A 576,716-nucleotide genomic window follows, 5' to 3' on the forward strand; every position below is an offset into this window, starting at 1 on the left:
CAACGGCGGAGTTACTGAACAAATGGAATGGAAACGTATGTGTTACTCGCAAGACTGCATAAACAGTATACACTTATCTTATGAAAATAAAGTATTCAAGGGACACCTTTGGTTCCCAAAAAGTGTCCCTTAATAGAGGTATCGCCTGAATAGGAGTGGGCCGTAGTGAATACTGTATTTCCCCTTTTCTTCATTTCAAGGGGAAAAATGTTTCATAGGGTGTCTCCGAATAATGAGTGTACCAATGGAGGTACTGTTGCAGTATAAAGTTTAACGTAAATACAGGATGTTAGTTCACAATCCAAAAGGAATCATGTTAAATCATTACCGGGATCAACAATACAGACTTCAATATATCAAATCAAACATAAATTTATTATCTTTGAAAATAAAATATACAAACTAAAGAAAGTTAAATATTAATTGCCATTCCCAAAAATGATAAAAAATACACTGTTTTGCATAAAAAATAACTCATAATATAGCACATTTCCTGGATGATAAAATTACAGGCGGCGCCATCTTGATATGACGTAGATGTACTAAAAGGTAGCACACATTTGCCTACCACACCACCTTACACTGTTTACTGATGATACTGATAATTCTTCATTTGTCCATAATAAAAATAAGAAATTTTTCTTACAAAAAACGCCTGATGCTGATATTCTTCATTTGTCCACAATAAAAATAACAAAAGGTAGAAATAAATAGAATACAGATAAATTTTCGTTAGATATAGACTAAAAGATGTAACACGTTCAGTATATAAATACCAAGGATAATTTGGTAATGTTTATCAGCTCTGCATGTACATTTTGCCAACCCTATACTATACAACAATAAAATATAAGAACTCCTATAAAATAATACTTCATAAAAATTACATATTACTAAAATAATACCGCAGCAGAAGGTTTGAATATTGTTTGGTCCAGCCTTTTCTTAATCTCATTAATCTCACAAATCTTAACCGTTTAAAAATAAAAATATAACACTCTCATAAAAAATAAATACTATTAACTGAAAATAATGTGACAAATGTTGACTTGACTGATAAACAGAAAGACCTTAATTCTTCAGGAAAACCATTGTTATGGATAACATATAAGACGCCAAGAAGTATGGTAATTTTGTTGATGAAACTCATAAAAAGTTTCACAAAATCCTAACCCAGTAGGTTACATTAAGTTAGCATTATTTTAAGGAAATCAAAATATTAAGATCTTTGGATGATCAGAAACTTGCGCTGCCTGGCAAAGTATCAAACTTTAAAGCCGATATTCCTGTCAAATGTTACCATTAAAGGATGAAATCTCCAAATTCAAAAGATGTAAAAACTGGAACACTAAAGTTCTGCAGATCTGAATCATTGTACATTTTAATGTACCCTAACTCAGCCATAACATCACCACACAAATGCTGAACGAGTAAAACATCTTTTAACGACAATGAAGAGCGCCAACTGGTGGCGGTATATGTTGAGTTACGCAATGTGCTAAATGTCGATGGTTTTTTTACACTTTCTGCATTTGTGTTGTTAATTAACCATTGCTTAACATTCTCTGGTAATGGCACACCCAGGAATTCATAAATTTTATTGGTGGTTTCCAAGGGGTTCACTGAGAAGTCTTCATAGCGGAGAATCTTATAGCGACCTTGTAACCATTTTGGTTGTTTGATTGCATATGATAATGTTTTACGCATCCATTTACAAAGTTTAGGAATGGTATTCATCCTACGAGATGGGTTCTCTTCCAGTAAACCCATTTCACTTAATGACGGTAAAATTCCCTTAAGTTTTTGTTGTTTCTTCCCGTAATATGACCTACGTGAATTAGCAGTCCCTCTTGGATCACGCACTAAATGAATAATTTTGACATTTTGATGCTCATCTTCTACTAGAGATCGTAGAACTTCAATATCGGATCTTATAAACTTCATAGCCAAATTAGCACCAAGTTTTTTACATGCTTTATTAAAAAGGACTGGATCAGCCTGTTTACACTTGAAAGACTTCATACAAATAGGTGAGACATTCTTACTTTTTGACCTTGCAAGTGGCCATATTGCAATACCCTGTACGAATGGTAAAGTAAAATCACACATGCTTATTTTGCGCAAAAGTTTAAATGACTCTCCTGAAAATGTTTTGTCCGATTTACTGATTAATCCCTTTCTTTGTTGGACATCAATACTTTGCAATGGTTCAAAAAGATAAAATAAATCATTATTTTGGTTTAGAATTTCTCCAATAAACGTAGAACCTGTCCTCATTCTTCCAACAAGCATAATTTTCAATCCATATTTTTGCCGACGAGATTTTGATGACAAACTTCCTCTAAAATCTATCATTCTGCTTAAACCAGCATTTTTTGTTGAGAAAGTGTTGTGTGAGTTGATTGGGTAATTGATGACCTCTTGAGTGTTGAGGTCAACATTGGTGTATACAATGAATATAGACAGAATAGACCCAATGAATAATACTGCAAGACCAGCAATCTGCTTCATTCTGCACTCTTATAGTTTAAGATCTACATCAGTATTCTTCCCGTCACATAAATTCAGTTTTACTTTCAACCACTCAGCTTCAATTCATAGATCCATAACAAAATACTGAAAAAAAGTCAGATTGGTTTACAAGTAAAAGTACAGTAAATTAAATACTAAACATATGTTCAATATAAATAAATTGTCATGGTTACACACCACAAATGTTAATTGCCATAACTACATTTGTAGAATACCACAATAAAATAATACATACACATAAAGACAGATTTTTACAATGTATTTAAACATAAACTACACACTGAAATAGCATGCAAATTATCATGGTATAAAACTCCATGAACTTTAACTGGTAATATGAATCTATAGTATCATAGACGTCAGAAATTAATGGCATTTTAAGCTTTGTATTTCACAAATAGCATTGTTTATAGCTGTTACTCGATCTTGTCTATTTCAGAATTTTTAAATGTGCTGGTTGACTGAGAAGAACCATGTTAATTAGTGTAACTTCAAATGCAAAGTTTGGAATTTAAAGATATTAATAAAGTTAAATTTAACATTTTTGTTGTTTTGGATATTAGAGGAATTCTTCTGTACATTCTTTGTGACACACGATTGTCATCTCTTGGCATTTAAACTTTCTATTTAAATTGCCTTATAAGATGGATGATGGATCTAATGATATGGTGCATACATTACACTGCCTCTAAGGACTCATATAATTATCTGTATAAAAAATACATGTATTTTTATTATTAGAATATTATATTATCAATATTTGTACTGACAATGTGAAATGTAGCTTATTCAAATTGCATTAATATGAAGCTATTACCATATTGAGTACAGCCCCCGGTACTTCCCCTCAACTAAATTTGTCAAGTAGCTTGTGGTGACCGTGTTAATTAGTTGATGAAGATTATGGGATATATCTTTTTAAGGTCTATAAATAAAATGGGTTTAGAAATCAATCTTCAAACTTTGAATAGTTAAAATTGGCATAACAGAATATTAAAATATTCTTAAATGCCAATTTGTTTTTAACTGCAAGCTACTGTACTGTACACACAGTTGGGATAGCCCCTATTTAAATTTCCATAAAACCTTAGGCCTTCTTGTTATACTAAAAACCACTGACACACCTTTAATTTAGTGGATATGATGCACATTGAAGGAGTGAAACGTATCCTGTTTGAAGACAAGGACAATGAATTTAATCTTTGAGTCGCATCAACCCGAAGTAGAAGAATGAGTGGGTTTAATTCTTGATTAAACAACAACAATTAAAATGGTATAAATTACGCGAGCCTGTTTGATGGATTTAATAAAGGGTGACTGGATATATTTCACAAATTGACAACGTGTAAAACTAAAATTGATTCTATGCTGTGATAAGTAGTAGATAGGCATGGGCATACATCAACACAGTGACTCATTTCTAATTCTATTTTTTGAAATTTTCAAAAAAACATTTTTTACAAACATTTATTTAATTATAGTAATTATTAGTAGTTTTAACTTCATAGATCTACGTTTTGCAATCATCATATTCATAATGTAAAAAACAATGAAATAAATTTTGCAAAAATGTATTTGTTTTACCTAATATGTACCTAAACACAGCATATACTATAGGCCTATGGTTGAGGAGATGAGTAAGACTAAGAAATGAGTTGGAAACCCAGCCATATGGCCATGCATGCCCACTCTACACACTGTGTTACTACAATAGAGTAACTAGTAATACTATATGTAACAGTATCCATAAACAAACAAGTCTAAAACTTCAAAACTAGCCTACCTAAATACATGGGTTAAATACTCACTTTATTTTAAATATTAATTTTTGTGTTCAATCAACTTAGTTAGGCATCTAGATAGTACAGTAGTAGTAGGGTCTAGGCCTAGCCCCTCCGCTAAACCTTCTTGTCTCTTCTTTTCTTTTTCCGCGATCAATCTCCCCAAAAGAACAACAAAAGACGTTTTGAAGATTTAACCTTTAACCTCAAGGTTCGATTGGTAAATTGTATGATCGAGTCTCGAAGTGAACTTTTGCGCATGCACACATTCAAGTTGATATTGTCAAAAGTATCTAATCGAATGCATAATAGATGGCGCGAACTTCCCAATGTGTTGTTTTCCGATTCAAGTTGTCATACAAAAAATAGGTATTTAATATACATATAAGAGTTTTATACTTTCTTACTAGTATTTCTATTTCTACTACTATATATAATACTAGAGGATAGAGAGTCTAGATCTAGCTAGGGCGGTGAAAGGCGTGTATTATAGCCGGCCAGTACTGTGAGTGGTCAGTGCAGGTAGACGGACGGAGCTCTTTCTTTATTATATTATAGGCTAGGCTTACTCCGAGGCTTACCTAAATTTACTTTAGGCCTAGGCCTATCTATACTGTATAGATAGGTGTAGACTTCTGACTAGGTCATATGGGAATCCGGTCATAGGTATTCCCGTCTAGGCCTACTAGTTGGTATTTTGAAATGTTACAGTATTTAGAAAATTATCTTTTTACAGAAAATGGATGCATTTTTAAAGACGAAAAGTGGATTACCAATTCAAAAACCAAAGAAAAAAGATGAAGAAGGAAGTAGTGAAAGAAAGAAAAGTGCTGTGACGCCTTGGGTTGAAAAATAGTAAGAGTTTTAAACTTATCCTAATTAAAATTCAGTTATATTATCAAAACTATGACTCATGAGAACATATTTAGAGGACTTTTTTTTAAACTACTTAATTTTTACTATTTTCAGTCGTCCAAAGACCGTTGATGAAGTTTCATTCCAAGATGAAGTGGTAGCTGTCCTGAAGAAGTCGCTGGAAGGCGCAGATGTAAGATCTTAAAATTGGTTTTCATTTAAAAAAGTTAAATGCGTATTAACTATTACTTAGTATAAAGCCTGTCTACGCTGTTTGTGCCCATAATTACTGTATATTTTTTTTTTCTTTTTTTGTTAAACTAGTTTGATAGTGTAGACAGAGCTTTAAGATTGATGAATTCTTCAAATTTTTAAGAGTTAATGGTATTTTTTTTTCACGTTTCAGTTGCCAAACCTCCTTTTCTATGGGCCTCCCGGTACTGGAAAAACATCTACAATTCTAGCCATCTCAAGGGAATTATTTAGGTAACAATTAGTTTTCATTGAATATTGGCATCTTCATCTGGAGATGGCCATACATACTAATTTTATTACAGTATAATGAAAACTAAAAATTTATATAAATATGTATACAGAAATACAGTATTACAGTGGCAAACCCAGAGCATTTTGCCCTAGTTAGCCATGTAACATCCTTTTATATTTTGTTAATGGGTTTTATGATGAAATCCAGTGTAAAAATTGCAGAGTATTCCCTAGATATCCAACAAGCCTTCGGCATTGAACCGGTTGTGGGGATACATCACAAACCCAACCCTTTTAGTCATTCAACAACCCTTTAAAATTTATCCTGTGACCACCGCTATATTCTATTTTGCTTAAATAAATGAAACAATATTAAAAGTGATGTGCTTGTTTTTTGACAGTGCTGACATATATAAATCCAGAGTGTTAGAACTGAATGCTTCTGATGAAAGAGGAATTAATGTTGTTCGTGACAAAATTAAAAATTTTGCTCAACACACAGCTAATACAACAAAGCCAGAGTGAGTAACTTTGACATTTTTATTATCTATTTCGAGCTTACATGGATAAACTGACAATAGCCCATGCTCTCCAGAGGTAGGGCTTAGATACGAAAAGTAAAAGCTCCTCCTCCTGGACCATAATTGACTAGTCCGCAACCACGCCCTCGTGTGAGAATTTATTTTTTGGAATTATTATTAAAAATACTCACATAAATATACAAAGAAATATATTTAGTGTACAGTATATAGAAGATTTTCCAGTATGTAACCCAAAAATCCTAGTAGCTTATTTCCATTGAAGCCCTTTAGTACTTACTGTATTTTAAAATGTATCATGACCCCTCTTATGCAAATAACATAATTTATGCATCATTTGTCAATTTCTAGTGGAACACCGTGTCCTCCATTTAAGATTATCATTTTGGACGAGGCAGATTCAATGACTACGCATGCTCAGGTATTTAAAACTATTAAATACAATTTATTGTGGTGTTTGTAGAGAGCAAACATTGATTAACAAATTATTATAGTTTTATTTAGGATTTAGTAATTATTGATCACTTCAGGGATGGATTTTTCAAACTAGGAAGCGGTAACACAATCTGTCCAATATAGATATAAAAAAATATTTCATAATACATTTTAGCTGTCAACGCAGCAACCCCAGGCTAGATCTGGCTGGGTACTTTAATCATTTCAATAGTATAACACATGGAATGTTGAAAGTGTAGGGTCAAAGGTCACACCATTCATATGACTGGGTTTCTGTTCTATTTAACGTAGTGTCTCTAATTATGTTTTTTTTTTTCAGGCTGCCCTTAGACGAACTATGGAAACACAGAGCAAAACAACAAGATTTTGCCTCATATGTAATTACATTAGCAGGTAAGCTGGATTCTAAAATGCTAGCTTTATGATTACATGACCTTAGCTAATTATAGATTTTAAATCCATAAAGCTTTATTTTTTTTACAATCTTCTTTATAGGATTATTGCACCAATCACGTCTCGTTGCGCAAAGTTTCGTTTCAAACCACTCGGAGTTAAACATCAAAAAGCAACACTTCTTAATATAGCTGGCAAGGAAAATGTTAAGTGTAGCGAACAGGTAATATGACCAATTAATTCAATCAACAATAAATCTATCAATCAATCAACAACTCTTTTTTCTATTTTTATTAATGTTTGTGGATCTCACAAAAGCACACAGCATACCCTTTTCAACTTTAATTATTATTCTTATATTATAACAATTTTAATTTAGATAGAGAAAAATTATCAATTCAATAGTCAAGCAATCTATTATCATCAATCAATACTTTAATCATCAATCAAGTAATCTATCGATCGATAATTATCAATAATAACAATAATTATGAATAAAATGAAACAAAATTACTTTTGAATCACTTTCCACACACCATGTTTTCTTATAGGCATTGTCAGCAATAATACAAGTTACAGAGGGCGACCTTCGTAAAGCTATCACACTATTACAGAGTGCACATAGGCTGAAAGGGGAAGAGGGAATCATCGAAGATGACATTCAAGAAATTGCTGGTGTAAGGCATTGATTACTGCAGTAATGTCATACACTAAATTTAAATATATTAATAATAACTAGACATGAAACTCGTCACTTTGACGAGTTAGTTATCCGCACCACGACAAACGCCACGTGCACGTCATACGTTGGAATATTGCACACAGATAAAGATTATGGCATTATGACAAGAACTGAAGAATATGACATGCTGTTAGTGCTGAATTTTGTGTCATATAGTATATACATGCAAACAGTATAAGCTGTATACATATTACATACAGTGTAGAATAGGTGAAATTACGGGACCCGCCATTTATTCCAATTTTTAACATGGCGACGGTATCAAAATGAAACACTTAGATAGCAATTTCAGAAGGAAATTATCTCAGGAACAACATATTAACGTGTAGAAGAAATTTGAATACGTAAAATATAGATGCGCACCCTTTTAAATGTGATGAACTATTACGCAAAATATGAAAATACGACTTTTTTTATTCAACTGGCCATATGATGACGTCACAACATCCGATTGGCAAAATGTTTACATGAATTCGTATCTACAATCCAATAGCTTCCAGAAAACGTTTTAATCGTGATTATCACATTTTATTCTTACGAGCTATTACAGATTAAAATTTACTGTAAAGATGAAATTAATGACCCACGTAATTAAAATTTTTAGGCATGATGACGTCATAAAAATTAAAATATTTTTATCTCATGCTAAAGAAAGTTGATTGACCTACACAATATATAAATATAGGAGAAAAAGGAATACAGATAAGCGCGATGCGCTCCATTGAATGTGATGAGCAATAACGAAAGAGACAAAAATCCTATATTTTACATTCGTGTGGCCATACGATGACGTCACAATGTTTTTTTAGCCTTATTGATGCATGATCCGATATCTACAACTCATCAACTTCTAGATTTTGTAATAAAAATAAACGGTTAACGGTTTACTTTAGAAACTATGACTGTTTAAAAAAAGACATAATTTTGACGATTTTTTAAGCTTTTTCATAAAAAACGCGCACGAATTGTCTAATTCAACGTGTTCGTATGGCGTTATTTAAACTGGAAAAGGTCTAAATTGTTTTCAAAATCACTGGGAAAGGCTTGAAAAATATAATTCAAGAGAAAAAAATATGTTTTTAACGCTATGTGCGCACCGCGCGCATAAAAAATTGCGCGCCCGTGGGAATTTTTGACATGCTCAAAATGACAAGAAACGCGTAAAAAGTTGATTAGAAATTAATTTTGCGCATTTTGAAATTTTAAATGCGCGTGCGCGCGTAACTTCTTGTCAAACATGCCATTTTTAATCCGTAGAAAGTTTGCCCCTGATATGACTTAAATTTTGTCAAAGTGTCAATACTAAATGACTTTTGGTTTTTAATCTATGATCAATCATTGAAATTCATAAAATTGCGCATAAGTCACGTTGCGCAACTATGACGTCATTCAAAAATAGGAGGTGCACAACTTCACGTAAATGCCCATATGTTGTCAAAGTTATGAAATGTTATGTTTACACATTTTAGAGGAACACGACTCACAAAAAGGAAGGAAGGAAAGAAGAATAATACAGAAAAAAAATATTGATCTCATACAATTACAAGGAGTTATCCGCTTGGTATACCAAGCGGATAACTAATTAAAACAGGATATTTAAATGAATATTCGTTATCTTTCCTTCCTGAAATTTACATCATCAATCATTTTAACAGTGGAGTAACGCAAGGGGCAAAGGCCTTTGGTTTAGCACTCCTAGGGGGTATTGCATTAGGCTCATCATGCTCTGGGGCCCCCTTAAACTCTGGGGGCCCCGGATTTAGCCAATGAGCACTTATCGCCGTTAAACCACCACATTTTAATCGTTTTTACTGTTTCTATAGTAATATATTTGCTTATTTTGAATATATTTTAGTCTGTACCAGTATCAGTTGTATCAGACCTGATCAAAACATGTCACTCTAACTCATTTGAGAAACTAGATGATGCCGTCACAAAGACACTTGCCGAGGGATATGCAGCCAGTCAGATGATACTACAAGTAAGACTTACACCAGACATAGGGGGTTACCCCAAAAAACAGCACTTGTATCAGGGGGATTACCACCTATCTAGTGTAGTTTCAAGCGCATAGAAAGGATTTTATGTGGGATGGAGAATTCTTTTTTCACACAAAAGGGGAAAAAATAAGCTAGTTTGTTTTCAGGCCTTTAATGCAGTGCTATTTTGAACAGGGACTCCATAACAAGATAATGTTTATTCAGAATATATTTAAAATATAATTTTAATTATGTATAGTTTCTACAACAAATACAATATTGTTTGATATATTATTTTCAGATTCATGAGATAATAGTAAACCAACCTGACCTAAACGACAACCAGAAATCCAAGATATGCGAAAGACTCGCAATCGTTGATAAGCGTTTGATAGATGGCGCCGATGAATACCTTCAAATAATGGACCTTTTGACCGTTGTTATGACTCAATACTGTACAGCTTGAACTCTGAAATAATTACTATATTTATACAATAACTGAAAACATGTATGCCACAATGACGAGTGGACAACTTTTGTATTCAAACAAAAAACTGTTTTTACAATATTTGCCAAAATGACTGAAATTAACTTTTTAGTAAGGTAATTTTAGATATAATCTAATCCACTGGATTACAGTACTTTAGTAAACAGGGAAGTTTCACCACCTATCCAGATCGTATCATAAGGCCGAGGTCGCCTCTGGACAATTAAGTCCAGTGGATTATCGCTTTCTATACTTAATACTACCTGGATGAATGACAATATCCATATAGTAAGGTAATACTGTATACAAAGAAGACAACATGACAAGACAACTTTGAGTTCTTTTGATTTAAAATAAATATAAACTTTCTATAAGCCTTGAAACAGATGTTTATTTATACCATGATGCTCACTAGCAAGCAAATAAATCATTTCATTTTCTGTGTTAATAATCCAGGTATTGTACAACAAATATTGTAATTTTAAACTAATTCACTATGATGGCTATCTATAGCTTGTTGTCTAAAATCGATCATAATCATTGACGTAATTTGTACTTTATACTAAGTACATTGAGAATACTTGCGAAAAAATATGCAAGTAATTCTCGGTGAGACTCGAACCAACGACCTCCAGATCACTAGCCTGGTGTTCATATCTCTAGACCACCGAGTTTGCGCTGATGGCTAGGGGTTAAGTCAACACCCTGAGACGCAAAGCTGCTGCTACTCCACAGTAGTTACAAACAATTACATAATTTATTAAACTAATAATGTAAAAAAAAATGATCAAACACCTACTCTTGCTCCTTCCTTATATTTACAAACCAAGATTTGCGTGAATGTGTACCGGCTGTGGCTGCTGTATAGGCTGTACGACGGTCACGCTAATTAGCCAGCCTCAACCAGCTCAATGTGCTCGCGTGACGACTTAGCCTGCCTGGTCCTTGCCTTGCTAGACCAGCCAAGGATAACTTTAAAATACGCAAAAAGTAGCCTACTTACCCACTCAATCTTGATCTCCTACCAGACAAGTATATAATCCTGGTTAAATTTGTCATAAATAAAGCTCCATGATAAACAAATATAAAGTTTTTACTTCGATATCAATGTTGTCAGGTCTTCAGCAGAGGCCACCGTGACACGTTCAAAGCCTAGCGCCAAACCTTGATCGTCTGGTACCGGTCATGACGTACTCTCTTCTGATTGGCTTAAACTTTCGTTTTGTCCGCATCATCATCACGACGATATTACAAAAAGGTTAAACGCAATTTTTTTGTTACGCATTTGTAGGTGATAGACGCAACTCTATCTTTTGGTGGTAAATTAATTATGGTTACCATATTTTTATCGTGTGGAGTCTTTTAGTAGGCCTCTCCTCTCGAGTCATGTTCCTCTTACAAAATACGTCGACGGAAAGTCAAAGTCCATGCTTCAAACGGATCCCAGCTCTATATAAAAATATATGACAATCCACTGAAATCGCCTGTGTTGCGTCTCGTCCTTGGGTTGGGAACCACGCACTTCAACGCGATGGATCGATGAACGGTCGCTGTGTTTGGTCAACTTGAGTTATGCCTACATCTTGCGCACAAGTGGGAACCACCACCGTTAACGGAATATTTCTATCAGGTTTATTTGACAAATAGACACAAAAAACCAAAATACATAGTGTTTGGCAAATATTCCAGAATTATTTATTTTCAAATAAATAAGTACAGTACAAGACTAAATTTGGAAGGCATAACAATATAATCTTCTCTTTGAGAATGCAGTTAAAAAAACTTGAGTGTAAAGTACAAAGGATTGAGTTTTTATTTTAATTTAATTCTGAAATATGTAAATCGTTTGAGTTTCTTAAAGTCATGGAATATATCGAACACAAAATGGAAAAAAACATCTTTGTTTAGCCTTGCAATTAATTCGCAAGGCCACATTACCACATGTTTTTCTTTACGTTTACAATTACAACAAAATGTACACACGACGTCATTAATACAGACATCAATATCAAAGAAAAAGTTCATTTCGCCTTTTCCTTAAGCAAAAATTGTTTCACAAAGATTAGTTAATTTTCGAGGTTATTTGTCCTCGGCACTAAAATCTAATTTATATCCAATTAACATTTAAATACAAGTGATAGATCTCAAACTCTCGCTCTATACTACAAAGTCTTTTTTATATATAATTTGTAACTTAACTACAACGGAGTGGTTGCAGGGGGATTCACCCCCTGCGCCACTTGGAGTGGCTTCTTAAGAAACCGAAGTTCCTTTTCTCAACGAGATATGTCCAGTAGATAATACTTCATCCACAATGGATTTTATACCAATATATGGTTCAATTAAAAGATCACAGAGCGGCCATCAATATTTCTTGTGTATATATAGCAGCGGTATAGCAAAATCCTCGTAAACTTTTTTATCTCCTAGACAAATATCAGATAGCGAGCCACACGTGTTCTCGTAATTCTAAATCAGATCGGCGACGTTCATTGGCATCTCATCTACGACTGTACTGTAGAATTGCTCAATGTCGTGCATCATACGTTTATGTTCTTCAGTAACAAAATTTATAGCCACGCCTTTACGGCCAAATCGACCACCACGTCCGATTCTGAAAAGAATTCAATTGAAGGATTATAGATTATTTCGGAAAGCAACATCAACTAATCCAATAACAAAAACAGTGTGCTTACAGTGACCAAAGTCAAATACTTGTACTGTATTACTAAATGATCATTAAAAGAGAGCCTTCAATTTTTTACTGATGACATAGTAACAAACTAGATCAATTGATGTTTCGTCTAGACCTAGGAACCAAAAATGGTGTTCAGCAAGGAAGCACATCCCACAGAGAACAATGAATTTAATTTAGGTTGTCGCTAAGAAAAAGCTCTTGAATGTAAAGGATAACAACCATTCATAAACCACCAACATACCTATGAATGTAACTTTCCCGGTTTGTTGGGATATCGTAATTTATAACAAGGGAAACTTGTTGAACGTCAATACCACGAGCTAGCAGATCAGTGGTAATGAGTACTCGGCTTGAGCCGGAGCGGAATTCCTTCATGATCACATCACGTTCTTTCTGATCCATATCACCATGCTGTAAAACAAAAGCAATGTCAACAATAAAGGTAGTGTATATTGCAATTGTGACAGCCAGTTTCTCTGCATACCAGTATCAGTCTCTAGTACATCAATGTATGCGAGTGCTGGCTGGAGGAATCTAGTCATATAAGTTCAGGTATGTCCCGGAATAAGTAAGTATACTGCAATTATTATAATACACACAAAATACATAAAATTAAAGTGTCCATTGCATGGTTTGACTCCTCAGTGACAGCTGCATAACAGCTCTGAGAAAGCGCAGGAATATGCAATAGCTCATCCACAGCAATGCAAAGCATCGGGGACAGAGTTAATTTCCAACGTAGTGTATGGGAATGTACCTCATTGCTGTTAAGCTGAGCTCCCTTGAACCACAGAGACAGAGCCATGTGAAGGCCAGTTCACTGGATGTCAACGTTGGGATACTTTTTATTTACTTATTGACATTCTCTTACCATCATAGACACGGTGAAGTCTCTGCTTTTCATTTTGCCAGCCAACCAATCTACTTTCCTTCTTGTGTTACAAAATATAACAGCTTGAGTAATAGTTAGCGTCTCGTACAGATCACATAGCGTATCCAATTTCCACTCCTAAAAGAAAATAAGTTGTCATCGTAAATAAGTACGAATTATTTTTATAACTTTTAAATATTATCTGTACTTTTCTATTGTTTTAAACATTGTTAAATGTAATTTAAACTGCAGTGTATTTTTATTTGAATTAGACCAATAAAAGATTAATTAAATTGATAAATATATCTTTAAAAATAAAAATCATCAGAAATTTAATGCGATTCTTTAATTTCTTATCTTGCGTGAAAATACTAACCTCTCTTTCAACGCTAACATAAAATTGTTTAATTCCTTCTAGAGTCAACTCCTCTTTCTTCACTAAGATCCTGATTGGTTCACGCATAAACTTTGTCGTTACTTCTAGGACTTCAGCAGGCATTGTTGCAGATAGCAATACGACCTGTAAATCCTTATTTGGCAGTAGTTTGAAGACGTCGTAAATCTGGTCTTTGAAGCCGCGAGACAACATCTCATCGGCCTCGTCCAAGACAAACATCTTAATTTTTCTTGGATCTTTATTTTACAAGAATAAATAACAAAATTGTTTATAAAACGATTCTTATTTAATACAGAAATGGATGCAGGTAATGTTGTTTATTGCATGTCTCCTTGTCATAGCTGCACAACAGCTCTTGAGAGAGCACAGGAATATACAACAGCTCAACAGAAAAGGCCAAATTACACCGACAAGCGGCATCAGTAATAAAAATATAGAATCTATGTTATTTCTTAAGACCATTACACACATTACGGAGCGGATGGGCAGCTTTCGCTCAGGATATTAACATATTCTACGCTGGACAAGCTACGCGGCTTTCTGTTACCGCTCGTCTGCATAAATAAGCCTTAACGCAAACTTTCTAATACTGCAATTATTAAAATGTAAACAAACAAATTAAAGTGTCCATTGCATGGTTTGACTCCTCAGTGACAGCTGCATAACAGCTCTGAGAAAGCGCAGGAATATGCAATAGCTCATCCACAGCAATGCAAAGCATCGGGGACAGAGTTAATTTCCAACGTAGTGTATGGGAATGTACCTCATTGCTGTTAAGCTGAGCTCCCTTGAACCACAGAGACAGAGCCATGTGAAGGCCAGTTCACTGGATGTCAACGTTGTAACATGTTTGAGTGCCACACATTTGCTAAATATCGTATGCTAATTCTTTCAAACTACTCTTACCTAGGGCCCTCCTAGAAATCATATCGTTGACTCTTCCTGGGGTGCCTACAACTACGTGGACACCAGCCTTACATCTAGCAGAGTCATCAGCTACACTGGTTCCACCAATACAGGCATGACACTTGGCCTTCATGTAATCGCCCAATGCAATGATTACCTTTTGAATCTGAACACAATAAAAAAAATATTCAAAATTGAATACATCAAGTGAATAATTTGATAATTGGAAGATCCGTACATTGTATGTCATTTTGACTATCGCATGGTTTGACTCCTCAGTGACAGCTGCGTAGCAGCTCTGAGAAAGCGCAGGAATATGCAATAGCTCATCCACAGCAATGCAAAGCATCGGGACAGAGTTAATTTCCAACGTAGTGTATGGGAATGTACCTCATTGCCGTTAAGCTGAGCTCCCTTGAACCACAAAGACAGAGCCATGCGAAGGCCAGTTCACTGGATGTCAACGTTGGGATACAATCAAGGTTTCTAACTGTGATTTAGTAACAATTCAGCCTACGTACCTGTTGGGCCAACTCTCTGGTTGGTGCAAGGACCAAAGCCTGGCACTGCATGAGAGTGATATCAATTTGTTGAAGGATAGAGATTGCAAATGTGGCAGTCTTCCCTGTGCCAGACTGAGCTTGTGCAATCACATCATATCCTAAAGAATCACAAATATTCATTTTGATAAAAGTGGATTGTAGATCCGATAGGACTAGTTAAATCTTAAATTTTAGATCAAATATCAAAGATTGTGGTTGTGTGGATTGAGATAAATACCACTTGGTTCTAGTAACACCTCACCCATTAAACACAACCGGTTTACTTTCCTTCTTCTTGACGTCCCTGATTTCATTGTTACAGAGTAACTCATGCAAGGTGCTTTTTGAAGAAGTTAACATTTCATATTATATTGATTTACAAGAATACAACCGCAGCTGTACTTACCTTTGCAGCATGGCATAATAGCTCTTTGCTGGATGGCAGATGGCCTTTCAAAGCCATAAGCATAAATGCCTCTAAGGAGGTCTTCTGTTAAACCCATATCATCGAAGTGTTCTATTATCTCATCCCAATTACACTATAAAAGAGAAACCAATCAAATTAACAGGAACAGGTGATTTTTTTTATATTAAAGATAAAGGTAGAATACAAATATCAAAGATTGTGGTTGTGTGGATTGAGATAAATACCACTTGTTTCTAGTAACACCTCACCCATTAAACACAACCGGTTTACTTTCCTTCTTCTTGACGTCCCTGATTTCACTGTTACAAAGTAACTCATGCAGGGTGCTTTTTGAAGAAGTTACAAAGAATAATTTTTAGTTCAAGGCACAATGAGCAACTGGCATTTAATCAAGTTTTCCAATTATTAGTAACTGGTCTAAAAAAAATCAATAAATTGTGCCTCTAATTTATTCACTGGAATCTTACCTTGCTAAATACTGCTAATTAATGAACAACTATTACAAGGATTATAGAATTCATTGTCTGCGATTTTGTTTAGGTCCATCTGCTAAGAGTAATAATCGTATTTAAATATTCATTGATAATTACCTCAATGACACCAGGGTCCATGCCTGGTGGGTCAGAGCCTCCATCCTGCTCTCTGTCTCTCTCTCTTTCTCTATCGTTTGGACCATTGTCCTGGGTTTGACTAATAAATAAACGACAAATAAATCAAGATTTAAAAGGAGGGCCTCTTAAAGTCAGCTGTAGTACATTTGTTAGAGCTTCCCTTGTAAAACAAAGTTGAATAAATAAATTTGTATAATCTATGACTGCGTTTAAAAAGATGGTACTTATTTATTCCTACAATACGCATTTTTCACAATAACGGAAGACATCTTTGATTGATTACCAACAATGCTGTGCAGGGAAGCGAAACCAACAGAAATAACATAGCGTTTTCAGGTCACCATGTGCATTACAAATTTAGCGTAAAATGAACTGAATGAATTAAAAAAAAATTAGGACATTTTTTTGATCGGGAAAAAAGACTTGTGTATTAGGCGCACTGTCCACATGTGCCCACCCGACTTGTGTGGCATTTTCGATTGGGACTATAACGTTGACTTATGAGCATTGAGTTAGTACTGAACGAACACTTTTTCATTAACTTTAATTAAATTTAAATTTACGTTTACTATTTAAATAAAAAAAGTATAAAAAATTTTCTTTGTTGAGAACAAAAATTTTACAATTTAACATTCCAACAATTGTTGAGCACAACAAAGGTTTGTGAATAAATATGCCAATTAATTATCATTACTTCTATTTTTCAAGATTATATATTGAGCCTACCATTTAGGCCTATTCTAGTGCGGAGTATTTGCAATTTAATTTTGAACGGACAACAGAAAGCAAATAATGAAGAACCAAGAAATATGAATTGCAAAATGGCTGCCATGCAATAAAATTCATTGAACACGTTAGACGAAATATTAATTAAAATAATAGCCTATAGGCTATAAAAACAGTTTCATATTGAATTACAACACAAATTATTTTAAAATGTTTAACAAATATTTACAATGGAGGATTTTTAGTTTTCTAAGAACTAAAGCAGACCACATTTATCGATTCCATCCTCACCACCGACACAAGCACGTGTGTGAAACGGTGAAAATGAATGAGAACTCGGGCAGGCAGACAGTACCGGTTCATATTGTACGGATTAAAAGACATTAAAAACAATATTTCTACATAAAAACTACTTAGACATGTTACTAAAACAATAAAGAAACCAACATATCATTTAAAGTAAAAAATAAAATATCTGTGAATGAAGAAATAGCTAAATTCTTACCCTCTATCATCGCTTGACATTGTATTCTGCGTAAACTGCGCGGAAAAGACCTTACATGACCGGCGCCTTACAACTCAACGTTGAAATTAATGTTCCTACGCCTATTTCTCAGCACTACTTTTTAGTTCAAAGTTTATGTCCACAGTTAGAAATCAAAATTCTCACAAACTTATTTCTAACCTTCAAAATTAAAAAAACAATATTTTACTGATATTATTTTTTAAAGTCATGCTGGTTTAAACAATATTAATATAATTATATAAAGGGCGGAATGTTATGTAGAGTGAAGAATGGGATCTGGCTACGTTATTCCCTCCCTTTGTCGACATAAGAACAAGGATTTTGATTGGTCAACACATTATGACCAAAGTTAGTATTTCGCAATACATCGGTGGTAGAGTCATGGTCTATAAAAAATAAGTCTAGATTTATTTTGCAATTCATCATTCCAAATTGTGTTATTGTGTAATTTGTTGGCATGGAGGAGGAGAAAAATTCACGTAAATAATAACAAAATACCATTGCGAAATAATCGTCGAGAACGTACACATGCTTGCTTTTAGTTTTACTATTTTAGGAGCGCACCGTTTTTTTTATTATAAAACACTAAAAAATTTATAAATCGAGACTGGAATTAAAAATCTTTTTTTTTTAATTCGATGAGATGACTATGACTATAGGAATTGTTTGCATTAATATATTTGGGATGGGATCAAACTCGCCCTCCCTCAAGGATTTAAGGACTCAACTCTTGTAATTATTAAAAAGGAGGGATAATGCCTAAAGGATCGTCATTTCTATTAATAATTTTGAACCGGCAATTAATGTCAATCAATTAATTCTTGTACTTTGTAACTAAATAAGACTTTTAACGGGCTCGACCTCGACGGTACGAGGCGAGTCTGGAACCCTCTTGTCCACAATTGTTAGGGTTTATGTTTTATATTGTGCGGTACACCACGTTTTTCCATTATTCGCGCGCGAATCGCACGTGCGTATTAATATTCATCTTGTGACGTGGATAATTTCGAAACCAATCAGAATTAATGAATGTTCGCCCGTGAGAACTATAATATCTCTATGGATTGAAACAATATTTTGTTAAATATTGTTGTTTCATGACATGATGATGTCATATCACTACCATATTTGGGCACATCACATTTTTTTGTCAAACTAGTTTGATAGTGCAGAGCTTTCAAGCAAGGGGAAATCTTGCCATTCCAAAATACAAAAGTAATGTTGGTCAATTTTCTGTCCGATATTCTGGTGCTAATTCATGGAACGAGATACCAGAAAATATTAAACATGACTCTAAAATTATATTTAAACGGAAATTAAAGCAATTCTTACTTTAGTTATATAATTATTTATTTTATTTATCTTATTTATGAAAAAGTGTAGTAATATTTAAATTTTAAAATATATAAATGGGATTGTTTTAACTTATTAAGTTTTTATTTTTAGGCCTGTGTTAAAGAAATTATTGCCCATAGTTGTAAAATTTAGTTAAGTATAATTTATGTAAAAGGGGCTGGACTTGATTAGTGTTTACACTATTTTCTAGCTCCTTCCTTATGTTTTAAAATTTAATATTATTTATCATTGTAAAACAAAATATTATTTGGAAAATAAAGTTGAAGTTGAAGTTGAAGTTTCAAACAAAATAAATTATCTGATACATAGCTAATTTATTTTAATACCCAAATTCTTTTTATGTATATGGAATGAAAACAATGTTCATTCCATTGTACTATACTCTATACATTACTTTGAACAAAAAAAGAATTACATAAGAGCTACTTATTTTTTAAATGTTATTTTATTATACTCAGAAGCATTTCATAGCTAATATTGTTGTTTTTAAAAAACATATTTCATGTGCTTCCAAAAGCGATAGCTTGGAAATGAAAGGCAAGCATGTTATTCACCAAACTACAGCTCCACTGAAAACAAGCACCTAACACTCCTTCATATTACTGTACTAGATTTTTTTTTATTTTAAGGTGTGTATTGATTAATAACATGTACATTTATTCATCACCATATGTGACCCGATCTGGCAAAACCCTACTTTTGTCGGAAATATTCATTTTGTATTTTTTTATATATTTGGATTATTTGAATCATAAGCGTTGTAGTGGTGTTTATTTCATAAAAATTGAGTAAATATTTAAAAAGTTATTACATTTTAAAAACTTACAAATCATTCAACTAGACATGAAACTCGTCACTTTGACGAGTTAGTTATCCGCACCACGACAAACGCCACGTGCACGTCATACGTTGGAATATTGCACACAGATAAAGATTATGGCATTATGACAAGAACTGAAGAATATGACATGCTGTTAGTGCTGAATTTTGTGTCATATAGTATATACATGCAAACAGTATAAGCTGTATACATATTACATACAGTGTAGAATAGGTGAAATTACGGGACCCGCCATTTATTCCAATTTTTAACATGGCGACGGTATCAAAATGAAACACTTAGATAGCAATTTCAGAAGGAAATTATCTCAGGAACAACATATTAACGTGTAGAAGAAATTTGAATACGTAAAATATAGATGCGCACCCTTTTAAATGTGATGAACTATTACGCAAAATATGAAAATACGACTTTTTTTATTCAACTGGCCATATGATGACGTCACAACATCCGATTGGCAAAATGTTTACATGAATTCGTATCTACAATCCAATAGCTTCCAGAAAACGTTTTAATCGTGATTATCACATTTTATTCTTACGAGCTATTACAGATTAAAATTTACTGTAAAGATGAAATTAATGACCCACGTAATTAAAATTTTTAGGCATGATGACGTCATAAAAATTAAAATATTTTTATCTCATGCTAAAGAAAGTTGATTGACCTACACAATATATAAATGTAGGAGAAAAAGGAATACAGATAAGCGCGATGCGCTCCATTGAATGTGATGAGCAATAACGAAAGAGACAAAAATCCTATATTTTACATTCGTGTGGCCATACGATGACGTCACAATGTTTTTTTAGCCTTATTGATGCATGATCCGATATCTACAACTCATCAACTTCTAGATTTTGTAATAAAAATAAACGGTTAACGGTTTACTTTAGAAACTATGACTGTTTAAAAAAAGACATAATTTTGACGATTTTTTAAGCTTTTTCATAAAAAACGCGCACGAATTGTCTAATTCAACGTGTTCGTATGGCGTTATTTAAACTGGAAAAGGTCTAAATTGTTTTCAAAATCACTGGGAAAGGCTTGAAAAATATAATTCAAGAGAAAAAAATATGTTTTTAACGCTATGTGCGCACCGCGCGCATAAAAAATTGCGCGCCCGTGGGAATTTTTGACATGCTCAAAATGACAAGAAACGCGTAAAAAGTTGATTAGAAATTAATTTTGCGCATTTTGAAATTTTAAATGCGCGTGCGCGCGTAACTTCTTGTCAAACATGCCATTTTTAATCCGTAGAAAGTTTGCCCCTGATATGACTTAAATTTTGTCAAAGTGTCAATACTAAATGACTTTTGGTTTTTAATCTATGATCAATCATTGAAATTCATAAAATTGCGCATAAGTCACGTTGCGCAACTATGACGTCATTCAAAAATAGGAGGTGCACAACTTCACGTAAATGCCCATATGTTGTCAAAGTTATGAAATGTTATGTTTACACATTTTAGAGGAACACGACTCACAAAAAGGAAGGAAGGAAAGAAGAATAATACAGAAAAACTAGATTTGAACTCGTCACTTTGACGAGTTCGGGTTATCCGCGCAAACGCAACACGCACATACGTTTAAAATATATGAACGCCGAAAATGATTATGCCATCCTATGACATGAATTAAATATGTTTACAGTGCTGAATTGTACCTATTTTGTAGCATACAGCATATTACAGTATTTACAGAATACATAGACGAAATTACGAGACCCATCTTTTAAAGCCAATTATTAACACGATGACGTCATCAAATTGACTTATAAAGATAACTATTTTAGAAGATAATTATCTAAATAATTACATTAATACAAATTTGAAGAATTTTGGGCACGTGAAAGTGAGATGCGCTCTCGCTTAAACGCAATGAACTTTTACGCAAGAGATGAAAATACGACTTTTTTTATTCAACTAGCTATATGATGACGTCACAACATCTGATTTGAAAAATGTTCACATGAATTCGTATCTACAATCCAATAGCTTCCAGAAAACCTTTTAATTATGATTATCACTTTTTATTCTGACGAGCTATAACAGATTGAAATTTACTGTAAAGATGAAAATAGGTGACCCACGTTATTTACATTTTTAGACATGATAACGTCATAAAAATTAAAATATTTTTAACTCATGCGAAAGATAGTTAATTGACTTAGACAGTATTAAAATATCGGGTGAAATGGAATACGTATAAGCGAGATGCGCTCTATTTAATGTGATGAGCAATAACGAAACAGTAAAAAATCCTATATTTTACATTCGTGTGGCCATACGATGACGTCATAACATCCGAGAGGTAAAAATTCTGCATGAATTCATATCTACAATTTATCTTCTTGCATAATAAGTTAAAAAAATTGGGGGTCACCTTCGATCCTGAAGAGCTATAATAGATTCAAAATAGGCATATATTTGACAATATTTTGTAACTTTTTCAACTAAAACGCGCGCAAATGTTATAAATCAACGTGTTCGTATGACGTCATTTTAATTTGAAATGATGTCAATCTTTTTTTAAATGACTAGGAAAGGCTGGAAAATCACAATTCAAGAGAAAAAAACATGTTTTTCATGCTCCGTGCGCACCTTACGCGTAAAATTTTTCGCGCGCGTGGGAATTTTTGACATGCTCAAAATGTCATGATCAGCGTAGAAAGTTGATTAGAAATTAATTTTGCGCATTTTGAATTTTTAAATGCGCGTGCGCGCGTAACTTCTTGTGAAACATGTTATTTTTAATCCATAGAAAGTTTGCCCTTGATATGACTTAAATTTTTACCAAGTGTCAATACAAAATGACTTTTGGTTTATAATCTATGACCAATCATTGAAATTCATAAAATTGCGCGTAACTTACGCTGCGCGACTCTAACGTCATTAAAAATATGGAGGTGCACAACTTCAGGTAAATGTCCATATAATGACAAAGTTATACAAAAGATATATTCACAAGCAATAGGGGATATGCGACGCACAAAAATCCGGGAAAGAAAGAAGAATAACAAAGAAGAAGATGAAAAAAAAGATATTTACAATCACATGGGTTATCCGCAACTAAGTTGCGGATAACCAACTAGATTTGAACTCGTCACTTTGACGAGTTCGGGTTATCCGCGCAAACGCAACATGCACATACTTTAAACTATATGAACCTCGACAATTATTATGCCATCCTATGACATGAAATAAATATGTTTACAGTGCTGAATTGTACCTATTTTGTAGCATACATCATATTACAGTATTTACAGAATACACTGTATATGTTATATACAGTGTAGCATAGACGAAATTACTAGACCCATCTTTTAAATCCAATTATTAACACGATGACATCATCAAATTAACATATAAAATAACAATTTTAGAAGATAATTATCTAATTAATTACATTAATACAAATTTGAAGAATTTTGGGCACGTAAAAGTGAGATGCGTTCTCGTTTAAACGCAATGAACTTTTACGCAAGAGATGAAAATATGACTTTTTGAATTCAACTGGCCTTATGACGTCGTCATGACATCTGATTGGTAAAATATTCACATGAATTCGTATCTACAATCCAATAGCTTTCAGAAAACGTTTTAATCATGATTATCACTTTTTATTCTGACGAGCTATAACAGATTGAAATTTACTGTAAAGATGAAATTAAGTGACCCACGTTATTTACATTTTTAGACATGATGACGTTATAAAAATTAAAATATTTTTAACTCATACAAAAGATAGTTGATTGTCCTAGACATTATTAAAATATCGGAGGAAATGGAATTCGTATAAGCGAGATGCGCTCTATTTAATGTGATGAGCAATAACGAAAGAGTAAAAAATCCTATATTTTACATTCGTGTGGCCATACGATGACGTCATAACATCCGAGGGGTAAAGATTCTGCATGAATTCATATCTACAACATATCTGCTTGCATATTAAATTAAAAAAATTGGGGGTCATGGATGATCCTGAAGAGCTATAATAGATTCAAAATAGACATAATTTTGACAATATTTTGTCACTTTTTCAACTAAAATGCACGCAAATGGTCTAAATCAACATGTTCGTATGACGTCATTTTAATTTGAAATGATGTCAATCTTTTTTAAAATGACTAGGTAAGGCTGTAAAATCATAATTCAAGAGAAAAACACATGATTTTCATGCTCCGTGCGCACCTTACGCGTAAATTTTTTCGCGCGCGTGGTAATTTTTGACATGCTCAAAATGTCATCATCAGCGTAGAAAGTTGATTAGAAATTAATTTTGCGCATTTTGAAATTTTAAATGCGCGTGCGCGCGTAACTTCTTGTGAAACATGTCATTTTTAATCCATAGAAAGTTTGCCCTTGATATAACTTAAATTTTCACCAAGTGTCAATACAAAATGACTTTTGGTTTATACTCTATGATCAATCTTTGAAATTCATAAAATCGCGCGTAACTTACGCTGCGCGACTCTAACGTCATATAACGAAGTTTCTTGCACATCTACAGCTACAGGTCAATCTTTTGACAAAGTTATACAATCTTATGTTGACAAGGATGAGAGATATGCGTGCAACAAAATTCCGGGAAAGAAAGAAGAACAAAGAAGATGAAAAAAAAAAAAGATATTTACAATAACAAGGGTTATCCGCAATACCTTACGGTTGCGGATAACCAAAAATATTGATCTCATACAATTACAAGGAGTTATCCGCTTGGTATACCAAGCGGATAACTAATTAGTTTACGAGAAAATCGCGTTTGAAGTTTGCAATGAAATTCTTTTTGATACACGCTGAAAACTCACTCCGTAGCAACGCGGTATTTTGGTCTAAGACACAATGACGTCATACCAGGAAGTGTGTGCGATATAATAGCAGCGTGCACATCATAGTCAATTTGACTGATTTCAGACGCCGTTTTAACCTATTTAGTCACTCGAATTAACTATTTTGCACTATTGAAAAACAGCATTATAACGTCAAGCTTATTTTAACTGGTTTCGGAGGTGTTTACGATATCAACAGCGAAAAACCAAGCAGGCCTAGCTAGGCCTATTCAGATTTTCGCCGTCATCGCCTGTAAGACCTACTGATGGGTGTTCATCAGGCCGTGTATGGCAGCGGTGCATCGACATTGGGGCTGGCGTTAGTAGTAAACTAGCCTAGACAAGTTTGGCGCCTTGCAGAGTCACAGCTTGCTAGCTACTTACATTGTATTGACGATTTAATACATTTGTTTGTTTTATAACTTGGAAGATTCGCTGTAATGTTTGGACTTGAATCCAATGAGTTTAAAAAACATTTAAGATGAAAGGACTGGACAATAAATTAAATAAATAATTAAGAGCCGATTGGATATATAAAATGTATAAAGAAAATTATTTATTGACAATAAAGCTAAGCCCAGTAGTAGTAGGCCTACAACCATAATAAAATTAAGGCCTATAGCCCAAAAAAATATAGAAAATACAATTGAATTTATGACGTGAATTGTTTTTGACTTGTCTATTTTACTATGGAATAAACAAATACAGGCTACAGCTATTGCAGAACACTTTACTTTGAATATTAAAATCGTTTTTATTCCAATTTACGACATGCTGTGTGTAAAATGAAAATAACCTCACAAAAATGTAAACAACTTTTTATTTCCGCGCGTAGAGCGTATAATATCTAGCGCGTTGACCAATAACGTTTGTTATTGCGATGATGCGCCATAGCAACACAGGCAGTTCGCTGTTCCAGAAACTTCGAAGAACCGAATTTTCTGAAATTATGTCATAGTAAATCAAAGTTTTCATTGGTTCCTTCTTCAAACTCCGCCCTAAAACTTCCATATTTGGAATGTCAAATGGATGAGCTTTATTTTGATGTGTGACCTTTCAACATTGTGCAGCGAACTGGCGATCAAAATGTCGTCAAACTCTGCAACTTTCAACTGAATTTACGCAAAATGTTAGCGTAGATCGTGAATAAATTGTTAGGCTTGAGGAAAATACATGTTTTTAAAACTCTCTTTTTTCATAATTTTAATTAAATTTCGGGAGTTTAAATCAGGTAGACGTATTCTTAAATAGTGAAATATTTCGAAAATGCAAAAACATGTAATCTGCCAGGGTAGTCGATTTGGACGTATTTTGACTGATTACGTGAATTTTGAATTGCCGACAAAGAGAGGGTTTTGCGAGATCGGGTCACATATAATAATAACTAACTAATTTTATATTTGACAGTACATCGTATCATTTAATTCCAGAAAACTGTCACCAGAAGGGCGTTGTCTCAAGTTCGGTGCTTCTAATCTGTAAATCCCAGAAGATTTCACAACACATTTGTTTTTGTTTGCGTGCTTATAATTTAATCAATTCTATTTTGCCAAGACAACGCTTAATTTCAGCATAATATCACAGTGGAATGCGTCCATGAGGTCTTGCTCACTACATCTAGCAATCGTACGGATCCTTCGCAGAATTGATCCCTGTAAAAATAAAATGAGTTGTTATCATCCTTATAATCATTGCATGTCATAATCATCATATGGTCATAATCATAGAGTACTACTTTGCATCTGAAGGAGCTAAGCAGATTGGTCAGATGTATCACCCTTACTAATAATAAGTAATGGTAACTTTACACATGAAGAAACCTTAGTAATTCTCTGTGATTTGAGTACACAGTACAAACAAGTACATTATCAGAAGCAAAACATGTAATCAATTAATCAAGTCACAATTAATGTTAGCAGTCATCATAAAAACAAAACAGTACTTACATAATGTGACTTTTTGTAGCAGATAAGTTTCTGGTTGATTAGCAAAGTACCACTTTCATCATAATCCCAGTATATATTTCGCTGCAGGAAATAAAAAAAATCATTTGCATTTAAAGGAATATGGAAATGTATCCACAACAAACTTATTAGCTAGTCTATGTTCTTTAGACTGAATTTCAACTTGATATTTGGGAAAAAGATAAACATTTTAACACACATTGCTTTTCATATGTATAATGCTTGTGTATTCACATAAACAATAGACAATACAGACTTGGGGCAAGTCTACCTATTGATCTATGTCAGTGTATCATGAATACAATGCAATGCAATGGGAGAAGTAAAATAAAAATAATATAAACAGCTTACAAGTCTCATAGACAGACAATGGAAGTACTGTACAAGAATTTGACAAGGACACGGACAAGATAACGCTTGTAACATAACTACCAAAACGTCAAAACATTCTCAACCATACTGTTCCTTTTAGAAACACATGGTAACTTTAGTAGAGTTTATTCTAACTTTAAACAATAAAGACCACACTTGTTCAAAATCGCACCTGATCAATGTTGTAAGGAATTTCTTGTTCAAGACATTCCAAAAGTTGTTCTCTAATGGCATCTTCAAGAATCTGTAGCGGACTAAGATCTGTAACTACTTTCTTATGATACTCCCATTCTTGTGGCGTAGCTTTATCAATTACAAACTCCTATATAAATAAAACATAATTGTGAATTTCAAAACTAATAAACAACATAATTATTTAAACTCATGAGACAAGCTTTTGCTTTTAGTGCAGGCCCCATTTGTTATTGTTATAACTGAATAAATGTGTATGAATGAATGAAACATGCATCAGTAAGCAAAACAAATTAATGATACCTTCAGCTCTTGGACACCATCTCCAGTTTTGGCCGAAATCATAAAAACCTTCTCAAAGAGATGCCATCCTCTACGGCTTTTAAATTCCTTAAACAACTCTCTTTTTCTTCTATTAGCTTCTAATTGTTGGTTTTTTTCATCATCAGTGTTGTCCGTTTCTTTTGGTCGATATACCTTTGATATGCCATTTAGATTGTTAATATATTGATTTAGAAATTCTGCTTTTTCCGAGTTTAATCCAATCTCGTGATTCTCAAAAACAATTTGTTCATCATTATGATTTAATGTACTTTCTTCTAGATGATGATTGGACAATTCCTCAGAATCTAATTGGTTATTTGTTCTCATATTATGTAAACTTTCATTATTTAAATCTTCTAAACTGTTTTCCACATCACAGCTCTTTGAATGTTCTGATAGTCTTTCTTCTTTAGATGAGGCAATGTCAAGTCTTTCTTCTGTTTCTCCTCCTTCAGTCACCTCAAGTTCTTTATCCTTCTGTTCATTTAATTCAGTTTCCTCACCTATTCCTTTGTACTGCAAGTATTTATTTCTAAACCCTCTATTTTTAAGAAGTTTCTGAGTCAATCTATCACTCATTTCGATTGCTTTGCCTTCAATGATACCATCTGTCAACAATGCCGTTAGTTCCACAAGACTCTGTTTGTTTTTCAACATGTCTACTTTGTTTAAGACAAGAATGCAAGGAGTTTCTCTAAAGTTGTTAAGTTCTATTAGAATGTCCGTACTGATCTTTTTACATGTCCATTTATCAGCTACATCTACAATCACTATGACTGTAATATAGATGGAAGATGTTAAAAAACAATTCTAAAAACGACGATAAACATATCAAGTACAATACACTAGAATACAATGTAAACAAATTCTTTCTTGTAGTTTTTGAGTTGTTTTTTTTTGTATTCAGTAATTCACTTACTTAAATCGGCAATTGACAGAGTAGACTTGGGTGATACAATCAGCTCTCTTGGCAAAGCATGGCTAATAATAAAAGAACATTTGATAACGATGTGATTCTGCTTTTGAAGGAAGTTGACAGGTACAGTAGAGTTAATCCATCGTCCTAAACTTATTTAAGGGCCCTTTACTCAATAGCCCCCGCCCAAGAAACATCTAGTATATCTACTACTACTGAATTTTTAAAAAATATGTTTTTTTTTAAACTGTTACCGTCTAGCTGAACTCATATTCACCATTCCGGGAGTATCCAAAATGATCTATAAACATTTAAAAAGAATTTAAAAATTGAATTTTGTTTATTATAAATAAACAGTTATTATTCTGTCAAAAATAGATATCAAAGAGTAGTTCATTTTATTATAGCTGTCAAAAAGGGGGATTTCACCCAGGAAGTTTATAGAGATTTCCATTATTCTCCTTACCACTTGAGTATCACATTCTGTCAGCACTGCTGTTGCTTGGCGACGTGTAGTGTGTACTTTCTTTGATACTGCACATATCTGTATAAAATAGGTTCATGTATGTATTATTGTGGTGATTTTAGAAGGATTACAAACAAGTGGCATTAAAAACAATGGCATTCCATATATACATAACAATGGTCTAATTTTCAGAAGAATGAATGTTAACTTTATACAAATTATTGGTACAGTGTATATCTCTAGCTTCATTTTTCTTACCCTTCTACCAAGAAGTGTATTTACAAGTGTTGATTTTCCAGCATTCGGAGTGCCAATAATTGCAGCTCGGACACATCTCGGATTTTCTGGCTGAACAGGTGGTTTGATTAAAAGTAATTCTTGAGCTCCTTTATCTGGATTTATTGGCTCAAACACCTCAGTGTCTTCTCCATGGCCCTGTAGTACATCGTCATCTAATGAATGTGTTGACAGGGGCTTCTTGTTTACCTGCGACTGTGAAACACATCTCAAGGGATTTTTTGAAATGGTTGATTTAAAACCGTATGCTCTGCATGAAATAACCAAATCTGAAATTATTAATAAAATTATTAAATAATAAAAATTACAAACATAGGCCACACCTGGTTTTAGTTAGGCTATATAAAATAAATGCCTAATTTGAGGCTTAGTCTAAGCTCTAGCCTAGTTAGTTTGTTTGTTTTAGCCTAGGCCTGGTTAGTAGGGGCCTAACTACTACTCTCTAGGGGAGAGGCTAGAAAGGCGCCCTAGCTAGTAGTGGGCCTAGGCCTAGTCTATAGACTATAGTATATATAGTAGGCCCTCTCTATTCTAGTAGTTTAGTTAGGCTAGACTCGAGCGAGGGCCTAGCTAGGCTAGTTAGGCTTAATACAGTTTTTCGCTATCTATCTAAAAACATATATTATTTAAAATATACTACATATATACTTTTTCTACAAGTTGATGACTCAAAGGAATAAACCCTTATAAACTTGAACACGTTCCGAATAATGGAAGTCGCCATTGCTGTTTGTTTGTGGTCTGACGTTGGGGTCGTACTGCGTCATTTCATAAAGTACAGCTGTTGTGTCTACAAAAACACACATCAAACTTTATGTGACAAAAAAAATGACGAAAAAGTATAAATGGACTATTATCAGCTTTTCATTCATGTATACTTTGTGGCGTAACTGGTAATGCTGCTCAGTTTTGTGTACTATCAGCTCTCTCGAGATTGGGTTCGAACCTCTACGGATACTTATTTTTTATTTAATGGAAAATGATTTTTTTTTCTATTGTGAAAGAGAGATATTTAGAGGGTTGAAAATGTCAGGACTAAGCATGAATTAATGGACCGTTTTTAAAATCAGAAACACATTCATTTTCCATTAAATAGACTACCATTTGCAAATTAAAGGAGGGAAGCTGTATAGGTTTCCGCTCGTAAAATTGTTTCTTTACATTATTTGAATTTCTAATAAAGATTAACAAAATCAAAATTTAACAGTGTGGCGTGTTGACCGCGAATGACTAACATTCATCTTCCACAATACACCTGCACAACTCATTTGCATAACAACGGCGGTCATTATAATGTGTGCCATTGGCTGCGTTCTCTTAAAGAGGTCGTACATTGACTATGCAGGTCAATAGACTGTGGATAGCCTTAAGTTGATTAGTGGAATATTTGTGAATATTTATTACGTTTGTCATGTGACACGTCTTCATAACGAGGCTGTCATTCATGGGCGTATACGTACGCAGTGACGGTGCGTTTATACAAAAAGTATACGTACGTACATTGAATGTCTAGGCCGATAAGATTGTGAATAGCCGTAAGTTGATTGGTGGAATGTTTGTGAATATTTTACTGCGTTTGTCATGTGACACGTCTTCATAATGTGTACGCAATGACATACACGTGAGAATGTGTGTATACGCTTAAACCTACTAGTTTTTACGAGATAATAAAATATAAGAATTGATGAATTATTATTTTAAAAGTATTTTTACATTGATTAAGCATATTTGAATACTGTTCGACAATACAGTGTCAGAAATCTCTCTTTAAAAAAAAATACAATATTCATAAAAAAAAAATACCCGTCGAGGTTCGAACCCCAGCCGATAGTACTCAAAACTGGGCATTACCCGTTAAGCCACAAAGTACATGACGGAACAGCTGATAATAGTCTATTTATACGTGTATTACGTAATTCATCATTACGTCATTAATATCTTATTAACCTTGCTAAAACCAAAATGATCAGTTAGCTCAGTCGTCTGACCGTCGTGTTAACACACGTATGTCGTGGGTTCGATTCCCACACTGGTCGGTGGAATAGAGTTAAGGCTATGCGAGCCACTGTGTTTGGGGTTCACAAATCATACGTCCCCCTTTCCACCACACATCATGAGGCGACAACATCAATGCATCTGGTGATGTGGTGGAAACGACCCCAAAAGGCTGTGGCAGGGCCTTAGTGCTGAGGCAGGGAGAGCACATTTACCATCTTTTTTTTTTGGCTCTCGCCAACTGCTTTGATGGTTTAAATTTTATGTTTAGCGCCCTCAATTTATTTTAATGTAAAAAAAGGGAATTTTAATTCTCTTCGTTACGTGTTTAGAAGAGAATTAATTTTATCTCATCGTAGTTTGGTATGCCGTACGTTTGTTATGCAAATGAGTGTGCACATGTGCTGTGGGAAAGATGGTATTGTTAGTCATTCGCGATCAACACACAACACTGTTCAATTTTTATTTTGTTAATCTTTTACATTAGAATATTATAATTCTACCGTTACACATTATAGTGTATTTTTAAATATCCGTTTCATGCAAGATATTGTATTGTAGGCCTACTATGATAGAATAAATAAATAAATAAATATGTTTTAAGCAGATCTTCGAAATTGAAGCATATGAAGTCGAGTTTTTTAAAACCCAACCTAAAATTCGCATTTAGATAGTTGAAATTTAACATTTTAATTATCAAAGGTGATAATTCTAATTGTTTTCTAAATTATAGAAATATTAAAATTAGTAAGTAGGCTTTTGTGTGCTCGCTCTGTTTGTATTTCATAATTTTGTTTTGTTGAATTACCGTCACGGCCGCATGCATTGCATGTCTCACACTTGGGAAACAATCACCATTGTATGGCTGGTCCTGAAGACTTATATATTTCGTTTCATAATTTCCGAGGACTAAGCTTTCATTCTTAGCTCTGCCCCAACCATGGTGAGCTTAACTGGAGACTTAATATTTAATTTCATATTTCAATAAATATTTTTTCAAAATTGTTTTTGCTCTGCCTCAATAATGGTGGGGTAGTGAAGACTCTTATATATCATTTTTCAAAGTACTATAGATGTCATTTCTGGGGACCTCGCAGCTATTTTAAACAGTTTGGTAAGCCCTGCGTTGTTATGCAAATGAGTTTGTGCAGGTGTAATGGGGAAGATGGTATTGTTAGTCCTACTGCGGTGAACACGCCACAAAATTAAATTTAAAAGTTAAATTTTGATTTTGTTTCGGGGTTTTATGGTGTCTATTTAATGGAAAAATTAATCCCATACACTTTTGTTTATGATTTGAGGTCCACTTGCCTAGGCCTGACATTTTCAACCCTCCAAATATCTCTCTTTCAAAAAAAACCCAATTCATAAAAAAAATATCCGTAGAGGTTCAAACCCCAGCTGAGCACTCAAAACTGGGCAATGCATCTGGTGATGTGCTGGAAACGACCCCAAAAGGCTGTGGCAGGGCCTTAGTGCTGAGGCAGGGAGAGCACATTTAACATCTTTTTAATTTAATTTCTTTTTTCAACCTGTATTCGATCGCGTAAATTTTCTGTTTGGCGCCCTCAATTTTAAATGACATTGAAGTTTTTTTTCATCGCAGGTGTACGAAACGGTTTGGTATGCCGTTCGTTGTTACGTAATGGCTGTGCAGGTGTAGTGTTGGAAAGATGGTATTGTTAGTCATTTTCGCGGTCAACACGCCACACTGTTAAATTTTGCTGGTGAAGATTGTTTTGCGGTCAACACGCTACTGTGCTTTACATATTATTTTACCGCACCTCATTATACTGTATTTTGAAATATCAGTTTCATGCAAGATATGCATTGTTAATATGTTATGAATACAAGTTTATGGTAGTTGGCGTGTATGGCCATAATAAATATGTTTTAAACATAGATACAGTATAATTTAAGCATAATTTGACCCATTTGGCATGACCATTATGCTAGGTATAATTTTAGAAAATCTAGCATAATCTGGCATAATTCGGGAAAACCAATTCTGAAACATATTTCCCATGATCTAGCATTTTTCCTAGTATTTTTGCAAAAAATCTAGCATATGAAACCTGATAACCTTTTTTGGGGCCTTCCGATTTTGTGGTACATAAAACATAGTATAAGTATAAGTGCAATTCTGGGCTCTATTTTCATTATTAGCTCTGCCCCAACGATGGGCTAGTACTGGAGACTTAATATTTAATTTCATACTTCAATGAATAGGTGCACTTTCAGGGGACAAGCTGTATTGTCCTAGTGTGAGTTTTATACAGTTTGTTTTAAAATCATAATTTAAAATCACGTAAAGTTCCATTTTTTCGGGGGTGAACCTATGCAGCTCTATTTATCAAAATTGTCTTTGCTCAGTCAAGCATGGTGGGGTACTGAATATTCTTATACATGTTGTTTGAAAAAATAATAGATGTCATTTCCGGGGACCTTGCAGCTCTATTTTAAACAGTTTGGTACGCCGTACGTTGTTATGCAAATGAGTTTGTGCAGGTGTATTATGGGGAAGATGGTATGTTAGTCATTCGCGGTCAACACGCCACAATGTTAAATTTTGATGTTGTTAATCTTTACATTAGAAGATTGTTCAAATCATGTAAATAAAACATTTTCTAGGCGGGAACCTAGCAGCCCTTCTCTTTTAGTTTGCAAAATTAATCTCGAAAAGAACTCCCATGTGGAAAAGAAGCCCACCCAAGAGTACTGAAAATGAAGGAGCACGTGGGCTTCTTTTCGAGGTTTTATGGCAGTGTATTTAATGGAAAATAATGCCATTAAACTTTGTTTCTGATTTTAAAAAAGGTCCACTTGTTTAGGCCTGACATTTACAACCCTCAAAATATCTCTTTCAAAATCAAAGAAAAACAATATTTATTTTCAATTCCAAAAAAAAAAAAAAAAAAATATCCTTAGAGGTTTGAACCCAATCTACTAGAGATGAAAGCACCCAAACCTGAGCATTACCCGTTACGCCACAGTAGTACATGACTGAACAGCTGATAATAGTCTATTTATACGTGTGTTACGTAATTCATCATTACGTCATAAATATCCTATTAACTTTGTTAAAACCAAAATGACCGGTAGCTCAGTCGCCTGAGCGTCGTGTTGACAACACGTGTGTCGTGGGTTCGATTCCCACGCTGGTCGGTGGAATAGAGTTAAAGGCATGCGGCCACTGTGTTTGGGGTTCACAGAATTATACGTCCCCCTTTCCACCACACATCATGAGGCGACAACATCAATGCATCTGGTGATGTGCTGGAAACGACCCCAAAAGGCTGTGGCAGGGCCTTAGTGCTGAGGCAGGGAGAGCACATTTAACATCTTTTTTTTTATTTAATTTTTTTTTCAACCTGTATTCGATCTCGGAAATTTTATGTTTGCCGCCCTCAATTTTAAAAGAAATTGAATTTCATATTTTCATCGCAGGTGTACGAAACGGTTTTTTGGTATGCCGTGCGTTGTTATGCAATGGTTGTGCAGGTGTGTGGGTAATATGGTATTGTTAGTCATTCGCGGTCAACACGCCACACTGTTAAATTTTGATTTTGTTAATCAATGTTGCTACATTGGTAGCGAAAATGTCCGATTCATGCAAGATATTGTATTGTATTATGAATAAACTTTTATGGTAGTTGGTGTGTATGGCCGCACCGTCTTCGGAATAAACATGTTTTAAACAGATAGTTTGTCTCCGATGGTTTTTGTATATGGTTAATGGAGAGTGAAATAAGATCAAATATAGAACATTTGCAAAGATGCCGATTTCTAGACCAATTTCGAAGCTTAGACTAATTCCGCCGCCGGGCTAGGCCTTATACGAAGTCGAGTTTTAAAGTATAAAACCCCACCTAAAATGTTGAAGTCGCATCTGGGTAATTCAAATTTTAACATTATAAAGCACCTAGAGGGGTCAGTGATCCATTAGGCGCTATATAAATACTGTTTATTATTATTATTATTATTATTATTATTATTATTATTATTATTATTATTATTATTATTATTATTATTATTATTATTATTATTATTATTATTATTATTATTATTATTATTATTATTATTATTATTATTATTATTATTATTATTATTATTATTATTATTATTATTATTATTATTATTATTATTATTATTATTATTATTATTATTATTATTATTATTATTATTATTATTATTATTATTATTATTATTATTATTATTATTATTATTATTATTATTATTATTATTATTATTATTATTATTATTATTATTATTATTATTATTATTATTATTATTATTATTATTATTATTATTATTATTATTATTATTATTATTATTATTATTATTATTATTATTATTATTATTATTATTATTATTATTATTATTATTATTATTATTATTATTATTATTATTATTATTATTATTATTATTATTATTATTATTATTATTATTATTATTATTATTATTATTATTATTATTATTATTATTATTATTATTATTATTATTATTATTATTATTATTATTATTATTATTATTATTATTATCATAGGTGATTATGTATAGTTATAAGTATAAGTGCAATTCTTTGCTCTTCATTATTAGCTCTGCCCCAACCATGATGGGCTAATACTGGAGACTTAATATTTAATTTCATATTTCAATGAATTATAGGTGCACTTTACGGGGACAAGCTCTATTGTCCTGGTGAGTCTTATATAGTTTGTTTCATATAATTTAAAATCATGTAAAGTGCCATTTTTTCGGGCGGGAACCTATGCAGCTCTATTTTTTTTTAATTGTCTTTGCTCAGCCCCAAGCATGGTGGGGTACTGAAGATTCTTATACATGTTGTTTGAAAAAATAATAGATGTCTTTTCCAGAGACCTTGCAGCTCTATTTTAAACAGTTTGGTATACCGTGCGTTGTTATGCAAATGAGTTTGTGCAGGTGTATTATGGGGAAGATGGTATTTTAGTCATTCGCGGTCAACACGCCACACTGTTAAATTTTGTTGTTGTTAATTCTTTACATTAGAAGATTGCTCAAATCATGTAAATAAAACATTTTCCGGCCGGGAACCTATCAGCTCCCTTCTTTTAGTTTGCAAAAGTACTCTCGAAAAGAACTCCATGTGGAAAAGAAGGCCACCCAAGAGTACTAAAAATGAAGGAGCACATGAGCTTCTTTTAGATGTTTTATGGCAGTCTATTTAATGATAAATAGTGCCATGCAACTTTGTTTCTGATTATAAAAAAGGTCCACTTGTTTAGGCCTGACATTTACAACCCTCAGAATATCTCTTTTTCAAAATAACAGGAAAAAAATAATTTATTTATTTATTTTTTTTTTATCTAAAAAAAAAATATCCGTAGAGGTTCGAACCCAAACTACTATAGCTGAGAGCACCCAAAGCTGAGCATTACCCGTTAGGCCACAAAGTAGTACATGACTGAACAGCTGATAATAGTCTATTTCTACGTGTATTACGTAATTCATCATTTCATCATAAATATCACATTAAGCTTGTTAAAACCAAAATGATCAGTTAGCTCAGTCGCCTGAGCGTCGTGTTGACAACACGTATGTCGTGGGTTCGATTCCCACGCTGGTCGGTGGAATAGAGTTAAAGGCATGCGGCCACTGTGTTTGGGGTTCACAGAATTATACGTCCCCCTTTCCACCACACATCATGAGGCGACAACATCAATGCATCTGGTGATGTGCTGGAAACGACCCCAAAAGGCTGTGGCAGGGCCTTAGTGCTGAGGCAGGGAGAGCACATTTAACATCTTTTTGTTTATTTAATTTTTTTTTTCAACCTGTATTCGATCTCGGAAATTTTATGTTTGCCGCCCTCAATTTTAAAAGAAATTGAGTTTCATATTTTCATCGCAGGTGTACGAAACGGTTTTTTGGTATGCCGTGCGTTGTTATGCAATGGTTGTGCAGGTGTAGTGGGAAAGACGGTAGTGTTAGTCATTCGCAGTCAAACACGCCACACTGTTAAATTTAGATTTTGTTCATCAATGTTGCTACATTGGTAGCGAAATATCCGATTTATGCAAGATATTGTATTGTAATATGTTATGAATAAACTTTATGGTAGTTGGTGTGTATGGCCGCACCGTCCCAGAATAAACATGTTTTAAACAGATGGTCTCCGATGTTTTTTGTATGGGGTTAATGGAGAGTGAAATAACATAAAATATAGAACATTTGCAAAGATGCCGATTTCTAGACCAATTTCGAAGCATAGACTAATTTCGCCGCCGGGCTAGGCCTTATATTCCCCGCCCTCTTATACAATGTTTTGATGACATTATTTTGGCCATGTGCCTAGCTTGCTGCCACCTCCCGCATCATTTTTCCTCTGGCCTAGTATATAGTTTAACTTGTTTTTTCAAGTCCATCAAAATATTTTTACTGGACGGACGTCAGCATAAACCATTTTGCAGCTATTTTAATATTAACATGCTCTTTAATAATAATATTATTGGACATTATATAATTGATATTAGTGTTTTCACAATGTATAGTATGTTTAAATTTGCTTTAATGCAACAGTTTTTTTTCTAAAAATGACTGGAGCACCATTTTTTTGGGTCATATCTACATATTAGTCTAGTCAGGGAGTTGTTATTTGTATTCTAATAACAACTCCCTGGTCTAGTGTTGTTTTGGGATAGAAGTTTTCAAGCAAACAGAGCTTAAAAAGGTGATTAGATTTTCATTTTCCTAACCCTATTTCATTGAATTTTATTGATCAAAATGTGGCAAAAAAATGTAAAGGTTGTTAACTGAATTTTGCATCATGTGAGTTTATTTTTCCATTTTCAATTGAATGGTTGGATAATAAAATTTCATGACTCGCTGCTCGCACTTTGTACTCTCCGGGTTCTCACTCTAATCATGGAATAATATACTAAACTTGCACTCTGACGTAATAGCTGAATAGTATGTTTATTGAACATTACGTGACCACACAATAAAACGACAACGAAAATCTATTCAGGTGTGTTGTAAAGGATTTAGTGGGGTTGATGTGATGTGCTTTATATGACTCAGTATAAGTTTCCCTTGTTATGCAAACAGCTCAATGGACCTGACCAACCGTAACATTACTCTAAAATAAATATAAGTAAGTACCACAACCTATTGTTCTCCTCAACCTGTACACTCATCATTTGGTAGACTTAAACATTTTCCAATATGATGATTTAATCTCTAGTTTTCATACTAAATGTCTTATAATGTTCTCAGATGGTACAGGAACTACCAATCCGTTGTATGTTTTAATTTGTTGTTTAAAACGTTATTGCAGTTAACGAATTCGTGTTGGTGAAACCATCTTTCGGTCTATATTCCATTGGCATTATGATTATCAGTGGGTTAACAAGTGTAACCCACTGAGGCATATCAGGGGCTGCGACATTCTAGTGTCAGTACATCTATATTTGGCAGTCGTGACGTGCTGGTGTGTTTATGTTTTATATATTTACAAACAATCAGGATGTATTAGTAATACATAAGGATTATTATTTTATGGTTTTATTATATTCTACTTCAGCAACAGGTATATACAACGGTCATATCCTTAATACAGGTGCTTCAACAACCCAGGAGACTGAATATACTGTCAACAGTACAACACAATACCACCTATAGTATACTGTGGATTAAAAAGTGTAAGCTGATTATGCATGGATACACCACTTCTTAAAAATACAGACGAATTAAGCGTGGTGGTAAGTAAAGTATAGTTTCCATGTTGTTTTTCATTTTCTTGTATTTTCATGTTGTGTCATAAGATACTAGAATGAATGAATTTACTGTTAGTATAAGACTGATAACCACTGTTGGGTATAATGAAGATGTAATCTCTATCTCCCTGATGATTGATATGATCAGGGCCTTTCCATTTTTAGGCTTATCTGGCTAAGTTGACCATTATTTGAGTAGATCACCAACTTACCTGGGTAAGTAACAAAGCCTTTATTTAAAAATAATTAAAGTAAGTTTATTCTTTCAGAGGAAAAATGGAATCGATCGAACAATCATTATTAGAAAATCTTCCCCGAACACAACGACTGAAACTTGCCAAAAAATTTAGACAAGATCAGATTAAACGTTTCAACGCTTGGCAGAAGCAAGCTAAAGACAGTCCACGTCGGTCTAAAAAGAAAAACAAAAACAAAAAAGGATTTAATGTTAATTTTGACGTTTGCAACAAATTCAGAGATGCAGTTTCAAGATTTGATGATCAAGAAGGTATGTTTCTCATTTATTTCATTATTTTAATGTCTTGGGTCATTTTTACACATCATTTACTGTATTTATTTAATTAGAATGTTTAATTTTAGCCAGGAAAACTATTTTAAACATACTGTACTGACATGTCTTGTGTATTTTCGTTCTGCAGCCTACTAATATGTTACACAATGCTAATAGGTTAATTTGTAGATAATTTGCCTAACCGTAAAAACCCTAATTATGTTCACAAAAAGGAAATTATCAACAACTGTTACTGATTAATTATGTTTTAACATTCTCAAAGTGTAAGTAAAACAACAACTTTTAAAGCTGGCAAAAAGGAAAGCAAAAATGTTGCATTGAGAGGTAAAATATTTTAAGATCAGTGTTGGATTAATCATCGATTTTACGAGTTGATTGGTTTAATGTGTAGAGTGGGACAGTCATATCCCTTGATGTCGTCCAAGCATTCTGTCGTAGCGCAAGACACGGCATACCGTAGTGTAGCAGAACTTACCAGCTGCTCATCAACTTTTTTCTACTAAGTTGTTGTTTTTTGTCACGCTAAGCGGTTGTCTTCTATTGATATATATTTATACAACCCTGGTGATTTCCTAGTGGAATTAATCGACACGAGTTAAATAATTAATCTGGAAAAACAAAATATGGAGTCATTTAATTGTTAGTTTCTTAGTGATGGTATTGTTGCATTCTTTTGTTGGATTTTATTCAAGTAAATGTAAGTTTTCTTGCTACTGTATTAGTTTTGCAAAAATATACTATATGTGTTGCTTCTTATTTTGTCATTTTAATTGATAATAATTTACACAAAACAATATGTAATTTGTAATATCCAAATCATCTGAGCATTTTTTTAAAATCTAATGCAATTAATAAATTAGTTGCCATTGTATTGTAACATGTGTCCTCATCCATCATATTTATATCAGGATACAGTTTAAACTTCAGTATCGGTATACCATTGCCCTATGGATGAATACTGTGGTTTAATGACTGATACTGTAGTGTAAATAAAGTTTGATATTTGTATTTTCAGTGATTATTTTATTGGACCGTGGAGCGGATGTGAACACTGCTTCTGACATAGGTGTCTCTGTATTACACCAGGTGAGTTTACCTTACAGTAAATAGCATTACTTCCCAAAATATTGTTCCTAAAATAATGAGAGCAATTCTACATTATTATTACAGTACTATACAGTAGAATTGATATTTAAAAAATAAATTTTAACTTTTTTGTTAAACCAGTTGTCAAGTACTTACTTGCTACGTTTTTTGAGAATTGATATTGTCTTCTAATTCTTTCTTTTTTAACTTATGTTGTATATCACCACCTGTTGGTTAAAAAGTAAAGAGAGAATATGCCGCAAGGTATTTTCAATTAAGATATCAAAAAAGTTATATATACATGCATGCAATTAGTAGTAAAATTAGCAAATAAACTATGAATTAAAGTTCAAAAAGTGATTGTTGACCTGATTGGTTGTTTACATCAGGTTTCCTTCCTAGGGGACCAATGTATAATTGATCAATTATCAAGTACATTAACGCTTTTCAATCTTATTGTTTGAACTAAATTATATTAATTTATATTATGCTTTGTAATGATTGAACTTTATTACGATAATGCTAGTCACGGCCAGACTCGCGAACAAGTATAGTGGGCGAGTAAATGTACATTAAAACCTACAGTAATCCAGTGGGCTATTGAAGTCTGTGAATATGATAATTAATATTCATCATCGTACATGTTTTTCTTTTTAATTTATTTCCTCTGTGATTCCAAAAAGGTGTATTGTTATTATGAAGGTAATAACATTCTTGTGGTTCTGACTGACTGACTGTGGTTTCGCTCTCTCTCATTTTTTACAATCAATTTATTTTTCAAACAACAACTGACAAAATGTATATAAAAAACCCCTAATATAATGTAAATAATATAGAATCCTACAATTAGATCATTAATTATTTGTTTTATCCAGTCATATTATATTCTATTATCAAATAAGTGTAATTTCAGACAAGGTCAAGGGTTCGAATCCTGTCTGAATCATCATGTTGTTCTTTGTCAATAAAGTTTTAGTCACATTTAAGTTCCTGTTTCCTGCATGGTTGTATCATCAAACCTTTACTACTTTTGAGTCAAATCATCCATGTTTATGATTTACCATTTATTATCAATTATTTCCTCTAACATATTCCCACACTTCTGACCAATACAATTTCAACACCTTTAATTTAATACTAATGCAGCAAAGTAATTAATAGAGATTTGTTAAGTAAACTGATTCTCCCATTAAAGTCTGACTATTATAATATATTCAACCTTATTATTTATAATTGTCAATGAAATTCATTCAATTCATCTTTTATTGGTCTAATTTATATAAAAATAAAAATCAGAACATCTAATACACTGCAGTTTGAAATATATCAACTAAGAAATTCAAATGTAAAAATACTGTAATATATTATAAAATGGTATAAAAATACATCATGCACAAGAAATATGGTAAATATGACTTTAATGTTAAAAATACTGTAGCTGTACATGTAAATAAGCATTGTTATTGTAACTATTAATTACTCTACTCCAGTTAATTTACTTAAACCACCTACAATGATTTGTGTTGTAGTATGAAAACAGTTCCAACTCCTTTGCGGTCCAGTTCCAATATCAGCAGACGACGCCAGGTACTGGTTCCACAATCTTAAAAGCATGTGCAATTTGTACTTAACACACTAATAAGATTAATAATTATTTTGAATGTTATGAAATATAATAATGTACTTTGCCTGAAATATATGTTTTTAACCAAAACTCATGCATGAAGTTCGTATTATAAGTTAATCTAGTGTAATTTAACATTTCCTCTAAATATGATAAACTTGGATTCAACGAAAATCTGTTATTTCTCCTTGAAAAAATTCAATTTTATGTTTCAATGAAAAGTTCCAAAGAGTTGATTCTTCTTCAATGAATTTCCAAACAACTTTGTGATTTTGAGGTTGAGACAGGTCGTCTGCAGAATTCTTTTCAATTCATTCTTTCAAATACTTCATTCATCGTCAGTATTTTGTTATTTATAAAGTTCTAATCCGAATGACAAAGTATTATATAGTTATGGGTTTTACAAATGACTTAGTCATTGAGTTTAAATATTTTCTATACAAATCATTCCAATTTTCCATGGAACTGTAATTTATTTCACATTTATTTTTTCCTGAACATTTTAAACGTAAATTTTCCTTGTTAAAACAGATTTTTTATTTCATTTCAATTCTACATCCAACAGTCATGGCCAATTAGAGGATGCCTTATTTATTAGTATTTTGTGTGTTTCACCACTAAGTTACAGTGGTACTTGATAGCAGCTTGACTCTTTTTTCTTGGGGGTCCTCTCTCTCTTTTTAAAGATGTTACAGAGGGAGTGGAGAAAACTGTTTTGCATAGAAGAATGAATCGTAGAATAGTATAGAATCATTTTCATAATAACAGTAGGATTGAGACTACTGTAATGTTCCAAATTGATGCATTTCTGCGTCATGTTGTATGATGTAGTTAGGGTGTGGTTTTGTAGGTAATTACTTGGAATAATGCCACGACCTTAGTTAAATATTAAGAGTTGAGGGAATAAATAGACTTAGAGATAACCTAAAAAGAAGAAAAGGAAATATAATGATTAAGATAGGGCCTCTAAATTTGGTTTAAAAGTCTCCAAATTAATATGCACCAGTTCTGACAGACTTGTTCTCTTAGTAATGCATTTGAATATTATAACAGATAGACAGATATTGAAAAGCCAAAGGTTAACATTATATACTGTATATATAGTTTTGAATAAACCCATATACCCAAAATAAGCAAAAAGCTAAATCAAAACAATAAAGTAGCAGAGCTTTCGGCCAACACTAGCCCTTCATGAGTGCAAGTGAGTTCAAGCTTTGAATATAATATGCATTTCATTTGCTTAACAAACAAAATCAATGCTATAGATAATGAATGTGACCATTTAAAGTGTCTCCAAGCAGAAAATATAATGTAATAAGTGATTTATAAGTAGAAACAATTGCTCGTCCAACTACTAATTAAATTGATTAGGCTACTGAGTGAAAGTGTCTCTTGGATGGTAAAGTAGATAAAACAACCTTTAATATTCAATTGGATACTTTATTCATTGGGAGTAACTTCAACATTTATATTCATTAAACTTGCATGTTGAAGCTAGGAATCAATTCAACAAACTTAAGTTGGTATGGATACCTTATAAATAAATATTCTTTGGAAGGAACCAACGTAATGTGAGGATATTAATGTCCAGAGCTGATGAATGTCTTTACTGGTTAAGATTGAATTATTTTTGTATACAGTAGGAATACATTGAACACACTTTTAACAGTGAATATGGATTGCCTCAAAGATGTTCCATTGGAGAAACAGGATTTAGTTAGTACTTATTGTTACATCATGCTTACAGTATATGTATTAATTTGATGTTTCTATCATTTTACATTTTCTATAGTGTTTTTAGTTCAAATTATAAAATGTTTTCTGTTGCTGTTTTTACTAATGTAATGATGCATGAAAGCTACAACATTAATCATAACAGTAATGATAAGAAACATGATTTTATATCCAATAATTTCTGTTTTTTTAAAAAAAGAAAGTGATAATTTAGTTGAATGCATGAACATTCAAAATATCATTATTGTATGAATGATATACTGTATAATATCTGTATATATAGGCCTACTGTTATATAATATATTTATGTTTTTTTAAAGAAATTTGTTCCCATAGATTTTTTTATGGATAATTGATTGTATGTTTACTGCATGAAAACCAAAATACTCTTAGTTTCCATTTCTACTCATTATAACACAACAAATTATTTAGTTTAGAAATTAATTTGTTTACACAATAAATAGTCTTGTTCCTTTGGTCCTCTATACTACAGTATGTCAAAGATATTAATATATCTACCATATCAATCAACATCTTTCAGAATGTCTAATCTATTGAGACTATAAATATTGGCTTATTTTGTTTACAGTGCTGTGTAGATGATAATTTGTCGGTAGCTGAGATACTGATCCAACGAGGTGCTGACATTAACGCCCGGGATGATGACTGGTGGACACCGCTTCACACAGCCTGCGCTTGTGAAAATTCTGAAATTGTGAACCTTCTACTTAGTGTAAGTTTTAATAATATTTTGATTAATTTTACCATTTCTAAATTTTAATATTTATGATTTTAACTTTTATCATGAATCTATATGTATATCTATATAATATATCAACTTACTGAAGAGATGGAGATCCATCATTGCAGTCATGAGCCGTCAGCCATGATGGAATGGAATGATATGTAATTTGAGGTTTGAATGTTGGACTATTGTATATTTTTTGTATTGTTTTCAAGATGGCCTCTTCAAGTCAGCTGCACTACTGTAGTACATATCAGTTAAAGTATGTTTTTTCTCATAAATTTACCATATTTATAGAATGGAGCTGATGCTAAGCTTATTGATATTGATGGTAATGCACCAATTGACCACACCCCCGCTGGCAGTGACACAAGACAAGTTATGGAACAACACATGAAAACTTTAGGTATTATTTATTAACTGTCAATGATTTAAACAAAAAATATTGTGATTCTATGAAAAAACTTGTTAAAAATGTTTTGTAAAAAATAGAGTGGTAGATTATAGCTAGTTTTCATATTAAGTACTAACATGTCCATTTTACAATGTCGCACTTATAAACTTATTCCAGGTTACACCGATGAAGAACTTAAAAACATTAAAAACCAAGCAGCTCATGACATGCTGTCAGAGGTTCAAGAGTTTGTTAACACTGGAGGCAATGTTAACGCTACCACTGATTCTGGTATATGTTTAGTAAGTACTTACTTTATTCACTTTTTCTTTTAACTTATTACATATTTTTATTTGTAAGAACAACAGTGGGAATCAGTTGCTTTTACTTTTCTGTGTTTTTATTATTGAATATTCTACTTTGATCTTCAGAATGAATAAATTATAAAAACATTATTTATTATTTATTTTCAGTCACATTCGACAGCAGGAAACCCATCACTATTAAACATTTTTTAAACAATATAAAATATTTCCAAACATTATGAAAACTTTCAACAATATCACATTATTACAAAAGCATTGATAACAAAAAAAAGGGTCAATAGAATTATCTTTTTCAAATATTAAAAAATAAACATTTTTAGAGTAATACTTTGTTTTTGTTTTCTAACAGATGCACATTGCAGCTGCCAATAACTACAGAGATGTGGTTCGTCTTCTGAGTGAACACAAAGCCAACATTGATCTGCAGGATAATGAGGGCTGCACTCCACTTCACCTATCGTCCAAATTTGGCAACACAAGAATGACTAAGTTACTGGTCAAGAATGGTGCTAACCCATTTATTCAGAACAATGATGGCGACAAACCTAAAAGTATGTCGTAAATGCGTATATTCTTGTTTTCAAATATTTAAAAATACACTTAAAGGAATGTCTAAGTTTTGTAACACAAATTTGTTTGCCGTTTTAAAAATATTTGGTTTAGAACCCTGTGTCGAAAAACGACTTTAAATTAATGATCCACCCATATTATTTGGCTTGTGAAATAGTATCACTAATTTGCTATGTAAGACCTGTTGTAATTATAATCTGGCCTAGAAAAATGTCATCAAAAATATCTAAATATTTGACACAGCTATAGCAGCCACTGATCTGATTGAAGACATATTGAAGGCAGCTGAGCAAGAGTACAAGCCAGAGAAAGCCCAGCAGACTGTCAGTGATGAACCAATCTATGATGCTGCTATCTATGAAGATACAGTCTCACTACTCAGGCTAAACAGCAAAACTATGTAAGTCAATCATAGACCATCAAGAATTAAGTATAGACTTAAGTATAGACTTAAGTATAGACTTAAGTATAGATTTCTTCTATGGAAACGGGAATTTCCCCTGTCTAATGTAATTTTATTTACAGTAGAAGTAATTTCAACTTATATAACATAAATAAAATGTGTCTCATTTTGTTAAGACGGCCTCGTCATATTTCATTGTCAAAATCGGACATGATCTTTGAGTCTGAAACAAGACTACCAGGAGACGAGGAGAAACGAGAGGAGGACGAGGAAGAAGAGGATTATGTGTATAGAGGATTCAAGATACCAAAAGAGAAAGAAGCCGTAAGTTATTATAAGAACAGAAATGAGTTTTGTAAAGTGGTTTTTAAAGCTTACAACACAAATTCAACATACCTTGAATTTTCGACATGTTAAATGTGTCTTCATCAGAGTGAGGATTGGTGACCTATGACCTGATGATATCAGTCAGGAGATTCCACTAGTGTAATTCCAATCCTTATTATATTCAAATTTAGCAAATCATTATTCTCTGCTCTCCGCATTTTTTATCATTTTATTAAATTTCATTTTGTAACAGGGATTCCTTCCAAAAACCAGTCAATCGGACGACCTTGCATCGGTAGCCAGTCTCACTCAGAACACCCTTCTACAAGAACTAATGCTTCGCTACACCAAGGACCAGATTTATGTAAGAACATTAATTTTATTTGAATGATCATGATTTGGTATTCTTGTTTAAATGTAACACTATTTTTTGGAGAATGAGATATAGGTAGGCAGATATGTGTTGTAAAGCTCTGTCTACACTAGCAATCTTGATAGTGATATGTTGTGCCCATATATAGACAGGATGACATCATATCACTACCATATTTAAACATATCACTACCATATTTGGGCACATCAAACTTTTTTTGTCAAACTAGTTTGATAGTGTAGAAAATTAAAGCTTAAGACATAACAGAAAGTTTCTTAAATTAATTAATAAAAAATATGTTTTTATTTTTTAGACATATGTTGGAGATATTTTGATTTCGGTGAACCCATTCAAAGAGCTTCCTATCTATTCTAAAAGTATATCTAAACAGTTTGTGGGCATCGTAGACCGAGGAAAACTCTCGCCTCACATCTACGCAGTTGCCGACCGCTCATTTCAGACTCTTGTGCGAGAGAAACGTTCCCAATGCTGCATCATCAGTGGTGAGAGCGGAGCTGGCAAAACAGAAGCTTGTAAATATTTTGTGCAACATCTTTTGTGGTCGGCACAAAGTGATGAGAACTTCTTGAACAATAAGATACAACAGGTATTTATATTTAACTTCTTCTAAATGTTTTTTATATTAAATGTACAGTTTATTTTAGAAGATATTATTCTCTGTAATTGGTCTGTAGAGGGCAATAATGGCTGTTGTCATTATTTTAATTTATTCTTTTTAAATAGACTCAGTGAAACTTAAATTGTGTACTTTAAATTGTATTTATTATCCAATACTTTTATTGTAACATGCTTGTGTAGGGCTTTGATGATGGGAGAATACAGAACACAAAGATACAGCAGGTAGTACACATTTTGAATCATGTCACCGCTAAAAAAAACTAAATTTACAAGATGTTTCATTTCATTTTAAAAATGGTTTTATCTCTGTTTAATGAATGTTGTGTTTTTTTTCCTAATCCTAACAAATTTCGCTCATAAAATTGTGTTTCATTCCATTTTAATAAGTATTTTCGATTGACATTGTTTTTCACTCTCTCTCTAATAAATACTGTATTATTTTTTTATGTTTTCCTTCTAATCTAAGTACCATTTAATATATTTCACTCATGGAATTTTTATGTATTCTACAAAACACATTCATGAATAAACCTTCAGTCTGCAGATTTCTTGGTTCATTTCCAAGCTAAATTTCATTGACTAATTATTTTGTTGCTTGTATTTTCATAAATATACCTACAAGTTTAAGTTCCATATCTCAGCAGCTCAAGGACATATAAACCTTCTTCAGCAATTGCATATTTCGCCAAACTAAAAGATGCAGAAAAAAAACAGCTATAAAGGTTGCTGGTTCATTTCCCAGCTAAATGTCATTTACTCAATAATTAAACGAGCTAAAGGTTGCTGTTGCCCTTTTGGTGTAATGTCTCAAAATCCAGAGAATTGATTCCAATTGTGATTTGTTTGACCTAATGCTTTCAAAAGTTGCCTTACTGCTTGTTATATAATGTGTGAATATGGTAGGCTGCGCTTTAGCAAAAAGAAAAAAAAAACAAACCTTGTATTTTGTTTTAGGTCCGCCATAGTTGTCTGGTCTTTTAATTTTGTCTTATTGGTTCATTGTAAAATAAAGTAATTTTAGTACGTATTATTTACCATACAGACCTTTAAAAACTAACACCCTGTTTATTGATTTAAATATTTTGTTTATTAACTTTACAGGTAAACCCACTTCTTGAGTGTTTTGGTAATGCACAGACAGTCATGAATGATAACTCAAGTCGCTTTGGTAAATACTTGGAAATACAGTTCAGTGAGAATGGCCATGTACAAGGAGGTATGCTTTCATATTATTACAATGTTGTAATGTTAACAACTGTATAATGGATGTGCACACTGTGTGTGGCGTAATACCAGTTTTGATGTGTTAGATTTGACTTGGTTTTAGCGAGTGAGTGGTCAAGTGGTTAAGACAGTGGAACTGTTATTATGTAGCCATAACATCGGCAAGCGTTCGAGGCTCACTCGCTCCATGGTTCTGATGGTAGAGCTATAAATAAATAATTAATAAAATTAACTGTCTCTCTCCTGTTTTCGTGGTTTTTGCAATGGGATGGAATTTGTCCCTGTTTAGAATTAAATACTGAGCTAGCTTTAAGGTGATATTTTCATTCTTGCTGTAATGTTATTCTAAAAGTTTAGGCCTACTGGGTCTAGACATGACAAAGGCCTATTTTAATCTGCATACAATTACAATGTAACCAGTATATTAATTGCATGAGCCTGCATCTATTATGTTAGTAGCAAGTAAACATTCAGTAATCTTAGCTCATACCTTGAATTTTATCTTTCAAAACACATTGTCCCCATTGACACGCTTTTTGTTTTCTTTATTTTTTCACACTAAGTATGTGTTGTATAAACCCATTTTTCCTGTTCTACTTATTAAATCTAATTATTTCATGTTACTTTCTTTTTTGATTTCCCAGCCAAGATTTCTGAGTATCTGTTAGAAAAATCACGTATTGTTTATCAGAATGAAGGAGAGCGAAACTTTCACATATTTTATTTGATGTTCAGCGGCCTCTCACCTGATGAGAAGAAACGCTACTCATTAGACTTTCCATCCAGACACTTGTAAGAATAAAAATGCTATGATAATTGATTTTGAGAAATTCCTTTATGTATTTGATACTTTAAGATAGGAAAAATGTAACAAATAAAATATATGTGTTATCCCCTTAATTACATTTTTTGAAAATAATAATAATAGTTCATTCTTATGTAACCCATTTAAGCAAGCTCTCAATGCGCTGTACATAAATTAGACAAGAAGTGGCAATAATTTAAATTAATGAAAAATTGCTTAATGAAAATCTACTTAATGAAAGTAACCCTCTCATGTTACATGACGATCCCTCATAACTTATTCTATTTTTTAACTCTTTTCAATTTCAGCTACTTGAGTAACACTAAAGACACGAAGGATTTGACATCGCCAAAGAACGTGGAGCGATTCTTTGGCGTCAGAGAATGCCTTCGTCTTATTGGTTTCACCTCTGATGTAAGTCAACATTTTCATTTATTTGAATCTGCAATAAAACACAGCTATTTTTTAAAGGATCCATTGCAAACAAAAATATTTATTAACATTTCTAAAATGTAAGAAATGGAGATCATTGTCCATTGACATCTGCTTTGTTAGTGACATGTTTGTCTCAAGCCCTTTAAAAAATAATTTCTTACTTTTAAAAGAAAAGAAAAAAACCCAATAAAATAATTGCATTGAAAACAAACATTTTATTTTATTTTTGCTTTTCTGGCATCAGGATGAAGACAACTTGTTCAGAATTTTGGCATCACTTCTTCACATTGGAGATATAGAATTTAAAAAACTGGACAATTCTGACGCAGCTGTCATCATTAACCCAGAAGTGCTTGACATCGTCTCAGAGTTTCTTCAGGTTCCGTCTGAGGATCTCGAGGCTGCCATCATTTCAGAATCAAACTTTGTTAGAGGTAATATATATCTTCTAATTACTGAATATAACCATATATTTAAAAGCTGTTTTGGCAGTAATACTGTTTTATCTATGCAAATCCTGCATTGACAAGCAAATTATCTAACAATCTGTAGTATTTATAACTTCAATTTAACTTCATTAGTTTAGGTTTTTTTGTAAATTGACGCCAAGTTTTGTTTTATACCAAACTTAACATCACAAGCCCCTTGGGGTTTCCTGGAGGTCCCTTTCATCTTCTTTCAATTTGTTTTACTCCTTTTTGTTGTATTTTTTTTGTTTTTGTGTATTGTTTTGATGAGATTCATAAAGAAAAGATTGATTTGAAAACAAAACAAGCGTTATTTAAATCTTTCACAGGTGAGATGATTAAAAGAGAGCGAAACGTTTCACAAGCTTGCGATTGTCGTGATGCACTTGCTAAGGCATTGTACGGCCGTCTCTTTAGTTGGGTTGTTAACAGCATCAACCAGCTTTTGCAACCTTTAGAAGATGCACCAGCATCGGTGGATATTGGTGTTCTTGACATATTTGGTTTTGAAAACTTTACTAAAAACAGCTTTGAACAGGTATGAAAATATAGCTCCGTCTACACTATCCAACTTTAAAAAAAATGTTATGTGCCCATATATGGACATGATGATTTCATATTATTACTACCATATTTGGGCACATCACACTTTTTTGTCAAAGTAGTTTGATAGTGTTTTTTTTTTAACATTTGTGTAAGGAAAGATTGTGTGATGATTCAGAAAAACTTTCATCTTTAGTAAGAAATAACTAATGATAAAGATATTCAATAACCAAAATTCAATTACTAATTAACATTTGTGTTTTAATAACTTTATAAAATACCTTTTTTTGGCAGATTTGTATTAATGTTGCAAATGAACAGCTTCAAACATTTTTCAATCGTCACATATTTCAACTTGAACGGCAAGACTGTGAGAGTGAAGGAATTAAGATGGACAACATTCAGTTTACCAACAATGAACCCATTGTTAACATTTTTCTACAGGTAAGACATCAGCATCACATATATACATAGTTTACTTCATAATGTTTCTAATTGAAAGGCAAAAATTAATTTTCTGATAACTGAAATAAAATAAACACCAATCGATCAATCAATCATAATAAGGAATAACAGGTTTTTTAAAGATTTGTGTGTATGCAAATGGCAAAAACAACACATGTTACAAGAGTTGTCAAAACAATATAGATTATCTGATATAAAAATCCTAAAAAGTAGGAAGCCTTTTGCCACTTTCCCCTGACTGTACATAATACAAAGGAAATAATCCGTAAAATCAAAATCTTTCATTACCCTCATACTTTATTTTAGCCATGTGTGCAAGTTAGATCATCACTATATCATCACTTATTAATTAATATTATTGTTAAAAACACTTTGATTAAACTGCTTTCTATGCTGTACAATTAGAAACATGTTGGTATTTTTGCCATTCTGGATGAGGAAAGTCATTTCCCAAAAGCATCGGATAAATCCCTTGCGCAAAAGTTGCATAACGGTCCAGGAGCCACCGGCAAAGGCATCTACTTTACTCCTAAAGACAAAGGAACCACATTCCAAATACTTCACTATGCTGGCCAGGTAAATGTAGTTTAAATTTCACATTTTTATTTTCTGATTATCTAATAAATCATTATTTTGTTAGTCCATGACCTGTTTCTATTGTGAGAACATTACCTCAATTTTCTTGGCAGCAGAATGGAAAAAATTTCAAAGGTGATTCATTTTCTCTCTGAATAATGTTCGATTTTTGTCTTTTCCAGGTGAAATATGATTTAACAGGTGTTTTGGAGAAAAACAGGGACACTCTACCAAAATCAATCCTGTTCACAATGAAAAGTAAGTATTCAAGGTTTTTTATTTAAAAAAAATTGATCGTACCTAAATGCATTACCGTGATTAACTATACATTTTTTTTCATTTCAGCAAGTAACAGTTTAGTTGTCCGTGAGCTCTTTCAAGGTCGTCTAACGAGGACAGGTTCTCTGGCTCCTAGCGCAAGGCAACGGCAATCACGAAAATCACAAAAGAATACCCATGATGCATTTGAATTCTTTAAGAAAAAGAAGGCACCTGATGTGGCAAGAAAGGTAGTGTTAATTAACTGGTTGTGATGTGCCCAAATATGGTTGTGATGTGCCCAAATATGGTAGTGATATGCCCAAATATGGTGGTGACATCCTTATATGGGAACATCACATTTCTTTGTCACAAAAAGTTTGATAGTGTAGACAGAGCTTTAAAAGTTTCTGTTTTGCGTTTGTAGCTATAAAATAAGATTCTGCCAATTAACTACAATTAAAGTATTACAGTGTATTTATTTGTTACCATTTTTATTTAAATATAGAAATTAATATTGAATTAAATTTATTTTATGCATTATTTCGTTCTTTGCAGCCATTAAAAAAGAAAGGCCCTCCTGTCAATGTTACTGAACGAAAAGGGCCAGCAACTGTTGCCTTTCATTTCAAGGTAAGCCAACATCCTTTATCCAATATTAATTTGTCCATTTATCTTTAAAATATGCTCTTGATTTATAATTCTTATATTGATTTTTTTATCTTGTTTGCCACTGTTGTTTAGTTCTTCTACGTAACTTTACCAAGTGAAGAATAGATGTATAAATAATGTCAATATCTTTTCGAAAAACCAACAACAAAAACCAAAAACTAACCTTGTAGTTTTGTTGTCCTGATCGGACAGTTTCTTCAGATAAATGACAAAAAAGAATTGTCAATTTATAACTAAAAACCAGATGAACATTTTTAGTCAATATCTTTCACTTATATTTTCATTTCAAAAACTGCAAATTGAAGTTTTCTGATTTCTACCATAGAATTCACTAGCCGAGTTGATCTTGAAAATGTCCAAGTGTGTCCCTCATTTTGTTCGTTGTATAAAGCCAAACACGACCAAAAAGCCTGACAAGTTTGTCCCAGAGTATGTGATAGCCCAGATGCGATACACAGGCATCATGGAAACAACACGTATCAGGCAGCAAGGCTTTGCTATGAGAATTACATTTGACGAATTCTTGTCCAGGTAACATTTAGAATATTTTCTTTTTAAGTTTCTAAACTATCAGTTTAGATTTTAACTGCATAAATTGCATAATATTAATAATTGTTATTTGTATAGGGCCTAACCAAAATAAATTTTCTCTAAAGTGCTACAATACAAGGCTTAAACTAGGTAGAAATTATGTCATAGATTAGATATAGCTAAGGCACATCTCATTATATTGCAATACTTAGAGACATCAGATGGAATTTAATACTGTAGTATTGTTTCTAGGTATTACGCTCTAACATTAGGCAGTGTACCAATGAACAGCACTCTTCCAGCTCTGCAGAAATGTAAAAAGGCTCTGGAAGCATGTCAGCTGAAAGATTTCAAGGTAAAATTTTTTATATTTTTATATCATGTAAATACAATGCTCTCAGCTTCTGCTGCTTTTGAATTTTTGTTATACTACTGTATTTAAATAAGGATTAATCAAATTGTTTTCATCTTTTTAAAATTTTCTTTACTAAACTAAGGAAAAATTTCAATAAACAGTATTCCTAGACAGTTCCTTTAACTTGAAGAGAAGAAAATATCTATGTACTACCCTCTATAAGAGAATACATTCCAAAGATCTCTTTCTTTATTTATTTGTATTAAATAAATAGTTGTACTAGGATATATAAAACAGTAAACTTAAACTACCTATTTACTCACTGCAGGGTTTAATTATACCAAGACTTTGCTGATGTGATAAATGAAATATATTATCATTTATTTATTTTTTTATTTATGCATTAAACACCACCATTCTTAATATCTAAGTACATATACTTACTGACAATAAAAGTACAAGTAAATCATACAGTATACAATAAAGTATATATGCTTATGGTTCAATGAACGCACATTTTAACAATGCACCAACTTAAGCTACTATGAAAACAAAGTTAATTAAAAATAAAATTAAGTTAATCAAGTTGATTATTGATTATGTCTCCTGGCGATTGATAATTAGTCATGTGGTACATTGTTCATTTCTTTTAATTCAATTAGAAATAAGTCTTCTTTGTTACTGGTGTTAAGTTCTTGTTAGTTCATGTGTTAGTCCTTCTTTGTCAGTTCTTTCATTAGGTTGGAAGTAAAAGATGATAATGATATAAATAGTTTTTAAATTATCAGCAGAATTAAAAGTGGTACACAACCTAAAGTTAAATACACTGAATGCCTAGTATGTTGCAATGTGTCTTTGCACCCAGGAGTATAAGTTGGTACCAATAGACAATACACAAAAACCTGAGCTGCACTGTTTAGAATAATTTATAGACAGTAAGGTGTAAACCCTATTTTTATTTGTCATTTTTTCCCTAAAAATAATAATTTTGCAACTACAGTACATTAGAAGGGACACCTTCAAGAACTAACAAAGTGTCCCTTTATTAGGGTGTCCTTTGAATAGGGATTTGCTGTAATATTTGCCTCATTTGTTTCATTATAAAGCGTCCCATTAATAGAGGCCGGTGTCCCCTGAATAGGAGTGTCCAAACGAGGACTATTGTATAATATCCATGTTGTTACTTACAATTGTAAGTAAGTAAATTGTATTATCACATTTCAATTTCAATGCTCCTTCTTTCTTTAATTCTCTACCTTTAAGCATTCCTAACTCTTACAGTTTCTTCTCCTTTAAATCTCTTTTGAAAAAACACTTGTTTCTCTCTCTCTGATTTTATTTCTTTTTATCCTTCTTTCATTGTAGGCCACTTCTGTATATTTATATTTATAGGAATAAATGATAATTTATTTATTTCTATTTAGCTCTACATTTTGTATCGAGCACTTTCGCTTTCATGATCTGCGTTAATTTTACCACGAATTATATTTATATATATTTTTTTTTTTAATATCTTTGTTAATTTTGTGTTTTTATAGTTTATTTTGTATTTACTGTTTGTATTGTTTGAGGGTCCCTAATGATCAGCTGATGCTGGATGGACCACCCTCATAAAATATTGTTGAAATAAAATAAAAATAAAAAATGCATACAGCAGTGTAGCTACAAACTAATCAGCCAATATAATTAACAGAATCTCATTTTAGTATGTCGTAATAAAGTACCTTACTTTATCTTATTGATTTTTGCAAACACCATTGATCACATTTCCCGTGGTAATTTTAATACCTACCCACTTCCTATCCCTTTGGGGATAATAGACGGTAAACTGTCATTCCGAATTGGTTACCTATTAAAGCAAACTACAGTTTAAGCTGCTGCTGTACTGTGTGATATTCAGTTTGTAAGCTATAGAGGCTGTATGTACGCTACTTATGAATGAGTATGTTTGTGGGGATGACCGCAGTCTATACTAAGCCAGAGGTTGAATCATAATAATTATACAAGCTCCTCTAAGCGCTACCAGTATAAGTGAGATACTCAATCAATTTATCTCAATTCCAAGGGCTCTTTTAAATCATTAGTGAATATGTAGGAACAAGGTAAGTGGTGGTTTTATTCATTTTTTATCAATATCAAGCCAGAAGTGATTAGTATGTAATAAATGTGAGCGTTCTAGGCCAATGTTGACGCACAGTTTACCTTCATGCTCTAGCCTTTCGATCGGTAATTAGCGTTTTCAAGTCTTAGTTAAATACTTGGCATAATAATCAGTTATGAGACCATTTGAATTCTCTGACCTATATCTCGCGGCAACCTTTGCAGACCGGAATATTCATATATTGAATTATTTATTTTGCGGCAATTTACTGATTTAATTTGTTTACCTTATCATGTTAGTATTTTCTGTCTGTCTGTCGGCCAAATACAGGGTGCGAAAAAATGAACAATATCTTAGACAAATTGATTTTAACTAAATAAATAATAATAAATCTAAATATGGCATAAATTGTGACCACTTTTAATCCATTCTCCAAAAGATGGTTCTCAACCAAGTTTTGGATACACTTGTGTACGTGTGTCGCAAACAGTGTTTGTGCCATTGCAAACCGTTTGAATCAATAGTTATCTGAATTTCTCCTCTGCTAAACCAAATGAATGAAATAGGAGAAATTTTGATTTAAAAAAAATATTATATCATGTAAATGTTTACTGTATTTTTAAGCCTGTGTGCTCTGATTCATGTTTTCTTAGTGTCAGTGCCCAGGATGTTTATCTTTTAATTTAGTTACAGCATGATTCATAATTCCGTTAATTATCATGATTTCTTTTTACTTCCTTTTGTTCTAGTTGTACCGAGGGATAGATACGGTTATTAGCACACTTTTTACAGTACTTAACAGTATTATTAGATTATGTGATATTTTTAAAACATCATTTTTATGGTTATTATATTAATATAATGTGTATATGGACAGAGCAAAAAGAAAGTAGTTTTGTTTTCGTGTTTGTTTAATAATAGCAATTTCTTTATGGCTGTTACTTTATTGTTTTGATGATATTGTTTTTGCTTTTTTGTTTGTATCTCCATTGAGATCCAGCCACTGATACCAACAGCATTGACATTTTTTTTAGCAATTTCGCCTTTTGATTAATAAATAAAAGAGATTAACAAATATATAATTAGCATAATATTATATATAATAAGGCAATTCAAACACTTTTTGTTTTCAATTGTAAAGGACATGATATTGTTTTGTTGTTTTGAATTGCTTGATGGATTCAATTGAAGAAATTGTGCTTCATTAGATAAGCCTACAAGAAGAGGCTTACCACTTCTTAATTAGTCACCTTGTTTAGTAACAGTTTTCTTACAATTTTCTTGTTAAGTTGGAAAGACAAAGCTCTTTTTCCGGTACTGGCATGTGGAGAAATTAGCTGCCCTTTGCGCCAAAGAAGACAAGAAAATTAACATCTGTCAGAAAGGTAAAAATTATTGGTTTTATTTATTAGTTCTAATTCCTTTTATTAACATGACCTTGCAGTGGTGAAATTACATAGAACATTAGTCACTATCTTATTAATGTTTTGCTGTGTTATGCTGGAATAACATTATTGTTTATTAATGTAGCAGAGAATGAATCATTATCACATTATTATGTACAACATTAAGCCATGGTCTGCCAAATGGCTTAGGAATGACGATTCTGTAATCTTTTACTACATTAGGAATTACATGTTGGTTTTTGCAAGGATTTTACCACATTTTTTCATCACTTGTAGGGTGTTGAATTTTAATGTAGAATGCATTATAAATATATTACATATGATTTACAGTTTATATCAACTGTCATGTTTATAGTAATGCTGTGTTTTGTATAATCCCAAGAGAATTCTTTACTGAACTATAGTTTGTGTTTTCTTTATGAAAAACAGAAACATAAATTGAAGAATTTTTTTCTCTGTGTGTTTGTTTTCAATCTGCCCCATTACATTAGTAATACAGTGGTTCATGTAATTGATAATGTACTATGTTAAGTTAAGTCTGGAATACTTCTAGCATTCAATCATTTTAAACATTTGAAAATGTTTGTGTAACATTAATCTCCTTGACAAATTATCAATGTATAAAAAAAGAATAAAGCATCAAGCAGATATATCAAATGATGTAGTGAAAAAGGTTGTAAGATAAATCTTTTCAAAACACTTACAATGTAATGAAGAAACATCTTAGCTCTCAGCGAAGCATTTCAAAAACCATTACCTCATCTCAACTACGCATTTAATTTACATCTTATTAGCATAATTTATTTCAATGAAGGAATTGCACATGACCTTGAGCATAAGGATTTAGAGTTAGGATAAAAAAGATACTTTACTCCTTAGGTGGATTTTTACATTAAATTTTCATTTCATTTTATCATTTTAATTTAACAATCAGGGACAAGGAATCTCAATAGACTGAGCAAACTTTAATAAAAAATTTGTTGACGTTGTTTTTCAGACAAAACATTCATCATCTAATGGAATCCCTTTGAATTTTAAAATCTGTCTACCCTAGCATCTAATTAGCATATCATTAACATAAATACAGTATTCACCTTTAACAATAATATGCATCTAATTAGCATAAAAGTATCATTTATTATTAGTATGGAATATTAAAATTCCCTATTCATCTAATTAGCATAATCAGCTACAGCATTCAACTTTCATTAAATATTCCAACTTCCCTAAAGCTCTGTCTACACTATCAAACTTGATGTGATAAAAAAATGTGATGTGCCCATATATGGACATGATGATGACATCATCATTATTATATTTGGGCATGTCACTACCATATTTGGGCACAAAACTAGTTTGATAGTGTAGACAGAGCTTACATTTTGCATCTAATTAACAGTATTAGCATAGTTTTGATATTAAATATCCACATCATTGGGTTGCTGTAATCCACTGTTCAGTTTCCCTCATTCTCTGCTGTACAATGAGCGTTTGATCTCTCAAATCCCTTTTTAACATACCCCCAGGATTGTTGAAATCGTGAGAATATATTTGCCGTCTTATCTTATAAGACATGGATTATTCTTGTGTGTCTGCTTTCGGATTATTTGTAAACTTGAATTATTTGAACTTTCGACTTTTTGATTTCCATTTTTTTTTTCTGTAAATGCAGGATGTGAAGTAGTCATGAAATGCTTTGTAATCCTATTTAACATCATTAATTTAGTTTTAAAAATAAAAATATATATATCTTAAGCTCTGTCTGCACTATCAAACTTTATGTGACAAAAAAATGTGATGTGCCCTTATATGGACATGATGATGTCATATCACTATCATATTTGGCATATCACTACCATACTTAGGCACATCAAACTTTTTTGTCAAACTAGTTTGATAGTATAGATAGATAGATCTTAAGACTGGCATGTTTATATGTTTCCTTTGGGATTTAAAATTTATTTTTTTTGTGATGAGGTCTTCAATTTTAGCTATATTATTATTTTTTATCCTCACTTACTTAGTGTAATTGCTAATTAACTAATGACTCATTAACTGAAACTGTCAAAATATTGTGACAAACTTAATTAGGATTGACCTTTGACCTGAGACAGGCACCTTGATGAACAGATGGTAAAGTTATCACTCAACCAAAGTGAGATTTACTACCTACTTCCTATCTACACTTCAGCATCTGTACATTTATAATTTGCTCATCTAGCAAGGTACACACTTCAAGTGTAAATGATAACCTCCTCTGTGGATTATAGAAGAATATTCTAATTGCACTTTGTTTTATGTTACTGGCCTCTTTATGACTGAACCAGGGCCAAGGAAATAGGAAAGATTCAATTTGTGTGAACTTCCTCCTCCACTTATTATGTGAGTGAAAAGACTTAACCCTTCCGTATGCGTAGGCCTAGGATTTTATAATGTAGAAAGTGAACTGTTTACCAGCCAAGCTTAGAATTAGATAGAAGAAGTTGTCAAAGAAGCCTATACATGTATTTGATATGACAACAATATAACTGTATGAGACTGATGATAGGCAAAGTACAGTACAACAAGAAGAGAAGACAAAATACTACTGCCTAAATACAGCATAAGTCAGTCTCAGCAAGCTTGTACACTAAACTGTATTATATTAAGTAAACAAGAAGCTGCTCATTTACCAACATAGAATGAAGTCATACGTTCTCAAACTTCCAGTAGAAGCCTATAGCTGAACACATGTACTAATTTCTATTACAATTGAACTACAGCACGGGCTACAGCAGCAGCAGCAGTGAGCTAATGCATTGATCTGTATCGTAGGTCATTGACAGGCTAGGCTATAGATTTTACTGCATTTATTCTGTGTGTACTCTCTTTGTTAACATCTTGCTTGCAGTGGAATATATTTTATACCCTTATCAAGGACAAGGTAATGTGTTTTAATGTGATTAATGCTATTTGAATGTTCTATTTGTTAGACTGTTTTCTGTAGTATGATTTCTTTGTCTTGCGGTTAACATTTGAATGTTTTGATGTTTTAGAGAATGTCAATTATCAAGACATTCAAGGATTATTATGCAATAGTGTTATAGTAACAATTGTATAGTAATCATTGATATTATTGTAAGAAAAACCCAATTTATTTATTATTAATTTATTTAATTGATTATGATATAATATACTGGTAAATACTTTGTTTTTACTCTTTGTAATAACATTTAATGTTCTGAAAACATACAATAAAATTATATTAGTATACTTTTAGCATTGCATATAACCTGACGTGCATCACAGGAATATCTGTCTTTTTCAAATGTCACTCTATAATTCATAAATCTTTATAAATATTCCAGGTAAATAAATTGTAAATAAATTTTTAATGAATTCTTGCACAATTAACGAGTCTTCCAGTTTCATTGACCTTTTAGTGGTATTTAAATTGATTTAAGTATTTTTTCATATTTCATTTCGCAAACAAATTTCTTTTGGTTAAAAACATTTCTCTTCCGCTGCTTCTGATGATAGTGATACTAAAATAACATGAATAAAACTAGATAAAACATTTCCTTTGTTCCGCTTTCTTAACCAATTAAGAGGTCAGTTGTTGCCATGATAATTTTAAAGTGAAAAAAGTATCTTGTTTATATCAAATCTTTAGACACAATGGTTTATCTGTAGTCAAATTATATTGTGCTAAATCGCAATATGTTGGTAACGTGACAATTGAACCATAATGGAGTGTTATACATATTTAAAGGAAATTGTTGGGTTAGTATCTCTTCCTATAGGATATAGTTATCAGCATTTCAAGCTGGCCTTGATCAGTTAACTTACATTATTTTGTTAGTCTTACCAATTTTTCCATCGATCCATGTTATAATTCTAGTGTATCTGAACTTGGTTAAGGATCTGCTTAGGTCAGTAAGCAACACTTTTTTTTCACAGTAAGTACAGTATTACCGTACATGACAGAGATCTAGATATGAAATTTGGTAAAAATTAGGGGGTGATTATACTTGGATTTTACATTAACAAAGATAGGCTTTCAAAATCTTTTCTATCTCCAAATTCATCCTAAATTAGTGGTTGGGATTTGTAATGTTATTGTACAATATTTTCAATGGTTTGTTAATAGTACATTTATTGATTATTATTTTGAATTTCCAAGAAATTTGATTAATAATTAACTCAGAGGTGATCCTTTTCTCAAATTTACGTACAGGTTATCTAATAATAGCAGTAGCTATATTAAAACAAGTGTTACATCAGTTTCTGGAAATGACAAGTTATCTAATAACAGTAGCTATATTAAAACATGTGTTATATCATAGAATTATAAACAGATATAAATCAGTATCGTATTGCTATAGAGAAGCTATACATTGAAGCAGTCTGTGTCAAACCAGACAGAATATTAATTTTGTTAGCTATGCATATATCATTAACAAATATTTTGTTAATTTGTATGCTCTCATCGAATCTTGCCTGCATTAATTTTCCTCAGACATGATTTACTAATTCAAATTCATGACATTTACATAATGACATTTTCGAGGGACATATTATTAATGTTTGTATGATCAACATTTATTACCAGATGTATCTTCCCTTAAGAAATGTGCCAACTGGAAAATTACTAATTATGAATATTAACTGTGATGTTTGTTATAGATTTGTACAGTTAGTATAGTCTATATTTGTTTAGATTTCAGATTCAGATTCAGATTTGATTTATTAAGTCATTCATACATTAGTATAATGATAATTGTTTTCTTTGACAGAAAAACACAAGCAAAACAATACATACATAATATTTACATTCGTGATCAACTTGGAACTAACAACAACAACAACTGATCAAGCAATATCAAATACAACAGACCTAATGACCTATCTTTGAAACAAATAATTTGTTATTATTATTATTTTGAAGGTCGTACTATTACTTTATTGCTGGTCAGATGTATAACAAAACATATTGTAATTTATTTAATTTGCAAATTGCAAATATTGACAAAATAAAATCATGAATATGTTCGCTATTTATCTTCAAAGTTTATTCAACAAAGATAGAATGTATCTAAATTAATTATTAAAATAATCAATACATATTAAACTGTTACCTATATTATTGAGGAGTAATAAATATTATTTAGTGAGCCTGTATAAATATTAAACTGTTACTTAATTAAAAAATAGTTTCAGAATTTTGCCATCCAGGTAAGCATTAGTCATAATACACATATATTCCAGTTCTGTTTGTTTTCGGTTAACAGGTGAAAACGCCTTAAACTGAAAATTCCTGTATCCCTGTATATTATTATCGTAATAAATATTATTTAGTGAGACTGTTTTACTATTAATTACAATATTTTTAAATATTATAGTATTTTCAAGTATTAAGAAGAGGTACCTCTCTTCAATTACCTTTTACCAGGAAACCTAGGTCTATAAAAACTGTTGCAATATGTTATGCTTTTTTTTTATAAATGTTCAATTTCATCTGATGTTTTGCCAAGTATTAGAACTAGGGAATTCATGTCTTCTTCCCCAGCAGAACACAACACTATTAGATGACAGGTCTAACCTTCATAATAATATTTTAAGCCTTTACTTATAATGTTAAGGAAATAATTATCTTGGGTTGAACACATCAGCATTCATCAAAATCAGCTACAATGTAGTTTACAAGTATAGTATTGTTGTTAATCGAGACAAACATTATCAATCAATTGATGTTTTGCAGAAAATGTTCAAGAACATATTAAAATTGAAAATAAATGGAATGTTCAAGAAAACCGTTACCTTATTATAATATCATGAGCAGTATATGCTACAGGGGAATGAACGACAATAAGGTGTATTTAACATTAATCTAGAGTTAAATTGCAGCTGTTTGGTTAGTTATTGGGTTTTGTTGCCCCAAACATTATGTTTTCCTTCATGCCTGAATTTTAAGGTTTAAACTATGACCGAATATAATATCATGATCACCCTAATTTCTAATTTTGGACTTTGGTAAATTAAGTATAATTCCACCCCCAACAGTTACATCATAATCATCTTAGATCATAATACACTCCAATTTTAGGCCTACTGCCAACCACCCTTAACTTTCTGTACTCACAAAATAAAACCTAATCAATAATTGTTTTAAATTTAACCAAACATTTTGCTTATTTATTTTTTATTTGTTGCAGTAATCCGTGGCTTTATTGTGAGAAGAGAATTCAACCGAAAGCTTGAGAAACTAAATCGACAGAGAAAGTACGTTGCCAGCTTCCTTCAAGATTTACAAACACGAGGAAACGCTTTCCATAAGGTAACGGTTCCTGGCAATCCAAGTCTCATATTAAATTCTGCTTTTCTTACAGTAGACCTACAGTATAATCTAGCCACAAAAATACAATAATACTTTTTGTGCACCTTTGCTTACACAAGTTTTAAATTCTCACAAAAAATAATGTTTAGTTTACTTATAAACTTTGAAAAGCTCTTTATTTCTGTGCCAACTTTCAATTCCTTACTCTAATATTTGTTTAATGTGTTTTTCATATCTGTTTCCTACTAAAATGGAAATTACAATGTGAGTAGTATATCCAGTTTCTGATGAATGATAAACATTTCTCTTAATATTTCACTATATGTTCACTACTGTTATACAGTAAAACTGGCCCTATACTTTGGACACCTGTTAAGCTCTGTCTACACTATCAAACTAGTTTGAAAAAAAAAAGTGTGACGTGCCCAAATATGGTAGTGATATGCTCAAATATGGTAGTGATATATGAGCACATCACTTTTTTTTGTCACATAAAGTTATTCAGTGCAGAGAATTACTTTCTTGTGAAACAAGGGACGTATGTTTTAGCACTATGGCCAACCCTAATTCTGGGAACACCCCTATTAAGGGGACACTTTGTTGTGTTCTAACTGTAATTATCAAAATTCCAATTGATACTTGTGACATTGTTCTTTTTTTTTGTTTCCTATTTTTGTAGACCTTTGTTGAACTGAATGAACATGACACTATAACAGATCTGGAAGAAGAATTAATTAATATTGCTGATGATAATGGTCAAATATGGTAAGTCTTCCTTCCATCTCCAGTGACCGCTTGACCACTCAGCTTGATTGATACTTAGTTCTAATATATTAGAGTTCTTTAAGGAAACACAAGACTACCATTATTTTGAATATCAATAATGTTTAAGTGGCAGTTTATATTACACAAATAATAGCAACATTATTTTAACAGTATAAAGCCTTGTCTACACTATCAAACTTTATGTGACATAAAAATGTGATGTGCCCATATATGGACATGATTGGACATCACTACCATGTTTGGGCATATCACTTCCATATTTGGGCACATCACACTTTTTTTTGTCAAACTAGTTTGATAGTGTAGACAGAGCTTTAGGCTAGGTTTATGTTACACAAGAGTTTTTGTGATGTGAATTAATAATTTCTGCTATATTATTAACACTAGCTTGGGAATCATGTAAAAGGTATTCTACTGCAGTTACTGCAGCAACTACATTTTGCTAGGACTGCAATATTCTATGAATATTCTATGATAACCACAAACAAACTGCTAAAAAGAGTAAGCGTAGTTACTGCATTAACTGCAGTAGAATCATTTTGACATGATCCTAGAACTGCAATATACGATACTGGTAAATAATGATGGGTTTTGATATTAGTCAACATTATCTTGTTTTTAGTTTTCTTGTTTGTTTTTTTTCATTTCTGGAAAACGCTAATAATGCATCAAAACTATCTCTTTAATTAATTTAAAACAGATTATACTACTGTATAGTCATGATTCAAGCAATCTGATTGGTCCATATTTGAAATTATAAAAATGTTAATTGCTTGGCAACAGAACTTCACAATATATGCAAATATAATCCAAGAAAAGCTTACTTTTTTCCAAAATGTTCATTTGTACTTTACAATACTTAATTTTAGGATTGAATCAGATCCCACATATATGATAATGCACCCTATTAGGTAAGGTCAAAGGTTAACTCACATCTCTCGCTTAACTTTTATATAATGTTCTTGCAGTATGTTATCTATGCTTTTAGATTAGTAAAATGATGAATTTAGTGATGAGTGGCTGTGCTTCAATAATTCATTCTTTTGTTTGAGCTGAACTACTGTCTTCTAAGTATTTGTATGCTAAGATTTGATTGATGACATTCTAGAATAGATAGTACTGCTTTGTAGTGAAAAACATAATATTATTCATTTTCATTATAAATGTCTATTCTGTCATTATCAATTAGTTTCGCTTTGTTTTCATGTTGTATCTATAATCAGTGCTGTAGCCATGAGAAATAAAGTGGTGCTGTGATCGCAGAAAAGGGAACAATCCCTTGTGTTGTGCAGCCCACTGGGTTGTCAAAGGCCTCTGCAAAAAAGTGGTCAGGTTAAAACCTTACAAACAGTACTGGTGGCTACGGCCCTGCTATATTATAGTAAATGTATTTATCGATCAATAATCACATATCTCTACTTTGAATTGAACCAACCTTGAATCACAGCTTAACTCATAACAGGGGTCATTTAGCCCAAACTTAACAGGGGGTCATTTAGTTCCAACTTAACAGGGGGTCATTTAGTTCCAACTTAACAGGGGGTCATTTAGTTCCAACTTAACAGGGGGTCATTTAGTTCCAACTTTCCCAATATACTGAATTTAATGTTTACTTTTCTTTTTTTTTTGCAGTAAACAAGTAACCAATAACAACGAATCTGACTTTGTTGACATGGCAACTAACGGACATGTTGTATTGAATGATATTGACAGTAAATACATTGAAGTTTTGAATCCTCAAGCTCCGCCCCCTCCCAGTCTAGCGGACATGCCGCAGACACCCTACAACGATGATTACATTGTACCGCAACCAGTGGACGATAGCTATGAGGAACTCCAGCAAATGTACAATTTACCACCTCCTCCGCCACCACCAACAACTGATGAATATTTTGAGATAGGAGATCTACCCCCTCCCCCACCAATGGCTGAAGTTCCTTTCCAAAATATTGCGAATATTAGAGAACGATTTCTTCAACAAGAAAAAGAAGAGACACACAAAGAAAAACAGAAGAAACGACAGTCTGCACCAGGAAACTTTGGAGTAATTCCAAACACTGATGCTGATTTATATGATTCAATCCAACCAGCAGCTCGAATTAAAGACACTATATCGCAGCTACAGTCACGCAACCCAAACGCTGATACACCAGCTCAAAAGGCAGCTAAGACTCAACAGAGGATATCATCGCCAGCAGGTCTTTACACGGACCAATTTATAAATGGAAAGTCAAGGATTCCACCTCCACCGACTCCTAAACGTAATCCTGACACGAGACTAAGTGAAATGACAAATAGTCGGTTAAGCATGCCTATAGTTCCAATACCTGAGGGAATTCCAACTCAATTTACAAATATACCCCCTCCTCCATCAGAACCAGCCCCAACACCACCTGCGTTACCTCCAGGTAGACCAAATTCAACTGTTTTTACAAATGTTCCTCCCCCACCCAGTATACCAGCGCCGACGCCCCCAAGAGCACCAGCATATGTTCCGCCGCCTAGTTATCCAAACTCTTCCACAGGAGGCCACCGTCCCCCTTCAGTTTCAACATTCCCAAGTAGTAGTATGTCAGTGCCACCACCACCTTCAGGACCAGCACCAGTACCACCTGTAGTTGGCCCACCATTTGTACCACCATTTGCACCTCCTCCGCCACCAGCAGGTCCTCCAGCTCCGCCACCACCACCTCCTCCAGGGTTTGGTGGACCTTGTGCACCTCCCCCTCCTGCAATTGGTGGTTTCGCAGGAAGAACACAAGGACCAGTAAGACCAAACACGCAGCAACCTTCAGGAGGACTTAATATAAGTGACATCACTAAGATACAACTTAAACCAGCACAAATAACAGGTAAGTACATTCTAGGTTGTAATACTTAGATATATGGCTGACTCAATGACACTTGTAGGTAATATTACTGGTAGTATATGAACAAACTTCCACTTTTTGTTAAACATTCTTGATTCTTTTAAATTAAATGTAAGCAAAATTCAGGGTACAATGCATTTTTTTGTTCAATTGGCGTAATATAGATGTTGTATTATTATTGTTTTAATAGAAAGAACAGTAGCGTCGACACCAGCTGACTCAATTTGTGCTGAAATTAACAAAGGAATCAAATTAAGACCAACAAATAAAAGTAAGTTGCTTATAAACAAACTTAGTAACATAGTTTGGTGTTTAACACATTTGTTTGTCAATATCAGAAATCCAGCACTGTTACAATGCCAATTGTTTTGTGCCAAAGACAACACTCAAATGAGTTTACTATTATGTAATTCGTGTTTACCAACTTTTGGGTGTGAATCCAAATTAAAAAAAGAATGTTTGATGTCTGCTTAAACAATGTTATTTTTATTTTTTCTTAAAGACATTCGAGGACCAGGTACTCAGACTAACAGTAATCAAAACAATGGTATTCCTCCACCACCAAATGCACCTGCCCCTACTCCTCCAGTTCCACCCCCTCCATTTGGCCCCGCCCCAACACCCCCAGTAGTTGGTGATAAGCAATCTCCTCCCCCTCCTGCTACCAAGCCAAAACCCAAGCCAGTAGACAAAGGGAAGACAAGTACAGCATCACCAAAGCTAGGCCCAAAATCACCAGGCCCTATGGATCCAGTGCAGAAGGCAGAACCTGAGCTTGTTTTTGATGAGAGTATTCCAGTATGGAAACAAGCTATGCTTACCAAAAAACATGCAGAAGCTAAGGTTAGATTCACCAAATAGTATTAGAATTATTCTCTGTAAAGAAACAGCAATAAAATTTGTAAATAAATTTATGTGGATCCCTAATAATTCTTTATTAATACATCAAAAGATGTTTGATAAAATTAACATCAAGAAGATAAGCAACAAACAAATAATATTGTCTTATAACTTTCTTTTATATCAGTTTGAATCTGAAAAAAATTTTTTTAATTATCAATTTTCATATTTATAATTCCGGCGGAAAGTTCCAGGATTCTTATAGTATTGTCAGCAACTTAATAATAGCCAAATATAAAGAATTTTAGATAATCTAATACAGTTTTATCTTTTGTATTAATAGAAAATTGAAGAGGAAGAACTGAAGAAAAAACAGAATGAAGAAGACAAGTGGAAAGGCATTCCAGATTGGAAGAGGAAAATCATGATGGATAAAGAACGTAAACGTCAGGAGGAGGAAGCTTCTAAAATCGATCCTGTGGAAGAAGAAAGAAGAGCAAAATTGATGGCAATGCCAGCTTGGAAGCGAGATTTACTCATGAAAAAACAAGGCAATGGGGAGTAAGCTCAAATGCTGGAATAGCAAGATACAGACAATGTCTAACAGTATCAGAACAATGAGCATGGAAAAGCAGGCTAGATCGGATGAAGACATGATAGCCTTTTAGTTCCAGCTTCAAAAAGGTCATCTAGCGCTAAAAAAACAGATTTTAATTGCGCCATAAGGTTCTATAAATTATAACACGCACAACCAGCAAATCATGTGTATTATTACTTGATGGAACCATTTGCTAAAGCAGTGAATTTTTATTGTGATTTTCCAAAAGTTGGCTGTCAGGGCTTAAGCGAACCACAGATGATCAAGCATTATTCTGTTCAGGCCTATTGTGATCAAATACAAAATGCTTCCATTTATATAATGTAGAATGCATCATGCATTCCTCTGACCGTGACAGGAAAGTATCTGGCTCGTGCTTCATAAAGTTTTTTCCCGAAATTGCGGCAGAGCTTAAATATAAAATGTAACATTGTATTACTGTATATTTAATTAATTCTCAGTATATGTCGGTTTTTATGCCTGTAAATATATATATATATAATAATGAGTAATGTGTTGGGCCATTGTGTAGCGGAGCATAAACAGTATATTATTGTTGCTGAATCAAATATACTTAAGAATTTGTCTGCCAACTTATCAATAATGGTGCTCAACACACGGGTTTTAGCCTAAAATGTTTACATTTTGTAGCTGTATGTTAGTTTCAATCCAATGTATACTCTAATTTGTATGTCTACAACATTGAAACATTTGATAAGTTATGAGTTATAACTGAAAATCTTTTAAAAATATGTTTTTGCTTTATACACATTTTATTTATCTTTTTTATTAGATGCCAGTATTATTTTTTTAAATATAGTATTTATAAGTCATTATTAACATTTGTTGCGAATAGGGTTGATTTAAAATTAATTTGATTACATGATTGTGATTTAATAATAATAATTTTGAACAAATTGTACATTGAGTGTTGTATATAATAAACTGCTTTATAGTTTACATAATTTAAATGAGTATTTCCCCAAACAAACCTCCCCTAAATAAATTCCTGTCCTGATTGGATGATTGTGGGTCACATGGCGTGCAATAGTACGCACTATATAAGCTTTCATTTAAACATTTTGCATGTGATACCATAAGATGCATCATCCTACCCCCAAACTTAGGCTAAATCTGGACACAAGACTTTTCCCCCAAATTTCATGGCAGGCCTCTTTAGGACAAATAGTCAAGCAAATACAGTATATCTGCTCCTTCGCTTTCTTTTTGCTATCTTAATAATAAATCTACTACTCATTTAATAATAATAATGTTTAATTTATATAGCGCAAAATGGAGGGTGCCTCTAAGCGCTGAACAATCAACAGAAAATATAAAAAGCACAACAATTATTCAAATGTCTTTTAAAAAATCATTTCAAGAATTCTTGTCTTTCATTTTTCTTATAATTTCAAATTATCCAATTTAAATTAGTTCCTAGACATCTGTGTGGTTGAAAATTGATAATTACTCGTAGAAAAAACAGTGAAATATATTTGATACAAATATTCAAGCAATTTAAATGCAAATAATCAATTATGTTTCTAAAAATATTTTAAAATGTTATGTAAATTCCTTGAATTGAGTGATTTACACATCCTGTGCAAAGATGTAAGTTATTTTAAACGTTAAATTAGGTAACAATTTCAAGATTTTCTTTAATTTTATGCTGTAGATATTCTATCCATCTATGTACATTTTTATATGGCTCCTTACAAAGAACTAACAACACTAGCATTATTAATTAAAAAGAAAAGTCAGATATTCCTTTCCTCCCAGCTTTTTCCGAATTTAAATGAATATAAATAAATTGCAGATAAATATTATTAATGAACTTATGGAACGCAACACCAATTTTCTAGTATTGTATTTTAAGTTTTTAAAAATTGTATCTAAATATTTTAATATGTTAAGCTAAGAATGATTTATTGTATAATTTGAGTATTAAATAGTTGCTATGTTAATGTATAGCTCTATCAAAAGGGATTAATTATAGTCAAAGGCAGGTGCTGGTCACTAATGTGGTATTAGTAGGGACAACTTCATGGTATTAGTAAACAATAATAAAGAATAAAAAATAATTATTACAAGTTATACATAATTGCTTTATCGTTTTGTACATTTTTATTTTGATAAACTATTATTAATTTCACGTTACTAGTATTTCACATTTTGAAGAAAGTTACCAAGCATTTTATTTTAAAACAAGAATATACTTTTAAATGTTGAATATGACCAAAATAAATGCCAAATCATTATGCAATTGTTATAATATTTTTTGTTAATTTTCAAAAGTTGATATTACTTAATGATGGTTGTACATTTTACATCGGTTAAAACAGTATTTATTTCCGAAAATAATGTTTAGTTTCTGTAGTAGTCACTGTACGGTATTTTGTAAATTTTGTACAACATTTGTAGGACATTCTAAAAATGTTGTCAGTAGCGCTCTACTTATAAATCGGTTTTAGTTAAATGGTAATTTTTTACGAATTTGAAAATGATGATATTTTTAAGCGTTATTTCTTTTAATTACAGTAGTAATATTTGTTGTTTCATTAGTACAGTATTGTTAATGTAAAAAATGCAATTTTAGTGAAGTTTCAGGTACATTTTAAATCAAGTAATTCAATAAATGTGTTTTATATCTTAATTTACAAGCAATTGGTTTCTGTTTTATGAACCATTGAAAATTAATGCCAATATTACCAATATAAACTAGATTGTTCTATTATTATTTTAGGGGTGTTGTTGATTATTTACTCATCAAAGGTTCCAATAATGTTGATTGCTTGTGTAATTTAAGGATTTTAACTTTTATATACAATGTATTGGTGAATTAGAAGCTAGATTTTTATTAATATTGGATGTTGGCTTTTATCAGCATTGTGTAATGTGACCTGAATAATGACATAATTTAACTATAAATGTAAAATTTGTTAGTCTTAAAAATGCTACCAAATAAAGAAAAGTAAATATAAAATATATCTTTGTTTTAATATTTATTTAAAAAATAATTTAAAATACACCATATTGTATTGAATATAATAATACTGTAATTAGTGAGTAATACTGAACATTTACATGAATAGGAAGCTTACAAGGAAAGATCTAGGAACATGTTAGTATCAGTACCATATTTGGGCATATCACTACCATATTTGTGGTTTCTAAGTTCAGACGACAGTACATAAAAAGCTGTGAAAACACTTCATGCTCAAACTAGAAACAATGCAGTGCAAGAAATAATGGTGCGGTTGTAGCAAGACAAGGGAACAATCTCCGCTCAAGCTACTGGGATGTCATTGGCCTCTGTGAAAAAGTAGTCAGTTTGAAACCTTACCAATAGTACTGGTGGCTACGGCCCTGCGATGTCAAACCCCAAGTTAATATAAATACGAATTTACTAAAATTATTTAATTATGTGAATATCCCAAATAAATAAGTACTAAAATAAGAGCAGCCTTCAAATAAGTGCCACGCTGAAAATATACCCTGACCTGACCTTAAAGTAGTTAAGTATATTAATTGGTGGTTAATGAATTCTTAATATACTGTTGAATCTTCTGTATGTCCTCTGGACTAGTTCTACAGCAGCCTCCTATACACTTAGCGCCTAACTGGATCCATTCAGGTACATAAGATTGCCAATCTGCAACTGCATTTTCACCAGTCCACCTAAAATGATAAAGTTAAACAATTCAGTATAGAATTCAAATGTGATATCAAATATATGCATAGCCTAATTATATAAAAATTATACATTTAAGTTGAAACTTAATTACTATGTATGGAAACTAATAGGCACCAGCCTGAACTTATTCCATCAAGCATTAAGTGTAGCATAGTTAGCATGAACTTACCCGCATCCGGTCCAATTTTCCCTTGTGTTAGGGAACACAACAAATGGTTTTCCACTGCTTGCTCCCTGTGCACTTTGCAAGAGGGGCGTAACGAAAGCAGGAGGGCAACAATTGATGCCAACAAATGAAAGGTTTGGACAAGTAGAGATGGCTGCAATCGCATCCCGGATTGATTCACCATGACATGTTTCAGAACCATTCTGTAAACATTGAGAATTTCATTAATAGGGACATACAATTGTATAAGACTTAGTGACTGCAGCTTTACTAAAGCTCTGTCTACACTATCAAAATTTATGTGCCTATATATGGACAGGATGATGTCATATCACTACCGTATTTGGGCACATTACACTTTTTTTGTCAAACTTGTTTGATAGTATAGACAGAGCTTAATATAAGAATGTAGCTAAAAAAGTATAAGGGGTAGGTGTCCAAAACTTGATGGTAGGTGAAAGACAACCAGTACTTTCATTAAAATTGTTTGTGCTGGTGGTATGTTGAAATTAAACTTGGGTGGAAGAGCTTAAAATATTAGTCTTGGTGGTGGATGACCTTGAATGTGAGTGTCCCCGCCCACTACTACAATTACATGATTCAATGACACACCCAAATGGCATTATTTGTTAAATTCTGTGATACAGTGTGACATGTGACAGCTGTATCATTTAACTTACCTTGCAGATAAAAGCATTGTATGGTATCATACTGTATGATACAGTGTCACAAATTGCATTATTTGTAAAAATTCTATGATACAGTGTGACATTCTATGAGACTTTGTATGGTATCATACTGTATGATACAGTGTCATATGTGTCATACCACTTACCTTGCATGTGAAAGCAAGCCATCCAGTGACATCTGGAAATTCTTGTAAAAGTGACACAATAGCCTCTGCCTCCTTGATGGCTGGTATAGTTTCAAAAGACATCATCTTAACACCAGACTTCAACAAAGCTTCAATCCTACCTCTATGCCAATCTTTTAAATCCTTAAAAAGAAAGTAATATTTAGAAACAAGATATTAACTATAAATAAATCAATGTTTTATGGCTTTTAACCTGTCTTACAGCAAAAATGATATTTTGACAAGACACTCCCATATAATAATAGGTCATACTTATATAGCGCATATAAGCAAGCTCTCAATGCGCTGTATATATAATGTACTAGGAAGGATATCCACTCCTGGATGATCGATTACCCGCCCCAGAGTGTAAATTAAAACCTTCCCAGTACAATTCCAGTTATTTATGTATGGATGTGTTTAATAACAAAAATGCTGTTATAATAGATTTGTATAGTTACCTCTACTGTCATATCATCAACATAGTTGCCATGGTATTCTGACATGTTATGCTGGCAGGCTCCATATGGACCTATAGCACCTACTGCTATCGGTTTACATCTATCTACAAACAAAAAGATGAATCATAAAAAAAGATGAATAAAGTATTAGCTTTTTTTTTAGTTACAGAAAATACAAATTGTATGTTTTAGGCTTCAGAGTAATGTCTCTGAGAATGTACTTAATAACTGTTATTTGCTCCCAATTTCCTTGAATTCTATGATCACAAACATGAGAACCTTTTCTGTTGTGCTGAAAGCTTGTTGGAATTTTCTAACTTAATCAAAATCAAATTGTACAGAACTGGATGATAATTTGAATTCCACAAAACGACATATGTATAAACTTTGGTCACAGATAGTCACAAATCAAAAGCCCCCTAATATCTGGCCAGTATGATGAATGTGCATTAAGCTCTGTCTACACTATCAAACTAGTTTGAAAAAAAAAGTGTGATGTGCCTAAATATGGTAGTGATATGACATCATCAGGTCCATATTTGGGCACATCACATTGTTTGTCACATGAAGTTGATAGTGTAGACAGAGCTTTACCTTTAGTCTGAGCAGGTTGTAGTGATGACCAGAAGTCTTCAATTGCCTCCACAGCAATCTCACCACTTCGACTGATTAAGTTGAGTGCTTCAGTTTTAGACAAACCAGCATGAGAAACAAACCCTTCTACAGAGGCCTTGCAATTTAGAAAATATAACACCAAGAAATAATACCAGTAGTATTCTACTAATCTATTAAAGCTCTATTCGCACTGAGCCCAGATTGTGGTCTGTTCACAATGAGCCCAGATTGTGGTCTGTTCACACTGAGTCTGAGTGGATGGTGGCCGAAAGAAAAATTGTGGAAAATGGGTGTAATATTTAACAATAGAATAGAACCGTTTTGGATTTTGTATAAAATGTATGTATATGAAAAAGTAGAGTTTTCTCCAGCTACCAGGACCAAATCTGGACTTCAGAATGAAATAGTGTGAACTTGTAGAATAAATTAATTAGTTTTTGTTTTAGCAACCTTCATTTCTTACCTGGTAGGTACTTGTCTCGATAAAATCACAACCTGCTTCTAAGAAACTAAGGGAAAAAAAACATATTAATTTAGAGAAACTACATTGCACTAGTATACAGAGTTGATGCTTTTTATGATTTGTTTGGGTTTTCACTGTTTTCACATTTAACTTTATAATATGGATTAAAAAATACCTTTTATGGATATCTTTGAGGACATCTTGATTGGAAATCAATAACCTAGCATTCCAAAGAGGGTCAGTCTGAAAAAAAAAATATGATAACAATCTTTTTCTAGAGTGTATAAAGTTTTCCTAGGTGGTGTAGATATGGAAACTTAGGTTGGGAAAATGGCTGCATTTAAAAATAAGCGAAGTGACCTCAATAATAGTACAAATGAATTATAGGTGGATTATAATAAGTAATAAAGTATACTAAACAATATATAAGTTTATTTCTTTTAATAAAATGGGTGAAAATTAAGCTAGTAATAATGACTTCTTATACATCTATTTCAAATCCTCTTTTGGAACATTCAGAGCCAAGACCACCATCTAAAAGCTTAATATCCATCTGCAAATGAAAAGATTAAATTAATCAATAATAATAATATATCGATTATCGGTTGTAAAATAATTAAATGGAATTCACAAAAATAGTTAAAACTTAATAAAAGTAATGTTCAAATCAAATACCAATGTGTTTCTGATTAAAATGTAACATAATAATATATAAATCATATACTGTATTTGATGGCAAATTGCTGGCACCCGTGATTTGGCAGCTTCACTTATATTAGTGTAGTGCTCTGCAGCCTAGCTAGTTAGTAGTCTAGTAGTAGTAGTAGTAGTAGTAGTAGCAGGCCTAAAACTAGCAGTAGCCTAGCTAGCTAGGGGCCTAATTATAGTTAAGCTGTCCTATCTACTTACTAGAACTAGCCTTTTTTGCCTCTAGGCAGTACGGTATAGCTATGGCATCATATAGCTTTAAAGCAAATGATTATTTTTACTGATTTTCAATTAATTAAAAAATACATACCGCTAATAATGACCGAACTCAAAATAACAAACACATGTTTACCATGTACGCCACCAACGTTAAGCAAGTACTTTTATTTATCTTAGATGAATTAAATGCGTTTTCCCCACCTGAAAACTTTAATTTATTAAATAATTTTACCTATTGAAAAAAAATAAAAATGAAATTACTTTAACTGCTGTGTGAAAATGAAATGTTCTTTTGTTCAACACATATTGTAGGACAACAAAAGAGGTTCTTTATTTATATTTTAACAGATAATACAATAAAACAATAGAGGGAGTAAGTGTAGAACTCACAACGCCAGCTTAATGACAGAGGGACTTCATTATGGTATTGATTTCGAGCAGGCGAGAGCGCGACAGAACATTTCGAGTGTGGGGGAATAGCTATGTTTACCGGGTAGCAAATTGACGGAATGTTATCGGATTCGTCTTGGAATTTACTTACTTTCTTTTAGTTGGAGGGATGAATATTTAATGCTTCATTGTTTCAAGATTCCTGGATATTTTATGTTTGTCGGGAGTATTATTAAACCATTGGAGAATTGACCTATTTACAGAAATTTAAATCTCGCAAACAAAGAGAGAGAAGAAAGTCGCTAAGCTTAGCCTAGCTAGGATAAGTTCACAACTGGGCTGCCTTGTGTACGGTCGCGGGTAGAACGTTTGTTTATACAGTCACAATGGTGTTTTCGGCTTCTAGGACCCAACCATGTACATATGGATATCTATTTGTAATTTTAACTGTTTTTATTAATTTAATAGTAACGGTACAAAGTGATGCCGGCTGTGACATTATCAGGAATATATATGATCGAAAGGGTTTAAATTTGAAAGATGTTCCAACCATGGCATTACCAGGTAAGTTAAATATTGTTAAATGAATTCCCATTGACATTATATGTATGTTTTCACCAAAACGTTGAAATTCATGATTAATGAAAAAATTGACATAATAATAATACAATATTGTATTAATTATGCATTGTAAAGGCCTACATTTTTAATGATAAAGTAAGTACTATGTAGTTGTTCACAGGTAAAATTCTAACTTAGCAATTCGTAGCAAGAGGTATGCAAGTACTCTTGTACTGTATACAGTAAACTATAAGTTAGTATTTTTTACCACTAGGGGCTACTAAGGATTAGTTTGGGATGATCCATAGTTTTAAATGTTTTTTATTTTTTAATGATCTTACAGGTATGATTAGAATAAAAAGATATTTTAAATTTACTGATCAATCAAACTGATAACATCTTTAGATTAAATGATGAGCATGCATATCTAAAATTAATAAATTTTTAAATACAGTATTTTAAGAAAACTGATGACTCATTTGACGAACATATTGATGTTGAAAGTTCTTAGTTTCTGCTTAACAACTTGATAAATGTTTAATTGTTATAGGATGAGGCGTTATTTAGGGTCTATTATCATGTCTATTCACTCCCTCTTAATCCTCTTTACTGACATTCATAGAAAATGACTGTACTCCCTGTTGCATGTGAGAAGTTAGTTATCAGCAAAGATCTTTTGTTTCACCAACATTTGTGAAGAAGACTTAAGTAGCTTTTAAGCGCAAGGACAATGAATGGGGAAATAAAGCTTAGTGACTTATTTTAAGACATTCTTAAGACTTTCGATTCACGGCCAGAGGTGTGAAAATATTGTCCCTACTGGTATTATGATAATAAAGGATTGAACATGAGTAATTCAAAGTATTTTTAGAAAATTAAAATTTATATCAAAGTTTAAAATATTATCATTTTTCTATCTTCGATGTCATCTTGTTTTAATGAATTAAATTTTTTATTTAATGTAGTTTTTATTAAGATTTAAAACCAGCCTGTTAGTGGCGATGATTCACTGTTGATCTAGAATTAAATAAAATAAATAAATTAAACTTACTGCTAATGCCATATTGTCTCTAAAAAATAACTGTCTTACCATTTACAGTACAAAATACAGTACAGTAATATCTACTGAATTATTAACAGTACTACAAGATATTGCAAACTGCCAATCAAATGTCTATAAACTGATAAATGTCAATGAATGTATTGTAGTAGTTTTTTTTTGTAAAATCAATAATTCAGATGATCTTGAACTCTGGTTGCCATTTACAATCTCAAAACACAACCTTGGTATAAACTATAAGTACAGACTTAATTACAGTTTGTCCATGGATAATAATATTTGCTGAATCTTTTTTTAATATTATAATGTAATAACTTTAAAAAAAATTAAATTCAGTGCTACAGTAGAAAGTAACTAATTTAAAAAAATGGAATTTTAAACAAGCAAAATTCTAAGAAAAATCTACTAGAAAATTGCTAGTTTGCGACAGTGAATTTCGAGCCCTAAATTTTAAAGCGGAAATTCCAGTTATACAATTTATAGTCCAATTATTGAATTTCATATATTAATATTTTGTTCCATTAAAATAATTTACAAAATATATAATCCTCTGTAAAAAATAAATGCTAATGCATGGTAAACAACCTTTTTTTAGAAACCTGTTTGACAAATCCTTTAAAAGCACCATCAATATCACTTACTGTACTGCTATTACATGCAACGATATAGTTATTGCTGCTTTGGTAAATACATTGCCCAAAGATAATTTTAATTTGTTTTCTGCCATTTTAAATTTTTACTTCGTTTTTTAAGATAAATTGGTAAAATCAATACAAAAAGAGACAGTAAATCAAAATAATTGTTGAACTATGATTGAAAAAATGTTCATCTGGTTTTGAATATCCATGAGTTACAGTAGTAGTTCTTTTTGCAAAGGCAAAAATTAGCGAAACTGTCAAACAGATTAGTTCGCTAATTTTTTTGGTTTTTGCAAAAAGAACTTTTAACTCAAATGTTGAACTACAGTAGTTCCAGTCCAGTTCAAATTTTCCAATTTGTTCCAACTCCAGAAATTGAATTTGAAATCTATTTATTTTACAGGAGAACACAAAAGTACTTGTGGAACAGGGTTCTCATGTTGTACAGCAGACATGGAATATAAATTAACAGAAAAAGCTGAGGACGAGTTTAAAGCAAATCTGTATGAAGCCAGCTTTCTTGTACGAGATAGTTATGTCTCAAAATCAGAAAAATTTGATGGTAAGTTTCCAATATTACTGTACAATGTTTACAGACATAAACAGTTTTACGGCCACAGTGCTTACTGACTTTGCTTAATACTGTATTGAAGTCTCTAAACTACACTACTATAGGCTCAAGATGGGCTAAAAAAGTATTTACATGAAAGATCTAAATAAAGTGTAAATTGTATAGAAAGAAATTTAGACTGAAAGCCCATTGACCTCTGACCAGAGTATCATTAGAATTACAGTACATGCTTACTGTACTACAACTGTATTGTACTTTAAAACAACTGTAACAGTACATTGCAAACAATTGCTATGCTTGTTATTATTTTACTAGTATCGTCATCATCATCATCCGATACATAGATACTGTACGTACCTTACTTCCTAACAGATGTTACAATGCCGCCTCTAGGAACCAATGAACATGAAACAACCTCTTTATGTTGGGGTAGTCAGTGGAAAATTGCTTCAGACTGCATAATACAAACTGGCTACATTTCAGAATTAGAAAATACTATGTAAATATGCGAAAGAATAATATTTAGCCGCAACATAGGTAATTATACTAGTAAAGTATATTATTAGTTACAGTAATAAATACAGTATGAAAAGAAGAATACAAAATAACTACAGTACAGTACAAAGGTACTGTATAGTTGTATAGAAGTAGTGGAATGGATGTACACATTACTATACTGTACATGTTGACATGTGCATTGCCTATTTAGAAGCCTTTACAGTTACACACAGTACAGTGAGTCCTAAGAAGAAGCCTTTTTAAACCGAAGAGAATGCCACAAACAGATTTCACTGATTTATGTATAAAATGAAAATACTGTAGAATAACATGAACATGCTCATTTTCTTTCACTAAGTCATGTTTTCAACACCTAGTCATACTGTTTTTATAATGAGGTCCACATGTTCAAGTTGAGAAAAGGCCTCACTAAACAAAGAACAGCAAGGACTTGTGGTTCGTGCAAAGGGCAAACCAACCCCCTGCAATTTATTTTATTATTTTAGTAATATTTTTTAAAGAATTGGTTGTTAAAAGCTACAGTGATATTACTGTTATAAAATATTATGCCTAAAATGAGGCCAGGTCTAAGTTCAAGCACACTTTTTGTATTGTAGTAGGCTACAGTATAGTACTGTAACACTGTTAACAGCGGTAGTAGCATTTTCAATACCTACAGTACTTTATAATATGTAGCCTGGCTTACGAAATCAAAATTAGAATCATGTTTTGCTGGTCTTCCCTGTTCATCAGTATCCATCCCATCCATTCCCTTCCCATCTCATCCAAGTACAGTATTTATCATATTGTTGAACATGTTGAATTACACCATTTTTTTGTTAGCTCTTCTTTGTTTTACAGTCAAATGTAATTACTTTTCATACATATGTAGGTTGTAAAGACAGCATGTAGTTATCATATTACACACAATAAAATTACAAAGTTTCACGGTATACCGCTGTAGTGTTTAGCATTACCCATGGACATGGTGTACTGATGTTGTTGTTGGATTTATATGCAGATATCTACTGTATCACAAATCTTTTAGTATCTTTTCCAAACAGTTGGGATGTACAGTATGATACTCATAACAATAACAATAACATACACTTATCCATCCTACAGAATCCATCCAATCACATCCCAGTAAGGAAATTGTTGAATAATATGATAGTTGAATTACAACATACATAATTTGTTTTTTGATAGATCTTCTTTGTTTTGTTAAACATATGTAATTGCTTCTCATATTGTATGTGTATTGCCCATGTTTTTCAATATCTTTATTGTGTGTGAATTGCCTGTGTTTTTCAATAGTCTAAATTCAATGAGATTCGTAACAAATGTCTCAAGACAAATTTGTGACAGTAACATCCCCAGTAAACAGCAGCATTTGCCAAATAGTTGGAGAGACTACAGCTGTAACCTGAGCCCCAGGAAATAGAGTGACGGCAGAGAATCAAAGGCTGTTTAATTTACATCACTGCAACCAAAACCAGTGCAAGATTGAGACCAATTGAACGGGCACAGCGGGAGCAACGACGATCCATTTACACATTGCCGAATTTATACCAGAAAAATAAAATGATTTCTCACCGAAGATTGTGTTTTGATCTGACCTGGAATTAACTTTTGCCAGAAAACTCATTTAAATTTCCGTTATTTTTAGTTGGTATCTTTTGTTGCATAAACATGGCAATTGAGAGAAGGATATTGCTTTCAGAATGAGATGTTGATTTTGATAATGAATTTCTCCTTGTAAAGTGTTTGGAGATAATTTGATTATTCCTGCAGTTTGTACTTACAGTATTATGGGACCTGTACTGTATTTCAATTTGGTTAATGTTGGATTGTGTTGCACAAATTCTTTTTCTTAGAATTGGTATAAATAGTATCTGTATCAGGTTTTGTATTAAGTATTACTGAAGAAGTACTGCACAGTACATTGCTCGTAGAATCTTTTCCAAAAATTGTAATTCCTACAAGGAAACCAAGGACATTTGGTTCACCACCAGATATTTTAGTTTCCCCCTAATATTTCCCCCAAATTTCACCTTAAACTAGTTGTATGATTGTGTTAGATTTTTTCTGTTAAGATTCTTTAATTTTAAGTATCTCTTTTTTCTTTAGGATTCTGTAAGTACCTCTGATGGGAGTGAGTCATAATATTTTATAGAGAGGTTCTCAAAATAATAAAATGAATCGCAATCGGCGTAACAAAATAATATTGTGTATTGTAAAAAAACTTGCGATGATAACTCAATACAATTATATACTGAGTGTGTAACTTAAACTCTTTTGCAATTAATTATACTCCTTGGGAATATCTATGATTTTATATTTAATTCTCCAATTTCATTCCAAATATGATTCATCGTGATATTGTTTCTACAACTTTCCAATTATCACGCTTCAATTTCTTTTATGTACGGTTGTTTCGACAATGGGCATGCTAGCCCCAGTGGGAATTCCCAGTAGGTTTTTGATAACGTGTCAAGTATGCTCATACCAAACCAAAGACTTCTGGCCTAGAATAACATTGTACATATGCAGGGGGGCGTACTGTCATTTCTTAATATCAACTGTACATGTTCATATAATAGTTCTATTTATTAGTTCATTGTTAACATTTCTGAAATTCTAACATTGGAATTGGATTTATCCTTGGGTAAATTGGAACTTAATTGCATTTTTATAAGACCTACCATTGAGCAGAGAATTGTTACAAAGGAAAACAAATTTGAAAAACAAAATGTTAAAAACAACAATGTGTGGTTCTCATGCATGGCACACATTTTTAATCAAAATACTTTCCACCAATTCTGGATTAACAGAAATATAACAGGGAAACCCTCACATCATTTTACTACAGTACTGTATGAAGCATACACAAATTTATATGGACATTTAAAACAAGTGTACTTGCAGATTATCTAGTGGGTTCAGATTATATTAAACCTACTGTACAGTAGAGTATACAGTACTGGGGTTGAAAGTACAGTACTTCTTCAGGTTTAGTGTTTGGTAAAATCTTCAATTTGAATGCTCAGTATAATTCTATCACTACAAATGCTTCTGCGGATAACGAGAGAGATACTAGGGATAGTGCCTATATTTTCCATTCAAAATTAACAATTACCATATTAACAGGTACTGTATAGAAACTTGTTCATGCATGTTTTGTTGTTCCTCTTTTGTTGCTTGATCAGTTAGCTGGAAAATTGCATTAGCCATCAGATGTAAACTTCTGTACATCACAATTTATTGTCCTTGTTCCAGACATTGTCAATTATATAATGGAAAAACTACTGGTGTATCTATCCATCAGTACTCACAGTTTTATAGTATGTTTATAGTTTACTCATTGCAACCAAGAGACACAGGAACCTTGATTCATTTTAGTTTTAGACTAAACTGGGGCATGTCACTTTCACGATATAGAATATACTGTAGTCTCAATGAATTGACAAAATGACAAATTTGTGTTTTTAGTATTATTAAAGTCGTTTTTTTAAAATGGTGAACACGGTTCATATAAGTCTATGTGAGATGTCATCAGAAGCAAGTATATCTTGACATGGTATTACAGAATTCAAATTTTAAAACTAATTCTAGTAGAATTTCAAAGAAAATTTCGAATTCAAAATGCATAGAATTGCTGATGAAATACTGTAGCATATTTATGTTTTCTTAAATTTTGTAGAAGAATGATAAATGATATCTGATCAATCTTGCAGGAATCTTGAAATAAACTTACTGATTTATGTTTTATCAATAATTATGAAGTTTGTCGTCTAAGAATATTCCTGAATAACTGAACGTCAAATATGAAATTCATCATTTGTACACAAATACCAACTCATCAATCAGTTCAATTCATTGACGTACAGTACTAGAGCATATCAAATTATATTATCTTTAAAATATGAACAATATTCAGTAATATTAAAATGAATTGTGTGAATTATAATCCTAGTAAACAGAGAGTCCACTAATAAGCTATAATACTGTAACATATAATAATGATAATACCGTGCAGTATAAAAAAAAATTGTAAAAAAGGGCGAGAAAACCCATTATGATTCTATAGTTTTTAACTTTATTTGTTCATCTTTGGTTATACTGTACAGTACATGTACATTTTTCTAATTCATGAATATAATTACAGTACCTACAATCATACTTTAGTACACCAACTACTGTAACACTATTCCGATGTACTATTTAGTACTTTATAATTTGCTTATTTTCCAAATCTATCCAAACTATTTATGTTTGATAGTGTTTTACAATATTCTAAGTGTTTGTGAAAACTTTAATAAGTTCACGTCAACACAAACATCCTGTGCCCAAATCATCTTCATTAATCTATGTTCCTGTCGTAATGTTTGCCAAGTATTCAATTGCCATTACTCTAATCGTAACGCAAACTCTTGAACAAACACCGTACTATTGTCTTGTTTGCTTGGACTCGGATAAAAATGTGAAGCAGGTGAAGTAAAGTATGTGTCATATCTAGTTTATATATTTAACCATGGTCTGTGGTTCAATTTGCTAAAAGTATGGCTGTTGGCCAGTACAGTATATTGCACTCAGCTCTACAGTATCCACATTCTAACTTATTTTTCTTTAAAAATGCAGTGTATACTGTATTAAAACATGTCTGTGGCTTGATGTAATTCACAAAGTCGAGATACCATACATTTTGAACCAGTAATTAGCCATTTACATATACTGTAGTTTAGGACACAGTACACCTAATACTGCCTGTACTGTACCAATAGCAATGTACAGTGTCTACTGTATTTTACTTAGTTCCCAAATACAGTCTAAAAACTTGGGTCTTTTTCAATTCACCAGTTCACTGCCACACTGCAGTACTTTCCTGTAGAATATTATTATTATGCTAATCACAGTTTACATTGCAATAGTCAAACTCAAACTTCAATGTTAGTTAGATAGGATGTTTTTGTCACAGGTCAGTGAGCAAGAGGTCAAAGTTTTTCACCATTTTTGAGTATCCTGCAGATTTTGTTAGAAATGTTGCATCAGAACTAAGTTAAGAAATGTTCAATAGTTTATGATAGGCGAGATTATAGTATTATAGTATTAACTGGTCCATTTCATATTCACCATTGGTGGATGACTTGATCTGATTTCAAATAGATATTGACCCAAAAGAAGCTTACATTTATTTAATTTATACATGCTACTAACCCAGTTATTGTACAGCATTCTTAGAACATTAAAGTTTATTCAGCTGCTTGTTAATGTTTAGTGATGTTTTTGTAACTAATCACTTAAATGTATCATCATTATGTCATTAAGAAAGTAGTCTGATAAAAGATAATGCTCAATGTAGAATTATAAAATTCAGTGGGTGATTACAATTTGCTATTAATATAGTTTTGTTTTGTTTGAACTTGTGTTATTATACAGTAAGAAGGACTATAACCTTTTCTAAACTTGTTTTTTTAAGTGTTTGACCTGGTTTCATAAGTTTAAAGTAGAAGGTAACATGCTTGACAAACTTGCACACAGTATAGGGTCTCAACATTTAATTTACATATCATTGACCTTATTTGCATATTTAGATATCATATGCTTTCATGAGGTCATTGAAAAATGACTGAACCCTGAGGCTACCCATATTGAGCTGTCTATCTCAATTGACTTCAAATATGGCCGCTGTAAGATCTTGCATTCTTCAACATCACAGAAGGACTTGCCAGTACAGATTATACTTGTTGTAATGGAACTGTGTAAATATTTTAGAGGTACTTACTTACAGTGCATTACCTGTAAAATATTGTGCATTATCAAGGTTTACTGTAGATAAAACTATAATCTCTGATTAAAAAAGTTTTTTTTATCCTTTTTAAGCATCATTCTATCTTTTAATCATTCAATTTTCAAAGCGATTTTTTTTTTATTTTCCATTTCAAAGTCAAGCATATTGTAGCTTTTTCAGAGGATTAACATGGATTTAGTACAGGGTGAATATCTGCATGTCGATACAAAGTGCAAAATATTGAGTTGACATGTACTACCATTGTTTATGATTCAGATAGCCATGATTACTCTTTTGTGCAGGTGTGACATTAACTTAACAAGAATAACAACTGGTATTTTTGAGGCACCTAACACTTCATAAATTAATAAATGTCTATGGTTGTAATGTGAGAATGTATTGTATTGTTTCAATGCTCTGAACAGCCACAGTAGTTGTTCATATCAACAGTATCATGGCTCATCTCATTGTACAGTACATATAGTATATCCTAGTTTAATATTTTACCAGTAATATGTCTATGTTTCTCTAGACTGCTATAAAAACTAGAGCTTCAGGAAAAACATGTCTGAACTTGATTCAAGCAAATCAAGCAGTTAAACAATTAGTCACTTCTAATTAGCATGTTGTACTTGTTTGATTATTATTGATTATTTTGTTATACATGTTTAAGCACTTCATTAAAAAAACATGCTTTTTTGGCATTATTTCACAGGCAAATAGAAACAATATGTACCCAACCAAAAGAATGTGTACTTCTACTGTATAGTGTATTATAATACTGAGCATGTTAGGTTACGACTTTTAAAGTACATTTTATTAATGTATAATGAGGTCATTGTGTGGTGATGAACTAAGTTATTGTTAGATGTCTGTGTAATGTCATTTAAAAACATATTCAAGAAACATTAATGTATTCAAATGATATAGTACATTTACCCTTATGTTCTAATTTACTGTATGTTCCACATTATGAACAATAAAAAACTTTACATTACATATTTTAGACATACACCTTTTTGATTAATTACCTCATAAAGTTGTTTTACAATAAACTTTACCTACAGCAAGTTTTTGATTAATAGATGTTTTTGTTTACCATTATTTTATTCTGACACTAGTGGTAGAAGTTGCTTCATAACAAAAGCTGAAGAATGCAAATTTACAACCAAAAGCAGTGATTTAACAGCAGAAAACCATAAACAAATGTCTAATAGGAATAGCAAGGAAGACCACACTTTGGTTGTGAGAATACTTCAGTTGGCCATTATTGTATGGTGATGTTGATTTATCACAGCTCGCACAATAGAGTGCTTGCATTTTGTTGTTTGTGTAGCCTTTTAACATAGTTCACCACACTGAATATGGAAACAATGTTTTACCCCATAGTCTTGGTGACTGACTGATAAATAAAACAGTACTTTTAGGCACGCAAACATAAGTTGTTTTGGGTTGGTTCTTATGAGGCCAAACATGCTTTAGGCTGGTTGCACAATTATACTTACAAGTTACATCCATTTACCTTAATAACTGTTTGATGGTACACTGATTAAATGTGACTGAATTAATTCTATTGCAATCAGTATGGTTCATTCTTTGTCTACTTCTTATTCTGCTGCCAATTTAAATCTGTCTAGTGGTTTATGTGGTTTTTGACTATTTTGTCTCAAATTGGTTAATTGTCATGTTTTGTCATTAGTACCTCTTTCATCTGCTGATGGTAAACCTCACCATTAACGTCATAAATAGCAATCAACGTTAGGAGAAGAACACTTTCAATAGTTCGCATCGGTGCTTATAGACTAGTAGATTAATCAACAAACACTCCTAAATATGATCTACATTTACACAACTGTGTAAGGCATTATGATGAGTCATGTTAATATGCTAGTACCTTTTGTGAAATTCAGACTCTTAACATGGGGTAAAACATGATATATCTGTGTATACATACAGTACTGTTACATGAACAGACCATTGTTCACTTTTAGCTACCAGATCACCTTGCTGCCCCGCTTATGATGCTCCATCCTTTTCCTATAACAATATTAATCCCGTAAAATGATGACATTAAATTGAGGTAATAAAAGTTTATGTGAAAATTTGTGTCTTCACCTCTTCTTTTAATTTATCTGAAGAAAGTTAAAGTTAGTCTTTCCTGTAACTTTCCCCCTACTGTGCTATGCTGTGAAGATAATGAAATGATGGTACTCAAGATGAGTTCATTAACCTATATACATACTGACCATGTCTGCCCCTTCCTTCTTATTCTCCCTCAAGCAATCTCCCCCTGGCAACGTTACCCAGACATAATTACCTTATTATCGTGTCGGTAAGCACAAAAGCCTTCTAATCCCACTCTGACTTCCTTTTCAGTTTTGTCACAATATTCATCTGTTTTGTTTAAAATCCCAACCAGCTGTTTACTGGGTTTTGTGCACCGATTAATCATTTATTTCAAAGGCAGTTCTTTTGGAATAATATATTATTTTTCACAGTGAAGAATATCACACTATATATGAGAACAATGATTCGATTGATGAATCCTTTTAAGAATAAGAACTTACGATGCTCAAGCTTGAGGGAAAATGTACCGTATATTGTTGGTTTCAATGAAAACACAGAAGAAAAAGTACAGCTCTGTCTACACTATCAAACTAGTTTACAAAAAAGTGTGATGTGCCCATATATGGTAGTGATATACCCAAATATGTTAGTGATATGAGATCATCATGTCCATATATGGGCGCATCACATTTGTTTGTCACATGAAGTTTGATAGTGTAGAAAGAGCTTAAGAATATATTAAATTATTTAAATTTATTTAAACTATATAAACCGGATGATTTAATATCATCTGTAGACACAATGGATTTATATCCCAGTCCTAATAGTCTAATGTATTCTCAACTACTCTTATCAGGTTGTTCCTATCTGGACTCCATGGTATACTTGCAGCAATAAAGTGTTGAGTTTGTTTATGGAATTGGTAATATAAAATAAGGTACATGTAAACAAGAGTATTGCTAATGAGGCCAGCGGGAAAGATCAAGAATGTCAAAAGCTAATTTAATGGCTATAAATTGTAGACCTTGATCTCAAGAAAGTACTTTTATGTGTTCACACACAGGAAAATAGAAAGCCTGTAGTTTAAGCATAGAGCTAACAACAAGCCTCACGATTGAAGTCTGTTCACACGTGAAAGATGCTATTATGAATAAAGAAAAATAAATTAAAACAGTAACAGTAAATTAGTTTGTTCTCAAATGCAAATTTGTGATGTTGTTTCTCAGATTATTAATATGGTTATTCATCTTAACCATTGTAGCATATAAATGAAGTCACAAATTTTAATTAACCTATAATTGACAGACTGCTTACTTTACTTACGTATGAGTTTATATCCCTAAAGCATGTGTTCCAATTAAGTATGATGATCCTAGTAATGTATATTGTATCAAGATATTATAATTGAAATATGTCACACTTTCTATAACGTATAAAGAATACTGTTAAACAACACTGTCAGTAAACGGTGGCTGAATTGAGTTTAGAATTCAATTTTGAAATCAAAATGGCGAAATCAAAATTTTCCATTGACAAGTACAGCTTTACAGTATTCTTTTTTTTTTTTCTTCTTCTCTTATTGGTCTAATTTAAATAAACATGTTTAGAGAAAATAAACCAATCTCTCATCAAATATGTTTAAATGTGAATGCATGTCTATTTTTGGATTTCCACTTTCAAGTGTTTCATAAAATGTTTTTTTTTCTGTATGTTGTCTGGCGTTAGACATGTTTTATTTCCTTTTCTCTCTTTGAAATTAAACAGCAGAGTTTATTTACACAAGATGGTGTTTTATAGGACACATCCAGTGCTTTATGACACATCTTGTTCTTATCTGTTGTTTTAGCAGTGTTCTGTATATTATTCTGTACACCACAGGTATTCATTGATGGATAAACCTTCCTTTTGTAAATGTTAAAATTCCTAACTTATGTGTGTGAAGTCATTCTGTTGAAATATATGTACATTAGACGTGTTTATTTATTGAGACTACTTCATGATCACCTTTAAACTCTGGAATATTTAAACAGTTCACTTTTGGTGTAAATATTGTACTGTATTATCTTGGTGATGTCTAGTCCCAGTCAAAGAAGTTAGTCATTTACTTTCCTTTATACTTCCATCCAGATCATTTTTCCTTCCAATCTGCTGTGCATCCTCAGTTTCCTTTATGTGAAGCTTCAAGTCTGTTCTTAACTATTCATACCAGATAAATGCACATTTACAGTGTATACTTTAGTAATCATCATACGATAATTAGTCTAAAGACTGGAATTCTTAATCTTACGAATAGGTAGACTTAACTACCACAAATTGCAATCGAGTCCTCCTTAATTACCTCTACAATTTGTTAGATAAAGAAATATAAGCCATACTCAGCAATGTAATGAGGTTAAAAAGGAAGTTTAAAATGGTGTATTGACAATGGTTAAGTAAAACAGACACAACAGGCCTGTCATTGTATGTATCCTGTAGGAAGTGGTTTACAAATCAATTTAATTGGAAAGAGTACCATTGCCAAGGATACCAACTTTGATAATTTCAAATTCAGCATGTTCATGCAGTTTTTGAAAATGTGACATTCATTGCTTAACATCATATATACTCATTATGCAAATGTGCCCATCATATTTTATTATTTGCTCTTTTTACAATGAAATTTAAACAAATTACATTTTCAAACTTTGTGATTGAAGTGTGGAATTGTCCTAGTGTAATATTAGCCCTGACGATGGAATTAATGCATTTCAGCTTAACACTTTCTTAAATTCTGCCTGTTTACTTATACCAATTTGATTTAGCTTTTTCTTGTATCTTTAGTTAGTGTATTGAGATCCCGTCACTGATATCCACAGCATTGTAATTTGCTTTTGAAGTATTGTAATCTATAATAGATAAATAATTGTGTTTTTATTTTATATTTTGCAGATTACTTTCTAGAATTACTAGAACAGTCAGAAAGTGACTTCACTAAAATGTTTGAACATACATATGGGGATCTGTATAAAGACCATAAAGATATCTTCAGCGATCTTTACGTGGATCTTCGCCAATTCTACCAAGGCAAAATTGATGATCTGGAAAAAGCTTTGGATGATTTTTTTGGAAGTCTTTTACTTAAAATGTTTGCGTTACTTAATCCTGGAGTGCACTCAGATGAGTTCATGGTCTGTATTACCGAAAATATGGATGAACTTAAACCTTTTGGAACGATACCAGAAGCGCTGTCGACGCAAATGAGGCGGTCTTTAAATGCAGCTAGAACGTATGTTCAAGGTTTGGATGCGGCTCGTGACATCATCATAAAGGCAACAAAGGTATTGTATTATTGAATGAAATTTATTTAAAGTTATCCCAGATTCTGAAATATTGTTTTTATTTTCAATTCACAAGCTGTTAATAAAGAAGTTTCTTTATGTTTATCAAATGTTGAATATAAATAATTTTTCCAAACATACATATCACAACTGTAGATAGAATAATAATGAGGGCATTATTTTAAAATCTATGAAAAGAATAAACTAACACACACATCATTGTAAAAGAATATAGTTTGTTTAAATCCAAAAATAAATGTGAAGGCAGCATTGGATATGAAAGCAATTCCTACATCTCATCATGATGCACAGCCTAGTGCCTGGATTCCAGTGCTTTTTAATTTAAAAACCTATCTATCATGTCAGCTTGTGGCAGGAATATGGCAGCCCATTCATTGTTATACTTTATATTCTTGTTTTTCTTCTTTCTCCACTGGGTGTTGAGGTTGTAAAAAAGTTCTTTATAGGTTAAAGGGGCATTTTAATATTGATCTTTACATAATTCATTCCTTAATGCAATGAACTGCACATGGTTGGATTGGCTTCACTTCATATTGAACTTTAATCATAAATCATTTATTGTATCATTGCTGTTGGTGGCGAAAAAACAGTTTTGCAGTTGGAAAACCTATGATAGTCATTGACATCAATATTTCGTTGGTTATTTCCATTTTTTGTAGTTAATACAATTAGTTTACATTGGCCTATTTTGTACATGATTTCCTCAGTATATTCAGTCAAAATGATATTTAAAACATTAATAGTCTACTTGTATGTTCATTTTGACCACAGCTTAATAATATTACTCAGCCATCTTTTGACCAAATCCTTTACAAACTTCATAATCAAAAACATAAGATTTAGTTACTGCTATATTCTGCAGTACATTGCACATTACAGCAAGTTGTCTCTAGAATGTTGACAAGGAAATAGTTAGGGCTTTTGATCTACCTTTGATCCATTGCTTCCTCCACACAATTTCCACCATACTTTCTTCAAGCCTGTGCCTAGTTTGACTGGCAGAATAATTATGCCCAATGGACAAGCATACTCTAGGCCTACACTTGATGACATCTCTTGACTGGCAGAATAATTAAGCCCAATATAGCAGATGTACTCTTGTTTAGTATCTCCCATCAGGGGATAATTCACTAGCCTAGACATATTCCTAACAACCAGCTGTGGATTTGATATTAAACCCATGTGGGACATTTTATTCAAAACTGTGCATTGCTGTCAGTAAACTGCACTTTCAATTTATGTTGATCAGAAGAATTATGAATACATCATTGACCACATACAGTACTCCAGCTTATATCATATACAACATTTGTCTAGATTACTGTTATTTATACTGATGTATGTATATATGACTTTCTGAATTAAAAACTTAACCATTCTCTCTAAACTACACAATTGTAGATAATTAACTACTGTCTAAATATTTCATAATCAATTGCTGAGCAAAATTTATCAATATTAGTTCTAGGAAAAATTGTGAATTGACCAAATTAGAGTAATCATCTTTTAATATGAAGGAAGGTTTCAACGTTAGGTCGGCTATTGTTCATTGCACAGACCAATAATTATGGAAACGACACTGTAATGTAATATGTACAAAATATTCTTATTGAAAAGAATCATACAGTGAAAATGATGTGGAGAAAAAAGGCCTTCAAAATTGAGGTCAATGAAGCTTGAATTGCAGAATACTGTACAAACCAAAATGTGGAATCAGCTGTGTTTGGTCTTTTTTGGAATCTGTTAGGAGATGTAAATTAAGATAGAACTGCAAATATACTAGAAGGTTATGATGAAACACAATTAAATTGTATTATTGCAATTGGTAAAAAAGATTTTTTACAGCCATTTCAACTTCTTCTACCTCTTCTTCTACTACCACTTCTTTTTGAAGCTTTTTTTGCCAGCATAAACCGGTCTTATACGTATATAAATTTAGTCATCCCTAGTCTGGAACTCAGCGTTTTTCAATTGAGTGACTCAGTTTTGTTAACAAACTAAAACCCATTATAGTAATTTTTTTTAGATTTAATAGTGTCATTACGGTGACTTAGGGCTCAATTAAATCTCAGTGTATTTGCAGTTTCTTCATTTTATCTAATAATACTAGGCGACTTGAGGTAATGAAGTCCATCATGTGATTCATACAAATATAAATCTAACCTATTTTGTGAGGGTTTCTTATCTGCCAATTTGTGAGTTGATAAATTAAAGTTACGAGTTTAAAAATGTTAGTTACGAGTTGGAAAATGGTAAACGATAGTTGGAAAATGCGTGTTCCAAATTGTGATCTGCAACTCAACATACAATCCTCCACAATTCTTGCACCTGTTTACAGTAGTTCACACTAATACACATATTCTCCTTTTATGGTTTCCAATGTACTAGTAATTAGCGTTGAATTGAAGGCAATGTTTCATGCTTCAGAAAAAATCAGTTGCATTTGTAACCCTTTGATAAAAATAACTTCTTTATAGTAGCCTACAGTATATAATAAGAATAAGAGAATGTGAGAGATGATAACTTAAAATACAATACTGTACATTGCATTAAGAACATACACTAAAATAAATTATCAATTTATATTTTTTCTACCCGTTCGTAAAAATCTTAAAGCTGAAAATTTCAACATCAATAGATTTTGTTGACTCATGGGAGATGATTTTTAATCAAAAGAATCTCATTACTTCGTTTTGTCTATAAAGTGTCGCAAAAATTCAAAGAAGTATGTATTCCCATGACAACTCACGGCTTTACGCCTTTATTTTTTTCTATTATTTTATTCTTTTGTTATAATCTGGCTTTAATTAGTATTAAGTCAAAAAGTAATTTCCTTTTTTCATACAAGATCTATTACAGTATAAAGCTGCTCTGTCTACACTATAAAATTAGTTTGACAAAAAAAGTGTGATGTGCCCAAATATGGTAGTGATATGACATCACCATGTCTATATGGACACATCACATTTTTTTGTCACATAAAGTTTGATAGTGTAGACAGAGCTTTATAGTACATAATGCTTCTTTTTCTTATACAAATTTTAATGTACTTTACATTAACAGTTTAAAAAAAATTAAATTTTCAACAAATTCAGCCTGATATTCAGCTAAAATTATGTTTTTAGAATAAAAAACTCATCAGCAATTTCTACCAAAATAGTTTGTGTAGTTTTTCTCACTCTAGATCACAGATACTAATCTGTTGGCTGACATAATTGTGCTAAAAGCTATTTGGCATATTAGCACATCTTTTGTGTCCATTCAATGGGTCATTCAGTGGATGGAATGCCATTCACTGACATGGCCATAATGATCAAGATAGCTGGACATTGTTCTAACATAATGACCATTCAATCACCATTGTTCTCTTAATCTTTGTATGTTTGCTTAAAATGAATAATGTCCAAAATATGTTGGTTAAAACAAGGAATCTATAGATGACCAGATGCCTGTGTTTAAAAACTCTTGTTAGAATTTGTGAGATGCTTTAGAAAACAACCTTCATACATTGTTGATTGAAAGACTAAGAATGAATGAATTATCGTCAATTATTCCATGATCTTCAAAACCAACATGTTAATGAAACTGATTGTATGTGTTGTGAGTCATAAAGAGGCATGACCGGTCACAATGTGATTAATAATCAGTGTTTACCAATCTCACTACATCTTTTCATCCATATAGTAATACAATCACTCTATCACTCTGCTGTGTAAGGACTGATTATTCATGTATGATGTTGTAGGTTGCTCGAACAAAATTCATAATTCACCAACAATTTCAATTTGTTAATGTGATAAATTGGAAATAAGTTATTCATAAAATCTTTCTTTAGGCTCACATTATCCAAACTGTCAGAGGGGTATTAGTTGTAATGTAATCGTAATACTACAGTGTACTAGCAATTGTTTACCTTACTATTTAGTATAAAAAAAAGATATCTTCAAAGGTACGTTTCTACAATACTTTTTGAAAATCTGACAAACCTGTGTTTTTGGTATCTTATGTTCAATTGGTTTTCTAAAATCTCAACACAGTCTCAGTAAATCTCCCAAAACAAGATTTTTGTTGTCTAAAAAGTAAAAAAAATATTAATTCAAAATCCAATCACTTTCCTTACAGAAAAAACACCATCCTACTATTTTAAGTCTTTATATCTCCTCTGTTTTTGTTACCACGGTAACTGACAAATCTATTAATAAATCTTACTCTGGCTGAAAAAAAGTGTATCATAGGATGCTTTTAACATACCACCTGGCTACAATATCCAGGATTATACTATGATTGTGATAGGCTATGATATTATTAGTTCATAATGTATTCCATTTAAAAGAGGGATTATCTTTGATTGACAGGGACAGATTCATCCATTATTTCCAAAAATGGAATACATTAAAATATTAAATTATTATCAACGGTCAAAATGAAGTATACTCTATTCTTATATAGTTCAATTTTAGACAGACTTAAAGAATATTTATATCATCAACCCAAAAAGACTGGCAACTCTCCCCCAAAATACAGCCACAAGACTGGCAACTCTCCTCCAAAATACAACGACAAGACTGGTAACTCTCCCCCAAATACAGCCACAAGACTGGTAACTAAACTCTCCTCCAAAACACAGTGACAAGACTGGTAACTCTCCTCCAACAAAACACAACGATAAGACTGTTAATTCTCCTACAAAATATTTATTAAAAGCTACCTCCCCATTATTATATTTCACTGTTGTTTTATAGGAATCACCAACACAAGAATGCAAATCTGCTTTGATGAAGATGGAGTATTGCTCCTCATGTAAAGGAATATCATCAGATGTAGCGCCATGTGACGGACTTTGTACGAACATCATGAAAGCATGTCTAGCGCAACAGGCCGAACTTCAAACAGAGTGGACTAAATTCATTGGTAAGTATGGTCTGGAAATCTACTTCTCGCATGTTTATGATGTCAGCGACTTCATTATTCTTTGTTCTTTGTTATTCTGTTATGGAGTGAGTGCAGAATCTGTTTGGGCTTTAGCCTATTCTCATTCCTGGTTATTTTTACATTGGTGACCGAATAAATATTATTATTATTATTATTATTATTATTGCAATTTTAGTTTTCTTTATCATTTTATTTAGCTACATTATGACCGAGTAACCAGGTTACGGTATTACTTTGTTAAATTTTAAAGTTAAATAGAAATAACAATAAGTGCATGATCCAAGCAATTTTTGTTACAGTGCATTTTGACAATTTTCTTTCAGTTAGTATTCCAAATCGAGTTTCGTTTGAATAATGATGATGATAATGTATCTTCCTTTGTAACATTTATGTCATAGAACATTGACTGTCTCTTAACACATGTGATGTCGTCCTCTGTAACTAGGTCGCAACAGACACACACACTCATTGATAAATGTATTTGAATGATTTAACGAGTTTTAAATTCGTTAGCTAGATACAAGCATTTATGTAATTGGCATTTAGAAGGCAATGACACAGATATCAAGTAAATTTACATAATTGTAAATAATTCCACAGAATATGTGACTAAAGTTATCAACATATCATTTAATACCTGATGGAGATGCTATACACAAATGCTATATCCAATCAACATTATATCTACATTAAATTTACTACTAACCAGATAATTTACTGTTTTGTATCATTGTTACTTTTGCAATAATTTCCTGTAATAGCTACAATGTGGTATTAAAGCAATTTATTAATAAACAAATGAACAAATCTTATATTCTGACGCCTAATGGTTTATTTCAACAATGATGTAAATGTTTTTTTTTATGTAGAACATATGTTGAAACTAGGAGATAGAATGGGAGCATCTTTTAACATAGAAACAGTTATTGATTCAATCAATGTTAAAATATCAGAAGGAATCATGAACTATCAAGAAAATACACAGCATGTAACAGAAAAAGTAAGTACAGTCCTTAACACCATCTTATATGTCAAGAGAAAACTTTCATTTATCATCAAAAATGAAAATATTTAAAAAGTGGCAGTTTGGAAGTATGGATTAATTTCAAACGACAAACAAATAAATGTTTTTACTGTGGACCTGCGATCAAGTTAATAATAGTTCACTTGAGGGCATATTTGTGGACTGTACCATTTATGGAGAGGGATATTCAATGAATTTTCTACTTTTTGAGTATATCTCACTCTTTGAGAAGAATTAGGCATTTGTTGGTTTATCCAGGTAAGTACTACCAACACCATTTCTGGTTTGTGTATTCATTATTATAAAGTATTTTTATATTTCTTTATGAAGGTTGATACATTTTTATTAATAATTCTTGACACATGATTTTGTGTCTAAAAACAAAATATGATTCATCTGACTCAATTCCAATTGCAGACTAGTGACGACAGAGTTATATATAGTAGTATGAACATTATAGTGTAACATGATTGATTACATACAAACAGATAACATTACTTCATGTATTAAATAAGCATGCAATTTACACCAAGTGACATTACTAAGAACATATAGAGAAACAACAACATCAATCTTCAACATCTTTCACTGTTCGTTTCTACTGCATAGAGAATATTGAAATTGGATTTTTGTCTTCCTAGTATAAAGTTGTCGTCGTCATAAATTCCTTTCTCAGTATGATAGGAGTCAGGCTAGTGAATTCCAAATTGCTGGGAGGTGTTCGTCGGCCAAGATATTTGCCGTGATATCATTGTTGTAGGATTTTGTTACAAAGTCTGTTGACTAACTGGTGTAATTTTCTTGTCTTCGTCATTGTTCGTGTTTATCAGATCTCGCTAAATTTTCTATTATGTATCAAATTCTTTTTGGTATTAAGCTCTCGAGTGTTAACCTCTTTTATAGATTTGTCAGTTAAACAGTTATTTAATCAATGTGATAAACTGTAGCTTTTTTTCATATCAAATCTCCCTATTTATTATACTTTACAGTAATTCAATCCTAAAATGCCATATTAAATCTGTAAGCATAGTTTTATAGTCAATTGTACTGTAATAAAATATTGAATTAAACAGCCAGAAAGAACACAAACTGATCTATCGATATTGGACTGGATTCTTGATGTGGTTGCCCAGGCTAAATTTATTTTTACTTCTTATGTAACTTAGACATAAACTCAGCTTAATTTCCACCTATTTAGTGTAGTTCCTATTCGTAGTATGATTAAAAAAATTATTATTTAATTTATTTAATATTGTTTCCCCATCTCTAGATTTCTTTAGCTCTGTACATATGTCATTGACTTTAACCAAAATCTATAACTATCTAAAATCAATATCTATATATTGCAGTTAATAATGATAGTGATTAATATTGATTTTAATTAAATTAAATTGATTAAAATAATTAGATGATTTCAGTGAAAACATTCAGTGTTCAAAAACAAGTATTATCTTCAAATAGATAAATAAATCAGAGAATAAAAAGAACGTGGCCATGTTTTGTATTCATGTCATGTCCAGCGAAGGCAAACACTGTAAAACAAATGTATTACAAGGAAAATATATTTGACATTTGTTACAATTTATTAGTCATTTAATAGTGTGAGTTGGCATGAATAGCATTTAAGTTATAGTCTTAGTCGATACGCACTGCATAAAGCTAACTAAATTACTCAATATTCGCTGCTAAGTCTTACTGTGCTAAAATAAATTCTGGTAAATTTGATGCTTTGCCGCCAGATAGACTATAGAACGTGAACGTTGTTTATTGTTCAATGTCTGTGTTTGCCTGTTTATCATGACAATGTTATTACATTCAAGTTCAAATTTAAAGATGTTTTAATCTTTCTTCTTTATTGTATACACAACAAAGCTTGTTTGACAAACAGACATACTAACTATTTAAGCCATAAACCCTAAAGCACATTGTAAAGCAATTTATCAGCATAATGTTCATGTTTTATTGTTAATGTTGAACATACTGTAATGTTCACATGATGAATAATGGACCTCCTGAAATTATTGAATATCCAACCAGAGATGATGCCAGTAGGGTACAGTTAGCACTCCTTGCTTTTGACAGCTTTCTAAAACTATTACTATTTACTAGTATTTTTATTTTTGACAGTCTATAATAATAATTATAAGTTAGCCCTTCCCTGTTCTAGTTTTTTAACAGTATTTTTACATTTTAATAGTATTTTAACATTGCCATTTGCAATGTATTTTTTGCTTTGTTGTTTTATTGTCTTAATTTAACCAAGCAAAACAAATTTCCATTTTAAATTGGACCAATAAAATGTCTTGAATCTTGCATCAGTATTAATATTATATGTTAGTGCCTTCCTGTTTAAAAACAAAATCCTGCATCAGCTCCTGCCAATTTACTTTTAAACATAGTTTTAACAGTATAGAAATTAAGCCTTGTATGTTTCAGAAATATGTTCCCATTTATGACCTGTCAATCAAACTTGACCTTTCAACTTATTTCATATTTTGGAGTCAATATTTCTACCATTAAAGGAATGTGTTGATGCTTGTTCAATGGTGCTATAAATTTCACAACCACTGGTAGAATGTAATGTTTCTCACATTCAATTCACAGTTATTTTTTCATTAATAATTTACAATTTAACTATGTCAGAAAGCTGGATTATTATTATAAAATTATATTACTCTGCGGAAATGTTTATAGCATGTCAGTAATGATATTAAATTTAACATGATACCAATATTTTATGTACACTGGGAATACAATGTAAAACATGCTACAACAAGATTATTGGGACATAAAAAGGAAAACTATTAAATTCAGATTTAAAATTAACATCAGTATGCAAAAATACAGAATACAGAAAGGAGGTAATATTGAACACCTAAAATAAGTAATTTTTATAATTTTAAAATCTGATATTTTTTTGCTTTTTTATATTCATTCATTCATTCAACTTTTTTATTTCGGAATACCATGATGATATAATATATCCATAGCAAAAAAGAAGCTTAATCTAAAGAAAAAATTATAAAGATAACAAAACAAAGAGTTGAGGTTGTACAGTATATTACAGACAAAATATATACTGTATAACATTCATACATAAAAAATAAATATTCCTATCAAAATATTTGTTGAGAACGTTAATAATTGTCGTTTAAATTCTCCTTACTTAGGCCTCTTTGAGTAGAAACATTCCTTCTTCTTTCTCCACCTTCTGTCAATCTAAAATGCCTCCAGCTGACTTCAATTCAATAATCTACACCTGCTGATCAAGCTTAGAAAACAGGAACAAACCATTGGAAATATATTGTACGCCTCGATGGGTAATAAGACCTGTATTTTGTACCACCTTAATAACAAGTCTGTAGTATAATATTAGATTCCAGAATATTGTATACTGAATATATGAAAGTAGTATGTTTTGTACATCTAAAGCTCTTTCTACACTATCAAGCTTTATGTGACAAAAAAATGTGCCTATATGGAAATGATGATGTCATAACACTACCATATTTAAGCATATCACTACCATATTTGGGCACATCACACTTTTTTTTGTCAAACTAGGATAGTGTAGAGAAAGCTTTATAGTGTTGGTAATGAAGTGTAGAGGATGAATGTCAAAAAGTAAGGGCCGGTAGGAACAAAACAGGTACCCATAAGTTTCTTAGTTGGGTGCGGTATTGGATTTAGGTTGACAGAAGGTCTTAAAGCCTGCTCCAGAGATGAAGACTTTGAAGGTAGTTACTGTATGTCCTACCCAGCACAATTACATCTATGATCTTAGAAAGATAATACAAGTCTATAAGACCAAGCTTTGATTAAGTTCAGAACTTAAATTTGTACCACCATTCAGTCAGATCATTTGGTTGTATCGTGGACAAGTTCTTCCATGTTTGTATGGATATAGGTCAACAGTGTGGTACAATAATTGGGAATTGTTATAAATACATTGTTTTCAAAGAAGTGAATGGTGGTTGGCAGCGATTTCACCTGAATAGGAAGTATAGAAACAATGTTTGATTGTTACCTTTCACTTTTAAAAACAAAATGCTCTTAACAAACTGTCAATTCAAACCAATAAGTAACTTCTAGTCATGGTGCCCGGCGTTCTTTGTAGTAAGTTGTTCGTTGAACCGCCAAGTTTGGAAAGATAATCGGACGTACTGTATGAAGGCGATGTTTGTTTGTGATCAATGGCGGATAATTATGATTAATATTTGAAACACCTTTGAAATTGTTGCTGATATTTAAAGATTATGCATATTTTGCATAACGCAAGCCAACAGCTCTGTCATTAATAAAGCAGTCATTTTTCTGTCTATGCTTTATGAATTTGCATTTTTGTAGACGTTAGTATCCATATATTTTCCATCTGGTAAACATTTTTAATGCAAATATTATCTTATAACTGAATTATTTACATCAAATATGAATGTTTAATTGTTCATACCAGCTGAAATTCATCTTGCCATTATGAGTTCAGATTTCCTGCAAGCAAATATGATATCATTTTAACGATCCTAGCCACTGACATATAATTTAATTCCTGTAGTAAATGATGAAACTGAAATTATTAAGATTTCATAAATTAATATCCAATTACACAGTATTTATCACTAGTTATTGGCAAGTTGTTTTCTTTTTTTATGATACTGTATTTGATAATTTAATCCCCCTTAGCAAGCCTCATTGATGATGTGTCCAACCAGGAAACTTCCTATATTATAGTTGATGTATGGGAATGCTGCAGTAATGTTACCTGGGCAACAGCAGGAGGTCATAGTAGTTTTTTTCTCTTCTGTGAGGTCATAGTTAATGAAAAGACAGGAAAGATAGCAATTCATTCATTCATTCATTCAATAGACATTTATTTACAAAATCTGAATACATACAGAAGGAAAACAAGAAACAGGATTGTACAGAATTATAAAAGTGTATCAGAAAATGAAGGCAAAAGCCCAGAAAGATGTTTGTAACATCTTGTGTTGGGCGAGCCTTAACACAAATAAAAAAGAAAAGAAATGCATTGAATAAAATCATAATAAATTTCATAATCTAAAATATGAATAACCGAAAAAAAAAAAATCTGTTGGTACTGCAGATCGAGACATGACCGATTAATAAATATTTAATAAGTAGAAAAGGTGTATTTTTTTAATTTTGAGAGAAGCATCTTAGGGGAAGCAGATTTTAAAATGGAGGGTGGTAGGTTGTTCCATAGGGTGGGTCCAGAGTATCGAATGTTATGTTGGAAAAAATTTGTTCTATGGGAGGGTATAGATAATTTATTTTTAGTACGTGTGTGATGGGAATGATAGAAGGAATTGGAAGTAAATATATAACAAAGATGGTGAGGAAGGATGTTGTTTAAGGCAGAGTAGACAAAAATGGTTTGTTGAATTAAGTTGATATCATTAAGTTTGATGAGATTAAGATTTGAAAATAAATGAGAGGAATGGGAAAGCGGAGGCGCGCCAGATATAATTCTGATAGCCTTCTTTTGGAGGGTATGCAATTTATTAAGGTTTGTAGGGTATGTGTTGCACCAAACAATATTACAATAACTCAAATAGGGAAGAATCATAGAGCAATACAGGATGCGTAGGATATTAGGGGGTAAATATGAAGACAAACGAAAAATAATACCAAGGCTTTTGGAAATTTTGTTTTCAGTTACACTAATGTGTGTTTTCCACGTCAGGCCAGAGTCAAGATGGACACCTAAGAATTTTGCTGATTGAACAGAGGGGATGTTTATATTTTCAATGGTAATATTGTATAGTGATGGGTCAACATTTTTTAACTTCTGGGGGGTCCCAAACAGGATGAAGTTACATTTTTTATGGTTTATAGAAAGTTTATTAGCAGCAAAGTATTGGGACAACATCTCTAGGTGGGAGTTGGTAGTATTAAACAGAGTTTGGATTTCAGGGTGAGAATAAGTGACAGTTGTGTCGTCAGCGTATAGGTAAAAATCAAGTAATGGGGAAGAAAGATAGATATCGTTAATGTACAGAATAAATAAAAGGGGACCGAGTAAGGAGCCTTGGGGAACACCACAAGTTACATGATTGAAATTAGAGATTGAATTGGAGAATTTTGTGCATTGGACACGATTAGAGAGGTAACTTTTGAAGAGATTTAAAGCAGGGCCACGGATTCCATAGTGAGATAATTTGAATAAGAGTATATTGTGATCAATTGTATCGAAAGCCTTGGAGAGGTCTATAAAAATTCCTAATGTGAGGTGACGGTCTTCGAAACCATCAACAATTTTATTAGTTAGGTCGATTAGAGCGGATGCAGTATTGTGGCTTTTTCTAAATCCAAATTGTTTTTTGTAGAGAATGTTGTATTTATTTATGAATGAGGACGTACGTTCATAAATCACTCTCTCCAAGGCTTTCGAGAAAATTGAAAGAATTGAGATAGGACGATAGTTGGAGAGATCAGATTTGTTTCCGGACTTATAAATAGGAGTAACGCGCGCTATCTTCATCCTGTCTGGGAACACACCATTAGTTAAAACAAGATTAAAAATATGGGATAAAGGGAAAGAGATCAAATTGGCGACATATTTAATGGGTTTAGTTTTAAAATCGTCAATGCCAGGGGATTTGTTTGTTTCAAAGGATGTGATAATTTTTATAACTTCCGTCTCATCAACTGGATTAAGAAATAAAGAATTATGAGTTGGATTTGGCAGAAAGTCTTTAAATGAGTTGTTGACATTGGGAATTTTGTTAGCAAGGGAGGGACCGATTTCTACAAAGTATTTGTTAAAAGCATTACATATTGTATTGGGATCTTTAGTCAGTTCACCGTTACAGTTGATAGAGATATCGGAGTTTCGATTATTGGGGTTTTTGAGTAGTGAATTGATGGTTTTCCAGGTTGCCTTGATATTATTTTTATGTTTAATGAAAGTGTCCTTGTAATGTGATTTTTTAGCCAGTTTGACCAAAGTATTTAGTTTATTGCGAAATTTTTTGTATGTTTTTTCATTGGCGACAGAAGGACAGTGGAGGAATTTAGAATAAAGTTTCTGTTTATATTTAACTGAATTTAGCAATCCATTAGTCATCCAGGATTTTATTTTATTTTTTTTTTTTTTTGATTTTTGGAGGGGAAAGTGTTTATTATAAAGTGATTTTAATTTATTGTCAAAATTGTTATATGCAGTGTTGGGATCGTCAGTATTTATAACTTCAAGCCATTGTTGTGAAGCCACATCAATGCGAAAGTTTTCCAGGGATGTATAGTTTATTTTTCTGAACTCATGAATTTCTTCCCCATCTGAGCCAGTTGGAATATTATTAATAAAAGAAATATTGAAAACAGGAAGATGATCAGAGATATCACAATACAGTAAACCACTTATGTTGTGATGATCGAACTGATTTGTAAAAATGTTGTCAAGCAGAGTAGCAGTGGTTTTAGATATACGGGATGGCTTGTGAATACATGGAAGGTAATGGTTACTAAACAGTGAATTTATAAAATGGCGGGCTTCATTATCAAATTCATATTTGAGAATGTCAATATTGAAATCGCCAAGGATATACACAATCTTGTTTTCTTTGGATAATGTGGAAAGAACAGAATCTAATTCATCTGAAAATGTGTTTGGGTCAAAAGAGGGGGGCCTATAAACTGTTCCAATAACGATGTTTTTTAAATTTGGTCTGGTAATTTCGATAAAAATTGATTCGCATGTAGAGGGGTGTAGAGTCAAGTCATTTCTTGTGGAATACTGAAGGCTATCACGAATATACATGGCAACGCCACCACCGACTTTATGGTCTCTGTGATTTGCAGTAAAATGGTAATTAGGGAGCTGTACAAGAGGGTTATCATATTTAAGCCAGGTTTCACTTACACCAATGACATCAAATTGATGCTTTGTTGATTCTAAGAGTTGTTTAATTTGATCAATGTTTTTAAGGATACTTCTAGAGTTAAAATGAATTGTAGAAAAGCAGTCAGATTTAGTATTCGGGAATGAGTTGGGGTAGTAGTATTGAGATAAGTTTTGGTCGTTAGAGAAAAAATGTGTATCAGGATCAATATTAGTAGTAAAATTGTCAGAATCATTTAAAAAGGGTGAAAAAATTAGGTTGGTTAGTCGGTCATGTTCCGAGGTGCTAGAGTCTATATCATTTGCATAGTACATACCAAAAAAAAAAAAATATATGTGTTACAAAAACAAAAAACTACGACTTAACGTACTTAAAAAAGAGAAAAAAAAAAGAATCAAAATTGCAATTTAACATTTGGTTAAAATTAAGTTAACTGATATTGATAAAAAATATGATATGATGAATGAAAACAACAACAAAAATTAAAAATAATTAAAATTGAAAATGTTGGAGATGTGTATTTATGTTTAAAGTGTTAAATTGTTATTATTTTCCATTCAAAAAGTATATAGGCTATCTTGATGCTTGGCATTGTTTCCCTGGCTGACCACTTCCTCTTCTCTTCTGTCCGCTTCATCTTCTTCATGACTCTCATTCGTGATCCAGCCACTCTCACCAGTTTAATAATAAAAACATTGTCAAACAAAAGTTAATGATGAAAATAGAAGTAATAATTATGATAATCAAAATAATGATTGATAAATGAAATTAAAATGATGAATAATATGAAGGAAAAAGAAGAGCGTCTTTTATGAATGTTGTTTTCAGTTATGAGTTTGTGTTAAGTAAGGAGTACTTAGCTGTTTGTTGATCATTCCTGATTTGGGCGGAGACTCAAAGATGGTTGAGGTCAGAATCTGATCTGATGACGATCTTTTTCTTGTTCTTTAGCAGACAGTGTACTCTTCCATCTGTGGACCATGCAGCTTCAACCGATTCATTACGTGTTGCTAGATGTAACAGATTTAAGCGTCTCGATGTTAGGTTCTCAGTAATTGAGTAACCAGATTTTTTTAGTTGTCGTTTATTGCGAAAAACATCAGAGCGAGTGCGGTATGAGGTAAATTTGATAATGATAGGTCTTGGTTTGGATTTAGATACATCGGAGCCAGGATTTAGTTTCTTTCTGCCTAAACGATGTGTGCGATCAATATCACAAAGTTCAACCCCTTCTGAGATCCTTGTTGTTATTACGTCAAGTGCCAGTGTATCTGTATTTTCCTTAAAAGACTCAGGAACACCATGTAATAGTAGACAGTTACGTCTGCTATACTGTTCTAATTCATCGAGTTTATCCCCCATTGCTCTGTTTTCAGCTAATAAAGTGTCATTCTGTTCACGAAGGCTAGAAATGTTTGCCGCCGTTACACCGTTGTCCATGGCAACGCTGTCATAAACACTGTCAGTAACCTGGTCAACTATAGATTTGCTGATTTCAGCGATTAGCGTTTTACTATCACATACAGCTTTAATTATTTTCTGAAAGAGTTCAGGTGACGATAATATGTGATTGCTAATGCTTGTTGCCACAATTGAAATTAATTGAGGATCGTCGGCTAGAAGGTCATGAAGGGGTCCGACTCCGAGACCTAGCGGTGATACCGGCTTCGCCTCCGCTGCTGGCATGGCTTGTTCCGGGTCATCCGTTAGTGGGTCTGGGCCTAGCTCATTCTTACCTCCATTATCGTTAGATCTTTCTTTTACCTTTTTTTGTTTGGTAGATCTAGTTGACATCATGCTCAGTTTGCTAGTTGACGTTATTAGTGATCAATATCAGAGTTGTAAATGTGCAATTAAGAGACTTTTTTTGTTAGGTTAGGCAATCAAGCTATCATTGTTGCAGCGTCAAGTACCATTATCGTAAATGATGTTATCTGTTGATTGAGGCCTAAAAAGGCCCTTGGTTAGGCCACCATCAAAGGTATCTCGCGGCTGCATTTGTCTGCATTGTGCAAAATTTAGAAGTTTGATATTTTCTTGGAAAATTTAGTAATATGACATTAATCACAGATCCAATCGTAAGTTCTCAAAAGTAAAATTTTAAAGTCTAGCTATATCTAATGGTTTTAAATTTGTATAGTGCAAAATACAAATAGTCTCTATGCGCTAAAATTCAATTCTAGATTCTTTATTGGTCCATAAACTGGAAATGTTTACTAACAATTTTAGAAATATTGTGATACATTTTAACATTCTTAAATTGAGAATGACAAAGTTTTGTATATTTTCTATTTATTATAATGATTACAGCATATTATGTTAAGTTGTCGATTAGTAGCCTCAGCTTCAGCCTAATGTACTGCCATATTACAGTTTAAATAGACAATTTTGACAACATCGAAAGACAGCTAAGTAGATGCTAACTTCAACAAGAGAACTTAAAATCTGAATCATAAATGTAATTTGTAAAAGCAATTCATAGACTTAGTATTATTGCTGTAGAGAGCCATACTGTATAGTACTCATTTTCTGATGGTCATTTAGTAATGTTCATTTTCATTTCTCGGTTTAAATAAGTGTAATGGCAGTATATAATGAACACAAGAATTGTGAATCATCATAAAGTATAATTTGTTCGACAGCAATTTATATGAATTGCTTTTGTATGATTAGTTTTTTTTCTTCAGTTTATTGTTCCTTTAGCATTTCTTATCATCTCTTATAACAAATGAAGCTTGGTTCCTACTTAAACACAACACAATGACGTAGACTTAACCCAATATTTGTTATGTTTTTATAATTCTCAAGTACAGTACTGTACAGTATGTTCTTAACAAACATACTTAAATACCGTTACCAAACTATCTTACATCTACCAAATACTGTAGAGCTAGCAAAACGGAGTTGGAGGAGCAGAGTCTTCACATCTGAAGTTGGCTCCAAATACGAAGAAGAAGAAGAAGACATTAATTAAAAATGAACTGTTAAAATATTGAAATACTGTAGGATAAATGTTTGTAATTTTTGACAAACATCCCATTTTATTCTAAGTCGAAGATAAACCATTAACGTGTTCTAACCGGTTGTCACACGAGTTAAATGTGTACTATAACAGTGAGACAAGACTTAAACGATGTTGTTTGCCACAAAATATCCAATGAGAGGATTAAGAGATCAGGATGTTTTAACTTCAACAAAGATTTATGAATGTTAATGTGTCTGGACACATTTTTAGCTTAGTAATTTGTGTGTTGACATTCACAACATAAATGTTTTGTTGCTTAAACATTTTTGTTTGTTTCTGTTCTTGAAAATATTTGTATACTGTAAATGTCAACACATACCTAATGCTGTGCTGTACAGTATTTTGTAGCAAATAAACTATAGAGGGCAGCATTGAGAGTAGTGTCAATTAAGTAGAATTGACTAAACTGTACAGTATGTGCTACATCTGTAACGATTATTTAATGAAAATTACATCATAAACAGTTTCAAATTACAAATGAATTTGATATAGAATTGATAGCTAAAATTTTAACTCAGTAAACCATAATTTATTATACAATTTTACAGGCACTACCATATATAATTATTTTAAATCTATGATTATACTTTAAAGTTTACTTATATTCATCATAATTCATATATCAAACTTATTAGTGGACCCTCTTGTATCCTATATACATTATACAAATGTGTGTACATTTTCATTCAGTACACACAGAGCATACTGCATCACAGTACAATGTGATGCTATTCTCTGGCCTTTTATACCTTCATGCTGTGACCAACATTCAGCTCTCATCATGGCATGAAAAGCCTGCAGGGCTAAACTACTCCAGCTCAAGGTTATAATTTGGCATATTCCATTTACTTAATAGGGTATGTAAAACAACAAAATGCCTGTGTAGTACTACAGTGATTAGTGTGTGAGGAATTTTACTGTACACTTATGAATGTGGCCTTGTTCATTCCAGAGGTGGCAAGAGAATTGAAAGATATTTTTAATAATTCAGATTCATTTATTATTAATTAATGATTTGAAGTGTTTTTTTAGTCAATATAATACATTTGTTTGATTTCATTTGTCATTACTTACAAGCAGTCCAAACTAAAAGCCACAGATTTCAAATTTAATGTGTTTTGTTTTTTACCAAATGTTATCAGATCTTAATGTAGTATACATCAGACTATGAATATTTAAGATTAAACAAAATGTTTAAAACATGAATAATAATTTAGGAATTGAGTTATATCATTAGATATTTATTGCAGCAGTCGTACAAATTTGTAATCAATAATGATTAAATTTATGAATAGGTTTCTTGTATTAATACATAATACGTGCATTTATACTACTACTACAAATACTGTATACAAAGGATTGCTAACTGTATTTATTATTGATATTCTGTGTATTGAAATATCTCTTTTAAAATACATCTATAAATAGTAGACACAGACAATAGAAGATGCTACACCTTCTAGCTATTGTTAAAGATGTGCATTGCATATTGTATTCTTTTCATTGGCTACATGTAAAATTATACCAGATTAAACGATGCCGTCCTTCTAGTTGTACAGTTATTCTACTGTGTGAAAAAAAAATGATTCTATAGTTATTATGACTTTTATGAAAAAATGGATTATCAGTGAATTACAGATTTCTGTTCAACTTTAAAAATATCAAATTTGAGGGCATAGTTCATGTATTATACCATTTGTGGAGAGGGGTATTATATAGAGCGAGTTATATCTTGCTTTTCAAGGAGAAAGGGCTATTGTTGGTTTATCCAGATACGCTAGCACTCATAGACTACCAACACCACTGTTGGTTTGTGTAACTTTCATAATTGGCCAAGATATTCCTCAAACTTACATAAGCTTAAGCGTCTACCAACAGACAGACACATAAACTATCATATGATATATTGGAAGGTAATTAATGATATCTTATGATATCTTTATTATCTTGATACTAATAATAGATAATAATGATGACAATATTGATTTGAAATTGAAAATGATAGTAATATGTACAACAGTAAACAATAATTGTTATTGCTATCGTCTTACATTTCTATTATTGTGACCTTGTAACTTGCGGGTCACCGTTTCTCATTCATATCTTGTTAACGCTAATTATGTGAATCACTACATCTCATTAGTTCCGTTGTCGTGTTTGTTAAAATGTAATAATAATGTGTTGATTAAGATTGAGTTCAACTTAATGTTAGAAACAATTGATAATGTAGCAGACAGTCAGACTCATCATACAATTGAGCTGACTTTCAGTATAAGCTCAGTCACTTGGAATCATGGAGGTATACTCCGATGCTTGGAATACAGTATTGGGTCGAGTTTGGAAGAGTAGGCTTATATGATTTATACTCAGTGGGCTTCATCTTGAGGACCAATATGATGTACAGTAGTTGATCACCCTATAATAATACCTACATCAATAGATACACACACCACATAGTTTATATTACAATACAACATTCAATAATTTAAACATTTTATTTTCATTAAGAATCGTCTTAATGCTATGGTCTCTTGGAATATTCAATCATCTCCATAATAATATTCCTTTTTAGAATAGATTTCTAATTTCTTTTTTCATAACTATTTCTTCACATTTTTCATGTATTGTATTATTTAATTAGAATTTGCTTTGAAATTTGAAAATAGCATTGTTTCATGAATAAATAATTCCTACTCAGCATGTCCATCTCCACTTTATTTGTGTAGTTCACTTAGAGATTATGAGATTTGATTGTGGTTTGCCAATGACAGTCAAAAGTGATTACTGTAAGTAAATCTGGATATGTTTTGTTTTTTTCTTATGTAATATTGAAAAATTCATTTCAATCCTAATTATTCTTGGTTTTGTTACAATATTTTGTTTTCATCAGCCGTGCTATGTCAGTACAGTATCAATTAATTGATAAGTGTGGGATGATATTAATCAAATTTAGTTACTGTACTGTTATTTTAAACAAAATCTTAAATTGGCAAGTGCAACAGATCAATTTGAAATATTTTTCTTCGTATGGACATAAAGCAATGATCAGATAGTGTGTAACAACTTCTGTATGTACAATCAGACACTCAATATAGTTTTAGTTTAGTTTTTATTGATAATGTTATGTTTTAACGTTACAACCAAGCGGAAACTTAATTAGGTCCCAAAGGTGTCCCCTTAATAGAGGTTCTAAATTACATTATTGCAATAAGTACTGACAATAGTTATATAAAGTAAAGATATTGAAACAGATGCTGTTAAATTGAATAATTAAGGATGCATTCTGTTATTCATTAAGCATACAGTTGTTGAAGATGTAAACAAATGACTGTTATCCCTATGGTAAGCATGCCAAATAACAATCAATTCCCTCTAGTATTAAGTTACTTGGAAGGTTAACTTATGTCAACTTAATTACCTCTCCTCTAATCACTTCATTTAACAGTTCAGTAATTATTCATTTAATTTGCATACTGATTTGATAATTGATTACTTGAAATATAGATTTCGAAAATGGCTCTTGGTGAGTTAACTTTTTTAAAACATTTCTTAACAGTTTAGAATCAATGTTTCTTACACTTTTTTTTAAACCAAACTTCTATTAACTAAATTAAATTAGTTTTTAAGTTGTTTAAATAAGAGCTAGCTCATAATTCAATAAATTATTCCTGAAATTTACTTGTCTATTTCGTGCCTAGCTTACCTGGATAAACCAACAATAGCCTTTCTCCTCGAAGAGCGAGATATAACTCGAAAAGTAGACGAATCCCCCTCTCCACAAATGGTATAGTTCATGAACTATTACTCTTTCTAGATGAAACTACTAGGTTTTATATTTTCTTCTTGTTTAAATATTTTTTTACAAACGCCGTTACAGCTGTGTGTGTATAAGTCAACTTTATTTGTAGTGATATTTTATTTATTTGATTACTGTTAATGAAGATGAATGAATTAAATATTGGTTTACAAAGGAATCTATCAGAATGAACTGTCATAATACTGTCGTAAGGGCGTGTGGCGCTGTGTGTTGGACGTTCGACTACTGATCGTTAGACCGAGGTTCGAATCCAACTCTCGCCGCATTGCTTGTATCCTTAGGCAAGATACTTTACTTACGTTTGCCTCTCTCCACCCAGGTGTATAAATGGGTACCCGGTTAGATCAAGACACAACTTTGCGCTGATTACTAGCTGCATATATGGGAGTATGTTTCCATAGGTGTTTGATCAGGAGATGACTGGGGTAATAATGTTCAGCGCATTGAGAGCTTGCTTATATGCGCTATATAAGAATGAACTATTATTATTATTATTATAATGTAATAGCCACCATCTGGTATCATCATTCCTCTAGTATTTATAACACATCATCTACATCCATTTCCATCAATTACTCATCTTTACATTAAAATGATTTAACTTTACACATTATGAAATTTACAGATGTTGAAGAAATTAAAATTTGTAATCCGAAAACATTTGATGGAGTATTTAAAAAAACTGGTTGTCTTGGTAACAGGAGGCAATTAAAGTTTCTGAAGATTGTCAATGTAAAATTAATCACAGAAGTTTTGATTAAAAGTGATAATGTTTTATTTATTATGATGAAAAGAAATAGTTAATGGTTTTCAATTAACTGGTTTATTACATGACTGCTGCTGGTATTGTATGTATGTTGATTTAAAAGATGTCTTTTGTTTAGGCGATTCTCCATATCTATAATGTCTTCATTACATAGGCAAATTCCTATATATGTATCACATGTGATGTCTGTATCATGTCTTTTGTTTAGCCAAATCTCCATCTATAATTTCCCCAGTATCATAGGCAAATTCCTTTATACAGTATCACATATGTATCACATGTGATGCCTGTATCATCATAGGACATAAGCCTTATTTGTCATACTGTATGTGGAGATCTAATATTTTGCGATAACCATAAGTTTCAGACAATGTATATTAACAATATGAATTTGAAACGTTCAATATTGTACCTAAATGTCATCTCTCTAGTGACTAGCTATAGTTTGCGTGAATAAACTTCAACTGGCTTTTTGTTTTATAAATCCATTATATTCCGTTGTTAATGACTTGAACATTATGTATACGCATTTGTCTAATCAACGTTAGCATTTATTCGGTCAGTTTGCTTGCTGGGCTTAAGGTTTTATCGTTGCGTTCACTTTGACATTTTGTTCGATGCAAATAATGGAGAACGTAAAATAAAACTGATTAAATGAATGATTTTTGGAATATCATTTGACAAAAATAATATATGGTTTAACGTAATGAATTTATACAGATAAAAATAATATAATTCAGTGGTTTTTTTTTTATCGGCAAACAATGACATTGTATTTATAGCCACGAATGTTATGGATTTTTGTCTGAAAGAATAATTAATTGTTGTGGTTTCCTCAGATGTATAGCACCACTAATAAGTAGAAAAATACTGCTTTAATATCATTTTCTGGTTATAGTTGTATAGGTATCTACAAACTTTTGGATGAATTTTTTGTTGTCTTGTTGTGTGATCTTGCTGATAAAAATCGCGGAAAGGATTGTAATTGTTATTAAGATCCGAATGTGTGATCTGGTTGATAAAATCACCGAAATGATATTCATTGTTATGAAGAATGTGTTCTGGTTGATAACAATCTATCAATTGTCGGCTTTGATTCAGTATCATTTGTTTCTTTGCTCTATACTATCATAAATCAGTTTGATTGTTTATAATCGTGTTCTTTTATGGATATTAAACTCATTATCACCCACATATGGATGGCACTTGAAGACACTTTAGTGTTGTCTCAAGTTTTTAATATCCTAAATTTAAATTGTTGTCATCAACTTTGTTTGACTGGGTAAAATAATAATGGTATGCAGTACAGTATGTAGATTGTTCCAGACAAGTTATTTCAATAGTACAGTACATTTATGAATTTATTTTCTATTATCAGTTAGTAATAATATTACAAGATCTTTTTAAACACTTTATCAACTACTGTACCTAAATGAAACAATCAGAAACAAGAAGTACATGTAACCAAATAAATTGGTCATTGAACTATTCAATATGTCTAGTTTCTATTCTGATATATCTTCTACAAAAACCTTCCATATATCTTCTAACTTGTGTTTTAGTGCTGTTTGTTTTTGTTGTCTATTCTATTATACTGTTTCTAGTTTCTATTCTGGTATATCTTCTACAAAAACCTTCCATATATCTTCTAACTTGTGTTTTAGTGCTGTTTGTTTTTGTTGTCTATTCTATTATTATTGTCTATTTGTTTACACTGGCAAGTTTCACTTTGACAATAGGGAGTTCACTATAATAATACCTCTATGCTTTGACATGTGATGGTTATTAATTTAAGAATACAATGCATTTACTGCTGCTTAACTTTATTTGATTTCATAATTATAGATTTTTTTTATTATCAATATTTATTATATTATCATAATCCAAGAAAACGATGCTTTTTATGCATCTAAACATCATAAATAATGATAATATAACTTTTTGTTCTTTTATTGATCTTTAGCCCGTGTCAATAAAGACAATGACAAAGTGGAAGTCATTGTTTATGTTCTTTGTGTTTAATGACATCTAATGGTCCAAGTGTAAGTTCCTGTATTGACATATTCACATTTCCACCTTTATCAGTTCTGTTCTAGTTATACTCTTCCATTTTTCATGAACCATTGTACGCTAATAATCAAAATTTGTTAGTGTCGTACGCTAAAACGTCATAGGTGTGCATCACAGTATGAAGCCATACTTTTTACAGTAAATGCTTGGAATATGGCTTTACTAGAACTGTCAAATCTTTAAATATCGTACTCTCTGAAACCATACTTTTCCTAAGAGTCTGAAGCAATATGGTAAAAACTCAATTATTACATTATCCACCAGTTTAGTAATTGTTCCTTTAACCACTTTACTTCGTACAATTCTTTCTCATTGTCAAAATAATATTACAAACACAAATGACATATATGGCTATTACTTGGATCCTGGCTTATATACTTATTTAATCTAATCAATAGATCTTCTCTGCATTTATCATTCGTTGTCGTCTTGAGTCATAGCACCTATGTCTAAGTACATTAAGTATTCATTCTTATTCATTTATCTTGCATAATCTTTGTAAAGTTTATCCGTACATTTTCCCAAAGCTACTGATCGATTAATTCATCCTTTTCCTTCATCTATTATTAACTTGTTTTGAATTTTATTATCATAAATTACTATTTAATTGTGTACATTCTAAATGCTTTTTTAAAATTCTGTAATAATTGACTTAAACTTGCCGTAACCTACATTTTAAAGTGGTGTACTGTGGACCTATAAATTATAGTACCATTGGCATTACAGTTTACCATGAAACTTTATTTTAACACTGTACAGTATGTCCGGGTACGAAATTTGGAGGTTGGTGGGATTATACCCGGATGTAATCAACAATGGATTTAGCCTAAATTTGAGTTTGGATTATACTCTAGCACTGGATTATACTCTGTATTATAATACAGTATATATTTTCATGTCTTTTATAAAACATGCCTTGCTTGTTTTTGCCCGACATTTACGCCTACAGTATGATTAAAACCGAAGGTTGTTTTAAAACCAGAAGATAGTACCTTAAGACATGATCGTCTAATTATTTTGAAAAGCAATTGTAGTGAATTTATTCTTTCATCGTCCCTAGTAACCTGTGGTGGTTTAAATAAAGTGGTTCAATTTGAAATCAAATGACGCAGTAATTAAGTGGATAAAGTTTCATAATTTCCTTAAGCAATTTCTTATAAAATGGAAATTATGAGATGTTCGTAATGTATGATTTTTTTTAAACACAGCTAGAGTAAATGATCTTGTATTCCCTACAAAATTGATGAAAGCAATACAAATCAAATATAATGGACTCTTCCAAATATAGATGACCTTATGATGTCATCAAATTTGACCTAATGATGTCATCATCATTTAACATAATCCATTGTTGATGACTCCTCATAGACAAGATGATGGTTTTGAGATGTATTTTAAATAGTTGTCACTGAATATTCTTTCTAAATTCACTGTGTAAATCATAATATTTTGTATAGTTTTAGCTAGATAGTGTGTGTATAATTAATGAAATATAAATCAGGTGAAAAATATATTGGGTATCGCTTCTTAATAATAATCATTAAACATTTCATTCATTATTAAAATATTGAACATGAAAATATTTACAGAAACGGTGTATTTAGGTATATTTATTTTCATTTTTTATAGCCGCTTACGTTAATGCCGCGAATGACAGAGTAGATACAGGTGCTATCGCATTCTACATCAAACCTAACCTCGTCATTTGTGGCATTAAGTTACGTTATTTGGCTTTGTCCCAAGCACGACAAGCAGTCAGAATAGTAAATTACGTTTTACACTGAAAATGAATGAGCGTCTTCCCCTTGAGAGTGTCCTTAGAGCGTTTCTTACAGCCATCATGTTTATTAATGATTGAATGCGTTTAAATGCTTACTGCGCATTCTAGGCATTAATGTATTACAACTGTAAACAAATAGGATTGTTCTTAGTTTATGTAACCATATTTAGACTCTGATATTCAATAGTGTGTATTACAATGATTTATAGTTTAGTAATAGTTATTTTTACCATTTACAATAGTATAATGATAACTATTATACTACAGTATATACTGTATAATTATACATGAAAATGGATTTCTGGCACACATTATATCTGATGGATGAGATGAAAAATTGCTAAAATTATTTCAATTTAACATTCAACTTAATTCAAGAAAAAGCGACAGTTACTATTATGACATCACTGTTCCAGCCTAAAAAAATGATTAAACTGTATGAAGTCATCACAAATATCACGGTACTTATAAGCAGATCGCAAGCCAGTGAAATAGTGTGTGCTATTTCAACTTTAGCCGACAATGTCATTGATTCTTAGTATTTGTGAAGTCAACACAGGCATCACGACCAATAGTTATTACAGTCGTCTAAGCCTACGCGACCTCATCACAATTACAGTTTTACATTCCACTACGGCTACAAAACGGCTTCAGAAAATCAATAAAGAAATTAATATTGGAGATAATTACCCACACGCATGTAGCCACGTTCAGAACATTTCAGATGTAAAAGCCCAGCAATGAATCATGCGTTTGCAGCTCCCTGAGGGCGCTAGATTCTGTTGTTGGTCATTCTTGGATTGAAATGTAGTGGACATGGAAAAAGATCAAGATTATGATTAAATTATTATTAAATCATATAATAACCCTCCTTATTTATTAGCAATTATCTTGTGCCTAGTGTACACGGATAAACCAATAATAGCCCTTCCCCCCGAAGTGAGAGATCATCATCATAATAACATTTATTTCCAAATAATGGTGGCATCACCAAGAAAGCAAATGCTTGTATCAAATACAATACGAACAGAAGAATTTTAGTTGAACAATATAAGAATATATATTCCACAGATCTATGGCCTGATTATTCAGTAACCCATCATTCAAAGACATTAATAACCATCTGTGTAGAATTGATTTAGGTTGGTTTCGGATCATTTCAAGATTCTAAGTTAAATTACCAAGAGACATATCTAAAAGAGCCATTTATTGAATGAGTTACCATAGTTACTAAGTGAGGCTTCCAAGATAAGCAAAACGACTGGGAAGAAGCATAATCTTGATTTATGAATGTTTTTTTACATAATTTTGTTTTTCTTCAGCACATTATTTATTAAATATACTTAGCATCGAAGAAAATCCATAGTTTTAAAATAAAAAACCCTTCTTTCAATGTCAGAAGATATCAATTTTGTATATTAACTAAAACTAAATAATTGATATAATTGATGAGTGACTTTGAATGCTATTAATCATACTGAATTAAGAATATTGTATTATTACAAATACATACCTGCTTTGCTTTTCTTAATAAATACATCTCATGAAATATTTTCCTTGTAGCGAATACTCAAGTAAAATTAACACACAGACAGACAAATTATATTAAATTAATTTAAATGAATTATTAGATATTTTTCCCGATTCCCAGACACTCTAATTCACCTTGTTCTAATAATATATATTTAAAGCAACAAAAATTACTTTGACTTTTGAAAACTAATTTATGTACGTAAATGATTTATATACATTTTGTAATTGGTATTGTCCAGTGTAACCTGAATATTACTTACCAACGTAGACGTAATTTTTATTCCCAAATGACCAATTTAAATTGAAATACAAACTGTATTTTCAGTTTTGTTTAAAGCTTGAATATCGACAAGAATGACCAGGAGAACAATATGGTGATAATAAATTAACTATTATCTTATAAAATATTCTTTTCTGTTTTTCTCTCTCAATAATTCACAGAGTAGTTCTTTGTTTATCTGTACAGTAATTTAAACGACCTCGTTTTCAAGATTCTTACGTTATATTATGATTGATAATAAATCTACAATAATGTTTTTTCTTGGTAATGTTATCAGCTTGGATTTTTATGTCAATTAAATGATGATATAGCCTGTAGGTTATGTTATCATAGCAGTTTCTATGGATACTTATCTAACATTACATTAATAATACATTGTTTTATGTCGTGTGACAATATTAATTGAAGCTTATAGCGTTTTTGTCAACATCTCAAAAAATGCTCACATCCCCTAATGATAATTGATCTAGTCCTAATTTAACCTACCCCTGTTTTTAAACATGTTTAGTCTGTTCTCAGAAGTGAAAGTGTGAACCGTAATTCTAAAATTAATTAGGTTATGGGATTAAGTTTAAGTTATCATTCCATCTCCGTTAATCCTAAATATAATTAATACAATTTCCAATTACTTTTGATGTTATCATATCAGTCAGGCTTGATTTCTAGATGGTAATTCTGTTTTATATTGGTAAAAATATAAACAATTTGGGACACATGGGACAAGTCTACTCAATTGAGACTTGGTACAAGTCTGCTCAGTTGAGACTTCTACTCAATTGAGACTTGGTTCAAGTCTACTCAATTGAGACTTGGTAAAAGTCTACTCAATTAAGACTTCTACTCAATTGAGTAAACTCCAAAGCCATGCTCATGAGTTTATCATCTATTCATGTGTTCTTTTATAAATGTTGAATTACTAATTAGATGAGGTAACCTTTGGAGTTAATAAAGTTCCATCACTTGCACATGTGTCCACACCAGATGTGTGATGGCTTCTACTTGATGATCTTTGGTCTTATCCTTTAGAGACTAAGCTAACCACTACAGTATATAAATCATTTATTTTTGTGCTATGCTTATCTGAGTGACATTATTAAAGATGAAACATACTTAGAATGAGAGCATAAGTGGTGGTTTAAGTATGTTCACTTAGACTAGTTATAAATTATATTATCCTTGGCAATGTCAGAGATATATTTAATACTTAATGTGGGAAATATTTAAACACACACAGTTCTTACTTATATTTCTTCCTTCCTAACGTCAAACTTAATATATTTTATCCCCCCTACATCCTTTTGATGACTCATCGATTCTTAGATGAGGACTCAAATAAGAATTGATACCGGTAATCACTTGTCAATTATCAGCTTCTCTAAATCTCTAATTTTAGATCAAAGCGTACAAAGCGTAAAGGTAATTTAATCATACTATTGCACGCCATGTGACCCACAATTGTCCAATCAAATGACAGAAATTTATTTAGATGTTACATAATACATTCTATGACATTCTTCGAAGTTAAATGTAATTTAATTGGAATGATATTCTTAATATTGGCTCCATTAACTAAATTCATAATTAACATTAATGTGACAATAAGCGTTATTTTGTAATTAGTGTTGTAGTAACCAAGATCGTTTATTGCTGTAATAAACCGACACAAACCATTTATAATGTCACTCGTTGTATAATAAACCTTATTAATTTAGGCTGTACAAATACCAATTTGCCGTCGTTCATTTAGTTGTATCTGTGTCGTTGATATCCTGAGTGGAATGTTAATTTATAATTTAGTTGGTATGATCGCTAAATAGATACTGCGTAGGCCTACATCATGAATGCCAAAGTGATTGTATAGATTAAGTAGAAATGTGATTTGTGCAGAATATTTGCATGTCTGCAGATTATGGATTTACAGGAAGTTGGATATTGTTTCAACGTTTCAATATGTAGATGGCTTTGGGGCAATTTACAACTTCTAAAAACACACATTTCAAAATTACGTATTTAACAAAACATTTGAAAAATGTTTTAAAATAAATATGTACAAATTTTATTATAATTTTTTTCTAATTTGTTTTTTAAAACATTTTAATATTGTGTTGAAGTGATTGATTCATATACACTCCTAATTATTATTATTAATAAAGATTTAATCTGTTTTTTGTTGTAGTCTTTTGAAAAATGTGGCCATCTAGTAAGAAAACGGCGATCATCCGAACCAGACAAGAAAAAATTGGGTAAGAAACCGGATTGGAGTAGATACCGCCCTCAAGGAAATAACAATCCATCATCGACGGCTCTGGGAGCTACCCTCAACGGCTACATTGCCGAAAGTGCAAAGATGTTAAAGAACTCTATTAATTTCTGGGAGGATCTGCCGTACCTCATGTGCAGTGACGACAACTATGCAGCGGAAGCGTCCAATCAGAACTGCTGGACTGGGATCGAGATCGGAAAGTAAGTATTAAACACAAACGACACATTTAAAAAACTTTAATTGGTTAATTTGTGCCTTTGATAATGTTTACTAAACGCCAACAGCGAGTGACTCGCCAATTACAAGATGGATAAACTATTTTATAATTTAATAATTTATCATGCTTAAGTTTTATTTGAGGCTTAGGGAGTAGAGATGAAAGAGTTATAACCCTAGCACTAGGTCAGGATTGAACACTGGATCTTGGGATTGGAAGGCAAGCATGTTAACCACCAAGCTACAACTCCACTACGTGCAATTACTATATTAACTACAGTAGTATGTTAGGTCATGGGAATCACCTGTTATGCAAATTGTATGCGTCCTCTATAATATCTACATATTTGTGTCTGCCTACTTTATTTTCATAAAGATTATCTTATTATATAATATAGCATTATTTAATCATTAACTTTACTTGTATCGATCCTACTGTATTATTCAGTATATAATAAGATTATAGATTTTTTAAAAATAATGGTGTTTATTAACTCACAGTTATGACCGGCCTATTGTAAAAAGCGGGCTAGAATTCCAAGGCAATAACTCAGAAGTTGACATGGTAAGCAGAAGAAGATCGCCCTCTACGTTGGAGTATAAGGCTTTGCTTAAAGACATTACAGCTCAACTTAATCATGCTTATACCGGAAGAGATACAGAATTTATATCATTAGTTCCTGATGGTAAGTAACTAGCTTAGTTCCATTAAATAAAACATCAAGATTTACATTTATATGGAATAAAATAACATCAGACTCACAGACATTAAGATTTTACATAAATAAATATACCAGATAGACTCATAAGCATTTAGTTTATATGGAAGAAAATCTCAGTCTATTTTGTGCCTAGCTTACCTGGATAAACCGACAAATACCATATTCTCCTCAAAGAGCGAGATATATATATATATATATGCCTGAGTAAATCCTACTCTAGAAGGCAGTTGGAACATCAAGACATTCTCAACTTCACTTTCTTTAATAATAGGAATCACTGTAAACCTTACTTACTGGTGTTCATTTGTCAGTAAACATTTATTACAAAATGTATGTAAGACTTTTCTGATGTTAAGCAGAGTTTTTATATTAATTTATTTGTATTCATTTGCATCCAACATCCAAATGCTACCAACAGAATACTTTAAAATACACAAAATATTAAATACGGTACTATCATTTTTTTTTCAGACGAAGATTATGATGACGAAGGCAGTGGTAGTGGCAGTGGATCTGGTTCTGGTGATGGATCAGTCAACGATATCACTGTCACAACCATTGACAACGATCCTAAATATCGACCTACCAAATTCCCAGACAATGCAGCACCTTCGCAAGCAACAATAACATTATCTGTATTAATTTTCTCTATGTTATTTTCATGTCTCTTCCGCGGCCATTGAAAATGACCAGTGCTGAAGCTGTTTAAAGATTAGTTATATAAGAATAATAAATAACTAAAGGTACTAATAAGAACTGGAACCAAGATTCTGGCGTGTACACCATAGCATAATGTACTATACCTCTATTGGGATATCATTTGATATATCCTCCAACAGTGGTATAGTACATTAAGATGCCTCTGCCGTATGTATTAGCAGTGTAGAACAGTTTACTATGCAGGAAGTATGGAGCAGTCTGTTGTCAAGAATCCTCTAGAAATAGTACTTCTGGAAGTATGGGTAAATAGACATGAATGTCTCCAGAAATCAGAGAGAGCACGTAATATGTCAACAAACGAGGGCGAAACAGTCGTTAGGAATTTAGAATTCCTGTCAACTTTTCCTAGAGGTTAGTCTTCACAGCACTGCTGACACAGAGACATGACGGGCAGTTTAAATGAATTGATAGAGAATGTACAATGCTGCTTCTGATGAGAATCAAAATGCTTAATGTTTACTTCCAATTCCCAATAAAAAATACAGAAATCATGCTCATTACGACATGAAAATGTTAAATGTTCTGATATGGAATAACGGATGTGAAGTTGCTTGTCACTGGACTTTAATGCTAGAGCCACAAGTAGACATTCATGCTGGCGATATATTTGAAATCAACGTTTGTCAGAAGCACCAGCCTGGTTTCAATTTAGTGATAACTGTTATAAAGATTGTTTTTAGTAACATATCTTTTATTTATTTTTTATTTTAAATGTGAAAAATGTTAATTGTAAATAGAGATATTGTGGTTTTGAAAAAATGAAGGTAGTTTATCTATGAATGGTGTGGCTATATAGCATGTCTTAAGAAAGACTTCAATGTTAATTAAGATTGGGCTTATGTATTGAGTCTGAATTTTGGGAGGTTTTTTTTAACACAATTGGCCAATGGTTCATAAAACTGAAAATAAGCACACAAATTCCATGTTAATATTCATTCCTTATAAATCCTGAACCAAGTCCCTTGCTTTTTAACAAAATTGAGAATTATAAATTATGCTTGATGTTGGTGCTTTATATTCGCAGGTTAAGTACTTGCACTTAACAATGTAAGTACCTAGTCTTTGAGATAAGTACTCCAAAAGTAAGAACTTCTCTTAAACCAAATATTAAATATGTTGGATTGCGAATGGAAATTGTAGAAATATTTTTAGATTTGATTTGTACTTAATCCAAAGCTTTCAAATGTTTCGATGCTAGGAGCATTTTATAGATCGGTATTCATTTGTTGAAATTCAGTATTATTTCTAACCAGTTATATATATATGGGACTGACAATAATAGGATTAGTAATATTTGCTATATTGATTGCCTATGTTGATTAGTTAAGTCGATGCTTAGGTGCCTTTGAGTGCTTCGGGCTTGCTTCATTTTGGGTGCCTTCTATTGACTGATACTCAAGCTCTGGTCACAAACATCATCATAATATTCTCTACAGTGTTCTTTTAATAATGTAGTAATAATGAATAATTTATGTAGTTAATGTCATTTTATAAAACCATTATATAAATCAGCAAGTGATATGCTAATGCTACTAAAAGCCCCTTTTATGAAAACAAATTTTGAATTGTAATATTGTTTTAAAACATTTTAAATTGAAAAGTTTTAATCTGAATCAAGTGATTGTGCAGTTGTTGGTTTTAATGGTTTTTAAAAACTCATTCATTTGTACATAGAAAAAATGTTTTTAAATAATAATGTATTATTACTTATATCCAAGTTATCTGGTAGAATATACGTCAACCTTCCAAGAATTAACCCTTTTGTGCCTCGTCGCTTTGTAATCACTAAAATCTATTTGATATGAATTCTTGTTTGGAACATGGTATTGTATTTTCCACCGATTTTCCAGTTCTTGAGTTTTGATATAATAAATAAGTCTTTATGCTTTTAGATTTTACATAATTGATAATTTTGATCATGAAACTTCAATTTGACCATTTATGGAATCATGTAGTTCAGATTTTAAACTTTAAGTACACCGGTATGGCATCTTAATTTAAGTAAAATCATTGGTTTGTGTAATTCAAAAGTTGATGTACTAAGTCAATTGTGTCTACAGGAAATATTACAAAAATGGAATCATTTGCTAATATAAGATTTGACAAGGAAATAAGTAACAAGTCCTTAAAAATCTAAGAAATCTTTAAAAAAATGTATTTAAACGAAAACAGTCCTGTTTAGTGTTCTTTGTTCCCACAAAATTAAAAACGAAAATAATCCAGAGACTGATAGATAACAATTTATCTTCCCTGGCGACAGCATTAAATTGGTTTGTTTTTATTTGTATTATAATTTTTTCATCCACCGATTATTGTCTGGTGTACTGTTTTTCTTTTAATGTTTAGTAGATTGAGATTATTAATTATCTTAAAATGTAAATTGTACAGAATCTTATAAAGTATAACATAAATCATTTTAACATTTTCTGTTCAGTTTAGCTGTAATATTTGCATTTGTATGTATTATAAGTTAGTGATGTATTCTATATATAAGACTGGGGTCAGTATAAGGTCATCTAGGGTCATCCTCATCTAAAATCTACCTAATTAATATCCACCATGTTTTTAAGTTTCATTCTTTAAGAAATAATATATTGATCAGAAAAAGCAGTATTAATCATGAACTTGTTGGTTTTTGTTTTTGTTTATAGCTTTTAATTTAAACAGTATTGTATGCATGTATACTGGGTAACTTGGGGTACACCCTTAATTTGTATGTAATGTGTAGTTAATGTGTGTTTAATACATACTGCATACATTTATCCAAGTTCTCAACAGCATCGGTATAAAATAATATGGAGCAGCAGAAATAGTCTTACTTTGTAATTCATTTATTCTACACGAATTAAGCTTGGTTCCCACTTGTACGCAATTCAAAGATGTAAAGCGCACTGCGATGGATAATCCAAACCGTTGGTTTGAGATTGGTCACTCAATTGCGATGCGCTTACGTCGTTGAGTTGCATCCAAGTTGGAAACAAGCTGTACGTTATGTGCTGTTGTGTTATGTTACTCATTTCAATACACTTTATGATATAAATGTGTATGCTGTATAAATACACACATACTATAATTATATGTATACATGGTATAGTTTATCTTAGTACAAAAAGAAAATACATTTATTATTTGCTTTGAGTTAATTAAGTTTGTAGGCTGTTAACTATTTCAGAAATAAAGACTGGACTAAATGATTTAAGCCAATTCTTAAAGTATGTATTGGTAGGCCTGTTATTATTTATACATTATGTATTGATACAATCCTTCAAAATAATTATAATCATGGAACATAAAAGTTTAGAAAGTATTACAAACTAAATAAAGTTATGTGTTTAAAATAACATTGTGAAAAATCATTACAAAAATTGTGTGAAAGAAGTTAAAAGTTAGTTTGAAAAAAGTTGAATTAAAAATTAGTGTGAACAGATTTTTAGTTAAAATTTTAAAAATAAAGCTTTTGACAAATTAATATCATGTAATATATATTTATATGTATCAATAAAAAAAATGATAATTGTTATTTGTATTGATTAATATTGATACAAATTGAACAGTTTATAAAATGGCAGGTTTAATGGCATAAACTGTCACAACCAATAGAGGGCGACAGTAACAACATTGTATATTTTGCCACCTGTAATATTTCTAGCCAGTCTTCAACTGATGTGCTTGATATAATTATTGGCATAGATAATAACCCTGAATATGTGTACCTTTTAAAATTCAATAAAATGATTTTGTACCAAAGGATTTGATTTGTGTATGTGTCATACTTTACTTTTTCTATACAATTTATTTTATTTCTAAAAATCTCCCACACATAAAGAACTCAATAGGATTGGATTAGAAACTACTAAGAAAATATTAAAAGTGATCACAAACCCACACCTGAAATTAAAGAATTGGATTAGAAACTACTAAGAAAATATTAAAAGTGATCACAAACCCACACCTGAAATTAAAGAATTGGATTAGAAACTACTAAGAAAATATTAATAGTGATCGCAAACCCACACCTGAAATTAAAGAATTGGATTAGAAACTACTAAGACCCACACCTGAAATTAAGGAAATGGATTGGATTAGAAACTACTGGGAAATATTCAAAGTAATCAAACCCAACATCTGAAGATTGAACCAATCAGAGCACAGATACTTTCTCAAGTTGCAGACGACAAGAAGAGTGTGACAGCTCTCAGTCTCATACATTGAAATTAAACTAGGCCTATTTATTGATTATTATTTAAAGAAAGTAATTATTTCGGAATATGGAAGTGACTACAATAAAACAAGGCTACCAGGCTCTCAATAAAGGTATGTTTGTAATTTAATTGCTGGACTAAGGCCTACTACTAGGCTAGAGCTAAGTCCTAGGCCTAATCAATTGATCTGTGGCATAATGCATGGGGCAAAGGCCCCTGGTTTAGCACTCCTAATGGGCCCTCCAACACTGGGCAGCATTGGGGCTGCTTATTCTCTGGGTTTAGCTAGTGAGCACTCATAGTCGTTACACCACTGTAAGAGAACTTAGTTGGTGGAGGTCATAACAATGTGCTGATTCAAATTTGTAGTATATTTTAATCTGTGACATAGTCTCTTGGAAGTTATACTTCAATTCTGTAGATCAGGAATCAAATAATTTTTACATCATTGCAACTTAAAGTGATTTTTTTTACCAGAGTAGTAGATGTCGGGGGCAGATTTAGGATTGTCGTCGTCATCATCATAAATAAAGTAATAAAAAACATGAATTAATAGTTATATTTTAATTGTATATTGTACATGTATATTTCACTTTCAATTGAAAAAAAAAACAAAATTGTATTTAATTACAAAAAAGTGAAATTATTCAGCTTCTTAAATAAACTATAATTGGAATCATAATATTGTTTTGTTTTTCATTCTTAAAATAATCATTTAACATTAAAAATAATCATATCAGTAGTATATTAATACCATAACTATGCTGATAGCATTCAAGTGCTAGATATTAGTGGTGCTTAAATATGGTTTGTTTGTACTATAATAATACCAATTTGTTAAACTTAAACAATTGATACAAAATACATACAAAAATAATCTTTCATGGTTTATATGTCATCAGCAGGTAATTGGCAAATAGTAATATTATACATTGGTTACAATCCCCCAAATTTGGGCTTTATTTTTAGATATCACATGCTTGAGGAAAGTACAGTTCCATGTACTTTGAATTGTATGCTTGGTTTCCACAAAGATGCAACACAAGTGACCAATGACAAGCGATAGATTATTCAAAATGTTGCTTGTCATTGGTCGACTCACTTGCATCCTAGTAGTAGAAACCAAGGATTAATGGTAATGTATTATCACATTGTCCAGTAGTAGCATATTTTGTGGATGGGCACAAACACAGTAATAATCACATTATTGGGTTTAATAAGAGATTTACAAGAGTTGCTCCCCCTACCCCCAAGTTCACAAATAAATCATCTCACTTCATAAACAATCAATCTTACCATATTCCTAGAATTCTTAATTATCTGTGTAACCAATTCTAAACTATTTCTTTTTTTCAAACCAGCACACAGAATTCTAAATCTATCAATGGGTAAAAAACATTAGGAAATTTTACATATCATTCAAAACATTTAATGTTACTTTTATACAATGTTTTCACATTATAATGATCCATGTGACCATTTTTCAGCTGTTACTGAAGATTGAACATATCTTTTTTTTTAATTAATTAAACTCTAAAACATCAAGTTACAAATTTAATAATTTACTTATTTATACGAAAAATCTAAAAATAATATTACATAATAAATTAACTTGTTTAAAGAATATATCCTAAAATGGTTTCCGTTTAAATATTTGTATACTAGTTAAGTCTGCTAAAAGCATTTACTAGGTAACCATCTTATCATACCAGTGAACAAAATATGTAATAAATACTAACAGTTTTTCTTAAGCACGTTCTTAAATCAGTTATATTCCAAAATTGGTGGTCCTTGGTGTTATTATTATATAATCTTCAATAAACTACCAAGCTTAAATAGCATAACTTAGGGAAATTATTCTACTGCACTTGCTCTACAATTTTTACTGCATTAATGAAATATTTATTTTCAATGTAGAAGTCTATGAGGCAGTCATTGCAATAAACAGTGTGTTTGATTAGTCTAAAAAGAGTAAGCAAGACGTAGTTACTGCAGTAACTGCAGTAGAATCATTTTGACTTAGTCCCTAAGCAAATGTAGCAGTTAGGGGAAAAATGGCAAAATCAGCACTGTGGTCATATTACAAAGTTTTCAAAACAATATAGACTATCTGATTAATCACATAAAACTCCTAGAAAGTAGGAAGACTTTTACCATTCTTCCCATCTGAAACAAATTGACTGCACACAGAGCATGCATATGTGGTCTTGAATGAAATTGTCTTCTTTCTACGCCAGTATAGTTTCGCTGTTGCCGTCTATTTGTAACCAGTTTCTAGAGTCACAAACACGGCCTGTTTGCAACTTACGACAACAAATGTGTTGACGGTGATCCATGTTACATAACAGAACCCGACTCTACCCTCTCTAACCTTTCAAAATGTTTTCTTGCATTTTTAATGTTGATCAGTGTGGCGGCAGAAGCTGTAGAAAAAGACGTGGGATTGGTTAGTCTTCAACAGAAAAGATAAGTACTGCCAGTGTTTTCATTTTGTTGGCACAGAAGCTTAAGTAACTTTTACAAGGTATATTTTAATTTTAATTATTGTCCTATGCCGATTGTAAGCCTACATAAACTGTTGGATGAACATACAGCTCCATTATATAAATATAATATCACTAGTAAGATGGTGTTGTTTCATTTCCGTAGTCACCGTTAACTGACTATAGTTTAGAAACTATTCTGCCGAAACTTCCAAGAATGAGAAGTATTGAGATGCAATTAATAAATAAAACAACTCATTTAATAAGTTTAAATCTCATCTGTATTGAACGACGGACAGTTGTCTTTCAATGCAGATGAGATTTAAAAGAGTTTATATAGTGATTTCATCTTTTACTTACGTATGGTCGGGTCCGACATGATCACCATTACGTATGTGTTTGATGTAAATACATCAATAAAGGATGCAAAGTTACTGTTTCTTACTTCCATACTTTGAAATGACGCTGCTAACTTACTGCAAAATAAAACAACATTACTGTCAATGGAAAAACCAGAAAAGAGATGCTCTGAAAAATAAGCCTTACCTAACCAGCTCAGGTCAGAGGCGGAAAACAGCGTGAATCAGGCTTATATTTCACTTGAAAAATAAAAAGACTACTACACTACAATACTAGACCCCCAGCCTGTTGTTTTTGCCTTCATCATGCAATGCACCCCCACTCCCACATCCTTATACACAATGCTGGATCCACCCCCTGCGGTTCAGGTAGATTGCATTAAATTGTTCTTACCTACAGCTCAGTTTGAATTGTTTAATTATGTTACTGATTTTTTCAAACCGATGTACATCTTTGTGTGGTTTACGCTGGCAATGTGAAATAACCTGAAAAAGAACAATATTTTTTATTAACACAAGGGAAACAAGATGGCGCATCCCGCAAGTCAGACAACACGTTTAGAATCCTTAGGGATTTTAAGGTTTGACTTCACTTAATAATTTGCCGATTGCGATACAATACCCAGTCGACAGAGACTGGGTAAAAATGAAGTACCTGACCGTCTACTGAAACTACTTTTGGTATACAGTACGTACCAAGAACGTCGCCCTCTCAAAAAGCAGAACCTCGTCAGCATCAATGATGTCAGCAAATTTTTGTAAGTTGGTCTCCAACTGCCTTACATTTGGAATTAAAAGATAGACTATACTGCTCCAGGCTTTATATAGTGTTTCATCCCATATAGATGTTCTGAAGCATGTGCATGTTAAAGGTTTTGAAAGTCTCTTTAAGTCATCCTCTCGTTCTTTAAAAATCTGAAAAAAAAATGTATTTTTATTTTTTTTTCAACCTTATTTATAGAGGGTGACTCTAAACAGCATATGCTGACAATCAAGAGGCCCTCATGATGAGTTATGGTAAGTGCCTGTGTGTGATAGTGGCTGTGTGTATATTTTGAAACTTAAAGTAAAGCATTTCGGTTCCAAAGAATGTAACATGTGGCAGTAGGAATAGATATAGTACTATATAGGTAGATGAAAACTAAGCAGAAAATTAGCTTGCCTATGTATGCTCCCACATCATGAGGTACTAGTACTTGTTCAGGTAACCGTCCACATAGAGATATCTGGTCCATAGCCATTGACATCAAGTTAGCATTTTTAGATTATAATATAATAATATAATATATATATAGAGACATTTATATAGCCCTATTTCATGAAGATCAAAGCGCTGTGGATGTTACACCTTACACATGGTGTGGTTCATGGACTATAACATTTATGGAGAGGGATGTTTGATGAACTTTTTTGAGTTATAGATAAAACTCCTGTTTATGAAGATACCATTATTTGTAATCATACCACATCTCGTTGGTCTTCTTGTACAAGATCCATCTTGTGTATGAGACAGAAGATGTTTGCATCTGGTGAGTTCTGCAGGATAGCTTCCAAACATGATTGGTAATAATGCATGTCCTTCTCCAGCTCCCTACTCTCGACATCAAAGACATAGATGAGCACCTCTACATTGCGGAATATGTTGTCACGCTGACTGGCAAAGTAATTCTCCATGAAGGCTTCTTGGCTACAAGAGTATTATATAATACATAAATAAATTCCTGTCATTTGATTAGATGATTGTGGGTCACATGGTATGCAATAGTATGCACTATTTTATATTACAGTGTATAGTAACATACATTGATGTATGTAGTGAGTGAGTTGCCGAGCGGTAAAGTGGAACCGTAATTACGTAGCCATAACATCGGCAAGGGTTTTGAGGCTCTCTCACTCCATGGTTCTGGTGGAAGAGTCTTCTCGGATAAGGACTATAAACCGTAGGTCCAGTGTACACATCTAGCTTATGTGCACTTTAAAGAACCTAGTACATCTTTCGACATGAGTAGGGGTTACAACCGGTGTACTAGTACATCATTCACAGCCACTGATCATAACTGGGCCCTCTGGGAGACCAGTCTTTGACTGAAGAGGTCACCCATTATAGATAAAATATTTCAATTCAATACTAGAGACGGATGCTGGTATGCAGAGAGAACTGGCTGTCACAATGGCAGATATGAAATTATGGAGGAATCTAGTTATATATAAGTTCGGGTCTGTCCCGGAATAAGTAAGTTAGTAGTGGTATAGTAAGTAAGTAAAAATGTCATCAAGAAACTGGAACACTGTGCCAACTTTATTTTACAGTTAGTGAGGTGTAGAAAAATAAAATTAACCATTAAATAGTTGACTTACCCTCCACAGTCCCACAAATTTAATACCAGGTTACCTAGGAAACGTACATGAGAATGCTCAACATCAACTGCAAAAGGAAAAAAAAAACAAATGAATTTAAGTGAATTTTATTTGCTACTATTAATTAGAATATTGTGTGTATTTTTGTCCGACATAACATATTAGATTAAAACAGTTATACAGTTTTACGGTTAGGCTAGACAGATTAGAAGGTTATGCCTGACGAATATAACCACAGCGATTAGTTACCAAAATTCTTAGGACAAGTGGCTAACATGACAGTCGATTTGAAATCTAGAGTTCAAACTTACTTGTGGCTCCTAATCTTCTGGTGTCTCTTGCGATGTAATTTGCAAAGATGATAGACCTCATACTGGTCTTGCCCGACCCACTCTTACCCATTAACAACACCTGTAACAAAGCAATCACATTATTAATATGCAAGATAAGTTACCACATAAGTTGACTGAGACAGCAAAGTAGTATCAGGCTTTTTTGTTGTAATTGGTAGTCAAGATGCTTTCTCTAAAGCTCTGTCCACACTACCAAACTTTATGTGATGTGTCCATTTATGGACATGATGATGTCATATCATTACCATATTTGGGCAAATCACAATTTTTTTGGTCAAACTAGTTTGACAGTGTACAGACAGAGCTTTATATAGTCACTCCAACATGCCTGTACAGGTCTAAAATACAAAATACTGTAATATAATTATTAATTATTCTGTCATAAGCACTGCCACTGGTCTCCCAAGATTTATAGATCAGAATAATTATTATTATTCATAAATAAAAAGAAAATATGTACAATTGCATCAAACACATCACAATTTATAAGTAATATTGAAATTATATGCATTCTAAAAATTCAACAACATGGTACATACAGTATTATAACGGTCAAACAATTGAAACATGCGGTTAATAGCAGCAAGCAATATCCAGCGATCCTTAAGCTCTGTCTACACTATCAAACTTTACGTGACAATTTGATGTGCCCATATACTGTATGGACATGATGATGTCATATCACTACCATATTTGGGCATATCACCACCATATTTGGGCAATTCACACTTTTTTGATAGTGTAGACAGAGCATTACATTTCAGGTATAAAACCAGAGTTTACTCTTCCCTGATAAAACCATCCTCCAGAAGAGACTCAACTTATATCAGTCAGTATGGTCCTAACTACTACTACTATATAAAGTACACTGACAAATTAATGTTAAACTCATCTTTTTGATATACTATTTAGAAAACTAACTTGTGTTTTTACATACATGGGTAAACCACTGGAAAGAAAATAAAATACTTAAGATAATACTAAATAACCATGTAGTAAAAGAACAAACATGCCTGTACACAAATATTTTACCAGTGTTATGAAACGAACGAAAAGATAAAAAAAAACAAAACACAGGGTTGCTTTTGAGACATCAAAATGGTAAATCTCTTCCAACCTATAAGTACGTACGCCATGCAGCTATTGTTACCTTTTTCTTTCGACTGCCATTTTGGGACCTGCGTCTAGTCTCCATTCTACTCATTGTTTAGCTTTGCTTTAAAATTTTACTGAAAAAGCATCAAACAGCTACGGTTTATTACTGTATAAGAAAACACTAAAAGCCTGTTGGTGGTGGCATTACATTTGTCTACAAATGCAAGAATATGTAGGTTCCTATTGTGCAGTTTATATACAAAAAAATCAAGAAATCTTGGTACTGTTCTATTGTTCTGCCTGTGTTACTAGACTCCTTCAACTAAATGCACATGCAATGAAATCGTCAAATCTTCTAAAATACACGACAACAGTAGTAAATTCCTATTGACTTGTAAACGTATTAAATATGAAATCCGGTTAAAATTCTGCAAACTCCTGGTTATATTTGAAATATTAGTAAAGTAAAGAATGATTATCCAACATCAGACTATAGCTGTCACCTGATAGAAGTGAGTTTTGTGTATGAAATGATTTTTGCCCGGTCATGGGAGGAAGGTCAACTTGCGCAATATCATTATTGTTACAAAAAAGTCATTGTTGAGAAATGAAACACACCAATTAGAGGAAATTATTTGATTAAATGGGCATGGTAGCAATTTCATTGGCTAATACGACCCTAATTGTTTGATTAATGATTGGGCCTTTTTTATTATAACTGTTTTGTTTTTCTTTCTGACCTTTTAAAGCATTGCGGCAAGAATAATGATCAAACAAAACAGTTTGACATAAGTAATTAGATGCAGTCAAGTATTAATAACTTGTATTGTAGCAAAATACACATAAATTCACAATGAAAACATAGACAAACACTATATGATGGAATGATCAACTCCAGTCATCCTGGCTAGGCTACACACAGCAGTGCCAGAAATTGTCATGAATAAAACAAAACATGCGAATTGTATAACGGTATATAATATCATTTAAACAAACCTTTTTCTTCATTTTACAACAGGAATATTACGAGTGAAATATAGTCTAATTTGCCAAAATGGATTAAGATATAATTTCGGATAAAGTATAATTTCGAAGGTATTCTGATGACTAGGCCTAGCACGGGGGCAGGAAAACACAATCCTTCCTTCTAATCTCTCACACAGTCAGGTGACCCATTGCTTTGGCTTGTTCCATTTACGTACAGGAGGTTCAATTGCAATTAGGAATTAAATCATTTTTAAACAAATTGGAATTAATCAATTTTACGAGATTCTAATGTTATAAAAAATAAATTATATGTAATTTATTTAATACACTTGTAAACGTTTGTTATTTACATTAATTACATTGAAACCTATCTAGAGAACTTTATTTCAACCTACTAAATAATGGACCATACCAAACTTCGTCGGGAATCTCCTAAAGAAAGATGGCGTTAACCAATTCAGTATAGGAGGTGGCCTAACCAGAAGAAATTAACCGGTTACGCACGTAACAAAAGTTCACGTTTTTAAGATTAAAGCCCGTCAAAATGGCCGGAAAACAAGGCAGGGCTCATGGAATGCTTCTAAGGAAACACATTAGTGGGAACCATAGTGCTGCTGTGGTCAGAAAAAATGTGTCGGAAGCAGTTCGGGACAGCATATTTATCGGGGTGAGTGTCCGTTAAGCGTAACGCCCAACCAAAATAAACAACAAACTTCGAAGCCTAGCCTGGCTAGGATTTGAGTGGGCTGGGTGGTTCCCGTATGGAACAGGATTCGGCTTTAAGTATCTGTTTTATGTAATTAGTTTAAAGGATGTGTAATATTTGAGGATTAACATTTACTTATTTAAGAAAACAAAGTTTATCGATACAAATAAAACAGTGAACAAACACATTTCTTCTTAATCTTGATTGATGATCATCGTCATGAATGAAAATGAGAGAGAGAGGATGTGGACCACCATGTGGATGCCATGCCTCTAAGCCTACATACAGTCTAGTGACTAGGTAGGCCGAGGCACTATTTATTACTTTTCCTAATCTACTATAGGCCTACTAGCAACACATAATTATTATTAAGACTTTTAGGCCTAATTTAAAAAAAAAGGGAACTGTCAAAATATAAAGGAAACCAGTCTGACAGTAAATATATAGTATATATATGAAAAGAATGTAATAAGTTAATAATTTTAATAAATTTAAGAATAATTTACGTTGAAATAAAAATCAGTTTTCACTGTACATAAATACAGATTTTCAGTCAGCAGTTTTAATGCCTAGAAAACTGTGTTTGTCATGCAATTAATTACCAGAAGTGATGATTAAAACATTAGTAAAAGAGTTTTATAATTAAAATCTGATTAGAAGGAAGTTCAGATGTCAATTTGTTGATGTGATGGGCATCATTGACTGCCTTATGAAGTGCCTATGATGACTGAATATTTTTACAGGAAGTGTATTAAAAATAATATGGCTATCTAAATAATTGATTAAATTTGTAAGGATAATCTGTGTTATGTAAAGGGTCACCTCTCATAGGTTCTGTTTATTCCTGATTGTGAACTACATATTACTACTTATAACTGATATTTCTGTACATTTCCTAGCCTAAGGTGCTAATTACACTTACACTTACAGACCGTTATAACTTTTGCAGTTCATCAACGCATTACAATTCTATAAAGTTAAAAATTTGTATTGTGCTGTCTATTTCGTGCCTAGCTTACCTGGATAAACCGACAATAGCCCTTTCTCCTCGAAGAGCGAGATATACCTCGAAAGTAGAAATTGTCATTGAAAAATGAAAAAGGGAAAATTGGTTTCAGTTTGCCAAAGCCAACTTGGTTGTATTGGTCAGACAAAGAGCAATAAAAATACAAATGGATTTAACATTTTTGATAAATAATCCTTTGAGAGACCTGATTGATATCATTATTCTTTACTCTTTGTTTTATGTTAATATAGCAAGTACTGTTGTAGGATAGTAACTTTATTTGGAGATACAGTAATTAAGAAAAAATGATGATTGTTCTACAGTACAGTATACAGTTACATTGTTAGTGACAAGTTTTTATTATGTACTAACCGTTTTACTTTTGTATACTATACTGTATAATTTGTAGTTTTTGTATGTAACATTCAATAAACAGACAAGACTTTTATGTCAATTTAAACAGTACTTTTACAATATTTAGAGCATAATATTTCTATGAGATGAGCTGTTTCCTGTATGCTTTTGCTACTATTTTACAAATGGCTAAACTAACATGTTGTTGTGTATAATAATACAGCAATACAAACATGTGACTTCAATTTGCAAGTATAATAATCTCCGTAAAAGTTCAGCAGTGTAGATTTACAAACAGTCCATCATTAGGAAATTTCTAAAAGATAATTTCAAGGAGTGGCATTATTTATTTGGAATGTTTTGTTTCGGGTTAACATCAGCCGATTCTCGGTACTGTATCAGGAATATTTGGTAAAACATCACATGTGCTTTATATGTTTCTGTAGTAGTAACCTACCCTTACATGATACAGGCATCACATGGGATATAAATGAGATGCTGTATTATCAAATATTCCTATGATACTTTGGAAATGGATAGTATGTGGAGATACAGGGATCACATGTGATATAAATGAGATGCTGTAATACCAAATGCCTATGATACTTTGGAAAAAGAATTTTTAATTTGGATATAGTATGGGGAGATACAGCACTGGGAATCAGGTGTTAACATGATGTTGACACCAGAGAATGGCTCATTCCCTGTGCCGTGTAAGATGTAGATGATTCTTGTCATTTTATTGTTATGAGCACTGAGTTTATTTAGTAAAAGTACACACACCTGTCTCTCTCACCATCATTGGGTACCAGGTTGTCAAGTGTGACTTTTTTTGCCCCATGCTGAGAGAAATGTGGCATTTGTCACCTCAGTTATGATGGAATATTCTTTTAATTGTAAAATTTGGGTATTTATAGATAAATGTAGGGAAAACATTAGTCCAAACTAAAATTGTTTTTTAAAAAATAATTTCTTAGATTTTGTTTCTTTCATAAGGAGTTTTTTTTTCATTGAGTCACAGTGCAGTCAAAGAATCTGAATATTAATTGGACAAAAGCTCATTTGTAATCTTTTGGTCGCTGATTGCCGTAGTGACTCATTTTGTAATTGGCAATACTTGGATTTCAAGATATATTAAATTCAACACTAACTAACACAACCTAGAGACTGTTTCTGTACACAGTGTGTGTCGGTTTGTTGTCATCTTGTTTATCATCTTCAGTATCCACTTTGCAATTGTTAGTTCATGCACTTTGAATCCCTTTTCACCTGTTTCTGAACAGTTGGTTGTCATGGAGATGACATCACTAAATAAGGTCAATGATCAACTCTAGCACCAACAAATGAAAACATTCACACACATTACACTACAGTATATTTTACAGTAGTTCAAAATACTTGATGAGATACTATTTACATCTTAATAAAAATAATATTTGTAATTGTATAAAAAAAAAGTATAAATAGTGTAGAATTAAGAATCAAATATCTATTTTTTTGGAAGGACAAGTACTTTAATGACCTTTTCTGTACTTATCTATAATCTAAATCATGTCTTACTAATTAGTGGTTTTAAGGTTTTAATAAGTAGTTAATTAAAGGGTCACTGACCTTTTTAATTCATGACACATTATTACATTTATCAAACATCTTATGCTAGCTAAAAGGCTAAGAAACCTAAAATAAATATATATACAGTAGTTCTATTTTGATGATAATATGGAATCGTATGGTAACACTATTTAGGCGATTGGTATTTAACGATATAAGCATTTTAGGTTTAGGTTGTGTTTCAAGTTATATTTTAATACCTTGTACAGTATTTAAGCTAATTCAGACACAACACTTTTTGTAAATTATCCATTATAAAATAATATAACTTGAGTATCATCACCTATATAACCAGCTAATTTAGGCAAATTTAGACTTGATTTGTAAGCCATTATATAAATAAATGTAACCAGTATAAATCCATCAAAATTGTCTCTAAATTATCAGGCCCCTGGGACTAATAATATTACTATTATTATACCTGGATACAGCAATATCTGTACTGTGTGTTTGTTTATTTACTTGACGTAGCACTAATAGTGCACGTCTACAAATCAATTCATATCCGCTTTGTTCCCATGCATGTTATTATGCACGTCTTGCTTTACACCTGGATGGTGCTTTACAATAGGCTTTAGTTGTCTAATCAGTGTTTGTGTGCTGAGGTTGTGACTGAGCATTGAATTGTCAAAATCGAGGTAAAAACTAAATAAGATTACAAATTAATATTTTAAATAATATTAAATTCAGATAGGTATATCTCATAATCTTCATAATAAGAATCGCTTAATAATATCAATTCCGTTCTTTTTTAATATTAATATAAAATAAATATATATTATAAATAAAAGATGATGAATGAATGAATGAATGGGTGAATAAATGAATGATTGATTGGATGAATGAAAAATGACATAATTAGAAAACAGTTTTTTTATTTCATCCCAAAACTACTTGTGAATCTTCTCTTGATATCTTTTGTAGTATGTTTGCTGCCCTCTACAGTTCAATAAAGTATAGCAATATATAACAACTGTAATATTTTACACTTACTGTACAGTTACAGAATTGCATTACATAATTGTTTTAAATGATATTTGAATATATACCATGTAGTGTGAAAATTAACTACATACACTTGTGACAAGTGTTTACATCTAAAATATAGAAGCTTATTGTGCCAAGCAACTGCAACCTTGAGGGAAGTACAAAAAGTGGTTTGCGAAGGAGACTCCTAGAGGAAGGAGGTTATAGTTTTTTACTGAACCTTTTTAAAGAATTATAGTATGATTGAGGGATATCTATTAAATGATGATTTCAAAAGTCTGATACTAAATGAAGAAGAAAAAGACATAGAAAATAGACTTTTAGTCCTAAACCCTTGCTTCTTCTCCACCATCCATGTTCACTGTCATCTACATAATTACAAATTTTTCCTTATTTTTTATTTCCTTCTCAAATGTCATGACTCACTCACAACTTGATGGTGTGATTTTTAAAACTTATAATTATCACAAACTGGTACTATGTATGATGTTATCTTAGTTCTAAAAGACTTAGTCATTATTCGTAGAAATTAAACAAAAACTGTAACAATGACTAACAATAATACCATCCATACTAGATGTAGTTATTTTTTATACATTTTCGAATTACTGGGATGTACTGTAAAAAATATACATTAATTTTACTTGTAATTTGGCTAAGTTGTAGTATTATTAGAAATTCTAAATTTTAGAACTAAGACTTAACAATGTTAATCAAATTTCTTGTTTTTTAAGTATGAATGTGATTAGGAAGGAAATAGGACCTCCTGTCTATAATAGTTCATTTCAGTTTTTAATCCTAAAGGTATAACAACAGTACATTATTTCTCTGTACTGGGTAAGACATACAGTAGTATCTTCGCAATAGCGTCTTTCTTTCAAACATTTAAATATTTCCTACTAATTTTACTGTAGATAATGCTGCTAATTGTACTGTAGATATGCAATAATGGTTTCATTTTGATTGCGAAGTTTTCAGTTTTTTTACATGGTACAGTATGATTGTAAAAAAGTGAGTATTCTACAATAGTAACTTAGTAATTTCCATCTACTGTAGAGAAGCATTTTCTTCATAAAGTTTCCTAAATTGAAAGGATTTTATTGTTCTGTTTATTGTTTTGAGACGAAGAAATGAAATGAAATGAGATAATTTGTTTTGCTGAACCTGTTTCAACAACAAGCATGGAAAGTTATGTAATAGAAATAACTGAGCTGGTGCAACAAGTGAACTCTAGTAACTTGTAATGTGTCGCTGCTTCATTTGATTACGTATGATTCATCCGACGACAGAATTATTGTACCATATCAGAATCGCCAAAGACAGGGATGTGAGTTGTTTCTGCTCGATAGCTAATTGTCATTGTTTGTTACCAGTGTATTATCGTACTGCCCATTACCAAATTATTCACTGCCGGAGCTAAAACTATCAACTAATTGCAACCTGGGACGTTGTTCATCATTTTCCTGGAAGAATAGTGAATTGAAGGTTTTGAAAGCTTCTACAATCTACTGTATTGAGGATTATTTTGTTACCATTAAAGAAGTTTTTGTGGAATATACTTTTGTGCAATAATTAACTCTGGGATTCGACTGTATTTAAGCGAAATACTTGTTTTCAAACATTAAATTATTATTTTGTGGAAGTTTGCTTTCTATCGTCAGCCAATTTGTTTTCATAAATGCTCACATGATAGTTTTCGATTCAAGTTTAGTTTTTAGTGTTTTTACAAAACAAAACTAAATTTGAAAACAAAATTCTTGATGTATTAAAACTAAAGAAGAGTTTTGATTGATTTAAAGCACTTTATCAGTTTTGGAAAGCATTCCTTTTTGAAAATTCAACGTGACAACATCGACATGAATTCTCGCAAGTCATCCGATTCACAGCTTCCCGTTCCTCGAGCTCGACGCATATCAGCGGAACGTCATAACTTTGGTATTGCGTCTTTAACGTCTGGTTTACGACGAACTGGAGCGACAAAGCAGCCTTCGGCAAATCGCAATACAACCGGATCGTCTATTCCCACACCCTCTACTACACCTAGGAGGTTTCCGCACATTCGTAGTAAATCTCCGGTGAGGACATCATCACCTAGTAGTACAGAGGGTCCTATGAGTCCACCACCTGTCAAAAGGAAGCTACCATCACCTAGTTTATCATCTAATCGTGAGTCCAGTCCTCTATTACGTTTTCTAAATTCCGCTTCACCTAAACTACGCCACCCAAACAAGAATGAAAAGCAGAATTCAAATGGTAGAATGTTACGGCAGAAAAGCGATTCCGATCTACTTATGGAATCAAGGCGTGGCAAACCTCCAAAACCGCCACCTAAGTCTCCGGGGGTTACCGGTAGCAGACTGAGCGTTAATGATTTAGCAAAAGAATTTGAATCCTCAATCGTTTCTAATTCTAAAAGTGCTGACGATCTTGTTAATAAACTGACGTTAGGACGCAGTATATCAGGTGGTAAGCAGGTGTCGTTTAGCACCAACAACTCGTTTGGTAGCGCTACGTTAAGGACCGGCAGTGGACGCGCTCTACCGACTCGTGGAAGTTTAACTCGTAACCGCTCATCTGATATGCTGTTGTTAGGAGAAGTAACAGAAGATGTTATTCTCAAGAGTCCGCCTCCAAAAAAGAAAATCAACGTTCTGGTGCGATATTTTTTCTTGTATTTGTTCATTACTTGTATTAAAACTTTTTTGTATGTACCGTTCCAAATGTTCGATTGATTCAGGTAAGGTTATTATTTTTACATTATACCACTGTACAGTATCAAATACACTGTACCTTCTGCCATTAGCTTACGCACTGTCTGACATATTGTTATACTGTAGGCCTAGGGGAATTTCAGGCCCTTGTGTGGCGATATAACTGGCAAGAGTTGAATCTGAACTGAAGAAAGATTTTAGATTAGGTTTTGTTCAAATGCTTGCATTTTAAGTTTTGTATCACAGTGTATCGAAAATGATACAGTATCAGTTTTTAGATTTTTTATAGTAAATTTTTCAATTTATAGTTTGGTTGAAAAGTTTATTCTGTTTAATGAATTATTTTAATCCAGTTTACTGCAGTAAGGGCTGATTACTACAGTACATTAATCCACTAATACTTTCATCCCATTACTAAATGACTAATACCATAGATAACATACTGTAACATTATAACAGACCTTCGTAATTACAAAACACAACTAAACATTTCTATTTTAAATCTGTTTTTATAATATTCACCTTGAAATGAATAAATTTATTTTGTCTGCGCAGTGCTCCTGTGTATTGCATGATTCATGGCCAGTAATTTCTAACGGAAGTCTAGAAAACTCGCAAGGAAGTCAAATTTAAGTTATTATTGTCGTAGATGGTAATGCCTTAAATATTCCATTATTTTAGTAGTCTATCAAGTAGATTAAAAGTTTTAAATTAACTTTGACAAATACCTGTTGTTACTTCCAATTGATTTTTTGTTTGTTATTGTCATAGGTGTCTGTTTTGGTTTGTGAAAATTAATTTTTAAAAAACAGAGTTTTAATTAATAGGATTTGGCATTTACAGCTGTACTTTAAAAACATTCTGTTCTGAAATCTGTCATTAGTCTATTTCGTGCCTAGCTTACTTGGATAAACCGACAATAGCCTCATTTTGTTAATGTGTTAATTGCTCATCAATTATTGTAAAGGAAGTGGTTACGTCTACTTGTGTTGAAAACCGAACAACTGACTGACTTTTTGACATTCAGTTACAGTTGAATTTACATGCATTCCTTCCTTTAGACCTACATGGTTGGCATTATACAGTAAAAAACATTTCCCTTTTTTCACTAATAACATTTTTATTTTGTTAAATACAAATATTCTGTACGATTTGCTGAGTGGAGGGTGCCTAAATTTAGTTATTAGTTATTTTACTCTGTTTTGTGCCTAAGTTACCTAGATAAACAGACTATAGCCTATTCTCACCAATAGACAATTAATTGAAGACCTCTCTCCAAAAATGGTACAGTACACAGTACACTTGATTTTATCTATCTACCTTCTTTCTTCTACATACAGTAACCTCTTAAAGTTGTAATAAAATTTAAAATAGAAATGTTCATTTCATTTTAATACTCATTTGTTATACTGTTAATAATATTTTGTTAGTGTGTTCGTGTATGTGTTGAACATTCCAGGCTTATAATCTGTTCATGTTTTATAATCATACCATATTGTTGGTTGTTTTTATTAAGTGAAGTAGAGATCTCCAGGCAAGGTTAACACATTGCATGATGGGAAGGTTTAATGAAGTGTTGCGTAATGAGCACACATGTTGCAGACTTGCTTTAGAAAGCGGGCGCCTCAAATTCTTTTGATGCTAAGCTTCACTAGCTTGTCTCGATTTTTAAACACGGAATTTGCAGTGTATTATTAGATGGTTAGTTACTGCACTTTATGTCTACTCTACATAATATTAAAATTCATCCAATGAAACCAGATAAAATTATTTTCAGTATACCTCTCCAGCAAATTGTAATTATTTGAAGTGAGCCCTCTATTGTTACTTGTTGGTACTTCCTAATTATTTCCTATTTCCTAGTATGGTGTCAATTATCAAAACTTGATGTAATTAATGTATGTTACCTGATTAATTGATACACGAAAGCAAAAATGTTAATTGACGTTATCATTAAGATAAAATACAAATTTATATAGTTTTAATTTAGAGATTGATAATTGAAGATTTCATCAGTCGAAGGCTAGAAGGTTTGGGGGAGGTGTGGTGTTAGCAGGAAATGTTTCCGCTTCCTATTTTACCCATTCATTTATTGTTAAGAAGAGTATTTCAACCTGGAGGGAAAAATAAATATTATACTGAGTTGACTAATATAGTCCATTTGGCCATTTTTTGGAAAAATCGTTGTACTAAGAAAAAGATTATGTTATGTGCAAAATATCAAAAATAAATCATTGAATATTTGCTTGCATATTTAGCGATTATGTAAATAACATTTTAGTTTACATTGGAAATAGCTTCTTATCAAAAAAGATAAAATATAGTTAATCAACAATTATTGTCAATAATAAAAGGGTGTGTTTACTTACTGAGTGAGGGGTTAACTATTTATACCATTGGTTAGATATTTATTCACGTAGGCCTAGTCATTTTAGTGAAAATGTTATTGAATTGTTAAAAGTTGGACTTTATTCCTAACTATAACATTCATATAAAACTTAACTACAGTAGCAGAATATACTGTAGGATATTATGTTAGGAAAAATAAACAAACAAAACAATTATTATATTGTTTATGTTAATTATTTTCACATATCAGATTGTATTAATTTTGTCAAGCCCTCTAGAGTATAAACTTGACCATGAAAAGGCCTCAGGGTTGCATAATATAATATTCCACCACCAATCATTGTAATATTGCTTACCACATTCACCACCAAAGCTGTAGTCTGTCGTCAAACGAGACAGCAGTGAATTATTATTATAAGGTCGCACTCTGTAGTTCAAGTGACTTTATGATGTCATAGGATGCAGATAGGGAGTGACCAGTGAATGAGCTCTTTTATTATTGTTCCTATTTACTATCCTGCCTACCACAATCAGCTGATACTGTAGATACTCCTGGATAGATGCAGAGTAATTTGAAGCATAGTAAATGAGTTCCGTAGGATTTTAGTTTAAAATATCGTAATTTGTTGGTATAATTCCATATGGAAATCCCACAGATAGTTTGCCCGGATCAGGTGGCATCTCAACAGATTGTGTGTTATGTTACGGATTGGGTAAGTAGCATGTGCTTATAAACTAAGTGTCTATGATACATTAATGTGACATGTATTAATTACTCCAATGTTGTTGTGTAATGTTCCTAATATTTCCAATATTTGTATTAATATAATTAATAATAATAAAGATTTTTTTATTAACTTTAATTTATATTTTGTTAAAAGGGAATATAAATATTTTGAGGATGAAACTTTTCAAACAAAAACAAATTATTTGAAAATGACTAAAGCTCTGTCTACACTATCAAACTTTATGTGATAAAAAAATGTGATGTGCACATATATGGTCATGATGATGTCATATCACACCATCTTTGACCATATCACTTCCATATTTTGGCACATCACACTTTTTTTGCCAAACTAGTTTGTTAGTGTAGACATAGCTTTATTTGTGTATACTTGTTGTCAATGTTTGACTTTTATTACTGAAGTACTGTACCTATGCACATTGAGTAACATAGGTGCTTTAAGTTTTTTGTTCAGGTTAGTAAGTAAGTACAGTAAGTACTTACTGTAAGTAACTGTTAAACATATTTCCTGGTTCAAGTGAAGTTAACAGACCATGTTTGCTATACTGAAACTATTTTTGAAAATGTGTTTTCAAAATATTTTAATTTTATTTTTTTTTAAAAGGTAAAATGTTGGCTCCTGTTCTACTCAACTTTGCTGTAAATATCTACCAAGAATTTTATTTTAAAAATTTTAATAGTTTTTAAACAGGTTTTAATAATTTATATTGACCTATTTAAAAAATATATTAATACATTTTTTGGTATTACTCATCACCATAGTAACAAAGCATTTATCATTCCCTCTTGGGACAGATGGATGATCTTGTTCCACCTGTCAGTGACATCTGTGTGCAATGTTTTTGAATGTTGTTTTTCCCAAAATGCACGATCTATGACATATGTAACAGGGGTGGATCCAGGACTTTTTAAACAGAGGATCGCTAACATAATAGTCAAAAATAGATATCAAAATGTAGTTTGATATAAAGTTTGCGATATACCAAGTATACACCACTGTTAAGTTTTTGAAGTTTCAAACAATATACTTTATATCAACATTTGATTTTGCCATGCAAACCTTCAAACAATAAAAACTTATTAACGATATTAACATTTTTGATGTTCAAGTTAATATCGTATAGTCTAGTCTAATTCGTGCCTTGCTTACCTGGATAAACCGACAAATGCCATATTCTCCTCGAAGAGCGAGATATACTCGAAAAGGTCTACTTTATAATCTACGTAAGATTTAATTGAAAATTTTTCGAGGAAAAGAAAGTTAAACAACTATAATAAAGATATCTGTATATGGGTTAGTTGTTCTAGTAGTCCTTCCTGTCATTGTGTTTATTGATAGGTGCTATTTTCATTTTGGATTAATTGATTCCTGTCGAGCCTTAATCTGTTTAGATGGATTTACAGTCCAAGTATTTCATAGACATTAAAGACTTTAGTGTTTTTATATCTGTGTCCGACACAAACTTCCTTTGTTTTTTTTTCAAGTTATGTAGTCTATTTCGTGCCCAACTTACCTGGATAAACCAACACTAGACCATGCTTTCCAGAGAGAGGGCTTACTTTAGATATGAAAATTAAAAGTTCCTAGAAGTTCACCCGTGTAACATATTGACCCATGATGATGTAAAACTAAAATTTACTTTTTTAATATCTAGATTTCTTTGACTATGTGGTGAGAGAAAGCCTACCTGTAATTTTACCTGTGCCAAATTCACTTCCTGGCTAATATCAGGAAGTGAATGGATCCTTCAATTTCCTGAATATTTTAACAATCAATTATTCAAACCCTTCCTTGTGTTGTCTTTTTAATGGCAGAATGCACACTATCAAACAAGTGTGATGTACCCAAATATGGTATTGATGCCCAAATTTATGGTAGTGATGACATCATCATGTCCATATATAGGCACATTTGTTTTGTCACATAAAGTTTGATAGTGTAGACAGAACTGTACTGTTCATTCTACAGTTAGATAGTACCAGCATTTTATTAATTAGTAACAGTGGCAAAGTTATTAAATCTACATTCACACTTGTTCCTTTTTACAGAACGGAGGATAACTTTGTGTTAAATGGAAAATAATTGTATAAAAAATTTGCCTGCCACCATGCTTTCAGTTCTGTAAAACGTGCTTTACTCCACAGACCATCATATGAACTCATACTATAGCTGTGCATAAGATTGTTTGTGAGTGGATCTGATCATGTGTTTGTTAATGTTATCCATAGACATGAAACATAACAAACTATCCTACAGTTTTTAGTGCCAACCAACAAAATTATAATTGTACATTATACAGTATATGGCTGTCATGTCATTTCATAAATTGATTTTAATTTTATTTATTGTTCTTGTCCAAAAATAACAAACATAAATAACATAACAAATGACTAACTTGCAAAAGGAGAATATTTAACGAATGTGTTACTTAGACCCCAATGAAATATTTAATTAATGTATGGTATGGAATGCTGTTTTTATGACTTTCCTTTAATTCCAATCCTTTAATATTTGCTTTTTGAAGCATGAAGTTTACCATGATGGCTTAGTCTGCTTATCCATGCGGCGTTTATGATTGGACAATCAGCAGAGATTTACGGATGTTCACTCAAGGTGTGAACTATTTTGTATCCCTTCAAAGCTGTTTATTTTTGTTTTTTACTGGATCTAATCTTTTAAAATGTATAGGAATAGATACATAAATAGGACATAAATGTTCAGAAGAGGTGTTTCCTTTAAACATTACTTTTTTGTTGTTGAGATCAGATCAAGATGTCCTGGGTAAGTTGTGGAAAGTCTCTCCATTTAGGAATTACTTAAAAAAAACTTTTATCAGTATTTGTTTGTCATCTTCATCTATTGTATTCATATGTATTCAGACATACCGTAAGCCCTCATTTCCTATGTACAGTAAGCATACTCTATCTGTAGTATTACTGTAGTTTAAGCAAAGAAAAAACACCATATTGTACACTTATAATTATTAGTGTTGCCCGAAAGCTCTGCCAATTTTTCTGGCTGTTTTAATTTATCGTTTTGATTTAGCTTTTTGCTTATTTTATTTTGTATCTCCATTGAGATCCATCCACTGATACCCACAGCATTCTCATTTTTTCAATGCTTATTTTATTTTGTATCTCCATTGAGATCCAGCCACTGATACCCACAGCATTGTCATTTTTTCAGTAATTTTCCTTTGAACTGATAATATATTAAGAAATGTTAGCCTGAGTTTAATATTTCCAAGGACATTCCTTGTTTGAAGGTTTGCATGGCGAAATCGAATGTTGATATAAAGTTTGCGGTACACCACGTGTATTAGTTCTGAAAAGAACTGTTGAGTTTCTCGACGTTTCGATCAATGTACTTTGATCGTCCTCAGGAGTGAGAATGCAGAAAGTTCAGGCAACTTGGAATAAAAGTGGGAAGGGTGGGACTGGTGTGAAAGCCAGAAACAATGGCAAGTTCACACAGTGGGAGGGATTGAAACTAGCTATAGCAGAGCATTGTTTCTCAAGAACAATAGTGAATGGAAACTTGCTATAGAAGAGCATAGTTTTAAATTCCAAGTTTCCTGGACTTTCTGCATTCTCACTCCTGAGGACGATCAAAGTACATTGATCGAAATGTCGAGAAACTCAACAGTTCTTTTCAGAACTAATACACGTGGTGTACCGCAAACTTTATATCAACAAGGATATTCCTATCCTATTAGATACAGTATTAGGAAGTACCATGTATTGGAATAGCTCAATATTGCATTGTAAAATAGTAGTACAGTATGATGATATGAGACGAACGAGACATCTGATTCAAAACCTATTGTTACCTTTTAAATATACTACTATAGAGTCTTTTCACATGGATTAGTTCTTATCAATAGGCAATAGACAAACTAGGTCTTTTGTAGTTAAGAATGCTTGCTTAACCCAGTATATCACAAACAACCAACATTCAGTTTGGTTTCATATTTGTTCTTTTCCAACTAAAGTAAAATATTTTGAAGAATTTCCCAGTTATCTATTATAAAACAAAAATAAACTTTTGTTTTTTTTAAATCAGTATTTCTTCCTGTATTATTAAAGGAAAAATGAATTTTAAAATAGAATTTTGTAATGCACAAAACTGGAGTGCTTGTGTAACGGCAGAATGAATTGTGGGAGTTGTTTTAGTGGCTACAGGAACAACTTGATACAGTGTACACAACAGTTGAAAACACACTAGGTTAAATGCCAGGGAATATTTAATGTATTAGTTTAGAGATGTAATCAAATATGAACAAAATAATTATTTGTTTAATCGGAAATGAGCAACATTTAATTAAGTACATTAAAACGTCTAGACATTTGTTTGGCCTCTGATAGTACCACTGTATTGAAAGTGATTCAATTTTCTAAATACAGAGAGCATTCATAGTCAAACAAACTCTAAAAAAGCAAAATTGTATTTTGTATTCCTTCCAAATGAAATGGTATTCTATTAACTGTGCTATAATTCAGTGAAATTAACATTTTAAAGTTAAATGATATGCAGATGAATGCTTAATACAATTAGTTGGTAAAAAAAACTGAAAGCATACCATTGGACGTAATGAATAAACTTTTGATTTCATACAGTAATTAATCATATTAAATGATCATCGAAACAATTGAATTTTATACAGTGCATACCAACTTAATATAAACTGCTACTAACTAGTATGAATTAATTTTATTAGTAAACAACTTTATTTAGCGCTTGGTTCCCACAAGAACGAAATGCAATGATGGTGATTTGAGCAATCACAAGCTACAAATCGTCCCAAACTGTCGTTGTGATTGGTAAAATTACTTGCATTGCATCCCATCCCAGTCAAAGTCTCTTAGCTTTCGATGTTTAAAGGTCTGTCTACGCACTCTTTTAATATCAATATTAAGCCTGTTTATTTTGATTGAAACCATTGTTTGTTTTTTCAGGATAAATATGCCCCAATCGAACCAGTAGATTACGAGGAATTAATAATCAAGAAGAAGTCTGCAATCATCAACGATGGTTTACGGCTTATGCTCACGTTCCCTCATGATGATGTATCAGTAAGTATGATCTAAGGTTTATATAAGATACTCAAATAGTTCCTCCACAGACTTTATTATGAGCAAACATAGTGTGAAGTTTAATTTCCTTACTTTCACCTAGCATTGCATGTAAAATGCAGAATTATGAAAAATCACATTAAATATTTTTTATAAACTATTTTTATATAAATTTCCTTACTTTCACTTAGTATTACCGGTACACACACAACACACAATATTACGAATGAACCAGTAAAAACCATTAAAAAAAACATTTCCTAACTTTCATTTGGCAAATACAGTACATGCTTCTGTCACCCACCACTCTCACTCTATTGAATAATTTTTTAAACCAGTTTTATTTTTAGACAATTATTATTACCAATTTATTATTTACAATGATTTGCTACAAAAGAAAGATTCTTTCCTCATTATTCATGAATCTATCCAACTACAGTATAATCTAGAACTATAATCCTTACATTGAGGGTAGTTTTGTTGCAAAGCAATTTGACCTTTGACCTCTCATTACCAACTCATCATCAAGTTCTCTTCTACAGTAATTGGGAAAACAAACATATAAGTTTAACCGCTATATTTTACATACGTTTCCTGTAGGAATAAAAACGTTTCTTTGCATAATGATATAGATCATCAAACGTAACCAAACATATTGTTGTACTTATCAGGGATTTTAGCAGAAAAGCGCATAGATAATGAGACCTCTCGTTAGAATTGTAATATTATCAGCTAGTCTTCTTCTCATTAGCTCATTTTAAGTTGTTAGTCTTTTGATTAGAATTGAAATAATGAGTAGTATCACAGAAATAGTAAAACATTGGAAACGTCATCTGTCCAATAATTGATAACATTTGTTTGCAATTTATACAATTTCCAGGATTCTGATCAAATTTAGTTCTTACAATCATTGATTAAAACATAGCAAAACATAATTATAAGATCCAATTAAACATAATCACAAACAATTTATTGTACATGTGAAATTTTCGAACCTCAGAAGTCATCCGAGGATTCTTCATCAGCACTAACAAATCCGGCTTTGTCAGGTTTAACAAAACATGTTGAAGTTTAATTTTATAATTTAAAGTTACCGTATTAATTCCAAATAAAGACAGTAACACAAAAATAAATATTTTGATTATTTTCAACTATTCAGTACAGTGTATTTCAAATCTACAAAAATGTTTCAAAACTAATTAAAAGGAACTTATCTTTTTTATATTATTATTACTGTAGGAGAATATTTGTTGTATTAACGATATAAGGTTAATATGATAGCAGCATCTTGCTATCATGGAGTGTGTTGCATTGTGCCATTTGTTGTGACTATGTTTTCCCACTAATGGACATGGTAACATCAATGACTCTTTAATATGATAGATGCATTACAGGATAACACACTGTCGCCATTAGACTTCCTCAACCAGACACTCTACAGTACAGTTAGTAGCGTTAAAGTTGAATAAGAATAATTACGTTTTCATAATCAGTTCCTTCGATCGAATCACATAAAACTAAATTGCTTTCTAGGAAAACAGTAGTTGTAAACTAACTGCTTTATTAATATTTATTAGTTGATTATTATTTATTTATAACGTGCAATTTATATACAGTAGATCTCCTCCTTTCTACCATCCCTATTCAGAGGAAACTTTCTTGTAAAATTAATGAGGGGTAATCTCTGTTTTAACACTACTACTGCTATTCAGAGGAAACCTCTATTAAGCTGTCTATACTACACAAACTTCATGTGACAAAAAAACGGCCATATATGAACATGATGATGTCATATCACTACCATATTTTGGCATATCATTGCCATATTTGGGCTCATCACACTTTGATAGTGTAGACTTTAATAATACAGACAGGCTGAAAACAATACTTGGGTTAGATGGTCAATTGAAAGTAATCATTTAAGTTAAATTGAAACAGATTTGTTTCCAAAAAGTCTTTCAAATATTTCACAACCTTCCAATGACCAATGCTGTTAGTTTACAAGCTAGACCTGTATACATGTCAGTACAGCGGATTAAACATTATAAATCTAAACATATTATTACGTGAAACGTCGGCTATAAAGTGCGCTTCAAGACCGCTAACACAACATGAAGAGACTGTTGACTGTCCTCATTACGTCGTTTGTCTGACATCATTCATAATCTTTTAAATCTATTACCTCACTATTGATAACATTATTTACAATACTTGAAAGCATGTTGTATTGTTAATGATGCATTTGACATACATTGTAATTGATTTGAGATTACGACAACATTTAATTTTTTCTCAATTAAAAAGTTCTGTTTTAAATTTGTTCTGATAAAAGATAACTTTTTCAAAACAGGAGCAATTCCAGAAAACTTCTGTATAATCTAAAAATCTGGTTTCTGGTCCAAAATGTGTTGATTCTATTTAAAATATATTTTTAAATCATACACTAAATTAATTCTTTAAACAAAAAAACAATTACAAAAATGTTATTCAGTATTCTAAAAATTAGTTTATTTATTTTTAGTCCTCAACACAACCACGGAAAACAAGAACCAACCAAATTTCAGTACCTGAAACAGCAAGGGATGAAGCCCAGAATCTTTTTGTTAAAGAGGTAAGTCTTCAAATAAAAGGGATACAGTTAGCTACCCCTTTTGGATGACCTAGTGTGATGTCTAACAAAGTAAGAAACAACACTATGGTCAAAAGCTCTGTCTACACTATCAAACTTTATGTGTCAAAAAAAATGTGATTTGCCCATATATGGACATGATGTCATATCACTACCATATTTGAGCATATCACTACCATATATGAGCACATCACATTTTAAAGTGTAGACAGAGCTTTAAAACTAAAATCCTATGTTTTTCTTTATTTTAATTCCTTTGATACAAGTGTATCACCATAACCATTACTATTAGAGATATCAAGATAACCCCAATGCTTATGTTAACGATCCAACTAGGTTTACTAATGGGTCTACCGATCAGGCTTCAAGGTATATGAATTATTCACAGTAAAAAGCTGATCTTTCTACACTATGTACTACAATGGGATATGTCTACATCTAGACATACTTTAATATGCACATATTGTAACAAGAAAAACAATTTCGCTGAAATGTCAAGTATGTGTTAAGTGCAATAGATTTAATATTTAATATTTTTGTCAATGCCATCTGAAAACAAAATCTATAAATGCAAGAATATAAGATGAAATTTCAATTAATAGGTTTTCCATGTTTGAAAAGATGACAAGCATTTTTAATAATATTCAGTTTCCAAGTAATACCTCAGCAAAATTATTTTTAACTTCATTTAAACAAACAAACAACAAGGAATAACATTTAGAAATTTAGAATATTTACACCGTTTTACAGGTAATACATTTTCTGTATGTGTTTCCTCATCTAAAATTCCTGGAGTTGGTCACAACTATTTATAGACAGTTAATGTCATTACTTAAATTGTGTTCAATCCCTGATTTCCCTTTTCTTTCCTGAGCAACATGGTATTATGGTATGTAATGACATACTTCTTGCTAATGACGTCATCATGAGATGTGTCCAATCATAAATTCACTTCTTCCCAAAAGTTGTCATGAGATTGTTATTGTCCAATCAAATACTTTGTACTGTTTAGTTGGTTTTTCTCGGGAGTATTATTGTCCAATCAAATACCCTGTACTGTCTAGTTAGTGTATCTTGGGACTGTTATTGTCCAATCAAATACCCTGTACTGTCTAGTTGGTGTATCTTGGGAGATATCAAGTTGTATTATCAATGACAGTTTTTTGTTGGATGGTGATGTAACAATGTTTTTTTTGTATTTGAATAATGATGTCAGGTCCATTGGGATGCTTCAGAAACAAAGTATCTTTCTTTAGGAATTCTTAATATAAAAATGTCTTATTTGACACCTGGTTGAACTGTATTCTTGAATGTAAATTACAATACAGAGGGGACAGGGTTTTTATATTAACTTAGTGCTAACTTTGGGAGATACAATTAAGCCCATCCTGAAGTCTTACAAAGACAGTTTGGTCTTAAAAAACTGAACGTCCCCCACCCTCTTCCTCTTTTTTTTTTCCCCCAATTGTATGACCTTACTTAAGACAGTGCTGGAATAACTTTTAAATTAATGTTTAACAAAATTATCTTTCCAAGTCCAATCTCAAGCTCAAGTATAATCCCACATGTATACAATCAGACATAAGACTTTGGTATAATCCCACCTACTAATTTTCAAATACTACAGTAAACTTGCCACATCCTACTTAAGACTTGTACTTAGTTCTTACCTTTACTTGTAAGTACATTGTGACTCATTCATTCCATGTAATCACATTAATCATGTATTTTTTGTTGCAGTGCATTGAAGCTTACACATCAGACTGGAAACTAATTGAAAATAAGTATTCTGAATATTCTGGTGAATACTCAGATCTACAGAAATGGTAAATACCAAATTGAAATATCATGAAATAATTAATTACTTTCATTTCCCTCAATCAGCATGTAGTAATCTTCAAATTTGATTAAATCCTGAATTCAATTCAACAAACATTTATTTCATCAAAATGCCATACAAATAATACAGAGCATAAAAATGAGGACCAACCTAGAATCTTTTCAATTCAAATTAACTTTCTTTTAAATCAAATAAAATTCAACATTTCTTCAAGTTGTCAATTTTTTGTGATATGGAAGTAAAGTCGGTTTTCCACTAAATGAATTTATTTGTGCGAATAGGAAGTGTAATGAATATGCGTATGTATATTACTATTTTCATCTACTTTTTGTGACGTGGAAAAATGCGTAACAAATCAGAACTAAAAAAGTTGGTTTTGCGCAAATATGTTCACTAATTGAAAAGAGGCTTAATGTCTTGAAATTACTTTAGCGTTTTACCATATCTTTAGAATATCAAGCATACTGTACATGAGACCCATTTTGTTTTTAATAACATTCTTATTAATTTGCTTTTTTTCAATAACTTTCAGGAATGATCAAAAGGCGTTGACGCATCCAGAGTTAAAGTTTGAAGTAGATGAGACGGATGAAGATTGTAAACTAGACGATCAACAAAATCAAAATGTACAGAAACAAGGATTTATGTACAAAACACCATTTGGCAATAAAAACGATCAGTTACAATTTATGAGGGTAAGAAATGAAGTTTACCGGTCTTGGAACTATTAAGTTTGTGTGTACATAATACAGTAGTATCACTGTTGTTTTTTTAGTACAGTATTGTAATTTTAAGTACTAAAATAATCAATTACACCCACCCACCATGTTTGAATCTGTTTAATATTTTATTATCAAGTTCTCGTTTCAATTTATTTTACCATATCAAGTACATAAATGATAAACAACAAATGCTGGTGTGGATAACCATAAGAGCAAAGCTTGTTTACTGGTCACCCATTGGTGCAGTACATTACAAACAGCATGAAGACAGGACAAAGGTGCAATACATAACAAAACATGTGAAACCTAAAACACTTGTATTGGCAACCCATATGTCTTACGTATGATCCTTGTTCACTTTTACTCCGTTTTCTTGCATCCTTTCACTTTGGTTTTATACATTTTTAAATCCCAATTTTTTGTATTTATTCTTTGTTTATATATTTTAAATGTATTGTTGAATGCATTATAAATGAATAAATAAATATTAATATTGAATATTCTCTTTGTTTCAGACTTACAAACGTCGCTACTTTTACCTGAAACAGTTAGCAGATAAATCATACTTACTATCATATCACAAAGATGATAAAAGTGGAACAGCAAAAGGAACCATCAGTTTGGCAGATTTAACATCAATTCAAAAGGTTACATTTTATTATATTTTGTGGATAGATGAATGGGTTTGGTGGCAGCACTTGGTACGGAGAGAACCTTTAGGAGAGATTGTTGTCTTTGTAATATCTGGTGCAATGCGCTTTTTTTAGGTTAACACGTATAAAGCGCAAAACAAATACATTACCATTAAATACAAATATTGAAGTAAAAAGAAAATTATAGTTTGTTTTTTCTTTTGGCTCACAGAATTTTGTTAAAAAACAATGCTATGAATTCAAACCAAGGCAATCTGATTGATGAAATTATGTGAACACAAATATAACAATAACAATTGGTGCTGACACTCCCTTAGCATTCTAATATGGTAGTGATTTGCCAAATATGGTAGTGATAGGACATCATTATGTCCATATATGGGCTCATCACATTTTGTTTGATAGAGCAGACTGAGCTCAATATACAACGCTGTATAGTTGAATGCAATTTATCTGTTTATAATACTATCCATCAACATAATTATTATGAAGTGTTTGGTGAAACATTTTAACATAGTCCCATGAGACAGATGGCAAGGATCGTCGTATACTATGTATATCTATCCAATTAAACCTAGCACGTTCAACAATAACGTTTTTTATGATTCTCACTGCTTGTTATATGAACACATCAATTATCCTGGAAATCCAAAGTTACATTTTATGTAGCCATTTGAATATGATCAGGTCCTGTTTCATCTCACAACTAACATAACATATCAATCATCATGTTTCTTTGGCAGTTTCCATATTATTCTATGTGACATCTAATCTTACAGACTAAAGCTAGAAAATTTGGTATGGAGCTGGTACTGTCGGATCGATCGTCTTACAACATTGCCGCCGAGAGTGAGTCTGAGATGGAAGAATGGTATGCTGCGTTTAGTAAAGTGATTGAATTACAAAACCAACTTACCAACATGGATAAAGTTAGCATTGCATCAGTGGATGATAGAGAAATACCAGGTATGTTGTTGTTCTACTGTATTTTTCAATTGCATGACACCAAAGATTAAGCAATGTAAAGTTGACATCACCAGTGCCTTATGGGATATCTGTCATTGGTAACATTGGCTAGATATACAGTTGCAAATTTACTTTAAACTTTCAAGTTTTTTCTGCAGTTTTGTTTAAATATAAATAATCTTACTGAAAAGATTGCCAATAAACTTCCACATTTGAGGTCCTGGAGTTAGATCTGGACCTATCTGGTATTTATGAAGTACCAGTTATTAATGATATTTAATTAACATTAATGTTATTAATGTTACTTTATAGAAGCTGGAGAAGACCTGTACTCTGGGTTAAGTCAAAGTAAGCATCCAGAGTTGACACGATACGGACGAGAGAATGAACGAAACAACGCACAAAAGCGCAAAGACAACAGGCAGAACATCTTCCTGGCATACAACAGAATGCATGTAAGTTATTGCAACCACAATCTAACAACAGGATTCTGAACTCCAGAGATCAAAGGGTTTATCTGGCTGCAACATGATCAGTTCCATGCGCCGTGGAGTTTTCACAGCCAGACATGAAATCAAAGGACTGTTACGAGTTCCTATATTGGCAAGGCGAGCTCAGTGTCCTGTTGTTAGATTGCCTTGGTTATTTTTAGGTGAAATTATTAGGCAAGTCACATATATACATATATGTATGAGTAGCTTGTTGACATAAATACTTACCAATCAATAACTTTTACTAATTTCTGTCATTTTAGCAACGGTCTGACAGAAGTCCTTCTGAGAAGTCTTACAAACCTTATGAAGAAAAATTTGGGGTTCGGTTTGTGGTTGAGCCGAAGGTGCTACGATTCCGTCTCTCAGCTTGTGTCGGTACAAACGGAGAGGTTGATGAATCTGGAGATAACAAAAAATCTATCAATGTAAGAAATTAACTAGAAGTAACAATAAACTTAAGCTCTGTCTAAGCTTTACTTAAACCAATCCTGTATATTCATGTCTTTAATTTATGCATACACAATGTATTTAAAAATCTTTTTTTGTTTCTCCAGATGGAGCCATTTTTCATGACACTAGCCCTATATGATGCAAAACACAACAAAAAGTTATCTGAAGATTTTCACATGGACCTGAACGATGAGAGAATACGACAAATGATTGGCCGAGAAATGGACATTCCAAATGGTTCTAGCACAACGTCGTCGTCATCGTCATGGACACCCGATCTGGGTAAACTTAATGAGGATTGGTTGAAGTATCCTACCAAGGTAGATTATAGTTTAGGCACTGACGAGAGAATAGTTTGTTAAAGAAAACTCTTAAAATCAAACTTTTATCATAACATTGCTTAACATTTAGTTTTAGTTATCTGTAATGCGCCTAGAAGTTTGTTGATAAGGCGCAATATAAATGGTGTATTACATTGAACTGATCATTCTTCAGAACTCTTCATATGTATATGGGCGATATTTTAAGTGGTGATCAGACCAGATTTTTTCTAACCCAGATTTTAATTTATTAAATGTATGTATGAGTATAAAATTCATTTGACATATTTTAGTTTGTTTTTTGCAGGGTTTATTTTCAGTGATGCAGCCTCATCCAGAAGTATATCTTGTAGTAAAGATTGACAAAGTATTACAGAGTAGTATAGCAGCCTGTGCTGAGCCCTACATCAAGACAGGAGACATTGCAAAGGTACAATAAATATACCTCAGTAACTTAGTAATTGTGATCTACTTTAACTCGCAATAGTAAACAATGAACTAGCGATTTACCTGTACTGAGATTTGTTAATTTAACCATTGTTAGGATTTTTCAAAATGATCGTAAAATCAAATGGTTCCCAACTAGTCATCCATTCATAGAAAGTACTTATGAGACCCGACTAGATAGTAAAAAATACCTTTTAAACATTTTTTTTCAAGGATCTTGAATGTAATATTGTTCCATTAATGTTCACAGACATGCCAAAAGATTTACAAGCAGAGTAAAGTGTGTTGTCAGCGAACAGGTCAATACAGAATGCCCTTTTGTTGGGCAGCTAGGTAAGTTGAAACTACTACTACTATCCAGTCTTAGATTTTACCATGTATAGGAAGTTATTTATAGTTTAATAGTAATAAAGTTCAATTTAATATAGTGCAAAATTAAATTAATGAATGCATGCATATTTCCATTTGTTGCCACAGGCGTGTATTCAAGGACAGCACAAAAGAACTGGCACTTAAGGCAGAGTTTACTCCAATGTATCGTCAGGAAAGTTCAAAGTTATCGGAGTCGGATCTGTTGAAATACCTTCAGGATATCACAAGAAGTCCGGAGAAATTATCCAAGCTTAGTGAGATACCTGGAACGTTGGTGGTGCATGTGGAACCTCTTACTAGGATGTTGTCAAGTAAGTGCTTAAGTTGTTCAGTAGGAACTTAATATTATAGGTTTTTTTAAACATTGTAAATATTATCTGTCTGTGATTTTTAAGTTTTACTGTAAGTTTTTAAATGTCTTTTTATGAATGTCTTAATCTATTGCTCTAAGAAACAGGACCATATGTAAAACAGGTGCAATATCTATGCTTGATGTGTTTTTATCCTGTCTAAATATGTTTGGAAAAAAAATAGTGTTAGTTGTTAAGTAAGTTCTTAGGCCATAATATAATAGTTTTTGTTTTTAAGTAAGTTCTTAGGCTAATATACAGTATAGTAGTGATAGTTGTTTAGAGCAATAGTTATCTTATCTTAGGCCATTATATCGTAGTGATGGTATTATAGCAAATTTGTATTATGACAACTGAATGCTATTTAAACACATTTAATACAAGTTTTTATTGTTGTTTTTTTGTTCAGATTGTCTATCAACATCATTAATACCCATAATGCCGTGGCCCGAACCCCCGAATGGACCGCCATCGTTGGAGATCCAGGAGATGCACCTCTCAGATGGCTCGTCAGCGTATCCATTTGTTTCATATACCAACAATCTATATGTTTATCCACTATCACTGAAGTATGACAGTCAAAAGCATTATGCTAAGGTGGGTGCCTAATTTTAAAGTAATCATGAATTATTATTTAGTGGGACTGAGGTGATGATATATTCTTGTCTTGTATAATGTAAGAGTTGTCCAAGTTGCAGACTATTTTGTGAAGGAACAAATCTTATGCGGACAAAGACTATATACTATTATTAAGATAATGTACATATGTTAACCTTAAGCTCTCTGTCTACACTATCAAACAAGTTTGACAAAAAAAGCGTGATGTGACCAAATATGGTAGTGATGTGCACAAATATGGTAGTGATATGACATCATCATGTCCATATATGGGCACATCACATTTTGTTGTCACATCAAATTTGATAGTGTAGACAGAGCTTAACAGAAAACACTGATTTAACCTAAAGGATATAATGAAATCAGCAAAATTGTGTGTTATGTACTAATGTTGAATGATTTGAATATTTCAGGCCCGTAATATTTCAATTCAAGTAGAGTTAAGAGATAGTGATGATGAAGGGGCTGGTCCTCTGCGATGCATCTATGGAAGGCCAGGTGGGCCAGCATTTGTGTCATCAATGACAACATCAGTATTACATCATCAGCAATGTCCTGACTTCAACAATGAGGTAAATGATTATAAATTATAATTTACCTCAACATCATGTACTGGATTTATTTTTAATTTTTCCTTCATGATCTTTCATTAACTTTAAATTTTCTGACTTTCAGATTAAGATAGCTCTTCCAGTACATCTACACAATAAACATCATTTACTCTTCCGATTTTATCACGTCAGTTGTGAGGTTGGCAAAGGTACCATCAAGAAACGAGAAACAGTTGATTCATTTGGTACGTAAAAAATGTAAATCTCACAAATCCATTCTCTACCAGTATTTATGGTAGACAGAGAAGTATAATAAAAGAAATACTATTTAAAATATGCTTTACCTCTTTTCTCTTCTCTAGTTGGTTATGCATGGATTCCTATTTTGAAAGAAGACCGTGTAAATGTAGGAAGCCCTCTTGGGGTGTCAGTATCATCATCACTTCCTGCAGGTTACCTTAGCAACCAAGTTCTTGGAATGGGAAAGGTTTGTTTTGTATATTTTTGTAGAATTAAATAAATAAAATAAATGATGCTTTTAAAAACCTACTATGATTAAAAGGATAATAATTGTTGTTATCAAATGACTTTTAGATGGCAGGTCCAGAAATTAAGTGGGTTGATGGCGGTAAGAACCTACTTAAGGTCAACTTACAGTTGGTGTCAACAATTTATACCAAGGATCAACATGTTCACAATTTCTTCAGGCAATGTCAGGATTGGGAAGGGTCACCAACTAATAGCCTTGACCTCATTAAATGCATCAAGGTAAGTAGTAATTACAGTACAACCCTATTAAGGGTCCTATTCAGAACTTATGTCACTTAATTGGCATGTCCCCTGAATATATATGTTACATAATGATTTATTCATTCCCAATTATAATAGTACCAAACGAAGTGGGTGCTTGTCTTTTTGGATATCATTTACATGTACAGTATCCACATACCAGACAACATTCATAAACAAAAACAAATTGAAATAATAAAAAAAAATCAATATGGGTCACCCGGCGCAGTAGTCTTTTTAACAAAATAAACTAGCATTTATAAATAGATGCCCACAATGTATCATTTTGCAGATACTTTTGTTTTTTTTCTGGTAATATTACACTTTTAAAGAAATACTTTTTTTTCCACACAGGCAATGCACGCTGTTGAAGAATCAACACTGATCAACTTTCTTCCTGTCATCTTGAATCAGCTCTTCCACATTTTACCGATCGCCTCTGTAGAGGAGGTGCAACTCAATATCGTACGTCTTGTCATACACATTGTAGCTAGTGTGCATGACAAGGGCCGAGAAGACACACTACATTCTTATGTACAGGTTAGTTTGTACTTTATTTAAGTCCGCCCTTCAGTGGCTCACTGGTAGACCCATCCATATGACCTATCCATTTTTTTAGTTTCTAATTATTTCTGTTCTGTCAAAACAATTCTTTTATTGTGTAAGTTAGTTGTTTCTAATTATCTGAGTTCTGTCAAAACAAATTTTGTTTTACAAGTTAGTTGTTTCTAAGTATTTCTGTTCTGTCAAAACCATTTTTTTGTAAGTTGTTTCTAATTATTTCTGTTCTGTCAAAACCATTTTTTTGGTAAGTTAGTTGTTTCTAATTATCTCTGTTCTGTCAAAACAATTCATCTTACAGTATGTGTTCGATAAGGAGAAAGCTATAGCTGACACAATTGGTCGCAAAACTGTACATGAAGAATTAATGAAGTGTGTTGCATCATCGCTTCGGCCAAGTAACGATCCAATCGTCATTAAGCATCTTATGAAAGTGAGTTTATTTATGTAGTAGATATTAATGTAATAGTAATGATATGAATGTAGTAGTAATGTTCATTTAATGTTAACTGACATGATACTGATGTTGATTGATAGAAATACTGTTTAATATATGTATTAAAATGTTTTTGTTTTTTTCCCTCGACAGCACTTGTGGTTCTTCTTCAAGATCTTAGTGAAGTGCATGGCTCAGTATCTGATTGTTAACGACACTCTTAAGTTACCACGGCATAAACGCTTCTCACCAAACTTTGAGACCACACTGCGTAGCCTGGTTCAAGTCCTGATGCCTCACATAATACAAAAACACAAAGAACAACCACAGGAAGCTAAGAATGCTAACTATCACTTGGCTGACTTTATCAAGGTTTGATTCATATAGTTGATTTAAATTCCTGCCATTAATCTTTAACAAATTATTTTTTCTCTCTACATTAGTGTTTTGCAGAATGCCTCTAAGTTTAAAAAAAAATGTTTAATTGTATCCTTTTAAAATCTCTTTATATTCTAATTTTTATAATCTGTTTGTATTTGTGTAACCCTGATAGCTAAATAAAGTCAAATCAAATGAAAGTATATCACATGTTAAAGTTACAAAAGATTGATTTGAGTTTGTGAAACCACCAAATTGTCAAATGAGGTACATTTGGTATCAAGAATGCTATACATAATTGGTGAGAAAAATAATTAATATATTTGTTAACCTTTTTCAGCATTGTTTTACGTACATGGATCGTGGGTTTGTGTTTAGGATCATTAATAGTTACCTGGACAACTTCAATCATGGCGACCCAAAGGTTTGATTTTACTATTTATAAACCAAGTTATATTAAGTATTTATGTTATTATTTAAGTGTTTTGTGATGCTTTTGTGTTGTTTTTTGTCTTTGGAAATCTTTTGAAAATAAAAAAGTACATATCACTATTCATTTTTGTAACTTTCATTTTTTCTTTTAGCTTCTAGTCGAGATGAAATGGGAGTTTTTACGAGTAGTTTGTAGCCATGAACATTTTATTGCTCTCAATCTACCATTACTAAAGACAAGTCAGAAACAATACAAAGGTTAGTAACCACCTGTATGCAAATTAACCAACATTATGTTCTTGTAAATTATGTAATTGTGTACAATTTTCATTTTATTTAAAAGAATCTAAGATGTTTATATTTTGTATGATTGGCATATTTCAAATTTGTATGTTTATATATCAATAGTATATCATGATATATTTGTACTATTGCATTTAAAATTTGTTTGTTTAATATAAATAGTATATCATGATATATTTATACTATTGCATTTAATTTTTAGTGTTTATATATCAATAGTATATCATGATATTTTTGTACTATTGCATTTAATTTGTTTGTTTATATATCAATAGTATATCATGATATATTTGTACTATTGCATTTAAATTTGTTTGTCTATATATCAATAGTATATCATGATATATTTGTACTATTGCATTTAAATGTGTTTGTCTATATATCAATAATATATCATGATATATTTGTACTATTGCATTTCCATTTGTATTACTGTTTTTATTTTGAAGTATACAGTACAGTCGAGACCCCCTATTAAGGGCCACTTTTAGGCATGTCCCCTGAATAGGGGTTCTTTATGTAAGGGGTGCTACAGTCAACTCTTCCTGTCATCCTTTGGTGGGCAAAAATGTCTGCTTTTCTGGAAAGTCTAGTGTTCTAAATGTTTATTGGAGGAGTTGACTATATTCAAGTGTAAACATATTTTGTTTTTTTGAATGATCAAGCGCTTTTTTTGTGTTTAAATTCAAATGTATTATACATGCTGGCATGTAAATCTATTTTAGAGCATGCAGTTAAAATGTCACATGTCACAGAAGAATGAAATATTTTAGTTGGGTAATCACAAAGTTATTCTGCACCATAGGAACAATATTAGAATGTAGACAATCAATGTGATTGATGTCATTAAGTTTTTATTTCACTTTTTTAGGTTAAATGTAATTTCTACTGTTTAAATGTTAGTACTACTATAATGAAAACATTTCTTCTGGTTTCGATTCGTATAATACTACTATTTACATGCTTGGTATTACATTTTCACTATTGTATTATAAAAGAGGAACTTAGTTCCTTCATTATATGTTTCATTGGTAGACATTAGTAAGTTCTTACCTAAGACTATCAATATTAAAATATTTTACTTGTAAAAGTTTTCAATTAAATGTGTTGAATTATGTTATAAATAACATATTAAAAGACGCTTCCTATAACTTGGCAATAAAATTTGATTACAAAAATACAAAAGAGGGTTGACATTTCAGAACCATCAGGGAACCATTTTCTAGAAAAAAAATGTCTGAATAGTTTAAGCATGAGTTAAGTTACATATTCTGTTAGATTTCAAGTAATAGATATGTAAATCTATTAAAATGCTGAGTTTCTTCTATTTAACAACTATGTACTATAGTTTATCTATGGGCTGATTGTTTTATTTAACAACTATGTACTATAGTTACATATCTATGGGCTGATTGTTTTTTAATTCTTTTCATTCCTTTATTTTCATTTCCATCATTTCCTTTCCTCGTTCTTTTTAGTCTCAGCAAAGAAGAAGACAAAATCAAAAGAGACAAAAGCCAAATCAAAACCAGTCTCTTCCTCTGGGTTTAGGAGTAAGGATTTTGGCATGACATTCAAATATTATCTTATTCTTTAATTCTTTTTCTGCTTTACTTTCGTGACTTTTGGATTTCTTTATACTTCTCTTAGATTTAAAGTTAAAGAGTTTGATTCAGAAATTTTAATAAATAATTCATTGGTGTTTTTTTTTTCAAATTCAGAATTTATTTTAAATTATTCATGCTCTCTTTTTTACAAAAAATAATTTTGCTAACAAAAACAAACAAAAATGCAAATTATGCATTGTTAATAAATACTAGTTTTCTTTACTTACTTTTCATTCATTTCTATAGTTGTGTCCATTCTTTTCTTTTGTGTTTCATTCTTTATTCCTGTGGTATGTACTGTGGGACCGTTTAAAGTGTGTTCTGTGGAGTGTTATATTATGTACAGTATTTCTATTTACTTCGTAAATGTCTCAGTATTTCCAATATGTACTCATTATACTACCATATTTTAACTTGGAATTAAATAATAATAAGAGTATAACCTGGTTACGAAATTAGCAGATGGGAGTTTTACTCCAATATTGCTTTGGAATATTTATTTCTGAAAGCAAATGCATGGAATTATACAGCCATGCATGGTATTAATATAATACTGGTACTGGTACTGTATGTAAATGTATTGTGATGGATTCTTAAATTTTGGTGGATTAGCTGGATATAAAGATTATCCTATATTAATCTTGGTCATCTGTATTTGTTAATCCTAACTCATTGAAATTTAGAAAAAAAAATTATGTAATTTTCCACGATTTGTTTATATTAACTTAATCTGTGTTATTCTCACCAATGTTATGTTATATTTATGTATTTGTTGACACGTTTGGTTACTCTGCATGATAGTGACTTTAGTTATAATAATAATGATTCTTTCCTGTTGTTCTTCTTTGAACAATATCATTAAAATACTTTAAATTATTTTAAGATAATTAGCTAATGAATAAACTAACAATAGTTTTACTGTTTTAATTATTTATTCTAAAACTTTGTAAGCTTTTTTAATGAATTTAAAAGTTTAATGATATTTTTATTTGTATGGTAAGGCATAGGTATCGATAGACCTACACAAATTAAGCAACCAGTGCTTTCAACTTTTATTTAGCTACAAAGAAAACTTCTTGTTTTTGCCGTTTATAAATCTACTTGCTCGTAATTTATTGATTTTATTTAAATATATTAACACAAATGTCTTTAAGTTAATTTACCTCCATTTTCTTGTTTTTTTACTTAACCCCAGGTTACTCAGGACTCAAAAAAATTGGTAGGCTGCACTCTGGAATGCTTTTGTTTTATTTTATGTATGGAATGTTCACTTTATGTATCAATTGTTTCATGTTTGTTAATGTGACTAATTGTTGTTATATCAGTTTATCCATCCATTGTGTGAAGTAAATTTAACCCATGTTTAATTTCTGATCCTGTCCTATTCTCAACACAAAACACTCAGAGCCGGCCGTAGCCAGCATGAGGCAGACAAGCTGATTGCCTCATCTGCAATTTTAAATTTTCAATACCCACCCAAATTCCCCAGCAGAGATCGTCATATTTTATATTAATAATTATATTTAAAGCATCTTCGTCTCGTCTGTTTTTAACCTCTCGCTACGGCCTTGATACACTCGAGATAAACATTTCATCTTGGAAACATGTCTGTATGTCTGTCTGTCTGTCCCAAGGAAAATCCCAACTTCATGAGCTTTGTGTAATTCTAATCTTATTTCCAATGATAACTAAGAAGCACTAGATGCTCCCAACATACTTTTATATAAAAAAACAACTGGCTGGTTAGAAAAAGATATTGTGAATTTGTATAAAGGAGATATTCAGAAATGACCCCCTTCCTTTGTTTCCCTCTATTGTCAACAATTGTGTTTCTGTAATCATTATTCTGTTGTGCCTATGTTGTATTTGCATGGTTCAGTTTGTCTATCTTTTTTATTGTTGATTTGTTTACACTTAGATTTAGATTTGTCCTCATTATCATTCATTTAAAAAAAATACTAAACATTTTGTAATTTTTAATCAATACACTACATTATTCATACATTTTTAATACATTGTTACAGTACTAATGTTTGATTTGATAATACTAAAATAGGTATCAGTTATATCTCTCTCCATAAACCCCAATATCAAAATGGACTAATCCGTTGTGCATCTCATCTAATAGGTCAAAAGTTAATATAACCTTTGACACTAATACACATATGCGACGTGTAAAAACATATATCATAGAGATATTATATAATATCTCTATGAATATGAATTCCTATTATTTAGTATGTTAGTATAGATATTACTGTTTGTCAGTAGAATAGCACTGTAATATTTTGATATTAGGTTATTTAAAAATATTTTAATCTCTTTCTCTAATACTTTTTCATTTGGTATTATAACTGATGTACTAACTCATATTTCAAAATACTTTATTTGCTTGTATTTGTATTTTACTTATTTAGACATTTTAATCTTTGTAATTTAACACACAAAACTAAACAAATTGCATCAATACTTGTCAAAGATAGAATCTTAAATATTAAGTCTATGTTAAGTATATTTATACAATTCTACTTAAGACTCCAATATACCAGTACTTATTCCTGAAACAATTGACGGAACAGACGACACAAATGACGATCACCTAATGAAAATACTACGTGGTGAGTGCGTATCCTCGTACAGCATGATGGGATGCATCTAAAGGCATGATGGGATTGTAACCAGAAATCCTACTTGTTTCCATATAGCATGGGAATTTGAACATGAATGTTTATTGATGTGACTTTATTGATTATTAATCCAGATCTTATGAATATTCAATCCAAGTCTTATGAATATTCAATACAGGTCTTATGAATATTCAATACAGACCTTATGAATATTCAATACAGGCCTTATAAATTTTCATACAGTTCTTATGAATATTAATACAGTTCTTATGAATATTCAATACAGGTCTTATGAATATTCAATCCAAGGAACTTTTCTTCGGAGGTATAAAAAAGAATGAGATTTACATTTTTTTGGAATTTGAATTTACTGTTTTTTTTTTATTACACTTTTTATCTTTCAAACTATGTCCTTGAATCAACCTATGTCAAACTCAATTCCATATAAATATTGATCTTATTACTTCTCTTGTTTTTCTGATTTTTTAAAAATTTGCCTTAATGTTCAAATTTTTTTTCCAACACAAAATCTAACCATATACCTGTACTAGTAAATAGCATTTTACCCTTTGTAAAAGAAGAAAGGAAAACTCCTTGTGTACTACTACTCACAACACTAGTGGTATGAATTAAAATAATGGTTTGTAATAAGGAATGTTACGTAGAAAATTGTAAATAAGCTGTTATTACATGTTTGTAGTAATAATGATTGTAATAATTATTATTAATAATATCTATTATATATTTTATTCTTGGTATTTTTATATTTAACATCAATTTGTTTGTTCTTTTACGTTTACAGTGTCTTTATCTTTTCATTTTTCATATTTTCTCTTAATATATTATTTTTGTTTTATTCCATGTATATCTGAAAATTACAAAATGAAATCAAATGCATAATTGTTTCATCCAAAAGAAACAATTTATTTAAACTTATTTTTTAGAAAAAGTGATTTTATTTCTTTTCTTATAGGATACTCCGACTCATACTATTACCGTTCTAATGATGGTGCGTGGGGTATAATTTAAATTCTGGCATCCCCACCACACAAATCACTCAACTATTAAGTCACAAACATTAAGTCTGCACTCAAGTCCAAACACTCACACACATGCTTAATCACTTTCTTGTGTTCAGTCAGTCATGAAATATATTCATTTTTTTTACATTCATTCAGTTTAAATTCTGTTTAAATTCTTATCTACATCATATTACCATAGCAGCAATTGGCATTCTTATTATTCACAATGATCACCATATCACTATTGCAACTTATCACCATGGCAATATTCTCAATTATCACTCACTTTTGTAATTATTTGGGTCACTACAAATATAGCGGTGTATTTGTATGTATAACAAATATTCCATTACCTCACTGTATACATTACTTAATGAAACATTTTTATGAGAATTTTACAAACTTTATTTATAAATCTGTTACTATATTTGCCTTTGTTAAAAAATTTTTAAAAAAAGCAAATATTTTGATGAACACAATGAACTATTCAAACTTCTGTATATGAAATTCTTTTCACTTTTATCAACATTATATTTTTTATTTTAGTTCTTTTTATTTTCTGTTATTTGATACATTTATTATTTATTTCATTATACATTACTTTATAATTCTTATTATTATACACTGTATGTATTAAACTCTCCCAAAACCAAACATTTAAATATTGGCCCAAAATCATATCTCATTTTCAGATATATTTGACATGGTAGGGAAGAATTTGGGCCTTAAAAAATGTTGTTTTTTGGAGAGTTTGAATTATGGGAGTTATATTATTAATTTAATTATTGGTGATGGGTAGTTTTTTATTTAATACAGTTGATAATGTAATTATTATTGGTCATAGAATTATATATTTATATAGATTCTGTTTATATGTCATTTACTTAATTAAGAAATATATGTATTTATGACAATGTAATTTATGTTACAAGTTAATGGTTAGAACAGTTAGATTTGGAAACATTTTTTTTAAACCACTTTGTTTGCATGAGCTCACTATAATTGCATTTTGCCTTGCTTTGCACTCTTATATTATTTATATTTTATTATATATTTATTTGCAACTATATTTAATAATCTTTTCAATTTGCCATTTTTATATTGTTCCTGTTAATAGAACCGTTCATCCAGTGATCATCTATTCAATGACATCATTATCACAATCAATGAAATTATCAACTAACAATGTTCCTCTTTTATGTCAAGTTACTATTTCAATATTCGTCCTTATATAGCGCTTATTGCACAATGCTTCTAAGTGCTTCACATTATTACCCCAGTCATTTTTTGGATCAAACACGTATGGAAACATACTCCCATAATACAGCTATTACTCAGCGCAAAATTGTGTCTTGATCTAACCGGGTACCCATTTATACACCTGGGTGGAGAGAGGCAAACGTAAGTAAAGTGTCTTGCCTAAGGATACAAGCAATGCGATGAGAGTGCATTCGATAGTCCAACACACTTCAATTCTATTCAATTTATTCCGGATTTTACATGAACAATAAAACGTACATACAATACACATTCACACATTCACACACTTCAACAGTGAACTCAATAGCTTTCGATAGGATGTCCCAGCCAGCAGTGACACACCTACACACTGCGCCATACACCCTCACGTGGGTCGTACAAATGTTGATACCATGTTCACCCTATATTATCTGCCTGTCTGTATATTAATCATGAAATGCATTATGCTTGCAATGATCACCCTAAAGCATGTTTCTCTCTTTTCTTTACTTCTTTTGCTAGTGTCACTGGCCAGCAGCAAACACACCATCAAAGGTTTGTGCTTCCTGCTTTCAATATGTCTCTTGCTTTGCATCACAAAAACAAAATCTTTAAAAAAAATTGTTTTTTATATGATGTTCATGTTTGTCTATTGATATTGTTTCTGAAGTGAAAATTTATGTTTGCAAATTTAATGCAATAAAAGCAGTAGTAGTTATTTATTTATTTCAATAATATTTAACAAGGGTGTTCCATCTTCTCGAAGCTGATCATTAGGGACCCAGTATTTAAATAATTAGAAATAAAAAATGTATTTTGTCCTAAAAAGAAGTTTAATTTAAGAATAGCTTATGTACACTCTATTTGTCATATACAGTTAAGAGTTCCCATTATAAACCTGTAGACAAATTTACTCTGTAATTTTAGTATAAAAGGACACTTAATGCCTACATAGAATCTTGTTTATATGAATCAGATGACTGATGTACAGAATTAATTGATTGAGGAGACTACACTATGGCTTACTGTATGTGTCTAAACAGCTTGTTTTTATCGCATAGTACCTGTAATCTGTTTTGCTTATAGAATATAAACATTACACTATGTTTCATTATGACAAAGCAAAAATTATAATATTGTGTATAAAACAGCGCTATATAAAAACAATTTATAATTATTATTAATACAAAATATTATATAATTATATAGAATTTTCAAAGAATTTAAATTGAAATTGTTTTTCTTTTCACAGATTTACAATATGATTATACCTTGACGGAGGAATTTTGTCAGAATCATTTCTTAGTGGGAATCCTGCTGCGTGAGGTCGGAGCAACTCTACACGAAGGTCCAGAAGTGCGCCAGATGGGTATTAATGTCATACGTAACCTTCTCGCCAAACACAGTGCTGATGACCGCTATTCAACAAAGGTAAGGAAACAATGTTATTGGAGGAAGTACAAAATGTCTACCAAGACTAGCTCACTCTATCAAAGTTTAACTTTCTCTCTCTTGAAACATTTTCCGTCATTTCGATATTACGCTTTCCACGATTTGTTTGATAGTTTGTTATTGTGCTAAAGTCTACATTTTTTCCTTTTAAATCTTTTATATTCTAATTTTGTTCTACCAAGACTGGCTAGCCCCTCTATCATAGTTTAAGCATGTACTTATTCTAATTTTCAGCAACATCGAGCCAGAATTGGAACCCTCTATCTTCCATTTGTATCCATTATTCTGGAGAACGCACCACGCCTCAACATCCGAGATGTACCGACTACTCCTGGCATTGGGCAGCATATTAACGGAGATGCCTCCATTGCGGAGATCTCTACCGGTCTTCCTGATGGTCCCCAGCATGAACGCCATGGAAGCATGTCTAGTTCAAAGTCACGCTCACTCAACCGTGATTCAACTGTTCTTGATGCAATCGCTGGAAGAGGTATGTATTTTCTGTTTCTATGCATTTACCTAGGTGATACCTTATATGGTGTTTATCCTTCATCTCACAAAATGTTTAAAGATCGTCCCCCGAAGACATGAAAAATGAATAGGCCATTTTGTAGTTATAATAAAGTTAATCACTTCCATCGAAAAAAAACTAAATTTAATAATATATAATATAAATGAATTCAACCGAAACCCATTGACTTCCTGTCAATTTGACTATTTGTTGCTTTAAATTACTGTTTTTTCAGGTAAATAATTTTTTTCCAATTAACTATTATGTGACAAAAAATTAAAAAAAAAATGTTTTCAGGGGGACAATATATCTTTAATTCCACAGCTGAAAATAGTAATAATAGTATTAGTTGAAATGAGGTGAAAAAGTAATATTTTTTATTAAATTTTTTTTTTCAACATTTTAATTGGATAAATTATGTTGTTTATTTTATTAAATTTTATTTGAAATTACTGGATACTTAATTTAAATTATAATTTATTATAATGTTCAAATTGTTTATTTTCATTCATTAAAAAGACCAAAAGCTTTACACATGTAATATCATGACGGCTCCCACAGGTATTGTTGCTTCATTCATTTCCTTTTTAATTTTGCTGTTCTTCAAAATAACTTTGACTTTTATTTGAATTTGTTATAAAAATTGTTTTTAAAGTTTGCTTTTGATTTTTTTTTTCAATTTCGTAGAATTACAACTATTTTTTTCAATTTCGTTTGAATTAAAACTCAATGTGTGTTTGTGTGTTAATCTTAAAGAAAAATGTTTTTTAGTTTTTAACAGTTTTTATTTAATGAATGTTTTGTTTGTGTTAAATGTGTTGTGTTGCAGTTTATTTATCAGCTTGTATGTTCTTATGATGTCAGATAATTAAACAGATTTGGTAAATTTTTGCACAAAAATACAAATTCTTTGTATATTGATATCGAAATATTATATAAAAATATAACTATTTAAATATAGTATTTATATTCAAATTTTATGTGTATTTGTATATTTTTACAAGAGATACTTTTTAATGTTCTTTTTTTAAGAGATTATAATTTATTGGAACATATATGTGGGATACATTGTGTTATTCTAACATGCATGTTTTTATTATAGTACAACATACTATCACATTATATACTAACTCTACTTTTATAGGAATTAGACATTATTCGCAATCCAACATTAATGTTTTGAACGCATCATCAGACTCTCCAGTTATACGACGCATGAGTTCTTCAGGTTTGTAACGGGCACGTTGATTGGTTGCCATGGTTGTCGCATGATGTGTCAGCCAAGACACTCCCAATGTACAGTGTTTACTCCTAATTAATCAGTGATTTAATATCTTATTATTATATATCTAATTATTAAGTTATATATTTATATAACTTCTTTATTTCAAGAGTTAGAGTTTGTGCACTCTTTGTGTTCATAATCAGTGTACCATGTCCCACATAACTGGCTCAGCCTATATATTGTGCCAGTTCTGCTGTACATTTCAGCAATGACGAGATCTAATAAGATCGAAACAGTACTGTCTGCAGATTGGATATTTATAAAGACATCAAATCCAAAACATGTATCTTTACATAAGACACAGAGTTTATTCGATTTTTCTGATAAAGACACTGTACACATCCATACACATTATGACTTAAACTATTGGAAAATTATCCACCATATTGAATAATAAATAATCAATAATCATATTTTTTATTGCAACTTTGGTTTAACAAATTGAAGTTTAAAAAATATACATTTCGATATAAAATGTAAAAGCTATCATAATGAAACACACACACAATCAGAAAAAAAACACATAAAAATACAAAATTGGCAACCAAAATGTAATCTCCACACCTCACTACATAGACTATTTTTGGCAATAGCCTTAAAAACTTTTAAAGTACATTTCGTAGCGCGTATCTTTCCTCCTAGTTAGAAATATTTTATTAAAACTGATTAATTAAGAGTAATCTGCTGTAAACATTGGTGTATCTTGGTTTGTCTGTCTTGTTTCATCTCGTTGTTGAAGTTTGTTCCAAACACTTCATTCTTGTCTTGTCCTGTTTCCGTATCCAGATCATCTTCATATTTGCCTGTTGTCTGTCTCTGCTTGCAATCCTCATGAATGTTATGGTATATATTGGATTGCTTATGACATTCTGTGTAGCATATTATATATATTTTCACTGATAATCTGCACGATTTCATTTCAAAAGAGTTATTGGTGACGGTTTGATTAAAAACCTTGTTCATGAGATTTAAAAGGATGCTGCCTGTATCTTGTCGTACTATCACAAAACTAAACCATTTTCATTCAATTTATGACAGTGATGTCACTTTCATTGTTGCAGCATTTCTGATAAGTCTCATGAAGTTGGTATGTAATGATGTCTTTATGAGGGCTTACTACTATTTTAGTATTTTAACTATTTAATTAATATTCTTTAACTTGTCAGAGTAACTTATCTATTTCTAATAGGTTCACCAAAAATGTGGATACTGCAAACAATTAATTTTTCTACCTTCTTGACTTCTAGACTCGTGAAGAGAAAGAGGTCAACATATTAATGTCAATGTTTTCATTTCAGAAAAAAATAGTTTTATTTATTAGAAATTCTAATTTAAAGCTATATGATACTTTAATTTGACATTCCTAATTTTGATAATACAAACAAATTTATCTTGACTTAAAAAATCAAGAATTTTTAAATTATTACTTATTATTATAATTACATCATAAATATACAAAAACAAGTACTTTTACCTTTACCCCTTCCCTTCCCCCAGGGCTCAATAACAACGGCGTAGAGAAGAAGACTCGATCTCAAAGTGAAAAGAATAAATATAGGTTATCATGGAGTCTTCCAGGTTCGATACTCAAAAGCAAATTTCTCATAAATTGCTCATTTTTTAAAATTAAATCTCACTTGATAACCGCTTCTTCGTATCAATAATAGCATCTGGATCTACTAGCCTACACGTAAACAAATATGTATATCATATATGTATGATATCTCAGCACTGATAAACAATTTACAATTTGCATGATGTAATATATGCTTTGAATTGCAAAGATCTACGACTCTACGAGTTAATATTTAATACTAAAGAGGGTGTAAAGCTCTGTCTATACTATCGAACTAGCTTGACATATATGTATGTATATATGATATGGACAGGATGATGTCATGTCTACCATATTTTGGCACATCACACTTTTTTTGTAATAGTGTAGACAGAGCTTTAAACTTTGTTCCCACTTGGTCCCAATACAATAAGTGAGTTGACCAATCACTTGTTTGAATTATGCATCGCGTTGTGATTGGTCAAATTACTTGCCTGAATAACTATTTAAAATATGTGGTATTTCAAACCTTGAATAAAAACTTTACCAAATTGAATCTTAAAGTACACATCACTGAGTCCTAGATCATAGCGTTTTAGGAGTAATACTTTATAAAAAAAGAAAATAGTTTTTAAAAATTGCATGAACACAACAAAAAATGAATCAAGCTAGAAATATGCATTGCATGGTTAAACTCATTGTAACTTCATCTAATATATCAGTAACTAAGAATGAATATTACTAAACTTCTTTTTCATTCTCAACATGTTAGCCTTTTTTTTTGAACAAAAACAAGTTAAAAAATGTGCTCATTTTTATTATGGTAAAAACAGCTGTAAGCAGTCATTTATAGAATAAATAGTTGATGTAAAAAGAAGAATAAAATGTTTAGAATTATTTAGTTAGATGCTCTCAATATTTTTTCCAGAACGGCCAAGTTTTAGTCCGCTTATATCAAATCCGAGTACGCCAATTGGAAGTAGCCTTACATTATCCAAAGAAAACTTAATCGATCTTAAAGAATGGGATAATGTTAAACCGGCTATTAGATCATTGCCAGGTTTGTTGTGTGCTATAGTAGATACAAAAGCTTTGATTGCTGTGGCTATTGATGCAGAAAACATAATAAGTAGTTGATTTATAAATGACAAATTTCAAACACACTTGTAGGAAGCCAACCTTTGACCTTCGTTTAATTTTTTTCCAATAAATGTTCTGAATATTTTAACCTAATTGTCAACTTCATCAAAGTATACATGATGCAATAAAGTGAATTAATTGGTTTATTTAATATAATTAATGATTAATATGAATTAATTTTAACAAAATCTCTGGTCACTAAAAATTTGTCATTTATAATGTAACTTAGTGCAGCTTAGTAAACTTATCATATCTTCATTTCCATGCAGTTTTTCTGAAACGGTAGCTTTACTATAAATAAATACTTTTCTTTTTAAAAAAAAAACTAGCTTTTGTTATTGATTTTAACAATTTTTAACAAGTAAACTTGCTTAGTCCAGGAAATGTTTGTCTGTCTGTCAGTTATAGAATATATAAGCATAATGATGAGCTAACAGAAAGAGAATTTGTATATAATTCTTATATATTATATTAGTGCTTGATAACCTAATAGTTTATATTTGATAATGAATTGAATTTGTTTACTTGTAAACAAATAAAGACATTTTGCAAAACCATATTTCACCTTTTTCTGCAATTAACCTCAAATATACTAAATATTTGCATCAGAGATGACTAAAAACAATCTACCTATTTGAGTTCAAATATGTAGAAATAAACTATTTTTCGTAGTAGATATCAAAATAATATTGAAAATGTAATTTCCGGTATGTTCCTATATATTTTAAAACTTGCCCCAACACAATCTATGCTCCCTGCTTAAATTATCTATTTCAAGTAACATTGCTTATTTCTTAACAATATAACAAGACGTATTTTATTTTTGCACGTGAATGTTTTGAGGTATCATTTATACTAATGTTTTTATATTAATGTTTTATATCATTTACAGGAATATTTGCATATAACATGAGACTAACTTAAACAAAAATTGCATTATATAAATTTGCATATACCTAATATTATTTGAATAATTTGTTTGTAATAAACAGTTTATTTATACTGGTGATGTTTATAATAAAAAAGGTTATAATACTAATTTACATAGCATGCACCTATATACAAGGGTATGTTTGCATACAACTAAGAGTTTAATGTTGAGATATATTATATTTAATATATAAAAGTCTAATGATCAGCATATAAAAAGAATTAAAAATGAAAATAGCCGCCAATACTATATATAGCTCATCTCTCTTTTATCATGCCTTCGTAAAATAATAGAGAACTTTCTGTTAAAATGCTGAGTGTCATATATGCATTATTACTCTTTAATTTAACTTCTTGCTAAATTTCTTGTTGTAGGAACTCCAAATTTACCCAACAAGCTTGACAGAAGTCACAGTAACTCCAGCACGTCTTTGAGTAGCACTGTGACCAATGGATCTGCTGTCCCCTTCCTCGACAAAGATGATAATCGCCAGGGCAGCATGAGGTCAAAATCTGTTGTCATGTTTGATCGATTGGCAGAAACTGAAATTAAAGATCTACTTATCTGTCTACTTTCCATTGTCAAGGATATCAATGAAGGTAAATTTCATGTTGACAATAATAAATAAAAAAACAACTTTATTTCAAAACAGATGCAACACTTGAATCACCAGATAGGTGTTTTCCACAAATTATAAAACAATTATAAAACAATTTACAGAACTTATGATTCCAAAACTATTTACAAAAATAGACACAACTGATAAAACTTAAAAAATAAAAAATATTTCAATATCCCATCAGTGGTTTGTGCCAGTTAATTCAGAATATATATTAAATAAGGAGGTTCTTCTCACTGTAAATGTGTAACATAAAATATTCATCCATAATCTGAAATCCATATATTAGATACAATATGGATAAACTTTAAGTTCAATCAACAATTTTACACGATTTTACTTTATTATTACAGTATATACACAGAAAGGTAATATACTATATAGCTGAAAACTAATAATTTTAGATTTTCTTCTACATTTTATTGGACTGTTTTGTTTTTTTCAGAGGTGATGCTTGGCTGGTGGGCACAGGCGTCAGAAGATGACACTCTACAGTTCTTTGAATTAATGATGTAAGTAATCACTTAATTAATTGGGTGACGTATGTAAGTTTGTCCTGTGACTCTAGTACTGGCCTAGCCCTCTTAAACCATAGGAAGAAGGTATGTTTTGAACTTAATATGTTCTGTATGTACCATACAGACTCTAATACTGGCCTATAATCCCTATTTAAAGCTCTGTCTACAATATCAAACTAGTTTGACAAAAAAAAGTGTGATGTGCCCAAATATGGTAGTGATATGACATCACCATGTCCATATATGGACACATCACATTTTTTTGTCGGATAAAGTTTGAAAGTGTAGACATTGGTTAATGTTATGGGTTTAAAGCTTTATATTGTTAAATATGTAAATTTTACCTTACAGGACTTGTTTATTTCACTTTCGATACATTGGCAAAAAACAGATCATTTCAGCAAGGTAGGTTTCAATTTTGGTACTTAGATTTGATTATAAATTATTTTAGTGTAGCATTCTGTTACAAAGTTGACAAAACTCAATCAATAACTTGTCAAATAAATTTAAGTTTATAAACCATAAATTTAAATATTCTTAAGTATTTTATTTAACTTTGTTTTGTGTGATTTGTGTTATTTGTACATTTTCACAGTTGTTACTCTTCCATTATTGCAATTCCATTTTATTTAACCATGGTTGTTCTTCCATTAACACATCAATCCATTGTAGTTTATCATAATTAAATAATAACTCAAAATTCAGTTATGCAAATCTCCTAATTAAATCAAACCATTCAGTAACATTTGAATTATAATTTGTATTTAGTTTGTCAAAATAATTTTCAAATAAAATAATAATAAACATTCCATGATAACCTTACACGCTTTTGCTTCCTCTAGTAATAAGATAATCCAAAACGCTAATTCAGTCAACTCTCTCAATACAGCACTTTCTGAAATTGGAAAAAAAACTCCAAAATTGCATTTGATTCTGAAAACCAGACATATTAGGCCAACTGTATTGGGAGAATTAAACTACACATTTTGTTTATTTTGCATATTATTATTTGTACCATTTGCTTGCTATCATTACCAGGCCGTTCACCAGAAAATTGCATAAAAGCTGCTTTGCTGGTCACTCATACACAATGTAGGAAGTATTAGCATGCACAAGTGATTTGCATGAAATTTGCATAATGATACATGTGGAGAATTGGGTTGAATGGATTTTGAAAATTAGACTCTCTAACCTTAATTGAATTATTTAGAATAATTAGAATAAAAACAGATAAATTATTCATTACATATTCAAAATTTGCATGATAAAATGTTTGTTATTCCTCCTCTCCCCAGCCCCCTGTCCCCTCCCCACTCTACCTAACCTAATGCATCTTGTACATGACCATTTGTCTATTCTTTTGAAATGTGAATGTCTTTTGTGTAGTATATATTAAAACATTTATGTTTGTGAAACACTGAAACTCTCTAAATCTGGTGTAGGTTATTATATTATTAGTTGGTAAAATTAGATATATTTTCCACCAAAATAATATCTTATATTCTTTATACAATATATTTAACAATCTTCAATTTATTTTCTGCATTTCTGCAGGATTATGGTATTTTAATAATTTAGTAATTTCAAAGTTTAAAGGTTAACAAGTTTAGATAGATTGAAGGTAGATTCACACCTAATACAAATTTGGTTTGGTATTGGTAACAAACTAAAGAAGAAGAATGTTGGATCAATTTTGGGTTTGGTGTGAATGCAACTTTAAACCTGGCCTTATGAGGGACCATGTCAAAATGATTCTACTGCAGTTACTGCAGTAGCAACTTTTTTTTACCTCAGTAACGTATGATTTTAGGTTTTTTCAATGTAGTATAGTATAGTTTACTAGGTTACTGCAATAAAAAAACAGTGTGTATAATTATTGAAGAATTACTGGCTAAATAATTGCAAAAACTGGTTTACAAAGAAAACTAACTGTAGTTATGTACTACAGTAACTGCAGTAATTCATTTTGACATGGTACTTAAGTGTGACTAAGTAGTTACTTAATTGATAGTTGCACAGTTAACATTATTCATTCATTGTTTATATTTTCTTTTATGATTTTTGTCATCTTGATCAAATCCTTTCCAATGGTAAGCCTATCGACATCTGCATGTTAGATCAGCATTGTTTGGTATTCTTGTGTTTGTTTTAACTAACTTTTTCAACTAAGTTCTTTACAACACAAAATCTTGATCTTTATTGGCAGTGAAGATTTTGCCAATTCAAAATGAACATTTAAACTGCACACAAACTTCTGTAGTGTTGTTTTGTTTTTCAACAATTTTTGAATATTTATTATATTGTTTCAAGTGTTCACTTCTGTGTTGGGCCATTGACCCACGGTTTCCTATTGGGCTATTTGCCAAATTTTTAATAAATAATAAATAAATTATACACTACGGTATATTGGTTTCTGCTTCTGCCATTTAAGCTATGTTCGGTAACTTTACTGGTTACAGTTCTATAAATCATACATATTTCCAAATTTGCTATTTCAAAATTTTCCAAATACCAGAAGACAAACTGAATCATACACAATAATAGATGATGGAGGAGGACTTTGAATGGCAGCACAGTGTACGATAGAAAGAATCAATTGCTCCTTTCCAGTTATATTATTATAATACCCTCATCCCCTCATCAATAGTTAATCTGCCTTAAGGGCCTTTCACACCTGTTATGGTACGGTTTCGGTCCGCTGCCGGATGATCAAATCAAACGTCAATGTTTTCATGTGGCTATAGGCACATGAAAACGAAACATTTACATTTCGATTTGATTTGTTGGAGCCATACTGGAACCGTGCCGGAGCAGGTGTTGAAGACACTTTAGTCCATGATTTCTATTTTCTCTGCTATGTAAATGTAAATTGCATGATGTCTGATTGCTAGCAAGACTATTACTGTTATTGTTAAGTTAATGTATGCTAGCATACAAAGTGACATTGAATGCTGTGCTCTCTTTCTTCTTTTGAAAATCATTTGCTAAAACTATGTTTCATTCATTTCAGACTATTTGTTCTTTGTTTAACTTTGCAATGAGCTTTATTGCTGTAAATCTGCTTTTACTTGTTAGGTCAAAGTTCATAACTAATGAATGTGAATATTTTAGCATCTATAATTTACTGGAAATTCTTTCTGTTGTTACTCTGTATATCCAACTTTTTGAACAAAAAGAATTTTATTTTTAAAATTCAAAACATAACCAAAATATCACCGCTTAATTTAATGATTTTAATTTGTCTTATTTCAGGTTTCGCGAAAAATCTAGTTGGAATGAAGAAAAGAGTAAAACATTACCTGCTCAGAGACAGCGCCCTCTAGTTACGCGTTCAGTCGCCGCAATTGACACAAGTTCATGTAAGTCATTGTTTATAATCTTGTTTTTGTTGTTGCTAAATGTGTTATAAGAATCCTACATCTTGTTGATTTAGCTCACTTTTTTATTCCAATCGTTTGTTTTACTACTTTTGCAGCAGCAACATTTCTTCCACTCACCGATACTGAAGCAAATCAACGAGCAGTTCTTGAGGCAAACATGTCCCATGAAGTTGGTCTCATTGTCTTAGATGTTCTTGGACAGTATTGTATGAATTTTAAGGTAAGATGAAAAGTCAAGATTCTAACTAATTATTTCTTAAGCCTTGTCTACACTATCAAACTTTATGCGACAAAAAAATGTGATGTGCCCATAAATGGACATTATGATGTCATATCACTACCATATTTGGGCATATCACTACCATAAAATTAGCACATTTTTTTAATGTAGACAGAGCTACAAGGTCATGATGACATCATATCACTACCATATTTGGGTACATCACACTTTTTTTGATAGTGTAGACAGAGCCTTAGGTGATGCAAATAAACTAAACAGTTTGCAATTGTATTTAAACTTTTTAAATTTGTGTTGCAGAACCAGCTTGATGCTAATGATGGAGATAACCCATTAATGCTGAAAGTGAAAGAGATATTTATAACTATCCTGCAATTCGGCCAATCAGAGACACTCTACAAGCACACATTTGCATCATTAAGGGCATTAGTAAATAAGGTAAAGTATACTATAATCTTTTACCAGTTCCAAATTGTGAAGAAGTGAAAATGTTTACATCAATAACCTTCTACTAGCAGTTTTAGCATACCTACTGTCCTGATTACATATAACATTCTTAGATTAAAGCATGTCGTCTTATTGTAAATAATCAGTACAGTTTATTTATTACTTTTATTGTTACTTTCTATGGACCAGTGGCCGTATTCACCAATCACACTTAGGCTAAGGGAAAAAATTGGCCACAGACATTCCGAAATAAAAGATTGAATGAATGAATATGGCTGTTTCTTATTTAGTGAACTTTAAAATCAAAGAATGTAGTATTTATATATATATTTATTTCTACATTTTAATATTAAAATTCAAATATTTTACTTACAGTTTCCAATCGCCATGTTCAAAGGCAGTTCAACGTTAGTTGGTGATTTGTGTGTGGAGATTCTTAAGTGTTGTAATTCACGTGTTCCATCAACACGTAATGAAGCATGTGCATTGCTCTACCTTTTGATGAGGAGTAACTTTGAATTTACTGGTCGCAAGGAATTTGTCAGAGTTCATTTACAGGTTGGTTAAGGCCTGATTCACACTTGGAGAAATCTAACATATTGTCCTTGGTATGAACGTGTGAGATTGCGTTTTCGATATGATAACATAACAATAGTTATAAACTAATAAAGCGAGCGGTAACGGTAAGCGGAAAACTGAGTAGCTTGTCCCACATAGAATATGTATCTATCCTCAGACGGTTTCCATTTAACCGCATCTCCTCTGTGTTTTGTGTAAATGATTATATGAAAGAACATAGATTCTATATTTTTTGTTTTTTGCTACTTGATGTTTCCATTCGCCTGTGCAAATTGGCCTTTCAAGACTTTGTTATAGCCATTCTTCAAACTATAACATCTATACTTTGTGTTTGTAGGTGATAATAGCTGTATCAAAGCTAATATCTGATGCTGACAGTGGCCGCTTCCAGGAGTCATTGGCAATTGTGAATAATTACGCCAACAATGATAAAGCAATGCAGGTATGTTAAATAATCATAATAAATGATATATTATAAATTAAAGCCAAATTACTGACAAATATACAATGCTGTGGGTATAAGTGGCTGCATCTCAATGGAGATAGAAAATCAAATAAGCAGAAAGCTAAATGAAAGCAGTAAAGTAAAACAGTCAGAAAGAAAGTGTCAAGGTTTTGGAAAACAATATTCTTTCATCTGGGCTGTATCAATAAAAAAATCTTCTTCTTCTTACATTTAGGAGCAAAGGACTGCTCCACTGGCTATAGCTGTAGCAATTCCACTTTTTTTTTTGCGTACAGTGTGTGGTGCATATAAAAAATATATTATTACATCTCTCTTTCTACAGAATTCTCACTTCCCTTCACAAGTTCGTGACCTGACCAAGAAAATTAGGACGGTCTTGATGGCAACAGCACAGATGAAAGAGCATGAAAATGACCCAGAGATGTATGTGGATCTGCAGTATAGTCTGGCCAAGTCTTACTCCAGTACGCCAGAGTTAAGAAGAACCTGGTTGGAGAGTATGGCAGAAACGCACAACAAACATGGCAACTATTCTGAGGTATACAAATGTCTTAATTCTCTCAAAATATATGATCCTTTGTGTTACTATTCCCACTCAATATTCATAATAAACATTAAAATGACATACTTTGTAAAGTTTATGTTTTTTATTTTAGATTATAAAAGGATCCCAATGGAAATAAGCTTTTTGGGCAATCCTGTAAAATCTTTTATAAATGTATTTATTTGTAATGTCAGTAAATTATTGTTGTATTCTGATTGTTGTTTAAACCATAGGCTGCGTTTTGCTATATTCACATTGCTGCGATATTAGCCGAGTATTTAAAACGGAAAGGCGTCTACCCAAAAGGATGTTCTGTATTCAAGTCGATCTCGGCCAACGTAGAAGAGGATGAGAAAGGGGTGAAGGATGATGGTGGGATGCAAGATGTACAGTATACAGAGGTAAGAAATGGCTGCACAATCAGATTGGCTACCTCAGCAATGTAGTAGAGAAGATTAAGAGTGTCTGTGTAGCAGAGATCTGAAGCTCTGTCTACACTATCGAACTTTATGTGACAAAAAAAAATGTGATGTGCCCATATATGAACATGATGACATTTCACTACCATATTTGGGCACACTTTTTTTGTCAAAAGTTTGATAGTGGAAATAGAGAATTGAATTTGGAAAAAAAAAGAGGGTCAAAGAGTATAAACTCTTTAAATTTATGTAAATGTACTTTCTTTTACAATAGGAGCATTTTGTAGATCAGTTGGAAAAAATCACAAAAGCGTTAGAGAAAGCTGAGAGACATGAGCTGATTGGTGAGGTGTACAAATTGGCTATTCCTTATTATGAGGCTCAGAGAGATTTTACTGTAAGTAAATCGTTATCATTGATATATTTGTTTTGAATGAAAAAATAAGCCAATAAAGACTCAATGGAGTGTACTAATTAAAAATTGTTTTGCGTTTGTAGGGCTTAGCAGCAGCATACGGTCATTTACACCAGGCTTACCAAACTGTCTTAAAGGTTATGATGTCACAGAAACGATGGCTAGGAAATTACTATCGCGTTGCTTTCTTTGGAGCAATGGTAAGCGCATTTGTATTTAGTGTGTTAATTGTGCTGTTATGTGAAAATCAAATATAAATACTGGATAACAAGAATCCTACTTGTTGTAAAATAATAAATGGGTAAACATTGTACTAATTACTTTGATATACGACTCTATATTCAATATTAGCCTCACAAATGATTGCTTGTTTTATTTGTTAGTATTTTGGTGCAGATGACGGTAAACAATACATTTATAAGGAGCCTAAAGTCACAGGTCTTGTAGACATCTCACAGCGTCTAGTTGGTCTATTTGGAAACAAATTTGGTGTTGATAATGTGGAGTTAATTCGGGACTCAGGCAAGGTATTTAATGGTTAATTCATCTTTAATATTTAATGAAAGATAAAGAAGTAAAGCTCTGTCTACACCATTGAACTAGTTTGACAAAAAAAAGTGTGATGTGCTCAAATATGGTAGTGATATGTTTAAATATGGTGGTGATATGACATCATCCATATATCCATATATGGGCAAATCACATTTTTTTGTCACATAAACTTTGATAGTGTAGACAGAGCATTAGACTGCTTAAATTTGCATTGTAGAGGTACAATGTTGATATCATGATGATGAATTATAATCCATTGTTTATAGGTGGACCAATCAAAGTTAGATGACAAAATCGCATACATCCAAATATCATTTGTGAAACCTTACTTTGATGACAAGGATCTTGAAGAACGAAAGACAGAATTTGAACGATCAAACAATATTCGCCGTTTTTTCTTTGAGACGCCTTACACCAAAGGAGGCAAGGCACATGGATCAGTGGACCAACAATGTATGCGTAAAACAATTCTGACAAGTAAGTATCAAGTTTAAACCTTAAGTTCTAATAATTATAAGTGTTTTTAAACAAACTTACAGCACAAATTCAACAAAATTGAATTCACAAATTAAATTTTTGACACATTTCACGTGTATTCATCAGAAATATTTTATATTATTTACCAGCACGTATGCACTATCATTCAAATTATATTCATGTTTTTATCCTTATTGGGAACCAATGTAAGACATAGAATTTGGTTATTTTTTTCTATAAATATACAGTTTTGTTATAAAACTATTTAAACCCTAAGTTCAATTTATTTGCATGTTATTTAAATGTAGCACATTGTCATAGGAAATTAAACATGCCAACAAGACAAAGAATTTTTTTTCTCTAAATGCATAATTTTGTTTTGTTTGACAGCCTCACACACATTCCCTTACGTGAAGAAGCGTATCAAAGTGATGTACGAGAACCACCAAGAACTGAGCCCAATACAGGTTGCCATCGACGAAATGAACACAAGAGTAAAAGAATTGCAACAGGTCACCTCAAAGATATCTCCTGACATCAAAGGACTTCAACTCAAACTTCAGGGTAGCGTCAGTGTTCAGGTAAATTGTGTAGGTTTTAATAACTAAACCTCTCTCTACACTATCAAACTAGTTTAAATTTAAATTTAAATTGTTATTTTGTTTACTTTGAAATGATAAGAAATAAATGTTATTATGAATGAATGAAAAGTTTGACAAAAAAAGTGTAATGTACCCAAATATGGTAGTGATATGATATCATTGTGTTCATATGGGTATATCACATTTGTTTGTCACATAAGATTTGATAGTGTATAGAGAAGTTTAGAAATCGCATTTAGTTCTGGTTTTTAGGAAAAATCAGATTAAGATTTATTGGTCTTTTAGAAAATTCATGTCAGACTTCATCGCTCAAAAAAATGTAATAAAAAATATAAAGACTAAAATAGTACAATATAAAAACATTTATTATTAGTAGTTATCGTTAAAATTATTTGCTAGGTGAACGCTGGGCCAACTGCATATGCAGCAGCCTTCTTCGGCAAAAACCAGGAGAAGAACTGGTCTAGTCAACATGTGTGGGAACTAAAGCAGGTTTTCAAGTAAGATTATTTTTACTTTTTATTTTTTTATGTGCGATTGCATTACCTAATTTCTCTTTTTAAATACAGTGGAATACGGATACCCCCTTTCAGATACCCCCATTGAGGGAACACTTTTCTGTGAAATGAATGAAAAGTAGTAAATGTTAACACTCGTATTACACAGTCTCCCCTAATAAAGGGACACTGTATTGCCTCCGATGGTATCCCCTCTGTATGTGAATGAGTGAGTTTCAGTATGTTACAAACTTTACATATTTTCCATACACATGTTACAATTGTTAATTTTTCATACTGTTTCTTCCAGATATTTCTTGATTGCTTGTTCAGAATGCCTTGATGTAAATGCTAAATTAGTGAAATCTGATCAGTTTGAATACCACGAGAAAATGAAGAATAACTTTGAAGAAATGGTTCAACATATATCAGAACTGGTTGGTGAAAATGTAAGTTGAACAATAATTATTATATTTACGTAGGAAATTGGAATTTGGTACTATTGAATTGCTACTGTTATTTACGATAGTTTTAGTTGGTTGCGACCTTTGAACTCAGGAGTTGAAGTTGGTATATTAATGTAGTTAATGATAGTTTAGTTGGTTACGACCTTTGAACTAAGGAGTTTAAGTTGGTATATTAATGTAGTTAATGATAGTTTAGTTGGTTACAACCTTTGAACTAAGGAGTTGAAGTTGGTATATTAATGTAGTTAATAATAGTTTTAGATGGTTGCAACCTTTGAACTAAGGAGTTGAAGTTGGTATATTAATGTAGTTAATGATAGTTTAGTTGGTTGCGACCTTTGAACTAAGGAGTTGAAGTTGGTGTATTAATGTAGTTAATGATAGTTTAATTGGTTATGACCTTTGAACTAAGGAGTTGAAGTTGGTATATTAATGTAGTTAATGATAGTTTAATTGGTTATGACCTTTGAACTAAGGAGTTGAAGTTGGTATATTGATGTAGTTAATTGTCGTATTCGATTGGGATTTTTACCGTTGAGTACAGTTTTTCTGTTGAGTACTTATTTACCAGAGTATTTTGAGCTTGCGTTGTCAACGTTTCCTATTCGAATGATGTTCTGTTGAGCACAAATTTACAATTCTAATACAAAAAGTACTCAATGAATCTTTACGTTGACAATGAAAGTTCCCATTCGTATATGACAAATGATAGTTTCAGTTGGTTGCGACCTTTGAACTAAGGAGTTGAATTTGTTAATGTAGTTAAAGATGGTTCTAGTTCATTACAACACTTGAACTCTTAAGTAGGTAAGTAGGTACAGTAATATAGGTAAATGTGGTGTTATTGGATATACAGTAATGTATAGTTGTGTATTGTTTATTGTAAGTTACAATCCTTGAACTATTAAGTTGAAGTGTGTAGATAAGTAGTATTAATGCTATGTTCACTTATCTCAATGACAAATCAAAATGTATTAATACTGATGGATCAATCGTTCTTGTATTTTTGAAAATAAACGATTTCTTTCAGGTTTTGGAAGAGCTTCCATCATCGATGAAGAGAAAGTCTTCAGCAAGTCAGGTGTTCAGTGTAATAAGTGATTCAACTGGTAATATAGGTTATTGAATGTGTACACAATAAATACTGATTCTAATAGCAGTGTGTCAAAGGTCAAATTAAGCGTATCGCATCTGCTATCTTTTAAATTAATGAATATCAGAGTGCCGTGTTCAAAAAGCCACCATTCATACAAAATTATTCAAACTTTGTTTTACCTTTAAGATAAATATATTAATTGATCAGATCGTGTGTCGTAAAGAGTGGGAGTCGAACCCATGACCTCTAGATCATCAGCCTGGCATTCATGCCTCTCAACCACCGAGCTTTCGCTGATGGCTTAAGTTATATTACTGATTATATTGTATTATAATGATAATATTCAATACTGATGATAAATTGCACTAAAAAGTTAAATTATTTTTTTATCTTTTCCCAATATTTTTGTATCTTCATGGGAATTCAAATAAAATCTACTTAATTTTATAAATATTAATGATTTTATATTATAATAAAAACAAATACTTTAGCTGTGTAATTTATTGAAAAGGTAGAGAAAAACACGGAAGAATGCTGTACTAAAAATAATGCATTTTATGTACTTAATGTTGTTTTATAATGTGAAGCTTTTAAATAACACACTGTAGCTGTCACGTATGTATTATAATAGCTGTCACACGGCTTTATTTTACATTATGTAACATGACTATATTTTACATTATGTTATTTGAGCTCACTAAAGCTCTGTTCAGACTTAGACGCAACGTAAGGACGTAAGCGTACTTCACAAGTAATTTGACCAATCATGATGCGATGGATCATCCGATTTGTCACTTGTGATTGGTCAACTAACTTGCGTTGCGTTGGAACCAAGCTTAATAGACAGAAGCATTACTAAAGATCCATCTCAGTGACAGCAGGGAGACATTTTTAGGTGTTAATTGATTTCAAAACTTTTTATTGAAAAGTTTTATTGAATGATTATAAGAAGTATTATTTAAACGTTGAAGAGTTTGGAATGTTTTTTATATAAGTATTTATGTGACAAGATCCACATCAAGTGTTGTTTGTATATTTGGATTTATACATTTTTATGATTTTGGTTTTCATTTTGTTGAATATTAGTCTAAAGATTTCAATGATGATATATTGTTTGTACGTGAAAATGTTAGAGCCGTTTATACATGGTTCGAATATCGGGTATAATGCTTTATCATCATACTCGGTGTTGAGACCATTTATACGGGGCGCAATTCGGGACTAATTATGCCAACATCATGGCGCCCCGTAAATTATTAGGTTACTTTGTTTTGCTGTTTTATTACAAACGTGCCAATAACCATGAGTGGCATATGGAGGAACAATACCAGCGCTTATGAATATTTATTTATTATTGATTTTTATTTTAAATAGTATTACAGAATACCATATTAATATTTTGGATAGTTGTAACAGCATATTTGCTTGTATGATGACAAAAATTGTAAAATTATAGTATTATAAAACGCCATATGATGAGTAGGTAGATTTGTTGATATGTACATATTATATATCACTGATATATCATGACAAATGTATATATAAGAGAAATAGTAATGATTGTTTCACTACGATTTAAAGTGGATAGAAAGGAGTTGATTCGAGCGTGTTAATATTTTATTATTTATCTAACTTTTAGGTTCAAAATGACGGATGTCTTTATATTTAACGCGCAGTGAAACAGTGATTAAAATCAATAGAAAAAATTAAAAAAGTTGTGTTCTTTTATTGATGGAATCAGTCAGTGGTTGTAGAGCAATTTTAATCATCATGAAACAAACGTAAAAATAAATATTCTAAAAAACACTACAAAGTCTCATGCTTTATAAATCATTTAATAATTACAATGTTTGTAGTCTACAGAATACAAAATTAGCATAATAATATTTCATTGTTCAAAATGGCAACTAAACCTACTTTTTACTTGTTTTTTTTTACATATATTTCGGTAATGATAGAAAGTCGTGGTTTGGCACTTTTGCGCGTCACAGAAGTGGATGAAAATTAGAATACGCATGCGTCAACACTATTCGTTTCGCGCGAATGAATTTGCCTAGTGGAAAAACAGGCTTACTGGTTCGGAAGATCCGTCGCTGTGATTGATCTATTTTAATAGGAGCTACAATTTGACTTGAATTATTCGAGTTCAGGACCTGAGTTTGTGTAACAAGCCAGTATTGTTTACATTGTCACAAGAAATTGAGGTCATTCCTAGAATATCAGACATTTGACCTACGTCACGACGTCACAATAATGAAAATGAGGTCAATACAAGTTTCGTTCGAAGTTCTAACAAAAGAACTTCCAGTAAATATCCGTATTTGCAATAGCACCGCCACAATGGACATTGTCATGACGTACTGTACTTTTCTTACAAAAACATGAATTGCTTATATTCAAGGTATACAGTTTATTATCGAATGATGTTTATTGTTAGACCATCGAGCTAGAAAAATTAATTAAATTTATAGCTCACTGGCTACTAGACGTGACCCGGTTGTCAACTATATTTTTCATTCGATTAAAATAAATAAGAAAGTTGTACACAATATACTTGGAATGTTGTAAAATATCACTTACAATTTGCCCAAATATCCAAATCAAACTTCTTTCAAGTATTTTCGGTAGGTATTAGTGGTGGCGCTCAACGAAACTTTATAACGCAACCTGATTGTTATATAAATCAAATATTTAAATAAAAGTGTATAGCAAGGTATAAACGTAGATATAGTCAACTGATACCAGGGCAGAGAAATTGCAATTTCACTCTTCCCTGGTGATACGTCCATGTGTCTTAAAGCTTGGTTCCCACTAGAACGCAACGCAAGGACGTAAACGCAACGCAAGCGTTTTAACCAATGACAAGCGAAGTTATAGACAGTTAGCAATCACAAGCGAATAAGCCATCGCTTGTGATTGGTCAATTCACTTACGTTGCGTTACGTCTTTGCGTTGCGTCGCTAGTGGGAACCACGCTTAAAAAGAAGACGGTTACAAGAATAGTAACAGTAACAGATTCCCCCTCCTCCTTTTCCCCCAAAAGCATCATCACACACTCCATGATATTCCGCGTTTCACCAACTGTTTTTCTGTGAAAACTTTTGCATGAGCTGTCGTTTCTATGCTATCAACAGTTTCTGTAGGCTCTAACGTGTATTCATTTTCAAGTTCATTTATGCTGGTTGGTTTACCTCCTGTTGAGTTCATTTCAGTCTTTGTAACTTCACTATTTTTTGACAACGAATCGTTTGTTCGTTGCGCGTCCTCGGGCGATTCTTTGAACTCTTTGTAATCAGACGATTGCATATTTTTGCTACCTGGAAATGTATTATGTTTATTGTCTACAATTGTGGAATTTTGTTTGAAAAAATAATGATTAGGAAGACTGTCATACGTGTTATACTCTGGTGAAACAGGTTCTAAATCAGATGTCATTAAATGGTTAATATAATTGTCAATTAACTGATCGCCATCGACTTCGCTTTTGGCGCTATCTTCTGAGCATGCGCTACTTCGCAGATCTTTATCGGGTCGACAGCGCATTGATATGTACCGTTTAACCGCGCGTGATTCTTCGTCTGTTGCGTTAGCAGGCGGTGTATTTTCCAAATCATTTTCATCGGGTGCGAAGCCGTTATTGTGAAAAGCTGTTTCATATATATTTTCCATTTTATAAATAATCGTTGCCGAAGCCGCTTCCTGTAATTTAAAATCATCTGTTGCGTAATTTTCTAACGCTATCTGATTGGTTGGATCTTCAGAGTTTTGATAAACTAAGTTTTCTTGACGTATGTTGTTCAGATTTGTATGTTGAAGTAGCACTACTGGTAGGCCTATCTGGTATGGCGATTCAACATCTTCATTTTGTATTTTCTTGGCATTTCTTGGCGGAAGTGGTGGTCTTCTTCCGCTCATTATAGTGAAATATGTGTCACTAATGCTTGTCTTAGTTCTCTGTAAAAAAAATAGATCGGACGGGATTAACGAATATATTCAATTTGTTAAAACAAAAAAAGAAAGCTACCAGTCTGATCTAACTAAGGAGTGTCATGTACTTGAATATGCAATGCGCAATGCGTGGCGTACACTAAGATAGACATGTACTTTACGTGCGTGTATAAATGCTGATGAAAATAGTACGGATTTAGTACGCGCGCGCGCCAAATTTGTATTTTGTAGCGTTCCTAACTTTTTACTTTCATATCCATATTTCCTGATAAGTATCAATTAATTTGAAAATAAATTTATATCCCAGGTAATTGCAAATGACCCAAATGATTTAGTTACGCCTGTGACACGAATATATTACGCCACTTCTGTCTCGTTGGGACTCGTAAAACGATATAGACGTCAAAGCCAATTTAATTTATAGTTTTCGTAAAATACCGTTATACCTATTACAGAATCTACGTTGATCCATTTGAATAGCTTATTGTTTATAAATTTCTAAAGGAATTTTTTTGCAACTTTGAATATATCACCATAGCAACATTTTTTTCCACTTTTCTTGTGTAGTAAAAAAAACTTACCTTCCAAGAGTGTTTTCTTTTGCTCCTTTTTGACCTAAAGTTGATAAAAAATGTAATGTTAAATAATTATAGTGTGATATTAGTTCGTGTAAAAAGGCATAGTATACGGGTTTGAGCATGTGAGATTATCCCGTCCATTAACGGAGTGACATAATCAGGGAACATAACTGCTGAAATTTCAATTTGGAGCAGGAAATTTGCTTAGTGTAGCAATAGTAGTATTGTATTTTTTTATAGCATTTTGACTGGCAACAAAGGTTCCCTGATATTTCAATATTAACTTCGACGACACATGGTACCAAATCAATCCATAATAATGATAAATTACGGTATCTTTTGTACATATTATTGTTTCTGTGTTATTTTTAAACACATTTTCAGCTTTTTATAGACGGAGATAGATAGAGTTTCTCTAAAAATTGTATTGAAATCATAAAATTTAATACATACCTTTTAATACACAAATGTGATAATTTTGCAATAAGAAAGATAATGAACATAGTTGTAAGTAGCGCTACAATTCCAATGAGGCAAAACACAAACGTCGACGAGAACATCGTCCCTTTATCGGACCTGGATTTCACCGTTGTTGTTAATCTTACGTCCTGATCATCATCCACATTGGTGTAGAAATAACTGAACGAATCCGGAACCGAAGACGTACTTTCATCATCGGAATCGGAAAGGTTTCGTGAGGTTAGATTACGTTGAATTGGATCTGAAGAAACTGAATTTTGAGTAGGATTAGGTGTAGACAAATTCGGATCCGGTTCAGGAGAACGATTATTTGGAATCGGATCAGGAGAAATATTATTTTGATCAGGATTAAGAGTAGGTATTTTTGAAACCGACTTGCTGCTAGAACTCGTTAAAAGTTCCTCTTGGATTGTTGACATCTGTATCGTGCTCATTGTTTGTTTATAAGTCTGTGAGTCATTATCGGTTGAAACGTCATAATTGGCAGAATGTGATTGCAATGAGGAATGTGTAGATCCTGTTGTTGATGCCTCCATTATGGAATTCCCTGCGGTGATGCTTTCTCCCGTTTCAGTTTCTGTACTCGTTTCCCTGTCATTACTCCTCGTGGGGTCCTCCTCGTAAACTATTGTAGTAACTGTGGAATATTCAGTTTCCGGTTCAGTTGGTTTTACCCGTTCATTCCCTGTAAATAAGTACTTTAGTTATACAATACATAATAATATTATACTGTACTAAAATAGAAGTTAAATATATAACTTTAACATTTAATGTGATTCATTGTGCCTGACATTGATTTAAACAAAACTTTATGATTAGGCCAATTGTGAAACATGTACGGATAATGCGCGCTTTACTTAGTTGTATCATGGCTCCATGGTTGTATCCCTAATTCCTTCAGTCAACCTTTTGTTTTGTATTGTTTTCCCGATCTGAATAGCCGGATCATTTTCGATCAAAATAGACTGTACTTTTTATACCACAAAAAGAACGAAAATCCGGTGTCAAGGAAGAGGTTAATATAGTATAAATACTGAGTGTATTAATTTACTTCAAGTCACGCTGGTCGATAAATAGATCATAAACTGATGTGATACGACAGATATACATCTTACAATATCTCACAATATAATCGAAAAATCTGCGATTCTATCATACTACTTGAACAATTAGCTCTCGAGAGACCGACCGAGGATAAATACTGCAAATAACCTCGTGAAGGAATTTATAAATTAGGTAGGGCTAATCCATGATTGTTATCCTGATAAAATTAAATGTTGAATCATGACTTTTTCTCTGATTACTTTTTATATATTTATATTGAAGAAAAAGCAGCACTTTAACTAATAAAATTGAACATAGAGAAATATAAAAATAGTCGAAATTCCAATGTACGTACCTGTTGATATTGCCATTACTACTCCACGTTGGTCGAAACAGTAAACAGTACAAAAACAAAGAAACACATGCAACTTAATTGTTGCATGGTTCACCCGATTACTGTGGAACTGCATGCTTTCATGCGCCAGAACAACACATCTGCTAATTCCAACAAAATCGTCGATATAACATGAAGTTTTCAAAAAGTTGCAGGAATAAATGGAAGATAATGCATGTATGCCTAGCTGTATTATAATGTTCTCTCAATGTGTACGGTATCTCTACTGAAAGTTTGCCTGGAGCTGCGTGACCTGAACCAATAGTCGATTGAGTTGTTGTGACCGCGTTTTAGTAAGATTGATGTATTTCTAACCTTCCTACTTCTATTCCAGTTTATTGTCACAACGACACGCCTCAATAATTTTAATCCAAATAACCTTGGACTTTTATAAAACTTTAAAAGTTTGAATAATAATGATTGATGTTTACAATCAGTAAAGCACGTAATTTCAAAGAAACTTACCAAAAGTGTTATATAAAGTTAATTTATTAATTAAAAAATGCATATTCATCTCTTTGAAAAATCGGTAAAAGTTGAGAAAAAGGGATTAATCGTCAACAACCAAAAAATAAGAAGAAATTGACGAAGCTGAAGAACACAATATCCTTTTATAATAATCATTTTTGTTGGAGAAATAGTTTTATAAAAAGGTTTAGGGAGTGCGGGATTTGATTTTCACAAAGCGTGCTAATTCCCACTTGGACGCAACGCAAGAAAGTAAGTAAGCGTAAGGCAAGTGAGTTGACCAATCACAAGCAACAGTTTCGGATCATCCATATCTAGTCGCGATTCGTCAATTATCAGCAATCTCAGATATATAACCAATTTCAGACAAAACGAAATATTTTCTGAACATTATATTTTTTTTTAATGTGAACATTTTTCTCCATGGTTAAAAAATGTTACTTATTTTTGTCTCGAATAATTTACCTTTTCCTATTCCAATTTCTAATCCTATATAGGTCATTAGATCAAGAATTGTCGTTGAAAATAGCAAAACCATTCTGTAGATAAGTTTTCATAATTGCCTCACCCTGGGGTGGTGATAAATAACGTTGCAAACATTTTATACATTTTTATCAACCAGCTATTTTACAATGAATCTACTATTGCTGTTTATTCCCCGTTGTAAGGGGTTGGCTTAAATCTTGACAGCAGTCACGAAGTGCTTAAGGCGTCATGAGTAGGTTATTATGTCGTCATGTGTCGCGTGGCCTAACAAATTTATGACAAGAAGTCATCACAGATAAAACCGTAGTGTAAAAGTAGACAACACTGAAGGAGCTCTGCGGGTCAGACGGTTAAAGAAGTTAGTAAAACCAGACCCATGCGGAGTCCGTGGATTTTCAGTAATTTTGCCAATGCATATTTTTTCATATTGATCCTAAAGTGTCTTGATTAAAGTGCTGATTAAAGCAATGAAGTTCAGTTAATAATAGATATATTTTTTCTAAACTCACTACTTGAATGAAATGGTACCGGATGAAGTAATGAAGTTTCACAATTCACAATTTCACAATTAAAGTTGTACTGATTGGATTAAGAAATCTGTGAATTTGTACTGTATTTCATGCCTTGATGTTATATACAACAACAAGTGACAGACATGAACTAACTAATTTAACCTCATAATAGACTATTCTAGATGATGGATCATAATTTTGAAAACTTCGTAGAAACTGGATAGAGGGCGTTATATATATAAAAAAAAAATTTTTCCAACGTATGTGTCGCCCCCTTTAGTTTGGTTAACACGTCACACAAGGGCGGCTGCCATAGTTCGGCAGTATACGTATTTTGTGTTGATTTGTTTTAATACCAGTTTGTTATTATATTTGTTAACATTTGTTGTCATCAAAATGGTATGAAATTTATTTAAAATTATATATTTGATCTGTAGCTAGGCGCTAACTAGTCTGTTGCCTGGCTAGGCCTACTACTAGAATACTTATTATGTGTAGACGGCTAGGCTAGGTAGGCCTATTGACTGAGTTGAGTTACGGGAGAGTAGAGAGAGTACAGTAGAAGACCTTACTACCGGTGCAACAAAAATATTGGACTAGGCCTAGCCTACACCCCTATAGGGGGCGTGTTCAAGGTATTAAATACATCATCATGGATTGAGAACCGACTAGGCCTAGAATGAAAGAAAGCTTTAATAATTGGCTAGACATTTAAATCCTATCCTAAATCCTATTTAAATATTATTAGGCCTAGGCTAGTAGTGCTAGTAGGTGTATAAAAGAAAACTCTTTATTCATTGTTTTGTCTTTTTTGTGTGTGTTTTAGATGCAGTTTATGTTACTGTTTAGTCGCCAGGGTAAGTTGCGACTACAGAAATGGTACCAAGCTCACCCAGACAAGACAAAGAAAAAGATAACAAGGGAACTCATTACAACAGTTTTATCTAGGAAACCAAAAATGTGTAATTTCTTGGAATGGAGAGATTTAAAAGTTGTTTACAAAAGGTAACTATGATAACCTACGGTACAGTATAGTATGTCATTTCATAGCAAATTCTTCGGAATAGTTGTTCTATACTGTTCCAATGAATGAGTAAAAATGAACATCAGTAAAAAATAAAAAGTGTACACAATGATGATCAACTTCTTAATTCTTTGTCTAGGTATGCTAGCTTGTACTTCTGTTGTGCCATTGATAGTACAGACAATGAACTCTTGACCCTAGAAATTATTCATAGATATGTGGAACTTCTTGATAAATATTTTGGAAGTGTAAGTATTGCTTTGTTTTAATAAGCTGCTGCATCATGTACTGTATTAAGATTGGACAATCAGTGTCCAGTTTGTTAACAGAAAACACTCTGAATACTATTATTTTGATTTTTGAAATAATTATGAACCTTGAGGGAAATCTGTTTTGAAAGTTATCTGCATACAAATCAGGCAGCTATCAATTAAATATGTGATCTGCATTTGGTGAAGGCAATCTAATAACAATACACTGAGCTCACCTTGATCTTATGTCTGGCTGCGACAAATACCAACATATTCCCTGTGGCGTGCAGTGTCTGTTAAAGGGGCATGGAACTGAATTGTGTCGCATCAACAGGTAAACCATTTGATCTCCAGAGCTCAGTATCCTGTTAGATTTGCTTAAGCACAATGAACTATTACTACTTTACTTAAAACTGTATTTAAATTTGTACACAGGTTTGTGAATTGGACATTATATTTAACTTTGAGAAGGCATATTTCATGCTGGATGAATTGATGCTTGGTGGTGAGGTACAAGAAACAAGTAAGAAGAATGTGCTTAAGGCAATCCAGGCACAAGACCTTTTACAAGAGGTATTATTTCATTCATGTACTGTACATTTATTAAAACATTGGTAGATACTGTAGTAGCAATGTAAACACTATATAGAATAGTTTTAAGCTCTGTCTACACTATCAAACTTTATGTGACAAAAAATGTGATTTGATATTTGGGCACATCACACTATTTTTTTCCCAATTAGTTTGATAGTGTAAACAGAGCTTTAGACCATCTGATCATTTAGTTGTCTTACACAAAGAATCGTATTGTGATTAATAATTAATGAAATGAATGTATTTTTTGCAGGAAGCCGAGGTGAATCGAAGTGTACTGGAGGAGCTAGGTTTAACATAGTAATACCATGCAGCTACAACTCATGTTTCCAATCAATTATTTAGCCTACTGCCAATACAAATACAGTAATCAGCAAAATGGTGTTACCATATCCAAATGTATTGATAAAAGTGGGTGTTATGTATGACTAAATAAATGTATAATATGTGTATTACCTTTGTGCTGTATGTTAAAATTTACTTATTTCTTTTTTGTATTATTCTTTTAAGTTTATATTTAGAAAATATAATTCCATTTTTAGAAATAAAATATACCTTGTTGAATAACCATATTTAGTGATCATTTTAAATGCTTCAAATTTGGATACAAATCTATTAAAATGTAACCAAATTAACAAAAAAAAAACATATTATTCTTATAGTATAAATGTACTCAAATAAATATGTACATGCCTAACCTATTTAAGCATGGGGCTAAACCTGTGCTGCTACGAAATCCAATAAACTTTTTCTTTCCTCTTATTCCATAATTTGGGACTTAACTTTCACAAAACGATAGAGAATATGAATAATAGAAAAAAATGAAATTATGAAAAGACATAAATAAAACAAAAATGTAGTACAACTCGCTTACTGTTGTGTGTTTGTCATAATATATCTCATTACTGTATTAATATGATAACAAAAATGATAAAAAATTAATTTGGAGAAAATAGTAGAGTTAATATATTGAGGGCTCACTTTAAAATCCAGCAATTACTAATTGTCTGATCACATGACTTTGTTTGGGTAATGTGTCATCGTCATTAATTTATCGTGGATCGACGTTTGTGAGCTACTGTTACGTTAGGCCTAGCTAGGCTTGGAATATAAAAAGGATGGCGGCAGAAATAAGAACAAAAGCAAAAACTCGGCGACCAGTATTACTTAATAAACTAGAAGGTTGTGGAGCCATTGTGACAAAAGCAGTGATTATTCCGAAAGAAGATGGCGTTATTAGTGTATCCGAAGACAGGTACATTCTTAACTCAATTCTCAAGTCTGTTCAGCTCGCGGCGGTAGTCTCGGGGGTTGGTGTAGGAATTGGCGTGGAGTAGAGGGGAAGAGAGGGTAGAGTTAGGCCTAGCTAGTTTTTCCTAGATAGAGACATGCTATGCTATGAATACTTTAATTAGAAGTTTACAATACAGCAGAGGATTTGTCAATTAATTTTGATATGATACTGTACCAACCAAGATACCATAATTAATTTTGTAATACGAATTTGCCAATATTATTATTAAAATTATTATATTATTAAATAGGCCTAGCTATAGGTCCCTATATGGTAATTAATATATTATTATGTAATAGTATTCATGAGTTTACAGATTATTTAAAAAGGTGGTGGTGCCTAGCACTATGACTACCAGTAAACTGAAAGGGAAGGCTGTATTATAATAAAAATTAAAATACATTTATTTCTTTACTTTTTTGTGAATTTTTTGTAGAACGTTACGTGTGTGGTTGAAGAGAGATTCCGGACAGTTTTGGCCAAGTATATGTCACACTATGCCATGTAAGCCGTCAATCAATCAATCTTATGTAACTAACTTGGGGGTTAACAAATAAACAGCAGTTTTAAAATAACCTCTTTCTCTCAGGGAAAGACGATAATATTTGACAAAGATTTAAAGTGTGGGAATTCCAAAGTGCTTGAGGTTCCTGTGGAAAACCAAAAGAAACTACAGTAATCTGTAAACCTAAATAAATAGCACTAACAAAACCTCCTAATCTGCAATTTAAGGCTCACAGACCGCCTACAATATCCATACTTTAAAAAAAAACCACTGTCTCTATCGTTTCGACTAATGAAACATACTGTAAAACACCATGTTTTCTAATTATGTACAATTTAATAATTTATAGCAAGTTGCTCCACGATGGATTTCAACAAAGAGACACGAAGACTGTTTGTTGGATTAGACAATGGAACCATTTCTGAGTTCTCACTTTCAGATGATTATAACAGACTGCTTTTTAGAAGAGATTATTTAGGTAAGATAGATGTTGGTTCAATTATTTGCAGCCAGTGTGTTATAAATAATAAACTTTATTTCAGCAATTTACAAGCCAAATAAAATACAAAAAAGAAAATAAAAGCACATCAATAGTCATCATAAAACATCATAAAAAAAACAAAAAATCAATTTAAAAAAAGATAAATGATAAAATGGGAAATCAGGGAAGGTAGGTTTGTACTACGATTCAGAGGAACTAAAAATATACATTTCTTAGAAATGGAAATCATATTTTGCTCATGACTGCACCCAGTTACATGAAAAATTATATTAATATTTTGTAAGTAATCTGTTCCCAGCTGTGCTAGATACTATTTCTGACCTCAAATTGAATGAAAGAAATAATGGTTATATTTCTGAGACAGTTTATGAATGTTTCATATCTGTGACTTTAACCTGTGCCGTTTACATTGAAGATAAAGATTCTTATGGAAACAAACAAGCTTATAAGGGTTATCCTACTTGCTCTCATCTTGTTATGTAAATAGTTTATTTTTTTATTCATTTTTGTTTATTTATCTTTTTTGTTTACTTCATAGCTCATCAAAATCGAGTGACCTCAGTAATCTTCTCTGTGACCTCTGAACTTGTGCTCAGCGTTGGTAGAGATAAATACTTACAGTGGCATTGTGCTGAGTCTGGACGGAGACTAGGAGGTTATCAACTATCAGCCTGGTGCACAGCTTTGGAGTATCCTCTTTTAACAAATTCAACAATAAAAATATTTTATCAATTGGAAATTTGGAATTATTTCATTTTATTTATTTATTTGACCAAAAAAACCCAATAAAATCAGGTCAGGAAAAACAAAAGCAACCTAGGTCACTATGACTCCATGAGTCAGTAATTCCTTCATACTGTACAATATAAAAATATATCAATTTTACAATAAAATTCTATTATTACAGTATATACAAATTATTAAACCCATGTCCTAAACAATTTAAACCAGGTATTTGGCATTTGATGTTGTTTTTTTAGAGTTATAACAGCCAGAATAATCAATTAAATAAATAAAATTAGACTGCCTTTATTTGAAGAAATAAAACCATCATAAACATTAAGGAAATGTGACCATAAAGTATTTTACAGTAATATTGTCATTTTAATCTTTAAAAGCAATTTATTGCAAATAGAAACTAAGTTTTAATTATATTATTTAGGAAGTATGTGCATATGGAAAAAACAATACAAAACTGAAAGTAGACATAATCATTTTTTGTGATGCCATGTTTTATGAAATGTATGTGTATGCATATCCATATCCTATGTAAAGCTCTGTATAGACTATCAAACTAGTTTGACAAAAAAAGTGTGGTGCCCAAATATGGTAGTGATATGCCCAAATATAGTAGTGATATGAAATCATCATGTCCATATATGGGCACATCACATTTTTTTGTCACATAAAGTTTGATAGTGTAGACAAGGTTTTAGCCCAGTCATTCTTAAGCATATAATAATCTGCAACCAATATTTTGCATCCAATTCTAGCACTCCTTTGTTGTGTTTTCCTAAACGCTGTGATAGATTTGATTCAGATTCTAGGCATGCATTTGTTGGTGACTATTCTGGCAATATAACAGTAGTGAAAGTTGAGGACAATGATCACCAAGTTATTACAACACTTAAAGGCCATTCCGGTAAGTTAATGCTTTCAGATTTGTATTTGAATATCATCATCATCTTAAACGCTAATCGTCGTTAGACATTGCACGTCTTACTTGGGTTTGCCACTCTGTACGTTTTTGAGCAAGCATATTGTTTATAGGTCCACATGTGAAAAGTTTCCTTTGTTCTCTGTTGTTTACGGTCTTCCTTTTGGTTTTTGCGTGTATCATGAAATAAACTTAAATTATACATTATGGTATTTATAGGAAGTATACGCTCCCTTGTTTGGGATCCACAACAGAGACTGCTGTTTTCTGGTAGTTTTGATCAATCCATTATTGTGTGGGACATTGGGGGAAACCAAGGCACAGCTTATGAATTACAGGGACATACGTAAGTAGTTCATATTTGTTGCCAACACTATTTCTTTTGCAGATACCACTTTTGTTTGAAATATACAGTATATTCTTGTTAATAATGAGCAACCTATATTTAGGCTTTGATTATTTCTACATTGTCTGTATTCATTCATTCATCAGTGGAAAATGACTTCCATTTATTGTCATTTGCATATAAAATATACATAGAAATAATTATGTTTGCTCTGACCATCTGATCTACAAAACATACAAAAAACAGATAAATAACAATAATAACAAAAACAATTAAAAACAGCACTTTCATACGGTATACAAGCATTCAGTGCCAGAATGGCAGCTGGATAAAAACTGTTACAAAACATATTTGTACGAGAGATGATGGACCTGTAATGCATAAAATGTAATGTTGACTATTTTATATAACAGCAATTTTTCATTTCACTAAACTGTATAATATTTCAGTGGCAAGGTGGAAGGACTCTGCTACTCAAATCGCAGCAATCAACTAATATCAAGTGGTGATGATCAACGATTTGTGTTCTGGAATATGGAGGCTAAAAGACAAGAGGTATTCATAGAGGGCTTTGCATTAAATTTTAAATTAAGTGCCGAGTAATCTCTGTTTTAATTTAAGATTCACAGTAAATGTGAATTTAAACAATATTTATGTGTTGTTTACAACATTTTTATTCCTTTTACAGACACCAGAGTGGGTTGAAAATGACATTTGTGAGAAATGTGCACAGCCATTTTTCTGGAATTTTAAAGAAATGTGGAATAAAAAGGAGCTTGGCGTAAGACAGGTAATTGCTGTGTGCCACCAAGTTTAATTCATCTTTCCAATTTATGCACTAAAACAAGAATGGGTGTCTTCTAAGTTTTAAAATAAAATAATAATTTCTATTTATAGCATCATTGCAGAAAATGTGGAAAAGCAATTTGTGATAAATGCAGTTCTGATCGTTCAACATTACCGGTCTTGGGTTTTGAATTTGAGGTGCGAGTTTGTCGCGATTGCTACAGTGAAATAACTGACGAAGAGTAAGTTTCCTAACATACACAGTAGATTATTCACACATTTCATCCTTCACATCGTTGCTAAAGCTCTGTCTACACTCTCAAACTTTATGTGACAACAAAATGTGATATGCCCATATATGGACATGATGATGTCATATCACTACCGTATTTATTTATTTTTTTTTTATTTTATGTCTTTGTGGCCAATAGTAAATTAATCACTGTCCTATCAGATAGGTGGTAATCCCTTTGATACAGGGGCTATTTTGTGAACCAGTTCACCGGGGTTCTCTTCTCGAATAATGAACTGGGTTCTTTAAATATTTTATATTTAGGAATATCACTACCATATTTGGGTACATCACACTTTTTTTGTCAAACTAGTTTGATAGTGTAGACAGAGCTTTAGTGCAATGCATCTTGATACTACTTAATTTGCACTCTTTATGTGTTCTTTGTTCTGTTATTGTTCTCTTGCAGTCGAGCTCCTTTAGCTAGCTTTCATGATGCCAAACACTCTGTAGTGTCCATGCACTTAGATGATGTCAAAGGTCAAATGGTAACGTGCGGAACGGATAGAGTAATTAAGGTAATAAGTTAATTATTATACAAAATATGGTCAAGTTGGAGTGTATGGTTTAACTAGTACTGAAGAAATAAAAGGGTCACACGGTAAACAGCTTCAACCAAATTGAACCTAAATAATGATGTAAAGTGACTGTTGACTCAAATACTAGATATTTATTCATTAATAATGTTGTTTTCTTTCACAGCTCTGGGATATGTCATCTGTAATTGCGTGAGCTGTTTGTATCCTCTTCATCCAAGTGTCTAAATTTATCTAAACAGAGACAGTAGCAGAGATCCTGAAATTTACAAACATATATATTGTTATCATTCCAAAGAACAACTCTTGTTGATTTGTTTCTAATTATTGATTACTCATTGAATTGATTCAATAATCAATCAATAATCTATAATCAATCAATCTTTGATTGAAGAATATGCTTAAAGCTCTGTCTACACTATCAAACTTTATGTGACAAAAACATGTGATGTGCTCATATATAGACATGATGATGTCATAGCACTACCATATTAGAGCATATCAATACCCTATTAGGCACATTACACTTTTTTGTCAAACTAGTTTGATAGTGTAGACAGAGCTTTAGATTATTCAAAAATTCTTAATATATTACTGATCAACACTGTATAAATAAAATGTAATTTGCTAAAAGAGTTTTTCTGGTGGACTTGTATAGATGTAAATGGTCCAATGTATTTGTATTCTAGTCTGTCCTACAAGTGTCTGTCCTGGAGTCTACATGTCCTACAAGTGTCTGTCCCGGAGTCTATGTGTCTTTGTCATTGATTTTATCAAATTATTAAAGTAAAATAATGTAATTTGTAATTATTGTAATATATCAGAAATATATCGATACACTTTAGTGTGGAATAGTAGGCCAAATATATCGATACACTTTAGTGTGGAATAGTAGGCCAAATATATCGATACACTTTAGTGTGGAATAGTAGGCCAAATATATCGATACACTTTAGTGTGGAATAGTAGGCCAAATATATCGATACACTTTGGTGTGGAATAGTAGGCCAAATATATCGATACACTTTAGTGTGGAATAGTAGGCCAAAGTACAGCATTTAACAGCACAATGTTTGCAAATGTAAATTATCTAATAAACCACAGTAGATCTTGGTTTCCACTCGGACGCAATGATGTAGGCACAATGCAAGTTGACCAATCACAAGCAACAGTGGTCACAATGATTCATCTCATTGAATTAAATTACTTGTATCGCATCCTAGTGGGAACTAAGCTTAAGGTAGTCAGGGTGGGGAACAGAGGTCAAAGGTTATTGTAAGAATGATGAGGTGCATTGGATACTCTGTTTCAGATTCGTTCAGATCACCAACAAATATTTTGAATGTGCATGTATTATGAGCGACAGAGCTGTTAAAAATATAAACATTTTCTTTGTTAAAATTTTTGTTTGGTTATGCAGAAATATCACGAAAATGTAGAGGGTCAAAACATTCATGCTTATACTTTTCATACTAATTTTTCCCAATGCAATCCTTTGACCCCACTTCCTGCACTTAGCTATCTTGTAGATTAATATATAATACATTAACAGGCACAAAATAAATTCTAAGCTGAATACTAAATTATATAATATAAACTTTTGTGATGCTAATGCTAGGTTAAAAACCAGCTAGTTAGGTGTGGCAAGTTAAAACAATAAATCACATAGAATACAATCATCAGAGTGAATGTAATATAAATATATTTTAGCTTTACATATTTGTACTATTTTTTATTAAAGCATATAGAAATATTTGTTTGTAAATCACGATTTATTAGAATTTTATAATGAATGCGTTGAAAGGAATATTAAGCAATATTTTGTTTACGAAAATTATTTTAATTATTGCTATAACTTGTTGCTATTTTGTTATTGTTGGTAGCTGCCTATGTAATATTTATATTGTTCTTTAGCCAATTCTCGGTACTGTATACATAATGTGTACAGTATCATAGTAAATTGTGTGTTACAGTGTCACATATGTATCACATGTAACATCTGTATCATAGTTTTGTGCTCAACCTAAGCGCAACATGATACAGTTATCACATGTGATACTTATGTGCCACAGTATTATAGAATTTGCCTATGATATGGTACAATTAATCGGATATGTAGCGATACAGTACAGAATATGGTGTTTTAAAAAAGGTTATGTGATTTGTATTTGCACTGTTAATAATATTTATTGAAACATAATATGATGATTTATTAATTTAATTTCTTTTCCCAGGGTGTTTTGTAAAACAACTTGTTTCCATCTCGCACATTTTGGAAGCTTTGTCCATCTGTAGAGCAAATCGTATCATCATTAATATCATGATGAGATCAGTGGTCTGGTTGGTCGGGAGTGTTGCCAAATGTCCAGTAGTGTAGTTGATGGTCTGGTCAGTGGTGGTCTAGAGTATTATCCAGTGGTCCTTGTACCCTTGTGGCCTAATGTCCACTATTTAGGTTAATTAGTGGTCTGGAGTATTGTCAACATGTTCACTAGTGTTGTTATTTAGTGGTCTGGTCAGTATTGTCCAGTGGTCCTTGTACGCCATTGTCTTCCTTTGTATCCCCATGATGTCCAGTCATACGTTACTTTGATATTGTATATTTATCTGTTCTTCTAGTTTACGAAGATATTTTATGTATGAGATTTAAAAATTATAAAGATAACTAATTCAGAATACTGCGAACCTGTCTAATAAAGATTGCTTTCTTTTATTCTACCACCAGCTGCTTTACACTGTGAAAACGTAGGCCTAAATGGTTTTACAAAAATAAATTTATTATTGCTTTTCTTGTAGTAAGAAGCATAATTCCATTTTTTGATTTATAATAAAGATTCTAAAACTATAATAGAGTTTGTAAATTTGTTGTCGCGTGCGATTATATGCAGGTACACCTGTGCGCAACTCACACAATAGTTCAAGATAATACGTATAAAAAACGTATAGGGCCTATTTGAAATCTTTATACAAAGTAATTCAAAAGGAATGTGCGGCTGCCATATGCCTCCGATCCACTGTTCCGTTAGTTCCTTACTCGTAAGAGAATTATGAACGCGTCGGTATCTGATCGGACTCTCAGTTCGATACGTATTATGACGTCATCACTTTTTCTTCCTATTGACCAGACAATTAGTTACTACTTGTGTACACCATAAACGTACATGAAGAAAATAAACCCAAGCATTATCGTAGAGGAATTTATTACTGCGATGTATTGGCTGGAATTACGACAGCGTGTATTGAAAATTGTTATTTATGCGTGTTTCAACTTTGGTATGTTTTTATTTTCGTCTTATAGAATATTCAAGTTTTTAGTGAGTTTTTATACTCAATACAACACACTGTTGTAAAATAATGGCCATTACAAAAACAGAGGCGAAAAAAACTAATAAGGTTAGGTCGCGTTCACGTTAAAGATGTATTGTCCCTTGAAACACAAAAAAATGAAGGTCAAAATATTCTAAATTTAAATTGGCCATATCAAAGTAATATTAAAGTTATTCACTTTAAGCCGAAAATTCAAGCCAAACGCAACAAGTTTACGTAATTAACAGGTAAATTAGTTTGATTACATTTCGTCTGGAAAATCGTCGCGAGCAAAAGTAAACAAAGATTTTAAACCACGAGTACGCATTACGCATATGCTAATTAGGATTGTTTACAACTCGTCACGGTTGAGAAGGTATTTTCACACAGATCGTGAGAAATTTTTATGATTATGCATACAGAGTAGCCAAACAAGCACGTTTCATTATGAGATATGTTTTGATCGAAAACTTTGACTGGAAGTCAAAGTTATTTTTTTAACAAAAAAACGTCTGTATTTCAGTTAAATGATTTTTTTTTCGACAAATTTTTGGTGATAGTTAATAACTATTATGATACTTCAATCGATACCTTTTTTCGAAATCTGTTATTTTTTATTTTTTTGGAATTAGTCAAAGGGACAATACATCTTTAAGCAGACTCTCGTGCGAAAGGACCGTGGTTGGTTGGCGGGACATTTAAATTCCCATGGTGAGGCATGGGCTACCAAATAATAACAAAATGAAACTACTAGGCCTACTACTAGGCCTACTCCCGGTTGTTGACAGTGGTAGCCGCCACCGCCCAGACTGTATTATTGTTTCTATTAATAAAAATAAGTATTAGTTATTGGTGTGAACGTGTGGTGTGCAAACTTGTAATTCAACCGGACCGACCGACCGACCGATATGACCTGAACGATCTTCTTTACGCAAGATAATATGCATTACAATAGGAAAGAATGCCCATTAAAACGGTTACGAATATATGGGGTGGTAGTTAAAATTACCCAGTAAAATAATGTTCTTTTGTAAACGCAATTAACGGTGTTGAGATGATTATATGTAATTTATAATTTCATGTTTTGGGTGTTTTTAATCAACTACAGATTATTCACAAACATTTTTCATCCAACTGAGTGTATTGCATTTTTCGAAATCTGGCCAAGTGTGTTTCTCGTCGTGATTTCTGTTACACATTTTTAATTTATGTACATGATCTGCAATTCATGTACATTGGTGAGAAATTTGCGATTTATTGAAAGAAATAATGAACTCATGCAGCTTTTATTGTAGTCCTTTTATTGAATATGAGTCAATAAAATAAATCAACTGGCCACAAATGAACACATAAAGTTTGAATACCAACATACACAATGTAAACAATTACAGTATTTGTTTAACAAAATTATTTGGATAAATTTAATTTATCCAAATAATTTTATTTGATATGCAGTAGAAGTAAAAATCTAATGGACTTTCTATGATTAAATAAAAAACCTATACTATTATATCTCTTATTTTATATCCAATTGATTGTTGAGGTTTCTTGCTAATGAGTAATTCTTTGTTAGCTAGTCTACACTACCAAACTTTTGTAAGTTGCAAAGTCCGAGTTTGTTGCTTCTGAGGGCGTTGTTTGTGTTGCTTATAGCTCTGTCTACACTACCAAACTTTATGTGACAAAAATACCATATTTAAGCATTATCACTGCCATATTTGGGTAAATCACACTTTTTTTGTCACATAAACTTTGATAGTGTAGACAGAGCTTTACAATTAATTTCTGAAGACTGGCAAGTTTGCAGAATCAAATGACTAGTTAATTCAGATGTCAAAAACTTCCACTCAATTTGTATTCAATTGTTCCATACTTTTACTAATGTATTTGTAGGGGCGCATCGACGGGATAGCGCTAAAAGGTGCACACTTCCAGCTTTTGACTAAATGAATTACTTTTGATATCTAATTTTGACAGACTACTATCAATAGCAGTCGCAATCGCCCCCCAATTATTTTGACTTGCTTATACTAATTTTCAAATGCTAAAATATTTTTAATTATTTCTGACATGTTTATTTCAATAATATACTACACCTCTGTTATGCATTTCAGAGGATTATAGTTTTCAATTTTTTAAAACGCTTAAATAAATTTCATACACCTGAAAATAATAAACAGAATAAAGCGAAATATGAAAAATATACAGTACTCCACACAATTAACATGCATCAAAAGCAAAATACATTGTTAATTAAAAAATAACTTAGGATGAGGTGAACAGATACATCAAGTTTCTTGTATCTTGTACTGTATGTATGGGTCGGGATGAGAATTGAACCCAAGCCTCTAGCATAGGATGCAAGCACCACCAATCTACAGTGTCATTTCTCTCTCTTTCAATGATATGGTCGGGAATCCATCTTAACCATACTATTATACTCTCACTATTATAACCTCATAGAAAATTCCATTTATAATTATTTGTAAATAAAGTCCTTTTAGATCAAATGTTACGTAACAGGTCCAAAAACCAGCACTCCTCCACAATTATTAAATATGCTGCGACTGTACTGTTGCTAAGGTTATGATGAATTGCATTGATTGGTTGCTAGGTTGATCAAACCAACCAATCATCATGTCCTCAAAAGAGCCATAGTAACTAAACCTGAAACAAATCAAATAACTACTATCAGTCAAAAAAGGAAAAATTATAATAGAGAAAAGAGATTGTTATTTCTGCTATGAAGGCTTAAATTTACTTAGAATCCATAGAAATTAGAACAAAATATTCCAAAACTGTAGTTGCCAAAACAAGTTACAATTTGCAAGCTTGATAGTGTGAGGTCTACTTTTTAGATACTGTTGTCATACCTAGTATATATGCAGCAATGAGTTTTTGGTTTATGGTGAGATGTAAATAATCTGGAAGACGAGATTCTTTCTCTCCGTGTGTTGGCACCATCAATGCCAGCATGCATGCCATGGCAACAAGGATCATTAGAAAACTGGGGCCAGTTGATTCTTGTCTTGTGCCTTTTAAAATAAAAAGTTTCTTTTAAATTTCAACAGGGATGTCCTCAAAAAAACCACCAACAATTCTGGCTATTTAAACAACATTGTATGCCTTATTTGGCAATGAGTAGGTATTGTATAGTAGTAGGTATAGTAAGTATAGTAGGTATAGTCACAAAATAAACAATTTACATTCATAGTAACAGTAGTATAGAACATTCAGAGATCCCAGTTTTATGAGAGTTTTGACTGACTAGATTTATTATTTCATTCAAATTAATTGGTATATATACAGTATGACGAGTTTTTGGACCTGACTGAACAAAGAGAACTGCTACCACTTACGCTCACGAAAACGTATACTACTGCTGGCAGGTCCTGCAGCAATCTCAGTCATGGAATCAGATTCCTCAAATTCAGGTTCTCTGGACTTTTCACGTGATGATTCAAACAACATGGACACTATGTCCTTCCTGCCAAGTGACTTTCGCTGTCCCTGCTCGTAGATCTGTAACCTAAACTTATCCCGTGAACCATAGTACGTTGGATTCACATCTTTGTACCGTATCACTCTGAAAGAAGATTATAACATGATTGCTAAATTTATTCACACACTTTTAAAACCAGACATTTCAATTTTTATTTTATATATTTAGGCAAATTGAACCATAAGCGAATTAATTCACTATCCTTCTTAAAGGTGGAAATCCTGTTCACAAGACAAACATATACACAAGATGATCTACATAAACAAAGTCTTGCTACGAGTCTTAAACTGCCCTGCTGATCTATTATCTTTCCATTGACCCCATCCTGACCTTTACTTACACATCTATACAGCAGCCACGTTGTACGATTCCTTCAGATTCTACAACAGTGTATTTCTTTGGTGATGTGCTCAAAACTAAGGAAATAAAAAATTTTTATGATATAATTATGGAGAAACCTAGAAACATACAATTATTTGTGAGAACGAGACATATTGAGTGATAATATATCACATACAAACAATTTGTAAACAACCAGGCACTATACAGGAGTTTGGGAGATTTGATTTTGGAGGAAATCATATAAGTGAAAGACACTTGCATGTGACATTACCTTTAAATCGCAGCGGGAACTCATAAGGATTGTAGACGGTTATTACTTGCTTATGCGTGTTTCTGTCATCTGCGTAATAATTTAACTCGGAAGGAAACACAAATACAGGAAGTTTTCCATTGATTAATCGGGGGCGCTGTCCAAGCATAGATTCACCTTTCTGTTCACCTCATAGAATTTCCCGACTGCAACATGTGATTGATTGCGGTATCTAAGAAGTTACAGCACAGAACAACAATTGCTTTTCTAAAAGAAAAAATATGCATAAAAGTAAATATAATATCTGATGTTTATTCTTTAGAAACACTGTACTGCAGTCACTGCAGTAACTTATTCATAATCAACAATCACTTCCCTATTGACAATATCCATATAATATTTTTAAAACATAATATAAATTATAATTAATAAATATTAAATTATTGTTGCATTGACAACTGGTCTCGACTAGGCCTATCAATCAAATTTAAAACAAAGGTGGAAATCCGTCATTTCTTTTGTCGGTACACACAAAGAGTAAAAACTAAAATCAGCTGATTGATCTTTACTCCATGCAACAACACTACTAATACTATACAGAATCAATCAACTGTATTTTTACTGGCCTACTAGCTAGGCCTAGCTAGATAGGCCTAGCTTCGGTAGAATGGCCTAAAGTACTCCTAGTAATGTCTAGGCTAATTATACAAACATTATGCATTCCCTAAAATATTAATCACTCACTCACAATGTATATTTTACAATAAACGTTCACAACAAAGAAGCCAACCTTCCAATGTTTATCATTTCGTCACTGCTGCTTATGATGTTTTTGTTTTATTATTCAGAATACAATGACGGTGTCGTTGTCGTGTTGTTACGCATAAACGTAGGTCAAATTTATTTTTACCACCACCCACACGCCCGCCCTCTTACGATCGAGGAGATAAATGAAAATTAAAACATGGCGGCTTCCATGCAAAAATTGAGGTAAATTTTTGTTTGTAAATTTCTACCACACTTCAATAGATGAAATAAATAATAATACCAAATATAATGTGATTCAAAATAATGTTCTTGTAATTAAAATTAAATAATATTCTAAGCTAGAGTATAATAGTTTTTAGGCCCTCTCTCGCCGCGAGTCTCGCCTGGCTGGTGGTCTAGAAAGTAACAATTTACCTCCAGAGAACAGGTAGGCTAGGTAGGGATCTAGTCTAGACAGGTGGACCTAGCCTAGTACTAAAACTATACAAAGTAAACAACATTTTAGGATTGTTATTTTTGCCGTTTGGAAGACAGCATGTTCATCATACCTTTTATTTTTATTATGATCTTAATATCTTTAATATTATATTAATTATTATACATTTATATTTTAAGTCACAAGCAATACAGAGCTTTGTTGAAAAAAGAAAAGAGAAAGAAAAAAAGACAAGAAGCAGCAAGACTGAGGCAAGGAGGTAATACACTTTGATGATCACACCAGGAGGTTGAGGGGTAGGAGGAAGGCCAGATTTCAAACTTCTGGACCTGCCTCTAAACACATATTCATAGTTGTGCCACATATGTAAATATTAAATTGTGTATATATGACAAATTATCTACAAAACTTTGTCTACACTATCAAAAATAGAGACAAAAATTACAACAAATTATCATCTAAGAGTACATTATAAAAATCTAAAATATGTTAAAAATGAATTTATAAAATGCTCAACAATAACTTTCATCTAGGAAAAATACAATAATTATTGAGAAACACTTTTAGTTGCTTTATAACATTATTGTTTAAATATTTGCAATTTATTAGAAGAATCTTTAAGAGGAAAAACCAGTGAAGATGAAGAAGAAGAAGAAAATGATTTACAAGAACAGGAGGAGGTTATAAGGTAAAAAAACACTACATTTCTATTGTTTATTAATCGTTGAATGTGTGTGTCTTACCAATAATGTGTGTTTATTTAGCAGGCTTCTTCAGTCTTACATATTACTTCTATATGTTGTTTTTGTTCAGGGAAAGGGCTCATCGTGCCTGGCTTCAGAGAGAAAGAGTAGCACAGATTTTATTTGAAAAGAAAAAAGAGCAAGAAAGAGAATGGAAAGAACAGCAGAAGGAAGCTGAGGTAATGCTGACATTATGAAAATAACATTTCTATCATGTTACTTATTTCATAGACAAATAACACAACATAACAATGTTTTATGATATTTCAGAGAAAAATAGAGGAAGAATTGGAACGGCAGAAGGCTATGGAAGAAGAGTTCCTGAGTAGTAGCACTGCTAAGAAGACAAAGAAAGAGAAATTACTTGAGGTGAAAATGAGGACAAACGGATAACAAGATTTCTATATCCACTATCAAATTTTATTTTTTAATGTATTTTTTATGTGTTTATTTTATATACAGTGTTATATTATTATAGGCCTAATACACATCATCATATCATTATTATCCTCATCATCATCTTTATCATTATTATTATAATTATCATCATCATATTATTATTATCCTCATCATCATCATCATATCATCCTCATCATCATCATTATCATCATATCATTATCATCATCATCATCATCATCATTATTATCCTCATCATCATCATTATTATCCTCATCATTATCATCATCATCCTCATCATTATCATCATCATTATTATCCTCATCATCATCATTATTATCCTCATTATCATTACAGATCAGAATCATTGTCAGATTACTCATCTTTATTAAAATCATTATCATAATCATTGTCTGTTTTTTTTATATTATTATTTATTACAATGTATTTCCTTAACTGCTGAATTGGATACTTGGTAAATTACACCTGTATGCAAATGAAATGTTCCAGTTAGGCACAGCTGCTTCCTGTATCTTTTTATAATTAATATCAAAGACCATTTTTTCTTTTTATTCATTATTTAAACTCTATTCATTGTATTTCTGATGTTTATCAGCAAATTGTACATTAACTATCATCTTTGAATTTACAGTAAATTAACATATATCTCATTCAACATAATATTTTCCCATTCATTAATTTGCACACATTTGTTTCCCACAATACTTAACATTTCCTTCAGCTTCTGTGAAATTTGTACATTCTATATATTTCCCAGGATGCTTTGCATATTTTAAGTGATGAGGATGATAGGAATGAGGAGAACACTGTAAGTAATTTGGTCGTCATTCTTATTTGCTTTAGCCAATCAAAACTACATTACCAATCCATCTATTAATTACAAGCGTTTTTTTTTCTTCAAACTATGTAAATTCTTTATATTAATTTATTTTGCTCTTTTTATTTGCTTTTCCCCATTAAATAGAATCAACCAACACATAATCCCGAAGCGCCAAAACATCTGGAAAGGAAACAAGAGGAGTGCATGTTTTATCTAAAAACAGGAGCATGTCGATTCGGAAACAGGTCAGTTTTGCAAAAAAATCATGATTAATTATGAAATTTAAATGCTGATGGTGGTTTTGATTGATATAATGAGTAAAAACCAATATGTTATCTTTTTCTAAAGGTGTTCACGTCATCATCCTTACCCCATTATTAGTACAACACTTTTAATACGAGGTATGTTCACATGTTATTCTATGGAGCAAAGCTATAGAGATGAGTATGATGCTGATATTGCACTAGAGTTTGATGAAACAGAAACTCAGACAGCCTTCCTTGAATTCTATGATGATGTGTTAGCAGAGTTCAGAAAAGCTGGCAAGGTTGTTCAGTTTAAGGTATACATTCTGTTTTTCCGCATACAATGATAACATGTTCATAAATACAATAACAAAAAGAAAGCAAAAAATTACGAATTATTAACATTTTATTTCAACTAGGTGTGTAAAAATTGGGAATCTCATTTGCGAGGTAATGTGTATGTTGAGTTTGAGAGCGAGGCGAGTTGCAGCAGTGCTTTCAGTATGTTTAATGCCAGATTCTACGCAGGTAGACAGATGTCGTGTGAATACTCCCCAGTAACTAATTGGAAAGCTGCTATTTGTGGTAAGTATATCTTATCAATCAATATATAAATGCATTTAAATAATTGTGTACTGCATTCTATGCGTTTTATATATTGTGGTGGTATTGAGTGGCACCAGATACTTGTTTGGGTTCAATCCCTCTACTAGTAAAATATGAAATTTTACCATTTATTTTGATTAAATGCTGAAATTTTACCAATTATTTTAAGTGCATCAAATCTTTATAAATTCTTTTCTTCTCTAGGTTTGTTTTACCAGAAGAAATGCCCAAAAGGAAAGAATTGCAATTTTCTTCATGTATTCAGAAATCCAGGAAATGAGTTTTTCGAGTCTGATCGAGCATCAGGTATGAGGGGTTCACAGAGAGGTGATTGGAGCAGTCGGAGGTCACATATGGGAAGTGAAAGAAGTTTCAGGACTCACCATAGATTGCGTTCAAGAGATGATGAAAGAGAGTATAGTAGGCGGCGACACAGAAGTAGAAGCAAAGACCGGCGGCGTAGAGGGAGCAAGGAGAGAAGAAGGAGCAGAAGTCACAGTAGGGAAAGAAAAAGGAGTAAGAGTAGAGAAAGGCACAGAAAAAGGAAGAAAAATAAAAGTAAAGAAAGATATTCAAACAGGGATGATGTCAAAAGAAGAGAATGTAGCAAAAGTAGAGATAGATCAAGAAGTAACAGCAGAGAGAGAAAACAAATTAAAGGGAGAAGTAGCAGAAGTAGAGATAGATCAAGAAGTAACAGCAGAGAAAGAAAACAAATTAAAGGGAGAAGTAGCAGAAGTAGAGATAGATCAAGAAGTAACAGCAGAGAGAGAAAACAAATTAAAGGGAGAAGTAGCAGAAGTAGAGATAGATCAAGAAGTAACAGCAGAGAAAGAAAACAAGAGAGGTGCAAAGAAAGAAGGTCTCATAGTCAAAGTAGAGAAACAGCACATTATCAAATACACAGTCATTCCACAAGTCCAGAAGAAAGTTCTAGAAGATCTAGAAGTGGCAGCAGAGAAGCAATCCAACGTTCAAAAAGATCACAAAGTAGAAACAGAGACGGTAAAAAACAAGGTAATTCTAGAAATTCTAGTTACGAGAGAGAAATAAAACTTGAAAAAAGACCGAAACAAACATCACCTAACCAAATGGACAGGTCTCGGAGCAGTTCAAGAGAAGGGTCACAAGGGTCACTTCAGAAAGAAACAAACTTTATAGTAAGCAATATTAAACAAATGCTAGAAGAGAAGTACATGAATAAACATAAAAAATCGAAGCATAAAAAACACAAGAAAGACAAAAGGGTTAATAAAATGATTGATGATCATAATTCAGAAAGTGAAAAAAAGTCTGCTAAGAATGATAAAGATTGTTAACATTGAAAGACAAAACTAACTATGTCAAAGAATGTTATTGATAAATAAAAGTTGTTTGTGTATCAAGGTTTTTCTTCAGTACTACATGTCTACAAACTTTATGTGACAACAATGTGATATGCCCATATATATATTTTTGTGTAAAATAATAATAAATACATTTTAGAATTAAAATACTAAATAATTTTATACATTTTGCTTAGAACTGGTCCTGCTGTGCATTCAATCCATGTATTTTATAAAGGTCTACGTCATATAAGTGACGTGTACACGTATGCCAATTTTCGCTAACTTTTATTTTACAAGTTTACCGTTGGTGGCAGCAGCATCGTTCCTTTTGGTTGTCGGCTCACTGTCCGTTCGGTTCGGCTCATAAAAACTGTTGGGTAAAATCGTACAAAATCAGCCAACATGATTATTTACAAGGACCGGTTTACAGGTAATATACATATAGCATTATATGTACTTCACTTGGCTTATATATTTATTTAAATCTGTATTGAATATTGGTAAAATTTGCTTGAGTATTGTGACCGAGTGTCTGTCCGGAAGTTAGCGTAGGCTTGCATGTAGGAGGAGGCCTAGGCTTAGTCGATGAATCATTTTAGCCTGCCACACACCATTATAACTAAATTAATATACTGCTGTGCCCGTTGGCTAGTCACAATGTGAGGGTTTCCCGAAGTACTCTATAAGCCTAAACTCAGGCCTAGTCTAGCCTAGGCCTAGCACTTTAATTAATAAGAACGTTTTCTTGTTAAATAAAATTGTTGTGTAAATAAAGTGCTAGCCTAGTAGGGCTCAGATCCTGGGCCGCTACTTAGATGATATATAGATAGTAGGCCTAGCCTGCTAGTAGTAGTAGTAGCCTCTCTGCTAACTTAAACTTTATTATTTCTTTTATTTCAGGAGATGAATTGTTTTCAGATTCCTTGAAACTAGTGGAGGTAGCAGGTGGTGCTTTAATTGAATTCGACAGCAAAGTATGTATTGAATACTGACTAAATTAAATACACCAGAACATTTCATCATTTATTTCGCCAAATACAGTACAAAGAAAGACATAAAAACATTACAAAAGTAAATCAATGAGGCAGGATCTCCTAATAGTTATAAATAAAAATAACCGTTGAGAGGCTCTCCACATAGGCCTAGAAATACTTACATAAAATAAATAACATACATAAAAAACATGAATTCTTATAATTTTGAGATAAAACGGTAAAATTCTGCATCATTTTGTTACGCTAATGAATAATTTGTTTGTAAATTTATAGAAAGTAACCGACACAACAGACATGAGTACAGTTAATATTGGAGCTAATGCATCAGCAGAGGAAGCCCCAGAAGACGTTGATGATATAGTTGAAAAAAAAGACTATGAAATTGTCATCTACCATAGGGTGAAATATGAAGAATCCAAACCCACAAAAGCTGAATTCAAGAGTTACATAAAAAGGCATCTTAAAAAGTAAATAAATGTGTTTTTTGAAAAGTTTAATGTTGTACCCGATTGCTAAAAATCCTACAATCGGATTGGAAGTATTGTTTCTTTTTAGGTTGGCATGACAAAATAAAAAGAACTTTAAACTAAAAACTAAAGAAACTCTATGGCTTTAGAGAAAAACTCTAATAGTTACTAGGTTAGGTAAAAGACTCTTTAAGGAACTCTAGACCCGGTTGAGGAACTCTAGACCCGGTTGAGGAACTCTAGACCCGGTTGAGGAACTCTATACCCGGTTGAGGAACTCCAGACCCGGTTGAGGAACTCCAGATCTGGTTGAGGAACTCCAGATCCGGTTGAGGAACTCCAGATCCGGTTGAGGAACTCCATACCCGGTTGAGGAACTCCATACCCGGTTGAGGAACTCTAGACCCGGTTGAGGAACTCTAGACCCGGTTGAGGAACTCTAGACCCGGTTGAGGAACTCTATACCCGGTTGAGGAACTCCAGACCCGGTTGAGGAACTCCAGATCTGGTTGAGGAACTCCAGATCCGGTTGAGGAACTCCAGATCCGGTTGAGGAACTCCATACCCGGTTGAGGAACTCTAGACCCGGTTGAGGAACTCTAGACCCGGTTGAGGAACTCTAGACCCGGTTGAGGAACTCTATACCCGGTTGAGGAACTCTATACCTGGTTGAGGAACTCCAGACCCGGTTGAGGAACTCCAGATCTGGTTGAGGAACTCCAGATCCGGTTGAGGAACTCCAGATCCGGTTGAGGAACTCCATACCCGGTTGAGGAACTCTAGACCCGGTTGAGGAACTCTAGACCCGGTTGAGGAACTCTATACCCGGTTGAGGAACTCTATACCCGGTTGAGTAACTCCAAACCCGGTTGAGGAACTCCAAACCCGGTTGAGGAACTCCAAACCCGGTTGAGGAACTCCAGACCCGGTTGAGGAACTCCAGACCCGGTTGAGGAACTCCAGACCCGGTTAAGGAACTCTAGACCTGGTAAAAAAAACTCCATGCCTTGGAAAAAAAATAACACAGTTCAAGTTTGTCTTGCTTCTGGTTAATATAGACTATTTTGCTTTGTGTTATTAGATTAGTTGATGTGATAACAGCTGAGGAAGGTGATGCTGCAGCGGAAGAGTTTAAAGCGAAAGCGCAACCAGCCTTGGTGAAGATAATAAAAAGTTATGATGATTATGATTTGTATACCGGTGAAACGGCAGATTTCAACGATGATGCTTCGCATTGTGCGGTACTTTTACTCAACTTCAGGGAAGATGGTATAACTCCTTATTTCACTGGAATTAAAGCAGATTTTATTGAAGAAAAAGTAGTAAGTACCTTCATCCAAAATATCTATCAATCCTTCGCAAACATTCATCGCATGTATTGTTGAATTTTAAAGTGTTGTTAACATTATGATGGTGATAGCCAATGGTTTTTTTTTCTAGTAAGATTCACCTACTCTTTTTGTTTTATTTTATAAAATGTTTACAACATATTGCAAAAGTAGTAAATAAATTGCGTATATGTCATAAAATAGATCAAAGCCAATGTGTTTGAAATTGCTCGTGAATGCAACACACGCATGTCGCAATATTCAGTGTTAATCAATGCTTTGCTTAAGTCTGTTTTTTATTTTCTCTATCTTTCAGTAATATGTGTGGCAATGGATTTAAAGGACTTACAGCAACACTGAATGCAAGGAAACAACATCTGTGACTTCTACTTGCTAATGGAACAATTATTGACTTATACTTTGCTAATGGAACAATTGTATTTATACAGAAAAATTGGAATTAAAATAATAATGTAACTGCAATCGGTAAATTGATTAAATCAAAAAGTTAGCCAGGTGGCTAACCCTTATTGTATATAGAATGGGATTTCACAGAAAACATCACAGTTTTATTTCTGAATCTTATTGTATCAATTAATCTCTGTCATCTTCCTCACCAATATTTAATGACAACTCTGAATATGTCGATATAATAAACGTATTGTGAACACTCGTTATATGGTGTTGTCGTTTCATTCTCAATTCAACACATTTTTTAAGCTAACCATTTTATCTTTGTATTGGTAACTACTTATTTTTTGGTAGCTACTTATTTTTTGGTAGATACTTATTTTTGGCAGCTACTTATTTTTTGGTAGATACTTATTTTTTGGTAGATACTTATTTTTGGCAGCTACTGTACTTATTTTGTTGGTAGCTAAGTCGGAATATATGCAGTGTTTGTTGCAATCACATTTACCCTGTATCTTGCGTACCTGTATGATAAGTTTGGGTTTATGATACAGGCGTCACATGTGAAATATATGTGATACTGTATCAGGGGATTTGCCTATGATACTGGACAAATTTAAATGCTGTACCAAGAATTGGCTAACATTCTACTATTCATTCTCGCAGTGTACCGATAATGATATATCCGCAACAGTAATACTAACCTGCATAACATTACAATCTCATATACACAATCAACATGTACACTTCTGCAAAATTGTTTTTCTCTTATTTACAATATTCATTGACAACTACAAATAATGTTAGTTATTTGACATTTCTATCTATTTGTCAAATAGTTTTAACAAAGAAAAAATCAACATACAATGATATATCCACAGCAGTAACAATACTAACATACATACAATTACAATATCATTACTATGCAATGTACACTTATGTGGTTATTTTGTTTTATTTACAATATTGAGTGACAAATACATGTTATTCGACATTTCTATCTCTTTGTCATAGTTTTAACAAAGGAATAAATCAACATACAGTATTGTACAATGATAATGATATATCCACACCAGTAACAATATTAACATTCATCAAATTACAATATCATTACTATGCAATGTACACTTATGTGGTTATTTTGTTTTATTTACAATTCCGTGAGAATTACATGTTATTCGACATTTCTATCTATTTGTCATAGTTTTAACAAAAGAACAAATCAACATACAGTATTGTACAATGATAATGATATATCTGCAGCAGTAATAATACTAACATACATACAATTACAATCTCATTATTATGCAATGTACACTTATGTGGTTATTTTGTTTTATTTACAATATTCAGTGACAAATACATGTTATTCGACATTTCTATGTAGTTGTCATAGTTTCAGCAAAAGAATAAATCAACATACAATCCGAGTAGTTTATGCTTTGCTGGTTTGTAAAAGAACATCCTGACAGTCTAGGCTGTTGTATTATCTGTTGTATTATCCTTGTTTGTCGATGCACTTCAGTCTTTTCATAGTATTTTATTGCTATGTTATTATTATTATGTTGTTATTATGTTATAAGTCCCTTATATACAATAAAAACCTAACTTCCTCCTTGCACAAAGGTAAAGTTTAGTTATTGCGATCGTATCAACTATCATGGTCGTCGTCAATATGTCACCAAATTGTGTCGTATTGATCCTTGCAGTGTTTGCATGCATTATGACAGGTAATATTGTTTCTGTTATTCACTTTTATTATATATTATTGTTATACCACTGAGATTGTTTAGAGATTTTTAATATTTTTTCTTCTTTCGTTAGTCTTTTAATGTTTCTGTTTTGTAAAGACACCAGTCTTTTTTAAAGCTTTTCCACACTCTTGGATGGCTACAACGAAAGTTGTTGACCAAGCAACAGTTCTGATGATACATCGCGATTGGTCAAAATTATTTTGCTGCGCGCTTACGTCCTTGCGTTGCGTCCTAGTGGGAATCAAGCTTTATAAAACAAAGTGTATAGGTACTTATTACTATATTATATAGAATATCGCGTTATCCATTTGGACGAAAAAGATTGGCGTTACGGACCAACCGTTTCAAAGGGTGACGTAATTACTATTATTAGTTTAGGGATAAGCCTTGGATTTAACCAGCGAAAACTCCCGGATTTAACACAATTTTCTGTTAGGCCTGGTTTAACAAATTGTGTATGGTCGCATGCTATGTTCACCGGGGCAGGTTTTATCTAACGGTTGCTTGAATAAAATGAAATATACCAAATAGAAAAAAAACCTGTTAAAGAATATTGAGCGGAAAACTAAAACCTTATTTCTTGGTGTGTACATTCAAGAAAATTTGAAGTGGACCAGTCACTAAAATTATATTACCAAGAAAATATCAAAAATCATAGGTATCATTAATATGCTTAAGTTTATTTTTCCTCAACATATTCTATTATCTCTTTTATCATTTGGGCTTCAGATTATCCCTCTAATTTAAATAAACTTGTTAAATTACAGAAACGTGCAGCCAGAATTATCATACCATCTCCTTACCGATTTCCATCTGAACCTTTAATATTTAAACGGTTAAAAATTTAAAATTGATTTGATATTAATAAAGTCAAATTATCAATATTTATGTTTCAGTATTTTAAGAAAACGCTTCCTATTCCTATGTTAAAATTGTTACATACTACTAAGAAAACTCATTCATTTTAGAAATCCTTCTGTTCCAGTTCCCTTCGTCAGACTCAGAAAAAAATCAATTTTTTGTTTCTGTTGCTGTTCTAATTTATGGAATAATTTCGATGCTTCAATTCTATTTCTTTACCAGCTTTTAAAAGTAAATTACAAAATAAATATTTATCACTGTACCAACAATAATTGTATATAGCATTAATTAAGGTAGCCTTTCATATCTTTTTTCCCCCTCTCTCTTGGGGTCATGGTGAGACAAGTTTTTTACTTCTAATCATGACACCAATGATGGCATTCCTTTCTCTTATTTACCTATTCTTGTTTTTATATTGTATTACTGTTTCTTATTGTTTATTATTCTTGTATTATTTGTCTTACCATTATTGAATAAATGTTATATTGAACTTGAACTTCCTCTTTCTAAAATAAAGATAAAAGGCATATTTCTGTTTTTTTACAATGAATAAAAATATTAGAATAAAAAGATAATTTCGCTTAACTCCAAATTCCTTATATGATTTGATCAATTAAATTTCAGAAAACTTTCATTTTGATGTGCTAAATCGACTACAAATCCCGAAATCATAAGTTGCAGTTTAATACATTTATGTTATTTTTATGATTGTTGTTATTTTTTCAAGCTACCGGAGAAGAGGCGGCAGGCAACAGAATGTATTTAGCTGTGTTTGATCATAGATATTCTGCTACTTACATCGGGTGGATTGCAACTAATAAACCTCTACAAAACGAAACATTATTCTCCAGATCTTATGCGTCATATGACCACCACTGGACGGCGCTAGCTGTCGACTACCACACGGGTAACGTTACATTTCATGATAAAGAAAACCACTGGATATATCTGAGCAATAATTTTGTTTTAGAAGAAAACGGTACAGCATACAGCATCGAAGGCGGTACATCTGGTGGAGTGAACGGTTTAGCGATTGACTGGTTGGCAAAAAATGTGTACTGGGTGGATGAGGGGTACAACTGGATCAAAATGACAAATTATGCGGGAGAAAGAGAAGTGGTGATTGCTGATGTGGGTTTTGAGAAACCGTCTGGAATAGCTTGCCATCCTTCCCAAGGGTAAGTAGTAGACACATTTAAATCAAAAGGCTAATAAGAAAAACCTCCGCGTTTGTTGTATAGTTTTATTCAATTACAAACAAAAGAATTTTTTGATTTTGTTACCTAAAGTTATCTATTCTGGACCGAGTTAGGAGATAAATATCCACCGAAGATTGAAAGATCAACAATGGCGGGAAACAATCGAATTACAATCGTTGATGGTCTGACTGAACCGAGATCTCTAGCTGTCGACACGATACTGGACAGGTAACACATAGTACCATGTAGCAGAATGCTACATGGCACAATGTTATAAAAATGTACAATGTGGAGTGGAGTTGTGACTTGGTGGTTATGATGCTGGGTCCTGGGTTCAAGTCCCGTCACATGTCATGATTTTTTTCTAAGGACAAAATTACAACTCCACTTCCAAAGACTTGTAATAAGACTTTGTTTATGTAGAGCATCTTGTGTATATGTTTGTCTTGTATGGAAATTTATATTTGGATTATTATTATTAAAAAAAGTTCTTCCTTTTGTTTTAGAATTTATTGGATTGACAATACTGCAACAGAAATTAATGTTGAATCTTCTGATCTTGACGGTAATGGAAGACGAACTGAAGTATCGGAACCAAAGTCTCTGGGTGTATTTGATAGTATTGCTGTGGATGAAGTGAGTAACATAATAATTACCAAAGTCTCTGGGTGTATTTGATAGTATTGCTGTGGATGAATTGAGTAACATAATAATTACCAAAGTCTCTGGGTGTATTTGATAGTATTGCAGTAGATGAAGTTAGTACATATCTACGTCATAATCATTATCATGTACACCACTATATCATGATTATCATCGTATAACATATTAATAGTTTTTTAAAAGACCCGGTAGGAATACTGCCATATTACTATCAATCACCAATCATAGCAATTCACCATTATTACATTCAGTTAATCTTTTATCAAATAAATATTCAGAAACTATTTTTATTAACTGAAATAATATTTTGAGTAATAACAATATTCACTATGTATTATATCTTAATAGGATTATATCTATGTTGTACTCCACCACATATCTTTGGACAATATTATTCGTTATTATAAGAAGGCCGCTCCAAATGAATTGGTATACGAGTATAATGCTGGTACTGCAGTCAAACTGCTAGATTTATGTGTTGCTGGTCCAAACATCCAATCACAACCAATCACATGTAAGACATTGTTTGATTTTACTAACCATTGTATGCCTTTTCCATTTGCGAACAATATATTCGCGCAAATCAATCATTTATTTAAAGATTTCCCCTAAAAAGTTCATGTACTGTATATTAATCCTATACAGTATTGTATTTGTATTGAATCCGCCAGTTAAGTGAAAAATACACAATAGATATAAGTATGTATGGGATATCGCATATCATCCAACTTCTAACCTATATCTGATGATCAGTGCCTATATGTTGTGGGTGCACCTGCAACATGTAACACTACATAAACTATTTTGTACACACTTCACTAACCATGACTTTGTATCATTTAAGTCATCCAATTTTAGTCGGTGCAAGAAACTTGAAGGTACAAAATGAATCAGGCAAAAAACTGGGCTTTTTAAATCTGTTGAATCTACAAGATACAAGATTCAAGACATTTTATTGGTCCACTTTAGGCGGGAAGAGTAGGCCTACTATGTAAGATTCATAATATAAACAAAAATTATATTTGATATTTCAGCACCATGTGATGGTAATACGTGTGAACACTATTGTGTATCGGCTGCCAATAACAACCACGAATGTTTGTGTGCAGACAGATACGTCTTACACTCGAATGGAACGTGTAGTTTCGGTGGGTATAGGCTATAATAGAGAGAAATAGCTAAGCGAGTTGATAGTTCAAAGGCGACCGTTTAGATGATCCATCGCTTTTGATTGGTAAACTTACTTTCAAATGGTACATACCAAATATATTTTAATGTTCAAATGTTTTCTTACAGATTTATCAACATATCACCCGCCGTTTTGCGTAATAGGAAGATCAAACGCTATATCTAGATTTGACCCAACTTTTCTGCACTATGATTTGCCCTACAAAGCTGAATACATTTCCGATATTTTTAGTGGATCACCTAGACACGTGACAGCATTTGCAATTGATATACACAGTAACTTGATGTTTTATGCGGACGATTTTCGAAAGGAAATATTTTATGTAAGGATGCAGGGAGGAGAGTACGCGGCTGCAATTCATGACTACGATACGGGGCGAATTGATGGTGATTTTTTTTCAATTTCAGTTTTTAATAGTTATTATTTTAACTGTCCATAGTACATTATAATGAATAGAGAAATTATAGAAACTAGAACAAACTTTTGCTTCATGGAACTAGAAATGGTCAACAGTAAATTGTACCGTACCGACTTTGCAGTTGGCCTATCATTAGTACAATCTGTACACGAGTAATAGTTATAGAATTAGTCACACATTTAATTTAATCGTGCATCGTATGTTCGGAAGATCCAATGAAGAATTTCCCGAAAATATATTATTCCATTGCAGCTTCATTCTATACATCCATATTGAGAAAAACAAAATTCCTAAACATTTTCTTTCGTATTGGCTTTTCCTAGGCATGGCGGTTGACTGGTTAGCTGAAAATCTTATCCTTTATTACGTTGACTACGTAAAACAAACTCGTGGATCTATGAGGTACGATGGAGAAAGTTTAAACATCAAATATGACGTCACTAAACCGACAGCCATTGCAATAGATCCCTTTGCAAGGTATATATATCCTATTATCAATGTATGGAACGCTTAAATATTATGAACTTACAGAATAAGACATATAACTTATATAATCTAAACTATTCGATATTTCCACAAGAGACATCATAGTAGTCCGGTGGGCATTACTACTTTTTCTCCTTACGGCAGAACTCATGAATAATTCATAAATTAGTACACACATTTCTACTTCTTTCCTGTAACTTTTTATAAAAATGTTATTTCAAATGTTTATTCTTCTTATTACTTAACAGGTATATGTTTTGGACAGAGGAAACCTCACCTGCCAAGCTAGTTAGAAGTGACTTAGATTTTACAAATCGAAGAGAACTGACGGACATAGGTCTCCAGAATCCAACAGGGATGGCGGTTGATCTAAAGCTGAATATGTAAGTATTTAATATGATGTGCAAGAAGATCATTTTAGACAAACATCGCGTGCGACTTTCGTCAATCACGCGTGTATATGCCTGTGCAGCATTAACAGGTAAATGATAAGGAACAGTCAGACAAATGTGTACTAGAGTCTCTTCATTCGACTACTTGTGTAAATGGTAAAAAATACAGCAGTATTGACGTATGCATGTGTATACAAAAGTAATGTCTGTATATGTAATATTTGTACCATTCCACGAACATAATAATTAATATTTATATTCAATATACTTTATTTTGAAGTCATTACCAACAAAATGTTGGTGCCATATATTTCTGTTTTGGAAATAGGCTAGAACATTTATTATTATGTTCGTGGAATGGTACAAATAATGCCATGAGGTGAATGATGAAAGGTTATATTTCAACGAGGCGAAGCTTCGTCGTAACGACCGTTAAATAGTGCGTACTATTGCATGTCATGTGACCCACAATTGTCCAATCAAATGACAGGAATGTACTTACGTGTTATATAAAATATATATAATATAATGCATGTGATATAAGAATAAAATGTGTTTATGTCCTACAGGATTTACATTGTTGGATCAGATAGTACAATGATATATTCAGTCAATTATGACGGAACTATTAAACAGATTATTGGGAGAAGCCAATATCCTGCAATAGATATTACTATTTATCAGGTAAAAATAGTGATAACTATTGGCTTTCTTTTTAAAAATAAAAATAATTGTTTGGCTACAGAACATAGTAAAGCTCTGTCTACACTATCAAACTTTATGTGACTACAAAATGTGATGTGCCAAATGGATACATCACTACCATATTTGAGCACATCACTCTTTTTTGTGTCAAACTATAATTTTAATAGTGTAGACAGAGCTTAAGGTGTCATTTTGATTATACATTTTACGACGAAAAATGTCATTGTTTACTCTCATGCTATAAAGTTCTGTTTTATTTTATCATAGATATACTTTTAATGACACAGACAATAAATAACTGTAAGGATATGATTTATTTTTACCATTTCAAGAATCTTGAATTCATTGTTTTTAAAAGGATTTTATGCTACTAGCTGAACCATACAATAGTACGAGTGGAATAGTCGAATCGATACACATATCAACTGGAGAACACGAAGGCTCTATAAATGTGAATTCGTCTATAACCGCTATCGACGTCGCCGACGAGTCTACTCAACCAGTGACAATACCGACGACAAAAGGTTTGCATTATGGTCATGAAAAATAGTATAGTAACATACGATAGGACTACTGTTCAAATAACCATGCTAACAAACATTCTTGTAGATGTTGTAACTATGACGGGCCTTAATTCCTTCACACACAAGAGGTTGACTTAGAGTGAACCGAACACCCCCTTCAATCACCAACACAAAAATGTGAATCATGTTTTTGGTAGAGGGGACCAAACCCCCTTTTCTAATTTCTCGCTATGGATCGAATACAGTATGATGCACGCAACACGCGCTGCATTAGGCCTGAGCTTTGCACTGTTCCAGCAATGTCGAGTATCACAACACTAACTAAAGACGTCTTCCTAATACTATTAGTTGTCAACAACTCTTGTGATTGTAATGTTGTATAGTCCATACATTCAATGCTGAAATTAGTAACTATATTCTTATTTAAAAAGTCTCCAAAATGAAAAGAAGAAAACAATACAACATATCAATGACAAAACAGTCCTCTCCCTGAGTAAAACATAAGTACAGTAATCAATGTGCTCCTTCTTAAATGAATGGTTTATTTTGAGTAAAACTTTTTACGGTATCACAGATGCTTAAATTATATACAAAGTGTGTTTATTGTTTCTTTCTCAACAGTATCTATGACCACTATCAGTACTACATCAAACAATGGTAAGATTTTTATTAAGTTAATTTAAGTCCACATAGATTATAGGAGATCTGTTTTATTAAATGTTATATTAACGCGACGACAAAGACAAATATGAGTACATGCTTAAAATGAGTACATTCTTAAAACATACCAATTGGCGATGTGATATTTCCTAGAGTTTCCCCGACAAAATCCATATTCTGTTTAGTTGTAAAATAGTCTATTTTCTACTATCTGGCCATAAAAGATATCAGTTCCATGTTGCTGTAATTATTATAAATTATCAAATATCAAAGTATCAGGATCATTTATTTTTATTTATTTATTTATATTATTTATTTTGTCCAATAATGTTATTTCTTTATAGTACCTGCCCTGGAAACTACCGCAATAAAATCAACAAATGATGGTAAGAAAAGAGAGATCATTAATTTTTAGCTTGATTGATTAGGATTTAATATTCAAAATGCAAACATTACTGGTATCAATCAGTCTATCAATAAAAAGAGTCGAATGGCGACCGCGCACTCCATGTTAACAAGGATTGACAACGATGCATGTTGTTATTATATAACGATGACCGGACACTTAAGCTCTGTATACACTATCAAACTAGAAAATGTGATGTGACCAAATAGGGTAGTGCTATGCTTAAATATGGTAGTGATATGCTTAAATATGGTAGTGATATGACGTCATCATGTCCATATATGGGCACATATTTTTGTCACATAAAGTTTGATAGTGTTAAGACGACGATTGCACGCATTATGCGCAGACGCACGGGCCAATCAGCGCTGTGATAACTCCTATTGTTTGGCCCTTCTTAACAAGTCCATTTTCTGTTCAGCATATTACGGCAAATATTTTCTTTAAATAGAAAGCAGCAGTTCAATTGTGCTGATTGGCGGCGTTGGAGTAGCTGTTGTTGTCATCATCACAATTCTTATTATCGTCATTATTTGTGTAGGTTTAACAAAACGGTAGGTATTTATATTTATTGTAACATTGAATATTAAAGAACTCTAGAGTTTTCGTCACACTCGTTTGTGGATTAAACGCATTAAACTATTTCTAAATGACGTTGGCATAAACTCTAAGAAAATTAAAAGGCAGAGTAAAGGGACAGAAAATGAGCGTGAAAATTATAATAATCGTTTTAAACAGTTACTTAACTTAATTATGTTATCTTGTATTTGATAGTTCAAATCGGACTGAACCAAGACCGGAACCATTCGCCAGGGATGGACCACACCCAAATGTTGCGACGGTGAATGCCATAGAGCCGCCGACATACGAATCGATTGCTGCTGGAAATGAAGCCAATATAATAGACAAGAAAGATCTCGGCGGCAAAGAAGAGGGATTGGACAATGCAGTATATATGACTCGTCTTCCACCACCGCGATACGCCCCGGCGGCTAATACACCGGCGGCTGACACCGGCGAGTACGTGGATTTGAATGTGAATGCGCCGACTGTTCCAAACGTAACCTATAATAGGTACCTCTTCTCATAGATGCATTCATTAATTCATTCATTTCAGGCAATGATGCCTGCCTTTATTTTATCTTTAGGCCACGGGCCCATAGATTCACAATATATTATTACAGTAAGGTTGACTCTCTCCTTTTTAACGATATAAATAAATACTTTGACAGATTAACATAAGCATTTACATCTGTTAGTTAGTTATATAACTTTGGATTAGAGGGATTACGCCAATAATACGGACATTTTTCATTTATTTAGATACATAGCTAGATATTATGTATATTGGTTATAAAGACGTAGAATACGTGGTATGAGTTCAAATACGCAGATTGTAACCGCCAAACATAAGAAGGCATAATTCATTATATTCAGGAACGACATTATTGTGGAAGGATAATAGGCATACAGTATATTTCAGACTATCTTAACCAAACAGATTAGCATGGAGGAAATAAATAAACATTTCCTTCATGATTAAAGCGGCGCTTTAAGTGATATGATATTAGTAGTAGTAATAATTATGATAATAATCATCATTTTGTATTTTTTATAAAAGTTACCGTATATTAAACTTTTAAGTATGACCCGATTCAATTCATAATTATTCAGGATCTCTATATTGATACATTCTTCGGTACTATCATTAAGTACTAATATCATTATTTAACTTAAGAAATCATAATGAACTATTTATCTCATCACAATTTATAAACACCATTATAAACGTACATAATAGTTTTAATACAAATGTACATCATATAACTCTTTACGAACAAATATTCCAATCACCATCAATTAAAAGTTGAAGTAAGTCATTTCACGAATCTATTCTAAAATCGACGCCATGTTTCATCATCAACTACATCTTCTATGTTCTATTCATTCATTCATTCATTTACTTTATTTCGGATAGCAAATCAATATACAAATCATACAAAAAAACAAAAAGAGAAAAAATGTCACCAGGAAATTAACAATAAAAACAACAAAACCAACCTACAATATCCTAAAATATGATTTGTTTCAACGCTGATGTAGTTTTGATTGTGAAAGTACGTGAACTGTGGTTTTAACCAGACTATTACAACTGTCATGGATTCTGTTCTTCAAACTATGTATAAAGTTCCTCCAATATTCATAGAATGAGGGAACGTTACAAAATGTTAACTATGTTTGTGACCCACAACCGATTTGATGATTTGTGAAAATACTTGTTGACGAATACACCGATCAACAGAATTGTGGAACTTTGAAGGGTCTTTCACACCTGTTCCTGCACGGTTCCGGTCCGGCGAATCGAACGCCAATGTTTCGCTTTCACGACGCTCTACGCGGCCGGCTATGCGTGAAGAGTCTTTCACACCTGTTCCGGTCCGGCGCCGGAAAATCCAATCGAACGTCAATGTTTCGTTTTCACGCGGCTACGCGCATATCGATTGGCTCATAGCCGCGTGGAGCGTCGTGGAAACGAAACATTGATGTTCGATTCGCCGGACCGGAACCGTGCCGGAACAGGTGTGAAAGACCCTTGAAAGACCCTTAATAACAATATAACAAAGCCTGTGAACAAAGTTCCCACTATTGTTAATACCATTGATATGCAAATAATACAACTCAGCGTTTCTGCACATGCTCAGTTTTACTTTCAGGTGGTATGATAATATGCAAATATCTGTGTCTGTAGAATTTTCACCAATACTTTAGCAGGCTAGTTTTGCCCTTCAAGGATGGGCGTAATATTGACTACTTTTCCGAAATTGTTCCTACCCATTATGTTGATTATTTATATATTATGATAAATACTAGCAAAATATGCCTCAAATGATGCACTATTAATTGTAAGTAGAAAATGGTCATATGTTTGTTAATCATTCGTGATGGTTTCATATGGTTTGGTAAACCTATTGTATTCTAGAGTGACTCAGCTGCTTTGAAAGGCCTACATTAAAATAAACACTTTACATATCCATTTCAGTATATAAATATTTGATTTCAGGTCATAACATTTTTTAAGAGGCATAGCCTACGTAACTTTCACATTATTTAGCAATACGTTACAGACTTATTTATTATGCGCATTACCATTATTTTTCTAATTGACTGCTCCTTTTTGCCATTTTTCATTTTTAAACCATCCGTACCTACTGTTTTACTACTCAGTAACACGTAATTACAGTAAATATATAACGTAACGGGCGTCTCTTAAAACATGCATGATTTTGGTAGGTAAATTGTATAATTATTGTGTAGACCTAAGCTAGTGGACTTAGCTAAGTTATATCCTGCAGAGTGATTGTTGTAGTCTAAGCCGATAAGGACAAATCTAACTTTAAACAAAATACATCTCATTATTACTGGGCTAAATTGAACAGTCAAAAAGTCAAATTATTCATAGTTTGTTTATGGAAGCCAAATTGGACATTAGAAGGAAAAGCCATACAATATAAAAACAATGGCATGGTTTTGTAAATACTATATTGAACGTCACGTAATTCATTCAAATTAATTCAATCTCTTTGGTAATTACAAGTTTTTGCTGATATTTAATCCTTCGATGGTTCTATTAATGGTATAAACGATGATTTGAGTTTGAAACTCCTTTTGTTCTATGTCGTGGTACGTGCCTGATGTTGTGTATAAATTCATAAATCTCATCATTTTAAGGAAAACCATTTCGCTCTCTGGCGGATAAGTCATCTATTTTATACCGTGCTTTATTTTATTGATAATTAATAATAATGGTGTTTTTGTTTTGTTTTGGGGATAAAAAATGTGAAAGCTATGAATATCTGGTAAATTTCAGAAATTATTTTTAGCACTTGGATGGTGAGGTTGGTAAGTTTATTTTCTATCACTATTTGTTTGCATACGTGATTTGTTGATTTATTTCCGTAACATGCTCAATATGCTTTACTCCCTAAATTAATTTTACCCTATTTGCCAACACTGTTTTATGCTTTATGGTTTTTCACAATCCAAGAAGGAAATACAGCAAAATTATTAGCTAGTAGTATAATTAGCTTTTTTAGTTATAACACACAACTTTATACGTACAGTACATGTTTGTACCTACCTTCATCATGTTCAGTACCTACCTGATATTTCTAGTAGGAATGTTAGATTTTCTTTACATAGGTAACCGTTATTCATCTATTTCTCAAACGTTTTTAAAATCATAGGCCTACACCTCTTATTTTATTCATAATTAAAAAATAAACGTTTTTATATTTTGTTCACAGTTATTGGAGAAGATAACAGACTGTACTTAGCAGTATTTGACCAAAGTAAATCTAATGCTGCCATTTTTTGGATTTCAGCTAATCCAGAAGTTTGTACTGGTGTTGCAGAACCCCAGTGTACAGTAGCTGGTAATGGTGCAGCGATTGATTCTGTTATCAACAAAGAACGAGATGTTTCACCAGAAAGGATTTTGAACGAGAAAGGATCAAACCCACCACATAGTGATGAAGATACTGGTTCTGCAGAGCGCCAGGGGTCAGTAGCTGATAATGACGGAGCGATTAATTCTATCGAAACAGAACAAGGTGTTCCAAAAAGTCAGAAACATACAATTGATAAGAACAAACAAAATGCACATTCAATCAGTGACTCTTGCTAGGCCTTAATAATTGATAGTCTGTGCAGTCAACTGGAAATTGGCAAACGATTGCTGTATCTAGAAAGAACCAGCTGATGTTCCGGAAATCCCAGAGCCCAATAGATTGAAGTTGATCGAACCAAACCAATATAAAGATTAGTTCCCTTTTCGACGCGATGCAACGCAAGTGAGTGATCACAAGAGCGGCCGTTCGATGATCATCTATAGCGCCATGGTGGCTGAAATAATTTTTTTTAAAGAAATACTAATAATAAACGGTTAAAATTCATTCAATTATTTTCATCTTTATGGCGAGAACTATAGTTCTTGCTGATAATAAATCGTTGGCTCTATCCAAAGTCCCTTTTTCTCCCAAGCTGTGAATATTTTGAACAGTAAATTTGTATTTTTTATATATTATTTCAAGTCTATAAATAATCGATCAATCGATACGGTTGTATTCGATATGTTTCCTTTTGCTTAGACTATGACTCCTCTTTGAAAATAAATATACAATGTAAGATAGCATTTATTGAAAATAATAAAATTTTGTAGATCCATTCCGTTATATAAATATTTGATTTCAATTTATATCAACTCAGTCAACTCATAATAAAAAAAAGACCTAAAGTTATAAAACTAATGTTCACGTTTGGCGCCTTAATACCGTATATTATTTGTCCCATTGACTCGACTATCGTAGGTCTATACGTACAACTAACTTGCTTTAGTGTACCTTTATTTTATGTCTATTTTTGGCCATTAACAAGTACCTTTTCAGCAATAATGATAAGAAGAATTTCCTTGTAAGTAAAACTTAATTCAGAATATAGTCTCAAAAAGATCGTTTACATGTTTTCGGGTAAGTTGTATATTGTAGGCCTAGGCTACCACAGACGTAGCCTTATTAGCTACGCTAGCCGATTCAGGCATGTTGCTGTAGTCTGGTACTCTATACGAATAGAACTTTATTGCAATCAAACGAAAGATTGAAGTTTAACAAAAGCGTTTCACTCAGAAAAATAAAATGCAATATACAAATATAAAAGACATTCAGAAATGTAGAACATACAATCAAAAAATTAAAACAAAATTACAATTAAAAATCGCTTATTATAAAAACAATAAATATAAAATTCAAATTGTTAAAGACATAGGCCTGCAGGATAAAAATTTAAAAATATTAAAAATGTTTACAAATTTAAAAAATGTTAAAAACTTCAAAAATTTTCAATAATATTTACACACAAAGGTACGGAAGGTCGCGGAAACATAACACAAAATGTTTACCATTTTTGGAATAATCCGTGATTAATAATAAACGTTTTTGAACGGTTAGTTTTAACTCTCGGGATACAGAACTCACGGAGTCTTCTAAGATTATAAGCAGCAGAAGGAGCCTCCGGTAACAAATGATTCAATCTGTGACTGGGGTCTTTGATTTTAACAAAAAAATCCTTGCACAGTCGAACACGGCGGTCTTCTAAGGTAGAAAAACCAAGGAAGCTGCGGGCATCGGAATAAGTAGCATGCGGAAAAATACATTTAAAGGCCCTTCTCTGAATTTGTTCAAGTTGTTGATTCTGTTGCTTCGTAATATTTGATCCCCAAACTGGGGCCGCATATTCTAATATTGGTCTAATGATACTAGTATAAAATTGGACAAGTGCGGGGGCATCCAGGCCTGCCCTCCGCACCTGTTTGAGAAAGTACATTCTAGAATTACATTTACTAATCATTTGATCAATATGAGGTTGCCATGACAAATTATGAGAAATAATTACACCAAGAAGTTTAAATTCGTCAACACGTTCAAGATTACAATCTCCAACATGGAGTGGCTCAAAAGCAGTCTTTGACCTTTTACAACTAATTCTCATCTCTTTCGTTTTCTTAATATTAAGGTACATATTGTTATCCTTACTCTGAGTTGAGAAGAAACAAATGTTCGGACCTTTGTTAAACAAAATACGAATTCCATTATTAATTCATTGGTGGAAGTGAATCGGATATTTTGAGACGAAAGTCAAATTATTTAGATTTGTATTAAGCAGATACGGTATACAATGCAATTGGAATCAGAAGGATATAATAGTTATGCAGAACAGAAAAGTAAAATGAATTGGACCCGTTGCTGGATAGATACAATATAGGATACTTGAACAATTGAAATGTTCGAGCTGATTCTCGGTAGTTGAATTTTTTGGTGTAATATTAGCAATATAACTGTAGCTTTTTAAGTCTTTTTTTATAGTTCATTTTGATGTGAAACACAGTGTCACTAAACTTAAAAGCGCTATACATCACTATTAATATTATTAAGTTGAATTACTTTGTTTGAATTGTTTATTACTGAAAACTCCAAATTACAGTGAATAGGTATGGGATATTTTTTTTATTAAAGAAATACTATTGATTGATTGAAATATATATTTATACTGGGTAACCTCTTCAGTCAAAGACTGGTCTCCCAGACGGCCCAGTTTGTGATCAGTGGCTGTGATGTACTAATACACCGGGGTAATCCCCTACTCGTCTCGAAAGATGTACTAGGTTCTTTAAAGTGCACACGAGCTAGTTGTGTACACTGGACCTACGGTTTATAGTCCTTATCCGAGAAGACTCGTTCTACCACCAGAACCATGGAGTGAGTGAGCCTCGAACTCCTGCCGATGTTATGGCTACGTAATTACGGTTCCACTGTCTTAACCGCTCGGCCACTCACTCAAATTTATTTCATCTTTTTGACAAGAAATAGCTCTTGCTGATTTGTTATTCTTTATCCAAAGGCATAACGATGAGTCTTCTTCTCTTCTTTATCAAGTTGTGACATTGTATATTTTGAACATTGCTATTTTTTTATATGAATGTGCTCACTTTTTAGTCTCGTCCAACGTGACTCTATAGCTCACTATGTCGGTCAGTTGGTCGGTCGGTCGGTAAACACTAACTCAAATTTAAAAACCCATTTATACTTTTTATTGACTGTGTCACATTCATTTTCCTTGAAAGACGTGCATTATGTAAGCTTGATTACCTGAAGTCTTGCTGTTTAGGCCCTAAATTGTTTTCTACTATTAAAAAAAAAACCCGACATTTATTTGATATTATGCTTTATTTAATAAATAATACTCAATGATTATTTGTCTCTTTTAAGTCATTGATGTTTTACAGATGGATGGATCTGCTCTGAAGTGTTCTTGTATATTGATGGTGAAAGAACAGATGGCACAAATATGATTTAATTTCAGTACATTCTCAACTTTGTTGCTGTTATCCCCTTAAATTATGTTCACCTCCATTACCTTCACACGATCCCAATCATGTTTTATGCTCTGATAGGTTTCTGTCGCTATCCGTGGATAAAATACCTGAAATTATTGGCTATTGTTATTATTCCTATCAATAGGCCAATTTGTCGACCCACCCTTTCTGTGGATTATAAGTACTGTTCGTTATACAATTCGTTTTTAGTATAACACACAAACCAAGTTTATACGTATCTGTGTGTTTGTTGTTCCTACCTTCATCATGTTCAATACATTACTGGTATTATTTCTAGTAGGAATACTATTAGATTCCCCTTACACAGGTAACCGTTTTATTTATTTCTCTAAGTGCAGAGGTTTTAGTATTATTTTATTATTATCTATTATTGAACATAACATATCTTATTATTTTCATCAGTAAGTTAAATTATTATTATATAAAATAACATTAACAATTGTTTTTATTTTTCACAGTTAATGCAGAAGAAGATAACAGACTATACTTAGCGGTATATGACCAAAGTAGGGCTTTATATAATGCTGGCATATTTTGGATTTCTGCTAATCCAGAATTGTATCAAAGTGACCAGAATTTAGAATTTCGTAAAATGTATACAGTTCCACATCCTGCGTACATGCCATCATCACCAGAATATTTGTTCTCGGCGTTGGCAGTCGATTACCACGAAGGAAATGTAACGTACCACGAGCAGGCTAACCACTGGATACAAATAACTCCTGATGTTACTTCTTCAGAATCTGGTTTTTCGATACCATCGATTGAAGCTGGTACATCTGGTCGAGTGAATGGTTTAGCGATTGACTGGTTGGCGAAAAATGTGTACTGGGTAGATGAGGGGTACAACTGGATTAAAATGACCAACTATACGGGAAGAGGAGAAGTGGTAATTGCTGAGGTGGGTATTGAGAGACCGTCTGGAATAGCTTGTCATCCTTACAAAGGGTAAGTATTAAGAAACTAAAGAAAGAAAAGCTTGTAATAAGCTTTAACGTTAACGTTGATAGTATTTTTTATAACAAGTAAACACAACTATTTGTTACACCGAAACAACGGTGGTGGTAGGACTATTGTATATGTCTTAATTGAGCGAAACTACAACGTAACAAAACAATGGAAAATAAAACGAAACGTTTTGTTTGTAATAGGTAGTCACAGTTGTAGGTCCATGTCATGCGTGTAAACTGCGCAGTCCTATCAGATAAAAATATGATAGGTATAGATATGGAATAAATGATTGTAAGACTGAAAAAAAACAATGCATAGAAAACATTATAGTGGTTTATGTATAACAATCTAGCTTGATGGGTAATATGCTTGATTTTCCATCTTTTCCCCCTAAAAAGTTATCTATTCTGGACCGAGTTAGGAGACCGATATCCACCGAAGATTGAAAGGTCAACAATGGCGGGAAATAACCGAATTACAATCGTTGATGGGCTGACTGAACCGAGATCTATAGCTGTAGACACGATATTGGACAGGTAACACCTTTTTGGAACTTATTGGCTGTGTGCACCAAAACATTCATTTAAAATGAATTAAATTCCATAATAAGTACATGAACAAAACAATACATATAAATGGTATACAACTTGAATGAATATTAAAAGCAGAAAAACTTTAGATAAACGATTTAAAATTTAACCTTGATAGCTCCCCCAAAAAAATTTTAACCTAAAACTAAATCATTATGGACAAGGGCCTACACTATCATAGTAATCTTCTTTTGTACGAATATTGTTAATTTAAATGACAATGAAGTGAGGGTGTCGATAGATTCGTTGAGTAACAGGAACAGAATTATGCATCGTTGAACACAAACTGTTTGGTATTATCTAGGCAAGGCACATAATTATCTGAAAAGGTTTGGTATGCAAACCAGAAATTATTTGCTTATTGGGTAATTTACTCTCCACAATCATATCGCAGTAAAAGAAAGAATCAGAGCATACAAAGTGTGTTATGGTTGAAAACAACTGTTATTCATCCGCATTATTTGGGTAAGAAACTTGAAATAGTTGGTGTGCAAAATTACTGGAAATTACTAACTTTATAATTTTACATTTTCAGCTTGATTTAACAATTCTTTTGTTAAGAGATACACAACTGCCAAACTATTGCACATAACTTATATACTAAACACACTTATTCATCAAACATACTGTACTTATCCATTTAGTATTTTATAATACCACATTGACAAATAATGTACGTTAAAATAAAACTTTCTTTGTCTCAGAATTTATTGGACTGACAATATTGCAAAAGAAATTAAAGTTGAATCTTCTGATCTTAACGGTAATGGAAGACGAACAGAAGTATCGGAACCAACGTCTCTGGGTGTATTTGATAGTATTGCTGTGGATGAAGTAAGTAACATAATAATTACCAAAGTCTCTAGGTGTATTTGATAGCATTGCAGTGGATGAAGTGAGTAACATAATAATTACCAAAGTCTCTGGGTGTATTTGATAGTATTGCAGTGGATGAAGTGAGTAACATAATAATTACCAAAGTCTCTAGGTGTATTTGATAGCATTGCAGTGGATGAAGTGAGTAACATAATAATTACCAAAGTCTCTGGGTGTATTTGATATTATTGCAGTGGATGAAGTGAGTAACATAATAATTACCAAAGTCTCTGGGTGTATTTGATAGCATTGCAGTGGATGAAGTGAGTAACATAATAATTACCAAAGTCTCTGGGTGTATTTGATAGTATTACAGTGGATGAAGTGAGTAACATAATAATTACCAAAGTCTCTGGGTGTATTTGATAGTATTGCAGTAGATGAAGTGAGTAACATAATAATTATTTAGTCATCATCATATTATTGGTATTATTTACCAAGAAAGATATAATACTGTACTTGAATTCCAATGATGTCATTAATCTCAACAAACTTGTTTTTTTTTCGTAATAGACTTATATTTTTGTCGGTGGATCGGCTTCAGAAGATTTTATGCGTTATTACAGAAAAGTTTCTCCAAATGAATTGGTGTTCGAGTATGAGTTTGGTAGCGACATCGATCTGTACGATTTATGTGTTGCTGGTCCTAACATCCAATCACAACCTGTAACGTGTAAGGAAGTTTGTTTTACGATTCCTCCATTTTTTACTACTTTACTAAGTTTGATGACATGCTCCAAAAATGTGGAGAAATAATGTGATCGTTTGATTTATTGTGAGACTTTATTTCCTCATAATTATATCCCACATTGCTTTAAAATATTAGCCCATCAATTTTTCTATTTCAGCACCGTGTGATGGTAATACTTGCGAAAACTACTGTGTATCGGCAGCCAACAACAACCACGAATGTTTATGTCGAGATGATTACGTATTAAATCCTAATGGAACGTGTAGTATCGGTACGTTATTACGTAGGCCTAATTGCTTCAATATATTAAACAATAAACAATAACAATTAACATTCTAAAACTATAAACCCTTCGTTTTGTAGATGCATCAATATATTATCACCCGCCGTTTTGTGTGATAGGACAAACAGACGCCATATCCATATTTGATCCAACTATACTGCACCATGATTGGCTATCATATTATGGAGTAGATGCCTACATTCACAATTTTTTTAGTGGATCACCTCCATATGTGACGACAGCATTAGTGGTTGACATACACAGTAACTTGTTGTTTTTGGCTGATGATTTGAGAAAAGAAATATTTGTCGTAAAGGTGAAAGGAAGAGAGTTCAGGGTTTCAATACATAAATACAATACGGGTCAGATTGAGGGTAAAATATTTGTTTTAAGTTTCATGTTATTTTTTAACGTAAAGATATATATAATATAAATAATAAAATAAAATTAATACATTTTATACAGAAAGAATTTTATGGACAGAAAGAGCCTGTAAAGTAAAATATGAACAGAAAGAGCCAGTAGAAAGTAAAAGAGTTTGAACTATCTGTTTTAGTTATTTAACTGTTAAAAACAATGTAATTGTAATTAAAAAACTATATATTTAATATTTTTTACTGTTATCTTTGTTCTATTAATAATCATACAAATCTGATTTATGATTTGTATTATAGGTATGGCGGTAGACTGGCTGACACTTAATCTTTATTTCGTTGACTATGTAAATGATAGTCGCTGTTCTTTGGCGTATGATGGAAAAGGTTTAACCTGCAAATATGACGTCATAAAACCAACGGCAATTGCGGTAGAACCTTTCGCAAGGTATCTTGGGATTATTTGTTTACCGTGTTCGAACCATACAACACTCAAATGTTAGGTTTTATGTCAAAAACAATCTATATTAATGTTACTCAACAGGTACATGTTTTGGACAGAGGAAACCTCACCTGCCAAGCTAGTTAGAAGTGACTTAGATTTTGCAAATCAAAGAGATCTGACGGATATAGGTCTCCAGAAACCAACAGGGATGACAATTGATCTAAAGCTGAATAGGTGAGTATATCATATAAACGAAGATGAATAGTTAGGACAAACGTTCAACACGCGTTTTATACCATTTGAGCTATATTATTTTAAAAATTATTTTCCCTAAAGGATCTACATGGTAGGATCAGATAGTAAAGTGATATACTCAACTGAATATGATGGAAACAATAAACAAACTATTGGGAGAAGTAAATATGCTGCCATTGATATTACGAATTATCAGGTAAAATAGCAAGGGTCTACCGCATACCCGCTCGAATCACATGCATTTATTGATTTCTTTTCTGTCTTTATTATATAGTAAGTGACATAATATCCCCAGATACATTAACAAACAATAGCATTACTTTCCATGCTCTTCTAGGCTAGAATAAGTTAAATATATACGATATATAATTGAACGAAACAACCAGTAACTAGATCTTAATTTACTACTAATACAAAAATAATTGAAACATCAGAGTTACTTCTGAGTTATGTTCTTAGCTTGGTCAAATTGTCTAATACTGAAATTATTGTATTCGTATAGGACTTTTTGATATTAGCTGAACCACTCGGTATATTCAGTGGAATGGTTGAAGCGATACACAAGCCAACTGGAGAACACGAAGGTTCCATAATGTTGGATTCCTCTATCACAGCTATCGCCATCGCTGACGAGTCAACTCAACCAAGAACATGTAAGAAAGTGTCAAACGTACTACGAGTCTACTTTTCATATAATATTCATGAATTCGTTATACCAGACACTCTAGGTCTTAATGTTAGGTAACGACTAGGCCTATAGGGACAGATCTAGAACGTACACTATGCTCCAAACAATTTAAATTTGTGTCAGACTTTCCGTAGAATAAATTGAACACATGTTACATTCCCTTCCTCCTTGTATACACACCCTGTTGTCCAACAAAATGCAGTTTATTGTAAGATCGAAAACCTGAAGCAATAGAGATTTGCATACATTACACAAGTATTGCAAACATTTTTCTCAAACAAACACTTTAAAATCGAACGATGGATTTTACATTTGTATTCGTTTTCTGTGTTCCTGTAGTACTCTTTCCCATTCGGTTTCTAATTTAAATCATGAAAACACACATGGGTTCCAACGTCCAGTATGACGGTATGTTATAGGCCTACAACACTCCTTTAACGTGAAAATGACTTAATGCATTGACTTTTTAAGTTTAAAGTGCCTAATTGACTATTCTGTTTTACAGCACCTTCGATACAGGACGAGGAATCAGGTATTTAACATGTTTTACTTTGTTGAAATATTGAAATATTGTGTGTTGGGTAAATGGTGTGTTGGAGAGATGGTGTTTTGAAGGAAAGGTTTGAGAGATGAATGTGATTTTGTTTTGTTTTTGTAATGGCCATAAAGTATATCTAGTAGTAGGCCTACAAAGTAATAACTGAAGTAGTTCACCTTTTTTTTTATTATGATTTCAAATCTTTTTGTGTGATGTAGACAGCGGTGGACTGAATTTTAGTGTCGTAGGAGGTGCTATAATTGCTATCATTATCATGTTGGCTATCATCTTTGCTGTGATTTACAACATAAGGTACGTAAAATGCGATTTTACAAGGACTTTAACATGAGTGTGTTTAGCTGTTCTTGTTTTGATTTCTTAGAGAAAATTAGAAACCATTTCATATACATAATTTCATATATTTCAGATCGAAGCGGACTAACACAAAAAGTGAAATGTCAGAGCAAAATAACCTGTATGATAATAAAGCATTCGTCGTTGACATGACTACTACAAAGCCCACAAAACGCCCACAGTCATCCGGTAATACACCGAAGAGTAAAGGGCAAAGCACACCATCTGGAGATACTAGTTCAGCAGAACTCCCACAGTCATCCGGTAATACACCGAAGAGTAAAGGGCAAAGCACACCATCTGGAGATACTAGTTCAGCAGAACTCCCACAGTCATCCGGTAATACACCGAAGAGTAAAGGACAAAGCACACCATCTGGAGATACTAGTTCAGCAGAACTCCCACAGTCATCCGGTAATACACCGAAGAGTAAAGGGCAAAGCACACCATCTGGAGATACTAGTTCAGCAGAACTCCCACAGTCATCCGGTAACACACCTAAGAGTAAAGGGCAAAGCACACCATCTGGAGATACTAGTTCTGCAGAGCGTCCTCGGTCCTTAATTGACAAACCATTTTACCGCTGGAAACCTCCATCGAATGTACTCGAACCGCCTGTGTTTAATAAAGGAAAATAGTCTTTACTTAGACCATGGTGCTTAGACTTGCATATTATTAGATGCCTGTTAAAAGTCCCGTTAACTCTCAAAAGACAAATGTTTGGTGTGTTCTCCGTTGTTTTGCACGGAGCTTTGAGCATTATTATATAAAGGAATATAGATAGATATATAGATAGAAAGCAAGTAAGGTTCTGATAATGTGCATGCATTAGATATGTAATGGAGGCGTGGATGATGTTATTTTGTAGTTTATAGGATGCTTATATTTTCTGAATTATTTTTCTACAATTATAAGCATATGAGAGTATTTGCATGGTGTATTATAAATAGTTTATAGGTAAATATAAAAAATATATAAAATCCGTATTATAATTATCATAATCATCATTCTGACGACCTTAATCGATAATCGCTTTTTAAAAATTAAAAGTATTATATAATTATTTAGCCATGTCTTAATTTGGTCAAATTTGGTTAAATTAAACTACCGAGTCGTGTTATAATCATTCTCGCGACGTAAGAAAAATGTACACTTCAAACAGCTAAGTTTATAAAGGTCTAGGCCTAACATAACATTTATTAGCATGACAGCAAAAATACACGCGACCATTTAAATCTGTGTAGTACTAGTAAATCGCTCGATGGAGAAATGTTGCCGTTAAATCCCATAAAAAAAAACAATTTTACTGGATATTCAGTACAATTAAGTTGGACAACTACCATCGACCACTTAAGTGTAAAAAGTTAGCCCACCTCTTAACTTTGCAGGATAGTTGAGAAATTGATGTTATTGGGCAAACAATGACTTGCACAGTTTTAATATGATTTTATTCCCAGTAATAATATAACTGCATTTTTTTTGCAGTCGGTCACGTGCCGGGACTCAGTAGGGACTTGTAATGAAAAGGAACTACTGTAACTAGACATGATACAATATGTTTCAGATCACGTGACACTTTAGTAGACAAAATAAAACCTCTTGCGTACCCTTTGTTCTATTCTTCTCACACGATGCTACCATTCGTCAAAAGTTATACGTTACATAGTTGAAGTTTACTGGAGAGTTACAAACCATTGTGAAGCAGCAAACAACGATGAATGCTATTTAAGCAAATATGATTCACACTTGTTGCCTATAATATTCTGTCTTACTTCCTCATATCACTTTGATGTTATAGCAATGCAGCTTCCAACATCAGGAACGCCAAACGGCTTATTACTTGTGTTAATTTTATTAACACACCTCTCATTTGAAGGTAAGACATTTGTTCAAACATTCTTTTACTTAATTTTTGTATCTATAATTGTTTAGTTTATTGAAAATGTAGGCCTATTACAGTTTTTAATAATGGTTCAACTTTTGATTAATCAGAGATACCATAAAGAGTAAACTATATAACAATTACATGTTATTATGAATTTTAAAACTTTAAAGTTTGGTCCCAACAGTACGCAACGCAAGCACGTAAGCCGCAACGCAACGAATTGACCAATAAAAAGCAATGCATTACACGCATACGACTGGTCAAATTGCTTACGTTTACTCCTATAATGAGAACCAAGTTTGGTCCCAACAGTACGCAACGCAAGCACGTAAGCCGCAACGCAACGAATTGACCAATAAAACGCAATGCATTACACGCATATGACTGGTCAAATTGCTTACGTTTACTCCTATAATGGGAACCAAGTTTGGTCCCAACAGTACGCAATGCAAGCACGTAAGCCGTAACGCAACGAATTGACCAATACAAAGCAATGCATTACACGCATGTGACTGGTCAAATTGCTTACGTTTACTCCTATAATGGGAACCAAGCTTAATAATACATTATGTTTATTCAAATTCATTACAATTTTTTAACTTTTATTTATCTACACAACAAACTTTTTGATAAACAAGGAAATTGTTAATTGTTGACTTATACTATTAACTTTCAGTGTGTGGAGACAATACAGGTAATGAGTTATATTTAGCAATGTATGATGACCAGCGTTCGGCAACTTACATTGGTTTCTATTCGATCAGTTCGCAACCATTCGCGATTGAAGAATCCTATGTATCGAGTGGGCACAATTTCACATCAGTTGCAGCGGATTACGATACAGGAAATCTCACTTTTCATGATGCCAGAAGCCATTGGCTGTATCTAAGTGATGATTTAATGGAATCAGGAGGTCAGGCTAGCCCTATCGAAGGTGGAACATCTGGTAGAGTGGATGGTGTTACTATTGACTGGTTGGCACAGAATGTGTACTGGGTGGATGAGGGGTACAACTGGATAAAGATGATGAATTATTCTGGAGGAGTTTATACTGTGATTGCTGATACGGGTATTGAAAGGCCGTCTGGAATAGCATGTCATCCCTCGAAAGGGTAAGAAACGAATATCAATTGCAATATCTTTTTATTGATTTCCTTTATGTAATAATATAACAAATTTTTATTTCATCTCCAATTCCAATTATTATTATTATTATTAGTTGAACATTCTCTGTATTTAGTATCTTATTTCATAGGCTACAGTATACTTAATGCACTTACGTATTTGTAACTAGTAAAATAAATTGTGTTTTGTAGTTCTCATTATATTTTTCTTTCTCTTAAGTTTTGCCTTTTCTTTAATTGAAGTGAAGCAAAATAAATGAAATGAAATCGATGAAATGAACAATTATTGGTTTCTAAGAAGTTTATGATCAAAATGAGAATACCATTTATTGAAATTCGTTAAATAAATAAAACGAATGAATATATCACTTTATGGTACTTATGATAAGGAAGTAAATACTAAATAATAAGTGATAACTTGCATAAACAATAATAAATTGTTGAAGAATGAGCCTTACCTATGATAATAATAATATAAATACACTGTATTCTATGATGTGGAAACAACAAATTGCAGTGCAGTGTCAACCATGATAAGACAGGACAATTGATTTGAAAATAAACAGAAGTATGCTTTTAACGACAATGCTTCAACGACACGAATCAATGATAGTCATTCCCTTAAGCACATTTGTTTTGCCCCTGATTTTGATGTTATTGTAATCATTATTATTTGAAGAAATATTGTTTTGTTCAACTAAATTATGCAATTTTCTGATGTCTTTGAAGCGTACAGCATGAACACACTTTTGACGAAATAACCATTATTTTAAAGTTTTAATAGAATTTCAACTGAAGCGAGACAAACTTCAAACGATGTCGTTTTGTTTGTTTAAATTGTTTCGTGACAACACACCATTAAGTTAAACTCTTGCACACAAAAAACACAAAAGTGACTTACAAATAGTAACACAAGGTCGTTAGCTTTCAATAGTATCTGTTTACTGCTTTTATCGATTTAAGTTGTTATTTCATCTTGAAACATATACCTTTTTTATTTAGGAAAGTATTTCTGGTAGGAAATTAGTCCTATTTCTGTAATTAAATGAATAGGCCTAATAAGAAGTGTAATGATAATATATAATGAGCGTATAGTCAATTTTGTGCTCAACCTTTTCTTCTTGGAAAAACAGAAATTATCTTATTGCTTAGGCCTACTTAGTGTAGCTTACTGTTATTTTTATTGTTATTTTGATTACTTTTATTGTTATCTTTAAAGGTATCTTTTCTGGACAGAGTTGGGAAACTTGTATTCTCCTAAAATTGAAAGATCTTCCATGTCAGGTGGAAACAGAGTTACCATTATTACGAATGTTACGGTTCCAAGGGCTATAGCGGTTGACGTCACTACTGATAGGTACAATTAACATGCAATTATAATATTTAGTTTAGAAAGAGATATTTCTACTAAACAACTGGACTTACTTGTTTAGTAAACAGCGACAACTTAACACTACCTGGATGATGACAATATCCATGATATCCGTATATTTAATTGTTTCCTTTATATTATATTTATCAATATCAACATTGTTGGCATTTGGCGCCATCTAAATACAGAATTGTACTTTATACACAATGACTCGTATTTAGGTGACTTGCGATAGTCGGTTAAGTTGTTCCTAATGATATCTGCAGAATCGGGTGAAATTGTCCATTCATGTTGTGGGGACAATGTTCGTTTGTGAGGAAATTCACATTTCTAATGTTTTGAAACTCAGTGTTGCCGATTCCATATTGAGTCTAACCCGGATACACTATTATTAACATATCAGTTAGGTATATTATGAATCATTTTATAAATAAAGATATAGATTAATCAACGTTTTTATTTTATTATTAAAGAATTTACTGGATTGACGAAACATCAACAGAAAGTAGAATTGAATCTTCGGATGTTGATGGTAACGATAGACGTGTAGAGGTGACTCAATCTTTATCCCTTGGTATGTTTGACAGTATTTCAGTGGACCAGGTTAGTGTACATTTATTTATGAAGTAGTCGCATGAGGTTCATAGAGATTTGATTTGCACTAATGTTTTAACATCTGCGCATGGTTACAGGTCACACATCAGAGACCATGTTTTTAAACTTTTGCTTCGCGCGCACATGATATCGCGCATAGACACGCTTTACAATATTTTGGTTTACACACTATAGCCTACCTACTTATATAGGGTACTTTAATTTTATTCTGGCAACTTTTTTTTTTAGGATTATATATATGTGAGTGTGTACAGCAACGACGACACGAAACTCCTATTCTATACAAAGACCATACCAAGCAGTAAGGTATTTGAGCACTCTTTTGGTGGATCGATTCGCATCTATGACTTGTGCGTCACGGGATCTGAAGTCCAACCTAAACCCATGATATGTAAGTTAGTTTATTCCTGATGCACATATGATAGTGAAAATCCACACTAACCCCGCACTGGAAACATATTTTTTTTTATCAATTGTAATAATATGAAATGTGGTTCTATCTTTATGAAATGTTAGTGCCCTGTGACTATGACACCTGCCACCACTACTGTGTCTCAGCAGCTGATAATAATCACGAATGCATCTGCATCGACGACTATAATTTATTATCAAATGGAACATGTACCGATGGTATGTATAATCATTTTTTCTAACACAATTTCTTTTTTTTCACAGGTCTACGTGCACATTGCACGTTGGGAAGGGTTTGGGTGTAAACGTCACTACGCGTACGTCGTATAAACAACAAATCACGTACGTACGCGTTGTGACGTTTGCTCTCAAACCCTTCGCACCATGCTTCGCGCACGCTATTTGCTATAAACGTTATGAGTGAGATTGCTTCTCTGATCGATGTTTGTTTGTTTGTTTGTTTGTTTGTTTTATTCGGTACTCAATACAACAAAAATACCAGGATGACCCATAAAGCTGAAACAGCTTAATTTCAATGGGGTCCTTTAAACAAGCAAGTTAGATAATAATGTGTAATGATGTTATGTTTTATCTTTTTTTAAACAGATTCAAGAGGTTTCAATCCGCCATTTGGTGTAATTGGCCGTCCCGGTGCCGTATCACAATTTGAACCGCGTCTTCTACACTATAGCCTACAAGATAAACAAAGATTCGTCTCTGATATTTATAAAGGCAATATACAAGTGACGTCAGTTGCCGTTGATTTTCACAGTAACTATTTGTTTTATGCCGATGACATTTCAAAGAATATAATTTATGGAAGCTTAGTGGTGGGATCACATACATCAGTACTCCATCAGGGAATTGGACGTGTAGAAGGTAATAAGAGTTTTGTAATTTTTTAGGAATCATGTCAAATTATTCTTATTGTATAGTTGCTGCAGTAACTGCAATGAAATTGTTACTGCTGCAATAACTATGGATGTGTGTAATATACAAGAGTAGAGGCAGTATACAGTGTATTATTATTAGAAAAATTAGCTTAGCTTGGTAAATAAATGCATAAACATGTTAAAGAGTAACAAAAAAAATAGTTTACAAAATATAACCCTCTCGTATACTAGCTTACTAGCACAGTAATTCAACTCAAAATTATTACAGATTTTACATAAACAATACAAACAATAAACACACATGCTAGACCAGCGAACTCAATCATTTTCAAAATGGACCGAACTTCTAATTCCGCTTACTAGAGTATATCAATACCTTAACCTCAATCTTTTGCCTCGTAGGTATGGCTGTTGACTGGGTTTCGAAAAACCTTTACTGGGTTGATTATAACACCAATCATTTAATGTATTGGCCATATTCGCTTATGATACCAATTACGTTATTCGATGACGTAATCAATGCAAGATCGATAGCAGTAGATCCACATGACAGGTGAGGATTACAAAGATTGTTTTCCACCACATGAATTTATATTATAAATACAATTTTCATCATTAAGGTTTGATTCTAGTTGATCATCACGATGGTAGGTTACGATCTAAATCATAAAACGAGACTTGTTTGTTTACAATTTCTAGGTTGCTGTTCTGGACAGAGAGACCAACACACTTCGCTAAACTAGTGAGTTGTAATCTTGATGGAACAAACCGACAAGATGTTATGAGCACAGACTTACAAGACCCATCAGGCATAACTATAGATTATAAACACAGGAGGTACTAAACAGTAATAAATTTAATATCATAATGGTTATCGCTCTTTCACATTTTTTTTACCAATTGACACGAATACCTACCAAACCTTAAATAAAGTTCTAAAATATGGCCAATTTACACACTTTCTATTATAATGATTAGATAATCGTAACATAATTTCAATGGTTCCAGTGTTGTAATAGGAAATAGTTCAATAATATAAACCTTTAAATTGACTTTAAAGAAAACAAATCGTTGAAAATGTTTCTTTTTTTCTTGAAGAATTTACATCGCGGATGAATACAGTTCTTACGTATATTTTGTTAACTATGATGGCACTGGTCAAGGTATTCTGGGAGAAAGTTTATTTCCACCTAAAGATATTGCCTTATTCCAGGTAAATGTTTGTGTAATACATTTCTTACAGAATCTTACTACACTGACCAAGAAATTATAACCTTTGACAGGAATTGACAAAACTATTGCTTCTTCTTTCTAGGACTTTATATTGTTTGCGGAACCGTACTTAACGCTAGGTATTATCGAAGCTATCCACAAGACAACTGGTGAATTTGAAGGTATTGCATCCCTGAATACAACCGTGGCCGCCATAGATGTGTACGACGAATCTGCGCAGCCGCTATCGGCAGTTACAGGTACCACACACAATGTTCTCAGCCATGTTCTTATCTACCAATGTTGGGTACATTTATTTCAGTAAACACAAAACACATGAACTTATGAGGCTAGCTTTTTGGGAATGAGTTTAATTTGTGTTGTTGTCTCGATCAATCAATCAATCAATCCACTCACTATTCATCTTCTTTCTATACATATTTGATTATACAGTGAGAAACCAAGTAAAGTATTGTTATAATTATTATATTATTATACTGTAATAATACTTCTGTTTTTGCCATATTTTGTTTTAGTGCCGATTGAAGAAGTGTTTTCAACAACCACATTATATTCTGCAACAACTAAATCAACCACTACGAGCCGTAAGTATAAGATAGTTGTGCATTATATTTACTGTAAGAGCGATGCATTAGTGTGTATTCAGACAAGTCCATGTTTAGAGTAATACAAGACCTCTGTGATATCAGTACTGTTAATAGTATAGTGTATCTGAAGTTGTATGTATATATTGTTTATAGTGCCAGGCCAAGATGTTTCAATACACACGCCAATGTTGCCACCGACGCCAACAGGTATAGATACATTGTTTCCTACTACTGTAGTCATTATATGTGTATTTTCAATTCTATTAAATGAATCATTGATATTATTGAATAGTATTAGACGTATTACTAGTTTTACATGATGATGATTCAAAAAAACTTCACAACTTCGGAAAGTGCAGTTTTGTCGTAAGGAGGACAGGTTGAGTACTCTTTCCTCCTAGACGATAATTGGTCACCTTAACCACGACGCTAACTATAATCTATGTATAATCTGGTTTTGATTTCGTAATTACTTACTTACATTTTAAATTAAATAATTTTCTTCCGAATAGTGTTAACACAAATGACATCCGCACTGGTTTCGATGACGACGATGACAACGACGACGACGACGACGACGACGAAGACAAGTAAAGTATCTTCTTTTGAATTGTTAATGAATTGTACTAATTAATAACTTACAGTAGTATGTAAACCTTTTTGTCAGCAATGATATTGGCGGCAATACATATTCATTATTTTTGCAGACGTTGCTCAGAAGAGAACAACATCTGTGGTTACAACAACTGATGAACAGGCATCATGTAAGTATTTAATGAATGTCCTGTTTCTCTAATCTAAACCAAATTTTACATTGTTCCTTAGCTTGATGTTCGCGCTAATAAAATCGAATAGTGGAAACCGACCCCAAACCTACATACGTGAAATTAGCGTAAACCCAGTCTCACTCTAAAGGAGCGAGTGGTTAAAATTGACTGAAACAATGTAATCGCTAGTTAAATCCTTAACTAGAGTGGCATTCACTCTAAAGGAGGGTAGTTTCACTCTTCTACATTAAAAGAGGACATTGCTAATACAGTACTGTAATATCATATCAATGGTTTCCATACTGAAGTCAAACGTAAGCAACATTATTAAAATGAAATCATTCCTTTATTATTGGTAAGAACATTCTAAATTGTGTTTTTTTCAGCTGATGAACTCCTGATTGTAGTCGGTATCGCTGGTGGTGGCGGTTTACTTGTCTGCATATTAATTGTCATCCTTGTGGCGTTATGTATTACTCACAGAAGGTAAGTAAAACTAAAGTGTTCACTTTTGCCAAAAACAGAGACATTTCTAGTTATAATTGTCCTTCATATTGGTTTCAGATCGGTAAATTCTGATAATTCAAACACCAAGGGACAACAAGAAGCCAAAGAACAACAAGAAACCAAGGAACAAATACAAAACCATTTGTATGATCCTTTAGTGTATAGAAATGAATCTGCTACTAATGAAACGACCGGGAAAGTTCCATCAAACATTCAACGACCGGAAAAAGAAATACCACCACCAACTCCAACCCGCCCAGTCTTTTTGGAGTTAACTCCAAATAAAACACCAACTACAGGAAAGGTGTTTACATATTATTAGGTTTAAAAAAAAGAAAAAGGAAATCTTTATCGCTTATTGATCATTCAGTGGTGTCGGTTAAAATACAATGTTTATAGATATTCAGGTCTGACTACATTCGTTTTTAAATTGTAAGTTTTTATATTGGCCTAGGTAACAGAACATTTTATCAGATAAAATAGTAACATACCGTATCGTTTAATAGTTTTAATTAGGTCTATAATTATCCCAATGTTTAAATATTTGTAATTAGAGGTACATTACATTGCTAACTTGGTAATACACGGTTGTATTTATTTGGCATAAGAAACTCAATCCCAAGTTAATATGGGTCTATAAGATGCAATGTATGCGATTATATAGCCATATTATCGCATAATAATTGAATTTTAAAAAATCGATATTTTGGGCATTTTTCAAAAAATGGCAACATTTCGACCATTTTATTTTTCGACAAAACTGGTTAATATGGCTCTATAAGATGATAAAAAGCAATATATGCGCATATATAGCCATATTATTGCATAACAATTGAATTTAAAAAAATCGATATTTTGGGCATTTTACGAAAAAATGGCAGATTTTCGACCTTTTTATTTTTTGACATAAATGGTTACTAAAGCATAATAAACATGCGCAGGGACGAATAATGGGTTCTGCGCGTGTCAATTGTGCTATAGTAACCACTTTTGACATAAATGGTTACTATAGCAAAATTGACATGCGCAGAGCCGAATAATGGGTTCTGCGCATGTCAATTGTGCTATAGTAAGCAGTTTTATCGAAAAATAAAAAGGTCGAAAATTGGCCATTTTTTGAAAAATTCCTGTACTATAGTACAGGGAAATTTTCGAAAACTGGTCAATTTTCGACATTTTTATTTTTTGACGTAAATGGTTACTATAGCATAATAAACATGAGCAGAGTCGAATAATGCGTTCTGCCATGTCAATTGTGTTATAGTAACCAGTTTTACAGAGAAGTAAAAAGGTCGAAAGGAAAATTTTCGAAAAATGGCCGGTTTTTGACCATTTTATTTTTTGACATAAATGGTTACTATAGCATAATAAACATGCGCAGAGTCGAATAATGGGTTCTGCGCATGTCAATTGTGCTATAGTAACCACTTTTGACATGAATGGTTACTATAGCATAATAAACATGCGCAGAGCCGAATAATGGGTTCTGCGCATGTCAATTGTGCTATAGTAACCAGTTTTATCGAAAAATAAAAAGGTCGAAAATTGGCCATTCTTTTAAAAAATTCCCTGTACTATAGTACATGGAAATTTTCGAAAAATGGCCGATTTTCGACCCTTTTATTTTTTGACATAAATGGTTAATATAGCATAATAAACATGAGCAGAGTCGAATAATGGGTTCTGTGCATGCCAATTGTTCTATAGAAACCAGTTTTATCGAAAAATAAAAATGTCGAAAATTGGCCAGTTTTTGAAAAAATCCCTGTACTATAGTACAGGGAAATTTTCGAAAACTGGCCAATTTTCGACCTTTTTATTTTTTGACATAAATGGTTACTATAGCATAATAAACATGCGCAGAGTCGAATAATGCGTTCTGCGCATGTCAATTGTGCTATAGTAACCAGTTTTATCGAAAAATAAAAAGGTCGAAAATTGGCCAGTTTTTGAAAAAATCCCTGTACTATAGTACAGGGAAATTTTCGAACACTGGCCAATTTTCGACCTTTATATTTTTTGACATAAATGGTTACTATAGCATAATAAACATGCGCAGAGTCGAATAATGCGTTCTGCGCATGTCAATTGTGCTATTGTAACCAGTTTTATCGAAAAGTAAAAAGGTCGAAAATTGGCCAGTTTTTGAAAAAATCCCTGTACTATAGTACATGGAAATTTTCGAAAAATGGCCAATTTTCGACGTTTTTATTTTTTGACATAAATGGTTAATATAGCATAATAAAAATGCGCAGAGTCGAATAATGCGTTCTGCGCATGTCAATTGTGCTATAGTAACCAGTTTTATCGAAAAGTAAAAAGGTCGAAAATTGGCCAGTTGTTGAAAAAAATCCCTGTACTATAGTACAGGGAAATTTTCGAAAACTGGCCAATTTTCGACCATTTTATTTTTTGACATAAATGGTTACTATAGCATAATAAACATGCGCAGAGTCGAATAATGGGTTCTGCGCATGTCAATTGTGCTATTGTAACCAGTTTTATCGAAAAGTAAAAAGGTCGAAAATTGGCCAGTTTTTAAAAAAATCCCTGTACAGGGAAATTTTCGAAAAATGGCCGATTTTCGACCCTTTTATTTTTTGACATAAATGGTTGCTATAGCATAATAAACATGCGCAGAGACGAATACTGGGTTCTGCGCAAGTCAATTGTGCTATAGTAACCACTTTTGACATAAATGGTTACTTTAGCATAATAAACATGCGCAGATTCGAAAAATGCGTTCTGCGATTGTCAATTGTGCTATAGTAACCAGTTTTATCGAAAAATAAAAAGGTCGAAAATTGTTTTTAAAATCTTCAAAAATGGCAAAATTTCGACCTTTTATTTTTCGATAAAACTGGTTAATATATCTCTATAAGACGATAAAAAGCAATATATGCGCATATATAGCCATATTATTGCATAATAATTGAATTTTAAAAAGTCGATATTTTGGGGAATATTCGAAAAAATCCCTGTACAGGGAATTTTTCCAAAATTGGCTAAATTTCGACCTTTTTATTTTTCGACAAAACTAGTTAATATGGCTCTATAAGATAATACTAAGCAATATATAGCCATATTATTGCATAATAATTGAATTTTAAAAAGTCGATATTTTGGGCATTTTCCGTAAAAATCCCTGTACTATAATAGTACAGGGATTTTTTCCAAAATTTGCTAAATTTCGACCTTTTTATTTTTCGACAAAACTGTTATGTTATACAAGTACATGGCAGTTTAGCAGTGTGCCATTCCTCATTTATACTGTACAGGTTCATATCAATTACCCAACAATTGTTATTTATTTTGCACATTATGAAGTTGAGATTTATAACATTTATTTTGCATATTTTTTGTCTTTGTTCATATTTACCAGTCTTACCCAATAATGGATAACATTGAGTACATTTTCGTTTGATTGACTCGCCCACATTCTCCTCTAATTGCAACATTTGGAGCCCTAAAACAATCTACAAACATTATTTTGAATAATGTCAATTTTGTTGTTGCTATTTTTCCACAACTTTTCACTACCACACAGTAAAATATAATAATAATAATACTGTAGAGGTTCTATGTCTATCATCAATGATATATATATGTTATTAAAATTCCGGACATGTCAATCCTTAATAATTGCTGCCTTTTTATGCAAGTGTAGCACGTTTAGTAGAGTGTTCTTCTTGTCCAGTAAAGTTACCTCCTTTTGAGCTCACAAATGAATCATATCTATAAGAGGTAAATGTTTTAAGATGCAATGATTTTTTTCAACATGCTTTATTATTTACTGTACATTTTAGCTGTGAAAAGGAAGGGGCATGCAATCCCACTGGACACCAACCCCTAGAAACTGTTGGGCTATTGGGAAAAAGTCTTGTTATATATTCTTTATACTGGGTGATCTCTTCAGTCAAAGAGTACCCTGAGTACCTAGTTATGATCAGTGGCTGTAATGAACTAGTACACCTGGGTAACCCCCTACTTGTCTCGAAAGATAGGTTCTTTAAAGTGCACATAAACCAGATGTGTACACTGGACCTACGGTTTATAGTCCTTATCCAAGAAGACTTGTTCTACCACCAGAACCATGGAGCGAGTGAGGCTCAAACCCTTGCCGATGTTATGGCTAGGTATTACAGTTCTACCGTCTTAACCGCTCAGCCACTCTCTCTCGCTGTTATACTATGCCTAATCCCTGATGTTGAAAGACTACACTATCCACTATAATACTTACATTTGTTGGTATCGTCGCCTCTCCTTCGCAGACACTGAGGGTTTCATTGCATTAACAGCCCTCAAAAGATTCAATTGGTTAATTTTGACCACATGACTTTGATGATGTTCGCCTTCTTCATTTAATTCCTAATATAAGAAGAAGCAAAAATAAAAATAGCTCATAATAAACACTAAAGGTCATGAGGTGGTTTCCTGAATGATGGTAAAATCAAAACGGTACTGGTATGACCAACTAGCGTTCTTGTCGGTAAGGTGACTATAGAATGGACCCAAGACATGACTAACCACGACTTTTAGTAAAAAGAAGACAAATTTTGTTATGAAGAGTTGTACGTAGATGCATTTTTAATTATGTAAATGTTTACATTCTTAAAATTAATGGTAATAGTTAGTATAAACAGTTTTAAGTTAATCTAGATATAAAGAAGAAACACAAAGAGATTATGGAGCGGCTATTCCAGAATATACAATACTAAGTATCGTAAGCACATACCCCGTGTTGAGAAAGAATATGGGACTCGCCTTTAAAGTACACATTTTAGTCTTAAAAAAATGTATATATATGGACATGATGTCATATCACTACCATATTTGGGCATATTATAATATACAAAATTAAAATTCTTACCGAATAGCCAGTTATTTTCTTGAGATTGTTCTTGCTGATCAATGACACCTGGTTAGCAATCTTCTCCTGTGTCTCACTGCTAACATCCACAATGCCCTCGCGTAATGTTGGCATGTAAATTAGCTTCTGTTCCAGTCGTCTCTCTTGGTACAGAGCTGGTAAGTCATAGAATGAATTATCTTCAATGTTGTCTAAAGTTTCTAAATCTAGATAAAAAAAAACAAAATAAAAGTGGTCTGTTTTACAAATGCTACTGATAGTTGATGTGACAACATAAATGCAGTTAACTCTCACAATTTTCCAGAAATCTTGGTATTCTGAATATGTTTTAATGGTAAAATGGAATTTGGGAGTATTAGAAGTGAAGAAAATCCGGTATTGGAAGAGTCACATGTATTATATTTTTTTTGAAATAACAATATTAATATGGTAAATAAATCACAAAAAAAAACTAACCTGCGACTTCTACAAGTGGAGGTGACCTTTCCAACTTGAGAGCAGCAAATTCTCTCAAACTTGGAGTTGCCTTTCCATTATTTCCGTATTCTTCTTCACTCTGACTAAGCCGTACAAAGCTTGCAGAATCCGAGTCTGATCCAGAGCTTTCGGTGACTGGATGTACATTACCGTCTGCATCCGATGATTTCACGGACGTTGTCTTACCTCGGCCACGACTCTCCAATTGGGGCGGGTTTCCTTCGTCGAACGACACACTTTCCAAGAAGGTTAATTTCCATTCATCAGCTTCCATGCTACGACACGTCTTCATGTGAAGAGGCGATAGTCTGTCGCTACTTAGTGTTTTTGTTGGGGGTGGTGATATTTGTGAGTGAATTGCGTCAAGTTGAGCGTTGTATAACAGAGCTTTTAAGTCAGCACCAGTGAAGAATTCACAATGTTCAATTACATTATCAAAGTTAACATCATCGTCTAACGTCATGTTCAGTGACAAGGCAAGTAGTATACCTAGTTGTTCACACTGTTAAGAACATAAAATAGCACAAGTATGTTGATTTAATGTTGTGTTTACATTGTTCAAAACTATATTGAAAAAGCTAATTACATTTTACATTAGAACTACTGCACAAGTCATGTACCAATGTATTTAAATGTCAATGTTGTGTAATTAATCACATACATTTTACATTATAACTACTGCACCAATTATGTACAAATGTATTTAAAATTCAAAGATATGCACTAAATGATTGGAACACTTTATGTTTGAAGTCTGGAATATCAAACAATAAGGTAAGTGGAGCTGTAGCTTGGTGGTTAACATGCTTGCCTTCCAATCCCAAGGTCCGGGTTCAATCCTGACCTAGTGCCAGGGTTGTAACTCACGACTCTTTCAACTCTACTCTCATCTGAGACTTACAAGCATGGTAAAGTATTAAATAGTTTATCCATCCTGTAATTGGCGAGGTACTCACTGTTGGATGCATACGAAAAAAAAATATGATTATACTAAACTATATTTACCTTATTTGGAATTGGACAGTAGAGACATTTATCTAATCGGCCTGGTCGGAGGAGTGCAGGATCAATGAGGTCAGGTCTACTAGTAGCTGCTATGATGTATACTCCATCTAAACCTTCAACACCATCCAGCTGAGTCAGAAGTTGGTTGACAACCCTGTCAGTTACACCTGTACTATCATGACCTCGCCTAGTGTCAAAAGTAACACAGTTGTCAGATTGTTTTTAGGTACTTGTGCTGTTAGTGCATACAGTATCATACTGTAACCTATTGTATCCAAATTGTATTAAAAACACATAACATTTGCATATTCAAAATAACAATATAGAAATTTAAAACATGTACCTAGGGGCAAGTGCATCAAACTCGTCAAAGAAGAGAACGCAAGGCTTTGCACTTTGAGCACGTCTAAAGAGGTCACGAACCGCTTGCTCACTGGCTCCAATGTATTTACTAAGCAACTCTGGACCCTGAAAAATAACAAGAATAACAATTATATGCTGTTGACATTACACTTATTAGTTCTGTTTTAGTCGTTTCTAAGGTAATAGGCTGCTGTTTACAATGCAGAGGTCGCCGTTGGTGTATTTGTCAGCGGTCGGCATGAGTTTAAAACAAAAATTATGTGGTGTTTCTTTATCTTACCTTTATACTGATGAAGTTCAAACCACATTCCTTAGCAACAGCGCCCCCTAGTAAAGTTTTTCCTGTACCGGGAGGTCCGTACAACAATAAACCAGACCTCAGTCGTAACGGGCAATTTTTAAAAAGCTGTGGGTACTATAAAAAAAATACTACAATTTGTGGTTATGTGATTCAGTAGTTATGTTCACTTTGGTTTATTAGTTATTTACATATGATATTTGTTTTATATTTGTAAAAATTAAAGAAAAAAAATAGTTTAAAAAAAAATGAAATTAGTTTAGTAATGCAATAATTTACCTTTGCTGGCCATAGTAATGTCTCTAACAAAACCTTCTTAACTTCTTCTAGTCCTCCAACATTCTTCCATGACAAATCACCCGTATTATGTAATGGAACATCCCGTAGAGTTGCTGGGGTGTAGTTTTGCAGTGCACATTCAAAATCCTCATCAATTAGGATTATACCATTATTCACAGAGGATGTATCTAGATGGAATATCACAGAAATGTGTGTAGAATTTATATAAATAATAGCAAATTAAAGTTTTTATTTCTAACTTGTCGGATACTAAAATCTCTTTTCCAAGTACAACCTACCTCGAGGAGTGGTGCCAGCCCAAATTCCGTCAGTCATTTCTCTACTACAGGCAGCATGAATGGCCCTTTCAAGCACCGTCATCATGTCTTTGGCAACATAGCCTTCAATTCGTGATGCTAAGTCTGTAAGGTCAAGCTGCTCTAGGCTTTCCAGGTCAACTTCTATCTTGTTCTGAATCATTGATGTCAGCATATCCTCCCTCTTTTTCTGTAGACATATCATATTCAATTATTACATAAACACAGTGTAAAACCAACTTACAAACCAATGACACTTATCATTTTATGAAAAAAACAGCGAAGCTTGTCCAATATAGAATCTGTATCTCAGGGAAAAATTTCATTTTAAAATAAGGTTGTTTTGTATATCTTTTTGCTATGCCTGTATCTATCCTCAGCAGAAACTGCCCATCCGCTCTGCGCTATGTGTAAATCAAGTAGTATTTCAATCAATCAAACATTTATTTAGAAACAGTTCATGAAATAAAAACAGCATACATTAATTACAATAACTTAAAATGGTAACATTAAATAAGAACTGTTTAAGGGATCAGAAAAAGAAGTAAAAGAACTTGTCAAATTCCAACCCCTAAACATAAACAACTTGAACATGGAACCATGTGATCGGTAGATAAATAACCAGTAACTTACAGTATCCAATGGTTTAATGTCTATCCATTGTTGAAAGAAGTGTGTACCCCTGGAAGACGTCAGCCCTTGGTGTAGAGATGTCTTGGTTCGACACGTTGCCATTACACATATTCTGGTTCCTTGTCTGATTTCAGCCGTCATTAAATCTTTTAAAACTATAAATTTAATAAAAAAAATCCAACCTTTAGAGATTCATAACTTTTGTACTTTAGTGGGGTGCCTTAAGGGAAAAAATGGTCAAAAACGTTACACGGATGACAAAGTTTTCAAATTTTGCACATATGTTCACTTGGACATACAGATTAAAAAAATCACTGTAGCCAAGAAAAAAAATCTATTTTATGACCATATTTGGAGTATTTTCAAAATGGCCGCCAAAACAAAATGATGGTCCATATCTTAGTAACCGGTAGGGGTACAGAGTTCATTTTAGTGTTAAATTGCTTAGAACACATATGTTTCTATTCACTCTAATACAACATTTTATTAGAAAATGGCCGGAATCATCATTTCCGGAATTGTGACCTTTGACCCTAGTATGGTCATATCTCGATAACTACTGACAGTAGAAACATGAGGTTGGTCTTAAAATATTCACAATATACATGTTAGTATTTGGTCTAACGAACTATTTTTCCCAAAAGTGACTGGAAATCATAATATTGACCTTTGACCCGATAACCTCAAATTTCGTTACCGAATGCGCATAACATCAAAATATTGGGCTTAAATTGTCAAAAATGTATATTTTTGTATTAATTAAGGTAATGACTGAATTTGTCAATTGACCAGAAGTAATGATATTAACTTTTGACTTAAATTTTGTTTTATATCACTACAACTAACTTCAGTGTTATAGAGAAGCAGTGCCTTTTCGACATAATCTATTTTTTAACATTCCAAAGACCAGTTAAAATAAATCACAATATTTGTTATAATAGTTTCTATTTGAGAATAATAAATACTAATAATAACAATGATTTCATTATTTAAGGTCCATAGAACCCCTTTTATATACAATCAATTACTATAGTATTACCTAGACAAAGATTTCCCTCCAAAATGAGTATTCATAAAATCCGGCATTCTGATTGGCTAAAAGTTTATGAAGTCAAACGTGTTGACAGGTGGATAATTGCCAAGTGGTAAGTATTTTTATGCTTATAAAGCAGTTGTTGATTTCAAACAAGTGTTTTTATTAAATATATATATTGATTTACCACTTTAAAGCATTAGGTTACCATTAATTTACTTTCTTGTTTCTTTTAAGCATTTAAATTGATTATCATTTAGGCTAGGCTAACACAGGCTCGTTGCTAGGCATACCTCCACGGCGAAAACGACTGTGGCAATGCAAAGCGGATGCCTCTCATAGGCCTAGCAAATGCTTAGTTACAGGGAGTCCCAAGTGTAGTTTTGTGAAAAATTATATTGCAATTACACATCATTATTAAATTTAACTTTAAATAATTTTAATAATTACAATTTTTTTAAATAATTTTAAATAATTGATGTAGGCTATAGGTTTAGGACCCATAGGTACAGGAATTGCTTCTTACACGTATTTTGGTTAAAACATGAATGATAGAAAATGAATAAAAGAAAAACATTCATATTTATTTTTTAACTATCAGGATTGTTATTTGTTTAAGTTTACTCTATATATTTCACAGAATTTATGTTCGAGACACTAGCCCTATGACTAGACTAGGTGTAAGTAAACACTTACAATGGACTGGTCAAGATGCATTATATGCCAGTCTGTTACATCGGAAAGTTTAAGGTGTCCACAAAAACGAGGAAACATTAATGCTAGATGTGTGTACGAAGCGTTTTTAAACAATGTAGACGGCTTTAAGCAACTACAAGCTTCACCACTTTCATTAGAATATGGAGACCATGGTACACCGGAGGCTTTTATTAAAAACGGTGCCTCGTGGCATCATTCTTGCCATTTGAAGTTCAACAACACTAAGCTGGAAAGGTTAAGAAAACATCAAGTAAAAGAAAACATAGATACGAAAGAGCGGTCTTCAAAAAGACAGAAAGTTGCAAGTCAAGTTGAATCATTCTAAACAAACATATCATATGAAAAAGTAATTGTTTAAATTTGTTGAGAAAACAATGTATTGCGTGAAAAATAAGTGTTTGACGATTTACTGCCAATGTTGTAGTGATATAAAACAAAATTTAAGTCAAAAGTTAATATCATTACTTCTGGTCAATTGACAAATTCAGTCATTACCTTAATTAATACAAAAATATACATTTTTGACAATTTAAGCCCAATATTTTGATGTTATGCGCATTCGGTAACGAAATTTGAGGTTATCGGGTCAAAGGTCAATATTATGATTTCCAGTCACTTTTGGGAAAAATAGTTCGTTAGACCAAATACTAACATGTATATTGTGAATATTTTAAGACCAACCTCATGTTTCTACTGTCAGTAGTTATCGAGATATGACCATACTAGGGTCAAAGGTCACAATTCCGGAAATGATGATTCCGGCCATTTTCTAATAAAATGTTGTATTAGAGTGAATAGAAACATATGTGTTCTAAGCAATTTAACACTAAAATGAACTCTGTACCCCTACCGGTTACTAAGATATGGACCATCATTTTGTTTTGGCGGCCATTTTGAAAATACTCCAAATATGGTCATAAAATAGATTTTTTTTCTTGGCTACAGTGATTTTTTTAATCTGTATGTCCAAGTGAACATATGTGCACAATTTGAAAACTTTGTCATCCGTGTAACGTTTTTGACCCTAAGGCACCCCACTACTTGTAGCCGAGTAGTCAACATATGCTGAGAGTGGGTCTATTGGGATGAAGAATATACCACAAGAAAACCCCTCTTAAATAATGGTATGAACCAGTTTACCTTGTCATATTTACTCTGAAGTAAATCTATGTAAATAAGTTAGTTTAGGAGGTTGAGGTTGAAAGATTTATATATATGTACATAAAAACCACACAATTTTGTGGATAAAACATCACTAACCTTCGGCAATTCTCATACTGTAGAGGGCGTCAGGGCTTATCTCTTGTTCAGGCCCAAGAGGGGAACCAGTCAACTGGTCTAGATCATCCAGTAAGATAAGAGATGGTTGTCTCCAGGCAGCCTCATTAAAGGCTTCCTCTAACCTTCGACGGACACTCTCAACACGTTTCCCTATTGAAATAAAACCTGGTTATAAACTCTATCATTATATGAATAGTGTAGGCTGCTATCAAACTTTATGTGACAACAAAATGTGATGTGTTCATATAGAGACATGATGATGTCATATCAATACCATATTTGGACATATCACTACCATATATGAATACCTTTCAAAGGTTTACACTCCAAGGTGTTAACGTAAACAAGCTGAGGCCAAGATGTTACTTCACGACAAAGAGCCATAGCCAATGTAGTCTTGCCACTTCCTTTAGGCCCTGTAAGTATCAAACCACCCTGTTGAAGACCTGGTAGGCCACTACAAATCTGCTTTGATAAGGGTCTGATTGCTAGAGCTGTCTTGATGTGATTTAAACCGGATTGGCCTAACTCTGATACACCTCTATAAATAAAATAAACATATCAATTCAATTTAATTTATTCCAAACAATAACACATACATCACACATGCTAGACCCGGGTTACTCCTACAGCGAATTCGAACGCTTTCGATGGGACGTCCCAGCCTGCAACTATTATTAATTAAAAATCTCTCTTGGATTAGAAATGTTTAAATAAACTTTAAACCGGTTTATATTTATTATATATTTTTAAGTGCATACCCAAGATCTCTTAGTCTGAATCCAGCCACTACAGAGTCAATTTGCCTGGTAGATCTGGGTGGGAGACTAGCTGATACATCAATCAGAGCAGTCTCACAAACACCAAACTTGACTTTCCTTGCAATGAATGGATGTAGAAGGAAGTATATTTTCTGGTTAGCTTCTAATTGTTCAGTATTTATTGTTAGAACAAATTCCTCTTGCTCACCTATAAATAAGCAAACATCGTTTCACATTAAATTATTTCCACAAAATTCTGTATAAAGTAGTGATGTAACAGCTATGAGCGCTCACTGGCTAAACCCTGGAGCGGTCCCGGAGCTTATGAGAGCCCCTGAGCAGTGCCCAGAGGAAAAAAAGGCATTAAAATATGTTGAAAAAGGCTAAACGTTAAAATATTACCATCAGAACCTATTGGGAACTTGAGCAAGGAGCTGCCTCCACATACAGGTATAGGCCATACCATACAACTGACACAGGATAGCCACTGTTGAAATGCACCCTCAATCTCGACTGCTGTCAACTTTCTTTTCTATTTCAAAATACAAAATCACAGAATAAAATAATAAAACTTTATTTGGATCTAAATTTAACACAAACAAACACAAAGTCACAGAAAAAAGAACATATATATAATTTTTTTTTTAATGTGGATAATATTTCCATACTTGGAACTAAATTTAGAAATTTGTGACAATGCATGTCATAAATTTTTGACCAAATAATATCTAAACTGAGCTTTAAAATAAGTTACAATTACATACCAGATGGTATAACGGACACAAAGTCATTGATTGCATCACGCTTGGTGACTCTGTGATTGGTTGAATGACCACCTTCGCTGTAACCTCAAGCTTTAGCTGTCTTCGTAGCAGGTCAGAGATCTGTAGCGTCCAAGGACTGGTGTCATCAAAGACTATCAAAGACTCACTGTCACGTCTGGTTTGAATGTCTTGGCTATTCAACACTACCCTCACTGCTGCATAATCTGTGTTTATATCAATGTATTGCACCGTGGGTTGTTCTTGACTAACATCCCCACCAGCTGATGCATCCTCAACTTTCTCTGTTTTGTTCACTTGCGTCGAATCTTGCCTTTGTCTAGCCTCTTCTTGACGCTCTTTTGGCGACGTTAATTTAGTTATAATTGCGTAAAAACTGACATATTCTTCTTGCAATGGAAAGTTTTGTTTACCAGAATCCATCGGCAGGTCAATAAGTGCGCCCTCAGCAGTTGACGATAAGTAAACTGTTGTCGGTTGCATTAAGTGTGAGTATGAGTTCACTCCTGGGTCAGGGTTCTCTGTTCTTCTACAACTAGCTTCCACTCTTTCATAAGAGTCAATTAAGGTGTGAACTCTTGCAACAATATTACAGTCTTTTAGTAGTTCTCTTGCTATAGCTTTTTGTCTTTCTTTATCTAATGATAACTTTCCTTGTTCAATGGCGCTCTCTCCCGACTCTTCAATGCTAATGAAAGACTTAATATAAGACCATAAACGGTACGCCCAGGGCAGTGAATCATCAAACTCATAATCAGTCACCTCTTCACTATGTAGTTCTTCTTCATTGCACAATTGTTCATCCGTCTGGCTTCTGTATAAAGGAATATTCCCAGTGGAACCAAAATCACTAACATATCCCGACGTCATACTTTCTCCAATTGACGCTAGACTAGAGGGAGTTTCTGCCTTCACAGCTGGTCGCCCTCCTCCTACGCCACTGCCACCGCCAACATTCTTTACGTTAAAATCAGAAGGAACGCTTACACTAGCACTGCCCTGATGTAGACTCTTGACAGTAGTTGAAGGAGAAGGTGTGTTGCCAGCCAGGGCGTTTGTCCTATCTTTTGGGATGATGGATAACTCGCTGTACGGCTCTAGACGTATGCATTTCTCTGCTGGCTCAATTTCACCTGTAAGATTAAAGAAAAAATGTTGATCCATGACATATAAAACTAAAAATACTATTAATTTAAGCTCTGTCTACACTATCAAACTTTATGTGAGAAAAAATTGTGATGTGCGCATATATGGACATGATGATGTCATATCACCACCATATTTGGGCATCACTACCATATTTAGACACTTTGCAAAACTTACTTGTTTTAATAAAAATGCAGATTTTCTTGCCGATCCAAACGGGCAGAACTTGATTTGGCCAGATAACACGAACTTGACTCAGTAAATTCGTTTCTACATAACTTGCATTTAATTCCTTTAATCAAAAAAGAAAAAAAAAATGAAATTTTAAATGAAGCAAATTGAATAAAATACCTTGCAGTTATTAGTTCTCCTTCCTTGAAAAATAGTATCAGTAATAATGATAAGACAACAGGTTTTTTCTTTTTTTTACCTGGCATCAACTTGTACTAATTATTTAAGTGCATTCTTACCAATATCTCCCAATCATCAAAGGAGGCAGGTTCTATAACAGCTTGAGTGCAGGGCAAGACAGGTTGTACACGTTGAACAAGAACCTATGCAGAAAATACTAGTTATCAAAATGCACACTTAAGTAAGTAAGATCCCAAAAGCTTTTAAATACTTAGTACTTCCAAGACATTTAGGATATAGTACTTGACTTACTAATGGAGTGGTTAGTTGAGTGGTTAGGACACTTGACTGTCATACAGAGAGACCTGGGTTCAATTCCCAACAACTCCTAGTCTACTCAGCTGTAAATGAGTACCTGGTTGAAAGTACTAAGATAAGGCTATGTGGAAAGGAAATGGTCACCCTACCATATAATACTGAGTAATGTGAGCTCCTAACAGCTCATTACTCTATGTTCAGAATTGAATACGGGACCTTTACCTTTACCTTACTTGACTTACTGTATTACCAACAAGTTCCAACTAAATTGAAAGAGTTAAGTTTACCTCTTGTCCATGAACAAGACCCAGCTTGTTCCCATACAGTCCATTTATCTGGATAACCTCCGTGTCCTTATTATCACCATGTCTTGTAATGTCCCCAGCCCAGCTTACAAACGCCTTCAAATTCTCACCCCATTCAAGTTGAAAAGTAGGAAACTGTTTGACGATTAAAAAAATGTCAAAGTTGAAAACATGAAGATGAAAAATCTGTATTTATTAACCAAATGAAATTCAAATAGGACCCTGCAACCAATGATGGCGATAATGACATTAACAATTTAGATGAGACTGAAGTGTCACAGCAATTAAGACACTACTATCTTATGATGATTATAAACACAACAATAACCAGTCAAGCGAGCGAGCGAGCGAGAGACACAATCGGCCAAATGTATGAAGCTGAGTCTACACTATCAAACTTTATGTGACAAACAAATGTGATGTGCCAATGGACATGATGATGTCATATTACTACCACATTTTGGGCACATCACATTTTTTTGTCAAACAAGTTTGATAGTTTAGAGCTTTACAATACATCCTGTTGTTGTTTACTACCTGAACTTGTGACAAGTCTTTAGACCAAGATGCAGGAAGACTAACAAAGCAATTCTTGACAGGAGAGAACTCCACTACTGCTACCATTGCCCCAGACATTGTGACTAGTCTTAGCACAGCAGCTAATACTATTATTACACAACTTTACTCACTGCTGTATAGGTAGAAAACAAAATGGATAATTAATACATATATTATACCTCCATGAAATATACAGTATAGGCCTAGTAGAAACCTAGCTCTAGTAGGTTAGGCCCTAACCTAGGCCCTAGACTTAAACTAAATTAATAATAAAGTCTAAAAAAGAACTGTGTTTCATCATTCCATCACAAATTTAAGCATTGAGAGATGCTCACTATTGAATATTATACTCTTCCTTTGATGGAAGGGGTAGGTACGAAACGACCTGAATCATTAATACGGATCATTCATATAGTGCAGCTAGGCCTAGTCCTACCAACATTAGCCTCCTTGCACGAAGCAGGTCTCACACACAGACACCATATCGGTGGTGAAAACCAACTGTCATATATTATGGCATCCTTTAGGCCTAGCTAGGCTAGTCTAGGTATATACAGAGCGAGCCAACAAGTTAGGCCTAGGCCTGATACTAATATATACAGTACTTTATACGAATGATGAATTTCAATACGGACATTATAAATGCATAATAAACAGATATAAAATACCAAAATATTACATGTTACTTTTTTTTCGACTGCTCCTCCTCCATCGCTCTTTTTGCGTCCCATATACGGTATAGAACGCCATCAGTGCATTTATAAATATTGGCATAAATTTGAATGAGTTTTTAAAAAATTTTGCCTGAATAAAAGAAGCAACGACTAAATTTCACATTTCATTGTTTTTATTTATTTGGCAAGAATACGTCATATTATCTAAACAAGCATTTTTAAATATTAATATTGGTGCGTCTAACAATAACACTGTGGCTGGAAATATTTCATAATGGTATACAATATTTATTAAAACTATTTTCACAGTAGATAATAATTTACAACAATGAATAAAAAAAGTAAAACAAGAAAACACTGAAAATAAAAACAGAAACCGTAATACAAAGCCCAATCACATAATGAATGACGGATCACAGGAATGATTGCGTGTGATTTTGATTACAGTACCTATGGTTGCCATGCTTGGAGGGCAACAGGAAGTGAAATGTCCAAACTTAGCACAACATACAAAACCTTCCTAAGAAGAATGCTAGTGAATGGCTTTCAAAGAGTCTGCCCACCAAACCATGTAGACATATCCTCAGATGAAGAAAGAGATGAAAACTATATAGACTGGCGTTACGTAATTGATAATGACGATCTCTACAAAATTACTGGCTGTCAACCGCTAGAAGAATATGTCTACAAGCAACAATTCAACTGGATCGGACATGTAATTAGAAAAGAAAATGAAGATCCTACAAAAATTCTTACTTTTCACACAACCCAAAGTAAACGAAGAGGTCGGAAGATACCATCAATACTTGATAGAGTTGTACAACAAAGTCAACTTACTAAATGCAACTTCATTAGAGCCTGCTTCAATAGAAATTTATAATTCCCAGCAATGTTTTAACTGTATATATGAACTGTTTATAAGTTGTTTTGAGACTGTGTAATTTGGTAGTAGTCACTCTCATACTGTAGGCCTACATTTAAAAGTAACACATCCAAATGCCAACTTTAAGTCAATGGCTACCAGATGTCTCTGTGAGACGGTTATTTGAACCAGTACCAGTACCAGTACCTCCACCGTACAATAACTTCCTTTTTTATACATACTTGTTTGTAGGTTACAAAATTCTATAAAATGCATGATTAAATGCAATATCTATCAGAATAAATTATGAATAATATATAACTTTATTATTTATAACAAAGAAACATAATACAACAGCACTGTTCATTCAAAACACCAGATAAAACTTCAGTTTGGAATAAATAGGACCGTATATAATATAACATTGCGCGTAGCAGACGACAGAACAATGCGACAAACGCACGCGAGTATGCTGCGTGTTTGGACGAAATTAATGATAAACTAATAACGGAAATTTGGTCGTAGGTCAAGATATTCTGTGTCGTAAGGAGTGTAAGATGGCGGTGGAGGATTATTTTCCCACAGACCTGGGTGCTGGTGGTGCTGCTGCTGCTGCTGCTGTTGCTGCTGTTGTTGTTGTTGTTGTCGTTGGTGTCGTTTTGGTCGTCGTTTTTGTTTTCGTTGTTGTTGTTGTTGTTGTTGTTGAGGTGGTGGTTTCGTTACATAGAAAGCGGTATCGTCCTGGAGGTGAACTTGATGTTGAGGAGGAGGCATCGCTTTCAGATATGGTGACTCTGTTGCAGCTGCGGCTGCGCCGATGCTTGATTCGTACGTCGGTGGTGGTTTTAACATGTCACCTAATGATTCGTATATATGATTTGGATCTCCACCGTTCAATTGTGCAATGCCAGTCTCGTATTGATTTGGAGTGACAACATTGTTAGAAACTATTGGTTTTGTTCTGAAAGAACAAATACAACAAGCAAAGAAAATAATTATTATTTATAGTGACGATTGTTTTAATGGGGTAAAAAATAACTTGGTGAACGATCGTACGTTTTGAAAGTACTATTTAAATACATGGACAGAGGTTCCTACTCTAGGACGCAACGTAAGAACGACGCCCCAACGCAAGCGAATTGACCAATAACAAGTGTCAGTACGAATAATTCATCGCTGTTGATTGGTCTAAGCTAAGCGTTGCGACTTAAGCTCTGTCTGCATTATCAATTCATGTGACAAACAAATATGATGTGCCCATACATGGACGTGATGATGTCATATCACTACCATAATTAAGCATATCACTACCATTATTTGGGTACATCACACTTTTTTGTCACATAAAGTTTGATAGTGTAGACAGAGATTTACGTCCTTCCGTCGCGTTTTAGTGAGAACCAAGTTTTTGTCTAACCAGTGAAATTTCACTCTTCCCTTGTCTAGTACGTAAAATGGCGACGGTAATACAAAGTGACGTCACATCTTACCTTTTCATTCCACAACAACAGAAAAGAATAACAATAAACACCATTAATAAAACTAATACAGATCCACCAGCGGCAATTACGATGATAAGAAAATCAATTCCTAAACAAAAGAAAAAAATGACCAGTTTTTATATGTTCTTATTTAATTGTTGTTACTAGTAGGTCTCGTCCGGGACTATTGTGTAATTAACCGATAGGCTTTCTAGAATAAAAACGTTTATTTAAAAAGTAAACTTTTCTATCGTCATGATTTTACAAATACGGCCTGCGATTATTCTTCGTTGATTGGTCAGTTATAGTATGAAATAGGAGGTGTTTTCGTTTATATGCGATTTACATTGTATGTTTTCTTTACTTACCAGATTCCTCAGTTGGTTCCAATTCTGTTAATAAAATAATATTCTATTATCATTATATCACGTTTTTAGTTGTTGAAAGTTGCTAAAATAATGTTTTAATTCGATCTATGTTGTTTCATATTTAAGGATTTAAATGTAAAAAAATGTGATTAAAGGCGTGAGACAGAGACATGGATTAAGAAAAACAGGATCCTTTTTATTTCCGATATTCATTCCTCCATGAAAAACTTACCTTTTTGGTTGGTCGATGCTGCCGCAGCAGAATAGAACGTAGTCATAGAATCAGTGGTAGGACCGATCGTAGTAGGAACTATAAAATGCAACAGAGTGCGAGAGTGTAATTATTAAATAAATAGTTGATAATGTCGGATTATCTTCAAATATCGGAATTAACTGATGAGAGACTAAGCTCAGCGTTCACACAGTAAGCGCATCGCAATAACTTACTTGACCAATCACCACGTTACCATGGAATATCCGAAATGTCGCTTGTGATTGGTCAACTCACTTGCGTTGCGTGTACGCGTCCTTGCGTTGCGTCCAAATGTGGTGAACAAAGATTACGTGAAAATTATATGAATTATATATATTGGTGTTTTTTATATCTTTAATAGTCTGTATAAAAAGGTTACACGCAATCTGACCATTAGCCACAAGTTGTAACGTTGCTATATTGTTTTCTTTTAAAGATGTATTGTCCCCCAAAAACGTAAAAAATGAAGATTAATTTAATCAGACTTTGAATATGTTATTTTGTAGTTTTAATAAAGTTAATCACTTCCGTAGAAAAAAAACGTAAAAAAATAATGTTTTCACTTATAAAATGACAAAATAAATGGTTAAATTCAACCAAAAACCCATTAGCTGGCAGCCAATTTGACCATTTTTTGCTTTAAATTACATTTTTTTAAGGTAAACACATTTTTGTTCGATCCAATTTTTGGTCAAAGTGGATAATTATCATTAAAATGGCATATTCAACAAAAAAATTGTTACGAATTATTTTTTCAGGGGGACAATACATCTTTAAATAAAAGTATATAACCAAACAAATAGAAAATACATTAATTAATTACCAACAATAGGTTGAGAAGATTCATCAAATATGTCGATAGCAGAAACAGAGTAGTTGAGCTTCAAATAACCTTCGTGATCGCCAGTCTCCTTGTAAAGCGCTTCAACAATCCCCTTTTCCTTTCCTTCGACAAAACGTGACCCAGCTAACACTATGAAATCCTAAAATACAAGCAATCTTAATCAAATCAAACGGATATAATAAATATAAAAAATATAACTAGCTGCACTACATATACTGAACAGTTTATTGTAAAAAAACATAATTATGATTATATACTGATTAAGATAAAGATAGTGATACTATACATCATAACATAAGCGTTGAGAAAAATATTAATAATCAAACATTTGTATTGCGCCAATTAAAAAAGAATAATCAAAGACACATTGTATACTGAAGTTTGCTGTAGTTCGTTTAAAAAAGAAGATGCATCGAAAGACTTAGATACGAACAGGAACAGATAGCAATTATTTGCACGAGTAGGAGTATGGAATGTCGACTTGATTTTACCTGGTAAATTGTGATGTCTGATGCCGGATTCATACTTCTACCAACGGCTGTCTGTCCAGTACCGTCATAATTAACAGAATAAACAAGAGTGTCATCTTTGCCCGCAATGTAAATTCTATAAAACAATATGAAACGTAAACAATCACACTGGTTTTTAAAAATATCAATCAAAATTTTGATACGGTAACTAATAATGTGTTTTTTACATATTACGAGACCTTTTAAATAATGCGATTAAATCAATTAGCAGTACTGTCTAAACTACTTAAATAAATATAAACATAAACTTATATCCTAATAATTCGTCAGATTTAAATTCAACTATAAGCAAATGTGACGAAAAAACCCCAATATTAAACACAAAAAGGATATTGCACAACTTATAATAACGCACCTATTATAATATCATCCAATAGCCCTTGCGTTGCGTCAAAAGTTGACCAATCACAAGCGATTGATTAATCAGTCACGTTTGATTGGTCAACGCGCTTGCGTTGCGTCTCAGCTCTATGGGAACCAAGCCTTAGAGTGTTACCTTTCATGATCGTGATCTAAAGCTATTCCAGAAGGTTGTTGTAGAGTGGTCAGCACAAGAATGTCTCGATTTGTACTATCTAAATCACACCTTGAGAGTTGGGCAGGAGATGTCTCTTCTGTCCAAAATATAAACCTAACAAAAACAAACAGAATGGTGTAGAAATACATAACACTTTATACCCCTCCTTCTCTCATATTATATAAAAAATGAAATTATTATCTGTTACCCTGCGTTTGGATCCACTGCTATAGCCGTTGGTTTATTGACGTCATAAAAGAGCACCTTATATTTTTCGGAAAGATATGAATGCTTCACCAAAATATTTTGTTGATAATCAACCCAGTATACTTCATCGGATACCCAATCAACCGCCATACCTGTAAAATAGCATTTAATTATTAAGATGTTAAGAAAAACCAAACTTGTGCGTGTCCTAGAAATCTGGTCCGAAAAGGTGGACGCAGTACGTCTTTTTAAATACCCCTTTGTACCCCTTTGATTTAATTAAGTTTAACCGTGATCAGCTTTCATTTAATTACAGGTGCCGACTTCGCTACTCTAATGATCTCACCCGACTTTTCGTTCCACGATCTAATCGAAATCTGGTGACAATGCTTTTTCTGTCACTGCTTCACGGATATGTAACGCGCTTCCTATCGATTTAAGAGGAGCGAATTCGTCCCCTCAATTTAAATGTCAAATCAAAACTGTTCTTTTAAATTAACAATACTAGTATTGTTAGGCGCTCTGTTCTTTGTAGGGCGCCATATAAAAACTTACATAGGTGGATATATAGAATAAACACAAATAGAATACCGTCAACATGACCGATTCCTGAACGAATCGAAGCAACAAAGTTCCCTTCTTGCAATCTTACAACATTGATAGACTCCTCATCAGCGAAAAATAACAGATTAGCACGTATATCAACAGTTAATGCCGTGGCTGTTGCAAGTAAAAGATCACTTGTGTATTGTTGTTTATCCTCTGAGTCAAAATGTAGAAGAGAGGGTATGAATCGGGACAGAACATTTGTACCTATTACATAGAATGGAGGTTGAAGAATGGTATCGTCTGAAAAGAGAAGATATTTGAAATTACTTTAAGTTGAAGAGTTGTTGTACGCTCTCCATAATTGAAGTTGACAGTAATTCTGCTCTAAAGGTTGATTTCAACGCAACGCAAGAACGTAGGTTGTAATTAAGTAAGTAATTTAACCAATCACGACAAGATAGGTCATCCGAACTTTCGCTTGTGATTGGTCACTTTCGTTGTGCCTCACGCCGTTGCATTGAGTCCAAGTACATTGTAGTCTTCTGCTGCTGTTTATACAGTTATAATTAAACTTTACCTTCCTCTACTCTACGCGCGCGTATAAATGTCGTTAATTTTAATTTTAATTTAAACTTACATTACTCGTTAAATAATTTAGATTGTCTCAAACTCTAACCTACCGATTAAACACGTTCCGTCTGCAAGCAACTCGTAGTTAGTTTTACAGACACACTCGTGGTTGCCATCTGGTGCCGATACGCAAGCATGACTACAAGTGTGGGTCACACAAGGTACTAAAATGAATTAACACCAATTATAAAGATATTAGACTCTCTGCGAACAATTTGAAATACAATCTGAATACTATAAACATAGAATAATATTACAATTTGAGGTGGTACAAAATTAACCACACAAAAATAATTTTGCTTACATTTTTCTGGTATAGGTTGAACACTAGTACCTGCCACAAACACATCGAATACTTCAACTTCGTTAGCAAATTGCTGTTGAAATACCTGATTATTCGACGCAGTTTTGTCATAGCAGCGGATATAGGTTTCTAAAGATTCTACTAAAATCACATATATGTAGTTCTTAAAGGAAGAGAAGAAAACAGAAAAGGTAAAACATTATGAATGTTTGAGGATATAAAGAGACAATTTCAATAAAGTGACGAGTGATGACGACTGGACAAATAATTTAGGATAAGAAATGGAGAAAATGGTAAATATTAACAGTATCGGCCTATATTGGACTGTATTCTCACATTTACACAGTGTAATAGAAGGAGAGATAAGACTTGGGTAGTGAGAAAACAACTTAAAGTCAGTTTAATATTAAAATGTAACACGTGAAAAATTGTAAAAGGTAGAGATCCACTTACTTCGACAACTTTAATACTCAGTATAAAAGTGTAAGAGAGAATATGAACTTACTTCGTCAACTGTGATACTCTAAGGTATACATGCTATTACGTAATAAATACAAAGGAAATATCAGAAGGAGAGTGTAAGAGAGAAATTCACTTACTTCGTCAACTGTGATACTCTTAAATTCACCATGTGGTAAAGACACAGAAACCTCTACTCGCCTCCCACTTCCATCAAGATCAGCGGATTCTATTTTATTTTCAACGTTGCTGATATCAATCCAATAAATTCTATAACCAAATTGGAAAATGTAAATCAAATAGCAAAAAAAGAAAGAATCTAAACAGTTTCCAATTCAAGACATTTTATTCGTCCACTTTAAAATGCAAATTCGTTTTTGGCATAATTAAGACAATAAAAGAACAAAGAAAATTACATCAAATTGCAAAAAGCAATGTTAAAATACTCTTTATATGAATATCGAGTCGGAAATAATAATCGGATAAGCTAAATTTAGTTTAAATCTGGTACAAAGTTAACTTCATCAACTCTTAGTTTCTCACTGTTTTTCTACAGTTTCGGATAGGGCTACCTGGATGCTGTCATTTTGATTTTGATTACATGATTAAAGAAACAAGCCTCAGTAAACTATGATATTTTTCTGCTGTTTGCCGAAGTTTGTCATCTGGTTTATACTAGCAAACTTGTCCTGCCAAATCAAAGAGTTTATTTAAGTTCGCAAAGTTTGCCTGACTGGCTTCATGTTAGTGATAACATTACAACCTGTTGAATTAAATCTCAAACAATTCCAGTTCAGTTCAACTGAAGGAGAAGCGACATACCTGTTAGTTGTGACATCAACAGTAATAGATTTTGGTTCATTCAAATTTGCTGAAATAAGTGTTGTTCGGCTTTTTCCTGACATTGATGATCGCTCGATTTTTGATGGATATAGATTATTTCCAATTTCAGTCCAAAATAGATACCTTTAAGAAAAAGAATATTGCTATTTTAAATATAAAGGAGTTTGAATAACTTTTATTGATCTACTGTAACTACAAATTAAAATCTAATACTTTTTATAATTTATTACCCACTCAATTAAATATTAAATGCATGAGCCATAACATGAAACCCGCCTAGAAGTGGTCTAAATGTCTTTCAAGCGGACAATTCCGACTTATAACAGTAAAATATCCAGAATATTTCCAGAATATTTCAATCTATTTTAAATGACACAAGCCACCCTCTTTAAACTTAATTTCCAAAGTTGTCGCTTTCGGACACCGACCTCTCGCACCAACCGGTGCTTTCTCTCCTTCAAAGTCATTCAACTTTTTAATAACAATTTTAAACGTAATGATGATTTGCAATAAGTTTATAGTTAAATTCGTACTCATGTTTCATGGCGTTCTCTTCCTGTTTTGTAATTTGTTACCTTTTGTATTGTTACATATTTTTATATATTTGTAAAACAAGCAATACATTTCCGAAAGGATTAATAAAAGATAATTTGATTTGAATTTGATTTTATTTAAAAATTAATTTATTTAGGCAGTTTGGAGTTCAATTCCTGTACACTTAATAACATTGAATACTATTTATCGAACAATGCTTATTATGTTATGGTTAGTTGATCGTCCAATAACCCAGCAAATTGTGCAACTAAAATGTTTTGTTCATGAAATGCACTATTTAATGGTTGGCTAATTCTGTCAATGGATCTGCTTAAGTTTCAGGACTTACTAGGTTATTTCCCTTATTTTTCTTACGTACGTAAACAATGATAGGCACCAACCACGAATGGTATTCGTTGGCGCCCAATGGAAAGACAATAACATAAAAGATTGTATTTATAGAACCAATTTAATGTATATTATACAGTTGATGGGCTTGAGTGAGTATGTATTACCTTTAAAATATCTTGTTCCCACTTGGACGCAACACAATGACGTAAGCGCGCACCACAAGTAATTTGACCAATCGCGACCTCAAGATTCACCCGGACTGTCGCTTCTGATTGATCGAATTGCTTTGCGCCTTGTCATTGCATTGCGTCCAAGTGGGAACCAACCAATAATAATGCTTCAAAATACTGAGTCAAAATCATAAGGAACAATTCTTACCCTTTAAGAGGATGACATGCTATGCCAGAAGGCCTCTCAAGTCCGGTATCAGCAATCAATATTTCTGCACTTCCAAAATCATAACCTGTCATTTTGATCCAATTGTACCCCTCATCAACCCAGTACACATTTTTCGCCAACCAGTCAATTGCTAAACCGTCCACTCTACCTGATGTACCACTTTCAATGGTGTGTGCAAAACCACCGATGAGATCATCACTTAAGTAAATCCTATGGTACTCGGTATCATGGAAGGTGACATTCCCTGTACTATAATCGGCAGCTAACACGTTCCAATTGTAGATAAATGACAAGTAGGCTGCAGAGTGGTTGTTCGCAAAGTCAGTCTTAGAGATGTTTTGATTAACAGGAATCCAACCAATGTACGCTACTGCATACTTGTTTTCATACAATGCCATGTACAAAGTGTTGTTTCCACTATCTTGTTCATCTGTTATAGGTAAAATAGGAATGTATCAGTTTCAGTACGTCCCTTCCCTCATCATTTTGAATCCGCATTGGCCCTAATTTAGCTGCTGTTGATTTATAAATTGTCATATTTATTTAAACGAACATTTAATTTCTCATGTAAATTATATGAGCGCGGAGGTAATGGTGTCTGAGCATATTTTAAATGTTTGGTATATCAGCCTATAGCATAGCTTCTCACATAAAACTTTAAATAAAAACAAATTCAACTTCCTTAGTTTTCTGTAAACCAAGGAAGAGTAAATTGTATTTATGTCTTTGTTTATGAATGTACGGTGTGTATAATGTAAATGGTATCCAAACTAAGATCACCCGGATTGATATTGTGTGTAAATAAATTTTAAAACAGAATCTCTGGTAAAACCAATTGAAGAAATACAGATTAACATAATAAATAAAAAAAAAGAAATTAAAACAAACGAAATTAAAGATGTGGGGGGAAATACATCTATATACAAATAAATATCTAAAAATAATGAGATTGAAGTCATAGTTTTGATCGTTTCTAGATTGTCAGGAATGATCTCTCATTATACTGGGTATTATAGTGTCAATCTTATTGGAGTTACTTTCAATCATACCCGACTCTAACCTCCTTCATGTTTCGTAAAGTAATAGTAAATATAAATAATCTTCGCGGCCCTACAACACACTTGGTATACGAAGCACTAGGTAGGCCTATAAATTATTGTCCTACAATACAAAATTACATAATGTACAGTGTACTAATACAAATTGGCTTACTTACACGTAACTGGAATACATGATGATAATATTAACGTACAGAGCGCTGCGTAAATGACGCGTACACGCGGCATCTTGCGATGTCAGCCTTGGTGTTTAATTCGAGGAAATAAATATATTCTTTTTATTACGTTTCAGAAATGGTGACAATTCTATCTGTGCGACACTGAAAGTCATTCAACCGCGATGAACAAAGAATTAAACAACATAGAACAACAACAAAGAATTCCAAGATTTAATTGTAACATGGGGATCTTCACAACCAATAGGTACCAGTGCATATAGTGTACGGTGTCATTCTTTGCTTTCATACACAGGGTCCTTAGTAACAATAACGATAACACGTACCATCAACCATGGAGATATTATAGTTTACTATAATATCTCTATGAATCAAGAAAGATATATATATATATTTTTATTTATTTAATCACACTCTTTTTTTAATTACAAGACCAGCCAATTCTGGCTTATGAGTGAATACATATATAAAATAACAATTAAAATAGACACGGATAAAAACATCAAACAAAATAACAACTTTAAGCAGTCTTACAACACCAAACCTCAAAATCTTTTTTTTAAATGTTTCCCGAGTAGGAGGGGGAAAAGAAAAAAATATACTGTATATGTAAATAGATATGTTTAAAATTACTTGTTACAAACAATGATGGAGTGACGCAAGATATGTCTGTTACATGAGTAGGCTTACTATACAGGAAAAGCTATGTTTAACAACTCTGACGTCATTGGACCAAATGCGCATTTGAAAAGAAAATTTCACGATGTTCTCTGGTTTTATTTGATCCCAAAGTAAGCAGTGAGCACGATGTGATAATTGCTAAAGACTACTTCGTGAAATATCTTTTGTTTGGGCAAAAGTGAATAACATTATACAAAATGAGCAATTCAAAGTTTGATTTTATTCATCTTTATTTTTCCTGTTTTGGGGAACAAAAAACAAATACTTAACTATAACATAAATTTTGATTTAAACAGATTCAAGATTTTGACTTATTTCCTTTCTTTTTCTTTCTTCTTTTAGATTTTAATTCTTTTGGAAGAACTTTAACTTTATCAATGTTGACTTCTACATAATATTGTGCTTTTGAATAAGAAGGTTTGCTTTGTTGAGTGTCCGACAAGGAACCCTGCTCAAGTGCTCTTTTCACTCCTACGTCTTTCCGTTCTTGTGTATCAACATTATCTTCAGTTTTAAGTTTTTTTTTCTCTGGTTCCTGTACATCTTTCAAATCTTCAGCCGATTTTTTTGTATTTGTAGAATTTTCTTCTTGTTCTCTGGCAATGTTTCTTGGATGACTTCTCTTAAGATTTTCTAAATTAACCTTGTTTTCTTGAAGCCATGGTAAATTTAAACAAGGTGTTTTCTTTATAATCAATTCCACCAGACCGTCAAACACGCTCTCTTCTCCATTTGTTTTCTGAAATGTTAATGAACATTCTTAATGTTATAGATGTTTAATATAATAGCGCATAAAATTTACTGATGCATGGGCAGAAAAAAAAAATAAACTAGATTCAATTTATTTTTACAATTGTATTATATAATGGGTAAGTGGCATAAATTAGACAACAAAACAGTGAATGTACATCTAGGATATATATTTCGTGAAAACTGGTAAATTGTGGGAATCCCAAAAGGGTGATACCAATCACATCACAGTGCCAATTCTTCATCATAAATAAGAATTGATTTACAATATAAACACTTAATTTTCTTTTCCTCTGGAAAATGTGTATGCAATGTTATTCAGAACGGACCTTAAAGCCGATAGCCATAACAGTCTTAAGATTGAGCAACGGTGCAAGAACCTCACTCAGTTTGAAGAGACACAAAGCTGGCGTTTCTCGTGTTGCGCTTAATGCGTACAAATGGTTCGTCATGTGACTCGGCTTGGTTGAACGACAGAGCACTACGCAACGAAGTAGTCCTCTTTCAAGTGCTCTTGTAACTTCATTGATACCAATAAAAACGTGTGACCTGTAAAAATGGGTACATACCAATCAGATATATTTAAATAGTATACAGAAGAGTATTACAGTTATGAATGTTGTCAATTAAAAAACTATTTGAATGAATTTAATTGAAATATTTTAATACAACTGAATGTAAGTTGTAACGGTCCACTCGTAAAACTGCCGTTTTCTACATCTAGGAATGATTGTAGCACTAAAGCTCTGTCTACACTATCAAACTAGCTTGACAAAAAAGTGTGATGGGCCCAAATATGGTAGTCTAGTGATATACCCAAATATGTTATTGATGTGCCCAAATATGGAAGTGATATACCCAAATATGGTAGTGACATCATCATGTCCATATATGGGCACATCACATTTTTTTGTCACATGAAGTTTGAAAAAAAAAATTAGTCAATTACCAATATATTCTGGGATTTCATTTTTTATCAATACATCTAATATAATTCATAACAAATGGCTTTTAATTAAGCCCAACTTGTACCTTAATCCTCTATCTTTTTTATTCACATTATCTCCTCCTGCAGTTATTGATGTATCACTTTTACATGCTTTTCGAATCCTTGATTTTACTTTTCCAAGTTGTTCCTTTAAAGGTTCAAATGTTCTAAAAACAATTATTATATAATTATAATAATAACTTTTTTATTTATTTATTTATTTCAACAATATTTTATGAGGGTGGTCCATCCAGCATCAGCTGATCATTAGGGACCCTCAAACAATACAAACAGTAAATACAAAATAAACTATAAAAACACAAAATTAAGAAAGATATAAAAAATTAATAAATTTGTCATTTCAACCAATAGAAAAATAGAATTCTACCTAGAAGTTAGAACCCACTTCGAACTTTAAAAAACATGATTTATATCAAATTGTCACTTTTTGATTTGTTTATTTTACCTTTGAAGTGCATTCAGTATTTCTGGTGTATCTCCTTTACCCAACGAAGGCCTAAAACAGCAATATTAAAAATAAAATAATAAATTATTGACTTCAATTTTTATTTTAAAGACCCCTTCCCTGCAATTTTGGACGTTTTTTGGAAAATAATACATATATATCACTTTAAAAACATTAAACCATGTCAATCCTTGTCTTAAATGTACGTTTTATGGTAAATTATGATAAAAAGTGAGAAAAAATGCACTACCTAAGTAGCTCGCGGCGATCGACCTCTCGTGGACGGTCTTAGGCCTAGCCTAGCTAGGCTTAGTTTTGTAGGCCTAGCTGGTAAACATCGGTAACGTACAAACATCGTACGCTAGCTATATACCTAACCTGACGTTGTATAGTTGCTGCATTAATTGTCTTTCTATTTTTGCCAGACTCCGTTGATACAAATTGGGGAAAACCCGGTATTTTCGCTGAAAAGTCTTCCATTTGTTTTGGCCTCACGATCGATCGAAAAGTGGGCGAATTACAGGTGAAAAACAAAAATATCAATCCGCGCGCAATGCATTTTGGGATTTATAGCGGGCCGCTATAATTATTAGAATCGACTTATTTTTCACATTTTTAACCGTTTAAAGACGAAAAAACTTATCGCAATAGGACCATATAGTATTATTTTTACATTAAATATAGTTTGTGATCTTAAATTAGATCTAAAAAACGCAGGGAAGGGGGCTTTAATAGCCTAGCCTAGGCCTACACGGAATACTGTATAAAAAACAAAGGAAAGATGATATAATTATAATTATATAACATAGCTCGTTATATCGGCGAACGGCCCTCCATACTATTAGCTAATTTACATCATACGAAGTCAAGCAGTGCAGCCAGGCGACCGAAATGCATAACACCACGACCGATGTAAAACGCGACCGAAATGATCGGTTGCCTAGCCGGGCCAATCTGGGCCGGCTTATATGCTGCTAGAAAGATAGGCCTAACCTATACTGTAAGCTAAAATTATGCATAATTACCATTCCGTAGAGTAGGGTGTACACAACGTACTTTTAACCGCTACTATTTGTGTATCATCTATCATGATAATGACAGTATATTTATAGGCTTATTCACCTAGGCCTAATAAAATACACACGTTTTTATACTGACTCTCTCACACACGTCACAGCACAGTACAGAAGATAAGCCAAAGCAGAGGTAAACTTGAGTACTATTTTTTGCTGAGCACAATGATCCGTTCTTTGTCATCCTCGTACATTACTTGTTTTTATTTGTGGAATGCAATTATGAATAAATCTAATAATGACTGTGTATAGCAACAAATGTACAATAAACAAAACAAAAACGAATAATTATATTGGATATTTCATATTTAATACATTATTAATATTAATTCATTAATGACACAATTTTTATATGAGAAACATAAACATGCTTTTGTTAGATGGTACATTGTAGATGGTTCTTAATAGACAGATGTATTCTATGCAATTAAAAGAATACTGCACTCAATGAAAAACGGTTTGATTAACAAACCGGGAACGAAGATTTACGAATGTATATTTTAATGATCTATTACCACATACTTGATTAATTTGGTGGTTACACTATTATATAGATTTAATATCTTAATTATACCTTAACTATTTTCGGTAATAACTTGCATTGTCTTTGACGATAAAATAATTTTACAACAGCTAATAAAACATATTAACTAAAAATAACAATCAAACATTATATATACTGCTCATAGTACAGTGCAATACTTTTCTATGATGGAATAAAACCAAGAAAATTAAACCAAAAATTAATATTAGACCTGTAGTCAATGTATAGGACTACCCTGCTCAGGAAAAGTGTTGGTGACATCGACATGTTACATCCAGGTATATTATACTTAAATTTTAAATATTTTGGTTACATAACAACTAAATAAATAAAAATAAAATAATTCATTTATCGAACCAAATAAAACATTCAATATGAATATATAGTTTAATCTAAGCACTATTATTATTAGTACATAGTTGATTCCACTCATAATATTGGAAAATAGCACTAAAGTGACACGAAAACAAGCATCGTTCTTATGCCCACCATAACCAATATTTGTTAGATTATTTACCATTATTTTGGATTATTCTACTTGAATAATTAAAATATATTGATATTCATTCAATATTTAATTTACAAAAAATATGCATGTGGTACAGTATGTTTCCATTTTCCTGCATATAATAATAATAGATGTAATATGCAAACTAAAATGCTACATACAGAAAGAAATTACCCATTAATAATATTAAATAAAAATGCACAAACAATGAAAGTCGTGTCATGAAGTAATCCCAGGGCAGGCCAACCAAAAAAAAAAAAATTAATTCTTCTGCTTAATAATTCAGACACCCTTATTAACAACTTCACACCAAATTGTATTATTCAATTAAAGGTATTTATCATTTGAGAATACACGAAAAAATTAAATTTATTTTGTCTTTGATGGTTTGAGCATAAAATAAATAATTTCCATCGTAGTTTGAGAAAAGAGGTTAAAACAAAAATAATGTTTAATCACATAGGTTCAATATATTTATTAAAATATTTTTAAAACAATTATTTTTTATACTATATACATAAAAATCTATGAGCATTGTCCTACGATATGGAAGTCAGGAACGGGGTCAGGAAGTTGTTACAGCTGTATCTACTGTATTCAAACATTTTGATTGGCTGACAACATTTAATTCATCTATACTTTTTCACTGATTAAATGTATCTTATTTGTTTACATAAATAGTAATACATTAAGCTATATTTGTGAAACTGAAATGCATGTAATATTGCAACAATTATTAATGTGATCATCAGGAATAAAACTAAGTGCAAATATTACTAGATATAATTGGTGATTATAATTTAAAATAGTATCTATTCTTACTTTTGCAACATACAATTACTTTTGATATATACTATGGAAGATCCTCATCGCTGTAATCGTTAGCTTGTCGTCGGCGGCCATGTGCTTGATTCACGTAATCATCATCATCATTATCGTCATTATTATCAATATCATTATCTTCATCATCATCTTCTTCATCATCATCGTAGTCACTTCCGTAAGCGGCTGACGCGTGGGTGGGGCTTCTAGGTGGCGATATAGCTCGTTGGATAATTGTTCTACCGTCTATTAGTGCACGATTCTGTTGAAAAAAAAACATTTCAGATTTTAAAAATCGTATTGGTCCATTTAAAATGGAAATTCATTTTGCTTGGCATAATTAAGACAATAAAACTACAAGAAAAATACACCAAACATTGTTTAGAGAGGGTAACCTACAGTATGCAGTTTCATTACAAAAGAACTGATATATACATAATCAAATACATATGCAACAATATAAAATGATTAAATAAATAACTAAGATAAAACAATGAAGTATATAGGCCTAAACAAATCAATCAAAATTCAGATGACATAATGATTATTAAATATAGTATCTTAGGATTTACATTTAAATGAATCAATGTGTTTAAACTTCATTTTAAAAATCAAAGTTAACTACACAGTTGAAATCTATGAAGAAAACATTTTTTCAGAACATTTAAAAACATTTTGTTTCAATGGTTAGCCTCTTATAAGATGACTATTATGTTGTACATTATACAATATGATAACATGTGAAGTGATATGTTCTATGATTATCTATTTGCCACAACTTGTGTTTATTTTAAAGGTGCAGCAGTGAAAAACATGAATTCAGCAATTATGTTTGTACATTGTTTATTAAATTAAAGTTCATTCAACAACTCACTATAGCACCTTCTCTTCCAAACAGATCTAGAAAGCTGCCAATGATCTCTCGTGATCGTTCATCCCATCTGTTGATTATCTCAAATGATTTGTCCCGTCCTTTATTCATTAAATCTTTTGATAGCGTCTTTACGTCCTTCATTTTCTTTTTTGTTCGGTCAAACTTTTCTTGCATGTTGATTTTTGTTTTCTAAATAATAAATATTAAAAAGTATGGATATGATTGAAACATCATTTTTGTGATTAATGTTTAGAATTATGTTAATATAGCAAAAAAAATACATTAATGAACATAAATTATAAATAAGCACTGCTATCAAAATTGAATGCGGGAATGAATAAAAACATACATCATTTTGTACATTAATTATTATATACTGTATATTATTATCATTAATTACAATTGTACAGTAAATTATGTATTAGAGAATTGTAATTGTACTGAAGTAAAAGTGCTACTGAAATTGCAGGCTTTTAATATCGTTGTATATGAATAAATATAAATAACTAAAAAAGTACCCATAAACTAAATACCAATAAATAAATAAATAAATATTAAAAAAAAAATATTTTTTTTCAAATCTGTGTTCTGTTCAATTGTATGCTAATTAGAGGCTTTAATATTACTATACAGTATTCACTTTTGTCAATGTTATAAATGAAAAAACACAAACAATGTAATCTTTGCACCCATGGTTAAATCTGAGGTATTAACAATCAGCTGATACTATGAGGTGATATTATAACTGAACTCATAGTGAACTGATCATGCATCATATGATAAACTTTGACCTTTGAGTTTCAAAAAGTTAAATAGTGAATGTACATTTAATAATTAATAACAAAAATTAGACTTAGAAAGTATGATTTCTGGACAAAAATAAGTAACAATTCTTGTTTTTTCATAGGAACCCATCCAAGACCAATACCCCTACATGGCAAAAATACAATTGAATTTGTTTTTTGAATAGATACAGAAATTAGTCATCTGTTTTCAAATATAAAAAACATTAAGCTCTGTCTACACTATCAAACTAGTTTGACAAAAATAAATACCCAAATACGGTAGTGATGGGCACATTTTTTTTCACATCAAGTTTGATGATAGTGTAGACAGAGCTTAAAGCTAAACACAGACTTAATAACATTAATTACACTCACTGTAGGTCAAGTTTATCCTCCACTACTTTAATCTAATTTTAGTTTACTCATATTCAATTTCTATGTTTTATCTTTAAGAGTTAGGATGCTTTTTTGAGTTTTCATCATCCTTTTCTGGCCTGAGTGAGGTAGTTATACACCTTTTGTTTTTTAACTCACTGTATTGCATACAGCAAACACATGATCTCAGTACAATGACAGTCAGTAAATGACATTGTCATTCTGCAGATATCAAGGTCACACACACAGATACCATTAAATAAATGATATTTACACAGTATAAGCTTGATTGTGAATATGGAAGTAGTGTCATTTGCATAACACATGACACTATAGTTTTACAGATAACACAATCATTGGTTGAATAAAACAATTAAAATTATCTTAAAATTCAATTTGAACAAGCTATCAGAAGGTTAGAATAAACTTGAATTTATTTCCACATAATCACATGAAACATTTTTAAGAAAGACAAACTATAAAGTATCTATAAATTATATAAAGCTGCAGTAAAATAGATATAAAACTGCAGTAATGTACAGAGATATAAAAAGATGTAATACTTACATTAAAGAAGCTAACATTCAATTCCTTTGCAGTATATCCCCTAGACAGATTCCTTCTAACGTACTGATCATAATTCTTCACTAAGCGTGCTATTATATCTGATGTTGATACTCCCTCTGTTCGTTGCGTTGCTACAAATTTCCCAGCAGCCTTGATATCTTTATATACATCGTCGATTCCTCCTTTTGCTCCGTACGGTATATCGTCATGCGCAACAAAATCAATCTGCAAAAATGAAAGACCATGGTTATCGTAAAATAGATTATTAATGAAGTTTACAGTTCTAAGAAATCTTAACTACACAAAAATTAAACCTTTATGGCTGTAATATTACCTTGTGAATTTCTAAAAAATCTGGCGTTACTATCCAGGGGGCATCCTCTACAACTTCATCAACGTATCGACAATTTCTTAGACCTTCATAACGTTCCCATTCATTCATTACGGTTTGCCCTTTCATATAATGCGTCAACTTATCATTGCAAACTAAAATAAAATTTAACATTTTAAATTGAGTAAATTGTAGATTTGAATATATATAGTAAGAATGAAGATTGAATTATAAAACAAACTTAAATAAGTACTGTACCTCCAACCATAAGGTAAACATTTGGGAATATATTTTTAGCTTGTTCTAGCATTCTTGCATGTCCCGCATGGAAGAGATCAAATATACCATCAGCGTATACTCGGACAGGTCGTGGTCCTAAAAAAAAATAAATAAAATAGATTTTTCAAATATACCATATATAGATATCAGCCTATTGTATTACAAGCCGGACTTAGAAAAAGCCAGTTGGGGCTGAAATAAAATATATTTCATCCTTTGATACTGTGACAAATATGTTAACAAGAACCTTACCATGATTTCCTAATCGAGCGCTTTCAATGTCAATAGGGTAGAAATCCCAAAGTTCCTTCTCTGCCTCTGATTCTGGGGACAAAGCGGTAACCGCTGGTCTACATGAACTCTGACATAACCAAAAAAATAAAAAATCTTAATCAAGTATCAAAATAATGACAACAGTCAAAAATCAAAAGAAAAGAATCTATTGGAATAAATCTCACTCCCAACCAAAATTAAAAATGGCGTAAGAAGATATAACAACGGTGTTCCAGAAGTCAACCCTCAACAAATACTGGATGCGTTGTGTTTGAACAAAGTGTCTGTTATTATTATACTGTACATACACTTCTATATGGAACCTTTGCTGGTGGCGGTTGCCCGCTTTCTTCAAGCGGCTTTCGTTTTCTTTTAGTTGCCATTTCGGGAGAACTCATTCAGGTCTGCAAAAAAACATTTGTTATATCCTTAAAGTGATATGACATCATCATGTCCATATGGGCACATCACATTTTTTTGTTACATAAAGTTTGATAGTGTAGACAATGCTTTAGTAGAAAGGCGAAAGTAGAATGGTGTCAACAAATATAACTTTTCAGCCTTTACATATAAAATCTACAGAGGCTAATGAAACGTTACATTCACAAAATTATATTTACTTGAGATTTTTGTTGATTTTTTGTTATTATTCAATGTGACAGGATAAACTACACAATTACAGAATATTACGGCCATGATTAGCTTTGTACTCAAAAACCTTATCATCACATAGAACTAAGTAAAAAAACATTTCACAAATAACCATGCAAATTAATTGTATAGACCATAAGTAAAAACAAACTTAGCACTATAGTAATTTCAGTGAGTAAAGAAAGTACATTGTTATTTAATGTAACAAAAAAGCAGTTATACTAATATACACCCGGTAGGATTTTATGGTATAAAATGATATCAAGTACAACATGTTATTAACATGCTCTAGTGGTAAATTTAACTTATTTAAAATATTGTTAAACTTTTCATTCTAAAAAGTGTTAATCGTCAGCGTCACAAAACAACACACATCACAGAAGGCGGTCTTGAATTTCGGAAAAAACAGTATTTTGACTAATTTGAATTTTGATTTAAAAAAATAAAATATATAAAATGCACAATTAAATATTATTAGATAATAATGAATGAAGATGTACTTGATAACATATTATGTCAAACACTATCAGGCCCTAGTGTGACCGACAAAAAGAAAACATTCTGCAAAATAAAAATTAAAGCCAACCAGACAACAAGACTCATACTGTACATAGCAACACTTACAACTTGACAGTGACTTGGCTTTTGAGGTGAAATTTAGTAATCTGTTGAACATGAGTAAGCGTATTAAAAAATAATAATTAGGCCGACTATTTATAATAGTAAGATATATTATTTATTATATCTCTTGTATCCAGTATAACCATGGAGGTATCTAATTTTATACCTCCATGGTTTAACATCGGTTTCAATGTTTAAGCCTAGCTAGGCCTAGTAAGTACTGTACCCGTACCCATAGGCCTACATTCATTTTGTCCTAATTATATTAGTTACCTTATTTATTATTATTATTTATTAATCTTGAATCTTAAAATATCTCCTTTCCTGTAGTCATCAACCACCCCTAGTAACGTGAAATAGGCTAGGCCTAGATGCTAGGCTAGAGAGAGGCTCCACCACACACTTACAGTAGAGTCAGAGTGGCCCACTCAGTCAGTGGGGCAGGCTAGCCAGCTCTGGGCTGGGCCTAGCTAGCAAATCATATCATATAGGCCTAGTCTGACTCTATCGTTCTAATAATATTTTTAGGCCAACTGTCAACAATATGCTAATTACCTGAACTCTATAATTAGAATCATTCGTCTTTTTTTCTTGAAAATAGGGCTAGGCCTAAGCCTAGACTTTTACTTACGTGCTGCTAGTCCCGACGACAACTCGTGTGTGCCGCGTGTTATGTTGTGTTGTTCGTCGTCATCAGAGAAGGTATCTTTTGTAGTCGTATTTGGATATTGATAAACTATCAGCTTCATCCTCGTACATTAAGTGTTTCTCGGCTACAATACTTTTTCTTTTACCGGTACATTTTTAATGTATACTATTATATAGGTCTTATTAATTATTAATAAATTATTTATTTATTTATTATTATTTATTTGAAATTATTTTTAGTAATAATTATTTAATTATAAATTAAGGAGTTAAATAGCGTCCCTCAGTATTGCCATTGTTGTAAAACTTGGAAAGAAGGTTTGTAAAAGACGCACCATGTTTTATGAAAGACAACGATTTATTATTGAAATGGTTCATCTAGATTTCTGTATACGTATTAATACATTTTCTTTTAATGAGCCATAAGAAAAGTCGATTTATTATAGATTTTCCTTTTGAAAACCATAGTGTTCCATTTTATGTGTCCGAGCTTGTATTAAGAAACCACCATTCGTCTGTAAGGAGCCACCGGGATTCAGTGTAAAAGAGCAAACATTTAATTTTCGAAGATAAAAACTCGAGTAGGCCTACTAGTTTTTGTGAAAATTACATGCTTTAATTATGTAAACCTTACATGTAAAGAAGTCATTCCTAGTGTAACCAGGCACTTTCTCCTGGTGTAACAATAAGTATGAGTAATATAACATAACTCCAAAAGAAAGTAGAACAAGCCAGTTTTTTTTCGTCTTTAATCCTTCTAGTGTTTTACATTGTCGTACAGTACATGCAGGTCTTATGCAGTCATGATATTTGTATTATGCTTGGATAAAGTTTGAATATAGGCCTATATATATATCTGAGATCTAATAGATCGAAACTGTCTGCAGATTGGATATATATATATATATATATATATATAAATCCAAAGGCAAATTACTGAAAAATGACAATGCTGTGGGTATCAGTGGCTGGATCTCAATGGAGATATATATATATATCTAATCTGCAGACAGATAATAGCCTTCCCTGATACTAGTATTCACAACAAAATTGCACCGTTTCGAACTGAAGAGTGCTCTTCAAAACAACATATATATGTATATAGCAGAAAGTAGAGGAGCGTAATATCCAATCTGCAGACAGTACTGTTTCGATCTTATTAGATCTCGTCAGTGCAGCTCAGGTTTCGAAATGAAATGTACCGCAGAACTGGCACAGTATATAGGCTGAGCCAGGTATGCGGGCATGGTAGGCCTATACTGATTATGAACACAAAGATATATCCTTCTACTTTACCATCTGAAACTTATAATTGATGAATTCTAGGCGATTTGCCGCCCATTCAGGCCTAATTAAGGACATTAACAACCAACACTTTAAAAAATGATTAATTGTTCACTGTCCTTTTTACATAATAAGATGCGCGACAAAGGCTTGAAACAAGATTTACAAAGTAGTATACACTAAAGTTTAAAAATGCGGCAAATATATATATTTATAATGGGTTTGTATAACCAAAAAGCATAAAATCGTATAAAACTTTCATAAAAATTGTTCACTGTCCTTTTTACATAATAAGATGCGCGACAAAGGCTTGAAACAAGATTTTCAAAGTAGTATACACTAAAGTTTAAAAATGCGGCAAATATATATATTTATAATGGGTTTGTATAACCAAAAAGCATAAAATCGTATAAAACTTTCATAAAAATTGTTCACTGTCCTTTTTACATAATAAGATGCGCGACAAAGGCTTGAAACAAGATTTTCAAAGTAGTATACACTAAAGTTTAAAAATGCGGCAAATATATATATTTATAATGGGTTTGTATAACCAAAAAGCATAAAATCGTATAAAACTTTCATAAAAATTGTTCACTGTCCTTTTTACATAATAAGATGCTCGACAAAGTCTTGAAACAAGATTTTCGAAGTAGTTACACTAAAGTTTAAAAATGCGGCAAATATATATATTTATAATGGGTTTATATAACCAAAAAGCATAAAATCGTATTTGTATCTCTGATATAGTTCATCTTTATCAGGAATATAAGAATAGGCCTTCTTGAATTTGTCTTCATTCGAACTATTTGTAAGGTGATGTCCCGATGCAGTTGGAAACGTTACATCAGTAACGTTTGAAAGTTTTAAAATATATTTTGCTTCGTTTTTTATATCCTCAAAATGTCCTATGACGTCATAGTGGATGTCGCATGGATAACATACTTTATACATTTCCCTCCAATGAGCGTTATTGTGTTTAGTCGAAAGGACATATCTAATAAATTTATGAAATTTAATTTCAGAAGTTTCATTTTTCTTGCTATATTTGTAAAGTATTTTTTTTCTGTACCCAGCAAATCCCCTTGCGTATGTTCTATCCTCGTTCATACGAATTTTATCATTATAAGCCGAGAGCAATCGTGTAAACGGATGTCTAACAAACATGAATTTGGTGTACGTAGCCATTATGTTGTCTTGTTCTTCTTTTGGAAAACTCGACAGCCGTGGTACATGACTCTTCCAAGCACGGGATACTTGAGGTGCGGTCATTGTCATTACTTCATTGTAATCTTTATACCCAGAAAGGACCAACATAATTCGACTCCAACTAACCGTTCCTGCTTTTGGTGTTTGGCAATATACAATTTTGTGTTTTTTATTCACCAACAATATCGGTGGATTTTTCATTTGTGGAATGTCATCTCTGTGAAGATCACATGTTCTTAGAATGTGCTTTCGTCGCTGTTGATGGATGTCTGAATATTTGTTCATAAAATCTACAATTGGTTCTTCTGTTGGTTCAACTTTGACCTCTTCCACATGATTATTTAAGATGTCTGTATTAACATGTACGTTACCTTCAACATATAGTTCTTTCTGTAAAACAATAAAACATATTAGTTAGCTTTAACGGTCGTGGTTGTTTGATAAGAAATATTTTTTTTTAATTTTTTAAAAACACACAATTAAGCTTTACTGTTATGTACCAAATAAAATTGTATAAATCCATAAATTTCTCTCTTTTTATTTTTTAACTTTTTTTTTACATTTATTTTATAGCGATACTGTTTAATTTTACAACAACTTCGGGTTTGCACCTTTAAAAATGCACTGAGAATGTGTAAAATTGTATAAAATTTGACCATATTTATCGCCTACCTGCAAATTCACAATATTTGAATTACGTCTCTGTCTGTTTATGTGATTGAACAAGTCTGTTAAAAAAATTAAGTTACTTTATTTAAAGATGTATTGTCCCCCAAAAACATGAAAAATGAAGATTAATTAAATCAGACTTTGAATATGTTATTTTGTAGTTTTGATAAAGGTAATCACTTCCATAGAAAAAAAAACGAAAATGACAAAATAAATGGTTAAATTCAACCAAAATTCCATTGGCTGGCAGCCAATTTGACCATTTTTTGCTTTTGAATTATATTTTTTCAAGTAAATACATTTTTTTTTTATTCAATTTTTGGTCAAAGTAGATAACTATTATGTTACATTCAAATGGAATATTAAAAAAAAAATTTGTTAAGAATTATTTTTTCAGGGGGACAATACATCTTTAAACAAACGTAAATAATCATTATTTTCACATTATGATTTAATGAATAAAGGTATTCGATTCGTAAATAATCTTAATGAATAATGCATTATAGTGACCATGGAACAAATCCCGTTGCTTGGTACAGCAACAAACGTCAAGCTTAAGACGCGTCATTATCATGATTAAAATGTACTGTACTTCTATTACTTTATTAGATATATGTTTTTTTGTATCTTGGATGCAATATTTAATTGTCCTTTCAAGAAATTCGATACATAACGTCTTACAAGTTAAACTTGAACCTACTAGTGCGTTCTGCAGGAAAGAGTGAACTAACTTTTACTCTACTAAGGCTACCAATTTTCTAGCTGAATTGAAGGTTCAGAAAAAAATCCCAGAATGAGCTTTTTTTTTCAAGTCAATTTAAATTTAAATTTTGTTAATTATGTACTGTTTATTCTATGGATGAAATAAAGAGAAATTAATAAGCTCGTTCAACTGTTTTCTGTTTTACGATTACAATAAATAAATATAATATAAAAACCTCCATGTAAAGAGATTGTTTCCATATTATAAACTTAAGTTATTCTTATTATCTTACCAGCTCCGATAAACATCAAGAATGAGAGACTAGCAAACACAAGAATGAGCAGTAGAAACTTTAAATTCTTAATTCTTCTTGTAAAGAACATGATTCAAATCCTGAAAAAGAATAACAAACAATAATAATAATAATAATTAAACATGAGCAAACTAATAATTGTTCAGCCTGACGTGTAACTGAAACAAATTGAAATTGTACTTGTTTTACCAAAAACTCTTTGAACAATTTTCGAGATACAATTTCGAGTCGCAAATTTAGGCCTAAAAGGTTATAAATTGTAGGCCTATTTTGTATTAGGGTTAGTGTTAATTAACACTTAACACCTAACACTTGTTAGGCATAAACAAATAATTAAACGCTAAAGTAGAAATATCAACAGATCATTCTAAATTTGTTATGGTTATGTTATAATCTTGCAACTCAACGTTAGGCCTACAAATCAGAAAATAAATCTTAATCAAGGAGTTTGAATTTTGAATCATCGCATCTGTTTCTTAGTAGAATGATGAATTATTTTTTTGTATTAAATCCCGACTGAATGTATAGTCTACCAACATTGTGCGTATTTACTTAAATATAATAAACATTTAATACTTACCAGTCTGTCTTCTTCAATGTTGAAATGCTGTAGGCCTACTGTAACCGACTGAAGAAGAGGCTTTAAAAATACGTCTGTATTATAACGTACTTAAGTTGGTGAATAACGAACAATGGTAACCATGTAGCTTGATTTCATTGTTGTATGAATAAAACAATATCGATCAAACAATGCAAGTAGAAAGAGTGTGAAATAATGTGAGAATACAACTTGCAGGAGGACACACAAGCTCATCACGGTGTAATTTGAGAACAACTTAAGTCTTTAATGGACAAGCTTCATCAGAACGCCACTTCTTTTGTTGCTAAAAAGAATATGAATGGTCTCTAGAGATAGCTCGAGTTATTACACCGCGCAATGATATTTCAATCCATTATCCATCAATGTCCATAGACATTCAATAATGAATGCTGATGTTATATTTAATATGAGATTGACTGTTCTATTTATAAAAGCTTTTAAAGACAAAATTGTCTTTTTGAAAAAAGAAATAATTTTGTTGAATATTTCACTTTAATAATAGTTAATATTCATCATAATGACTTCTTTTGTTGCTAAAAAGAATATGAATGGTCTCTAGAGATAGCTGGAGTTATTACACCGCGCAATGATATTAGATGTTATATTTAATATGAGATTGACTGTTCTATTTATATTAAAGACAAAATTGTCTCTCTGAAAAAAAAATAATTTTGTTGAATATTTCACTTTAATAATAGTTAATATTCATTTTGACAAAAATATGGATTATGAAATCATTATTGTTTCTGGTTTACTGCAAAACTGCAAAATAATATTTGATTTTATTAATCTTTATTTTCAATACTCTTTAATATCTGCTTTTTCAAAATAAATATATAATTTATCTATAGGCCTATATAACAATGTTGGATCCCCTCTTAGTATTCGGTTTAGTTCTGATTTGTAAGAAAAAGTATATGCTTATTAGATTCCTACAGTACCTGTGGTGAGTTTGTACTATTCTATTTATAGTTTTTGTTACGTATCAAACTCACTGACATTTTACATTTGTTTTTACTATACGTCTTTAAGTACTGTAAATTGTACGCATTGGAATTCAATTCAACGCAGCTTGGATCGTTAACGTACAGCCTACAAAACGCAAGTTTTGCACATAGGTAGGCGTAAGTTTAAATCGTCCTCCATTCTACTAGCACGACTTCTACTCCGTGTCTTCTGACACATCGTGTTACATAAACGTAAGTACATTGCATAAAAGAAAAGCTATGCAAAACTTGCATCATGTACGCGAACGGTGACCATTGGACCGTAAAGCCTGGTGGACACTAGGACACAACGCACTGTCGTTTGTGATTGGTTAATTCGCTTACGTTACGGTCTACGTCCTTACTTTGCGTCCAAATGGGAACCAAGCTTTAGAGCGCGTCGTAGATTTAACGTATAGAGAGAAATGCCTGTTATCTATCCTCATCTCCTCTGTTCTGTATTCTTCACCAGCTAGTTGATCTTCACAAGTGTAAACCAAATGCTACCAGCATCACTCTTCCCGTTCATACTTCTTTCATACACAACCGCAACGTGGTTCTCATCCACACTAGTCAACGTCGAATAGGCAGCTTCACCGGGGTAGATACTAAGTGCACCGTCCCAAGTTTTTCCTTCATTCTCACTCCATCTCAATGTGATGTTCTTCCTAGCGGAAGCATTAGCTGCGTTGCTGAAGAATAGGTAGTCTCCGTGTAAAAGAATTGCTCCAGCATCCGTCGGATCTACCAAGGTGGCATCGAAGTAGATGCTGTCAAACGCAATCGTATCACCTCCGTCATCGCTACGTAGAATAATACGACAAGCACACTGGTATTTTAACGCATTTCGAGCGTTAAACAAAATAGAACCGTTTTTTAATTCAACAATCTAAAAAAGGAGAAAAAAATATTCATTAAAAACTTAACAGAACAGTAAAACGGACTATACAACAAGACTGCTGATGCAGAGTATTTAAAAAAAACCCGTAAATCATCATCAAATCAAATTGATGATTAATACGGTACATTTTACAGCAGCTCACCTGAACTTCAGAAGCAAAAAATCCACCTGATTTTATTGTCCCGTACTTCGGAAGAGAAGGTTGAGACGCACCACGCTTCCATGTAACACCCTGGTCTACAAATAACAAATATAAACAAAAACAAAAATATTACAGGAAAAAATAATAATTAGGCCTATATAAATATTATGAAACTTCTTTTTGTATCTATCACGCAAGAGGCACATTGGTGCACGCGTACCATATAATTAGCGAACGAATAAAAGTTGAACTGTATTATACCATCGGCTTTATGATGATCAGATTTAGTGTACACCATCGGGAGATGATTCTATGCTCTTTTTTCTTTCGTGCATACAGAACCGACGGCTTAACGTCACATCCAACTGACGTGACAAGGGGTAACGGACAACCGGATGACAGGGTCACACGGTCAGTCCAATCCTCGATTTCTTATGACAAGGCTAGGGCCTACCATACCGGTAGCTAATATAATTTTCGTAGGTAAGCGATGCAAAGAAAAACAATCACATACCGTCACTTATAATGCAATCCAAACCGTGATAGTTTTCATTAACGGTATGGCCACACACAACTAAACGCCCTCTATGTGGTTCCAGCTTCTTCTGTATACCGTATCCAGGTCCGGCAGTCCAAGAATAGTTAAACAAGGCCGGGTTTGCCTTTGATATGTCAACAGGTGGTTGCCATGATATCCCGTCATCGACAGATTTCAACATGTAATTTGATGTCACGCCTCCTTTACATAACCTATGAGCACATACAGTAAACATTATTAACAATTCTGATTGCTCAGCATTGTATAACGTTGCTCCGAGATTAATACCATCATTAGTAACCAAGTCCGAGACAAGAAATGCCATGTCGGACCAGTTGTAACCTCCATCGACAGACGATCTACCGGCCAGGAATTTAGACTTTGCATCTGCTCTTGAGTATTTCCGGGCTTCTACGTAAACAACCACCGTGCCTTTTGGAGTTAAGGTAGCCACGGGGATTCTGTATGCGTATACTTCACCCTGACTTCCTCCTTCAAACAATACTTGCTCCAGCACGATCTCAGGCTTCAATCCAAAACATACGCTAAACAAAAACAATTGCAAAAGAGCAGAAATGTTTTGTATGTACACCATTTTAACAGACTATAATCACGGATTTCTCGTATGCCTACAAACCCGAACAAACAATGGACACAAGTAAACAATGCACACAATGATATGAGGTCACACCATTATGAATAATAGGGTAGAAGGAAACAAACAAGCAAGTCGACTGTTTTGGTCATAATGTAAATCCTATGAAAACGATGCTTTGCGAATATTAGGAATGTGAACGAAGCAATGTCATTCCTATAGTGTAACAATAATCGATTAAAGTTTGATAATACTAAACTAACTCTAAAGAAAGTTGAACAAACTACATTTCCCCGTAACATCACAACATTTTACTATCATTACATTACATTATTATCCAACATTATAATTTACTATTACAACATTTGTAAATTTAAATTAAACAATACTTTATTAAGAGATTCTCTATAATTATGAAAATAAATATGAAATTAAATAGATTTACGTTTATAAATTGATCCTCCGAATCGTTATTTACTGTTTAGTTTAGATATCTATATGGACCCAGTTGGAAAGGAGTTTTTAGCTATTTGTTTTCGTTGATGTTTGCTTATTTTTACAAAATAAAAGAAAAGACCAGTGTGTTTGCAACTTAGCTTGTTGTCTTAGTAATCTTTATACATTCACCAGCTGAAAATGTTTTACTTCCGCCGATTAACATTCTCAAACTTACTGAACTATCTCTTTAAATCGTTTGGAATAAAAAAGAAGTTATTCACATTAGTGGTCTGCCAAATCTTTATTGTTCTTTCAAAAGGGGGAAAAATTAAGTTTCAAAATGGGTTTGTATAACCAAAAAGCATAAAATCGAGTTTGTATCTCTGATATAGTTTAGCTTTATCGGAAATATATGAATAGGCCTTCTTGAATTTGTCTTCATTCGAACTATTTGTAAGGTGACGTCCCGATGCAGTTGGAAACGTTAGATCAGTTACGTTTGAAAGTGTTAAAATATATTTTGCTTCGTTTTTCATATCCTCAAAATGTCCAACCACGTCATAATTAATATCACATGGATAACAACCCTTATACATTTCCCCCCAATGAGTGTTATGGTACTTTCCAGAAAGGACAAAATTAACAAACTCATGAAAATGAATTTCAGAAGTTTCGTTTTTCTTGGTATATTCGTAAAGCGGTTTCATTTTCTTTATGTATTCAGCAAATCCTATTATGTAATTTTTATCCTCCCTTGTACGAATTTTATCATTATAAGTCGATAGTAGTCGTGTAAACGGATGTCTAACAAACATGAATTTGGTGTACGTAGCCATTATGTTGTCTTGTTCTTTTTTTGGAAAACTCGACAGCCGTGGTACGTGCTTCTTCCATGCAGCGGATACTTCAGGTGCTGTCATTTTCATTACTTCAGTATATTCCTTATACCCAGAAAGGACCAACATAATTCGACACCAACTAACCGTTCCCGTTTTTGGTGTTTGGCAATATACCATTTTGTGTTTTTTATTCACCAACAATATCGGTGGCTTTTTCATATGTGGAATTTCTTTTCTGTGAAGATCACATGTTCTTAGAATGTGCTTTTGTCGCTGTTGATGGATGTCTGAATATTTTTTCATAAACTCTACAATTGGTTCTTCTGCTGGTTCAACTTTGACCTCTTCCACATGATTTAAGGAATGTGATCTCCGTTCCTCCCCATGTATAGTTCTTTCTATAAACAATAATTTTATTACAACATTAATGTAATCGTTGTTGTTTATTTAGTATAATATTGTGATATTTTCTTTTAATGATTTTCAAAGTTTAGTATCTATTTTCAATGGGACACAATTAATTATATGGTCTTGCTATGTTCTTGCTCAGACAATTATCTATCATTATTTATCATTTTGATGTGTGTTAGAATAGTGGCCATAGTGTTTGGTAGTAAAGATCATTTTTAATATTACAGTAGTAGTATAGTAGGCATATTATGATAAGTTCTATATTATATTATCATCAACTTAAATATACTTAATAATATTATTTCTTACCTCCGATAAAGATCAAACCTAAGAGGCCAGTAGACACAAGTATGAATAGTAGAAATGTTAAATTTCTTATTCTTTTTATACAGAGCATAATTCACATTCTGAAAATTGAGAACAAGGTACAGTAATTTAATATTTAGCCTGCATTGTAAATAAAAATAAAGAGAAATTGAAATTCTACTATAGTTTTACCCCATGAACAATTGAAGACGGTAACATATGTCACCAACTTAATGCTGATGCAATTATTCCAAAGCTTGTTCCGAACATTTTTTTGATATTCAGTGTTTGGCTTAGTGAAATTATTCTTCCATGATACAACTCATAACAAAAACTTACGATCAATCGCTCTTAAAAACGTATAATTGTGATAATCTAGGTGTTTTAACTGAAGTGTTTATCCAATCCGGCAGTACGTTCTGTTATGATCTCTCATTCTGTTTTAATTCAAGTGTTTTATGATGATTTTTAAAGAAGATTTCCTAGCGTTGTAAGGCTTTAATCATACTGATTGATCAACGGTGAAAACACGCAGCAAAACAATTATGCCTGGCTGGGATATTAGTCGAGACCACAGCCTATTATCCGAAACTGGTAAAGCGAAACATTAATTGATTGTTAAAACGCATTCTTGGACGCACCTGATTGTTCTTAACCTTAATCCGGCTTTGACAGTTCGTTAGTAGTCAAAAGTAGTAAAGAAGTTCACTTGCCAGTTACCGGTAAATTAAAGAAGTTCACTATGCCAGTTACCGGTAAACTAAAGAAGTTAGACCAGCCTAAAATTAAACATTGACACAGACGTATGGCCATATTTGTAGATAATTGTAGAAAACAATAGAACCAATTTAATAGGAACAAATAAATCACGTTTATGGTTTAGAGTAGAAATAACACTGACACGACACGTTTAAGTGCGTTATAATATTTTATTGTATGTCAGCAAAAGTTGTACAAAATAGATGCTTCTAATCCAATTTAGTTATAATATAATAAACGAATTCACGGTTATCAATACAAATTTGTTCCTTAAGAAAAGTTTATTTATTTCCATGAATATGCAACTACAGTAATATATTACAAAAGCAATTAGTTAGTATATTCTCCTTTCGAATTCAATGGAATATCGTAACCAAAAAGTGAAAAATCATATTTGTATTTATGATAGAGCTCGGCCACACGAGAGGTTTTTAACGTAGAAAATTCACGTTTAAGCTGTTCAACAGAGTTATTTTCAACTTTGCTCTGTTGTAACTTTAGTTTAGTAATGTGTGATTTTGTTAAGATGTATTTACCATCGTTCAATATGTCTTCAAAATGGCCGATAAAGTCGTATTTTATGTTACAGGGAAAACAGATTTGAGTTATCGAATTCCAGTAGAAGTCTTCAGATGATTTTGTAAGAACCAAATCAATGAAGTCCTCAAACGTAATTTCTGTAGTACCTGCAGTTCCATTCCAAGCTGGTGTATCATCAACTTTTTCCCGGTAACGTGGTACATCTTTCCCAATATTCTCTTTTCTAATAACATCTTTATCTTTGTAGGCGGAAATCAGACGCGTTAGAGGGTGTCGTGCGAACAAAACCTTTGTGTAAGTATCCATTATGCGTTTCTGATCAGCCGCATTAAAACCGGACAACTTTTTAACGTTTTTTTCACAAGCAATTTTAACTTCAGATGACGTCATTTTCCAAATGGCATTTTCAGTGTTATACTTGGATAGAATTAGCAATACTCGGCACCACATGTCATCACCAGCCTTTGACGCTTTACAGTACACTAACTTATGTTCTTCATTCACTAATAGCTTTGGTAGACGTTTCATCTTTGCTGCGGCGGTAACTTTACATTCATTCCTTGTATTGTTCATTCTTCGTCCATGGATAACCGAGTATCTATTCATAAATGCCTGAATAGTCTCTTTCTTTTCACCTTTTTTCTGTAAAACAGTAACTTAGACATTAATAAAAATATTTACAATTCAAACACATTAAGCTTGGTTCCCATTTGAATGCAACGCAAGGGCGTGACGTAAGCAACGCAAGGGAGAGAGAGAGTTGACCAATCACAACGACAGCTCTGATGATCTATTATTTCGTTGTGATTCGTCAAATGTTCTTACGGCGAGCTTATGTACGTCTTTGCATTAATTGCGTACAAATGAGAATACGCGCAACGCGCATAACTTTTAACCAATCACAAGCGACGGATTATCATTACCAACAAATGCAGCATGCGTACATCGTCGTTGTATATTGTATCCTCTCCTCTGAGTGGATAATTTAATCCATTTTTATTACGGTGTCGTGTGGCAGTGTAAACGCCTACATGTATAGTTAGTTTAACAGTTTAGAAAACTTTCAGTCTCTTCTACAATTTGTAGCGGTTTAAACACAATATGAAATGTCGTGATAATTCCACGTTTTTCCTATTTTTATTAAAAATATATATTATACTGAAACACTTACAGCATTTGAAGATGTTTCACTAGATTTTCCAATTCTTATATTTTCAACTAATTTGCCTACATCAATTGCTATGGTATAAAAGAAAGAAAAAATGTTGAATTATGGAAAGAAAAATTGAAATACATATTGAAACATTTGACACGCATGCGTCAATATAGTCATGTTATATATAAATACAATTAAAATGTTTGAATTACCTTTTATCTTGATGTTTACAATACCGAGCAAGCAACAGCATGCAAGGGCCGCTAGAAAGTAGCATTTTGTTCTCATTGTTGCTATTCGGATTTCACACAATTATTTATTATTTCTGTAATGTTAATTAAGAAAAGGTTATTATATAATTATAAACCAAAGATACAACGGAAATTATCATACTATAGCTAATACATCCAATAGAATACGCAAGCATAGGCCTAGATATTAAGTATTCATTTTGGAAAATGGTTTCCAGTGAAGAATGTAAGTAACATGAAACTAAGACGTGTAAAGTATCAACAACCCAAATGCAGAGTTGAAAGATATAGAAAAAGTGCAATACCATACCTTATCTCGCTTCTAAATGAATAATCATTATATATCACCCAGTACAGCTATGCGATTCTTATTGGTCCTTTTAGGTGGTTTTTTTTTTCTATTTTAATATTTTAATGCTAAACTTGTTGAATGTTCCTGTATTGTATTTCTTGTGTAAATTGCCTCCTTTTTTATATATAATTATCATTGGTTTTATACTTTTATACAAATTTTAATATTGAGAAAATGTAAATATCCTTGTAATTCAGCTAAGGCTGCGATGATGATAGTGAAATAAATGAAATGAAATGAAATGAAATGAGATATTATGACTATTGCTTTATTTTAAATCTTGGTGCCTATTGGTTGATGGAATGCGCAAGTCCAACGCGCGTACAATTGTGCTACTGCTGTTGTCTGGGTAACAATAAGAGCGTGCTGTAACATTAAGAACGTGCGTATTCTATTGTGAGTAAGCCTAAACAATGCGCAAAGACGCAATACTGCAAATGAACAATCAAATTTGACAGTACCGCCGGGGTGACGTGTACAGGGGGAGGGACTAGTGTCGATGAAGACATAAACATGTAACGTTGATTGCTAGGGAGAATAAAACTTCCTAAATAAATAGTCGAATGACACGATGAACAAAGCTAGAACACGCCCCACAGTTAAGACTACGCGTAAGCCTGCCATCAGACGTCAAAAGGCATCTTCTTCACCGCCGGAAATTGATTTTTCGGGACGAATGATCACACCGTCGTTATCAGACGATAATCTTGACCCTATAATACCTACCATGGAGTCTACTACCATTCCTACGTTTGAACAGAGTCTTCTAGGAACACAACCGGTTCCATTGAATGCGAAGAGATCACGGATTGAAGATGAACTTGGTGACATAACTACCAGGCTAAACCAGGTAAAACTTTTAAAACAAATATGCCTTGGTATGCCTAATTTGAATGACTATAGGCTAGGCCTAGGGCTAGGCCTATATTCTTCGTTATAACATAAAACGTCTCATTATTCGTTCAATAAATGTTGTATCTTTGTGTTATGTCATGTGGGCGTGCATTTGTGATTAATAAACAACCTCCAACACAGATGAGACTAGGGATCTTAAGTAGGCATAAAAGACGTTAAAAAACCCATTTTAATAAACAATTTTTCTCCTATATAGACTTTGACAGAATTTGAAATGTATAATGAGCCGGACAGAATAGAAGTAAGTAAAAAAATCGCAATAGGCCTATATGTTGTAATCACAGTGTAACAGGTAGACTGACGTCTCAAATTATTTACGATAAACTTAGTGAACCACTATTTTTTATGTATATGCATTGACTTATTATGTAACAGCTCCGAGTAATGAGACCAAGTTGAGACCAAGTTGCTTCTAAACATTTTCTTTTTGCTTTTGAATAAATAGAACGTTATGATTGACGACGTAACGTCTTACGTCAACGGAATGCCCAGCGGACCGGTATGTATTAAACAAACTGAAATAAAAAGTAAACAAGGCCAACAGCTATAAGTCGCGTGCTAAAACGCATAGTGATACCGGATCGACCGACATAGTGAACTATAGAGTCGCGTCCACGCGACTAAAAATTATACCAAGCATAGAAACTTACCTTATACAATATTGCAAAAACTATTTGTGGTCGAAGATTTATAAAACCAGTTAAAATTAAACTTACAATAATATTTGTTCTGCATAAACGGTCCTAAATATCGAGCGGTTTGTATCTGCAGAGCTTACAATAATCCTATTTTGACTGTGTAGACAATTACATAATTTTAATTATAAAATCAATATTTTACCATGCTTTGAATCCAGTACAGTACTTTCAACAATGGTCATGCATGAATTATTACATTGTTGAAACGTACAAGATAGGCCCCTACTCGCAGAAAAGGACAATAAAAAAAACATGCACAGACTTTTCTTTAAAACAAAGTCCATGGATGCATGCTAACGTATGGAAGGCCAAAATACACTTACAAAGTTGGTAGTAAATATACAATAACGAATTGCAGAAAAAAAGTAGTGTAGAAAAATGACCTCAAACATTACATTGCAAAATTGTTGGATCATATTCATTCATTTCCTTTATTTCGGATAGTACATCCATATACAAATCATACAAAACAACAAGAAAAAAAGATTTCAAGAAATAAAAATTCGCAAAAACAAAAACAACCTACAATATCCTAAAATATCAATTTGCACCAACGCTGATGTAGGTTGGATTGTGTGTAAATAGAAAGGAAAATTGCTGACTGGATGTCGACGAATCCTCAACACTATAGGCCAAATGGACAAAGAAAATCAAATGTACAGGAGACCTTATTAGGTATGATGGGACTAATACAATTTTGTTTACTGATTTAGATTAAGTTTCAACTGAAACAACTTTTGTCAAATTACACCGAGATGTCTCTGAAGATAGGAAGTGAGAACACCAATGGAACAGATGAGGTGCGTACGCAGGTTATCGATAACATTATTGTCCGTTATTCTTCAGATAAAACATAGGCCTAATAGAAATCAACCATAACATTTTAATCATTAAAATATGATAATTTTTTATTACAATTTCAGATGATGGCTTCGTTAGCAGAGGTGAGATATTTTGAATTACAAAAATTGTTCTAAGCAAGTATTTATTGTCATTTATTCTCTCTGTCTTGACATTTTTTCCGTCATTCAGACGCGTTCCACGGTTTGTTTCGATATTTCTCTTTTTTCTACATTTTTCTTTAAACTACAGCATATTAATAAATTAATGTTGCATAACTTTAATTATTTCTTGTTTTATAGTGTTTCATGGATGAAATGGTAATGGTGAGTTTAAACCGATTCTTTCGTATCACTGCAGTCATTAACAGCAATAAATATTCTCTATTCTCAAATTTAAATATCCTCTATTCGCCATTCCATTCCATATAGTCAATTTTGACTGAAGGATGTCTGATGATTATGATTCGTCATATATGATATAATTATTATTAACAGAATGTTATATTTTAAAAATTTGTTTTCAGTCGATTAATCAATATTCTATACAAACGTTTTTATTTTCAGGATGATATCTGTAGTCCGGATGACTTAATATCAAACCTTCAGTAAGAATACAAATTGTTGCTTTACGAATGATCATTATTTAGCCACAGTGTAATACCGACCTTTCGTTATAACACCGCGCCACGCGATTGGGTGGGTTGCTATATAAATGCAATACTTATATGTCCATGAATATACTCTTTGCAACAACTTTTAAGATATTTTATGTTTACAGAGAGAGTATGACATCAACAAAGATGGGGTTCGAAAAGCTGAAGATGTTAAATCGTAAAATTCTTTCTAGTAAAGTTCAAAATATCGATCAAGTTAAAAGGTAAGCCTACGGTACCAGTAAAGTTTGGAAAACGTAATTGTAATATGCCTGAAATGTTGGTATACACAAAGATATATTCTAATATCTCAATGGATGGTACTGTATACCTGTCAGGGAGAATTCTTCAGAACAATAGAAAGTAGACGAAAAGGGACAAGGTACATTAATCTATGATGGACTATTCTCTTACAGTGACAAGATGGCACTTGAACAGAAAGTAGTATCGAAATTCAAGTCAATACTTAACAGTAAGTTAAGGACTGTGATGAAAAAGATATGTATTATACATAATTAGTTATAACTTACAATGGGCCTGATCATGAAGTTATTTATGAACCTATAGTAAGAATTACCATATTCGCAGTGCTATTTTGACGGCGAGTTTTTTCTTTATTATTTAGATAAAAAGATCAAAGATATAAAAGCTAACCGGACTGTTCACTGGAAATATGCCTCAAATGAAATCGTCTCACTTTTGAAGAAAGTTCGGATTGAGGGCGTTTCAAGTAAGTATATATATTATTTTTTGACACGACATGATGCATCAAATAATTAACAGACGAGAAGAAAAATTGAATTTGACACGATTTGAGGCTAAGTTATTTATCAAGAGGAAGATCGTCCAGTCTCCCTCTTTAATCGTTCATATTGAATTTACTCTTCTTCAATCTGCCGCCAATCATTAAGGAAATACATAAGCATATTTGACGCGAACAAACGAAAACAATTAATTGGCACGCATATAAATAGATAAACAAAGATTGTGATATTGAGATATAACTGGACATTTATATTTATATTTTTCAATGCTATTCAATTTTAAGATATTGAAATTCTTGAAGAAAAACTGGAACAGGTTATTCATATTGTTGAAGATCAGGCTAAGACTGTTTCTCAGTAAGTCAAAAAATCTAAGTAAGTCAGTAAAATCTAAGTAAGTCAGTAAAATCTAAGTAAGTCTGTACAGTCTTCAGTGGAAAAAGTTGTGCGCTTATAAAGGCCTAATTATATTCGACAGACGACGGAACTTTCATTGTTTGTGCATGTTGTCTGTTTGAATATTTTGCACATATTTGTTTTATGCAACAAGATGATTCTTAACTGAAAATCTCTTACAGAATGCAAAGTAAATTGAAAGACAAAGATGACGTAAGTTAACAGTTTTTTTAACAATAAATTCAGATGGTCATCATCAACGACTTTGTACGCGCGCGTCCAATTTATGTCTATCCAACATACACATACATACATACCTACAGTATGTTCTATTGATTTGACTACTCTGTATACTTAGGTAATAGATGAGATGGAACGAAAACAATCTGAAATGGAAGGAGAAATAATGCTGTTAGTTGATGAAAAAGAAAAGTTAAAGAACCGTGTGCGCTCTCTGATCAAGGTATTGCAAATTGTATAGAAAGAAACCGTAGTTTTCGTGGTCTTGATGTTCTTTCAAATGATAGACAGTAATCGAAAAGTTTAATAATCTTTCGATTTTGTAAAGTTTCCATAAGTACAACGGCGTTAGGCTACGCAAGAAGGACGTAACCAAGTAATTTTCATCATTCGAACTGTCGCTAGTTTGTCAACTCACTTAATTTGTACAATGTCGTTTGGTGCCCGTGTCCTAATGTGAACACATATTTACTTTATAACTGCTTTTGTACTACATTTGAATACATGGTATCATTTAATTTAAGCCTTCTTAATATAATTTAGAAATTAAAAGCTGCCAGAGCCGGTAATGCGATGACTCATTACGAAAACGAGGCGCCACTGGATGAAGAATCATATGCGTACGCAAGATACGATGGTAGCGAATCAGAACATATTCAATATCCACAGGTAAATATCATCATCATCATCATCATCATCATTATCATCACAGTGTTTCTCCTATTTTGATTGGTTATACACTTAAGGTCAATAAAAAAGAGTTCATCATCGTCATGATATTCTTTTTTTAAACTTTATATTATATTCTGTTTTCACTATAAAATATTGAATACAATCAATCAATATTGAATTTATTAAAATAACCTTTTACTGAATTACTAAAGGTGTACGCCAGTGACAACTTTGATGTGCGCATATCGTGTGATGACTCCACAGCGAATGACATGACATTCTACGACATTGATGACTCGTCAAAGATGATTGATGCACTAACAGACAAAATATTATCTTTGGAAAAACAAATTATTCAAAAGGTATTTACACAGAACCATTACTATACAGTCAACGCTCACAATAACAAGGTAACGCCTGCAAGTGGTAGTAATTGCCTACTACTGCTTCCGGCTACTGCTACTTAGTACGTTAGTCCCTACTAGCTGCTACTACAGTCAACGCACCCAAATACCGGACTCTGTAAAACTCTCCCAAAGATAGAAAGACTTTTGCCAAGGTTCAAAACGTCCCAAATCATTAAAAATACATTCCGAATACCAGATTTTTCATAATATTGGGCCAGCCAAAGGGTGTCTAATAGTAGGAGAGTTAACTGATCTAGTAACCAAGACCTAAGCACTAATTGAAATCTATTTATAAATTGTTTTTAAGTGATTAATTTGTTAGCTGTTCCTTGGCTGAATAATAATAATATAGAATATTAATAAAATAGTCGGTTGAACTTTTATTTGATTTACTATAAAAAATGAAAAATCTTATTTTTCCAATTAGGAAATGCGAATAATGAAGATTGATAACAACTATCAGGAATTAGCTGAAGTAGTAAAGACGACTTCCCCAAATGTTATTGCGAACTTGACGTTTGATTTAGAATCGCACGAATATAAGTCTGAACTTAATACAAAGTAAGATACATTGAAAAAATTCCTCCAACACCTAATCAATTATTCAATGTATTAAAAAAGTCTCCAGAAATGGAGAGATACATTAACATTTTTAAACAAAAGCAATCAATCTTCTATTTTGTTTCTATATTAGTATTTAGAACAAAGTCTTCTTTAAAAAAATCAACAAAAAAAATCAATTTAGAGTGAAAAATTATTTCGGTTATGAAAGGTATTGTAAGTATTAGCTTTAACATTATTGTTTAACATACGGAAATTAAAAGCAATATCTATTACAGATCAATTTGTAAAGATTGTAACTGTGTTACGAAAGAGAAAGGGTCTACACAAGTTCAGAAAATTGAAACAGCCGAAGAACAGGAGAAGATAGCTAAATTTGAACAGGATAACACGGCATTGAGAGCAGATTTGGCACGGGTGCGAGCCGAACTTGATGGAAATCGCGCACGACTAGCAAAGACCAAGTGGGAACTAATCACGTTAAGATATGTGGATAATAAATCGACGCGGCTTCCTAGGCCTTTTTCTGGTAACAATGGAGAAACGAACGAAGAGGTTGACGAGCAAGAGGACAAGATGGACGAGCAAGAGGACAAGATGTATGAGATGAAGACAGATGAAACTTCAAAGAGGGTATGATAACATTATTATTCAACTTTGTTCACATGCATTATTTTATTTCGTCGTAGAATGGATCTTATCAAATAAAATGGCGTTGTATCTTCACTAGAAACCTTTAATGTTTTGGTTTGCGAAATCGTAGTTTGCTCGACTTCTGCAAATTTGTTTGCTGCGGTTTTACTACACTAGGATACTTTGGCAAACTTGTTTTCTGCAGTGTTACTACACTTATCTAACAAACTTAGTTTGCTTGAACATTTGTAGACTAAGCCCAAGACAACAAAAAAGACTAAAAGAAATAAATATAAAACAAACCCCAAAATAGTAAAATTGAATTCAGTCATTGTAAATTATGAATATATTTTAAGGATTCAACAACAAGAAAGATCACATTTAAAGGTGTCGTTAAGAAGATCGTAGCTCCTGTACAAATGCAAGCAAGAACACCAAACAAATTGTTTATTACGCAACAACGTAATGCGACCTTTAAGGACGAGTTTGAGGCGTATGCCAGCGTACTTAAACAAGTGGATCAACCAGTAAAACAAATAACAATGTCCAGAATAAAACAACAATCCAACGCTGGTGGTGCTGTTGAAGTCGAGCAAGTTAATCTTGCACATCAAGTACGTAACAATTGTGCTCTATCTCTGTTATCCATGTTACCATGACTTTCACTATTCTATATATTGACATTTTATTCTAGGCCTCTTTCAGACTCTTTGTTATAGTTATTATATAAACTTTCTTTTAGGGCGTGCAGACCGATCCAGCAATGGACCCGCTTGGGGCGTGGTCAAATGGTATTGAAGTAGTCACTGTGAGTTATATTTTACTTTTATAAATTGAAAGACTAATTATGTTCCAAACTACCACTGCCCTCTATGTCTGCCCTGTTCCCCTTCACCCTCTCGCTTCATATAGTAGGCCTGGTTGTAACCCACTTTAAAATCAACTGCATTTTAATACTATGTACAATTTTCAGTTCGAGGTAAGACAACAAAATAAAGATTAGTTTTAGAAAACTATGGAACTTCAAAAATTAGATATTATACAATGAATGTTTATGAGTGCAATGGTACAAATAATGTTAATGATGTGAAAGATGAAAGTTTCTATTTTTATCGTTTCTCGCGTGATTGCTCTTCCGTAAGAATGAACGCTCTGCATTATAAGGAAGTTTAACGGGAATATAACGAAATTCAATGGTCATATTTTGTTGATGATGTATGTGTTCAAAGGAGTGATTGAGAGATTGATATCATGTGACACACACTCCTCCAATCAAATGGTAGGAATCTATACTTAGGAGGTGTGTTATAAATTGTAAAATGGAGAATCTCTTCTACAGGATGATGTCAACAAGATGTCATCCAGATTAAGTGTGAAGCTACCACTACAGACGCATAACCTACCAGCGCCACCAACAGAATGGGAAAACTTTGACCCCACACCAGATATTGCCGACACCGAAATGCATACGTCACAAGTAGAATCATTTCCAGACCCGGATCAACTCAGAAATAACAACGATGTTATTGCATTTGTTGAAAGGGAGGTAAACGGAATTCTCTGTTTCTTATTAATACAATTGCGTGGCCAAAAACGGAGCTTATAATCTTTAGTGCAGCAAGGTACGAATAAAATTGTACTATTTTCATTTCATAGCATTTATTTACAAACTCTGACAAAAAAGGAAAGGAGAAATACAATGCATATAAAATAAAGATAATAGACAGATGCCCGGAAAGATGAAGACAAACATCTTGTGGTGGGCGAGCTTTTAAAAAAAAGAGAAGAAAAAAATAACCCGTACCCAATTATTACTGTAAGCCATTACAATTATTTATTTTTTCCAAAGCTGGAACGTATGGTACAAGGTATCATCGGATTTACAGAATATTTAAATTCAGTGATTGAAAAGGAGACAGATGGCTTAAACAATGTCAATAAAAAACTGAGGATGGCTTTGTCGGAAAGGACTATCATGGCAATTGGACAGGTAATACGTCATAACGATCGATGATCAATAGATAAATATGCATTTTTCATACCTAAAACAAAATGATTTTAAACAATTTTCATCCAAAAACTATAGGATTATCATCTATGCTGCCTTATGAAAATAATATTTCCACACGTCCAATCAAATGACGTCATGATTAGTAAGAGCAATAATATCGTTACAATTCAACGATTTTATTGTTTTTATTGATCATGACGTCATTTGATTGGATTTAAAAAAATATTATTATTATTACAGCATACATGATTATACTATAGTTCTAGAACGAAAACTGTTCTAATTTCTGTTGTTTATCTATTTATCGTCGATCGTTATCTTCCTAGTGCAAAAGAACCTTAAATCTACGATTTCCATCTATCTGATAGGACAGTGATTCATTTACTTTTGGTAATCCTTGGCCACATGCGTCTAAAGACATAAATGAATAATGATAATAAAAAGTTAAGATAGTACGTTAAACCTGATAGCCTACAGATTAATGTTCAATGCCATATGTTTTACAACGTACCTTTCGTGCCAACTACAGTGATAAAGTTTAAAGATGTATAATATCCTTGAGAACCAATTACATGGTAGTCAAAGAATACCGGCCGTAACGAATGTTCTCCTCAGTGCTTTATTTTTATGTTTTACTGAAAGGAATAAATAAGTAAATAATAAATATTTATGTGTTATAACCAGAAATTGAACAAGAGCCAAGTAAAGGAAGAAGGTCGTGCTAGCAGAGGTTCTCGTTCTAAGACACCCACAACGATTGGACGGTTTGAACTTGCAACTAATGCAAAACCTTCCAAATACGTTCACAATAAATACTTCGCAAGCTATTCGTTTGGAAAGAGGTAAACTACTTCTAAGCCTTGTTTCCACTATTGGACAAAACGTAAGAACGCATGATATATAGTCCAACCAACCAACTTAGGGTCGATCCATCGCATGTGATGAGTAAAATTACGTTGCTGTACTTGCACGTACTTACTTTACGTCAAAATGTTTACATACGCGTACAAATGATGTCTTAAGCTCAAACTAGTTTGACACAAAATGTGCTCAAATATGGTAATGATGTGCCCAAATATGGTAGTGATATGACATCATCATATATATATATATGGGCACACTTTTTTTGTCACATAAAGTTAGATAGTGTAGACAGACCTTTTGTTGTCAAATAACAAATTGCTGACCAGTCTTACATTAATTATATACTAAAACTAATACTATTTAAATATAATGTTCTAATCAACAGAAAAGTCGACGACCCAACTCATCCCCCACCGATCGGCTCCAATCGATATGCAAGTCCATGTAAGAACTTTTTTATATGTTTATTAACAATAGGAAAGTTGTTTGATGAGATTCTTGATTCTCAAACCGATGTGTTTTAATGTAAAGTAAAGTGTACTCCATTCAATTGGTTTGATATACACTCATTATTGAATGTTTTATACAGTTGATTTAGTCTTATCTTAAACTTTTTTAAAAGTTTAAGATAAGACCAAAAGTCAATGACAATTACACATTATACTATTATTATTATTATTGACAAATATAATAATACGAAGTGGCAATTTGGGATGATGTGCATCGGCAATACAGTATTAGTAATTTGTTTCAGTTACTCCCCCACCGCCCTGGTACAACATAGCAGAGACCCACATACAGGCGAGTGAAGCAAAGGCCAGATCACAAAGAAACAGCATCGACGCGGCGGCGGTCGACCTCGGCTTAACTGACCAACTGAAAAAACAAGTCACCATGATAGGTGAACATGCCATCCGGGTTCTGCGAGGAACCAGCTTGATTTTCCAGGAAAGCTTTGAGGAACAGATCAAAGAATATTCACAACTTCACGACGCATGCTCAAATAAAATTCCGGAATGGAAGAAGAACATTGCTGCATCACTTCGACAAGGGAGGTTGTCTGATGGTGGTCTTAATGTAAACCCTTTAGTTATAAAAAGCTCTAGTTCTGAACGGAGAATAGATGAGGTAGCATAGTTTTTAACATTTAATAAAGTTGATTTTGTTCCGTTTCCTTTCTTTTAACAAATATCAATACATCCCAAAGAAAGGATACAAATAAACAGAAGATGAAATAATACTGTTGCTATCCAGTTTAAAATTCAGGTTAAAAAATAACTAGAAAGACTATAGTAAAAATAACTATCTAAACAAACTCTTCATAAGCCTAAAATGAAGCGTATACTTCCTAACCACTTACTTACGTTAACATTAACTAAACATAACCATAACCTAAATTAAAATGTCGTCTTTTTAAGTCAAAAGAAAGACACCATGAGAAGGAGAACGAGCGGAATGGCAGGACGTTGTGTGTGTTGCGATCGACTCAATCTTTAAGCTCATTAGAGGTAAGAGAACCATACAGAGTTCATATGATAAATTAAATATTTTATACTATAGAGACATGTACACACTATTTAATTATTTCTAGACTATAATTTAATTCTTTTTCTGTTTGTACGTTTGTTGATATGGATGAAATTTCCGAAATAAAAAGGAATTTAATTGAATTAATCTACGATTTCCACCTATCTGATAGGACAGTGATTCATTTACTTTTGGTAATCCTTGGCTAAAGACATAAATGAATAATGATAATAACAAGTTACGATACGTTACTTACGTTAAACCTGATACAGATTAATGTTCAATGTAATACGGATCGACCTTTCGTGCCAAATACGGTGATAAAGTTTAAAGATGTACAATATCCTTGAAACCAATCGAAAATGAGGAGGAAGTTAATCTAGTTTGGATTTGTCTCGGCAATTCATAGCACACGGATCTAGATATATATTTTCTATTATATAGAACTCACACAGATATTTACCATCGCTGATGGTCCATAAAAATCTTGATAATATAAACAGACCTGAAATGAAGATCCCGAAGGCAGTGATACCAAGGAAGGGTACTATTATGCTACACACCAATCATCTACAGAAGGAAGAGACTAAGCTATCTGATAAAGGTATACACTATCATGGTTAAAACAAAGAAGAAGAAAAACCAGACATATCACAATATTATTGCGCTATAAATATTAGGGATTTCTTGAATGTATTTTTAATGAAATTCTTCTTCTTTCTAAAATCAACATTTCATGGACCCGTTCCACACCGGATTTGATTATTCTCTCAATTTGAATGTATCTTTTTTACTTCTGATTGTTACAATTCAATCTATATTCAATAGTATTCCATATTGTACACATCAATAAACTATAAGTATAATGTATTATAATAAGGTCTTGAATATTAAATATTTAATATATTATTTCATATATCTCTTCATAACATTCACATTCTTAAGCAACATAACAAAATAGTACTGTAATCATTTTAAATCATTCTATCCATATTTGTGTGTCATATAAAAACTAGGTCAATACTATACCAGTAATTAATAAAATTGACCAATTTATTAATCTATATTATTAAAATAAAAACCTTATTTTTTAAGGGTATGACGAAAAGAAACGTTTTAGGCCAGTGCCAGTTTCTCACAAAAAGCTAATGGCTAAACAAAAGGATATGCTTGGTAGAGTCTATAAACCAGAGAGTGTTCCAGAGCAGGACTTTACCAATGGGCCTAGAACTGTATTGGAACTAAGCCAACAGATTGTAGAATTTAAGGTACATCACAGCGTTTAAATTTAACCATATAATTTTAGTTGTAAATAGCGGCTAAACAAAAGAAATTAAACAAATACAAAGCAAAAATAATAAAATATAATTTAAATTAGTTTTTTGGATGCTTTGTACTGTAATTAGGCGATGTTAGAAAGGATATTTTAGTTTTTTGATTCCGTAAGTCCGTAATATCAGCAACAGAGTTTTAGTTGAATCCAGGTGTTTATTATGCAAATTAAATTGGTTTTTTTTCAGCGTAAAAATACGAGAGAGTTACCGCCATTGCCAGCCAAGCAGGTGATAGAAAAGGCACAGAAAATGCTTGTAACAGACAACACTACCGCAAAGGATAAATTATTGATGCATTCCTAATAATTATTAATCATGAATAAGTATAATAAAATAATAATAGTATAAGAAAGGAATATTATACGCAACTAAAACACTATGAAATGAAACAATAAAACTCTGAATAAACAGAATACAAGGTGACTAGTATAAATGAATGTGATTATCGTGTGATTATGTTGTACTGTAAAAAATAATATCTTTATTTTGTCAAGACAACCGAATTATATGATGAATCTGACCGATTTTCTCGGTTGTAGAGTCAACCCCCGCCCCCGCCACTACCCCACCAATATTAATAATAATCAGTAATAATAATAGACCAACGTTAATAAGTTCCAACTTTTATTTCGACCAATGGCTGTACTCAAGCTTACTATACGACTGTCATAAAACACGGTCTCTATTGGATATTGAATTCTTTTCCAGATGTCAATTTCCTATTAGTAAAGGTTACTATTTTTTTTTTGCGTAGTTGCTGGTAAGATAATTTCTATTTAGTTCGCATCTACTATTATTGTGCTTAGTTTATTGTACTTCGTGTAAACATTAGCACCAGCATCTTTATTACTGTTCCTAGGCATTAGCTTGTGGTCTTATATTTCAATTAATTGGTAAGTAGTAATTATGATTATAGAATTAAAATAATATGAGTACAATCGAAGTGTTAGTTAACATGTTTGGCTATTAGATAATAACAGTTTTATAAGTGACAGTCCGGCCGTTGATGGCCAGTAAGGAGCCTCAGTACCTACCCACTAGGTTTACTAACGCAGGAAATACAAACAGGAAGAATGAATTAAACTATACTAATGTTACGAATGTTACGATTGCTGCCAGAGGCTGCCGAGGAATTTGAATAGTGGCCAATATTTAACATACAAAAATATGATCAGTGGCCAAAATTCAACATTATAAAAATATGACGCTAGTTGCCAAAAAAATGTTACCAATTCCTGCCAAATACCTCTCTCATAGTTATTTATACTTGCCCAAAGTCTCTAGGTATTGTCTTTTTGTTATGTTATTAGTATTTTTTGATTGCCCGTAACTAGATACCAGATGTGCCAAAATGTTAGGAACTTTATAATTCTACTCTGCGTTGGTTGGGATGCTCCCTTGTTAAGCATTGGAGATCATCTTTACCATATCCGAGTATACGTGTAAAAAATTATATTTTCAGCCATGACAGAGAAATTGAAATACCTAATTGAGATAAATTTAACTATACAGGGGCAACAATGGACGTTGATGAAACTCTAAGAGCTCTACATCCATGGGGCAGATACCAGATTGTCTTACTAATCGTCAACTGTGTATTTGGAACCATGATACCTGCGCTCCACATTATGTCGCTAATTTACATAATGGATACACCTGTACACCATTGTAACCCTTACGATGGATACAGTACATCAGAGGCTATTCCAGTAAGCAAGGTCCACAGCAAAGAGATAGTGGAGTATGAGAGCTGCTTGATCTACCAAATGGATAATGGTACATTGACTAATCAGACGATAAGTTGCCCGGATGGAAATGAGTACATATTGAGTGACGGAGAATCAACAGTCGTCAATGAGGTAAAGTAATTACAAGTTACATAATAAATAAGAAGTAAAAGTTAAAAGGTAAACTTAAAGTTCCGGTACTACGAGATAAAGAATAATGTAATAATTAGCCTACATAACTTATAAAAAGTATGAGAATAAGCCAGGTCTACACTACCAAAGTTTGGCAAAAAAGGTTTTGCGTGCTAATTTAAACCTAGTCTCACCAGCAAACTTTGGAAAACTTTTCTTGTTAAACTCCCGAGTTTGCTGAAGTTTTAAAACTTTGCTAGTGTAGACTTCTGTAAACTTGTTTTCTTCTACATGTTGCTGACGTTTGCTCAAGTTTTAAAATAGTTTAAACTTGTGCAAACGTGTTTTCTTCTGCAGATGTTTTCAGGAACCTTTCAACTGTTTTACACTAGCAAACTTTCTTGCGAAATTTCGACTCAATTTTGCAGTTTGTTAAATGTAAAATAGGCTTCAGTCTCTACTAAATAGAAATATAAAAAGCACATGCATTGCATTCAGGCCTATAATATAGTAACATTTTTCATTAAGCTTGGTTTGGTTTGTGACAAGAAACTTATGGCAAGTACGGCAATGTCTGTGTACTTCTGTGGTGTTTTGGTTGGAGCATTAGTATCGGGTATAATATCCGATTATTTTGGAAGACGGAATGTGTTCTTAACAGCAACCATTTTAATTGGTATAACTGGGATAGGTCTGATATTTACCACATCTTATCATACGTTTGTTTTCGTCTGGTTTATCACGGCTATTGAAGAACAGGTAAGGAAACTCTAAATTACAGAAGTTCATAGTAACCACCCACCCTTACTTCTAAAGGATTTAGACATAACATATTTATATATGCATCTGGGTGGTGACTATACGCTTCCATACTAAATAGTATGCTACAATAATTTTTCATTCCGTTGCAGTGCGAAACTGAACGGTATTTGAAAGAATGAAGAGACCACGAGTTGATAATAAAATTATATTGTAATTTTTATATCATTTTGTCATCTACCCCTGTGTAACACGTCATAGTTATTAATAAAACTATTTTATTAACAGATTATGAATAGTTACACACTGTCAGTTCTTATCTATTTATATATTAATACGCATGATGATTAGAACAGAGTCTTTTCACTATATACCTACTATGCAATGATCACGACATGTCATATACTGTATTAAAATAATACCTATTGCATTTATTTTTCTTACTTTCAACATTTTTTAGTGTGTAAATGTTCCTTCTTACGTTTTATTGATGGAAATGTTCCCGCCAGAGAAACGGACGCTTGCTGGATGTATATCAAACCTTACGTGGGGTGTTGGCGTTGCTCTTTTGCCAATGTATGCATATTTGCTAAAGGATTGGCGATATATGCACGTTGCTATTTCTGCTCCATGCTTCGCGGCTGTGTTTCTGTGGTGGTAAGTTAATATAAATGATACAAATATATGATTTTAAAAAGTAAATTTATCTATCTATCTTTTTATATCTATCACAACAATACATTTTATTAGATATTTGAGCCTTAAGCATTAAGTGCACACTTACGAATCACATTGTTTCTAAAGAACAGTACTGAAAGTGAACTTATAATAATAATAATAATAATTAATGCAATCAATTAATTCGCTGATGTCATCCATTAAAAGCAAGATGGTAAAACATTGAAACAATACAATAGAATACTTTAAGGGTCACAGAGAGCTCTGGTCATATTTATTTATATAAATCATCAAAATAACAATAGAAGTCATGACGTCACAAAACGTATGCCACATAGAGTATTATATAACACCTAAATACATTCCTTTCATTTGATTGGACGAATATGGGTCACATGGCGTGCAATAGTACGTTTCGTGTACGAAAAAAAAATATTTTCGCGTTTGGAAAATATTTTGTTTTATACTATTGCTTTTGAAATACAACCAACTGGCAAAGGTTAACAGTGCTTTTGGTAGGCTGTACAAAGACTCAACATACATGGCACAACATACACCTAAAGACAGATACGAAGATCAGCGTATATAGAGCTGTTGTAATGACCACCCTCCTGTATGGTTCTGAATCATGGGTCCTGTACCGTCACCATCTTCGACTCCTGAACATCCACTGGAATGACTACATCCCCAACACCGAAGTCCTCTTAAAAGCTGATGTAACCAGTATTGAGTCCATGTTGATGAAGATGCAGCTACGTTGGGCAGGACACATCTCCAGAATGGAGGACCACAGATTACCAAAAATAGTACTATACGGAGAACTATCTTCCGGTCATCGAAATATAGGACCCCAAAGAAAAGATTCAAAGACAACCTGAAGAAAAACCTAATTTTGGTCACATTAACCATAACCAATGGTCCACCCTAGCCAAAAACCGTGTGGCCTGGCGTCACACCACCCACCAAGCGGTCAACTCCTTCGAAAACACGCAGGATAGCCCTTGAAGAAAAAAGAAAAAAGAGAAAAAACCAAAATGCTGAACCACAACCACAAGAGTTGCACCCGACATTCCTCTGCAGCCGTTGTGGACGGACATGCCTTTCTTGCATCGGACTTGTACGCCACAAACGAGCCTGTGACAGACGACAAACCCTCTTCATAAAATCTTCGTTCGAGAAGCAAAGCCAAGGACAACAGCGCCACCTATTTTGTACTTTCGCGGCGATTTGAATGTTATGATGACTGGTTTTTGATGATACAAATAATGGCATTTGGTGAATATATAAATCTATAATAGATATATAACCTTTCATCATTCACCTCATGTCATTACTTGTACTATTACATTAATAAACATTCATTATTTGTATACTAACTAATGCTGTTGAAAGCACATCACATACTATATAAAAAAGAATTAATTAATGAGAGTGTGACCTATAATAATATGACACATGGAGGTGACTAATAATCTTCAAAACGACATAAACACATGATTTACTATCACATAATTATTTACGATCGTTTCAGGTTCATTTACGAATCTCCAAGATGGTTGATATCGAACGGTCGTCTAACTGAAGCAAATATCATTTTCCAAAAAATTGCTAATTTCAACCAAATAGAACAGAAAGAAACCTACATAAGTAGTGAACATAATCCTAAAACATTAGGTGAAATGGAGGATTTAACTGGGACACACCAAGAAACAAAAACACAAATGACGTCATCAAATAAACTGATGCACTGTTTTACTCGCAAAGAAAATCTCCCAATTGAGAAAAAACGAAAAAACACATTTTTTGATATCTTAAAAAGTCCACGAATGCGTAGAAGTACTCTGGTTACGTGCTACATATTGTAAGTATAACAATAATATAGGCCTGATTTCAAAAGGGTCATCAGTTCAATCCTATACTCGAAAATCAGAGGTGAAGCCGGGATAAGAAAGATATGCAATTTATTAATTTTAATAGTGTGGGTTAACATTTCTAATGCTCATCCAATAATACTTGTACGGTTATCGTAATCTATCAAGGTAATACACTTTGCTTTTTTGTTATTTTGTTAGTCTCGTCAATGGTCTAAACTATGCTGGAATGTCGATAAACAGTTCAAACCTATCTGGTGATAAGTACCTCAACACATTTCTAGTTTGTCTTGTTGATGTTCCAAGTGGGATCAGTGCTATATACCTATTGCAAAGGTAAATAAAAGAAGCATTATCTTCACATTCACTGTTTGGTTATCTATGTGTTGCACCAACATTGAATACAATTATTATCAGGTTTTCTTCGGTTTATTTGTTGAAGAAAAGAAAATTTAAAACATCCTATAACTCATAAATCTGAATCTTTTCTTAACAATATTCAAAATAATACTGTTTTCTCTTTTATTTACAGAATAAATCGACGACCGATGCTTGTGACTGCCCTTTTATTGGCTGCAGTATTTTCAATTTCTTCTGCATTCATGCCGTTGGTCACAAGTAAGCTCGTAACCAATTTTCAGTACTGTATATAGGCTATAATTTTGTTCACGTTCTCCAATTCACTGTCACAGTCACAATGTGGCGAAGTCACTGACTTTATCAGAAATGTTAGTAATTATTAACAATAATATTCTTTTATTCTGTTAGAAAGTGGAACAAATCTTTACCCTCTTATCCTAACATTTGCATGTTTGGGCAAATACGCAATCGGTTTGTCATTTAATTGTGTCTGGCTTTACGGGAACGAGATATTTCCAACAGAATTAAGGTAAAAAGAAGTATGAAGATCAGGCGTTGAATGTATACACACCTTATAATTAGGCACTATACAGTATACCGATATCAATATTACGCATGCAAAGATTTAGACGGAATTTGGGATGTCGTCATTCCAAAAAATCAATGCTAGAAATCAAATTGGAATAACATGTATATTTGACAATCTGTAATCATTAATATTTTTAATTTCAACAAAACAATCTTTTTTTATTCTTAGAAACCGAGCATTTGGAACATGTTCATTTGCAGCAAGAATTGGCTCAATTATCGCGCCTTATTTCTTGTACTTGGTAAGTATTGAGTCTAGAAATTGTTTCAATAAAAGTCATTTGTCATCATAACATGTGGGTACAATGACGTTCATAAAGTGAAAAAAAAATGTTTGATAATTTGACGGATTTACAGATACATAGATATATTTTAATACAGTTTTTACTTCATCGCTTCTAGCTTATTTTATTTGTATCTCAAATGAGATCTAACCACTGATACCAACAGCATTGTCATTAACCATCAACTGTACCGTTTGCTCTCATTTTGTACTCGCGAGATTATTGACCAGAAATTAAAAAATACCTTCTGCCAACTGCCTAACTAATGTACGTGAATCTATTTTATGTGTTCTAGAACAATTTCTATGGGGGCAGTGCGTTGTTGTTATTTGGTTTATCTGCTGCAATAGGAGGTCTATTGGCCTACTTTCTACCAGAGACTCGTAATAAACCTCTTCCAGAGAACATGAAAGAAGGTGAAGATCTCCATGCGGGAAGAGAAATTGTGCGGCCGTAGGGTGCAATGATTCACGTCTGTCACGAGCATCCAGATAGTGAGACGTTAGACCTAATGATATCGAAACATAATTCATTGGTACAATACGAAACCTTGTAATTTTGAACATTATCACAAAGATCTCTGCTCTGCATAGAAATACTAAGATCTTAAAAATGACTTCCTCCTCATCCTAATGTATTTGTATTTGTGCCTGGAAAGTAAAACCAAAACTGAACTGAAATAGTCGTAGAAAATTATCTATAGGGTACTGAAAAATAATAAATATTACTATTGGGACATTTTATATTAGTTAATAGCTTCGGTTGTATACTATTTTATTGAATAAAGAACAAAAGAGGATCGGCATATGCTTTGAGAAATCGTTTTTTGGCATCATTGGCGTGTCGTATGCTAAATGGTAAAAGTCCGGGTACCTTAAAAGCTTAGTGGTCAAAGTTTGGCAAAACATCAATGTAATAAAAGGTGGCAGCAGGCTTTGGCTTTTAATCTACTGAATATAAACCGGCATTAATTTGTCCAGCTGTAAGGGTTACCCTCTAAAAAAAAATTAAGTTAAAATAAAAAAATCTTGCTTAATTTATGGCACTTCTTGTAAGCATAAGAACAAGCATCCTGCTACCATTTCCTAGGAATCGGTTTATGTTCTTATCACTTTATTGGTAAGTAGTTGCTTATTTTTATAACTAAACGAATACAATGACAATGTTAGTGCAATTTATTTTGCTACAACATCATTACAGTTACTATAGAAGTGACATGGCAACGTAAACGTTACAGAGGACTTGTGTAGGTGTAGGTGCCAAAATTCATCATACACAATTATGTTGCACATTTCTGCCAAGTACAGCAGTGCATAAAGAATATCAGCCGGCACTGTATTGGTTGAAATGAAATGTCATATTCATTAGCATTCACCGGTGATAGATTGTTACATAGTAAAATATGGATAACTTACTGTAAACGTATAAGACACTTGTTTGTATTGACAAACTGATCTAAACCGATAAGTATCTACTTATTATCAGGTAAATTCAATTAACTATAGGACTGACGATGGACGTTGATGAAACTCTAAGAGCTCTACATCCATGGGGCAGATACCAGATTGTCTTACTAATCGTCAACTGTGTATTTGGAACCATGACACCTGCACTTCACATCTTTTCGTTAATTTACATAATGGATACACCTGTACACCATTGTAACCCTTACGAGGGATACAGTACATCAGAGGCTATTCCAGTAAGCAAGGTCCACAGCAAAGAGATAGTGGAGTATGAGAGCTGCTTGATCTACCAAATGGATAATGGAACATTGACTAATCAGACGATAAGTTGCCCGGATGGAAATGAGTACATATTGAGTGAAGGAGAATCAACAGTCGTCAATGAGGTAAAATACAAAATAAATGGTAAAGAAAGTAAGTTTAGGTTTAGTATAGTAACACGAAAGCATATAATACGGCTCTGCTATAGCCTATGTTATCAGTTCGTCTTAAGTATACAGTAACTGAAACATATACTATGTTAAAATTATATAAAAACAAAATTGTATTAAATCAAATAAACTGAAATGTTGTCATTTAGCTTGGTTTGGTTTGTGACAAGAAATTAATGGCCAATACAGCGATGTCTGTGTACTTCTGTGGTGTTTTGGTTGGAGCAATAGTATCGGGTATAACATCTGATTATTTTGGAAGACGGAATGTATTTTTAACAGCAACCATTTTAATTGGTATAACTGGGATAGGTCTGATATTTACCACATCTTATCATACGTTTGTTTTCGTCTGGTTTATCACGGCTATTGAAGAACAGGCAAGTAAACTCTAAAGTTGTAATTCTACAGCAATCTTGTTCTCATTATGTACTTAGAATCTGGTGTATTTACATCAGCAAATATTTGACCAATTATATGATATTTACAAATCAGAAGAATTCAAATTGTTATGATTTTATAGTTTAAGTCTAGGCTATAGAGTCTCAAATTGTATCGCTACGGTGAGTGTGGAGCCGCCGTGGATAGCAAAGTGAACAGTATTGATTCTCACAGATGATCACATTATTCGTACAATCAGGACGCCCTCTATAATAAATTAATAATGCTTTTATTACAATGTGAAACTCACTGATTTGATTCTATGACTTTTTGCTAAACAACTTTGGGTACAAAAATAAGATCATATCAGCATTTGACCGAGTTGACGTGAGGCCGAGTTGGCCAGAGGCCGAGATGACGTGAGGCCGAGATGACGTGAGGCCGAGTTGATTTGAGGCCGACTTGACTTGGGGCCAAGTTGACTTGAAGCCGACTTGACTTGACTTTGGGCCGAGTTGACCTGCACCCTAAAAAACCGCATTTTTACGTTGTGATATTCTCTTTCTTTCTTTATCTTTCTTTCTTTATTTCCTTTCACATAATCATAAACATACATAAATAAACATAGATTAGTACAAAAAAAAAGAATGGAAAGGGGGAATCTCTGAAGCATAGCTTATATATTGTTATACTGTTTTATTTTGTAGTGTGTAAACGTTCCTTCTTACGTTCTGGTTATGGAAATGTTCCCGCCAGAGAAACGAACGCTTGCTGGGTGTATATCAAATCTGGCGTGGGGTGTTGGCATTGCTCTCTTGTCGGTGTACGCTTATTTTCTGAGGGATTGGAGACATATGCAAATTGCTATTTCTGCTCCATGTTTTGCGGCTGTGTTTTTGTGGTGGTATGTTAATAGTCTGCTAAATATTTTAGGTTTAAATATCAAAGGAGAATATCATTAGAAGTATGCTTGTGGTCAGTTAATAAAATACCGAACTGTTTGTGATCACCGCGCCCTGCTGGCATCAGCTTGTCGGCCGGGACGCGATATTTCTTTTCGTACATAAGTTGGGGACCCATGAAAAACGTCACAAAATAAACATGAATATTCATTAGTCATATACATAAGGTGTGACGTAAGAATTTGATCTAACTACAATTCACTAATGCAAACTCTTTCTGTCGAATGGATTAGACTATGGACTTTACATGCTGATGTATGGGGTTCAAATCCCATGAGTAACTTCTTTTTAGAGAAAGAGATCATTTATAGGGTTAGGTTTAGTTATATTTAGGAAGTAGTTCGGCTATCGTTTACATTAGGGGTCCCCAACTTACGTACGTAACAACATTCACATCATTTTCATAACATTTAATATTAATGATTCATTTTGTATACTATTTGGAAATCAGGTTTGTTTACGAATCTCCAAGATGGATGATATCGAAAGGTCGTTTAACTGAGGCAAATATCATTTTTAAAAAAATTGCCAAATTCAACAAAATAGAACAAAAGGAAACGTATATCAACAGTGAACATAATGGTAAAGCGGTACGTAAAATGGAGGATTTAACTGGGACACATGAAGAAACAAAAACACAAATGACGTCATTAAATAAACTGATGCATTGTTTTACTCGCAAAGAAAATATGCCAATTGAGACAAAACGAAAAAACACATTTCTTGATATCTTAAAAAGTCCAAGAATGCGTAGAAGTACCTTTATTGCGTACTACATATTGTAAGTATAACGTGATAGGCTTGTCTAATTCAAATTATGGTAGTTGTTCATTGTCCAATCGTTATTGCAAACAAAATGGTGAATCAAAAATACTACAGGAGAAATTAGATATACAACAGAGATACAACACCAATACCAATTTTATTTTTACTCTTTTTAGTTTGGTCAATAGTCTATTCTTTGTTGGAATATCATTAAACAGTTCTGATTTGTTCGGTGATAAGTACCTCAACACGTTTCTAGTTTGTCTTGTTGACGTTCCAAGTGGGGTTGTTTCTATATACTTATTACAAAGGTAGATATTATAGAAAGAAACACATTACATTTGTAACGTTCTGTATTTCATCGTCATTGACTCATAACTTCTGTATAGTTTTTTTTGTCATATCATGTTTTTGAAAGGACCAATGATGCTACATTATTGTCTCTCTATTCTCAGAATTAATAGACGACCACTGCTCATGATTTTCCTTTTATTGGCTGGAGTATTTTCAATTTCTTCTGCCTTCGTGCCTTTGGTCACAAGTAAGTTCATGAGCTATGCTAACTGATATTGTTATAGCAGTAGTCTCAATACCTTGACCTAAAGTCAGAATTTGATGCATTCATCGAATTTATCATTATAAAACAACATTTTTTCTTTTAGAAAATGGAACAAATCTTTACCCTCTTATCCTAACATTGGCATGTTTGGGCAAATACGCAATCGGTACATCATTTAACTGTTTCTGGCTCTATGCAAATGAGATATTTCCAACAGAATTAAGGTAAGAATAGCTAGTTGACTATACATACTGCAATAGCAGTCCCCATTGGTTGGTCCTTCTATTATGTACACAGTTTGAAAGAAGAATCTGGTGTTCTTATTGTGTCAACATTATAACATCATATATCAACTGAAGATATACAACATGACAAAAACATAAACAAAATACAAAGTACTACTACCTGACGTTTGGATTTCCTAGATGCCCTACAAATTATTTCCTATTTTTAATCAGCTAAAATGTTTATGTTTTATTAATCTCAGAAACAGGGCATTCGGAAGTTGTTCATTTGCAGCAAGAATTGGCTCTATTATCGCGCCGTACATTTTGTACTTGGTAAGTGTAGATTGTCTCAATAAAATTGATTTTTTTTATAACAATTTTGATCATTAATTTTTACGGATTTATGAAGCATAATAAAATGATTACGGGATACAAACAACTTAAAACTTAATGGCATTGTAATCACCTAGATTAGGCGTACGACTGCCTCACGAGATTGAAAAAAAGACAACAATACGTTCTGGAAACTATTTTACTAACGATAAGTGAGTGAGTGGCCGAGCCATAACATCGGCAAGGGTTCGAGGCTCACTCGCTCCATGGTTCTGGTGGTAGAACGAGTCTTCTCGGATAAGGACTATAAACCGTAGGTCCAGTGTACACATAGCTCACTTTAAAGAACCTAGTACATCTTTCGAGACGAGTAGGGGGATACCCCGGTGTACTAGTCCACACAAACACAGCCACTGTCACACACAGCCACTGTGCAATTGGGACTGGACGGTTTTTAGAGGTGTTTACCACCTGTTGGTCCCGATCCTTCACTAACAGTGTTAGTGAGAAGAATAAATAAATAAAAATAAGCTATTTTTTAAAAATTTGTATTTCTAGAACAATTTCTATGCTGGTAGTGCGTTGTTGTTATTTGGTATCTTTGCTGCAATAGCAGGTATCTTGGTCTACTTTCTACCAGAAACTCGTAATAAACCTCTTCCAGAGACCATGAAAGAAGGTGAAGATCTCCATGCGGGAAGAGAAATTATACGGCCATAGGGTGCATTATTCAACAGCAAATAATTCAGGTTGACTAATAAAGACGTTAGACCTAACGATGTCTGAACATTAACAATGATAAATATCCATTTTTACAATGGTGCATTTAGTGTAGGCTAAAGGTCTGTGCTCTGTGTAGCATATTAAGTTATCAAAAAATTCACCTTCACTGGAATAAATAAACAAATACTGAAACTGGAATAGTAAGCTTAAGGTTTCTTTTGAAACAGTAATAAATATTACCGTTTTATTTGATGTAAAATGGAACGGATGGACATGTGTTGGCAAATCATGTTGTTAGTATTATTGACAATTTGTATGTTTTTAAACTCAGGTCAGTTTGATTAAAAGCAATGGGTCAGTGGCCGGACGACAACATACTGGTTGGCAATAATTGGCAAAACGTCAGGTGGCAACATTTCAGGTTGCAACTCACCAACACCCATCATTTCTAATTAAGTTGGCTTTAATTTTAATATATATTTAGCTTAGTTGATTTATGCAATCACAAGCGGCAGTGTCTTGCTATTGCGTCCTAGGCATCAGTTTGTGTTCTTGTATTTGTAATTGGTAAGTAGATGCTTATTTATTGAATTAAACTAGTGCTAATTCCTGACAATACGGCATACAATAATCATACCGACTCCACATTGGTTGAGAAATTCTCTTGTCACATTTACATCGGTTGTCCGAAAACATTACATTATGATATTATCTCCCTGTCGTTACCGACTCATTAGTTTACATATTAGAAGCTACTTAACAAGTGTATTCCAAGCAGTTAGTGAAAGAACGGTATTGATAAACAGATCATAGCAGAGGTACGTACCTAAATATTACCTGGTGAATTTAACTATAGAAAACTACTGAAAACGATGGACGTTGACGATACTCTAAGAGCTCTACATCCATGGGGCAGATACCAGATTGTCTTACTAATCGTCAACTGTGTATTTGGAACCATGACACCTGCACTACATGTATTCTCATTAATTTACATAATGGATACACCTGTACACTATTGTAACCCTTACGATGGATACAGTACATCAGAGGCTATTCCAGTAAGCAAGGTCCACAGCAAAGAGATAGTGGAGTATGAGAACTGCTTGATCTACCAAATGGATAATGGTACATTGACTAATCAGACGATAAGCTGCCCGGATGGAAATGAGTACATATTGAGTGAAGGAGAATCAACAGTCGTCAATGAGGTAAAATAAGTTTAAAGTAAGTTTAAAAAGGTTTGGTTTGAGGAAGACGACAGTCTGAGCATATAAAACGGTCTGAATATAAAAAATATTAAAATTGTATAGAAACTAAATTGGCATAAATCAACTAAATAGTAATTGTTGTCCTTTAGCTTGGTTTGGTTTGTGACAAGAAACTAATGGCAAATACAGCGATGTCTGTGTACTTCTGTGGTGTTTTGGTTGGAGCAATAGTATCGGGTATAGCATCCGATTATTTTGGAAGACGGAATGTGTTTTTAACAGCAACCATTTTAATTGGTATAACTGGGATAGGTCTGATATTTACAACATCTTATTATTCGTTTGTTTTCGTCTGGTTTATCACGGCTATTGAAGAACCGGTAAGCAAACACTAATATCCGAACAAATTTCTGAGTAGCTTTAGGCCTACGTGCTTACTAAAGAATAAGCGCTGGAAGTAGCGAGTGCGTTATAATAATGGAGAGGTTCGACCCACAATAACAATACATAGTATACAATAAGATACAAAAAGTTACATAACGATTCACACTTCCCTGGTTAACTGAAGATTTATTAAACCCGTCTTTTCTACGACAACAAAATCTGATAACTGCTTTGTGGTCTTTTATTTTGTAGTGTATTAGTGTTCCTTCTTACGTTCTGCTAATGGAAATGTTCCCGCCAGAGAAACGGACGCTTGCTGGGTGTATATCAAACCTTGCGTGGGGTATTGGCATTGCTCTCTTGTCGGTGTACGCTCACTTTCTAAGGGATTGGAGACATATGCACGTGGCTATTTCTGCTCCATGCTTTGCGGCTGTGTTTTTGTGGTGGTAAGTTACTACGAAACCTATAGATATTAATAATAACTGTTAGATCTAAATACTCCTCAGATTTGCATTAGAAGTATGTTTTGTTGTAGGTTTAAAGTCAATATAAATGTGTTATTACTATTTGTTATTTTAAATTTGCCAACGAGAGATAGGAAAAGTGGTTTTACCGAATGCTTAAATAATGGTTTCAAAATAGGCAGTCATATATCAAACTATTATGAAACATAAAGTAGCAAAATGTATACTTTAGATACAGTGGGCATATAGACTGGTAAATCTTCTATTCATTAGCTTTTTGTTTTTTAATTATAAGATGCCTAAATAAAAAATGCACTAATTGCAGGTTTGTTTACGAATCTCCAAGATGGATGATATCGAAAGGTCGTTTAACTGAGGCAAATATCATATTTCAAAAAATTGCCAAATTCAACAAAATAGAACAAAGGGAAACGTATATCAACAGTGAACATAATAGTAAAGCGGTACGTAAAATGGAGGATTTAACTGGGACACCTGAAGAAACAAAAACACAAATGACGTCATTAAATAAACTGATGCACTGTTTTACTCGCAAAGAAAATCTCTCAATTGAGAAAAAACGAAAAAACATATTTCTTGATGTATTTAAAAGTCCAAGAATGCGTAGAAGTACTCTGGTTACCTACTACATATTGTAAGTACATAACGTAAGCCTAATCATAAGCAGTTTTCGTTGTTTTTCTAAACTTTTTACCAATTATTGGAAACAACAAGTGAGCTTGAATTAAAAGAACATCAACATTATAGAAAATTACTAATTATTATTGGAAACGAAACAACATGGGCTATTTTAGTCTCAGATTGATTAAAACCCTTCTTGAATTTTAGTAATTATGATTTTAAAGGTGGATGATTAATACGGTATAAAATAAGCACATTTTTAAAAAGGTAATAAAAACATTCCAAAGATACAAAAACAATCGTTTTCACACTCTCTTTTATCATGAATTAGAAAAGCTACCAACACACAAGCAAAATTGTTAATATAAATTTTACTTTTATTTTTAGTTTGGTCAATAGTCTATTCTTTATTGGAATATCATTAAACAGTTCTGATTTGTTCGGTGATAAGTACCTCAACACGTTTCTAGTTTGTCTTGTTGACGTTCCAAGTGGGATTGTTTCTATATACTTAATGCAAAGGTAAATATTAATGAAACGCATTTTTAAAACGAAATTTAAAAATACTACACGCATTATCTATCTATATTAACGCAAATAGGCCTAATTATAATTAATTACCTAAAATCATGCTTCAATTGTCTTTTTTATTTACAGAATTAACAGACGGCCGCTGATCATGTGTTTCCTTTTATTGGCTGCAGTATTTTCAATTTCTTCTGCATTCATACCTTTGGTCACAAGTAAGTACATGAGCTTTGCAAACTGCTGATAGTTATAGTGCGCATACTCACACACGCACACATACTGCGCATACTCACACTCACATATACTGCGCATACTCACACGCTCATACACTGCGCATACACACACTGCGCATACTCACACGCCAAGCTGAATTTGAATATATTGGCCTAATTTGTTATATTCATCGAAATTATAACAATAATTCTTCTTTATTTGTTTAGAAAGTGGAACCAATCTTTACCCTCTTATCCTGACATTTGCATGTTTGGGCAAATACGCAATTGGTACATCATTTAATTCTGTCTGGCTCTATGCAAATGAGATATTTCCAACGGAATTAAGGTAAAGAGAAGTATAACGTTTAGGAGTTGAATACATACATGTAAATAAGACATACCATACCGGTACCTGAACATTTACTGCACAGTTTTAGAGGGATATTTGTGTGTCGTTTACTATGAACAAAAAATAAAAAATGTCGTGCCAAAAATAAATTGAAATCAGAAATAAATAAATCAAAGTAAACACCACGTATATCATATTTTAATTCAATCATTTAAAGATGTATTGTCAAAAACACATTTGGCTGGCAGCCAATTTCACTAACTTTTTTTTTGCATTTTGCAGGTAATTTTTTTTTCGATCCAATTTTTGGTCAAATTGAATAGCTATTAGGTGACATTAAAATGGTATATTAAAAAAAATGTTGCAGCGAGACAGTACATATTTAATATTTCAAAGCACTCTTTTTGTATTATCAGAAACACAGGACTGGGTACGTGTGCATTCGCAGCAAGGATTGGCTCCATTATTGCGCCGTACATTTTGTACTTGGTAAAAATTATTTTTAGTTATAGACTTCTTTTAAATAAAAGTTATATAGATTTTAGAACTTGTATATTACATGAATAAAACAGAATTTTCATAATTATTTTACTGAGTTATGGAAACAGAAATAGAGGAACTCTACACTTCAGTGATATAATGGAAACCAATGAATTAACTAAACAAATTTGTGATATAAACAATTTGATACTGTTGTCATCTATTACAGTCTCGCAAGATTATTGAAGAAAAAGATGATTACGTTTTGGTTAAAAATAATTGGTGACAAATAGGCCTACGTTCTGGCAACTATTTTACTAACGATAATCTAACTATTTTGTTTGTATTTCTAGAACAATTTCTATGGCGGCAGTGCGTTGTTGTTATTTGGTATCTTTGCTGCAATAGGAGGTATATTGGTCTACTTTCTACCAGAAACTCGTAATAAACCTCTTCCAGAGACCATGAAAGAAGGTGAAGATCTCCATGCGGGAAGAGAAATTGTACGGCCGTAGGTTGCAATATTTAATTTAATATTCGACTGATTTTTCATATATTTAGCCCAAGTTGACTATAGTAATCACGACAGAAAATGTCGAAAAACGTATTCATTATAAACGTTCGATTAATAAATAATACCTTACAAAAGATTTTCGCAATACTAGTCTTATTATTAGGTATATTGAAATAGTAATGAATACTACTCATGAGGCATTTTCTATTAATAAAAAAAAAATGTTTAAAGAATTGTATCGATATCGATATCAATCAATATTGTATCGACAAGCTTTGGAAATTATATATTATTAAAATATGACTTTTGCGAGAGATACTATAATCGGACAAGTTGTGAGATCGACCAGACATATTGAGTAGGTGAACCATTTTCTTTTCTTTTATTTAAAAAGAAACCACCTGCGTCAGCTAATAATCAATAGTGAGCCAGGCTTCAACCAACGAGGTACAAATCAACTCGGAGCAACTTTGTTGGCGAATGCTAGGATTCCGACTCGGCTAGGATTTTTACTGGATCATAATCGTGTATATTTGTCGTTTGACCGTATTCAAGTTTGTTATTGAGTAAAAACAAATATAATTAACTTACCACTATAATTCCGAGCTTCTTTAAACTTTATATTCCAAAGATAAGTTAATTTTACAAGCTTCAACTGCTAGAATAACATGTAATGGTTAAAGCAATAAAAGCGAGCGTTCGCTGCTCTGATGAGCAATCAACAAGTAAAACATTCCACACTTTGTTATGCAAATAGCCAATGCATCTGTGCCTACGTTGTTACGTCATTGTTACGTTTCAGTCGGTGGAAATGTACATAATATTAATAACGAAAAAACTGATACATTTTCATTAATTATTATATTTGTAATTTAATTCCAAAAAGTGGGTCTGCCATAATTAAAATTGGTTAATTATTATATCTTGTTTCTATTCCTACATTGGTATACAGTATATTTGGGTTACTTGCTATATCTTGTTTACTCCTACATTGATATATTTGGGTTACTTGCTATATCTTATATATAATGCTACATTGATATATTTGATAATAGATTGGCTCCCATGGATGCAACGCAGTGACGTAATTGAACAAGCAGACAGTTTGAACGATCTATCGTGTCGTTAAATGCGTCATTGCGTTGCGGGACCCAAGATTTAAGAGTGGTTCCTACTAGGACGTATGCGCAACGCAAGCGAGTTGACCAATCAAGCCACTGTTCGAATAATCCATCGCTTGTGATTGATCAAATCACTTACGTTGCGTTACGTCATTGCGTTACGTCGCTAGTGGAAACCAAGCTTCATAGAGACCCACAACAAATAATTATCTCATGCATATACACTAACATAAATCATATTTTAAAACTATATATATTTTTTTGGTTTATATTATTTACAAAGATGTGTCAGTGATAGGATTTAAACAATAAATCAGAGTTCGCCCTCTACGTCCTCAATGGTTTGTGGCAATGGTTGGTTTATTGTTTCTGTAAGAAGAAGTGCGACAACCCCAGCAACAATCGACAGAGCTCCGTACGAAAACATCGGCAACCAAGGCAATATTTTTCCCTAGAAATATACAATTATTAAATTTGTTTTCCTCAGATATCAACAATTTAATATGATGTGAGCGAGCATGCACAAGTTGAGAGCTTTATACCAAAATAAGAACCGTAACACTAAAGGCCATACGGTCGTACGACGAAAAATATCATCTTTAATGTTCTCCCGACGACCTAAAAACGTTATCTCAATACGACTCGTATCTTCGGGATTCAACTCAGACAACACCGACGAGTCAAGACGTTTCGTCGGGCCTTGTCGTACGACGTTGTCTGAGTTGGACACTATATAAACACTATATGTTTACATTTATTTAGCAATGATACTCACCAAATGCATAAGATAAGGAGCCGCCATACCACCAAACCTGGCAAACATTGAGCATGTGTTTACACACGTTGTTCTGCAAGAAATAATAATTATATAATACGAACTCTTCTCTTAAATGTACCGGTTTAAAATAATCTTATCGCTTGCTACAATAATCTTTCCAAATCTATCCCACTTTGTCTTATAACCCTATTATTATTTTTTTTAAATTTTATTTTATTTCATCATCACCCTACAGTGACCAAACGTCACCATTAACAGGGTTGAAAGTCATAAAATATAATATAATATAACAAGCAAAAATCAACAGATAACAGGACAACATTTAGATATTAGTGACATTAGACAAAACCTTATGACGGAAACAAGCAAGTGAATAAAAAAAAAATATCAACAGATCCATCAACTTTACATAGTGAGTGGTATAACTTAGGCAAACGATTAACAAAACCATTTTTAGTAATATTTACCCTCTCTCTTGATATAGAAAATAAAGCAGGATTACGCAATTGATATTGTGGAACAGAAATAGGAAAGTACACTTCAAAATTACCATGGAAAATTGAGTTCATAGCCTACATTTACAAAACTACAATGAGACACACCAATTTCCCGTAAAACGTGCGAGGACAATAAATGTTTTAACACTACGGCCAATTCTGGGGGCACCATATTATTAAGTAGAAACTTTGTTGGATTCTCCTGAAGGTGTCCCCTTGATATTATACTTTGTGTATATGGATGAATATTCCATTATTTTAACATGTTGTCAGGGCGGATCCAGGATTTTTTAAACGGCATCATTATTAATAGTCATGCTTTTAAATGTTAAGTAGGGAGAAGTCCTGTAAAAACACATTTGAATCAACGATGACTTTACGGTGACCTTACCTAATGACCGTAGGATATATTTCTGAAGCGAAGATCCACATGATCATGAAGGTTATGCTGATGGAGAGTTTTCCAATAAACGCCGATGTAGTAGTTAATGGAGACAGGTTAACCCCTCCGTCTATGGATAAAGCAACATGTATTCAAATAAATTATCAAAGGTAGTTTGAGTACGAATGATCATTTCCGCGGTCGAATATGAAGCGATGACGGAGTCAAACAAGAAGCACGTCGGCCGTAGAATGAAGATTGGTTTCCGGCCACTTAAGCGTGGTTTCCACTAGATGTGCTACGCAAGAACATAACGCAACGTATAGTGATTTGACCAATCAAAAGCGATGGATTATTCGAACAGTCGCTTGACATTGTTCAACTCGCTTGCGTTGCGTCTCTAGTTAGAACCAAGCTTAAAGCGTGGTTCCCACTAGCGACGCAACGCAAGGACGTAACGCAACGCAAGTGAATTGACCAATCACAAGCGATGGCTTATTCGCTTGTGATTGCTAACTGTCTATAACTTCGCTTGTCATTGGTCAACACGCTTGCGTTGCGTTTACGTCCTTACGTTACGTTCTAGTGGGAACCAAGCTTTAGCGCAACGAACGCAATAACGTAACGCCGGAAATAATTTGACCAATCGCCATACGTTGATCTTTCAAAGTGTCGCATACGTCGTTGCGTTGCATGCAAGTAGGAACCAGGCTTAAGCGACGTACAGAGTGAATACAGACATATTGTAATAATAATTATTAGTTATTAGTAATAAAAATTTATAAAGCGCACATATCCACTAGAAGTGCTCAAGGCCCTACCAAAGTTGACCGACTGGGTTGTCACGGCCAATAATTACATCTATATACATATCAATTTTTATTATTTTAAATTTTTACATAATTAAAATGGCAAGTAAGGACAAATATGAATAAATTTGTTTACTGCAAGGTAACTATACCTTACCATACTAGTTTCAGAAAAAAAAACAACAAACCTGTTTTTTCCGGAACGAAAGCTACTATGATACAGGCTATTGAAACTATGGTGTGAAAGATAAACAGTAGATGACGGCGACCGTATCTATAATAAACGAAAACAATTAATTTGAATATGGGTTCAGGGTTTTTTTGTAGATGGATTGTTTTAAAAAGGACCTTTCCTGCAAATCGATTGCTAACGCTTGGTTCCCGCTACGACGGGACGCAAGGACGTAGACGCAACGCAAGCGAGTTGACCAATGACAAGCGACAGTTCAATAATCCATCACATGTGATTGGTCAAATCCCATACGTTGCGTTACATCGTGTTGCGTCTCTGTTGGACCAAGCCTTACTATTAATTATTACCTTTGTAGTGCATAAATGGCTATAAACATGGCTGGAATCTCAGCAACTGCAAGTAGCAGAAAGTTTATAAATCGATCACCGGAAATTGTTGATGAAGTGATTGATAAACCATAGTATATTACACTGTTTACAAACCTAAATATAGAAAAGAAGTGAAAGTTAGTATTAATGAAAGACCAGCAAGCATATCTGTTGCCGAAGTAGGCACCTGGAAGGACAGTATAAATATTATATAGGCACACATTAAGTCTAATATTCTAGATCGATAGTAGAGTGTTCAATACACAGAGGTAGAGATCGATAACATAAGGCAACGAAATAAATAAAGATAAGAACTAAGATGACTATATTATTGCACACTGATGTAATCCATCTCCTTTTAAAAATTTCCCCATAGGGATAAATACAATATTATTGTTCACTACAGATGTGTTTGTATGTATTTCTCTATAATATATTTTATTTTTAAACAGGTACTACAAGCAGTACTGCCTACAAAATATGGAGCATTATATAAAAAAAGAATGTACCATAAATAAAACATGAGTATTGATGTTTTTCTTAACTTCGGCGTTTTCATTATATCTAAGACGGTATACAATTTTGCAGGGTTTGAATCGTCTTTTTTGTTGTGCGTTTCATGGGCCTCTTTTATGTTCTCAATCCAGGTCAGCTCCTCAGTCGGAATTTGATTAAACTTGGCAATTTTTATAAACGCCGCTTTGGCCTCTGGCCAGCGACTTTTTGACATCAACCATCTCGGAGATTCAACTATAAACCTGTATACAAATATAGGAACAGTGACATTATTATGCTTTTGGTTAAAATCCAGTAATTACAATCTAAAAGTTAACTGTAATTAGATATAAATACAGTTTAACTACCATTGTACTCACCACCAAGTCGGTAAAGCTAATATATAAGGCAACGTTATTGCCAATTCAAAATGGCGCCAGTCTTGAAAAACGTAGGCGATGATCGTCATAAAACACAGACCAAATGACCAAAATACTGCCATAATGCATGCAGCCGATGACCGAAGCTTAGAAGAGAACAGCTCAATCACAAGTGTAAAAAATGCCGATAGCACGCGCTGAAGAAACAAGTAAAGTTACATTATGATTTAGACATTGATAATGTATTTAATAATAAACATAATTATCACTGTAATCATATAACAATTACCAAACCTTTCGTTGTACTCTTTCCATGATTATTTCCTAACAAATTGTAATTGTATTGTTTTTCTTTCTTTCCTTTCCACTTTTTATAAGTTCTGTCTACACTATCAAACTGTTTGACAAAAAAGTTTGATGTGCCTAAATATTCATTCATTCATAATAGCATTTATTTCTTATCTTTCAAAGTAAACAAAATAACAATTTAAATATAAATAATTAAAAGGCAAAACCCAGAAAGTAATGACATTTAGAGGACTCCCTCCAAAAAAACTTGTGTATGGTAGTGATATGACATCACCATGTCCATATATGGGCACATCACATTTTGTTGTCACATAAAGTTTGATAGTGTAGACTTGTTGTTGCACAACACCTACAAACCAGCATTAAGGTTTAAACAAATTTAATATCGTATTCATTCTACTCCTACAATTATAACAAGCAATAATTACTACATCTATTATATATTTGGCTTTTCATTTACTTTTTGGAATACATTTCAATGAAATTAAAAACAGTCAACAATAGTTGGAAAAATTTCATCTGGTTTTACAATAGGTATAACAAAACACCAGTTGAGAATGAAACCTGTCAGGTTTCAAAACCTTCTGTAAGTTCGCTTATAATGTTTTGTTTTTTACAAAAAAAAAATGTTATTATAATATATTATTAACAATAAGTTGCTTACTGATTGAAATACTGCCGACAAAAACCACAATACGAGAAAAGCGGGATAGGTATGTGTGAATGTTAAACAGACTCCAGAGATTAGTCCACCAACTACTCCAACAAAACCCATCTTTTTGCGGCCAAAAATGTCCGAAAGATGTCCTCCGATAAATGAACTCACTAAAATACCAGCGAAATAGACGGACACTGCGTTTGCTACATAAATCGATTTGTCGCAAACCAAATCTATCTAGATTGTTAAAGGAAAAACAAATTTTGATTATTTATTTATTCATGTTTCTTCTGATGATTCTACAAACATAATATAAAAGGCAAGGAAATACCAAACAGACATCTGCCAGTTGGTCAACCCCAAAACAGAAAAAAAGAAAAAAGAAAATGAATTAAGATCTTTTATATTATCATTCGTGTAAATAATCACTGTATATATTTCAAAATATATTTTGTAAAAAAAGTCACTGTATTTTTTTTGTAAAAATCACTGTTATTATAATTACTATTATGACTAAAAAAATGTACGATTGATTGAATAAAGTCCACAATTATACCATGTTCAGCATATTGGCCCACTGCTACCTTTTCAACATTGAAACAATTAAAAAGATAAGTTAAAGTAATTAAGTAACTTATTTTTAAAGGAACATAGGCCTATATCACCAGGTGCTTTGTTCAAAGTTACGAAAAACTTAAGCAAACTTCTAACTATGGTAACCTTTACCAAATGCTTTAATAACTAAGTTTTTCCTACCTCTGTCACAAGAGTAACAGCTTTACCCTCATACGTCCAACCTTCTTGACACGGGATAGTGCTAGCATTTAAGTAACCTTTGGTGTCATTAGGAAACATAACGCACTTCTCCAATTCACCATTATCGCTAAGTGGGATACTAACATTAAGTTCTCTGTCCGTCTGACAATGATGAGGCGGCGCGTAGAAGATAAAGACAGACGACAAAACATGCATCGCGGGTATTCCCGAACCAATTACCGATACTAAAGAAATTAATACGAAATTATATCTTCCAAATTCTCCTAACTTCTCAAAATATCCATCAATCTCCATGACTAAAGATTGATTGTTCAGTAGTTTACTTATTAGATAAGATGATATGGTAATGGTTAACAAATCATTTAACTAACGGTATAAGTATACAAGTTAAACAAGAAAAGTCATTAAATATAAATACTTAATTGAGTATTGAGGCCAACTCTTGTAGGGCACAATAAACAATTTAATGACACGTAAAATAATATATCAATCAATATCAACTATCATATTAAGTTTTATCATGGAGGTTACCTCCATGGTTCTATTCAGTCGAAACCACTGCACTGTATTCGCTATCGTTGTGAGTGGGATTGACAATATGTGTCAAGTCATCGTCGATTTTATGTATTCATTTCAGAACATTTATTTCTCTTCTCTTTTCTATTAACAGTGTTTGTAAAAAAACAATTTTAAATAAGAGAGGCGAACCCCAGAAAGTGTAAACTTGTGGTGGGCTGCCAAAAAATAAAAAATATCAAAAAATCATAAAAAAAACCAAAGTAAACAAAAAAAACCGATTGAAAATATCAATGAAATTTGAATTAATATTATTTAGGATTCAGTGATTATATGTGGATAATAGATGCCTTTTTAGCTTAAAAGTGAAATGTTTTTTTGTTGGCGATTCAGTTATGTGTTTGGGTAAGTTGTTCCAATATTTTGGCCCTGAAAACTGAATGTTATGTTGGAAAGATAGTGTTTTGTGTAATGGAATATGTATTTTATTTGAGGTTCTTGTGTTATGACTATGATAGTTGAAATTGAATTTGAACAGGGGTTGAAATTGAGCGGGGATTAGGTATAGGTGACGACTTACATAATGGTCGTCGCGAAAACAGAAATCAAATTTCAGAGATCTCGACGACGTAATGCATAATTTAAATAAGTCTTAGGTCGTCTCGCAAATTGAAACTTGAATTAAACAAAGCCATTGACATTGCAAATATGTTTTTCAAATCAGTTTCTCAAATAAATGCATATGTGGTAGATAAAGACATAAACATATACAAGGCGTAGTTTAATTATATCAAACTACAGGAATAAGTTCGTAAATAAAATGTTATTAACGACGACTGGTCGAACATTTTGTTTTGCATATTTTTAATAGCAATAACTAAATACATGAATTATTTAGATTTCGTTCTATAATACAATTATATATCCTTAATTGATAAATCAAGAGTCCTTCCTTTTGAGATTAGATCTGAAATGATTTCTTACCGACGTAAAACGGAAAGTAATCACCTATCAATGCATGTAATGAGTAACGTATACGTTCGAATAACCTGCCGTGATGACCGAACACTTCTTAAGTGCCCGGCGTTTGTTTATCACAAGCAGAAAACAAGCTTGATAGCCAGTCACTTTATAAGTGCCCTGCGCGTGCGCTCATCCGTCAATCGTCAGTCTGCGTTCGTTCGTACGGTTTGCCTATGCTAAGCATTTGTCACTGCAAAATCATCTGACTGTTCTTCTATTTTTGCTTTTTGATATCTATTTGCCCCGACATCATTGTTTCTGATGTTTTCGGCATCTTCGATTGTTTCAGGTAGAGAACGGTTTAACGTTTCTGGTAGCAGTAGTGCCATGAAGCCTGCACTCAGTGATAATATAGTGAACAGTGCTATCGGAATCCAGTCAACAAAATTACCCTTAAATGAAATCAAAACGTTTAATTCAATGTGTGTTCCATGCAATATCGATACAGTAGGCTGGAATAGGTTATAAAGACATTGGACACAAACCACATCGCTTATCTGATATTCTTCGAGTTCATAATTGTTTGTATTCTTTCATTGTCCAATTTATGTTTTGTATTTTATAGTTAACAGTAGGTAATATTACGTCACTGCGAGTTACATCACGTAGGCATACATGACGTAACGTTACAATGTATATAATGTTTATATTCCATGACGTCATGTTACTGCACTTACCAGGTACATTACATATGGGGCAGCAATTCCACCAATCCTTGCGGCCATTGAACACGCATTGAAACCAATGTTTCTGAATATTAAATACACCAGAAATGATTTGTGTATAGCTATGACTGTTACATTGATACGTAAAACGTCATTCATTGTAATCACCGGTCGCACTTTGTAATAATCATCGTTCATTGTAATAACCGGTCACACTTCAGGCCCGTAGTCAGGGGGGGTTTTTATGGTTCGGGCGAACCCCCACTTTACAGCGAACCCCCCTTAACCGACTGCGAACCCCCATCCCCGACATCCCCAATACCTCACCACCCTCATCTCTGAAATTCCTCCAAATACGTGCCCCACAATACAAAAAGTTATTTGTAAATTGAAAAATTCGTTAACTCGTTCGTGAATAACTCATACCTTATTGTTAAACAAAAGAATTGGTTGCCGAAAAATAATACGAATTTTTGGTTCCAGGATGTAACATGATATTGACGTGAGCTTGGGCACGAACGAATCGTACAAAGGACACCGCTAGACAACCGCGTACCTATTGTTTCGATCACTGGCAGTCAGTATGCATATATAGCCTTCCGACGTACATCAAAAAATGGAACGCTGCGGTTACCTACAATATGTATGTGTGGCTATGAAGTATAGTGGATTATATTAAATTAAATATATTACACTATAATATCTATGGTATCATGTACTGTAGTTTACACCTATAGCATTCGATTATTTTTTTCTAGACCACCAGCCGATACGTAGGCCTACTCAACTGTATCAATGCCACCTATTTACATTGATATATTTAGTTTCCTCAACAAATTGCTGTAAATAAATATAGATAGAGCTATCAGAGGCGGTCGCAGGACTATTTTAAGAGGGTTGCCCAAAGACTCCAGGGCTGTAGACACTGAGTATTTGAGCAAGAAAATTGTTAAATGACACCCCTAGATGGCCGCAAATGGTACTCTCGCACGTAAAATTCATGATACTTTTTTTTTCGTTCAATGCAAACGTCACGGGGAGGTCCCCGATGAAGGTACTTTTGGTACGGTAATACATTCTAATAACTGTACTCAATTAATGTAATTAATTATCAATTAATAATTTTAAAAAGTTATACAAAAAATATGAAGCTGTTGCTATAAATATATTGAGCAAAAATTTTAATTCATTTAAAAATGCTAAATAAAGTCAGATGTTAAAACCACCATTTCCAAAAATTCATTTGTATTTATCCACTATAAACTTTACAAAAGTGTTGTTTTAAACCACACTCCAAATAAAACATAGAAAAGAATGATAGGACATTTGCAGAAAGAAACAAACTTTGCTCTGCTACCGGTATAACACGGTTCAAATTTCGGAACGTCTATAAATTACTACGGAAATTCGGCCTAATATTTACGAACGTACGGAAATGAAGATAAATATGGTACTACACGCATCGGAAATACAGAATACGCACAATTATGATTTGGCCTAAAAATTGGCCTTAGATTATGGAAAACCCCTGGCAAAACGCAATAATTATGGACAAATCGATTATTAGCCTTGGCAATATGCCTAATATTTAAAAGGAATGAATATAGGCTATATTTCGTTTGTCGATGAATTTTTGAATTCATGTATGAATGATTGATCCATTAGAGGTAATCTGTGATGGCTCTAGTAACACTGCTATGCGTGGGTAATTTGTGAATAACGTAGTATGCTACATACACGAGCCTAGATAGGGAAGATCTGTACTGTCGTTCATTGCGAGAGGAGGGGGAAGTCCGGTAATGTGTCATGAAAAATGTAACAAGCCAGAGATGAAATAAAATCACTAACATTTAGCTGATTGTCGTTGTTTTAGTCGTCGTCAGAAGTTTATCGACCGACATCTATTTCTCATGTGTTGAGCGTTTCTTTAATTGAATAATTTTGGATTTTCAGTAAATTGCCAATGGTTTATTCAAAGTCAAACTGTAACTAATCCCTCACTATTCAATCAAAATGTTATTGTTATACTACTATATTGTTGAAAAATGGATTGCGTGACATGAAAATGGATTGATAGTAAAACGTAACAAAGATACGTTCTTGTCTGGTTATTAGGTATTCATGCTCCGATGAAGCAGAGGATTATTTTTGTAGCGTTCCATTTAAAATGAAAAGAAATATTTTGGTTGTGAAGGTCGTTTTAACAATTAGGCTAATATCAAAACATTCAACAATAATAAAATGTCCTGCAACTCTGTAACTACTTTATGACTAAGCCTATCAAGTTCCGGGTCCGGATGGATATTGTATACGATGAAATGGAACTCAATTTTAATTTAGTGGCAGAAACAACATTTAGTATGAAATTAAGGCTGTTGCCCGGGCCACAAGGGAAACACCCCTGGGTCCGCCCCTGGCTATAATAAGCATTGAATTTGCCTTCTCACCCAAATTGTGCTTTTTTGGGGGGGCTTGTAACTTGAACGCAAAACAAAATACCGAGTGAATGATCAAACAATCGGCGGTGGTTCCGCACACAGAGCACGCGCATCTAACATACGGCGGCAACAAATGTTATCGTGAGGAGGAGGAAAAAAGTACGATCGTTTTGTTCAATCGTAGCATGCTGCATGAGAGTGTTTTTCCGGCCAATTAGAGGTGCCATTTATCATGAATGTTATGTACGAGAGTACCATTTCCGGCCATCAAGGGGTGTCACTAAATTCGCCTCAGACCCCACCCGCGGCGCAGTGACCCAAATACTTATTGTCCGAACCCCCCCTTGACAGATCCTGGCTACGGCCCTGCACTTTGTAATAATCTTCGTTCATTGTAATCAGGGGTCGCACTTTGTAATAATCTTCGTTCATTGTAATCACCGGTCGCACTTTGTAATAATCGTCGTTCATTGTAATCACCGGTCGCACTTTGTAATAGTCGTCGTTCATTGTAATCACCGGTCGCACTTTGTAATAGTCGTCGTTCATTGTAATAACCGGTCGCACTTTGTAATAGTCGTCGTTCATTGTAATCACCGGTCGCACTTTGTAATAGTCGTCGTTCATTGTAATCAGGGGTCGCACTTTGTAATAATTTTCGTTCATTGTAATCAGCGGTCGCACTTTGTAATAATCGTCGTTCATTGTAATCACCGGTCGCACTTTGTAATAATTGTCGTTCATTGTAATAACCGGTCGCACTTTGTAATAGTCGTCGTTCATTGTAATCAGCGGTTGCACTTTGTAATAGTCGTCGTTCATTGTAATCAGCGGTCGCACTTTGTAATAGTCGTCGTTCATTGTAATCAGCGGTCGCACTTTGTAATAGTCGTCGTTCATTGTAATCACCGGTCGCACTTTGTAATAGTCGTCGTTCATTGTAATCACCGGTCGCACTTTGTAATAGTCGTCGTTCATTGTAATCACCGGTCGCACTTTGTAATAGTCGTCGTTCATTGTAATCACCGGTCGCACTTTGTAATAGTCGTCGTTCATTGTAATCACCGGTCGCACTTTGTAATAATCGTCGTTCATTGTATTCAGCGGTCGCACTTTGTAGTAATCGTCGGTCATTGTAATCAGCGGTCGCACTTTGTAGTAATCGTCGGTCATTGTAATCACCGGTCGCACTTTGTAATAATCGTCGTTCATTGTATTCAGCGGTCGCACTTTGTAGTAATCGTCGGTCATTGTAATCAGCGGTCGCACTTTGTAATAGTCGTCGTTCATTGTAATCACCGGTCGCACTTTGTAATAATCGTCGTTCATTGTAATCAGGGGTCGCACTTTGTAATAATCGTCGTTCACTGTAATACCACTTGTAATAAAGTTGTCCCGCGTTGTAATCAGTAACTAATCAATGGGTTAGTTATAGGATAGGTAACTCATGAATTCATTCCGTTAATATAGAAGTTGAATATAAACACTTTGAATGCTTACCGAATAACTGTGGGGAATAATTCTGAAGTAAAATGCCAAATAACGGTGTAACTTGTAGTGATACTGAACTTGCCAATAAACGCAAAGGTCGTAATCACAACTGTTAAGTCTTTTCCACTTCCTACAAAAATATAAAGAATGTTTAAGATGTATTACCAGACATTCCAATCGCTGGTCGTAAAAAAGCGTGACATTTTGATTTTAAGAAGCGGGATATTCTATAAAATAGGGGGCACTATATCATCATCATAAAAAAGCTAAAGAGTGAAGGCGTAATTATCTTATAAACTCAAAACACACGAATCGCATAATAGTTTGGTTTTGATTATATAATGAACGATTCCATTTGGACCACAATTATTATAACTTTTTGTATACGTGAATTTGTTTTATACTATATTGAGGTTAAACTGGGTTCTAGACGGAGTTTTGACTTAATATTAGTAAAAAGATAATTATTTTGGCACATATGGCGTTTCATATGTATACTACTACTTTTCAGATAAAAATAGAAACGTGGACTGGTGGTGGACTAACATAAAAAAGACAATAAATACAGACTTGGGGCAAGTCTTATATTGAGGTGTATAACTAAAGAAGTTGAATTCCTGGAAATAGACCAGGTAAACACTATTAACTGTCTTACTTTCGAATTATTACTGCACCAAATGTGCTTAGTTAAAACGGAAATTGGATGTCTATTAAACGTCGTTCCAATTCAGCAACTAAACATGATTGACGTGAAACATGATGAAAAACAAGTTGTGAAGATTATTGACATGTGTATTCTATTCTTGATGTCATTTAGAATGCCTTACCTGTTTCCGTTGGGACGACAATGATCAGAAACAATGACGCAGCTGCAAGTACGTGAAACAGTAAAGCTAACTTTCGCCGACCATATCTAAAATAAAATGAAATCTTTAAATCGAGTTAAAACATTCTTGATTGAATTAGTTAGAATGTTTTTTACAAAACAAGAAATTATTTGACAAACATTTTGAACTCACCGCGTAGTAGCGAAGATTATAAACAGATAAGAAGGAACTTCTGCTAGGCCTAACAGAAATGTATTCATGTACAAGTTTCCTACTACAGATGATGAGTTTAAAGCCAATCCGTAATACACCATGCTGTTGACAGCCCTGCAAAGGAATTGCGATTAAGTACTTTTAATGTTTTTCACAATAGATCAATTTATTTATAAGACATGTGGAGATACTGGGTAAGAAATGGAGAACAAATAAACAAGCATTGCAGGGATTTACGGTATGAACTGACGGTAGAAAATCACTGAGGAAGGGCTAATGTTGCCCGAAAGCTTCACACTTTCTTTCTGGTAGTTTTACTTTATCGTTTTGATTTAACTTTTTGCGTAATTGTTTATCTCCATTGATATCCAGCCACTAATACCCACAGCATTGCATTTTTTCAGTGAGTTGATTTATAAATATACATCAAGCAGAAGGTTCCGGGTTCGAATCTCGGTTGAAGCGACTTTTTCTCTTTCTCACAGTCACTCATCTTTATCGGCTCAAATTAATTAATTAAATTTTATGTATATCACCGGGCGGTTTAGAATTCATGTTCTGTGCCTGATGTGTTTATATATATAAATACATGTAATATTTACCAGAGATAAAATAAGACAATCGTGTACTTTCTTATCTGCGGTGTTTTCAGTGTGTCGAGTATTGTGTACGTTGCTGGATCCGCTGGTGTGTTTTTCTCAAACTTTTCATTCGCAATGTCTTCTAATAATTCGTTTCCATGGTTATCAGGAATATTCCAAGACACAAATAAATCATATTTATTATTGAATTTGGCAATCTTCTTCAAGACTTCTTTCGCTTCGGCAAACCTTCCCTTGCTTAAAAGCCATCTCGGTGATTCTACTATAACACTTTGACGAATAATAATGATACTAATGATAATATGATTATGATATGATATGATAATATGATATTATGATGATACGATGATATTATAATGATGATAAGTATGATGATAACGTACGCAGATAATTAAGTCTAACAGTTTAAAGTAACAGTATTTCTGCGTATGTTCACATGCTTCTGAGTATGCGCAGAATTAATCGCTGGTGTATCGAATGTGGCATATTACTAAGTAATAAAAAAATGTTACGTACCACCAACACGGCAAGAATACAATGACGGGCAGTGTGATTGCCAATTGAAAATGCCGCCAATCTTTAAAGATGTACGCTATTGGAGTAATTAAACAAAAACCAACACCCCATGCCACTGCGTTAATTGCCAACAAAATCATCCTTTCTTTTGGCGCGCAAAGTTCAGCATACAGAATAAAGAGTGTCGTCAGGATTGACTGTAAACAATATTTAAATATTATGCAAAATCGTACATATACTATGTGTAAATGTCCCACTGGTAGTAAAAATGAATTTGAAAATGTCTTCTTAACAAATCAACTCTAACTAATGTTGAAAGAAAACATAAATAAAAAATTAGACGTTTATGATGAGATGAAACAGTTTTCTTTCAATAATATTGGTTTGTTTTTAAAATCCGGGCCTGTATTATTATTGATTAAACATTTTTAATCTGAATCTGAGTATAATTAAAATTAAAGTAGAAAAACGTTCACAATCAGTAAATGTTCACAATGTTTTCTCTTGTAACATTTAAAACGTTTTAAATTGGTAAAACCAGGGAAGGGTGAATTAATTCTTTCCCGGTAAAACAGTAAACAATTCTTTGTAAAATATTGGTGCACTTAAAATGGAAATTAATTTTGCTTGGCATAATTAAGACAAATAAAACACAATAAACCTACAAGAACAAACACATCAAATTACACAAAAGGCCAATGATAAAATACGGTTAACTTGTCATTAAGTTTCAAATTTTCTTGTGTTTCTATGACTACTGTAAATATAATTTTATTAGGGCTTACTTTAGGAAAAAAGACTTGCTGAATCAATCAATTTAATTAGGCCTATATTTTGTAATGATTTGCAAGTTCATGGTAATTCATAGGGTATTGTTATAAAAACAGACATTTAGGTTTATAGTTTGTATTGGTGGTGACGCTCGTGGTAATTCATAGGGTATTGTTATAAAAACACGGTTAAATGACAAAGTGACACAAAATGTCAAGTGCCTCTTCAATATTACTATTTTTGCCGTGGTGTTTACAGAAAGAAAGTTGAGGTGATATACGTGTTTACAATGCACGTCTGATTCTTACCATTTCGCACATCGCCAGTAGAAACCAAACAACCACGAAAGCGATGTACGTCTTTGTGAATACCAACACTGTTCCGGCAAATGCTCCTATCATAATTGTTAAGAAACCAGTTTTCTTTCGACCAATCGTATCCGATAATTGACCACTAATCAAGGCGCCAACAAGAATTCCACAAAAATACACTGATACTGCAACGGTGGACAAAATCTTCTGATCGCATACTAAATTTAACTGAAAAGGTAATATGGGATTTATAGTTCAAAGACAAATATATACTATACAAAACAACAATGCTGTGATCACAATAATAATACAAGTTATACTGCGGTAAATCCCAACGGTAAATACAGACCAAGCTCACAATAGCAAAATCAAAGTTGAATAGTAATAGTTTGAATGCGGAAAATGGAATAATTCTGTTACAAAATATTATTTATACGAGAAAATACACTCCCCAAACCTCTTTTTATACTTAATTAAATCCTGGAAACTTAAACAACAACATTTTAATTAAATACTTTATTTTGTATTATTGTGACATCAAGTAACTATATCTGTTGATAAAACAGTAATAAGATGCATAGTTTATGAAATCAATAGGACTTTCAAATGTCCCGTCCGTAACGTCAAATATGGTATTTTCATATTTAATATTCAATAACTTAAAAAATAAATATCAGAAAAATAAAAAAAAAATTATTTAATAAACTTCAACATGTTTACTTTGAGAAATGGCCAAGAGTTACATAAAAATCAGTAAATGAAACTTTTCAACCCACGGACCAAAAATAAATATAAATGAACAAAATAAACTAACTTCTGTGACAAGCGTGCGTTGTCCTTCTTCTACGTCATACTCCCATCCATCTTTACAATTTTCTGTTTCGTTAAGAAACTTCATACTTGTGTTATCGTACACAAACCTGACGCACTGTTCATATTCGCCATCTTCTCCAATTGGTAAACTGACGTTGTAATCATGTCCTGTCTTGCAATGATGTGGTGGTTCGTAAAGTATAAAAATAAACGAAAATACGTGCCAAGATGGAAACCAGCAAGCTAGAATCGCGAACAACACCAAGAGAACATTATGGTAGCGTCCAAAACTACCTAACTCACTCAAATACCGATCAACATCCATTCTGTTGTAGCTGATTGTTATGTTTGCAGCAGCGAGCTAGCTATACGCACAAGCGGCACACAAAATACACAATGATAGTCTGCTTTTTATAATAATGAAAGGTAATTCTAACCCATAAAGCACAGCAGACTATTGTTTTTTATGCTCATGCGCAGTTGATCATAAAATTGTTGAACTCTCGTTTGAACTAGTTTAAAATGGGTAAGCAATGTTAGTCTACTTTTTACAAATGTAAGTTAGGTCTAACCCTTTAAGCACAACATACTATTGTTTGTTATGCTCATGTGCAGTTGATCATAAAATTCTCTTTCGAAGTGGTACAAAATGGATAAGCTAATCTTTTCATAAAACTTAGAATGACCGATTTTATTAATAATTAAAGAATTGAGAAAAGAAGCCATGCAAGACAATCAGGGGCGGTCGCAGGAGCTATTTTAAAAGGGTTGCCCAAAGAGTCCAGGGTTGCATACGCTGAGTATTTGAGCCCTAGATGGTACTCTCGCACGTAAATTCATGATAAATGGCACCTCTAGTTCGCCGGAAATGTCACTCTATATTGCGCTAGCAAACAAAGGATTGTAGCCTATTATTATTCCGCCGGTAATAAAACATACGCGACTAACAATATAGGATAACATTTTTTTTTGTTCATTGTCACGGGGAACTCCCCGATGAAGGTATTTGGTACGGTAATAAATTATAATAACTGTAATCAATTAATGCAAATTAATTATCAATTAATAATTTTAAAATATGAAGCTGCTGCTATTAAATATATTGAGCAAAACGTTAAATTGTATTATTTTGAATTAAATGCTGAATAAAGTCGGATGTTTAAACCACAATTTCCAAAATTCATTTTTATTTATCCACTATTACCTGTACAAAAGTATTGCTTAAACCACACTCCAAAATAAAGAAAATAATGATAGGAAATTGGCAGAAAAAAGCAAACTTTGCTCTGCTAACACGGTTCAAAGTTCGGAACGTCCATACATTACTACGGAAATCCGGCCTAATATTTACAGACGTACGGAAATAAATAGGGTAATACAAGCATCAAGCACAATTATGATTTGGCTTTAAATTATGGAAAACCTCCGGAAAAACGCAATAATTATGGACAAATCGATTATTAACCTTGGCCATATGCCTAAGGAAAAGGAATGAATATATTTCGTTTGTCGAGGAATTATTTTTTTGACGAAAAGTTCATGTGAATGCTTGATCCATTAGGTAATCTATGATGGCGCTAGTACAGCTATGCGTGGGTAATTTGTGAATGACGTAGTACATACATGAGTCTAGATAGGAAGATAATTATATACTGCTATTCATTGCGAGAGGAAGGGTAAGTCCAGTAATGTGTAATGATAATGTAACAAGCCAGATGAAATACAATCACGAATACATTTTGCTGATTGTCGTTGTTGCAGTAGTCGTCAGAAGTTTATTGACCGTGTGTAGTAGAGCGTTTCTTTGATTTAATAAATAAACGTGTTTGTATTATAACAGCAAGTTCATTTTAAATTTTCAATAAATTGAAAAAGGTGACGGCAAAGTTAGGCTTACCAATGGTTTATTCAAATTCAACAATGTAACTAATCCCTCAATATTCAATTAAAATTACATTGTTATACTATTATATTGTTGAAAAATGGATTGCGTGATATGAAAATGCATTGAGAGTAACGTAACAAAGATACGTTCTAGTATGATTATTAGGTATCCATGCAGTGGAGAAGCGGAGGATTATTTTTGTAGCGTTTCACTTAAAATTGTCTTTTTTACAAAGAAATATTTTGGTTGTGAAGCTCGTTAAATTCGTTGGAGTCAGAATTACTTCTTTTACCAATTGTATCAATTAAGCCAACAACAAAACAATGATAAAATGTCCTGCAACTCTGTAACTACATTATAACTAAGATCCGGGTCCAGGTACTTCCGGTACGGTAATAAATTCTAATAATTCATTAAATGTAAATTAAATATTATTATTTATTTATTATTATTAATAAATTTTCAATATCAATAAATGTGTTAGTCAGGCCTACCGTCTTATTTAAGCCGAAATATATCAAATTATATAGGTATGTCACTGTGTATACAGTTCGTCGATGTACCTCTGCTTTTGTTCCAAAATAGGAACGCAAGTGCGATGGATTATTTGTTGAGCGTTATGTGGTACAATGAGTTATTGTGAACTCTAAACATTCTTTTTCGATTTCCTATCTGGCTTTCTGACCGGAATCCGGGCTCAGTGCGAATGTAGCTTTATTTTGGAGTAGAAGACTTACGTACCGTAACTCTTCAAATAGTAACCCACACTCTAATAGTAACCCTCTTCTAATAGTAACCCACCTTATAAGTCAATCTATAATAATAACCCACTACTCTAATAGTAACCCATGGGGGTTATAAAGTCACAAAAACTTATAAAGCAGCCGTATTTTGAAAATATAAGGAGATAATGCATTTTGATCTCGGGAGTGGGAGAGGATTGGGTGTTTTTAGTTTATAAAATAAAGTTAGAGTTCAACCAAATTTGTTTATTCGTACTGTTTTATTTTTGCTATGAGTTGCTGACCGGAAAAGTTGGGGGTGGGTTACTATTTTCAGGTGCCTAATTTAAGATTAGTAATAGTAACCCACTACTCAAATAGTAACCCCTCTTCTAATAGTAACCCACCCTAAAACACAATCAAAGATTTACGGTACGTCATCTATCTATGAATGGATGATTAGGTGGGAACACGAACGCTCGTTGATCATACCCAGTACCGTTTTGATCGTACGATTAATCGGGAAACCACCTCACGAAATAAAATGATTATATTAAATCAGTAACGAAATAACGCAAAAGTCGCGCGCATTTCATTGTCGAATAATAACAATACAACATTTATACGCACGCGCAAACTTTTTTTGCTGATTTTATTTTCACATTTATTCCCAAATTTCAAAATTACAGCAGGGAGTTAAAAACATCTCCCTGATTATAGGATTATTCTTACTTTATTTTAAATTTGACGTAAAAACAAGCGTAGAAAAAACCACTGACTGAAGGCCAATATAAAATGGATGCATGTGCAAAATATACAGTACTTGCAGAGACAAGCGTTATATAACAATGTATTTGTTTGCCATCAGCCAATATTTTATCGAAAATTATAAATTTTAGAACCTAGAAAATGGAAAACAAACTACTTAATTTGCTGTCCTATTAAGTTATGTTGTATTATGTTAACAGCAACTAAAATCACCTACAATTTAGTGACACTAGAATATCTTTTAAAATAGAGATTTTTTTTTTCAAACTAAAAAACTGGGCCGAAGAACAAATTCCTTTCAAAAGTGTAAAACGCAAAAATAACAAAATATCTAGTAAATATAATAATAATTCATGAACGTGATTTTGTATTTTCACAAGTTAAAAAACACAGTTCAAATTTTTTGGATCAACAAATCAAACACAATAATAAAATACTCTAAGTCAACTCCAACTAAACTCAACTCCACTCCAAGAATACTCGGTGCATTGAGGTGACGATTTCAAGTATTTCAGCGCTGCTTATGACGCAACACTAATAGCCTATTAGGGATTCGCTGTTCCTCCGATATCAACCACGTGATCTCGTGTCATCTCTAATTTCAAATTATTAACAATAAATGTCTGAAAGATAAAATAATCATAAAGTTATTAAATACATTAAGTACATTTTTCTGTAAATAACTTGATTCACAAAATCGACACATCTGTAACACACTCAACAAGAAAGGAGTGGTGGCGATAATCTCAGAAAAAATTGAATTAAAGTAATTGAAGTAAGAAATACAAATATAGTAAGTCCGGTTCCCACTAGGACGAAACTCAAGGACAAGCGCAAGGCAGGCAATCTGACCAATCACGACTCGATCATCCGAACTGTCTGTGATTGGTCAACCCACTTCCATTGCGCGTACGCCATTGCGTTCACGTGGGATCGAACTAAGATTAAAGCTCTCTGTCTACACTATCAAACTAGTTTGACAAAAAAGTGTGATGTGCCCAAATATGGTAGTGATGTGCCCAAATATGGTAGTGATATGCCAAAATTTGTTAGTGATATGACTTCATCATGTCCATATATAGGCACATTTTATTGTAACATAATGTTTGATAGTGTAGACAGAGCTTTAGAATCAGGTATTACATTTGATGTTCCATGCTCTATGTATTTATAGTCCGATGGCTCCACATCCTCGGTGTCAACAACGACTCTAGATGGTTCACTGGACACGCCAAGGAATGTGATGGTAGTGAACACTGGAAGTATCATGTCAGGATACCTTTCAATTAAACCTCGACGTTCAGACCGAATTCTCAGCTGATTCTGTTACAATAAATTACAATAAAACGTTACAGAACTAGATGTGTAATGTATATGATATTATTATAATTATAGTCGTGTAGACGTATAAACCTTTTGTACATACGTATGGATATAGAAAATCCACACCTTGCATAAATACTGGTAGCTAATTGCTTTAACTACCTGCCTTACTATGTTGATATTTATCAGGGGCGGACCCAGGGGTGTTGCCCTAGTGGCCCGGACAACACCCTTAATTTCATACTAAATGTTGTTTCTGCCACTAAATTAAAATTGAGTCCCATTTCATCGTATACAATATCCATCCGGACCCGGAACCTGATAAGTCATAAAGTAGTTACAGAGTTGCAGGGCATTTTATCATTGTTGTTGTTGTTTTGATGTTAACTTAATCGTTAAAATTGGTAAAAGAAGTGATGCTGACGCCAACGAATTTAACGAGCTTCACAACCTAAATATTTCTTTGTAGGCCTAACAAAATTTATTTTAAATGGAACGCTACAAAAATAATCTTCCGCTTCATCACTGTATGAATACCTAATAACCAGACAAGAACGTATCTTTGTTACGTTTTACCATGGAGATATAAAATTAGATTTTAAAATTTAATTTTATAGCTCCGTGGTTTTACCATCATTTACATTTTCATATCACGCAATCCATTTTACAACAATATTATTAGTATAATAACATTTTGATTGAATAGTAAGGGATTAGTTACAGTGTTGACTTTGAATAAACCATTGGTAATTTACTGAAAATCCCGTATGTTTTATTACCGGCGGAGTAATAGGCTAATCCTCTGTTTGCTAGCGCATTATAGAGTGAGTGACATTTCCGGCGAACTAGAGGTGCAATTTATCATGAATTTTACGTGTGAGAGTACCATTTGCGGCCATCTAGGGGTGTCTGCTTTTAACTAATATAATTTTGGACAAAACTAATTTTTTTTTAAATTATTAATTCAATATTTATTTAGAAACAGTTCAAGAAATAAAAGAAGCATACATTTACAATAACTTAAATGGTAAGAATAAATAAAAAGGAGAAATTAGAAATAAGCAAGAATAAGCAATTTGGTATTAACCATATGAGACAATATATTTTAAACTTAAAACTTACATATAAACTTTAACAAACAAATTACAAACGGACGAGTAATTTCTAATCTTACCTCATCAGCTTCAAAGTACAGATACATATCATCATAATCACTTTCATCATTATCTCGCCTTTCATAATGCTCTATTGATACAAAAAAATATATATGTATGTTATTTATAGAAAATACTATATTAATTAATGTCTTAAAATATGGGTCAAAGGTTAAAACTGGTACTTCCGGTCATTGTTTTCAAAAATACTTCATTAGAGTAAATAGGAATGTTTATGTTCTGAACATTTTGAGCTGCAAATCAACTCTCTATGACCAGAAGTTTCAGAGATATGGACTGTTTAAGTGAAAATGTTCGCCATTTTAAAATTATGCAAATTAGGTGACCCAAGGGGTCATTTTGCTTGGCGCCCATCAAAAATTGAATTTGTATAGGGTGGGCAACCTGTATACCAAATTTGGTGCTTTTGGAAAAAAGTGAACCAAAATATCCCTAACAGACTCCACTATATATATATATATTAAAATAATAACTTTACAACAAATATCCTACCTTTCGATTCACCGTCATCCCAGAATAAATCTCCGATAGCAAAGTCGTTTCCATATTCTGGTAGGGCTACGATCAATCCCATTGGGTTCATTCGCCTAAAATAGATTACAACGAAATATGTAATAGATATAACGAAAGTTTGTGAGATGACAAAAACACATATCATGAGTGTTATATCTTAATAAACATATCTGCACACTCTTATTGAAACGTAAGCATGGTTCTGACTAGTGACGCAACGTAAGGACGTAACGCAACGTACCGTGATTTGACCAATTACAAGCGATGGATTTTTCGAACTGTCGCTTGTCATTGGTCAACACGCTTGCGTTGCATTTACGTCCTGGCGTTACGTCCTAGTGGGAATCACGCTTGAATGAACCTAAATGTCACGAGTATTCGCGTGCGCGTACGTAACTACTGAAAATGCCTTCAATTGTACATCTTGTTGTCTTATCAAGATACAATAAAATACTAACGAATGGTATGTGGTGTTGGCAGGTTCTTGTGTTGGTATGACATAGCCTCCTCTGACGTGTAAGTTAAGATGATCAAGATCTGCAGATAGTGTAGCATTTCTTCCTTCATACGTTTTTGGAAGACTAGCGTGCTATAAAATAAAAGTATGATTACAAAATGATTACATATCATAAATTAATTGTTATGTTTACTATATTACAGTTATTACTGTTGCGTGTTTACACATACAAAGTACGCGACAGTAGTCCTTATAAAGCTCTGTCTACACTATCAAACTTTATGTGACAAAAAATGTGATGTGCCCATATATGGATATGATGATGTCATATCACTACCATATTTGGGAATATAACTGCCATTTTTGGGCACATCACACTTTTTTGTCAAAGTAGTTTGATAGTGTAGACAGAGCTTAAGGTAAATAGCAATGATATCATGAAACTTGACAGGCGCTCGCGTGCAAAGAAATCAAATCATCATTTGTACGCGTAGGTTAAGAGCATCTCTGATGTGTTACTGTTAATAGAGGGTATCTACTTACTGTATAATAATCATACCAACGATCATCCGGAATGTATGCGTTGACAGTATCTTTCCCCTAAAAATAAAATAGAAAATAAAAATGAGTACACAAAGTATTGAAGACTGGCGTCCGACGACATATGAACAAGGTCTCTAGGCCTAGGCCGCGATCGACAACATATCAATGCGTAAGCTCTTGGTCGCCGGTCATCACAAATCTTAAGCTCCCTATATTACCTCTTCGAGTACAGGAGTAATTAATAAAGCCTCCCTATATTACCTCTTCTAGTACAGGAGTAATTAATAAAGCTGGTCCCCACAGAAATTGCCAGTCAACTTCCCATGCATCGTCTTCTAATGGAAACCTGTAAAATACCAACGTAGTGATTAAAATTGAATTTGGCGCCCAGAATTTAAACAATAATAACATCTTGTGAGATATTTATTTTACACGTCACACGGAGAAAACAAATAATGGTACGCACTCATGGAAGATTGGTCTTGCTACAGTATTTCCATCGTATCTTGCGTGATAGAACAACGTATATAGATACGGTAGTAGACTGTATCTGGCGTCCATGGCACCTTTGATGTTTTTCACCAGTGGATCCCCGTAAGAGGCTGGATCTTTGTCCTAAAATAGCAATGAAAACAAACATACAACTTATTTTTACTAGAATCTATTAACTTTACACACAGCAGTTGGCAAAACAATACAGATTATTAGGAATATATACAACAACATTTAAATGGAAAGGATGAGAAAAAAAGGAGCAAAGTTCGGCCACCTTAAAAAGGAAACAAGTAAAAAACATTTACAAACAATTTAGACATGTACCATTATAATAAAAAACATATTGGCTTAATACAAACTTAAACAAATTCTACTCACAGCTGTGCCTTTGGAATTATGATTTCTCATGAGCGGGTAGAAAGAGCCTAGTTGATGCCATCTGGTACACAGCTCTTCAGAGGAATCATTGTAATAACCACATATATCAGCTCCAACCTAGCAAAGTACATGTGAGACGTTTGAATCACAGTTGATGCAGATTGTTCCGTTTACTTATATTCGCTATATCTACATTATGTATTTCTCAGTAAAATTAATTAAAATATGTCAGCATTTGTCAGGTATTCTTTGAGAAAAAGAAAACATTACAAAATCGGTAGCAAGTGAGACCAATACTCACATTATTATCAAATGTAAAATATAGGTAGAAATGGAAAAAAGAAATGTTTTATCCACTTAGAATAAATGTAGCTATACTTACGAATGGTATTCCGTTGATGTTCAACCTAAGCATTTCTGTTGAACAAAACAAAGCAAATGTTGAACTATTATTCACTAATATTAGTATAGTATTTGTATTTTGTGTAATTTAGTTGCTTTGTTCTTACGGATTTGTAAAAACAGTGGACACACTCAGGCCGCTATTCCTATAAATTAATAAGATGGACGACTTATTACTAATACTAAGAACTATAATATACTTACCATGAATGGAGTAGAACAGCTCGTCCCATTCCGCTCTATTATGACCCATCCAGCCACCAGAGTATTTACCTGTACCGGAAAATGTAGATCTTGAAACTACCATAGGTCTTTTATTCGCAAACACTATAGACCCAGCGCTAAAGAGAAGAAACGTAGAAAATAATACATATGTAATTTACTTTACAATTACACATAGTCTTCTACGCATGCGTCAATGTAAACCTCTCAAATGCGTCACTAACAAACGTCAACTTATCGTCATTTATACGCGTTAACTTTTTAAGCTCTGTCTACACTATCAGCTGGATTGACAAAAACGTGTGATGTGTCCAAATATTGTAGTGATATGCCATCATCATGTCCATATATATGGCACATCACATTTTATTCACATAAAGTGTAATAGTGTAGACATAGCTTTATAATACGTTAACTGCATGTGTGATATGTCTCATGGTATATGCATTAACTTCACTTGTTGTTTCAACTTACTAATGCGATGCCTGGGCACTGGAGTGACCATACAAGCTGTGCACGTCATAGTGATCTCCCCAAGTTTGCTTTGAATCCATGCAAAGCGTTTTAGCAAACAGCTTTGGTCCGTACTTCAAGTCTATAACAAGATCATTATATGTTGTTTTATTTATTTAAACACTTATTTATACAGGATAACATATGTTTATGATAATCAGTGTTTTTTCATTGTTACAGAGAATGTCTGCTAGCAAAAATGAAATGATAGAATGTATTATGGTATCATCATTTGAATCATCCAGGCTCATTAACAAAATGATGGAGATCCTGAGATGATACCGGTGTTTTTTTTTTGTGTGTCTGCCTTTTTTTTATTTAAACTTATTGATTTTATAACTATGGACGTCCGTTTACAAAACAAGTAAAATAAATGAATGAATAAACATGGTATGATGACGATATTGCAATTACAAGACATGATAATGGTTAGTTATATAGGAATAGCCTACAACATAATGATTAGGAAACTGGTTGACATACTTGGTGAATACGCTGGATAGTTAAGATAAGTGTCTTCGCATCCCTTTCTGGTACCATTCAACATATTTGATGGTTCGTTATAATCCTATGAAGAAAATATCAAATAATTTAAAAAATAATCTACTTAACATGTAAAGCTGTATTAGTATAGTAGATAACCGACATAATTAAAACGTTAACGAAAAGATGAGAATGGTATAAAATAAACAAGCTGTTTCGAAAAGTGTACAATTTAGATACTTGACAAGTAAAGTAATTATACAAATGAATACATGGTTCTTTCACTTAATTTATTTGTTTGAAAACTTACAATCATGATGCCATCGAATTCAATCAATTCGTGAAATTCCAGTAAATTCTTCGCCCACCAATCATGTGCTCTTGGGTTTGTGAAGTCTACAAACACACACTCTCCACAAAAAGACTGATAATAGAAAAACACATTATACATACATAAGTATATGAATCTTAGTAAATTCAGAACATTCACTTCACGTGACTATGCGGATAAAAATAATACATTTTGATATATTGCACATTTTTCTCCACATTCCAGAGAGACTTCATCGGTTGTTGTTCTTGATTGTTTAATTCTCCTTTTAAAGAGAATTTAAACAAAATTGAAAACATTTAAAAAAAAATTGTAATTTAAAATTTATAAAAAGCATGTTCATAATGATATGAATATAATGTTTCCAAAAACAGCACGACCCATCTTATTGAGTCATATCTTACTATAATTGTAATGGTTTGTTACTTACCTCTCCTACTGTGGGTCTAAACTCCCTCTCTTGCTCCCATTTCCAATATTCACTTGGTGCCAGCGTCATGTTTACATAAACACCCTGCCAGATTCCCTCATGGTATTGTGGGTAATCTTTTTTGTTCACTCCGTAAGGAATTGATGGTAGCTGAAGAAAACATAATCCTTAATATTAGTTCAAAAGTTATGATTATGAAACAGATTATTATGTCACTAGCTTAAAATAGATTTACAGAAAGTTACTAAAGAAACATTATGCTTTGAAAAGTAATAATTACCATAGTGATGACATATTTCTGACTACGCATGTGCAGATCTTTGATGAAATTTGGTAAACCTTCGTAAGCATCCAGTCGAGTGTCATAGGTAAAGGACCGGTATCTATCCATGTAGTCTAATCCACTATAGAACGCCTCCTACAGTTTGACAAAATAGTAACACAATAAATATTTAATAATTTATAATGAACATTCTGCCTTTTCACTGATTTTTTATTATTCAACTTCAATTTATTTTTATAACGAATTGCAATAATAAAGTTTCAAGTTCAAGACACATGACAATAATTCTTAATCTTGTTTAAAAATCAAAACATTGACTTGTTAACAACACTGTCCAAAGTTTTAAGAAAGATAATCAATACATTTCTTGTTTAAAAAAAACAGGATTTATCCAATTCTTACCACTGGTATTCCAGCTTCTCTGTTTCGTAGAGCAACAGATTGAAGTTCTTCTAAACCTCCCCAATTCTCATGACTTAGCTGATACCCTAAAGCCCAATATGGCGGGATCTCTGGCCTACCCAATGCCTACAAAAACAACGGATAGATAAAATGTAACATTCTTAAGGTAGATTACATAATAAAAATATGTCTTCAAATAAGCTGATGTTTAAGATTATCGGTAAATTGTTTTTACTATTGTAATAGGCAAGTTAGTTTGTGGACACCTGGTAATTCAAATTTGTCCAATGAATCATATTTACCAATATACTGATTTTGTCTGTTATCAGGGTAAAGTGACTCACTCTTCCCTGTGTCTTATCAATCATTTATTAACAAAACTCGTGGTTTACTCTTTTTATGTAAAGAGAAAGTACACACTAGGCATCTCAGTGAAGTGTCCGCAAACGTATAGCAAACAACAATGTAATGATAATATCATAAGGTAAATAAACAATATCGCAATATAGTACCTCGCACTGGGTTGTATCATTAGACATGAGTCACTGTGCTCATATTGGACAGTAATAGGCCTATCGAATTGTTTGAATTCTGTACTATCCAACTCACTTCTCATCTTTTATTAGGAGAGAGTAATTATAAAGGCCTGAAGGCCCATTGACATTTAAATATATAAGCATGCATTTTTTGTTACATAAAACAAAAGAGATTAGAAAGATTTTCGTTCTAGAACTATAGGATAATCATTTATGCTGTCTTTGATAAAAAAAATATTTGTAAAATTCCAATCAAATGACGTCATGATAAATAAAAACAATAAAATCGTTGTATTGTCACGATATTATTGCTCTTACTAATCATGACGTCATTTGATTGGACGTGTGAAAATATCATTTTCATCAAAGGAAGCATAGATGGTTATTCTATAGTTCTAGAATGAAAAGTTTTTATATTTCTTTTGTTTTATGTATGTAAAATGCATATTTGTCTATTTATCGTCGATCGTTATCGTCCTAGTGTAAATGGGCCTTAATGTACTTAATGTTTCTTCCGATTTTGGACCTCTTTTCATAAATGATAAAATATTTCTGTATACCTCTGTAAATGCTTTGATGACATCTTCAGGTTTTGGCCCTAAAAACATCCAGAAATCAAATATGCCTCCAGTGCTACGCCATGTTAGGGAGGGCAATGGTTGTAAAGACACGTCTGTAATGTGAAAACATTTATAAGAATTTACAGTACATAAAGATGTTTTATCCTAGCTGGCGTACTTGCCACACAGGTGCTACTGAAGGCGCGTAGGCCTAGAGTAACTTAAACCACAGAAGATGTTTACTCTTCCGTGATTAAACAATACGTAGGCCCACACGTCATGTAATTTGTGATGTAAATTTACCTTGTGCGTTGGAGTTCAGTAGAAAAACGCCGAACGCGTTTCCGTCGTCTTCTACAACCATATAAAACGGATGTTGACCGTACGAATTCCAATTTTCCTGCAAAATTAAAAAAGGGCAATTTGTGTTGGTGTAATAATTAGGTCATCCTGAACTATTATCATCGACGTTTTCCAATTTATATATATTACAAATTAAACGAATAAAATATATGATTATTAAACATTTATTTCAAAAAGAAAGTCTTCAAAACCGAAAATGTTAAATGTTGAAATCGTATATTTACACGATAAATAAGGTATACAAACTACCTTTTTAGGAATCAAATTAGAAGTAAGATCCGTAAATAAACATAAAAAACATAAGCGAAAGCAACCTTAATAATACGGTAGACCTAAATGTTTCAACCCGGAGTTTTGTGTTCTTTAAAGTATACATGATATAACATTTTAAACTATTTATAAAGTAATTCACACGTTATGTGTTGTTAACGAACCTCAGGTGGTGAGTCCAATGTAAACATAGGCCATGTTCTCCATAACTCTAATTCGTGCCTGTACCTTGTCTGCCGCATCTGACTAAATCCATAGATATTAGCGGAAGGAAGCTTGGTTGTTACTTCTAAGTAATGATCTTCATTGATGAGTCCACCATATGATGTATCAAAACTACATTTTAAAATGTAAATGTAAATGTCATTATTTGGACAATTTAGTCGGACTGTAGCTTGGTGGTTAACGTGCTTGCCTAGCCCTCCAATCCCAAGGTCCAGTTTTCTAGTGTTGTAATTTACGACTCTTTCAACTCCACTCCCTAAGCCTAAAATGAGGCTTAGTTTATAAAGTTTGATAAATTATTAAATATCCATCATGTAATTGGCGAGTTACTCGCTGTTGGATGCGTATGAAATAAAAACAATTTCCTGCGCGACCAAGTGAAATGAAATTGTACGAATTGTTGTTGTTGTCATGTAACGATTGTCACAATTTTGTTGCAATTTTTTTATGCTTTGACTTACCAAAACTTTTTACTTCTTTGTTATGTGCTCGATGGATTGTTTGCCAAAACTATCGTATATTTTATTAACTAAAAAATATTTTTATTAACCCTAAAAGATTGCACATTATCTAAAATAAACTTACAGAACGATGCCGGTCTTTTTTCGTATGACTTTGAAGTGAAATGGGTCCATAGTATAATTGACAATGTAGTCTCGTTCACTGGCCATTCTCAGTACCTTAGGCATGTTTAACGCTTCTTTAGGAACCTCGTATCTAGGCTTCCATAACCTATCCCACTCCTCATACTCCTGCTTGTACCTCCTGTTGTTAAATCTGTTTCTAGAGTTGAATCGATCAATATATCTGTACTCTGCCATCTGAGACAAAATAATTTTCGTTTATTTAGAAATGTATAACAAATATAAAAATTCAAATTTTGTTACTAACACATAACAAATGTATATACATGAGCTGTGTTGCGGAAAACATACCACATTTCTCGATATTGAATATAGAAATGGAAAATATACCACCACAGACTTATGTACTGAAATATCAATACTTAAGAAAATTAATTTCGTAAAAACAAATATTATTAGGCTTCCTTTCCACATAGACTCAACGCAATTGGTCAAATCACTTGCGGTGCGCGTACGTCCTTGCGTTGTGCTTCACTTTAAACAGTGATCATGGCATTATTGCAATATAACATTTATTATTAAATTTAGTTTTAAAATGTTTAGGCCTATGTTTATACAAGATGAAGATAAAATACTATTATTGCAACTTTAGTTTATTTATACAATACATTATATAAAAAAAATTAATAATATCAAAATACATAAAAAAATATCAATTCATTAAGACAATTATATCAAAGAGGACAGACATTAAAAAAGGTCAGGGGTAAATACATGATATACTTTCATGATTAATTGTTCACGTGAAAAATAATATGAAGGAACTACTACTAGACTGCCATAACAATTTGCAAATAAAGAATTATATGCTATTGTTTTGAAGAACACTTATATTAAACAAGCGAGCAAAGTCCATGATTAACAAACACGTATATACCGCCAGTAATCTGTAAAGAATGCGGTTTACTGCACCTTACAGAACAAATTATATTTAAAAATTGATGATAAACTTACATTAAGGTAATAATATAGGCCTATCTTGATTGATACAATAGTTTTCTGGTTATATTAGTTTTATATCATGGTCCAGTGAGTTGCCTTTGTAGGCCTAATTTATATGTCACATTACCATATCGAATTAATGGTAGAAGTTAGTTAGGTTCTTTAAAGCAGTGTGAAACACACAATTACGATCGTTACTGTATACTTTTATACTATTTGAATTAATGTTGAACACATACTGTACCTTAAAATGTAAACGGTCTTCCGTTTGCATATCCACTGTAAACCATGCCTTCTCTGCTTCATGCCTAAATCGATGCGGCGTAGGTATCCTTTCCAAATCAATTCTATATCCAGTCGATTGAGTCAACGGATCTCCTACTACCTTATACCCCACATTTGAGTCCTTAGGGAAAAAGCAATCGGGAACTCTATCATCCCGGTCCCAATTCACCTCCAGGTAACAGCACCCGCGCTTGTTACAATCAAATTTATTCTGGCCTTCCTCTGTGTTCGGCCTTTCCGGGTAGCAGTTGATTCTTTCATTTTCATCTAGGCTTAAATCGCACGAAACGTCTGCATATCTCCAATAATAGAAAGATCGATTTGTTACTAAAACAGCAGGTAATATTACTAGAAGTCCTGTTCCGACTAAAATTACAGCCCCTACGACTACTTCGGCGAATTTCGTCAGCGCCATGGTTTGGTGTACGTCTGCTTCTCTCTCTGCGAACAGCGTTACTCCTTTACGCTTATCTTTAGGCGGGATTCACAACGGTCATAGATATTAAACGTACAGTCATAAGTATGGACTGTGGATTAATATTTAACAACATCATGTGCAATTATAAGGTGTACTTTGGACCACACAAACACACGTATACAAACATTAAACTATTTACTATTAAAGACAAACCACAATCAACACAGTGAAAAGCACAAATGAAAATCAGAATATTATTTTAATTAATATAGTAAAGAACATACCAAAATTACTAAAATAATTATTAATTTACAAAGAGAACAATACATTGATTTCATTGGTGGAAATATATCGTGTTGTTTATTAGGTTGATATTAGGTTATTCGTTATAAGAGTGCATTATAGTATTATTGAACGTCCTTTGAATAAGTAAATGTTACATTATTGTATAAAAAAGTCAGTTTACAGGGCGTTTGTGTTATGTTAATAACGTATGTTAGTTACACATATTTATATCGATATAATTATCATTATGGATATCTATACAGTATTAACTAAGCAACGTATGTCAGTTAGGAGCAGAGAACTCCAATTAGACTACACATTTTAAATCAAATGTAAATGTATCCAGTGCAGCTTAGGACCATTTGATCGTATGATTTGTTGTTATGCTCATAGCAAGGTTTTCCAAAACCAAAACCTGTAAAAAATAATAGACATTGTCATAACAAACAAGTATTATTACTAATGTTAAGATAGGCAATCATGACATAAAAACTATACTGAATGTGGTATAAATGTGCTGGTGTAACAGATGAAGAAATTTATTTGAATGGTGAAATTTATTTGAATGTTAAAATGAATGAGATGATAAAATAAAACAGATTTAAATTTACCTTTTCATCGTTAAAATCATAGTTAGATAGTGGATTCTCGTCTACCGTAACACTGCCGGGATTCTCCTCCAATCCGTACACTTTGACATCATCAAACACCAAGTCACTTGTGAAATCGCCCTCGCCCTCCTCCACGGATATCTTTAATTCGCCCTGTAAATTGTATTCGGAATAGAAACTAATCATAAAATGATAAAGAATAATGGAGTTAGTATTACCCCCATAAATATAGTGACACAGAATATTATCGGATATGTAGATGCAGTTGTGGAAGCAACGAAAAACTTAAAGCTGTTTTCGAAATTGAAATGTCAAACTCATTAAAATCTGTAATGTTAGAATATGAGGTTTAGTTATTGATGGTCTTCAATTTATTGGATAGGGGTAGTTGAGGAAGAGACGGGAATCTCTTACAAGAAATAGACTGATGACATGAGTAGACATAATCATAGCAATCCATTTACTTTACCCTCTTTGTTCCATCAACATTTTTCAACAAATATTTTCCAACCTAGAATTCTTCTAATAATTACTTACATTGCTACAATGGAAGTACAACATTATATATTCTCCATTTGCATATGTATCTATTAAAGACAAAAAATAATACCACCATTTTCATTCAAACAATTATCATTATGATTTAAATATGAGTATTAATATTAAGTATTAATTCTTGTTTTATATTTGTTTGTTTATTTGTATGTTTTTTCTACAATTATGTTGTCAATTACTTAAGGTGTTCATTTAGGGACAACGTTTGATTCACTTGATCAGCAGAACGAATAGATATAAAATTTGAAATCCAATGGTAAATTACAAGTATAAGCAATTTAAATATTTTGGTTAAGCTACACTATTAACAAGTTTGAGAACACTTTCAACCAACTTCCTCTTCTCTTTTTGTTGGCTCCATCGACATATTCTTTATGATAGTCCGACTCATCCCCATCTCACCAACAGCAACATTACAATTCCTTCTAACATCATTATACTTTGTTTTGACTTACCCATAGACTCCCCATCGTCCCAGAATAAACTGCCTTTTGCCGACATGTCCAAGTCTAACGCAACGAGGACACCCATCGTATTCTCTCGGCTGTATAAAAAAAGAAGATATATTACTAAAACCATTTCCACATAAATGTTACTTTTGATTGATTGAATAACTTAAATTGAGAAAGATTATAGTTTAAAATATCTTGGGGATATTATTTTGTTAAAAGACAGGAATAGGAGAACGACGAAAGTCTACATTATTTTTACAAATATTAACGCGAGGAAACTTAAAATGTTTCAATTATAAATTGTACATACAAACATCTTAATAATGTTTATACCTCTTGTTTGTAGTCATTGCAGGTTCTTGTGTAGGGATAATATAACCACCTCTCACGTGAACGGGTATGACGTCGATCGGTGCTTGGAGGGTTTTCTTAGTACCTGATCCAACACTCTCCATTTCGGCACCCTGAACATCATACAGATTATTACAAACAATATATGATTTAAACCAAGAGTTTTTTTAGAGTTTTATGTTACATTTGTTTTGTTTTTATATATTTATTTAGCAAATTGCCAAGGATAATCATAAGTGAATTCATTCCTTCCATATCCTTCTTAAAGGTGGCAATCCCGTTCACAAGTAAAACATAATACACAAGATGCTCTACATAAACAAAGTCTTAATCACCGTTTGTTTATCACACATAGACTCACTGTCATAGAAATGGAATAGGGGCGGAAATGAAGGATTTAAAATTATATTATATTAATATTACATTTTTGCACTGAAGTAGTCATTTTGCTTAGTGTTTTATATTTAGGCATCTTTAATTAAAATCACCATGCACTTACAGTAAAATAATCAAACCAGCGAGCTTCTGGAAAATAACCTTTGACATCAATTTTGTTCTGGTAAAATAAAAAATATCACAATTTATTCTATACAATTTACCAGTTCCGTAACTTTTCGTGACATATCTTTCAGTGTTGCTGACGAAACACTGGTATCGTTTTCTGAATAAAGTGATAGTTTTATATCTCAAAATCTTTTATCTAGAACTAACTTTCTTTTTTCGTTAGCTTTACTTAGCGTCAGCTATCGTTATTTCTAAATATATTCATTCATACAACATAAATCTTAGTTTCTAATACATCTCCTGGCTTTTCCCTCTCTGGTTAGGGCATTATTATTAATTTATATTTATTGTTGCATTAACTTAACGTATAGTTCTTTTTTGTATAAGTATCGTAAAGTAAAGTCTTGCAAGTCTCCGGTCTACCTAGATACCAACCTCTATCTATGATGGTTTAAAGTGAGAGATACGAACCTCTTCCATAACTGGTGTTATCAGGAGACCACCTCCCCACATAAATTGCCTATCGATATCTAACGTATTTACATCGCCAATAAATCTAATAAAACAAAATTAAATTGTAAATTATTTTGTTAATCAATAATTATTTTTGTCACATTCTACAAAAGAAATTTAAAAACTGTTGATAAATTAAAAACTTACTCATGCATCATGGGACGAACCACTGTAGAACCTGTCACGTGGGCTTCGTGGAGAAGTGTATATAAATAAGGTAGTAGCCTATAACGTTCCATCAAAATGTCTTTCACAATTTCCGTCATACTTGAGGTAAAAGCTGTCGGATGCTGAGGCTGTGAAAGCAAACGTTCAGAATCAATATACTTACTGAATTAAATGTACAGAGCCGAATAACACAACACTTAGTGCATATCCAGAAAGAAGGGCGGATCATCAGGATTCAGAAGTATCTTTACCTACTGGAATGTATTTTACCAATAATAAAATTAAATCAATTTTACACAATTTGTTTAATTTTAAATGTTAAAATGTTCTTAAAAAACCATCCTGTCCATGAAAGACGAACATGAGGGGGAAATGGTGGCAAGCCTCGCAAGAGGAGAGGAGAGTAACTGATAATAGCATTTTCTTTATAGTATTATATTACTGTATTATTAATTTTTAATACTGTCCCATTGCATCCCTTCGTAGCTTGATTGGCGAAAACAAAATATTCTTACGATCATATCCTTGCCATTATGGTTCCTAGCGTATGGGTAAAATGCTCCTATCTGATGCCATCGAGTGCACATTTCTTCCGTTGTGTTAAACCAAAATCCACATATATCAGCGCCAGTCTAAAATAAACAATGTATATACTATAACATACATTCTGGTAATTGTTAAAAAATATAATATATTGCTTTATAGTATAATAACTGTTAAGCTTGGCTCTCATTTAGACGTGACGTAACTCAAGGACACAACGATATTCCAATAATCCATAACTTCCCATTGGTCAATTTACTTACGCCTTTGCATTTCGTCCAATAGAAACCAACCTTTATGGTGACAATAACGAGCATTATACTTACGTAAGAAAATCCAAATAAACTGAATTCCATCATGCCTAAGAGAAAGATATAAAATTATTTATAAAAGAGTATGGATTTGCTGTTGCTTTGGCAGAATATGAGTTTATAGTGGTGCAGTGGAAGTTTCGTTTTTGTTTCACATAACCAGAAACATAAGCAAAAAGGCTAAAGCGAAACATTAAAAGACCACAAGAAAGATCACAACATGGACGGAAAACATTCAAAGAGAAATTCAAACAAAGGGCCTATAAAAAAAAAAACCCCCGCACAGAGTGGCGAACACAAGTGGGACGCGCGGTGTGTAAAGCTCTGTCTACACTATCAAACTAGTTTGACAAAACAGTGTGATGTGCCCAAATATGGTAGTGATATGCCCAATTATGGTAGTGATATGCCCAATTACGGTTTGTTTGTTTGTTTTATTGGTTTTCCACACACAAATAAATACAATCACATGATAAAATAATATAGTATTCGATAACTGAAATAACAAAATTAGGATAAAGTGGTGTGTGGATGGAGGCCAAAATAAGTTTGTTAAACAAACTTTAAGTCATGGCCACCGGTTAAAATTAAAATTAAAATAAGTTTAAATGGTGGTGGTTATAAATATAAAATATAGCAGATTACATACGTCACAGGCAGTCTGATTTAACAAAGAGTTTAAAGAATTAAAGACACACTGCATCATTGAAACAAAACATTTTTTTTGCTTAGTTCATTTTCGGTTTCTTTGTTGAATGATGGCAGTGTGTCTTTAAGTGACTAGAAAAACAAATATTGGAATTAAGAATAAATAATAAGAATATAAGTCAGCACAGGTGTACAAATCTGGAAAACTACATGATTATGAGGATCCATAAAACAGGACAGAAAACTTACCTGTCATACACCGAGACCAAAGACTTTTTTAGATTAAATTTAAAAGAATAAATATTGGGTAGATTTGACATCATTATGTCCATATATGGGCATATCACATTTTTTTGTCAGTTTTTGTAGACAGACCTTTACAACGACTATATTGTGGACGTTATTTTATTCAAAGGCCTATAATACTTAGATATATGAAAACACACTTACCGACAATACTCCAAGCAATTTGTTGCCAGATACTTTGGTTATCTCCCAACCAATGCTGGGCATAAGGTGACGTTCCGGTAAACTGACTTCTGGTAATCACAAGAGGTCTTTTCGTCGGCATTATTTCACGAAGTGCACTGTAGAAATATAGAAATAACATGCATTTGCATTTTGTCAATATTTTAAAATTGAGATTAAACTACATCAATACGTGATTGAGAGTGCAGGTTCGTCGACGAATTGCTCAGATACTTTCATTCTCAAACAGATGCCTAACTCGTTTCACCATCAATAATACCCCTTTCACATCAGCCTAATTAAACTCCGGAGTACAGGGCGCTCCGGTTGTGTATGTTACACTCTGGAGCACAGGAAGCTCCGGTTGTGTATGTTACACTCTGGAGCACAGGAAGCTCCGTTGGTGTGTGTTAAACTCCGGAGTACAAGCAGGACGCTACGGTGGTGTGTGTTACACTCCGGAGTACATGACGCTACGGTGGTGTGTGTTAAACTCCGGAATACACGACGCTCCAGTGGTGTGTGTTACCACTCCGGAGTACATGACGCTACGGTGGTGTGTGTTAAGCCTGCTTTCCTGTCGACGTTAGTCGACGCTATCGTTAACAATAATCGGCGATCTTCTACGTAAACATTGAAATGTTAACGATTTACAGGAAAGGGTACTCGCTATCGTTATCATTTCAACTTGACCGTTTTCAAACGATCGTCGTTGAACTGTTAACGATCAACGATGGTAGCGTCGAATAACATCGACAGGAAAACAGGCTTTACACTCCGGAGTTCAGGACGCTGCGGTGGTGTGTGTTACACTCCGGAGTTCAGGACGCTGCGGTGGTGTGTGTTACACTCCGGAGTTCAGTACGCTGCGGTGGTGTGTGTTACACTCCGGAGTTCAGTACGCTGCGGTGGTGTGTGTTACACTCCGGAGTAGCCTACAGGATAACATTATTTGGTTCAAATTCATATGGATATCCCTTTCCCATTCGCTAGCAAACTTCGGTGGTGTATGTTGCACTCTGGAGCACAGGACGCGCCAGTGGTGTGTGTTAAACTCCGAAGTTTGCTAGAGAATGGGAAAGGGATATCCATATGAATTTGAACCAAATAATGTTGTTTACTCCCAGACAACAGAATAACATAGTATTATAATTACCTGTGTGTAGCTACGCTCATTGCATGGCCGTATAAACTGTGTAGATCATAATGTAGTCCTCCCGTCTGTTTCGCATCCATACATATTGTTTTATCATACAGATGGCCATCCCAATACCCAAAAATGTCTGCAATAAATTAATTTGCATTATAAAACGTTCTTATTTGATTGTTTGTCTTCTAATTCTCTGATGATAACGATTTTATTTTATTCACATTTAACATTTACAGAATAATGAGATTAGGATAGGATAGTGATATTGTACTTTATATTAGCCGATCATTATCGGCACTGTACTGTAGTATGTATCTAAATTTGTATCATAGAAAAATACCGTGATATGTAATAACCTAATACTTAGCATAATCTTACATGATACAGGCATAACATGTGATACACACGAGGTGCGGTACTGAATTTTACTGGAAAATTATTTCATATGTGGAGATACATCAGAGATAATCGGGTGATGACAGAGCAAATGGCGATTATCCAAACTACGGCAAGATACTTACTTGGAACATACGGGGGATAGTTTAAGGAATTCAGTTCGCACCCTTCGACAGATCCTGCATAGAAGTTGGATGGTTCATTCATATCCTATAACAGATAAAAGTATAGTCATATAGTTGTCATACTCGGTACTTGACCAATTCGTAACATTCACAAACGTATAATCTCTTTTAAAATGTTTTATTTAAAAAAAGTTGTCTTCTTTGTCATTATCTATAGACACCCCTCCCCCTCCGCTTCTCACCCCTCCCATTTGGTAACTATTTCGACCTTCATGTCGAATTGGACAACTTTGAAATACCGGATACCATAAAGTCTATTTCGTGAAATCCCTGGTAAGTATCTCATTCATAGACTACCAACACCACTGTTGGTTTCTGTAACTTAAATCATTAATTTTATTTAAAATGTCTATTATATTTCTGTGGATTGTGCAGCTGTTAATTAATTCGGTTCTGATAATCATTTTATCAGTTAATGTTAATTTGGTTTTATGTTTATAAAGTTGTTGCCGAGTAAATGAATACTCACAATCCATATGCCATCATAATCAATAGTCTTCTTAAACAGTTCACATTCTGTCTTCCACCATTCGACGGCCATGGGATTGGTAAAATCCGGGTACACGGAATCGCCTGGCCAAACCTTAGCATAGGTTGTTGAGTTAATTCGATACATGCAAATAAAAGAATATAATTGGGATACTAAAAGAAAATATATATAATATATAATGCGACATTTATATAGCGCTATTTCGTAAAGATCAGAGCGCTTTGAGTGTTAGTTGATTATTAAAATTATCTACACTCTGAACAGGAAATAGGCTAACCAAAGAACGTTCCACCCATAGCGCATAAAAAACGAGGGATAGGGCGCATTTGGAACTTCTTCCGAAGAGAATTGACCAAGTGTGGCAAACTGAACCAAACACAATTAACTCGAAAAAAAGTTGTTACTCACGTTTCCAACAAGAGGTCTCACGCCATCCGAATATTTGATGTATGCACCCGCTTCTAGTCCTCTATCATACGCTCCGTACCCTTTCTCAACTTTGATACCGTGATCCTATTGGCCAAATAGAAAGATTTATAGAAGAGTAACAAATGCGTAACTTTGCCATGACATGGCAGCCGCGTACTAATTATGGGCGCGGTAATTAATTATAATGAATGTGAAATTTATTAAAATACAATTCCTACCAATATGGGAATAAATCTTTGGCCATCTGCGTGCAGTTCATCTATATATTCAGGTAAATCTTGATACGTTTCATTATCGTAAGTAAAATCTTTCTTTTCTGACATATAGTCAATGTCCCCATATTGCACATCCTAGGAAATAATATACGTGGTTAAAGAAAATATTACCAGATTCTGCAGCCTGTCATTAGATAGATTCTAACTAACTTTCGCAAGTCATCTAGATACGAGTCGTTAAACACTGTTAATATATGTCATCTCTGTCAGTGGCTATACACTATATATGTAGTCAGTAGGCCCTGAATATAATTTATATACCAGGTAGCCACAGAGTCTTACTCTTTCTAATTTTACGTAAAAAGCATGTGATATCAGTTTTCTCACGTTTAAAATATTTTATATACTTACGTGTGGTATACCAGCAGCCTTAACTTCCTGTACGACTTCCTTAAGTCGGTCTAGCGTACCGTAATGCCATCGACTTAGTTGAAATCCCAATGCCCAATAAGGAGGCATCAAGGGTTTTCCAAGTAACTATAACCACAATCAATCACAAAAAATGGTTTTATCGGAATATTAATATCTATATAATATTCTTATACTATTACTCAACATAATTATTCAAGAAATACAATGAAACTATAGTACTACATTTTAAAACTAACTTTTATCAATAATGTAGTTTATACTAAATTGTTATAATTATTTCTTTACCTCAGACAATTGCATGACAACATTCTCCGGTGATGGACCAAAGAAGTAATAAAAATCAAACACGCCACCTATTGTTCGGTAAGTAAGGGCAGGTAGGGGCTGTAACACAACGTCTGTCATAAAAAAAAATGCACAGTATACGTCATTCGTTACGTAAAAGAAAATCTTAAAATTGTAAAACAAAAAAATAAAACACCATTTCCGGTGAACAACTATTAATCCTATTTTTTTGGCAACATATCTTAACGAGTCACGTTGAAAAAACATTTTGGAGTTTTTCTTCTTCAAAATTACAGTCCCAAACGGCGCCCCGTAAAACTGGAGATAGGTAAATAAAAATAATGTTTACCCATTGCGTTGCTATTCATAAGTAATACACCATGTGCATTGCCATCGTCTTCGACTGCCATATAATATGGATGCGCCCCATACACATTCCATTCATCCTAGAAAGCATAACAAAATATAATTAAAATAAAATAAATGATATCCTATATATTTTTAAAAAGCACATTACTTATTCAGAAACATCTTTAAGTGTATGAATATTGAATTATATCATGCATAAAAACATAGTAATTCTAAATATAGTCAATAATAATAGTTCATTCTTATATAGCTGCGCATAATAAGCAAGCTCTCAATGCACTGTACATACATTAAAATAGACAAGTGGCAATAATTTAAATGAATGAAAAACTTGTTTGAAAAGGAAATACTTCAACAGGGTCTTTAAAAAATGTAGAGTCACGTCATACAACCATAAAAATACTACTTTTACAAAATCATGTTCAGAATCACCAATATTGGCAAGGGATTTGATATCATTATTTATCTTACTACTGGTGCGACATCCCTAGTAAATATAGCCCATGTTTTCCAGTCCATGTTGTGTCTGAATTGTCTGTGGTTATGTTCTCCAAATCCGTAGATATTCTTTGATGGTAGTACAGTTGATATCTGAAGGAATTGGTCCTCGAATGTAAACCCACCGTAAGATGTGTCGAAACTATAAATACAATATAAACGAAATATGTACACTGAAAGAATGACTAACTCGGAAAATAACAGCATCTTCAAAACTGGACAAAGAACCATAGGCCTAAAGACTAGATAATTTCATTATTGTGCCTCAGTTAAAAAATTAAAGAAATAAGACTTTTAATGCTTTATTCGTAGACAAAAGAAAGATAACATACATGGTTGTTCTTGTACTTTTTCTGATAACTTGAAATTTAAACGGTTTTGTTTGGTATGTGACGTCATACATTGGATTTTTTGCTTTGGTTGTTGGTGGTTTTGGTACATCAATAGGTACTTCAAACCGTTCACGTGCTGGGTCAAATATCTGCAGAACATTTAGGGGTACAATAATATATCAGAGTAGGGCAAACATCTGACCAATTACTCAACACCCTGACGCAAAGCTACTCCACAGTAGTTACAAAACAATTACAACATTACTGTACATATTACCATTTGGTACGCAACTTTCTGACTGGATCTACTAGACATAATGATAGGCCTACTCAATAATTCCAACCTCTTAATGACATGCACTAAACAATGCCTTAATCTTATGATTATCATACCTTAACTCTTAACCGTGAATCTGTTTGCATCTCAACATCCACCTGAATGGTGTTGATGTCCTTCTTGTACCTCGATGGCTGATCAGATCGTCTTTGTAATTTAGCCTGCCATCCAATATTCGTTTTCGTAACTTCATCTCCTACAACATCGTACCCCCAATTCAAAGGGTAAAAGCACCACGGGGCTTTTCTATCTTCACTTGTACTTTTCCATTCACATCCTCTAGCTTTACATTTGTTACTATCGACATCTTCTTCAAGCCCGTTCTTGGGATAACATGCGAATCTGCCAACATCTTGTACCGTTCTAAGATACTCTTCTTCTGGATTTGGGGTATCATCCTTGGTTCCTAAGCCAACACCCAATCCTATAGCCAATGCTATGGCAGCTGCGGCGAGTACTGCAATGATGATTATCGAGTTCTTCTCCATTTTTCCGCTTCAGAATTATATCCGTTTTGTTAATAAAGCATATGGACGATTGTGTATAGTAGTGTTGCTGTAGTGTGTATTGTGTTGTCAATTCAGTTTGCTTATCTGATGGTGGGTGGTACGAATAGAGATCGAAGGTTGTGCATATAAGCCATGAATATGATAAGTCTCGTAATCAATTTTAGTCATAATTGTGTTGTTCTATGCATTTTATGTGATCTAAGAGTAAGTCTTGTTGATAAATCTCATAATCAGTTTTATTCATAATTGTGTTGTTTAAACCAAAAAAGAATGGTTTATACGGATTACACGGTAAAGAAAGAAAAATGTACCTTTTAGATTAACTCTGTGCGAGCTTAATTTATTTATAAATGTGCTGTAGCCAATCGGCATCATAACAGTTAGACACGTTACTACTTAAGTATGTCATTCTTGAATAGTTATTGTTTGTCTCTTTTATTTAAAATTGTTGATACAATGTTTTTTCTACTATCGAATCCATGTAAACTAAAGTAATACAGTGTATTTGTATAATAATCAATAATTTTCCATTGATATAACTTTTAATGCATTGGTTTAGTAAAAACAAATCGCAGGAATACTCCAGCGGCGAGTACTGCAATGATGATTATCGAGTTCTTCTCCATGTTACCGAAACTTCTTATGAAACCAGTGTTTAGTTAAACACTGTTTAGTACAGGTAGATGAAGACAATACAATAAATATATCGTTATCTTTCTCTGCACCTTTTGTAATATGAAATATACACACAGCTTTATCTTATAAAAGATAGGCGTTTACTTGCCGGATCGAAGTTCTTGTATGGGTGGTCAAACAAAACGTTAACTTCTCAACAACAATTTGAACCATACAGTAAACATTATTTGGATAGCTTGACAATGAAACACAACAAGTATCTTTACTACCAGGATCGAACCAACCTCCAAAACGGTGATCATAGAAGATTAATTAAAAAAAACAATCATGAGGTGTGACTCCGTGATTAAATAAAGTTTAAACTAAACTAAAGACACAAGAAAGTAATCAAGAAAATAGAATTATTAAGATGATATTCTTTATTCAATAGGCCTAGTTGTTTTACAATGACGAAAGCAGAATCTTTAGCAATAGCTTACTATTTTTATATTTAACTATAGCAATATAGGAAAGTGCCTTGATCTGTCCTTTGTGAAGCACATAGCGATAATTTTGTAAATAAATCAATGTGGAACGGATGAATAGAAAGCAGATTTTCCACTAGGCAAATTTGTTGGCGCGAATCGAAAGCGGCAGCTTATACGCATGCGTATTCATGTTTTCATCTTCCACATCCCTCTCTATGCATGCGTAATAGCTGACGCTTTCGACTCGCGCAAACAAATTCGCATAGTGAAAAATCGGCCTTAGTCATTTCAACCGTTTGCTGCGGCTGCATTACCCTCACATTCATTATTTGTTACTCCATACTGCAATATAACCTTAGTTATAATCACAGTATTTCTGTTAGAAGCTGAAGAACAAACTAACACCGTATAGGTTGTTAGAGAAGTACAAAAATAACATCGTTAGATATAATAGTAAGGCACTGTACTAGACAGAAATATTTCAACAAAAATATGAAATAAATGATCACACTATCAATGTTACTAACTGTTTATGTAAAGTTGGTTTTATAAAACAAAATGCTTTTTAAGTGTCACCTGACAAATATCTAGAATATTAGTCACATCATGGACAAAAATAAGGTACAAAGGTACAAGTTATACCACGATTTATACAACGTGTCTTTTTGTGACGTCATCGACTAAATAAGCCTACACTTATGTGTATTTAAAACCAACAAATGCAATCATTCACCTAATAGATTTAGTGTATACTTTGAATACTATTTCGTGGCAAATAAAATTAAAGAAACGATCCCCATACAAAGTTTAGAGTAATAGATAATATTTTTCTATTCTACATCACAACTTTATAATACAAAAGCAATTACAAAATGTTAAACACAAAATCTTTACCTGTATAGCTTGAAAAAATACAAATATACAATATTTACAAACAGCTTTTGCACATGCCCTAATAACAGTGTTACCTTTACCTAAGTATTTATATCTTTTTAGGACCGAGAGTGAGGGGGTTATCAAATAAATGGCCCGATAAATATTTTCACAGACCAATCAAAATATAAAATGAACATCAAGATTGGTTTTGAGGAAATCTTTATAAAAAAATATTACTATATTCCAGTAAAATCTCCCATTTATGTACATCTTTATCTGTTTTGTGATCTAGTACATTGATATTTATATGTTCATATATAAATATCATATCAATTGTACATATATAACATAAAAATATCAAAGTACTAAATTGTTATGTGCATACGGATATTATTTGAAATGTCCTGGCGGTCTAATTTTTAGCAATGTTAGAATCACAAATAAGACAATGTAACCATTTTACAGATATTTTGAAATTAGAAATTTTGTAAGTGGGAGATGATACTGGATATCCCTAGTGACTTGTTTAAAATCCTACAAAAATATGGGAAAATATTTACGCATTTCTAGCACCTTTAATTCAAACAGTTACCGTAACATATCATCCAACTCTAGATTCGAAAACAGTTGCTTTATAAACAATAATCTTAATAATAAATAATTTTAATAATCAGTGTTAATATGGTATGAAAATGTAAATAGAAACCTCTTTGAAGGTTGACTATAGTTTTAATGGAAATTATACAATCTAATGTGCTTTTCTTCTTAAACTTTAAAGTATTACTTTACTAAGTTACTGAAACAAGTTGTTCATAGTCTCACCTTATGTAGGTAGATTGAAGATTGGTTCCAGTGTCACCAATATGTACTGTTTGCATTACATATTTGTACCTTAGTAATATTATTGGATTATTAATTTGTAATTATAGTTATTAATGTTATATAAGTATAGATATGGTTTAAAACAGAAGTTCCTCAATTTGAGGTCCAACCTTGAGGTCCAACATCAGGTAGGTTGTTACTCTCTGCTTCATACACCTGCATCCGAGATAGCGCTGAACGAAAAACATGATGATGATGGTTGTGTAGATATGCTAGAGGTGGTGACTATAGGTAGACGATCTGACGGGCTCGTATCCATCGACCTGGATGAGGGCACCAGACTGCTGGGTTGTCGTATATGATTACCTGCAACTTGTAAACTGAAAAAACAGGTAATTTTTTTAAATATATTTTTATTTTCCTACCGCAAATACATGCATATGCATTCTTTCACCTATCTTCCTGCCTCATTTGCATGCATATGTATGTTTTTACCCATCTTTCTACCCCATATGCATACATGTGTATGTTTTTACCTATCTCCCTACCTCATATGTGAATGCATGTGTGAATTTGGTGAGTACATAAAATGCTTCTTGGGTGGGCTTGCTTCGCCATCACTGTCAACTATCAAAAAGTAAAAGGAAATTGTGCTTATAATATACATATTCCAAGATATTCAGAATCATAGGCAAATTCTGTAACACAGTGTAACAAATGGGCACATGTGACGCCTGTAAATTTAGAGTTAGGTTAGGCCAATATTTCCAGGTTTCTGGGATTTCGTTGACCCTCTTAATTTGGTCATATTTTTTCATACTGTTTTAATACTAATGAGAAGGAAGAAATAATTGGTACATTGGAAAAAAAAGTTTAGAATTAATTTGAAAACGATTATTGTGAACAAAAAGTACATACGTTTTCTCTTGAAGTTTAAAGTTCCAGGGCGTAGGACTGGGCTCATACTGCGGGCACGAAAGACTTGGGTTGTTGGACTTGGTATTGGACTGGGTGATGACATGCCTGTACGATGCTGCATAGAGGGCGAGAAGCATTGCTACAACAAAATAAATATGAATGATCAGATAAATGAGGAGCTAAAACATGGAGAATATTGAAACAAAGAATTGTATGAAAAAGGAAGACAGGCTCTAAAAGGCAAACCTGTGCTACAGGAGCAGAGAATTAAAGAAATGTAATAAATGAGTCAATAAGAACAAAGAACACAAACACACACAGCCAAAACAAATGCAATTGTTAAAAATTAAATTGATACGAGAAATTAATCTATTTTTGGTAACATTGAAATGGCAGAAAGAAATATATAGCAGATTACACTTAGAATTACAAGTATGACATTCAACAGCTTTGCCATTAAAGCATGGTTCCACTAGGTACGTAACGCAAGCGAGTTGACCAATGAGAAGTAACTTTTTGAATAATCCATCGCTTGTGATTGGTCAAATCAAGTGCGTTGCTTTGCATAGCTAGTGGGAACCAAGCTTTAAAGAGAATGAGATAAAAAGCACAATTATACAGGGAATAAAATTAAAATAAAGAAAACCAACCTTTGGCATAATTCTAGTAGGAGATGGTGAGGAGCAGATAGACACCGATAGTGACGTAGCAATACTCAGTGGATCCGCAAAACTTTTTTTATGGTTTTGTTCATTTCGTAACGTTTTAATACTCTCATCCTTTAAAAAAATAAAACTACTAAATTATTATACAATCACATTTTATCAATGCATCATCTACAAAATGTCAACCTTGATTTGCAAATGTATTCATAGCCCTCTACAAAGTATTATTTCACTTCATGTTCCGTCACGTCCAGGACTTCGTTCCGAAAATAAACATTATAATGCTCGTTGAAAGCCGAAAATATTTTCATTAACCTCATCTGAACAGACAATATCTATCACCAACCAACTCATAAACATTTGGTATTTTCATACCAGACTTACCAAACACAATTCATTCCAAGACTGGCTCATATGAAATGCTGACTGCACCTCCCTTAAATAAACATGAAATAGTGTTAATAAAATATCATACATTTCATTCTTAAATTTTATTTATAATTTCATAATTTGAAAACCAGTCCAGTTGAAAATCATTCATTAATAATTTGTTAATATATTTTACCTTTCATGTTCGGTTTCACGTTGTGATACGTTGATGCTTTCTTCTTGTTTAATCTGATTAATTCTAGATGGAATCCTAATAGGCGCCGACGTCTTTAAAAAAAGAAAAGTGACAAGTTAGTTTTAATAATAATAATAATAACTGGTACTTGATATAGCGCATTATGCTGAAAGCCTTAATGCGGTTTACAAAGACAGAAAAATTTAGAAAAATTACAAATTAAAAAGGTGGGTTTTGAGGAGAGATTTGAAGACACCAGTTTTGACACTGTAAGTGTAACGCAATAGGTTTGTTATAGAGTATATGTATCTTGTTTGATATGATCATTTTCTGTGTGTTTTGTACTTTGGAATTTGTGGAAATGAAATAAAAAAAATGTTGAAAAAAAAGTTTGTTATAGAGTCACAAAATATTTATTTATAGCGAGTGAAGTTACTAACCGGTTTTGATGAATTTGGTGTTAAGTTGGCGCTAAATCTTCTCACTCTTCCTCTTGTAGGTGATGCTTGAAACACAATTGACTCCTCACTTTGAAAATAAACAAAAATTATAATAATTAAGCAATTATATTTTAACAACATACAAACGGTACGATTCTGGGTGATATTAAATTAAACTTGATAATTCTAAGAACTAGCCTAATGATCAGCTTCGGCTATATGGCCCACCCTCTCGTTAAATATTGTTGAAATAAAAAAAAAATTAATAAATGGATAGACCATTGAATATTCCTCAACGAATTGGCCAATCAGATACGCAAACTTAAAGACAAGCCTCTTAAGCTCTGTATACACTATCAAACTAGTTTGACAAATAAATTGTGATGTGCCCAAATATGGTAGTGATATGCTCAAATATTATTATTATTATTTATTCAGGCAAAAGATACATTTTACAAAATATAATACAAATCAAAAAATTAAACAAACACAACACAAAAGAAAATATAAAATCATAGTCACTAGCTGCCAGGAAAGCACAAAAGCAGCCTAAGCCAGTCACCAATTAGGTGTGTACCTCCATTAAATATTAAATATGGTGGTGATATGACATCATCATGTCCATATATGGACACATCACATTTGTTTGATAGTGTAGACAGGGTTTTACTTATCTCTATGTGAATTACTCAGTGTCTTACTTAATATTTGGCCCATTTATCATGGGAGCACTGTTTGACCTTCTTAGCAGTCCTTCCTCTTCAAAGTCATGAATGCTGGCTGCAGATCGCGCTCTGGTCTGGACAGGGTCAACCTCCATTCTGCTGCTACTCTCTTCAGAGCTGGTGTCAGTATCACCCATGCTTACTGCCTTGAAACACTTCTGTATAAAGATATAATATAATAGATAATGAGGCCTTCAAACAGCATATCACATAAGTAGACATACACACAGCAGTATTCCCACAAAATCATTCTATACTCGATGTGATGTTGAATGAATCCATTAATTATTGGCATCATAAAAATAATATGTTTTTTTCCAATAATATGACATGTCATATATGCTTTCATTTTCGATAAAAATACTTTTTTTAAAATGTAAGGATCATTATTAATATTATTTATAAAGAGGATTTTAACTAATTAATTTAGTATTATTATGTTATTAGTATTACTATGTCTAGTCACTCACAGGCTAGGCCAGCACGTCCCATTAAGCTAGCTAAGGGAGCCAATCCTACACTTTAAAGTAGGCCTACTAGGCCTAGTTAGGGCCAGGTCTAGGAGGCTTGCTAGGCTATGTCTATGACTATGTCAACAACAATTACAAGACATATGATTGGAAATCACAAATTATAATATAAATTTTTGGAAAAACCCGAAAAATAACTAGGCCTAGACCCTAGGCCAACTCAAACGTGGCATAGGCACACATATTATGTGGACACACGTTACGAATATTTTGTTATGGGCCTATGGCCTAGGCCCAGCTATGCATAGTTTTTAAGAAAACAAAACACGAGCAGCATGCACGACACTGGACTTTCCCGGTGCTACACAAACTGAGAAGCATGATGTTTAGTTAACTCTTCGGCCTATATGGGCCTAGCGAAACATGTAATATTCTCTTTAAAGGACGGATAATCTATAATAAAAGTCTATATGAGAATAAGGTGAATTGTTAACTATACCTTTCAGGGTGGGTAATGAGGAAAATTTCCGGAGATTATCTACAAACCTGATAATTTATGAAGTAAGTAAACTTCCCTCGCACAAAATGTATTTTGTGAGCGAGTTGTCCTTACCTGAGCATGCGCAGATTGATTTCTGTGGCTAATACTATATCTTTAATTTATTTTGTACTACAGAGCATGCATGCACGCGACACAATACTTCATTGTTTGTATGCCTATATATGTCAACAGTTGAGATTGAAATTATAGAATTTAATATCAATAATGTGTACATCCGGATGCTCAAATATTAAATCAGGATCAGGATAGTCTTCTTGGCGGGTATTTTATTATAATGAATAAAAACACACCTGTCTATGAATGATTATTTTCGTTATTTATTGTTTAAGTCATAAGTGCCATCGTTTGAATTTTTCCGTCGAACGGTGTTCTTTGATTTTCTGATTTCGGCCTTTGCATTACAAAATATGATATATGTTATCATGTCGGTCTATTTTATTATAGTAGTACAAACGTAAGTCAAATTAATTCCATCATCAGAGTTTTTTTTCGTTTGACTTCAGGCATGATTACGAAGAACACAGTTAGATAATATGTGAATCGATTTTGACATCCAAATACGGAAATAATCCAACAAATTTCTATGAAACAAATAAAATAGATTATTAGCTTAAATATAAAGTGTAAACAAAGATAAATAAGCCTGAACTTAACCCTTATCTTAAACTGTATTTAAGCTCTGTCTACATTATCAAATTTTATGTGAAAAAAAATGTGATGTGCCCAATATATGGATATGATGATGTCATATCACTACCAAATTTTGGCACATCCCTATCATATTTGGGCACAACTTAAGTGGCTGCCTTCTTCAAAGTCTGTCGAAATAATAATATTAATACCTTTAAAAACGGCTTGTGATTTAAAAACTTGCTTCGTAGATCGTAACTGTTAAATTTAAGGAATTAAAATAAAATATTGTTATAATAGGCCTACGTTTGGAGAAATAACTTCTCCATGTCATGCATCAATAACCTGATATTCATAAATCATACGGTATGTAAAAGAAAGTGAATCGTTTTAGCCTTTGTTTTATTTAGGTCTATTAGTATTTATTTATTATGGTTTAAAACATCATCCACACCAGCAGCAAAAACTGAAAATGGTGGATTACTATAAACATCAAGTCATCAAAATGCAAATATAAAAACACCAATTACACCAATTATATATTTTTAAATGTGTTACATGAATTTCCTTTTTACTTACATAAAAATGGCATGGAAAGCAGTGCCTAGCCCCGAGAAAACGTGCCACCAGGCATGAAGCTGTAGAGCCGGCTGAACAAATTGTGGCAGAGAATCCCTTACTTCCCTAAAATTAATCGAAAGTAAGAAAAATGTAAAGACAGATTCACTGTGGTCTTTATAAAGGTATTGGAATAAAGCATTGGAATGATTTAACAAAAGGTAACCTCTGTCTACACTATCAAACTTTATGTGACACATGGCATGAAGATGTCATACACTACCATATTTGTGCAAAACTACCGTATTTGGACGAACAGTACTATCACACATTTTTGTCAAACTAGTCTGATTGTGTAAACAGAGATTAAGAAATTACCTTAATTCTGGGCATGCAAACCGGTCAACAACCCAGCACAATCCAGCAAGAACAAAGAACATCAAAGACAACAGCAAGTAACTTTTGTTACAACGATAGTTTCTGAAATTTGGAAAATGTTATCAATAACTTTTGCTGAAAAAACTTATTTTGTGCAATAGATTTTAATATTCAATTTATTTTCTAAATGACTAATAATAATATAATTTTGTGGAGGAGCTTGTGAGGTAATTGTCACGTGACTAACCTTGCATAATATATTGATAGAACGACAACTATCAGCAGGTTGATGAAGAATGCTGTCTAAATAAATGTTGAATAGAAAAGGTAATTATCAACATTACACATATTAATTTATCTTGTCATCTCAATTATCCTCATCGTCACCATCACCATCATCTATCATCATCATCGTCACCGTCATCATCATAATCATCATCTATCATCATAATCATCATCATCATCGTCATCATCGTCATCATCGTCGTCGTCACCGTCATCATCATCATCATCAATCATCTATCATCTATCATCATCATCATCGTCGTCACCGTTCTCATAATCATCATCTATCATCATAATCATCATCATCATCGTCATCATCGTCATCATCATCATCGTCATCGTCACCGTCATCATCATCAATCATCTATCATCATCGTCGTCACCGTTCTCACCGTTCTCATAATCATCATCTATCATCATCATAATCATCATCTCTGCCACCACTCAGAAGCAACTAATTAAAATGGACGTACCCTAAATAAGAATGGCGTTGGACTAACAACTGTTACTATGGTAACTATTACAGATCCAACAAGCAGCACCAAAGATAGAAATATGTTTTGTTTTTGTCGAGATGATTGAGTTTCAATTCTACAAAGTGACACAAAAGACTTTAATGCAATACAAAATAGTTTGATTTCGTTTGTGTTGCTATTGAATATCTTTACCATTCTATATTAATTTAATTATTGTATATTTCAAAAACTTTCCGGTCGATACTCACAGGCAAAACATGTAGACGGTGATGGCCCATATCATTGGAAGCTGGTCGAAAAGCTAGATCGAATAACAGTTACGGTTAAGACCACCGAAATAATATGTATCGTACATCATAAAAGTAATGGCAAAAAATAGTGAACAATATTTTACCTGTCCTGTGAGACTGAGTGTCATGTGAAAGAAACATGATCCAATTCCAACAGCTAGATTTTGAACAAAGAGAACAGTAACACTATCAAACTTTATGTGACAAAAAAGTTTGATTTGCCCAAATATGGTAGTGATATGCCTAAACGTGGTAGTGATATGACATCATCATGTCCATATATGGGCACATCACATTTTTTGTTTGATAGTGTAGACAGAGCTTTAGTGTTGAATAAGAACAAGTAGGCCTACACATTGGAAGAAGGCAGTTTTAGTATCTTAATATCTTTCTCCAAAAATACAACCATATCTCACTAGAATTGGTAGGCATATCTTAATGTTGTTCTAAATTGATATTTCACATGACGTTTAAGTCTATCAATGTTCTTTCAATGTACGTCGCCCTCTAGACAAAGTGACAAATACTTACTTAATATTGCTAAATAGCCCACGACAAAACGCAACTCGGTTCCATTCCGAATACTATGGAATAATCCCAGAATTCCCGGAATAAAGATGAACAGATTTGATATCGTGTTCCCTACAATGAAAACAAACCATCAGAAATATTCGTTAAATAACGTCGAAACCTTTATGAATGAAATAATGATTCTGAAAATAAATAAATATGCGAAACTTTCTTTCATTCTTGTCTCCATTTTTAAACCCCAGTAAGACATAAAAATAAGAAATTTACTCACAGAATTCAGCAACATATAGCGATGTTTCGTAATTTTGCTCACACCAATCTGCCCGAGCTGTATGTGGTTCCCAAAATCCCTGTATACCTCCATCTCCGGCCATTATTTACTTTCCCTATTCAAATGGTAAAAATGAAAAGTATATTAAGTTTAATATACAGAGAACTATAAATGTGCCTATGCAACACCATTTAAATGTTGAAGAACTTAACATAATTAATTGGTATGTACTACATATTGAATTTGAAGAAGTATATTTTCAATATACCTTAAACATTAGGCCTACTAGAATTCATAAACTAATAATATAGAATATTTAGGCCTACCTCTGGAACTATTTGCCACGTTGCAGCTGAGCAATGACAGATTGTATGGTGTTATTTTGTCATATCACGAAACTTGTGTAAAAACAATCAATGTTGATTGAACGACGAGTTGTGCTGTACATCAGTCTCCTGAATAAATAAAGTTTATATATATAAGTGTGGAAACAAAGTTCATCAAAATGGCTAGTGTGCAATGATCAATTTGATAACAAATACGATTGTTATTGAAAATCATATTTGACCTTTGAACTTAAAAGAAACTTAGGCTATTTATAATGTCTATAGTGTTAAGTAAAGTCAGCGATAAATACAAAAGATAAGTAATTACATATACACTGTTATTGTTACTATCATTTCCACAATGTTGGTTCTGACGTAGACCATATCCTTCCATATACTACTCTCCCATGTTCTTAATTGAGCTACCACTGAATTAGTGGGTCGTAGTATTGAATAATATGCGCTTACCACTAGAAATATATAATTATTTTTAACTAAATTATAATTACCATTAAAATACAAATTGGCTGGTTCCGATGTTTTGCATGAACACACGCAATTGTCACGCACAAAACAATATTGTAAAGTTCGTTTACATTTTTTAAAAACATCGAATAGTTTATGTACGCTAAATCAACCTTATTATTACAATATCTATTGTACTTATATTTATGTAGGTTATCGATTGCATATAGACGGGTCTTTATATTTTCTTCATGAAAAGAATTGCCGTTTCAATTTAAATATCACTCGATATTAATGACGTCATTCACATTATGAGAGATCTCTGAGATTGCACCACTGTGAGCTTAATACGATATATTGACACCTAGTCCTCTTGCCTAATGGCTTTTTAATTCTATAACATGATTAGAATCAGAGATTACCAATTACTAATTCGACTTCACTGCTCTTAGAACGTTTTCATTATTCCAAATTATTGTTTCTAATCACCACAATTAAATTAGCAACAAAATGGAACGATTAAAATCATGTTAACGGTTGCAGATTTGGAGTCAACGACACACGGCTGACTTGAGTCATTCAATTATGAAGATTGTAAGAAAGTATTTTATTACAATAGTATTATTAACATTGTCGTCTTATCATAACGATAGATTATTATTATTGTTATCTTAAACAATTTTCTTATTAGATTCAATAATTATTGATGAAGAATAATAACAAACTATACCTGTCAGCGACGACGACGGCTAAACAGTTTGTGTACCATTTTGAAAAGCTTTGTATAATAATAATAATAAATGTGAACAAGGTTTGTTATTATTAACAATAAATATGCTTCATCAATATTAAAATAATTTAAAAACTACAGAATAGATGTTATTTTTGTATCAATTATTTCGAGTGCAAATTCTTCTCAAATTATCCCATAAGAGTTGAGAGGAGAAAATCGGTTGACTAAATCAATTGAGTTGATTTTTACAATTGAGTAAGAATGGCTAACTTCGTACTTGGTTCTCAAGTAAGTTTAAATAATTCAGTCAATATTTGTTTCCAATCTTCACTCAAAGATCAAAACAAACAATAACATATTTTAGAAAGTGGACATTTTAAAAGTACAACTTAAAACATGAACACATTCCGTCTTACTCATTGAAGTCATTAAACATGAATAAAGGCCTATATACAACAAAATTGTTCAGCTAACTTTGCAATATTTAAGATTTGTAAATGTTTCTGAACCTCCTTTGTAATATTAATGAACGATAACAAGTTAACGTACAATTTGTTACGTATTAAAAATATACTATCAAATATCTTAATTACGCCCGCAGCCTTTTGTTAACCACGGCACCCGTTCTACTGGAGCAAACAATTAGCAGTGATTGAATTTGGTACAGAGAATTAAGTGTATTATTGGATTATGTTTAACAAACAAACCAACCAAGTGAAACAGCTCTGCCGTTTATCAGTAATTAGCAAGTAATTAATTGAATTAAATTTACTAATGGTTTGTCCAAATTTGTATAAATACCTGGTGGAAAATGATTTGAATTCTTAGTTACGAACTTGCTTCGTTTTGCTTCGGTCTCTAGTAAAACTTAAGCCTGTCGTTATTTCTAATTCATTCCTAAGTTTGGAAGAAGAAAAAGAAAACAAAACAACTAAAGAAAGAAGAAAAACGACGAACAAATAATTTAAGCTGGTAAATGATTTGATGTCTGAGTTGTGAACTTGCCTTGGTTTGTTTTTATCTCTGGTAGAACTTAAACCTACTACGGTTTCCAATTAATTGTTAAGTTCAACAGAAGAAAAAGGAGAACAAAACAAACGAAATAAAGATATAGAAAGAAGGAGGAGGACGACAACGTGATACGAACTAATTTAGCAAATAACTATAGTCGTTGTTAAGTCATGGACTATCATTCAGACTTATTGAAAAAACAAATAATTTGACCGAGAAATACAATATTCGAAAATGGAACAACTCCAAGCTTTTGTTTCTAACTCATTTGCAGATGAAGACAATTCAAAATCTACAGGAAAAAATGTAGCACCTCTCAAGACACTTTGGAGTTGCCTCCGTGACGTTCAGGTGGACGAAGTTAATGACGATACCTCTTCTGATGCTGGATCATACAATTTAGTCAGTTACGAAACAAGAAACGTTGAACATTGTAGCAATACGAAGAAAGTAGAGCAAAGAAATCAATTAGGTAATGGTAATATTAATTGTCTTGTATCTTGTATTTTCACACCATTGTAGTGGGCCTTTCGTTTACCACATCAACCCAGTTGATTGTAGGCCTACATAAAGAAACACGATTAAAATAGTATATAGGCATTACAAATTATATTTTTCTTTTGTCCTGTGCAACATTAATTAAAATAAATATTTCACAATTTTTTCACAAGTTTATAAAGTAGTAGGGTTTGTACACAGAAAAAATATGATGTGCACTTTTTGTCAAATTAGTTTGACAGTGTAGACATAGCATATTATTATTTTAGATTTTTTTTATTATTTACAATCATATATATTATTTAATTATTTTTCGGGGTTTGTATTCCTTACAGAAACTGTAGAAAAATTACATTCGTCAAAAGATAATAACATATCAGATAAAATAGAAAATCCGAATCTTATCAAAGAAAAAACAAAGATCAAACAACGACGAAGTCGAACGAACTTTACAATGGAACAACTAAACCAACTAGAAAAACTCTTTGATGAAACGCACTACCCGGACGCATTCATGCGTGAAGAGCTAAGTCGTAAACTTGGACTTTCCGAAGCACGTGTTCAGGTAAGTTTTGACTTATATTTGGGCACATTACACATGGTTGTAGTGTATGTGGTATTACCTATTATTGTACGTTTCTCCTTATTTGGACATTTTAAGAAAAATCAGGCATTTTTTAAAGCCGAAGATCTTTCTTATTTTAGTATTTCTATCAGACTGGCTATCAACATGTATTTAGGTTACTAACTATAGATAAATCCCATATTAGTTCTTCTAACTATTAATAACGTAATGTACATATTCTGTACATATTCCTATTATTCTGCGGTAGTTATATTATAATTCCACATGTTTTGCTTTAGAAAAATTAAGAAATAAATTATTGTGTTTCATTTTCATTAATTTAAAATAATAATAATATATTTTCTTTAGGTTTGGTTTCAAAACCGACGAGCAAAATGTCGAAAACAAGAAACTACTGTAGGGAAAGGTAATATTTGCTCAGTCTCATTATTTTTTGCAAAGAATAAAACAAAATGATTATATTTCGTTCATCTAATACAGAGAACCCATTGGAAAATTATAATATTGATAAACTGAATAATTCATTTAATACATCTCAATTAAACCAAACCAAGGCTATCAAACACATCTACATTAAATTGCTTTCTTTCTTTCTCGCTTTTCCTTAAGATCCTATTGCTTGGTTAAGTACGTAAACATTACCAGAGATCTATTTATTTACTTTTGGGCTAGCTGTATACCGATTTCATTTATTCCACATTTATTTAGTCATCAATTACAGTACATCATAATTACAGTACAACTGACAACAGGGATCCTGCATAAAAAAGCTGTAGCTTCGTTTTTTTGTAGGACCCTTTTACATAAGAACAAGTATATAGAACTTAAATAAAACGTGTTGTTAATCAGCATATAGTGATAAAAAGTATTTTTTTACCTGTTTTTTTATACATTTATTTTGTTTCTTTAAAATAACCGGTTTATTACCACCATTACAAGTGAATTCTTTTTACAATCAAGACTGAATCAATTCGCTTACGGCTTTCTTTGAGGAGATTGCCTAAATGTATATAATTTTCAAAAACCAAGGCTCTATTATTAAGATTTGGTTAAGACTTGGCGTTTCTTCAAATTGTCACCAATGATATCACATCCAAACTTTTCTCTACTTTGTATTATTTGTATTATTAAGTAACAACAAATGTGGTTTTTTTTACTTATAGGTTTTGGGGGCAACTTTGTCGGGAAACCGTTACCAATCGATTCATGTCACGTGGCTCCTTATTTAAGCGTAGGATCCGTAAAGCTACCAATAGATCGTCTGCAGGCTCAGCTCCAGATGAACCTCTCTACACCACCTGAGCCTAGGCCTATCGCAGCACCTTTCTTCCCGCATCCATTATTCATGTTCCCTTCTGCTAGTTATCCGTTTCATCTGGCTACACTAATGGGTGGGGTAATGACGTCACATAAGGCGGCAAGTATTGAAGATTTGAGATTAAAAGCAAAACGACACTCTGCTTCGTTTGGGCTATTGTAAAATATGTACAATTTTTAGCATGTGGGTTTTACAAAAGGCGGCAATTTATACGTAAATATAATATAAAAATGTATGTTTTGAAATATCAGAGTTCCCAAACCGATATTTTGAAAGTTTGGTGAAATGGTTAAAAGTGATGTATGCAGTAAATATTGTCTCTCTTATCTGAACAAATATTGTTTAAATGCCAGTTTATGTTACATAATAGTTATTCACTTTGATTGAAAATTGAATCGAAAAAAAAAAATTATCTGTCAAAAAAAATTAATTCAAAGCAAAAACATTTTCACATTGGCTCTCAGACAAATTTAAATTTAACAGGTTTTTTTTTCATGCGGAACTAAGCAACTTAAAAAAATCCAAATTGGCCTTCGACGTCTGATTGTATTACTCTTCATTTTCGTGCTTTTGAGAAAAAATTATCATTTTCTCGACAACAAAATGCAAAAGAGGAGAAATATGTGTTCCCTTCCACAAACTCGTTTGTGAAAAATAACCTTATGATTTAAGCATATTATTATGATTATTTATAATGTGTGTGTTCTGTTTATTGATTGATATTATTGCTGTATTCAAAAGGCGTTATAGCCTAAACGACACTCAAGCATTTTATGCTTGGTAATACTACTCCAATCGATTTTTAAGTTTAATTTTTAAGTCTACAGGGCTAATAGTTCGTTGAACGTCAATTTGATGCTTGGTAGTAGTACTCCAATATCGATTTTAAGTCTATTTTTTAAGTCTATAAACCTAATAGTTCGTTGAACGTCAATAATTATTACAATACTGAATTCAAACTTAAAATATGAAGATGACACTTGACAGTAAATTAACAATGATTTGAAGATTAAATACTCTATTAGAGTCGGAAAGCTATTAGAGTAAGACTTAGACTAAGTATTAGAATAAAGCGTTCACAAGGACATGATCTATCGATCGTTTTATAGGATGGCTAATCAGACAAAGATTGAGTTTTATTAGGCCTAATTTGTTAAATTAATAAAAAATGTTGTATTCACGTAACTTCTTAAATTTGGTGTAAGTCTATACTTTCTGTTTCTGTAATCATCAACATGCTGATAATTCAATGAAAATCATTAATGAAAATTGTGATTAAAGTCTGGCTCCGGGTTTAACATTCATTGTTTACGACTAATCTTTGGCAACATGCAACATTGACAGAAACATATTTTTAGACAGCGGTGAAGCTGAGCGAGTGGAATAAGCTCTTTCTTATAAAATGTAGCTACGGTAATTTTTCATAATATAATTCACCAAACTTTTTGCAATTTGGAAGAAATTATCTTAAGGAAAACCCTAAATACAAATCGAAACAACAATTAATTTTACACAGAAAAATAACATTTTTTTTTTATTTTCATTTTTTTTATTTTATTCAATCAAAACCAACAGCGATAATTACCGCCACTAACAGGTTTGATACAAACAAAGCCAGGACTGTTTAAAGCACCTTGATTGGTCCTAACATTGATCAAGGACTTTCGTCCAGTGCCCACCTTCACCAGAGGAAAGGCATAAGTCAATACGTCTGAGGCAGATACTAGATGCAGGGGCTGCCATAAGAGTCAGCAGTGCTGATTTCAAATGCCTAACGGGACCCCAGCTCCATATACAGCACCCGATATTACTAATAGTTCTACTGGATGACAATATCAACGTTGTCCCACAAAGGGGACATTGTTGTTTTTCAAAAGGTCCAGCATAAAACATAACAATATACATAATTATATAATACATAGTTTCTTAAAAATTGCTAAAATTAAACAGTCTAAAAATACTAAAATGTGAGAACCATACATTAAAAATACAAAATTATGATTAAAAATCCAAGTTAAAAAGATGTTCATAAAATTATTTAATACATAGTTTCTTAATATAGTAAAAAATGTTAAAATTAAACAGTCAAAAATAGTACAAAACTTTGAGAACCATACATTAAAAATACAAAAAAATGATTAAAAATCCAAGTTAAAAAGATGTTCATAAAAAAGAATACACCACATAAAAAAAATACACTGAACAGATTTAAATTTTTTTTAAAAGTATTTCCCTAGAGCAAAAAAGTGTTTTTATAACTCGATTTGAACGCATTAATGGAAATTGAATTTTGAATGTCAAAATGTATGTTATTCCATATGTTTGCCCCTGCGACCCTCAGTGATTGTTCTTTCATTTTATTCGTGTTTGGTATCGGGGGAACAACATTTAATGTCTCAGAAGCTCTCGTGTTATATCTATGTCTGTCTATTACCATCTCGATTTCATTACAAAGTCTATCTGGTGCAGCACCACGAACACACTTATACATAAGGGTAGCAAGAGAGTAATTTCTTCTCTGCTTAAGTCATTGAAAATCAGTAAAATTTTCAAACATATTACCAAAAGTCAATAAACAATCATAATGCCTATTGTCTGTATCGTTTTATAGCCATTAGCTTGGTGGCGCTCTCGCATACTCGATTATCATTGGTGTTCACACAATATTTTCTCTTTCACACACAAAGTAGAGTTCAGTCTGAAGACGCGTTGTAAGAAATACGTCGACGGTGGTTCGGTTTTTGTAAAACGAAATTTCGTTACACGCTGACGATGTAAGTACGATTAAAATTATTAGTTTATTCCTCTGTTTTATCATTATTTAATATCTCGTTTACTTCTGCAACATGTTTTAAACTGGTTAATTATGTTAGTAAATGTTGCGATAAGGTTGGAAATTCATGTTGTTTAGATCATACTGCTTAAATGTATTGTGAGTCATAATGGTATAATTATCAATAAGGATACTTTGAGGAAGCTACAAGTTTGTTACAATAACACATTGCGTATGATACTTAATTAACAACGACATAAGTCATCAATCTGTGTTATTAATGGGTAATGTTATCTTTCAAAGAAAACATTTTCACTAAAAATTAACCACTCTCAACACAACCAAAGTTTTGGTTATGTGCATTTACGAGAAATGTAATTTATGGCTCAGCAATTGATTTTTATAACATTATACATTGGATCACGAATTAAAGAATAAGTGAATAAAGGTTCAGACTTGAAGCCGATATGGCTTATTGAAATCGCCACGCACAATGAAATAATATTTATTTATATCATTACAAATGAATATATAATATGTTGTGTGAAATAAACTAAACTGAAAAATGAATTACAGCACTGTCATGTTATTCATCGGCGGTGACACCAACACTGTTTACACGCGCGCGTATAAAGTCGTACCATCATCATTAAAACGCGCATACTATATGATTGCTGATTTAATTTGATATATTATCTAGATTTCATACTGAAGATGAGTGGAGGGTTATTGTTAACGAAGAGACCTAGCCCTACAAAGGAGTTAAAACACTTGCTCAAGCTTTATTTAGTAAGATTTTAAAGATATATCGTCCCCCTGAAAACACATTATTTCTTTCATTTTAATGTTACATGCAGTAGGTATTCCCTTTGACCAAGAATTCGATCGGAAAAAAATATTTACCTTTATTATTGGAGAGTATTAATCTTCATTTTTCATGTTTTTGGGAGACAATGCATCTTAAATACCATTTTTTTTACCGTTTTTTAATATCAATTTTGGGCTACACGAACTTTTAAATTTAAACACTGTAATATGTTACAGGATAGCTTTATATTAAAAACGAAAGTGTAGGTCTATGCGTATAGTAGGGTATTTTCAATACATGTGTTGCGAGAGCCAGGGTTGCAGTTTATACTTCACAATAACTTGCATGTATAGTTTTAGTAACTGTTATTTGTTTTTCTTGAGCAGAGGCTATTTGTTTTTGCCTGAAACTTCCAAAACTGAGTAATTGTAATTATTTTAATTTGTTTTTATTGGTATGTCATTGATGTAGCTAACGTGTATATTGTCAGCACAAACGTTTGGAACAAACATTGGTGAGTATAAACATTTTATCATATTTTATCGTATTCGTGTTTTAATCTACTAATTAATCCGACACAAATTCTATAGTTCATTCGAGTTTTTGGCTTCATCGAAATTATAGTAGTTCGAATTGTTTCCACTTTTTGTCCAACAACCAATCAAAGGTCATGAAATGAACAAATTTACCTTTCGTTGTTCCAAAAAACTGTCTAACTTTAATTTATTCAGACGTCATACTCTGTGAGGACGAAGCAACAGAGTTAGACTGTACCAGTGGCGGAAGTGTAAATATCGTAAATGCCGAGACATGTCATCACCAAGGAAACGACTGTACGAGAAGTGTAACTGGTTCTTGCGATGATTGCACGCAAGATACTTCAGACATATGTAATGGTCAGCAGACTTGCTCCGATCCCACTGCTTTACTGAGCACATGTTTTACAAATTCGAATAAAGTACTACATGTTGAATATAATTGTAAGTAGAGTACTACTATTATTATGATATTCGTAGAGGATCCATCAATACCATTAATACCTCATAGATAATGTCATTCCAGTGAACAAAAGTGTACTAAAATTATTTTACTATATTAAAATACCACTCCCGACACGTTTTCTGCGTCACTCGACCACCAGCAAAGCATTGATCCGTCCCATTCAGAAACCTAAGACAAGACTGGCATTACACTTTTAAACCTGATGCCTATTTAAATCTAAAATTCTATCGTGTAAAACAAAAGTGTTTAAATGTATGCGACTCGTGAGCATCCCATTAAGTTCATTCAAAGTAGTTTAAATATTATCTTGCCTACGTATATTCCTGTGTCTAATTTCTCATCAAGGTCAATATACGGAATCAACATCACAAGCTATATTTTCTACTGCTGAAAAGGAAACCACTACCTCTTCAATGTCAACTACCTTAACAAGCACAACGTCACCAACTAATGCTATAACGTCGCCACATGTGACAACTTTTGATGTGACGACTTCTGGCATTACGTCGCCCTATGTGACGACTTCTGATTTAACATCTTCTGCTACAATTTCTATAACGTCATCAGATATGACGACTTCAGATGTGACGTATTCTAGTATGACGTCGCTCTATGTGACGACTTCTGATTTAACATCTTCTGCTACAATTTCTATAACGTCATCAGATGTGACAATTTCAGATGTGACGACTTCTAGTATGACGTCATCTTATTCGACGACTGGCGATGTGGCTTCTTCTAGTATGACGTCACCGTATGCTACAACATCTGATGTGACGTCTCCAACGTCGCTTTATGTGACGACTTCTGATGTGACGTCACCCCATGTAACTACGTATGATGTTACGTCTTTTGTAACGTCGCCCTATGTGACTACCGATGTAACGCTTTATGATGGGACGACTTCTGAGACGACCGGCAATACGAGGCCTTCTGATACAATGTCCTCTGATGTAACACCATCTGGTTTGACGACGCCTGTTGAAATGCTTTCTGAAAGAGGTAGTCTTGAACCGACTACTTTAGACAGCCAATCCTCTACCGAACCAATAGTGACGAGTAATATATGTTTCTCATCAGGTATTCAGGATGATGAAGAAGAATCAAATGAAATTATCGACATTGTTAAAGAGGTTTGTGGTAACAATTATTATGATGCACGCCTTGTTACATATTTTTAATTTATTGTTTCACAAGAAAGAAAACAATGCTAAAATGCGTGCGTAAACTGTATTTGTACGCGTGCGCCATAAAATGCGTGCGTAAACTGTATTTGTACGAGTGTGCCATAAAATGCGTGCGTAAACTGTATTTGTACGAGTGTGCCATAAAATGCGTGCGTAAACTGTATTTGTACGAGTGTGCCATAAAATGCGTGCGTAAACTGTATTTGTACGAGTGTGCCATAAAATGCGTGCGTAAACTGTATTTGTACGAGTGTGCCATAAAATGCGTGCGTAAACTGTATTTGTACGCGTGCGCCAAATGTCGTGTTTATTCGTTTCGTCACGACTTGACCTGACGTTCACAATTGCACCGTTTTCGTGTTGATGCTGAGCGTTCATATTTTAACGCAATGTTTATGATCAATTTTATTAGTTATTTGCAAAACATAAACTACTTCTACTACTATACTTTTTTTTAATAAAATCAATTATTATTACGGTGTAATCAATCATATCGTGATAACGACGCCGTAAAGATGAGAGACTCAGATCATAGTCCCAATTTATAATTTAGTATCAAGGTCGATTCGGGTGTAATTTACATTTAAACTCGCCTTCGTATTGATAAAACCGTTAATCAATACGATAGGCTATATCTACGAAGTAATTACAATTATGTTATTGCTTTGTTATTAATAAATCATTTTTCTTTAAATTAGCAAGACAAGGCTACAAATACAAGTGGTTGCTTGCAAGGTGGGTACAGTTTTGTTTGATCTGACATAGGCCGTGTTTCCGTAGCCAAAACAAAATTGTCGGTTAATTTTTTAACCAATGCGCATGATCAGTTATTACCAAAACAACCAGATGGCCAATCACAATTTGTTTACAGAGAAATGTTTAACTTGATTAAATGACTAAAAAATAACCGATTCTAAGTCTGATATAATTAATCTTCATTTTTGATCATTTTGGAGGAACACTACATCTTTTTTATTACTTTATGAATTATTTTTCCATTAGTTGTAACTGTTGAACGATATCTGGAAGTGAACGAATCCGTGTCGATCAATGTTCCCGCTGGCGATTATACCACGGCGGTGTATTTTCCAGCATTTGCTATCCCATATGAAGGTATGCACACAATTAATATTAGGCCTACATAATAAATGTGATATTAACAAACATCAGTTTCTCGTCCAATGGTCTGGTTCCATCTAATTAGTGTATTCATGATGAACTCTGCCAGTAAAAATTGTATAAAGAAACATTTTCGTTTAAAAAAATCCGTCCTAACCGTGGCTAAAGGGGCATTGAAAGTTGCTCCATCTCAAACGGCGCGAATTTAGGTCATGGCGTGGTTTTAATTAATTTAAAAGTAAGACATTTCTGGTTAGGGCATGCTATTATGATATATCAATGGTGATGTCGATGATGGTGGTAGTTGTTCTGATGCTATATATAGATCATAACATTCATTCAATCATTCATTAATTCAGTGAAAATCAAATTTCCATTTATTGTCATTTGCGCAATATAAATTTAAATTGTGTTTTTGTAAAATTGTATATTTCAAGATGTGATTGTTACTGTATCATCTGAAATTATTTCAACCGAAAGTGACAACATGGTAACCACGGCAACAGTTAATGAATTAGAATCTTCTCAAGTTACTGCTACCAGAGTCGCTGTTATAGTTAGTATTCAACTAAAATCGAACGGCACTATATTACAAATAAAGCAAGGATCTTACGTTGAGATGCTCTTTGAAATGGTACAAGTAAGCCTACTTTCAATTAATTATACTAATAGTGACGTCACATTAAAGCGTGGTTCTGACGTCACAATCACAATAGCAGTTCATAATAATAAATTAACAATAATTTGATTAAATTAAATTGACCAATAAATTAGATAATTTATAGGTTAATGAATAAACTAAGAGGGGAAAAATTAAAAAAGTAAAAGCTTGTGTGATGCAGAACATGAATCTAAAAGGAAAACAGGACAAAAACTATCATGAAGACTTTTAGTTTCAGAGTACCAAAAAATGTAATATAAAAACTGTTTTAAGTGAAAGTGTATTGTTTATATTGCCATTTTTGAAATAATAAATGCTTTCTTGTGCACGCGAATATTATTACTCATTCAATTGCAGTTCAATAGTATTTGAATACGTATCAACTTAACTATTATTCCTTAATTTATATTTATGATATTTATTATATAACACTGTTTCTGAAGGACACGTTTTGATTAAAAATTGATATAGATTTATTCAAAAGCACTTAGATAGATTTGAACATACTTAAATATTGTTATTATACTGCAGTGTACTTTTTGTTATAATAACAATCTTCTTAATTTAAAGCTACACTTAAAGTACATTACGAGTGTGGCTTCCCGCTGTTGATTGCGAATTGAAATAAAATAAATTATTTCTATTGTAAGTGGTGTGGTAGAAAAACGCTCAAACAAATTTAGCTACAATTTCTTCATGCCCGCCTTTCCCGCCACACTCGTTATTGCCCTTATACGTCATAGTGCTAATGTTCAATCTATATATAAATTAAGCGTATATTGCATAACTGCGGCGTGTCTATTGATCATGCAGTAATCTATATGTTATTATTATAATGATTTTAAATTGCTATACTTTATACAGACATTAAACAGCGAAGACGAAGTAATATTCTATTGTGTTTATTGGGATACTGATACATATTCGTCGTAAGTTATTTGAGCAATTTTCACGCCTCGCAATTTTCCTCATCTTTAAACTTGGTTTACATTGGAGACAACGCAAGGACGCAGACGCAACGCAGTGAGTTAACCAATCACAACCGACAGTTGGCATAATCCAACGCATTTGATTGGTTAACTCGCTTGTGTTGTGTTATACGTCCTTGCGTTGCGTCCGTAGTGAACCAAGCTTCACATTAAAACTACGTTCACACTGAGCCTAGATTTAGTCGGCAGCCATTACCCGAGCTGCGTTTTTCGATCACACGCGTGTACGTTTTGTGTACGAAATCCGGAATAAATATACACACATTCTGGGCCGGAATCCGCGCTTAATATGAACGTTGCCTTTCATAAAATACAGTCATTTTTACGATCAAAATGCGTAGGCGATCGAACCATTGTGTACAAATTAGGCGCTTTGAGTACTAATAATATTACTACCACGATATTTGTTATTGTTAATATTACATATTATTAATTTGCTGCCACGGTTCACACAATTGTAAATATGAATTGACAGTTGTATTAAAAAACTAAAAGCAGGAAAATGTTATTTCTTATTGACTAAATAACTTTAATTATTTTAATAATAGCGATAACGTCATCATGGTTGGTGTAGGTACTTATTAATTATTCCAAATATGGTCACATTATGATTAACCAAACGATGGATTATCCGAACTGTCGCTTGTGATTGGTGGTCAACCCACTTACGTTGCGCTTACGCCTTTGCGTTGCGACTTAATGGGAACCAAGCTTTACTAACTTTCGAGAAAAAAACAGTCGATCAACAATTCAAATAATTTAAGAAGAGGTAGTTATATTAACTCTTGTTTTAGAGTTTTCGGTTTTGTTAATTGTATAACTTTTTTTTTTTCTCGAAAAATAGAAACTCTTGGTCAACGTATGGTTGTAACTTCGTTTCAAGTAACACTACTCACACTTTGTGCAGATGTAACCATTTAACCAGCTTTACAGTGCTATTTTCACTTGATTCATCCACGGTATGTACATGGTTACGAGACGAAGTTTGAGACATTTGCAATTTTGTCCCAAGCTGCGCCCCGTAAATTTAGTTTTAGTTTGTCCTTTTTTTACCACGTACAATTTTATCTCAATTTTATCCCGTACACGATAACTTGTTAGCGGACAATAGTTTTATCATTTAGAGGTTGAAACTGACCAAAAGCTGTACTCTGTAAACTTTCTAATAATCAAATTTGTTATTGAATTTATTTATATAAAATAAATTAAATTTGGATTCTTCTAGAAAAAAATAATTTTGGTATATAAATTCTATACTACTGTATTAACTGGTATCCGTATCATTTTAATAAAGGAATGATAAAATTAATTAATATTGCAATTTTCTATCACATAGACTCAAGAGTCAAATGATACATCGCCGCTTTCTGTTCTATCTAAAGTTATCATCAGCACATCACTGATTTGCCTCGTTGCATCCGGGAGCATTTTTATCTATGTTGGGTAAGATGTAGGCCTACGATTGCTTAATTTTTGTTTAACAGCTATTCGTTAACAAAATAAGAACAGCTTTACGTAAATCAATCAATCAATCGTTCGATTCATGAGTCTTACTACATGCATTTAACTAATATTAAGCTCTGTCTACTCCATCAAATATGGTAGTGATATGCCCAAATACGGTGTAGTGATATGGCATCATTATATCCAAATATAGGCACATCACATTTTTTTGTCACATAAAATTTGATAGTGTAGACAAGGCCTTAGGTATATCTATCTCGATTAATGCATTGTATACTATTATTATGAAAAAGGAGAACGTAAAATCAAGTTAATATTCAATTAATTATGAGGGCAACAGACGTTTACAAAAGACTCTACAATATGGGAGGCAAGCAAGCATTAGATAAATACAACTTAGGGGTAACACACTTTCCCTGGTATGAAAGATAATCAATGACAAAGTAAAACCAACGACTGATGATGACTAATGCTGCCTACACTATCAAACTTTATGTGACAAAAAATGCGATGTGCCCATATATGGACACGATGATTTCATATCACTACCATATTTAGGTATATCACTACCATATTTAGGTATCACAACTATATTTGGGCACATCACACCTTTTTTGTCAAACTAGTTTGATAGTGTAGACAGAGCGTTACACACGAATGATGTCTATGTTTCTAATTTAGGATTCGTCGGACGTTTAGCATACAAGTACACTTCAGTCTCTGCGTAACACTGGCAATAGCACAGTTTTTATTTCTAGTTGGAATCGAGCGCACGGAAAATAAGGTTGTTAACATGTTTCTTACTTATTTCTTGTGTGTAGGTTTCATGGTGAATAGGCCTACTTTTGTCAAGAATACGTTAACATGTTTAAAGAATATGAATTGATTATTGTTCTAGCAACATTTAATTTGAATTGAATAATTAATTAATTCTTTATTGACTCTCACCGTACGTTACAGTATTGTCATAGAAAACAAATAACAAATAGCACAGAACGAAAACAAAATAAAGATGTTTACACAAAGAAAATACTTTAGAACACATACAGTAGTAAGAATCAAGCTTTATAATTTAATGAATATCATACTGTTTATTTTTTAGGGTGTGTGTGACGCTTTGGCAATATTAACACATTATTCGTATACGTCTGCTTTGATTTGGATGCTACTTGAGGGCGTACATTTATACATGGCTTCACGAAACTATCAACTAATTCGAAAAACTTTCTACACTTTCAGTGGCGTCGGATGGGGTAGGGTTAAACTTTTTATTTAATTTCCATTTTACCTACTATAAAGTTATTAATTCTGTTGAATCCCATTGGCATTGTTCATTGCTAATGCAGTGACAAAGTTTAAAACAACAAAACACCAGAACACGACTAAAAAAAAACTAGTTACAACTTAATCTCGTAGTAATTATGACAGCTTTCTTTTACCATTGCTTTCAGTTGTTCCTATGATACTCGTGGCCTGTACGTACGGAATATTTACTACTGAATATCGAGCAACGGAATTGTAAGTTACAGGTCTATACTTTTTCAATTCAACTTATTTGTCAGAGAGGCCTAGATCAACTCCTGTCTTCTCATGGGCCTTGCACATACCAAAATGCAAATGATCTTTAAATGTTATATAACAAAACAATGTGCCTATTTTGTGTCTGTATCAAGTCAAGTTAAATAAAAAAATAGTTATGTTTCGTCATCCTCTATATAGTTTAAATAAATAATGTCTGTGGTGTTGTTGCTGGTGCCAATAGTTTATACTTGGCTTAATTAGGCTTACTCTTTCTAACTATAGGTGTTGGCTCTCCGCTGAGAGTGGCAGTATTTTCGTATTTTTTGCAACTGCTGCATTTGTAGTACTGGTAAGATTGAATCACCTTTTAAAATACAAGCAGGCCTATAGATCCAATGAATAAATAAGTTAAACTTACGTTTTCTCTTGAGATTTCGCTAGTTAAAATTAACACATGCTTATTCCTTATTAAAAATCGTCCATTAAAATATGGAACTGCCTACCAGAGTTGTATAGATTCTCCATCAACTACAGCCTTCAACGAAGCTGATTTGCCAGGGAATTTGCGGCTGTCCGATGCTGGTAGTTGTCTTATTTAAATCGTTTTAATGCATCCTTGTTTTTCCTCAGTTCTCCTTTAAATTACACATTTACGTTTTTGCATTTTGATTCTGACATTTCACCTGCACCCAATCCATGTTAAAGTTTCATTCTGAACTGCAAAGTCTTACAGATTCAGATGAACGTTTTAACTAACTATACATTTTGTTGTTTGACATTCCTTCTCGTGGCTGAGTGAAACAACTAATTAGCATATTAAATTAAGTTTATATTGTTCATTGACATTCTTTTCTTTTTTTTTCAGGCTAACTCGCTTGCTACCTTTCTAGTTATCAGACAATTCATGAACTTACAAGCAAACCAAAGAAAGGAGACTATGGAACGCCACAGGTTTTATTTTATATATATTATTTATATTTAAAAGAAAAAAAAATGTATTATTCAAATGCTCATACTATCGCGTACCACAATCTCGCGGCTTCCAGCTAACTATTATTATTATTTACACTATTATAACTATTATTAAATTAACTATAATCTAAAACAGGACCACAATGCAAAACAGGTTTTTCTTTTTACCTGATTGTGTAATCATATATAATGAAGTTCTTTCTTTTTCTTATTTACCCAAAAATAAGTTATAAATAAATATTATAAACATAAATAAAACATAATATCAAGAGAAGGACTAAACAGTAGTCAGATGTAATCAAGTTTAGCCCCTATAAACATTGAAGAATAAATAGTTAATAATTAAAGGCAACCTTTCTAAACTTATATCATATCATAGTAGGGTGTTTATACTATCATCATTAATTATTCATCCACGGTCTATCCATACATTCCATCAATCCATCCCTGGTTTAAAATAGGAGCTATTATCAGTTTTGAGTACAAAATGGGCCATTTTGAAATCCAAGATGGCGGCAAAAATAGGGTCGGGATAAATTGGGCCCCAGTTGCAATGAATTCTGCTGGTCCTAAGGATTCCAAAACTGCCAAGAACTCAACTTGAGCATTAAAATCTCACGGAATTACATTAGGTTCCCCACTATTATTAAATATTATAATTAATGAGATTCCATTTCATTTCCATTTATTATCGGTGTTACTGTCATTTGTTAACAGAGCTTGCATTAAAGCCGTCTTATTCTTACAACCCATACTTGGGCTCACCTGGATTTTTGGACTGATAGCAGGACTATCTGACGATGAACTTTTCTCGTATATGTTTGTAATCTTCAACGGCCTGCAGGTAAGGACGTTTAGCTGTTGGTATTATTATAGCAAGCATTAGTAACACTGGTTAATTGCATAGTATAACATTGTGTATTTTGAAAGTTTCTTAATAAAAACATGTTTTTGTTTTTAATTTTAGGGTGTATTTATATTTTTTCTTCATTGTCTGGAAAACAATGAGGTAAGTATTGATAGACAATACTTTATAATTACACATACGAGCGGTAATTTAGCGGAAAACCGCGTAGCTTATCCCACGTAGAATCTGTTTCTATCCTGAGCGGGGTTTTCGCTCAACGCCCGTCCGCCCCGCGCTTTGTGTAAATGATCATAAATAATTAAACATAAGATTCATATTTTTTGTTTTCCGCTTACCGTTACCACAAATCTGTGTAAATTGGCATGATGGGTGTATACGGTAATTGTATTTGTCATGTAAAAAAACGACTGGGATAATGACGTAGGCCTCATGACTAATTTACATTCATCCTTAGTAACAAATTAAAAGCTTCCTATGCTAATATGAAATACTGTCATTAATCATCATAGGTGGGTGGTGATAAACAAACTGTGAAATTATTACTGTGACGTCATTTTACAGGTTAAGAAAAAGATCAAACTTCTCCGTGACAAAAGGGCAAGGCGAATTGGCACAAGCAGTTCACAGCAGACGTTAACTACGCACAGCAGATCAGGCTCAAACCAAACAGCAACATCACAATTATAATCAAAGTGCGAACGCACAGCAGATCAGGCTCAAAGCAAACAGCAACATCACAATTATAATCATAGTGGGAACGCACAGCAGATCAGGCTCAAAGTAAACAGCAACATCTCAATTATAATCAAAGTGCGAACGCACAGCAGATCAGGCTCAAACCAAACAGCAACATCACAATTATAATCAAAGTGCGAACGCACAGCAGATCAGGCTCAAACCAAATAGCAACATCACAATTATAATCATAGTGGGAACGCACAGCAGATCAGGCTCAAACCAAACAGCAACATCACAATTATAATCAAAGTGCGAACGCACAGCAGATCAGGCTCAAACCAAACAGCAACATCACAATTATAATCATAGTGGGAACGCACAGCAGATCAGGCTCAAACCAAACAGCAACATCACAATTATAATCAAAGTGCGAACGCACAGCAGATCAGGCTCAAACCAAACAGCAACATCACAATTATAATCATAGTGGGAACGCACAGCAGATCAGGCTCAAACCAAACAGCAACATCACAATTATAATCATAGTGGGAACGCACAGCAGATCAGGCTCAAAGCAAACAGCAACATCACAATTATAATCATAGTGCGAACGCACAGCAGATCAGGCTCAAAGCAAACAGCAACATCATAATTATAATCATAGTGGGAACGCACAGCAGATCAGGCTCAAACCAAACAGCAACATCACAATTATAATCAAAGTGCGAACGCACAGCAGATCAGGCTCAAACCAAACAGCAACATCACAATTATAATCATAGTGGGAACGCACAGCAGATCAGGCTCAAAGCAAACAGCAACATCTCAATTATAATCATAGTGGGAACGCACAGCAGATCAGGCTCAAACCAAACAGCAACATCACAATTATAATCATAGTGGGAACGAACTCCAGATCAGGCTCAAAGCAAACAGCAACATCTCAATTATAATCATAGTGGGGGTCACCCGATGGGTTCTATGTACTGTATCAGGCACATTTCTGAAATACAGTGTCATATATGTATCACATGAGGGGCTTATGGCCTATATGATACTGAATATGTGTAGTATACTATACAAATTATAGATACCGTACAGAGAGCTAAACCAGTACGGTTTGAACAGTGTATATATGGGGGGTGGGGGGGGGGGGGGGGCTTGAATACGAGTCAACGTCGGTACAGCGGGATGAGTTGCATTATGGGGGTGGGGGTGCTGTGGGTTGCTATATGGTTGGGGGCGGTGCTACGGGTTGGCTTGTATTATTAACAAAACGTATCATTTCTCATCGACATTGTGAATATTACTGTATTATAGACAATATTTTCTTGGATTAAACAAGAGAGAATAATTATACTTTTCTTTTGAATTATATAATATTGCAACGTATGTTGAATAGTGGTAACATCCTTGTTGCTTGTGTTTGCAAACATATGCTCCATAACTCCAAAATGTATTGTAGATGGAGAAGCATTCTATATATTTAAGTTTACGATTTTTCTTTTTCTGTTTATAAGTTTATTAATATGGATGATATTTCCGAAATAATAAGAAATTGAAATTGAATATTCACTGAATTATAAATTATTATAATTAACCACAATAATTTTCGATAGCACATAAATAATATTATATTTGTAATAAGATAAACCTAAACAACGGTACTTTACGACGCAATTACAATTTAATTGCTATTACTATGCACACGTTTGTTGTCTATTGCAGTTATATTTTTCAATAAAAAAAGATATAAAACGTGAGGTTCGTGTATTTTGTACTATACTACAGTACTGAAACACTCACATACATTACTCATACAATACAACAAACAACTGAAAAGAAATTGAATCAACTACGAAACAACAATGTTGCTGGAAAGCAAGAATTATTCATTTAATCGAATTATGCAACAATTTACAGTGGGCATCATTAAATAAGTTTATAAATGAATAATCTTCTTAGGAGAAGAGGGAAGAGGCTGCTGACCAAAAGATATTTCACTAAAAACTCTGTCTTATGTGATAAATAAATGTGATGTGCCCATATATGGACATGATGATGTCACATCACTACCATATTTGGGTACATCAAGTTTCATCAAGTGTAAACAGAGCTTTAGTCTTACTTCCACAATCAAACTTTCATTCATAGCTATAGCGTCTATATTTTGTAATCTATTATGTACAATTACTTTCTGTTGAAAAGAACCAAATATATATATTTCAAATGTCAGTATTGCAACCCAGATATAAGTACATAAAGGAATGCTGAAGTAAGTACCTCAAAACATATACAATTTAATGATGATAGAAGAACAAAGAAGAAGAGGTTTGTAACATGTGGCATGAGTACATTATAATGACATCACCTGTCAAAGTTCAAATCTAAGTATGTACTTAAAAATGTCCTACAATTGGTTCATATCTACTCAGGAAATAAAAATTCACGAAATTTCCAACATATCTTGTAGAATTCTAATAAATAAATCAAGTCTATCCTCATTCCTCCACTCATTAGAGAATGAGTATGCTTGTCGATTGCTCATTAAAGAAAAAGTCTATACTCTTACTCCCCTATTCCTCTAGAGAATGAGTAAGTACTCCTGTCGGTCACCCATTAAAGCACAAGTCTGTCCTCTTGATCGTCTCTAATCATCGTTGCCGAGTCTCCTTTTTGTTTTCCTTTATTCAGATAACAACGTGTCTTGCACTCCATTAGCACTTGGAAATCTTTCCACATTTTGATTTGTTTCATACTCGGCCCGTAGTTCTCCTTGATTGCCTTTTGCTTTTCACGTAAACTCTTTATAAATAATATCAAAATAATTATTCATTTTCAATTCTATTTATCATTTGCATAATATTGTTGCAATATAAATAAATCAATCACTCAGAAAACTAGTATTAGTATGATACCAAAAGAAACACTAAAAGTACTTGGTTGTAGGTCTGTTGTCTTAAGCTCTGTCTACTCTACACTATCAAAACTAGTTTGACAGAAAAAGTGTGATGTGCCCAAATATGGTAGTGATATGACATCATCATGTCCATCCATTTTTTGTCACATAAATTGATAGTGTAGACAGATCTTTATGAAGTAGAGTTTAAGCAAGTTTAAACCATTTTAAATAAGAGATGTAGAGATGGTATATGGTATAGTGGAACTAGGTCAAATAAAATAATAACTCAAACAGTAAAAAGTTACCTTGCCAAGGTTCTCTTGTTCTTGTATTTTTTTTGAGTAAAGTTCTCTGTAAGATTTCTTCTTGTCTTGCGGGTTGACGTACGACTTCACTTCATCTTCAACTCGTTTCTGTTGCAGCAGTAAGATGTTACGCATACAGTTTAAATAGTGGAATCTACTTTCCTCCTGAGAACATTCCTCTCGAAATGCCTTCACATCCTACAGATGACAAATAAAATTAGTTGACTGTAGTAGTAATGAGTAGGTACTAATAGACGTATAAGTAGCCCCCACCAGCATGTCAGGCAATTACCACTGCCACCCTTACCTCGTTATTGGGAGAGTTGACTGTATAGTAATGATTATGTCCAAAGCTGTATACAAATTGGATTGTATCAGAACAATTCAAGCCTTTTTGAAAAGTTGGGTTTTGGGAGAGGTTCTGGTTTTTAGAGAGGCAATTGGTTTTGGAAAACTTAATAGTGGTAACATTTATGATCATGTATATTATGTACTTGGAAAATTCATCTGAACAAGGTTACCGATGCAAGTAGCCGAAACGTAGCAAAATAGTATGTCTATTTTATGGTTTACCAAATGGAAAAATAAAAATACTAACTGTATATCATGATTAAATTCTTTTCATTATGAAAAGATTAAAAACAGAAGAATGGTGTTGTACCTGTTCTAACTTAGAGCAGTTGCTGTCCAAGCCAGCCGCCAGGTTATCATAAGAACTCTTCTTCTCTGTGTGTGCTATTTGTATCTCTTGATGTTTCTGTCGCATTGGTCTCAGCTCTTTGATGACTGGTGCCAAAGCAGACTTCTTAGATGCGATCTTGGAATTCAGACGATGAACCTAAAACGAACATTTGATTTTGTTTTGATATATTTAGGCAAATTGCCAAGGATAACCATAAGAGAATTCATTCACTATCCTTCTTAGGAGGAACACAACTTAAAACAGGAATTATTCAAATACTTCTATAAATTCCTTTCTTCCAAGAATGGACAGAAAATTGGACAAACTGATCAAAGAAGCTGTTGAAGCCACTAATAGTGATCAACGTAAGGAGATCATCATCTACAAAAAGTCACTCTCCCTCGGCATAGACTTCCTAGTGAGTATTTAAGGGCAACAAATACAAAAAATACCAACAAATTTGTATGTTATCAATGAATGTGAACAATAGTAAATGTGTGTTGTTTGTTTACTCACCATATCTGATATATCCTCTAATGTCCGTCCTTTCATATCGTCCAGCTCACTTTTCATTGTCGACACTTTTTCTAGTTCTTCCTGGGTGTCATGGTAACCAGAGATTCCTTTCTTTGCTTCAAGTTCAGACTGAAATAAAATAATTTTAATATTAATTTTAATAATTTTTTTTCATAAATCAACCTTATGCCGGACAAAAATAGTAAATTTGTCATAAGACAATCCTGGAACAAGGGCAGGATTTGGACTTATTACCCTAGATTGATAAGCAAGAATGTTCACCACTGAGCTACAGTGTTGTATTGAAACTTACAAGATTCCGTTGGATGGCGTTATCCTTCTGTTTCAAGATATCTTCTGTTCTTGACAGAATGCCAAGTTCCGAGCGGAGTTCTGCCAAGATTTGCCGCTTCTTCTTATACATCGTACTCATACCTCGTAGTTTAGTGACATATCTTTTGAACTGAAAGATACAAATATTAATAGTAAAACACCATGATATCTAGGACTTTAAAATGATAATATACAGATATAATGATATAATGATGTGTAAACAAAATACAAAAAAAAGATTGACTTCCTACTTCATCCCCTTTTAACCCTTCTCCTTGAAATCCGGTATTATATAGCACTTATATGATGTTATAATGTCCAAATATGGTGTTATATTCCTCTAATATGGTGTTATATTACATAGCCTATGTAAATACGTGAACGTGATTGGTTGAAACTGCGTCACATGACTACCGCTGCGAGGATCGTAAATCGTATATATCCTCGAGAACGATGATATTGACCGATTAATTTTCGCGTAATTATCGTGTCCCCTGTCATTAATCATATACATTCTCGAGTTCGATGATATTGACTGTGTAATTTTCGTGTGGCAACACTCGCGTTTGCCGATAAATAAACAAAAGTCATTTACTGGATCTTGAACCTGGGTGGAATTGTCACTCCATCGCAAGACAACGCTTCTACCGCTGCACCACGCAGCTTGCTTGAAGAAATTAATCATCTAAACTATTTAAACTATGCATACATAGCGCCCTCATTTGTTATTAGTCCTCCCTAAATGTGATGAAACACCGTTTGTGATTGGTCAATACTCACGGTAGTAACCTAGTAACTAGTACGCGCTGAACATCCGGTGATTCGGCTCCTCGAAGAGAAGACGATGAATTGTTTATTCGGCCTACCTGATTATAATATTATTATTAATAGGCTTATTGATAGAAATTCTTCTGTTAATTTAAACGACCTAGGCCTAAGTGAATATTTTATTGCCAAGGAATCATTAATTAGTAATTATCTGTATATTATTCTTCGCAAGGTAAGGTGTCTAGGCAGGAGGCTTGTTTACATACAATACAAATACTATAGAATAGGAGGCCTAGCCTAGCTTCACCCAACCCAGCAGACTTGTTCTTGGCTATATAATATAACAGATATCGCCTTTTATATCGGTAAAATATAAGATTTAACATCCCCTCGGGATGATATTATGTTCTCGGGGAATTATATATCCCTCAGCTGCCGCTTCGGGATATATATATTCCCTCGAACATAATATCATTCCCTTGGGGATGTCAAATCTTATATTTCACCTCTAAGCAGGCAATATCTGTATAATATCGCCCTAATATGGAAATATAATGATACGTAAACAAAAAGGTTGACTGCTTACTTCATCCCCTTTTAACACTTCTTCTCCTTGCAATCCTTTCACTGTTTCTCGCTTCTCATTTATCTCTTGTCGCAACGACATAACCTCATCCTTCGCATCTTTCAAGCTCTCAGCAGCGCCCTCTTTCTTGCGTGCAATGATTGATGCTTGCTGCCGAAACAGTGACACTTTGTCGTCCAAGGGATCATTCCTCATCATCCGCTTTTCAATTAGCCCATTGATTTCCGAGTTCAAATCTTTAATCTATCAAGAAAGTAAATCAAATTTAATGTTTAAAGATCTGTCAACACTATCAAACTAGTTTTACAAAAAAAGTATGATATGTCCAAATATGGTAGTGATATGACATCATCATGTCCATATATGGGCACCACTTTTGTTGTCACATAAAGTTTGATAGTGTAGACAGAGCTTTAGATCTTATAATGATACGCATGAATAATGCGTGTCAATACTTAAATATCCAAAATTGTTAAATAATATTAAAAAGAATTCTCACCTGTCCATACAGATCATCCAGGTCAGCCTGACCCATTGCAGGTTCATGTACGACCTTCTCCAGGTCCCTACAAGCTTTCCTCTTATTCTCAATCTCCTTTGGTAGTTTATCTTGACATAAATAAGCATTTACTTTGTTTTCTTCATCAAGCTTTTGAATAAGACCTGAAATAAGAAATAATCAAATAATCAGTTCAATTTAAGATACACCAATCAAATCACAAGTGTACCATATTATAAAAATATCCCAAAAGTCTGGTTTTCTGTAAATTCTGGTTTTTAGAATAAATCTTTAACTGTAGGAAAGAATTTGGGACCTTATGAATCGTTAAGATAATTTGGATTCTAGGTTTTATTTATTTTAATAAATCATGTCACAATTATTTTACTACAATACTGCATTTCAAATAGCAAAGTTTAAAGAATATAAACAGACAGACTTAAAGAGAGACTTACTATGGATTTTAAAAACATTTAAGTGATTTATAAATATTATTATATTGATTACCTTCTGGGGTTGAGCCAACTGTTGCTTGTTTTAAATCTCTCAGTTGTTGTTGAATCCGTTTGTATCGTTGTTCAGATTGGTGAAGCTAGAAGAGGTTAAAACAGTACTAGTGAGTACAACTCAAATACCTGGATGATGTCTTATATCTTAGTCAAATTGGAACTAATAAATGAAGTGCAAACTACAGCCAGTTGTTAATTACATTACTACAGTACTATTACTAAATCAAGGCAATCTTTTTTTAGATTAAAATATAATATTACACAGTTATATACTAATACAAATTGCTTACTTACTTACTCTAAAATATATAATACAATATAAACCTTACCTGATTTCTCTGCTCTAGCTTCTGTTGGCCTTGCTCTGCCTGCTTCTCTTGTTCAAGCCGAAAGCTTCTTGCAATCTCAATATTCTTCTCATAATTTGGTATGGTATCAATCTAAAATAATTTTACAGATATGATAATTAAACAATTGTATTTAATACCATCCAATAAAGTTCTATTTACTTGAAAGATTTACCTTAATCATAACATTGTACAATACAATCATATAACTTTTTTGATTTTGATATGTATTTCATAGCAAGTTTAGCTTAGAGCTATTACTTTGAATATGTTTTTGTATTTACAATATACTGCAATAAATAAATATAATATAATATAAGTATTTTTTCTTTCATTTTTTTAAAAAGACAAATTTTAAGACGAGTACAGTTCAAAAGAACTACGACACAATACAACTATTACAATTATCATCATATAAAACAAGTCAAATTGAATATAAAAACATCTCTATTTCATAAACAATAAATTTAACTGTAGGCCATATTATTTAGAAAAATAAATAAATTAAGATTTTAACCTTTTTCTTGAGTCTTTCAATTCTCTTTGTTAGTTGTTCCTTCTCTTCATCCATGTGTGAGATGTCCTTCTTGATGTCAGATGTGGAATAGTTGGATTTCTTCAACTCTTCAGCTTCTTTATGAAGTACTTTAAACTGGGCCATCATATCATCATACTATACCAAAATAGATAGATAACATATTAGTCTATATTTACACAGCAGACTATAAAGTCAACTCTCCCAATACCAGATACCTTTAGGCTGGCCCAATATGTCCAGTTTTCCCAAAAGTCTGGTATTTGGAATGTGTTTTAATGGTAAAAATACATTTGGTCCTAAAGAAAAGTCTGGTTTTGTGGGATTTTTCTGATTTTCAGAGATTCTGGTATTGAGAGAGTAGACTGTACTTTAATACAGTAATGCTCTGTCTACACTATCAAACTAGTTTGACAACAAAAGTGTGATGTGCCCAAATATGGTAGTGATATGCTTAAATATGGTAGTGATGTGCTTAAATATGGTAGTCATATGACATCATCATGTCCATATATGGGCACATCACACATTTTTGTCAAACTAGTTTGAGAGCTTAAGAACGTGTCTAGTGAATCTTGTCAAGTGTACCTGTGCCATAGCATCTGCTACATTACTATCTGACATGACATCAGGAGGGCATTCAATCTTCACCAGATATCTTGCTAAGTACGCTCGCTTCTTTACTTCAGGCATCTTCTGGAAAAGCCACACTAATATTTCATAGACAACTGGTTTGTTGGCTGTCACCAGTCCTTGTCGAAAGGCTTGCCTGTCAAAAGAAATACTGTGTTTACTCATCAGTTTAAGCCAATATGCATACAGTGTGTATTTAATTTTGCTTTAAGCTCTGTCTACACTATCAAACTTTATGTGACAACAAAATGTGATGTGCCCATATATGGACATGATGATGTCATATCACTACCATATTTGGGCATATCACTGCCATATTTGGGTATATCACTACCATATTTGGGTACACCTTTTTGACGAACTAGTTTGATAGTGTAGACGGAGTTTTAAGCATAGAGTAGTTTACAGTTATTGGCTTTGTAGTTCTAAATTGCTAAATTGCTTCTTTGTAGCAGGCTCTTAAGTTTAAGTATGTTTTTGCAGTGTTGGAATAAAAAAAAACTAAGAAAGTGTAATTCTTATCAAGTTATTTAAACTGCATTGCCATAACTGATTATCTATCAAGAGTTACAGATCACATATCAGTAGATGTTTTATTTTTATAATTTTTGTCTAAATATAGAGTATTTTTTGAGTACAGGAATATACATACACTTCTTGAGATGGTTTGTAACGCAGATATTTCAGTTCCGTCATGACCCTCACGGCCGTTTGATCAGCTCCTTCCTCTCGTATATCCATCTTATTCTGGAAAAAAATAATTGTGTAATTTTCAAATGACTATTAACATTTATACCCCCTCATAGGAAAATTAAATAGAGGGTTCATGAGCATTATTATTATTCTGTGTGACAGTATTACCTGTGGACTGATCTCTGCAAGAACATCATTAAGAACTTGAAGCAGCTGGATGGGTGTAAGTGAATCAAAGCTAATCAAGTTGTAGCTACGGCTGTACGGAGGCTGGTTCAGCTGCTCCACAATGTACTTGAGTGATTCGTTCATGGTTTATTAATTACACTGCACGTCTAATGGATAAAAACATAAACAAAAATTACATCAATTAAGAAAATAAAAATAACAAAATCTAAGGTAAAGGACGATGGTGTGGAATGGTGTGAGTAAATAAATAATTAGATAGTGGTATGGCTAAGCTAGGCCAATTTATATATAATAACAAATAAAACATGCTTCTAGGGGGCCTAACCTATTTCTGCCACAACCCACTATTAATTAATACTACTGGGCTGCATGATGCTGACTTGTTGGGCTAGCCTAGGCCTACCTACAATACAAGGCCTAGCCTAGCTGTGACCCAGTTTATAATGCAATTTACACGATCTATGTTTTAATATTAATGTATAGGTATGTGACTTACCCAACAATTTCAATTTTATTTGTTTTTTATAGCGTAAAAGTATGTTTAATTCAACACAATCTCTACCGCTTTACGTTTCCATGCAAGGAATTTGTGTTGTCCGGAACATAGTTGAGTAGCCGTTTTGGTGTTCTGGGAATGTTATCTCCTTCTTTTTCCGATATGTATGGAACGCGGAAAGCGTTTTTATTGCATTTTTGTATAGTATATGTACTGTAGCACGCCAATGTCTTTTCAGAACTTGAACTGATATTTGGAAGGAAGCTAAACTTTGAAACACAACTAGTACAATTATAACTATCATATAGTTTCCTTCAGTTATTTATTCCAAGTCTGTGTGATTCCTTACTAGCAATATTGATTTTCTTTTTTAGTAAAAATGGTTTTAATATTTTATTTTCTTGTATGGTTTTCACCAAACTATATACTGTAGTATAACAACAATCTTTCATATAGTAAAACATAACAGTTGTAAGCATATTTACATTATAATTGATTTAAACATGACAACACACAATTGTAGCTTTTGTAGCTTGGTGGTTTTACCCTTGCCTACAAATCTTCTGGGTTCAAATTTGACACAAAAACTCAATCAATTGCAAAAATATCATAGCAGAAAGAATCAATTACTAATGTATACTTTTAATAACTGTGTATCAAACCTTGTTTACTACAACTTTTTCACATTTATTGAACCAACAAAAATAAAGATTGATTAATATCGCTAGTACCTGTAGTACACAAAGGAGGCAACAATATAAAATAAATAGCATATTTGTATTTGTTTTCTTAAAAATAGAGCATATATACAATAAAATCAATAAAAAAACTGATTCTCCGATAACAAGTTAGAACACAATGATGTCATAAATCAGTGATTTTAAATGAATTAATTAAATACAGGATTTAAACTTGATTATACAGTAGAATATAAACATTAACTTTTAATGGAAAAGTTCTAAAATAATCAACAGTTTTGTTTGTTTTTGCTTTTCCCAAAGTGCTTCCAATTAAAATTTTTGTACACCTTGGAGAGAGAGTGAGTGTGTATATTCTCTTTATGTACACCTTGGGGAGAGAGTGAGTGTGTATATTTTCTTTTTGTACACATTGATGAGAGAGTGAGTGTGTATATTTTCTTTTTGTACACATTGATGAGAGAGTATTCTTTCATTCTAAGCTGGATCTCCCTCTGGTTTGGCATCACTTTCCGATTCAAACTTTTTAAAAAGTGTGCTAATGTCATTCTTTCTTTTCCTCCGCAGTCGTCGACATCCTTCGTCGATCGAAATAATGCAATGTTTCCAAATAAACGACTGATCAATGAACGGAATCTTATAGTACTCAATTACAAGATCTTTCACGATCCGTATCCGCACTGGATCTAGTTTCTCTCGTCCTTGCTTTCCGTTCACGTTACTGTTACGCATTTCATCCTTTGTGAATAACTTGCGCACCAACCCCAACGCAAAGTTTCTCGGTGACGTTGCCCATCTGTGTACCTCGGCAACCGTATCCGGTGACAACACCACAACTTGTTTCTCTTCTTCCTCGGCAACAACGTTGGTACCCACAAAAACATTTTCTTCTTTTTGTTCACACTGCTTGTTTTGTTCCAGTAACAGGTCCAGCTTGGCGTCTAATAGAGCCAGTTTTAAATTAATGTCTGTATTGAACCGTTCTAATCTGGCATCAAAATGAGCAAAGTAAGAACGAATTCTTCTATCCAATTCATCTTCTTCTGTATTTGTTAAACTCAAGGAGTCGGAATGCAATCTGTTATTCATTGGTGGATTAATGTCATGTGACGATTCACCTCCGGCAAGCAATTTTTGTGTCTACAAATTGATTTAAAAGAAAAATACTGTAATTGACTGAATTGCTAAACTTAAAAATATTAAACTAATTTATTAGTGTTAATGACAAATTGCACAAAATAGGTTAAATCTTGGAAATATCTCATCTGTAACCTTACCCAGGTAGACCAGATGAAGAAGTCTGAAGACTACTTAGTGTAACACCAATTAACTAACTAATGATCTAATATGATCAGCTATTTAAGTTAACTGGCACTTCTTTTTTTGGCAAAACGTTGACACAGTGTCAACCAGGATCTACAGTTGCAGTTCTATGACAGTACTACTTACTACTACCTCTTCTTCAACATTTTCCATTTTCATATTTGTCACTATTGTCTGCAATGATTCTTTTTCACTTGTGTGTTCTCCATTCATCATCATCAATAATTTAATACGATCTGTCTGTAAAAAAAAACATTGATTTACTGCATTTTCAAAAAGGCGACGATAATATTGTTAGCAAGTAGGCCGTAGAAGTAGGCGCCTATAATAAAACTACTGTAGCATCATAAATAAGCCCATAATAATACTTTGATAGATGATGGGCTCACTGGCTCACTCAGCTAGGCCTGGACCTGACCCTTGCCTCGGTGCGGTAGGGCCTAGGCCTACCAGCCTATCTAGCCTACTAGACTACTAGGCCTAGCTAGTCCTACTACTAGAACACACAGACTGACTAGCTAAGAGGGCTAGCCTTACTAGCTAGCCTTAATTAACTAGAGAAATGAGCCGACAACAAGAAGAATCACTGGTTTCTTGAATTGCAACAGTTGTCACTTTTGTTACCTCTGACTATAGAATTTAAGTTAGGCCTTCCCTAGCCTAGCTACCAGTTTTCCATTATTTTCATTTTCAATAATTTCACACACGAATCCTCGACCCGACCCCTCGCGCGATCCTCGAGGTGAACATGCGCCACCTACTACCAGTGTAACAGAGGTATATTCAGAGCATCATTCTGGCGACTGGAGTATCCTCTACTTTTCTACGAAGCGCCATTTATGCCTTTATTAACTTCAATAATAGAAATTGTACTACGGTAACTGCTCAAGTGGACCCAATTTAGCACCAGGGTAGCACAGTGATATAAAATAGAAATAAAGTCACTAAAATTTAATATCTTTTCGTATGTTAATACACTGTGCTCAAGTGGACACAATTTTGCGCCAGTGGAGCACAGTGATATAAAATAGAAATAAAGTCATTTAAGTTTCAATATCTTTTCGTATGTTTTAATACACTGTGCTCAAGTGGACCCAATTTGGCGCCAGTGGAGCACAGTGATATAAAATAGACATAAAGTAATTTAAGTTTCAATATCTTTTCGTATGTTAATACACTGTGCTCAAGTGGACACAATTTGGCGCCAGTGGAGCACAGTGATATAAAATAGAAATAAAGTCATTTAAGTTTCAAAATCTTTTCGTATGTTAATACACTGTGCTCAAGTGGACCCAATTTGGCGCCAATGGAGCACAGTGATGTAAAATAGAAATAAAGTAATTTAAGTTTCAATATCTTTTCGTATGTTAAAACACTGTGCTCAAGTGGACCTAATTTGAAGTCACTTAAGTTTAAATATCTTTTCGTATGTTAAAACACTGTGCTCAAGTGGACCTAATTTGAAGTCACTTAAGTTTAAATATCTTTTCGTATGTTAATACACTGTGCTCAAGTGGACCTAATTTGAAGTCACTTAAGTTTAAATATCTTTTCGTATGTTAATACACTGTGCTCAAGTGGACCTAATTTGAAGTCACTTAAGTTTAAATATCTTTTCGTATGTTAATACACTGTGCTCAAGTGGACACAATTTGGTACCAGTGGAGCACAGTGACTAGAAATAAGTTATTGAATGTTAATATCTTTTCGTATGTTAAACTGTGCTCCAGTGGACTCAATTAAGTTTCAATATATTTTCGTATGTTAATACACTGTGCTCCAGTGGATCCAATTTGGCGCCAGTGGTGGAGCACAGCGAAATAGCCACATACAAAAACATCGAGAACTAGAATTTAATTCGTCACTTTGACGAATTTTAGGTGATAATTATTATAATTTTACTGATATTTAATTTTTTAAAAACATGCACGTATGTTAAATATTACTGCAAAATATTGATTTGTGCAATCCTGTGACCTGATATTATGCTTATGGTTCTAGCTGATTGGTGCCTATTATGTGTCATAGAATATATGCTCATACTCTACAGTGTACTGTATAATTATATACAGTGTAACATAGGTGAAATTACGGGAACCACATCATGTTTGAATTTTGAAAAATACTTCTGAAAATACTTCAAAAATATTTCAAACTTCCAGGTATATATGTTAAATATCGGTACTCTATAAAAATTAGTTTCAAGCCATATCAGTTATTTTAATAACTTGCGTTTGTGTCTAAGATAAATACTTATTTAGTGTCCCCGGAGAGTGCACCTATTCATGGAAATATGAAATTAAATATTAAGTCTCCAGTACTAGCCCACCATGGTTGTGGCAGAGCTAATAATAATGAAAATAGAGCCCAGAATTGCACTTATACTTACTATACTATACATAATCACCTATGATAATTATGGTAATGTTAAAATTTCAACTATCCAGATGCGATTTCAAAATTGTAGGTGTGGTTTTCTACTTTAAAACTCGACTTCGTATAAGGCCTAGTCCGGCGACGGAATTAGTCTACTTCGAAATTGGTCTAGAAATCGGCATCTTTGGAAATGTTCTATATTTGATTTTATTTCACTCTCCATTTACCCCATACAAAAACCATCGGAGACAAACTATCTGTTTAAAACATGTTTATTCTGGGGACGGTGCGGCTATACACACCAACTACCGTAAAAGTTTATTCATAACATTTTACAATGCAATATCTTGCATGAATCGGACATTTTCGCTACCAATGTAGCAACATTAACAAAATCAAAATTTAACAGTGTGGCGTGTTGACCGCGAATGACTAACAATAGCATCTTTCCAACTACACCTGCACAACCATTGCATAACAACGCACGGCATACCAAACCGTTTCGTACACCTGCGATGAAAATAAAATTGAGGGCGGCAAACATAAAATTTACGAGATCGAATACAGGTTGAAAAAAAAAAGATGTTAAATGTGCTCTCCCAGCCTCAGCACTAAGGCCCTGCCACAGCCTTTTGGGGTCGTTTCCAGCACATCACCAGAAGCATTGATGTTGTCGCCTCATGATGTGTGGTGGAAAGGGGGACGTATAATTCTGTGAACCCCAAACACAGTGGCCGCATGCCTTTAACTCTATTCCACCGACCAGCGTGGGAATCGAACCCACGACATACGTGTTGTTAACACGACGCTCAGGCGACTGAGCTAACTGATCATTTTGGTTGTAACAAGATTAATATGATAGTTATGACGTACTGATTAATTACGTAATACACGTATAAATAGACTATTATCAGCTATTCAGTCATGTACTACTTTGTGGCCTAACGGGTAATGCTCAGCTTTAGGTGCTCTCAGCTCTAGTAGATTGGGTTCGAACCACTACGAATATTTTTTTTTTGAAATAAAAAAAAAATAAATAAAAAATAAATAAATAAATAAAATAATGAATATTGTTTTTCTTTTATTTTAAAAGAGAGATATTTTGAGGGTTGTAAATGTCAGGCCTAACACAAGTGGACCTTTTTTTAAATCAGAAACAAAGTTGCATGGCATTATATTTTCCATTAAATAGACTGCCATAAAACCTCGAAAAGAAGCCCATGTGCTCCTTCATATTTAGTACTCTTGGGTGGGCTTCTTTTCCACATGGAGTTCTTTTCGAGATTACTTTTGCAAACTAAAAGAGGGGAGCTGATAGGTTCCCGGCCGGAAAATGTTTTATTTACATGATTTGAACAATCTTCTAATGTAAAGATTAACAACATCAAAATTTAACAGTGTGGCGTGTTGACCGCGAATGACTAACATACCATCTTCCCCATAATACACCTGCACAAACTCATTTGCATAACAACGCACGGCATACCAAACTGTTTAAAATAAAGCTGCAAGGTTTCCGGAAATGACATCTTATTTTTTCAAACATGTATAGGAATCTTCAGTACCCCACCATGCTTGGGGCTGAGCAAAGATAATTTTGAAAAATTGAGCTGCATAGGTTCCCGCCCGAAAAAAATGGCACTTTACATGATTTTAAATTATATGAAACAAACTATATAAGACTCACCAGGGACACTAGAGCTTGTCATCGGAAAGTGCTCCTATAATTCATTAACATATGAAATTAAATATTAAGTTTTCAGTACTAGCCCACCATGGTAGGGGCAGAGCTAATAATGAAAATAGAGCCCAGAAGTGCACTTATACTTATAACTATACATAATCACCTATGATAATTATGATAATGTTAAAATTTCAACTATCCAGATGCGACTTCAAAATTTTAGGTGGGGTTTTCTACTTTAAAACTCGACTTCGTATATACCTAAGGCCTAGCCCGGCGGCGGAATTAGTTTAAGCTTCGAAATTGGTCTAAAAATCGGCATCTTTGCAAATGTTCTATATTTGATCTTATTTAACTCTCCATTATCCCCATACAAAAACCATCGAAGACAAACTATCTGTTTAAAACATGTTTATTCTGGGGATGGTTGCGGCCATACACAGCAACTACCATCAAAGTTTATTCATAACATTTTACAATAGAATATCTGCATGAATCGGACATTTTCGCTACCAATGTAGCAACATTGATTAACAAAATTAAAATTTAACAGTGTGGCGTGTTGACCGCGAATGACTAACAATACCATCTTTCCCACTACACCTGCACAACCATTGCATAACAACGCACGGCATACCAAACCGTTTCGTACACCTGCGATGAAAATATAAATTCAATTTCTTTTAAAATTGAGGGCGGCAAACCTAAAATTTACGGGATCGAATACGGGTTGAAAAAAAAAAATTAAATAAAAAAAAAGATGTTAAATGTGCTCTCCCTGCCTCAGCACTAAGGCCCTGCCACAGCCTTTTGGGGTCGTTTCCAGCACATCACCAGATGCATTGATGTTGTCGCCTCATGATGTGTGGTGGAAAGGGGGACGTATAATTCTGTGAACCCCAAACACAGTGGCCGCATGCCTTTAACTCTATTCCACCGACCAGCGTGGGAATCGAACCCACGACATACGTGTTGTTAACACGACGCTCAGGCGACTGAGCTAACTGATCATTTTGGTTGTAACAAGATTAATATGATAGTTATGACGTACTGATTAATTACGTAATACACGTATAAATAGACTATTATCAGCTGTTCAGTCATGTACTACTTTGTGGCCTAACGGGTAATGCTCAGCTTTAGGTGCTCTCAGCTCTAGTAGATTGGGTTCGAACCACTACGGATATTTTTTTTTTTTTAAATAACAAAAAAAATAAAAAATAAATAAATAAATAAAATAATGAATATTGTTTTTCTTTTATTTTAAAAGAGAGATATTTTGAGGGTTGTAAATGTCAGGCCTAACACAAGTGGAAAATCAGAAACAAAGTTGCATGATAAAACCTCGAAAAAAAGCCCATGTGCTCCTTCATTTTTGGTACTCTTGGGTGGGCTTCTTTTCCAAATGAAGTTCTTTTCGAGATTACTTTTGCAAACTAAAAGAGGGGAGCTGATAGGTTCCCAGCCGGAAAATGTTTTATTTACATGATTTGAACAATCTTCTAATGTAAAGATTAACAACATCAAAATTTTAACTTTTTTACTCTGCTAAAGGAAACACAAAGCATATTAGGAGGACTGAGGACGATCAAAGCATATTGATCGAAACGTCGAGAAACTCAACAGTTCTTTTCAGAACATGGTGTACCGCAAACTTTATATCAACAAAGGATTTTTTGTTCTTAAAGTTATTAAAATTTAGTGACTTTATTTCTATTTTATACCACTGTGCTCCCCTGGTGGCAAATTGGGTTCAATTGAGCACAGTGTATGAACATACAAAATATATTAAAATGAAGTGACTGGACCAGTTACCGTAGTACTATATCTATTTCTGAAGTAAATAAAGGCATAAATGGCGCTACGTAGAGAAGTAGAGAATGCTCCATCGTCAGAATGACGCTCTGAATATACCTCTGTAACAGTAGTAAGATAAGTATGGAACGCCGAAAATCTCATCTCTTCTGTGGATCGAACATAGATGGCGCGCTCCATAGAAGTAGAGAATATTCCAGTTGCCAAAATGACGTTCTAAATATGCCTGGAATCTGCAGATTGCTATCTGTTTTTTTTTAAATTATGTAATAATATTATTATATTTTTTTTAAACTGGATAGAAACCATAATATAATAATTATTCATAACTGTGGCGTTATCATCATCATCTTTTATAGAGAGTAATCGTGAAAATAATATACAATTACTTGGATCATCTCTGACACTGTGGCGTTATCATCATCATCTTTTATAGAGAGTAATCGTGAAAATAATATACAATTACTTGGATCATCTCTGACACTGTGGCGTTATCATCATCATCTTTTATAGAGAGTAATCGTGAAAATAATATACAATTACTTGAATCATCTCTCACACTGTGGCGTTATCATCATCATCTTTTATAGAGAGTAATCGTGAAAATAATATACAATTTACTTGGATCATTTCTGACAATGCAATTCAAAGATTTTGGTCTTGCTTTAAATACAAAGATAACACATCTTATTAAATTTCTAGACAGATTTGTAAAACACAATGACAAGAAGAATTGTTATATGTATTGTATCAGGGTCTTGAATGCCAATATACACTAACAAATAATTCCTGAAACAAGAAGTGGTCATCTCAAAGAAATATTTTTAATTGTAGTAATTAAATGACATAGTAATAAACAAAATTTAAGTAAAAAACACATTTAAAATTGTATATTTTAATTTATAACATCAAGAAGGACACCGTACTCTTAAATACCTCATTCATGAAATTCAAGTATATTTTTCACAAATTGATTTCAGTTTCATTGGTATAATTCATTTAGTAATAGTGAAGTTAAGTAATAAAAATGCAGTCATAGAACTTACAGCTTTAAGACTGCGTACTAATGTTGAAGGTAACTTTACATTAATCATAAACTTTCAAGGTAGACGTCTTTTAAAAATGTACCAATAACAAATATGTATTAACTAGATGCAGCAGCGACACAAACAGACGTGAGATAAAATGAGGTATACAAGAAGTACAACCCTGGTATTACCATTCAACAGTTTTCTCTGTTTAGGGGTTGGTATAAGACTTTTTATTTTACTTCTAACTTCGATCCTTGAAATCATTTCATTTACTGTAAATTTCTTGTTATTTTTGGACTGCTTCAAACAAATGTGAATGAATAATAATAATAATAATAATAGAACTAAGACTGCCTATTCAGAGATGTAGCCACGAGAAATAAAGTGGTCCGGTTTTCGCAAGAAAGGGGAACTTCTCAAGTCACTGGGTTGTCAAAGGGTTGAAACCTTACCAACTGTACTGGTGGCTACGGCCCTGCTATTAATCACTTTTACTAATTAATCAACTTATTAGCTTAGATATTATTAGTTGTATTGACAAAATAAAATTTAAAACATCTTATCAAACGTTATTCATGTAAAGCTATAGTGTAAATATTGATTGCTGCCTCTAATGCTAAAAATATAGATAGAGATAAACTTGCTCATTGGCCAAACAGTGTTAAGCAACACACTCTTTCATAACGTTATGCTCGATAATAAAAAATGATAAATTGAATTTGTACAAACAATTTATCATTTTAAGACATTAAATTTAAGAAAAATAAATTCTTTTACATTTTTCAATTAGTCATATATCAAAGTCAATATTATGAAATAAGTTTTTAAAGCTAATTTGCATAAAGTAACTATATATATAATTATTAAAGTTCAAAACCTCAAGAAACACCACTTTACTAGTTTAAAAAGTATTACAGCAGAACCCAACAAAATGTCCCCTTAATAGGCGTGTCCCCTAAATAAGGGTGTCATCTAAATAAGGGTGTCATCTAAATAGGGGTGTCATCTAAATAGGGGTGTCATCTAAATAGGGGTGTCCCCTAAATAGGGGTTGGTCATGTTAAAACATATTGTTCCTCATTCAAAGGAACGTGTGCCCCACATGAGGGGCTCTACTGTATTGTATTACAAAATGAAAAAAAAAGAAAGCTAAAGACAAACAATTTCCAAGATGATTACATCTACCATTAGATTTGTCTCAGCTTAAGGCCCATTGTACTTAAGCAGTAACTGTACATATTAGATAAGAATACGCCTACAATGATATGCACATAATTAGCACATACTTAATTTGTCAAGACTCAACATTACAAAAGGTAAAATGTCCTGAATCATGGTGCACAGCATTCAGGAGAAGAATTCATTTTGTGATAATTTAATTAATAAAATCCTGTTTTGTTCTGGTCCTTTTGATTTCCAGATCTCTCAAAGAACATGAAATCCTACAAAGAATAAAAACAAATATGATTATGTTCTTTTGTTTTGAATGCCAATGACATTATACTCAAACATTATACAGTATTATTATTATTTTTGATTTAACCTTATTTATTTGACCCTAAACAGCATATGCTGACAACCAAGGGGCTAAGAGTTATGATAACTGTCTGTGTGTGACTGTGTGTATACTAGTACACCGGGGTAACCACCTACTTGGCTCGAAAGTACAAGGTTCTTTAAAGTGCACATGAGCTAGATGTGTAAACTGGACCTATGGTTTATAGCCCTTATCCGAGGAGACTTGTTCTACCACCAGAACCATGGAGCGAGTAAGGCTTGAACCCTTACTGATGTTATGCCTACGTAATTACGGTTCTACTGTCTTAACCGCTTGACCACTGACTCAATTATTGTGATTATTTATTTTAGAAAATTTATTCAAACAATATTATGAATTTATAAACTAAATATAAAAATATAACTTACAATAAGGAAGCAGGCACCCAACATTACGGCTTTGATGTTCACGTCCAAATCCATCGGGAATGAGATTCCAAAATTGTCAGCATCAGTGAAGGCTTCCTTGGCGAAACCAGTCCATTGCTTTGAAATTTTTCCAACTTTTGTGCTACCATCGGCAGACAAAACCTATAGAATAGAACAGCATCATTTATGATTACAACAAATCTGGAATTACAATTTGCTTTGGAGAACAATGGCTTACACTCTAAAGCTAGCTAGCTAACTTTAAAGCTCTGTCTACACTATCAAACTTTATGTGACAAAAACATGTGATGTCACATATCACTACCACATTAAGGCATGTCACTTTTTTTGTCAAAATAGTTTGATAGTGTAGACAGAGCTTAAAGTTAATAAAATAACATCTTTAAAACTTACATCGAACTCAACATCACCGCACATGTTCCATGTACACAGAGGGCCGCTTATCTTCAAGATGGTCTCCTCGTTGGCGTTCTCAATTGTGAATTGTGGGTAACAGACACTCCAAGATTGTTTTACGTAGCCAACAACAGTTCCTGGTGGTGCACATACTTCAAGTTTTTGAAGACAGCTAAAATAAACAAGATAATGTATTAATATAATATGGATAACTACCAGTATTATGTGGTAACAAACCTAGGCACTTTACAAGGTTTGATTGCAGAAAGGCTTGTAAGTATTATATTATTTAAGTAAATACAAAAATAGCTTTGAAAAAGATAAACAATTTGTAGTAAGTGCAAACTTTTCTATCCATTTTTATTAAGCTCTGTCTACACTATCAAACTAGTTTGACAAAACAAGTGTGATGTGCCCAAATAAGGTAGTGATATGCTTAAATATGGTAGTGATATGACATCATCACATCATCACATAAAGTTTGATACTGTAGACAAGGCAATAACAAATACTGTAGCTGCAAGCGGCCGTGGATATATGAGGAGAATCCTTCCTCTGTTTAAAAAAAATGAATAAAGTTTGACTGCAAATGGCTGTACAATGGCTTTAATATAGTACATTTGTTTGAGCTTTTTTATCGTAATTTATTGCAAAAAACAATAATTAAAATTCAGTAAACCAGGAGAAAATGTGAAAAACCGGAAGCACAAATGTAGACCGGAAAAAATATGTATACATTGCCACATATGTATTTACTGTAGTAATTGCAATTATCATGGGAAAGCTACTGTAAAAAGAATTGTGTATTAATATATGAAATAAAAAATAAAAGAATTGTATTGTTTTCAACAGATAGTAGATCAGAAAAACAGTTAATAATTAAACACTACAAAGCTAGATATTAATAAACCAAATCACTGATTTCAAGTGTCAAAGTTCAAAGGGCATACCCTAAATCTTCTGAAACACGGAGTCCATAACCTTATGCGAAAAAAAACAACATTTTATACTAAACTAAATATATTTAGTATAATATTAATTATAAACACTTTTTTTCGGAGCTAATTTTTCAATGAAAGTTCATAGGACACTGTACTTACCAAAAACACCAACACGATGTACAACGCAGAGGCCTGGATAGGTGCATTACCTCCTTAGTACCATTGTCCAAAATCTTCATATCAAACGGCCTAGCATTTCCACAGCAGTTACGGGTACAACAATCCGTATCTATTTAAATGACGTTATGAGAACATTAAACACAACAATTAAATTGTTTAGTAGTTGTTTAATTTTGCCATATTTTTCTTTGTGATCTTGCATGTGACAAGAAACATTGTTTTCTTCTAAAGCTCTGTCTACACTATCAAACTAGTTTGATGAAAAAAGTGTGATGTGCCCAAATATGGTAGTGATATACTTAAATATGGTAGTGATATAATATCATCATATCCATATATGGGCACATCACATTTTTTTGTCACATAAAGTTTGATAGTGTAGAGATACCCATACCCTTTAAAAATTTCTTAATTATTAATTTGTATGTGTTTATATTGCCATAATATTGAAATACAACATGTTCTTGAAATAAAAAATTGAAATGAAAGTTGTCTATAAATTATGAAAAAGTATGTAGAGAGAAATATTACAATGTTTTATACACATAAAACTGGTAAAATGTTTAAAGGAAAAAAATGATTGTGAGAGGTTTAGAAAGAGAGGGAAAAAAACATAAAAAATACATACCCTCGGCAGCAAAGTACACCTGCTGACCCAACGTATTCTTAATGACATACTTGTTGTTGGTTTCAAAGCTGGTGAAAGCTGGCAAGAAAAAAAACAAGTAACGTTTAAAGTTTTAAGATTTTCAATATGATTCTGAAAGCTGAAGAAAATTAATTATATAAAAAATAGAATGATATGATTGACAGTGGCATAATCTCAAAATAATTAATCAATACAAAACAATATAACAGCACAAAATAATAGAATATAATTAAAATTCTATGAGAATGATAAATTATACCACATATATAATAGGGTAACCCTACCATTAGGGAGATTTCGATTTGCAAAGGATTGTTGTTTGTAGGATGTTAAAATATTACAGCATGAGCATGTACAGTAAGTTGGGCCGTACTGAACCTACAGACGTTCGGCAGTTCCTAAGCCAAGGTCATGACCGACGACACAAGTCAATGCCGAGGTCACCGCAAATAGAAAGCCCCATAAGGTCAGGTCAAGATCATTTTGTTAAAATCGCAATGAAAGCGCCCCGGCTTCAGAATAAAAGCGGTGTTGTCAGACATCGCGTCAGCTGGTAAGCGACATCATTTCCTAGTAGATCTTAATCAAATTTCCTGCCCAGATAGGTTAGGATGTATCATACTGTACTTTAAAATATTACTAAAATTGTTTGATGTCTGGAGTTCACTGGTATGAATTGAAATTGATTTGAGTATTGACTGCTGAACATCTAGAGACTGATAAATGGCAACCTACAGTAAATAACCTTTGCCCTTAGAGATCACATTTACAGCACCTAATACTAGCATACTAGCAAAGGTCTTGTTCAATAAATACTTTATTTCCTGAAACAGAATAGTGAGAAAGTGCCTTACACAATGTTTTCCATGACAAAAAAATAAAGAAGCCATGAAATATTAGAAATATAAATAATGATGAATGATGAAGAGGAATATATTTATTCACAAGACTGATATACAGTACAGTACAACTCGTTCAATTAACATTTATCACAAGTTTGTGATATTACAAAAAATCCATCACCATTTTCATTTTCAGGTTCTGCAGCACTTTGAAGCGCCAAATAACTGTGTTATATTAACTGTACACAAATAAAAGACATTTTTTGGTGACGTGGAATTGAAGAAATCAACAAAACAAGATTAATTATTAAAGTCATAATTTATCCATTCAAATTAAAAATTAAATCATATTTTAGTGATTCAATTAAATCCCTTTTTATTATTCAAAAGAATTAAACAAATTGTAATCAAAAAATCTGCTTGGTATATCAATGATTAATGGAAGTGTACAAACTATGTAAATATTGTCTACCATTGTGTGTTATGATTATGTTTACTGAATAGATCTACTTGTAACCAAGTAACTATAAAGATAAGCTGATTTACATAACAGTTTAACATTAAGTAATGTTAAATATTATTCATTCTTATGATCACAAAATAAATTGGTTTGTGTACAAGTGTAACATACTCAAAAGTGGAGTGGAATATGATCATAAAATTATTATTATAAAGTACTAGGGGTAGAGAATAAATATAAAAACCCCTGTTGTAAATGTAACCTCACCCAATAGCAATGACAAAGATCGCGCTATGTAGATAGTTTTGTATTCAGGTCAACTATTAGGTGGAGTACTGTATACTGAACAAATATACACTTAATAATGTAAACATACAGTACACATAAGTTGATTTATGTAAAAGATAATCACATATATAAAAATAATATTACAGGTATTAATAATAAATACTTTATTTTAACATGGAAAAGCTTGTATCATCACCTCAATACAAAGACGTTCTTCATTATCATTGCTTTAGTCTTCATTATTCCATCACAAAACTAATACAAACAGGGACATTAAATTATTGACTTCATGCAATATTTGACAAGAAAATTGTATTTGCAGTTACCATGGACCTATAAATTAGACCTAATTTATATGTCAATGGTATCTAGTACAAAGAGATGCATCATTGGTCATTGTGAAATGGAATTGAGTAGCTGTTTTATTGCTGAATTATTACGAGAGAAAATTATAATCAATTTGTTGGTGGATCCTCTCAATCAAACTGTCATGTCTTGTAGCATCCTGTTTCCTAAATGATTGCTTTGTAAACAATTAATGTTATGTAACATTACTAGAGCATAGGTGTATATTAATATGAAAAGAAAATTCATATAATTAACACATTTTCGAGAAGACTCCTAAAATTATTTAATTGCAACTCCTGGTCAATAACTACCTTTAATTGCAACTCCTGGTCAATAACAACCTTGCAAGTTCATTCAATACAAACAATAATGTCAATAATCTATAAAGTATTACTTACATTCTAATCTAAAGTAGATAGCTGATGGCTATAATAAAGCTGAAATTATGGGGGTGTACCATGTGGTTTCAACAATTACGACAACTCCCTGGTTTGTGGTTAAGGAGGAACCAGGAAGTTAACAAGGTGCAAGACAGAGATATCCCAACAGAAGCTGCTCCACCAACTACTGTGTGCAAACATGCAGAGTGGAGGACCAAAATTTCTGATTTTACGTTCCCTGGATTTTAAGACTTTAAAATGATCATTAACTTCATCCCTTGTTGTAATACATCATATATTTATAATAGTCATATTAGTAATTTAATTAGACTCATGTCTACTTGCCTATCATTGTCCTGAAGACGGTTGTACAGTAGCACAATACAGGAGTAGTAAATACAATAATCTATTTCCTTTCTTTCTTTCTTTCTATTTCTTTCTTTCTATTTCTTTCTTTCCTATTTCCTTTATTAATCCTATGGTGTACCGCAAAACTAACTGTACATCATTAACAGTTTAATGTTTTGTCTATTTTGTAATTCATTAAAAGTTTGTACGTTAGCTAAAGGTACAAAATATTTGCGTATGAGGGTCCATTTTAAGGGGGTCAACCTGAATTTTAAGGATCCTATGTTTTGTGTACAGATAACTTTTGGTAAACTGTAGGTTTTATTGTGTACAGTACTACTGTATAATTCAATATTAATAAATCAAAACAAATTTGATAAAATTAACATCAAAAAGGTAAGCAACAAAACAAATAAACATCATCAGAACTTTAAAAAACAATTAATCATGTCTCCTAAATTAATAAACATTTGTTCAAGATTTACCTTCTAAGAGTTCAACTTGCTGGTGTACCAACAGTTGATCAATCTGGGTGAGATATTCCAGTCCAGGTGGACAGTTTGAAATCTGCTGTGGTACGGGCATCCATGTTGATGCCACCGTGCCTGGCGGTGCGGGGGGTTGTCCAGCACCCTGAGGCTGACCATAAGGATTAGGCTGCTGTCCTTCGGGTGGTGGGTAGGGTTGGTTGCCTTGAGGAGGGGGGTAAGGTTGGTTTACAGTTACTGGTTGTACTGGAGGATAAAATGGTTGTTGTCCATAGCCTATGGATGCAATTCATACAAATTATTGTCAATATTTACACAGTTGACAGTATTCATTGTATACTCTAGTGTTTACTTTAAATCCATAGCATTAAATTACAGACAATGTGTCACGGCTGAAATTCTCAAATTATTTCGTTTTCAAAAATCATTACAGTTCACTCTCTAAAAAACTTTTTTTATTGAGGTCCTAAATGTCCCAAATTCTTTGTTTAACATTAAAATATCTACAAAAATAGACATATTAGGTCAACTAAAGGGTGTCTGGTATTGGAGAGTGAACTGTGTACAGTTTACATTTTAAACTAAAATGTTAGAGTTGTACTTACCATGAAATGAATGTGAAGACATGGAATGAAAAAGAAACATTGTAAGGATGAGTAAAAGGTTTTTAATTATGAAATGGAAATAGTAAAATGAAAACTTCTTTGAGGTCAATCAGGTCATTTGTTGGATATCTTTTATATCAGCAACTATACTCCTTTTTAGTTAATGAGTTTCTATTACATTTTATTTCATACAAATGATAGAATTAAAAAACTCTTAACAACTACATTTTAAGGTATAGTAAGTGCTGGCTATAAAATCAATATCATTAAATTCAAATGCATTCACTGATGTGTTGTAATACTGTAGTAATACAGTACTCATTAAAATACTAATTCCAAGACAATCTAAAAACTGCTATTATAACAAAACATCAAGGTTATTAACTTAGTAATGAAATTAGAAACTTCCAAATGTTATTACTTTCTGGGTTTTGCCTTTTAATTATTTATATTTAAATTGTTATTTTGTTTACTTTGAAAGATAAGAAATAAATGTTATTATGAATGAATTTGAATAATGATAATAATACTCACCATCTGCCATTTTTCAATTTACTGTATGTTCAATATTTCTGTAATGAAAATTCAAAAACTTAAATAACAACTGGCAACGTAATTATGTAAAGTAATATTTTAATGTTAAAATTAATAATTTAATAATCATTATAATCATTAATATTATTTTATAAATAATAAACTATATTATTTATAAATGGTTTATTATTTATTAATAATTAAATAATGATTATTATATTAGTTATTACTTAATTCTTGTGCTGCTGCTACCTAGGCCTGCTACTACTAGGAGGCCTAGCCTAGTTAGGCTACCCTAATAAAGTAATATGTAACAAAGATAGGGCCTAGGCCGAGATGTAGTAGCTAGTTAATAGGGCAGGTGAGGTAGGAAGGGCCGGGGCCCTCTCTCTGTACTGTTGTACTGCTGTCTGTCTAGTAGTAAGTAGCTAATTAGTATTAAAGCTAGTCCCTAGCTCTCTCTAAATAACTGGTGTAACTTAGTTAGCCTAGGCTTAACCGGTATAAATAGTTTTAAAATGTACATAAGGTATAAAAAATCAATGAAATGCATTTACATACAGTTGAGAAAAGTGGTGTTTTATTGTCCAAAAACACTCTGTGACAGTTTAGATAACACCTACGCTCGTCTCGTCTCGTACACACAACGCCCAAAAAAACACACACGTCCAGGTCGTGTCCTTTCCGCATGGATGAGTTCACACTAACTGTACACTGGAATTACATCGTTTGTCTATGCACCCCCTGCTGATTATAGTTTTAGATTTTGTTATTTACAGAAATTAGACCAGTCCATAATTTATCAATGTATACAAAAAAGATAGTAACTTATGACTATAATCGAATGACTGCCTACAAACAAGAATAAGTGAAATGGAAATTAATTTATTTAGTAATATAAAAATATTATAAATAAGAAAGTAGGCCATATCTGTACGTACAATATTCTCAACTTGTGATTGGTCAAAACTATTAAAGAGGGCGACAAACCACACCAAGACTGGGACGATAAAGTGGTGTAATTTTGCAAAAAAAAAAAAAAAACATCTTTAGAATGGCTAGGCCTAGTATCTTTGGAGGTGATGGCGTATTTGATTATATTGTAGTAGGGGCTGGTATAGAAGGATCTTCAACTGCATACCGACTTGCAAAAGACAACAAATCCGTGCTCCTTCTTGAACAGGTAGGCCTAGGCCCGGGCTTATTTAGGCCTTGCTTGCTTTCTACTTTAATTAGTACTACGTAGTCTATAGTCTAACTAACTGGTTAAAACCTGATCTGAGAATGTCATCCATTCAATAATTATCAACTGATTACTTGGAAGGTATGGCGCGCCACCAGTGTTATAACTTACTTTGGGAATTTTATGCTGGGTTACAATTTGACTGAAATTTGTGCTTAAAAAACATAAAATGTATGATAATACCACTAAACTTTCGAGTTACAAATTTAACTAAAAGTCATATTATTGAAATTTGGTTTTCCATGTATCTGGTGGCCAAAATTAATGTTAATAAATTTGGTGGTGTTTCAGATTTAATTTTGTTGTTGTTGATTTTGTAGTTCCCTCTACCTCATTCACGGGGAAGTTCGCATGGAAAATCACGGATTACGAGATACACGTACGTCCAAGATTATTACATGGCTATGATGCCAGAGAACTATAGATGCTGGAAGGTCCTGCAGGATGAAGTGGGCAAAGAGCTCTTTATGTGAGAGAACACAATGACTCCATTTCACAAATAAGGCACACGTGCAGTGGCGAAACGCTGTGGCCCCTGGTTTAGGGATCCTAAGTGGTCTTCCAACACTGGAGGACTTTAGCATTTTTCAACATATTTTAATGTATGGTGTTTCCTATAGGCGCTGCTCAGAGGCCCCCGTAAGCCCCTGGGCCTCTGTGCTTAGCCAGTGAGGGCTCATAGCCATTGCGTCACTGCACATGCCACTGCAGTATCAAGAACAATCAATGATTGTTAATTAAAAAATGTTTATAGAGGGCGACCCTTCCAGTTCCCTCGCAGGGCAGCTGATATCCAGGTGCCCTCTGTTAACTTATTCAATTAAAAGTACAAATTATCAAAATACAAACAAATAAACATATTGAAGTCTTTTGTTTTACTCTATATAATAGTTATCGATGTAAAATTTTCTGTTAACATTAATTCAGTTAAATAGTAGAGCTTGTCCTTGGACCAACATGACATTAATAAATAATAGTGCTTTGATACTTAAATAATTATAATTTTTAATTGTAAATATTTGTTTTATTTCAGAAAAACTGGACTATTATGCATAGAAAAGAACTTTGGCGAAGAATTTCAGATATCTCGGGGACTGTTAGTAAAAAACAAATTGGAATTTGAAGATATTACTGCGAGTGTAGCCTGTAGCAGGTGGCCAGGATTGAAGTTTAACTCAAGTTATGGAATGTTTATTGACAAACAAGCCGGCATCCTGAGAGCTGACCGATGTCTTGAAGCCTTTCATGTAACTAACATCAATCAAACATAGACCTATCTTTTTTTTTCTTAATATAATGCAACTTTTTAATAACATATTTAAAAATTGTACAGGTAATGTTTTTTATATATATTTCTCAAATATATTTTTTAAGTGTGTATGAATGTTATGAGCTACCAAAAACAAATTATTTCTTGTATGTATAAGGGAGATATCTCGCTGTATGTGATGTTTTGTTAATGTATAAGGGAGATATCTCGCTGTATGTCATGTTTTTTTAATGTGAGACCAATAAAGTTTCTGTATTCTATTGTGTATTAGCCCCAATGTATTTTTTAAATTAAAAATTCTTTCTCTTTAAAGCAAATTTTCAGAAAAAATGGAGGAGTACTAAAAGATTCTGAAAAAGTATTGAGAATTATTCCTGGTACGATGGTAACCGTGGAAACAAATAAATCAAGTTATAAAGCCAAGAGCATAGTGTTAGCTCCAGGAGCTTGGTCAAGTGAGGTACTTAAGCCGCTTGGCTTGAATCTACCACTCAAGGTACTTAACTTACGTATTCTAAACCTCTGTCTACACTATCAAACTTTATGTGACAAAAAAATGTGATGTGCCCATATATATTGACATGATGATGTCATATCACTACCATATTTGGGGATATCACTACCATATTTCACACTTTTTTTGTGAAACTAGTTTGATAGTGTAGACAGAGCTGAAGATACTGTATATGATATTAAAGAAACATATACCGTTAAAATTACTCAAATTTATGTAGTGTATCACATTTATTTAGTACATATACTTGGTACACACTTAGTACATTACGTTGGTAAACATATTACGTACTACATTTTTGATCACCTTTAAAATCAGTTAATTTTAATGAGTGTTTTTCCTTAAAGGTCTGGCGTATCAATGTGTGTTATTGGAAAATCAAGAATCCAACAGATTTCCAAGATATGTCAGTGTTTATTGATTATTCTGGAACCCATCATATCTATGGTTTACCATGTCTGGAATACCCTGGCCATATGAAGGTACAGTATATTGGAAGAAACAGCCTACAGCACCCCTTTGGTTAAACTTAGACTCAACAGTTGTATAATATGTTTCTTTCTTATATATATACAACTTTTGCTATTGCATACATCGTGGTTTTAAACTTTTGAAAACCACCCTGGAGCGAGGATGTTACCTAGAAAAACTAAAACTGTTTTCAGTTTAAAAAAGCAAAAGGAACATGTTGACTGATGATGAATAGGGAGCTTTTGATTTGAAACGACCTACGACCTTGGAGCCAGCTAGGTCAGGTCAATCGATGTGTCATCAGTCGTCATCTAGACCTACTGTAGAAATCATAAAAACTGTCGATATGCAAGGAAGCACATGTCTTAATTTCCTCCCGATTATCGCATATCGAAAGCTAACTAGTAGCTTTAGCTGTAGGTACATTTTTAGAAACAGCACAATGTACTGTAATTCAACTTTATTTTTTTAAACTTTCTGTTGTCCTAGATCTGTTACCACGTAGGTAACAACCACATTGACCCTGAACTACGAGATGCTGAAGCTGGTGGCAGACAAAATGATATTGAAATATTAAAGAAGTTTGTGCAAGAGCACTTCCCAGGTTTAGAGCCGCAACCCAGTATTATTGAAACCTGCATCTATACAGTAAGTCTTCCTATCCATAGAATGTTATTGTTTATTGACAACTGGGGATAACAGTGTCCAACATGGCACACAAATAGTAGGCGATACAAGCATGACAATAGCAATAACAAACTTAGATTTATTTTCACTAACTAAAAGAACTTTAAAAACAAATGTTGACAGCTGGACATTTTACACATGCTGGAACTGGTGTTTGTAAGCATAAGTTAACCAACTTTCTCTGTGGTTTAACCAACAACAAATTTTCATTCTTCCAACTTGCTGTCTTTCCCTCAATTTTGTTGTCTAAATGCAAATTATATCTACCAAACACAAAAGACAAATTTATTTTGTCATTATGGATATGGTTCTAATCAAATACTTCCTCTTTTTAATTTTCTAATAAACCCAATCTTCCCACAACCCTTTCCACTGTGATCCATTCTTCCTTGACAGTTTTCTTATGTTTTATATCTTTAGACTACTCCTGATGACGGGCCTGTACTGGATGTTCACCCAGTTTATCCAAACATTGTCATAGGATGTGGATTTTCAGGTTTGTGTGGGCTTCATCAATTTTGAATTAAAAATCACATAAACATACTTTTTCTAAAATTCCTCCGCTTAATTTAGGCTAATTTAGACACAAAACTTTAAAATGCAAAGTTAGTGCAATCCAAGTAGAATCAAGCCCCATAATTTTTGCCAAATTATGTACCTAATAGGCCCACTGGGACTATACTTGGTCATATACATTATGGTAATGTTATACTATAAAAATAAACGATATGAAATGACATTTCAAATGCTTTTGTGGTTCAACTAAAACATGCTCTGTTATACTTAATTCTTACAGGTCATGGGTTTAAGTTGGCACCAGTGGTTGGACAGATTCTGTCGGACTTAGCTACAGGAAAGGCGCCATCGTTTGACATATCACATAACAGAATATCGCGGTTCAATATTCAGAATTCTCGTCTGTGATTGTAAACTCAAAAGTTACTGCTGCATTAAACTCATTTTTGTTTGTATTTTCACGTCTAATGTAATATAGTGTTATGAGGTTTCTGACTTGTAATGAGGACTCTTACTCGCTTGACTACAGTAACACATATATTGTTTATTCAATAATAGTTTAAATTGATGATACAATAATAATGATACAGCTAACTAACTGACTAAGGAACAGAGGATACAGTGATGCTGTTGGTGAGATGTGAGGTGTGTAGGTCTGCTTCTGGAGAAGTGGCTGTGAGGTGTGTCTGGGCTCTTCTGAAACTTGGGGGTATATTGGCTTCGGTTCATTAGCATATGTCATTACGTCATCTCGGAAGCTAATGATTGGTCATAAGTTGATCCAGGGGTGTTTAGGTAGAAGTGATTAATGGTATAATAAGGTATTTTAATGATGGATAACAATGTCAAATCTGTACTTAAATAGTGTCAATCTCTCCTGGTTTAACGATGGGAAAGGTCACAAAGTTAAGCAAAGTGTTTTCTTTAGAGATTCAATTATAAACTAAATAGACTTTTAAAACATCTGGACAAACTCTCCTCTGGACTTTCTGGGCCAAGTTCGTGAACTCAATTGAATTCTAATACAAAGGCTGATTTCTTAATTATAAATGTATATCATTATATTACACTAAAGACATTAATTGTTTATTATAAATTATTAACCAATCAGGTCATTTAATTCATAAGTTTCTTGCTATATGTGGTCTTTGTAAAATAACAGATCATGATACAAAATAAATATATTATTATTATACATTAATTGATAGAGTAGAATTTTAATGGATAAAGGCACTAAATAAATACCGGTAATACTATGGTACTATATTTAAGGGATTTAACTTTTATTTATTAATAAAGAAGATAAACATTTATATAATTTGTTGATTTTGTATTTGGAATCACATTCGATCGGGGAGGTTTTATTTCTTCAGTGAAAATGTCCATTTTCATACAATGTCAAGTTTCTTTTTTTCGACTACATGATGCTGCTGCCCTCTATTCTTAACACGTGACTTAACTTTATTTAATCAACCATATTTCGCTACGCAAACAACAAAAGAAGTTGTTATTATAGTAAGTTTAAATATAAAGTTATCGACCCTAGTTTGTCTATGAAACATATAAATATATAATAATAATAAATTACACTGTAATAAAATTACCAGGCTAAATGATTTAACCTGTTGCGGCTAGGCTTATTGGTGGTGATGTGCTAGGCCACACATGAATAGTCACAACTACCGGTTAATAGATTATCCATCGGGGGCAGAGATGATAACAGAGACGATTGGGTCTAGGCCTAAGCTAGGCTACCTTTGCTCATCATCAACTCTCTGCCAGTGGTTAGATAAACGGAGAGATACCAGGACCACTTACTAGTTGGTTTCATCCTGCACGAACGAAGGCACTTACAATGCAATAATAATTATCAATTCCCTGTCCTTAAAAATCCCTTCCTTTCTTTTCATTCAACAAAAGTAAAAATGGATAGGCCTAGGCTAGTATTTAATTTTTATAAATAATGTCAATGGTTGGCCATTTATGCAGGTAGAACGCAACAAAAGCGAAAGTATCTGGTGTCGGTCATAGATCCCATTTCAATAATCTAGTCTAACAATAAGCCATCAACTACAATATTTCTGTTTTCATTATTGTCACAAGCTAACTACTGTCTAGTTAGTGTTGTATCTCATACATTCAGTGCAGTCAAATTCTATTAGTATTATCACTTTTTAACATTTTTAAAAATTTTCTTCAGTATCATGGCCGTTGATAATCAGTACTTTCGATTGCCCAGTATCTTCTGGATGGTATCCGTCTCCAGTGGTATTGCACTATTAACAGTAAGTCTATATTGTCATTTACTTTTCCTTCTTTAAATTCTATAAATATTCTTGATTTTTATAAATTAAAACATTTTTTTACTACCTGTTGATTTTTTCCTACAGCTAGCAACTTTTACTCCAGCAGTGGTTCCACATGAGTACCTCGGGCCGATTGGATGGTTAACTAGATATTTAGTCAATGAATGGCCTGCTATACTTAATATATTGTAAGTACAAACTTAAAATACAGTTTTATCATACTGTAGGCCTAATATATTAACAATAGTATAATACAATAATTATGTGCATGATTTCATTAATATTGGAGTAAATTTTTTTAATCTGTTGATATTTCAGAATGGTATTCACAATAGGATCACACACTGTAGAAGCTTGTTGTGCTGTAAACACTGCCAAGTAAGTCGTTCATTTATCGTTTATAATAGATTTATCCATCCTTAGTATAAAAGGTTCATCTGAATCTCTGTATAGTATTTATAAATTTGTTTCTAATTTGTTTCTGTAATTGGTGAGTTTGTTGTTGGATGAAATGAAAAAAAAAACTGTATAATATGAACAATTGGATGAAACAGTAAGATAAGATGTGAAGTTGTGAATGGTGATATAAAAAGTTACAGAATAATCTTTAAAAAGAAGCGATAAGCATGGCTTCCAGTTTAATAATATAGTAGGCCTACTGTACACTGTATTCCATTCCTCTTGTTTTGATTACAATTTCTGTTTGGAATATTCGATTGCTTTAGCGTTGAGTATTGTTTTCCCTTTGAGTATTTTAAAGTATTTTGAATGTTAAATTCAACAAACAAGCTTGCATTACATTTACCAGTACGTCATTCTTATGGTTAATTATTTACCATAAGAAATATAAAAAAAAAACATTTTATTTTGAGCAAAAAGGTTCCCAAATTAATATGCCAATTGAGAATGATATTTAAGCATGGAGTTATTTATTTCCTTCATTTTATTTATTTGGTGCTTTTTTTTCAGGAATAAAGCGATTGAAAATCCAGCAAGACGGAAATGGTTGATATCTGTGCTTGTTTTTGGTTATTTTTCCTACAGGTATCTACTTGCCTACAAGCCAAATAAAAGCAAGTCAAATTAAATATAAAGCTGCCTGTGAGCTATTGATATCATGTAACTTTAGAAGATTTGTTTATCAACATGAGGGTACAGGTATTAGAAATTACAGTAATATATGAGGGCTTACATAATTTTATGAATTTTAATATTTTTAGTTAATTCTCTTCGCAAGAACTAAATTACCAATTGCAGGATACTTATTAGGGTCATTTGCATTTGTCTACACTATCAAACTTTATGTGACAAAAAGTGTGATGTGCCCATATATGGACATGTATTATCACTACCATATTTGGGCACATCACACTTTTTTTGTCAAACTAGTTTAATAGTGCAGACAGAGCTTTAAATTGGTGCTTTTGTGAGATGTAGAATATTGATATTGATGATGAGGTATGATTGTAGTTTTATGTTATAAAGAATATTTTCTATGCAATAAGTTTTAATTCTTGTAATTTTATGTATTTCATGTATGTACGGTGCTCTGATCCTTTTGGAGGGGCACCTTATAAGTAGCATATATTATTATTATGAGATACAAATTGAATAGGATTTTTTTGTCTGCAATAATATTAAGTCCAAGTTTAATGTTTTTAATTTATATAAAAGGTATTAATTGTCACCTTTATAATCAGTATTTTCATACAATGTCGTCTTTTCAACTTTAATGGTAAACTGGATCACATTGGTATAATAATAAATTATTTAATAAAATGAATATTTCAACAAGATCTACTATTTTTGTTAATGTTATTGTGTAAAAGTATGGTCGACCCAGTCCTTTGTCCTGATTCAACACAACTAAATAAAAAAAAATATACAAAAGGTGTACAAGCTTTGAGTATTTTAATCTGGCTCAATTCCCATACGGTATTAAAACAAAACGCTTACAAGGAAAAGGCTTAATATATTAAATGATTACATTGTTGTTTTAATGTCAATTCTACATTATATAATGTGAAATGGGAATTGCTTCAGTCGTGGCAATATCATTGATTCAGTTCAGAGTCTACCAAACTCACTTTCTACCTCACGACAAAGAAAAGTTATGAATTTTGGTCATTTTCAATCTACAATATCATTTTAACAAGAAAAATAATCATATATGCTTTAACATTAGAGATGCAAATCTATTGAAGTATTGTTTTTGAATCATCATGTTTAAACCCATCATTATGACTGAGTTGTACTCCCTAATTCCTCTAATCTTCATCCACATATTCAAACGGCTCTGGGGGTTCTGGTTCCTTTTCTTCCTCAGCGAGAGATGGACCGCCAGCTGAAAATAAGCAATAATAATTTTAAATCATCTGCACAAACGATATGAGTTAAGCCTTGTCTACACTATCAAACTTTATGTGACATCACTACCAAATTTGGGCACATCACTACCATATTTGGGCACAGCACACTTTTTTTTTGTCCAACTAGTTTGATAGTGTAGACAGAGCTTTATGTAATGCTATATAATGTTGAATGGTGTTCTACTGTAAATCTATTAATGAGGATATGAATTGGGGGTAAGGCCTACATTTTCCTAAAACTGAATATCTTGCAATTCAAATTATTTTGTTAGTACTTACCTGCAACAGTTTCAACAACTTGTTCAGGTTCTTCTTCTGTGAATGCTTTGCGAGTTTTCATCATCACAATGCCACCACTGGAAAGCTGAAATAAAATTAAAATACAATATTATACTCATCATGCACTACAGACTGTTTATGTAGGACATACAGTATAAGGCTCTGTCTACACTACCACACTTTATGTGCCCATATATGGACATGATGATGTCATATCACTACCATATTTAAGCATATCACTACCAAATTTGGGCACATACACTTTTTGTCAAACTAGTTTGATATTGTAGACAGAGCTCAACACTAAACAGTATAACATTAAAGAGTATCAACATTAAATGGACTCACCGACTTGAGAGGTTCGTATCTGCTGTCCTCTAGAGTTAACACCTTCAATTGTGCCGTCATCACTCTTGCTGGGTTTGCCAACATTTCAAAAGCAGGTTCCACTTTCTTTTCTTTCGTTTCCGCTTTCTCGTCTCCCTTCTTCTCTTTCTTATCCTCTTTTTTTTCTTTACCACTTTTCTTATCCTCCTTTGTTTCTTTCTCAGATTTCTTCTCTTCTTCTTTCTTTACACTCACTTCTTTCTTTACAGTCACTTCTTTCTTTACAGTTACTTCTTTCTTTTCACCTTCCTTCTTTTTTGTTTCTTTCTTTGAGGTTTTTTCTGTGTCTTTATCTTTTTCACTTTTCACAGCATCTTCAGAAGATTCATCCTTTTATAAAAAATAGAAACAGATTATTTTTAAATGAAATTAAAATAAATTATACCAAAATGAAACAAGTATTAATAAAATGTCTTACCACGTCCATCTTCTCTTCTTTGTCTTCCTTTTTTTCTCTCTTCTTCGCCTTTGCTGTGATTGATAACACTGCTGTTGTCACCTTTTCCTTCTCCTTTTCCTTGGGAGTTTCCAAAGGTGCTGGGTAGCCGTACATCGATGGCTTGGCATTAGATTTCAACTCCAAGACTGGCATGTTGAGGTCGGCATTCAATGCAATCACAGCGGTTGGTGAGAACGACAAGGACAGGAAGTGCGCAAGAGGGAACCAATACCAGAGGTGAATGAACACAAACATACCGACAATAGAGGGAGCATGCATGTGACCACTTTGGGACTGTAGTCTGATGGTAACGTTTCGACCACCTACAAAAAAAAAAAATTATCGATAAAAAGAGAAGTATCATTGATGATTAATCATGTATATTTTTGGAAGAGAAGGATGCTGGGATAGATATTATAGATATATAAGTGTAATCTTACCAGCATCAATTATACCCTGAGCAATAATGGCACCGAATTTAGCCATCACGTCCTCATGCTTGTCAGATAAAGTTTTGCTGTAAACATTTTTGAAAAATGTTACCTGGAAAATTAAAATGAATAAATTTATACAAATATCTAGCACCTGAGATACTCCTCGTGAAACAGCTTGTATTTGTAGTTCATTAAAACGTAATAACTTGACTATTTAAGGGACCATGTAAAAACTATTCTACTACATTTTTCTACAGATTAGGAAGCTTTTACATTTGGAACAAAATCATACATTACTGCAGGACAGAAACTGTAGTTACTGCAGTAGCTGCAGTCTTTACACATTATAATGCAGAAATAATGCACTTATCTGTCAGGCTTTAATTAATAAAAGTTGAAATACCTTTGGACAAGTAGCTTCTGTTTGCTGAATCAAAATAATGGCGGAGGAAATGAGGGCGCCCTGTCTGACGTAATTAACTGGATCATTTAACATCGGCTCTAAGATACCAAGGGCTTCCTGAAAGGGGGAAAAACAACTTTGTTTATAGAAGCAGTAATGATTTGTTTAAACATTTTTTTTATTTTAGTTTTTGAATTTTAAGTTCTATCTATTCACACAACATTCATTATGTAACATTTTTGTTATGTTACTCATGTACGGAATTCTAGATAGTGTGGTACATTCATAAACACTACACCCATTTTTCATGATGTTTTGTCTGGCCACCAGAACAGAATCGAGGCTAAGTGTGAATGTAACTTAAAGCATGTTTATTTATACTGTATATGGCATCTACTCTTACCTTGTTTCCAGATCCTGCACAAGCAATGCCTAATGCCATTGCCGCACCATACCTCACGTGTGAGTTGTAACTCTCAGACAGCAATGAAACAGCATTTGGACACTGTTCAGGTTGTCTAAACAAAGAAATAATTAAATGGTGATTAAAATCATTCATTATTTTGGATAAAAAACTTACTTTAAATAAGTATTTCATAGATTTTCTGTCAAATTTGACAAATGTTTACATTGATGAATTCTGTATAAAGGTTATGAATAATCAGTAGATTGCGTGCAACGCGACTCTACAGCTCACTATGTCGGTCGTTTGGTCAGTCGTTTGGTCGGTAAATACTAACTCAAATTTGAGCATGCTACTGCAGCCATGTATATGACCTTGTTTAATATAAATTATCTTCTAAACTGAATTGCTTCAAATGCCTAATTCAATCAATCATTCACTCTGCTATAAACACAAGATCTACATTTCTTTTCAACCTATTGCTATTAAAAGTATTTTCCGAGGACGATGTGATTATCCATAAAATGTAAGTATTTTAGGACAACAGTTTTCGTAGATGAACGTCAAACATACCAAGGATGAAATTAGTATTCTGAGCTGAAGTGGGAGAAAGCTTGGAATGAAAGAAGAGGATTCAGGGAGTAGAAGAAAGAGGAAGACAGGAAGTAGAAGGGAGATGAGTACAAGAAAGAGGAAGACAGGAAGTAGAAGGAAGAGGAAGACAGGAAGTAGAAGGGAGAGGAAGACAGGAAGTAGAAATGAGAGGAAGACAGGAAGTAGAAAGGAGAGGAAGACAGGAAGTAGAAATGAGAGGAAGACAGGAAGTAGAAGGGAGAAGAAGACAGGAAGTAGAAATGAGAGGAAGACAGGAAGTAGAAATGAGAGGAAGACAGGAAGTAGAAGGGAGAGGAAGACAGGAAGTAGAAGGGAGATGAGTACAAGAAAGAGGAAGACAGGAAGTAGAAGGGAGAGGAAGACAGGAAGTAGAAGGGAGAGGAAGACAGGAAGTAGAAATGAGAGGAAGACAGGAAGTAGAAAGGAGAGGAAGACAGGAAGTAGAAATGAGAGGAAGACAGGAAGTAGAAGGGAGAAGAAGACAGGAAGTAGAAATGAGAGGAAGACAGGAAGTAGAAGGGAGAGGAAGACAGGAAGTAGAAGGGAGAGGAAGACAGGAAGTAGAAATGAGAGGAAGACAGGAAGTAGAAAGGAGAGGAAGACAGGAAGTAGAAATGAGAGGAAGACAGGAAGTAGAAATGAGAGGAAGACAGGAAGTAGAAAGGAGAGGAAGACAGGAAGTAGAAGGGAGAGGAAGACAGGAAGTAGAAGGGAGAGGAAGACAGGGAGTAGAAAGGAGAGGAAGACAGGAAGTAGAAATGAGAGGAAGACAGGAAGTAGAAATGAGAGGAAGACAGGAAGTAGAAATGAGAGGAAGACAGGAAGTAGAAAGGAGAGGAAGACAGGAAGTAGAAGGGAGAGGAAGACAACGAGTAGAAAGGAGAGGAAGACAGGAAGTAGAAATGAGAGGAAGACAGGAAGTAGAAGGGAGAGGAAGACAGGAAGTAGAAGGGAGAGGAAGACAAGGAGTAGAAAGGAGAGGAAGACAGGAAGTAGAAATGAGAGGAAGACAGGAAGTAGAAGGGAGAGGAAGACAGGAAGTAGAAATGAGAGGAAGACAGGAAGTAGAAAGGAGAGGAAGACAGGAAGTAGAAGGGAGAAGAAGACAGGAAGTAGAAAGGAGAGGGAAACAGGAAGTAGAAGGGAGATGAGTACAAGAAAGAGGAAGACAGGAAGTAGAAGGGAGAAGAAGACAGGAAGTAGAAGGGAGAGGAAGACAAGGAGTAGACAGGAGAGGAAGACAGGAAGTAGAAAGGAGAGGAAGACAAGAAGTAGAATGGAGAAGAAGACAGGAAGTAGAAGGGAGAGGGAGACATGGAGTAGAAGAGAGAGGAAGACAAGGAGTAGAAAGGAGAGGAAGACAGGAAGTAGAAAGGAGACATGGAGTAGAAAGGAGAGGAAGACAGGAAGTAGAAGTGAGAGGAAAACAGGAAGTGGAAGGGAGACATGGAGTAGAAGGGAGAGGAAGAAAAGGAGTAGAAAGGAGAGGAAGACAGGGAGAAAGTCGAGTGTGGTGAGATAGCTTTAACAAATACACTTAGTTGAATATTGAGATTTGTATGTCATTACAAAAGACAGACAAGACTGACTGATACCCTTGCGATTGTGAAATATTACAGTTCAACCTCTAAATGGTTAATCCAGAGATTTAGTTTTCTAGTTATCTTATGACTTGTGGTTTATCTAAGATAAAATGATCTTCAAATAGTAATTCAGTTTTAACAAATGACCGATACTGCTGTACAATGACCACTGAATTCTCTCACCCTGAAAATTAAGTTTCTAAATACAGATAAAGAAATACATAATCTTACCATGTATTTTTTTTACAATTAAATCATTAAGGTGTCTGGGTAGTACCAGTCAATAAACAAAGTATTAGGACCCTATGTATACAATCAAGGAGATAACACCAAATAAAGAGAATTTTATTCTTTGTTAGCATAAACAAAGACGACAAACACTAATATTTAACTAATGATTGCAGAAGACAATGCGGTAGTATGCATACTATTAATGTACATTCTGACGTTATTAGTATTTTGCAGAGGAAGGTCACGATTGGTGTCCAACAACACGTGACATACGTTGAATTAAGTCAGCGTTGACACAATAGCTATTGATGGTCATTTTAGTCACTTAATCTCTTTATTATACAGTGGATTTTGGTATTAAGACATCAACTATTATACCTCCTATTCATTGGATCAGTTTATTATACAATAAAGATAAAAGAGTTATTTTTAAAGTGTCTTTTCTTTTAGAATACACAGAAAGCTGAATTTGTTTTACACACATGTACTGGATTGTAAAATATTGAGAGAATAGTTTTAAAGAAATCTTTCAATAGCCAATTCTTGGCTATTAGAATACATCCAGTATCATGGGTAAATTCTGTCACATATGTATCACATGTTGCAAATGTACAGCATCATAAACATTGAAGCTTTAGCACAGGCACCACTAATTAAGCCATATGAGACAGTACGTGGATGTGTTTGAGGAATGAGGGATTCGATTATAAGCCATTATAGAAAAATGTTTTTTTTTATTGTTTCAGATTACGTAAATAAAAAGCAATTAAAACTACCAGATCTTATTTGTTAAGTTGTGTTACGTGTGAAGACTTAAATAAGCCAAAGGGGGCTTTAGGGGCAAGTCTCCATTATGGATGGTAAATAAATACATCAGTAAGAAGGTAAACAAACATAGAAAGTCTTTATAAAATAAGACAATTCACAAAAAGAAAACTATTTGCTAGTAAGTATCGTCATCGGATAAATTGTATTCTAAATGGCTCAAATAGCCGGAAGGGCTTTAGGACAGTGTCTCCAAAGGACATTGTATCATGGTAAATAAATATATCAGTATACAGCAAGGGAAATAAAAAGAAAGACATTAACAAATGACAACAATGCATTGATTACAATTGTTGGTTATTTTCAGCTATAGCAAGTGTAGCAAATTTGAATTTAATCTTGTTTTGTTTATTCAATATAAAAAAACATTACATACTAATAATAGCAATAATTATATTCGATAATAATTAAAGACATAGTATGTGTGGGAGGGGGCTTAAACTTTATGCCTAGGCTCCCAGAAAAAGTGAAGTACAGTAACACAAAATTAATTATTATGTTATTTTCATCATTCAAGTAGAATCCATCCTGCACCTAAATATCTGGTAATGAATAATTGTTACTGTTGAACTGAGTGTATACAGTACTACCAGTCACAGAAACACATACCACACAAACTTTACATTGGGTTATGCAATGATAAATATATACAACTGGTCAACAAAGTGTCTTATAAAGTCATTGACAATTTGATTCATTTGACAAAAGAACAACTGGTTACTTAACATCAAGGTTACAAGAGAAATTAATTCTTAAAATAAAAATAAATCTTAGAAATAGAGTTATTAGAGAAACATGGTAAAGTCAATATATCCACAGAACTACTATTGCTGAATTAAAATTAAGGTCCGATTTATTTTAAATGTTTAATTCAAGGGCTGTTAGCAGCAGGTGAGAAGATAGTATAAGCCAAGGGGATTGTAGATCTTGATGGGACTATGCAGCCTAATATACTTCATCAATCTTAATCAACAGAAGCCTAGCCTGTGGATTGTAATCTCTCCAACAAATGTATTAAAAACTACTTCCATTCCAATCATGGAGCTAATTCCCTGGTGGAGGCCCAGCCACCCTGGGCACCCTCTAAATTCACAAATTTTATTGCACAAGATAGGACATTAAATTAAGTTCCTCCTATTTCAACATCCTGGATCCGCCACTGATTCCTGTATGTTGCAATGGTCTTCTTACTTTCCAAAAGGGCTTATAATCTAGACTCTCATAGAAAGAATACTATACAGATTGAAGATGACTATAATATACAAAAAAATCAAAATAGAGTCCAATCAAAAAAGACATGTACTGTTTTTTAATTGAATTTGAATAAAAAATAAAGCCAATTAATCAATCAAGAAAATATTTTGTTTAATTAAACAATATAACATAACATTCCAAAGCAGCCAAACAATGATTTGTTTTAAATCTTTAAACTAATAGTTTAATATTTTCCCTCTAACAATACAAATCTAAAATAACAATCCTATCAACTTACTGTAATAACAAAAGTATTTAATAAATTAAATCAAGTGTCTATACAGTGTTAAGTGGATCACAATTAGTATATCTAATAATAGTGAGTAGGGTCAGCCTTATTCATCTAACTTTAATTAAACAACCTTCTTAATTTAATTAAACAATAATCTGATTTAGATTAAACTTTTCATTCCGTAACACTGACAGTATTAAAGAGATTGTCAACACAGACAAATATTTCTTTTTCCCGTGTGAATTTTCAACTTATTAAGTATTTACATCCAATTTTTTTTAGCCATGACAAAAGAACAAAGTCTTCTGATAGCTCCACATTTTATTTCTTTTTTCATCATGTCCATAAATGGGCACATCACATATTGTAGACAGAGCTTAAGAGAAATTAAAAAGTGGTTGAGCTTAAAAGTAAAAAGGTCATGTAATTTAGCAGGAGTTTCTATAATAAATTGTGTATTTCCATTGGGATCCCGCAATCAATAATTATAATTACACGGTCAAATGGACAAGAAAATCGCTAGTAAATATTTAATGACACCGTTTGACTTGAGAGAATGAGAATATCATTAGGTAGGCCTATATCCAAATCTTCAATCAAGAAATTTAAAATATTGATTAGATGTTGATACATAATAGTAATACATGTGGTAAGTAGATAGTATACCTAATTAGATTGATTGAATACAATCAACTTTTGCAAAAGCTAGAAAATTCTAAACGAAGCCTAAGGCTAGGTTTCTCACTAGTGTATTTTAATATATTAATTTAAATTTTGATAATGAACGTCTTTGTCCTTGTATTTGTTCGTGCTTTTTCAAACATATTTATGAATCTTTGTGTACCACAACCAAATAAGTTTTCCAATTCGGGATAAAAAATTGTACATCATTAATGCTATTAGGAATATAACATTCATTCATTTTTCTGAATAAAGCCTTACATTTGTTTTTAAATTCCTTCTATTCAGCATCATTTGTGGGTGTATTTCTTTTTTTCTTCAGGCTTATAGAATAAATCTTATTCATGAAATTGAATGCTACCCACACAAATCAAGAGGGAATACATAATAACCCCTGCCTACCAGTTCAATCTGCATTCATTATGTTAAGTAGTACCAGTAAATGTTATTTTTAAATAACTTTACCAGTTTCATCCTAAAAATGTTTCTTATTTTATTTCATAATATTGAACAAATGAAACTTTCTAACACAGATTTAGTCTAACCTTGATTTTTTCAATCAATCTCATAAATATTTTTTTTCTTTTTCCAGTGATTTCAGCCTACATCATGTGTCCTTATACAAATTAATGTAACAATACAACTGACTAATAGCCAATCAAAATGCTTCATTCACATCTAACAAGAATTTAGTATACCTACTAGCCAATCAGAATACTTAATTCCTTAATCAGAATTTAGTATGACCACTAGCCAATGAGAATGCTTTAATCTCAGACAGAATAAGTTCATTCGTTAGCCAGTATTTGCGCAATCAGACTGCTGTGGTTGATGACAACATTATTTTATGTAATGTGTTATTACTTGATGAAAGATGTAAACATCAATTTGGAAATAATATGTATAATGTAAACTATAAACAAGGTAGGAATTACATTTGTTTAATTTGTTATATTATAATTTAAAGGGACAATGTAGAATTCTATGTATTATTACTGTCAAAATTAAATTTCCTGACATTTATTTAAATTTAATAAGGGTTTTTTGTTTTATCCCGAAAAGTAGGAATACATGTTTGACAGTAGGTAACTTGGAAATTAGGTTGTGGCATATCACACCCATTAATACACTCAACTCTCCTAATAATCTCTAAAAACCAGAAACTCTCCCAAAATCAGACTTTTCTTGAGTTCCAAAAATGTCCCAAATTCATTTATACCATTAAAAAAACATACCAGACTTACCGGAAAAACAGACATATTAGGCCAGCCCAAAGGTTTCCGGTTTGGGAGAGTTTACTGTATCTTATTTTCAGACAGACAGAGGGACTGTTTTTTAAATTACATCCATTATCATATCATGTCAGCCTATTTAAAAAAAAATGGTCATAATAAATACCCTTTTCAAACTAGAGACTACCAGTAGAACTTACGTAGTCTTTTGTGGAAAAAAGAACCCTATCACTCTCTCTCTCAAATGAACATTAGATAGTATGAGCCAATTTAAGCTTTGTCAATTAAATAGTGCAATAGATAAATTTCATTTCCAGGCATTGTGTCTCAGTGTAACCTAATATTCAGGTAAATTCTCATTAATTACAAAAACTTAATTAAACCCAATACCATAATTGCTATCAATTTGAATTTTAAGTAGGAAATTGTATTAGCATTTTCTACAATTTTATGAGTGTGATAAAAGAAATATTAAATTTCTATTTCAGATGCTGTAGTTCTGGCTAAGAGAAAACATTTTTAAGAGATATTTTGACATCAGACTAAATTTATTTGTGGAAAGTTTGGTTTGGATTCACATTAAATATTGCTGTTGTACATTTCAAGAATGCTATAAAAGAACAGCTGCTAGATAAATTAGGTATAACCTAGCAACAATTTTGGCAAGATTACATCATTTGAATATGCATGAGATGATTTACAACTACAGTATAATAACAGTGGAATCCATGATTTGCATCTATTGAATATGCATGAGATGATTACAACTAGAGTGTAACATTAACAACAGTGGAAGCCATGATTTGCATCTATTGAATATGCATGAGATGGTTTACAACTAGAGTGTAACATTAACAACAGTGGAAGCCATGATTTGCATCTATTGAATATGGATGAGATGGTTTACAACTAGAGTGTAACATTAACAACAGTGGAAGCCATGATTTGCATCTAATGAATATGCATGAGATGGTTTACAACTAGAGTGTTACATTAACAACAGTGGAAGCCATGATTTGCATCTAATGAATATGCATGAGATGGTTTACAACTAGAGTGTAACATTAACAACAGTGGAAGCCATGATTTGCATCTATTGAATATGCATGAGATGGTTTACAACTAGTGTGTAACATTAACAACAGTGGAAGCCATGATTTGCATCTATTGAATATGCATGAGATGGTTATAACACTACTGTATTGTAACAACAGCAAATATGGAAACCATGATTTAGATCTTTTGAATGAGATGGTTAAACTACTTTATGAAATCGCTAGTGAATTTTTCATCTAAAAATGTTGTACGAGAATATAACGTATCAATTTGTCGAGGAAGAAAACATTTACTGGAATTCCAGTGTAAATTCAAGTAAAAATGGCAACATTGAATGGTACAACTGGCCTATGTTGTCATTATGTTCCGTTATATTACTGTCAATTCTGGGGAATACTTTGGTTTGTCTGGCAATAGTTAAAAACAAAAAACTACAGAATGTTACAAATTATTTTTTATTTTCGTTGGCAATCGCTGACCTGATGGTAGCCATGCTTGTCATGCCATTTGGAATTGTTAACAACCTAATGGGTAAGTTTCATACTTTTATTAGAATTCAATGTTAGATATTGAAATATATTCATTCAATGTTCTATTTCGGAATCTCTGGTCCATAGAAAGTAAAATTACATATAAATGAATAGAAAACTAACTGTACTAATTACTACTACTCATCTCAGGATGGCATTCCACATGGAGAGCATCTTTGAATTATAAGACATTGTCTATAATCGTAGAGGCTGAAACATATATTGTAAATATTTCATTTGCCATGTTTCAATTGAAATGATACCACAATATACTGACAAGCATGGTAGGGATAAAAGTCCTTTCACACTGACAAGAATTCTTATGGAAAAACACAAATTAAACTGAATATTTGTGCCTGGAGAGATATAAATAGCCCAACAATTTCACAAACCAATATATGACTACCGTACATGCTATTCTAAAGCCTCTCAGAATTATGTTTTTAGATAGAAACTAATTATAAGGTAATTAATATTGATTGCTGGTCCATCATAAAATATGTTGGAAATTCATTTTCCAAACAGCGTACATACACAAAATACATAAAAATTGACAAATATATAAATATTAAAAACATATACTGACAACAGGTGACTATAGATTGTTAGTTACAGTATATCAAATACACCATATTTCCTTCATAGAGAAAAAAAGGATAGATAGTGTGTAGAACTAAAATTCTAATTAGAATTTTGCAACAAGAGATATGTTTAATAAAAGGACAGTATGATTATTTATCTATTATTATTACTACTACTGAACGACTGTTCAATAGTGCGTACTTATGCACGCCATGTGACCCCCAATTAAAGGACAGGAATTTATTTACAGGTGTTATATTAATTATATTTCATATAATATATGGTTTATTTATTTTCTTGACAGGATATTGGTCAATGGGACTAGTGCTGTGTGATATCTGGGTATCTCTTGATGTCCTTTGTTGTACATCATCCATTCTACACATGTGTTGCTTGTTTGTTGATCGTTACCTCGCGATACAAAACCCACTTAAGTACTCACTTAAACGCAAGACGTTACGTCAGACCGTCACTAAGATAACAAGTCTTTGGATTTTGAGTACAATGATCTCATTACCGTTATTCATCGTTGGTCTCTTAAATCCTGAAAAAGTACTACACGACGGAATCTGTGCACCGATGACAAAGGAATTTGTTTTTTACGGATCGGTTTTCGCATTTTTTATACCACTACTTATTGTCGTCGTGATGTATTGCTTAACAACTTTGATACTTCACAAAAAATCAAAATCCGTAAAGAAGTCAGATAAGTCAATAAAACGAAGGTTTAGAACTTTTCAGAGAAAACAAATTGTGGAAAAGATGCAAAACAAAATAGGATGCAAACAAAAAGTGAATAATAACTCGATTAAAAAGACTTTTCAAACGCACGAATCAATCGAAATGAAAACGTTAATCGAAACTACAAACTTGAATCAAACGCAGGAATGTTTACATGAACCGAATTTCTTACGGAAAAATTCAAAACATTACAACGAAAAGAGAGCGGAGAAGGTCCTCGGAATAATATTTGTTTCATTTGTGATTGGTTGGCTACCGTTCTTCACCACAAACATTATTAACGCCATGTGTAATCAATGTATATCTAACAACTCTTTATTTATTTCATTTACGTGGCTAGGATGGTCCTCAAGTTTGGTAAATCCTATCATTTATACCATTTTTAGTAAAGATTTTCAGAAAGCCTTTTGCAAACTTCTTTCCATTAGGGGTTTGTGTCAAAAAAAGATAACAACGGGTAAAGGATTTGAAAACTATCTAACAAATTTAAAGTACAAAATAAGTCAATCGCAAGAGACAAGTGTTTAAATAAATATAGCAAAGTTAAATTAAAATGCCAAAGACATTGTGTGCAGAATTGTTCAGCATTTGGCTGCCTTCTGTCTTTACTGTATGGCTTTATATGAATGAATAAATATACCTGAATATTATATTAACATTCATTACTAGTAGTAGTAGTAGTACCAAAACAACTTTAGATGGTAAGTTCCTAACTTAGACAATTTTTTTTCTTCAGAATGCCTAGCTGTAAATTAAATAGACTTGACCTCTAGAGGGCCAAATCTGTCTAATTACAGGGTCATCCGACTCAGTGTGCGATTCGTTGCAAAAACAAATTTACATATTCATCATCATTAACAAAAAAATAGTTTTTATTTTGAATATTTTGTATGTAATGATTAGTTTAATTGAAAAAAAAATAATTTTATAAAAATAAATATTCCCCTCATCACAATAATCATATATTATATAAGACTTTCATTTTTATTTATTTATTACATTCACCTGTTTACTCCCAATCATTACCTTAATTATGTAAAGGTAAAACAAAAATCGAATACATATTAAGTGTTTGAGACAGTGGGGACATTGAAGGAAGGAGACTTGGATTAGTAAGGCTTAGCATTGGCAATCTTGAGGTCTCACAACCAAGGTTGACATCAATCTTAAGTATTTACCACTTTAAGGCTTAACATACTAAACTATTACATAAAACAATTAAGTACTTAAATGGTCATTATGACAAATTCTGGAATCAGTGAAATATTTGAATGAACCAAATTCAAATATGGTGATGTACTGTATCTTAACATATGGCATTACCTGTCCAATATCATAGGCTAACCCCGTAATACAATATCACATATTTATCACATGTGACACAGTATTATGTTAAGTTCAGGCTTATTGTCTATGATACTGGAATCACATGGGATACATATGAGAAACTGTTTTACAGAATGAGCATATGTTACTGTAGAAATTATCACAGTATCAAAAATATTAATGATTTGAAACACTTACCTCAAAAGTAGGAAGCCAAGTGCAGTGACCGCAGCTCGTCTCACGTCGTCATCTACGTCGCTAACCGCTACATGGAGTAATCGACGGATTGCTTTATTGTTGCCTGTACCGCAGTAAGCCAGAGCGATGGTGTACATACCAGAACGCCGCAGGATTGGGTCCTTGTCTCTGGCAAGACTTTCAATAAGTGTATCGGCCTCTTCTAATCTTCCGTACATTGTCTACAAAATAACAAACAGATTTTGATAAAATACATAATTGCAATCAAGACTTTATTATGATTAAATTAAATTGGATATCTAATGCATCAAATTTAAAATCAGTGTCTAAAGCTCGGTCTACACTATCAAACTAGTTTGACAAAAAAGTGTGATGTGCCCAAATATGTTAGTGATATTCCCAAATATGGTAGTGATATGACATCATCATGTCCATATATGTGCACATGACATTTTGTTGTCACATACAATTTGATAGTGTAGACAAGGCTTAACAAATACCAAGACAATAGTTATATAACAAAATAACTGATTTAAATTACCAAAGCTATGCCTAGACACAGTCCTCGTAAAATCTTCTCATGTTGTGTTTCTTGTGCATACTGAAATAAACAAAAACATTCAAGAAATAAAATATTTATTCTGTTTTAAATATTAAAATTTACCTAAACCAATCGTATACATTTAAGTGAATGGAAAAAAAATCAGTTGATGTAGAAAATGAGTGTGAAAAAACCATACAAAATTAGTCCAACAAAATTTTTTTTAAATTGGAAAAAAAAACATCAAAATCACTCACGCCAACCATATCTTCAATAGCTTTAGCAGATTTGGATCCTAACATGACAAGCCCCATAGCTAGGCCAGCTGCTTCACCAGTAATTGCATCATCCTGGTACAGGTTAAACTTGAGCTGTTCATAGATGTCAAGACGTGCTGTACCCATAGCTGCTAGGCCTAGCCCTAAACAACCACCATGACGTACCATCTGCAAGTGAGAAACACACCAGTTAACAGAACAATACAATATTATTTTTTTCTCCTATCAGGTTAAGGCAGATATCATAATGAAATAAAACATAGAATAATGAAAGCAAATTATGCACACACATACAGTGTGGAGTCCAGATAAGAGTTACCACGTTGTGTTATGTCACTATCTCTAAGTCAGTATAACCTCACCCCTAAGATTGAACAACTTTAAACCATAAAGCTCTGTCTACACTATCAAAATAGTTTGACAAAAAAAGTGTGATATGCCCAAATATGGTAGTGATATGCCCAAATATGGTAGTGATATGACATCATCATGTACATATATATACATATACATTTTTTTGTCACATAAACTTTGATAGTGTAGACAGAGCTTAATGAGTATTTGCTTTGTTATATATCTTACATCAGTGCTAGCATCTTTCAGTTGATTAAGTAGATACTCAGTGATAGATGAGCCATGGTTAGCATGAATAAGACCTAAAGCATACAGTCCTCCACCTTCCTGGTATGCACTGCCAGGACTTGAATCCTTTGGAAGGTATGTAGACATCAGATTGAGGGCCTCCTTCTCATGACCTTTGTGAATGACCCCTAAGCTAGCTGTTGCGGTGAACTTTGCCCAGTTTGTCGCCCTCGCAAGCCATTCAAGATTGTCTCTGAAATAAAGGAAAACCATGTGAATTGAAAAGTCAGTGATTTAATTGTGACGAGAATAATTACACCCACTGTACATTCATCTATAGACTAACTACAACTGCATACATAGATTAGTAAAACAAGACATTCATTATGTGACTGAAAATAAATAAAGTTGTAAAAGCACTCGAAAAATCTGTAAAAGCAGCAGCTGATATAAACTACTTAAAAAATTACAAAACATGTTTCAGAAATGTAAAATAAATATTTATCGGTTTACTTTACCTGAGAAAAGCGTCGCTTGTTGTGCCACTGTGCATAAACGCATTTGATATAACTGTAGCATTATGACAAACTGAATTCCTAACTGCATCCTGAGAAAACAAAATGTTCATTTCTAAGGCTCTGTCTACACTATCAAATTAGTGTGATGATCCCAAATATAGTAGTGTTATCACATCACAGTGTCGATATATGGGCACATTTTTTGTCACATAAAGTTTGATAGTGTAGACAGAGCTTAAATATTATAGACAAACAATATCCTATAAAATGAAACTGTTTTAATACAATAAACTTAAAAGGTTGTAAAGTATAGGCAAGATGAGCAGGGCCTATTCCTAAACACATACAAATCCTATATCATAATCTCTATGTGCTCAGCATAACCTCATTAAGCATTCGTACTTACCTTTGTATTTTTAAGTATAAGTAAATCTGTGTGATTACTTCGTATTAGAAATTGTAATTTTAAACCAATACTTGTTTCTCCTGATAAAATAGCTGCTAATTTTTCCAATTTAGCCTGGTGTTCTTTTTCCTCATCAGTCTAAATAATAAACAATTTTTTTTTTACTAAAGTTGTTATTATATATACATTTGTATAGATATATTTCATATAATATAAATTACATAATTCTAAATTAGGTAAAGTGAACTCTTTAAGCTTATTTTTTAACTCCAAAAATCCCTTGATGACAATTTATTTTCATACCCAATATTTAAGCTTGGTTCCCACTAGGACGTAACACAAAGACATAGACGCAACTCAATCACTTTGCGTCCGAGTGGGAACCAAGCTTTAATCTATGATGATAGTAAGCAAAACAAGATAGTTACATACCAGTTCTTTTGGTTTTGGTGTTTCTGCTGGCGTTGAATCTGATTCAGGTTTTGTTGAATCTACTTCCATTGCTTCACTAAAACACAACATAACTGATAATTAGCTTCAATGAAATCAAGTTTAATTCAACATATAACATAGTAGTAGTATTTTTATTTATTATAGTCTCACCCTAAGACAACACAATGGCCAGCCAAACTGGCTTATGAGAGGCTTAACTAACAAAACATATTTGCAGAGTACGGTGTATACATGTCAAAGGTTACATAGTGTTATTAAACATGATTTCTTTACGATTTTCAAGAAGTTCAAAGGCAAATTTGGCAACACATGTACAAAGCAAACATAAAAAGCATATCATGAATAGATATAACACACATTCTGAACACAACATATAGTTTCCTTAAAAAAATGTTGTTTATTAATACATGCTACATACATATACGGTATTGCTCATAAAGAAAATCTATAAATAACGGTGTTGCATGTAGACTGTTTGTAAAAATATGAGAAGAACATATTTACACACATGTGAGGTAGAAGTAAACATTAGGAAATGTTTACCTTTGTTTTTCTGTATGTGGGGCTTCAGTAGCCAATGGGATTGGAGCAACCGAACGCAAGGCAGCTAAGACCTTTGATAGGAAGTGTTGTGAGGCGCTGTCATACAGATCAAATCCTATTTGGTAAGCCATTAAAGTTTGTTCCTTTAAAAAAAAACAATTGGAAATAAAAAAAAAACATTAAACATGATTTCTCTGATGAATCAAATTATAATGTTTTCCTAAAACAATAAATGATTTAAATGTCTTAAGCTCTGTCCACACTCTTACATTTTTTGTCACATAAAGTTTGATAGTGTAGACAGAGCTTAGGTGTGTTATTGTGATTTCATGACTAAATGTATTTCTATACATACATGACCCTCTTTGACAAGTTTTCCCAGAATATCAGCAACAGCTTGCGAGTCATCAAGGAAGATTAAACACTGACAAACGTTAATATAGTCTGGAACTTGAAGACTAGTATACAAATGGACTAACACACGCAATACCTTGAAGAAGAAAAAAAGCGTCATTTATAAAATAGATATACACCCTGTAATGTATACACACATACAGTACTACACATTATACAACCGATTATCTGTACTGTCTGGCTAATTTGATAAAAACAATACCACATGTGCGGCAAAGGAATTTCCCAATGATACTAGGCCTATTACACTGTAACATTTGATATACTAGAATAGGGTACATTATTATGTACATGTTTATTTAATGTTATAAAAGATAGTGCTCATTTTGGAAAATAATGTCATAATCATATCCAACAGCTAATCATGACTGGTATTTTCCTGTTAACTCTATCATACAGGGCGAGTATGATGAATATAGTTAGTGGTTTTAAATTTGTATAGCGCAAACACAAATAGTCTCCATGCACTATTTAACACAAGTGTTAAAAGAAAAAAATTGTTATTGTTAAATAAACCAGGAGAAAGCCTAATAAACCAAACAAATTGGCCAAGACAACAGAAAAAAGTCCGAAAATGGAGTCCCACATCACCCCACACTAACTTGTCATGAAAAGTTACTTACAGTGTTTCTAAACTGCCTGTGTTGTATTAAAGACAGACACACTTTGAGACTATACTGCATCATTTCAGATCTGTTATCCTAAAAAAAAGAAAAACAAATTGGGTTAGGAGTCAACAAATTAAATTAAAGCTTGTTTCCTTGGTAGAATGATTGATATTAAAATAGGATACCAAAAGTGAGTGACAAAACAAGTGTGATGTGCCCAAATATGGTAGTAATATGCCCACATATGGTAGTGATATGACATCATCATGTCCATATGGGCAAGACAGAGCTGAACTGTGATGTATGTTCTGATGTATCTTTATTGGTCTCTCTAAGCATCCAGACTTTATCAATTATTTCAAGTGACCCAGAAAATTAGACAAAATTACCAACTTACAGACTGTAAAATCGCTTTTTCAAAGACATCAATTCTTCTGGTCTCCAGAGCAATGCCAATGGCTTGCTTGTATTGGCAGTCTGTGAAACATCTCTCAAACATCCTCTGCACGACATCCTCCAAGCGTGGGTCAATGGATTGCTGGTCGTCAGGGTTCTCATAATTGTGGATTGAACGCTTTGTGTAGAAATCAATACATTTTGCTAAAAAACAGAAAATTTATTTTTAGAATTGACTAAAAAAACAACATTAACATAAAGGAAAGTTAAAAGAACATGGGGGTGACAACAAAAACTGGCCATCTATAATACATGATTTAACTATAAATCAAAAGGCAAATTACTGAAATATTTTAAATTTTTATTTCAACAATATTTTACGAGAGTCGTCCATCCAGCCGAAGATGATTATTAGGGACCCTCACAAAAGTACAATATGACGAGTGACAATGGTATCAGTGGCGGCCTCAATGGAGATAAAAATAACCAAAAAGCTAAATCAAAACACCTATAAAACAACTATAACTGCAAACCTACCAATCGTTGTTTCAACGTATTCAGAAGTAGAGTTGACGTCAAAGAGTTCTCCGGCTCCGAGGGCATAGGTCAGAGAATCCTCAAATGCTCCAAGGTGATAGTACACCTGAGAAATTCACAAACATTTATATTAGTATTTGTACATCAGTATAAACAGGAAATGCATTGATGTTTCTCTAAAGCTCTGTCTACACTATCAAACTAGTTTGACAAAAAAAGTCTGATGTGCCCACATATGGTAGTAGTATGACATCATCATGTCCATATATGGGCACATCACATTTTTTTGCTGACCACATAAAGTTTGATAACTGTGTAGACAGAGCTTAACAGTATAATATTGAGGCATTTTGATAGACATCATGTTTCAAAAACAGTCTTGTTTTTATCAAACTTTGAACATTATTGGGAGAAAAGTAATGACCTTAGAAGCAACAAGAGCAGCCAGCTTCCTTTCTGGAAAACCATCATCTTCATAGAGCACTTCTCTGTAAATAGTAATAAAACCAACATTTAATTATCATATAAAAAATGGGAAAATTTAAAAATAAAATACTATTATTTATGTACATGTTATAAACATAAAGTCGATAAAGAATTTGTCTAGCCTATGGGAAGGCAAATCCCAAAGTGGGAAAGGTCATTGACATTTTCAACTAAAAATACATTGTTGATAGCAGGTAATATTGAATTTGATTGTGTTAAACACTTTAATTCCTTATTTACAACCCAATAAGTTCTGCTAGACATTCTTACTAGTTGACTGCTATTAACTTACATTTTGTCGACTACATCCGAGATCTCGGCCCAGAAGTCATCAACAATTTGATTCAACCGTTGAAGAGCAAACACCTGTAAATAACAAATAATTGGTGGTATAGTAATATCGTGATTGTCTGTACCTTTTATGGCCAATTTAGATGGAGGGGGCTAGAAAAATACTGAACCAATCCATGTAGACATTTATATTGAACAATTAGATACATACATACATAAACCATTTATATTGCGCCTTATCAACAAACTTCAAGGCGCATTACAGATAACTAAAACTAATGTTATGAATGTTTTAAACTTGAATTCAATCTCCAAAAAATAAAATGTCTATTTATAATTGTTGTTCATAATTAATGAAGAGAAAATGTGTTCACTATTAATCTAGGCCCCTATATGTAATATTATATGAAATGTATCAATCATAAATACCTTTAGGTCACTTTCCTTTTCATCCAATAAGGATATCACACCACCTATAAAGAAAAAATTACAATATAAATAGCCTAGGGCCTTGCCTACTTATATTATTAATTATAATTTAATCATCATTATAATATTAATTATTTATTATTATAAAATATAATTATTCAATAACTCCAAAACTGTTTTTAAACATAATAGTCTAGCCTAGTAGGACTAGACAGACGTGAAATAATGTTTATTATTAGTATTTAACTTTTAAATCTACCATCTCACTCTAGACCTAGCTAGCCCCTAGGCCTACAATGATTGGACCTGCGTACCCTTTCTCCTCGACTCATCCCGGCCTACTGCACTTAAAAATGAGTGACTGAGCAAGATTTGAAGAAAATCTTGAGGGGTCACTCATCATAAACAGTTTCACAAACAGTTTCAAATAGTTTTATAAAATTTTATAATGTAGAAATGTACTATACCTGCAGATGTTATCTTCATGACCCCAAATTGCTTTAGAAACAATGTATTTAAATATAAAAATGTATTTTAAACTTATTTTATAATTGTGTGTACAAAGACCGGCATGAATGACTATTATAATTTGTTGCCAGAATAATCACATATTTTCCGCCCAATAATTTACTAACAATGCGCCCTCTATATTTCAAACTACATTTCTTCCAGATTTTGTTAGTACGACGGCCCCTACAGGACAGCCACAATGTAAGATTTTGGGGTTTTTAGGTAGTAAGTAGGCCTATGTTATGTATTTAACAAATTTGTCTTGATGTACTTGATACAGAAACGCCACTACAAGATGAAATGCTGTACAATGTTATTTCAGGAGTCAATATTTCGATATTTATTAATGTCATTAGGAATATCATGTCAAATTATTACATATTGAGGGTTTTTTTTTTCTGATTTTTATGTAAACACACAAAAATGCATTTTCAGTTTCACTAGATTTAAATATGAATAGAAACCAAGAGTTTGCCAAAGTATGTGTGGTTGGCTGTGGTATTATAGGGCTATCTACCGCCATTGTCATCCAACAACAGAACCCCAATACACATGTCACTATCATTGCTGACAAGTTGTCACCAGATACTACAAGTGATGGTGCTGCAGGATTGTGGGAACCTACGCTGGAAGGTGGTAGATCTCACCAAGATAATCAAATGAGGTATTCATGCTGACTTAATGTATTGTAAATATGTATTGTCCCCCCTGAATTTTTTTTACATTTTTTGTTTTGGAATATGATAAATAATAATATCCTGGATTTATATAGGGCATAAATGTTGTGAAACCTCTAAGCGCTGAACATTATTACCCCGGTCATTTATTTGGATTAAACACGTATGGAAACATACTCCCACAATGCAATTAGTAATCAGCGCAAAGTTGTTTCTTGATCTAACCGGTACCCATTTTATTCCAAACAAAAGTAAATTTTAATGTTGCATAATAGTTATTCACTTTGCCCAGAAATTAGATGAAAAAAAATTATTTACCTAAAAAAACGAAAGTCAATAGGTTTTGGTTAAATTTAACTGTTTATTTTGTCTTTTTATAAGTGAAATCATTATTTTTGTAACATTTGTTTTCTGTGGAAGTGAATGGGCTAGTAAAAGTCTGAGTTTATAAATCTTTATTTTTTATGATTTTGAGGACAATACATGTCCAAGCCTGCAATTATAAACGTACATAGGTAGGCCTATCACTTAAAGTCTTAAAGTATAATAAATTAAAGAAAAAATAATAATTTTCTTTATTTTTACTTCCATTAAATTTCTCTGTACAATTACATAACAAACATAAGTGACTTCTTTTGATCACAAACACTTTTTATTTTCCATCCAAGAACTCTTTTCTTTAAGTGACTGGATTTTACGGACTGGAAAATATCTGGAATCAATTACACGGAGTAAAGAGTCAGTAGCGGCCAGTGTGACAATTTTATCGGGTTATTACCTCAGCAATAAGCAAGAACAGGTGAGAATATGCAATTCCTCCGCAATAACAATAATTTGAATTTAGTTCCAAAAGGTGGATTTATTTTACAGTGTGTTTTCTTTGCAGTTGGACGACTGTTCTAAAATGTTTTATGGCTGCAGAAAGCTTGATGCGAAAGAGATGACTGCATTTTTTCCAAACTACAGGTGAAAAAAGTATTTTAAAAAATAAACTTTTGTGTATACCTGACCATTATACTGTAGTAAGGCCAATTTACACAGACGACCGTTAACGGTAAGCGGAAAACTGCGTAGCTTGTCCCATGTAGAATCTGTATCAATCCTGAGCGGAAACCGCCCCACTTGCTCTGCGTTGTGTGTACATGGTCATAAGGATTAACATAGATTATGTTTATTACCATTACCGCTCGACTGTGTAAATTGGCCTGTAGGCCTACACTATTGTACCATTTATTAGAGTTTCGTTCTTAGTAAAGTCAACTGTACTGTGTTTTCATAATTTATGATTTTCAGCAATGGATGGCTTTTGACATCATTTCAAGTGCATGGTAGAACATACTTACCATGGCTGTTGAATAAGTGAGTTATGCCTACATTTTACAAAACAACTTGTTCATAGTATGTATCAGAGAGAAGTATAATGAACAAAGTTGCACATGATTGCTGCAGACCTCTGTGTGACATTCTTCATAACTCTTCCAAATCTTGTACCAGCCCAAACACCTGTTTCCAAAGTGAATGCAGTGAAAGTGTTGACAATTCTAAACATTCTTATGTTAACTAACTTTTATAGTCATTAGTTTTCGGTTGAATTGAAAAATTGATCAAAATCTTTTAGATTTAAAGAAAATGGTGGCAATCTTGTGAAAAGAAGACTCAATTCCATATCAGAGGTTAGTTACAGTACATGAAATTACGTCATACCAGGGATATTACCATACTATATATTTATTTTGTGACTAGTCTCAATTGTCAAGCTAAAGATTCGTTGAGTACTTTTTGTATTCGAATGGTAAATTGTAAACGAATTGTGCTCAACAGAAAATCATTAGAATAGAAATTAACATTAACAACGCAAACTTGTTCGTTAATTGAATAAAAGAAAAAGAAAGAAAAGAAAAGAACAATCTCAATGCTCAAAATACTCCGTTAAGTAAGTACTCAACGGAAAAACTATCGAATCGACAATTGTCAATCATAGGCCATTCCCGGCATTGGTCAGGCAGACATTTGGTGTTCAATGAAAATAGTGTCTATAGAATACAATATATTTTCAACATGTAGAGATGGAGAATACAATTTTTTTAGATTGATTTTAATGTTTTTCTTTAGATATTTGGTAAATATGATATCATAGTGAATTGCGCTGGATTGGGAGCGGGCAAACTAGTGAATGATGATTCTGTTTATCCAATCAGAGGTCAGGTTATACGGGTTAGTTACAAATTAAGATTCTGTTTATCCAATCAGAAGTCAGGTTATACGGGTTAGTTACAAATTAAAATTCTGTTTATCCAATCAGAGGTCAGGTTATACGGGTTAGTTACAAATTAAGATTCTGTTTATCCAATCAGAAGTCAGGTTATACGGGTTAGTTACAAATTAAGATTCTGTTTATCCAATCAGAAGTCAGGTTATACGGGTTAGTTACAAATTAAGATTCTGTTTATCCAATCAGAGGTCAGGTTATATGGGTTATTAAATTAATCAATAATCATCAACCACCCAATCAACTACTTTGTCGTGCCATCTTTTACAGAGACATATATTCAAGATTGTATTGATCCGTAATATGGGCGGAACTGTCAAAACATCATATTGCCCCTTGCTTGTTTCGTAGTGTCCCCTTAATAGAAGTGTCAATTGTATAGGGTATCTAAAAAGAAGGTTCTAATGTACAACTTCCCTCTGAAATGTGTATAGGCATATAGTAATACAGAAACCTGATATTAATACAGAAACCTGATATTAATAATACTGTACTATTTTATAATCATACACTATTTTATTCAATTGATGACCAAGTGTTTTTTTTTTTTAGGTCAAGGCACCGTGGGTGAAACATTTTATTATTGACATTGATGATAAGGATGATGGCGATGTCCATATTATACCGTGGTAAAAAATATTTGTAATTGTCAATTTTTCTTTTTTTTCTCAATTCTTTGATTGAACCGACAAATTAGCGCCGCAACACAAATGCATTACTATGATACAACATGATTTTAGTTTGTTTTATGAGGAATTCATTTCAATAAATATGTTGTGTATTATTATTATAATTTCATAAACAGGTTAAAACTATACTGTACAGTATATTAACTGAAGTATAGTAATTTTGACATGGGGTCCCTTGGGAAAGATTTCTCATCCACATTGTGGCCAAATGGCGTAAAAATAAATAATAAATAATAACAGGTTGTGACTTAAGATCGCCTAATACTTAATATAGTCCTACACAGATGATTCTTTTTGTTTATGGGTTTTGCGTGACAAGAAATCGCTTCTTGCAAGATCCTCTACAGTATTAATGGGATTTTTGTCTCATTATATATTACCACTCTTTTTATTGTATTGCTTGCTTTACCATTGTTAGAAACTAATAAATGTTAAATTATTATTATTATTATGATCAAATGAAGATGATCGAAACTTCCCTCTCATTATGTAAATACACACATCAGATTTTTTTTTGTTTATGATTCTCTTTCCAGTAGAGACACAGTTCTAGTTGGCAAAAGTGTTCAAAAGAACAATTGGAATTTAAAAGTCGATAAAGAGGACAGGAAAGAAATTTGGAGAAGTGCTGTAAACATGTTCCCAAGTATATCTGTTAGTAATCTCTGCTTGTTTATTTTTTCTTGGATTGGAAATGAACTATCCTATCTTTCTTCAAGGCACACCCATAAACAATTAAAGACAATGAGAATATTTTGTAGCCAAATGTGTTGCCATTTTAGTGAAATTTGGTGGCAGTACTCGACACAAAGGGACCCTTAGGGGAGTAGAAAGTTGTGGTATGTGTCGTCCACACCTGTGCACAATTCAGCCCAGTAGACTTCAAGTTGCAGGTTATTCGCCCATTTACAATAGAAATATGATTTTTGTTTTCGCAGCACGCTGAATTAGATCATGAATGGGTAGGACTGCGACCAGGCAGGCCAACTGTTCGTCTTGAACGAGAAACCATCAAAATAGATGGTAGCATTGTACCGGTAAGTACAAAGTTTCGTCATGGATTGTTTTACCTCCATGGTTTAATTCACTATGGCCCATGTAAATAGAAAGACTGTGCATCCAACACAGATCAGTTTCTTACAACTAGTGCAGAAAAACTGTGATGGACTATTGTGCTCTCGGCAGTTGACAACCAATCCTGCCATTCTTTCTTTAGGATCTTTAGCCTTGTACTCATCCAAAGACATCTGAGTGTGCTCTTTAGTGGCGGGTAGCTTCAGGTGTGCGTTAGAGCATTTCAAACTGTAATGTCAGTTTATATACAGTACTATTTTTAAACTGCCAGTTACTAGTTTTGATATGTTATTTGCTTTAGTTTAGAAATGTTTTCTTTAATTCATTAAGAAATATTTTATATTATACATTTATTTACCACATTTGGAAACTCAGCCGTAAAGCCCCTTTTAGCTTATTTTTGTCTCCATAATACAATAATTTACCAAGGTTTGCTAGTATAGGTCCTTTTTATTTTACTTAACTTTGTGAAATAATTAATGAAACCAAACGAATTTGCTTTTTGGAAATCCACCTCACGTTTTGTTGTGAATAATTATAATGTTTGTATTTTGTAGATTGTTCATAATTATGGGCACGGTGGACGTGGTGTTAGTATGTCCTGGGGCTGTGCTGAAGATGCTGCTAAACTTGTACAAGACATCATACACGAGGAGAAACAAAGGGCGATAAAGAGCAAGCTATAGGCCCTTGTGATGGAACACATTATTTTTTTTTTTAAATTTATTCGGGTATAAAATTGACAACAAGTAGCCGCAAGGCTAAAAATTGTTGCATTTACAAAATTACTATACAATATACTTACATAATAATAGAAAGGATGTAATAAAAATGAAATAAAAAGTACAACAATATCACTCTGACTCTTTGGCTCATGAACTATTGTTTAGCAAATTAATTATTGTAGGGATGGGTGAATTTTTAAATCGTTAGGTTCTCGGTTTGTATTGTTGATATTTGACCATGCCATTGCTTCGGGGCACACAAGGAATACTACGGATAGGGAGGAGCAAATAACTGAACTTGTCCCGAGTTCGACAGCTTCTTGACAAAAGTCAGTACTAGATTATCATGCCAGTCCGGAAGAATTCATCCAACCGTAATACTACAGTTTTACGGTTTTATTCAGCTCGTTTCTCAGCAAATAATTCGATCGAGGCGAAGCCGAGTTGATATATAACCTTTCATCATTCACCAAATGCTATTATTTGTACCATTACACGAATATAAAATTATATATATTCCTGTCATTTGTCATCCTGCCCAAATGTGTGACAATAAAATGGCATACTCAAAAACACATTTTTTTCTGGGGAACAATATATATATCTAAATCTAGTTAAAGTGCATTGCATCCATATATCAAACATGCTAATAAAGCCGGTTTAAATTAATGAAATAAACATAATGTATACTGCAGTAATAAAGAGGATAACATTTTATGAAGGGAATGCAGGCCTAATAGTTTGAGCTCGTTCTCATGGAGTATGTCGAATTTAAATGTTATCATGAAAATAATCGCATTGTTTTTGTAGGCTACATGACAAAATTAATAAATGGCCTACCTCCTGCAGGGGGTAGATTAGATTTAGAAAGTTCAAAATTTATGAAACATTTTTATGGGATAAAAACGTTTGTGCTGTTTATAATTGAGACACAGATTCCATAATTAAATAGTTTGGATAAATTAGGTTGAATTTGGATATGTCATGGTCGATGCTTTACAGGATCGTAAAAACGCCATGGCAAGTTCTTTATTTTCAAATAATTTACTGATGCAATACACTAGTAAATACAATAAAGGAAAAATATTCGAAGATAATTGATTATTATAACAAACACATGCTCCATTAATTTCAAATGGAGCTCCACTCAGACTTTCTCAGCTTGTATTATATTATGTTTAAGTGTGTTTAGTGAAAGTGATTACATAAAAAAAAACAGGGAAAATGTGGCAATATTTTCCAAAAACTACATTTTTTTAAGTGAATAAATTAATTGTTTAGGCTTATTCGAATATACCCCTCTTTTGAATGTAAAAGAATAGGAAATTATAAGGTGTTATCCCTAAAAATCGAGAAAATTGCATGATTTTCAAGAAAATCGTAGGGCCTACACATTGAAAACAATATGAAGTATGATATTTTTAGTTGAATAGTTGAAATTTATGAATAAATAGTAATTGTCTGAGGAGTTTGAGGCCTACTCTTTTACTCTAGTTACTGTACTGTTACACTATACCATTACTGTAACATTGTATTGAAGCTTGCATTAGTTTTGATAGTATTGATTGGCTAGAATTTATTTCTAGAAAGTAGTTCGGATGTTCGGAAGATCCGTGTTCAGATGTTGTTTAGTCATACCATGAAGGTTCATAGCAAGTAGATTTCGTTTCCATGGAAATCCCACATCCATTCAGCTTCAGGAGACGCAGATGATGTAAAGTTTTAACGATAATAGCTCTGGTTTTCATATTTTAATGCGTCCGTTTTAATTTTCTATTCGGGAAAACTCTAGCTTATTGCTTTCTAGATATAGTACGGTTTTATATGTTTTATATTAGGGACTCTGCAAATTGTTGACACGAGGTCACGGACATAGATTTCACATGAGCCTTCAATTATATTAATATAAGCAAGCACAATAATACAATAGTTAACATTTTTATTATGTATTTGATACCATTACCGTGGTAACCTTACCCTAAAAATTAAATTCCTTAATTATTATTTTTATATATTTGAACCACTGGACGGACGGTGGACAAGAACACCAACAGAGGAAAGAATTTGTAAAGTTTGTAACAATAATTTAGTTGAAAACGGGTTTCATTTTTTATTACAATGTCCTTCATATATTTAAGAAAACAATTACTTCCATCTTTTTACTTCATATTTCCTTTATTAATGTCAAGTAAAAAGGAAAATATTTATTCTCTTGCTAAGTTCATTTACTTTGCTTATAAAAAGATAAAGCATTATTTAACGCACACATAAGTTTAATGTAATTGTTTATATTTATATTGATGTATTCGGGCCAATGGCCTATGTATAATAAATCGCCTAGGCAATGCTCCTAAGAAAGAAAGAAAGAACCACTATACTGCGGTCCATCTTAGGTCTTAAATAATAAAATTCTTTTATTATTTGGCTTTTTCGGGGGCTACTTTTGTTATAGTTCGCTGTGTTGGGGATGATATTTCACGAAAACCAAGTAGGACACATGGGAATTCCCCTAAGTATCTATAAGGCATTTAGTACGTGTACATGGAATACAGTTAGTATTATTTTATTGGGGCGAGATAATTTGCCAGGAGTTATACCAGCCCATCCAAATAGTACTGTACATAAGTAGTAGCACCATGATAGTTAGATGGGATGATGACACCCATGGTTAGGTGGGAAAATAAAATCTTACTGATGCTACAGTAGCGATTTGCTGTAACATAATGATACATGTCCAGAATAGTTACACTGATCTATTTGATAGGGATTTTTATAAATATGTCGCATAGTCTTTTAAGTTTAATTTATTAGTACGCTAACCTGGCATTATTTATTATTCTAACAAACAAATTCTCCTTAAAGGCCAGGTGCGGGTAAAACATTTCAATAATTATCGATCTATAGTTTCCCATATGTTTCATAATTTTGGGGATTTTATTTGTGTTACACGAGCTTGTTGAAAATAATCACTTTCTTATCAGTGGGGGGATAGTTCAAATTACGCAGTAAAATCTCTATTCTTTTGTACACCAATGTTGTAAATAGAGAGGCATCAGAAAACAATAAGTGTTTTCTACTGTGTAACGTCTATAATTGAATAATTATTATTTAATTAAAGAGTCATCGGTTACCTTGCTCAAGTCTTTACGTTTGTCTTTCAACGATAACATCTTTGCTTCCATTGCAGACTTGTACCTTAAATCATCATTTTTTTTACTCTCTATACACATTGCTCTAGCAGCAGACAGCAGTTGCTCTCGTTGGAAATAACTTTTCTGAGAGAGCCATTGAAATGTTTTGTTCACCTTAAATAAAATTTTACTTTCTATATAGCTTATATTAGAATTGGGTGCACGTTTAATATAGTGATCAAGAAGGGCAAAAATTCTTTCCCCACTGATGTTGTTGCTGATGCATGATCTCGCTTGTTTCACCACTTCGTCATCACATTCAAAATGGCGGCCTCCCGGCAGTTGATCTTGCAGCTGGCGCCTACATACTCGAATGATAACATCTAACAGAACAGTTAACAATCCCTTTACATCACTGTCATGCTCAGTAGATGTTGTCAGGCTGTTAAACACGTCATCTTGATTGACATGGATGTCATTGAATATGGTTGTCTTCTCACGTCCAACAACTAATGACGAAGGGTCAACTTTCCACTCTTCTAACTTCTCCACTGCATGCAGGAATGGCTCGTTTGTTTCAAGAATGCTTTGGTCTCTCTCAACAAAAGTCATCCATGGTCCTGAAATGTATTTTCCTACTATTCCTAGCGCTCGGCAACCTATTTGAATTTCACTGATTTTGCTATCAGCCAAGACTGCTTGATGCAGGTCATTTGTTGGCAGCCATACTTTGGTGAGGAATTCTTGCAAATATGGTGTTAAATAATAAACAGCGCCGGCATTTCTATAAAGAATATGAAATCGATTGCCCATCACTTTTGATAGTATCTGGCCTAGTTTTATATTCTTTTCTTTGAGAAAACAATATATCTCACTAGGTAAACCACTTCCATTAATGAAACAAAGTCTGCACACAGCAGCTATGAAGCTCTGTGCCCCACTTAGACTTCGTCGTCTATTTGACATCGACAACATCGACTTGTGAATTTCAGGAAAATTCTCCGCTTCCCAAGTGGAAATTTCTTTGTCACAGGACTTAGCGAATGTGTCTAAAGGGTGCATAGCACAGAAAAATTCGTTGAGGTTTTTATTACCTTCAGACTTTGATTCTTTGATTTCACGATTTACGGCTTTATTTACAATACAACGGTCAGTCATGGTATTTGAAATGTTATCAATTATCATCTGCGATGAGTTGAATCCACTGGTGGCCTTGCTAGCTGCACCTAAATCATTGATTGTGTTAAAAATACCTTGGGCATTAGAAGATGATGTGCCCGATGACAACAGCGATATGCCGGTTGTATAAGTATCATTATCATCTGCAATCTGTACTTCTAAATAATGATTTCGGTTTTTTGTGGTACCATCATATTTGAGCGTCGTATTGTTTGCATATTGCAAAACCTCGCTCACCTGTATTCTTGCTAGTTCTCTCATCTCTCGTAGCATCCGTAAGCAGGTGACCGATTCTGGTAGTATACCAATATTAATCCCAGCTAGTTCTGTTACAGCATGGTGTAAAACAGACGAAATATTTGATGCAGGAACTTCTTTTTCCAAACAATGGTACACCGCACGACGAACACACCAATTAAACGTTTTTCCATTTTTTTTAGTTTCTATGAAATTAGAAGATGATAACTCTGCAACTTCTTCATTTAGTTTGAGGACTTCTTCGTTCATTTTTTTGCATTTATCACGTTCCTTTTTCAAATATGTTCTAACTAATTCCTGTTGTGATTCCAATTGGTCAATTTTCTTCTTTAAATTTTTGGCTATGGTTCGTTTTTCTCTCTTGATTTTTGACAGTGAAAGCTTAGCTTTCTTTAGCTGCCCGTCTAAAACATCAGGTTTCAATTTTCTGATTTCTCGCTTCATTCCACGTATCTTGAATTTCAGAGATTCAATTGTCTTGGTTTTTCTTTTGATAGTTTGATTTAGTCTTTTTCGTTGGATTTGTTTCGGCTTCTTTTCCAGTTTGGTTGTTAGCTTCTTTTCCAGTTTGGTTGTTAGCTCTCTTACAGAATCTTCAAGTAGTTTAATTTCTTCTGCTAACTTCTGATTGACGGATTGTTGTGTTATGCAGTCTGCACAAGAGGTGAAAGGAAATTGCCGTTTGATGCCTTTTTTATTTACTTTTTCTGCTGCAGGTACTGGAAGGACAAATTCTTCTGCCAAAAAAACTTCCAATTTCCTTCTTGCACTGTCAGTCTTTCTTTTTAAGATATCTTGTCTATTTTTATTGATTCTATTTATTTTTGAATACAAAGAACTTCCAATGTTTACATCCGTATCATTGCTTTTAAAAATCTTTACAATCCATCGAACAAGTAACGACATTGGTTTTTTTAATGTACGTACCAGCTGTCTCATTTCGAGTACCGCACCATTTGATAGTTTAACCCCACAAAAGTCATGCTCTTCAGCCTCTAATTTAGCTAATGATAGACCAAGAGACGCCGAATATTTACCAATAAAATCAACAGAGTCCTCCATGATTATCTATACAGAGTTCATCTAGTAGGATTTATTCTGTGCTGATGTGAAAAATCTGTGAAAAAGAATGTTTGATTTCATATAGTATTATGATGATGCTCAATGATCATCTTTTTAATAACAAATTACTAATACCCGTTTTGAAGATTTCAATAGAAAAATTACATAATATTAAACAGCATAATTTCATTAAATAAAAAAGTGTGTTAGGCCATGGCCCACTGATGCCACAATTTAATTGTTTTTTATTTTGCGGGGGGTGGGGGGTGGGGATAAAGAAAACTATTTTTTAACCTGGCCTATCTCATTTTCCCTTTTCATTTTTCATTCAATATCAAATGCAGTCAATGATTGAATTAAATGATACTTACATTGATCTCCGATGTATCGTAGTATGCTACACATCACCTAAGTAAGAAACGTAATAATTTAATTATTATTTATCCATATTATATATATTTTTTCAACATGACTATGAATTATTATTATTATTGATTCTTTCTATCATTTTTACGCAGAGCCTTTCTACTTGACAACAGAAAATTTGTTAACTTTTATTTAGACCCTTATCTGGACTTTCCCTAATAACTTTTTGGGTGACATACGTAACATACGCGCAATTCTATGAAATTATTAACCAAATTACAATTTCAAAATCAACTTGTTTTTATCTCTGTGAAATAAAAATGGCGTGCTACGATATAAATTACGAGTGCATATTTAATTTTGTAAAATGCATAAAATAAATTTCTAATTTAGTGCACGTTTCGGGCCGATTTGAGTACAGGTATGTCTAAATTTCCAGAATGCTTAACGCCGAGTTTGTACGCACAGCAAATAAAGTAAAGGACAGATTTTTTGTTCATACCTTTCGTGATCCATTCCATTATAAACTCTAAATGTGAAATAATGACTTTCACTTCAATATAACAATTATAGACAGCTGCGAGTCCCTTTTGAATTTTTAAAATTTCTTTATTTGGTAATCAAGGTTAAAAAAACAATAAAATATAATACATAGAAAATAGAAAAACAATTGCACGGAAAAACAGGCCTTGATTACAAGGAATGCCAAGAAAAGTTAAAAACTTATTTCTGCTTGGGTCCTAAAAACAAGGAACTGATAAAAAGAACATACAAATTACAACATTAGAATTCTTTAAAAAAAATGGTATAAAATATAAGAGTTAAAAATTACAATTTATCTTACAATTATCTAAATTTATTCCTAATTTACAGTTTTCAAAAAATATTTATTATAAGAGCCATATAAAAATATAGATTTAATGCACTAAAAGTAAAAAAAAATACATTTAATCTAACACTTATTTTATATTTATTCTTCATTTACAGATTACAAAAAATTATTGATTTATTGCATTATTCCTATATTAAAAACTTATAATTTATTGCACATGAGAATTAAATGTTGAGGAGATGCTTTTTTAGTGCCAATTGAAAATTTTCTAATGAAATATTACTTTTAACATATAGGCCTAATGGTATAGCGTTCCAGGCTTTTATTGAGTTGTAATAAAAAGTTTTTTGTTCGCAGCCCTTAATTATTGGAATCCTATAATTTAAATTTGTGGCACTTCGTGTCCTTCTAGAGTGATAATCAACAATACGAACAAAGTTACTATTTAGATACATTGGGGCAGAATTATTAAAAATGTTATATTATAAACATATATATATATTGCATAAACATTTGAACTTAACTCTTTCTGGGAAATTCAGATATCCGATTGATTTCAGCTCAGATTGACCAACATGAGATCTCGAATCTGATTGAGTAATAAATCTGAATATTTTGTTTTGAGTAGTCTGAAGCCTGTGTTTGTGTACCTGAGAAGGATCATTATACCATGCTGGGGAAGCATAGTCAAAAAGAGGCTGAATTAGAGCTGAAGAGAGAAGTTTCCTACTACCAAAATCAAGATATTTGGACAGCCGAAATAGTATTAGGGTTTCGGTCTGAATACAAGATGGCACAGTCATCTGCATATAGCAGCTTTTTACATTTTGATTCAACTGATGAAACAACATCATTAATTATGTACACTAGGAACAGCAAATGTCCTAATATGCTCCCTTGTGGGACGCCATGTGCAATATCTATATTTTTGGATTTACCTCCCTTTATTTCAACAAATTGTTTCCTATTAGATAAATAAGAACGGAACCATTTAGTTGAATCGCATCCGATTCGTCTGAGTTTTTTCACAAAGAATGAAGTTATCGACCGAATCGAAGGCTTTGCGAATGTCCAGCAAAACCATACCAAAACCCATTGGCCATTTTTGATTTCACATGATCCAATAAATGAGTAAGAACAGGTTTCAGTAGAAAAACCTGAAAAAACCAGCCTGAGATTCTGTTTTCACATCTTTCAGGTGTCTGGCTAGCTGGACATACACAGCCTTTTCTAGTATCTTAGAGGTACAACTTAATAGGCTAACAGGGCGGTAGTTAAAAAAAACTATTTTATGTTTGGTAGAGAGAAGTTTAATGTGCACTCATCATGTTATTGGCACATAACAATAATTATGGTGAATTATCAATATACTTTAGATTTAGAAGCAAGACTAACATACATTGGAAATACATGTTTCTATAGTGTTAGAATATAAATTATCACTAATCAAATCAAACCCCTCATCAGCATAAGTAAACATAAATCTTTTAAATTTTAAAATCCTGTTAGGACCGTTTCTCATAATCGACCACCTCTCGTAAGTGACAACTTCTATTGAACGACCACCTCTTTTAAATGGTTCTTCTAAACGGTTCCCTGATCTTAAATTATCCTTTCAACTTCAATAGAGTACACAATAATAACGATGTATTTCTTACCTAAGATTGAATAAAGATGAGGTATTTCCAAGTTTTAGCTAATTCAGTGCAGTAATAATAATATATAAGTCTGTAATCTTTGGAAGTTGAAGCCTGACTGACTGACTACTACCATGTGGGTTCAGGGTGGCCACCAGCAATGCAAACCAAATTATGCTACTGTAGGTGGCAGCACAAAATTATGACAATTCAATTGGGAGTTTTACCGTTGAGTACAGTTTTTCCGTTTGGTACTTATTTAACGGAGTATTTTGTTCTTAACGAAAAAGCTTGCGTTGTCAACGTTTTCTATTCAAATGACTTTCTGTTGAGCACAATCTGTTTAAAAAATTTACCATTCGAATACAAACACTTTAAATCACTCAATGAATCTTTATGTTAACGAAAGTTCCCATTCGAAATACGACAAATGTAACCAAGCGTGTATCAGAGGGCAGTATATGAGTATGTTGGATAATGTACCACAAAAGCGGAACTCAAAAAAAAAATTATGCCAGATTATGCTAGATTTTCTAAAATTATGCCTAGCATATAAATGCTAGATGCTAGATGTACCCTTTCTTTATAATATTTTCGTAACACATTTGTATGTCCCCTGAATAAGGGGGCGTCTCAAATGAGATGGTTCTATTGTAGAAGTGAATCTTTTAGTTATTTACAAAACAAACACTAGAAGAGCCCTAACAACTGAAATATATTGTTATCACACTAGAAATAAATTTGAAATCTATAGAGTATCAGGGACTGTTTCATGTCTATTTTATTTATTTGTTTTATTTCAACAATATTTTAAGGGTGGTCCATCCAGCCGAAGCTGATCATTAGGGACCCTCACAGAAATACATCATGACAAGACATAAACATGTAACAATAAAAATTAAATTAAAATAAATATACTTTATAAAGATAAAATAAAGCACAAACAATTTAGAATCAAAAATTAAATAAATTAAATCAAATTGACCCTATCAGAAGAAAAGACAGGAAAAAGGAAGTAACTAAACAAATTAAGATGGTTCTTGAGCAGAAATTTGAAGGAAGAGTAAGATGAAGCAAGTCGGATACACTTTTAGTCTAAATATATCATATATCAACAACATTTATTTAGAAACAGTTCATGAAATAAAAACAGCATGCATTAATTACAATAACTTAAAATGGTAACATTAAATAAGAACTGTTTAAGGGATCAGAAAAAGAAGTAAAAGAACTTGTCAAATGCCAACCCTTAAACAAAAACAACAAAAAAGCAACTTATTTTGTTATATAATAAATAATAATGTGTTTTATCACAAGGGCCTATAGCTTTCTCTTTATGGCCTTTTGTTTCTCCTCGTCTATGATGTCTTGAACAAGTTTAGCAGCATCTTGGGCACAGCCCCATGACATGCTAACACCTCGTCCACCATGTCCATAATTATGAACAATCTACAAAATACAAACATTATAATTATTCACAACAAAACTTGAGGTGGCTTTCCAAAAAGCAAATTCGTTTTGGTTTCATTAATTATTTCACAAAGTTAAGGAAAATAAAAAGGACCTATACTTAAGCAAACCTTGGTAAATTATTGTATTATGGAGACAAAAATAAGCTAAAAGGGGCTTTACGGCTGAGTTTCCAAATGTGGTAAATATATGTAAAATATAAAGTAATTCTTAACGAATTCAAGAAAACTTTTCTAAACTAAAGCAAATAACATATCAAAACTAGTAACTGGCAGTTTAAAAGGCCATATAGATGGCTGCAGTCGCGTGCTCAAGTTAGTGTTTACCGACTTACCAACCAACCGACCGACCAACCGACTGACCGACCAACCGACCGACATAGTGCGCTTTCTATTTACTATGGGCTATAGTGAATAAAACCATGGAGGTAAAACAATCCATGATGAAACTTTGTACTTACCGGTACAATGTTACCATCTATGTGGATGGTTTCTCGTTCAAGACGAACAGTTGGCCTGCCTGGGCGCAGTCCTACCCATTCATGATCTAATTCAGCGTGCTACGAAAACAAAAATCATATTTCTATTGTAAATGGGCGAATAACCTGGGACTTGCAGCCTACTGGGCTGAATTGTGCACAAGTGTGGACGACACACACCACAACTTTCTACTCTCCTAAGGGTCCCTTCGTGTCGAGTACTGCCACCAAATTTCACTTAAATGGTGAAACCATTTGGTTACAAAATATTCTCATTGTCCTTTAATTGATTATGGGTGTGGCTTGAAGAAAGATATTCCCTGAATATGGGTGTTAATTTCCAAGAAAAAATAACTAAACAGAGATTACTAACAGATACACTTGGGAACATGTTTACAGCTCTTCTCCAAATTTCTTCCCTGTCCTCTTTATCGACTTTTAAATTCCAATTGTTCTTTTGATATTTTCCGCCAACTACAACTGTGTCTCTACTAGAAAGTTGTAGCATAAACGAAAGTTAGAAAAAAAATGATGTATATTTATATATGAGAGGGAAGTCATGATTCGACGTTTCAATCTTTATTTGATCATGACATAATCTGTGTATATTTAAAGCGACTTATGTCATAGGCCCCTATGTTATTACTTATTTTAACGTCGTTCCAATCAAAGAAATTGAAAAAAAGGAAAATTAACAATAACAAAAATGTTTACCACGGTATAATATGGAGAGACGAGCCATCAAACTTAGGATCAATGTCAATTACAAAATGCTTCACCCACGGTGCCTTGACCTGAAAAAAAACCAACATTTATTGTCTATAATATAGCTGTATTATAAATCTCAAGTTTCTGTATTATACAAATTGAAATATACAGTAGAACCCATCCTGTCAGTGACCCTATTCAGGTGACACTTCTATTAAGGGGACACTGCAAAACAAACAAGGGGCAATAACCTGATCTCTGATTGGATAAACAGAATCTTAATTTGTAACTAACCCGTATAACCTGACCTCTGATTGGATAAACAGAATCATCATTCACTAGTTTCCCTGCTCCCAATCCAGAGCAATTCACTATGATATCATATTCACCAAATATCTAAAGAAAAACATTTAAATAAAATAATCTCTAAATTGTTATTCTCCATCTCCCTAAAAAGGTCCTGCAAAAACAGAATTGTAAACTTCTTTATGCAGGATCCTTGCCATCAATTATATACTGTAATTGTAATTATAAACGATGACTAAATAAATGTGAATAACTGATTGAATTAATCTATAGACACTCTTTTCATTGACCACCAAGTGCCTGGCTGACCAATTCCGGGAATAGTCTAGCATTGACCACCAAGTGTCTGGCTGACCAATGCAGGGAATGGTCCAGCATTGACCACCAAGTGCATGGCTGACCAATGCAGGGAATGGTCCAGCATTGACCACCAAGTGTCTGGCTGACCAATGCAGGGAATGGTCCAGCATTGACCACCAAGTGTCTGGCTGACCAATGCAGGGAATGGTCCAGCATTGACCACCAAGTGCATGGCTGACCAATGCAGGGAATAGTCCAGCATTGACCACCAAGTGTCTGGCTGACCAATGCAGGAAATGGTCCAGCATTGACCACCAAGTGCATGGCTGACCAATGCATGGAAAGGTCCAGCATTTACATTGAGACTATTCACAAATGACGTAATTTCATACTAACCTCTGATAGGGAATTGAGTCTTCTTTTCACAAGATTGCCACCATTTTCTTTAAATCTAAAAGATGTTGATCAATTTTTCAATTCAACCAAAAACGATTAGGTCAGTTAACATTTTTTTATGAATGCATAGAATTTTCTTAAAATCGCAAAATGTCAACATTCATTTTGGAAACAGGTGTTTGGGCTGGTACAAGATTTGGGAAAGTTTTGCGTCTGCAGCAATAATGTGCGACTTTGTTCATTATACTGCTCTCTGAAACATATGAACAAGTTGTTTTGTAAAAATGTAGGCATAACTCACTTATTCAACAGCCATGGTAAGTATGTTTTACCATGCACTTGAAATGATGTCAAAAGCCATCCATTGCTAAAAATTGAAAATGTATTCACAGTACAGTTGACTTTACTAAGAAAGAAACTTGGTACAATAGTGTAGGCCTATACATGCCAATTTACATAGACGAGCGGTAACGGTAATAAACATACAGTATATAATCTATATTATTCCTTATCACCATTTACACACAACGCGGATAGATACAGATTCTACGTGGGACAAGCTACGCGGTTTCCACTTACCGTTATCGATCGTCTGTGTAAACTGGCCTTACTACTGACTCAATATTTCATTTTTTTAAATACTTTTTTCACCTGTAGTTTGGAAAAAATGCAGTCATCTCTTTCGCATCAAGCTTTCTGCAGCCATAAAACTTTTCAGAACAGTCTTCCAACTGCAAAGAAAGCACACTGTAGGTAAAATAATTCCACTTTTTGAAACTAAATTCAAATTATTGTTATTGCGAAGGAATTGCATATTCTCACCTGTTCTTGCTTATTGCTGAGGTAATAACCCGATAAAATTGTCACACTGGCCGCTACTGACTCTTTACTCCGTGTAATTGATTCCAGATATTTTCCAGTCCGTAAAATCCAGTCACTTAAAGAAAAGAGTTCTTGGATGGAAAATAAAAAGTGTTTGTGATCAAAAGAAGTCACTTATGTTTGTTATGTAATTGTACAGAGAAATTTAATGGAAGTAAAAATAAAGAAAATTATTATTTTTTCTTTAATTTATTATACTTTAAGACTTTAAGTGATAGGCCTACCTATGTACGTTTATAATTGCAGGCTTGGACATGTATTGTCCGCAAAATCATAAAAAATAAAGATTTATAAACTCAGACTTTTACTAGCCCATTCACTTCCACAGAAAACAAATGTTACAAAAATAATGATTTCACTTATAAAAAAGACAAAATAAACAGTTAAATTTAACCAAAACCTATTGACTTTCAGACAATTTGACTACGTTTTTTCAGGTAAATAATTTTTTTTCATCTAATTTCTGGTCAAAGTGAATAACTATTATGCAACATTAAAATTTACTTTTGTTTGGAATAAATGGGTACCGGTTAGATCAAGAAACAACTTTGCGCTGATTACTAATTGCATTATGGGAGTATGTTTCCATACCTGTTTAATCCAAATAAATGACCGAGGTAATAATGTTCAGCGCTTAGAGGTTTCACAACATTATGCTTAGATATATAAATCCAGGATATTATTATTGGGCATATTCAACAAAACAAAAAATGTAAAAAAAATTCAGGGGGACAATACATATTTACAATACATTAAGTCAGCATGAATACCTCATTTGATCATCTTGGTGAGATCTACCACCTTCTAGCGTAGGTTCCCACAATCCTGCAGCACCATCACTTGTAGTATCTGGTGACAACTTGTCAGCAATGATAGTGACATGTGTATTGGGGTTCTGTTGTTGGATGACAATGGCGGTAGATAGCCCTATAATACCGCAGCCAACCACACATACTTTGCCATTCTCTTTTATACTCATATTTAAATCCTGTGAAACTGAAAATGCATGTTTTGTTTGTTGACATAAAAATCAGAAAAAAAACCTCAAATGTATATAATACTTTGACATGATATTCCGTCCCAATGACATAAATAAACATCGAAATATTGACTTCTGATATATAACATTGTACATAATTTTGTTAACATATTTTGAAATTTGCTTTGTGCAAATAAATAAATAAATAAATAAATTAATTAATTAATTAAACACTGTTATTTCAAAGTTTGGAACGTCCGTAATTACTACGGAAATTTAGCCCAATATTCCACATAAGATGAAGATAAATAGGGTACTACGGAAATGCTTAAATGATGGGGAATCTCCGGCAAAATGCAATAATTATGGACAAATAAACGACCCATATGACGGGGGTTTCCACGAACACAGTGTGTAGTGGCCTTTCGTACCTTCTCATGACGCACACAAGCAATCCAAACAGTCAGAAATTCATTCTGAGCATGTTCAGCAATATATCCACACAAAAAAATACGCTGACAGCCGGCGATAAATTATGCGCGGTATTGTAATGCTGGTTAATTTTTGGCTGCAATCTGTCAATGTACATATAGGCTCTTCCAAAACTGGACTTCTATAACGTTAATTGTTATTATATATGATAAAATGGGATCTAAATTTTAATTTAGTGACAGAAAAAAACATTTAGCATGAGATTAAGGGTGTTGCCCGGGCAACTGGGGCAACCCCACTGCGTCCGCCCCTGCCATGATATGCAATGGAATCTGAGTTCTATTCACATCATATTTATAGCCAGATGTTCAGTTAGCTGGGCACTCATGAGTTTAGTAGCAAAATGAGGCCATCGGCATGAAAATGGGATCGGGGGATAGAGGGAGCGTGGGGAAAAAGGCCAACCTAAAGACCTCCTTAAACAATGAAATATATGCCTAATGAATAATTATCATATGTCTAATACTTACTACTCTTCTTTTTAATATTTCTTACAGTAAATAAAATATCTGGAACCAGAGATACAATCCAGGCTCGACCGGACTGGCAGGTAAACAAAATGAAACTACTTAGCTCAGAGTTGACTAGTATAATATTAATAGTTATTATTTCTCCCACTGACGCAGACTTTTGTGAATTATCTACTAGTGATCATTTTGTATATAGATAGGCCTGTTATATGCCATAGTGTGATACGTGCAGACCCCTATGATGGATGTGCATTTTGACATATGTTGACAAATATTAATTCAGGTTTCTAAACGATACAAACGTAAAGATATAATGTGTCCCCTGAAATTTATTTCTTTTTTTAAAATATGCCATTTAGAAATGGTATTCAGAGAAGAGTCCGGAAGAATTTTCAAACCGTAATACTACGTCTATTAGTTCGGTTTAATAATAAAAAATAATTTAGCTCGTTTCTCAGCAAATAATTCGATCGACGTAAAATGACCTCCCACTCCGTTTTCGTCGAATACACCATCCCCTTCCTTTTCAGCGTTGTTTGGTTTAGCTGGTGCTTCGCCATCATTATAATCTCCATTGATGTAAGACCTTGAGACTGGTGTGTTTCACCAACGTCGCTGGTGCTATAATAACGATCGTGTCGTTTATAGGCCTATATCTTTATATTCGTTGCCAATCATCTCTCTTACATTTATCCATCAACTACAAGGCGTTGATTGGTTAAAAACGTTGTAAGTAATCAGCCAATTGGAAATCGTTAAATAATGCTATAGATATAATTATTTTCTTGATTTCAGTAAATCGAGTTTATAGACAGGAAGGTAGCAGAACAGAATGCGCAACATATTGTTTAGTCTTTTTCTCTCTTTCAATGCAAGTACTATTATTTATCAAAGCTCAAATAGACAAGGATGAGATCATTATTTAGCGATTGTAAATGGTCACATTCTAAAACCTCTATAGATTATTAGAAATGATTCTACTTTAAAACCCATAGTTGTTCGGCACCAATTGCTATCACGTACCGAAGTAAACCTTCAATAAAGTAAGCCCTATTATTTCATTTCATTGTTTTGCTTTCTTACAGGTTGTTGTCATTGTTGAATCATCTTCCTATGGAAATTGCCCGGCTGACCCGACTGAAATAGGATGTTCTGATGGTATATTATTTTATTATAATGATTAAGGGTCTGTCATACCTGTTCCGGTAGGGTTCCGGTCCAGCGCCGGCAAATCTAATCTCACGTCAATGTGTTTCGTTGCTCCACGCGGCTATGCGCCAATCGATATGCGCGTAGCACATTGGCGTCCGAATAGATTTTCCGGCGCCGAACCGGAACCGTGCCTGAGCAGGACGTGTGAAAGACGCTTTACAGAAGGGTCCTAATTAATGAGTATAAACATTATATTTATGGTGCAAAATTATTTTTAAAAGAAACCAAAATCTAAACTAATAATCAGTGTTACGATATTACTTTTAGAAACATTTTCAATTATCAATTTTGTTTGTTTTATCAGATAAATGGATTCTGACTGATCACTACATTGTACCTGGAACCGTTAACGTGTTAACTCACAGAAACTACCCTGATAAGTACCGGAACTGCGAATTTAGAGGATGGAATGTAACTACTGCACCAGGCTATGTAATGACCGTTGCTTTCGAGATAGTTGACTACGAATTGGGTAGAGATTTCTTGTATTTTGTTTACGGGGATTCTGGTACCAATATAAAGGATGTATCTAGTCGAAATGTTGAAGTACTACTTGATCTACAGTATATGTATTTTGAGTCCTGGCAACTCTACATGTGTACAGATGGATATAATAGGAAATATGGATTTCTAACCTATATAACACCTCAGCTTTGTAAGTTACCAGAATCTGTTACATTATTTGCAAAAAAATTAGATAGATAGATAGATATGAATCATACCACACGTCCATTTTGAAATGTGTCTAAAGCTCTGTCTACACTATCAAAATTTATGTGACAACAAAATGTGATGTGCCCATATATGGACATGATGTCGTCATATCACTACCGTATTTGGACATATCACTACCATGTCTAGGCACATCACATTTTCAACTAGGTTGATAGTGTAGACAGAGCTTACGAAAATGGTATATATCTTACACAACCAGTACCGTTTTGCAAATCGTTAGCAGTACAATTATCGTAAACGATAAGAATAATCGGTTCGATTTCATTCGTAATTTTGTTGACTAAATTTCGGGTCTTTTCCGCAGCTTCATATTAAAATTCCGCAGCTCTGTATTATAGTTCCGCCGCTCTATAGTTCCGCCGCTCTATAGTTCCGCCGCTCTATAGTTCCGCAGCTCTATAGTTCCGCCGCTCTATAGTTCCGCCGCTCTATAGTTCCGCCGCTTCAATATATTAATACAAGTATTGGCAATAAGCAGAATGTATTGTTTCCACCTCACGCATTTTTAACACTAAGAATTGTATTAGGACTAAATACTCTATTAATCATTCTAGCTTCAACAAGCGATATTAACCTACTAACCACAGAAGAAGAAGAAAGTACCACCACTAGTACAGGTTGGTTTTATCAATTACATTACATTGGTGAATAACTATAATGATTTATTTATGATGACATTTGGAGAAAATAAATATTGAAATGAATTTGTCCTGTTACGCAAAATCCAATCAATTTGTTTTAGAAAGTAATATAGCTACAGCAATTACTAGTTTTATTGGAGCATTCGACACCGGAACTTTACATCCAATCACCAACCCTACTACAACGTCACCGTCTGATGCAACGTCATCGTTGAGTGCAACATCATCGTTTGATGCAACGTTATCGTTGGGTGCAACGTCATCGTTTGATGCAACGTCATCGTGGGATTCAACGTCATCGTCTGATACAACGTCATATGCAACGTTATCGTCGGATTCAACGTCATCGTTTGATGCAACGTCATCGTTTGATGCAACGTCATCGTTTGATGCAACGTTATCGTTTGGTGCAACGTCATTGTTGGGTGTAACGTCATCGTCGGATTCAACGTCATCGTTTGGTGCAACGTCATATGCAACGTCATCATCGGATTCGATGTCATCGTTTGGTGCAACGTCATCATCTGACTCAACGTCATCGTTGGGTGCAACTTCATACTCAATTACAACTACATCGTTGCCGAAATGGCTTAGTTCCACGTCGGCTTCTGTTAGCATTTCTTATCAGGTATAGAATTAATATTTTACTCCAGATTATAATGCATGGCAAGGCAAACTTCATATTACTTTATTTAACCAAAGTCCGTCATACTAATTTGCATTTTATTTCTATAATATTGTTCTAATTACCATGGACCTAGATCCACGCTATATTTCGTTATGTACGCCTGGTCGACTATTATATTGTCTTAAAATGAAAGAATCTTAATTATTTGGTGTAGTTAATTGTTTCCACAGATCGAGCAACTTTTGGATTACTCAGAATCACGTGACTCTTTGAGTGAATCGGAGGCTATGCGTATCCTACAGTCCACTAAGAATATTACGTCAGACGATAGCAACTATTTGGACGTAAATGACATATTGAATGTAATCAGACTGTTAGAGGTTGTTGCCGATTCAGCAACGTCATCACAATCATCTGTTGAGGTATAAAGCGTGGTTCCCACTAGAGACGCAACGCAAGGACGTACGCGCAACGCAAGCAAGTTGACCAATGACAAGCCACTGTTCGAATAATCTATCGCTTGTGATTAGTCAAATCACTTACGTTGCGTTACGTCCTTGCGTTGCGTCGCTAGTGAGAACAAGCTTAAGAGGGAACTTGTTTTTATGATTGATTGATTGTTTACACGTTATGTAATTATGATGTGCCATGAGGAGGGGAGACAGTGACGGACTTATTTGAGTCTCTATGTAGTCCCTTGACCGAATGATAACTTTGTTGTTTCTTTTTTGTATACATGTTGATTTTGTTCGAAATAATAATGATGAAAAATTCTTTTACTGACAGTTGTACCTGTCGGTGTATGATGACATATTACAGGAATGTAACATGGATAAACTCGCATCATCAAATGAAAGTGAGGTAAGTATACATGTATCTAGTGAATCTTGAAGCAGCAGCAGTAGTAACGGATTATGCCGACATTTGTTTTGTCTGTTTGTAAGTTCTCTAGACTGGCCTGTTGAATGTGCAAGGTTTAGAGCACAAACTATCAGTGCCATCCATCAAATCTCTGTCTACACTATCAAACTAGTTTGAAAAAAAAAATGTGATGTGCCCAAATATGGTGGTGATATGCTTAAATATGGTAGTGATATGAAATTATCATGTTCATGTGGACACATCACATTTTTTTGTCAAATAAAGTTTGATAATGTAGACAGAGCTTTACTGTATAATGAATAAACTTTAGATCCTAGCTTGTCTATTTTCCATTACTTTTATAGGGTGTTGCTAGTGACATCATGTCAATGCTAGATACATACACGGCCGCCGTTTCTGCTAACTTGGTCTTCGCAAACGAATCGTCGGTCCTCAGTTATGCAAATGAGAACATTGGTGAGGAAAATAAATATTTGTATTAAGCAGAATAATATAATTATCGACAGAACATTCTTTCATTTATTCATATCTAATTTCGCAGTCGTGGAGATGGAATCTGTTCCAAGCAGTGACGTCACTCTGTTGGTTGATAGAATAGAGATCTATGCTAGTGAGGATTCATTCCACGTCAGCTTACCCATGGTCAACTTGAAGGGCAAGTCAGGTAAGTGGCTCACACAGGACGTACGCGCAACGCCAGTAATTTGACCAATCACAAGTGATGGTTTGGATCATCTGTCGCTTATGATTGCATTGTGCACACCGTTCTTGCGTTGCGTCAAAACGACGGCAACGAAAAAAACGAGAATAAGGATAAGTGATAAAATAAGGGCAATTTAAAAATGACACGGTTTAGTAATAATAATATTTCTCCAAATGTTTCAGTGAAAGTAATCACAATCGTCTATAAGACTTTGCATGTGATGTTGCCAACCGTACTTGAGGGAGACCAAAGTGGACACTCCACAAGGATAGGATCATTTACAGTATCAATTACTGTAACGGCAAATGACGTAGTGTTCAACCATTTTGATGGCAATGATCCACTTTACATAACTATTGATCACGTGGTTGTAAGTACCAATTAAAATCATTTGAAACCAAATTTTCGTTTATAGTGAAGGACAAAACTACGTTAAACTTACCCAACGTTTCATGCGTTCTCATCGCACTTTTTCAAGGTAGTGATGTCAGCTTGATTTGCCGACACTGATCATGGCATAGTCACGTGGTGTTGGATAAGTTCAACGTAAATTTGTCCTTCACTATAAACGAAAATTTGGTTTCAAATAATATTGTTGAAAGGAGATGAATTTTTTCAATTTTAATCATGTTAAGCTTGATTCCCACTAGGACGCGACGCAAGAAGGACGTAGACAGCACATATCGACCAAAATGCCGTTAGAACCGTCTTGTGTGGGAACCGTCGACGTAATCACGGTGTCGTAGACGTATTTCAATACCGAATTCTTTTTTTCTAGTGGGAACCAAGCTTTTTGCACAGATTAACTAATTAAATACAAGAGGAAAGAAAATATATAATTAAGTTAAGACGTAGATATAACGATCATACAACACATGAATATTTAAAAGTGTTTTTATATTTCAGCAATTAAAAGAAAATGAAGAGTCGGTGTGTTCATTTTGGAAGTTTACTGACGATAAGTAAGTTGTTTAGTCTGTAATGTTCTATTTAGATAATTATTTATACTGTCCAAATATGATAGGAGGAAACATTAATTTTTTTTAAATGTTGTGAAATTGAAACTACGTAATTATTGTAATTTGTGTAGTATTGATGGTGGTGTATGGTCAGAGGACGGGTGTTTAGTTTCTTCATCAACATCAAACCAATCTGTCTTTAGCTGTGATCATTTGACAAATTTTGCAATACTTATGAAAGTTCCAGGCCCGTTTCAGGTTAGAATAGTGCTTTGACCTTTGACCTTTGCTTTGACCTTTGTAAAGGCGCTGAAGAAATGAAAATGTTACTGTTAAAACATAATAATATATGCTAAAACATCATTATACTATCTTTAAAATGTAACCTTCGTTTAGGTAACCAAATAAATTAAAATCAAATAAAACTTGCTGCTCGTTTCAAACAATCCTTTTGTTTTTCCTTCGCCAGCATTTCTTGAGATTAGTTGACAAAAGGCAAAGGAAGGTGTATTTCAATAATTAATTGGTTATTTATTTTATTCACCATTGCAGCTGATTTTGTTGTGGTCCTTAATAAACCAAGACAACAAACAACGAAAAAGAAGCATAATGTAAAACTAATAATATATAGAAAGATGTACAATTAAAACGTTATAAAAGCAATTTTTTAAACAAAGTCTTTCACTTTATCCTTTAGGTGATTTCAAAAGGAGATACATTTGCATTAGATGTTCTAACATACTTCTTAACGGTTCTCTCAATCGTCTGTCTCGTTTTGACTGTTTGCACGTACATTTGGCTTCGGTAAGTTTTTATATTTTATTTTAGGCTTACTTGATTTGTTCTTCTCGGTGGCCTATATCTAAAGCCTGTTTTCCAACATGCGAATTTGTTCGCGCGGGCGAATCCAACGTTTCGCAGAGAAAAACAAATCGCGCTACCCTTTCCACTACAAGAGCAAATAGCTGTTAATTTCGCTGAAGAAGCGAAAACCTCAAGGAACTAGAACTCGTCGCAGAGGCCTTTGGAAGATGAAAACAACTGCTCTCTTGCCGCACCCGCCGCGTCCCATTTTGCCTTAAAGTATAGAATCTAAATGATTTATTTTCTTCGTTTTACGTTTTACTTTTTTAATCCTAAAGAGCATGGCACCTAAGAAGAAACATCATCCACATAAACTTAGCCATATCTCTTGCATTGGCTCAATTACTGTACATAGGCTTTGTCAATGCCACTGCTAATAAGGTAACAATATATGATACTCATAATGTATAGGTATATCGTTCCAATGTCAAAAGAAATTATCAAAGTAGGAGGATTGTATTGTTAACTCTAAGCGTATTGCATTATCTGATTATAATCCGAATAGACTATAATGTATTTTATAACCGTATTTTGTAGATACATCACTTTGTATAATGCCTTACAATTAATATCGTACAATACTCTGATTTTGTCACGTTATTTAATCAATATCTGCCCTTGAAGGGTATTACTTAAAAGCTTCAACACTTTGAAAATCATATTTTTGCATTATATGACCTTCGTTGTAATAGACCTATTTAAAATGCAATGCTGTTACAACTGTCTGTGCTTTTCAGAGCGTTAATTGGTTGATTGTGTCGTGACGTAATTAGCTACACGATCACACGTAAAAGGGGAGGCCAATTTATAATATTTTCAATGGTGATGTCTGCGCCTTCCAAAATTTTAAAGTAAAATAATAATAACATTTAAATTATCCAAAATATAACGTCTCCTGAGTTACAAAAATAATTCAATGTTGCACTTTTTTAGCATGTGTGCACGTTGGTGGCCGTTCTTCTGCAATACATGTTTACCGTCAGTTTTAACTGGATGTTATTAGAGGCCGTTCATCTTTTGATGATGTCCAACATTAACCTTCATCAAAAGAACCCGAAAAGTTATGTTTACGTTATATCCGGTTGGGGTAAGTTCAACTTTCTCTGGGGATACTTAGATGTACCAGATAGGTTAATTAAATCTACCTCACTTTTGTTCGAACATTTGTTTCTATTTTCAGTGCCACCTCTTGGAATTGTGCTGATCTCATTTTCATCTAAACCATCGGGTTATGGAACTCAACAATTGTAAGTCTCAATTTTACAGTATTTGTCTACAGTATGAAACTTTATGTGACAAAAAATGTGATGTTCCCATGGACATGATGATGACATATCACTACCATGTTTGGGCACAATTTGTCAAACTAGTTTGATAGTGTAGACAGAACTTAACGTCATAAAATGTTAAATCCTGATCGTCTTTTTCCTCCGTAGTTGTTGGCTTGACACATCAACGCCTATTATTTGGGCATTTGTCGTACCGATCCTCGTGGTGATTGCTGTAAGTACAAGTTATTGATTGAGCACAGTGATGACGTTGTAGCTGACGCGTAACAATAAATGACGTGGTAGTTGGCGCGTAGTAATACAAATGACGTGGTAGTTGGCGCTTGGTAACACAAATGACATTGTAGTTGGCGCTTGGTAACACAAATGGCGTGGTAGTTGGCGCGTAGTAACACAAATGACATTATAGTTGGCGCGTAGTAACACAAATTACGTGGTAGTTGGCGCGTAGTAACACAAATGACGTGGTAGTTGGCGCGTAGTAACACAAATGACGTGGTAGTTGGCGCGTAGTAACACAAATGACATGGTAGTTGGCGCGTAGTAACACAAATGACGTGGTAGTTGGCGCGTAGTAACACAAATGACGTGGTAGTTGGCGCGTAGTAACAAAATGACATGGTAGTTGGCGCGTGGTAACACAAATGACGTAGTAATTGTGCGTAAGGTGATGGCAATGACGCAGTTTTTTCCAAGTAAAAGGCAAAATACCCATCCAATAATTTTCCTTGCAGGGGAACACGTTTATTCTGCTCGCAGTTATCAGACGATTTATAAATTTAAAAGTAAATGCAACTAAAAGGAAGAAAGAACGAATGAGGTAAGACAAGAAAATTGTTATTTTAGTTGTAGTAGGGGTATGACGTAAAAACAAATGTAGGTACACGTTTACTGCTGTTTCGATGTGGAGATGTTCATCTGTTCAAATGATGATGTAATGAATGTGAGAACTATAAGCTGGCTACTTTCCATTTTATTCATATTTGTACAGAACCAGTATTCGTGCAGTGTTGTTGATGCTACCCTTGATGGGACTCACCTGGATATTTGGCTTGGTGGCGTCTTTTGATGATACACATTTCTTTGCATACGTATTCGTCATCTTTAACTCGTCACAAGTAAGCCTTACCCTGACCCCAAAATAAAATATTAATAACCGAGTATGACATTTTTACTTGCATTTTGTCTTTTGCGGTTTTTTTTCACAAACACAATAAATAAATAAAACTGTATTCACAATTTTTATTTTATAGGGAGTATTCATTTTTTGCCAACTTATTCTGCTGAATGACGAGGTTTGTAGTTTTTATACGATTATGAATAAATACTATCTATGAAGACAATAATTGAGAAAAATTGAATTTATTAACTTTATATATTATTTTATCATTTTGTTTTCACAATTTCAGATCCGAAGAATGTTTAATCAGAGATACACGAGGCGAAACATAACGAGCACGTCACGATTGAGCAAAAGTAAACGAAAACACGTCAATCACGTGCGTGCGGCTATATACAAAATTATTTTAAACCATTACGATTAATACTGAGTATTAAGCTCTGTCTACACTATCAAAATGTATTTGACAAAAACATTTGTGCCCATAATATGGACATGATGATGTCATATCACTACCACTTTTAAGCATATCACTGCCATATTTGGGCACATCACACTTTTTTGTCAAACTAGTTTGATAATGATGTGTAGACAGAGCTTTATATACTGACTTGCCATCAAATAATTGACATTTACTAATTTCTTCTTTCAGATTTGTTTGAAGAAACAGTTAAATGAAGGTAGGCTTCGCATGTCCTTAAAACCTGATTCCCACTAGGACGTACGCGCAGCGCAAGTAATTTGACTAAGCACAAGCGATGGATTATTCGAACAGTGGCTTGTAATTGGTCAACTAGCTTGCGTTGCACTTTCAAAGTGAGAATTAACCTGGCTTTATTCTTCATATAGGTAATCTACAAGAGGCGTGGTAAAGGTTTCAGATATGGACATTGGATAATCTTTTGCTGTGACTGTCACCGATCATTTGTCCACCACGTGACATGAATAAAAGTGTTGTGTTCTATATTAGAATCCTGTAATGTGAAATGTATGTGGAGATGAATTTAACAGAAGTTTAGTTATTATTAAAACCTACGCAACGTAAAAAATGCCCTTTCAATAATTGCGTTTGCCCCACCTGCGTGAAATCTAACCTGCGATGTCGTCGGTTCCCACTTGTGATTACGCAATACAGCACTTGCGTCAATACGTCGTTGCGTTGCGTCATTAGTGGAAACCAAGCTTTAATGTTTTAGTAATATTAGTAATTATGTGTGTAAGAAATAGAATGAATAAAGTTCCATTGTATTCACTGTATACTGTTGATTTGTTTATTTTGAAAATGATAGTAGTGTATTAAGCCTTGTCTACAATATCAAACTTTATGTGACAAAAAAATGTGATGTGCCCATATTATGGACATGATGATGTCATATCACTACCATATTTGGGCATATTACTACCATATTTGGGCACTTCACACTTTTTTTGTCAAACTAGTTTGATAGTGTAGACAGAGCTTTAGATTGTCACTCTTTCAACATATTCATACTAAAACCATTGTGGTGTATTCATGTTTACAAGCAGCCACTATGGGTTGTCCTGTCATTGTATCTGTGAGACACTACACATTTATTATAAAAGAAACAATTTTTTATGATATAATTCTTTTTTATTATCACTGTGTAATTATATTGATGAAAATACAAACAAGTTACATTCTCATTAAATTAATTTAACATTAGGTAATGTACACATAAATATACCAAACTATGTCTACATTAACACCAACAAATATCTATTTGTTTCTACTGTTGAGAGCTAGGTTTGTACAAATGCATGGATAAAAGAAAATTGTCTTTTTTAATTACCTATATACACATTTCAAAACTAAAACAACTTTCCGTATCTTTTGCGATAATTTGTGCATTTATAATTTCATATAATTATGTTGAATTACAACGGTAATTCAAACTGAACGTCTACAGCGGCTTCTTTTGCTAACTCAACAATTGCTGACAACTTGACGACCTACACAAAACATAATAACAAGATCAATTTATTCACAAACAGAAATTATTATAAACATGACATACACTATGTTTAGCCATCTGGAGAGGCCAAATAAGCCTCAAAGAGATTTGAGACTGGTTCCGCCACAGAGAAAAAGAAAGTCTGAAGTTTAGATTGAGCTTTATAGACAGAAACATACAGGAGTTAAAGACAATAGATATAATACACAGAGATAAAGTACACAATACATACAATATTACAATTTGTATGCAGTATTATTCTAAATAACATTGTTTTAAATTGTTTAACACGCCTAACCAAGTTTCTCTTCAATTAAGTTTATCCTCATGGTTGATCTTCTCTGTGCCTTCGACAACCATGAGTGGTTTCTTTTACTAAAGCTCTGTCTACACACTAAACTTTATGTGACAAAACAAATGTGATGTGCCCATATATGGATATGATGATGTCATGTCACTACCATATTTAAGCATAGCACTACCAAATTTGGGCACATCACACTTTTTTTTGTCAAACTAGTGTTGATAGTGTAGACAGAGCTTGATTCAAGTGCAAGATGTCTAGGCCTTATGTAACTCACCATTTTAGCTGCCTCATCAAGATCATTACAGGCAATAATTCTCATATCACTTGCTGCTATTAGTGCTTTAGCATCTTCAACCTGTGTTCCTATATAAATACAATAAACACACTTAAAAGTAGCACCGAACAAAAGTATTAGCTAGCGCCAAACAGAATGGCTTTCAAGAAGATACATAGACCCCAACAGCAGGCTAAGGGAAATTTATCCCATCTATGTAATTACAGTACCACAAGGGAAATTCTTAAATATTATATTGATTTCAGTATATCATCTTCTAAATGATATCTCGTTTAGTATTCAAATTGTGTTTTTTTTTTTAAATGTTCTATTGGTTTATTAAATGTTACCAAATCAAGATAGTGTTATATTAATGAATAATTAAGTAAATGACTTACTTACCTTGTAACCTACATACAATTGGTATTTTAAGACTAAGATCACTGGCAGCTGCTATGATACCTTGAGCAATCACATCACATCGCATAATGCCACCAAATATGTTAACCAATATTGCATTCACCTTCAAAAGAAACTCATTTAATAAATATGGTAGTTCTATAACATTATCATGTCCATATAAGGGCACATCACATTTTTTTTCACATAAAATTTGATAGTGAACATGCAAACAAGGCAAGCTGTACATGAGAACATATTCTAGCTCATCATTTTGTTTTTTACAAGGTATTTTGGCTAACAATAAATATAGTCATGGTGATAGATCGTGCCTTACATTTGGATCTGATGTGATGAGTTTAAAAGCCTCTTTTACTTGGTCTTTAGTTGCACCTCCTCCAACATCTAAGAAGTTAGCCGGTGAACCTTTGTTAAGTTTTATAATATCCATAGTAGACATAGCCAAACCAGCACCATTCACTGAAAATAGGCAGTTCATACTTAGTTAGGCAGATGTTGAGGAGTTTAGTCTATTAACCAGGGGAGGAATTATTTTAAGTTTTAGCTTGCATCCATCCATTCATCTTTTTATTTCTGAATACTATGATCACATAATAAACCCATAGCAAATCTTAAAGCTTAATTTAAGAAATCATTGTTCAGATAAAAAAAAAAAAAGTTGAAATTGTACAATATTACAGAAAAAATGTATATAGTAAAAACAAGAAGGCATTCCGCTGTATATGCATTTTGAACACAATATAAATGAGACATTTTAGCCGACACTTACCTAGACAACCTATTGTTCCATCAAGTTGAATATAGTTCAGATTTGATTTTGATGCTTCTACTTCACGTGGGTCTTCTTGAGTGTTGTCTCTCAATTTATGAATATCTTTTTGTCTGTATGACGCATTGTCATCAAAGTTGATTTTACAGTCCATGCATATAACTGAAAAAAAAAAAACATTTTTCAATTTATAATCAAATTAGATCATATCAGAAAAGAGATCATACATTCATACTATACAGAAACAATGCTTAGTAAAACAAATATGGGAATCTTGTGGTCAGTGGGACCAATTGTAATTATTTTATAATATGTACAGTAGTAATTCAATTGAAACCTACCTTTGCCTGTATTATCCTCGGCAAGTGGGTTAATCTCCAACATTGTTGCATCATATTTTATGAGAAGATTATACAGCTTAATAAAGGTATCAGCAGCCTGCAAACAAATCAGGTGTTATTTCACAATCCCAAAATACAATTTCATAGCAGTGTAAAGCTCTGTTCACACTATCAAACTAGTTTGACAAACAAAGTGTGATGTGCCCAAATATGATAGTGATATACCCAAATATAGTAGTGATATGATATCATCATGTCCATGGGCACAATTTTTAATAAAGTATGATAGTGTAAACAGAGCTTTTTAGTATGTTTTAAGTATTTTATCAATTGTAAGAAAAGTTTTAGAACAACTGCTGAATTTCAGTCCAATAATAACATTTATACATTACAACAACATACTTACATCTTCAATACATGCTCCTGAAAAACCTATTCTTTTTGCTACATCTATTGCTACTTCTTTTGATAAACCTAGGAATAATACAAGAATGCCAAGTGTTACATTCTACCTTACAATTCCATTGGAATGACTCTAATCTCAAATCATTTACTAAATCAGCAGAATTCAGAGAGGGATGAAAACATAGCTTAATATCTGATTGAATGCATTAGTAAATAGATGTAACAGCCTACCTTCATTGATATCAATTCCTTGTTTAACAATAGAATCTGGACTTTCTTGAGCTATTTCTTCAATATTAACTCCTCCCTCTGAACTTGCAATAATTACGGGACCCTGCAATATCAATAGATATACTAACATGTTAACACAATTTTTATTTTTTTTTTATTTTTATTACAGTTACAGCTAGAATATTAAATGCAGATTCACATTTATTAGAAAATAGAAGATCTTGAAAACATATTTATAAATAGATAGGAATAATGTTCTGTAATAATATGTATGAATGTAGTCTGTATACAATCAAACATAGGAACTCAACATTTACAACTCAAACTTACCATATATGACATACCTAATGTTAATAGGTGTGAATGTAGTCTTAGTTTGTACATACTTACCATATATGACCTATCTAATGTTAGTAGGTGTGAATGTAGTCTTAGTTTGTACATACTTACCATATATGACATACCTAATGTTAATAGGTGTGAATGTAGTCTTAGTTTGTACATACTTACCATATATGACATACCTAATGTTAGTAGGTGTGAATGTAGTCTTAGTTTGTACATACTTACCATATATGACCTATCTAATGTTAGTAGGTGTGAATGTAGTCTTAGTTTGTACATACTTACCATATATGACATACCTAATGTTAGTAGGTGTGAATGTAGTCTTAGTTTGTACATACCTACCATATATGACATACCTAATGTTAGTAGGTGTGAATGTAGTCTTAGTTTGTACATACTTACCATATATGACCTATCTAATGTTAATAGGTGTGAATGTAGTCTTAGTTTGTACATACTTACCATATATGACCTATCTAATGTTAGTAGGTGTGAATGTAGTCTTAGTTTGTACATACTTACCATATATGACCTATCTAATGTTAGTAGGTGTGAATGTAGTCTTAGTTTGTACATACTTACCATATATGACATACCTAATGTTAATAGGTGTGAATGTAGTCTTAGTTTGTACATACTTACCATATATGACATACCTAATGTTAGTAGGTGTGAATGTAGTCTTAGTTTGTACATACTTACCATATATGACCTATCTAATGTTAGTAGGTGTGAATGTAGTCTTAGTTTGTACATACTTACCATATATGACATACCTAATGTTAGTAGGTGTGAATGTAGTCTTAGTTTGTACATACCTACCATATATGACATACCTAATGTTAGTAGGTGTGAATGTAGTCTTAGTTTGTACATACTTACCATATATGACCTATCTAATGTTAATAGGTGTGAATGTAGTCTTAGTTTGTACATACTTACCATATATGACCTATCTAATGTTAGTAGGTGTGAATGTAGTCTTAGTTTGTACATACTTACCATATATGACCTATCTAATGTTAGTAGGTGTGAATGTAGTCTTAGTTTGTACATACTTACCATATATGACCTATCTAATGTTAGTAGGTGTGAATGTAGTCTTAGTTTGTACATACTTACCATATATGACCTATCTAATGTTAGTAGGTGTGAATGTAGTCTTAGTTTGTACATACTTACCATATATGACCTATCTAATGTTAGTAGGTGTGAATGTAGTCTTAGTTTGTACATACTTACCATATATGACCTATCTAATGTTATTGCAAAGTAATATTCACGTCTTGAATACATTCGTTCACACACTAAAACCTGAAATAACAAATAAACTCATATTAGCTAGTATCACTGTAGATGAATTATTTAGATACAGAAATTATACAGAGATTTACTACTTATTAAGCTTTTTAATAACTTACAGAATTACATGGTCTGCCAATAGCTCCGGTTTGCTTTGTTATTAACTTGTTTCCAATCATCTGAGATGCTAATTCACGTACTTCTGTTGGTCTACACAAAGATTATTTAATAATAATATTTAACAATAACATCTTCAAAATATTTCTTAAAACTTTATTACAGTTGGGAAATATAAATCCCTATTGGAGTTAATTTTGTATTTCCAGAAATACAAAATGATTCATTGTTGTAGTATTGATTAATAAAATGTTGTATAGGTATTATGATCAAAAACACATACGAGAAAGCCAATTTAACACCTCCTTTAAGACCACTCTCAAAGTAACCTTTGCCCCTTCCACCAGCCAGTACTTGTGCTTTGACCACTACATCATTCCCTCCTGTCAAAAATATTTTTAAAAATGTATACATAAAGTAGCAGGTATCTTAAATAATGTTACAGTTATATATTTATACATTATCATTTATACCTATGCCCCTCCTTAAGATCTGTCTAACACTATCAAACTAGTTTGCAAAAAAAGTGTGATAAAGTTTGATAGACCTTTAGTAGAGTATCTCTGAAATTGAACATTTATCTTTATCAACATGATTTTGAGACCAAACATCGCAAACCTTCTTACCAAGATCTGATGCTGCTTGAAATGCCTCATCTGGTGTCATAGCAACTTTTGCCCCAGGAATTGAGACACCTGCTTCTTGCAGTAGATTGAAACTTAGGTACTCATGAAGAGATAAATGTCTACGTTGTTGTTGTCCACACAGAAACCCATTACCAATGGCTGCAGCGACCTAAACCCAAGCAAAATATACAAACGATATAAATTAAATTTCAATTGAATGATTACTCAACAAGAATATGTTTGGTCTATCCCTAGTCTGCTTTCTAATATTATTATTAAAATTAATTTTAAATAATTGCACTTTTTTTTGTTATTAATATATAATAATAATAATAATTAATATTATTTAATATAATAAATAAATTATTATAATTAAATAAAAATATAAAATAGATATAGGCCAATTTGTGCACTCTCGTATCATCACTATTTCAATAAATAGAATTTGAGTCTACCTAATACTGGCTGGTTGTTGCGGGTCCAATGTGCACTTTCTTATGTCATATGACAGGCTAGGCCTAGGCCTCCCGGCCTCCCTACACACTTTCTACTTCTCGCGACCGGGCCGAATCCCGTTGTCAGCGAGCTACGATTTGCGGTCATATTAATTTAGGCTAGTAGGACTAGGCCTAGACACAATTTTCACTAAATTTTGTAAAAATAAAATGCAAAAACATTTCCAAAATAATCCTATAACCAGTAAACCATAATCCTACCTTTGTATGATGCTGTAATCCTTGTTTTGCAGCAATCAATCTGCTCCCGAGTCGACATATTGAAGAAGCCATTTTGAATGTTAAGAATGTTTTATCCTGATTCTATAACTTTTACAATTTTAACAGTTTATTTCAGCTAATAAAAAAAGATAATACTGTAGCTATATAAAAATAAATCTATTAACATTTTCAAGTTTAATGAGTTGTGTAATCAATATTAGAAATACAATTCAGAACAATAAATAATTTATAATTTTAAAGCTAGTTTAAACTTTCAACTCTATGTTTATTTCCGGTCGCCAATTACAAATTCCAGGTACCGAAATTAATTGTCTTCGACTTCTTTTTGTCATGTAAATAAGCAGATTTCATCGGTATTCTTAGTTGTATGAGGTAGATAGGTATTCTATTAAAAACTATGAATTTTAAGATTTAAAAAATAATGTGTCTGTGAAATTTGGGCCTATTTTTAGGTTGAGGCCCACGTTGACAATTTTGTTGTTGACTGTCACATCAGCTCTCAGCTCAGACATTCTCTGTAGACTGTCAAAAATGATGAATTGATGTAGGCCTAGGCCTAGTAGGCTAGACCAGCAGGGGAGGGCTAATATATTTAGGCCTACTTGTAGCCAGGAAGACAATAGTCGACCTATTGGTTTTGAAAATATGAAAATTATAAATACTGATATGATTTATGAAAATTAAATAAAAATAAATTTCATTTTAATGATTTTTAAATAATTCAATCCATTACACTACAGTTACAGTATTAGTAAGTATTATAGGCTATATTAAGGCCTCTTCCTATATATTTATCATGCCATGGCAATACTCATTCATTGGGTTCATTTTTTTTAAATTTTCATCTTTTTAAAAATTTCCAATGCCTTGCCATGGCCCATGTTCTTTATAAATAGGCTCATTCTGTTGATATGAAATCCAGTTACTGAGAATGTTCTTATACTGTATTGGCAATATGTAAATATAATAATACTAATTTCTCTAATGATTATTTAATTTATTGATTATTTATGATGCTTTTCTATTGTTTCCTTTTAAGGAAGTGTACTTGTTATCTACCATTGTAAACATATTGTTGAATCAGTATTGTAATACAAACACATTTTTTTTTTTCAGATGATTGCCAGAAATTGGTTTTAATCTTGTGTTTTTCAATCATGAGGTAGAAACAAAAACCATGGGAAAATTAAAACCACATCTACGTCTAAAAATCGATGAACTATTTCTAAGGTGGTTGAGTGAAACAGACACGCAAGAAATCTTGCGTGAAAACTTATCACTCATCAAAAAGGGAGAAAACATAGACTACACTCCGTCGTCAGCATTCCAGTATAAAAGCCATGGTAGCCCTGCATCACCCTTGCTCAGGGTCTCATCACCAACAACTCCTCCTTGTTCACCAATTCCAAACAGTACTCCAAGTCCTCGAAGCCCTCGGAGACGAAGCACTAACAAACTGTCAACATCATTATCCAAGTCACTGACTGCTAAGGTAAACTACACATTGTATTACTATTAATTCTAGTACAGTAATAGCCTAACATGATGTTGAAACTAATACTTATTTTATGTATTTGAAAAATAATTGTACTGTTTACATCCAATCTTGTGATCTCCACTAAGATTACTAGCTGCATTATGGGAGTATGTTTCCATATGTGATGCAAAAATGACCGGGGTAATAGTGTTCAGACGCGCTTAGACTGAGGTTTCACAACATTAGGCGCTATATAAATCCAGGATATTATTATTATTAATAAGACAAAATAAAATGAGTTCACCATAGAAAATATTAAAACAGTAGTTTTTGACTTTTAAGTGTTATAATTTTAAATTGGATAGCAGGAAATTATAGCAGAAGAATTGTAACCCCTAACATAATGATAGAACAATCCAAAATGTTTGACCAATCATCAGACAGTATTCAATGACTTCATTCAGTACAACTAATGTAATACTAATATAGTAATAGCTCATTTTATTTAATCATATTTAAATACACAGGAATTTATATTAATTATTACTTCAACCATTGATAGTTTATTTGCCACTATAGATGTTGCATATTCTGGTATTCTGGTAAAGTACAAAAAAACAATGGAATTCTCTAAGCTTCTTAATTAAGCTTAAGTTAACTTAAGCATCTAATGATTGTTGAGTTACTTGCATTCGTTGATATAAATAAGATATTAAGTTTCGTGCTAAGTGCTAAGATTAAACTTGCTTCATCTTTTCAGGCTTGACCCTAAAGAGTTTGATATTGCTCTTTAATTGGTATGATAGGAATTTTACTAGCTTGCAGGCATGTTCTAATCTAGCTCAAATTCCTCAGGCAGCGGTCTTACTTTAAAACAGTTTATATTTATCACCTGCCACAATATTAAACACATAAACAACGAGTAAATCATTTATTATAAAAGATGTTCTGTTTATGCTTTCTGTTTAAATAAAAGATATTTTACATTTTTAGGATTTCAAGAGAAGTGATATTTGATAATGTAATCCCATGCTCCATACCCTACAAATTTAATTAATGCTAAATTTTGACTCAAAATCCATTAATAATGCAATCTGAGTATAATCCCACCACTTAATTATTTTCTCTAAATTTGATACTCAGGTCTCCCTCTGGTCCCCCTACTTGATCATATGGAATTTTTTTTTTCTTTTCAATAGATTATTTTTAATAAACTAAATAGAACAATTGTTTGCAGTTACTGGAAAAAACAGTCACTGCAACAGTTTGTTTGTTCTCACATAAATAGTTAAATAAACTTTCAAATATGTTGTTTCCTGTTTCTATGGAGACAACTTTCAATTACAGTATTTGTCATGTGACCCAAAAAGTTGATTGAAGTCAAAGTGATTAACATTCTTACTTATTTACCCCATACTGTACTGCCCTGATTTACGAAAGGGCATTATCTCAATTTTTTTCAAAATTGAGATTTTTGTCTTACATGACTTTTGAGGGTATAATCTATCATTTAAACTTAACAGCTACTAAAAATGTTTTCTATAAATATTAAAAATATTTAAAAAATTAAAATCAGCTTGGGCATTATCTTTATTCATACCTACAAAAAATAAAAGCATTATCTTAAAAAAACAATACACAACAGGAAATGATCGCTTGACTGCACACTGAAGCAGTAACAATTATCCAATCAGAGGTTGACTTTATGCATGCTAATTACCACGCTCAAACTATGTTTGTAGATGTTAACTAAAATAAATTGAATCTTTTAATCAAAATATTGTATTTGACAACACTAACATAAATTTATGTGGATACCAAACTAAAATGGAAAAACATGACTACAAAGAACATTTTCAAGTGCCTATTGAATGAGTAAGCCTAAGTTTATTACTTTTTATTACTTATGTCTTCGTTATTATCCTTGAAAATGTTGAAAATGTAAAAAAAAGTCCAATGGTCATTTGTAGTGTTTTCCAATTGATATTTAAATCAATGTCAAGCAACTTTTGTTATAAAACAATGGCATTGGGAAATTTGTATTTTAGTCTTTTGAATTACATTTTGATTGAATAGAGCTTTTTGGGTGTGGCTGTAAGCAAGCGTAGTCATTACATTGAATTCCATTTAAAGAAGTACTATTTTAAAAAGTTGAAACAAAATTAAACCGGAAATGTGAATATATGGATACCAGTTATATGTCTAGAGAGTTTTTAAAGAAAAACAGGAATTCCACAAATTAAAAAAGACAACATAATAAAGAAATTGATTCCACAAACAGAAAACTTTTGGAAAAATCGACCAACTTCAAACGTACGCAATCTGTTAGAAAACGAATAAATATATCAAATACAAAACTTGTAAATATAATGCATAAAGCAATAATCTGTATCAAGAGAGAAAATGCGATAAAATCACTGTACATCGAGTTTTTATAAATGGTTTTTTTATTTTTTTGTCATCAAATTTCATGAAATCCTTCCAAAGCGAGTACCACAATCCCGCCCCCCTAAACCCATCCCCACCCCAACAAACACCCTCCCCACCCCTCGCCCAACGGCCACATGTTACTCACTCTCCTTAACTTTAACCTATCCCTAATGCAACATATTTGTCTTGTGCTATTAGATGTTTTGTAGTGTACATTCTATGTAAATATAGAGATAATGCCTTTTGTTAAATTATCTATTGTTATTAGTTAGTATGAATAATTTACAAGAAGGAATTATCTCAATTTTGACCCCCTAAAAAATAAATTATTAAAATAAAATTCATGTTACATATTTTCTATATATGTACTAATACCTATTATAACTGAAAAACCATTAATTTGTCTAGATTTTTAAAGATAAACTCAAACACGTTTTGCTTATTTACTCAAAACTACATTTTTTGAGATAATGCCCTTTCGTAAATCAGGGCAGTGTACTGGTCATCATCTACACTCAATTAGCCTCAAATAGTAATAATATTAATCACTGAACATTACTAATAAGTAATATTGACCCTTTTTATTACAATTTATTAAAATAAATTAACACATTTCCAATTCTGTCTAATTTATTTTCCATTCATTTAGTACTTAAATTCTTTTGATCAAAATATTGTTAAGCAGAATTTCTGGTGATAATTTAATGACATAATAAAGATAATAACAATAATTTGATATCATGTGATATTAGATAATTGACTGTCTGTCACTGTTATTATTTGATAAATTAGGCTACCACATGCGGAGACAACTGTTAGTTAAAATCTATTAATGACCCGATTTTAAATAGACTATGAAATGAAAGATGATGATGTTACAAATCGTAACCAGATCTAATCACCGACTTCTGTCATAGGCCTCTCATCAGGCTTGCTTCCTTATAAGGGCATGCCATCTAGGCCTATACTGTAGCTTCAGCAAGCAGAGTGGATCAGTCCAAATGGTAGATGGAAGGCCATTCAGATCTTATGAATCAAGTGAAACAGCTGGTACATGGGGCCTACGAAGAGGCATACTGTAGTATTACAGGGAGGACATACTTCAATCATTGATAGTTTTTGTTTTTTTTATTGTTGTTGAATCAAAGGCGAACTTTGCATTATATTGATGGTGACTATTGGGTATTGCATATCAATTAACTGTTAGCAACAATGTTTCTAATTTTCAAGAGAAGCGGCGACGATTTTGTTGATGGTCAAATTTTTCTGCAATAGAAAGCTTTTTAATTGATTTGATGTCATCCGTAATGATTGATGTTTTTATTTGTGGTTTTGTACCATGTTGGACTCCAATCCAGGATGTGATTTGTCATGTATGTAAGGTGATGAAATGATTGACACGTGGTGTGACTGTTTAGAGGCTAAGGAATCAGCAATCAATGTTGCAAACACTGTTTATTAGTTGCATGAACTCTTCCAATACAAACACTAAATGTAGCTGTTACTCAAAGAACTTTAAATATTGTTTGCAGGCATTTTGTGTCAAAAACTAAAGCCCACGTTGTGTTTTATGTTTCAATTTAGTCTTACACATCGTTATTGCATTTAAACTAAATGTACCAACGTCATTATGCATTTTAATACCCTACAAACATGTTATCAACTACATTGCTGATATTCTTATGGAATTTTAAAGTTTTTGAATTTGTTTTGTCAGTAAAATTGTTTCAATTTCTTAATTGTGGTTTTTGCTGCAACTGGACTATTAGTTATTGAACAATAAATCATTGTTTTCAACGCGTAATTGTGGTGTTTTGTAAATGCCAGCCATTCTTAATATGCAGACATGTCCTCCTCAACCAGCACCGTATCACCTTGTATATTCATCCCGCAACATTAACGAGAGTTTCTTCATCGATCAACGACCGGTTCGTATTGTACACCATTTTCATAAGATTTGTCCGTTCCAGAAGCAAGACGCGTCAGGCAAGCCGTGCGACGCCGTTCATTTCGGATTCTGTTCTGATGTTTTTACTTCCAAAGATTTAATTCTGGATGTTAATCAAAATTGTATCATTAGTAAATCTAATAACAATATCAAGGTAGGCATTTATCAAGTTTATGATCATGACAGCTTGGATGTAGCTAGAGAAATTTAGGGGTGGGTGCCACAATTTAAAATATAAATAAATAAGCTTTCAGTAAGACTTTGAATAGGTCTCCACCCACACAGTAGTTACATACTTACATGAGTTTAAATTAGTTTATTTTTTTCTATTAATTATTAAAGCACAGTGTACTCTTTATTTGGCAAAATATATATAGTACTTGCTTTGTTTGTTTGTTAGCACGATAGCGCCTACAATGTTATCATTCTATATAAATAGGTATACAGTACTTACAGAACATGCCTATTGAAATTCAAGAAAAACGGTTCAACAATAACTTCACAAATCACAAAAAGAAAAGTTTGTATTATTTTACAGTAACATGGCCCAAAATATGGCAATATACTGTAATTACTTACTGTATACAATTCACTCAGTTTCTGTTCAATTATAAAAGTTTTTCAAAGCAAACTACTTCATTAATGTATCATCACATGTTTTGATGCGATGAGTAATGTTATGAAATTGTCATGTATGTAAGAAGCCTTACAACAGACAAGTTCTAACTCATTAAATATTTATCAAAGAATTCCTCGTGTGATTTGGAATGTTGCTCTCCTCAACATCACAAAGTATGATAGTTAAGTTGTGATAAAAATTACTACATTTTAGAACATTTTTGTTTTTCTTGATTTGTTTTTAAACATTTTGATTATCATTAATATTATTAATAGGTAATTGATTAAAAAATTGACATGAATTTTTGTATATGGTTTTTGTCTTCTCTTGTATTTGTAATTAAATCTTAATATAAAAAAGATGGTTATAATAATTATGTCTTTGTATGTATGATAAAAACGTGGTAAGTCACCAGGCATTACTTTGTGTACATGAACTAATGTTGTATTTTATAAGTTGAAACTTTAAAAAAGATGGTATAATTAGTTCCATGTAGTGACTTAATGGATGATTACAAGGTAAGCCACCAGGGCTGACTTATGTGTACATGTGGGATTTGGAGGTCAACAAACTTTACAAGGGTTTTATTCCCAGTGGGATCCTATCTGGTGCAATAAGTACCATCCTTCAAAACTTTCAAGAAAGTTAGTGGACAATTAAATGTTCTATCCAAATTCGTTGATCTGTCATTGTATTTTTTGCTAGTAGTAAAACCTTAAATTTATAACCAGTGTGTCTTTGTTTACCTAATTTGAATATGGACATATCTAAAGCTCTGTCTACACTATCAAATTGTATGTCACAAAAAAATGTGCTGTGCCCAAATATGGTAGTGATATACCCAAATACGGTAGTGATATGACATCATCATGTCTATATATGTGCACATCACATTTTTTTGTCACATAAAGTTTGATAGTGTAGACAGAGCTTAAGATTTGAGTTTGCTAGAAACCCTTTAAATAAACAATAGGAAGGGATTTGTTAGATATGTACAAATAAGGAGTGAAATTGCCTAAGCTCAGTCTACAAATCCATACAGCTTAATTCATTTCCTGACAGACACTGTTTTAACTCTGAGACACACATGGCACCTATTCACTAAATCCCAACACAATCGGCGTCATCTGTTGTGATTTTAGACATTTAAAAAAAACTTTGATATAAATTTTTTCTGGGGTTTGAATGTGGCAAAAGTTAATTTGCTAATGCTCTGTATACTGTATTTGTACTAATGAGTAAATTGTATTGTATTGAATTAGTAATGTTTATTACATGAAAGAAAAGGCTAACAATTAGATTAAATGCATATCTAATTAATATTTCTCATATATATCACACAACATAACCTGCAATTAAACTATAATTAGTTGTGCGAGTTCAAAGTGAGCCAAAAATTCTCAAATATTATTATTTATTTTAATCATTGGATATGAATATTCTCATTCATCCAGTTAGTACTAAGTCCAGTGGATAGATTAGATTGATATCTTTCAAAACAAAATCTCATCTCATCTATTTTTTTTTAGCTTTTTGAAGATCGTAAAGCAGCTGAGAGTAACCGGCAACCAGTAAACGTTCCACAGTTTTACTTTCCGTATGGCCGACCGGTTGACGCAGGGGTAAATGAAAAGGTTTTAGAAAAAGTTTCAGAGGTTTTTAGATCTTTACAAGTTATTAGAAAACATGAAATGGATGAGCTAACATTGGTATGTTTATTTAATAATAATTTTTTTTTTTTTTCACAAACTCGACAATTACAGGATGGATAAACTATTTTTACAATTATCATGCTTATAAACTAAGTCTCATTTGAGGCTTAGGGAGTGGAGTTGAAAGAGTTGTGAATTACAACCCTGGCACTAGGTCAGGATTGAACCCCGGACCTTGGAATGCAAGCAGATTAACCACAAAGCTACAGTTCCACTACAATTATGCCAAATTCTAAAATTTTAGACAGTGGATTTTGTGGATACATGCATTCGGTCTGCTCCATTGTTTTGAAATATGTTTTGTTGCATCGTGCAAATAAAAAATATACAAATACTGAATGCTGTTTTCAAGATTTTATCACCAAAGTCATTGACCTCATATTTACTACAACAGTATTATTCATTGCAGGCTTGTGGCTGTCCTAAATATTGGAGGATGGCTCTCTTTCACGCAGCTGGAGGAAAAGATGATGTACCCCTTACAGAAGAAATGTTTGTAACAATGTGGCAGAGGTTTGTAATACATCCTCTTTATTTCATTATTTATTTCAACCAATTTTAGATTCTTTCCATTGCATAGTTAAACACAATTTTAAAAACTTTAATTGTCAAAAAAAAAAAAAAAATTATCAATCAACATCATCTTATTTCTGCACTTAAAAGTGTACCTCCAATTGACATTCTTAGGATCTGAACCATCTTTATTAAGTCTGAACTTATATTTCTTTTTCTCACTTGTGCATTTAATATTTGACCTCCACTTGACCTTATCAGTATCTGAGCTATCTATTTATTTCCTTTGAGTCTGAATTTAAAATTAATAATTATTTTTTTATTTCTCTTACAGAGTGATTTCTGAATGCCATGACGACAGTTCAAGATTATTTCGCCTTTTAGTGAAACCCAAGTGCAATTACATATCAGCTGAGGACTGGTACCCAATGATTCAGGTAAAGAACACCCCTTGATACCAGTCTCAATTACATATCAGCTGAGGACTGGTACCCAATGATTCAGGTAAAGAACACCCCTTGATACCAGTCTCAATTACATATCAGCTGAGGACTGGTACCCAATGATTCAGGTAAAGAACACCCCTTGATACCAGTCTCAATTACATATCAGCTGAGGACTGGTACCCAATGATTCAGGTAAAGAACACCCCTTGATACCAGTCTCAATTACATATCAGCTGAGGACTGGTACCCAATGATTCAAGTAAAGAACACCCCTTGATACCAGTCTCAATTACATATCAGCTGAGGACTGGTACCCAATGATTCAGGTAAAGAACACCCCTTGATACCAGTCTTAATTACATATCAGCTGAGGACTGGTACCCAATGATTCAGGTAAAGAACACCCCTTGATACCAGTCTCATTACATATCAGCTGAGGACTGGTACCCAATGATTCAGGTAAAGAACACCCTTGATACCAGTCTCAATTACATATCAGCTGAGGACTGGTACCCAATGATTCAGGTAAAGAACACCCTTGATACCAGTCTCATTACATATCAGCTGAGGACTGGTACCCAATGATTCAGGTAAAGAACACCCTTGATACCAGTCTCAATTACATATCAGCTGAGGACTGGTACCCAATCATTCAGGTAAATATTTAAGAACACCCCTTGATACCGGTCTCATTTCATCACCCCACCAATAAAGGATTCCTTCCACCAGTTTGTTTGAACCGAACTTTGACCAAAGTTGTTTTAGTGGTCTGGGAGGGAGACATCATAATTTGTGTCACAGAGGTCTGAATGTGGTTTTAGTTTAAATGTCATTTAATGTCACTTAAGTGACCAATGTAAATTAATTATCATTGTCATCGTTTATTTCTTTTTCGTAAACTTAAAAGAATCAATAGTACATAAGTGTAGAATAATTAAATTACTACTGTATATCCTCTGGTGTAATCCCACCTTCTCATCCTCTTTCCTAACATAAAATTATATCAACTTTGTGGGCTGGGACTATACCTGTGGAAAGCCTGGTTCAGGAAAAAAAGTATTGGTAAGCATTTCTTGTAAAAACTCATCTGAACTGGCTAGTGAGAGGCCTACATCCAGACCAAAATACTCGGGACTATATGCCTGTTTGTGTAATAAGACATAAAATAGGGGGTAGGATTATACCTGAGGATATACGATATTAGCCAATCATTTGCTTCGTTTCGCAGGATGTGGTAAATTCTCATCCTGGACTGTCATTCCTGCAGGATGCTCCGGAATTCCATTCTCGTTATATCCACACGGTAAGTCAAACATTTTTGTTCCCAATTATTCAAATCAGCGTAATTTTTGCAAAGTAGGCCTATATATTTGCATAATTAGGTTATATGCATGATATGCATATAACCTCTTGATTCTGTCAGGATCTTTATTTATTTATTTATTTATTCTTTCCTTAGCACTATTTTGTCCGTGAATTATCTTGGCATCAGTTTCATCTAGCTAAGTCAATTTTTCAGAGTATATTCCTTATGGCCAGGAATCGATGTGGTCATGTTTTCACGGTGCGCAATCATAAATTACGCGGTCTACGCGCGATTTAATGAAATCACGTTTGTAATCATATCTTCACAAGCATGAATCACTTTTAAACAAAATTTGGTACTCATAAATTTCAGGTCATATTTCATCATATGGCAATATAATTACGTGCGTAGCGCATATAACGCATGCGTACGCGCGCTTAAAAGTTTTAAAATTGTCAAAATTTATTTTCGATGAAATTAGAGTACGTTTCAGGCAATTTTAAGCGTTTAAAAAATTGCCACGAGTGCGCAGAATTTTGCGTTAATTAATTAAACGTTAATGCGCACTCTTTTTGCCCGATTTCTGTTTTACAATCTTTCTTTAATAATATCATCATATTTGATTCACTTTTCAACTCGAAATTGCGTTATACAAGCACGTCAAAAGTGACAGGCTACGCACGTATAAGTTAACAAAATAGTGAAAATATGCTAAATTTTAAAATTAATATATATCGTCAGAATGCTGGGGAACACCTATTTTTTATTTCATTTTCTTGAAGTGTATGTATCATATGTATGATTTATTATCAAATTAAGAGAACAAAAGTTGATTAAGTCATCATTAATTGCATATTGAATTAAAAAAAATTAATTTCGACAATCAAACAAATTTTGACATTTTCTTAGGCCGAAATAACAAACTTAACATTAACTTTCTTTCTTAAGAATTTCATATATTAAAGTTAAAAGTATATAGTTTGACAGTGCATCATTTTTTTAAATTTTTAAAGATGTCATCATAGTAATAAATTATAATTCATTGCGGTATGTAATAATCTATCTGCACCAAAGTGGCTACTGAATAGTAAATACACGGAGGAATCATTCTACATGTTTTAGTTAGTTGCGTATGGCTCGGTGGTCTGTGCTCGTGTCTATAGCATTCAAGGTACCGAGATCGAGCCTCACTTTGGGTAATGAAACGAAATAAGATTTTTTTTTATTATTTGTATTGTTTGTTCAATTTTATTTCTTAGTGTATAGATTATACACATGATTTATAATGAAATCTAGATAAAAAGAAACTTATGTCAAGATTCAAGATTCAAGAAATTTTATTTGTCCATAAAAATGGAAATTCACTTTGCTTGGTAGATTAAAACAACAATATTGCAAACAATTTAAAACGTGCAGTATTATAACAGATTAAAAAACTTATGTCTTTATTATTATGTAACAAATGTGGTTTATGACATTATACGCAGAGGGATCTTTGATCGGATTGCGATACCGGCTATTGTATTTGCGTTAGTAAGATCCTAGCATATATTATAAATAATTAAAGATTCTGAGAAAATCAATCAATCAATATATCTTTTACAAATCAATTATCTTTATTTTAATCAATGCATATAACCTATAATTCGTCATAGTGACGAATTAAATCTAGTTAATAATTATAATACATTTTAAAATAAAACAAGCAGTGATTGTGACAATCAGTAGCGACATCAATATATTGATGATGGTTTTGATTTTTTTTTAACATATACAGAATTTAAATAAGGACAAAGATGACAACAAACATAGTGGATAACCAAGGCTAACTAACAATGATTTTAATGCATCTAAGTGTTACTGTACAATCCCCATACCCGATCGACTAGCTGCAGGCACAAACAATGCATCCCTGATATTGTACACAATAGTTATTCCCATTCTAATTTTGTTTAACAATATTAATTGTAAAATCTCATATAGCATAATTTATTGATTGCTCCAAACGTCCAGCACCATGGATTCCCCTCCCCAACCTTCCACATCTATCCCATTCCCACTCTTCACCCGCCCTCCCAGCAATGGCTTATCAAAACGAAGGCTAGTATCCGTTGTTTTATCCTTGTCAAAACCAACCACTATATCAGTGATACTGAAGAAAAAAAACATGTTTTACGCCCTACACCGCAATGGGGTACAGCATGCTTAATTTTACAGATATTTAATAATAGTGCGCTTGTTCAACATTTAGTGCACATTATGTTTAAACATGCACTACCATTTCTGTAAAATCCTTCATACTCCCATGTTTCAGAATACGAAAGTACACATACATACCGCAGAGACAGTGTCCAACGCAATACAAGAAAACCATAGATGTTTTTTAAATACAAGCTCGATATGTTAATTGAAAAAACCAGTGTCATTATTTGTATATATTTAAATTCTATATTAAAAACTGTGAGTAGGCCTAAATGTATATGCTATGAGAGAGATATACATGAATAGTTTAGGTCTACTTATTCTCCGTATTTCCAATAAGCATAAATTCCAAAGATAATTTTTAAAAAGCAACATATAAATATTCATGATATTATGTCGCGTGTGTCGCATACAAATAATGTAATCTAAAAGTATATTCATCAGACATCCTCAGCCAACCCAGTTATCACAAAGATAGTATCTTTTGTTATAGAGTCATAGAGCGTGATCACACATGTTTACAGAGGCTCTGAGATTTAGACAGATTTAATTGCCATTGTCATTGTTTTTTACTGAAAATGTATGTAACTAATTTAATGTAGTAATAATAACAATTTTATGAGGCTTATTAATTAAATTTGGAAATCATATTTGTATGTCTGTATATTTTTTATAACAGAATAAGCATAATTAAACCTATATAGTCTATGTTATAAAAAAAGCCTATTTCCGTCCTTCCAGATTTGCTGGGTTTTCTTTTTGTCTCAATCACTCTCAATCCTTTATTCAATTTTTATTTTAATTTCAATGCGATTACGATACAAATTAAAAACATAAAAAACAACAAAATAAGCAATATAATGTTCACAAACGTTTATTCAGTTTTGAAAGAATATACAATTGAATTCTTTGGAAGATATCATTTATACAGGTAACAAATGTGACAAAATACTAAAAATGCTTGCTGCCCTCTATCACAACTAATAAATAATTTGGAGGAAATAAATCAGAACATCTACTTGGCAGACATTGTCAAGTTTCGTTTATTTACTTTTTTATTTTAAATTTTTATTATATAACTCTTGAAAAACGTAAGAAAATTAGATTATATAAATAAATTGTTAAATACAAAAACTCATCCAGCCAAAGGATTGTTTAATAATTTATATTTTAGAGTAAGTTTTTAAGTTTTTTTATAGAGATATCTTGGTCTTTTTGAGTAAAGGTACAAATTAATTCAGACAAAATCAAATGTTATCAAGTAACAAGACCGTTTTTGACATTTGAAACATTATTAGTGCTTGATGTTAAAATATGATGTACATTACTATTACCTTTAATATTACTATTAATTTGTTATAAATTTACTTTTTTTTTGTTTTGATTAATTAAAATAAATATTAAGAAGAATTTAGTGCCAAATTGATCGGTTAGTACAGTAGTAATACATATGATTTACATATTGCATTTTATCAATGTTACTTGGAAAAGATTCATCATTTTAAAGTGTTTAAACTTTGACCTTTCCTCCGTTGTTTCCACCCTCATGGACATCAGTCTCCTCTGCTGGTTTGTCATCTTCAGGCTGAACAGTCTCTGTTGGCAAGTCTGTTGAAAGCTCAATGATCACTTCAACTACATCTTCTTCAGCGATTTCTTCTTCGGTTTGTTCCACTACCTCCTCAACGATCTCTTCTACGACTTCTTCAACGATTTCTTCAACCATTCCTTCAAGTGCTTCCTCCACTGCCGCTTCAACAGCTTCTTTGACTTGGTCAACGACCTCATCAACGATTCTTTCTTCGATCTCTTCTACAATTGTTGTTGCATCAGTACTTGAGATTGCAATTTCTTCAGTTTCTTCTGTAGTGGATACCTTGTCAGTCTCTACCTCCTCTTCCAATTGTGTAGCTGTTTCTGGTTCTGTTTCTTCACTGTCTGATGTACTTAATACCAAAGATGTGCGAGGGCGTAAAATGTTGACTTCCTGCTCTTCCTCAGATGATGACTCTGAGCTAGATTCTGGTGATGCGATTGTAACTGTCGCATCTTCTGTGTCAACCTCTTCCGATGATGATGACTCTGAGCTAGATTCTGTTGATGCAATTGTAGCTGCTGTAGCATCCTTTGTTTCAATATCCTCCGATTCTTCCTCTGAGCTAGATTCTGTTGATGCAATTGTAGCTGCTGTAGCATCCTTTGTTTCAATATCCTCCGATTCTTCCTCTGAGCTAGATTCTGTTGATGCAATTGTAGCTGCTGTAGCATCCTTTGTTTCAATATCCTCCGATTCTTCCTCTGAGCTACATTCTGTTGATGCAATTGTAGCTGCTGTAGCATCCTTTGTTTCAATATCCTCCGATTCTTCCTCTGAGCTAGATTCTGTTGATGCAATTGTAGCTGCTGTAGCATCCTTTGTTTCAATCTCCTCCGATTCTTCCTCTGAGCTAGATTCTGTTGATGCAATTGTAGCTGCTGTAGCATCCTTTGTTTCAATCTCCTCCGATTCTTCCTCTGAGCTTGATTCTGTTGATGCAATTGTAGCTGCTGTAGCATCCTTTGTTTCAATCTCCTCCGATTCTTCCTCTGAGCTAGATTCTGTTGATGTGATTGTAGCTGTAGCTTCCTTTGTGTCAATCTCCTCCACCTCCTCCTCTGAGCTTGATTCCATTGGTGCATTTGTTGAGTCTTCTACCTCTAGGACCACAGTGACCATTTCTTCCACTTCAGTCATTGTCACAACTTGTTCATTGTGTTCAATTTCAAGCTCGTCGCCTTGTCCTTCCACTATTGCTAGCGTTTCATCTTCGTCTGCAACTAATGTTTCACCAGTGGGTACAGGTAAGGCTCTTGCCACAAACAGGCAGCTACTGACGACTATTAACCAAAATGTATTCATGTTTACAAATCTGCAAAAAAAACAAATCAAAAATTACTTCATTTATGCTAAAATTGACACAAAGTATTTGGAACATTTTGTAAATAATATTTTAAAGAAATAAATAATTTCTAAGATTCATGAATCAAAAGCTCTGTCTATACTATCAAACTTTATGTGACAAAAATGTGATGTGCCCATATATGGACATGATATAACTACCATATTTATGCATACCACTACCATATTTAGACACATCACACTTATTTTGTCAAACTAGTTTGATAGTGTAGACAGAGCTTTAAGTGTATTTTAATACTGCCCTCTATAGTTTGTCTTATGGAAACTTATTATTATGATTGGGAACTTGTTTGTGTTAAAAAAAAAATCTATTGAAACTTTGAATTTAAACATGCTCAGGTGATTAGGTCAAATAGAAGTCAACAAAGGTCAGAAAATTGAACTGCCTGCCAAACCAATAAACTGAGTTGTTAATTACATGGCTGCACCTTTCATTTTATTGACCCAATTACAAGTTGACTTCCTTGGAAAAACAATTAAAAGGCAGGTGTTAATAGATGTAAATTAATGTCAACAGGTGTTAATAGATGTAAATTAAGCTGTCTCAGTGTCAGGATGTTGAAATAGTGAGTAGGAGGTTTGGTTTGAACAGAAAACAAAGTTCTGAATTATGAATTTTCTTAATTTGTAAAATTTCATATATATATATTTTGTTATTTCATACGCATCCAACAGCAAATAACTCGCCAATTACAGGATGGATAAACTATTTATAATTTATCATGCTTTTAAAGTCTCATTTGATACCAAAAGATTTACTATTTAGATTTTGTTATTGTTATTATTATTCCACCTTCTGTTGCTAAGCTCATATTTGTTATAGGCTCCTCAAGACTAAGGCTGTGCCTTTGAAATATTGAATACAAAATTTGAGGCTTAGGGAGTGGAGTTGAAAGAGTCGAGAGTTACAACCCTGGCACTACGGTCAGGACCTGGGATTGGAAGGCAAGCACATTAACCACCAAACTATGTTGTAAATGTTAAATACAGTATGATACCAGAGGTCAAACATGATACCTAAAGGTCAACATTAATGTGTCAAATGAACTGATGAAAGGATTTAATCAATTATAGAAAGTGTTGATGCATCATGTTTCAAATTAGCATGATCAGCTGGTAAAGCCATGTACTATGGTGATAATTAGACCACCTAAGGACCAAGCTAAACCTATCTAAATAAACACATGTAGTTAATACTCAAGAATTGACATATCAATGTCTATTCCTACATACATGATCATGTATCATTAGCAGTAGAATAAAAACAATGCTCATATATTTATTGATTTTTTTGTTAATTCTTTAACCTGTTTTAGTTATTTAGCAAGCATTTTTTTAATATACACTGTGTACATACAGTGGCGTAACGGCTATGAGCACTTACTGGCTAAACCCAGAGGCCCCAGAGTTTATGGGGGCCCCTGAGCAGTGCCCATAGGAAAAACAGGCATTAAAATATGCCAAAAAAGGCTAAAAAATTGTATTATGGGGAAAACATAACAAAATCATGTGTCATGATTAAACTATTTAAAAGCTTCAAATTATTAACTTGAGTGTTGATAAATAGGTAAATGTTAAATCAATCAAGAGACCCAATGGTTTTAGTCATCCTCCAAATGGGTGTAGACCTGCCTTTAGGCTTCTGTATTAGGTTACCTTTAAACAGTGGCTACTGTATACCTACATCTTACAGTATTTATTTACAGTAATTCAAATACCAGGATATCCCTTGAATGATATCAGATAAAATAAGGGTAACTCCAAATTAAGAGTTGGATGAAATTTTGACTAATTGAAGAAAAATTTAGAAATTTAGATCTACTTTCAAACTCATCAGATTCCAGAAAGTGAGTGAAGTGATTGAAACTTTAAATTCTTGATATGTGTTCTGTCTAATAGTTGTATACCCTTTTATTTTTTTAATTGCTGCGAAAAGATTTTTTTAGATGCTACACCTTCCCTTGACAACTTAATGATTGGATTTAATACTAAAGAAACCAACACTAGTGGTATGTTATTAGACATTTGTGGTTGTAGTAGGGAATTGGTTGCATTGGATGATTAATTGGATAAAAAAATATTTAAAAAAAAAACATCCTTATTTTTTAGTTTGTTCAAAAGTTTGAGAGTACTGTATATTAATGTTTTTTTTTTTTCAAGCAAAGTCATTAAAAAAATATATTAATACAAAAAATATAAAATACAGCATTTAAATAAATATCTTATAATTTACTACTACTTACTATAAATATCTTATTAAAAATACTAATTTTTTTAGGTACAGAATTTTAAAAAGTAATAAAAGATGAATATAAATACTGTAATGTTAATACATGTCTTATATAATATACAATATTATTACATGTCATAAATAATAGTGTATTCCTTACCTGTGATAAATGTGAGAGCCAACAGTTGGAAGAACTGGAACAGTTAAGAATGAAGTCAAGTACTAACAGATGAATGAATTGAGAATGAGTGACAAACAGAGAACAAACAGCCATCTTTATAGCTTACCTTAGACCGTCCCAAGGGCAATGAAAACCAATCAGATCACATTTTTAGCTTTCTCTTCCAAATCTACTAATTAGATACTTTCTTTGAGTTTACTAAAAAGTTAATGTTAACCTAATCCCACCCATTGAGTTCATCAACCAATCAGACGCTGTGCTTAATACTTAGTAAGTGACTTTTAACCAATCAGATGCATTTAGTTGGATTGTGTTACCTGATTTAAATTATGATACCATACTGATAATTATTTATTATTTAAGATAAGATATATTTGACAACAATGTTTTTTTGATAAAATTTAATCTTTATTTTGCCTCATAAGTTGAATATCTTTATGTGAATTTGCATTGTATATTGTTTCATAATTTTATTATGTGATAGAATTTCAGGGTGGACTTTATCAATAGACATAATACTAGTACTGATATGGTTTTATATTTTGTATATTTTACCATTTTTTCATGACAAAATGCACGTAGTGTAGTTGTTACACTTTCTTATTTCTTGTGATAAATGATAGTGTGTCCTTCAGAAAAGAAACTATACTGTATATTATCAGACAGCCTAAATTATGTCCGATTCATTATCAATATCAGTGACCTAAAAATTGTGAAATGAAGTTCTGCTGAACTTGGGACTTTTGCATTGTAATTTTTTTTTTTCAATTTGAGGGTGTCCCCTGCCCCTTTTTTAAGGCAAAGAGAGTGGTTTTTAAACAATTTGGTCTTTATTTGGAGTCCATTATTTTTCCTTACTTTGTTGTTGTAAGTAAGTAAGTGCTTATATGCCCCTCTAGATGTTCCTTCCCACATTTTTAAGGCAAAGAAAGTTGTTTCTGAACACTCTGGTTTTATTTGGAGTTCCCTTTTTAAGGAATAGAAAGTGGTTTCTAGACACTATGGTCTTCAACTGGAGTCGTTTTGAAAAGTGTGTCTTTTACAAGAATACAGTACTGTATATCTGTATGTGATTTGTTGCTGATACTGATCTGTCTAAAGCCTTTTAGGAAGATAACAAACAAGTAGCCATTGTATATTCTTGTCTTCAGAGGTACGGTTTGTTTCTTCCTCTCACTAGAACCATTCTGTAACTAATTCTTCAACGTTTAAAGGGTTTACTTGTATACTGCCTCAGGTGTCTCTTAGGGATTTTAACAAACGAAACAGAATGCTTAATAAAGTTAGCATCGAGTTCAGATGGTATTATGATGAGAAAAGCGCTTAGAATTGAATTTTAAATAATGATACAATCTGGGTTGTTGTCATTTCTGTTGTTTAAATGTTCTAAGGCGTTTGATCCGTTGATATAGTTCCTTCCGACCGATTCATGTTCACATTAAATCAGATTATACGCTAATATCCAAAGCTATCTTCGATTATCTTGATAGATTAACAAGTTGAGTGCGTCACAGAATACAGGACCTGTCCCAGAAACTGAATCATGTCAAAAGTAACATTTATTTCTCTTCTAACTTCATAAATTACTTAGGAAATTGTTTTTATTTTTATATGATTTGGGAAAAAATCTTGTCAAAATCCCACTCACTATTATCGCCTACTCAAACTCATTTGTAAGTACTTAATAGTACAATGACCAACAGTGTATTCTAATAGTGTCTGTCAGTCACACATTTGGAGTGATGTCTTTCTGTAACTTATTTACTAAGCAATAGCAGTTGTTGTAGTTAATAGAGAAAGCACCCAACACTCACTCAATCATGTGGGAAAATGACGACGTCAACCATAAGGAGAATTGATGATCGTTTCCGACCTACGTATGTCGAGTTGTTGCCCTAGCTATTTAAAAAAAATGAATCCCCAAACAAAATTTTCTTAAACTCTGTCTACATCATCAAACTAGACAAAAAAGTGTGATGTGCCCAAATGGTAGTGATGACATCATCATGTCCATATATAGACACATCACATTTTGTTATCACAAAAAGTTTGATAGTGTAGACAGAGCTTTAAATTGTGTTGAAATAGCTTTCCTACTTTTATATAATTTAGATAGAACACCTGGCCTAAGGTGGTGACAGAATTATAGTAATTGTACTCTATTTTTAAATTAGTTTTTCTAAAAATTGGCTTTTCTAAATTATATTCTTATAAAATCATCAAAATCAATCAAAAACGTTTGCCCAGCCTCCCGTACAATTTTCTTCCTATTTGTTCCAAATTATTCATGTTCTTATAAATGTTTTCTTAAACTTAAACAAACCTGTAAAACAAATTCAACAGGTTTGAATGTATAAAACCAAGCATTCAGTTCCACCACTCCCACTTTAAGGTACTAACGTGAGTAGTATAACAGGTATTTTTCTGTAAAACCCATTCAATAAACATTAGTTAAACGCCCACCTCATCCCAAACAGGTTTTCCCATTGTATCAATGTCACTATAAAATCTTTATTATATTAGGAGAGAATACCTGCAGGGTATAGTCATGTGTGTTCCTTTCAAATTGCATTTAAACCAACCTTGTAGAATTGGTATAATAGTGACATGCATCTTTAGATAACATTAAACACACATGAAGGAATATCTGAATAAGCCAAATATGATACTTTTTTAGCAGACTTTAATTTAAGTATACTTTTCTTAAATGTATTCAAATTTTTCTGCAAAATGAAAAACAAACAGAAGACAATGAAAGCAAACAGGTACTAAACACTATATGTTAGTTTAAAAAAAAATGTAATATGTGTGTTATGTGTTTAAATAATAATTAGATAGTTTAGGCTCTGTCTACACTATCAAACTAGTTTGACACAAAAAATGTGATGTGTCTATATATGGACATGAAGATGACATATCATTACCATATTTAAGCATATCACTACCATATTTGGTACATAATACTTTTTTGTCAAACTAGTTTGATAGTGTAGACAGAGCTTTAGCTACAGATGGTCATACATTTTTACATGTAACATTACATGCTATGAAGAAAGTATGTATGTTTAGTACAGTAATATATTAACTATAGTAATGTTAGTTTGATCATACCATACAAAAGGTGAATGCTATTGTATGTATGACATCTTACAATGTTTTGTTTCATAACATAAGAGATAACATAACCTTCAAAGTATCAATGGGAGTCATTCAAAGTTTACTTGATAAGTTATCTATTCAGCATTTCAGTGAAATTGTAATATTTTCTTTTTTTCTGAATGATCAGGAATGAATGTAACACTTAAATTTGTGTGCCATCAATAATCATTTCTCAATAAATTGATTGATTGAAATTGATTTTGAAAACAAATTTCATTTTTTTTCCTATCACTGAAAACTATCTAATGTCCCATTTGTATTTTATTAACTAAAAAGAAATATGACACTATATAAATCTTATCAATATAACTGGTCAGCTAAATATTATTAGCTGAACATTCTGTTAGAACTTAGAAGTCTGTACAAATCCAAGTTTGCCAAACTGGTCATTATAATTTGATTCTACCAGGAAAAAATGTATTTAAAAATTACTACCTCATCGCTCTTCTTAGACTTGTCCTGTATTTATTGTCTTTTTTTATGCTAGTACTGCACCAGTCGACGTTTCAAGTTTGGTCTAAAAAGCTCAAGTAGCATGCGTATAAAACGCCATATGTGCCAAAATATTTATCTTTTACTAATATTAAGTCAAAACTCTGTCTGGAACCCAGACTTCTGAAAATTGAAAATGTATAAATTAACCAGTTACAATAGTTCAAGGTATTCTGTTGTAGATTCTAGAAAAATCAGTTTAAAGGTCCCCTGTGTGTTAGCACTATATTAGTACAGTAGGCCTACTGACACCATTGACCATATACCTCACACCATTGACCATATACCTCACATTGGTCATTGGAGAGCTTCCTAGTGACCGCCACCAATAATGTTATTATTGAGTGTGGCTAGGTGATGACACAACACCCTGTGGTGATGGAGAAGATTAATATACAATGTTAACTACACCCAAAGTTCACCAGAGGTCATTGACCGCAGGAATTCAATTACTACAGATCATTTCTGATCAAAATGTCATTAAATATTAAATTAATGTTAGTGCATATCAAATATTTCTAGAATTGAACTGATGATTTTAATTTGATGATTTCATAACGTTTATAATAGAACCATATCAGAGGTGAATCCTTTCTTTCTCATATTTATACTGTACTTACTTGTTCATGTATAAAACTAAATTGACTACTGTATATGAATTATAGTCAAAAAAAGAAAAAAAAAGCCTACAATTGTAGATTACCGAGATTACTTAATTCATATATTTCCTTTGACTCCACTATTAATATTTTCTGTAATTGTTTATATTTATTTAAATCCCAAATTAAGAATTGTTTGTAATTGATTCTTGTAGACCTTGTCAATGTTTTTTGTCTTTTTATATATTCCAGTCTGTAAGTGGCGAGCTCTCCGCTGTTGATTGCAAATTGAAATAAAATAAAATAAAAAAATTACTGTATTTAATAGCAGCAATAGGATTTGAGGGATTGATCTGAACTAGTCCAATGTTTTGATCTATTGACTCAATAGGCTTCACCACATAATCCCCTTACACAGCATCCTAGTGTATGTGGATCAACTATAACCTAATGCTATAATATTATCCTAAATCCAATAAAGGCCATGTTTAAACAAATTATTTGTTTAGTGTTCTCCAGAAACAGCCCAACATGATTATTTTTTTAGTTTTTTCATACATTAATTTAGTTGGTACAAACAACATGTTAATGTGTTATAGTAGTTTTTACACTATAGTTTTATTTTAAAATATTGTGTAAAAGTTTGTGAATAGATTGGCTTAAGTTAACATGTGTACTTACTTCACAGTAAGTCCTTGACTTGTTTTAACAGACGCAAGTAAAACAGAAACTTTCAGATTTGCAATTATTAAATATCTTGAATGTTTCTATCATGATGTATTCATTGTAGAACGTTTTTAAGATATTAATTACAGTATATTTTAAAAAATAAATGGCAGTAAAAATTCATAAAGCAGCCAAAGTCTAAAGTTCTGTCTATACTATCAAACTTTATGTGACATAAAAATGTGATGTGCTCATATACGGACATGATGATGTCATATCACTACCATATTTAAGCATATCACTACCATATTTGGGCACATCACACTTTTTTTTAACATGTTTTCATACACTCATATTATCTGAACCTTGTGAAAAGCATAGTTGCGTGCTGCTATTTGATTACTATGATTGGTCAGTTTGATACTAGAGCAATACATGCATGTACTGTAACATCTCAAAACATTCATACAAAAGTTTAGGTATTAAATAAAGACAGTATTCTTCAAAAAACATGCAAGTACATGCATAAAGCAGCCAAACTCTAAGACATTCTGCATAGAATTTACTCAACTTTTGCAAATTTCAACAACATTTTTCACTGAGAATATATATTTTCCTTTATTACCTTTTGCTTCTTTTTCTCTATAGAGAAATAAAAATAAATTTTTTATTTCTTTACCTTAGGTTATAGCAAGAATTATTTATGTTGTTAACCGATCTTGGACGGGAAAGATAACATTACCAGAGTTCCGTCGTTCTAACATTTTGTCTGTGAGTATAATCAACATAAATGTTTACACTTGCCTTAAGGTGTCTGTCCTCTGGTAAAAGCTATATATAGCGGTAGTTTCACACGCTGATGATATTGTTGTGTTTGCTGGACCGTATGTGGATGCTGTATGCAGATGGTTAAGACATAATGCTCACACTTTTGAATGACAACTTTCTGACCATTTGAAAACTATTGCGACTTTTCTCATCTTTATTGTTTCAATTTTATTAATTAATGAAATATCTCAATTTCAGTTTAGTATACCACCGAGCGGTTTAGAATTAATATTCTGTGTATTGTGTTTATATATTTATATAATATACTGTAAATATAATTTATATGTTTCTGAACTGTAGTTGATGAAACAATACCTGGCCTTTAGACGACCTCATTGTCAAAATCATCTCTCACTTAATTTAAAATTACCCAATAACTATACCCTAATGTATTTCATACTAAAAATACACATTTTGAATGCATGATGAGTTGACCCGGTCATGTTTAGCTTACTACCAAAACTAAATATTGAGCAAGCAAGTAATTAAGTATGAAAAGATTATCAAGATTGATTAGCCAAAACAAAGGAACAGTTTTTGATATATTTAGTATTCGGCCAAAGCTGAATTATTCAAATGGTTTTGCTACAACTTTTATAGTCAGTATAATTTTAAGTTATCTGAAGTTTGTGCTTTTAAATTGCATGTGTTCTCTGAGAAAAATATAAATATGAATACTGTATCTGTATTAAATATATAAAATTTATATGTGGTATGCAAATGATAAGCCCAGTTCTCCTATAACATTAATTTATTTTTGTTTTATTTTTTATTTATAAACCAAAAACAACAGCAGAAACAAATCCGCCACTTACAGCTTGGTTAATCCTTTTTTTTTTGTTGGGTTTTTTTTTTTCGATACTCTTTGAATTTAACTCCTATATATTATGACAAATATTTATTTTTTTATTTTTTTGGATAGGTACTACAATTACTTGAGGAAGAAGATGATATCAACCAAATCACAGATTTTTTTTCTTATGAACATTTTTATGTAATTTATTGCAAATTTTGGGAGCTAGATTCCAATCATGATCTATTTATTGACAAGAAGGATTTGAGCAGACACAATGAACATGGTAAGTTAACACAATGAACAGGAAAGGTAACACAATGAACATGGTGGGTTAACACAATGAACATGCTAGGTTAACACAATGAACATGGTAGGTTAACACAATGAACATGGCAGGTTAACACAATGAACATGGTAGGTAACACAATGAACATGGTAGGTTAACAACATGATGGATCATCCGTACTGTCGTCTGTGATTGCCCTTGCGCTTAGATCCTTGCATTGTGTCCTAGTGTGTACCAAGCTTAAGACAGCCATTTAGACGAAATTCTGATATAAACTTAAATATAAATGGTATATCAAAGAAGCTAGGTTTGCACGATCTTTTGTCTTTCGGATTTAAATTGCGGTCTGTCACAGTTACATTTTGGTTTAACTTAATGGTTCTGCATTTATCGGATTGAAACATATCGGATAAATTGGAGTTATATCAGTGTTAACGAAACAGAGGTATAACCAAGGCCATAGCAAGAGGTTAAAAACACACGAGGTAAAGATGGTTTAATATAAGTCAGTGTGCATAGGACGAAGTTAACTGTAGTGCATGTAAACATAGCTGTTTTACAGACTGTATGGTCACTCTATAGTCACTTCATCTCATTTATTTACTTGAATCAAACAAAGTAAACAATAGTATAAGCATGGTCAAGGGCAATTAAACAATCCAATCACTAAACTAAAAATGTTCAGCTGCCCTTTGAGGATGATAAAGCAATCAGCGGTCAGTGGTCAGTTTTATAGCTGTATTTTCATTCCATAGGTATGTAGCATCTTAACATGAACATCATAGTATAAAAAACATCATAGTATAAAAAACATCAATATAAAAACAACTGTAACAGTAATATCATCACGAATGCTGAATGTCATGCGACATAGCGCAATTAACAAAACTTCTCCAATCAGAGTGATTATTGGACAAAGTGTGCATTTCTTTTTCTTTTCGTATTATTTTCTTACATTTTTATCCATTAATATATCAATAAAAAAAACAGATAAAAAGGGCGGGAGTATGAATTCAAAAGGGATGCACAGCATAACACATAAAGTCGTTTAAAATAAGACAACTTAATTCCATTGTGGTCCCTAGTAAAGTTTGTATACATTATTCACAAAATACAGAATGACCACACTTTCAACACCATTTTTTTAGATCACACATGTTGATAGATCAACCTATACCCTGTAGTGTACCCCTAGGGGGACAACAACAAGACAAAACAAGTCAACATTATTAATATTTTATCCAAGAAACAGCTGTGAGAAATATAGGATCGATCTAGAAATTGTGTTTTATATATAGCTATATAATAAGTATATCAGCAACATCTTAATTAATATCACAACATTATCATCATCACAACATTATCAAAATCATCATTATTATTATCATCATTATCATCATCATCATTGACATCATCATTATCATCATCATTGACATCATCATTATCATCATCATCATCATTATCATCATCATCTTTATCATCATCATTGACATCATTATTATCATCATCATCCTCATCATTATCATCATTGACATCATCAACATCATTATCATCATCATTATTATCATCATCATCATCATCATCCTCATCATTATCATCATCATCATTGACATCATTATCATCATCAACATCATTATCATCATCATCATTATCATTATCATCATCATTGACATCATTATTATCATCATCATTATCATCATCATTGACATCATTATTATCATCATCATCATCCTCATCATTATCATCATCATCATCAACATCATTATCGTCATTATTTTAATGTTAGGACTAATCATCTCTAGTATTCTATAGCTAATACTAAATAGTATTCTCTCAAGGCTGTATTTTGAATACGACCAGATACATTATTACTACCAAAAATTTTGCTTTATTTAATAATAATGCAATTCATGCAATAAAATTGTAAATTCACTTGAGAAAAAAATTGGCACAATAAAAAATACCATAAGATGACATTGGTTAGAGTACATAATGATATCATTAAATATCTGTAATGTTTGAATACAATATGATTACAATATCATTCATACAAGTAAACCCTTGTTCATAGCAAAAGTGAAAGATTCCATTGTTAACAGCTAAGATAATATTTCACTTTGTTCAAGATATTTAGTGCATGCTGTGTGCATGTAGTAAGTGCATTGAATTATAAAACGTTTTTTCATAGAAATTTAGCACTATTTAGTTTATTAAAGATGTATTGTATTGTCCCCAAAAACATTTAAAAAAATGAAGATTAATAAAATCAGACTTTAAATAGGCAATTTTGTAGTTTTAATAAAGTTGATCACTTCTCTAAAAAATTTGAGTATTTTTTGCTTTAAATTAAATTTTATTCAGGTAAATCATTTTTTTTTTAGATCCAGTTTTGGGTCAAAGTGAATAACTATTACGACAATAAAATGACATATTCAACAACAAAATTATTTTCAGGGAGACAATATATCTTTAACTAAAATGTTGAAATGGTTCCCCTGCCACAGATTGCTATACTGTGAAATTGTTAATATATTTTTTAATTTATTATTTTCCCATACCTCTTTAAAGTTATATTGTTTCTCTAAAGCCTTGTTTACATTACATTTGAAAATGGTCAATTTAACCATGATAACTCTACCCAAAGCCATGTTCACACTAGGATTCAGATGGTTAATTTGTTTTTTAATAAACAGTGTCATTAAACTTAAAATTAACAACTAAAAATTCAGCATTGGTGTTGGTTAATTTAACCCTATTAAGGCCTTGTTCACACTGAAGCATGATAGCTCTACCCAACAAAGCCATTGCTGCAAGAATTAGCCAGCATTCAGATTGTACTTTTGTTCAATTTTGCTGACTCATTTCTTTTACTGTTTGTTTTGTTCATTTCACAGCTCTGTCATCCAGGATCATAGATAGTATATTTTCACATGGATCAGTACTAAGGTAAACATATCATTCTCAACCCTAATTGTATTTCATTTCCACAATTTGCACTTGACCAATATATTATATTTTTTTTTTATAATTTAAAAACAATTTTTTTTAAATTTCATATGCATCCAACAGCGAGTAACTTGCCAACTACAGGATGGATAAACTATTTTATAATTTATTGTGCTTATAAACTAAGTCTCATTTGAGGCTTAGGGAGTGGAGTAGAAAGAGTCGTCGAGTTACTTAGAACCCTGGCACTAGATCAGGATTGAACACTGGACCTTGGGATTGGAAGGAAAACTCCACTACAAAAAATATTTATATATTTTATTTTAATCTTTTCAGTTCAAATTCTGTTCAGGAAGGTTTGATGAGTTACACAGAATTTGTCTGGTTCTTATTATCTGAAGAAGATAAAAAGACACCAATGAGGTATTTTTTTGTGTCCATTTTATTTTAATTGATGGTCTCAAAATCCCAAATGACCCCAACCTTGTCAATGCTATGTATGATGTTACATAAGGGTAAAATTAATTAACACCCAGTTAATTAACTGTATATATGATTGTATGTGGCCAAGTGGTAGTTCAGAGGTGCTGCATGATTGTACAGTAGTGGCATGGTAGCTTTACTTGCCTCTCCATCCCAAGCACCTGGAATGAAATAATGGATTATTATATCATTTCTTGGCAGCATTGAATACTGGTTCCGTTGCATGGACCTTGATGGCGATGGATATTTATCAATGTACGAGTTGCAGTATTTTTATGAAGAGCAACTTGCCAAAATGGAAGGACTCGGAATTGAAACTCTTCCTTTTGAGGATTGCTTATGCCAAGTAAGTTTGAAGAGAGCTGTTCATCCCAGTGGGATTCAAAATGGATATTACAAATTAATGACAAAAAAGTGTGACGTGTCCAAATATGGTAGTGGTATGCCCAAAGATGGTAGTTATATGACATCATCATGTCCATATATGGGCACATCACATAAAGTTTGATAGTGTAGACAGAGCTTTTGGACAGTAGTTGTGTCATAAAACAGTAGCACCTTAATAATGCCTTTGTATTCATTGAATACTACTCCCCATTCAACTCATAACCATTCATTTTTTAATAATGATCTGGCATTAATCTAAAGATATTATTTTCTTGTAGATGTTGGATCTTGTAAAGCCTCTAGAGGGCGACAGAATAAGTCTACGTGATCTGAAAGCTTGTAAATTAGCTTACATTTTCTTTGATACATTCTTCAATTTGGAGAAGTATTTAGACCATGAACAACGAGATCCTTTTGCAAACATGAGGGTAACAACATTTTTATTTTATTTTACACAAAAAAAATCAGTAATTTTTTCTTTTTCTATAACAAGAAATAGAGGAAGACACTGTGTACAGTATATAGTATAATTAATATATTGTAATTTTTGTATGTTTAACTGTTCCCACTCGTCAGTGATTTAGTTCGCTTTTATTTTTCCTGTCTCATGTTTCTCTGTTATTTTATTGTTGTACCTTTCTACTGTCCTAAATGAAATTAATTATACTTTAGTTAATGAACTACTTGTGTTATTACAAAAACTGTTTACATGACAGAATGAAGAGACCGATCTAGCTGAGCCATCAGATTGGGAGAAGTATGCAGCAGAGGAATATGAACTGTTAGTAGCTGAGGAGGCAGGCCAAGAGCAGTCTGCTCTAGATGCTACTGATGTGTAAGTCAACATTTTACCTACATATAATAACTGTAGACCTATAATATATTGTAGCAGTAGATGTATATATATCAATCATGGAAAGAATTCTGTTCTTCATGATATAATGTAGTCTATTAAAATTCCAAATAAAGAAGAATAAGACACAGTGGATTTAAGCTGAACTATTTATTTATTTAATAATATATTTATACAGGATAAGCTTATCATACATAGATGTAGCTCCTGTGTTACATGTGGTCCTGTTTGGAGAAATCCCTCTATTTTTCGAACTACACTAGTCTAGGTTCTAGACTGTAAAAGATATTTTGGCACTTATGGCATTTCATACGTATAATACTTGAGCTCACTTCAGACAAAAATCGAAATGCCGACTGGTGGACTAACACAAAGACAATAACTACAGGTCTATCATGAGATACAGGTAGGTATCTCATGAAATAGACTACCAACACCACTGTTGGTTTGTGTAACTTGAGGCAAATATATTTATGAATGTTAACATTTTGTTTATCTTCTATTTTGTAGAGAATACCAAGATGATTTTGAGCTTGATGATGAGGATGATGAGGCTATCATGTCAATTGATGAAGCAATGAAGAAATTAGCAGCCTCTGAGCCCCCAGAAAGCAGAACATGGAACCACAATAACAACACTACAATCAGTTGATGACTAATTAGGTGTTACTGTGAGAAACAAAATCACAAGGCTTTTGTTGGGAAATCTGAACTACTGTGAAAATTAGTTCCATTGATGTGAGGACAGTGGACAAGTGTTTGGACTTGAGGTCCATACGTACATCATATGCAAGACTCCAAGTGTGTACATCTTACACCATCAGCCACAGAATCAAATAAATGGTAGACTAAAAAGCCTGTTTTGTAAATGATAAAGAATAAATCAATTGAAACACTTTATCTAAAATTTAGGGTGACAATTACAAAGAAGAAAGCTGGCAAAGTCAAAATCATGGAGATTTAGCTCGGAAAGATTCACATTCCCCATATCATGACAAGCCTATGCCTTCTTTAAAGCTCTGTCTACACTCTAAAACTTTATATGACAAAAAAAGTGATGTGTCCATATATGGACATGATGATGTCATATCACTACCATATTTGGGCACATCACACTTTTTTTGTCAAACTAGTTTGATAGTGTAGACAGAGCTTTAGATTTGGTTTGATGCATTCCTGCTGCTGATGAATGGTTGTACATCATATCCCTATATCATGGTTATGTCAATGTAATGTTTTCTAAAACAGAACACATTGTATCTTATAATCAAATGCTATTCCTGATTCAATTCGTATTGATATTGATCAAATCATCTCATTTTAACAATGTAGGATTAATTTTTTTGTAATATGAATTTTATTAGATACAGGTTTATTCTTTGATTTGTAAACTTTGTTTTTATTTGTTAGTTTGGTCCACAACAAGTTGTCTTGAATGAATGTCTGTAAGGTTCTAACAGGATAACATTTATTTTATGTCTAATAATCTTGTATTTGTATAGTTCAATCAATCAATAATAAATTTATTTCTCAAATAAAAACAAAGTACAGATAACATTTTCTAAAATAATAGATAATAAAATGAGAAAAGGAGTACCCCACTGGAAGCTTAGGCTTTAACATGTGGGGTCCAGTTGCATTTACTGCAGTAAATAGTTGTAGTTAGTTTTACTGCAGTAATCAGCCTGACATCATTGACCACTTTCATTATTTGTTTTTTTTTATACATTCATTTTTAATTTTGTTTATAAAATGAAATATACATTATTTATAATTACTTAATTAATATTATTCGTTAAATGTAAATGAGAATTTATTCCAATAAATAGAAGTAATTCCAAAATGCCCATTTGATTACGGTACTTTTTAATACATTTTTGTCTATTTAGTTTTCATTCCAAGAACTGCCTTCAAAAAATAATTGTTTTTAAAAAAATTCGCAAGCTTATCGAAAACTCGGATCGGCTCCCTTTATCCATTGAGAAGAACATCATTTTCAAAACTGCAAGAATTGCAGTGTCTATACATACAGTGACTTTCGCATAAGACTGTATATATTCAAAATGATAATTTTCCTTTATATCTAGCTGCCTTGATTTCTATTTTTCGCAAGTTAAGCTATCAGAAAAATCACGAAGCCGATGTCTGATAAAAATCATTTTTCGACGTTCAGGAGCATGTTTGTCTAGCTTCCGCAATTCTCTGTTATAACTTTGAGCAATGCTTTGTGTCGTCGGTTGAACCGAAAATATTGACTCAGATCATGCATGCTTGTTGGTTTGGCTATTCTGCTGTACTTATCGACTTCATTGTTTGTTTGTGTAGATTTTGTTAAAGAAATATGAACTTAAACATGCACTTAAACGGATTCAGACTTAAATGTATAAACGTGTGTTTGATTCTTTTTTATCCGCTAATAGTTGCATAACTATTCTCAGATGTAATTTCTATAAACAAATTAATAATTATCAACTTCGAAACTGAATGTTGATCTGAATTAGTAAACCTTCAAGTGGCTATTAGCTATAGAATAGACATAGCCAATTACAGACCTAATGGATTCCAATTGAAATCAAATCAATTAAGTTTTGGTTTGCAAATTAAAGAAATTACTCGTTGATGACAATTGGACTAAAGCCCGTCAGTTCTTAAACGTAACGCAATGACGTCAGTGGACCCCATTAATTTGACCAATCACAATTCGCAATGCTAACCTGTTCGCTTTTATGTGATCGGTCGACGTTGCGCGTACGCCATTATTGCGTTGCGTACAACAAGTGAGAAAACAAAGCTTAACAGTTGTCAAGATGAATAACAAAACTGAATGGATCTTTTGCCAACTTCCAGTAGTGTTCGTTCTGTCGCATTTTATAATCTCAATTTTAGTGTTACTTGCGAATGGTATCACTATTGCTACTGTTTTATCAGTAAAAGAACTGCAAAAACCTAATTTTATCATTTTGACTAGCGTTGCGATCGTTGATTTTTCCACGGCTTGCTGGATGCTTATAGGACTTGCCAAATGGACTCAAACCGGCCAGTTCTACTACACTGAAGATTACCTAGGAAGTCTAGCATTCAATGTGACAACGTTTCACGTTTTATTCTCTTACATCCACCACATATATTTGGTATCCGAGAGGTATTTAGCGATTTTCTATCCTTACTTCTACGTGGCAGCAAAGATAGACAACAAATCGGTTATAATAGCATTGGTTATCTCGTGGGCTGTGTGGATTGCACTTGCAGTATCCGTGACTCTAGAATATTCCATTGAGGAATTCTTCCCGATTATTTTGATATTTCTAGGATTGACTTGCTTTCCTATGTATGGTTTCCATACTCGAATATACCTCGAAGCTGGAAAGGTGTTCCGCGAAATTACGTCAATGAGTATCAGCAACAATCCAGCTGGCAACCATCACCAAAGACAGACAAGAACACAAAAGCAACCATCACCAAAGACAGACAAGAACACAAAAGCAACCATCACCAAAGACAGACAAGAACACAAAAGCAACCATCACCAAAGACAGACAAGAACACAAAAGCAACCATCACCAAAGACAGACAAGAACACAAAAGCAACCATCACCAAAGACAGACAAGAACACAAAAGCAACCATCACCAAAGACAGACAAGAACACAAAAGCAACCATCACCAAAGACAGACAAGAACACAAAAGCAACCATCACCAAAGACAGACAAGAACACAAAAGCAACCATCACCAAAGACAGACAAGAACACAAAAGCAACCATCACCAAAGACAGACAAGAACACAAAAGCAACCATCACCAAAGACAGACAAGAACACAAAAGCAACCATCACCAAAGACAGACAAGAACACAAAAGCAACCATCACCAAAGACAGACAAGAACACAAAAGCAACCATCACCAAAGACAGACAAGAACACAAAAGCAACCATCACCAAAGACAGACAAGAACACAAAAGCAACCATCACCAAAGACAGACAAGAACACAAAAGCAACCATCACCAAAGACAGACAAGAACACAAAAGCAACCATCACCAAAGACAGACAAGAACACAAAAGCAACCATCACCAAAGACAGACAAGAACACAAAAGCAACCATCACCAAAGACAGACAAGAACACAAAAGCAACCATCACCAAAGACAGACAAGAACACAAAAGCAACCATCACCAAAGACAGACAAGAACACAAAAGCAACCATCACCAAAGACAGACAAGAACACAAAAGCAACCATCACCAAAGACAGACAAGAACACAAAAGCAACCATCACCAAAGACAGACAAGAACACAAAAGCAACCATCACCAAAGACAGACAAGAACACAAAAGCAACCATCACCAAAGACAGACAAGAACACAAAAGCAACCATCACCAAAGACAGACAAGAACACAAAACTTCAAAGCGACCAGAACTACCGCCATAATTCTCGGAGCTTTTAGTATTTCAATGATACCGTATTTTCTTGAAGTAGTCTATGAGATAATTACTGGTAAAATAACCGAAAGAGTTTGCAATATTGGCTTTTATCTTTCATCTTCATCTGTGTATTTGAATTGTGTTATGAATCCGATCATTTACTATGTAACAAACACAAAATTCCGTAATTTTAACAAAAAAATAATGTGCAAATAAACCTAATGTTTCATCTTGTTCACGTCTCAATTGGTGTTTCTCGAAGCATGACACAAAAATAACGTTGACGCGCAAAAACACAACTGGTATAATATACGCAAAGTGGGGCGGGGGAGGCAAACACAATTATACATATAGGTTGCGTAGTCGCTAGTAGTGGGCACCACGATTTAACCATATTATTGATTAATATTGATTGATAACCATCTGATTATCATTAAAGATTGAAACTAGATAGAACAGCTGTATTGTTAAAAAAAAAAGTTCTAGACGAAGTTTTTAAATTAAATTTAATTTACATATTTTGTTGAAGAATTTAATCTATCGTGTACACTTGAAAATGTTTTTATTAAATCCAAATTGAATTTTACAAGGTGGTTTATCAATAAGCCTTCAGTAATTGCGGTTCTCGACGACACACACATTTAATGACTTAAGACTTCATTTTTAAAATGATTTCATTCGATTTGCGATTAGATTAGTTAAAGGTCATAAAGAAATACGATTGCCTTTATGTTAAGTTAATCAAGTACAATTTCTATAAATTAAGTATTTAAACCTTTTACCATTTTAACACATTCTTATTAATGGTGTCAACTAATATTTGTAAGAAGTAAAAAAAAAGAGTTGAAATAATAAAGGTGGGTTGTTCCCACAAAAGACAAAAAAAAAAAGTTAATCAAGTGATTTGGGAGTGTTAATTGACAATATCAATGTTATCCAATTAAGTTATTACTATTGTTAAATCCAAATTAGAGATTATAGAAAATGTATTATTTCATCAGTTTGTGGATTGCGATATTATCAATTAATGAATGCCTATTGCTGGTTCCAACGCAACACAATGACGTAGCAAGCGAGTTGACCAATAATAAGAACGATAGTTCCAATTGTCGCTTGTGATTGGTCAAAATAATCACTTGCGTTGTCAAGTAATTTGGCGAATCATGGACTGCGCGATCAATGAGCATTCCATCGCGTCATCATTGGTAAAATGTTTAAAGCTCTGTCTACACTATCAAACTTCATGAAAAAATTAATGTGATGTGCCCATATATGGACATGATGATGTCATATCCTCACCAAATTTGGGCACATCACACTTTTGACTAGTTTGTTAGGGTAGACAGAGCTTATAATTCCAACGCTTTTAATTGAAAGTAATGAGAACTTGGATAGGGTCGATGTGGAGATTAAATTCTACAATAGGTATACTACAGCATTAATACGTATCATAAACTCGTACAATAAAATAACACAAGATGCTTAATAGGTTATTTTTATACATTTAATTGTTACAGTACCATCATTACATCGCTAAACATATTACAATATATACAAAACACAACGGTCATTCCATAAACATCAATTAATTGTATTGTGTGTGACTCGGATACATAAGATTATGATTTAAGACTTATGCTCTGTCTACACTATCAAACTATTTTGACCAAAAATAAGTGTGATGTGCCCAAATATGGTAGTTATATGACATCGTGTCCGTATATGGGCACATCACATTTTTTGTCATATAAAGTTTGATAGTGTAGACAGAGCTTTAGAGTCATCTAGACATGAGGATGAGATATATTTCATTTAACATTTTTTGAAATATAATCTTAAAACTAAATGGACACGAATACAAAACGCATACTATTTCAAATCAATAACATCATAGCCGCACACTCGATAACAACTTATCATTACCAGGAAAAGAGAACTTTATTTGCAACAAATGGATAATATAAAAATACATCATTTACACACTATAATTCTAACCATTATATAATTCAGGACATTCTTCTGTCTATTGCCACTTTTATTGATTGAAACTGACTATTGTGAATTGCTACGGCTCCGACTACTACAAGTTTGCCCGCTTGCACTCGAGTCACCGATTTCACTATTGTCTTTGGAGCTGTCGTCTTTGGGTTTACTTATGTTTAATGGGTTGCTACAGCCTCTACATTTACAGTCATCACATCCTGCTTCTGCCATAAAGCACGGACATCGACGTCCCTGGCAAGTACTTGACGTCCCCCCTCCCGGTGACCAGGTCCCACAACGGCAACCTTGATGAATAACCAATTTTCTTCCTTCTCTCAATAGTTTAGCCCGTCGACCAGATATGATTAATTTCTTCTGCAGGTTTCTATTCGTTTTGGCGTAATTAATGGCAGCTGATCTCATTGTTTTATTATCCGTGATAGCCGATTCACTTTTCGTTCTGTATCCTCGAAAGTTTCTCAGTCGCCTCCCACGACCCCGTTCTTTCCTGTTCATGAATTTGAGCGACCCTGCAGGAGCCGAGTGCCGTTTATATTTATTTTTACGAAATGATAAACCGTTTTGTTTGTTATCAGGTGATGAAAGTTGAGATTTATCAACGTCTTCACTACTGCACTTATCATCTGACGTTGACAATTGGTTCTCTGGTGTTGTGACGTCTTCTTGTGCCTTTGGCGAAGTGTCACAGTCATTCACAACTGCTGTAGAACTCTGTTCTGTTTGTTTATTTGTATTCGCAGTCTCTGAGTTTAATTTCACCTTTTTCTTTCGTCCTCTTTTCTTTGGAGTTAAAGTTGAAACACAATTTGAGTTTGAGGATTGTAACAGAGCGATTATGTCGAAATAAGACGCATTGCCAGAGTCCTCTGACCCATTGACATTGATAGCCATTCCCTCGTACAGAAGCGCAAGGACGTTACTGGTTCCTCCGTTTGTGCCAACAAGATTTCTAGAGATGGGCGTGTCTGCAATATATTCGCACATCTTTTTATAGCATGAGAGAAGAATTCGTAACTGTTTCTTTTCAACAAATTGCGAGTAATCTGTACACCATCCACAGGCTGGTCGAAGTCTCTTTTTGCCTCCAATACAACCTTGACATACGTGATGTTGACATGTTGGATTCGAAGGTCCCATTGGTCCATTCAGTAGTTTTGTACAAACACAACACGACAAAGACTGACGTAAATACGGAAGCAAACGATACAGGTCGCCACCAGAATTTTCATTATTCAAGTCCGCATTTAAAATATAGCGACATGTTGTGATGTACAAACTTGTAGCGTCCATGGCAATAACTGTTATTATATAGTTGAAGTCATAAAAATATGTAAATTGTGTTAATTTGACATTTTCCCCTGCATTCTGTGTCGTGTAAGTACGTCTTCGTAACTAACCGGAAGTTGGACTAATTTTTTCACTGACTAGCGCCCTCTCTTACGAAAAGTTCATGTTGACATCATACTAGTCTTTAACAGAGTCGTAAATTGTATTTTTAACAATGGTTTATTATGCTTTTAGTAATATCTAACAAACTGGACATACTCAAACTTAACTAATTGATTAAAATCAATTAATCAGATTGCATTTAGACATTTTCATTTTAGCTTCATTAAGTACCACGAGTTCTAATTTAATTTGACGGCTGGACACAATTTCAAGATGGCTTCCATCATGTGGAGAGTTTCTCGGAGAGCTCTTACCCAAACAAATTTATTAAATAAAAATGTCATTAATTTGTCTGCACGGTCATGTAGTCATCAGCTTTTGCAAGATGTAAAATCAAAGATCGAAAGAAAGAGGCAACTTGCAAATGAAGGAGGAGGCCAGCACCGAATTGATTCACAGCACAAAAAGGTAGGCCACACGGGAATTCTGTTTCAATTCACAGGCTCTCAGTCAGGACGCACAGACCGAGAAGAGAGTGTGGGAGTTGTGGTGGTAGACAGTACATGGGATCTCCTAGTAGTGTGGGCCTAGTTAAAGGTGCATGACATTGCAGGGGAGGGGTGACAGCTACAAACAATTGATTATTTAAATTATTGCATTGATTATTTTTATTTTTTAAATAAATTATTCTTATTACTTAATAATCTTGGTAATTAAAACTAAAAAAAGATTTTTATTTTAATTAAATAAATAATTGAAAACTAAATAAATACTCAGACCTAGTTTACTTTTATCGAAAATGCACTGTTTGGAAATGCTGTCACTACAATACAATTATTATTTAAATTAAGTGTTCAATTTGTAATTTAAATTTCACAGGGTAAGCTGACAGCGAGAGAACGAGTGAATTTGCTGATGGACCCTGGCAGCTTCGTTGAGTTTGATACATTTGTGGAACATCGGTGCACCGACTTTGGAATGGCTGACCCAAAAAACACAGCAAGTATCCAACAACCTTAATAATATTAATCAAAGAAATAATAATCGTTGCATATTATTTCTTCTGCTCAAAGCAATCATAACAATTTACAAAACACAACATTTTTCCATATTTTGTTCTCATACTACAAGAGAGTTTAAAAGTTGAATTTTAAACTAAACTATTTTTAACTAATCTAAAAGTTTATTGTTTATTTTTCAGTTTCCAGGCGATGGTGTTGTGACTGGGCATGGACATATCAATGGAAGAATTGCATTTGTCTTTAGCCAGGTAAAGTGCAACCCAATCCAAGAGAGTATTTTTCTTTCCCATCCATCCATCCATAAGACAAACAGTTCCATAAGAATCAATTAAATAACTAATAAACAAAATGAAAGTAACAAACAAAAATTGTTGAGGTGAGAAAAACATTCAAGCTTCAGACATGATATAAAATCGGAAGGAGTCACCATTAAGATTTTGAATAACATTCTAGAAACTATAACAAAATGTTCCTTGTTTACAAAAGGATTTTACCGTTCATGGTGGTAGCCTGTCTAGCGCTAATGCCCAGAAGATTTGCAAAATAATGGACCAAGCAATGATGGTAGGGGCACCTGTTATTGGTCTGAATGATTCAGGGGGTGCAAGAATACAAGAGGGTGTAGAATCACTAGCTGGCTATGCTGATATTTTCCAAGTAAGTTGAGAGAGAGACTTTTAGTAGATTATCTCAATAAGTATTCTGTATGGTAGCAAAAAAAAGTTGATTGTTTGGTGTCTTTTTTTTCCCCTAGAGAAATGTGCTGAGTTCTGGAGTAATACCACAGATTTCACTTATAATGGGCCCATGTGCAGGTAATATATTTATATACAAAATATAGTAATTACTACAAACCAACAGGCCACAATATCCTTTCTTGTTTCCCAAACTCTAGATCCCTTCTTAGTCCCCTTCCTATATAATAATTACTCAATATTCTATCATCCATAACATGTTTTACAAATATAATAATTGATATAAGTCGATTTTAGGTAGGAATAAATTATATTGTTTAAACTTTCATTTCAGGAGGAGCAGTGTACTCGCCAGCAATAACAGATTTTGTTTTTATGGTTCAGGTAAATTAAGACAAATATTTTATATCATAAAAAATGGTGGAAAGGATTGAATATAATTTGTATATTTCTCTTATCGCATCATTTTTACATTTAGACTTTTCTCTTTTATGTTTTGTAGGATACCTCATACTTATTCATAACAGGACCAGATGTCGTAAAGGTATTATATTTTGTTTGCTTTATTTATAATGTTGACTGTTTTATTTAATTTTGCATTATAATTTAGTTTAACACAATATGAAGTTTGTTATAATAATATACAGTAGTAAAGTTTCCATTATCAACCATGTGTAGTACAGTAATTAAACTTTAATCTTACGTTTGTTATTCCCTATCAAAGGCTGTGAACAATGAAGATGTGACATTTGAAGATTTAGGTGGAGCCACAGCACATACAAAAAAATCTGGTAGTTTTTCACTTATAAATAAATCTTGCAGTTAAAAAACTAAATTACAATAATAGTTACTTACAATATTTTTAAAAGAAAAATTGAGTAAATGGTATAATAAAAATATTAAAATTACACTAAATTAGATATTATTATTATTGCATATTGTTATATTATAAAATTAAATTATGAATAATACCACCAAACTTACGAGTTAGGATGACTATAGCGAGGCATTTAATAAAAAGGCAAACTGCCTTAAAATGTAAACGTGACATGTTTCGAGAAACTACTCTAATCATCAGAACAGTAAACAACGCCTAGAGTGCTTATATACCAATAGGACATGTTGTATGTAAATAAGTAAGTAATTAGCATAATAAAACAACAAGGAACGTAGGCAACAAACAATCATATGCTAATTACTTACTTATTTACATACAACATGTCCTATTGGTATATAAGCACTCTAGGCGTTGTTTACTGTTCTGATGATGAGAATAGTTTTTCGAAACATGCCACGTTTACATTTTAAGGCAGTTTGCTTTTTTATTAAATGCCTCGCTATAGTCATCCTAACTCATAAAATTAAATTGTTTTAAATTTAAATGATTGTTGCTACAGGTTGTGCACATGGTGCTTTTGATAATGACATAGAGGCATTACAACAATTAAGAGACTTCTTTAACTATCTACCTCTGAGTAATAAAGATGAAGCACCTATACAGCAATCTGATGATTCTCCGTAAGTAATGTATATTAGTCGTTAATTTCAAGATATTTATTAGATATATATTAGATTAGTTCATTGAGATTGTCTACATTATCAAACTAGTTTGACAAAAGTGTGATGTTCTCAAATATGGTAGTGATATGACATCATCATGTCCATGTATGGGCACATCACATTTTGTTGTCGTCACATAAAGTTTGATAGTGTAGACAGAGCTTTAGTTTGTTCCCAGCAAAATTGTGCTTGAAATACCAAATAAATAGCATTATTAACTTACAATAAATGTATTATTTATTAGTGCTATGTTTACACAGGATTCTTTTTTTATTTTTAATTTCAAGATATTTAGATTCAATGATTGGTTGTTTTTCTTTACACATTTGTGAAATTTTGATTACTTCTTCACAATTTAATATCTTAATTTTTTTACTATTTTTTAAAGAGATCGCTTAATACCAGTATTAAACACATTAGTACCGTTGGAGTCAAACAAGCCATATGACATAATGGATGTTGTCCTTGCAGTAAGTAGACTTCAAAAGTTGTGCCTATAAAATGACTATAAACATTTAATTGTTTTTCCAACCAAATTATCAAGTCTCTTTTATAATTAGAATATCTACTGAAAAACATAACTTTACGTAGTTTTACAACATTTTTTCTAGACTGTAGACGATCGCAAGTTCTTCCAGATTATGCCGGATTACGCAAAAAATATTGTAGTTGGATTTGCAAGAATGAACGGAAGAACAGTAGGCATTGTGGGTAATCAACCTAAAGTTGCATCAGGTGATTATTGGATTGAATAATTATCATTTACAAGGCGGAATTACAAATATGATTTGGAATTTTGCCTCAAAGTATTGTGTTGTCAGCTAGCTGTAATAGAGTATCTATAGCGTAAACTTTACACATCTTCTATATTACATATTGAAATTATGGTTGTTCCTGTTAACCATTTTAGTGACTAACTATAGTTTCTTGTCTCTAGGTTGTCTTGACATAAGTGCATCTGTGAAAGGTGCAAGATTTGTTCGTTTTTGTGATTCATTCAATATCCCCATCATCACATTTGTAGATGTACCTGGATTTTTACCAGGTAAGTTTTAATTTTGAGTAAAATGTTATTGTTATACTATACAGTTCCCAAATATTTTTGACTAAATTTCGCTTTACAATACCTTTGAGCAAATGATAGCTCAACTTACTGTATCCACTTTTCTGTTCCATAAGGTACAAGCCAGGAACATGGTGGTATAATCCGTCATGGAGCCAAGTTACTCTATGCCTATGCCGAGGCTACTGTACCCAAGCTGACTGTGATTACCAGGAAAGCATATGGAGGAGCCTATGACGTCATGAGCTCAAAACATTTACGAGGGGACATAAATTACGCATGGCCTACTGCTGAGGTAGCAGTCATGGGGGCTCAGGCAAGTCTTGCACGTAAAGGCATACATGAACGTGGCTAAAAAAGTTGTTCTAAAAATCATAACACTCTGTATAATGAGGCTAAAGAGAAGATGAACAAATTTATATTGAAAATATTTTTATTTTCAGGGTGCTGTTAAAATTATCTTTAGAGGGGATAATAATGTTGCAGAGGCTGAACAAGAATATATAGAGAAATTTGCAAATCCTTTCCCTGCAGCTTCTAAAGGTAAGTTCATGTGGTGCTGGTGCAGTTGAGTCTATTGAATAGAAAAATATAGAGGAGGGAAACAAGCGTTTGGGCTTAAAGGGTTATCCCCAACTTTCCATGTTTAATTTCTCAAGTTTAATGTTTGTATATTTCTATGTATTTGTTTTCATTCATATTTTATTCTGTTTTATAAATTGTACTGTTCTTGGAAAGCAATATATACTACTTAACTAGGTGTTCATATTGTTTTTATTTTTTCAGGTTTTGTTGATGATATTATTGAACCAAGTACGACCAGGAAACGACTTTGCCGAGACTTGGATTTACTTTCCACAAAACAACTTAGCAATCCATGGAAAAAACATGGAAATATACCACTCTGAATCAGTTACTATTATTTATTTATTTAAGATAAAACACATTATGGAACAGTGGTGCTGGTGTACAAAACATCTGTATAATAAAATGTTGGTTTGCATCAAAAGTAAAAATAAATCTATAAATTATCTCATACTGAGACTTATTTGAAATTGTCAGGGAAATTGTAGTATAATATTTGGGACTACCTTTTGATCTTACATCATCTTTTGATATAAAATATTAGTAATGTTCGTTTTCACATTATGTCACGTAATTGTCTTACGCAAAACGGAGTTGACCAATCACAAGTGATAGTTTGGATGACCAATTGCGTCGTAATTGGTCAAATTACTTGCGTTGCATCCTAGTGGAAACCAAGCTTTAGCTGGCTTTTCTGGTTGTAATTGTATATTGTTTTAAATATGGGTAAAAAAATCTTGGAGTAAAGCTCGGTCTACACTATCATCAAACTAGTTTGACAAAAAAAGTGTGATGTGCCCAAATATGGTAGTGATGTGCTGAAATATGGTAGTGCTATGACATCATCATGTCCATATATGGGCATCACATAAAGTTTAATGACAGAGCTTTAGACATGTCTTGTATTTTGTTAAGTGAGTGACTGGAAATATTCAATCATCAACAAAATAGTAAAATAAAGATATATTGTTTATATAGAAAGTTGTGAAATGTAATTTATTGTATTATTATGTAGGTACTTAGCCGTCCGAGGGACGGCTAAGTACCTACACTGATCCCGGATTCGCTCCGATGCCTGAAGAAAATGTTAAACGTTACGATTTTTTTGTAGGTCATCAGTACGTTTTGTAATGTGAACGGCTCTTAAACACATTTTTTCACGATATCTTATCTGGAATCTAGACTCCGTGTGAACATATATTAAGCCTCTTATGTCACATGTTGATCTTTTGTACTGTATTAAATTGGGGTTTTTTTACATCCAATGACCGAGCAATTATAGCAATTGTAGTGTGAACGGCTCTTAACTACATTTTTTTTCACGATATTTCATCCGGAATCTAGACTCCGTGTGAACATATCTTAAGCCGCTTATGTCACGTCATGTTTTATCATTTGTATTGTATATTATGTGGTACTGGTTTTTTTCTTCATCCAATGTCAGAGCAATTACCAATGTGATTATTACAACATGTTTCAATCATTGCTATTGTTGACTGACGATAAGGATTACATCTTTGGTATTCGAAGGAACAAAATGGGTACAAATGCGATTATGACGTCATTATTGTCCATAATCGATTGGTATTGATTGGCCAAAGCGTCCTTGAAATGTAATTCATGTTTTAAATTTCAATCTATAATTGGACTACTGTACGTGATTGAATTTAGATTACTAAAGACTGTGTATTGAAGCTATTTCATGGCGATTGGAAACAGTTCCGTAATTGGTATTCTTAATAAAGGATTTCATCGTTACTTATTGCATCCATCCATCATTGACGATAACTTGATTAAAGATTATTGGACGAGCTGTCTCATTAAAACACACATAGGCTTGTTGTATACAGTGCATGTCTGGCCGTCAAGACAACAGTTGATACCTTTGCGGAATGTTTATTTAGACGCAATATAATTCATAGAATTCAATGATAATGTTTGTTTATCAAATAATAAGAATATCATCTGAAGTGCGTTTATAACGCAGTCTGTGTTTTGACTACACAGTCTATAAAAGTTACGTTTGTATTGAAGATTACAGGTAGGAAAATTAATTATCTTTCTTCTGCTTTAATGTTCAATAATATTACGTATTACAGTAAGAATATGCATTTGTGAATAACATTATTTTTCTAATTCACTTGTTTTGTGTTTTAAATCGCAGATAAAATATGTAGCAATGGGCACACGAAATAACTTGAAATTACCACCCTGGTACCAACAATATATCGAAGTCCGACGACGTGAGATAGAGTGTTTCCGCGCAGCGAAGACGCTTCGGGATCGGTTGATATCCGATGAACAGCGGTTCCTTGATTATGCTTCGAACCGATACATGCAGCGCCGTATGGCAGGGCGATCGGTAGTTCAACCACAAGCTGAAACAATACGAACAAACTTAAAGCAATTGACGTTGAAAGGAACAGATAAATTAAGAACAAGACGAGGCAGGTTGGTACAATCATACCCAATACAATCAAGGAATAAGAAGCTCACAGACAACGGTTTGAAGTATCCATCATTTTTATTTGAAGACATGATGTTGAAAAAAGATCGTTTGAAAGAACTCCCTCCTCTTGAGGACTGCGCACCACCACCACCATGCACGATTCCGCAGACAGCAGCACAAACACCAACAACACGCGCGCACTCGTCTGCCGTCGTACCCGATTTGGTGGTGAACGTTCCAGCACATACGTGCGCACAAATAGATCCAGACATTACTGAGGTGCACGTGGTGAATCAAAACCCTTCCAAGACAGATTCCTTTACCAATGATGAAATGAATACTAAGAATTACGAAAAGCGAAGCAAACGAAAAGAAAAACTAAAGAAAACTCTAAAGAAAAAACACAAAGAGACAAATCTTGACAATATATAACGATAATTATGAAATAAAGTACCGCTGACAAACCGCCGACAATCATTAAATTAGAAATTGAAAAGTTGATTAATTTGGTCACTGGTCGGCCTAATACTATCAAGAAATGTGACTTGATAAACATACAAATCAGGGGAAGATTCGCCTATTATTACCTATTGAACATTTCAGATGGAAAAAGAGGTTGCATATTTTCTGAATATGAACACCCAACAAAAATTATTTCAAGAGCAACAAAGTCTATGGACACATTTTCTGACTGGTATTTATATTTTTATTTTCAAATTGTTTCCAAGCACTTTTGGAATGTTCAATGCGAAAGATGTATATGAAGAAGATAAGTTAAAAAGCTTGTTAGGGGTCATATTTGATCTACGGTATCAATGTAGTCTATTTACACCAACACTTGACTTCAGAGAGGTGGTGAGCGCATAGGTACAAAGTGGACACATATTGCAGACTTCGACGCAACGAGCTGCACAGATAATGTTGTAGGCCCACTATGGTATACAGGATGTTGAGTTAATCGTATTATTGTTCTGCACGACGCTATAACATCTTAAGTAAGTTTGTACTTCACATTTTGTTTAAACATTAACTTAAAACTTAAACAATTAAAAATTGGAAGTTGATGGACTTTCTCAGGCTGTGAATTTTGCAAATTCCCTACCATTTATAGAAATTAATTTGCCTTTTTTGCCAATCGCAATGTGCTAGTTGCTACCGCATTAAATGAGATTCGTAGTTGAGTGATGGTCATTGGAAGTGTTACTGAAAATGTAACTGATCGGAGCCTAATTTTAGTAATTGAGCACTGTAGGCTCCTATATTCACGGATCGCTCAACATTATGTTAATTGTATTGCTATAGGCCTACTGAACTGTTATCAGTGAAAAAGCAATAATTCAATGATATCATTAAACAGTTATCTCATATGCTCATATTAATATTTACTCGTAATATAGTCTTACCAGTCTATATACCTGTGTTACTATGTAATAAGATAAGAAAGGTCAAATAGGTCAACCATCGATTGACTGACACGGGGGTTTATAGGCCTATCAAACATATTTTATTTTTTTTAAAATTCCATTAGAAAGGTCAAGTCAACCATTAGTCTGGAACAGGGTTGATACCAATCATATTTTACTATAATAATGATTTCAATTTCATTATTCCAGACATCCATGTCCGCGTACACTCCGTCCGAGTTACCAATCTGGTACAACCAGTACTTCGTTGCAAGAGTGAACCAACGGCGCTGTGAGAATGAAGTCAACACTTTAAGAAAGGAACTTATTCCAGCTTATCAACACACTATATCTAGAAGTTTAGAACAATATAAAGAAGAACTTCGAGCGGGAAGATTTACTGTCAACAGCGAAGATCAACGAATAAAAGTTCACAAAGTTTCAAGTTTTGGTGCGTTTGCCAAATCACGTGATACAACTGACGATTCTTCAATAAAGGAATTTGATAAACGTCACCTGACGTCATCGTCTAAGATAACATTCCCGCCAATAGAAAAAACATTTACGTATGTGTCTACTAAAAAGTCAGACAAACACAAAAGTAGGTCTAATTTTCAAGTAAAAGAGAGTAGAAGTAAAAGCGGAAGGTCACATGTAACGATTGAGAGACCGGTTGATCACAGGTTCGTTGGTTATACACCACCAGAACATATGTGGCCAAGAATGCAAAAACAAATATGGGAAGAAATGTGTAAACCGAAAGGCAACGTAAAGAAAAACGAACGGAAAAACGTTTATAACAACAGTACCGATGATTTGAATGTAAATAAACTGACTTTAGATATAAAGAAAATCACACCAAAATAAAGCGCGATTCACATTATACTGTACTACATTTCCTCAAAGGACGCAACTCCGTCTTAAGCGCAACGCAAGCGAGGCGACCAATCACAAGCGACAGTTCCGGGTGCTACATCGCGTCGTGATTGGTCAAATTACTTGCGTTGCGCTTTACGTACGTACGTTGCGTCCTAGTGGGAACCAAGGTTAAAATAATCGAGAAGAGAGTTTATATAAAAAAAATGTATAATTAACAGATTACAACGATTGATTAAATATAATTAAAGTTTTAATTTAAATACACTGTCAATGTTGTCTCATTTCATGAACATCAAAATAGAAAATAAATTACTGTTGTGATTTAAAATCATACATATTGAATTACCGAGTATAAAACCTAGCACTTGAGCTTTCAGCTCCGAAAATAATAAATCAACTTTTTATCAATCGGCGGTAGACTAAAATGTCCATTGAAATATCGTCATAAATAGAATCGACGACTGAAACTAAACTATAATATATTCAAGGTCTTTCATTTTTGTCTTACGTTGCCTATTATCTGTATTTGGCACATAATTTTAAAAAATTATTCATTATATAAAATGTCTTTATAAACTTTACATAAATAGATAAAATATATTTAAAATCAATCATTAATTTTGATTTCATAAAAATGCCCATAATTAAGAAAATTGCTATAGGCCTAATCTACATAAAGGTACGGTACGCAGTACTATTTTTGGAAGTACTGTACTAAATTCAGTCTAGCGCCCTCTATAATACTACAGAAAGGCAACTTTTACAAGACAGTAAAATTTAAACTCGAATACTAACTACTACCTTAACAGCAACAATTCAATTTGTATTTAACATAAATTAAATAACTAAAAGTGATTAAAAATACTTAATTTTAAATTAACTTTGCTATGATTTCAGTAACCTATTGATCTCTACCTGAGTTTAGTTGATTTTTACAATAGCAGTATTTAGCAACTTTTGGGTACTTATTGACAATACATTTAGGCTGGTCACCATACAGATTTATTCGACTAATTTCCTCAGTTATTTCGTATCGGGTGACATTCTTCTCGTCATGAGACATTTTTATAGTCGCCTCAAATAAACCTGGCCCAGGAGCTGTTTCCACGGTAACTTGGTAGAGAAGCGACATTTCATGGACGTCAACGTTGGCTTCTTTCAAAAATCCTGGTTCTCTCTGGTCAAAATCTACTGTCTTATCAAACTTTAGAATCTACGATTTTGACACAAAAAAAAAAGAAGACAAATTTGAATAGAGAAATAAGATTGTTATTTCTGATATGAAGGCTTAAATTTACTTAGAATCAGTAGTAATTAGAAATGAATATTCTAATACTGTAGTTGCCACATTGGCACAGAATGACTTTTAGACTCAACAGCTGCATAGCCATTGTGGTTCATCATAAATAATTGTTGTTTAGTATTACTGAAGGTTCTAATGTTTACCTCTGAATTTGGAATCATTCTCTGAGCAAACTTTACACTTTTCAGAACAATGTGAGCGCAGTGTTCAATGAAGGGCGCCACCAAACGATTCAGCTCTTCTATGACAACTTCTGCTATTGTATTTATCTGATCAAAATAATTTATGTCATATTATTATTCATTATAATACATGTCAATGAGTACAAATTACATCACATAACATCATCGGGGAGGACTTAAAAGAGAAGGGAGGGTGTGGGAGGTGAAATGCATCTATCAGCACCTAATTTTTAAAAATAATTCTATGTGCCTGTTTATCTATAGACCCTATACTTTTAATTTATCCACACATACACCCTGAACTTTATGGGTATTGTATATTATTACCTCAAGTTGATTTCCATCTGGAACCATTTCCCACTTGAGGCATGCACACCAGTGAGGTGCCACGCCCGCATTTGAACAGCTCCTTGTAATTGGTATTTCATTAAATAGGTTCAACCCTCGCTGATTTTTATTTCCAACAGAATTATAATTAAGAACTCTTTTAAGAGTTTCGTGAATGTCAAACGGCGTAGTTAACCGATTTGAATTTAATTGCAGATTCTTATAAATAGAAGGGTGTTTTATGCGTATCCATTCTGGGACATAAACAGACATAAAAGGAAGTCTTTCTTCTAGCTTTCCTTGAAGCGTCGATCTTATCTTCGTATATCGCGCTCCGTGATCACTGAAAATAGCGAGTAGCGTATTATTAAGCAAACCATCAGAATGTACTTTTTTTAAGAATGTGACCAACGCATCGTCCATTAGGGACAATTTGTTAATATCAGCGTGTGTAAGACCGGTGTACAACATAAAACCAAAGTGTGGAATCTTTCTATAATCAAACATGAAGTCCTGTAGATAATCAAGTAAGACCTTATGGACTGGCTTTGGTCCGAGACATTGACCTTCAATGTTGACCTCTTGCCAAAACGTCCTCATGTAATGGTCAGTCGGTCGATGATCAAATCCTTTTAATCTCCAATTGTATGTGGAAATTTCAGGTGTATCCTCTGCAAATAGGGTTGCATAACCAGCTTTCTTGAAGTCCTTCCATACGAATGGATAAACATCAACATAAGTGGAGTTAGTGAAACTCCGCCTAGTTTCTGGCAGCTCTTTCTCGTGCTTGCCTGTCAGCATTGGAGTGACCGCTCCATTTGTCGCATCTCCAACTATGTTGTAACCTTTTAGCACCACCGAACCAATTGTTTCAGTTAAATAACGATAAGTATTTGGCATTTTACGAATGAAGTTTAATCTCGATGTTGAATCAACTCCAAACATGATGACGTTTAACCAGAGGGATGTTTCCGATGCGTGTTTAGACTGAGCATGTTTCATGACCTTATCAATCGGATTTATATAAGCGTGAATGTCGACATGCGTTCTTTGGATGTCCATTTCGTATTCCATCACTGATTGGTTCTCATTTTCATTTGCGGAAACATCAGGATTGTCGCAACCAACAATTATAAAATCAGAATCGACCTTGTACGCAAGTTTGACGTCTTTACCATCATGTGCGCGTCCAACTGGCACAATCACTGGATCCGTTATAAAAGATAAAATATCCGAGTCTCTTTCAATGGTTGATACCTGGCAGACTTCATACTTTTCTTTAACCAAAGCATCATACCGGATAAAAATACTATTATCTTTTATGTAACTGTTCATATGACCTTTGCAGTTTAAAGGTGATGGTTCATAAAATAAGTGTGAAATTTCAGGATTAAAAGGCTTCAAGTCTGGTATCTTACAAACTTGGTCATTAGTACTGTTAAACGTTTCTTTCAAAATAAGTTTGTTTTCTAGATTTGTTTTTATTTTTACAGGATTAATTGCTTTAGTCTCTTGTCTTGTGATTGACAATTTACTCAATTTATTAGGAATAAAAGTTTTATTATTTTTAACTTCCGAATTAAGGTCACTTGACTTATTTTTTTCTGTCGGATTATCCACAATTTTGTTTTTCTGCATACTTAATAGTTTTTGCAGACGCCTTTGCTTTTCAGCATTGATGAAACCAATAGATCTAGAATAATTTGCTTTGCGTAAACGGCCTTTACTTATATGATGGACGGATATTGGCATTGCACCGGTGGTCTTCGTAGTAGATTGAAGGCTACGGAACGAAACAACGAGAAGGATCAGACTGAACGTGATGATGGCGTAGAACAAGCAACGCACTCGGTTGTTCGTGATGTTGATTAGTTTTGTCCGTCCCATGGTCAAAGTTTCTTGTCCTTATTTTCATACTTTTCATAAGGTCAGGTGACATTAATTGGTTAATTAATAATAATCATTAACCATATTTTTATTGAAATTCTAAAAAAAAAATATTAATATTTCAATTGTATTATATCATAGTTATTGTTTGCTCACTTACTTTGCAGAAGTTTAGGTTAAACAAAATATGTCAAATAAAAAATAATTTGTTTATACTGTAATTGAAATCTTTTAATATATAAATAAATGGGCCGAATCGTCCTGCTACCTCGGAGAGGCTCGCAAGCTAGCTACCAACCAACCAAGACCAATTTTTAGCCTCCACTTCTTGCCTAACAAAGCCATTTCTTTGGCGTAAGTAAGGTATTTTTAACATTATTATTTAAATAAATATCAGTATACTACCTTTATGATTAATTTAACTATATATAAAACGATTTAAACGATATACAGAATGAATTCATAACCTAGGCTAGGCCCACACTGTAAAATTACTGGAAATAAGGGTCGAGCGGAAACTAATGTAAACATTAATTTGATGGTGTGGAACGCAAAATAAGAATTTATTTTATATGGGAAGATAACTTTAAAAATTGCATGCATTAAACAATTGTTTAAAGTTTTGGCTTTAAATGGTATAAAACCTTTATTAAATAGTAAGCATAGGTTTTTCTACCACAAACAATTCTAAAAATTACTGCAAATTAAATTTTTTTATATGTACGATTCTGCAGGCGCTCACGGCGTTCCATTTTGAATCAAAGTTAATCAAGAATGTAGAATTTATTTGAAAAACCACCCGCGAAAGAAATATGTCGTAATTTGGAACTAAAAATATGGGTGAATTCGAGAGAGAAGCCCAGCGTGCTGGGTAATAATATCTTTCTTAATATTATTAGTTTGTTATTAGATTAGTATATAATGTATTTGTACATTTCATTTGGATATAACCGTACCCAAACTTGACCTCCTCTAGCTAGCAGGCCTAGATAAATGTAGGCTGCCTCCAGTCAAATGGCTTAGTTAGCCTACTAGCTGGTCGTTTTGTCCCATTTTATACCCTACTACTGTATCCAGGAACCTGATTTATAAGACGTCTGAAAACTACTGTATTTCAAATGTTTACATTAAAGGGGAAATAAAGGCCCTGGCCAAGGCATGCCTAATAATATTAATCATCAATTATATTATAATAATAATTTATTTTTACAATAATGAGTTTTCACTTTTTTTTTATGTACAGGTTGTTCGACGGATTCCCGCTATCATCCTGTGAAGCTGAGCTGCAGGAATTAATGAGACAAATAGACATAATGATGGCAGGTCGCAAGAAAGAATGGGAGATGGAGATCCATGCTTTGGAAGCCAGACTAGACATCAAAAGCAAGGAGTTAAATACCTCAAGGAGTCACATGGAAATTAAACACAAAGAGGTGCCATCTATGATGGGGATTTAGAAAGAGATAAAGGAGGAAAATCCAATTTAAAAACTTTCCTCATTTACCTTGTGCAAGCACTCTTTCAGTCAATTCATTTCATTGATTTTTAATTGCTTTTACCAATCTTTCTTTCAGCTTGGCCAACTTCGACATAATTTACAGCTAGCAGAAACCTCACAGCAGAATATTACAAAACAGTACGATCAGCAGGTATCACAGCTACGAAATCAGGTATTCTAAAATATTTTATCTTAAAAAAAACAAAATATGTCAGTTACGAAACCAGGTATCTAAAATATTTTATCTTGAAGAAATTAAATATATCAGTTCTATTGGATGATACTACTACTATTGTGATGTTTAAAAGCATTATTGCCTCTATATATACACTACTTAAAAATCAATGTATATTAAATAATATTTTACGATATTTACAGCTTGGTGTTCTGCAAAGAGACTATGAACGACTTCAGAAACATCACAGTAGACAGGCTGCTACAGCACAGAAGACAACAGATGACAAAGTAGAAGAAGCAAGCAGGTTGCAATCAGACTTAATCAATGCCGAATCAACTATTAAAGTATTCTCATTATTTTACTATTAATTTCATAGTTTTTGTGTAGGCATCTATCTCCCTTGCATGTGAAGTAAGTTAATAAACATTTAAATTAAAATTGATGCATAAAAGGTTCCTTGAATTTTTTTTTCTGGATTGCAGGAACTTGAAGAAAAGTCAAAAGTTTGGGAAGGTCAAAGGAGAGTTTACAGACATCAGGTTGAAAGTCTTGAATCACAGAGAAAGACTCTTGCTGAGAAAAATCAAGTTCTTCAGGTAAATTTAAAAAATAAGATGTTAAATTCAATGTGGGAATATTATTTACATTTGTACTTAAAAATAATAATTAAGATTATGTAGTCATGTTTGCAGGCTGGCACCCAGGTCTAGCATGTGTGTTTTATTGTTTATTTTTGTAAAATCTGGAATAAATTAAATTGAATTGTTATTCTAAATTGAAAGCAACAAGCGGACAGCTACCGGTCACAACTGGACAAAACACGGAACATGAGTGAGCAGCAAGATTACAGTAGCAAATCCAAACTTTCTTACCTCGAAACTGAATTAAAACGCACTCATGATAAATTGAACGAGAGGAATAACAGAATAATGTCGCTAGAGGGCAGCCTAAAAGACAGCATAGCCAATAGGATGACAGTTTCTGATGACAACTTGAGATTGAAATCGGAAATAAAGAATGCTAATTTGAATATCCAGGTAATTTATTTAAATTTATCATTTACATATTATTTAACCAACATATTTCATGTAAGACTAGAGTTGTATAAGCACCAGGTTACATTAATTCAATATTTCTTTGCTACTACTGTACTATTTTACTTTTCTTCAGCGACTTGAGGAAGATTTAAATCAACTACGAGTTGAACTTCAGTCTCGTGATGACCTGTTGAAAGCTAGCGAACATGAAGCACGCCACCAAAGTAGAGATGTCACACAATTACAAGAGAGTCTGGCATTGAAAGAGGACATTATACAGTTAGTAATCAACTTATATTTATACTTTGTCAAAGCACTGTACAGTATACTCTTAGGTCTATTATAACATCCAGCATGAATTTAATTTTATGGCCATTGTGGATTAAACTCTAAGTACTCTAGGACTGCCCAATGATTTTCAATTTAAGAAAGATGTATTGTCCGCCAAAAACATGAAAAATGAAGATTAATAAAATCAGACTTTGAATAAGCCATTTTGTAGTTTAACAAAGTTAAAAGTTTTTCATTTTCGTAGAAAACAAACCCAGAAAAATAATGTTTTCACTTATAAAACCAACCAAACATTGGCTGGCAGCCAATTTGACTGTTTTTTGCTTTAAATTACATTTTTTTCAGATAAATAATTTTTTTCCCCAATCCAATTTTCCAATTGTCAAAGTGAATAACTATTATTATTAAAATGGCATATTCAACAACAAAAAATGTAAAAAATTTTAAAGGTTATCATTGTATAAATTCTATTTGCCAGTATTTTCTACATTGATATTGTTTTTAGGACGTTGAAGTCGCAGAATAAAATCAACCAATCAGTGGAACAAGGTCAGCATGCAAGTCAGATGGCAGATAAAGAAAGAGAGAATGAACAGTTACGACAAAATGAAAAAGGTCTACGAGACGAGGTGCTGCGACTTCAACGTAGGTTAGTGAAACTTGGAAAGAACACATTAGGTATCACCGAGGACAGATACCTTGATTTTAAACTACATTCTGTTTGTGTTTTAGTGTTGATGATGCAAGCAGGAAATGTGCTCATCTCAATCTGGAACTGGTAAATAAGATTGATGAGTTGAGCCATCTTGAAGGAGTCGAGCTGAAAGAGCTGAACGACAAATACAACAAGGTTAGTTAGTAATTCTTTCCGAAAACAAAAACAAAAATTAGCAAAACTAACCTGCTTGACAGTTTGGCTATTCTGCTCAGACAGCTTCTTCAGAATAAATGACAAATATGTCATTAAACAGATTGACCGCGAATCTGGAATGATCTCGATGACAAACTAAAGCATTTTAAATCTCTTTATACTTTTCGTAAAAATTTTAAAAAATATCTTAATTCTTTATACTAATCTTAATACTATTATGATTGTAGTACACTGAAAGTATCTAATTTTATTTCATCGTTTTTGTTTTTATTTATTATTTTTATTAGTAAATTTTATTAGTTTATATGTATGTGTATTGTTTCTGGGGTCTTTCTCGAGACAAGAAACTTGATTTCTTCTAGAGAAGACCCCAAATGATGGCTTATTACCATGTTTTATTTTTAAAATGTACACACCTATATATTATTCTGTTAAAAATATGCCATTATTGAACAAATAAATGTTTTTTGAACTTGAATTCTGCCTAATTCATGAATAACCAAAACCAGATGTAAATGTACAAACAAGGTTAGTTATTTATTTTATTTTTATTTCACATATCAGTAGTTGTAATGAACTGTATTCTTTGTTTTTGTCTTAACAGCTTTCTGAAAAATGTGCAAGTCAGGAGGATTTCTTTCAATCAACGTTAGAAGGAATGAAGAAAGAGGTCACTTCACTTACAACTAACCTCCATGAAAGAGATAAGACGGTCGCTTACTTAAAGAATAAGATATCTTTATTACAAAATCAAATTACTGATTGTAATTCAAAATCAGAGGATGGTGTTAGTGAATTACAGGTAAGATAGATAAAAACAAAGTTGCTTATTCACATACAGTTAGTAGGGTTGAAAATGGCAAAATCAACCTGTGGTCATGTTCAAGAGTTGTCAAAACAATAGAGATTATCTGATGAAACTCCTACAAAGTAGGAAGCCTTTTGCTATTTTCCCTCTAACTCTATACTCTAAAGACTTAAATTAAAGACACCAACGACTTAAGTTTAAAGTATGACTTAACTAAAAGTCCTCATGTATTTATGTATTAAATGTACTTTCCTGTCAACACACAGAAGGAGAACAGTCTTTTAAGACAGCACCTAAACACATTACGTCACCAAGTGGAATCAGCAAAACGCAATCTGCAAGAAAGGCTAAGCAGCCAAAAAATGGAATCTGATTTAGTCATCGCTGACATGAAGGAGGAAGAAGAAAGGTATGCCATTATTATTATAATTAAATAATAATTAAAGCTCTGTCTACACTATCATTTGTGCCCAACTATGGTAGTGATACAGTTCTTCTTTCATATAATCACTTAATATATCCCAAAAAATATATTATTTAGTTACTTTTTACTTTTTTTTTCATAAATTTTGTGCTGAACATTATAAATTGAACACCAGCTTCATAACCTCAATTTTTCATTGTTTTTCTCTCGTTGTCCTTATTAGGAAGATTGAAGCTTTAAATCTTGAACATCGTATAGAAATCCAGGAATTGAAAAACAGGTTGAGCGAAACTGTCAACCAATACGAAGGAGAGTTGCATAATGTCAAAGGTCAATCGGGGCATTCCATTCATTTACAACGTATGTAAAGCTCTGTCTACACTATCAAACTAGTTTGACAAAAAAGTGTGATGTGCCCAAATATGGTAGTGATATGCTTAAATATGGTAGTGACATGACATCATCATGTCCATATATGGGCACATCACATTTTTTGTCACATAAAGTTTGATAGTGTAATACATTTTATGCATATTCTGGCATTGAACAGGAATTAAATTGAACTTACCACCCTGGTAATGATAGGCAAGGCACTCTACATTCAGTCAATAATCATTGTTTTTACAGGCCCAGTTTCTGGAACAGTAACTGCATCACCTTCTTACGTCCGGTCGCCAAGTCGTAACAAATTCTTCCAGAATCCAAATATATCGCAGGAGTTACTCAGCTTTCCAGAACTTATTTCACAATCTGATTCTTTTCAATATGAGGTAAATATCATAATTTGTACTCATCAGTAAGTATTATACTGTAATAAGGTAAATATTGTACATTTTAATTATCAGTAAGTATTATATTGTAGTATTTAAAGTGAGTATTTGAATGATAAAATGACTAAATTGTAATAACTTTGATTTGTTTTCAATTTTGTTAGCGTCCAAACTCAAGAGTTTCTGTAACAAGCAGTTTTGTTGCAGAAAACAAGAAACACACAAACGACTTGGAGAAGTTACTTAACCATCACATCACAGATCTTGAGAATAGAACGGATGAGACGATAGGCCGCTACATTCCAACATCCAAGTCCGATACTTAACTCAATCTTTACTCAATCATATTTTTTTTTGTATTATAAAATTAAACATATTTATATTGTATAAATAAATTGTTTTTGTGTATTATAAAAGAAAAAATGTTTTTAAATATAATTATTATAACTGTTTTTTTGTGTCTGGTATTTATTACGTAATATTACTTTGTCTCCGCTTTCCGCCTTTAGCTTGACAGTTTTATCTTGAATGAAACTGGGCAATTATTCAGTATAAAACTCTGTCTACACTATCAAACTTTATGTGACAAAAAAATGTGATGTGCCCATATATGGATGTCATATCACTACAATATTTTTTTTGTGTTTAAAACTTAAAATAATGTGTTAAAGAAAACATATTAGTTATGAAAAATATCTTCCTGATTTTGTAATATTATTTATATGCTTTCATTTAGACTCCTCCATTTTATATAAATTATTAAGAAAGTGAAATAAAATGAAATATTTAAGTATATCACTACTGTACCATATTTTTTTTGTAAAACTTTTGATAGTGTAGGCAGAGCTTTATATCATTGAATGAGATCTTTGTTCAGAATATTATTACCTAAGCTAGGTCTGACGCACACCACCCGTGTAATAACGATACGCCAACCACACAATTCGTTATCACCTCGAATGTTTCAATCGCCATCAAAACTAGATAATATCACAATTAGCGAGTGTGAATTATCACAGGCGACAGTTTTATTGTCTTAATAACTTTTGTGTGATTATCTCGACAATGAGTTAATATTCATAATTGTTGTATTACACTTGCTTTAGACAATACAAAGTTTATTTCAAGAGGAAACATTTATTGATCCAATGATAAGTAAATAAATTTTAATTAGTACAGAAAAGTACTTACTAACTACGTTTAGCAAACGCTCTATTTGCGTAAAGCCAGTTTTCTATTACCGATAATATTCGCGCGAATCGAACATTCTTGAGTCATGATTGGTTGCGCATTTTTCCACGTCACAAAAAGTGGATGACAAAATTAATACGCATGCGATTCGCGCGAATAAATTTGTCTAGTGGCAACAAACAGCTTTATAAAGTACACTTAGTTACAGCGAAGAACCTACGTCTTTGCGTTGCGTCCTAATGTGCGCAGTCAGCAAACATGACCGACATGTTCTCCGAAATACAGTAAATGTTTATTTTTAACAAAATAATTCGAATCGACCGCAAAAACGTTATTTTCATCTGCATGTTTTACACCAAATATGGCCCTAATATTTATTTCAATTTTTTTCCCATTTCAAATGACATCCAACCGCGAGAAACCGCAACTTACATCGATGATTGGAAATAGTCACAATGTTAAATGTTACTTTACTATCAAAGAAAATACAAATACTGTAGTGTTATCTTTGTCATCACATTCTATAATATCATCTCAACTTGGATAATGGTTAAAATATTAAAATATTTCTTCTCATTGTTGAAGCACCACGTAAATATAAATCATAGGCAACGATTGATTAACATTGATTCTTATCGATTCTTGATAGATCAGTCCACATCCGTTGTATCAGTTCTCAAAACATCTTTGCCTAATATTTCTTGGCTAAATTTCCGTTCATTCATTCTAATAATTTCCTCATAAAAATACAATCATTATTTATTCTAGACGATATTTCCTGACTAAACGTTCTGCTTGTTATTGTCTTCAACCTATTACATACATTAGCAGCGCGTTAGTCATAGCTAATTTGCATACAAGTACGCGCTCGCTTTAAGATTTGCATTTTCCCTGAGGATAAATATCTTAAAAACTTGATTTGATACTCAATTAAAGTGTGATAATTTTAAGAGATTACGTCATTGTCTTTGTTCTTCGCGATGAGGAACTAATTACTGGTAAGGTTAATTATATCATTCTTACTAACGTTAATACAACGTATTGATACATCTTGGGGAAAACTGTGTAGGCCTACGGAAATTTGATATATTTATATCGATAACTCCAAAATAGTTCAAATTCAGATGATCTTATTGCAGTCTTATATTAGAAAATAAAATATTAGATGGTTGCAATTCATTTCATGACTCCATGTCAACAAAACTAGACAAAAATACACCCAAAAAAGAAAATGACTTTCAATAAATTCAACAAAAATGTCGTCATTTAATTTCTCTTTATTTCGGACTTCATTCATAGAAAAATACCGTTAGTAGGCCTGCATTTTCCATTTATATTGCTATAAAAAGCTACCGAATCTGTATTTACGCGTTGTTTAATTTTGTCTTTTTTTTATTTTATCAATATAAAAATGTAGTTTACTACTACTATTTTTTGATAGAATATCAATATTACGTTATCGCTCCCCGTTTAAAACTCTGCCGTGTTACACACCTTTTCTGGTATTTTACACATAAATTTGGTGGTTTCTTTATTTATATCGTTTGATTAAAACCTTGATTGTGGTTACCCATTTGTGTTCAGATGATGCACAGAGTTGTTGCGCATTTGCCGAGTGCGGTTGGGCTGCGTACGCGTTGCTAGATTGTACGGTTGCGCATGTGTAGGGAGGCGGATGCGGTGACGATATTTTCTCATCAATTTCTGGAAACTTAGAATATGGCTGCGTAATGTATTTGTTATAAATAGTTTTAAAAACTGTTGAAATGCATTCGTTCGGTTGAAAAATAGAATGAAAGGTGGTTGTACTTTCCACGAATTTATATTGCTGTGCTAAATATACATACGAAATGTATGCAATATCTAATTTGATACGACGTATAAGTATCACTATTGGAATCAATTAATTATTATCTACTTTAGTTAACATCTTTCGCTGGAGGCAATGACCTTACGATCTAGTTATCGACGCAAAATGTTTTAAAACTTAATACAGTTTCTTTAAACTGTCATCTTTTGTCGTCGTCGTCGAAAATATTTGTCATCATTCCTGTCATGTTTTAATGGCATTATTGTCACATCCGTCAAAACACAAACGTATACATTATACAACACTATCGTTAAAATGCGATGACGATAGAATATAGATTTTCAGCCATAACAAGATTAATTTACCCATCGATTTTAAAATGCGATGACGTTAGAAAAGTGTAATGTGTTGAATCATTGAACTTACCCACTGCTCCTTACTGCGGCGGCGTGCGCGCGCGTCGGAACTTGCTCAACCAATCGGAATCGGAGAGGAAGTGATCCAAGATGTATATTTATGTTGGCAACAAGACAAGTATCACAACTTAAACGTACAATTCAGCTTGGAAGTGTTTCTAGTATTTTTAAAATCAAGAAATTGTTGTCTCAATTTTTAACACTTTTTACAGAAAAAAAAAGTACGAACGAATTGGTTGCTTTTACTAAATATCAACTTAAGCGAGTTTGTTTCAAAATCTGTTGTTTATCTAAAATTTTGAACATTTGTAGAAACTGTTAAAAGACGGTTGTATTCAGATAGTATCTTCTGAATGTTAAGACATTAAGATGCTAAGGTTAAGCTTATTCCTATCAACTTTGCTATGTACCTGTAATTTGATATCCAGCCAATTTGATGCTACAATTTTAAACGATAATGGTAAGTAAAATAAATATTAGTTGATACAAATGTTATGTTAATCAAAAGTATTTAATAACAACTGTTAGAACATGGAACTATTTGTAGAGGCTTCTTTCAATACACTGATATTTACCTCTATTCGTGACTAGGCCTTAATCATTGCCTTTTCAATACAGTCTGTTCAACATTTTTAATTATGGAACAGTTGGCAAGAAGAGTAGGCCTACGTTTTTTGTTTATGTTCGTCTGGAATATCAAGAAATAATAATTATCAAACATTTAGTTTCAATTTCATATTAATTTAGATCAAACTAGGACAAAAAAGTGTGATGCTGATACTAAATATGGTAGTGATATGCTTAAATATGGTAGTGATATGACATCATCATGTCCATATATGGGCACAGCACATTTTTTTGTCACATAAAGTTTGATGTAGACAGAGCATTACACAAGAAAAAGATATTTTCTGTGGTGGTAAGTTTACAAAATAACAAAAAACGTACAAAGACATAATCAAAATTACAAACATAAGGGTATGATAAAAAGGTGTATATAATAAGCCCTTTGTTTATATAGTTCCCTCATAGTGTAAGATAGGTGTGATGTTTTTGTTGCCATAAATATCAATAATATTGCTCAATTAATGATGCTATCATTATTATTCCGACTTGTAACTTTTAAAACAGCTACAATCTAGGTATTTGTTTTTGTGGGGATGTGTTTATTATTTTATATTTTTTTATTTTCATCATTAATAATCCGTTGCTAGAATTAAATCAAGAAGAAGATAATAATCCATGTTATCCTAAAAATCAAAATGGAATAGAGAAAAGAGCAACAATAAGCAGACTAAAACGGTGTCTTTGGCCAGGCGGACGAATTCCATTTATACTCGATTCACCATTTGGTGAGTTATAACAGTTGTTTTTTTTTTTTTAATTAATAATACAACTATTATTATTTATTTCAATACAATTTTTGACTGACGGTTGTTTATATGTATTTTATCAGATGATATGAAGAGAAATAATATACTGGAGGCCATGCGAAATTGGGAAAATCGCACATGTATACGATTCGTCGACCGGGAACCAGACGACCGGGATTACGTCAGCTTTATAGAAACAAAAGCATCGTAAGTTATATACGGTATAACAATTACTGTAATTGTTAAGCACGTACGCGCGCGCATTTCAAAGGTAAATGCCTTTGTACGCCGCCCGCGTTCGTATGCTTGGTAGTTAATAACGATGTTGAACACGCCCTGATTGATAAATCTTTTAAATTGAGCATATTTACCACCAATATTTTATTTTCGTTTAAAATACTGAATTAATATTTTTGTACCTAGGTGTCAGACAAAAACCGGTCGCGTTGGAGGCGAACAGTTTATAAAATTAGGCGCATGCGCTAGAAGAGTTGGAAATATTATACATGAACTAGGACATGTTATAGGATTCTACCACGAACAGGTAAACTGTCGCTTTTTTACTTTTGTAATAAGGCCCCAGAAATATAACATTTGGCCGATCATAAGCATAATTGCTATTAATATTTTTTTATTTTAGAATCGGCCCGATAGAGATAAATACATAAAGGTATTTGATGATCATATTGAACCAAAATTTAAGGACAATTTTGACAAATTTCCAAAATCTGAAACACGGACAATTGGTTATGCGTACGACTATGAGAGTATTATGCACTATGGCACCCATGCATTTACCAATGGTGAGGGGCCTAGCTTCAAAATTAGGAAGATTGGAACTGATTTCGAATCTATTGTTGGGCAGCGTAGCAAAGTAAGCGATTTAGACGTAGCACAAGCTAGAGACATGTACTCGTGTAATAAGCTACCAGTGAACAGTAAGTATATACTTAATTAACCATTTTATCAATTCGTCTATTGGTCCGTTTCAGGCTTAAGATATTTAACCAGGTAAATTGGTTTCCAACGCATACGTAAAGACTTACTCGGGTAAATAACCTTAGCCAATATTTCGAACTGTACGTCAAACTCCATAAAAACAATGAAATCGTTAAAATGTATCATGGCTATTAATGAATACTCTTCTTTCTGTTATCCAATTTTAAATTCGGTTTATTTTTTTTCAGGTGCTTGTGTGCAGAATAACGGCACAGAATATCGTGGCACTCTTGATTATACTGTAAGTGGTGTAACTTGCCAACGGTGGAGCTCAAACTGGCCTCACAGTCACGCGTTTTATACAGAATCCAATATAGAGAATAAGGGACTGGGAGATCACAACTTTTGCAGGAACCCTAATAATAGAGCAAGACCGTGGTGTTTTACGACGAAGAAGAGACGTAGTTGGCAGTATTGTGATTTGGATCCTTGTCAGAGTTAGACTCCTGCCATTCGTGGAAGTAATTGCAACTAGTACACGTCACTAGCAGTTTCTGGTTACAACGAACGCGCGGTTTTCAAGCTGTTTAACGCGTTACCAAGAGACGTATAGTCTGATGTTTTGTTGCATAATATGCGCTGGACGCAAACTTGTAACAAACGATTATTAAATGTGAACGCACTTTGAACGCAAACTCTGAAAACGCAAATGAATCTAAAGTAAGCTTGTATATGCTATTGTTTCTTTGTTAAAGTAATACGAGTTTTATCTTTCTTTTAAAACCGTAAAATGAAGCATAAAGCAATTCTGATGGTGTATGCGCTCAAGATAAGAAGAAGAGTCGATTAACGGGAAACTATAAAGAGAACAATGTTGCCTCAGTCAGCTAAAATTAAAAACAAAATAAGCAGTACGCAATCATTCGATCCTATACATAATGCACCTCAGTATGTTTATTCGGAATCATGTCTCAAACAAGCAAAGCGTACAATCACTATTAAGCTTGGTTCCCCACTGGACGTACGCGCAGCGCAAGCGACTTGACCAATGACAAGCCACTGTTTGAATAATCCATCGCTTGTGATTGGTCGAATCACGGTGCGTTGCGTTACGTCCTTGCGTTGCGTCGCTAGTGGGAACCAAGCTGTAAGGATCACATATACGGTAGCGAAACTTAATCTTTCTTTTATTGGTGCTATATCTGTAAATTGAAGACTACTTAGTATAGTATTCGAATTAATTTAAACAATGTATATAGTAGGTTATTATCATTTATTAAAAAAATAAAAATTATGTTTTCAAGTAATTTATTCCTGCGTAGAAATAACTGGATGAATCAAATAAAGAAAGACTTACAAGGACAAGTAGACACTAACACAATAACAAACCATCCTGCCATAAACAGACAAAAATGGAAACAAATTGTGGAAAGCGTAATGTCGGAAGACAAACAAACAATATGGTTAAAAGTTGTTATTTATTTGTTTAAGAGGACGTTTTCTCGAGTTTTGTCGCGAACTAAATCAAAATCTCACATTAGCCGAATCATCAACAGCTCTATTATACATACTGCACCTGCCAATAGTTGATAGTTGATACTTAAAATGTTAAAGCACGTATGCCTACGTTATTGAGTATTAGATCACTTTTGTCTTTTTTCTCGGAATATTTTATCGTTTCTAATGCAGTTAATTACAAATACCGTTTCACCTCCCTGTATGAGTAGGCCTATAATGGCCTTGGTCCTTCAACAACCGGGCTTAATTCAGTTGTAGGCCCATCATTTTTAAGAGCGGTTGTGGTTTTTAATCTTCTTAACGCTTTTTTGTAAATTTAGAATTTTTCATTCATCATTTCTCGAACACTTTTTAGAAAGAAAAGAATACACATTTAGTATACAATTTGGTATCAAGTTTATTCGTAACAAATGTACATAACTTTGACAAATGGTTTTCTCATTTCAATAAGGCGGGAGACACAACTCCTCACTGCCGTCATGCTAGATCTGATAGAAATTCTCTAAATAACAAAAAAATATATATTTGCATAATTATATTTGGATAATAATACAATTTATATTGCACGTAATCAAACTTCTTAGAATATCATAAACATTCAATTGCGAAGACTATCAGATACTTTCAGGCATTCCAACCAATAATGTTATAAAAAATGACACCAAAAAGTAAAAAAAGCATTTATATAGAAACCCACTATAACTGAATAATAGTAACATTTCACAGTAATAGGTTGAGAGTGAAATACGACAAAGAAGTCTCGCGCGTGCGCGTACAAACATTGATAATGGTGTGTTTGTACGCGCGCGTCAATTTTTCGTTAGTGTCACTGATATCAACATCAACTAAAGCCATTTTTAACAGATACACATCTTAATTAGTAAATAAATACAAAATATAGATTTTGTTTTTTAAGGCCAAGAGAGAAAATTCCCTCCGAGAAAATAATCATAAATTAACGTTGTAGAGGTTTTGAAACCCTACTCCGTTGTTTGCGTGTCCACACGCTGTTAATAATTCCCCAACAATTCGCATAATATCGTACGATATGAAAGTGACTCAGTGTGACGTCACATCCAATATCAGACGAGATTTTTTCAAACGTGGGTACTCATGGATAACATGTCATACAGTAGATATAATTAGAAGGCTACATTTCAATACATTATGATAAGCCTATAATAATGTTAGTTTGCGTTTACACTGTCTATTAATAACGTAACTTAGTATAAAATGTCCTCCCCGGGCCAAGCACCGCTCTAAATGATTGTATTGTTTTTTTTTCCATTACAGCAGAGATATGAAATGTCTATATAAAACAGCACAGTAGTAGAAAAGTGTTCGTTTAAAAGTTCTATGCTGACTGGTAGGCCTACAATGTTCATATAACGATAATTTCACTCGGTTAAACTAAGGCGCATTTTACAAACCATGGAGGTAGGAATTAGTCGTTTTCTCTTAGCATCCGTTCACACACATTCGTCGTCTTGGTATTGTTTATACAGTAAATGTTCTTGGTTTGATGCATTTTTGATCGTCACCCAACTCCTGTTGATACTGACTGGTCAGCTGCTTGGACAAGTCCGTCATTTGTTGTAACGAGTTGTATAGACCAGTGAGATGTTGTTTAAATGCAGCGGCGCATTGGTCGTAGACGGCATCATTATTGCCGTTCGATTCGTCTTCGGATGTCCCTCGTACAAGTTCGGTTTTTACGGCCTTCAACATGGAATAGTAGGAATGCAGAGTAATATTCTGTTGTACAGATTGGATAGCTGGTTTTGAGATGGACTCATCGTCTGACGAAACTTCTGAATCTGTTGTCGAAGAAGACATTGATACGACCGTTGATGAGGAGGACGATCGTACGATCGCCGATTCCGTCGGAGCGTCAGCCTTCATGTCCTGTAAACGACTTGGAATTAATACGGTTTCGTCCATGTCATTCACGGCTTCGATGAAATCTTTCATGACACCAAGTAATGATGTCGTCTGAGACACCTCATTGTCGCTAAGCTTTAGGTCCATAGTACCAGTAGTCATCCTTGTTTAGGCCTAAGTCAATGCTTAAACTAGCCAAGTGTTATTTAAGTACAGCACCTTCGTCGTATACCTGCTACACGATGACACCGGTGTTTGGCGGATACAGAATCAAAAACACATAAAATATGAAATATATAACTCAGTCTTCTGTCAAAATTCACAGGGTACCTGCCACTTCATGTATATCCAATAATAGCTACATAAATATACTTTATTTTGTGCTGGTTATTCGTGATGTAAATTACCAAACAAGTAATCCAGCTTTGGCATGTAACGAACTGTTTATAAATGCAAGGGTGTGAACTTGGAAATATGCAAATTAGGGTCATTAATGCTGTGTCCTGATTGGATAAGTAACCGCGTGAGCGGCTCACTTGCTTCATGCATGAACATTCTAATTGGATGATGAAATAATAATTCCAAGGTCAACTTGACCTCAAGTCATGTAAACAGGGGATGTCCCTCGTCCTTGGAAACCACTAAACACGCATGCGGCCGGCGGATGCAGGATTATATTACATGAACCCTGGTTTATCATAACACATGTTTTACTTCAATCCAGTCACTATATACAGTCGGAGAGCCGCGTTGGGAAATATGACCGTTATCGCTGAATTTTCGACTTCGCATGACGTCATAAATTTTAGAAGCCCTCTCTCGGCACAGAAGCATCAACGTTTCGCGCGAAAACATTAGCATAAAGTATACGTCATTTAATAGCTGTTTAATAAACATTAGTAGGCGAAAAATTAACCATATATGGTAAGATCAGTTCCTTATATGTTTAAGATGTCGCAGGTCACCTAATTTTCTGAATAATTTGTTGGATTTGTTGTCAGCGACAATTTCTTTCCAAAGTTCGTGTGCGTCCGTAAAAACTTAAGTTTTCTAACAGGTGTTTGTTTACAAATTTTCCATTAGTGGGATTTGCATCCCATACAGTGAATTACCAAAAAACCGACGTATATGGATAGAGTAAGTATCAATAGTCTGTTTTACGTTAAAATTGGCTTGAAACCCTATTTAAGCTTCCTACAGCGAACATTTTAAAAAAGGTCCTCATGTCATATATTGTTACGTCTCGCGGCACTAGTTCCGTCGTGTGTGGTGCATGGTGTGTTGATTGTGGTTGTTGTAGGTGAGTATATGCACGACCTGGTGGATCGTTGTCGTATTATATCGGCCTAGGCCTAGTAACATGTTCTGTTAATAATTTAAATACTTTAGTTACAATTTAGTATTATTAAAGTATCGTTACAATCCTACTCTATATTGAAGATGCATTGGGAAGTTTTAAAAAGATAATTAAGCAAATCGCAGCCTGATACAGGTATAGGCCTACCTATTCTATAGTTAAATATTTATTTATAGTAAAATTATTGACAACTGAGGGGTACAATTTATTTATAATATTAATAATTATTACAATAAACAGACATAAGGAAATTTTGTATTTGCTGCTTTTTCATGGTAGGCCTATATCTGAAAATGTTTTCAGGTTGTTGAATAATTATACTGTATAACGATGCAATGTTTTGTTCATATCATAGTGACAATTATTTAAATAGTTTCATTCATTACATTTCAGCTATTCATTTTCATTTTCATTTTAGGTTTTTTGTTGGTATCAAGACTCGACGATTTTCTGTCTCGTTCTTCAATATGAGGTTGGACGGTGGAAGCTGTAATGGTTTTCTCGATTTCAATATCATTGCTGCAGCTGATAGTTTTTCATTTTATTCGCTAATAATAATATAACATACATTCATACGCATTCAAGTTTTAGAAGCGTTTCAGATCAGTCAATGATAAGATATAAATTAAGTTGCAATTGATTGATTGATTTACTTTATTAACCAGAGTCACACAGATACATACAATATAAACATATAAAACAATCATAAAATCAGTACAACCGTAAGACTCACGTAAGTTAATATGATATAGGCCTAGCTAGTTTGTTATGTTTGATGAACAAGGTGCTATTTAAATAAAAGCAAGTTTTTATATACAGTAGTAGTATTTACTATTTATATCAGTATTGTTTGAAAGATATTTGTAATAAAAACTGCTTTTTCACATTCTGTATACGTAAAAAAAAAATTGGTTGCTTGTGTGAAATGCAAGTTGTATCTAATAAAGTAATATTTATATACAAGTGTGACATTTACTGCCAGATACTGAAATACTGAGTACCAACCAATCACTGTAACAATACTCAAGTAACTAAATGATGGACTTATATTTTTATATCTTGGTTTCAGCTGGGCCCATAATTATCTTTTTTAAAAACATGACCATATAAAAATACACGTTTGAGTCTCTGAAACAAACATGCCCGATTTTATAAAACATTCCCCATATATAAATTGAAAATGGGTTATTTTTTTTTGTTTTTCCATTTATTGTTTTTTTAACAGTTTTTTATTTGTTCTGGGCCTAGTTTCTCCTTCAGGCTTCTTCATGCTTCTTCTTGCTTGGTATATGAGCAGAGCTGGGATAGACCTACCACCAGCCTAGACTATAGAATACCCAGCTACTATTATTAACACTCACTAGGGTAGGCCTACCTATCTAATATTAGTATTATATCAGAATTACTCAGCCTAGCTAGGCCTAGAAAATACTATTTTTAGGCCTAGCTAGGCTGGAAATCAAGTAAGTAATTATAGTAGGTAGCCTTTCCTAGCTCAGAAACCAAATAGAACAATAATCGGGGAGCAAATTGAAATCTTAGGCTTATGACGTAATACGCCTGCATGAAAACCGTATTGAACACAGACACGATTCGGTCCGGGACGATTCGTACCAGCTTCGTAAAACGTAAACAAAGTTTCAAAATGGCGATTTTTCGATCGAAACAGAACAGAAATGTAGTAGGTTTGGTTTGATTAGTGGGAGTTGCATCCCAAGAAAGCTTAAAATTAGATTTTTATTTTAATAGATAGCTTAATAGTTTATCTTGAAAGGATTTTAAATTCGCTTTGAAACCTTATCTATAAAATATGAAATTTAATGATTTTTTACCATCATTTAAAAAAAAATTAAAGTAAAAAAGTTTATACATAAAATAATGATATTTCTTGAAACAAAAAATCTGTGGAATTTAGATCACAGTTTTTATCATTATTTACGCTTGTAGTTCAACTATTGAAATACGTTTATTGATTTCATTTAATATCAAAATTATACCATTTTCTAAGTGTACTAAAATAGCAAAAATTCCAACATTTTCCACGAAGCGCGCCCTCACAATGAATGAAATCAGTGATGCGTTACCAACGCGGCTTTCCGACTGTATATTATATATTATTCAGCTCTCTTTATCCATTTTCATTCATTCTCTGTCTTTTTTTCCCATTTCCTAAAATACAATTTATATGTAGGCCTACCGATGGTGTAGACTTAATGCAGTGTTGTAACTACCCGACTTCAATCGACGTGATATGTCACAACATTGTTGGCTGTCAGAATTCTTGCATAATGAATTCAAGGTGTCATATTTAAATCAGATAGTTGTAATAATTGTATTTTACAACTCCCTTTTTAATTGTTCGTCTAAAATTATTTGCCATGTGCTCTTTCAAGACATGAATGGTCGTGAATTGTAGGACGTGTCATACGTGTCTTCTGCGAACTGTTTGTGGAACTAGTTTTTAAGTATTTATCATGTACAATGAGGTGTTAATTCCATTGTGAGAACCATATTTGTTTAGACCGGTAATTATGAAGCCCTTTGTCGTAATTTTAAACCATACGAGCCAAATATGATAATATTTATAGAAGTTCTTAACCTGTACTTATTTCATTTCTGCATTAAACATGTCGTATTTAAACTAGTTTGACAAAAAAGTGTGATGTGCCCAAATATAGTAGTGATATATATGGGCACATCACATTTTTTTTTCACGTAAAGTTTGATAGTGTAGACAGAGCTTAAGCATGGCCGCTAATTCATAACAAGCATTGTGTGTTATCTATCTATACAATGGCCAACATAAATCGATTACGACCTCATGCATCGATCAGGATAAAATCAAGGGATAACAATTAAAGGATGACGTCACAGCAGGGATACGAAAATACGAGGTATAACAGTAATATGAGGTAGAGCGCCGTGTTCTAATCGGCGTGATAATCCATTACAATGAAGTTGCTACCTGTATTTTCTCTAAAGCGTATTTATCATAATGAATAATAATAATATGATAATAGTAATTAATGAAAATAATAAATATAAAAGATGATGTATTGGAAAAAATAATTGAATATGTATGAACCAGCAAACAGATCAACGATAATTCCGGGCCTTGTAACTTTGACGAAATAGGTGCGTCACATAGTAGTTTACGTGTTTCTCTTCTTAATTTATTTTTATTTCTTCATGGCGGTAACCACCACCAATTGGTCGGATTGACCCAATGAATTTTGGTTGCCATGACGCAACGCGACGACGCGTCGTAGGCGCAACGCGAATGACTCGACCTATCACAAGCGTGCAAGTGGGAACCGATATTTTATTATTTCTTTGTACTGTGGCACAGCGAGCCGTCGGCTCATTGTCGGATGCGTGATTAAGAAAAGAAAACACAATATGACATCACGTTGCGTTTTTAATATCCGGCATTTCATAAATTATGCAATTCCTGCAAAAAGCTAGGCCTAATTCTGGCTCCTTATTTGATTGCGTAATTGAACCAAGGAAGCCGATAATTGAAACGACTGTTCACACCCACGTCAGTGCATTTCCCCCTCTTTCCTGTCATTTTGCCTACGTACAGTTAGTAACCACCTACAAATAATGACCCCAAGTCACTTCTATATCATCAAACTTTAAAATTACTTTTGCAATTTAATACCGACCTTTTAATCAACATAATGACGATTTTTTAAATATATATTTTCGAAGATTGTTAGAAATAGAATGGATGACAGAAGAAGAAGGAACAAAAAGTGTTGGGGTTTTCCCTTCAAATTAGGCATTAATGGTCACCATATTTTATCTCCATAAAACGATACTTCATTTTCTGACCTCACACCCTGGACATTACTGTACTGAGAAAGAAACGTGACAGTGTAAGGGCTTGCTGGTATGACGTCATAAATTTGATCTAAAGTTGTCCGTTGTTTTGACAGTTTGATGGTCAAGCAATTAGTAGTGACCACCGCTTGAATGATGCAATGGACACACACGTGGGATTTGTTTTATGTCGGTCAGGGACAAGGAAACGTGTTGTTGATACCCGTCAGGGACATCGACCTATTAATTATTATGCCTTTTTATTTCGTACTCTTTGCAATGAAATTGAATTGTGAGTAGATTACAAATATATAAAAATCAAAATAAATATAACATTGTAAAACTTTCTAGCAGAAAACCATTGATATAAAAAAAAACTGCTATTATTATATCAAATTTGTTGTTTGTTGTTATAGGAAATTTGTGTGTTTCATCTGTTTTGAAGGCCATCGTTACTGTAAATAGGGTACTATAGACTATAGTATTAAGGCCTTGCCTTGATTTTAGTACTGTACTAACAAAATCAGTACTATATACACAATACACTCGTTTAATTTAAATACCGGGCAAAGAGACAAACCTGGAAGTTATTGCAAACAACACCAGGTACAGTACAACCACGAAGGAATAACTCCATTGAACTCGATCAGCTGTTTCCGGTATGCCTGGTCATATTTCGCAATGTACAGTGCAATATGGATAATGTGTTATCATAATATTATTACAGCAGAAATTGATACATTTTAAAATCGCGACAACGTTCGTGTTATGTTGAAATACTTTATGCAAAAAGAAATACGTAAAAACATCCATAAATACAGTAAATAAAAAAATTTAGGGGATTTCCCAAAAATTGTACTTGCAGATGTTTTTCTCCTTACAGTTTAGGGTTTCATTGGCAACCTGAAGCCCACAGCACCATGGGAGACACTACTACACTATCAAACTATGTGACAAAAAATGTGATGTGCCCATATATGTGTCATATCACTACCATATTTGGACACATCAAACTTTTTTGATAGTGTTAGATAGCGCCTTACAGTATTATAATGTTTAATTATGGCATCCATCCAAAAACTAACTCACAACACACAATGTTGCATTATTTCCAATACGGAAATGCATGTATTCAATATATTTTTGTTTTCAATTTTTCTTCAATAAAATCGAGGACCCATAACTGTCCTTGATAAAACTTAATTGTCGAACATTACATAAAACAATCTTGAAGAAAGCTAAAATATTAGTTTAAATACTGAAGTAACAACCCTGTTAGGCCTACTCATAATTAAATAATTTACCATGTAAAATTAATGTCTGATGCTACTGTATAGCATACCAACATCACCACACATCTACTACTATACAGTATAGCATCACTATTCTTCACAATACTCCATTGTAATAACATTCCAACCATGTACTTTAAAACTTAGAAGTACTGTAAAAATGAATACTTTAATTTAAGTTAGCATAACATCATACATTATGGACGGGTATTACATTAACTATGTTACACTAACATTACCATAGAAGAGAAGTAAAGGTATTAAACAAGGTTATACACATAAGTGTTATCCCTACATGTTTTACACTCTATAGCTATTACATTGTCTACATTTATGGAGCACCATTTTGAACTATGGCTAACATTAAGCTCTGTTTACACTATCAAACTAGTTTGACAAAAAAAATGCCCATATTTATGCATCACTACCATATTTGGGCACATTACACATTTTTGTCAAAATAGTTTGATAGTGTAAACAGAGCTTTAAGGTGAATACATTTTTAGTTATGCACCAACATGTGATGTGAGCAAAATAAGATAAAACTACTTTATTACTTATTACTTGGCAGCATTACAAAGTTACTATTGCTAAAGGCTAGACATTGCTACATCCATCAATCACACACAATGATATAGGTGTTTACATTTCAGGGGCATTGAAGACTATTCACACCCTGACACTATAATACTTTTATTAATGAAAGACTAGTACTACTAATAAGTTGTATAAGTTATGGTGGGTACAGTTAGAAATGATTATATATTTTATAACCTTGTGCGTTCACAGTTTTTGTGTGTTCACAGTTTTTGTGCGGTCACAGTTTTTGTGCGGTCACAGTTTTTGTGCGTTCACAGTTTTTGTGCGTTCACAGTTTTTGTGCGTTCACAGTTTTTGTGCGTTCACAGTTTTTGTGCGTTCAGTTTTTAAGCTACAGTAGTTATCTTTCAGATTGATGGGTGTATGAGGGGTGTTGCTTTATCAACCCCTGTATCATTTATCAATATATTATTCAAAAATTCCCGACCAAGGCCCTTGTGCGGTCTCATCCTCAATATGCGGATGTAAATTAAAGTTCATCTCATGTGGTAGCGCTGCCCTCTGTGGGTAGAAACTGTGTTGTAACGAGTACGACAACAGGTTGTCTACAGATGACGTGTAAATGTCTGCGAAGCGTGAAAGACGACGGGAGAAATACGTTGGGTTGTGGTACGTGCGAAAGATGCTACCAAACTGGCGGTTGAACAATGTCTTTGTTATAACTCTAGAAAAAAGAATTGCAAAAAAATATTTAAAATATTATTGTAAAAATTAATGAAAACATTAATTTTTTTTTTTTTTTATTTGATTTTTTTAAAATTATGTTTATTAAAATTCTTCGGAAAAAAGGCAGATGACATACCTAAGTTGGTGGCGCTCTCTCAGCCATTCTTGTAAAACCGCTTGACACTCTGGATTCTCATAAACCTATAAAAAAAAACAAAGTATTCCAGCCAACTTTGTATTGTATTTTTTTTTCTGTATTCAATTAAAATTTAATATGAAAATATTCAGGGAACAAAGAAAATGGTTTTTTTTATGCATTAGGGGGCATCGTCAGTCATTTTAATATACCCAAAATTTCTAATAAATATGATCGAAAAGTAGAGATCTAGTTTATTGAACCATGAAGGATTTCCTCCATGATTGAACTGAAGGCAGTAGAGAGATAGGAAAGAATAAGATTAAATTGGTAACAAAAGATCGAATAATCCTAAGAAGGATAAAAGAAAAAAGACTAAGAGATAATCAAAAGCACTCTAATCTCCTGTGACCTGGTTGAGGTCACTAGGTTCAGACCCAATTTCGTGAAAGGTGTACATAAAATGTCTGTAGTTATTGTCTTCTTTATATTGTTGTTGTTACTCAGCGTTCTGATTTTGTTAGAAATTCCAACTAAAGTATATTTTGTGCCAACATTTTTTTCTTTTTACAAATATTAAGTGAATCGCCGTCTCGAACCGAGACTAGAATCCACTGTCTACAAAGACTAAATGAATGATTTAGGTCACTGCACATTTTCTCAGCCTAAACAGCTGATTCAAGTATTGGATTGAAAGACTGAACAGCAGCAAGATTATTATTTGAAAAGACATTTAAAATAAAACAATTTGTATTTTGTCTTTGACAGTTAGTGTATAGTTTATCATGGCTTACACTCTTCTCTCACTTTACATTGTAATTGTCAAAGAACAATACCATTGTGCAAATACAATACCAGTTTTCCTTTCACAGTACAATGCTACCATTTTTATACTGATTTTTAAACAATAAGACAATGACTTTATTCTGACCACAAAATAGTAAATCTATTGATCTATTTTATAGTTATGTTACAATATAATATGCTGATTATATTTACCAAAACCCCTGGTAGACAACTTTTACAGCAGTTTTTACTATTATATGTATTTACACTATTATATGTATTTACACTATTATATGTATTTACACTATTATATGTATTTACACTGGCAGTGTTGTTGTACACATCTTTGAATTATCAAAACAATATGTATATAATTTTTGTGATAATTTTGTATATTTTTTCCTTTAGTCTTTATTATAATTATTATATATATACATATCTTTATATAAATCCAAAGGCAAATTATTGAAAATGACAATTCTGTGGGTATACAACAGTACACATTTAATATTTTAATATCAGGTTGTATTAGCTATCATTTCATTAGAATTTTCAATTGATGTGCTCCAAAAACTAAAAAGTGTTTGATATAGGAAAAGTAATACAGGATTTGAAAGAGTTTTAAAACGACCAACAATGGAAATAACAAGTCTATTAATAACTGTTAACTACTGCGATAACAATGAACTATGGGTAATATATCAGTATGTTATTTGTATATTATCTAACGTGATATCATTTGACCCCTAAACCACAGGTTAAGCCATTGTTCTTGTCTTCTCAATATTTGTATGTGTTCTTAGGTCTTTGATTTGATATGGATATTTCAATAGATCACTAGACCTCATCAAATATTATTAATCTTAAAATAGTCAGTATGTTTCCAGATTGCTTGCTATCAAGATTTAAAAACACAATACAGTACACAGAAAATGCTATTTTGGCACAATCCAAATTTAGTACAAATTTGTTTAAATTCTATATTTGACTTTCCTTAGGTAAAGCGCATTGACTCTTAACTAAACTCCTCTCCTGATGTGCCCCCAATTATCTGATTTGAATGAGATAATTATCGGTTAATTTTTCTTGAGCGGAATCAGTTGAACCCTGTTTCCACAGGAAGTTTTATCAGTTAATTATTATCGGTTAATTATTGGCTGCGGAAACACGGCCTATGTCACTCTCCAGAGTAGCGTTGCATTGTGGTTCGCAAACTTGACAGATCCAGGATCCGGGGAGGGGGGTGGTCTGATTTATTACCCTATAAATATTTAGATGGATGGATGGTCCCTCGTCCGTCAGCTTACCTGATTTTTTTCAATGAGGGCCTGTAGCGTTAGCAACCAAACAACAGCTTGCTTGAAAGGTACAGAGTTGCTTGTTGTTATTTCAGACTAAAATATATAAAACATTATGATACAAGATTACATCATAGAAACTATTATATAAGGACTAAAGCTATGTCCACACTATCAAACTTTATGTGATGTCCCATATATGGACATGATGATGTCATATCACTACCCTATTTGGGCATATCACTACCATATTTGGGCACATCACACCAGTTTGATAGTGTAGACAGAGCCTCATATGAGGTAATTGAGGTAATTATAGTTTAGTTGTTATCTATACATTGGAATACATTGGTTAAGCCACTGTCAATCTGAATAAAGCAGGATTCATTGTATGATAAAACAATATTAAGTTAGATCATTGTAGTTGGCATTATTAATTAATGAGCTTAATAATTGTCTGATCATTGTGTATCTTGATATTGTTTGACAATAAAGACTTTATAGTCACATATTGGATACTTAACCTCATATTAACAGGATGTGTTTGAACTAAAAGTCACAAAACACAAACTCTACATTCTTCTTCTATTATATGAAACTTAATTTACTTTTGAGTGTCACTGTTTCATAGAAACTATCCGGCACTCATGTATATCATGTAGATCCAGATCAAAATAGAAATAATAATAATATAAAGAAAAATATAATAAGATAATAAAGCATTCATAACTGCCAAATGGAGAATGAAATTGGATCTTCCCTAGACTAGGTTCTAGCCTGTAAATTAGAAAAGATAAATATTTTGGCACATGTGGCGTTTCATACGTATAATATAATACCATTTTCAAAAATCAAAACGTTGACTCACTGGTGGACTAACATAAAAAAGACAATAACTACAGACTTGGGGCAAGTCTAGATCTTCCCCTGAATATAAATGATCATTTTCTGTTCTTTTTGTCATTTTTTTGGTATAAATTCAGAGTATATTGTAGATTCATTGACAGTTGTTGACATTTGTAGGTAATTTTCATCAACCATGGAAAATATTCTAATTAACAAAGCCATAAATTATTATATTCATAACTGATCCAACCAGCAGGAATACTAATAGCATAATATATGTCATTTACATGTACGTAATACTTGTAATAAATTTTTAAATTGTTTCTACAGGTAGCAAATAGAGCAAGTATGTTTACACAGCTGAATC

At 32.9% G+C, this 576,716-nt stretch overlaps 58 protein-coding genes, 1 long non-coding RNA gene and 3 other non-coding genes across 100 annotated transcripts in view; 28 read left to right on the forward strand and 34 right to left on the reverse strand.

Annotated features, from left to right (window-relative positions):
* Window positions 1-354: 354 nt before the first annotated feature.
* On the reverse strand, window positions 355-11,375 carry LOC144842208 (carbohydrate sulfotransferase 1-like). 2 transcript variants are annotated; one of them, XM_078698613.1, is made up of 2 exons: window positions 11,254-11,375; window positions 355-2,616 (listed from the first exon to the last, which is right to left on the reverse strand). In XM_078698613.1, exon 2 carries the CDS (start codon window positions 2,509-2,511, stop codon window positions 1,303-1,305), a length of 1,209 nt encoding a protein of 402 aa, XP_078554739.1. In that variant the 5' UTR covers window positions 2,512-2,616; window positions 11,254-11,375; the 3' UTR covers window positions 355-1,302. The 2 variants fall into 2 exon arrangements, with proteins under 2 accessions (XP_078554739.1, XP_078554738.1); XM_078698612.1 differs by lacking the exon at window positions 11,254-11,375 and adding an exon at window positions 4,341-4,475.
* On the forward strand, window positions 4,592-10,621 carry LOC144842209 (replication factor C subunit 4-like). 2 transcript variants are annotated; one of them, XM_078698615.1, is made up of 11 exons: window positions 4,592-4,682; window positions 5,050-5,168; window positions 5,283-5,361; window positions 5,575-5,654; window positions 6,056-6,175; window positions 6,545-6,614; window positions 6,969-7,042; window positions 7,145-7,265; window positions 7,594-7,719; window positions 9,640-9,765; window positions 10,065-10,621. In XM_078698615.1, exons 2-11 carry the CDS (start codon window positions 5,053-5,055, stop codon window positions 10,227-10,229), a joined length of 1,077 nt encoding a protein of 358 aa, XP_078554741.1. In that variant the 5' UTR covers window positions 4,592-4,682; window positions 5,050-5,052; the 3' UTR covers window positions 10,230-10,621. The 2 variants fall into 2 exon arrangements, with proteins under 2 accessions (XP_078554741.1, XP_078554742.1); XM_078698616.1 differs by having other exon boundaries at window positions 4,645-4,699.
* A 547-nt stretch (window positions 11,376-11,922) lies between the features above and the next one.
* Window positions 11,923-18,070, reverse strand: LOC144843770 (eukaryotic initiation factor 4A-I-like). Its single transcript, XM_078700707.1, has 9 exons — window positions 17,934-18,070; window positions 16,682-16,781; window positions 16,071-16,203; window positions 15,644-15,783; window positions 15,123-15,288; window positions 14,196-14,452; window positions 13,820-13,957; window positions 13,190-13,359; window positions 11,923-12,864 (listed from the first exon to the last, which is right to left on the reverse strand). The coding sequence occupies exons 1-9, from the start codon at window positions 17,951-17,953 to the stop codon at window positions 12,720-12,722; spliced, it is 1,269 nt and encodes a 422-aa protein (XP_078556833.1). The 5' UTR covers window positions 17,954-18,070; the 3' UTR covers window positions 11,923-12,719.
* Window positions 13,564-13,785, reverse strand: LOC144843951 (small nucleolar RNA SNORA73 family). The gene has a single exon (XR_013612380.1). It is a non-coding gene; the product is annotated as a small nucleolar RNA SNORA73 family (small nucleolar RNA).
* On the reverse strand, window positions 14,838-15,059 carry LOC144843952 (small nucleolar RNA SNORA73 family). Its single transcript, XR_013612381.1, has one exon. It is a non-coding gene; the product is annotated as a small nucleolar RNA SNORA73 family (small nucleolar RNA).
* LOC144843953 (small nucleolar RNA SNORA73 family) lies at window positions 15,372-15,592 on the reverse strand. The gene has a single exon (XR_013612382.1). It is a non-coding gene; the product is annotated as a small nucleolar RNA SNORA73 family (small nucleolar RNA).
* A 7,806-nt stretch (window positions 18,071-25,876) lies between the features above and the next one.
* Window positions 25,877-30,257, reverse strand: LOC144842754 (GTPase Era, mitochondrial-like). The gene is made up of 9 exons (XM_078699274.1): window positions 30,162-30,257; window positions 29,475-29,782; window positions 29,217-29,294; window positions 29,005-29,051; window positions 28,754-28,815; window positions 27,814-28,610; window positions 27,491-27,640; window positions 26,929-27,009; window positions 25,877-26,634 (listed from the first exon to the last, which is right to left on the reverse strand). The coding sequence occupies exons 1-9, from the start codon at window positions 30,235-30,237 to the stop codon at window positions 26,524-26,526; spliced, it is 1,710 nt and encodes a 569-aa protein (XP_078555400.1). The 5' UTR covers window positions 30,238-30,257; the 3' UTR covers window positions 25,877-26,523.
* Window positions 30,258-39,040: 8,783 nt separating this feature from the next.
* On the forward strand, window positions 39,041-69,763 carry LOC144842480 (unconventional myosin-XVI-like). The gene is made up of 31 exons (XM_078698929.1): window positions 39,041-39,250; window positions 39,535-39,773; window positions 40,813-40,883; window positions 44,831-44,974; window positions 45,284-45,392; window positions 45,558-45,682; window positions 46,056-46,257; window positions 46,520-46,676; window positions 46,856-47,003; window positions 47,260-47,370; window positions 47,693-47,986; window positions 49,120-49,234; window positions 49,887-50,034; window positions 50,356-50,461; window positions 50,727-50,916; window positions 51,279-51,487; window positions 51,787-51,936; window positions 52,363-52,533; window positions 52,716-52,791; window positions 52,879-53,042; window positions 53,350-53,424; window positions 53,789-53,994; window positions 54,247-54,349; window positions 57,200-57,251; window positions 57,740-57,835; window positions 64,051-64,172; window positions 64,852-64,937; window positions 66,591-67,810; window positions 68,019-68,099; window positions 68,331-68,671; window positions 69,012-69,763. The coding sequence occupies exons 2-31, from the start codon at window positions 39,542-39,544 to the stop codon at window positions 69,231-69,233; spliced, it is 5,526 nt and encodes a 1,841-aa protein (XP_078555055.1). The 5' UTR covers window positions 39,041-39,250; window positions 39,535-39,541; the 3' UTR covers window positions 69,234-69,763.
* A 2,485-nt stretch (window positions 69,764-72,248) lies between these two features.
* On the reverse strand, window positions 72,249-76,595 carry LOC144842358 (betaine-homocysteine S-methyltransferase-like). The gene is made up of 9 exons (XM_078698811.1): window positions 76,537-76,595; window positions 76,006-76,071; window positions 75,694-75,761; window positions 75,519-75,564; window positions 75,035-75,170; window positions 74,441-74,544; window positions 73,962-74,123; window positions 73,130-73,329; window positions 72,249-72,944 (listed from the first exon to the last, which is right to left on the reverse strand). The coding sequence occupies exons 2-9, from the start codon at window positions 76,069-76,071 to the stop codon at window positions 72,791-72,793; spliced, it is 936 nt and encodes a 311-aa protein (XP_078554937.1). The 5' UTR covers window positions 76,537-76,595; the 3' UTR covers window positions 72,249-72,790.
* A 295-nt stretch (window positions 76,596-76,890) lies between these two features.
* LOC144842356 (glypican-6-like) lies at window positions 76,891-126,116 on the forward strand. The gene is made up of 8 exons (XM_078698807.1): window positions 76,891-77,399; window positions 79,498-79,656; window positions 90,950-91,338; window positions 96,102-96,270; window positions 97,161-97,291; window positions 120,622-120,908; window positions 121,426-121,610; window positions 122,118-126,116. The coding sequence occupies exons 1-8, from the start codon at window positions 77,222-77,224 to the stop codon at window positions 122,327-122,329; spliced, it is 1,710 nt and encodes a 569-aa protein (XP_078554933.1). The 5' UTR covers window positions 76,891-77,221; the 3' UTR covers window positions 122,330-126,116.
* A 1,007-nt stretch (window positions 126,117-127,123) lies between these two features.
* On the reverse strand, window positions 127,124-134,360 carry LOC144842090 (ras-related GTP-binding protein A). Of its 2 annotated transcripts, XM_078698453.1 has the most exons (9): window positions 134,213-134,360; window positions 133,272-133,350; window positions 132,080-132,179; window positions 131,769-131,835; window positions 130,875-131,097; window positions 130,107-130,325; window positions 129,805-129,896; window positions 129,412-129,527; window positions 127,124-128,991 (listed from the first exon to the last, which is right to left on the reverse strand). In XM_078698453.1, exons 2-9 carry the CDS (start codon window positions 133,323-133,325, stop codon window positions 128,906-128,908), a joined length of 957 nt encoding a protein of 318 aa, XP_078554579.1. In that variant the 5' UTR covers window positions 133,326-133,350; window positions 134,213-134,360; the 3' UTR covers window positions 127,124-128,905. The 2 variants fall into 2 exon arrangements, with proteins under 2 accessions (XP_078554579.1, XP_078554580.1); XM_078698454.1 differs by lacking the exon at window positions 133,272-133,350.
* A 279-nt stretch (window positions 134,361-134,639) lies between these two features.
* Window positions 134,640-189,458, forward strand: LOC144842352 (dedicator of cytokinesis protein 9-like). 18 transcript variants are annotated; one of them, XM_078698788.1, is made up of 50 exons: window positions 134,640-134,870; window positions 149,632-149,748; window positions 152,270-152,359; window positions 154,118-154,203; window positions 154,750-154,912; window positions 155,455-155,586; window positions 156,372-156,558; window positions 156,871-157,013; window positions 157,313-157,477; window positions 157,607-157,822; window positions 158,130-158,252; window positions 158,520-158,602; window positions 158,747-158,952; window positions 159,401-159,588; window positions 160,023-160,181; window positions 160,285-160,405; window positions 160,523-160,647; window positions 160,755-160,928; window positions 161,304-161,489; window positions 161,812-161,943; window positions 162,100-162,318; window positions 162,665-162,748; window positions 162,909-163,014; window positions 164,538-164,612; window positions 165,862-165,885; window positions 167,580-167,618; window positions 170,077-170,109; window positions 170,807-170,985; window positions 171,241-171,496; window positions 172,037-172,078; window positions 172,662-172,745; window positions 175,286-175,417; window positions 176,803-177,027; window positions 177,493-177,559; window positions 177,917-177,970; window positions 180,818-180,924; window positions 181,041-181,165; window positions 181,484-181,621; window positions 182,006-182,188; window positions 182,547-182,651; window positions 182,998-183,213; window positions 183,453-183,620; window positions 183,913-184,035; window positions 184,137-184,253; window positions 184,437-184,580; window positions 184,872-185,082; window positions 185,473-185,663; window positions 186,084-186,184; window positions 186,492-186,630; window positions 187,679-189,458. In XM_078698788.1, exons 1-50 carry the CDS (start codon window positions 134,748-134,750, stop codon window positions 187,772-187,774), a joined length of 6,702 nt encoding a protein of 2,233 aa, XP_078554914.1. In that variant the 5' UTR covers window positions 134,640-134,747; the 3' UTR covers window positions 187,775-189,458. The 18 variants fall into 18 exon arrangements, with proteins under 18 accessions (XP_078554914.1, XP_078554917.1, XP_078554913.1 ...); XM_078698791.1 differs by lacking the exons at window positions 167,580-167,618; window positions 170,077-170,109; window positions 175,286-175,417 and adding exons at window positions 167,201-167,284; window positions 174,300-174,380; XM_078698787.1 differs by lacking the exons at window positions 167,580-167,618; window positions 170,077-170,109 and adding an exon at window positions 167,201-167,284.
* Window positions 189,459-190,385: 927 nt separating this feature from the next.
* Window positions 190,386-194,379, reverse strand: LOC144842354 (uncharacterized). Its single transcript, XM_078698806.1, has 4 exons — window positions 194,150-194,379; window positions 192,724-193,435; window positions 192,274-192,307; window positions 190,386-191,698 (listed from the first exon to the last, which is right to left on the reverse strand). Exons 1-4 carry the CDS (start codon window positions 194,262-194,264, stop codon window positions 190,793-190,795), a joined length of 1,767 nt encoding a protein of 588 aa, XP_078554932.1. The 5' UTR covers window positions 194,265-194,379; the 3' UTR covers window positions 190,386-190,792.
* Window positions 194,380-195,939: 1,560 nt separating this feature from the next.
* LOC144843845 (AP-1 complex subunit sigma-2) lies at window positions 195,940-198,379 on the forward strand. Its single transcript, XM_078700808.1, has 5 exons — window positions 195,940-196,053; window positions 196,481-196,659; window positions 196,818-196,926; window positions 197,365-197,502; window positions 197,777-198,379. Exons 1-5 carry the CDS (start codon window positions 196,051-196,053, stop codon window positions 197,822-197,824), a joined length of 477 nt encoding a protein of 158 aa, XP_078556934.1. The 5' UTR covers window positions 195,940-196,050; the 3' UTR covers window positions 197,825-198,379.
* A 238-nt stretch (window positions 198,380-198,617) lies between these two features.
* Window positions 198,618-205,662, forward strand: LOC144842001 (WD repeat and FYVE domain-containing protein 2-like). 3 transcript variants are annotated; one of them, XM_078698335.1, is made up of 13 exons: window positions 198,618-198,778; window positions 199,254-199,321; window positions 199,672-199,800; window positions 200,363-200,513; window positions 201,354-201,466; window positions 201,701-201,827; window positions 202,277-202,382; window positions 202,516-202,617; window positions 202,725-202,855; window positions 203,315-203,423; window positions 203,608-204,144; window positions 204,175-204,299; window positions 204,485-205,662. In XM_078698335.1, the coding sequence occupies exons 1-11, from the start codon at window positions 198,642-198,644 to the stop codon at window positions 203,635-203,637; spliced, it is 1,203 nt and encodes a 400-aa protein (XP_078554461.1). In that variant the 5' UTR covers window positions 198,618-198,641; the 3' UTR covers window positions 203,638-204,144; window positions 204,175-204,299; window positions 204,485-205,662. The 3 variants fall into 3 exon arrangements, with proteins under 3 accessions (XP_078554461.1, XP_078554459.1, XP_078554460.1); XM_078698333.1 differs by having other exon boundaries at window positions 203,608-204,299; XM_078698334.1 differs by having other exon boundaries at window positions 203,608-204,253; window positions 204,445-205,662.
* A 2,366-nt stretch (window positions 205,663-208,028) lies between these two features.
* Window positions 208,029-211,682, reverse strand: LOC144843681 (motile sperm domain-containing protein 1-like). The gene is made up of 6 exons (XM_078700569.1): window positions 211,590-211,682; window positions 210,863-211,108; window positions 210,590-210,665; window positions 210,107-210,333; window positions 209,621-209,782; window positions 208,029-209,414 (listed from the first exon to the last, which is right to left on the reverse strand). The coding sequence occupies exons 2-6, from the start codon at window positions 211,008-211,010 to the stop codon at window positions 209,383-209,385; spliced, it is 645 nt and encodes a 214-aa protein (XP_078556695.1). The 5' UTR covers window positions 211,011-211,108; window positions 211,590-211,682; the 3' UTR covers window positions 208,029-209,382.
* An 88-nt stretch (window positions 211,683-211,770) lies between these two features.
* On the forward strand, window positions 211,771-216,261 carry LOC144843683 (uncharacterized). Of its 2 annotated transcripts, none has more exons than XM_078700570.1 (10): window positions 211,771-211,831; window positions 212,225-212,304; window positions 212,655-212,733; window positions 212,859-212,967; window positions 213,059-213,157; window positions 213,963-214,013; window positions 214,170-214,270; window positions 214,374-214,587; window positions 214,690-214,855; window positions 215,081-216,261. In XM_078700570.1, exons 1-10 carry the CDS (start codon window positions 211,806-211,808, stop codon window positions 216,193-216,195), a joined length of 2,040 nt encoding a protein of 679 aa, XP_078556696.1. In that variant the 5' UTR covers window positions 211,771-211,805; the 3' UTR covers window positions 216,196-216,261. The 2 variants fall into 2 exon arrangements, with proteins under 2 accessions (XP_078556696.1, XP_078556697.1); XM_078700571.1 differs by having other exon boundaries at window positions 211,778-211,831; window positions 212,658-212,733.
* A 222-nt stretch (window positions 216,262-216,483) lies between these two features.
* LOC144843684 (uncharacterized) lies at window positions 216,484-219,669 on the forward strand. Its single transcript, XM_078700572.1, has 5 exons — window positions 216,484-216,634; window positions 217,105-217,178; window positions 217,473-217,666; window positions 218,748-218,988; window positions 219,311-219,669. The coding sequence occupies exons 1-5, from the start codon at window positions 216,607-216,609 to the stop codon at window positions 219,311-219,313; spliced, it is 540 nt and encodes a 179-aa protein (XP_078556698.1). The 5' UTR covers window positions 216,484-216,606; the 3' UTR covers window positions 219,314-219,669.
* A 1,357-nt stretch (window positions 219,670-221,026) lies between these two features.
* LOC144842998 (low-density lipoprotein receptor-related protein-like) lies at window positions 221,027-230,316 on the forward strand. Its single transcript, XM_078699632.1, has 15 exons — window positions 221,027-221,135; window positions 222,748-223,198; window positions 223,310-223,447; window positions 223,726-223,855; window positions 224,231-224,396; window positions 224,917-225,030; window positions 225,179-225,457; window positions 225,813-225,966; window positions 226,224-226,358; window positions 226,937-227,051; window positions 227,431-227,596; window positions 228,218-228,253; window positions 228,601-228,642; window positions 229,114-229,216; window positions 229,437-230,316. The coding sequence occupies exons 1-15, from the start codon at window positions 221,066-221,068 to the stop codon at window positions 229,750-229,752; spliced, it is 2,415 nt and encodes an 804-aa protein (XP_078555758.1). The 5' UTR covers window positions 221,027-221,065; the 3' UTR covers window positions 229,753-230,316.
* Window positions 230,317-231,312: 996 nt separating this feature from the next.
* On the forward strand, window positions 231,313-243,714 carry LOC144842996 (low-density lipoprotein receptor-related protein-like). Its single transcript, XM_078699631.1, has 14 exons — window positions 231,313-231,565; window positions 237,069-237,558; window positions 237,960-238,097; window positions 238,856-238,985; window positions 239,541-239,700; window positions 239,876-239,989; window positions 240,082-240,375; window positions 240,676-240,823; window positions 240,920-241,054; window positions 241,157-241,271; window positions 241,578-241,728; window positions 242,269-242,295; window positions 242,520-242,613; window positions 242,729-243,714. The coding sequence occupies exons 2-14, from the start codon at window positions 237,203-237,205 to the stop codon at window positions 243,291-243,293; spliced, it is 2,427 nt and encodes an 808-aa protein (XP_078555757.1). The 5' UTR covers window positions 231,313-231,565; window positions 237,069-237,202; the 3' UTR covers window positions 243,294-243,714.
* LOC144842999 (uncharacterized) lies at window positions 231,913-233,885 on the forward strand. The gene is made up of 2 exons (XM_078699633.1): window positions 231,913-231,949; window positions 232,967-233,885. Exons 1-2 carry the CDS (start codon window positions 231,937-231,939, stop codon window positions 233,344-233,346), a joined length of 393 nt encoding a protein of 130 aa, XP_078555759.1. The 5' UTR covers window positions 231,913-231,936; the 3' UTR covers window positions 233,347-233,885.
* Window positions 243,715-244,445: 731 nt separating the features above from the next.
* LOC144842995 (low-density lipoprotein receptor-related protein-like) lies at window positions 244,446-252,917 on the forward strand. The gene is made up of 17 exons (XM_078699630.1): window positions 244,446-244,531; window positions 245,217-245,652; window positions 246,884-247,021; window positions 247,510-247,639; window positions 247,880-248,042; window positions 248,168-248,281; window positions 248,669-248,941; window positions 249,358-249,508; window positions 249,655-249,792; window positions 250,054-250,168; window positions 250,271-250,427; window positions 250,704-250,772; window positions 250,929-250,982; window positions 251,288-251,365; window positions 251,483-251,539; window positions 251,929-252,028; window positions 252,107-252,917. The coding sequence occupies exons 1-17, from the start codon at window positions 244,456-244,458 to the stop codon at window positions 252,369-252,371; spliced, it is 2,514 nt and encodes an 837-aa protein (XP_078555756.1). The 5' UTR covers window positions 244,446-244,455; the 3' UTR covers window positions 252,372-252,917.
* Window positions 252,918-255,273: 2,356 nt separating this feature from the next.
* On the reverse strand, window positions 255,274-268,264 carry LOC144842993 (peroxisomal ATPase PEX1-like). Of its 2 annotated transcripts, none has more exons than XM_078699626.1 (20): window positions 268,223-268,264; window positions 267,523-267,676; window positions 266,968-267,120; window positions 266,482-266,565; window positions 266,189-266,303; window positions 264,848-265,998; window positions 264,486-264,615; window positions 264,084-264,291; window positions 263,631-263,863; window positions 263,302-263,472; window positions 260,292-260,446; window positions 259,641-259,848; window positions 259,342-259,529; window positions 259,045-259,179; window positions 258,745-258,869; window positions 258,402-258,588; window positions 257,376-257,898; window positions 256,920-257,125; window positions 256,290-256,417; window positions 255,274-255,784 (listed from the first exon to the last, which is right to left on the reverse strand). In XM_078699626.1, exons 2-20 carry the CDS (start codon window positions 267,619-267,621, stop codon window positions 255,703-255,705), a joined length of 4,281 nt encoding a protein of 1,426 aa, XP_078555752.1. In that variant the 5' UTR covers window positions 267,622-267,676; window positions 268,223-268,264; the 3' UTR covers window positions 255,274-255,702. The 2 variants fall into 2 exon arrangements, with proteins under 2 accessions (XP_078555752.1, XP_078555754.1); XM_078699628.1 differs by having other exon boundaries at window positions 268,230-268,252.
* LOC144842320 (uncharacterized) lies at window positions 261,172-262,952 on the reverse strand. Its single transcript, XR_013612114.1, has 2 exons — window positions 262,683-262,952; window positions 261,172-261,668 (listed from the first exon to the last, which is right to left on the reverse strand). It is a non-coding gene; the product is annotated as an uncharacterized LOC144842320 (long non-coding RNA).
* Window positions 268,265-268,372: 108 nt separating the features above from the next.
* LOC144842994 (low-density lipoprotein receptor-related protein 2-like) lies at window positions 268,373-278,717 on the reverse strand. The gene is made up of 15 exons (XM_078699629.1): window positions 278,565-278,717; window positions 277,328-277,778; window positions 276,044-276,187; window positions 275,362-275,491; window positions 274,763-274,925; window positions 274,509-274,622; window positions 273,871-274,128; window positions 273,281-273,431; window positions 273,052-273,186; window positions 272,517-272,631; window positions 272,005-272,164; window positions 271,161-271,238; window positions 270,929-270,952; window positions 270,570-270,669; window positions 268,373-270,040 (listed from the first exon to the last, which is right to left on the reverse strand). Exons 1-15 carry the CDS (start codon window positions 278,632-278,634, stop codon window positions 269,581-269,583), a joined length of 2,553 nt encoding a protein of 850 aa, XP_078555755.1. The 5' UTR covers window positions 278,635-278,717; the 3' UTR covers window positions 268,373-269,580.
* A 254-nt stretch (window positions 278,718-278,971) lies between these two features.
* LOC144842305 (ribonuclease P protein subunit p38-like) lies at window positions 278,972-282,653 on the reverse strand. 2 transcript variants are annotated; one of them, XM_078698738.1, is made up of 5 exons: window positions 282,493-282,653; window positions 281,468-281,518; window positions 281,046-281,168; window positions 280,343-280,562; window positions 278,972-280,002 (listed from the first exon to the last, which is right to left on the reverse strand). In XM_078698738.1, the coding sequence occupies exons 1-5, from the start codon at window positions 282,555-282,557 to the stop codon at window positions 279,562-279,564; spliced, it is 900 nt and encodes a 299-aa protein (XP_078554864.1). In that variant the 5' UTR covers window positions 282,558-282,653; the 3' UTR covers window positions 278,972-279,561. The 2 variants fall into 2 exon arrangements, with proteins under 2 accessions (XP_078554864.1, XP_078554865.1); XM_078698739.1 differs by lacking the exons at window positions 281,046-281,168; window positions 281,468-281,518 and having other exon boundaries at window positions 282,493-282,652.
* A 175-nt stretch (window positions 282,654-282,828) lies between these two features.
* LOC144842140 (choline-phosphate cytidylyltransferase A-like) lies at window positions 282,829-289,845 on the reverse strand. Of its 2 annotated transcripts, XM_078698521.1 has the most exons (9): window positions 289,726-289,843; window positions 289,174-289,214; window positions 288,207-288,302; window positions 287,878-287,986; window positions 287,605-287,721; window positions 287,350-287,501; window positions 287,016-287,240; window positions 285,289-285,477; window positions 282,829-284,676 (listed from the first exon to the last, which is right to left on the reverse strand). In XM_078698521.1, the coding sequence occupies exons 3-9, from the start codon at window positions 288,294-288,296 to the stop codon at window positions 284,446-284,448; spliced, it is 1,113 nt and encodes a 370-aa protein (XP_078554647.1). In that variant the 5' UTR covers window positions 288,297-288,302; window positions 289,174-289,214; window positions 289,726-289,843; the 3' UTR covers window positions 282,829-284,445. The 2 variants fall into 2 exon arrangements, with proteins under 2 accessions (XP_078554647.1, XP_078554649.1); XM_078698523.1 differs by lacking the exon at window positions 289,174-289,214 and having other exon boundaries at window positions 289,726-289,845.
* Window positions 289,846-291,725: 1,880 nt separating this feature from the next.
* On the reverse strand, window positions 291,726-294,063 carry LOC144842481 (carbohydrate sulfotransferase 11-like). Its single transcript, XM_078698930.1, has 3 exons — window positions 293,973-294,063; window positions 292,981-293,036; window positions 291,726-292,698 (listed from the first exon to the last, which is right to left on the reverse strand). Exons 1-3 carry the CDS (start codon window positions 294,061-294,063, stop codon window positions 291,793-291,795), a joined length of 1,053 nt encoding a protein of 350 aa, XP_078555056.1. The 3' UTR covers window positions 291,726-291,792.
* Window positions 294,064-295,375: 1,312 nt separating this feature from the next.
* On the reverse strand, window positions 295,376-297,852 carry LOC144843556 (sialidase-1-like). The gene is made up of 3 exons (XM_078700376.1): window positions 297,138-297,852; window positions 296,624-296,718; window positions 295,376-296,469 (listed from the first exon to the last, which is right to left on the reverse strand). Exons 1-3 carry the CDS (start codon window positions 297,754-297,756, stop codon window positions 296,053-296,055), a joined length of 1,131 nt encoding a protein of 376 aa, XP_078556502.1. The 5' UTR covers window positions 297,757-297,852; the 3' UTR covers window positions 295,376-296,052.
* Window positions 297,853-298,027: 175 nt separating this feature from the next.
* Window positions 298,028-333,078, reverse strand: LOC144843557 (carbohydrate sulfotransferase 11-like). Of its 4 annotated transcripts, XM_078700377.1 has the most exons (5): window positions 332,953-333,064; window positions 307,394-307,462; window positions 302,418-302,530; window positions 302,221-302,288; window positions 300,677-301,691 (listed from the first exon to the last, which is right to left on the reverse strand). In XM_078700377.1, the coding sequence occupies exons 3-5, from the start codon at window positions 302,491-302,493 to the stop codon at window positions 300,840-300,842; spliced, it is 996 nt and encodes a 331-aa protein (XP_078556503.1). In that variant the 5' UTR covers window positions 302,494-302,530; window positions 307,394-307,462; window positions 332,953-333,064; the 3' UTR covers window positions 300,677-300,839. The 4 variants fall into 4 exon arrangements, with proteins under 4 accessions (XP_078556505.1, XP_078556507.1, XP_078556503.1 ...); XM_078700378.1 differs by lacking the exon at window positions 307,394-307,462 and having other exon boundaries at window positions 332,953-333,056; XM_078700379.1 differs by lacking the exons at window positions 300,677-301,691; window positions 302,221-302,288; window positions 302,418-302,530; window positions 307,394-307,462 and adding exons at window positions 298,028-299,431; window positions 299,754-299,851 and having other exon boundaries at window positions 332,953-333,078.
* LOC144843553 (uncharacterized) lies at window positions 303,374-315,715 on the forward strand. The gene is made up of 28 exons (XM_078700374.1): window positions 303,374-303,658; window positions 303,920-303,964; window positions 304,169-304,222; window positions 305,135-305,221; window positions 305,345-305,365; window positions 305,564-305,587; window positions 305,828-305,868; window positions 306,042-306,140; window positions 306,333-306,388; window positions 306,542-306,646; window positions 306,965-307,037; window positions 307,259-307,289; window positions 307,435-307,539; window positions 307,860-307,985; window positions 308,201-308,350; window positions 308,823-308,956; window positions 309,235-309,589; window positions 309,946-310,203; window positions 310,332-310,395; window positions 310,927-311,135; window positions 311,439-311,579; window positions 312,285-312,442; window positions 312,850-312,908; window positions 313,219-313,592; window positions 313,883-313,972; window positions 314,436-314,595; window positions 315,087-315,259; window positions 315,512-315,715. The coding sequence occupies exons 1-28, from the start codon at window positions 303,380-303,382 to the stop codon at window positions 315,626-315,628; spliced, it is 3,588 nt and encodes a 1,195-aa protein (XP_078556500.1). The 5' UTR covers window positions 303,374-303,379; the 3' UTR covers window positions 315,629-315,715.
* On the forward strand, window positions 316,147-327,755 carry LOC144842482 (uncharacterized). Its single transcript, XM_078698931.1, has 19 exons — window positions 316,147-316,218; window positions 316,838-317,184; window positions 317,713-317,943; window positions 318,404-318,600; window positions 320,153-320,482; window positions 320,694-320,828; window positions 321,025-321,110; window positions 321,261-321,381; window positions 321,610-321,682; window positions 322,020-322,177; window positions 323,216-323,576; window positions 323,771-324,001; window positions 324,710-324,906; window positions 325,416-325,745; window positions 325,906-326,040; window positions 326,185-326,270; window positions 326,392-326,512; window positions 326,776-326,848; window positions 327,407-327,755. Exons 2-19 carry the CDS (start codon window positions 316,846-316,848, stop codon window positions 327,566-327,568), a joined length of 3,366 nt encoding a protein of 1,121 aa, XP_078555057.1. The 5' UTR covers window positions 316,147-316,218; window positions 316,838-316,845; the 3' UTR covers window positions 327,569-327,755.
* On the forward strand, window positions 328,395-332,550 carry LOC144843554 (organic cation transporter protein-like). Its single transcript, XM_078700375.1, has 9 exons — window positions 328,395-328,782; window positions 328,932-329,162; window positions 329,419-329,615; window positions 329,959-330,288; window positions 330,663-330,797; window positions 330,933-331,018; window positions 331,244-331,364; window positions 331,784-331,856; window positions 332,201-332,550. Exons 1-9 carry the CDS (start codon window positions 328,444-328,446, stop codon window positions 332,360-332,362), a joined length of 1,674 nt encoding a protein of 557 aa, XP_078556501.1. The 5' UTR covers window positions 328,395-328,443; the 3' UTR covers window positions 332,363-332,550.
* A 673-nt stretch (window positions 333,079-333,751) lies between the features above and the next one.
* Window positions 333,752-339,424, reverse strand: LOC144842483 (organic cation transporter protein-like). The gene is made up of 9 exons (XM_078698932.1): window positions 339,108-339,424; window positions 338,358-338,588; window positions 337,385-337,581; window positions 337,019-337,267; window positions 336,489-336,623; window positions 336,137-336,222; window positions 335,149-335,269; window positions 334,258-334,330; window positions 333,752-333,933 (listed from the first exon to the last, which is right to left on the reverse strand). Exons 1-9 carry the CDS (start codon window positions 339,420-339,422, stop codon window positions 333,796-333,798), a joined length of 1,545 nt encoding a protein of 514 aa, XP_078555058.1. The 5' UTR covers window positions 339,423-339,424; the 3' UTR covers window positions 333,752-333,795.
* A 396-nt stretch (window positions 339,425-339,820) lies between these two features.
* Window positions 339,821-349,675, reverse strand: LOC144841851 (organic cation transporter protein-like). The gene is made up of 9 exons (XM_078698112.1): window positions 349,316-349,675; window positions 348,499-348,729; window positions 347,420-347,616; window positions 346,904-347,173; window positions 346,281-346,415; window positions 346,089-346,174; window positions 345,271-345,391; window positions 341,345-341,417; window positions 339,821-341,059 (listed from the first exon to the last, which is right to left on the reverse strand). The coding sequence occupies exons 1-9, from the start codon at window positions 349,637-349,639 to the stop codon at window positions 340,844-340,846; spliced, it is 1,653 nt and encodes a 550-aa protein (XP_078554238.1). The 5' UTR covers window positions 349,640-349,675; the 3' UTR covers window positions 339,821-340,843.
* Window positions 349,676-352,973: 3,298 nt separating this feature from the next.
* LOC144842485 (sucrase-isomaltase, intestinal-like) lies at window positions 352,974-375,897 on the reverse strand. The gene is made up of 43 exons (XM_078698933.1): window positions 375,466-375,897; window positions 375,073-375,221; window positions 374,714-374,882; window positions 374,223-374,319; window positions 373,874-373,986; window positions 373,568-373,693; window positions 373,160-373,291; window positions 372,921-373,025; window positions 372,492-372,605; window positions 371,963-372,047; window positions 371,448-371,574; window positions 370,274-370,410; window positions 369,191-369,225; window positions 368,837-368,953; window positions 368,301-368,449; window positions 368,112-368,196; window positions 367,636-367,692; window positions 367,119-367,249; window positions 366,789-366,877; window positions 366,316-366,365; window positions 365,779-365,931; window positions 364,424-364,930; window positions 363,179-363,414; window positions 362,533-362,704; window positions 362,039-362,135; window positions 361,736-361,848; window positions 360,640-360,765; window positions 360,235-360,372; window positions 359,955-360,104; window positions 359,504-359,617; window positions 359,194-359,278; window positions 358,672-358,792; window positions 358,180-358,316; window positions 357,956-357,990; window positions 357,574-357,690; window positions 357,167-357,315; window positions 356,962-357,046; window positions 356,701-356,757; window positions 356,159-356,289; window positions 355,680-355,774; window positions 355,187-355,257; window positions 353,833-354,012; window positions 352,974-353,312 (listed from the first exon to the last, which is right to left on the reverse strand). Exons 1-43 carry the CDS (start codon window positions 375,895-375,897, stop codon window positions 353,235-353,237), a joined length of 5,646 nt encoding a protein of 1,881 aa, XP_078555059.1. The 3' UTR covers window positions 352,974-353,234.
* Window positions 375,898-376,961: 1,064 nt separating this feature from the next.
* LOC144842074 (P2R1A-PPP2R2A-interacting phosphatase regulator 1-like) lies at window positions 376,962-383,102 on the reverse strand. Of its 3 annotated transcripts, none has more exons than XM_078698435.1 (9): window positions 383,049-383,102; window positions 382,009-382,187; window positions 381,308-381,395; window positions 380,868-380,959; window positions 380,687-380,738; window positions 380,288-380,416; window positions 379,638-379,776; window positions 379,268-379,346; window positions 376,962-379,099 (listed from the first exon to the last, which is right to left on the reverse strand). In XM_078698435.1, exons 2-9 carry the CDS (start codon window positions 382,167-382,169, stop codon window positions 378,928-378,930), a joined length of 912 nt encoding a protein of 303 aa, XP_078554561.1. In that variant the 5' UTR covers window positions 382,170-382,187; window positions 383,049-383,102; the 3' UTR covers window positions 376,962-378,927. The 3 variants fall into 3 exon arrangements, with proteins under 3 accessions (XP_078554561.1, XP_078554562.1, XP_078554560.1); XM_078698436.1 differs by having other exon boundaries at window positions 382,009-382,174; window positions 383,049-383,099; XM_078698434.1 differs by having other exon boundaries at window positions 382,009-382,190; window positions 383,002-383,096.
* A 305-nt stretch (window positions 383,103-383,407) lies between these two features.
* LOC144842750 (alkaline ceramidase 3-like) lies at window positions 383,408-403,764 on the reverse strand. 2 transcript variants are annotated; one of them, XM_078699268.1, is made up of 12 exons: window positions 403,448-403,764; window positions 386,810-386,938; window positions 386,484-386,598; window positions 386,213-386,323; window positions 385,786-385,838; window positions 385,640-385,692; window positions 385,389-385,506; window positions 384,878-384,933; window positions 384,631-384,732; window positions 384,274-384,378; window positions 383,907-383,952; window positions 383,408-383,645 (listed from the first exon to the last, which is right to left on the reverse strand). In XM_078699268.1, the coding sequence occupies exons 3-12, from the start codon at window positions 386,584-386,586 to the stop codon at window positions 383,589-383,591; spliced, it is 804 nt and encodes a 267-aa protein (XP_078555394.1). In that variant the 5' UTR covers window positions 386,587-386,598; window positions 386,810-386,938; window positions 403,448-403,764; the 3' UTR covers window positions 383,408-383,588. The 2 variants fall into 2 exon arrangements, with proteins under 2 accessions (XP_078555394.1, XP_078555393.1); XM_078699267.1 differs by having other exon boundaries at window positions 403,363-403,764.
* On the forward strand, window positions 389,253-391,582 carry LOC144842487 (short stature homeobox protein 2-like). Its single transcript, XM_078698935.1, has 4 exons — window positions 389,253-389,490; window positions 389,852-390,081; window positions 390,451-390,508; window positions 391,266-391,582. Exons 1-4 carry the CDS (start codon window positions 389,253-389,255, stop codon window positions 391,580-391,582), a joined length of 843 nt encoding a protein of 280 aa, XP_078555061.1.
* Window positions 392,394-398,357, forward strand: LOC144842489 (uncharacterized). The gene is made up of 5 exons (XM_078698938.1): window positions 392,394-392,406; window positions 395,733-395,981; window positions 397,084-397,136; window positions 397,889-397,925; window positions 398,193-398,357. The coding sequence occupies exons 1-5, from the start codon at window positions 392,394-392,396 to the stop codon at window positions 398,333-398,335; spliced, it is 495 nt and encodes a 164-aa protein (XP_078555064.1). The 3' UTR covers window positions 398,336-398,357.
* On the forward strand, window positions 399,843-405,497 carry LOC144842751 (adhesion G-protein coupled receptor D1-like). The gene is made up of 11 exons (XM_078699269.1): window positions 399,843-399,899; window positions 400,804-400,918; window positions 401,296-401,402; window positions 402,105-402,207; window positions 402,526-402,676; window positions 402,875-402,941; window positions 403,227-403,293; window positions 403,810-403,895; window positions 404,634-404,760; window positions 404,884-404,925; window positions 405,346-405,497. Exons 5-11 carry the CDS (start codon window positions 402,586-402,588, stop codon window positions 405,469-405,471), a joined length of 606 nt encoding a protein of 201 aa, XP_078555395.1. The 5' UTR covers window positions 399,843-399,899; window positions 400,804-400,918; window positions 401,296-401,402; window positions 402,105-402,207; window positions 402,526-402,585; the 3' UTR covers window positions 405,472-405,497.
* Window positions 405,498-407,565: 2,068 nt separating this feature from the next.
* LOC144841870 (intraflagellar transport protein 81 homolog) lies at window positions 407,566-415,582 on the reverse strand. Its single transcript, XM_078698138.1, has 14 exons — window positions 415,456-415,582; window positions 414,939-415,105; window positions 414,730-414,824; window positions 414,033-414,213; window positions 413,427-413,582; window positions 412,892-413,002; window positions 412,561-412,645; window positions 412,054-412,217; window positions 411,555-411,797; window positions 410,181-410,330; window positions 409,868-409,996; window positions 409,331-409,507; window positions 408,670-408,867; window positions 407,566-408,267 (listed from the first exon to the last, which is right to left on the reverse strand). The coding sequence occupies exons 2-14, from the start codon at window positions 415,080-415,082 to the stop codon at window positions 408,082-408,084; spliced, it is 2,019 nt and encodes a 672-aa protein (XP_078554264.1). The 5' UTR covers window positions 415,083-415,105; window positions 415,456-415,582; the 3' UTR covers window positions 407,566-408,081.
* Window positions 415,583-416,077: 495 nt separating this feature from the next.
* Window positions 416,078-419,892, reverse strand: LOC144842266 (uncharacterized). 3 transcript variants are annotated; one of them, XM_078698687.1, is made up of 3 exons: window positions 419,866-419,892; window positions 417,603-417,716; window positions 416,078-417,293 (listed from the first exon to the last, which is right to left on the reverse strand). In XM_078698687.1, the coding sequence occupies exons 1-3, from the start codon at window positions 419,875-419,877 to the stop codon at window positions 416,631-416,633; spliced, it is 789 nt and encodes a 262-aa protein (XP_078554813.1). In that variant the 5' UTR covers window positions 419,878-419,892; the 3' UTR covers window positions 416,078-416,630. The 3 variants fall into 3 exon arrangements, with proteins under 3 accessions (XP_078554813.1, XP_078554814.1, XP_078554815.1); XM_078698688.1 differs by lacking the exon at window positions 419,866-419,892 and adding an exon at window positions 418,101-418,243; XM_078698689.1 differs by lacking the exon at window positions 419,866-419,892 and adding an exon at window positions 418,101-418,192 and having other exon boundaries at window positions 417,603-417,712.
* Window positions 419,893-424,153: 4,261 nt separating this feature from the next.
* On the reverse strand, window positions 424,154-433,465 carry LOC144841905 (phospholipid scramblase 1-like). Of its 2 annotated transcripts, none has more exons than XM_078698198.1 (8): window positions 433,350-433,465; window positions 432,789-432,826; window positions 431,647-431,895; window positions 428,475-428,552; window positions 427,826-427,955; window positions 426,723-426,897; window positions 426,309-426,470; window positions 424,154-425,824 (listed from the first exon to the last, which is right to left on the reverse strand). In XM_078698198.1, the coding sequence occupies exons 2-8, from the start codon at window positions 432,796-432,798 to the stop codon at window positions 425,762-425,764; spliced, it is 867 nt and encodes a 288-aa protein (XP_078554324.1). In that variant the 5' UTR covers window positions 432,799-432,826; window positions 433,350-433,465; the 3' UTR covers window positions 424,154-425,761. The 2 variants fall into 2 exon arrangements, with proteins under 2 accessions (XP_078554324.1, XP_078554323.1); XM_078698197.1 differs by having other exon boundaries at window positions 431,647-431,925; window positions 433,350-433,438.
* Window positions 433,466-433,801: 336 nt separating this feature from the next.
* On the forward strand, window positions 433,802-437,944 carry LOC144841832 (peroxisomal sarcosine oxidase-like). The gene is made up of 8 exons (XM_078698087.1): window positions 433,802-433,971; window positions 434,352-434,500; window positions 435,065-435,278; window positions 435,615-435,797; window positions 436,163-436,297; window positions 436,776-436,934; window positions 437,394-437,469; window positions 437,770-437,944. The coding sequence occupies exons 1-8, from the start codon at window positions 433,843-433,845 to the stop codon at window positions 437,895-437,897; spliced, it is 1,173 nt and encodes a 390-aa protein (XP_078554213.1). The 5' UTR covers window positions 433,802-433,842; the 3' UTR covers window positions 437,898-437,944.
* Window positions 437,945-438,938: 994 nt separating this feature from the next.
* On the forward strand, window positions 438,939-441,595 carry LOC144842846 (transmembrane protein 254-like). Its single transcript, XM_078699398.1, has 6 exons — window positions 438,939-439,004; window positions 439,690-439,774; window positions 439,880-439,983; window positions 440,114-440,173; window positions 440,765-441,111; window positions 441,185-441,595. Exons 2-5 carry the CDS (start codon window positions 439,694-439,696, stop codon window positions 440,880-440,882), a joined length of 363 nt encoding a protein of 120 aa, XP_078555524.1. The 5' UTR covers window positions 438,939-439,004; window positions 439,690-439,693; the 3' UTR covers window positions 440,883-441,111; window positions 441,185-441,595.
* Window positions 441,596-441,689: 94 nt separating this feature from the next.
* Window positions 441,690-462,676, reverse strand: LOC144842840 (26S proteasome non-ATPase regulatory subunit 1-like). Its single transcript, XM_078699389.1, has 23 exons — window positions 462,545-462,676; window positions 462,078-462,121; window positions 461,650-461,723; window positions 461,296-461,359; window positions 460,872-460,977; window positions 460,336-460,538; window positions 459,954-460,031; window positions 459,272-459,406; window positions 458,917-459,059; window positions 458,353-458,428; window positions 457,921-458,058; window positions 457,515-457,603; window positions 456,997-457,249; window positions 456,394-456,582; window positions 456,137-456,196; window positions 455,596-455,816; window positions 444,510-444,624; window positions 444,107-444,223; window positions 443,710-443,812; window positions 443,249-443,592; window positions 442,792-443,160; window positions 442,444-442,528; window positions 441,690-442,139 (listed from the first exon to the last, which is right to left on the reverse strand). Exons 1-23 carry the CDS (start codon window positions 462,561-462,563, stop codon window positions 442,063-442,065), a joined length of 3,102 nt encoding a protein of 1,033 aa, XP_078555515.1. The 5' UTR covers window positions 462,564-462,676; the 3' UTR covers window positions 441,690-442,062.
* Window positions 452,355-454,658, forward strand: LOC144842282 (5-hydroxytryptamine receptor 2C-like). Its single transcript, XM_078698713.1, has 2 exons — window positions 452,355-452,749; window positions 453,635-454,658. The coding sequence occupies exons 1-2, from the start codon at window positions 452,461-452,463 to the stop codon at window positions 454,597-454,599; spliced, it is 1,254 nt and encodes a 417-aa protein (XP_078554839.1). The 5' UTR covers window positions 452,355-452,460; the 3' UTR covers window positions 454,600-454,658.
* A 360-nt stretch (window positions 462,677-463,036) lies between the features above and the next one.
* LOC144842222 (D-aspartate oxidase-like) lies at window positions 463,037-468,010 on the forward strand. Its single transcript, XM_078698632.1, has 10 exons — window positions 463,037-463,251; window positions 463,949-464,063; window positions 464,151-464,230; window positions 464,558-464,623; window positions 464,883-464,937; window positions 465,377-465,478; window positions 466,086-466,162; window positions 466,759-466,876; window positions 467,161-467,259; window positions 467,854-468,010. The coding sequence occupies exons 1-10, from the start codon at window positions 463,040-463,042 to the stop codon at window positions 467,980-467,982; spliced, it is 1,053 nt and encodes a 350-aa protein (XP_078554758.1). The 5' UTR covers window positions 463,037-463,039; the 3' UTR covers window positions 467,983-468,010.
* Window positions 468,011-477,783: 9,773 nt separating this feature from the next.
* Window positions 477,784-482,010, reverse strand: LOC144842491 (D-amino-acid oxidase-like). Its single transcript, XM_078698940.1, has 10 exons — window positions 481,797-482,010; window positions 480,967-481,081; window positions 480,796-480,875; window positions 480,446-480,511; window positions 480,145-480,199; window positions 479,437-479,538; window positions 479,149-479,228; window positions 478,808-478,925; window positions 478,417-478,515; window positions 477,784-477,935 (listed from the first exon to the last, which is right to left on the reverse strand). The coding sequence occupies exons 1-10, from the start codon at window positions 482,003-482,005 to the stop codon at window positions 477,807-477,809; spliced, it is 1,053 nt and encodes a 350-aa protein (XP_078555066.1). The 5' UTR covers window positions 482,006-482,010; the 3' UTR covers window positions 477,784-477,806.
* A 293-nt stretch (window positions 482,011-482,303) lies between these two features.
* On the forward strand, window positions 482,304-493,103 carry LOC144842493 (uncharacterized). Its single transcript, XM_078698943.1, has 24 exons — window positions 482,304-482,415; window positions 482,995-483,047; window positions 484,053-484,125; window positions 484,484-484,834; window positions 485,469-485,531; window positions 485,657-486,183; window positions 486,414-486,605; window positions 486,970-487,044; window positions 487,410-487,521; window positions 487,607-487,729; window positions 487,951-488,138; window positions 488,675-488,730; window positions 488,859-488,985; window positions 489,425-489,531; window positions 489,870-489,972; window positions 490,525-490,678; window positions 490,772-490,838; window positions 491,028-491,094; window positions 491,615-491,700; window positions 491,872-491,998; window positions 492,134-492,175; window positions 492,290-492,379; window positions 492,653-492,680; window positions 492,850-493,103. The coding sequence occupies exons 1-24, from the start codon at window positions 482,304-482,306 to the stop codon at window positions 492,870-492,872; spliced, it is 2,946 nt and encodes a 981-aa protein (XP_078555069.1). The 3' UTR covers window positions 492,873-493,103.
* Window positions 493,104-493,597: 494 nt separating this feature from the next.
* On the reverse strand, window positions 493,598-499,944 carry LOC144842845 (succinate--CoA ligase [ADP-forming] subunit beta, mitochondrial-like). The gene is made up of 13 exons (XM_078699397.1): window positions 499,830-499,944; window positions 499,114-499,282; window positions 498,771-498,870; window positions 498,490-498,580; window positions 498,311-498,382; window positions 496,721-496,823; window positions 496,491-496,558; window positions 496,085-496,181; window positions 495,744-495,905; window positions 495,291-495,433; window positions 494,957-495,077; window positions 494,555-494,643; window positions 493,598-493,971 (listed from the first exon to the last, which is right to left on the reverse strand). Exons 1-13 carry the CDS (start codon window positions 499,899-499,901, stop codon window positions 493,897-493,899), a joined length of 1,362 nt encoding a protein of 453 aa, XP_078555523.1. The 5' UTR covers window positions 499,902-499,944; the 3' UTR covers window positions 493,598-493,896.
* A 169-nt stretch (window positions 499,945-500,113) lies between these two features.
* On the forward strand, window positions 500,114-531,185 carry LOC144842842 (serine/threonine-protein phosphatase 2A regulatory subunit B'' subunit beta-like). Of its 3 annotated transcripts, none has more exons than XM_078699392.1 (14): window positions 500,114-500,145; window positions 500,967-501,342; window positions 507,854-508,033; window positions 508,446-508,549; window positions 508,884-508,986; window positions 510,224-510,298; window positions 523,474-523,560; window positions 524,540-524,696; window positions 527,594-527,645; window positions 527,982-528,068; window positions 528,330-528,474; window positions 528,794-528,943; window positions 529,232-529,350; window positions 529,879-531,185. In XM_078699392.1, the coding sequence occupies exons 2-14, from the start codon at window positions 501,028-501,030 to the stop codon at window positions 530,018-530,020; spliced, it is 1,716 nt and encodes a 571-aa protein (XP_078555518.1). In that variant the 5' UTR covers window positions 500,114-500,145; window positions 500,967-501,027; the 3' UTR covers window positions 530,021-531,185. The 3 variants fall into 3 exon arrangements, with proteins under 3 accessions (XP_078555518.1, XP_078555519.1, XP_078555520.1); XM_078699393.1 differs by lacking the exon at window positions 500,114-500,145 and adding an exon at window positions 500,199-500,222; XM_078699394.1 differs by lacking the exons at window positions 500,114-500,145; window positions 500,967-501,342 and adding an exon at window positions 505,483-505,859.
* Window positions 513,362-517,964, reverse strand: LOC144841929 (uncharacterized). The gene is made up of 2 exons (XM_078698229.1): window positions 517,853-517,964; window positions 513,362-515,412 (listed from the first exon to the last, which is right to left on the reverse strand). Exon 2 carries the CDS (start codon window positions 515,400-515,402, stop codon window positions 514,014-514,016), a length of 1,389 nt encoding a protein of 462 aa, XP_078554355.1. The 5' UTR covers window positions 515,403-515,412; window positions 517,853-517,964; the 3' UTR covers window positions 513,362-514,013.
* A 4,511-nt stretch (window positions 531,186-535,696) lies between the features above and the next one.
* LOC144842091 (uncharacterized) lies at window positions 535,697-537,190 on the reverse strand. Its single transcript, XM_078698455.1, has one exon. It carries the CDS (start codon window positions 537,082-537,084, stop codon window positions 535,843-535,845), a length of 1,242 nt encoding a protein of 413 aa, XP_078554581.1. The 5' UTR covers window positions 537,085-537,190; the 3' UTR covers window positions 535,697-535,842.
* Window positions 537,191-537,413: 223 nt separating this feature from the next.
* Window positions 537,414-543,077, forward strand: LOC144843679 (propionyl-CoA carboxylase beta chain, mitochondrial-like). Its single transcript, XM_078700567.1, has 15 exons — window positions 537,414-537,651; window positions 538,063-538,182; window positions 538,385-538,453; window positions 538,692-538,862; window positions 538,960-539,020; window positions 539,235-539,284; window positions 539,403-539,444; window positions 539,625-539,691; window positions 540,298-540,418; window positions 540,849-540,930; window positions 541,072-541,195; window positions 541,398-541,505; window positions 541,640-541,839; window positions 541,967-542,066; window positions 542,310-543,077. The coding sequence occupies exons 1-15, from the start codon at window positions 537,457-537,459 to the stop codon at window positions 542,429-542,431; spliced, it is 1,632 nt and encodes a 543-aa protein (XP_078556693.1). The 5' UTR covers window positions 537,414-537,456; the 3' UTR covers window positions 542,432-543,077.
* A 1,246-nt stretch (window positions 543,078-544,323) lies between these two features.
* LOC144842981 (uncharacterized) lies at window positions 544,324-547,002 on the forward strand. The gene is made up of 2 exons (XM_078699612.1): window positions 544,324-545,552; window positions 546,171-547,002. Exon 2 carries the CDS (start codon window positions 546,177-546,179, stop codon window positions 546,825-546,827), a length of 651 nt encoding a protein of 216 aa, XP_078555738.1. The 5' UTR covers window positions 544,324-545,552; window positions 546,171-546,176; the 3' UTR covers window positions 546,828-547,002.
* An 85-nt stretch (window positions 547,003-547,087) lies between these two features.
* On the reverse strand, window positions 547,088-551,030 carry LOC144843838 (uncharacterized). The gene is made up of 4 exons (XM_078700799.1): window positions 550,944-551,030; window positions 548,652-550,637; window positions 548,286-548,411; window positions 547,088-548,052 (listed from the first exon to the last, which is right to left on the reverse strand). Exons 2-4 carry the CDS (start codon window positions 550,536-550,538, stop codon window positions 547,741-547,743), a joined length of 2,325 nt encoding a protein of 774 aa, XP_078556925.1. The 5' UTR covers window positions 550,539-550,637; window positions 550,944-551,030; the 3' UTR covers window positions 547,088-547,740.
* A 266-nt stretch (window positions 551,031-551,296) lies between these two features.
* LOC144842841 (centrosomal protein of 63 kDa-like) lies at window positions 551,297-556,867 on the forward strand. Of its 2 annotated transcripts, none has more exons than XM_078699390.1 (14): window positions 551,297-551,409; window positions 551,782-551,971; window positions 552,113-552,208; window positions 552,415-552,558; window positions 552,697-552,810; window positions 552,997-553,251; window positions 553,385-553,530; window positions 554,048-554,191; window positions 554,275-554,392; window positions 555,018-555,215; window positions 555,488-555,630; window positions 555,869-556,005; window positions 556,273-556,415; window positions 556,580-556,867. In XM_078699390.1, exons 1-14 carry the CDS (start codon window positions 551,375-551,377, stop codon window positions 556,739-556,741), a joined length of 2,025 nt encoding a protein of 674 aa, XP_078555516.1. In that variant the 5' UTR covers window positions 551,297-551,374; the 3' UTR covers window positions 556,742-556,867. The 2 variants fall into 2 exon arrangements, with proteins under 2 accessions (XP_078555516.1, XP_078555517.1); XM_078699391.1 differs by having other exon boundaries at window positions 555,869-555,975.
* Window positions 556,868-560,201: 3,334 nt separating this feature from the next.
* LOC144843000 (zinc metalloproteinase nas-1-like) lies at window positions 560,202-563,296 on the forward strand. The gene is made up of 6 exons (XM_078699634.1): window positions 560,202-560,292; window positions 561,047-561,184; window positions 561,289-561,412; window positions 561,629-561,749; window positions 561,846-562,143; window positions 562,393-563,296. The coding sequence occupies exons 1-6, from the start codon at window positions 560,202-560,204 to the stop codon at window positions 562,644-562,646; spliced, it is 1,026 nt and encodes a 341-aa protein (XP_078555760.1). The 3' UTR covers window positions 562,647-563,296.
* Window positions 563,297-564,041: 745 nt separating this feature from the next.
* LOC144841902 (mid1-interacting protein 1A-like) lies at window positions 564,042-565,989 on the reverse strand. The gene has a single exon (XM_078698193.1). The coding sequence runs from the start codon at window positions 565,703-565,705 to the stop codon at window positions 565,160-565,162; it is 546 nt and encodes a 181-aa protein (XP_078554319.1). The 5' UTR covers window positions 565,706-565,989; the 3' UTR covers window positions 564,042-565,159.
* A 6,674-nt stretch (window positions 565,990-572,663) lies between these two features.
* Window positions 572,664-576,716, reverse strand: part of LOC144842844 (5'-nucleotidase domain-containing protein 3-like) — a 9,478-nt gene continuing 5,425 nt past the window's right edge. Inside the window, exons 13-15 of the mRNA XM_078699396.1 lie at window positions 575,513-575,599; window positions 573,420-573,484; window positions 572,664-573,281 (exon numbers count right to left, since the gene is read on the reverse strand). Coding sequence (XP_078555522.1) covers window positions 573,026-573,281; window positions 573,420-573,484; window positions 575,513-575,599 — 408 coding nt within the window. The 3' untranslated portion in view covers window positions 572,664-573,025. The remainder of the gene's footprint in view (window positions 573,282-573,419; window positions 573,485-575,512; window positions 575,600-576,716) is intronic.

Source organism: Antedon bifida, chromosome 5, assembly GCF_963402885.1.
Source record: "Antedon bifida chromosome 5, ecAntBifi1.1, whole genome shotgun sequence".
In the NCBI taxonomy this organism is placed as follows: domain Eukaryota; kingdom Metazoa; phylum Echinodermata; class Crinoidea; order Comatulida; family Antedonidae; genus Antedon; species Antedon bifida.

Bases quoted from the DNA above. Each gene is read 5' to 3' on its own strand.
- LOC144842208 (XM_078698613.1), bottom strand. From the start codon at position 2,511: ATGAAGCAGATTGCTGGTCTTGCAGTATTATTCATTGGGTCTATTCTG.
- LOC144842209 (XM_078698615.1), top strand. From the start codon at position 5,053: ATGGATGCATTTTTAAAGACGAAAAGTGGATTACCAATTCAAAAACCA. The intron at 5,655-6,055 runs GTAACAATTAGT...GTTTTTTGACAG, and splicing joins ATCTCAAGGGAATTATTTAG to TGCTGACATATATAAATCCA. The intron at 6,615-6,968 runs GTATTTAAAACT...TTTTTTTTTCAG, and splicing joins CAATGACTACGCATGCTCAG to GCTGCCCTTAGACGAACTAT.
- LOC144843770 (XM_078700707.1), bottom strand. From the start codon at position 17,953: ATGTCAAGCGATGATAGAGG. The intron at 16,782-17,933 runs GTAAGAATTTAG...TTTATTTATTAG, and splicing joins ATGTCAAGCGATGATAGAGG to TCAAACCCAGGACAATGGTC. The intron at 16,204-16,681 runs GTAATTATCAAT...TCTCTTTTATAG, and splicing joins TGGACCCTGGTGTCATTGAG to TGTAATTGGGATGAGATAAT.
- LOC144842754 (XM_078699274.1), bottom strand. From the start codon at position 30,237: ATGGCGACTTCCATTATTCGGAACGTGTTCAAGTTTATAAGGGTTTAT. The intron at 29,783-30,161 runs GTATATATGTAG...TAATAATTTCAG, and splicing joins GTCATCAACTTGTAGAAAAA to ATTTGGTTATTTCATGCAGA. The intron at 29,295-29,474 runs GTAAGAAAAATG...TATTTTATACAG, and splicing joins ATACACTTCTTGGTAGAAGG to ATATGTGCAGTATCAAAGAA.
- LOC144842480 (XM_078698929.1), top strand. From the start codon at position 39,542: ATGGAATCGATCGAACAATCATTATTAGAAAATCTTCCCCGAACACAA. The intron at 54,350-57,199 runs GTAAAATTTTTT...CTTTTGTTCTAG, and splicing joins GTCAGCTGAAAGATTTCAAG to TTGTACCGAGGGATAGATAC. The intron at 64,173-64,851 runs GTAACGGTTCCT...CTATTTTTGTAG, and splicing joins GAGGAAACGCTTTCCATAAG to ACCTTTGTTGAACTGAATGA.
- LOC144842358 (XM_078698811.1), bottom strand. From the start codon at position 76,071: ATGGATATTAAGCTTTTAGATGGTGGTCTTGGCTCTGAATGTTCCAAA. The intron at 74,124-74,440 runs GTAACTATACAA...TTTCTTTTTAAG, and splicing joins TTGATGATATGACAGTAGAG to GATTTAAAAGATTGGCATAG. The intron at 73,330-73,961 runs GTAAGTGGTATG...CAATGTTTACAG, and splicing joins GGCTTGCTTTCACATGCAAG to AATGGTTCTGAAACATGTCA.
- LOC144842356 (XM_078698807.1), top strand. From the start codon at position 77,222: ATGGTGTTTTCGGCTTCTAGGACCCAACCATGTACATATGGATATCTA. The intron at 96,271-97,160 runs GTAAGTATGGTC...TTTTTTATGTAG, and splicing joins AGAGTGGACTAAATTCATTG to AACATATGTTGAAACTAGGA. The intron at 121,611-122,117 runs GTAAGTAACTAG...TTTTTTTTTCAG, and splicing joins TATATCATTAGTTCCTGATG to ACGAAGATTATGATGACGAA.
- LOC144842090 (XM_078698453.1), bottom strand. From the start codon at position 133,325: ATGAGTAGAATGGAGACTAGACGCAGGTCCCAAAATGGCAGTCGAAAG. The intron at 131,098-131,768 runs GTAAGTCAACTA...ATACTCTTGTAG, and splicing joins AATTTGTGGGACTGTGGAGG to CCAAGAAGCCTTCATGGAGA. The intron at 129,897-130,106 runs GTACGTACTGTA...GTTCTTTTTCAG, and splicing joins TTGAGAGGGCGACGTTCTTG to GTTATTTCACATTGCCAGCG.
- LOC144842352 (XM_078698787.1), top strand. From the start codon at position 134,748: ATGGCCGGAAAACAAGGCAGGGCTCATGGAATGCTTCTAAGGAAACAC. The intron at 154,913-155,454 runs GTAAGAAATGAA...TCTTTGTTTCAG, and splicing joins ATCAGTTACAATTTATGAGG to ACTTACAAACGTCGCTACTT. The intron at 172,079-172,661 runs GTATTGTTGCTT...CTACTTTTATAG, and splicing joins TATCATGACGGCTCCCACAG to GAATTAGACATTATTCGCAA.
- LOC144842354 (XM_078698806.1), bottom strand. From the start codon at position 194,264: ATGCAGTTCCACAGTAATCGGGTGAACCATGCAACAATTAAGTTGCAT. The intron at 192,308-192,723 runs GTATGTATTAAA...TATCAACTTTAG, and splicing joins TCACATTTGTGTATTAAAAG to GTCAAAAAGGAGCAAAAGAA. The intron at 191,699-192,273 runs GTAAGTTTTTTT...TTTTTTTTACAG, and splicing joins AAAGAAAACACTCTTGGAAG to AGAACTAAGACAAGCATTAG.
- LOC144843845 (XM_078700808.1), top strand. The intron at 196,927-197,364 runs GTAAGTATTGCT...ATTTGTACACAG, and splicing joins TTGATAAATATTTTGGAAGT to GTTTGTGAATTGGACATTAT. The intron at 197,503-197,776 runs GTATTATTTCAT...TATTTTTTGCAG, and splicing joins CACAAGACCTTTTACAAGAG to GAAGCCGAGGTGAATCGAAG.
- LOC144842001 (XM_078698333.1), top strand. From the start codon at position 198,642: ATGGCGGCAGAAATAAGAACAAAAGCAAAAACTCGGCGACCAGTATTA. The intron at 202,383-202,515 runs GTATTCATAGAG...TTCCTTTTACAG, and splicing joins TGGAGGCTAAAAGACAAGAG to ACACCAGAGTGGGTTGAAAA. The intron at 202,856-203,314 runs GTAAGTTTCCTA...GTTCTCTTGCAG, and splicing joins AGTGAAATAACTGACGAAGA to TCGAGCTCCTTTAGCTAGCT.
- LOC144843681 (XM_078700569.1), bottom strand. From the start codon at position 211,010: ATGCTTGGACAGCGCCCCCGATTAATCAATGGAAAACTTCCTGTATTT. The intron at 210,334-210,589 runs GTAAGTAAAGGT...ATCTTCTTTCAG, and splicing joins CGTGGCTGCTGTATAGATGT to AGTGATACGGTACAAAGATG. The intron at 209,783-210,106 runs GTAAGTGGTAGC...TTATTTTAAAAG, and splicing joins TAGTATACGTTTTCGTGAGC to GCACAAGACAAGAATCAACT.
- LOC144843683 (XM_078700570.1), top strand. From the start codon at position 211,806: ATGGCGGCTTCCATGCAAAAATTGAG. The intron at 212,734-212,858 runs GTAAAAAAACAC...GTTTTTGTTCAG, and splicing joins GAACAGGAGGAGGTTATAAG to GGAAAGGGCTCATCGTGCCT. The intron at 214,271-214,373 runs GTCAGTTTTGCA...CTTTTTCTAAAG, and splicing joins GCATGTCGATTCGGAAACAG to GTGTTCACGTCATCATCCTT.
- LOC144843684 (XM_078700572.1), top strand. From the start codon at position 216,607: ATGATTATTTACAAGGACCGGTTTACAG. The intron at 216,635-217,104 runs GTAATATACATA...CTTTTATTTCAG, and splicing joins TTACAAGGACCGGTTTACAG to GAGATGAATTGTTTTCAGAT. The intron at 217,667-218,747 runs GTAAATAAATGT...TTGTGTTATTAG, and splicing joins ATAAAAAGGCATCTTAAAAA to ATTAGTTGATGTGATAACAG.
- LOC144842998 (XM_078699632.1), top strand. From the start codon at position 221,066: ATGGTCGTCGTCAATATGTCACCAAATTGTGTCGTATTGATCCTTGCA. The intron at 225,031-225,178 runs GTGGGTATAGGC...GTTTTCTTACAG, and splicing joins GAATGGAACGTGTAGTTTCG to ATTTATCAACATATCACCCG. The intron at 225,967-226,223 runs GTATATATATCC...ATTACTTAACAG, and splicing joins GCAATAGATCCCTTTGCAAG to GTATATGTTTTGGACAGAGG.
- LOC144842996 (XM_078699631.1), top strand. From the start codon at position 237,203: ATGTATACAGTTCCACATCCTGCGTACATGCCATCATCACCAGAATAT. The intron at 239,701-239,875 runs GTAAGGAAGTTT...TTTCTATTTCAG, and splicing joins CCAATCACAACCTGTAACGT to CACCGTGTGATGGTAATACT. The intron at 241,729-242,268 runs GTAAGAAAGTGT...TCTGTTTTACAG, and splicing joins GTCAACTCAACCAAGAACAT to CACCTTCGATACAGGACGAG.
- LOC144842995 (XM_078699630.1), top strand. From the start codon at position 244,456: ATGCAGCTTCCAACATCAGGAACGCCAAACGGCTTATTACTTGTGTTA. The intron at 250,983-251,287 runs GTATAGATACAT...TCTTCCGAATAG, and splicing joins GTTGCCACCGACGCCAACAG to TGTTAACACAAATGACATCC. The intron at 252,029-252,106 runs GTAAGTAAAACT...TATTGGTTTCAG, and splicing joins TTATGTATTACTCACAGAAG to ATCGGTAAATTCTGATAATT.
- LOC144842993 (XM_078699626.1), bottom strand. From the start codon at position 267,621: ATGTCTGGGGCAATGGTAGCAGTAGTGGAGTTCTCTCCTGTCAAGAAT. The intron at 263,473-263,630 runs GTATTCATATAT...TTATTTCAATAG, and splicing joins GGAGTGTAAACCTTTGAAAG to GGAAACGTGTTGAGAGTGTC. The intron at 257,126-257,375 runs GTTAGTTTTTTT...TTTTTTATCTAG, and splicing joins TCCACTTGTAGAAGTCGCAG to ATTTAGAAACTTTAGACAAC.
- LOC144842994 (XM_078699629.1), bottom strand. From the start codon at position 278,634: ATGCCGCGTGTACGCGTCATTTACGCAGCGCTCTGTACGTTAATATTA. The intron at 271,239-272,004 runs GTAATTAATTAA...TGCATTTTATAG, and splicing joins ATCTTCTCAACCTATTGTTG to TTCCTACTACGATCGGTCCT. The intron at 270,041-270,569 runs GTAAGATGTGAC...TTGTTCTTTCAG, and splicing joins TGTTGTTGTGGAATGAAAAG to AACAAAACCAATAGTTTCTA.
- LOC144842305 (XM_078698738.1), bottom strand. From the start codon at position 282,557: ATGATAGATGATACACAAATAGTAGCGGTTAAAAGTACGTTGTGTACA. The intron at 281,169-281,467 runs GTAAAATAAACA...AATTGTTTTTAG, and splicing joins ATACTGAATGCACTTCAAAG to AACATTTGAACCTTTAAAGG. The intron at 280,003-280,342 runs GTCCGTTCTGAA...TTAACATTTCAG, and splicing joins TTATGGCTATCGGCTTTAAG to AAAACAAATGGAGAAGAGAG.
- LOC144842140 (XM_078698523.1), bottom strand. From the start codon at position 288,296: ATGAGTTCTCCCGAAATGGCAACTAAAAGAAAACGAAAGCCGCTTGAA. The intron at 287,722-287,877 runs GTAAGGTTCTTG...ATTTTTTTTTAG, and splicing joins CGCTCGATTAGGAAATCATG to GACCACGACCTGTCCGAGTA. The intron at 285,478-287,015 runs GTAAGTATTACA...TTTATTATTTAG, and splicing joins TGAATGTTAGCTTCTTTAAT to AAAACAAAAATCAACATGCA.
- LOC144842481 (XM_078698930.1), bottom strand. From the start codon at position 294,063: ATGTTCTTTACAAGAAGAATTAAGAATTTAAAGTTTCTACTGCTCATT. The intron at 293,037-293,972 runs GTAAGATAATAA...TTTTTTTAACAG, and splicing joins CTTGATGTTTATCGGAGCTG to ACTTGTTCAATCACATAAAC. The intron at 292,699-292,980 runs GTAGGCGATAAA...ATTGTTTTACAG, and splicing joins CAAATATTGTGAATTTGCAG to AAAGAACTATATGTTGAAGG.
- LOC144843556 (XM_078700376.1), bottom strand. From the start codon at position 297,756: ATGGTGTACATACAAAACATTTCTGCTCTTTTGCAATTGTTTTTGTTT. The intron at 296,719-297,137 runs GTATGTGATTGT...TGTTATTTGTAG, and splicing joins GGATTGCATTATAAGTGACG to ACCAGGGTGTTACATGGAAG. The intron at 296,470-296,623 runs GTGAGCTGCTGT...CTCCTTTTTTAG, and splicing joins TTTTTGCTTCTGAAGTTCAG to ATTGTTGAATTAAAAAACGG.
- LOC144843557 (XM_078700377.1), bottom strand. From the start codon at position 302,493: ATGAGAACAAAATGCTACTTTCTAGCGGCCCTTGCATGCTGTTGCTTG. The intron at 302,289-302,417 runs GTAATTCAAACA...TTTATACCATAG, and splicing joins TGTAAACATCAAGATAAAAG to CAATTGATGTAGGCAAATTA. The intron at 301,692-302,220 runs GTAAGTGTTTCA...ACTGTTTTACAG, and splicing joins GTGAAACATCTTCAAATGCT to AAAAAAGGTGAAAAGAAAGA.
- LOC144843553 (XM_078700374.1), top strand. From the start codon at position 303,380: ATGAACAAAGCTAGAACACGCCCCACAGTTAAGACTACGCGTAAGCCT. The intron at 306,647-306,964 runs GTAAGTATATAT...TTCAATTTTAAG, and splicing joins TCGGATTGAGGGCGTTTCAA to ATATTGAAATTCTTGAAGAA. The intron at 307,290-307,434 runs GTAAGTTAACAG...CTGTATACTTAG, and splicing joins AATTGAAAGACAAAGATGAC to GTAATAGATGAGATGGAACG.
- LOC144842482 (XM_078698931.1), top strand. From the start codon at position 316,846: ATGGACGTTGATGAAACTCTAAGAGCTCTACATCCATGGGGCAGATAC. The intron at 317,185-317,712 runs GTAAAGTAATTA...TTTTTCATTAAG, and splicing joins AATCAACAGTCGTCAATGAG to CTTGGTTTGGTTTGTGACAA. The intron at 326,513-326,775 runs GTAAGAATAGCT...TATTAATCTCAG, and splicing joins ATATTTCCAACAGAATTAAG to AAACAGGGCATTCGGAAGTT.
- LOC144843554 (XM_078700375.1), top strand. From the start codon at position 328,444: ATGGACGTTGACGATACTCTAAGAGCTCTACATCCATGGGGCAGATAC. The intron at 329,616-329,958 runs GTAAGTTACTAC...CACTAATTGCAG, and splicing joins GCGGCTGTGTTTTTGTGGTG to GTTTGTTTACGAATCTCCAA. The intron at 331,857-332,200 runs GTAAAAATTATT...TTGTATTTCTAG, and splicing joins CGCCGTACATTTTGTACTTG to AACAATTTCTATGGCGGCAG.
- LOC144842483 (XM_078698932.1), bottom strand. From the start codon at position 339,422: ATGGAGATTGATGGATATTTTGAGAAGTTAGGAGAATTTGGAAGATAT. The intron at 338,589-339,107 runs GTAGGAAAAACT...TTAACAATCTAG, and splicing joins CTGTTACTCTTGTGACAGAG to ATAGATTTGGTTTGCGACAA. The intron at 336,223-336,488 runs GTAATAATTAAT...CGTTTATTATAG, and splicing joins GCCATTTATGCACTACAAAG to ATACGGTCGCCGTCATCTAC.
- LOC144841851 (XM_078698112.1), bottom strand. From the start codon at position 349,639: ATGGATGTTGATCGGTATTTGAGTGAGTTAGGTAGTTTTGGACGCTAC. The intron at 347,174-347,419 runs GTACGTAACATT...TATTCGTCAAAG, and splicing joins GTATTCTTGCCGTGTTGGTG to TGTTATAGTAGAATCACCGA. The intron at 346,416-346,903 runs GTAAATATTACA...ATTCCTTTGCAG, and splicing joins ATTGTCTTATTTTATCTCTG to GGCTGTCAACAGCATGGTGT.
- LOC144842485 (XM_078698933.1), bottom strand. From the start codon at position 375,897: ATGGAGAAGAACTCGATAATCATCATTGCAGTACTCGCCGCAGCTGCC. The intron at 362,705-363,178 runs GTAAGTTTATTT...TTTAAAATGTAG, and splicing joins AAAAAGACCGGCATCGTTCT to TTTTGATACATCATATGGTG. The intron at 356,758-356,961 runs GTAATATAGGGA...TTTTATTTTTAG, and splicing joins TTACTCCTGTACTAGAAGAG to GGGAAAGATACTGTCAACGC.
- LOC144842074 (XM_078698435.1), bottom strand. From the start codon at position 382,169: ATGGGTGATACTGACACCAGCTCTGAAGAGAGTAGCAGCAGAATGGAG. The intron at 380,739-380,867 runs GTAAAATATATT...TGTTTATTTAAG, and splicing joins CGTGAAACCGAACATGAAAG to GGAGGTGCAGTCAGCATTTC. The intron at 379,100-379,267 runs GTAGGGAGATAG...CTGTTTTTTCAG, and splicing joins CACATGCATTCACATATGAG to TTTACAAGTTGCAGGTAATC.
- LOC144842750 (XM_078699268.1), bottom strand. From the start codon at position 386,586: ATGGCCGGAGATGGAGGTATACAGGGATTTTGGGAACCACATACAGCT. The intron at 385,693-385,785 runs GTAAAATATTGT...TATTCGATCTAG, and splicing joins CACTCAGTCTCACAGGACAG to CTTTTCGACCAGCTTCCAAT. The intron at 384,733-384,877 runs GTTAGTCACGTG...TCCAAATTTCAG, and splicing joins CTATCAATATATTATGCAAG to AAACTATCGTTGTAACAAAA.
- LOC144842487 (XM_078698935.1), top strand. From the start codon at position 389,253: ATGGAACAACTCCAAGCTTTTGTTTCTAACTCATTTGCAGATGAAGAC. The intron at 389,491-389,851 runs GTAATGGTAATA...TATTCCTTACAG, and splicing joins AGAGCAAAGAAATCAATTAG to AAACTGTAGAAAAATTACAT. The intron at 390,082-390,450 runs GTAAGTTTTGAC...TATTTTCTTTAG, and splicing joins TTTCCGAAGCACGTGTTCAG to GTTTGGTTTCAAAACCGACG.
- LOC144842489 (XM_078698938.1), top strand. The intron at 397,137-397,888 runs GTTTGTGGTAAC...TCTTTAAATTAG, and splicing joins TTATCGACATTGTTAAAGAG to CAAGACAAGGCTACAAATAC. The intron at 397,926-398,192 runs GTGGGTACAGTT...TTTTTCCATTAG, and splicing joins TACAAGTGGTTGCTTGCAAG to TTGTAACTGTTGAACGATAT.
- LOC144842751 (XM_078699269.1), top strand. From the start codon at position 402,586: ATGCTACTTGAGGGCGTACATTTATACATGGCTTCACGAAACTATCAA. The intron at 402,677-402,874 runs GTAGGGTTAAAC...CATTGCTTTCAG, and splicing joins TTTCAGTGGCGTCGGATGGG to TTGTTCCTATGATACTCGTG. The intron at 402,942-403,226 runs GTAAGTTACAGG...TTCTAACTATAG, and splicing joins GAATATCGAGCAACGGAATT to GTGTTGGCTCTCCGCTGAGA.
- LOC144841870 (XM_078698138.1), bottom strand. From the start codon at position 415,082: ATGAACGAATCACTCAAGTACATTGTGGAGCAGCTGAACCAGCCTCCG. The intron at 410,331-411,554 runs GTAAGCAGTCAA...TGTATCTTTCAG, and splicing joins AAGTGTTAAAAGGGGATGAA to TTCAAAAGATATGTCACTAA. The intron at 408,268-408,669 runs GTAACTTTTTAC...TTATTTATAAAG, and splicing joins AACAAGAGAACCTTGGCAAG to AGTTTACGTGAAAAGCAAAA.
- LOC144842266 (XM_078698687.1), bottom strand. The intron at 417,294-417,602 runs GTAAGTAGTACT...ATCAATTTGTAG, and splicing joins ATGTTGAAGAAGAGGTAGTA to ACACAAAAATTGCTTGCCGG.
- LOC144841905 (XM_078698197.1), bottom strand. The intron at 428,553-431,646 runs GTAAATCTTGAA...TTTTCTTGCCAG, and splicing joins GCAAGTTGAACTCTTAGAAG to CTTTCACCAGCTTTGAAACC. The intron at 425,825-426,308 runs GTAAGTTATATT...TATTCTTTGTAG, and splicing joins TGGGTGCCTGCTTCCTTATT to GATTTCATGTTCTTTGAGAG.
- LOC144841832 (XM_078698087.1), top strand. From the start codon at position 433,843: ATGGCTAGGCCTAGTATCTTTGGAGGTGATGGCGTATTTGATTATATT. The intron at 433,972-434,351 runs GTAGGCCTAGGC...TTGATTTTGTAG, and splicing joins CCGTGCTCCTTCTTGAACAG to TTCCCTCTACCTCATTCACG. The intron at 434,501-435,064 runs GTGAGAGAACAC...GTTTTATTTCAG, and splicing joins GTGGGCAAAGAGCTCTTTAT to AAAAACTGGACTATTATGCA.
- LOC144842846 (XM_078699398.1), top strand. From the start codon at position 439,694: ATGGCCGTTGATAATCAGTACTTTCGATTGCCCAGTATCTTCTGGATG. The intron at 439,775-439,879 runs GTAAGTCTATAT...TTTTTCCTACAG, and splicing joins GTGGTATTGCACTATTAACA to CTAGCAACTTTTACTCCAGC. The intron at 440,174-440,764 runs GTAAGTCGTTCA...CTTTTTTTTCAG, and splicing joins TGTGCTGTAAACACTGCCAA to GAATAAAGCGATTGAAAATC.
- LOC144842282 (XM_078698713.1), top strand. From the start codon at position 452,461: ATGTTGTACGAGAATATAACGTATCAATTTGTCGAGGAAGAAAACATT. The intron at 452,750-453,634 runs GTAAGTTTCATA...TTTTCTTGACAG, and splicing joins AATTGTTAACAACCTAATGG to GATATTGGTCAATGGGACTA.
- LOC144842840 (XM_078699389.1), bottom strand. The intron at 456,197-456,393 runs GTGAGTGATTTT...TGTTTATTTCAG, and splicing joins CTATTGAAGATATGGTTGGC to TATGCACAAGAAACACAACA. The intron at 443,593-443,709 runs GTAAGATTACAC...TTTTTTTTGTAG, and splicing joins TCAGGGTATAATTGATGCTG to GTGGTCGAAACGTTACCATC.
- LOC144842222 (XM_078698632.1), top strand. From the start codon at position 463,040: ATGAATAGAAACCAAGAGTTTGCCAAAGTATGTGTGGTTGGCTGTGGT. The intron at 464,624-464,882 runs GTGAGTTATGCC...AAAATCTTTTAG, and splicing joins TTACCATGGCTGTTGAATAA to ATTTAAAGAAAATGGTGGCA. The intron at 465,479-466,085 runs GTTAGTTACAAA...TTTTTTTTTTAG, and splicing joins TCAGAGGTCAGGTTATACGG to GTCAAGGCACCGTGGGTGAA.
- LOC144842491 (XM_078698940.1), bottom strand. From the start codon at position 482,005: ATGAGTATAAAAGAGAATGGCAAAGTATGTGTGGTTGGCTGCGGTATT. The intron at 479,539-480,144 runs GTTAGTATGAAA...GTTTTTCTTTAG, and splicing joins GACTCAATTCCCTATCAGAG to ATATTTGGTGAATATGATAT. The intron at 478,516-478,807 runs GTTAGTAATCTC...TTGTTTTCGTAG, and splicing joins ACATGTTCCCAAGTGTATCT to CACGCTGAATTAGATCATGA.
- LOC144842493 (XM_078698943.1), top strand. From the start codon at position 482,304: ATGAAGATAAATAGGGTACTACGGAAATGCTTAAATGATGGGGAATCT. The intron at 484,835-485,468 runs GTAAGTTACCAG...TAATCATTCTAG, and splicing joins CTATATAACACCTCAGCTTT to CTTCAACAAGCGATATTAAC. The intron at 486,184-486,413 runs GTATAGAATTAA...TTGTTTCCACAG, and splicing joins CTGTTAGCATTTCTTATCAG to ATCGAGCAACTTTTGGATTA.
- LOC144842845 (XM_078699397.1), bottom strand. From the start codon at position 499,901: ATGGCTTCTTCAATATGTCGACTCGGGAGCAGATTGATTGCTGCAAAA. The intron at 496,824-498,310 runs GTAAGTATGTAC...TTGATATTGCAG, and splicing joins CATTAGATAGGTCATATATG to GGTCCCGTAATTATTGCAAG. The intron at 495,906-496,084 runs GTAGGTTTCAAT...TTTTTTTTTCAG, and splicing joins CGAGGATAATACAGGCAAAG to TTATATGCATGGACTGTAAA.
- LOC144842842 (XM_078699392.1), top strand. From the start codon at position 501,028: ATGGGAAAATTAAAACCACATCTACGTCTAAAAATCGATGAACTATTT. The intron at 501,343-507,853 runs GTAAACTACACA...ATTTTTTTTTAG, and splicing joins CCAAGTCACTGACTGCTAAG to CTTTTTGAAGATCGTAAAGC. The intron at 524,697-527,593 runs GTAAGTTAACAC...TTCATTTCACAG, and splicing joins GAGCAGACACAATGAACATG to CTCTGTCATCCAGGATCATA.
- LOC144841929 (XM_078698229.1), bottom strand. From the start codon at position 515,402: ATGAATACATTTTGGTTAATAGTCGTCAGTAGCTGCCTGTTTGTGGCA.
- LOC144842091 (XM_078698455.1), bottom strand. From the start codon at position 537,084: ATGGACGCTACAAGTTTGTACATCACAACATGTCGCTATATTTTAAAT.
- LOC144843679 (XM_078700567.1), top strand. From the start codon at position 537,457: ATGGCTTCCATCATGTGGAGAGTTTCTCGGAGAGCTCTTACCCAAACA. The intron at 538,183-538,384 runs GCAAGTATCCAA...TTTATTTTTCAG, and splicing joins TGGCTGACCCAAAAAACACA to TTTCCAGGCGATGGTGTTGT. The intron at 540,931-541,071 runs GTAAGTAGACTT...CATTTTTTCTAG, and splicing joins TAATGGATGTTGTCCTTGCA to ACTGTAGACGATCGCAAGTT.
- LOC144842981 (XM_078699612.1), top strand. From the start codon at position 546,177: ATGTCCGCGTACACTCCGTCCGAGTTACCAATCTGGTACAACCAGTAC.
- LOC144843838 (XM_078700799.1), bottom strand. From the start codon at position 550,538: ATGGGACGGACAAAACTAATCAACATCACGAACAACCGAGTGCGTTGC. The intron at 548,412-548,651 runs GTAATAATATAC...TATTTTGATCAG, and splicing joins CAGATGGAAATCAACTTGAG to ATAAATACAATAGCAGAAGT. The intron at 548,053-548,285 runs GTAAACATTAGA...TCAAAATCGTAG, and splicing joins GAATGATTCCAAATTCAGAG to ATTCTAAAGTTTGATAAGAC.
- LOC144842841 (XM_078699390.1), top strand. From the start codon at position 551,375: ATGGGTGAATTCGAGAGAGAAGCCCAGCGTGCTGG. The intron at 552,811-552,996 runs GTAAATTTAAAA...CTAAATTGAAAG, and splicing joins AGAAAAATCAAGTTCTTCAG to CAACAAGCGGACAGCTACCG. The intron at 555,631-555,868 runs GTATGCCATTAT...TGTCCTTATTAG, and splicing joins ATGAAGGAGGAAGAAGAAAG to GAAGATTGAAGCTTTAAATC.
- LOC144843000 (XM_078699634.1), top strand. From the start codon at position 560,202: ATGCTAAGGTTAAGCTTATTCCTATCAACTTTGCTATGTACCTGTAAT. The intron at 561,750-561,845 runs GTAAACTGTCGC...TTTTTATTTTAG, and splicing joins TAGGATTCTACCACGAACAG to AATCGGCCCGATAGAGATAA. The intron at 562,144-562,392 runs GTAAGTATATAC...ATTTTTTTTCAG, and splicing joins TAATAAGCTACCAGTGAACA to GTGCTTGTGTGCAGAATAAC.
- LOC144841902 (XM_078698193.1), bottom strand. From the start codon at position 565,705: ATGACTACTGGTACTATGGACCTAAAGCTTAGCGACAATGAGGTGTCT.